Source organism: Gorilla gorilla, chromosome 6 (assembly GCF_029281585.2).
Source record: "Gorilla gorilla gorilla isolate KB3781 chromosome 6, NHGRI_mGorGor1-v2.1_pri, whole genome shotgun sequence".
In the NCBI taxonomy this organism is placed as follows: Eukaryota; Metazoa; Chordata; class Mammalia; order Primates; family Hominidae; genus Gorilla; species Gorilla gorilla.
In genome coordinates this window covers 123,813,034-124,389,749 of record NC_073230.2, presented here as the reverse complement: position 1 = coordinate 124,389,749, position 576,716 = coordinate 123,813,034, and the positions used below count along the sequence as shown (strand labels likewise).

Sequence of the window (576,716 nt, the reverse complement as noted above, 5' to 3'; positions counted from 1 at the left end):
GTCAGTCTTTCTGTAGAATCTGAGGGCAATCAACAAGTATTAACAAAGCTGGTCTCAGGAGAGACATCCTGGAACATAAAGAAATTTATTATTTCCTTTCTGAAATCCGTAAATAATGGTTATACCTTTCATATGTGAATGCTGATATGTCAGTATCAATACCCTGCTTTCCTCTATGCATTTTTATATCCTCTGTAAGAGAAAGCACATGTTTAAATACACATACATGCAATCAATACTTTTAAAGTTCATTTAAGTGACCATATTCCATAAACATTTGTATAAAGTGAAAAAAGTTTAGAAAAAAGAACAATACTAGCAATTGTTTCTAGAATATCTAGAATTCATGAGAACACATCAGGCATTTTACTTACATTATCTAATTTAATGTCCCTGCCATAAAGATAATCAAATAAATACCCTGTTGCTTACAGAGAGTAAATATATCATCCAAGTTCACCCATGAAGTGACAGAGCCAAAATCCAACCATTAGTCTGTCTAACAGTGCAAGAAGCCACACATAAGAGACTTTGGATCTCTCTGTTACAGCCTTTGCTTCTCTCTTCTATACATGCTTGTTTATCGGTCAAAGAAATCAAAGCAGTAACAATTCCAATGGTAATTTCCATACAGCATTTGAACTTTTTAAATGGGCATATCGCCTATATTAATAATTGAATTATCTTTTTAAATTTTTTTATAATTTCAACTTTTATTTTAGATACAGGGAGTATATATGCAGGTTTGTTACATGGGTATAGTGCATGATGCAGAGCTTTGGGGTACTATTGATCACATTACCCAAGTAGAAGGCAAAGTACCAAATAGTTTTTTTCAACTCTTGACCTCCTCCCTCCCTCCCCTCTCTAGTAGTCCCCAGCATCTATTGTTGCTATCTTTATGTCCATGAATACCCAATGTTTAGCTCCCACTTATAAGTGAGAATATGTGGTATTTTTCTATTCCTGCATTAATTCACTTAGGATAATTGCCTCCAGCTCCATCCATGTTGCCGTGAAGGACATGATTTTGTTGATTTTTATGGCTGTGTAGTACTCCATGGTGTTTATGTACTACATTTGCTTAATGCAGTTCACCACTGATGGGCACCTAGGTTGATTCCATGTCTTTGCTATTGTAAATAGTGCTGCCATAAACATAGAAGTGCATGTATCTTTTTGGGAGAATAAATTATTTTCCTTTGGATATATACCCAATAATAGGATTGCTGGTCTGGATGGTAGTTTTGTTTTAAGCTCTTTGAGAAATCTGCAAACTGCTTTTCGCAGTGACTGAACTAATTTGAATTTTCACCAACAATGTATAAGCAGTTCCCTTTTCTCTGCAACCTCACCAGCATCTGTTGTTTTTTGATTTTTTAATAATAGCTGACTGGTGTGAGGTGTATCTCATTGTGGTCTTGATTTGCATTTCTCTTATGATCAGTGATGCTGAGCAGTTCTTCATATGTTAGTTGGCTGCTTGTATGTCTTCTTTTGAGAAGTGTCTGATCATGTTTTTTTCACTTTTTAATGAGGTTATTTTTTGCTTATTGATTTAAGTTCCTTATAGATTCTGGATACTAGATCTCTGTTGGATGCATAGTTTGTGAATATTTTCTCCCATTCTGTAGGTTTTCTGTTTACTTTGTTGATAGGTTCTTTGGCTGTAGAGAAGCTCCTTAGTTTAATTATGTCCCACTTATCAATTTTTGCTTTTGTTGCAATTGCCTTTGAAGACTTAGTCATAAATTATTTCCCAAGGCCAATGTCTAGAATGGAATTTCCTAGATTTTCTTCTGAAATTCTTATATTCTGAAGTCTTACATTTAAATCTTTAATCCATCTTGAGTTAGTTTTTGGTTATGGTGAAAGGTGGGGGTCCAGTTTTATTCTTCTGCATATGGGTAGCCAGTTATCCCAACACCATTTATTGAATAGGGAGTCCTTTCCTCATTGCTTATTTTTGTTGGTCTTGTTGAAGATCAGACGGCTGTAGGTGTGGGGCTTTATTTCTAGGTTTTCCATTCTGTTTCATTGGTCTGTGTGTCTGTTTTCATACCAGTACAGTTTGAAGTCATGTAATGTGATGCCGCTGGCTTTGTTCTTTTTGCTGAGGATTGCTTTGGCTATTCGAGCTCTTTTTTGGTTCTATATGGATTTAAGAATAGTTTTTTCTACTTCTGTGAAAAATTACATTGTTAGTTTGATAGGAATAGCTTAATATATACACAATGGAATATTATTCGCTCTTTAACAAGAAGAAAACCCTGTCATTTGTGACAGCCCGGACAATCCCAGAGAACATTATGTTAAGTGAAATAAGCCAGGCACAAAAGGACAAACACCACATGATCTCACATATATGGAATATTATAAAGGCAAAATCATAAAAGTAGAGAATAGAAATGGGGGCTACCAGAAGCTGGGAAGAGAAGTGGGATTAGAATATTTTGGTCACAGAGTAGAAAATTGCAGTTAGAAGGGAGACATTAGTTAAAGCATTTTATTATACAACATGTTGTCTATGGTTAATAACAATGTACTATATGTTTGAAGACTGCTAAAAGTATATTTTAAGTGTTCTCATCACAAAAATATTAGTGTGTAAAATAAGGCATATGATAATTAGCTTGATTTGTCCATTCCACAATGTATGTATTTATTTCAAAACATTGCATTGCACACAGTAAATACATACAATTTTTATTTCTCAACTAAAAAATTATAATCCTAGATAGCACATATATTATCAGAGTTTACATTTTTTTTAAACAAAGATTAAGAAAGAGGTTGTGAGTTGATCATCCCCTTATTTGGCCAACTTTTGTTGAGTACCTACTACATGGTAGATACTGTGACCATTTAAGCCCTAACTATTTTTTTGAGAAGTGTCCTAGGTGCTCTTCGGCAGGAAACAAAAGATAAAGCCTCTAATCTTTCAGAGGAAGTGTGAAGAAAGACAATAAACAGGCAAAAAAATAAAAATTCAAGTACTTGTTGGTGCTAAGAAAGCAATAAGACTAGCTAATGAGTTAGACAATAGCTAGGAGACCCTATGGGTCAAGGGCAGCCTCTCCAAGTGTCTTCCCTGTGTTACATCTCAGGGTGTGATAAGGCTTAAAGTTCAGTTGTCCTGAGGCTTAATTCAGCAATAAACAACTTGCCTCACAGAATTTATTTTATCTCATTACAATTTAAGTTCACTCAAGTTCTACTTTTTTTTCACTTCTTTGTACAAATAATATTGAGAGAATAAAGTAAGTTGTAATTCAAGTAATTGGATATCTACTACTAAAAAAAAAAGATATTTCTTGTACCAACACATTATTTCCTGAATGTTACATATTTTGACTTGCCCAGATCCAGGAAAGACAGAAACTTTCAGAGGTTTTCCTAATATAACAGTTCATACCCTCCCTGAGCAGGAGGATGTCTAGATAGATCCCAGTGGACTACTCTAGGCTTATATGAATTTCTGTATTCTGACCTAGTCCTTGCCTAGCCTCTCTCAGTAGACTTGCCTATTATAGCACCCAGCATTTGTTTTCTAAACCTTATTGAATTAAAAAGAGAGAGACTCTAAGCGACAAGCTGAACTAGAGTGAATGGCAAGGTCATGATACCAGACTGAGTTATGACATTTAGGTTATTTGTGTGAGGCTGAACTCTTAGCCAGCCTCTGAGGGACTGAGGTAGTTATCTGAGACGCTTGTCTATAATCTAATATTGCCTTTGAAGGAAGTAATAGAAAAATTTCAGAATAAATGTGTCTTTAATCACAGATGAGGAAGTCAGGAGATCATTGAATGGGAAAAAGACTAGCATCGGAGATATATATAGCTGACCCTGAACAACACTAAGTTTGAACTGTACAGATCTGCTTATATATGGATTTTCTTCTGACTCTGCCACCTCTGAGACAAAAAGATCGACTCCTTCTCTTCCTCCTCCTCCTCCTCAATCAATGTATAGAGAGAATGAAGACCTCTATGATGCTCCACTTCCACTTAACTAATAGTAAATATATTTTCTCTTCTTTATGATTTTCTTTATAACATTTTCTTGTCTTTGGTTTACTTTATTGTAAGAATATAGTATATAATACATGAAATATGTGTTAATTGACTGTTTATGCTATTGATAAGGCTTCTGGTCAATGGTAGGCTATTAGTAGTTAAGTTTTGGGGGAGCCAAAGTTATACTCATGTGTTCATCTGTGCAAGGATTGGCATTCTTAACCTTCACGTTGTTCAATGGTCAACCAAGTTTCAATAATATCTATATCTGTAAAAGAATTTATAATTAGTGGCCCTCTATTAATAACAAGATGGAATGTAAGAAACAAGAACAAAGTAAATAATGATACATGAACTTTTTGGCTGCTTTATATCATATAAGTATACTGGATATTCTTCATATCAATTTCAGATTATGCTGCACTTATTTGGCACCAACTATATGATAGGCTCTATGGTAAGTGCTGGAGATACAAAAATAAATAATAAATGATAACTGAACAATACAATTCTGGTGGTAGAAATGTGTATAAACATGTAATGTCACTACAATGTGGTGAACAGTATAATAAAAAATATACACAGACTGCTCTAGAAGCAAATAATATAGGAGGTTAAGGAGAATTATCTGGGTAAAATGATGTCTGAGCTAACTATTTCAGAGCCTGTCTCATTTCCCCTCGTCTGTCTTTTCCAGTTCCTCATAACTGGATACACAGATGCCCTTCTTCATTTCAGTGATCCCTGAGTTATTAGTATCATATTAACTATGTTCAGGAGCATATCAACTGTTCCAGATTATTTCATGAGATGCTCTAACACTGATGCTGTGGAGTGTAAATTCTGTCCTTCTCCATGTCGAGTACACAAGTGAGGAGTCTGTAGCTCCTCTTGTTTCCCAAGTATTGGGATAAAAGTGTCCACATTTCAAATCCTGAATTCTTGTACTAAAATGCCTCTATGTGGATAACGAAGTCAGAACCCGCTTGTTTTTTTAATTATAAGAGACCTTTGGTGTAGCCTGTTTACAGAAGGCATATGGTAAATAGAGGAAGAGAATCAGATTTAGATTTAGGCAAATATGGGGGTCCATTCTAGCCTTGCAATCTGTCATTCTTTTATCCAGAGATAATTTGTTGAGAACTCAGTAAATGCCAGCCACATTGTCAGGCACTGGGAAAATTATTGGAAATAAGACGAAGTCTTTTTGCATCTAGGATTCAATTTTCTAGAAGTGAGGCAATGGAAAATAAATCGAAGAAAACAACGGTGTATTAGTTTGCTAGGGCTGACACAACAAAGTAGTATAGCCTGGGTGGCTTAAACAAGGAACTTTATTTCATCACAGTTCTGGAGGCTAGAATTTCAAGATCAAGATGTCAGCAGAGTTGGTTTCTTCAGAGGGCATCTCTCCTTGGCTTATAGATGGCCATCTTCTCTTCTTGTCTTCACATGGTCTTTCCTCTGCGTGTGTCTGTGTCCTAATCTCTTCATTATTAACATCGGATTAAGACCCTCTCATACAACCTCATTTTACCTTAATTCCCTCTTTAAAAACTCTATCTCCAAATACATCCACATTTGGAAGTTGACATGGTTTGGCTGTGCCCCACCCAAATCTCACCTTGAACTCCCATGTGTTGTTGGGGGGACCCTATAGGAGGTTACTGAATCATGGGGGCAGGTCTTTCCCATGCTGTTCTTATGATAGCCAATAAGTCTCACAAGATCTGGTGGTTTTAAAAAGGGGAGTTTCTCTGCACAAGCTCTCTTTGCTTGTCTATTGCCACGTGAGACGTGCCTCTCACCTTCTGCCATGATTGTGAGGCCTCCCCAGCCATGTGGAACTGTAAGTCCATTAAACCTCTTTCTTTTGTAAATTGCCCAGTCTCAGGTATGTCTTTATCAGCAGTATGAAAGCAGACTAACACAGAAGTATTGTGGGTTAGGACTTCAACAAATGAATTTGGGGTGGGGTGGACACAATTCAGCCCATGAAAATTAAGATATAGCTCTGAAGGCAGTATTCAGAGTGTTATTGTGAAGGAATGAAGTTGGCTGGTGAGCTCATTCAAATAGCATAGTCTGCTGGGTGCAGTGGCTCACACCTGTAATCCCCGCACTTTTGGAGGCTGAGGTGGGAGGATTTCTTGAGGCTAGGAGTTCAAGACCAGACCGGGCAACACAGTGAGACACCATGTCTCTACAAAAAATACAAAAAATAGCCAGGCACAGTTGGGTATGCCTATAGTCCCAGCTACTCAGGAGGCTGAGGTAGGAGGATGGCATGAGCTTGGGAGGTCGAGATTGCAGTGAGCCATGATTGCACCACTGCATTCCTATCTGGGTAACTAAGTGAGACACTGTCTCAAACCTCCCCTGCCAAAACAAAGAACAAATATCATAGTCAAGGGAGGCCTCTTTAAGGAGATGAGTGTTGAGGTGACACCTGAAAGACAGGAATGAGCCAGTTTTAGTACTATCCAAGAGAAGGGTATGCCACATAGAGGAAACTATAAAGCCCATGAGAGAGCACTTCATGTATTTGGGAAGCTGAAAGTGGCAGTCAGACGGTTCAGAACATGGTGAACCAGGAGAATGTTATGAACGTATGGTCTGTAATTTAGGTACGTTTCTAAATTTTTCTGTTTCAATTTCCATAGCTATCAAATACGGATAGTGGAACTAACCACAGAAAATTATTGAAAGAGTTAAATTACACAGTAATGAATAGTTCTAGCATCTACTAGATGCTCCATTAAAAAATTATTTAAAAGAAGAAGCAGCAGCATTTTCTTTTCTTTCACACACCATCCATTACATTTGAAATTACACTCCAGGACATTCATTACTATAACTAATTCTGACCTAACTACAGCAAAATGGAGGAAGCGTATTCACACGTTTTCTATCACCTGACCAGCCTCAATCACTTTACAGCTGCCATCAAAATCTGACAGGCCTATGATCACTGCTCTAAAATACTTTCATTAAAAATATCCTTATCAAATGTACTGTCAAAAAATCAGTATTTGATTTGCTGTGTAGTTAACCTCCAATTAGTTTTGGAAAAGAAAGTACATTATAATCACTTTTCAACTATTAAAACAATTTCAAATTTAGTAAATTTCTACTTGCAATTATATAAAACAATGGCAAGTGTCTTTTTAGATAATTATATCTAATCAATTGTAATATAATCTATTTTAAATCCACTAAGAGATATTTCAAAATACCAAATACGCTATTCACCACTCACTTATACCACATGTATTAGGGAGTAAGATACAAGGTACAAAATTCTCTGCAAATTGAAACTTTATTAACAAGGGTGATAAATTAATAATGTTTTAGAAGACGTAATTTTTGTTTCAAAAAAGAGGGTAGACAGGTTAAACCGAATTCAGATTTTTTTTCTTACTAACTATGATACCTTAAATTACCCTTCATTTCATTCAATTATGACTCTTTTTTATTCTAGTAGTGCTTTAGCTTTCTGAAGCAGCCTTCAACTGAACATTCTACACTATTCTCAATTGTCAGTATTGCTGCAAGGCTGTTCAAATAAGAGTGAGAAGATGAAATGTGTTTTGGACTTGCCATGTAGCCATAAAATATCTGCAATGTTGTCCATGTTTATTTTGTAGTTCTCCAGGAAATATTTCTACATAGAGTCAGAATTTCTGAAGTTACTGATCCCTTTTCTTCTTTTATACAAAATGATGTTCCAAATTCCAAAACAGTTACTTTCAAGAACTGTGTTGAAGGTACCATTACATTTATAAAATCACAGCAACTCATACAAAATAAGGGTTTTCAATAAATTAGTTTGATTAATGAATATGTCCAGGAATGCCCTATAGTGTGATTTGCAATGTTATTTTAAGCACAATTTTGCAACTAATTTTGAGTTATTTGCTAATGAAAAAATTCTAGAGATTCAAAAATAAGGCAAGGCAGGCAATTATAGTAACTGTGACTTAATTTACATTTTATTTTGCAAAATTTTATCCCCAGTACATGCACATTCCTCATTCAGAGTTTCTTGCCTTTTTGATTTTTTATTTTTAGAATCAAGGTGAAGCCTAGATCTAGGCCAGATATGGTAAATTAAGTTTTATCTTGAGTGCTTCCAATAGGCACTAAGATTAGGAGGGTTCTAGGGCCATGTCCAAGCTCATTAGGATGATTACTTTTAATGATATCTGCCATGGAGGACGGTGGGGGGAGTGCTAACATGGCATTTTCCATCCTAACTTAGAGAATGTTTTATAGTAGATAAGATTTTTCATATTCTACAGTTGTAGTATCCATTGATAGCACTTATTCCCTATCACCCACACTCTCATATTCATACTCTCTATTTTCTTTTCAAATTATATTTTTAAGAATAAATACAATTTTCATTAGTAATACCAATAACAATAAATAATTCTCATCTTAAATATATGTTTTTATGCCAGGCACTGTGCTAGATGCTTTATGCACATTTTCGTAATACCCACTAAAATGACTGTGGAGTAGGAATTATTCCTAATTTACAGAAAAAGCTCAGATTGTTGAATAACCTCAATGCTAATAACTGTACAGTTCAGAATTCAAGCCCATGCCTTTGTGATACTAAAGCCTGTGGTAACTACATTTACTGAGAGATTTTAAACGACATTGTCAACTACATTTACCAAGAGATTTTAAATAGCATTGAAACTCAGGGCATATGATTACCAATATAGATAAAAGCTATCAGTGGAGATATCAATACCAATGATGGGATCTCATTTATCTTCTAGTAAATAGACAAGTTATGTGTTCTCCAATTCTTGATATTCCTCCAGATTGAAGCCAATCCATATAGAATATCAGCACTTGGGTTAATAGCATTGAAGGGCTTTAGTACAGGAAAAGACCTTAGGGATAATCCATTCTTTCCAGCATCCTCATTTTTTGGATGAGGCCATAGAGCTTGGAGAGGAATAAAGTGACCTTCCCTGGTTCATGAGGACAGTGAATGTAATAATTGGTTATCTGACTCTAAATCCTGTATTCATTCTATGACCTCAGTCTTCATTTCTAAGCACATATCAAGTAAATGACAGAAATAAATCTCATGATCAGGGCAGAAGTACAAGCCTTGTGTTAAAAGTATGCCATGAGTTAAAGAAAGAAAATAATAGAAAAGAAAGAACAGAAATGAACTAAAGAGTTCAAATAGGAAAAAAGAAACTTAACTGGACCATTAACAAACAAAAAATATTTTATAGGCCGGGCGCGGTGGCCCACACCTGTAACCCCAGCATTGTGGGAGGCCGAGGAGGGCGGATCATGAGGTCAGGAGATCGAGACCACCCTGGCTAACACGGGGAAACCCCGTCTCTACTAAAAATACAAAAAATTAGCCAGGCGTGGTGGTGGGTGCCTGTAGTCCCAGCTACTCGGGGGGCTGAGGCAGGAGAATGGCATTAACCTGGAAGGCAGAGCTTGCAGCGAGCCGAGATCCGAGATTGCGCCACTGCACTCCAGCCTGGGCGACAGAGCGAGACTCTGTCTCAAAAAATAAAAAAAAAAAATTATAGTACCCACCACCTAAAATCATCGTTATCTTTTTATCTAAGCTTCTATTACTTATTCCCTGACAAACATATATTAATGCTTTTAAGAAAAAATATAAATCATAATCTCTCTCCCCTAAGAATAAACCCTTGACTTGCTTCAGGTGTCTCTGTACTCTATATTATAGATATCCCAATATCCCCTAAAAGTTTGTTGCAACACAATTTGAAATCACTGGATGTATTTTACGGAAATAGTCTCAAACAAAGTCAGAGAGGGGTTACCTCAGCCACTACAAAATCCAGGAGTGTGGCAACAGCAACCATCTTGGAGAGGTCCACTTATGGTCTTGAGATGCTATGCTGGTTCCTGAGTCATGAGCTGGTTTTAGCTGCTCAAACAACATCTACAGCCTCCTGGTGCATAGTGACATTTGAGAGAATATAATTCTCAGGATTCAAATGTAATGACCCAATGGACATTTCTGCTAATTGTCAAAAAGGAAGGCAAATTACAGAACTGTTCTCTTGGTATTCTAGAGAAAAGAAGGCTGCAACATATCACTCAGAACTCTGCCTAAACACAAGAAGAAGAATGCAGACTAACAACGGGTTGGAAAACAATAACGAATAGCCTATATTCATGTCAGGCTTAATTCCGGGTTTAAAAAGTCACAAAATAATGTGCTGTATTGCACCATCATCTTCTCTGTTTTAAACCTACTATTCACAGATGCACAACTTAATTCTCAGAAATTACTGATCACAGGACGTACACTTTTTATTTAAAAGAGAACGACAGTGTGTGTGGTATATATGTTGTGTTTGAGGGGTGGTTGTTCTGACTGGCTAATGGTAACGTGCACTCATACAACGTAATTGCCACCAGTTAGGGGAGGCTGAACCAAACATAGATCCTTAGTCTTCAGATTTCTTTTTTAGTCAAAAACTATAAACAATGAGGACATTTTCACTTCTCAGTCATAGAATCAGGATTTTTCTCTTACAGTTAACAAAACAATTACTTCCAGTTTTAGTTAAGAACTATAAATCTTAAGAGGTGAAGTGTCAAGTTAGTGAGAAAAAGGCATCTCCTCAGGTGGAAAATTCTCTATATTAAGCTAATGTTCAGTGATATTTAGGTACCCATTTCTGTAAGTCTGTAGAAGCTGCTTCTCACTGAGGAATCAAGAATTAAGTGAATAGAAGAATACATTTAGATTTTTTTTTTCAGAAAATGGAACAAAGTTAACATGTTTAACACCGTTTATATAATGTAGTAATATATGACAAACACGTTATATTGTGATTTCTCAATTAGTCATTATTTTACAGGTTATTGTAGCATGCAAATAATCTTACACATAGCAAACATCAAAAGAAGGCAGGAGATCAGTTTGGAAATCAGAAAATTCCTATTTTTCTATGGGGTCTCATTAATTTCAGCTTCTGAAAGGCAAAATATCTAGCTTACCCATCTTTCAGATACTTTTGAAGCTGTATCTTTTCTTAAGGAATCTTAATAATAATATTCTGGTAAATTTTTAAAAATTAATGTGTTAATTATAAATCTACAGGTGAAACATTTCTTTGCCATAAGATTCTAATTTGATGACTGAAATAACATGTGAATTCATGTAGTTTCTTAAGTTCAACTACAACAGAAATATTTTCACTCCAGGCATCCAAACATGAAAAATATTTTCATTAACAGTGTATAAGCAGCAAAGTGCTAAGTAAGAGACAGAAAAGATTCAATAGCTTATAAAAGGCATCTCTGGACCTGATCAGTTAGTTATTTTTCAAGAGCTGTTTCTTTTGTATACAGACAAATTAAATCAGTTGTAGGTAGTTTGGACTTGATTCTATTTTGTTTTCTTGACCATTAGTAATGAAGAAAGTCTTATCTCATTAACAGCTATTCAATGACATATTTAAAAGATGCAACTAGATCTTTTAGGCTTTTCCTTTTTAAAAGTAAGAATGAAGACCTTCTTTCTTTGCTAGAATTCTGGATTTATCAAATGGCTTGAATGCACAATGGTATAATGTCATTGAATCATTCTCAGAACAATATATTCTGCCTTCTTTGCCATAATTAATATGGATTTCCTCTCTCAACCTTCTTCGCAATTGCTGTTCATTTATCATAATGGAACTTGGACACATATATAATAACTAAGCGTCTATATGGTCTGACTAGAGTAAAAGTCTAACAGCAAACAACAGAAACTTTCTTAAGGAGTTTTGAGACATGGCTTAAAAGTGAGGAAATGGTATTGGGATTTTGTTAGCTGATAGGAAGAAATCTTTCAGCTATCACAAGTGATGTCAGAAAGATATTTCTGTGAACAGGGAACACAGCAGGATTTACTTACAGGTTGTCAGGGGGAGTGGTGGTTGAAGCTCTTCCCTGTGGTATTCATTCATTTCTTGAGTGCTGTTACAATTATTTGCTTCAGCCTACATGATCTGAAATGCATACAAAAAAGCATATAAGTATTCAAATTTTCAATGAAAATCTCAATCCTAATTAACTATAAATCAGTAAAGCTGGGTAGCCTGAGGTAGGTTAAAATGAGAACTTTGTACATGAAAGGCTACATATGCGCCCAAATCTAAGAATTTCCTAGTTGCAAACCTCTGGCTCGCTACATGCAACTTCCTTCACTTCAATTATCCTCCTAAGGGAAGTGACAGCAGGTTAACCTAGCCAAATAGGAGTCCATGTTGTCAGAGAATAAGTCATTTTTGTGTGTGTGTGTGTAGAAAAAGCCATAGATCTCAATGGGAGTAGGCTTCTAGCCCTGTCATCTGAGAATGTAGAGTGGAACAAAGTTAGAATTTATGCCCTCTTGTTAGCTGAATTACACCCCTGGGGCCCTAGACCTAGAAGGAGTGAAGTTCCTTTAGCACTTTCTTTGTTCTACTCTTAAGAGACTTGCTCTATCGGTATTAGTATGCTTATATTATCTTTCCTTGCAAGACTTAATGTTCTTTAAAGACAATAACTGCACCTTCTACATCTTTGTAGGCATATTTACTATATTGCCAATATCTGGACATTGCAAATAGGATATGCTCAAAAATACATAATTACTTTAAAGAGAGAGAGAGAGAGAGAGAAAATTATATTACCAATTAAGAAACAGGAGGGAAGAGCTCTCAAACATATTACCAGGATAGACTATTTCAAACATTTATAAAGGTTCCAATTCTTGCTCTTCATGTCCTAAATGAACTTTCTATTACATTCACTGGTTTTGTTTTTGTATCTGCTCATTTCAAGTCAGAGGTGAGTTGGCAGTGGCCAATAAATAATTATACACACATTTCCACTGCCAAACATTCCACCTAGCTATCCAAGGTTATATTTACCTCTCTTTAAGTTGGAAGATAGTCAACAAGCCAACTAATATAAACAGCTTCCTAAGCAGGGTGATATATACATTGAGAAAGACCACGGAAGTCAGATGGGTGCTGGTCAGACCTCAACCTTCCCAGTTCATCTGCTATAATTACTAAATTTTTTAACTGAGCCGTAGGCTGTGTCTGAGTATTTACTTGTTTTAGATTATTTTATTTAACCCCAAATAGAAGTTTAAATATGGTCTCATGATCCATGTAACAATATTTACATAAAAACTGGGGAGTTAAATAAAACCACTGAGTATATTTTGACTGCACAATTTTAATAAAATCTCATGTTTCAAAATAGAGAGTTTTTTTTGTTGTTTGATGAACACCAGACATTAGCGCACTGTTCATATGCCCTTCTTTGAAAACTAGCTCATTGGAGAGGAGATTGACCATTTACGATCTCTCCTTCACTTTCTCCAGGTCTGTCTCCTGTCAATTGACTGTCTTAAATATGAACCAAAACTATAGAGTACAGACAATAATGGATAGGTCTGCAATTCTTCACTTTCTGACATCTTATTGAGAGAAAAAATAGAATCAGGATCATATTATTTTTTATTTTTACATAATAGTGTTCCAGATTCATTCAACTTCTGGACTCTAACATGACATTAGTAAAGGCATTTTCTGTAAATATTCACAACATTCCCTCCATTGCCTACTTATTCTGAGAATGAATTGGGGTATGTGGTTTGGTCTCTTTAGTTCAATAAGTGGTCATCATGTCAATATCAATCATATTTAAAAATAACCGAAATATTAGGGTATATTTAGCCTAGGGTTAGTGCATTCATGTAGGATAATCTCAATCATATTTTAGTCACATTTCTTAATAGTTACTCTTACTTATATATTATATAAATAAAATAACATTATTTCTGAGCTTGTTTGGTGTCTTTTGGTGAAAGGATAGCACTAAGAAATTTATGTTATACTTGGTAAAGTATTAATTTCTTTAGAAAGCATTTGTCTTAATTATCCTATACTACCTCCTTTGTCTCTTGACTATAAAATCATCTCATTTTCTTGGAGTTCAAGTTTAATTTGCTTTTTAGTTTTAACAAAAATATTTTAAAATTTAAAATTTAAAATTTAAAAATTGCCTTATAACTGTTTTATTCATGGAATAATTTCTAAAGGTTTTATATCAGAATGTTGTAAATTTTTTTCAATGTCTATTGAGTAAATAAGGCTTGCTCAAGATATCAATGGTATAACCTGTAATAGTCTGCTTAGGCTGCTGTAAGAAAATGTCATAGCCTGAGTGGCTTAAACAACAGAAATGTATTTCTTGCCATTCTAGATGGTGGAAGTCCAAGATCAGGTACTAGTATGACTAGGTCTGGTGAGGGCTCTTTTTCTGACTTGCAGATGTTTGCCTTCTGGCTATGCACTCACATGGGCCTTTCCTAGGTGCATGATCAAGCCAAGAGAAATCACTATCTTTCTTTTTTTTTTTTATTATACTTTAAGTTTTAGGGTACATGTGCACATTGTGCAGGTTAGTTACATATATGTACATGTGCCATGCTGGTGCGCTGCACCCACTAACTCGTCATCTAGCATTAGGTATATCTCCCAATGCTATCCCTCCCCCCTCCCCCCACCCCACAACAGTCCCCAGAGTGTGATGTTCCCCTTCCTGTGTCCATGTGATCTCATTGTTCAATTCCCACCTATGAGTGAGAATATGCGGTGTTTGGTTTTTTGTTCTTGCGATAGTTTACTGAGAATGATGGTTTCCAATTTCATCCATGTCCCTACAAAGGACATGAACTCATCATTTTTTATGGCTGCATAGTATTCCATGGTGTATATGTGCCACATTTTCTTAATCCAGTCTATCATTGTTGGACATTTGGGTTGGTTCCAAGTCTTTGCTATTGTGAATAATGCCGCAATAGTCAGTGTGGCGATTCCTCAGGGATCTAGAACTAGAAATACCATTTGACCCAGCCATCCTATTACTGGGTATATACCCAAAGGACTATAAATCATGCTGCTATAAAGACACATGCACACGTATGTTTATTGCGAAATCACTATCTTTCTTTGTCTCTTCTTGTAAGGCCACCAATTCCATCAGATGAGAACTCTGCCCTGTGATCTCATTTAACCTTAATTACCTCCTAAAGCCTCCAAATGCAGTCACAATATGGGTTAGGGCTTCACTGTGGTTTGAATGCATGTGCCCCTCCAAAATTCCTATGTTGGAACCTAAGTTCCAGGGTGATGGTATTAAGAAGTGAGGCCTTGGGGGTAATTAAGTCATGAGAGCAAAGCCCTCATGAATGGGATTAGCGAACTTATAAAAAAAAATTAAAGGTAACATCATAGGTCCTTTTGCTCTTCTGCTGTACATAAAAAAATAGTCTAACATCTAGACAAAGAAAATGTGGTACAAATACACCATGGAATACTTTACAGCCATAGAAAGGAACAAGATCATGTCCTTTGCAGGGACATGGATGGAGCTGGAGTCATTATCCTCAGCAAACTAACACAGGAACAGAAAAGCAAACACTACATGTTCTCACTTATAAGTGGAAGCTGAACAATGAGAACATATGGACACAGAGAGGGGAACAGCACACACTGCGGCCTGTTTGAGGGGTGGGGTGGGGGAGAGAGAGCATTAGAAAAATAGCTAATGCATGCATGGCTTAATACCTAGGTGATGGGTTGACAGGTGCAGCAAATCACCATGGCACACATCTACCTATATAACAAATCTGCACATCTGGCACATATACCCTGGAACTTAAAAAATAAGAATTAAAATTTAAAAAAAGTCTAACATAACGTTAACAGAAATCCCAAACAAAGAGGAAGAGTAGGGAGCCATAAAAATTTAGAGACATGTGGGCTGAACTTTTTTTTTTTAATTTGAGGAAATTTAAAAATCCAGAGATCTAACAAGCTCAACAAATGTGTGATAAAGACCCCCACACCAAAAAAATAAAAAATAAAAAAATGAAGGCACATCATAAAAACCAGTGTTCGAGAAAAAGTCCTTAGAGCAGCCAGAGAAAAACAGACACATTATTTACAGAGGAGCAAAAATAAGAATGGCTGCAGACTTCTTCTCAGAAACTGTGTATGCCAGAAGAGAAATTAATGATATCTTTAAGGGCTGAAAGGTGAGGAGAGGAAGACTATCAACTTAGAATTTTACAATCAGTGAAAACTCTTTAAAAATAAATTTGTTGGGCCGGGCGCGGTGGCTCATGCCTATAATCCTAGCACTTTGGGAGGCTGAGGCAGACAGATTGCCTGAGGTCAGGAGTTCGAGACCAGCCTGGCCAACATGGTGAAACCCCGTCTCTACTAAAAATGCAAAAATTAGCCAGGTGTGGTGGCACACGCCTGTAGTCTCAGCTACTCGGGAGGCTGAGACAGGAGAGTTGCCTGAACCCAGGAGACAGAGGTTACAGTGAGCCAAGATTGCGCCACTGCACTCCAGCTTGGATGACAAAGCAAGACTCCATCTCAAATAAATAAATAAATAAATATAAATATAAATAAATAAATAAAAATAAATTTGTAGACTTTTGGTTTCCAGTCTGGCATGTAAAGGGCTTGGAAGTTGTCACTCCATCCTAATAACAACTAAAAAGAACAAACTAAAAAATCAGCTTGTCTTAGATCCATCAGAGAAGTGGAGTCACAGAGCAAACCAATGGCCCCAAAACTGGAGAGGATCACAACTTAGCTGAGCTGATTCTCATGAGTGAACACCTCCACAGAAACCAGTACCAGGGTAGGAAAAACCTAACCTGTAACTGATAAAGTGCTGGCATCTCGGCATGGACAAGTCCGAGAGTTAACAAGGCCAGAGAAGCCCAGTCGTAGGAGGCCCCCACACTTTTGTAAGCTTTACCTCTGGGAGCTTGATCAGGTTCTTACAGTGAATATTGGAGAAAATTTTCTCATGCTTTCCAGCATGAGGAGACAAAAAGTAACCATTTTAATATGCTCCAGAGTATTCTCTTTTTAACATGGCTTGCCCTCAAAAGAATGTATTTTACCAGAGTCTGAACAGTTGAAATCGTTTTTTAGAGTATAGCCAAACTGGAGAAAGGGAAATTGCCAACTGTAGCTCACTCTAGCCTTTCATCTGGGAGAAGAGAAGTATCCAACTTCAGGCCTTTCTTCCTTCCAAGTGGGGAAAGGAAAATACCCTCTTGAGCCATCCATTCTCAACGGTATTGGGGGCAAGGGTGACAAGCACTTGTGAAGTTCATAGTCCAGAGTCAACGTGTTTACTAAAAGACAGATCTAATCAAAAGACTACAGAATGCCTTCCCTCCCCACACCTTACCACCACATTACTAAAGACCTATTTACTTCAGTTATTTTTATCCAGTACGTCATGTTTAGCTATCAAGAAAAAATTACAAGTCATACTAAGTGGCAAAAGCTGCAGTTTGAAGAGACAGAGCAAGCATCCGATCCTGACTCATATATAGCAGGGATGTTGAAATTATCAGTCCAAGAATTTAAAACAATTATAGTTAACATATTAAGGTCTCTAATGGATAAAGTAGACAGCGTGCAAGAACAGATGGACACTGTAAGCAGCAAGATGGAAAATCTAAGAATCAAATAGAAACCACTACTCAGACAACTCAAGGAAACATTTTAAAGTCAATTGAGTTAGTAACCTGTTGCCTCTGTAAAATCTGTTTTGCCATATTAAATATAACATATTTATGTACATGATAGCACATCATATTCACAGGTTCTGAGGATTATGGTGGAATATCTTGCGGGGGTGCTATAATTCTGCCTATGACAGGATTCTGGAAATGACTACAGATAATATCACACTTAAGAGTGAAAGAATAAATGCCTTCCTCTGAATCTTGAGGTCAAGGTAAGGATATACGCCACCCACTTTAATTTAACATCATACTAGAAATCTTAGCCAATGCAATAATTTGGAAAATAAATAAAAGGCATACAGATTGGAAAAAGACCAAATAAAAATTAGTTTTACTTGCAAATTACATTATTATCTATATAGGAGATCCCAAGAAATGTATCCCGAAAAGGTAGAACTAATAAATAAATTTAGCAAAATCACTGCATAGAAGGTCAACACATAAAAATAAATCATATTTCCAATTTTCACAGTGAACAATTGGAAACTGAAATTTAAAAAATACTACCATTTAAAATAGCTCCAAAATATGAAACCCTCATATATACAGGATCTGTACTGAAAAGTATACAATGCTGACAAATTAATTAATGCACAGCAAAATAAAAAGAGAGACATAACGTGTTCATGATTTGGACATATCCATGTAGTAAATATGCTAATTCTCTCCAAATTAATCTATGGTTTTAACACAATCCCTGTCAAATTTCCAGCAGGGCTTTTCACAATAGATATAGGCAAGCTGATCCTCAGATTTATTTAAAAGGAAAAAGAACAGAGCCAAAAATATAGTGAATAACCGGAAAAATAAAGTTGAAAGACTCATAACATTTCATTTAAAGACTTACTGTACAGCAACAGTAATCAAGACTCTGTGATATTGCCAAAGGGATGTATGTAATAGATTAGAGAATTCAGAATTGGCCCCACCATAATGTATTCAGTTGAATTTTTCCCTTACATTTCTTGTATTTCTCATATTTCTTTTTAGTAGATTATTTTGAAATTGTATTCTTAAAAAAAGACTATACGCAAAATATATTAGTACAATATTATAAACATATAAATATAAATGCTCAGAATGACATTTTGTATGCTACTGTAAGACATAAGCTTTTTAAAATTAAACATTTTATTTAGAGGTAATTGTAGATACATATTTAGTTGTAAGGATAGAGAGATCCTGTATACCCTTTACCAAATTTTCCATTGACAACATCCTCAAAACTATAGTACAATATCACAACCAGAATATTGACATTGATAAAGATATGCTCATTTTATCTTACACAGTTCAAGGAACCCTCATGTTGCCATTTTGTAGCTATACCCTTTTTCCTCCCATTCTTCCCACTTGAAACTGATATTCTGTTCTCCATTTCTATATTTTTGTGAATTTAATAATGTTACATGGAATAATATATAGCCTTTTGTGAATGGATTTTGTTTTTACTCAGCATTCCATGGTATAGGTACACCACAGTTTCTTTAACCATGAATCATTTAGATGATAAACATTGTGAAGCAGGTTCACTGTGAACTGGTTACCAACTTGTCTGAGTCTGGTGAGACAAGACACCCACACAATCAACAAATTACATGAAGTGAGTGTATTACAGACAGCAGCAAGGGAAAACAGAAGCCTAGGATTCATGTGAGCTGGTCCCCCAAGGCTCACAAGGCTGCCCAGAGGGAATGGAGTCTGTGCCCTACCTGCACTTCAGCTGATGGACCCTGGACAGCACCCCACCATAGGTTATTTACCTAGGGTACCCTGACCCACTGTACTAAAGTGTCGACAGACAGCCTGTTTTCAGGAGAGGACTAAAACAGAGCCTGGGCTTTTCTGGCCAGCTCCCCTTTCTCTCGCGATGTTGCGTTCTCAGCACATTCTGCAGTTATCCTTGTGAACTACAAGCAAAAAAGGGAGAAGAACTGGGTCAGTCCAAGGCCACCAGGAGTGCCTTACTGCAGACATCTGTGTGGTTTCCAGTTTTTGTGTACCACAAATACAACTGATATGAAACATTTGGGTGCAGGTTTTTGTGTGAACATAATTTTTTTTATTTCTTGCTGGATTGCATGGTAGTTGCATGCTTCGTTTTATAAGATCCTAACAAAGTCTTTTCCAAAATGACTGTACCATTTTACATTCCCGCCAGCAATGTATGAGTGATTCAGTTTCTCCACAATCTTGCTAGCGTTTGTTGTGTCACTATTTTTTATTTTAGCCATTCTGACAATTGAGTAAAATATCTCATTCTGGTTTTAATTTGCATTTCCCTAATGGCTAATGGTATTTCACATTTTTTCATGTGCTTATTTGTATACGTATATCTTCTTCAGTGAAATGTTCCTTTATGTCTTTTTCCCATGTTCTAATCGGATGGTTTGCTTTTTTACTGTTGAGTTTTGAGAGTTCTTTATATATTCTAGACACCAGTCTTTTGTCAGATATGTAGTTTGCAAATATTTCCTTCTGTTTCCGTACCTGTATATACAGTCGACCTTTGAACAATGGCAGGTTTAAACTGCACAGGTCCAATTATACGCAAATTTTTTTTCAATAAAAGTTACACTGAGCGTGTCTGCCTCCCATGCCTCCCCTTCCATCTTCTCTACTTCTTCTGCCTCTGCCACTCCTGAGACGTCAAAACCAAGCCCTCCTCTTCTTCCACCTTCTCAGCCTACTCAAGGTGAAGACAACAAGGATGAAGACCTTTATGATGATCTACTTCCATTTAATGAGTAGGAAATATTTTCTCTTCCTTATGATTTTCTTAATTTTTTCTCTATCTTACTTTACTGTAAGAATACAGTATATAATGCATATACAAAATATGTGTTAATCAACTTTGTTATTGGTAAGGCTTCTGGTCAACAGTAGGCTATTACTAAAGTTTTGAGGGAGTCAAAATTTATACACAAATTTTCTACTGCACAGGTGGTTGGTACCCCAACCCCTGTGTTGTTCAAGGGTCAATCATACATATAAACATGTATATAAATATGTATACACATTTAACAATTTATGCATATTTACATGTATTTATATATGTATACATCCACGCTTTGTTTTATGAGATACTAACAAAGTCTTTTCCAAAATGACTGTACTATTTTACATTCCCACCGGCAACATATGAGTGATCCAGTGATCCATATGTATGTATACATACACACATTGTATGAAGCATAGGCATACATTGTTAAATTATAAGAATAATATAAAATAGTCTGTGTATATTTATAGATGCTGTTTATTTTGTCCCCAGAATCTTAAGGACAAATTTTGTCATGAAACTTTTATACTATTTTGTAAAATCTGGTAACATTCTCAACTGTCATTCTTAGCCTCATTCTCTATCTTCAGGGATTATCTCAGTTAAAAATCCATGGATGGCAGCAGGTTTGGGAGAAGCTGAAAGGCCATTCTGTTTTGTTTTGTTTTGTTTTTTAACTTTTTAAGTCCAGGGCAGATATATGTGCAGGATGTGCAGGTTTGTTACATAGGTAAATGTGTTTCATGGGGGTTTATTGTACAGATGATTTCATCACCCAGGTATTAAGCCTAGTATCCATTAGTTGTTTTTCCTAATCCTCTCCTTTCTCCCATCTCCACCCTCTCATAGGCCCCAGTGTGTGTTGTTCCCCTCTCTGTGTCCATGTGTCCTCATCATTTAGCTCCCACTAATAAGTGAGAACATGCCATATTTGATTTTCTGTTCCTGCATTAGTTTGCTAAGAATAATGGCCTCCAGCTTCATCTATGTCCCTGCAAAGGACATGATCTCATTCTTGTTTATGGCTACGTAGTATTCCATGGTGTACTTGTACCACATTTTCTTTATCGAGTCTATCACTGATGGGCATTTAGACTTGGAATCCAGTCTATCATTAATTCCCTGTCTTTGCTACTGTGAATAGTGCTGTGATGAACATATGCATGCATATGTCTTTATAACAGAACGATTTATATTCCTTTGGGTATACACACAGTAACGGGATTGCTGGGTTGAACGGTGTTTCTGTCTTTAGGTCTTTGAGGATTCCCCACACTGTCTTCTGCAATGGTTGAACAATTTACACTCCCATTAACAGTGTATAAGTGTTCTGTTCCACCCCCAGCCTCACCAGCATCCATTATTTTTTGACTTTTTAGTAATAACCATTCTGACTGGTGTGAGATGGAATCTCATTGTGGTTTTGATTTGCATTTCTCTAGTGATTAATAATGTTGAGTTTTCTTTCGTATGATTGTTGGTAGCATGTATGTCGTCTCTCAAGAAGTGTCTGTTCATGTCCTTTGCCCACTTTTTAATGGGGTGGTTTGCTTTTTTCTTGTAACTTTGTGTAAATTTTTTGTAGATACTGGATATTAAACCTTTGCCAGATGCACAGTTTGCAAAAATTTTCTCCCATTCTGTAGGTTGTCTCTTTACCCTGTTGATAGTTTATTTTGCTGTACAGAAGCTCTTTATCAATAAGAATTATTGTCATACAATAAAATGCACATATTTTAAACATACAGTTCAATTATATCCCACTTGTCAATTTTCGCTTTTGTTACAATTGCCCTTAGTGTCTTTGTCATAAAGTCTTTGCCCATGCCTATGTCCTGAATGGTATTGCCTAGGTTGTCTTCTGGGGTTTCTATAGTTTTGGGTTTTACATTTAAGTCTTTAATCCAAAAACAGCATGGCACTGGTACAAGAATAGTCACATAGACCAATGAAATAGAATAGAGAATCCAGAAATAAGACCGCATACCTACAACTATCTGATCTCCAACAAACCTGACAAAAACAAACAATGGGGAGAGGATTCCCTATTCAATAAATGGTGTTGGGATAACTGGTTACCCACATGCAGAAAATTGAAATTGGGCCCCTTCCTTATACCATATAAAAAGTTAACTCAATATGCATTCTGTTTTTCAAAGGGTCATTTTCATTGGAAGAATTTTGGTCAATATATTAGAAGCAATTTGCGGGGATGGCACATGAAATGTAAGGTGGGTGGGCACTTTTGTTTTAACATTTTTACTGGGAAATCATTGTCATACAATAAAATGCATCCATTTTAAATGTACAGTTTAATGAGTTTTGGCAAATGTTGAAATTATTGAAACCACCACCACATCAAGATATGAAACATTTCCATCATCCCCAAAATGTCCAATGTCACTTGAAGTTGATCTCCTCTCCTACCCTAGGCCCACGCTCCTACTGATCCGCATTTTGATTCTGTAGTTTTTCCTTTTCTAGAATTTCAACAAATGGAATCATCAGCATGCAGTCTTTGTGCTTGACTTTTTTCCTTTAGCATAATGTTGTGGAACTTCATCGATGTTCTATATATTCATATTTTACCTTTCATTTCTGAATGACACTGCTTTTAAAAGATATACATAATCTGTTTTGCTTATTGTTGGACATTTAAGTTGCTTTCCAGTTGGAGCTGTTATGATTATGTTCCAGTGAAAATTTATTTACATGTCTTTGCAGATGTATAAGTTCCCACGCCTTTTGGGTGATTTTCTGGGCCATATACTAAGTGCAAGTTTCCCACTGTTGTTTCAAGCCCTGAGTTTTATCCTTTGACACCTCAAGTCAGTAAAGCATTTGCTTTTTGCCCTTAGAGTTGTAAATGGGTTGGAAAATACACTCAATCAAAGACGAGCATACTTCAAGTCATACCAGAAGCTAGTTTTCCTTTCAAAGGTAGATCCTTTAGTTTCTACCTGCTTTTTAACAGACTTTCTGTGTTCTCCCATACTCGTATGTAGTTTACAGACAACTGAAATTTTGAGCAGACTTTATATTTAGATTTTTAAATTTCTGCTCTTTTGTGGCTATTTTGCTTACAAGATATTCCTCTGAAATATCCAGCTAATCTGTTGCCTTATTCTCTATCATCTGCCACCTTCAGCTGCTAAGACTGTGGTTCTCCACCACCTCGTTTGAGGAGGAGGGATACTTTGTGAAGCATCCAAGAAAAAAAAAAATCTCAAATTCACAGTATGTACCCGATACAACAATCATCTTTAAGAGAAAATTATTCTTAGATTTTTACTTGATTTGGGTAATTTCCAATACCTTCAAATAATTACTTTTAATAATTTTGTCCAGAATTAAAAAATTGTTATTGTAGAAAGGATAGCTTGTCATTACCAGAAAGGACTTATTTTCTTTTAAATTCCAGAAATACCTAGAAAAATAATCCTCAAATGTTAACTAGATGCCATTTTATAATGGTAGAATTTCAGATAACTTTTATTTTCTTTATGTTTTTCTCTATTTCTTGATTTTTCTGCATGGGTGTATGTCATCTTTATAATCAGAATAAAAAGAACATTTCATTTTATTACTTTCATTTTGTAATAGTTTGCAAGAACAAGAACACCGAAAGTTGGAGCTGAGATGTAATTTTAAAGACTGTTAAAGTGCTTTAACAAACAGAAAAGAGTTATTTTGTAATTAGTATAGTTTTATGTCTAATGCAAAATTTTCCATTAAGGTGGTACTTGAAAAGATTTGCTGGGCTTTCATTCTTAAGTAGTGTACCATTTTGTCATATGTATGTTATTAATTTGTATTATTATAATGTACATTTTAATAATATAAAATAATGTAGGTTTATGTTCTCTGATCAATTTCAGTCATAATTAATATAATTTATCTGCTTTTTTAAAAGGTTTCAGTATTATTTATTTTGGGAACATCTTCTGACCTGAGAAAGATACAAGAAGATAATAATAGCTGTTACTTATTGAGAATTGATAAAATACCAGCCACTGCTCCAAATGCTTTATACATTTTTAAACTCTTTAATCCTCTTAACATCCCCACAAGTGGGTTCAAATATGAGCTCCATTTTATAAATTAAGAAGTGGAAATTTAAAAAGATTAAGTATTTCTCTAGCGTCATTATGTTAGTAAACGGCAGAGCTGGAATTCCTTGAATTTGAGCCCAAGCAGAAGACTCTATGCTTACATTTTTATCACCACTACACTATACTGTGGTGACATATACAGTAGAAGTGGTGAATGGGATCTTACAGCCCTTCTCTAAAATTAAATAGCAGAAAATATTGCAAAAAGAAGTTAGAGATGTCCTTCAGAGATCTAAGAAGGCTAAATTGGGCTAACATTTTTCCCAGGGTGTTTTGGATGTGATCCAAACAAAAGGCAAGATGAAGTCTGAAAATTTCTTCCAGATCTATAATTCAGTATCTTGGTTCTCAGCTATTTTGACCTGAGGGAAAATTTGGAAATAAATATCTTCTCACACCCTGCCCCCCAGAAACTACTTTTTTAAATTCAACCTTTGTACTCACTTCTCTCATCATTTGTATTTCTAAAAAGCCAGGCTATTTCTCAAGGTCAATTTAGTGAAAAGAACAGTGGAGAGGAATATAGCACCTTCTGATTTTTCTCCAGTAGCCATTTCCTTCTTCCTCACTGCTAAAACCTCCTACCTGGAGACTACCTAGCCAAACTACATTTTTCTGTCTCTTTTTGTTTGTTTTTGTTTTGTTTTGTTTTGTTTTGTTTTTTCAGCTTTTTTTTTATTATACTTTAAGTTTTAGGGTACATGTGCACATTGTGCAGGTTAGTTACATATGTATACATGTGCCATGCTGGTGCGCTGCACCCACTAACTCGTCATCTAGCATTAGGTATATCTCCCAGTGCTATCCCTCCCCCCTCCCCCCACCCCACCACAGTGCCCAGAGTGTGATATTCCCCTTCCTGTGTCCATGTGATCTCATTGTTCAATTCCCACCTATGAGTGAGAATATGCGGTGTTTGGTTTTTTGTTCTTGCGATAGTTTACTGAGAATGATGATTTCCAATTTCATCCATGTCCCTACAAAGGACATGAACTCATCAGTTTTTATGGCTGCATAGTATTCCATGGTGTATATGTGCCACATTTTCTTTATCCAGTCTATCATTGTTGCACATTTGGGTTGGTTCCAAGTCTTTGCTATTGTGAATAATGCCGCAGTAAACATACGTGTGCATGTGTCTTTATAGCAGCATGATTTATAGTCCTTTGGGTATATACCCAGTAATGGGATGGCTGGGTCAAAAATCCTCAATAAAATACTGGCAAACCGAATCCAGCAGCACATCAAAAAGCTTATCCACCATGATCAAGTGGGCTTCATCCCTGGGATGCAAGGCTGGTTCAATATATGCAGATCAATAAATGTAATCCAGCATATAAACAGAGCCAAAGACAAAAACCACATGATTATCTCAATAGATGCAGAAAAAGCCTTTGACAAAATTCAACAACCCTTCATGCTAAAAACTCTCAATAAATTAGGTATTGATGGGACGTATTTCAAAATAATAAGAGCTATCTATGACAAACCCACAGCCAATATCATACTGAATGGGCAAAAACTGGAAGCATTCCCTTTGAAAACTGGCACAAGACAGGGATGCCCTCTCTCACCACTCCTGTTCAACATAGTGTTGGAAGTTCTGGCCAGGGCAATTAGGCAGGAGAAGGAAATAAAGGGTATTCAATTAGGAAAAGAGGAAGTCAAATTGTCCCTGTTTGCAGACGACATGATTGTATATCTAGAAAACCCCATTGTCTCAGCCCAAAATCTCCTTAAGCTGATAAGCAACTTCAGCAAAGTCTCAGGATACAAAATCAATGTACAAAAATCACAAGCATTCTTATACACCAACAACAGACAAACAGAGAGCCAAATCATGAGTGAACTCCCATTCACAATTGCTTCAAAGAGAATAAAATACCTAGGAATCCAACTTACAAGGGATGTGAAGGACCTCTTCAAGGAGAACTACAAACCACTGCTCAAGGAAATAAAAGAGGATACAAACAAATGGAAGAACATTCCATGCTCATGGGTAGGAAGAATCAATATCGTGAAAATGGCCATACTGCCCAAGGTAATTTACAGATTCAATGCCATTCCCATCAAGCTACCAATGACTTTCTTCACAGAATTGGAAAAAAACTACTTTAAAGTTCATATGGAACCAAAAAAGAGCCCGCATCGCCAAGTCAATCCTAAGCCAAAAGAACAAAGCTGGAGGCATCACGCTACCTGACTTTAAACTATACTACAAGGCTACAGTAACCAAAACAGCATGGTACTGGTACCAAAACAGAGATATAGATCAATGGAACAGAACAGAGCCCTCAGAAATAACGCCACATACCTACAACTATCTGATCTTTGACAAACCTGAGAAAAACAAGCAATGGGGAAAGGATTCCCTATTTAATAAATGGTGCTGGGAAAACTGGCTAGCCATATGTAGAAAGCTGAAACTGGATCCCTTCCTTACACCTTATACAAAAATCAATTCAAGATGTATTAAAGATTTCTGTCTCTTTTGTAGTTAAATGTGGCAATGTGACTAACTTCTTGCCAAAATAACGTAAGCTGAAGTGAACTTTGCAATTGAAGTCACATCTTTCCATAGGAAGGTACTTACTTTCCATGTCCCTTGTTTTTTGTTTTGTTTTGTACTGTTTTCTGCTACTGGGAAAAAGAAATGGATCTAAGTGGAACAGCTGATTTGCATCCGTGTACAGGAATCTTTCATTGAGAATGGCATGGTCAATCTATCTGCCCTGGATCAAGTTCCCCTGAACAGCGAAATGAGAAAAAAAAAAAATGTCCTTCTATATTATTTGAATTGGGTATTTTGTTGTATCATTTTTACAAAGTAGCTCATATCCTAATTTGAAAATTGGCATCTAAAAGTGGAGTATTGCCATAAGAAACCAAAAAATGTGTTACTGGCTTGGCTAGAAAGCTGGTGGCTCTTGTTATATTGGGGCCAAATCTAATAAAACAGTTAACTATGATAATTTTAGAGGTAGAACACATCTTTATGAGAATTGAAGCTCTAGGGTACATGGCTAGAAAAAAAAGTTAAAATGTCTGTGTATTTTTAGCAGATTCTTTCTCCTTTTAGTAAGTTACTAGGAAAGAGATAGACTTAGTCAATCAGTAGCCAGATTGAAACAGAGATGGAAGGGAAGAAATCCTTTCTAATGGAGCTAATGGGACTCTCTGTCCCATTGATTACAACAGGCGCTGATCTTTGGTGATATTTTCTTGCAGGGATATTTTTTCTGTTTTTTGCTTTTGTTTTTGTTTTAATCATAAAATCAGAGTCAGGGGTCAATAAGAAGCCTGCAGCAATGGTCTTTCGAAGTCACGGTTTTATCTGAATTAGAAATAGGCCATTTTGGTTTGAGAGAGGAGACTGGTTGAAAGTTTCATTTTTGCTTCCTCTTCTAACTTGCCAGCTTTGTGGGTAATTTGGTTGTCAAAGAATACATTGCTAGAGAAAAGGGGAAGTGTCAAATTAGCCTAACAAAAGAAATTTAATATCTCTTACACAACAAATCAATGTGTTAAAATTGTAACCAAAGCAAACATCTTACATAACAAAAAAAAAAAACCAAACTATATTTGTCTGTGAGTTCAGAAATTTGAAACCTTAAAAGATTAAAAAAAAAAAAAAAGCCAAATTCCAAATATATCTGAAGCCCAAACAGCAGAAGAGAGCATGGTGGCTGAGAGCCTTTCTAGAGATTGCCATATAAAATTTCCTTCATCAGAAAATTGGAGCAACCCAGCATCTGAGGTCAGTTTAATATTGTCCTCTCATTCAGCTAATGTTACGGATTGTCTAAAGGAAGCTGCCATTAAATTGAGATGGGTGTGGAATATTATGAGCCTAGGAACTAGTATATAAATGAAAGTTTGAAGTTACAAAATCTATAACCAGAGAAGATTCTTTCACTTTGGTTTCTTCACATGGAGCTGACAGGAAGCAAAGTGGTGAAAAGGAAACATTGCTCACCATGGTCTGGCCTGCAAAAGCCTGTGGTACGGAACCTCTAAATTAACCTTTGTTTCCCAAAGTCTATGCCAGCAGTATAAGACTGCAAGGACGTGTTCTTCAACTCCATTTTCATTTGTGGCCACAGAGTAAATTTTACAACAGGACAAAGACAGAATTACAGAGAACGCTGGACAAAGGAATCATTTCCAAAACCCACAGCAAATAGCTGGGCTAACAGAAAAAGTTTCACAGCATGATGTCTTCAGAATTTTCAATCAGCAGGATTTAATGACTTGTGTGTTTTACCTTCTTCCCTCTTTTGAATGTCTAGTTATATTATTCCTACTGCACCATTATATGTAGATTGAGCATGTGGAGGGCATGTGCCTTTTAGTTTATAAGTCACAGGACAATAGGTAGCCACTTACTGCACTGGACAGTACCGTGTTTCACCGTGATACATAGACTTTTTGTTGGTTTTAACTCTAGATTCTCTTCTGTCGGGAAGGAAAGAGAATGTTGTATGTGTACAATACAGGTGTATATTGATATGTGGATGGTCAGAGGGAGGCACCCTAGCATTGCCTGCTAATCGTCTTCAACATCCATTCTACTCTCCTCCTTAATTAATAGAATCTTTACTGGTAGAACATGAATGATCAGGTAGAAACTACATTTCCCAGCCATCCTTGAATGTGGGTGAAAGCCTGTGACTAAAATCTGGCCAACAGAACGTGGTAAGTAGATGAGTAAATGTGATATATGCAACATCTGGTCATAGCTGTTAAATGGAAGTTACTCCACCTGTCTGCTGTACAGAGGATGAAGTCAAGTAGATTTTGAACAAGTGGAGCTTTGTTTTAAGTAAAGCTCTCTTGCAGTAGCTTAGCATGTAACCTAAACATTAGTAACTTCTGGCCATATGACTTGAAGGCAAACCATGAACCTTAATGAGCCTGAGTTTCTTTATCTCCTAAAACAAATATTTTTTATTTCAACTATCCTGATGTTATATGTGATTCCTATATGACAAATATATTCTAAGAATTCTGAAAACATTTTACTATACACAAATTTAATATAATTTTTAATGAATTACAGTTCAAATACTCTAAAAATGATATAGAAACACAAATTATTTATCCACATCTTCTCCAGCATCTGTTGTTTCCTGACTTTTTAATGATTGCTATTCTAACTGGCATGAGATGGTACGTCATTGTGGTTTTGATTTGCATTTCTCTAATGACCAGTGATGATGAGCTTTTTTTCATGTTTGATGGCCACATAAATGTCTTCTTTTGAGAAGTGTCTGTTCATATCCTTCACCCACTTTTTGAAGGGGTTGTTTTTTTTTTATTGTAAATTTGTTTAAGTTCTTTGCAGATTCTGGATATTAGCCCTTTGTCAGATGGACAGATTGCAAAAATTTTCTCCCATTATGTAGGTTGCCTGTTCACTCTGATACTAGTTTCTTTTGTTGTGCAGAAGCTCTTTAGTTTAACTAGATCCCATTTGTCAATTTTGGCTTTTGTTGCCATTGTTTTTGGTGTTTCAGTCATGAAATCTTTGTCCACGCCTATGTCCTGAATGGTATTGCCTAGGTTTTCTTCTAGGGTTTCTATGGTTTTAGGTCTTACGTTTAAGTCTTTAATCCATCTTGAGTTAATTTTTGTATAAGGTGTGAGGAAGGGGTCCAGTTTTAATTTTCTGCATATGGCTAGCCAGTTTTCCTAAATTAAAACAATAGATATTTCTCACATGAAACTATTCTTTTCCTGAGAAACAATCATATAATTTTCAGTGTCATTTCTTATGAATTATTCAGGTGAAAAAAGTGTTGTATACCAAGATATTCATAAAAATGTTGCTCATTTCTTTTTAAGAGGAAAAATAAAAAAGCTTTATCATGGAAGGGTAACTAATTTCACAATGATATGCCATCTTAATAAAATATTATACAAATAGGTGTTGCTGGATACATATATTCCTTTTGCCTTCCAGATCCAGCCTGCTCTGTGTCACTGGTGGTTGACCTGCTTGGACCTTTATCAGCAGGTTATTTTTCCCTCTGGTCATGGCAATGAGAAACACTGGCAGGATATCAGAAAGAAGGAGAGTAGGGCATTGGTATTTATTCTCCCAAGTGCCTCTTTGCATGATCACTGAAAGCAGTATGGGATCCTTGGTCAAAAGTGATGATTTCTGTCACCCAGACCTCTACAGAGAACAGTCTCCATATCTCGGTTGAGTGACCATTCTCATCCCTGGCCTCTTTGTCCTTGAGTTGAGAGCAGCACCCTGTTACCAGCCCTGGGGTCCCTGGGATCCTGTACCAGGATCCCTATACCTTTGGTTTCCTTATACCAGCCCACATCTTTATAAATTGTCCCTTTATTAAACTGTTCTTGAATTATCTAATTTGAGTGTGCCATCGATTTTCTCCTGGACCCTGCATGGTACATGGGCAGAACATAAAATATTATATGATCATTATAATATAAAATATAATATATAAGGTTAAAGATCAAATGAAAGACAGAAACCAGTGGAATACCATGTTATGGTGATTAGCTTAAAGGTGAACATATTTTTCTCCTAAATTACATTTACTGTAAGGTTATTTTATTAGTTAAAAAAATGTAAAGTTGTTGCTAGGATATTTCGTCAGGTGGATTCTTTAGCACTGCTTTACTAACTAGATAAGAATGAGTCATTAACATATTGAGTTTATTGAATTTATGTAAATCACCTTAATCAACTGCTTTCTCTTTTTCTGCTCCTAGGCCACAGAGAATTGCTAAAGAAAGTTTTGGAACCATGCTGACTTGATTTTACTCAGACTTCTTCATTTCAAGCAAAGGAAGCAGATTCTGGCTCTTTCACCAGAGAACAGGCTTAGTAAGCAGATATCAGGAGCTCACAGGTTTGTTGTGAAAAGAACGAGATTCCAGAACAAAGCTCAAGACCTAGCTTCCAGGAGCATGCTTTGAATGGCCGAACTGGCCTCCCAGGAAAACTTTTCATCATAAATGTCACTGAGCAGTAGATTCTGCAGCTTGCCTTACAGAAGCCAAATATTTGACTTTGCTACAAACTCAACTACTGCCTGAGTCTTGCTGCTTATGATTGTCTCACAATCACCACTGGCTGGTAAAGCCAAATGGCTCTGGCACCATTCTTGCTGCAAGGTGAACTTTGAGTGCTTGTCCATCCTCATGTGGCTCCCTTCTGAACCAAAATCTCACTCCAGCTCATACGACTGGTGGGGCCTTTGAAATATTAGCAATATTTTCTATGTGGATAACAGGATGGATACTTACAGCTGGTAAATAATAAGACAGGTTTCAAAATACCTGAGAGAGGTGAAGAAGTGACCAGGAAGTTAGTAGAATATAGTGGTTTTTAAAAATGTAGAAAGGTGAGCTGGTTATATGTCATTTACTTCAAAGGAAAGATTTAAAAATGGTGGACAAATGCCAAAAGCATCCTATCTTTGTAATATGTTGGATAGGAGCCAAGAAGTAGTCAACATTTTGAGATGCAGTACAAGAGAGGAAATGGCCTCAAAGAAAGATCGGAGTTCAGTGGAGCCCAAAAAGTGAAGGGAGGTGCAGAAAGAAACAAGTTATTTAAATAATTTGTGGGCCATAGGAGAGTTTGTTTTTGATGGGGCAGAGATTGTTAAAAAATAATTGAATGATATTAAATAGAAATATATATGCAAAAATGTCCTCTTATCATTTTTTTCTATGGTTGTCCACTGAAATATTCAAATATTTTTAAATGTATGAAGCTGACATTTGCGACAGTGTCATGCATGGGCTGATGCCTAAAGTTGCTCTCCAAAGCAAAGAGACAAATAATGGAATTTTCTTTTCACTGTTGTTAAAGAGTATGTCTCAAAATTGTAGCATTCAGTAGTTTGTTTCTTTATAAAAATTACAACATTTCCATTTTAATGAATTTACTAAAACTTGATTAAAAAAAGAACAAAATTCAACACAATATAAATTTTTAAAATAGATGTCTTTTATTGGTAAAAGACTATTTTAACATCGGCAAAAAAGAAATTGTAGAAGATTTTAGGGAAAAGCCAATATGACCTTAGAGGAATTTGCACTCTTTGGGCTCCACACGTGTGCTGCAGTTATCAGAGTTCCCTGACTCCAAGTGTTTATTCAAATCTGTCAGCTAAATCATAGATCCAAATGCAAAATGTAACACTCAGGAACATTACGTGGATTTGTGACACTCCCTGGAGGACTTTGGGTCCATAAAGCAACGAATGGATTATAAGAAGACATAAATATGGTATTTTCATCTATGACAAGTGCAATCTTACTCCAATGTTATTTATATTATATAAAAGAAAACTGAACCTATTTTCCTCAGTCCCTTAGGGATGAATAAGTGAATAGCTCACCATTAATTTCCAGTTTCTATGAATTCATCTTTGAAAATGTCATGTTTTTGAGTTTTTTCAACTGGCCAATGTTTATTTATTTTTACATGTGTTTACTTATTTTATATTTATTTAACAATGAAACCAAAAGGAAAATGGGAGATGAAATTGTGATAACACAATAATATTTTTTTCTTTTTTTTGCCATGATCCTAAATCATGCAAAATTTACCCAACTTTGAATTTTAATGACAAATTGGGCACCCAGACTAGCTTCCCATGAATCCTGCTCTCAGTCTTTTAACATCTTTTGCATCCTCATCCTTACTTCCTGTTAGTTAGATGGGTTATATGGCGTTCTGGAAAAAGCATGGGTCTTGAATTTGGAGGAGGAGTACGCTAGTATTTACTCCACCTAGCTTGTATCTTTATAAATGTGCAGAACTAAAATTTAACCATGAGATTCCTTAAGCTTCTCCAGCTTCAGAATGTTATACTTTGGTCCAGTCAAAATCTACGATTTTTTAAAATGGTTTTAGCCTCAAAATTTTGAAAAAGAATCATGAAGTCATCAGTAAAAAAGCAGGAGTTTAGCCATAATATAAAATGCCATTTTCACACTGTATTAAACTTGGGCCAGTGAAGAAACTGCTGAGTTAGTTTTCTGTCTTGAAGGCTTAGCTGTTGTTTTCTTGTTCAAAATAGAAAGAAGATGGATACTTTAATTACTTAGGTTAACTACCGCTTAGATAGAACTTTTGCTTTATAGGTAACCAAGAGATTTATAAGAATACGTCTTTCAATATTATGGTAATGAATGGCAAAATACTAATTAGGTAGGATTAGAAAACAATTTAATATTCTTATTGCAAAAATCGGAACCAATCAGAATCATGATGTTTTACTATATGAAATTGTTTGACTTCCAATAATTATCCAGTGACAGGTGGCAGCCATATTGTGAATCTCTTAAACATTGGTTAAAAAAAAAAAATTAAAAGGTACTTAAATAATAATTAAAATACTAAAATATAACTATTTATTTAATTTTATCTGCCCTGCTCCCACCCCAGCTCATTTAACTTAAAAACTCTGTTCTGAAGAAAACTACAAGGATTTGTCCACAAGGGATAAAATAATCCTTAATTAAATTCAATTCAGCAAATAGTTATTGAAACTCTTTTCATGTTATTGAACTTATGTTCTTTAATTTCTCCTATCTTATTGAAAAAGAAAATGATAATACATACAAATAGAAAATATTTTAATTTTAGGTTGTTGCAAAAGTGTTTGCGGTTTTTGCAATTACTTTTGCACCAACCTAATAAATTTGGTAAAACAAATTTTACTTTATTTTTTAAAATTGTGTCAATTTTCAAAAATAAATTTCCTGTGATGTTTTCTGATTGATGATTTTAACCAATGAAATGGTCAGTGTGAAATATTTTTGTTGTCGTCATCACTTCAAAGTAATGAAAACACTTTAAATTGTTCAACTGTATAGAAGGTCTGCCTTCACACAATTTTATAAATTGTTGATTGTGTGTCTCTCTAAGTTTTCTCTAATACATGCAAAATAATGTTGTAAGTAAAATGAATGGCTGACTTTAACCTTATACTTAGGTATCCATGTTTTTTAAAACAATTTCAACTCTTATTTTAGATACAAGGGCTGTATGTATAGTTTTGTTACACGGGTATATTGTACCCAGCTAGTGAGTACAGTAACCAGCAGGTAATTTTTCATCCCAGCCTCCCCTCCCTGCCCCCTTCTAGTAATCCCCAGTGTCTATTGTTGCCATATTTACATCCATATGTGCTCAGTGTTTAGCTCCTACTTATAAGTGTGACCATATGGTATTTGATTTTCCGTTATTTTGTTAATTCACTTATGATTATGGCCTTAATGGCCTCCAGTTCCAACCATATTGCTGTGAAGGACATGATTTCATTCTTTTTATGGATTCATAGTATTACCTGATATATATGTACCACATTATCTTTATCCAGTCCACCATTGATGGGCACCTAGGCTGTGTCCACGTCTTTGCTATTATGAATAGTGTTGGCTATGAACACGTGTCTTTTTGGTATAATGATCTATTTTCCTTTGGTTATATACCTGGTAATGGGATTGCTGGTTCAAATGGTAGCTCTGTTTTAAGTTCTTTGAGAGAACTCCAAACTGCTTTCCACAGTGGCTGAACTAATTTACATTCTCACCAATAGTGTATAAGCATTCCCACTTCTCCACCGCCTTCCACTTCTCCACAGCCTTGCCAGCATCTCTTGTGTTTTTGACTTTTTAATAACAGCTATTCTGACTGGTGTGAGACGGCATTTTATTTTGCTTTTTATTCACATTTCTCTGATGATTAGTGATGATAAGCATTTCTTAATATTTGCGGGTCACCTGTATGTCTTCTTTTGAGAAGTGTCTGTTCATGTCCATTGTCCATTTTTTGATAGGGTTGTCTTTTGCTTTTTTTTTTTAAGTTTCTTATAGATTCTGGGCATTAGACCTTTGTCAGATGCTTAGTTTGTGAATATTTTCTCCCATTCTCTAGATTGTCTGTTTATTGATAGCTTCTTTTGCTGTGCAGAAGCTCCTTAGTTTAATTGGGTCCCACTTGTCAATTTTTGTTTTTGTTGAAATTACTCTTGTCTTGTAGACTTAGCCAAAATTTACTTGCCAAGGCTGATATATCAAGAAAGGTATTTGCTAGGTTATCTTCCAGGATTCTTATCACTTGAGGTTTTATAAATCTTTAATCCATCTTTAGCTAATTTTTGTACATGGTGAAAGGTAGGAGTCCAGTTTTATTCTTATGTACACGGGTAACCAATTAATCCAGCACCATTTATTGAATAGGGAGTCCTTTCCTCATTGCTTATTTTTGTTGACTTTGCTGAAGATCAGATGGCTGTAGGTGTGGAGCTTTATTTCTGGGTTCTCCATTCTGTTCCATAGGTCTGTGTGTCTGTTTTTGTACCAGTACCATGATATTTTGGTTACTGTAGCCTTATAGCATAGTTTGAAGTCAGGTAATGTGATGCCTCTGGCTTTGTTTTTTTTGCTTAGGATTGCCTTGGGTATTCAGTCTCTTTTTTGGTTTTTGGTTCCACATGGATTTTAGAATAGTTTTTCCTAATTCTTTAAAGAATTATGTTGGTAATTTGATAGGAATAGTGTTGAATCTGCAAATTGCTTTGAGTAGTATAGCCATGTTAATGATATTGATTATTCCAATCCATGAGTATGGAATGATTTTCCATTTAGTTGTGCCATCTCTCATTTCTTTCAGCAGTGTTTTGTAGTTCTCCTTGTAGAGATCTTTCACCTCCTTGATTAGTTATATTCCTAGGTGTTTTATTTTCTTTGTGGCTGTTGTAAATTGGACTGTGTTCTTGATTTGTCTTTCAGCCTAGACATTACTGGTGTATAAAAATGCTACTGATTTCTGTACGCTGATTTTGTACTCTGAAATCTTACTAAAATAATTTATCAGTTATAGTAGCCTTTTGGTGGAGTCTTTAGTGCTTTCAAGGTATAGAATCAGATCACCAGCAAAGAGAGATAGTTTGGCTTCTTAATTTCCTATTTGGATACCTTCTATTTCTTTCCTTTGCCTGATTGCTCTGGCAAGTGCTTCCTCCCTTTTTTATAAAAACAAATCATTAGTTACTCTGTGAATCTATAAAATATTTTCAAGCTTTTATACTAGTATTTGTACAAATTTCAACTTTAGTACATAAAGAAACCTTTAAGTTACATATTTTTGAATGGTCTGCTTGTTTATCTTCATGTAAACTCTTCAATCTCATTCCAATGATATAACAACTTCTAAAACTCTTCCTGAATCTGATAAAATTTGTTAAGAAAAAAACTGTAGTCCAAGACTGATAAATATTTTAATTTATTGGCTATAACGGATTAAAATATTATTATTTTGATGGACTGTGTAACATAGTACACAGCTTATCAATATATCTGAAATTCATTTTTATCTTCTGAAAAATATAACTAAGAATGCTAAATCTTCTTAAGAGAAAGAAATGATCTATATGGTATAAAAAGTTACCACCCATTGAAAATATTGAATTTTTTCTTTTTAATGTTATTTCTGATTTTCTTTGTATTATTTCATAATTTTTACATTATCCTAAATTTTTGCATTTTACACACACAAAAACCCCTCACAACTCTTACATTAAGTACGTATTTATTTATTTATTTATTTTTATTTCACCTAAGTTCTGGGATACATGTGCAGAATGTGCAGGTTTGTTACATAGGTATTCATGTGTCATGGTGGTTTGCTGCACCCATCAACCCCTCACCTACATTAGGTATTTCTCCTAATGCTATCCCTTCCCCCCAACCCCTGACAGGCCCTGGTGTATGACGTCCCCTCCCTGTGTCCATGTGTTCTCATTGTTCAACTCCCACTTATGAGTGAGAACATGCAGTGGTTGGTTTTCTGTTCCTGTGTTACTTTGCTGAGAATGATGGTTTCCAGCTCTATCCATGTCCCTGAAAAGGACATGAACTCATCCTTTTTTATGGCTGCATAGTATTCCATGCTGTATATGTGCCACATTTTCTTTATCCAGTCTATCATTGATGGACATTTGGGTTGGTTCCAAGTCTTTGCTATTGTAAATAGTGCTGGAATAAACATACGTGTGCATGTGTCTTTATAGTAGAATGATTTATAATCCTTTGGGTATATACCCAGTAATGGGATGACTGGGTCAAATGGTATTTCTAGATCTAGATCTTTCATGAATCGCCACACTGTCTTCCAAAATGGGTGAACTAATTTACACTCCCACGAACGGTACATCGTTACATACTAAGTTTTGTTTTCTGCTATCCTTACCAGAATCACCTTTCAATAAGAATGGCTAGCACCATGAATTGCTTTCCATTGAAATGTACGTGTGAATGTGAATATGTACACATTTGTATATAACTGTAGTTTACAGAGCATGAAGTCTTATTATTTCTCATAGGAGTAAAATGTAGTTTACAACCTCACAATTTCCCAAAGACACAGATTTCTCAAAGACAGATTCCTTTAGGATAAAGTTCAGTAACTGTAGAGAGTTGATATGACTACTGTTACTATTTGGAGTGTTCTGTAAGATCCGGGAAAACTGAAAATAAACATGAAATGTAGTGGGGACAGGCAAAAGAAAAACTCACTGAAAGGAAATGGAAATATTACAGCAATATGAATCTGCTAGAAACAGACAGGACTATCCAGATGGGTGTAGAACTTTCAAAGACATGAATATTATCACAGGACAAGAGACAACTGAGAGGATGGAGAACAGTTTTTGCAAAACGCACATTCATCTCTCTAATAAATCCATGGATTTCTCCCTTTTTTTTCATTGATCACATCTGTATATTCCTACTCCATCCCTTCTGTTTGGATGCCTCGCTTCCTACCTAACATGAAAAGTGCATCTTTCTGTCACTACACCTTCTTTACTGCTACTTCTTTCTGCATGTGCTGTGGGTTCAAGGACTAACCCTGGTGATGATGTCCTCAGTGAATAAGGAAGCCTGTCCCTGGAGCGCTGATGCTTCTCACACAGTCTTTAAGACCTCACTAATATGCTTGAAGATCCTTTAAATAGAGTCATGTTTTCCAAACTGTATTGCAGCTGCCTTGAAATAGAAACAGAATGGTGTCAACAAGCCTTCACTTGTGGTGATAATGTGCAATCGTGGATATGAGATTCAGTTCTTAGCATTTGATCTTTTTTGAGAGGCACTTCTGCAACATCACAGGTTTAAATGTTTCTATTGATTTTCAGGTCTAGATTTATTGTGAACATATAACCTCCAGTTAGCCTAAAGCAGCCTTTCTGATTCCTTAAACAAAACAACCAGTTAGAAAAACTTAACAACAGCACTCTAAATGCCACGGGTAAGCTGAGAAAAAAAAACGTATTTATGGTAGGCATTTTATACTGAAAATTGTCAACAGTTCAGCTTTCTGAATGTATTATTATAATAAGTGACTTTTTCTGGATCATTTAAGCTTATGTTAATTTGAAATATCTGTTATATATATACATATACATAAATATCAGATCATTTTAAGATATAACAGATTATATTTATATATATATTTCATGTAAGAGGTTAACATAACTACCTGTGCTAGATCAATATATTTCAATTGCCAAATTACATCAAAAATGAGGCACTATTTTCTTTGGTTATTTTCAGTTCTTGAATTTGCTGGGTTTATTGAAGACAAGTATTATGGCATTTCTCTGAGATATATATATATATATATATACACATATATATATATACACGTATACACACACATATATACATTTCTATTATATATAACAGATATATACTATATATAATGAAGAAAATCATTTTGATAGCTCTATTGCCTCCTGCATTGTAATTCCACAACATAATTTTTCCATCTGTTTATGATTAATATTTAATTATATGTTATTTATTTAATTCTACTTCAAGCAGAAAAATTGTGAAATTTAGAGAAACATTAATTTGATAATATTTCCTCCATGAAATTTACACCTATTAGTTTGGTGCAAAAGTAATTGCAATTTTTGCCCTTACTTTCAATGGCAAAAGCAATTATTTTTGAACTAACCTAAGTTTTTTTTGAAAAAGTGTTAGTCATCTTGTCTGAACTTTGTGCTATTACTGTTGCTCTCTTCCCTGTTATCTAAATATATTGACTTCATTCTTTGAAAAATCCCTCTTCTTTGTACTGCCTGTCCCTGAATTCTGCTTAGGTCTGAACAGTTTCTTATTGGTATGAATAGATATTTTAGATCACCTGGCTCTGGGTCTGGCACACAGAGTGCACATAATAATTGGTGGCTATTATTTTATTTTACTTCAAGGTAATCATGATTGGAACATTTTAAAAATTTTAAATGATACTGTATTTATTTGTTGTCACCTCAATACTCAAGATATTTAGCAAAAAAAACCTTAAATTTATTCTGTTCACATTAGCTTTCTATCAAATAACAACCACATAAACTATTTTTAGTAGTTTCCAAATGAATAATTGAGACTTGGAGTAGGTAAATAAGTGTACCTTCAGGAGTAGAAAGAGGTTTTATCACACATGTTGTGCTTTATATTATTTTAAGAAGTTGAAGCATGAATCTATAGAATTTTCTGAATAAGAACATTTATTCAAAATGTAGATGATTTAATGCCTACCTCAAAATGCTGTTTTATGTAGAATGAGAAAAGAAAAACACAAAAATTTCCACTGTCTTTTGGGAATTTATTAATTACATAGTATCAATTATATACAGAGAAAAAGAATTAAAATTCTATAAAATACATGAAGATCATAGAAGAGATAAAATTAAAGTGATAGAAGAGTTTAAAGGGGATTCAAACACATTCATCTATCAAGGAGTGAGGAAGCATTTTAGACGACATGGCTATTAAATTTGACCCTCTTGAAGTTCAACAAATGTAGCATCTAATAATTTACATTCTATGTTTTGAAAAGCTATATATATACACATACATTTATATGGCTATATATATATATACACACACATATATATATATATATGACACCTCTTCCTATATTTAAATTTAAATGGTCAGTTAATAAATTGAGAGAGATGCATTAGGTCATATTTTCGGTAACTATAAAACAGTTGAACTGTAATTATCTTTGTATATAAGCAGATTATACAAATTAGTAAGAGAATAATTCTCTTTCAATTATAAATGGACAAGTAACATGAAGAGAAAATTCTCAATAACAAAAACAATAAATATAAATGAGATAATCCATGTAAGAGGTTAACATAACTACCAGTGCTAGATTAATATATTTCTGTTGCTAAATTACATAAAAAATTAGGCACCATTTTCTTTGGTTATTTTCAGTTATTGCATTTGCTGGATTTATTGAAGATGAGTATTATGGCATTGCTCTGTTATTGATAAGGAACAAAGTTCAGGAGTTTGTAAATTCACAGAGGTTGTAAGAACAGAGCAAACAGGCAAATGGATTATTAAATGAAAAAAAGTAAGTAATAATACTGACAAAAATAATAAATGGGCATGGTTATTTATTATAGGTGGCAGGAAATATTGGTTAAACTCTTAGTAAACGATTTAATGATATGGAGTAAAAGCCAGCATATTGGTTATCTTACACTCATTCACTAGCCTCAAGAGCAACATTTAATTTCAAGTAATAATCCAAGCACAGGAAATGTGCTTTTTGTTATTGTACTATTTATCATTGCAAAATACTCCAAATCTAAAGATGAAAAAGTAAGGATAGGAAATGTGGAAAATGAAATCTGGATTCTGCATGTTCTGTTGTTTGCCTCCCTGGGTCTTCCTTCCCACCTCTCTAACTCTGTCTTGCTAGTTATAGAGTATGCTGAGTATGTACTGTTGAGTAAGCTCTCTTATCCTCCAGCTTTTACTTCTGTTCAGCCAATGCAAAGCATGGACTGGAGATTGGAGAAAAAGGAGATTGAGGTTGGGATACTTACCCCCAACTGTCTCCCCAGTGATGGCTGTGGCTGGCTGTGTCCCTTCACCAAGTGTCCTCACTCCTCTTAGATAGCTCTTGATGAAGCAGTCACTCGAGGCTCAGCTTTTCATTTATCTTTTCCTTAAAATCCTGTAATTGATAAGGGATCCTGAGGTTACCAGCCCAAGGTAGGTACTGCAATAGCCCTTGTTTTTCCTAAACCCTGATCACACTGTTGTAAAGAATCTCTTTATCAAGCTCTTCTCCTATTGCCCATTTTAGTCTATCATATATGATGATTTTATTTTATGCCAAGATTCTGATACAGAGGAAGTTTCCCTGAATTAAAAAATATAAATTTCTGTTATTGATGACATTTTTATCAATGTTGACAATACGTGTTAAAAATGAAATATTTTTAAATCGAATTCATTGTCCCATTACCATTACAGTTCTAACTGGTTTATATAAGAAACATTTGTAGATTGACTACCCATTTCCAGGTACTGTCTTTGAGACTTGAAAGACAAGATACGGGTACACAAAGGCATATAGAGTGATGTAACGGAATTTGGAGACCCAGAAGTGGGAGGGTGGAAGGGAGTGACTGATAAAAAAGAAAAAGTGCATATTGGATACACTCTACACTATTTGGGTGAGGAGTGAACTAAAATCTCAGACTTCACCACTGTACAATTCATCCATGTAATCAAAAACTACTTTTACCCTCAGAAGCTATTTAAATTAAAACAAAAAAAATGGCCGGGCACAGTGGCTCATGCCTGTAATCCCAGCACTTTGGAAGGCCGAGGCAGGTGGATCACCTGAGGTTAGGAGTTCGAGACCAGCCTGGCCAACATGGTGAAACCCCATATCTACTAAAAATACAAAAAAAAAAAAAAAAAAAAAAAAAAAAAGCTGGGCATGGTGGTTGTCACTTGTAATCCCAGCTACTCAGGAGGCTGAGGCAGGAGAATCGCTTGAACCCAGGAGGCAGGGGTTGCAGTGAGCCGAGATCGCGCCACTGCACTCCAGCCTGGGTGACAGAGCGAGACTCCATCTCAAAAAATTAAGAAATATGAGATATCCCATTAAACTGTACTCTATAACACATTATCACTGATGATGAATGCCAAATATAAATCTACCCTGTTTATGATATAGCTATAATTAGTAAAAATACTGCCAACATATTTTCTAAACATCATTTGCCAAGGATGAAACATTTATGTTCTTTATGTTTTAATAGTCTTATATTTGATATGGCTAGAAGTTATTGTGTAGCTTTATAATATATTAGCAAATTTGTTTTCATGCTTTAGAAAAGTTATAAAAGTCTATATGAGCCTTCAAAAAAGAGTATGAAAAACAACCACATTTGAATCACCAAGTTTTCAGTAAAGCTGAGAATTTGTCTTATGGCAAATGGAGCTTCAAACCCCTAAAATTTGAATTCAGATTGCAAAAACGTGTTGCATAGCTTAAAGAGATTTATGTTTTGGCTTTTTTTTTTCTGTTGACACACAGAGGAGCTTTATTAAAAAACAAAAACAAACAAAAAAACAGAGCTTCGGACAGAATTTGCCTCTACCAGTTATAGGACATAATATAAGAGATCAGTTTACTATTGTGGCTCAGTTTGGCTCTTGGGCCGAATCGTCACTATCAAACTCTCAAACACAATAACTTTGTCACCTTTTGCAAAGCAATAAAAGTACTTAGCATGTGAGGTGGTTTTGAAGATTAAATGAAATAATAACACCTGCAAAATGATCAAAATAGTACCTGGAATATCACATACATTACTAAATGTTAGCTGTCTTTTTCCTAGCATCACTACATTTGTAGAAGTGGAGATGTTAAATATTTCTAAATCCACTGACACAATATCAAAACCAACATCTTGGACAAAATATTGTGTTAAGGGTGTTGCGTATATGAGGGGCACAGTCTTATAATTGTAATTTTTCTAGTACTTTGGTTTTCCTTGAAGACAAGCAGACCAGGGTTGATTTTACAGCGTTTAGATTTAATAAAATCTTCCTTCCTTTCTTCCTTCCTTCCCTCCTTCCTTCCTTTCTTCCTGACTTCTCTTTCTTTATCTTTTATCTTTCTTTCTTTTTCTTTTGTCTTTCTCCAACCAGCTCTTATTCTTCCTAGTTGCTACTAGTCTAGCAAGCTTAGTATATGTGCATTTTACATGTGTGTGTAAATGTGGAGATGTATGGAAAAACAAATAGATGTATTGAAAAGATTAATGTGGCATATCAATACAAACTAGTAATAGGGGTGTGCTTTGTTTATGAAGAAAGCTATAGCTATATGCTAAATACATTATAAGTTTATATTATCATAATAATGCATTTCTCTCTAGCTATTAATCTAAGCTACAGAATATCACATGTATATTTAATCTTCCTTCAAAGGGATCTAAGCTTATTTACATGTTCTGTACATAGTATAGTTTTAAGGACATTTTAATATTGGCCACTTATTTTATACTGTCAGAATGTTTTAATGTAATTACAAAGGAATGTAGCTACAGTCTAAGCTTATTTAATCTACATTCTCTCTGTTTGACCTTTCCTGTAGGAACACATGAAAAGAAATCCATACCATTCTACAAAATTCCCAGTGCGAGGGAAAGAGAAAAAATAACAAAAATTTCAGCAAGAATTATTTTGTGTAGGAACAACTTGCAGTCTGAATCATATGGCAGTGAAAGAAAGACTATAACAAAGATAAATAAATGGCTTTCTTGTTGCTCACTTTCTTAATCCCTTTAAAATAAAATAAATAAGGCATTTCAATGAAATAAATTATTTCCAAAGAGCACAGTACCTTCTGTATGATGACTGTATTTACTTTCAAGTAATAATGCTTAGAGATAGTATGTACAAAAGTCGACATAATTATTTTCTTTATTTGACTATAGTGTCTGTATCTTAGTCAAAGGACAAAGTGCAATTGGTTTGTTTTTCAAGTTATTTCTTATCCCAGTTGCATGTCGGAAAGATCATAGTGTTACTGTTTTAATTTTGATTGTTAACATAAAATTGGAATCCAAAGTAAAGGAAAATTGTGAAAATTAACTTGTTACAAGTATAAGAGAACAAAGCATGGGCATTATGATAATGTAATCACTGAGAATCTGTGAAATAAAATGTATTTTTAAAGACACAAAGTTAATGCTTTCCTTTGAAATCCTCATGTAAAAATTGAAAACACAACTTTAATAGAAGACAGACACAGGTAGCATATGAAGAATTACAGCTTGGGAAATTAATAAAAATAGTATCTAAAACAGTATTAGTAAGATATGAAGCTCATTCATTAACAGTCTCTATGATAATATATCACTGAAAATGTTGCATGAAGGACAGTCTTTGATAGGATTATGTACAGTATAATAGCAAGATACTGGAATTAAAATTCACTGAGAAGATACATCTTGTGAACTGAAGGGTAAGAAGATAATAATGGTAACATTAATAATAGTAAATAACAATAAAATGATTCACATAAATAGAATTTCCATCAGCAACCATTATTGTAATTATGGGAATGATAAGCTAGTAATCTGGAGAAAATAACTAATCTTTATTGATTCATTGTTTAATTTCTTTTTCTTTTAAAGGCTTTAGAACTGCTGTCAATAACAATAATGTGTATATGGGAAAAAGTTAGACCAAGAAAGAATAGAAAAATAATATATTGCACTGTGCAACCTACATCATTTCTAAAGAATCTTTAAAAATACGTTTATATTCTATTGTTAAGGAAAAAGGAAAAATGCATTCAAAACATTTCCCTCTTTTTAAAATGATCATTGTGAGACTTTTTTTTCTTTCTAACACAGTGTATGGGGGTTCCAGAAATGAAGTGGGAAAATGCAGCAATCTCAGCTCTGGCTCTTTAATCACACTGAATTGAGGATTATTCTTCATCAATAACACCTGGGAGAAAAAGACAGGCCATCAGCGGGCTGACCCTACAGCAGCCCTAGGGGCAGTTCCACCACCACCAGCAAAGTTACAGAGCAGTTATCCAAGGTCCAGATAATAACAGGAACAGCAAACTCACTTCCTGATGGTAGAAAATAAATTCCATGTTTAGCTCATGATTCTGGCCACCAAGAATCTTCTAGAAAATGAAGGTTAATTTTCTTTTAACATAAATGAAAAGTGAGAATGTGAAATGATGAGTCACTGAAGCACTCCATCGATGGCATTGGTAAGAGGAGGAATTGCTATGAGGTGGTTTTCAATTTTCCTACAACTGACACAAAATTCTGGTACAAAATTCAGATCATATGTTTTATGATCTAAAAACATAATGTATAGTAATTACAGAGGGGAAATAAAATTGTATTTCTATTTGCAATATGTTTTTAGTTAAAATCTAGGTAAATTTTTGTCAACTAAACTCCTACGTGAGTGTTCTTTAGTTATCTGTTAATTATTATAAATTGAAAAGTATTTTTCAGATTCAATTAAACCATTTCCTTTCATTTTGTTCTCCGCACATCCTGTCCTGTCCAATCTCCATTTCAGAAACATCTTAGCTCTGTAATCAAAGCATAGCATCTATCAGTGCTGTAAATTTTAGCAGTCTTAATATCAATTTGAACCTGGGAGTTGGTTAGTTCTATGTACTCTTTCAATTATAGAATTTCTGATTTCTTCCATTAAATACAAGACCCATTGGACTACCTCCCAATCTCCATGTTCTTCTATCCCAAGAGTATATTTGCCACTCCTTAAGTCACCTGTAGAGTTTCATGTTTCCACTCCTTCTTCTTCTTCTTTTTTTTTTTGAGACGAAGCCTCACTCTGTTGCCCGGGCTGGAGTGCAGTGGCACAATCTCAGCTCACTGCAACCTCTGCCCCCCGCGTTGAGGCAATTCTCCTGCCTCAGGTCCTGAGTAGCTGGGATTACAGACATGCATCACCACACCAGGTTGGTTTTTGTATTTTTAGTAGAGATGAGGTTTCACCATGTTGGCCAGGCTTCTGACCTCAGGTGATCCACATCAGCCTCCCAAAGTGCTGATGTGAGGCACCACTGCCCGGCCCATATTTCCACACTTGTCCATTTTCAACTTATCTCTCACTAGAGTCTCTTACCCTCACTCTCTCATAAGCTTTTCTTTGTCTCCAGTAAACCATACTTTCGTGCTCAAAATCTTTTCACATTATCAATTTGTTTAAGTTTTCACTTTCTCCATAATCAGAAACACGGTTTCCCCCAGAAATCATCATAATCTTTACAACTTGTCTTCATTGGTAGTATTTTTTCCTGGTCTTCTAGTGTCTTGAGTAAAGAAAGGAACTGTCATTGTCATTGACCACCACAGTGGTTTGAAAATAATTGTTCAGTCACTGTGGACTCCTACTCCTCACTCCTTTGAGATTCACAACTTACTCTATCAACCTTTTTCCTTCCTTGTCACCATGACAAACCAACCATGCAGGTTCTCCCTGAAGACCTTCCTTAGTGACTTCCAAGTTACTCAACTATTTCTTGAGACTAATTTTGCATGACCTATCTTTAAACAGTATAGAGTTGATGCTGAAGAAGAGAAGTAGGAGTCTAGGACCTAATAAAAGGCCATAATGAAGAATAAACATGATAATCAATTTATCTATGGCTCTAAATCTGTGACTACTCTGCTTCAATCATTCAATTAATCATCTACTATGTATCTGTTAGCCATATATCGGGCAATTGCAATGCTACAATTGCAATACTGCTACTATTAATTTAATTATTTATCTACTATGTGTCTGTTAGCCATATATGGGGCAATTGCAATGCTTCATGTTTATACACTCCAATAGAGGCATGCATTAAGTAAAGAACGTTTAAAAATTGGGAGAAGGAGGGGGGGTCCAGTTATGCCTGCGGAGATATCAGGGGCCTCAAGGAAGCCTTCATAGAGAAGATGATGCTTGAAGCAAGGCTCTGAGGATAAGAAGAATGCCAAGCAGTAAAGAAAGGGAAGACCTTTCAAAAGTAGGAAGACAGGTAGTTCAAACTGTACAGCCATGAGAGAGTAGGCCAATATGGCTGAAATGTAGGGTACCTAGGAGAAAGTACCAGGAGACAAGTGACAAGATCCCTTCATTTCCTGCCACATTCTCTCATTTGACTTTACTAAGATGCAGATCTGATCACCCCATGCTGATCTTAAAATACTTCAACTGTGTCCCATCAATGTCAGATCTATAGTTTGAAAAAATTAGGAATAGAAGGAATACAGCAGAGAAGAAAGGCAGTGTCATGAGTTTGGAATCACATTGTATATTTTCATTCTCCTTAGACATCTTTCTAATCTCTATTCTCTGGGGACTGGTTCAGGCCTTTACTATTTCTTTCCTGGACCTGCAACTGTCTCCTCTCTGGTTTCCTTGCTTCTAGTTTTTTCCATCTCCATTTTATTTTTCCCTTTCATTCTTAATAACACAAATTTAAACATGTCACTCCAGTTTTTCAATGGTTATGAATTACACGATAAGGTGTAAGCTCTTTAGCTTGACAAAAGTTACTCTTCATGACATGGTTCTGGTATTTATTCTTAGCCTCATTTCTTCACTCTCTCTACCCTTAGCAATTTTATTCCATAGATTCTAAATTATCTGCAGTTCCCCAAATAGAGCATGCTATTCCATGCTCCTGCATCTTTGTGGGTGCTGCTCTCTCTGTCTGAAATGCCCTCTTCATCTTATGTGGTGATATGGCAAACTCTTATGTAGTCTTCAAAACCCACATCAGATGATTACTTTTCTATAGCATTGTTCCTGCACGCTTCATGTAGAGAATTTTTAATATATAGATTAATAAGATTTATCGATACATTCTCAGTGCTATTTCTGTATCTTATATTTGCAATTATGTTACTAGTTTTCATACCATATCATAATTATTTATCGGAAAGTCTATTTCCCCTTCAGACTGTGAGCTTCTTGAAAGCAGAAGCTAGTATGTGTGTTTATATATAACCTCATGGTTTAACACTATGCTGACATACAGAAAGCAACTAATAAAATATTCACATGAGTTAAATTGCATTGAATGAAAGAGGGACTGAGAGCTTCTAAGAAAAGTTGAAGGAGTCTTATTTTGTAAAAAGCTACTGTTGGGAGTTCATCATATCTTAACAGTCATATATCTATCTAATCCATTCAAAAGACTGCAAAGCTTTTAAGGACTTTATAAGTACGAGGGGGCAGAAACACAGCAAAAATGTCCCCAAATAATTCAGAAACTACAATTAATTTAAACATCCTGGAAGAATATATTCTGCTTCATTTTGTAGCTTTTCTGCATATCCTCCTTTTCCAAATTTCTATGCATTTTATAATAATACTATTTTTAAAATAATCTACCAAGACACAGCACAGCTCTATCATTTGATTCTCATCCCAACAAGTTGCCAGCAAATCCTTGTGATGACATTTATATGATACAAAGTTACTTTTTAACATCCTACATCCTGCTCTTACTGGAGTATTATGTTTGAGTAAAGTGATCAATAGTGTTTAATATAACACAAACTGTATATTTTGCTGTCAGAAAACTCTAACGTGTAGATAAAATTATTATGAATTATCACATTGAAAATTTCTAGGGCCCCTAATAAGCAGATATGGGTCCATGAATTGCACTCATATTTCTTACAGAACTACAGAGTTATGTTCCTGTTTCCTCATCTGGGTGAAATAAAGACTGTATGTATGCATCTGATTCCTTTGAGGGGAAGATACAGGCTTGATTTAAAGAGCCAACTTTCATATTCTTTTGACAATTGCTAATAATTTGGAGCTGTGAAATTAAACATCACTCCTGCTCTGAACATGCAAATATGTATTTTTCCATTTCTGTGTTACTCAATGGTATTCACCGGAGGGGCCATTAACATTTGTTTTAACTTTTTAATGAGGTGTGTGTGTGTGTGTAAACATAAGTGTTTTAGTACCTCTGTCTTTCTCATAAAACACACAAAAATGCATGTCCAGAATAAGGTGAGAATATTTAACAGTAGGAAGGAAGGCATCCATAGAAACAGAATTGATGCATTATAAAAATACACACAAATAGAAGAATCTGTGAATACATAAGAAACAATGATACACTCTAAATGGAGCATGCAATTTTTGAAAGAATAAAGTTCTAAAATCTGGCTGTTCAGACTATTGTTAATTAGATAATTTAAGTACAAAAATTAACTACTGAATTTAAACTATTCCTTTATTTATATTTTATATCTGTTGTTGATTTCCTGTAAGAGCAAAATGATCTTAGAGCTATTTGATTGCTCTACAGTCTAGACTGGGTGCTTTGTATAAAATATAATACAGTACAGATGTCAACTCAAGAACTAAATAGCACATATTTCTAAAGAACCATAAAAAAATATTAACACTATAGAAACAATGACTCTGTAATTACTTTTTGCTGTGGAGTGAGGTTAGGCATTTATCCTAATAGAGTCCTAATACACTTAAAGTCAGATCTGCCCCTGTGGTCCTTTTCCCTTTGTTGATAAATGCATTGTGCAGGTACCTCGCGTGGCCACTACAGTATTTGAGGTCATCCTATACTGTTAGCACAAATGGTGTGAACAATAGTTTATATGCCACTTAACTCCTCGGGAGAAACAGTTAACCTTGCTAGAGAGGACAGATCAGTCATGTACAGTTATTAAGGTCCAGAAGGTTTTGTTATGCTCTAAAATAGTTTTGTAAAATCACAGTATACTACTATATAAGGCCTATTCAAGAAGGAAAGCAAAGGAAGAAGAAATCAGCGTCAGAATTTTTATAAAATATGTACACAAAATAGGTGATGGAAACTTCCCAAAGATCCATTCCATTAGTGATACCTACACTGCAGGGGTGGCAAACATTTTACCCTCTAGAAATAGACTTTCTAAAAATATGTTAATGAATCAAGAATAAAGGCTTTGTGGATGTGAAATAAAAAAAGCTTTTGAAAATTCTCAGCTTGCTAAAAGGAATTCAATCTGATCATTTTGTTTAAAGATTTCAGAATCATCTTATGTTTTAAGTGACTGCTTTTGCTATAAAATGGAGGACCCTTATTAAATTTACTCCAGGTCATTATCAGACTTCATTTAAAATTAACGTTCAGCCACTGCCCTTAGTAACTATGTATTTTTAATCTCAAGGGTCATCTGATGATTCTCTCAAAATGAGTCAACTGAGAACACCTAGACAGACCTTCAGTTTTCCTACTTATAATAAAACCATAAGGTGCTTGCAGATCCTTACTTTTGGCAAGTAAAGGATATTCAGGAAAACATTCATGAATTTATTTTTTATATTGAATAGTGCCATATTTCATCTTTTTTCTGAAATAAATTAAAATGTTCTTATAATATTTGGCAAATGTTATATTTGCAAAATATAATATTTTATATACTTTTAAATATAAGCAGAAAAGCATGAGATGAGCAATAGTTTTTTTAAAAGGTCATGGTACAGAAGAGTAGATGATGGAAAAAGCTTTGTTTCTTATAGCCTCAATAAAACAGTTGTGCAATGGTTTTCTTGTGTATCATTAAACTAGTAACAAGAAAAAGTGCATTTACATGGCTTTTTCAAACAGTAGAAAAAGAAATCAGTTTACCACCGCTGCTATTTAAATATCTTCTAACTGGCAAAATTAAACCATGTCTCTTTATTTATTTATTGCACTTGTAAAAAGATTAATGGGGATGTGATTCCTCGAGGCTTTTACATATAACCCCTTCACAAAGAACAAAATTATACAGTTTGGCAAATGAACTAAATTAGCTACATTTATTTAAATAATCACTATAGAGGAAACAATAAATCAACAACATTCTGCACAAAAAAGTGTTTACAGAGTGTCTTGTAATTTGTTTTATCAAGGACACAGACTTTTTGCTCTTAGCTAATCTTGCTTCTAACAGTCTATTATCACATCAACCATTAACGAGTATTTGCAATAGAAATTTAGCTGAAGCTTAGGAACAGAGAAGTAAGAATAACTTCCACCTTTGTCATTGGCCCAGTTGCTCTGAAATACATTCTTCTAATAAACATTTTGTCAAAGGTTCCTAATAACTTTGGAGACAATCAAAATTAAATGGCAGAGCTTTGTTAAATTAGGAAAAGAGATGATTTGAATGGTCATAATCATGCAATTATCTCAGCCTCTCTATATTTCAAAGGGCTCTGTCCATATCTGGGTCTATATCAGAAGTAAGTGAGTAGGGGGAGCTCTAATGCTGAACCTGTGATATATTCATAAATCAGGACTTTCAGAGCCTGTCACAGGCACCATAATGAGGGTCATTATTCAGGCAGAGTGTCAAAACTACTATCAAAGGACCTTCTCAGAATTACAATCATTCTGTTTCTTGTTAAATAAGCAATGTAGTACACAAAAATGGCAAACAAGAAGCAGGTCAATTTGATACAGTGTGAGGGCACAGAGATCTCTAGAGTAATTTACCCTCTGGGAATTCTGATGGCTGGTTAGATGAATTATACACACCCTCAAAAAAGATTAATGGTAATAAAAGCCCTGGAAGATTTTCACCAAAAAAGCCCTACAAATTGCTCATAAGCAACTTTAGAAACAAAGCTGGAAAAAAATATTAGTTTTGTTTTTGTTAAACCTGCAACTCCTTAAGTTAAAAAATATCATCGTAGAAAATTGTCAGTTGTACACCAAAAAAAGTTTATAAATCCAATTAATATAGTGTTTGGTCATTCAAACAGTAAAATTTTACACCAGGAAAATGTTCACTCATTTTATCTTAAACACATTACCACATTATAAGATTCTGGTAGACTTACACATATAGAAGCACGCATCCTTATATATCCCCTAAATATACGTATAAAACCCTAAACATCACATAATAATATAGGGAAGTAACAATTTCCTGCAGTTTGTATTTCTCTGGTAAACACAGTGATGTAGTTGGAGAAAGATATAGCAAGTAGGCTTTTACATGCTTTCATTCTTTATGTATCAAAAAGACAGAAACTAGTCTTTAGAATTATACAGATATTAAGTGTTTAAGTAAATGTATATACACCTCGAATTTCAGATGAAATTAGTATCTTGTATCCCTTTATACACCCTACTGAGTAAATGCTTTAACACACCAGGAAAGCATGTCATCAATAAGACGTTTCATAAAAATATGAGTCTATGCGGGCAAGAGTTTGGGAAAATTTTATCTACCTGTTGAGAGTAGAAACTCATATAATCTGTTTGGAGGGATAATTTGACAGTGTGAATAAATGTCTTTAAAATATTCAAATCTATATTCAAACTTTATCTTGTAGAAAATAGTTTGAAGGATATAATGATGTACCAATAAAAAATCAGAACTCTAAATATCTCAAAATAAAAGATTTGTTAAACCTGTTACATTTGAGCCAAATGAGGAAATACTATATATCCACTGAAAAGATGCTATGGAAAAATATTTAAGATTGTGATGAAATTTTGGTTAAACATTGCTAAGCAAAGAGATTTAAAAATAAAATCAAGGACTGGATGATAACTCTGATATAAATGGCAATAATTTTCTTTTTCTCCTTTTATGTATGTTTCAAACTTCATGCAATCAACAACTATTAATTTTGTCATATATAAATATTACAAGTATATTGCATGATTATTTATTTATATATTTATAAAATAAGAAAGATATTTTTATTTTAAAAGAAAATTTTGAAATCTAAGCAGTAAGTCTTTTAAAAAAATCTAAGTAGACAACATTTTCTACTACAAATGAAGAATTTTTTTTTTTACAACTTTTTCAATCAAATGCACATTTAAAGAGGTGATAGTTGTATTTAACACATAATTTCCATAGTCAGGACTGCTTGCAATCCATAGATTCAATGATTCCGGCTTTTGAAAAGCCAATAGTCTTTGCTTGATGCAAACTTTTCTATGAAGACTTGTACTTATATTATGTAATCTTGGAAAAAACTATGTTGAAAGGAAGAGAAAGTGAGATCTCTGAAATCCTTAAAAATTATTTTAATTCTTACGTTTCATTTATCTCCATATACTTTTACTATTGAATTCAAATACAACTCCTATTAAAAACAAAGAAATTGATCTAAAAAATAATTTGTCAGTTTTTAAAGGCTTCATTTTTTAAGCCTGTTCTTAATGGCTACACAATAGGATTATCACAATCAGATAAAGTGGATTTGACAAAAGAGGACAGAGCACAGTCTTAGCAATTGATATGTTATTTTAAAAATGGTTAGATTTAATCATCAAGCTAATTTACTAATCAAAAATGAAAATAAAAATAATTAAAATCTTGTCTATTAGATACAGAGGTATTCCAAGAGACTTTAAGAACGTTTGGGGACAAGAACTGGTAGCATTGCTTTTAAAGGAACATGAACTTCACAATAAGTTAAAATAAAAATAAACTCCAATCCAGGTTTCACTATTTGTTTCCTCTGCAGCTTTGAGGTACTCAATTTCCTTGAGTCTAATTTTCTTACGTGTAAAATGGAGATAATGCCATTCTCTTCCCTACAAGTGTGGGTGTATGTGTGTGTATTCACACATATTTCACCGACTTCTATATTTCCTGAAATTTCAGATTTTATTTAGAACACTTAAAGAAAACATTCAGGATTACATAAAATACTGTAGTTTATATAAGACTTGGAATTATAGCTGCTGCTTTAAAAACTGTTCATCAATGATTACTTCTCATTTCTTTTTAAATGATGTTCTCCAGCTATTCAAAAGAATTATAGTAGGTTGATATCTATTGTGAAACCAAGAAATCCTGAAGAAGATATTAAATAAAATAAGATCGATTTATGTTTTATCAAGTGTTTGTAGTGGTCAGATCTAAGCAAAGACAAAGCCAAACATTTGGTCAAAAGTTCACTTTTACCCAAGCTTTCATGAGTGGAAATTGAAAGTACATTGCTGAATCTTTTAATATCTCCCTGTCAAACTGAGTATTCTGTGACAATAAATCCTACCTTGTCCAGACTTACTCTTTAAGTAAATTGGTATCAGTGAAATAATCAAAAGCAAACCAATTATGTTCTGGCATCTTTTATCCATCTGTTTGGATTTAACTGTCTATTAAATGGTGTTTGCATATGAGGAAATGCTCTGTTGTATGCAGAGGTACTCAATTATTTAGATTATACATTTGAATAAACTGTGCAGTGGAAGGACTACCCTTGTAATGTAGGACAATTACATTCTCTTGCATAGTTTACAGATTATTAAACGAATATCAATTCGACCCACACTACCAGTTACTGGATTCTAACCTTTGCCCTCGAGACTTAGCTACTTTGAGGGTTTGGTTTCTACCCCAACAATTAGCAACCTGTGTCAATCATTTCAAATTATACCAAATTATGCAAATTGGTTTTGGGAAAGGGATTGTATAAGAAGAGACCACAAAAATTTAATTTCAATAAAGATCGTAGGTGAGATTTGTAGCCGCTTGCTGCTGCTTGAAGACTTCCAGCTATCTGTGGTTAATAAGCAGCGTGTCTCTTGTTTCAGAGTGGCTTTCCCTCACGCATGTGAGTAGAAGCCTCAGCCCAAGCCTCCCATAAATAGGGATGTCAATTCAACCTCAGCTGGGCACCTAGGAAAGGCAACTAAGATTTCCTTTAATAGAATATATTTATTTAACTTTCCTAAAAATGGCACTAGGTCATTAACATATACATTCATCATGGCATGTAATATATAATAAATACAACAAACTATCATGTTTAAACTCTATATTCACAGAATTCAATTTTATTAAGCATATTCAATGAGATAATTTTTTCTTACTTCATTGTGCTTTTCACTTACAAAAAGAGTGTGTATTTACCATAACAAGAGAAACAGAAATACTTCTCTCTCCAATCCTACCTGCCACGCTCTTATAAGTTTGGTGTGGATGTGGATTTTTTATGTTCATAAATGTGAACATAATTTTAAATATCTATATTTTATAAAATAGGATTAAAGAATTTGGGAGAACCTAAGATGTAGATAATGGCAAATTGGTGACTTGATCCCCCAATACGACTGGTTTGGAAAATTGGTTGTAATGCTGTTTATTATTTTCGTATACCCAGCCTTTACCACTTGTTTATGTTTTCCCCCTGGCCACAGAATGAATTTGAGATTGCTGTTGGAAACTCTTGATTGTTAAACTGTTTTTGTTTTAATAGATAAATTGAAGGTCAGAGAGGTTAAGTGGATACTCAAGATCATACAGAGAGTTAATGACACATAGGGAAGTAGGACTGTGTATTCTTAAGTCTTTGTTCAGTGCGTTTTTCTCTAATCTCCACTGGTTCTTAGATCATGAATAGGCAAGCTGGATTTTTCACATAATTTTTCTCTTATGCTTCATTTAAATGATGCAAACTCTAGAAATTCTTATATTAATCTAAAGTGTGTTCCAACCCTTAAATGTACAAAGGAAAAATGTTTTCCTTCTAATAAAAATTGAGTCTCCTCAGACCACAGACTATATTTATTCATTTTTATATATCCAATACTGATGAGCAGTTTTATTTGTCAACTTGGCTAGGCTGTAATACAGTTATTCAACACATGCTAATCTAGACGTTACTATGAAGGTATTCTTGTAGATGTGCTTAACATGTATTCTCAGTTGATTTTTCATAAAAGAGATTATCTGGATAATCTGGATGGCACTGATCCAATCAGCTGAATGGCCTTAACAGCAGAACTGCAGAAGTTTCCCATAGACTGCCATGTCGGCTCCTATCCAAGAGGTTTCAGTCTGCTCTTCCTGACAGCCTGCCCTACAGATTTTGGACTTGCCTAGCCTGCCCACCACAATCATATACGTAATATTTCAAGAAGTTAGCTTATATACATAAATATATATTAGCTTATATATGTTATAGATATATATAAATACTTGCTACAATAATCAGTAAATATTGTTTTCTAAATTTATGAATGTACGAATAACTATTGTTTCATTAAAAATATATTTTTTGATTTGAAGTATTATCTTATTATAAAACATTTTGTTAGTTTTTCTAATACATTTAAATTCATTAATATTCAAAAACAAGACTCCTTCATGTTTGAGGAACTGGATGGGTCATATATTATTAGGAAATATATCTCATTGTCTATCATGAGTTAAGTGGACTCACTTCCTTGGTTACCTAAATTGTAGGAGGAGACGACTTTTAGAAAATAATATTTGCTGGAAAGACTGTACATTTCTGTAGTCTACTCTCAGCTGCTGAAGAAGAATCTGGTTAAATCTTCCCAGATCTTGTTAAATCTTCTTGGACCATTATGAATCCCTTATTTTAAATCTCTAGTGTTGTAAAAAATAAAATAGCAGTATCTTCCAAGGATTGTATTGATTGTAGTAGCTTTTTGAAGTAAAGATCTGGCATATAGATTACTCAGATTCTTTCTCTCGTTAATTCAAATTCTTATATATTTTTCAATGGGGTGGGGATATTCAAAAGTTTTCCTAGTGACAACTCAATTACTTCATTTTGTTACTCATCAGCTCTCCCATAAGATCAATGACAATGTCAGGATTACTGCCACAAGCAAACAACCAACCCTCCTTCATGACTGAGAGACGGACAAATGCAGGTCAAGTCTTTTCATATAGTTCATCAAATACACGGCTTTGCTAAGGGATCCCATTGTCATACTTGTTCCAACTGACAGAATATATAACTCTTCATAAAATCTGTCCCGTATTCATGAGTAAATGAATGTGTACAAAATAAATGACTAGCTGCACAATCAAGATTTTTTACACTACAATTATTTGCATTTCCAATAAACGTTGACTGCATACCATAGTCAGGTAATGTGAGGGTGGCAGGTGTGCTGAAGATGATTCTGATTCATAATTCATGTAACTCAAGGTGCACTTGTGCACATCAGACCACATAATGCTGTTTATCAGAAATGTTCTGGGACAGCAAAACATTTAGGTAAACAAGGTTTTGTGTAATCAGGGGAGTTTCAGGGTAATTGATTCATGTCAAGAGACATAACCTAGATTTGGATAGGAGGTAGTTGCGAATTGAAGATTTAGGATCTGAGAAACTTTAAATACACAAACACAGGATTCCCAAATTTCATTAGCAACATTAATGTGTATGTTGGTTTGCATTTTAAACACATCAAAATAAGTTATTTGGAATCCTCAGGTAATCCCTGAGACAGTGAAAAATTTAAAACATAAACATTCAAATGTTTGACTAAACAGGGATTTTTAAATATAATTTCTATTGAGGCTAAATTCAGGCCACGGTGAAATAAAGAATCTGCTGGTATATGGGAATTTGGCCTGTATTGCTGGGTTCCCCAAATTCATGCTTTAGTCTTCAAATATTAAAATAATTCTGCCCACAACAAAGCTTTCTACATAATTACTCATTCTGTACTTCAGTTTTTCCTGTTTATTCCTGCCATATGAATTCTAACTTGTGGTTGATGATTGCTTTGTTGATTGATTTCCTGACAAACTTGGGGCTTTCTGATGTTCACTGTGTTTCACTTCATGGGTATATAATTCTTTCTTCTACAAGGAATAGTAGTCTATTCTATATTGCTATTATACCAAGAATCATAGACATTGAGTTGGAGATTGACTATTTAGAGATGTAAATTTTACTTAAAATGATCCCTACATCCCTTTTTATGTTTAATGACATCTCCACACTCTGGCATAGGAATGAGTCCATTGGCCAGATTCACGGCCCTTATTTCTGTCTCTGAAAGGTGGCCCACTGAATTCCTTGGCCTCACCTAACATAGATAGTTGTGGGGAGATCCTTCTTGGGGATAGCACAGCAGTAGCAGGTGGCTTCCTGTTGGAGTAGCTTTGGTGGCCTGAGAATTGTTTTAGACATTGAACAGTCTTTCTATTCAGTCTTGAGGTTTCTTAAATAATACCATTCTCTCTAATATTGAGAAGATTTTTAGTCCATCTACTTTCTATCAAGTGCATTGGCTAATAACTACAGCCAAAGGTTTTGTCTAATAAAGTCTTTTGATTTCTGTGTTTAAGCCACTAGCATCAGTGATGTACCCATTCCTACTTTAATGCACAATCCTTAGTTTAATATATTTTGATTTAATTTAATATCTGGCTTTGTTATTTTTAAGGTAAAATATATCATGACTTCATATTGATTTTCCAATTCAATGTTAACACTTCATGAATTTTCTTAATTTTTTTAATCTCATATGCCTATTTCCTGGTATTTAAGAAGCCTCACTCTCAAAGAAATGAGGAATAGAGAATTAAAACAATTTATGCACACAACAATCTCAGAATGGCAATAGAAACACTATGACCAATTATATGCCTATGGAAAACAACCTAAGAATTTGTTGCATTTCTGTATCTCACACTAGGAATGTACCGTCAAATTATTGTTTTAAAGTCACTTACAGTTTTTGTTTGTGTGGTTTTGCCAGCAACTCAATATAAATTTAGGTTCATTTATTTTCATTTACTTTTGAGTTTTTAGAAATTACTTTTTAAAATCAAACTTTTTGCTAATGTAAAATATTTACAGAGTTCCAAAATTAAATCAACAAAAGTAGGTGCATTTAAAGAAGACTACCATTTAACACTGTCTCTCTCACCTTATTATTTCCCTCTTACTTTAGGTGACCACATTTCATAGCATCCATTTTTTGATACTTATACATTCATATTTGTCTCCCTGTTTTTTGGATAATAGTTGCATACTATTAGTTGCGTATCTGTAAAATATATTAAATATTTTCATATCTGTAAAATATATTAAATAGTTTCATATCTGTAAAATACAATAAATGACAAAAGCTACTTGGAGAAAAATCATTTAATACATTTTACAGATAACTCCTTAGTAGAATATAAAGACATTCCTTATTCTTTCTATGGCTGCATAATATTCTACTATATAAAGCTATGATGGATAATTAAATTTACTATTAAAAATATTTAAGTAATTCCTATCTTTCTATTATAAAGAATCACTCATACATATGTATTTTTATATTTTTTTCAGTGCGTCTTTGGGATAGATTTCTAGAAGAAGAATTAATGATTCCAAAGATACACTGGTAATATATGCAAATGCCTACTTCTCACTCTAACCTTGCCAACATAAATTATCAAACTTTTGGATTCATGCCAATAAATAGATGAAAAACATTGGCATCTTGGTGTAGTTTTAATTTGCACTTCTCTTAATTTGTGTAAAGTTAAATGCCTTTTGTATATTTAAGTAGTATTTATATTTCTTGTAAACCGTTCATTCACTAGACCACTTTATATATAGTTGTCATTGTTTTCTTCTGTTTCTGTAAAAACAAAATTTGTATTTGGAAATCGTAACCTTTTGGCCATGACATATATTGCAAATGTTTTCCCTGGTTTATCCATTTGCTTTTTACAGTGTTTATAATACCTTGTGCCACCTAGAGGTATATGCACTTCTGCATGGCAAAATAATATGTATTACATTATGTCTAATATGTACAGATTACATGTGTGTATATACATGTGAATTATATGTACATATGTAAATTTCTAAGATATTTATGAAGCCACAGTTACATAAATAAATAATCAGATGAATAATACAAGGAAAAAAAACAAAATTTTTTACAGAAAAATTTCCAATATTAAATGTAAATTCTCTCCCCTGCTCCAGGAGGTGGAGCTTAATTTCCTTCATCTTAAATATGGACTGGATTTACTAATTTGCTTTTAACAATAAAAAATAGGAAGGGAAAAGGACTTTACTCAGGAGAAATTCATCAGACATCCCCTCAAGCAAGTAATCAAGATTACTGTCACCACCGGTGATAAGTCATGTTGATATTGTGTACCCTCTGATATAATATGATGAACAGGGCAATTCACTTCTGTAGTGTTCTTCCCCAAAATCCGTAGCTCCAGTCTAATCATGAGAAAATATCAGACAAATTACAACTGAGAAACATTCTAAAGATGCCCAACAAGAACTCTTCAAAATGTCAAAGTCATGAAAAACAAGTGAAGACTGAAAAATTGTCACATATTTGCAGAAACAAAGAAAACATGGTGAATAAATGCAATGTGGTGTCCCAGATGAGATTTTGGAACATAAAAAGGACGTTAATGGGAAAACTGGTGAAATCTGATTAAAGTCTGTAATTTAGTTAATGGTGTTGCACTAATGTTAATTTCTTAGTTTTAACAAACTCACGATAATTATGTAAGATGCCAACATCAGGGGAAGCTAAGTAAAAGAATATATAGGAACTCTCTGTACCATGTGCAACTTTTCTGTAAATCTAAAAGTATTTCAAGATTAATTTTTTTTAAAAAAAAGCTTGAGAATAATAAAAATTACTTGGATAAGAATTTTACTAAAAAAAATAAAAGCATAATTAATGACAATACTACATACAGGGACAGAATGAAAGAAAAATATTTATAGTCTCTCTCTCTCTCTCTGTCTCTCCCTCCCTCCCTCAACAGATGATACATAGATAGATAGATGATCCATAGACAGATAGGTGATAGACAGATGATAGATAGATTTAGATAGATGATAGATAGATAGATAAAAAGCCCCTACAAATCAATAAGAGAAAGGCAAACAATCTAGTACAAAACTAGACAAAGTATATGGATTGGAAAGCAAATACAGAGAGATAAATACCTATAACCAATATTTCTACAAGAGGATTCTGAATAATTAGAGAAATGCAAATTGGCAGGGCTTGGTGGCTCTTGCCTGTAATACCAGTACTTTGGGAGGACCAGGCAGGCAGATCACTGGGGAATTCAAGACCACCCTGGGCAACATGGTGAAACCTTGTCTCTACTAAAAATACAAAAATTATCCAGTTATGGTGGTGGGCACCTGTAATCCCAGCTACGCGGGAGGCTGAGGCAGCAGAATCACTTAGACCTGGGAGGAGGAGGTTGCACTGAGCCGAGATCAAGATCACACCACTGCACCCCAGGCTTGGTGACAGAGTGACACTCTGTTTCAAAAAAACAAACAAACAAACAAACAAACAAAAAAACAAATTAAAAGGAATGCCAATAATGAGGATTCGGGGACATAAGAATTCACCCATACGGCTGGAGGAAAGGAAATTGATTCTCAACATTTTAGAAGGCAATGTCAAGATCTATCAATATTTTAATTTGGAATATTCTTTATTCAACAGATCAACAATTGGGAATATATTCTAGAGAAATGTTCTTACTCATGCACATGGGTATATGGATGGCAATTATAATTTTGGTTCAGAAAATTGCAAACAATCTAAATATCCATAAAAGGGGAAATAGTCATAAAATTGCAAGTAATCTAAAGGTTTGTAGTAGGGGAATTTAAAAGAAATAAGTACATGAGTATATAAAATAACATGCAACTCTTAAAAGTAGGAAAGAGAGATAATATTTTGTTGTCTTTTTCCTTCCGTTAATATTATTGTCCCTGTAATTTCCAAAACATATAAGCGACAAGCAAGGGGGATGAGTGATGATACAAGTAATCCACTTATTTTCTGATTACTTATTTGGTCAAGATTTATATGTTCACAAAGTAAGTTAGATAATAAACATTTGCTTTTTGAGCTGATAAATATTGAGATAATTTGTTACACCACAGTAATTAACTAATACATTCCATCTATGTCTGAGTCAATGTCATGCTGTTTTAATTACAGAGATGTTACACTACGTTTTTGTTGCTCTTCATTTACCAAGACTTGAAAACTGCAGCAAGGTAGTTTTCAAGACTACCCTTGCAGATTCATGAAATTGCATCATATACTTACATTCTCTAGCTCCTGAGAGAAACATAATGGTATTTTTATTGGGGTTACATTAAATGTATAAATTAACTTAAGCAGAGTCACCACCTTTACATTAAATATTCCCATCAACATACATGACAAATTTCTCCATTTATTCCCAGTCTAGTTTTGTGTCTTTAGGAGTGTTTTCTAGTTTTCTTGTAAATATTTTGTACATTTCTTGTTAAATTTATGTCCATGTCGCTGTATTTTTTCCTCTTGACTATGATAGATGAGGACTTTTCTTGAATTATTTCTTCTTCTTCCTCTCCTTCTCCTTCTTCCTCTTCCTCTTCCTGTTCTTCTTCTTCTTTCTTTCTTTTGACTTTTAGGTATGAAAATTATTGATTTTTGGTATGTTAATTTTATAACCTGCAGGGGTTACGCAGAATAAGGGCCCTCCTTACAGATGTCTGCATCCTAATCCTCAGAACCTGCAAATATATTAGATTAAATAGCAAAGGGAAATTAAAGTTGCAGATAAAATTAAGGTTGCTAATCAGCTGGCCTTAACATAAGGATATTATCCTGGTTATACAGGTGGGACCAAGGTAATTACGAGAGTTCTTAAAATGGAAGTGAGAGGCAGAAGAGTCAGTGTTAGAGTGGTGTGATGTCAAAAAAAAAAACTAATTAGCTATTTTAGACTTTGAAGATAGAAGGGGCCACAAGAAAATGAATGAGGGTGACTCCTAGAAGCTGAAAATGGCATGAAAGTGGATTTTCCCTGAGAGCCTCCAAAAGGTACACAGTATCTTGATTTCAACCCAGTGAGATCCAGATCTGTAAGACAGTACATTTCTATTGTTGTCAGCTGCTTTGGTAATCTGTTACAACAGCAAAAGACACTAATACACCTGCAAATTTATTAAAATTTTCTAATTTGTCAATTCTCAGTGGTTTTCCTTTTGCCTGCTTTAGGTTTTGCAGATATATAATCATGTCATCTGAAAATATATCATTTTCAATTGGTATAATTCTGAGAGTGTTTTGGCTAATATCCTCCAAAACAATAATATATTAAAATGGGTGTAATGAGTATCCTTGTTTTGTTCCTGGATTTACTTGAAAACCCTCTAGTGGCCTCACACTAAGGAGCTAGATTTTAGTTTAAAGCATATGTATGTTACAAAGAAAGTATCCATCAGTTCCTATTTCATTTAGTATTTTCAATAAATGATGTTAGATTTTTTTTCAAGTGTTTCTCTGTATCTAGGGAGATAATGAAATGAATTTGCTCCTTAGTTCAATAAATAAGATTATATTCTGTTTGCAAATGTTTCACTAAAGATTTTTACTTTTAAAATACATAGTATCTTTACATATTCATGGAGTACATGTGATATTTTGCTACATGCATAGAATGTGTTATGATAAAGTCAGGGTATTTAGAATATCCATCACCTGGGCTGGGTGCAGTGGCTCACGCCTGTAATCCTAGCACTTTGGGAAGCCTAGGCAGGTGGGTCACTTGAGATCAGAAGTTCAAGACCAGCCTGTCCAACACGGTGAAACCCTGTCTCCAATAAAAATAGAAAAATTAGATGGGCATGGTGGTACGTTCCTGTAATCCCAGCTACTCGGGAGGCTGAAGCACGAAAATCACTTGAACCCAGGAGGCAGAGGTTGCAGTGAGCTGAGATCGTGCCACTGCAGGCCAGCCTAGGTGACAGAGCAAGACGTTGTCTAAATAAATAAATAAATAATAAACATTACATGGATCATTTATCATTTCCATGTATTGGAAATATTTCTAGACATCTCTTCTAGCTATTTGAAATACAATACATTGTTGTTAACTGTAGTCACCCTATTCTTCTATGGAATATTAAAATTTATTTCTTCTAGCTAACTGTGTGTTTGTACCTGCTATCCAACCTCTTTTCATCCTCCCCACCCTTAAAAACACACCCTTCCCAGCTTCTGGTAACTATCATTAATAATTTTTACTTTAATATTTATGAATGAGGTTTATCTGTAGTTTAATTTTTTGATTAATTTTCATCATTCTAGATTTTGAAATCATTATTACACTTCCTTTTCAAAGGTATTTTGAAATAAATATTGATATATGCTACAACATGGATGAACTTGAAAAACAGTATGCAAAATAAAAGAAGACACAAAAGACCACAAATTGTACGAATTAATTTATATGAAATGTATTAAAAAGGCAAACCTCTAGAGCTGGAAAGTAAATTAGTAGTTGCCTAGGGCTAGCAGTGAGTATGAGGATTAGCTACAAATGGGCAGGAGAGATCAAATTAGAGTGATGGTAATGTTCTCAAACTTGACTGTACTGACAAGAACACAACTTAGCAACTTACAAAAAATTGTTATATTTTACATTTAAAATGAAGATGAATTTTATGGTATGAAAATTATACTTCAATAAAGTTGCTAAAGACACAAATTTTTGAAAATTTAAATGTATTCTACAAAAACATTAAGTTTTGTTTAATGGAGAAAATAAAGTTGGAATTTTTCTTCCTTTCTATGCTGTAGAATCGTTTAAGTAGAATGGAAAGTATCTGATAAATAATTGGTGGGATAACCAACAGAAATACTGGGTCTGGTGATTTATTGTTTATTGGGGTGGGGAAGTAGGGGGAGCTCTTTAACAGTTTTTTTGGTTTCCTGTATTATGATTCACCTGTTTAGATTTTCTCTCTACTTAGGTCAATTTAGTTAGTTGTGTATTTCTTTTAAAAACTATTTTTTTCTAGGTTTTAAACTATATGTAAATATATTCTTTATCTTATAATGTAAGTAATTATTCATCATATAATTGTTTTCCTCATTATTGTTAATGTTTGTGGGTTTTTTTCCTTTTTCCCTTGATTAGGTTAGATAATATTTGGTCGGTTTTGTTGATCTTATTTCAAATAATGATATCTGGATTCACAAAATATGTCTTGGTAGTGGTTATTCTTAGTAAATTATCCTAGGTATGCATTGTGAGATTTAAATATGTGAGATTACACAAATACATTTGTGTGTGTGTATGTGTGGTGTGTGTGTATTATATATGTGTGTGTGTATATATATATGTACGTATGTATGTATTTAAGAAAGATTCTTGAGTTTTGAACTTCAGTAAATATTCTGCTCCTTTGCTTTGGTTTTCATCTTTGAGGAAACCTGTTGTACATATATCACATCTTCTACATTCTCTCTCTGTGAATATCTCTTGAAACTTACTAACCCTTATATTACCTTTTTAGATAACTTTATTGGGGCATAATTTATATACCAAAAGTACACTCACTTTAAGTGTAGTGTTTCATAAATTTTAGTAAATTTATAGAGTTGCAGAAAATCACCACGGTCCAATTTAAGAGTACTTTCATCATACTAAAACCTTTCCTCACGTCTGTTTGCCATCTCTTCCCTCAGGCAGAATCAGATACCATAAAACTGCTTTTACTCTATATGGTTTTGCATTTCATAGGATTTTTACCTAAATTAAATCATGCAATATGTACCTTTTTGTGTCTATCTGCTTTCACATCGTATAATATATGTGAGGTTCATTTGTGTTACTGCATGTAGGTTGTTTCTTTTTGTTACTGAGTAATATTCCATTGTATGAATATGCCAGATTTTACTTATCTATTCATCAGTTAATAGACACCTTGATTGCTAGCAATTATTGGTTATTACATATGGTGTCGCTATGAAAATCTGGCACAAACTAACACCTGGCAATGTAAGTCTCCTAGTCATAGCCATTTTTAGTGAGTATGTAGTAATATCACATTGTGCTTTCAATTTGCATTTTTTCTAATAAATAATGATTTTTAAAGTCTTTATTGTGCTCATTAGCCATTATATCTATTATTTGGTGAACAATAGTAAATATATTTAGCCACTATTATTGGGTTGTCTTTTATTTTTGAAGAGTGAGAGGTCTCTACACATTTTCAATACAATCCTTTACCAGATATATCATTTGCAAACATTTTCCCAGTATGGATTGACATTTTATTTTATTTTATTTTATATCATTTATTTAAAAATAGAGACAGGGTCTTGCTCTGTCACTTAGGCTGGAGTGCAGTAACACAGTTACAGCGCACTGCAACCTCAAACTCCTGGGCTCAAGCAATCCTCTCACTTCAGCCTCCTGAGTAGCTGGGACTACAGGCACATGCCACTGCACCCAGAATTTTATTTTGTATTTCTATATATGTTAAGGTCAAATCTCACTATGTTACCCAGCCCAGTCTCAAACTCCTAGCTTCAAACAATCCTTCCACCTTGACCTCCCACAGTGCTGGGATTACAGAAATGAGCCACAACACTCAGCCCTGAATTGTCATTTTATTTTCTTGATGTATCATTTTCTTTTTAAAGCATGCATTCAGTATGAGATCTAAGAAATCAATACCTAAACTAAGGTATATATATAAAATATATATTATACATTATATAAAATATATATATGATATTTTATATAGATTTTATATATTATATATTATATCAATATATATTATATATCAATATATACTATATATTATATCTATATATTATATATCAATATATACTATATATTATATCTATATATTATATCAATATATATTATATATACCTTAGTGTGTAGATAGATAGATAGATAGATAGATAGATAGATAGATCCCATGTAATTTTTCTAGAAATGTTATACTGTTAGCTCTTATATTTAGGTCTATGGCACATTTTAGCTAATTTTAGTGTATAGTGTAAGACAAGGGGCTCAGTCTGTAAAAAAAAATTTCTTTTTTGTTTTGTTTGGTTTTGGTGCCTTCCTGCCGTTTTTCCTTCCTGTCTTTCCTTTTTTTTTTTTTTGTTCTTTCATTCATTCTTCTTTCTTTCTTTTTGGATATGAATATTCAATGGTACCAACACCAATTATTGAAAAGATAGTTTTGCCCATTTAATTGGTAATTCAGTTTATTCTTTTAAAAACTAAATTGGCTTCACATGTGAGGGTTAACTTCGGAGCATTCAATTATCTTCCACTGATCTATCTTCCATTGATCTGTATATGCATTCTCATGTCAATCACAAACTTCCAATTACTCTAATTTTTTAGAATATCCTGGAATATGTTATAATGTCTTCCAACTTTGTTATACTTTTTCAAAATACCTATGAATATTTTAGGACCTTTGCATTTCACATAGATTTTAGGATCGGAATATTCATTTCCACAAATAAAAAAAGAAAAAGAACACCCTCTACATTTGTATAGAGAACATAGAGATATCACACGGATTTATAGATTACTTTGAGAATATTATCATAATAATATTAGGTCTTTGAATCTATAAATATAGTATAATTGACTATTTAGATCTTTGTTTTCAGCAATATTTGTAGTTTTCAGTAAAGTAGTAGAAAACTCCAGACCTCATTTCCCCATGGAGACAATGATTTCACAATGATATGTTTTCAAAAAGTCTTTATGAGAACTCTAGAAGCCAGTTAAGAAGTCAGAGTACACCAGGCAAGCACAAAGCCAAGAACAGTGGCATTGAAATGAAATGCTGGTGGGGAGCTGGCCTACTTTAAATGTCGACAAGCTGTTAAAAATGAAGGAGAGTTCATGAGTTTGTTACTGAACCTGAGAACATGCATTACCACAAATAGACATGAGAGAGAGAAAGAGCTCCTGAAAAAGAAACTGATAAACCTCTTTTAATTGGAAAATTACAAACCCCAGTCCAGAAAAAGTGAATCCCCATAAAATATTTGAGAAGCCCCCAAAATCTCTAGCACAGTTGACTGGCAAAGGCCATTATCTGTGCAAATCCAGTCCTTAAAAACTGGTAGAAGTGATTGTTTCTTCAAATGCGAAAATCTCAGAAAAAATAAGAAAACATACAATGAAAGAGGGAGACATGGTCCCATGAAAAAAGCCAATTAAATCTCCAGAAACCTACTGTAAAGGAACAGGTATTTATGAATTACCTGACAAATAATTCCAAATAATTTTATTTACTAAACTGATGCCAAAAATTTCTTACATATGATATCAAAAGCACAGGCAACAAAAGCAAAAATAGACAAATTGGACTATATCAAACTTAAATATCTCTACACAGTGAAGAAAACAATCAACAGAGTGAAAAGTCAACCTATAGAATTGAGAAAATATTTGCAAACCATATATCAGATAAGTGGTAATATAAACAATATATTAAAAAATACTCCAGCTACCATATGATCCAGCAATACCTCTAGTGGGTATATATCCAAAAGAACTGAAAAACAAGATCTTGAACACACTTATATTTGTTGCCCCATTATTCACAATAGCCAAGACATGGAAGCAACATAAATGCCCATGGACATGATGGTGGATAAAGAAATTTGGTATATACTTGCAATAGAATAGTCTCTAGCCCTTTTTTTAAAAAAAAAAAAAGAAGAGAGATCCTGAAATATGTTACAACATAGATGAACCTTGAAACCAGTAGCAAAAGCACAAATAATACATGATTCCACTTACATGAGGAATCTAACAGAGGCAAACTCTTACAAAAAGAAAGTAGCATGATGGTTGACAGAGGCAAGAGATAATGGAAAGGGGGAGTTGTTCAATGGGTATAGAGTTTTAGTTTTGTAAGGTGAAAAAGATTTAGATATTTGTTATACAACAGTGTACATATAATTAACACTATGGCAATGTACATAATAGTTAAGATAATAAATTTTATGTTTTTTACCATAATAAAAATATTTTATAGTTTTCAGGATAAAAATATTATACCTTTTGTTAAATTTATAAATACATATCTTTTGGGATGATTTTATAATGGAATTTTTATTTAGTTTTGTTTTTGAAATATTTATTGGTTATATTTCAGGACAACAATTAATTTTGTACCTTCGCTAAACTTGCTTATTGGTTCTGATAGTAGTTTCCATAAATTCCTTAGGTTTTTCTGTAAACACAGTTATATAGCCTGCAAATAAAGACAATTTCATCTCCCCTTTGCAGTCTATGTTTGCCTTTCATTTTTAATTATTGTATTTTTGCATTGGCTAGAACCTTCTAGATGATGTTTATAAGAAATGAGCAGACATTTTTGCCTTATTCCCCATATTAAGTGGAAAACATTCAATATTTCACCATCAAGTATGTTACCTGTGTGTATTTGTAGATACTCTAATCAGTTGAGAAAGTTATCTTCTATTTCAACTTTATTGAGAGTTTTTATCAAAAAAGGGTTGTATTTTGTCAAATGCTTTTGTCTCATCCTTTGTGATGATCATGTGAGATGTATCCTTTAAGAATATGATGCATTACCTTCTCTAGTGTTAAATCAACTTTGCATTGCTGGATAAATCTCTCTTGGTCATGGTGCAAAATTTTTTTGTTTCTAGACTCTGCTAAAATTTTGTTAAAGGTATCTAAACCTACGTTCATACATGATATTGATGTAGTTTTCTTTCCTTGTGGTATCTGAGTTTATTAGTATGTTAATACTGGCCTCATAAAATAAGTTGGAAATTCCACCTTTTCTTAGTCAATTTTGCATTGTTATAAAAGAATAGCTGAGGCTGGGCAATTTATGAAGAAAAGAGGCATATTTAGCTCATGGTTCTGCAGGCTGTTCAAGAAGCCTGACACCAGCATCTGCTTTTGGTGAGGGCCTCAGGGTGTTTCCACTTATGAAAGAAAGTGAAAGGGAGCTAGTGTGTACAGAGATCACATGGACAGAGAGGAAGCAAGAGACAGAGGGAGGAGGTGTCAGGCTCTTTTGAATAACCAGGTCTAATAGCAAACTCACTCACCCCTAAGGGAGGGCATTAATCTATTCATGAGGGAACTGCCTCTGTGACCCAAACACCTCTCAGCAGGCCTCACCTCCAACATTGGGGATCAAATTTCAACATGAGGTTTGGATGAGACAAACATCCAAATTATAGCAGACCTCCTCTATTTTCTGACATAATTTGTATAGAACTGATATTATTTCTTCATTAAATGTTTGACAGAGTTCATCAGTTAAGCCATCTGAACCTTGGCTTTTTCTTGTGGGAAGGTTTTTATTACTAATTAAATTTTCTCACTTGAAATAGATAAATTCAGATTTTTTAAATCTTCTTTGTTACTTTTAGTAACCTGTGTCTTTCTACTAATTTGCTCATTTACATTTAAACTATTTATTGACATAAAATTGTTCACAACAGTTTTTTATAATCATTTTACATTCTGCAGGGACTGTAGTGATATCCATTCTTTCCTTCCTTAACCTTGGAATTTTATTTTTCATGATTGTTTTTTCTTTTCATTTGATCAGTCTATCTAAGTGTTTATTATTTTCATTATTTTGTCAAAGACCCAAATTTAGGTTTAATTTCTATTGTTTTCGGTTCATAATTTTATTGTTTTCTGCCTAATATTTATTATTTTCTCCATTCTACTTACAGTGAGTTTGATTTGTTCACATGAGCTTCGTGAAATGGAAGCTTAGATTATTGAATACAAATTTTTTTCCTATTTAAAGAAAGTGTTTGAAGTCATAAATGTCTTCTTAAATGCTGCTTTAGCAGAATTTCATACATTTTAACATATTATGTATTTTTCATCCAGTCCATTTTAAAATTACCTAGTAATTGCTTTTAAAAAATGCTTGTATTATTTAAAAGTAGATTGTATAATTTCAAATATTTACAATTTCCCAAATGTCTTTCTATTCTTGAATTTCTAATTTTATTCTGGGGTACTCACAATTTTTTTTCCTTTTATTATTTTATCTCTTTAATATTTATCATGATTTGTTTGATGCTCTAGTATATGGTCTATCCTGTGGAATGTTCCACATATACTTGAAAAGAATGTGTATTCTACTGTTTGTGGTGGAATATTTTCTATGAAAATTAGGTCAGTTTATTCTGGTATTAATGAAGTCTTTAATGTCTTTACTGACTTTCTGTCTGTACTAAAAATCACTGAAAAGGAAGCATGAAAATATTCAACTACAGTTGTCAATTCTTTATTACTGTTTTCAAATCTATCATATTTTATATGCATTTCAGGGGGTCTGTTGTTAGTTGCATACATATATATAAATGTTATATCTTCTTAATATGTTGAGACTCTCATCATTTTGATATGTTGTTGTTTGCCACTAATAACAGTTTCTTTTTTAAGTCTATTTTGTCTGATAACAATATTGTCACTTGTCTTAGTTTGTGTTTTGTTGCTATTTCAGGATACCTGAGACTGGGTAATTTATTACAAAAAGAAGTTTATTTAGCTTATGATTCTGGAGGCTGGAAAGTCTAATACCATGGCACTGGCATCTGGTGAGAGCATGCTGGCTGCATCATAACATAACAAAGGGCATCACATGGCAAGAGAGCAAGAGTGTGCCAGCTCAGGTCTCTCTTCTTATAAATCTGCCAGTCCCATGATGGAACCCTTACCCTGATGACCTTATATAATCCTAATTAAATCCCCAAAGCTCCATCTCCAAATACCATTAATAGCGCCACTTAAGCTTGATTTTCATTACTGCTTCCATGCATAACATCTCTTTCTTTTACTTTAAACATATTTGTATCTTTGAATTAAAATGTATACAGCATATAGTTGGATCTTGCTTTTTTATTTAGTCTGACAATCTCTTCCTTTGATTATGTTATTTAGTCCATTTTCATGTAATCATAGAAAATGTTCCAGTCATAGAAGTGTCCACCCCCATCTATTGTGGTACAGTATTCCCCCTTTATTTGCATTTTCACTTTTCACAGTTTCAATTACCAGCAGTCAACTATGGTCCAAAAATGTTAAATGGAAAATCCTAGAAATAAGCAATTCATTAATTTTAAATTTGCAGACTGTCCTGAGTAACATGATTAAATCTTGTACTTTCCTACTTTGTCCCACTCATTTTGCCCAAGACATAAATCAGCCCTTTGCCCAGTGTCTCTATACTGTATACACTACCCATCTGTTAGTCACTGAGTAGTTATAAGATTGACCATTGCAGTATCACAGTGCTTGTGTTCAAATAATCTTTATTTTACTTAATAATGGTTCCAAAGAGCATGAGTAGTGATGCTGGTATATTTTTATAATTGTTCTATTTCATTATTAATTACTATTGTTAATCTTTTACTATGTCTAATTTATAAATTAAACTATACCGTAGTTTGTATAGAAAGAAAAACATGTACAGGAAAGAACATAGTATAGACTTGTGTCACTTAACAATGGGTATACATTCTAAAAAATGCATTATTGAGTGATTTTGCCATTGTACAAAAATCATAGGCTGGGCACCGTGGCTCACGCCTGTAATCCCAGCACTTTGGGAGGCCAAGGGGGGCGGATCACGAGGTCAGGAGATTGAGACCATCCTGGCTAACGTGGTGAAACCCCATCTCTACTAAAAATACAAAAAATTGCCCAGGCATGGCGACATTCGCCTGTAGTCCCAGCTACTCGGGAGGCTGAGGCAGGAGAATGGCGTGGACCAGGGAAGTGGAGCTTGTAGTGAGCCGAGATCGCACCACTGCACTCCAGCCTGGGTGACAGAGTGAGACTCCATCTCAAAAAAAAAAAAAAAAAAAAAAAGAAAAGAAAAGAAAAAAATAAATAATAGAGTATACTTACACAAACCTAGATGGTATAGCCTACTACACATGCAGGCTAGACTATCTGGTATAGCCATTGCTCCTAGGCTACAAATCTGCACATGTTATTGTATTAAATACTGTAGGCAGTCTTAACACAAACGGTGTTTGTGTACCTAAGATAGAAAAGATACAGTGCAAATATGACATAAAAGATAAAAAATGGTATACCTGTATAGGGCACTTACAATAAATGGAGCCTACAGGACTGAAATTTGCTTTGAGTGAGTCGATGAGTGAGTGGTGAGTGAATGTGAAGGGATAGGACATTACTATACACTACTGCAGACTTTATAAACATTGAACACTTCCTGATGATTTGGCCCTTTTATTATATATCATGACCTTTTTGTTTTATTTTATTTTCAATTTAAAGATGATTTTATGTTATTTAAGTTTAGCTGCTACTGCTTGCTTTTGGTTTTTATTTACATGGAATATCTTTCTTCATTCTTTCACATTCAATCTATGAGTGTCCTCAAAGGTGAAGTGATTCTCTAGTTGGGTCTTATTTTTTTATCCATTCAGCCACACTATGTCTCTTGATTAGAGAATTTAATCCATTTACATTTAAGGTAATTATTGATAGGTAAGAACCTACAACTGCCATTTTGTTTATTGTTTTCTGATTGTTTTGTCGATCCTTTGTTTCTTTCTTCCTCTCTTGCTATCTTCCTTTGTGAATATGTGATTTTTTTCTAGTACTCTACATGGATTCCTTACTTTTTGTCTTTTGTGTATCCACCATAGGCTTTTGCCTTGTGTTACCATGAGGCTTACATAAAACTTCTTATAGTTATAGCAGGCTATTTTGTGCTGATAACGACTTAATTTTGACTGCACTAGAAAACGCAGCACTTTTACTCCTGCCCTTCACATCTTATATTTTTAATGTAACATTCACATATTTTAAAGTTGCTTTCCTTAAATTATTATGGATATTACTATTTGTCTTTTAACTTTCATACTAAAAATATAAGTGATTTACACACCACTTCAAGAAGATATAATAATTATATATATATGCACCAAACATCAGAGCACCTAGATATGCAAAGCAAATATTAATAGTTTTGAAGAGACAGATAGATGGCAATATAATAGTAGGGGACTTCAATACCCCACTTTCAACAATGGACAGATTAGACAGACAGAAAATTAATAAGGAAACATTGGACTTGTACTACAGTTTAGACCATATGGACCTAAGAGAAATATACAATATTTAATCAAACAGAAGCAGAATGTACATATTCTCAAAAATACATGGCACACTTTCCAGTTTACATCACCTGTTAGGCAAAAATAAAATTTAAAACTATGTAAATGGGCACAGAACATATCAGAACTTGAGGAATGCACAAAAAAGCAGTTCTAAGAAGGAAGTCTTTAGCAATAAATGCCTATAGAAAAAAAATGAAAAGAAGATTTCAAATAAATAACCTAATGTTGCACATCAAGGATCTGTAAAAAGAACAAACTAAGCCCAAAGTTACTAGAGGAAGGAAACAATAAAGATTAGAGCAGAAATAATAAAATAGGCACTAGAAAAGAGATAGAAAAATCAATGAAACTGAAAGTTTTCTGTAAAGACAAAGAAAATCAACAAAACCTTAGCTAGACTAAAAGAAAAAAGAAAAAACTTGAATTAATCAGAAATGAAAAAGGAGACATAACTGATATCACAGAAATACAAAAAATCATAAGAGATGAATATAAACAACTATATACCAACATATTCGGTAACATAGAAGAAATTACACAACCTACCAAAACTGAATCGTGAAGAAATAGAAACTCTAAACAGGGCAACAAGTAAGAAGATAGAATCAGTAATAAAATTCTTCCCATCAAACAAAAGCCTAGGACTTGATGGCTTTACTGATTGTTATCAAATTTTTTTAAAAAAAACTTATACCAATTCTATTGAAACTCTTCTAAAAAACTTAAGACGGGGGAATACTTCTGGAATCATTTTATGAGGCTACTATTATCCTGATAACAAACCCAGACAAGAACATTACAAGAAAAGAAAATTATAAGAGTATTTTCTTATTAAACATAGATGAAAAAATCCTGAGCAAAATAAATGAAATTTAACAACACATTAAAGGATTGCTCATCATAAATCTAGTGGAATTTATCCCTGGGAGGCAAAGATGTTTCAACATGGGCAACCAGTAAATGTGATACATCACATTAACAGAATGAAGGCCCAAACCATGTGATCATCTCAATAGATGCACAAAAAGCATTTGAAAAAACTCAGCATACTTTCATGACAAAACTCTCAAAAAATTAGGTATAATAAGAATGTACTTTAACACAATAAAGGCCATATGTGACAGGCCCATAGCTAAGATCAAATTCAACTGGGAAAAGTTGAAAGTTTTTTCTCTAAGATCAGGAACTATTAGGTATATTTCCTACAAACCTGCATGTTGTGCACATGTACCCTAGAACTTAAAGTATAATTAAATATATATATATATATATATATATATATATATATATATATATATATTTAAAAAAAGATCAGGAACAAAACAAGGATACCCACACTCACCACTTCTATTCATTGTAGTATTAGAAGTCCTAGTCAGAGAAATTAAGTAACAGAAAGAAATAAAAGGCATCTGAACTGTAAAGAAAGAAGCAAAATTGTCTCTGTGTGCAGACTGCATAATCTTATATATTTAAAAAACTCTAAAGACTTCACCAAGAAAAACTGTTAAAACTAGTTAACAAATTCAGTAAAAATTGCAGGATACAAAATTAACATACAAAAATCAGTAGTGTTTCTATACACTAACAATAAACTATCTGAAAAAGAAATCAAGAAAACAATCCCATTTACAATAGCTAAAAAATAATAACAACAACACAGAGTCATCCCTTGGTATCTCCAAAGGATTGATTCCAGGACCGCCCCACAGATATCAAAATGCACAGATGCTCAAATATCTTCTATAAAATGACATAGTATTTGCACATAACCTATGCACGTCTTCTCATATACTTTAAATTATCTCTAGATTACTTATGCTACCTAATGCAATATAAATGCTATTTAAATAGTTGTCATGCTGTGTTGTTTAGGGAATAATGACATTTCTTAAAGTCTGTACATATTCAGTACAGATTAACTATTTTTAAAAATAGTTTTGATCTACAGTTGATTAAATCCATGGATGTGGATTCTACAGATACAGAATGCCAACTGTACATTGTTTACTTGAAAATTGCTTTCCAGATAACATGATTGTATATTTAGAAAACCCCATTGTCTCATCCCAAAATCTCCTTAAGCTAACAAGCCATTTCAACAAAGTCTCAGGATACAAAATCGATGTGCAAAAATCAGAAGCATTTCTATACACCAATAATAGACAAACAGAGAGCAAAATCGTGAGTGAACTCCCATTCACAATTGCTACAAAGAGAATAAAATACCTAGGAATACAGCTTACAAGGGATGTGAAGGACCTCATCAAGGAGAACTACAAACCACTGCTCAAAGAAATAAGAAAGGACACAAATAAATGGAAAAACATTCCATGCTCATGGATAGGAAGAATCAATATCGTGAAAATGGCCATACTGCCCAAGCAATTTATAGATTCAATGCTATCCCCAGCAAGCTACCATTGACTTTCTTCACATAATAAGAAAAAATCTACTTTAAATTTAATATGGAACCAAAAAAGAGCTAGTATAGCCAAGACAATCCTAAGCAAAAAGAACAAAGCTGGAGGCATCATGCTACGTGACTTCAAACTATACTACAAGGCCACAGTAACCAAAACAGCATGGTACTGGTAGCAAAACAGATATATAGACCAATGGAACAGAACAGAGGCCTCAGAAAAAAACACCACACATATACAACCATCTGATCTTTGACAAACCTGACAAAAATGACCAGTGGGGAAAGGATTCCCAATTTAATAAATGGTGTTGGGAAAACTGGCTAGCCATATGCAGAAAACTGAAACTAGACCCCTTCCTTACACCTTATACAAAAGTTAACTCAAGAAGAATTAAAGACTTCAACGTAAAACCTAAAAGCACAAAAATCCTAGAAGAAAACCTAGGCAATACCATTCAGGACATAGGCATGGGCAAAGATTTCATTACTAAAACACCAAAAGCAACGGCAGCAAAAGCCAAAATTGACAAATGGGATCTAATTAAACTAAAGAGCTTCTGCACAGCAAAAGAAGCTATCATCAGAGTGAACAGGCAACCTACAGAATGGTAGAAAGTTTTTGCAATCTATCCATCTGACAGAGGGTTAATATGCAGAATTTACAAGGAACTTGAACAAATTTACAAGAAAAAAACAGACAACCCCATCAAAAACTGGCCAAAGGATATGAACAGACAGTTCTCAAAAGAAGATACTTATGCAGCCGACAAACATATGAAAAAAAAGCTTATTATCCCTGGTCATTAGAGAAATACAAATCAAAACCACCATGAGATACCATCTCATGCCAGTTAGAATGGAAATCATTAAAAAGTCAGGAAACAACAGATGCTGGAAAGGATGTGGAGAAACAGGAAGACTTTTACACTGTTGGTGGGAATGTAAATTAGTTCAACCATCATGAAAGACAGTGTGGTGATTCCTCAAGGATCTAAAACCAGAAATACCATTTGACCCAGCAATCCCATTACTGGGTATATACCCAAAGGATTATAAATCATTCTACTATAAAGACACATGCACACATATGTTTATGGCAGCACTATTTGCAATAGCAAAGACTTGGAACCAACCCAAATGTCCATCAATGATAGACTGGATAAAGAAAATGTGGCACATATACATCATGGAATACTACTATGAAGCCATAAAAAAGGATGAGTTCATGTCCTTTGCAGGAACATGGATGAAGCTGGAAACCATCATTCTCAGCAAACTAACACAGGAACAGAAAACCAAACACCACATGTTCCTACTCATAAGTGGGAGTTGAGCAATGAGAACACATGGACACAGGGAGGGGAACATCACACACCAGGGCCTGTCAGTGGGTAGGGGGCTGGGGAGGGATAGCATTAGGAGAAATACCTAATGTAGATGACAGGTTGATGGGTGCAGCAAACCACGATGGCACGTGTATACCTATGTAAAAAGCCTGTACATTCTGCACACGTATCCCAGAACTTAAAGTACAATTTAAAAAAAACAAAATTGCGAAGACCATAAATTTTAAATGTTCTTATTCCAAAAAACTATGTGAGGTAATGCATGTATTAAATAGCTTGGTTTAGCCATTCCATGATTTATACCTATATCAAAACATCATGTTTATACTATTACTATGTATACTATGTTATACAATTACTATTACACTCCTACATACATGCTATACTATTACTATTACCTTGATATGTTTATACTATTACATGATGTTTTGATATAGGTATAAATATATATATACAATTTTTACTTGTTAATTAAAAAATAAAAAATAAACAAAAATTAATAAGCAGACTAAATTATTTTATCTTATCATGCTAAAGAAAAGAAGTTGCTTTTTTTCCTCATTGCTGCTTGCAGTGTTAAGTTCTAATACTATATTTAAAAGTTTATCCTTTATCTTCACTACAATGTAAGCTCCATATTGATAGGAGATCTCTCTCTCTCATTCTCTCTCTCGTTCTTTCGCTCTCTCTCAATGTTGTGTCCCTAGTATTTTAAAAAGTGCCTGTCACAAATATGGATTTAATAAATATTTAATATCTATTGAATTATTGAGAAGATCATTGTTCATTAGTTGTATGTGGTTCTATTCTTCTACTAAAAAAAACTTATCTAGAGAAAGCAGTACACAAAACAAAATCAACAAAAAATGAGAACATTGTAGAAAGAAATGTAATTATTTTAGGGTCTTTCTATTCATAAAAAATCAGGAGAGTTCTAAATATTGTTATTCAACTAATAGACAGAGATTAGAATTCATTTTTGTCTACAAAAGCATGTGGGTGTAGAGGTATAAATTTCCAAATTCACAGATTTGCTGAATCCAAAAATGTCTTTCAGCAGTTCTTCCCTTTAGTGAACATTATAAAATATTTCAAACACATATTCTGTGAATCACAGCATATGTCATAAGCTTATTTAGGTATATCCAAATCTAATTCAACCCTGATGACAGTCTGGTTTTTAGAATGATTCCACAATTAGCACTAAATGGCCTTCCTAACAGTCATACAATGGTATATGAATCATAAGAGTCATACAATGGTTTAGTTATTAAGATATCACTTACACCAACTTATACTGAGAAGTCAAAGAAGTCTACTTCAAAATCTCATTTCTGAAAGTTGACTGTTCTGTATATGTGTTATTGTTTTATTCGAAAAGCCATTTGACAGAGGGCCTCTAAAGAGTAGAAGAATCAAGTATTTCCTATCTAAAGTTTTCAGAGAACAGTTTAAAGAAATGACCAGTTTTAGTTTGGAGCTCTCTAAGGGGTTTGCTTCACCTTTATCATTGATCTTTCTGTTTGAAGCATTCATTTACCATCCTGACACAGTCTAGGTCTTCACTGCATGATGTTGATGATACTTTTGTCAACGTGAAGAATGCAGTGCCATTGTTACAGAAACTGTAAGAAACAGAGACCTTAATATGTACCATCTGTTTTACAGAAAAACTCAATGTGATAATGCATTTGCAATACCAGAAGCAATATCTCTAAGACATGAAATGAACATATGTTGTCTAAGAGCCTTCAGGCTGACATTGAAAAAGAGAAAAGATAGTACTTCAAGGCAAATACTGTCCCAGTAGAAAGACTGCCAGATCCAATATGGCTCAGCCTATTGACAAGTCTCTGGTGAACAACTTCATATAAAGATTTTCACATTGTTATGGGCTGTACAGCTCTGTGGCCCATCTTTTCAGCATGGGTAAAACAGTAGAAAACACCCCCTTTGTCACTCTGGGTACTTCTCTGTTTCAGAGCAACAGATGTTGTCAGAAAAAGTCACACTACACAATAAAGTGCTTGAATGATTATTTTTTAAGGCTGGAGTGAAATTGAAACTGTGACTTCCAATCAGTGAGCAGGTAGTTTTAAAAACAGGGCTTAAAATGCAGCTACTGGATGCTGTAAAGAAACATCTAGCTATTTAACATCAATGCAAATTATGAATTTTATTAATAGCAGCTTACATTATTATCCTATATATGCCAAACTGTGTTGAATATCAACTGAAGAATTCTGACCTCAATTTTCTAGATAAACTCTAATATAAAAATATAGTATTTTACAATGTAGATTTTAAATATATATATAGTAGATACACACATATATACTACAGTATGCACATAGCCATAGTCCGTTTATGTGTATTATATATGTATAAGTGAGCATTACAATTCATTACAAAGGTCAAATGATGGATTATTAAGCCCATTAGAAAGAAGAATAGTTAATTAGCTTAACAAGTGCTAGTTTGCTTATATTTTAGTTCCAAAGATTCAATATGAGTATAAGTAATATTATGCCATAATCGGGCTTAGCTTTTCATAAACATGTCAATATGAAATATAAGCCTTACATTTTAAAAACAGTTGAAAAAATACAGCAGTTGACTTGGAGCCAGGAGCTCTGTCTTTGAATGTCCAGTCTTCATTTACAAGGTACATGACCTAAGTCTGACGTTGGGTCACCCTTCAAAGCCTCAATTACTTCATCTATAAAGAAGGGAATTGAACTAAATGATTTCTAAGTTTCTTTCCAAATCTAAGTATTAAATTCTTTTTACAAATAAACAATCTTTAAGAAAGTTTAAAATGGGGTGGCGGGAGTTTTTGAAGTATAACATCAAGATAATTAACCCATTTATTTTCTGTATTTTATGTTTTAAACTATACACTTATCTATAGGAAAACTGGGTTAAACAAACTACACATAGAACATCTAATTTTTATATCTATGAATTTCACAATGTTACATAAATTATTGTTCACATTCCTTCTAAATCTTACTTAGGATAGAAGAGAAAAGCCTTCTTTGTGCATAGCCTGTTAGATACTTGGCAGGTAAAAGACAATGGGAAGCCCCCTGACCCAATCACAACCGTACTCGTGTATTTCCAAAGCTGATTTAATTGAATAACTTTTAGGATTTAGATGTAGTTCTATGATGATCTTTAATGTAAAGAATTTCTTTTGAATGATCTTTATCTTCTATTTAAATGAACTTGACGTGATAGCTCTTGTAGCCTGCCAAGGATCCAGGACTTACACCAGACATCCTGATCTTGTTCACACTTATGATCCAAGGATGACATTAATTAGGAGATTTTGGCTCTCTTCAGAGTGGTATTCTAGGCACCAGGTCAACTGTCTTCCCCCAACCCACTCACCTCTAGCATAATAACAATTTGAATTATGTTTCTCATAAGAGGAGGCTGGCTGGTTCACTAATTGTTCTTTGGTAATTATGCTGCAAATGGAAACCCCCAACATAGAAACATATATTCAGCGTTTGAACTGAGAGTTTGTATAGACTTTTCCACACCCTATTCTAAAGTTTCACTCTCACTTTAATTACTAACTTCTACTTGCCTTATAACATCCTAAATTCAGTCTCTGATCACTATCACCTCCTTATTGTTTTATAACCCAGTTTCTGCCGTTAATGGCATATATTATATCTGAGAGCTGCACAGAGCAGTGAATGTTCTGGTTACCCTTGGATTTATAGAGATTTACTCAAACTGCCGCCTGGTCTCTTGACCTGTCAACAGTCAGGGGCGGATCAACAGAACTCTTCTCTTCACTGTGGGTTAGACAAAAGCCACTGACAAAATTCACTTCCAACCACATAGAGTTCAAAGGCACTGGCCTGAGTGGTCCAAGTGTTTATTCAGGAACATGTGGATCTGATGAGTGTGAGGAGATTGGTGCAGTATGGCTCAGATGCAAGTCATTGAGTATAATTGATTTTTAATGGGCTGGCTACCTGCCACCAGATGTTCATCAATTAGGTACGCTTTAAAAATCAACACAGCTGCTTATTTCATGCTGACTATCCAGTCGCTGAGGTATTGTTACATAGAATAAGTCATATCTGTGCTGGGTGATCTTACTTTTTTTGCTCTTGACCAGTCATGATCTAGGCCTACAATTATTAATAGCATCTCCTTTCTCTCTCTCAAAATGTCCCGGTTTGAATAATAAATCACATGGGCATTTACCTATTTGTCACACTCTTTCATGCACTGTACAAAGTAAATTAGACATAGGTCTTGCCCTCTAGCATCAAATAATTCATGTTAACATTGTACAAAAAACAGGTCTTACCTCTGAAAATCATTAAATTTCAGCACTAACAGGAACTTTGAGATTGCATTTAGTCTTATGCTTCTTAAGAACTGGTTTGTGAATTGGTGAATTAATCTTTACCAACTTGCTTCTGCTTCTCCTGAACATATTTGCAAACATCATCTCGATGTCCTCCTTTGATTCTTCCTTGCTGTTTCTCTCAACTCTTCTAGACTCTCTCTGGGGCTACCTTATTTCCTCATGTGACTAGTAAAGCTCGTGTCCAGGGAAGATCTTTCTCTCCTTTGAATCAATGTCTCCTCTACAACAATCTGATTAAATGACCTTGTTGTTCATTATATTGGAATATACAATCACTTTTAGGTAAAAGCTAATATCCATCCTAAAATATTTTGTAAGATAATTTAATTTTGTATCTATAAGGAAGAAGACAGTGTTTTTATAAATGGATTTTCTACCATCTTAGTTATGTTATTTTGTTTATGTTATTTTGTATGAGATTAAAACTTTTTTAAAAAACTTTTAACCCTCTTCATGCTACACTGTGCTATTTTAGATAAGTGTCTACTGGAAAATTTTGACTAGGTCTAGCCCAGTCCCTACTTAGGAGACCACGTTTCCCTTCTGAATCTCCATTGATCTCCAGGAAGTATTTGCCCTCTAGTGGCTGCAGACTCTAATATTTAGCACATATATATATTTTTTACTCTTTTTAAATTTAATTTTGATATTTATCAAAATAATAGTTATAGAGGATTTAAAAAATCATATTCTCCTAATATCTGTAATGAAATACAGAAGTGCCATTTCCCATGGCAATCACTTTCAATCTTTTAGTTACTCCTTTTGCAGTTACCTTCATATTCCTAAATAATGTATTTAACTTGCTATTTTTAAAATTTTTTCTATTTTAGAATTTTTCTTCTTTTAGAAGGGGAATTTTTTTTTTTTGCAACAATCCTCTCACAGACATATTGTCTTTGTTCTCACAATTTTTGGTTAATTTGGTTCTCAAAATTTTTGGTTAATTAAATAAAATTTTTGGTTAATTAAACAATCAGGGTCAATACTAGGTTATGACTTGGTAAATTTTGTTAAAGTTTGGCTGGGTAGTAAATTATGATCATATTTGCTTTTCTAGGCAATCTTTTCTTATCTCAAAAACTAGCGATTATCTTGTTGTCTCTTCAGTTTTAATTTTGTTTGTTTAGTTTTCTGTGTATCTATCACAAATTCGGCAGCCCCAACTTTCTCCCCAACCTATAAATCTCTCAATTCATTCTTGGGTAATCTGTAAGTTCCTTTTTATGTTGCTTGAAATAGCCTCATGAAGAGTTGGTCCTCCTATTCCAATCTGTACCCTCAGGGAGAAGGCTTTGCTGTTGTTGCTATGGTTGTGTTTTCTCCTCTCATCCAGTGTCACTGTTGATAAATCTAACGCCATTTTGATACCTGACCTTTTGCATGTGAACTGCTTATTTCACTCATTTAGCTTTGTTTTCTTCCACACTGGATACTCTTAGCTGTCTCTCTTTAAACCTAGCATTCTGAGATTTCATAATGATGCCCCCTGCTACAGGTCTTATTGCATTCATTGTGTTCAAAGTTATTGGGTACTTTTGATTTGAAATTTACATTCTTTGTGTCCAGAATTTGTCTTTAAAATGATTTAACAGATACTATCTTTCCCCCTTTTTTTTCCTCATTCCCTCTTTCTGAAACTTTAATTAGGCAGATGTTAAGAAAATTTGGGGACTGAATCTCTAATTTTTAAAATATTTTTTCTTGTTACATTATCTTTTTAATATTTCATTTTAATATTATCTGTTACTGTTTTACTTATAGGGACATTCCAATTTTTATCTTAAGAAATGCATATTTTTATTTTTAATGTCAAATATTTATTACATCATGATGTTGGAGTTATAGGTAATATTTATTGCTTTATTTGTCCTTTGCTATATTTTTCTCAAATATTACACAATGTAATTTAAAAGTAGGTATGCAATCCATGTTTGTATATGTGTGCATGGGCCTGTGTGTATGCATGCATGCATGCATAAATTCAGGGTCATATTAAACTATTGATTTCTAATTTTGTACTAGTATCCTATAAGGTAACTGTATAACTCTTTCAGTGTTTTCATATTAGTTGATAAATAACTGTCCATTATTTTTGCTTTATAAATACCTGTGCAATAAATATGTACAATATGTTATTAATCATTTCCTTAGATGCATTTCTAGACTGAAATTAATGGATAAACTGTTATGCATGTTTTAACGATTTTGATACAATTCCAAATTGATATACAGAGCAGTTACACAGTACTTTTTAGCTTTTTATGATCAACAATTAGTATATAATATTTCCAGCCTTTTACGTTTCTTCTTTCATAAGTTATCTAGCAACATTACTTTTCCATTTTTCTTTTTGTGGCGGGGACTCTTTTTTAAAAGATATTTCATAGTCACATCTATACCCATTCTCTGAAATGCATGTTGCAAATGCACTTTATTCTAACATGAAATATTTTGGTTCTTAGTTTTGATGTTTTGATTCAAGTGTTTCTGATTTTTTTCACATGAAATAAAATATGTTGATGGATTTTGTGTTTTTTATTATATTTATATTTACACCTTTTTTAAACTTGACCTCTAGGACACCATTCTTTAATTCTTCTACACCACACATTACACATCCTCACTCTCTACTGATTTCATTTTAAATTTCATGTAAATTTATGACAGTAAATATTCTATAGGCTGAAGACACCCGTATTTTTATCTTTAGCTCCAACTCTTTTCTGAATTTCAGTCTCATATATCCAGGAGTGCCCTGGTTTAACAACCAACTTTTAGAAAAAAAAGAACACATGTATAAATATACATAAGTTTATTACAAATTTTACTGATATAAAATGTGTGTAGCACATAAGTTACAAACAATAATGAAATAGACAATATTATAATTTCTAATTTTATATAACCAGTTTATTCTCATAAAATATTTCTCTTTATTTTTGCTAAACTTTTGTATCCATGGTAAAATTATGACTGCAACTGATAAATGAGTGTAGCTGCAACAGGAATATTTGTTGGTATTATTTACATTAGGAGTCTCACTCTGTTGCCAGGCTGGAGTGTAGTGGCGTGATCTCAGCTCACTGCAACCTCTGACTCCCTGGTTCAAACAATTGTCCTGCCTCAACCTCCCGAGTAGCTGGGATTACAGGCATGTGCCACCACACCCAGCTAATTTTTTGTATTTTTAGTAGACACGGGGTTTCACCATGTTGGCCAGGATGGTCTCGATCTCCTGACCTCATGATCCACCTGCCTTGGCCTCCCAAAGTGCTGAGATTACAGGCATGAGCCACCACGCCCAGCCCAGAATTTTACTCCTTCGTCAATGCTGTGTGGAATTTCTTTGCTGAATCAAAAATACTTTTCAAATACCGCAAGAATATCTTCTTGTTTGTTTGTTTGTTTGTTTTGGTGGTAGTCACAATGCAGCAGCCACAAACAGGATGCATGTTTAAGGTTAATCTGCCCTATTAACATTGCCTCTGCCACTTTCTAAACTAAAAAAATCATAAAAAGTTCTGATTTGTAGCATTCGTTACTTTCCATGGTCTAAATATTCGCAGCATGGCTAATTTCAAGTTACCAACATGACACCACTGAATGTGGAGCTGGGAAAACATATACATTAGCATACCATTGTATAATGCTTCTACCATATAGATTTATACCATAGATACAATAGAAGTAAATAACTTCTAGGACATGAATATTTTTAAAATCTAGTTAAAATTTAGGAAGTAATGAGTTTTGATTATCTATTACCTTATCTTTGAATATAATTTAATCAAGTGTAAGTTTACATAATTTAATTTTTAATAAAGAGCCTGTTGGCAACTAGCTTATAAAATTCCTAAAAAATAAACGGCTGGTTTACACAGTATTTGTTTACTATGGCATCTGTGATTAGTTAATACAAATATAATGTCTTCAAAATGCAAATTATCTTACAGATCTGGAGGACAGAAGTCTGAATGGGATCTCACTGGGCTAAAATCAAGGTGACTAGAGGGTTGCTTTCCCTCCCTGAGGCTATAGGGTAGAATTTTCCTTTTCCAGCTTTTAGAGGCCTCCCACTGTCTTCCCATGAGCCCCTTTCATCTTTAAAAACAGCAACGGCCCCTGGAGTCTTTATTACATTGCATCACTCTGACAATGACTCTTCTGCCTCCCGTTTCCACATACAGGAATTTTGTGATTACATTGGGCTGACTCAGATAATCCAGAAAAACTTTTTATTTTATGATCAGATGATGACCAATCTTACTTCCATCTTCAACCTCAATTTATCTTTGCCATGTAAACGGGCATATTCACAGGTTCCAGGGACTAGAATACAGACATCTTTCGGCAGGAATTCTTCTGCCTACCACAGGCTCTTGCTTGTCCCTACAGGCTGCTAAACATTGAACTTTCTGTCCAACATTGCCATTCAGATGTCTAATTGGCATCTCAAAGCAAATTCAAAACCTAGCTCATATTCTCCATCCCCCAGAATTCTGTTCTCCATTTAGTCTTCCATATGTCAACTATACAAGTGAATTTTTAGTTGCCAAAACAAATTATTGACCCCTTACTTACTCTGATATCCCCATCAAATCCATCACCAAGTTCTATTTGCTCTATTTTCAAAATATAGCTAGAATTCAAAACTTCTCACCACCTCACTTCTACTACCAGTGCTTCAGAACATTTCTTAAACTATTGTTAAGTATTAGTATTTCATGAATGAGCTAATGAATGAACATAGTCTTTCATAATTACATGATCACATATATACATATTTTAGTACCTTCTATGCTAGTTTATGATTGTTTGCTTGATTACATTTAAACCTTTAATTAAGCTGTAATTTTATGCTAATGATATATAACTCTGATAAAAAATATTTGTTTTCAACGCAAACTAAAAAACATAGGGTTTATTCAGAATTCTTAATTGAAAACAGAACTTTAAAAAAAGGCCCACTTTTTAAATTAGGCTACATGTTGGAAGCCTAATTGTACTTTTTATTGTTAGACAAGTCAATACTGCTTTAATATACATTTTATAAGTTTCTTGCTGAAACTATATATGAAATGGATTGTTTTCATAGATGAAAGTATTTCATCTATGTATTTCATCTAAGTATTTTATGACTGACTCATAAAATGCTGCACATAATGTATACAACTCAATGAATTTGGGGATAAGTATATACTCGTGAAAACAAAAGAAACCATTAACTTAAGGATCTAATAAATTTATTATAAATACATATGGTTCAAAAAATCAGAAGGGGTGTGGATACATCAGGTTGTGAAAATAAGTAGGATTCTCAGAATAGCTACAATATTGAGCCTAACACTGCTATAACCCTATTATTCAAATTTGAAACTGGGACATTTTTTCTTCTCTCTTTAATGATTTTATGATTTCTAGAAATTTCTTAGCAAATATTATATACAAACCATCCTTAATCTATTCCATTATTAAATTAGGTGAAAAATATAATCAGTTGTAAATAAAAATGACACAAATGATAAGTGTTTATGATTCGGATTTATTAGAATTCCTGTTTCATATTCTTTTAATCTCTTAAATTTTCATGTTATAACCAATGACTAATTACTTTTGCATTTCCTTTTACATAGAAGTTATGTTGATATACAAAGAAAAGTTGAACATAATATTTGATATTTTTGAACTCTGTATAAATAGCAAAAGTTTTTGAAAATTAAAATCCCCAATATTCAAGTAACTCCCTTTGAATGAGGAGGAGACCAAAGGACAAGATATGGTTCTTAATTCTTTGCAATTGAAACGCTCTTCATATTTGATTACGTTTACTCTAAATGGCCAAATACAGTGCTGTTCCTTCCTAGTTTGCAATGCATGTGACTCACACAGTTAATAGTAGTGGGTCAAACAGTAGTAACTAATAAGGCTAATAAGACTTATTCTATGTTGGAGCTAACAAATCCTTTATCAGTACTTCAACCACTCTGCTTATGTGGCCTCATTGTTAAGATTATGCCTTTCATCTATGGAAACCAATCCCTTTCATATACAATTTCAGCAAGAAGCTTATAAAATGTGTATTAAAGCAGTATTGACTTGTCTAACAATAAAAAGTACAATTAGGCTTCCAACACAGAGCATTTCTAATTTGCATAAAAACCTTTCTAACCTATTCCTTTTACTGCAGAATATAACCAAAAGGTTATATTCTGTTCCATGCACCAGTAATTACTTTAAAATCACTAGATAGATGTACCTATGTAATATTGTACAGTTCTTTATGCAGATCATTAAAACTGAATTTATATGCAAGATGTATCAATAGGAAAATACTACTAAAATCATTAGAAAAAAATGACCAAACACAATGGATTCCTTCCACATAATATCACATAATGTAATAATTTTAGATAGTTTCTTCTTGAGAGCCACTGTCTTGATAAAAATCATCTCAAGGGTAAGACTAAAGACATACTTTTATCACATCTTTTAGTTGGGGCCTCTAATTTACACATTATAATTTAAAACGATAACTTTGATTTATTAGAAAGAGTAATTACGAACCGACTTTATATAAAAAGTAAGTAAACCCATTTGAAAGCTTAAGTGATTATTTTAAGAACACTGGAAGTGTTTTTGATGGAACATTTTCATTTCAGAGTACAGTCTGTTCCCTGTCTATGCATCATCCTTGTCTCATAAAATGCATGTCTCTGTTGTGTACCTGAGAATTTGAATTCTAATTCTAAAACAATGGAAACTCTTGTGATTCTTGTGGTTCTTGTGCTCTTTGATTTCCTTAAGTGACTCCTAGGAGGAATAATTCAGAATGTGGCTGATTCTCCACTTCTATGCAAAGGTGGCATGAAAATGTTTTGTGACCTCTGCCGATAAGCCATCCCCAGATTGTTTAATAAAGAGCAGCACAGCTCCACCAGGGTAACACAGAATGACATTGCCTCAGGTCACTGCAGGGCATGTCACATCATGTAACCCAACATAACCTGATCCAACAGGTCAGATGCCTGTTGCCTATTTGTAGGTAATACCTTTTATTTCTCCTACACAAGAGAGGCCATGTCACCAGGTATAATGAAATGTCAATTCTACCTCTGGGTCCAAGGAATACCAATGGAAATCCTTTCCTTCCCAATTAAAGTAGACTCTGTTCAGCATTGAGTTACTTAGAGTGCATGTTATTAACAAGAATGTAGTTATGATTATTGAAAGTGAGTTGAAGGAAATCTGCTATAATTCCCACACATTTAAGACTGGACAAAAGTTGTAGTACAGGCAGAATGCCATATTTTTTTTTTCCTAATGGTAATAAAAACAAAAAAAGGGAGAAAAAGAGTTATGAAACAAGCAATAATGAAACAGCATTCTTTTACAAAAGAGAATTACATTTTTCTAGCAAAACACATTTCTAAATGGCCAAGTGAGTTTTTTTCTTTTAAAATTCCTATTAATCAAGATTATTTATTAGTGACTTATATTGCTTCATTCCTGAATTAATCAATTCAGGATGAATTGAGTGCATTCAGTGCTGAGTGCATTCAGATATACAGTAGAGCTGTAACACCACGTGCCTGCCTTCAGTATGCCTAGCTGAATGAAGAAACAAAATGGACCTACATTGCACACCTCAGACGGAACACATGTTAAACTCCAGGCTCTTACCAATAAACCCTAGGGAAAGTAGAGAAAGAATAGATCACATGGTCTGGAGGAGAAAAAACGGTCTCAGAGATTTCAGTTTGTTATTACTGGCTGTGAGCTTAGTTTTCTAAATGCACAAGGAGATCCAAGTCTGCTGCAAAAGTTTAAAAACACAAGTGGCATGAAGAACTTTTAAAAAACGTCTAACTTGACTTTACCTACAAAAGTAAAGAGAATTTTCTTTTAAAATATGTCCTAGGTAGGGAAAATAACTACCCAGGAATAAAACTATAGGATTTATCACTAGAACATTTTTGAAAGCAAATCATATAGCATGACTGTAAAAATTCATGTTTATTGGAGACTCAAAAAGTGGGGACAGTGGGAGGGGAGTGAGAGTTGAAAAATTACCTATTGGGTTCAATGTTCACTATTCGGGTGATGGACACACTAAAATCCCAGACTTCACTATTATGAATATATCCATGTAACAAAATTTCACTTGTATACTCAAAATCCTAAATAAATAATTTAAAAATTTATGTTTAAAAAGTTAACATGTGCTTAAAGATCACCCATATAGCCAATTCTCTTTAATTAATTATTTAATACTTAGTTGGCATGAACCTTATCTTATTTGGCTCAAATCTGTTAGGCGTTAAAGGAGAAGAATTGAGTAAAGAGAACTTTCTTAACTTTAAGAAAGATGCGAAACAGCTTTCTTGCAAGAGAGAAGAGTTTCATATTTGTGTTAACTCAAGGGGTAACACTCTTTCTTCCTGGATCTGAGTGGTGAAATGAGAGGTAAAATGGTGAAGGCAGATCTTTATATTTTTACAAAGTAGTTTTGCTATTTCATCAGTAATACTACAGATTTTTCGGATCAAAAATAGAGATAATATTACTTTTACTAATATGTTGTCATCCAAGTTGAATATGAGCCATTTCAGAATTTTCCATCACTTCAAATAATTTGTCATATTACTCACAAATTTTCTCCATTAGTTCATATAATCAAGATTTGACTGTGCATATTTTATAGGTAAAAGACAGAAATTAATGTATGCATCAAGAAAGAACCATTAATAAACACAGTTGTCAGAATTCACTTCATAATTTTATTTTAAAGCACAACTGGTTTTCAGTTTAAATAGAGCCTCTGCCTCCAATACGAGTGTATGATTTGCTTAGTAGCACATTATATAAATATAAAATATTTGAAGTTTAAGATATACCCAATATACATATAGGCTTTCCTGCCTTATAATGAAAACTAAAAGCTTTAATCCAAATAAGCAAATTTTCAAAATTGAAGAAAAAAACTACTCAAAGTAGTGGAATGTTCTGGTTATTCATTATCTGCTAATTTGTCTCTATTGTGCCAATGTTCACAACTATTTCTACAATTTTAAATAGTTACATAAATAACTCAATTTAAACGAACATTGATGAACATAAAAATAACGTTCTCCTTTTCTACAAGCAACCTTGCCTTCACTTAAAGATGACTAAACTATTCTGGGTTGATTCCTTTGAGCACAAAACTGAGCAGAAGTGCCCAGAAGCTGTAAACTATGGCTAAAAATGACTAGAGGAGCTTTGAAGGCTCGTGTTCCACTAAGATGTTTCAGTGCTTCCGTCATCTTTGTGGACCTCTCTCATTTTTGGCCTCTTTTTTGTTTCCTTCTTGTTTCAAAATATCCAAAGAGGGAGGTGAATGAAAAGCACAGTTGGGATGAGATTAGGACACTGGGTCATCTCATTATCTTACTCTCCACTGTCATCCAAGGTTTGGCATCTCATGTGTTAGGTTGTCCGACAAGTTACAGAGCACGCTGGAGCTATAAGATGGCAGCTCCTGAAACTTAACTAGTTAATAGTAGCCAAAAAGAGAACCAAAACCATTCCTATATGATGACAAAACTAATGAAGCAAGAATTCTACTTCTCCCCAATTTCACTGCCTTCACATGGACGAGGGAAATAAACAGCATAGTTCCTTGTAAATTTCACAAAAACTTTTCTTTGGCATAGTAGAACAGTGGGAGAATGTGAGTGGGCTGTTCTATTTTTCTTTGGCTTTTAACTTAACTTGCAAAGAAAGTTCACACTATGTAAAGATTTTCACAGTTATGTACTAACAAGTCTGCAGGATTTGTTGCACTTATACAAGGAAGTCAGATTTGAAAATAAAACCGTTTTTCTGTTTGTGGATGCAATGATGAACATATGGTCAACACCTGGAATTTATAGAGGCCTTTACCTAATAAAACCTTCTGAGACATTCCAAGAATGACAACAAAGTGATGGCATGGAGCAGAGCTGCCAAAGGTAATCTTCTTCACCTCCTGGTTCTTTTAAAGCAGAAAACATAAAACTAACAACTTAGTGCCCCCAAAATGCTTATGAAATGTGCATTAAAGAGGTGGAAACTCAAGTTCTCTGACAAAGGTGCCATTATTTCATAACTATGAGTGTCTTTCTGGATTGTCTCCGATAGAGCTGGTTTATGAGGAAGAAGACTGGTAAGCATACTATTAAAAAGTAGAGTAAGACGGAGTGCAAGATGGAGTTCAAAGTTTATAAAGTTTTACTTAGAATGCTTTTATAAGAAAATGCATTCTTAAGTGATAAAACCACATACAACACTGGCATAATTTTTAAAATCTATTAAATTCAGCTGCAGTTTAGTTTATTAAATGTCATTTGCAAGGTAACTCTAAGCTCAGCATAAACTTTAAAACTAAGGTTCCCAATCAGTAAAAGAAAAGTTGATGAGACCCAGATTGAGGGGGAAAAAAGATTGTTAAGGCATCAGGATAGAACTGCTTAAAAGCATATAAATGTGTTTACAGATGTAAATGACAATAACATAGCCAAAATATTTTCTATGTTTTGCAAATAATATTTTTCAAGTAATAATGTTATTTTTAAACAAAAATTACAATTAACCACAATCCTGAGCCTCTTCTTACCCCAGTTCAGACTTCAGAAGTTTATAATATTTAAACCAAGGTTCAGTATTTTTAACGACATATCTCCAAGCCCCTCAGTCCTAACACCCTACTCCTTCTCTCCAAGAGCCAAAGTCAGATGGGCAGAAGGTTATTTCTTCCATAAACATGTGAAGATAAACTCAGTGCCAGAAATACCTCTCAGAGACCAAAAGGAAAAAAAATAACTCTCCCTATTTTGCCTCCCAGAAAATCAGCCAGTTGACACCTTCTACAACTGTCAGATAACATACCACCACCAAAACAAAAAAACAAAAACAAAATATCTTGTTTCACCATGGAGAAGAAAAGAACCCAAAGCCTATTCAGAACTGGACTTGCAGTAAAGAGGATACAGAAGAGTCTGTGGGGTGGCTGGGGTGTGCATGCTAAGGACAGAAATAGAGATGTACTCTATGGTGGTAGAGAAGACTATTTGGGGCAGAAATGATGGCAGTTAGGAATTAAGAATGATGGATATAATCTTAAATTACCTTTTCCTAGAGTTCCTTGTATTCTGGTAGAAGCATATCAAAACACATTGTACACCATAAATATATACAATAAAATAAATTAAAAGAAAATCTAATCAGTCCCAGAAAAGATTTTTTATCTTTCACTCCCACCCCAATTCAATAGCCTACCCCTGGCAAATGAACCCCAAAAATTTTTAAAAAAAGAAAAACATATAACATTCTTTCCCACAACCTATTGATCATAGACTATTGTCCTGTAGCCAACGCCTAATAAATAAACACTTTTAAATTAATCTAGGGCTGGAATTCCGCTCACCAAAAATGCTATAGGACTGAAACCTTGTGGTTTATTAGATATCTTCCATTACACATGTGTCCAGTGTTTAGAAATCCTTTGTTTTATATGTTCTAATTGATTTAACTTAAATTTAAATACATTTATAAGTTAAAGAAAGTGAAGGCTTCATAGAAAATGTTGAATACTGTTCAGCATTTTTTTTGGCAAAAAATTAGTTCTAGCCAACCATTAAAATTCAGAATACAATAATGGCAAATAGAGAGCCGAAAGCAAAATCATAGCAAAGAATGACCAAAGTATTAGGAGGAGAGTTTGCAGCAAATACTGATCATAGAAAGCACGCAAATTTTTAGCCACTGCCAATCATTAAAATTAATGGAAAACTCATAGCAACTGCTAATAATTGACATCAATGGAGAATTGATAGCACATGCTGATCAGCAATGTTAATGGAAAAATTCTCACTCCAAACTGCTCGTTTTCAGATGTCATCTCAGAATAGCAAAAAGCTGTAAGTGTAAGTTTTGACTTGTATGTTGACATTTTTCATTTCTTTGAATTAATCACATGTATGTGATATGAGATAGGCACAGGCTATTGTGGCAACAGGGGTTTAATTACGACTCCAAATGTATTTGCAAAAGTGTATTTCTTCTGACTTTGGTGCCTCGAAAACGGAAGTGATCACCTGCTAATTATGCACAGGATCCCTGAGAGCTGTCTAACATGATAATCTAGTGTGCAGATTTGGAATTGTAAAAGGCCCCTTTTCTTCTTAGCGAATACCAAATGCCACTGGTTTTCTCAGTGCATAAAGAAATCAACACTCTTACAGATAATAGGTACTATGAAAATGTAACCGTTTCTGTACTCTAAGTAAACAAGGAGCTTTTTTACACCTGATCATAGCCTCACATTTATTTCTGTTATTTCAAATTTGTGGGTTCAATTATTAGATAGATTGTTCAGGATAAGATATCCATGTACACAATTACCATTCAGGTAATATCAGTTAGTTCTCCAGGAACTGTGTGCAAACATGGAACCAGAACTGATGGCATACAATTAGGTATTATTTGCCATCAAACTTTCTACTGTAATCACAGAGGTTCATTTTTACCTAAGTATTCCTGTACCTCCAGGTTCTGCACATTAGTCTCTCCCAACTTCCTTGCTATTATTCAACCCCCTGTCCTTCTTGAGCACCCCAAACTTATTTGTCTGCAATGCTCAGCCCCATTCCCACCTCTGTTATGAGACATTTTCTGATTATCCCTTGATTTCACTTATTTGCATAAGCAAGCACTCACCGTGTATTGCAGATTTGATACTCATCGTGTCCTGTATTACTTGACACATAGTTATTTAAATCTTAATCAGTCCAATCTATATCTCACAATTAGATAGTGAACTCCTTTTAACAAAAGGAGTCTCTTATTTATCTTGCTCACAGTGCATAAGCCTCAGTGGCTTATACAAAAGAAAACAGCATTGAGAAAAATAAACGAGAGGAACATTGGAACTAGAGTCAGAATGTCTAGGTCTAATTATCAGATGTGCCTTTAAAAACCCTGAGAACTTTCCCAAGTTACCTGATCCCCATGAGCATCAGTTTTCTCATCCAGTGAAATGGGAGAATTCCTGGTCTGTTAACTTCACATACGGTTGCCAGAAGCAAACATAATCACATGTGTGAATGGGAATTGAAAATATATCTCTTTATTGTAATAAGTGCTTAATATAGATTTGAGCATTGAAAACAACAGTTTTTAGCTTCTTTTGTGGGAAGACTGAACAGAAAATCTCCAAAATATGTAAGCTTGAAAAATAATATCATACAATGTTATAAGTAAAGGGAAAATCGAGCGTGAGGGTAGTGGGAGACAGTCCCAAATCAAGCCTAAAACCTAACATGAGAAAGATGGTCTATAGCTCTGGATCCTGACATAGCTTGAGCTCAATAAGACCAGCATTTAATACCAAACAAGCTAGTTTAAGTGTAAAATTATCTTCGAGTGCCAGTATGATGTCAGAATCTCATTAGTTGCTCTAATGAAAGATAAATTCTTGTCCTCAAGAAATTTCATTGTAAACAGATTAGTCTTCCTGTTCTTTTTTAAATCTAAGGTAAAGATTTATGAACTAGAACATGTGAAACAGTTTAGATTATAAACTTATGAAATCTCAACCTTAAGTTTATTTTATTTTGACTTCAAGACAAACATAAGAATAGCCATGAAGACTCCAGCTTTACTTGTGTATACGTGTAGAATTTCCCATAATGAAACATTAAAAAATAAAAAAGACTTCAGTTCATATACCGTTTGAAATGATAAAATTTGGATTAATTATTGATTCAATGAAAGTCACAAATAACAGCAAGTAAAAGTGAAAACATTAGCCTTTTCTGAATAAGGTACAAATCATCTTGTATTTATCTTTTACTTCTGATTTTGTAAATAATATGATAAAAAAGAAAAAAGGAAAAGCAAGAGAATAATTTTTTGATATGTAGAATAGCACAGACGGAGAAATATGTAGGGCTTGACAAAAATTTGACTAACTTCTAATATCAGATGGGGTATAAAATGAGTGAAATGCTAATTTAAAATGAGTGGAGTAGATATGGTAAGTGGGAGAAAGAACATCTGTAAACAATCGAATTCAAACTTTTGAAATACGACATGCCATACAATCACTTCCATTACCAAATACCTGTAAACGTTGGAAAGACCTTTGCAAGCAAAGAATCAAATGAACAAAAATCCATGGCTGAAAAGATTAAAATTTAAAAAAAGAAAATCACCAAGAACCAAAAATGAGAAGAAACAGCAAATTAGAACTGATAATGTGGCTGTCTTTGGAGGATATTTTGCACAAGGTAATCCAGAGGCTTGACTTTCAATGTTCAGAAAAGGACAGCAACAAAACCTTAGGCTTGCAAAAGTTAAAATATGATGATCAAGACCCCTTGCACTAAATCCCAAAAGTCTACATGCCTAATAAAATGGTGAATTGGGGAAAAAAAAATCAACATAAGGAGACCACAAGAATTCTCTATTTCAAACTGGGCTTGAATGAAACAAAAATATTTCCCTGAGAATGTTATCATAGAACTGTATCTCTCGTGACTGTGGAGATAGATTTTATATTACCTGCATGGTATCCAAATCCCTAAGCTTAAACATTTACATAAAAATTGCACGAGGGCCCTGCTGAAACCCTAGTATAGCTAGCAGAAGCAACCAAATTACCTTTTGGAAAAACATGGCTTCACTTCATGAATACTCCATTGAATATACACTCACAACCTGAAATTACAAAACTTCTGAGAGTACAACAGTAGACGTCACCCACAGTAGAATTAGACTCCAAACAACTTAACATAACTACTAGGAAAATGCTATAAAAATTAGTATAACATAAATGAGGTCCTAAAAGTAATCAAACCACAAGAAAGGATTAAGACTACCTACATAGAACACACAGATGTTTTAAATAATCAACTCAAATTTTTAGAAAAAACAAACATAGCGATTTGAAAATTCAATGCATACATTAACAATAGACTGGACACAAGTAAGGAGATAAATTATATACAAAAATATTACTGAGCACATTTCTCAGAATGCAGCACAGAGAAATAAAAAGACAGAAAAATTCAAGGAGAAGTTAAAACACAGGGGTGCAAATTGAAGTGCAGTGTAAACATAAATGTACTTCTTGAAGGAGAAAATAACAGATATTGACATTATCCTTATTCTGAGGCAATGACAGAAGTTTTTACCCAATTAAAAAGGACTCCTCATACTTGAGAAATGTAAGTCATAAGGAATATAGATGAAAATAAATATACATCATAATGAAATTCGAGAATGAAAAATTTAAAGAGTAGATCTGCAGAATAAGACTATTTACCACCTATAGATCCTTGATTTAAGAATTTCTAAAGATGAATTATGGAAGAAAGGAAGCTGTAACAAAGACTTGGGATTTTATTCTCATTGTCACTGGACAGCATTGTAATGTTTTAAAGAAGAGAATGAATGATGTAATTTTAACTTATATTTTTTAAATATTGCTCTGAATTCTATACGCCTAATGAATTATAAGAGCAGGAAGAGCAGCTACAAAGCAATTGCAGAAATCCTAGATGGGAAACAATAGTCGGTGGTAGTAATGGGAGAAGTACTCAGAGATGGAACAAGTCTTGCTGAAGGATTGGAAGTCATATCTGAGCAAAGTGTTGAGTCAAGCATGACTCATAGGTTTCTGGCCTGAGCAACTGAGTTTATTGTGCTGCCTTTCATAAAGACCGAGGATAACAGAGGAGAAGCAGAGTTGGAAGAAGGGGAAAATCGAGACTTTTTAGCACTTTATTGAGTGCCTCTGATGCACAGGTTTCTTAGCACTGAAATACGTACTAACTCGTTCAACCTTCACTACAACCCTGGAGGAAGGAAGTGGTATTACATTCCCTTTAAAGATAAGTAAACTGAGGTCTAGAGAAGTTAACTCCCTTGCTGAACATCGCACAGCTGTTTGACTTCAAAGTTCATACTCCCAAGTATTGCTCTCACTTGCCTCTTAGGATGTCTCTTTCAAGCTGAGATGTATATTTATGCTATCAACCACAAAGAATAGGTTTTTGAAAATGTAATGATGAAGTATGATATGGTTTGGCTGTGTCTCAACCCAAATCTCATCTTGAATTATAATTCCTACAATTCCCACTTGTCATGGGAAGAACCCAGTGGAAGGTGATTGAATTATGAGGGTGGGTCTTTCCTGTGCTGTTGTCATGATAATGAATGAGTCTCACAAGGTCTGATGATTTTAAAAATGGGAGTTCCCTGCACAAGGTCTCTCTTTTAGCTGCTGCCATCCATGCAAGATGTGACTTGCTCCTCCTTGCCTTTCACCTTCCGCCATGATTGTGAGGCCTCATGGAACTGTAAGTCCAATAAACATTTCTTTTGTAAATTGCCCCGTCTCCTCAAGTATGTCTTTATCAGCAATGTGAAAACAAACTAATACAAAGTACAAAAAAAAAGAGCTGGAGCAGTGGCTCTCAACTTTTTGTATGTTCTTGGACCATTCTCGAAATGTAAAACTTTTGGCATCAAACTTGAAGAGAATGAAATTAAAGCAATATAACCATCCTATGGCACAGGGGTGTCTCATACTACTAATGAAAGCATCCAAAAGCAGAGAATGTTCCCTTGATCGTCCTTCAGAACTGTGCACAAAAGCACAACCTTTTATTGCCCTGGACATTCCTAAGTCTCTGTGAATGAGGCAGGAAGGAAGGTGACACCGATGTCAGGCTGACTTCCCAGCAAGTTGATCAGAATATAAGCTCCATGAGGGCAGAGATTTTTCTGTTTTGTTTCCAATATATTCCCAATACCTACAGCATCATCTCAAGTATAACAAGTACTTAACAAATATTAATGGTATGAATGTTTGAAAGTTGTACCCTGCTCCAATCCCAAATGCCTGATTGCTCTCAAAAGTCTCACAAAATATTCTATTTAAAACAAGCACGCAAAAAAACTCAACAATAGCAAATGCAAAGTATGTACATTAATCAAAATTCACAGAACCTGTGAAGGTTGGAGCATTCTTGAGTAGTAACAGGATAGATAAACATCATCAAGCTAAGACATTGCCTTTACCATACACAAAACCCATAAGCTGTAGGTTTTGAGGCAATGATCAGTCTATGCTTAAGAAGGCTTCAGAGAACGTAGTGTCCTTGATTTAGAGCCAGTGTTTGATTTAAAATAAAAGACATAGATGGATGGCAGGGAGAGGAATGAGAGATAGGAGAGTTTGGTTTTAATGAACTGATAATTTCAGAAAGGTCCATAGAAATAGTCACTGGAAGGAGGTCAGTAGTAAAAGGAAAAAAAATAATAAGGAATTAAACAGTTGTAGGAGGGGTTTTATCAGTACATTATATGATAGCTAGCCAGGAGGTTTGCACTTGAAAAGGTAGCCAAAGATGACAGATTTAAGGAACATGGTTGTGATAATTTTTCCCTGAAGCTGGTAGTTTGAAGAAACTGAATTGTTTACAGTTCCTGATGATGTGAGCCCCAGTCTTATCGCTCTGCACTTGGTAGGGCATGTCCCTGAGAAGTTCTCCTGGCATCTGTTGAAGACAATTCTACCAATCCATGATATTTGTCATGTGTATTGGAGGATATAGTACCAGTCCCTCACATTCTGAACTTTCACCTTGGGAGAAGATTACTTGGATTCCAGAATTCTCTACTCTAACCACATGACCAGAATTTTCTAGGAGGCATAAGGCTCTCAGGGCTGTAACTCGAGTTGTTTTTTTAGATCCAGGAGAAAACGCACATTGGAGAGAGTTCTACACAGATGGTTAGAGATGAGATTTGCAGGAGCCCATATGCCGCCTACCTGGCGGAGTTATAGCAGCATGTGGTGATGACAAGTTTTAAGTCTTATAAATGGGAGGCCCTGAAGGGGTTTTGAAAGAATTTTCCTCCAGTGGCTGAGGACAGGATTGAGTGAGACCCAGGTTGCTTCCATTTAGGAGGAGTCGTATTGGTTCAAGATGGCTAGAAAAATGAAGCTATGTTCTTCAACTCCCCTTATGAAGTATAAGTCTTAAAGAGTAAAAATTGCAGAGTACTATATTATTACATATCATCACCCCAACCATTGTAAGAAAACTGCATTTCTTATTTTCTAATGCTGAACAAATTTGGCCTTCTCCATAGTCATTTCTTAATCTTCAGTGATATGAACACTGTTCTGTGTAAGAAAAAAATCAACAACTGGTATCTCCCCATAGATGGTGTTTAGATTCCGACTTTCTTAGGAATAAGAATGTAGGTAATTGTGTGATGGGGTAGGTGGGTGTATGTGGGGACAGTGTGTAAGCACGGGTATATTTATATGATGTTCTCAGTTCATGGTTTTATTTCTTTAAGTTTTAAGAAAATAGAAAACAACAGTAAACAGTAATTGTTTAAATGGCAATGGCATTTTAACTAACATTTTTTTCTGTTCACAGATGTTGAGACACTATAAGGAAAGAATAACATTCAACCTTTCTAAAGAAACGAACCAAGTTTTTCTATCACTACTTTTTACGTTGGTTCCACACGGGTGGTCTTTTATTTCACAGGGCATATTAATCTCCTGTTATATGTAACTACCACTACTGTGTGTCATCTCAGTGCAGTACAATAAAGTAACTCCAGAGTTTCCCTCCAAACTTAGTGACCAGGCTTCTCTTACTGTGACAAATGTTTATAGATTCTTCTAATTACACGTCTGGTTTAAAGCTAAGATACCAAGAGAATACAGTTCTCTTTTGTAAAGTTCCCAAGGTTTTTCTATAATAATCAATTACCATAATGAGTTTTTTTAAAGCTTCCATTCATCATTTTCTTAAAATACATAAACTACCCCGGATAAAGATAAATAGCCATAGCCAGCATACCCTGAGGCACTCTACGAAAGACCTCCTTTAAATCAAAATCAACTGGAAAACATGTTGGGTTTTATTTCAAAGTCAATCCTGCTTAAGTCAAAAAAAATGTGTACAACAACAACAACAACAACAAAAAAAGGAGTAAAAGAAAACCCTCGACAAGTCAGCTTCATAAGAGGACATGAGACAATACATCATTATCACAATTATCTCTGTAGCTCACATGTATTTGTTAAATGGGTCTCGCCAGCTAGCTCTTGTGCCATTAAAGCTAGGAACTAAATCTCTATGTGGGCCTTTCCTTACCTATTAACTTATTAGCTCCTTCTGTTCCTAGGAAAGCAGCACCCAAACTGGGAGTTATTTGGCACGTCTCTATCTAAACCAGGACTTTTCAACCTTGACACTATTGCAATTTGGGGATGTACAATTCTTTGTTGTATGAAGCTACTTTGTTCATTGTAGGATGTTTAGCAGCATCTCTTGCCTCTATCCACCAAATGCCAATTGCAGATACCTCCCTCCCCCAAATTATGACAACTAAAGATGTCTAGACATTGATAGGTGTCCCAGGGTGGGTGGGGCAAATGTCCCCTCCTGTTTGAGAACAACTACTCCGAACTTCCCACAAATATTAAATGTGAGAGGATTCAGTAAGACACTCTGATAGCATAAAAATGGCATAAAATTGAGAAAACTAAGGTAAGGAATAGCAAAGTTATTTAGCTGGTTGGATCATAGAAAGGATGAAATAGGAGAAATTTGGGTTATGATGGAAGAGAGAACAATAATGGCATGGAAAGATTTCCTATGTTATTTAAGCAAGATTGTTAGGTGTTTTTTTGTTTTGTTTTTCCTCATTGCTATTCCTTAAATGCGGACTTTCTACAAAATATATTCTTCAAACTCTTGCTCTTTTTTTCTCTACTCTTTCCCTCTTGTGTCTTATATACTCATGTCTTTTGTCATCTACACCAGGAAGCTGTGTCAACCTTCACTGCTCTTCCTAATTTAAGACCGTAATCTAAAACAACTGTCATATGCTTACACCCAATATCCTCTATAACACCATACTTTGTGCTCAGGCTACTACTCTTCCAGGCTTTGAGGCTCCCAAATTTATGCCAATAAACATAGAAACAGAAGGATTTTAAGGAAAAATTTTAAAGAAGGATTTTAAGGGAAAATTTTAAAGAAAAATTTTAAAGAAAATTTGCATTACTTACACTTGCCCTCATGTTTTTTTTGTTTTTGTTTTTGTTTTTTTCATTCTCTTATATCCCATAACCTACCTGATTAGGCAGAATAGGGAGTACAAAAAGATTTGAAATTTCTAAAAATATTTGAGTTGTCTTAGCTTTGCTTTATTTTAGCTGCATTACATCAGATAAATCATATTCCTGAGTTTGAATTTTTAACATTCAAAATGAGGCTTTCTCCAAAGGTCTTTATCCAGATCAAATAAGAAACCACATTCAGGGATGGAAAAACCACCCAATAATATGTCTGACATTTCATATTACATATTTTATGATTTAATAGTGTTTATTTGCCTGCAAAACTTTTCATTTTTGAATGAAATGTGGGACATAATGTCAAATCATAATATGTAAGAGGACACTCCCTTAAAATATTTTATATGATTATTAACATAAACAACTGTTTTCCCTGTATTATTGTCCTCTGACTTCCTGATTCTGAAAGCTTCTCATTCATTGTTCTTCCACACAATTCTAAAGGAATATTTTAGATAACCTTAGCCAGAATCCTGAGTTCCAAACCATAACCTCTGAGTTGTTCCTAAAGATATACTGTCCCAATTAGCCTTTAAACCAGAGCCATTAGCTGCATATCTGAAGGAAAATAAGAGTGTCATCTCAAAAGGCATGCATAAGTTACTAGAACTACAGTTAGCCCCCTCTAACTAGTATCTTTTGCATATCATAGACCTTAGAAGACATAATTTTTAGATAAATGATAGTTGATTTGGTAGTTATTTATGGAGAAAAATGACTGGGTTGCCTCAAAATAAAATATATCCTATGACAGTGACTTATACAGAACATTGAGTTTATGGAAAATGCAGTGGTCCAGAGAAATAACTTCTTTATTTATGTCAAAGATTTAAAAAATGCTACATTTAATTTTAATATCATGATGAGCAGTATTGCCCCTGCTTGACAGGCCTCATTACACTGTAGCACGTACAGTATTTGCCTTATTTAACAATTTTTATCAATCATTTAAGAGTAGGAAATGCACTCAAAAAAAAAGATAGACAAAAAAAGTGATAGACGTGCGGTATAGAGCCTGTTAGCTCTACAAAAATTTGCCTGGAGTTGTAGAGAGTCATGAAAAATAAAAACAAAAAGTTTCTTTGGTAAACTCTAGGCTCATGATTTGATTCATTTAGAAGCCAAAGACAATCCTTATTAATTGTATAAGTAACTGTGATTCCTATTTACCATAAAATATCCCTCTGGTTTTCTTCATACGAATGGCTTATCTTTATATACCTAATTGGATTCATAAAATTTGTGTGTACATCATCTTCTGGTCACTCTTAGACTCTTCCTTGTAACTGTTAACAATAGTTATTCTTCGCATCTTTTCTGATGTGAAGTTCCCTCAATCAGGGCCTCCTTTCTAAAGTTCTCTTAAAATGTGAAAATGCAAAGCCTGTAACAAACACAGCACTGATGTAGAATGTTCCACCACCCCAAATAACTTCTGGACTAATTAACAAAAGAAAGAAAAATTGTAAATCAAAACTTTTCACTTAAAATTATTTATTCTTCAAAGTCTTATTTTTATTTCATTCATATTTTAATTCTTCCTCTTCTCTCGCAGGTATTCATGTTTCCATTTTATGAATATTTACCTCACTCCTGTCCTTATCATACCATTCATGGCATCTTATGCTTTAAATTCTTGTTCTATACGGTTTTAATTGTACTTTTATGTTACATGCTATTTCAAAATTGTTTTTAAAACACTGGCCTCGTATTAGGTGACATTATGTACATATAAACTCTGGCCTGCGTCTGATTCTGGTTGAATATTTTAAGTACTCTAGGTGTTAGCACCTCTGCTGTAAAATAAAAATAGTTTTGGCTAAATATTAAAATAAGAATTGATTATTAAAATAATATATTTTGCAAAATAGCTGGTCATTAAATCTCATTTAAATAGAAAATTTTTGACTTTATGACTAATGGAATAGTCAAACAATATCTATTTCTCTTTTCAATCCATTTATTATGTCTTCTTCACTCTCACTAAATACAAACTACTTAGAAGATCAGGGACTTTGTTTTACTTACAGTTAAACTCATAGCATTAGAACAGCGCTGTGGCATAAGCTCAAAAAGAATAGGCAGAATTGTATTAAATTGACAAATATAATTCACATTCTTAAAATATCTTAGCAATTCTCATCAATTGAATGCACTTTTTTGTTCTCATTAAAATACATTAAAAATTACTTCACTCATATTAGAAATCCAGTAAAAAAGAATCTCACCATAAGTCAACTGTCTCAGAGATTTTTATAGGAATAGCTTTTATTTTTAAAAGAATAATGCTTCAATTCATCTACCTTATTCTGCCACAAAGAAGATCTATTGGAAAATAAAAGGATTTGTGTGGGTAACTCATAAAAAGCCATATTAGAGCCCTCTGGGATAATTTTTCAAAATGGTGTACAGTGTTTTAACGGCGTGATTCTCATTGACTTTAATGGGAGTCATGCAGCTAACACCGCATTTGCTCTTTCAAAACGTATCTTTAAGTGTTCTGTCACTAACCCTTATAAGTAATAAAATGGTACACTCTATTTCTAGACATATAAACATAATCATGTTTATATCAGTATAATTATGAACTTTTTGTGCCATCATAGCTGGGTTTTCATTATGCTATCACTCGCTTTTTGTTTGCATAAAGACCCAATTTTTAATGGATGTTATTATGACATGTGTGTGTGTGCTTTACCATATCTGATTGTGACAAGACAGTGTTGTCCTGATAGGAGAAAAATCCTGAATGTATATTTGTATTGAAAATCACTCATTAAGATACTTATTTATGTCCTTTTAGCTACAGCTCTCCAATATAGATTTATAGTTTGGGAAAAATATGGCAGTGTGATGTCTTTTTGTTGCAAAACAAATATAGTTTCAGCACCTTGCTGGTCTACTGTAAATATATGATTTTTAATAAAATAAGATTAAATATTTAAACATTTCTTCACCAAAATATATTAGTTATTACCTGCAACCCAGTCATAGTCCTAAATTTCTCCAAATATAAGGTGTCTACTGTGCCAGATTGTATGATGACTTCACAATATGGGCAAATGTTCACCAGAAACCATAAGGTGGTTTCTAATAAAGTCAGCTATTACATACTACAAAAAGTTATTACATAGTAATTCATTTCAACAGTTCAAAAATGTAAAATAATTGAAAAAGTGAATGGGCTACATACATTGAGCTTTCTGAATACTTTGCAACACTCACAAGGTGTTTTATTATCATAGGGTCTTAGCACTAGAAAGGATATCAATGACCTCATAGTCCAGCTTTTCCTTATTCCATCCCATTTTCAGATGAGCAAACCCATAGAGAATGATTAAAACATGTTGCTCATAATTTTTAAAATTCTATTAATATGTGGCTGTAAAATCATTTTACTTTTAAAATCTTTTTTGAATGTTTTCTTGAAGCAATTTGTAGAGAGAGTTTACCAGTTTCTGGACAAGTGAAGACTTCAAACCCTCTCCTCATTTACATACAACTGAATATAAAATGATTAAATAGTAATCCCCCTAAGGTTTTACATGTGTACAAGATATTCATTTGGTTTTGAGCAAGCGTTACAGAAGCCAATGTTTCTGCTTAGTGAATAAACAGTTTATAGCAGAGACTCAAGACAATATTTAAGATACCTATGTCATAGTCACAGCTCAGGCAGAGACACAAGAAACTGCCTTTGAAATCAGCTCTGAACATAATAATAAGGCAGATGCTTTTTCACTACTAGCAACCTGTGAGTCATGTTATTTTCGTAGGTCTTAAGTAATCCACTCAGAGACTGGCCCATTAAGATCCAGAACTTCTATGTCCAAATGGCAATAGAACAAAATAAAGCACACCAACCACCGTCAGTGGTGACTTAAGGGAAAAAAAAAAGACATGGTGTATGTAGGATGGCAGGGCAGTGACTGATTGGGGTAGAGGCTAACAATGTAGATTTAAACAGACTGAGAGGCCACAGAGGATAGAGATAAAAAGAAAAATATATCAAGCAGGGATTTATGTGACTGTAAGAGACAATCACTCAAGGTAACCCAGGAGTCCAAATACAAGTTGAGAGAAAGAGTGAAGTGGAATCCTGAACATACCCTTGAACCATTATTCTCACCATCCAACTGGTGCGCACGCGCCCACACACACACACACACACACACACACACACTGAAAGAGAGTGAAAGAGAAAGAGAGAGGCGCTATGTGGGGTTGAATAGGTCACTTGAAGCTGAAGTAAGGTTGACTATGTATGTTCCTTCACATATTGTGTGAGTGCTTGACTGGCTAATGACTGCACCAGTTTATTTTGGACTATACTACCACATCCCTCCATGGTGAACAACATTATAGATTACAAAGAAGAGGACCGGTAAAATATAGTTGATGCAGGAGGAGGGAGAAATCTAGGCTGGACTCATTTTAAACAAATTATCTTAATTATAACTCTTAAGAGTGTTATTCATTCTAATATTGGAAACTCATAATAGAATCCCAATATGAACAATTTAATTTGTTTCATATGCTTAGAGTAATTGTAAAATGGATGTTGTATAGTAATTTCTTGGTACAGTAGGTAAATCATTTGTAACTAATATTTTATTATCTTCATGAAATTTATGGAATCCTACAATATTATGTACTATAAATATATATTATTTATAATAGATTGCATAGATTGTATACTACTGTCTTATATTATTCTATAAATGCCCTCAACTGACAAATAATGTGATCAAGCAAGCAGCAATTATGTGTAATGAAAACTTATCAACGATTATCCTTTGCTAAAAGTGCACTTATACAGACAGACTAAATTACCATTAAGGTTGATCAATTTAGATAAATTACCTGCATAGACAATTAGATGCAGCATTAAGGGTTAACCTATAAAGTTTTATTGAGTGACAAAAACACTATCAGGTAGAGTCAAATATTAGAAGTCTTCTCTCTCCTTCTGATCTATTTATCAGGTTGTACCATGGAGAGGTATTAGTACATAATGGTTTATAGCATGGGTTAAACCCATGCTACATGTAGTATAGCATGTGTTCATTAATTAAAATTTTGCCTCCACTACTCATTAGTTGTGTGATTGGGCAAGTTACTTAACCTCTCTAAACCTAGTGAAATAAGGTTAATAACAGCTGTTATCTCATCTATGCAGACAGCTTACCCAAGTGGACAGCACATAGTAGATGCTCAGTAAATTTCATTTTTATTACTGTATTACTAACTTTGACTACAGACTAATCATATGTTCATAGACTGTGACCTATGTTTCCTCTATTCCTCTTCATTTGAATTCCTAGAGTCTCCACCTTGAAATTTGCTTTGGTGACCTAATTTAGTTATTACATTCTTGACCTTTTTTAAATTTTATATTCTAAGAACACGATCTATACTTTGTCAAACCGAGCCTGACAAGCCAACACTGACTTCTGATATTTGATTATTTACCTCCGTATTCTTGACTGATATAGTTTGTATGTTTGTCCCCTCCAAATCTCATGATGAAATGTAATCCCAAAAGTTGGAGGCAAGGCCTGGTGGGAGATGATTGAATTACTGGGGCAGATTCCTCATGAGTGGCTTGGTGCTGTCCTCATGATAGCGAGTGAGTTCTCGTGATACCTGGTTGTTTGGAAGTGTGTGGCATCTCCCCACCTCTTTCTCTTGCTCCTGCTTTCACCATGTAACTTGCCTACTCCTGCTCTGTAAGCTTCCTGAGGCCTTCACCAGAAGCCAGATATTGGTGCCATGCTTGTACAGCCTGCAGAACTGTGAGCCAACTAAACCTCTTTTCTTTATAAATTATCCAGCCTCGAGTATTTCACTATAGCAATGCAAATGGCCCAATACACTTGATCTTATAGTACACTTTTACTTCAATTAATTCTGCTATACCCAAGAAGTAGAAGTCCAAAGCCTTTTGGTTTACCCAATTGGCTGCAGACGTAACTGTTTCATTAATTTTTTTCATAATTTATATGACAATAATAATGTTTACTATATTCTGCCACAGGCCTGGCAGGGAAGTTCTAGATAAAGGGTGATGCCATCAGCTATGATTAGCTCACCCTGAAGAATAATCATCCAATGACTGATGGAGGTCATCAATAGTCACTAAATTCCTTAGTCAGAGATTATAGTTCCAAACAAGCCTGCCATCTAGCAAACATCTATACTTGGAAACAGTAGATTTTGAAAAGAACACAATGACAAAAGACAAAAAAATGAATGTAATGAATCAATGCAAATCAGTCACTGCTATTGGGAAAGATTTCTCAAAGTGATTGCCACAACAATAGCTTCCATTTATGTCTCAGATCATCCTTTTAGTTATGGCCCTAGCCACTGCTTGTATAACCTGGGTATAGAGATATCAGTTTGAAAGAATTCTGCACCAGGTATATTTGGACAAGCAAGCATACACACAGGTATTATAATACCACTTCATTTTATAAACCTCACAGGTTTCTTTTTATTTATTTTTGCAATCACTGTGCTATCACCGTTTATTTTTAAATTGACTAAAATTGTTTATATGTATCATATGCAACACATTGTTTTGAAATATGTATACAAGTTGGAATGACTAAATTGAGCTAATTAGAAGACGAATTACTTCACATACTTATTTTTTTCTGCTGAGAACAAATCTACTTTTTTAGCAATTTTTAAGAATACAATACACTGTTATTAACTATGTCGCCATGTTGTACAATAGACTTCTTGAATTTATTCCTATCTAATTGAATATTTGTATCTACTGTTTGACCATCTCCTCAACCTCCCTTTCTCCATCGGCCCCTGGTAAAAATTCTGCTCTACTTTTAAAAGTTTAACTTTGTTAGATTTCACACATAAATGAGATCATGTAATTTGTCTTACTTTGACTGGCTTATTTCACTTGCCATAATGTTCTCTAGGTTCATCCATGTTGTCACAGATGACATAATTCCCTTCTTTTTAAAGGCTGACTAGTATTCTATGTGTCTATATACCACAATTGATTTAGCCATTCATCCACTGATGAATACTTAGGTTGATTCCATACCTTGGCTATTGTGAATAATGCTGCAATAAATATGGGAGGGCAGATATCTTTTTGACATACTGATTTCATTTCCTTTGTCTATATCCCCAGTAGTGAGATTGCTAGATCATATGGTAGTTCTATTTTTATTTATTTAATTTTTATTTTGACTCCCCCAAAACTTAATACATTGTTAATTTTTTGAGGAAATTCCATACTGTCTTCCTTAATGACTGTATTAATTGGCATTACTGTCAACAATGTGCAAGGGTTCCCTTTTCTCCACATCCTCTCTAACAATTATTTTTCATCTTTTTGATAATAGCCATTCTAACAGATGTGAGGTAATATCTCATTGTGTTTTAACTTGCATTTCTCTGATGATTCACGATGTTAGACATTTTTTTACATACCTGTTGGCCATTTGTATGTCTTTTTTGAGAATATCTATTCATATTCTTTGCCTATTTTTTAATCAGAACCTCACCAACTTTTTACTCAAAAGCTCCACTGGATATGGAGGTATGCTCTTGAAAGACAATGTCTAGTGTGCTTGCTTCCCAGGACTTTAAAGCCACTATTGCCAGAATTTGTACTCAGGTTGGGTTCTCCAACCTGAGTTCTCAAACTTGTTTGAGACAAATTTGGAGTGCAAGATATTTATTAGAGATTGCATTCATGTGGAAGAGATGAGAAGGAAGTAGAACTGGGCAAAGGGAGAAATTGAACTATGATGGTGGCTTGAAAAAACCTTGGTCAACCCCTGGAATATATGGCCCACCAAACTGGGAAGGCCAAACCTTTATATTTCTGCCTCCATCAGTCACTGGATATGAACTTCCTGGAAAGGGTAAACTTTGACCCTGACCAATAGATTCTGCCTGAAGGCAGAATCCCTACCAGCTGGGTAACAAACCCTTCCTTGAAGATTCAAGCAGCAAATCACCTTGTGCAATGATTGAGTGTCAACTTGATTGGATCGAAGGATGCAAAGTATTGTTCCTGGGTGTGTCTGTGAGGGTGTTGCCAAAGGAAATTAATATTTGAGTCAGTGGACTGGGAGGGGAATACCCACCATCAGTCTTGGTGAGCACCATCTAATCAGCTGCCAGCAGAAAAGCAGGAATGGAAAGAGCAGACTTGCTGAGTCTTCTGGCCTCCATCTTTTTCCTGTGCTGGATGCTTCCTGCCCTCAAACATCAGACTCCAATTTCTTCAGTTTTTGGACTCTTGAATGGACACCAGTGGTTTGCCAGGGGCTCTCAGGCCTTTGGCCACAGACTGAAGGCTGCACTGTCAGCTTCCTTACTTTTGAGGTTTTGGGACTCAAACTGGCTTCCTTGCTCCTCAGATTACAGACGGCCTAACGTGGTGTGATCCTGTGAGTCAATACTCCTTAATAAGCTCCTTTCATGTGTACATCTGTCCTATTAGTCCTGTCCTTCTAGAGAACTCTGACTAATACACCTTGTCCACCACAACGTATTTTCTATCTATACTTTCAGATAACTGATCAATTGTATTTTGATATTTCATCCCTAGAACAAGGTATTGTGTGCTATATTCAGTCACTTCCCTCTTCTCATCCCCACTTTACAGTACTATCACTTTATCCCCTCCCACAACACACACATATTTCCAGGAGAATGAGAGGTGCAGGCTCTGTGCTATGTGATATTACCTACATTACCTTTCACAATTTCTTTATGCAAATGAGAAACAATTATACTCAAGGTCATGTAGCTAGTACAAGGATAGAGCCTGATGCCAATTGATTCAAGGTCTGTTTGTAAATTCTGTACCTTAGCCCCTGAACAATATTGCCTCCATATGAAGTCACTCAAATACCACATTCATAAAAATTCATATTTTAATCAGGAATGTTTACATATTACATATTGACACCATAGTTTTCAAACCCATATCTCAAAAGATATGCTATATTTCCTAATTTGACTTTTCACCTCCTTAATCAGGAGACATTTTTACAGTACCTAGCTACATTTATCAAAAATGGATGACAGTTATTAGACATATATTGCTGGTCTTAGAAAAAGAAATATTGCAATGCAAGCAGTATTTTACTAGTAAAAGTTGATGTAAATTTCCTAACACTTTAGGTAAGTTTGCTAGTTTGAAGCACTGTGCTGACTTTACTAAAAGTTTGTGATCTTTGTATGATTTTCTTGACTGCATATTCCTGAAGGGTACTCACCAAACTACATTATTTCTATCAATGGAAATTCTCCCACTTAGGAACTATATAAACCCTTTCTTTCAGTCAGATATTCCTTTTACAGATATTTATCTTCAGTTTCTCTTTTAGCTGGCATTATTTCACACTGAAAATGTAAACACATGTTCTAAAACACCTGTTGTTCTGAATTTTCCAGTATAAATTTCTACGAAAGGGTCACAGATATGTTCATAAGAAGTATATCTATGCCCCAGTGGAAATTCTAGCTGAATGTATAGAGGAGCTGTTTTAATTTTTTACAATCTGATGGCAAACCACTAAGCCTGATCCATTTAAAGATCACAGTAGAAAAAGCAAGCAAGTTTTGGTCCTTTTATCCCATATATTAAAATGATTTAGAGAAGAGTAGGCAAAGAGAAATTTTTACAGCAAGTAATGTCTATTTTGCAAAGTAATGATCATAACTTGCTCAATTTTGACACATTTTTTGGAAAAGGGATCCTCCCACCCCATCCCCACACTCATACAAAAAAATATAATTTTCAAGTCCTAAGCTTAAATACTGTTCCTTTGCATAATGCCTCATAGTATGGAATTGACTCTGTTTAGCTACTGCAAATCAGAAGATCCTGAGACACTAGTTACTCACTCATTTTCTAATTCAAAAATGGAGTGACATGCAAATAAGTAAAGAAGGCTTTGCCATTTTCTTGGTGTTAAGAACTTCCACATCAATACAGTTAGGAATTCATTAGCTGCCTGCCATCTACAGTTTTTTCATTGTTTCATATCATTGTCATTAAGCCACTTATTAGCCATGTTATTTTCAGTATAAATTTAATACCTTAATCCATTTTTTCATGAATTCCCACAGGTGATTATTTCACAGAATATTGTTGAGTGGCATATTCCCTTTTGGCCTTTCTTAGTGCTCATGGGAATTTCTGGACTAAAGGACAAATGCTCTTGCTACAAAGTTATATTAAAATCTTTAATTAATAGGAAACATTATATTAAACCTATTTTTTTCCTTTGTGATAGATCTCTGATTTGAAATTTCCTTCCTGCCACCCTACGTAGAACTCAACTGAATGACTGGCTGTGTTCCTTTCTGTGGATCACAATGAACTCTCATTCATTAGGGTCTGTTGTTTCCCTTTATTCACAAGATGGTCTGAATCTTGGAGGGTCACACAAATAGCTTCCCAAAACACAAAAATAGAGCTGTCTGCCAGCATAACCAATCCTCTTCATGTTTGAATTGTAATGAACTCTAGCTATTTGTTTCTGAGACTCTATCAGCTAACCCCTGTCGGAACAGGCCGCATCAGTTAAATGAATTATTAAAACTGTAGATGCCTAAGGCACCACCCTACCGCCAACCACACTGAATGAGAATCTCTAAAGGTGGAATTTGGGAACCTGCTTTGTAACCAAGTCCTGTAGTGACCCTTGGACATATTAAAATTAGAGAACAATTGAGTCATAATAGGATGTTTAACCTATTTTCAGTCTATTATTCAATATTAAAGAGCCCTAAGACACCCAGTCACGATGGCTTTTTCAGTAGCTATTTTGAAGCAAGCCTGTGTTCTAAACATTTAATGGGGAAAGATAAAATATAAAAAGAAAAAAACAAACAATAACAACAACAAAAACAGCAACACAAAGCCTGACTCAAAAGCGAACCGATATCTTCTTAGACCAGAAAACAAACAACAACAACAACAACAACATCAAAACCCATAAATTCGAATTGAAAAGTACGGCTGAAAGTAAATTACTTTTTGGTTCCTGAGTCAGAAGCTGGCAGTAAGAGTAGGGTCTCAGTTTCTGTGTCCAAGTCTTGCTTTTTGAAGTAGGGGATACCAAGGGCTCTGAGCTCATGAAGGAAGCTAGAATTCAGGCTATCCAAAGTACGGCTTTATGCAAACTACAGGCTTAGGGAGACAGGAGGACAAAGAACCATCTTGTGACCAAGAACTAAGCCAAGATAAGAAAAAAAGAAAACCAAATCAAAATCTAAATCAAACCAAACCAAATTAACAAAAATACTGCTACTCAAAATGACCCCGCAAAGCCAAATTCTAAACCTCATGAAGAAAACTCATGCAAAGGAAGACAGTCAATACAGTCTGCAATTAACAAAATCAACAATTAAAACATGAATTTACATCGATAAAAGTAAGGTAAAGGGCCCATATGACTGAAAAATGGAAATAAGTGAAATATGATTAGGATGCTAATTTCGTAGGCTTAAAAGGCTGAAAGCTCGTGCTCTCTCTCTCTCTCTCCTCTCCACCTTTAGAGCTGTTTTCTCCAAAGTCTGCCTGAGGACTCTTATCTATCTCTGTATCATTGCCCTTTATAATAATTCTATTAAATTTTCTCCTCAGAATTTAGAAATGTTAACAAAGATTTTTACCATGATATTTAAAAGGGAGGCATTACTTCATTTTCTTAAATAGGACAACTGAGATGAAATTAATACTTAAAACTAAAACTTTATGCTGAAAGAAAAAACAAAAAGAAAGGTCTGTCTACCTACTTGTTGACTTAGTCATTAGACTCCATTTTTTTTTTCTCTTCACTAAGGCTAAGCTTATATTTTCACCTGTATTGTGGTATATATAGCCCTACAATGTTTGGTTCCTCACTTGTCTACAGATGTGGAATACCAATTTAAAACAAGGACACTTTAAGATTTCCTACTGCAGAGTTGGAATTACGCATATTGTGCCACCTTCTTAGGAACTACAGATTTTAAAGGAGTTTGTTGATTTTCCACGTGTCATCGTCAACTATACAGGATCCAAAAGCAAAACATGTCTTCAACTCATTGCAGAGGAGGTGACTAAGATTAAACCAGCGGAGAAGACATCGCCATTCAGAAGGCAGCAACTTGAAAAATCTACCCATAAGTGATGTATTTTCATATGAGAAATAATAATCTCATTCCAGAAAATGGTTTTCATGACCTCTCACTTCTAGCATATCCAGGGATTATCTGCACGAAGGCATTGACAAGAAGATCGATATGGTGGCCTAGACTTGATTCTCACATTGACTATGATAAAGACATTTAGCACATGATGGGATACCTAATAAAATATTTAGGTGTTACCTAATCTTTCATAAAAATTAATCACAAATTTGTTTTAAAAACTTTCAGAAGGCACAGTCAGCTTTCATCTCAATCTCAAAGTCTGCCACAAAATCTTCAGTTCTGGTTTCATGTTGCATACAAAAATAAATATTGCCTATATTGCTTAGCTCTCAAGTTTAAGAAGATTATAGACACATATTTTATCATGTCATCATCTTGAGCTAAACAGGGTGGGTGAAAAATATTGTGGGCAATCAGGAATATTGAAGAGCAAACTGTGGAAAGAAATTAATAATCCTTTGCTTTCTTCTTTCCAATTCTTTTCTTCCTTCTTCTTTCTTTGATTCCTTCCCTCTTCTTTCCATCATTTGTTATTCAAATATTCATTCAAAACCTAATTAGCATTCAAATTTTTCCTCTATACCAACTGTGAGTGCTAAAAAGATACAAACAGAAAGGAAAAAAGTTAATCTTTCATTGTGTTACTTTCAAGAGGATGTACACAAAGCACTGTTTCAATATGGAAGATACACAAAATGCTGCCTTGAGTGGCAAGAAAATTCTAGTAGAAAGGGTAATAAATTACCTGAGACTACGAAGATTAGTATGAGTTTGCCATGCAGAGAAGTAGGGTGAGATTGTTCAAGGATACACAGGTGGTTAGTCCATGAAGAAGACAGAGAGACATGAGAAAGCACATGTTTTCAAGCAATTACAAAGAAGTCTGGTCTTTTCCTTAGTAATAAACCTGTCATGGTGAATTTTATATGTCAAATTTGCCAGATTTTGGTGCCCAGTTGTTTGGTCAGATTCTAGTCTAAGTGTTGCCATGAAGGTATTTTGTGGTGTTATTACCCTCTATAATATGGTGGGCCTCACTCAGTTGAGACTTTAGGAGCAAAAACAAGTTTCTCAGAGAAGATAGAACGCTGTCTTGAGGCTGTAACATAGAAATCCTGCCTGTTTCCAGCTACTGGACTGCCCTACCGATTTCAGACTTGCTAGCCTTCACAATAATGTGAGCCATTTTTTTGTTGTTTTTCAAATCTCTTTCCCTTTTTCTCTCTTCCCCTTCTTCTAACTTCCTATTGGTTCTGTTTTTCTGGAGAACTTTTGCTAATACTAATGCATACTGAATATTAGCTGTACTATGCACATTTTCATGGCTCATTCCATTTACTCCTTATTAAAACCTTGGTATAATCATGCTCATGATGAGTGACAGACAGAAACTGAAACTTATTAAATAAAAAAAAAATGACTTGGCTAAGGCCAGTCTTAGCCAGAGGTTGAGCTGCAATTTGAACCTCATTTTGTGTGACTCCAAGGCCTTCACTTTTAATCACTACACTGTTTCCTTAGAATATAAATTGTGGGGAGCTAATAAATATATTCAAAAAGGGGGTAATGGAATTTGATCTCAGTATTAAGAAGATACATTATCTGACAAAATGGAAGATAAATTGGAAACCAATAAGATTTTTAAAATCATGAATATTTGCTTTTTTATAAAACAAAGAATTGGTAAAAATTATACAATATCCAAGGCACAAATCGTCTCATCCGATATCCTATGTCATTTGTCTGCCAAATGGCATCTCCTCCATGTGGCCACTATGCTTGTCTTTCCTGCAGCCAATTGACTTGATTAAGTATAAACCCTCTCTTCTTTTCCCTCCACTCCTTCATAACACCTGTGTGTTCAAAAGTTATGTTTAAAAAAAGGAAGGCCATTTTTTAGACGTCAAAATGTCTATAATGGCGTCTGTGTATGTGTGCGTGTGTGTATGTGTGCGTTTGTGTATTTTCGGTAGCTATTAACATGGTCTAAGGTAATGAGTTCAATTCTGCTAAAACATATTAGTCACAGACCCTGCCTGCAAAGAAGTTATAATCTAGCAAAGTATGTTCAAAAGCAATTATAATACAAGTAAATATAAGAAATATTGAATGAGAGTTGGAGATAATTCTCTGTCACTAAGAAGGGACCATCACATCTTTTATAGTTAAAAAATCAGCAAATCAAAAAGCAGACATTTTAGGCAGAAGTAGAAATTAAACTTTACTTTTTTGCTCCTTTTTGGTGCTTTTTGTTGAATAGTGCAGTGATGTGTTAAAAAAAAAAAAGATACTTTATCGAATGTTTATATTTCTTTTCTCCTATGGTATTGCTTCCCAAACAAAGGGAAAGGCATAGATAGATCACCAAATTCTTGAAGTTCTTGTTCCAGAGCTATCTATTCTTCTGCCTCCTGGTTCTTCCTTTTTTTTCTATTCAAACTCACCTTATTTTAGCTATTATTGTTAGATTCTTCTTCCCAGTCTTCTGTTGCATGGATAGGGAAAAGGCTGAGTATTAGAGTCAGAAGGATGTGTTTTAGAGTCCCAGATTCCACCATTAGTTACTTTATGACCTTTGAGAAGCTTCTTCTCTGAGCCTCAGGTCTTTCAATTAGAGTAATGATATCTGCCTTTTATGACTATTATTAAGCCTACCTGAGATATATGATTATCACTCTCTGGTATATACAATGAGAGATCAATAAATATTCACTAATTCCCTTAACATGTTTTGGTGATTTTCTATTATACATAGAATAAATTTTCAAATTATTTCGTACGTTAGTGTGAAAAGAAATGACGTCTGCAATTTGGTCTTGACTTACCCTTGCATTCATTCCCCTGGGACACTTTAACATGAACTCTGTGCCCAATCAAAACTAGCCTATTTATTGTCTTAAAAACAAATCATATTTCCCCATAAATTTTGTTTCATTAGCCAATAAAACTTGAAATTTTGGGTGGATCTGAAACTTACACAACTTGGGTGGTGTTCCGGAAGGAAGGAAGGGAGGGAGGGAGGGAGGGAGGGAGGGAGGGAAAGGAAGGAAGGAAGGAAGAAAATTTACAAATACAACATAAAGTACAGGCTTTGGAAGGGGCCCATGCCCCCTGCACTTCCTTTGCTTCCCAGAGAATGTGCCTCTGCCCACTGCAGTTTATTAATCAGCTACCCCCTTTCTCTTTTCTCTGATTATTAAATATAATCTACTCTCAACTCTTAAATAGGGCCTCCTCTTTGAAGACTGGCAATCGTTTCAAGCCCACTGCAATCTTTTTCTCGTCTAAATTCTTCTAGTGCTTATTACCTGCACTCCTCATTTAGTCCGCATTACATATTGATAGATAGTTACTTAAGTTGACATGCATATATAGTTTTACAAAATGTCTGATTTGATTACCAATTCCCTGGGTATGGGTCTTCTTCTGGCTCTACCTCCCCCGCCCAGTCCAACTTAGTGTTTTCTGTATGTAGGTGCTCAGTATTTGTTGATTCATATCACAGATGATATTTTCAAGATCACTTTTTTTAGTGAACAGACAGCACAGATTTTATGTGTTTTACTTAAATATAAATTGCTCCTGTTATAATTTCAAAGGCACTAAACCCACCCAATTAAAATTACATAAAGCACTTCTTATTTACATGCTATGTGAAATGTGTTAAATAAACTAAATTGATATGTAAAATAGATTTTCTCTAAAAGTTAATGCTCATAAGAATTATGGGGCATCTACCTTTTATTTTTGTTACATTTCAGTACCTTTATGTGGGGATAATTTTATTAAATTTTTTACTAAACAATCACCTCAGTGCACTTTATAGTTTCTTTTCCTGAAGAAGTCTAACTCTAAAATAGAGTGTTATCCATATGAAAGAAGGTGTATTTCTAAATGAAGTGTCATTAAAAGCGGCAGCAAGGAGAGCATTTATGCACCATGTCTTAAACCATCCTTCCTTCATTTGTGCTGCTGTTGAAGTATATTTCTTAAGCCCTTGATGTGACTATATCAGCAAAATATAATAAATTAACATGAGTAATCCTCAACTTTTATTATACTGTATCTTTTTACATGAAATGCATATAAGTAAGCATGAAATACCATGAATTTTCTACCCCTAACTGCATTATATAAAGAGCTGTCATAGGCATATGAAGTGCTTTTAATCTGAATGAACTTCATTAGCTTTGGATTTAGTTGTGCATTCAGGGTACAAGTTGAAAGTCCTACCTGTTTGCTCAGGCTTTTCTTGAAGTTTGCCTGAGCAATACAGAAAGGATGTAGTGAGATGGGATAGAGGTATTAAAAATTATAAGAAAAAACACTTTTGAACACTCTCAGAGATCTATTCAACAGACTGATACACTTCATCTAAAACTAATCAGGAATTGTTTTATGGGGGCTTCTAGTCAGACCTTTAGGAGTCTCCACGACTTACGGACCATGAGGAACCCAGGAAGAGGTGCGTTGTGACAGGAGGAAAAAGAAAAGTCATAGCAACAAAGACAACTGCCATTTATCAAGGGCTTGCTCTGTGCCAGGCACTGTTCTAACTGCTGTGCACGTCTTATCATGCAAGCCTCACAATAACTCTGTGAAGTATATATGGTTCTTTTCTTCATTTTACAGATGTCATATAAAGCCTACAGAGGTTAAATAACTTGCCGAAGGCAACAGTTAGGTACCAGCAGAGTTGAGATTTGAAGCCAGACAGTCTGGCTCCAAAGGTACTCTTTAGCCACTCTGGTATGCAGAGAACACAAAATAAATAAATGATATAAAAGACAAGGACCCAATGTTTAAGAAAGTTACATTGTATTGAGGAATGGCTGTTATCTAAAAGCAGAATAACACATTACTATTAATGTACTACTTAATAAATGCTTATAAGTAAAATTAAGTGAAATTAGAAGATAAAAGATAAAAGACATAAAATCATTTTTAAAGTATAGGTAAAGTATATTTTCCATATGGAAGACAATGACTCTGCTAATCCATAATGGCCCTGGAGTCTCTTTAAGGGCAATGCTAGGCTAAGTAGAAGCATGTATTTGTATGTGTAATATGTGAGTGTGGAGAGAGGCAATTCGTCTGTGTGTGGCGGTGGTCGGGGGGCGGTGTGGTGGAATTTGTCCTCAAAGAATTCCTAATCTCACAATCAGTCATTCATGTAAATAAATAAATGTTTCAAAGATAAGTATAAGTACTTGAATAAGCTAAATAAAATGTAATGATATAATATAACGCATATGATATAGTATAAGGCATTACTTAGCTTGATTTAGCCATTCCACAATGTATACTTATATCAAAACATAATTTTATACACCACAAATACATACAATTTTTATTTGTCAGGTAAACAAATAAATAAATTAAAACATTAAGTGTTAGGATGTTGTGATCATGAATATAGAACCTACATGATAAATAAAAAAGCAATCTCTCCTAACATTAAGTAAATTGGAACTTCTAGGATAAAATATTTCAGCAACAGCATCATATAAAGGATCAAAAAGTGCTGAATCACAAACAATTTAGACAGGAGTGAAAGTTATGTAATCTAGAAAGTGAGCTGGATGGTATAAAAAGCATCATCAGTGATAATGAATATACTGAGATCAAAGATGCACAGGAAGAGATGGAATAAAATTGTTCTGAGAAATAGAAGATATATTAGTCAATTTTCACACTGTTATAAAGAAATGCCCAAGACTGGGTAATTTATAAAGGAAAGAAATTTAATTGACTCATAGTTCTGCATGGCTGGGGAGTCCTCAGGAAACTTACATTCATGGCCCAAGATGAAAGGGAGGAAGGCACCTTCTTCACAAGGCACAGGAGAGAGAATGAGGAATGCAGGAGGAACTACCAAACACTTATAAAATAATCAGATCTCAGATCTCGTGGGAACTCACTCACTATCACAAGGACAGCATGGGGAAAACCGCCCCCGTGATTCAGTTACCTCCACCTGGTCTCTTCCTTGACATGTAGGGATTATGGGGATTACAATTCAAGGTGAGATTTTCGGTGGGGACACAGCCAAATCATATGAGGAGAGAAGAAAAAAAAACTAATATTTCTAAATAATCTTGAAAGTGTGTGCATGTATAAAACAATACATCAAATATTGTACTTTAAAAAACCACTGCAAGAGGAGCAGAGCATGAAGACTTTTACTAATGCTTATATTCAGGAAGGACTTCATTCAGGAGGTGATGATGTTTTAGATGTAAAGGTAGTAGCATTTCACTATATAATGATAAAAAGAGGAGGAGGAATGTTAGGTAGATATAAGAGCAAAAGCAAAATCCAAGTCAAAGAGATGGGTAGATAGTCCACGATATAGTCGGTGAACACCATGTAGTCTGATATAGACTTGAAGGACACTATGGTAGAGTGAGGGGTTGGGAAAAGGTTAAAAGTTGTAGCTACAAATCACACAGGTGGGTCAACATCAAACTGTGAAGGTACTGGAATGCCTTGGCAATGCATTGGGTGTTAATTTAGAAATTAAGAGAATCACCTGTGCTTTTCCTATAAGGGGCTGATTGCTCAGAGAAATGCTGCCAAAAGATTCCACTATTATTAGGATATTTACAAATTGCAGAATGTTTTTGTGATGATTAACAGAGTTAGTTATGTAACAGTGTCTGGGAAATGGTAACTGCTAAAAAAGTATAAGCTACTATAATTCTTATGAGTAGTAGCAGGGTTAGTTTCTCTGGGCTGGGTTGTTTGGTCTGATCTAATTCTACTCTTTAACACAGCAACTCCTGTGGTCAATTACAGATATTTGCCAGGATTGTGGATGTAGTGATAACTACATATCAGTGGACCCAAATGGAATCCACTGAGATACTCTAGCATCTGCCATCATTGAGCTTTATAATACAGAAATCAACAAGCATGTTTAACAAGCTTATTTTAACAGGTGAACATTTGCAAATATGAATACTACATTAATTAGGAAAAACAACCTGATGAGGATAGTCAGCACTGTGATCCACAATAAAAGCAAATCATGCTGTCTTTAAGCCAGTGGGTGTTATCCTTGCATAAGAACCCTAGGATCATGCCCTTAATTAGCTAATTATTTAGATATCAGAAAGGAATCACTTAACAAGGAACACACACCCCATGATACAAATGACATGAGTGGTGTGTAAATTTACTTCCAAGAATTAATAAAGAGTGTCAATGAACTACATATGGCATTCATGTGTAATTAAAAACAAATTACAATGTAGAGAAACATGAACATGCTAGTAAATTAATTTCCTCAATTAAAACAAAAAAGTCCCAAAATTTTAAATAGAAAACATACTATTTTCCACATGAAATATGGAAATGATTTCCCTCTGCTTGACTCAATGTTTATTTAAAAGAATCAACAAGACTGCAGAATTATATAGGGAATATTTCACTGACACTGTGGTGAGCACAAGACCTTTAATGACAACAACAAAAAACAATCCCCTTCCTCATTTGTTTTGGCAATTTTTCCTTCTGCTAATTAAAGATGGTATACTTAAACAAGTAAAAATAATCTACCATAAATAAATAGTGCTCCCCCCTTTTTGTAGTTCTCCATACAATAATAAATATGACATTCCTGATATATAACAGGAAGCAGTATCACTTAGATTTATGAAGACTCTCCCATTTTCCTTGCAAAGGAAAAACTCCTGGACTTGGTGGGCTGTGACCTAATATTTAAACAATCATAGCTTATGTTCTGTGAACTTCATGGTAAACTTCAGTTAACAATGATATACAACAAAAATGACTGTTAAAAAATACATGCGAATATAACCGAATAATAAGTGTAACACTCTAGGAAGCATACAACAGATTCCCCAAATCTACTTTGTTATACCACATGAATTTATTTAAAACTCATTTTACTAATTTTGGAATTATCTGTTCATTACTTAACTAGCCATTTACTTCACAATCATTACCCTATTTTCCAAATTAAAGAAAAACTATAAAGATATGAAAAAAGAAAAAATATATAAAAATAACAGGAAATTGATGAGATAGGTAAGAAAAATTAGGGTAAATGATATAAGATGAAGCCAAGTATGAAATTAGTACACAAATGCCCAATATAATTTCTCATATACTCTATTAGACATTGGGTGCAAATTTGTCTCTGAGTTTCCTAGAAATCAATCCTGAAAACATGGTTAGTTTCTTAAAACACAATCCAAAAAACTAAAAATAGGCATAATGCATCACTGAAGCATTGAAATTGAATTTCATAATGCAATGATGCATTATGTTTCAAAAATATTTTGCAATATTTTTCAATTTCAATTTTATTGAAATTCCATATGATGGAATTTCTCTCCTATGTTTTCATGTACAAAAAGAACCAGTCTATATAGTGAACAATGAGCTAAGATAGAAAAGTAGCCAATCAATGTATACCATGTGATACCAACATCCTTACAATAAATGCAAAAGCAGGTTCTGAATGACTTTCTTAAAATGTTGTAATGTGGCCTGCTGATTTAAGCCTTCATGCCAATCTTAATAAATTGGCTTAGTTTTCCATGACCTAGATTATTCCAAGGACATTATTTGGATTATAAAGGACTAAAAAGACTTTAGTGGTTCTTGAATTGTGGTTTCCAGACCAGTAACATCAACATGACCTGGGAACTTATTAGACATGCACATTTGGGGTGGGTTTCCACCTCAACTATTCTGAATCAGAAACTCTAAGGGAGTGAGGCCCAGCAATCTGTAATACTTCCAGGTGATTCAGACACATGCTCAGGTTTGAGAAACATCACTTTCCACAATATTCTCTATGTACTTTTTATAGGTATTGTTTTTGTTTTGTTTTGTTTTGTTTGTTTTTGAGATGGAGTCTCACTCTGTTGCCTACACTGGAGTGCAGTGGCACGATCTCAGCTCACTGCAACCTCCATCTCCCGGGTTCATGCCATTCTCCTGCCTCAGCCTCCCCAGTAGCTGGGACTACAGGTGCCCACCACAACGCCGGGCTAATTTTTTTGTGTTTTTAGTAGAGACGGGGTTTCAGCGTGTTAGCCAGGATGGTCTCGATCTCCTGACCTCGTGATCCACCTGCCTTGGCCTCCCAAAGTGCTGGGATTACAGGCATGAGCCACTGTGCCTGGCCATGTATTGTTTTTGATTTTTGTTTTTTTGTTTGTTTGTTTGTTTTGTTTTGGTATGGATGTATTGGGAAACAAGACCAAATTCTTTGACAAAATCTTGTTATCCAACTGGGGGCTTACCCAAGGATTTAGTTCCTTTCTCTTATTCCTTCAACTGGTATCTTTCTAGCAACTTCCCTTTTGAACAGCAACTCCACTGGAAAGAAATAAATGTAAAATTAGACAAGATACAATTGTTAACTTGAACACACCTATTACCAATATTTAATGAGTTCAGATACTTTAGTTAGCAAGGCATGTGTCCACCTGAAGTTTACAATCTAGCACAAAGTTAGAATTTTCAGCATATTTTTTTCAGTGACTTGAGGAAGAATGTTATTCTCTTATCATTCCTGTTCTCTTATCAAGAATAGTCAATAGTAATGTAGTATTAATCCATAGTGTGCATAAGCCAATTTACTATTCCCAGAGTAAAACTGAAGTAATTTTAAGCGAGACTTTATTTGGTTCAAGAGAATAATTGGGAGAACCTTTTCATCAAGTATCTCATTAAGTTTTATCAAACAACCTTTGATTATCACTTTCTTTCTGGCATATATATATATATATATATCTGAATCACCTGGAAATATTACATACACACAAACACACACACACACACACATATATATATACACACACATATATATGCCAGAAGTTATATATGTATATAACTTGACAAAGAAAAAAAATCACTTTTGGCTTTCTCTTGTGCAAGTCTCTACATTAAGACTTATATTCAGTATTTGGGGTTTGGATCACGTTATCCAAGATCCTAATTTTACATATGAGCAAACTGAAGTCTATGTGAGGACCCCATGAGAAGGCAGCCATGTACTAGCCAAGAAGAGAGCCCTCACCAGAAACCAACCATTCCAGCACAGTGGTCTTGAACTCCCCAGCCTTCAGTACTGTGAAAAAATTAATTTATTCTGTTTAAGCTAACGCTGTCTATGGTGTTTTGTTCTCATAGCTGAATCTGAAAATAACTTTTAAAATACCTATGTATAGCCTTTTAGAATTTAAAAGGACTTTTTTAGCGCTTTACAGTTTTATGACACAGGTTTTAAATTACTAGTTTCTAATAAATGAAGCAATTTTTGGCGGCTATGTTTCAAATAATAAGACACACTAGATATCCTGACAGGTCTTCTTCCCATTATGGAATAATCAGACCATGCATAAAATATAACATATGTGGTATGCCTGAGCTTATGGGTAATAAAGAAAAGCCTGATGTTCCCAGCGCCATGACCACCATCATCACGTAAACTGAAACTCAAATGGTGAACAATACACATGCACTGAAGGTGAGTTTACACAGAGGGTGAATGTTAATATCAGCATCAAGAGCTATCATGGAAGAGAGGGGGACTAAAACTGAGGCACTGAATTAAGCCATGAAAGGATTATATTGCTTCTAGGAATGCAGCTCCTTTTGGTTCCGAGGAGTAACAAAATTACAAGCTCTCTGGAGAAAAACATCCTACTTATAGACCCCATAATATTCTGTAGATTAAAATCAATTACATATGAACTCTCAATTATGGGCCAATGTGTAATGTATTCACACAGCAGAATATTTTATAGCAGGGTTTGGCAAACTTTTTTCTATAAAGGGTCAGATATTAAATAGCTTAAGCTTTGTGGGTCACATACAGTCTCACATGTTTTTTACAACACTAACAATATAGAAATAATTCTTATCTCATGGGGCTTACAAAAACATATGGTTGTTTGGATTTAGTACATAGGTCAGATTTGGCCATAGGTCAGTGGGACATAGATTGCTAATCCCTGCTATATACATCATTGAAACCCAATGAACGTAAGTGATCAGCCTAAACGTAAGTAACACGGTAACACAGTAAGACCCCATATCTACAAAAATAAAAATAAAAATTAGGCGAGTGAAGTGGTGTGCATACACCTGTAGTCCTAGCTACTAAGGAAGCTGAGGTGAGAGAATGACTTGAGCCTAGGAGTTGGAGGCTGTGGTGAGCTAGGATCTCACAACTTCACTCCAGCCTGGGTGACAGAACAAGACCCTATCTCTAAAAAGTATATATAAATAAATTAATCAATAATTAATGTTTAAAAAGAATTAGAAATACAAACCCAAAATTCAGTATAGTTATTTCTTCTTGAGGGGGGGAAATAAATGAGAACACATAAGTAGATGAAATACTCTCAGTAATATTCTAGATCTTAAATTGGTTGGTAGAATCATGGGGATCTTTTTCTATTATGTTTCATAACTCATATAGATGCTTCACACATTTTTATATTTCAAATTTTATATCATTGGAAATATCACTGTATCTCTAAATGATTTAATTTTATAAAAGTAATTTTATTCTTAGTAGTCAGGTCACTGGCTCTCCATGACATCATACTTCTCACTGCTAAAAGAACAGTCATGGAAACTTTCAGGAGAAATACATGAATAAATTAATTGAGGCAGACTTACATAAGTAATTATGAATCCCTTTCACATATATAAATATTGTATATGTACATGTGGCCATAAAAAATTTAAAATTTGAAATACTGGATAAAGTAATCTATTTCCTGAAGTTTAAAACAGTTCATAAGATTATGTTTATATGACTCAAAGACAAAGGTTCAATGGCTATATTGTACAGCAGGAATAGTTATAACGTCTGTCAACCGTATGTATATATTTTCTAAATACACACATTACGCAAAGAAATTACAAAACCTCAAAACTATAGTTCACCTAAAATAAATATGGCATTGTATACAGGGTGTTGGCTTGGTGCTAAGTAATTATGGGAAATAACGTGAATGTGATCCTTAAGTTATACAGGCTTATATCAGATTTCTGCAAAAATCATATAAAATTCCTTTTTCTAAGGGTCTGCAGGGGAAACACAGAATATTAATTTTCATGGTGTTCCATTCCAGTATTTCTTTAAGAATTATATGTCTGGATAAGGCAGTTACTACATACTAGCATTAATATAGTTGAAAACATTTCATGAATTGAATGAGAGTATTTCCATCCAAAAAGTGCCAAATAACAGGTCACCTCAAGTGAATGGAGAAAGGTATAATTATGGGTACATTTAATACCTGTAATGAATTGAAACTTTGAAAGCTTGCCATTGTTTATATGTCATATACTGGTTATAAATAAATTTTTTAAAGGTATAGCACAAAGAGAACATTAAAACTTCAAAGATGTTATACATATATATATATATATATACTGTATTTGTTATACTATGATGACATACTATATTATTCAGTTATATTCAATCTTGACTGCCAAGCAAAATATATTTGCCTAACCTGAAATTATGAATTTTTATTTTCTTTTCTCTTCAAATTATTCGGATTTAAGCTAGCATTTATAACTAACAAAGTCTGATAGATGATCAGATAAAGACTAAGAAAAAATTCACATGCTATAAGTTAAGATATGAATTGATGGAGAAAAAAAACACCACTCCGTAATAAGTTGAGGTGATAAAAATGTTCACTAAGATTTCATGGAAAAAGTGAAGTAATACTACTTTATTTTACTCAGATAAACTAAAAATAGTTCACAAGCAATGTTTTAACTTTTAAAAAATGTAAAAATAAACTTTTGGCCAATGTCATAGATCCCCAAAGACAAATTTTTAGAAGTTTAAGCACCAACGATATTTAAGTTGGAATGAATAGCACTGTTACTGTCTTTCAAGTCACAATAAAAACCTATGTAATAAACCCTGAATTTTCAACCATTTTAATGAATTTGCTTGTTATTGATTATGTTGACCATTGCCAAGGATACTAAAGCAAATAAGCTTTTTAAATGTACTTATTCATTCATTCACTAGAAAACAAGATGTAGCAATTACGTACTAAATATTGGTCAAAATAAGTGAAAAGTTAATAGAATCTTTTTCTATTTTTCTTTTTTTTTTTCTTTTTTTTAGACAGAGTCTCCCTCGGTCACCCAGGCTGGAGTGCAATAGCCAAGCATAGCTCACTGCAGCCTCAAAAGTCCTAAACTCAAGTCATTCTCCCACCTCAGCCTCCCAAGTAGGTGGATTACAGGCGTGCACAACCACAGAAGGCTTAAACCATATAATCTTCAGAATCACATTGTCTGCTGAAATAATATGCTCTTAAAACCTAATTTGCTTTCATTGCAGTAATAAGCAAAAAACTGTTAGTTGTACTATAAATACTTTTAAATTAAAATATTGTTTCACTTTTTTAATAGCCAGGTTTATTTTCTCAACATTTTCCAATCTAGATCATCAAAATAGCACCTTTTCGTCATACCTTAACCATCTTATTTTGTTTCTTCTCATGGACATATTTGTAGTAAATATTTCTAAGTATTTATAATATGCAATATTTTGTTTAGAAAATTGATGCATGCTCAGTGTAGAGAAATTAGTAAACAGTGAAGTATAAATAAGCATTAAATATTCATATTTCCACTACAAATAAATGATCTCTGTTAATATTTTGGCATGACTTCTAATCTGGTTTGGCTGCATCCACACCCAAATCTCATCTTGAATTCCTACATGTTGTGGGAGGGACCTGGTAGGAGATGATTGAATCGTTGGGGCGGGTCTTTCCCATGCTGTTCTTGTGATAGTGAATAAGTCTCACAAGATACGATGGTTTTGTAAGAGGGAGTTTCCCTGCACAAACTCTCTCATTGCCAGATGCCATCCATGTAAGATGTGACTTGCTCCTCCTTGCCTTCCACCATGATTGTGAGGCCTCCCCAGCCACATGGAACTGTAAGTCCACTAAACCTCTTTCTTTTGTAAATTGCCCAGTCTCAGGTATGTCTTTATCAGCAGCATGAAAATGAACTAATACACCTTCTTTGAGACACAGATTTAGATATAAGCATGGGTCCAGGTATGAATATAGGTTAATAGGTAAATAGATATGTCTGAAGCAGGCAGTAAGGATACTCTTGCATGCCTGAGAAACTATAACCAATGGCTACAAAGAAGCATTTAGAAAAATGCTTAGATGCTTAAAAGTAATATGTGAGTATATGTAGGGTATATGAATCATGGTGATTATAATTATTTCCCAGCACCTTCTACTCCAAGTGTGGTCCACAGGCGGGTGTCATCAGCATTACTGAGGAGCTTGTCAGAGATGCAGAATGTCTCATTTCTTGCATATGAATCAGAATCTGCATTTTAACAATATTCTACTGATTTTCATACACATTAAAATTTGAGAAGCACTGGCTGGGCACAGTGGCTCACACCTGTAATCCCAACACTTTGGGAGGCTGAGGCAGGCAGATCACGAGGTCAGGAGTTCGAGACTAGCCTGACCAACATGGTGAAACCCTGTCTCTACTAAAAATACAAAAATTAGCTGGGTGTGGTGGCGCACACCTGTAATCCCAGCTACTTGGGAGGTTGCAGTAAGCCGAGGTCGCACCATTGAACTCCAGCCTGGATGACAGAGTGAGACTCCATCTCAAAAAAAAAAAAAAAAAATTGAGAAGCACCACCCTAGATGCTTTGTGAGCCATATACAGCAAGTAGAGGTGGTGTATTAACATCAAACTTTTGGTTAGGCACAATAGGCACAAGTGTTTAAGAGCCCACAATACCTTAAGGGACTCATGAAATAGTTTTAATTTCTTTTAAAATCAAAATTTAAAAATAAACTTTTATATGGAAGAAAGTATTTTAATATGTAATCTTAGTATATTTCATCTTTATTTCAGTGCAACTCTAAAATATAATTTTAATATGTCTCTTTGTGGAGGAAGGGGCCCAGGAAAGCAAAAATTCCTAGTGCCCACAAAAGTCATAATATTACCTCGTGACAAATAACAAAACACCCCCCAAAATGAAGGAAATACTGGGCAGCTGTCTCAGTGACATCTCCTTTTTTATCTCTGTCATTAACTGTTAGATCTACTTTTCAGAAAGAATTGCAGATCCCCCCCAAAAAAGACCTTACTATAAATCAATCATTCGTATGCAATTTATATGCCTACTAATGTCCATAAATGTTCATTTTAAAAGAAAACCTATTGTACTTACTTTTAAAATGTCTTCTGCTTTTAAATTTGCATGATTTCACAGGTATTTTCAAATGCCAATAAACATTTCTCTAGCTGGGTTTTAATGACCACATTAAATTTCATGGTATAAAATATAAACTTCTAGTGAATTAGTTTCCACTTGTTGCTACTATGAGTAACACTATGATAAATAAATATCCTTGTTGCAAATCCATGATTATTTTCTTCAGCGAAATTCCTAAAGTGAAATTACTATATATACTTTTTAAACATGTATAGCTTTGGCTAACTTTCAATTCTGACAGTTTCAAACTTATAGAAAAGTTGCAGGAACCATGCAAGGAGCTCCTCCATTCCCTTTCCCTAGATATGTCAGTTTTGCCCCGTGCCCCATTTGCTTTGTGTTCTGCATTCTCTGTCTTGCTCTCTTTCTTTCTCTCTCTCTCTTTCTCCATCTGTCCACCTGTATCTCTCTCTTCATCTCCCTCTTTCCCACAACCATTTGAGAGTAAGTTGATACAAATCTGTCCCTTAGCCACTGAATAAATATTTGGTGTGTTTTTCCCCAAAGCAAAGATGCTGTGTTATACGACCACGTGAACACAATTATGAAAATCAGCGAATTAACACGGGCATACTGCTATTATCTGTTGCACACTCCATACTTCAGTGTAGCCAACTGTGCTGTCAATGTTCTTTAGAGGTCCCCACTGCCATCTCCCACCTCCTCACCCCAGAATCCATTTCAGGATTCACATCACATTTGTTGTTATTCAGTCACCTTTAGTCTGGAACAGCTCCACATTGTTATTCTTGTTCTGGACAATTTTTGGTTAGTTTTTGTTTCAAATTTTTGTGGGCACATAGTAGGTGTATATATTTATGGGGTACATGAGATGTTTTGATACAGACATGCAATCTGAAATAAGCACATCATGGGGAATGGACATTTTATGGTATTGGTATATTTATTACAAAATAACTCTTTAAATAATATTGCTTCTTATGAGAGGAAGCATATAAGCATGTCCATTTCTTCATATTTTTAAAACATTAATATTCTTTTTCAGCTTTCTCATCTGATAACCACAATATACATTTTGTTTTTCTTTAAATATTCATTTCCTAGATTACTAGTGAAGCTGAATATTTTTTCTTTTCACATTATTCTTTCATGTCTTTTGCATATTCTTCTATTTGCGACTTTGTCTTTGTAATTGATTTATAGATATGTTTCATTCTTTATATAATAAAGATGCTACCCTTTTGCTGACAAATATTTTTCCCTGGGTCATTCATGGTGCATGATAAAGAGAAGCTTTTCATTTGTATGTAGTGTTATATAATCAGTATTTCTTACTGATGCTTTTGCCTTTGGAATTGGGCTTGACAAAACCTTTCCTACTCATTATATCAATATCCTTCTAAATTTTCAACTAATTATTTTATTACCTGTTTTACATTTACTTTTGAGCATTATAAAGTATATTTTTGTACCTAACTTACATTTTCAAAAAATGTAATTAATTATTGCCACTGATTTGGAATGTCAACTTTAAATTATATTAATCATACTAAATACTGAACAAAATAAATTTGCATCCAAATTCAATATTTTAGAAGAAACAGGAATAATAGAACTTTACACCAGAAGAAATCATAGGATATAATTTATTAATGAAGATAAAGGAAAACATGTGTTTGATGATTCAAAACAGAAAATAATTTTCCTTTTTAAAAAGGGATTAAAAATTGTATTTTGTTGTTTTGTTCTGGGTCTGTTAAGCTGGGGCCTCACACATAAAACTGTAGTAATATATATAAGCATCTGGAGAATATTTTTTAATAAAGGGAAAGAGACAATTTTATTATTTACATTTTAAGTAGACCATATAGAAATTAGCTTATTTGTCAGTTTATTTTTACCTCCAAATCCCCTGACTTAAAATTTTGATCTTTAAGAGGAGAAATATCTCCAGCATCAATTAAAAAGATATCTAATACATTTGGACTGCAGCCTACTAACCATGTACCCCTTATATTACATAAGATGGCACATTCATTGCCAAACATACGTTTTATAAATTAAACAAATTTTATTGTAAAGCTGTTTAATGAAAGCAGCAAATTTAGACTTGTTTAAATGTCAGTAAAATATTAAGTACCATATGTTCTCTGCCAAGTAGTTTTTGGAAGCACATGAAATTAATTGTTAAAAAGAGAATTTATCAACTTAAAGTACTTCACAATCAATGTTATCATTTAATGCATCTTTTGGCAATTATTAAACCCTAGGGAACAGCATGAATATCCTTATCAAGTCTGGAAAGACACTAATGGGGAGGAGAATGGACTGTCGCTTGCATTTACATGTGGGCATGAGCTCAGAGAAAAGTGAAGGAAAAAAAACACCATAAAAATGCCCTCAGGCTCAATGCCCAGGACAGATATACTGCACAGCCACCAGAGTTTCCAACAGCACCATTTCCTTCATTAATCTGGTGTTTTATTCCTTTTCTTTTTTTTAATTTTTGGATGCTTTTCAATTTTTAAGATAGCTAGAATTCTTTTATACATCTATATGCATTATTTACTGCTGAGATGATTAGTTCATAACCATGATTAATAAGAATGTCCTATTAAGAACTTAATATGGTCAAAAGTGTGTGAAAAGATTCAGGTTGGTTAAATTTATAAGTTATTAATGATAATAACATAATAGTTATTAAGCACTATTATTGCCAGGCACTGTTCTAAGCATTTTATGATTATTATTTTATTTCTCCAAGCTATCATACGAGGTATTTACTTAGTTTTGTCTCTATTTTACAGATGAGGAGACTGAGGAAAGATGAAGTTCCATAAATATTTTATTTTTAAAACTTCATGGAAAACTGAAATACGTACTTCTCTGACTTGGGAAATGTAGTTATTAAATATAATTGTAATTTTTTAAGTCTCAAGATCATAAATACCTCTGTTTTTAACATAAATGATACTCATACTATTATAGGTATCAGCAGGCAAATAATTAAATTTGGAGTTTTGTTTGTTTTATCTTTGTTTTGTTTTTAGTTTTGAAGTTTGAGTGAATATCTGGTTGAACTCTCAGTCTAAAAATCTGATTGAAAGAGAAAAAGCTATTTAGATACTTGATGAATCTGCATAATCTGTTTCCAGTAAATCTATTAGGTTGACGCAAACATAATTGTGGGTTTTGCCATTAAAAGTAATGGCAGGCCAGGTGCAGTACACACCTGTAATCCCAGCACTTTGGGAGACAGAGGCAGGTGGACCACCTGAGGTCAGGAGTTCAAAACCAGCCTGGCCAACATGGTGAAACCCCATCTCTCCTAAAAATACAAAAAATTAGCGACGCATGGTGGCAGGCACCTGTAATCCCAGCTACTCGGGAGGCTGAGGAAAGAGAATCGCTTGAACCCGGGAGGCAGAGGTTGTGGTGAGCTGAGTTTGTGCCGTTGCACTCCAGCCTGGGCAACAAAAGCAAAACTCCATCTCAAAAAAAAAAAAAAATTAATGGCAAAAACAGCAATTATGTTTGCACCTATCTAACAGGTGAGGCAACTTTTTTTGAATAAGGACTAGAAGACTGCACATAGTGTAGAGGATGGAGTGAGGAGCTGGAGTCCCGGTGCACTGTGAAGGATGTAAATGGAAGGGGTAAGAATGTTTCCCAATAACAACCTGAAACATAGGGATTGTGCCAAAAAATACTTTCTCCTATATTCTATTTCTACCATTAATCACATTCACACCATCTCCTCCTCATACCATCTCATCCTAACAAGCAATATGAGATGCTTTTCTTCCAGAAGTCTCGGATGTCTTCATAAAACCATAAGGAAGGGCCATGGCTGATTGTTTAACCAAAAGTGTATGATTGTAAGAGTTTGAAACAGTCATTAACACAAAGTTAAATAGCCTAAGTATGCGGGTTTTGCAGCTGACCTTAATATTTGATCCAATGTTTTACATTATTACCACATGACATAGGTGATATTGTAAAGTGTTTCTGTGAAAGCCATAGCAGGGTTATATTATTTCACTGGTAGAATCACAAAGTTTGGGCTTTTTAGCACTGCATTTACTGTAATTAAGCTAAGTAAGAAATATATAGTTTAAAACAAGGAAGGTTTTTGTATTAGTCCATTTTCACACTGCTGATAAAGACCTACGTGAGACTGTGTTATTTACAAAAAAAAGAAGTTTAATAATTTACAGTTCCACATGGCTAGGGAGGCCTCACAATCATGGTGGAAGGCAAGGAGGAGCAAGTCACATCTTAAATGGATAGCGGCAGGCAAAGAAAAATATTGGGCAGGGAAACTGCTCTTTATAATATTGTCAAATTTTGTTTATTCACAAGAGCATAGGAAACACCTGCCCCCATGATTCAATTACCTCCCACTGGGTAACTCCCACAACACATGAGAATTCAAGATGAGATTTGGGAGGGGACACAGCCAAATCATATTATTCTGCCCCTGGCCCCTCCCAAATCTTATGTCCTTAGATTTCAAAACCAATCATGCCTTCCCAACAGTCCCCCCAAAATCTTAAACCATTTCAGCATTAATTCAAAAGTCCATAGTCCAACATCTCATTTTGAGACAAGGCAAGTTCCTTCTGCCTATGAGCCTGTAAAACCAAAAGCAAGCTAGATATTTCCTAGATACAATGAGGGTACAGGCATTTGATAAATGCATCCATTCTAGATGAGAGAAATTGGCCAAAACAAAAGGGCTACAGGCCATCCATGCAAGTCCAAAATCCAGCGGGGCAGTCAAATCTTAAAGCTCCAAAATGATCTCCTTTGACTCCCCTATCTCACATCCAGGTCACATTGAAGCAAGAGGTGGGATCCCATGGTCTTTGGCAGCTGCAACCCTGTGGCTTTGCAGGGTACAGCCTCCCTCCCCGCTGCTTTAACAGGCTGGCATTGAGTGTCTGTAGCTTTTCCAGGTGCATAGTGCAAGCTGTCAGTGGATCTACTGTTCTGGGGTCTGGAGAATAGAGGCCCACTTCTCACAGCTCCACTAGGTGGTGTCCCAGTAGAGACTCTGTGTGGGGCTCTGACCCCCACATTTCCCTTCTGTACTGCCCTAGTACAGGTTTCCCATGAGAGCCCTGCCCCTGCAGCAAATTACTGCCTGGACATCCAGGCATTTCCATACATCCTCTGAAATCTAGGCAGAGGTTTCTAAACCCCAGTTCTTTACTTCTGTGTACTTGCAGGCTCAACACCACGTGGAAGTTGCCAAGACTTGGGGCTTGCATCCTCTGAAGCCATGACCTAAGGTCTACATTGGCCCCTTTCAGCCACGACTGGAGCTGCTGAGATGCAGGGCACCAAGTCCCTAGGCTGCACACAGCGTGAGGACCCTGGACCTGGCCCACGAAACCACTTTTTCTCCTAGAGCTCAGCTCCTATGATGGGAGAAGCTGCCTTGAAGACTTCTGACATGCCCTGGAGATACTTTCTCCATTGTCTTGGTGATTAACATTTGGCTCCTCATTACTTATGCAAATTTCTGCAGCCGGCTTGAAATTCTCTTCAGAAAACGGGTTTTTCTTTTCTATCACATTGTCAGGCTGCAAATTTTCTGAACTTTTATACTTGGCTTCCTTTATAAAACTGAATGTCATTAACAGCACCCAAGTCACTTTGCTGCTTATATATTTCTTCCACTAGATACCCTAAATCATCTCTCCGAAGTTCAGTTCCACAAATCTCTATGGCAGGGGCAAAATGCTCTCTTTGCTAAAACATAACAAGTGTCACCTTTTGTCTGGTTTCCAAGTAGTTTCTCATCTCCATTTGAGACCATGTCAGCCTGGACTTTATTGTCCATATCGCTACCAGGCTTTTGGTCAAAGCCATTTAACAAGTCTCTGGGAAGTTCCAAACTTTCCCACATTGTCCTGTCTTCTGAGCCTTCCAAGTTGCTCCTACCTCTTACCCAGTTCCAAAGTCACTTCTACATTTTCAGGTAACTTTTCAGCAATGCCCCACTCTACGGGTACCAATTTACTATATTAGTCTGTTTTCACATTGCTGATGAAGACATACTAAAGACTGGGCAATTTACAAAAGAAAGAGGTTTAATGACTTACACTTCCACATGGCTGAGGAGGCCTCACAATCATGGCAGAAGGCAGGGAGGAGCAAGTTACATCTTACATGGATGGCGGCAGGTAAAGAGAGAGATTGGGCAGGGAAACTCCCCCTTATAATACTGTCAGATCTCATGAGACTTATTCGCTATCACAAGAACAGCACAGGAAAGACCTGCTTTCATAATTCAATTACCTTCCACTGTGTCCCTCCCCTAATACATGGAAATTCAAGATGAGATTTGGGTGGGGACACAGCCAAACCATATCAGTTTTGTACAGACCAAAGGAAACTATGGAGTTTAGTGAGATAGTGAGGTAACAGAAAAGTCTCCTTTAGCTCATTCTACCTCCCACTGAAAGACCCATATATCCCCTTTTTGTTAATGCTCTGCATGCAAATGCTAAAAGGTGAATAATATGTTAGGGAAGAAAAAAGAAAAATGGAAAGAACTAACATTGGCTGAGCACCTGGTACAGGTCACACCAAGGAACTGTGAAGATCTGTAGAAGACCTCATAATAACCTGTAAGGGAGATGGTGTTATCTCTATGATAGAGGAAATGAAAATAAATATCATGAAGTAAAATAACTTGTAAGTTACTATAAATTGTAAGTTTACACTACTGTTAGGTAGTAGATACAGGATTCAAACTCGGGTCTTTTTGTATTCTAAGTTTATATATAGATATTATCTTTAGTGCTGTAGATTAAATAATTTATCAATTATTTGCTAAATTAGCAAATACATGGAATTACTGGAATTAGCTACCTAGCAAAACCCAGCAAAAAAGGGTCATGGACAAAACTGATAGATTTTGGTCACTACAGTATTTTAAAAATACAAAGAGAGAGGAGGTGAGAAAGCAGTATAGTTACTATTGAGTATTGGAAGGAAAAAGAAATAGTCAAAGGAGCAAAAGATGTGAGAGATAAATGTTGTCTCAACAACTTTGTCTATGGGTTGTCATAAGAAAATGTTTGCCGTGAGCTAAGTGAAACTGGAATAAAATAACATATATGAAAGCACCTAGCATCAAGACTGTCAAATAGATGGTACTTACATATTGCTTTTCTCCTCTGAGAAACTGTTTTCATCTGACTCTACTGTCATTTTGTGCCTCTGATCCTGCACCTATATTGCTCATTCTTTTTCCATTTGTATTTCCAGAAGGCAGTATTATGCAGAGGAAAACCATGAGCTATGGAGTCACAGAAAACCAACTCTGACTCTGTGACTTACTGTGTGGTACTTACTGTGGCTATGTGGCTTTGGACAAGTTATGTGACTGCTCTGAGTCTCAGACATGTTTTCTGATTTGATCTACATAGCCCAAGTCTCCAATTATAAAGTGATGAATCTTCTGTTTACTCTCTTCCTTAAGTTCTAGGGCAGTGGTATCCAATCTGACATGCATCAGATTCACGTACAGAACTTTAAAAATACGTATGTCTGTGCCCCACTCTAGACCAGCATTGTCTAATACAAATATGATGCCAGCTACATATGTAACTTTAAATTTGCTAGTCCCCCCCACATTGCTAAAGTGAAAATAAATAGGTTAAATTTATTTCAATGATATATTTTATTTAACCCAATACATTAAAAACAGTATCTTTCAATATACAAAAGTTATTACACATAATATTTTATATTCTTTTTGTTCTCAGTCTTTTAAAACCATCTCAGTTCAGGCTAGCCACATCTCAAGTACTCAATACTAGAAAATGGCCAGTGGTGCTCATATTGGACAGTGCAATCCTAGATCTCTGTCTTGTTCTGGCATTATTTTGGGGAAGTGACTACTGTTTTGAGCCTAGTACAGTTGGAGAGACATATGATATTCCAAATCTCTGTCCTTTCAACCTTTCTAAAGAAGCTGTTATGAATCTCTCTCTTTAAAAAATGTTATTCTAATTTTATCTGGAATGCCAAGGCATCTCAAATCAACTTTGATTCATACATACTATACAAATGAACAAAACTCTATAATCCCATAAAATAAAATACATTGTTAACTTAATTCTATACATTTTCTACGGTTTTTTATTTTTGGTGTTTTTGTTGTTGCCTTACATGTCCATTTTCTTTCAAAATTATCTTTGTTGCAGGAATGAATAATTGAATTAAATGATTGTTGAATTCAACTATTGAAATGATTCTAAAATTCTCGTCCTGCAATGCTAGAAAAGATGTCCCCCAACATATTCTGTTCTATGGGAGTGGGAAGACTATATAACCTTTTATCAGCTTAATTACAAAGTCCATTTAAACAGAACTCCCTGGGGACTGTAAGGTTTTAATCTTTATGGTGTACAATTATCTTTACCCAGTAAGTGCATGAAATAAACTACACTGTTCCTGATTTTCAGTTCAAATTTTAAAAAACATGTTGTGAGAGATAAATATAGCATGTGAGCAAACATGGCTTGCTGCTCGATTGTTCAAAAATGTATCCACACAAACAATTGTTGGGGTAATTATTAATGCTAAAAATATGTGAAGTTGCAGTGACTGTGCATTTGAAGTCTAGTATGTGTCGTTTGTTTTATTCATGATAAACAGATCATTTAGATGGAAAATCCCATCTGCTTAGATATATCTCTTATTATTTATGAGAACCATGTTTAGGAATGCAGGCAGCACATGTGCATAATTAATCCTGAAGAGAATTAGACATTGTTTGATTCACAGCTGAATGCAATTAGCATTAGGAAGTTTACATATGTTGGCAATAACACAGATTAGCAACTAAAGTGCTTGTTAAAAAATTTAACCTGAGGCTGCTGGAGCAGACCTCTCTTAATGATGCTTTAAATGTTGTTGATGAAGTAATAATCAATTTTGTTTTATAAATAGTAAATCAAGAATTTAGGTCTAATTAACAGTGCTACAGATCACTTCACTTACATATCAGATGTACTTGTGATATGTACTATGAACTTTCTTTGAATCTCATGTGCAAACAGTTGTTATGGAGCAGACATGATCCTTTCTAGAAAAAAAAAATTTATTTTCTAGCTAGGGAAGGGTGACTATCTGCCTTTCAGAAGGACTCATCTAGAGGTGTTTAGCATGAGAATTCTGTCTTTGTCTCTTTGCTGCTTTTAATTGTGGGAGAAACAATGTCCTCTCCTTCACAAGCAGAGCCATTAGCCAGCTTACAGACTGTGAAACAGAGTCATCTAATGGGGAGGGAAGAGAGAAGGGAAATGATGAAAATGAGGCCAAAAGTAAAATTGAGCTGTAATTGTTTGCACTTCAACTTTGAGAAGTTCACCATTAATTAAAATGTTTCTGCATCACTCACCACCAGACTGGCAAGAAGGAGGTAAGGCTGTGAGAGAGGCAGCCCTGGTGCCTTTCAGAAAGCAAGCAAGGCCTTTTAGCAAATATCTCCAGTACACAACTGCAGCAGAATCACAGGGAGGCAGTCAGGCACATTCTCCTGTGACATTACTCACACAGCCCTTATTTGTGTTTTTGACTTTTCCTGTGCCTCATTATAAATTAGCATTATACATTTTCAGAATCAATGGGAATAGAGATGCTATTTATTCAGGAAACATTTACCACATTTCATAGAGTCTAAGTCTCACATTTATTTTTTCATACTTTAGCATCTCTGAAATGTAAGATGCAGTGATAACCATCTCAGAGTTAATTGGCAATATTTTTCTTTAGTACATAAATAATGATAACAGCATCTTAGATCCAATTATTAGTCCATTATTATTAAATATATAATTCTTAAATATTAAGTTAAATAATATTACATATTATTAGATATTACTCAGTTATCATAAATGCCTTTTCTGTGCCAGCCAGTGTGCTAGGGATGAGGAATAAATGAGAAGATATAATATGATGTGAGAAAGGTTATAATAAAGGTATGTACAAACAGAATGCTTGCAACTGAAACTGCAGAAACTTCATTTACTTGGGGCTCAACAGGTATGTGCACATGAGATTTTGTAACAGGCCTATCCATTTATAAAGAGTCATCATGATAGTGACTCTTGAGTGATAAGCAATGACAGCAGACAATTCTAGAATGGAAGCTCTATGTGGGCAGGAACTTTTTAACTATTTGTTCACTGCTGAGCTCTCAACACTAAGAACCGTGCTTGGCACACAGAAGTCACTCAGTAACTCCCTGGCGAATGAAAGAAGCTGCCCGTCCAGGAGTCAGCAATCTGGCCTGCCCATCTGTTTACTTATACCCTGTAAGCAAAGATAGTTTTTACATTTCTAAATGGTTGGGGAAAAAATCAAGGGAGGAATAATATTTCATGACATAGTAAAATTACATAAAATTCAAATTCCCTTATCTATAAATTTTATTGGCACACATCCACATCTTTTCATTTGCATTTTGCCTGCGGCTTTTTTCTTGTTACAACATCAGAGCTGAGTAGTTGTAAAAGGAACCTTGTGGCCCACAAATCTGAAAATAGCCAGATAGTAATGGCTGGCCATTTACAGAAAGTTTGCTGATCACTGGACTATGCTGTTGTCAGACAGAGTGGCTATCATGAGATTATGTTCAATTCAGTTGTTCTCTGCCCTCACCAATTCCGTCACCGTGGAATCCCCTACTGCTCCTCATCCCACTGGACCCAGAAACTTCTATACCATCACTGGTAACATACATGATGATACAGAAGAAAACCCAATCCTAGGCCCCCCCAAAACCCCTTAAAATTGTCCCTTAACCCTCATAAAATTAAATTAATTTTGGCTCTCTTGGTAGAAATGCATAAGCTGAATTGTATATATTAAAGCTTAATGATAATACCTCCTGGTAATGATCAAATTTGGTACAACTTTAATCCATTTGGCTTCTATCCAAGAAGACCCATTAGAGAAAGAAAGTACCAGCTGAATTTCATTATAAAAATACTTCATATGTTATGTGTTCCTGAGACGTGAACCCAGAGAGTGTTATGCTTTTAATTAAAGATTATCAGTTTGAAAAATCCCCTTCTCTTTCCCATCTGCTCTGTGCTAGTTGATTTCACTTGTCCACTAGGAGTTGAGTGACTACAAAAGAATCACAAAATATTGGCAGATGGGCAGGGAGCCAGCACAGTCTGAGGGTGTCTGAGATCACAGCTATGTTGCCAATGAATCAGCAGTTCACACACAGTTCCACTGGATCCTGGTACAGTCACTGACAGTAGGTAAAATGCAGCCTTCAATGGGGAGGAATGTAGGCACTGATAGAGAAAGCCTATGCATTTATTCTAAGGCTCTGAGTTATCTTCCTGCCTTCTCATCAGCAGAATCTGCTAGAAACAGGAGTTAATTTTTCTGCTTGCAAATGGAGGCACAAACTATTCCATTATTATTAACTCACTAATCTCTAGGCACCATGAGGATAGGGGCCAATTCCATCTTTTTCATGGCTCTTTGTATCCCCATCATAGGGGGATATAGCATAGTGTAGTGCTAAGCCAATACATCTTTCTTGACTAAAGAGATATCCCACACAGGCATTAGTATAGCTGGGTTTCCTTATAACTCTTTGCATCATGCAATTCTTTGCTATCTCTAGACAATATGTTGATATTATGAAGTCTTTCTTAATGCAGAGATAGATATAAATGTGTGGGAAAAAACTCCTTCAAAAAGTAAATGGGAGGGGGAAAGGGACAGTTGGGTAAAAAAATAATAAGAATCCAAGGTAATGTTACTCACTGGCCACTAGCTTATCGTCCATTATTATTCCAGTATAAATTAGTAAGATCAGCATTCGCTAAGAACATAGAGAAAAAACAGGATTGCAAAAACCTTTAAAGATTTGAATCAAGTATCAAAATATAGGGAATAGGGTACTGTCAACAGGCCAAATCTACAGTCCTTTATTGGGAAACTATTGAGTAAACAAAAGGCACTTGAAAGGAGATGCTAAAACTGAGAAGAGAGCTTGTTTCAGAGAGTACTAAGACCCCAGTATTCATTTCCCCCTTTAGTCTTTTCATTACTCGCGTGCACGCACGCACACACGCGCACACACACACACACACACACACAGTTTTAGCAAAAACAATCCAACTTGCTAGATATTTTCTAGCTTTATATTTTCTTTCTTTGTTGTTAAGTGTGACCATATGTCTAAATTCTGGCCAAGGTGAGGTAGGCAGAGATGATATTTGCAAATTCTAAATCATCCCCTTAAAGGAAGCTGCTTATCCTCCAGCGCGTCTTTCTCCTTCTTGTGTGCAAGAAAAAGGGCACAGTGCTGGCAATCTGATGTATTAGTCTGCAAGGACTGCCATAACAAAATACCACAGACTGGGTGGCTTAAACAACAAAACAACAGGAATTTATTTTCTCACATTTCTAGAGGCTAGAAATCCAAAATCAAGGTGCCATCACATTTTGTTTCTTCTGTGGCCTCTCCTGCTGGTTTGCTGGTTTTGCTCTCTTCACATGGCCTCTTCTCTACACATACAGAGAAGAGAGAGCTCTGTGTCTCTTCCTCTTCTTATAAGGCCACCACTCCTATAGGATTAAGGCCTCACCCTCATGACCTCATTGAAAGTTTGCGACTTCCCTGTAGGCCTTATCTTCAAATACATTCGCATTTGGGGTTAGGGCTTCAGTATATGAATGGGGGAAGGGACGCAGTGACTGCCAGCTTCAAGGATGTCCCCTAAGGTGGTGGCAGAGCACTGTAATGGAAGACATTTGTCCTGGGTGATTTTCTGAAGTAGAGCCATTTGACCTCTTTGGACTGCCTACCCCTCTCTTGACTGTATGTGTCAGCCACCAGATTTCTGGATGCATTTGTTGCTGTAGCCATATCCTAACTAATAAAGCTTAAAAGAGGAAATCCAAAATAAACTTTCTCTTGCTTCACAACTCTGTTTGGGGCAACTTTTTAAGAGAAAACAAAAAACTGAACAGGCCATCCATCCTCTTATCTGAATTTCTTCTTGAATGTGGTTTCACTTTATGCTTAATACTAATCTAAATATATCCAAATAGGCAAATGCTTAAATATCACAGTCTCATCTTTCACATAATAGCTCTCTAATCTGTGGCAGCCAGATTAATTTTAGTCTTTGTATTAGTCCATTTTTACAATATAAAGAACTACCTGAGACTGGGTAATTTATAAAGAAAGAGGTTTAATTGGCTCACAGTTCTGCATGGTTAGGGAGGCCTCAGGAAACCTACAATCACGGCAGAAGGTGAAGGGGAAGCCAGGTACATATTACGTAGCATGGGAGAGACAGACGGAGAAGTAGGAAGCACCACACATTTATCAAACAACCAGATATCATGAGAACTCTATCAGAATAACAGCAATGAGGAAGTCTGCCCCCATGACTCAATCACCTTCAATCAGGCCACTCCCCCAGCACATGGAAATTAAAATTAAAGATGAGATTTGGGTGGGGACACACAGCCAAACCATATCAGTCATACTTTGTAATAGATGTGAGGATACCAAAGGTAAAAATTCAGATATTGGTTTAATCATATTTCTACCAAATTCATGTTGCCAACTAGAAAGACAATGCTCATTTTATAAAGTATATATATTTATAAAAGTAGAATTTATGCATAAAATTTAAGCCTTACATGTTACTTACTTCTTCAGAATACTTAGCAAATAGGGAAGTACTGGGTTCCTTTTTGGGGTAATAAAATGGTCTCAAATTAGATGATGGCAATGGTTGGGAAACTCAGAACATATTAAAAACCAATGAACTGAATACTTCTTTTTCTTTCCAACTTTTATTCTAAGTTCAGGAGTACACATGGGTTGTTACATGGGTAAATTATGAATCACAGGGGTTTGGTGTACAGATTTTTTTATCACCCAGGTAGGAAGCATACTACCTGATAGGTATTTTTTGACCATCCCCCTCTTCCCAACTTCCACTCTCAAGTTGGACACTGTGTCTATTGTTTCTGTCTTTGTGTCCATGTATAATCAAAGTTTAGCTTAGTATAATGGCCTCCAGCTTCATCCATGTTGCTGCAAAGGACATAATTTTGTTTTTTTTTTAAATGACTGCATAGTATTCTGTGGTACGTGTGCCACATTTCCTTTATCCAGTCCACCGCTGATGGCATTTAGATTGGCTCCCTGTGTTTGCTATTGTGAATAGTGCTGCAATGAATGTACACATGTGTGTGTTTCTATAGTAGAATGATTTATATTTTGGGGGTTGTATGCCCAGTAATGGGATTTCTGGGTCAAATAATAGTTCTGTTTTCAGTTCTTTAAGAAATCTCCAAACTGCTTTCCATAGTGGCTGAACTAATTTACATTCCCACCAGCAGTGTCTAAGTGTTCCCTTTTCTCTGCAAGCCAGCATCTGTAATTTTTTAACTTTTTAATAGTAGCCATTCTGAATGGTGTGGGATGGTATCTCATTGCAGTTTTGATTTGCATTTCTCTAATGGTTAGTGATGCTGAGCATTTTTTATATGCTTGTTGGCCATATGTCTTCTTTTGAGAAGTGTCTTGAACTGTACACTTTAAATAGGTGAATTATATAGAATGTACATTGTATCTCAATAAGGTTTCTAAGAAAAATGTGGGGAAATTGGGAGGTGCATGGTCAAATACATTGAGTTATCTTAAATACTATATCCACCCTTGGAAAATTTTTGAAGGCTATAAGATATCTGCCTTAAAAATATAACTTTTAATATTAATGTAACTTGCTATAGTTGGAATATTTGTCCCTTCCAAAACACATGATGAAATTTAACCCCGAGTGTAGAAATATTGAAAGGAAGGGCATTTAAGAGGTGGTAGTCATGAGGGCTCTGCCCCCATGAGTTAATGGATTAACGAGTTATCATGCAAGTGGCACTCTAAGAGGGGAAAGAGACATGTGAGTATTCCTGGCCCCTTTGTCATGTGAGGCACTGCATCACCTTGGGACTCTGCAGAGCGTCTCCACCAGCAAGAATGCTCTCACTAGATTCAGCCCCTTGACCTTGGACTTCTCAACCTCCATAATTGTAAGAAGTAAGTTCCTTTTTTAAATAAATTACTCAGTTGCAGGTATTCTGTTATAAGCAACAGAAAACAGACTATGACGTAACTATATAGCATTGACTATTCAAGGTCTTCTTGAAGTTATTTAACCTTGAATTATGTTATTGCATAATCTTTTGCAGCAGAGTTGTATTCCTAGCTATAAATAATTGAATACTCTGAATTCCTGCTATCCTGGTTTAAAGAGAAAGGGGTATAAATGTTTCACACAACAAAGGCCAATGGTAGAAGGTTCTGGGCTGGCACAGCTGCTCAGTAAGACAATCAGTGAGACTTTCCATCTTCTACTCCACTGTTCTCAGCATGTAGTATTTTGTCATTTGGTTTGGTGGCCCAGGTACCTATTTCGCTACTTTGCCCTCTAAGCATGAAGAAGAGATAAGTATTTTGCAGGAGATTCCACTTACCCTCCTTATACAGAGCTCTGTCATGTGGTATCTCCTAACTGAAACAGACTGAGGAATCTAGAATTCAAGCTTTCCAGGCTGTATTCTATTAGAAGAAAACAGAGAAGATGACTGTTAATGGCTTTTGATTCTGTAATTCAGAATCTGTAAGCCTCCCTTTTAACTATTTAATATATATGTATTGTATGTGTGTGTGTGTATATATATGTTTGTATTTATATATGTATGTATAACTGTCTATATGTGTATCTTTCTCACTTCTGCCTCAATTCACTTAATACTTTTTAACATATATGTGTTGTATATATATGTGTGTATGTGTATGTGTGTGTATCCTTATCTTTTCCCCCTCAATTCACTCTAAATGAAATGCATTTACTCTTTCCCACAGGACACAGTTCCCAGGTCACACCCATTAACCATGTCCATCCTGAAGTCCAGAATTCCATGTGATGTGCAGCCTTCAGCATTAATATAACTAATAATTAACAAGTTATTTGCCTTCAATCAATCCCCAACAAGACTCCTTCAGGTGCAAATTCCCATCTTATTATCAGATTAAGTAATGATTAGTGCTGATTACCAAGTATGATGATACATATGCAAATTTTCATGGGGCAGCTTCTAATATACAAAGTGGACAGAATGCACAGTATCTATGTATATACATATGTGTTTATATACACAAACACACACATTTTTCTTACTAATTTTAAAATCTAGTTTATGTCAATTTGCTCCTCAGTTCTACGAGGTACCCCAAATCCAAACAAACAACAACAACAACAAAAAAACAGAATTAAAGTGGAAATTAGAGCTTGAAGGAAGAAAAGTTGAGTGAAAAACTTTCCAGCCTTAGAACTACATTTCGTGGATAAACATGTGTAAAGAACACTAAGAAAGCCAAGTCAGCCTTTGCTCTGGTATACAGTCATTCTGGCAAAGCCCAGTAGCTTTGAGTATTTGGAAGAGGCATCTTCTGGCATGATAGGAGGACTAGAGCATGATGAAAACTAGAGCAACAGCATGCCCAATGTTGTACCTCCCAGAAGTTACCAGGTTAGAGAGGCAGTCTCAGGAAGAAAATAGATATGTGGTGATGGGGGTCTCAAACCTACGTAATCTATTTTCTGCCTCCATTCGGATGACTCACACAGTGGACACACACACACACACACACTCGTTTTTGTTTGCTGTTTTCCTAGGGGGGTTTGTATTAAAAATGGAGATGAATGTTATGACTTTCACTAAACCAATTGGTTTAATTGATCTCTTATATAGTTATTCTGAATTTGATATCTCTGAATGAGTGAAATTTTTAAGTCTTTAGGGGAGATTCTTAGGATGATTTGTAGGAACTGTTATAATTCATGTCTTTTTACCTATTCAGTTTGCCTTAACCTGTATGTTGATCCTTTTTTAAAGTTCCCTGAAGTGTTGGTGAAAGTCTAGGTGGAGACATCTTATACATTTCATAATTTCTATGGTTCACTTTATACTGAATTCCTCTTCAGTCTTCTACAGCCATACAGAACAATAGATTATTATTTTTCTTGATCTGTGGATACAGTTAAACTTGTCTCTTGGCTAACTAATCCAAGTTTCTTTGTTTAAACTTCCCTATTTCTCAACCCTTTAACAGCTCTCATTGAGGTCCTCAGTTGATATAAATAGTCATTTTCACTCTTTTTCTCTGCATGACTATTTGAAATAGTATTTCTAAGAAAAAATTAACATCACTTTAAATGGTTTTACACTATGTGCATTATAGGGTCTGAAGAAATATACTCCCAAGATTCAAAAAGACTAGTGATTACTTTTGAAAACTTAGGCTAAACTAAGTAGCTCCAGAAAATGGAATAAAATAAAACATGTAGGTTTTATTTGTCAGAACAAAATCATTTGCCGTGATAATTACAATTTGACAAGTCTATTGTGAGGCACCTGGAGAGGGAAAAGAAACCCTACAGCTTGTATTGGATAATAGAAACAAGAGCAATAAGCAGCATGGGATTTTATAGGGGGTCAAAGTCACTCAAACCCAAAGCCTTCCTTTCTTTAACAAAATTACAAAACTAGCAGACGAAGAAAAAGTATTTAGTTTAATGCACCTTTTTAGTCAGCTATAAAGCTTTCAATAAAGTTTTACCTCAAAATGAAATTCAAATTATCTTATGAAAAATAAGTATAACTGAAAACTTTTACCTAATAAAGTGCCCACCAAAGCTTCTGAAGCCTAATATCAAGCAAAGAAATATGAAAGTGGGCTTCCTTTAGCATTAACAGGCTACCTGCCCCACACCTTCAGGCTACTTCTCCCCCAGTGCTTTCCCTTCAAAAACCAGAGCTTTATTCTTTGGAGGAGAAAACACTAGAAGTGTTACAAAGTCCAGGATACCAGGCATACTGGAGAGTAGAGATGATTGTGGGTAGGGTTTAGAGTTCACGTGAAGCATGATAAACCACTGCAGCTCTCTCCCCCAGCCTCCCAGAGTGCCTGCAGCCAATCTCACACCCATCTACCCCTCCCACCTGCTCTCAAAAGATATCAAGAATTCTTCTCTGGAGAAAATAAAGAAGTTCAACAAAAAGATACATGGGCTCTGACATTCAGAGATATCCTCACATAAGTAGTCATGTTGAAAGTCTTTTCCAAATACCAAGAGATTTCAACTAGTTGTTTGCATGGTGTTTTTAAATTTGTAATTGCACCTTACTGTCAGTATGATGAACAGCTAAGAAACCCCCAATATTTAAATAAAGTCTCCAATATAAAATACAGAGCCCCACAAAACAGAGAATAAACTAGGAAAAAAAGACAGTATAAGGCACAAAAGAAAACTCTATTTTTAAAATTATAAACATTATTATTATTATCATCTTGATTGATGAGGGAAGATATGCACCTATAAGGAACGGGGTATTATAAGAAGAAATAATCGATAAGCAAGAAAGATTTATTAGAATTCAACATATAATTACTAGAAAAAATATCAGAAGGTTTGGATGATAGTATCAAGGAAATGTACCAGAAAATAGAAAAAAGTAAATGATAAAAAACAGTAGGAGAAGAAAAAAATAGAGAATAAATCAAAGAGATACAAAACCCAAAACTAAAGAATAAAATAGATGTGACAAAATTATCAAAAATCAATTTAAGAACATTTCCTAGAGCTGAAGGACATATGTCTCTAAATGGAAAGAGTCCACTGAGGGCTAAGCACAATGAAGAAAGACCCTCCAAGGCAGATTGTCATGAACTTTCAGGAATAGGGGGGTTAAAATAAGATTCGAAGAATGTTTTTAGAAATAGATGTGAGTCATGGAGAAATGCTTAGAAGTAAGAATTGTATTGGAATAATTAAAAACAACCGTGAGTTCCAGAAGAATATGACTCAATGCCTAGAAATTTTATTATAAAGTGACTTCCAAATTATCAATCATATACGAGGATAGCATAGAGACATATCTGGATATTCATTGTCTAAAATAGATCAGTATGTCTCCTGTGCACTCTTTCTTAGGAAGATAGTAGACGATATGCTTTGGGAATACCTGAGAAAAAAGCAAGGAGGAAGATTCAAGAATCAAGGGCTCAGATTCAAGAATCAAGGGTTCGAATACAAGATGCCAACAAAGGTAGGGACCAGTATAGTCAAGTGTGCACCACCAAAACAGAGCATAGATCACAGGCAGAGCTGAAGGGCTGCTGGAGGGAGAAGGTGGAAGTTGCTTAGGATTATGTTTCAAAACTTAGAAAAAAATTCAGATCAACATGATATATTTTTGGAATATTTATTTTAATAAATTTATTTTGAAAAATATAGAAAACATAAAAAATACTTCTAGAAAAACAAGCAAACAACTGAGGCAACATTAAATCTAGAAAAAAAGGCATTATTGGAAAGGAACTATAATTATAATTTATCCTTTGGCCCCAAAGTGAAAAATGTTTATGTAATAGTATTTATATAAACACTCACTATTACCTTAGCCAAAAATGTATAATTTAATTATAATGACAGAGTGGGAGAGAGGATGAAGGTTGGAAGTATTAGAGGGAGGTTAATCCTATACTTCAAAAACAAAATGTCAATATATTATTTATATAAGGTGAAATAGAAATCAAGAAATCAAGAAAAATCAAAGAAATACACATATCTGATATGATTTGGATCTGTGTCCCCAGCCAAATCTCAGGTTGAATTGTAATCCCCAATGTTGGAGGTAAGGCCTTGTGGGAGGTGATTGGATCATGGGGATGGATTTCTCATGATTGGTTTAGCACCATCCTCTTGGTACTATTCTCATGATAGTGAGTGAATTCTCAGGAGACCTGATTGTTTAAAATTGTGTGTAGCACCTCCTCCCTCACTCTCTCTCTTGCTCCTGCTCCCTCTTCACCTTCTGCCATGATTGTAAGTTTTCTGAGGTTTCCCCAGAAGCTGAGCAGATGCCAGTATCATGCTTCCTATATAGCCTGCAGAACTGTGAGCCAATTAAATCCCTTTTCTTTACAAATTACCCAGTCTAGTGTATTTCCTTATATCAATGTAAGAACAGACTAATATAATACATTTTTATATGTAAGAAAAAAGATATATTTGTCTAAATAAATAAATGTTAATATCAGAGGAAACACCTTAGAAACATTGAAAGTACTTGGCTTTGCTGAGTAGAATAGTTAGGGATTATGGTAAGACAAGCTGTATTGTGGCATAAGCCTTTTAGCAATACATACATGCATTATTTTCTGAAAAGTTTAACACAATAAAATAAGTAAATGCTAATAGAAAGAAGTCACTGGAGAAGATTACACTGAGTTCTTTTGAATCAGGCAATCTAACTGGCTAGATTATGTTGTGGCCTTTATCTTTTGACTGCTCAGTATTTTCTTATTTCTGGGAACTGGCCATTAATTAGAACCCTCTGGACAAGTTTAGACTTACCTGAAGTTACAATATGTACATAGATTAAGTCACAATTTGTAAAGTGCTCTTTATAAATATGATGTAATTGTATTAGCTGTATGCACAAAGTTTTATTACGTTTAAGTTGGTTTTCTCGAGTGGTTTTGTTTGGCATGTATAGAAGTACAAACCCCACTTAAAAGTTAAAGCCACATAAAATATCTGCAAATATTAAAGAAGTATCTTTTTCACCTAAAAGTTTATGTCTTTATGTTTTAATGGCCTCACATCTCTACCCAAGACTTTGTTATTCAAATTTTCCTCCTTGTTTTTGGTTCCCTCTTTTTTTTTTTGGGCCCACATGGTAACTCTAAATTTTTTCCAGTCCCTCTGGCTCTTTAGGACTTCATATGGCTACTGAGAGCAACCACTGCTAAAAGAGGCTAACTTGGAAGGAGTCATGAGAAATTCAACAATGCTCTAGTCACTGCAAGCTCTGAAAGGCACTATTGGCTCTGAGACCTCATGAAGGTAAGGTTCGCAGAAATAATTTGAGTTGAATATGGACCACGACTGTTAGACATTCAGGTTATACTGACATCTGCAGGAGTTAAAAAAGAAAAGAAAATTTAGTAAATTTGTGGAAAATCAGTCACTCGTTATTGATCTCTTTGGTTAAACATGAGAATTTTCACAAATAATTGCATTATACAGTGCAAAATTTAACACACAAGCAGCTGGTCTATTCATACAAGTCAATATGGGGAGGGCAAAGTGTTTACTTGGCAAGCACAGTAAAATGGTAACCAAAAAAAGAGAAAAAAAGTTTGGCACAATTCTTTCACTTTTCAGTTTTGCTGCATTCTCGGTTCAGACATTGTAAAAATAAACTGCTTTACCTCCTTTTTTGGAAATACCTGTTTTGTGTTATTTTTGATGACTTAAAAGAGATCATACCATTCTGAATTTCACAGTGACCGACCCATGTATTTGTAACACGGTGATGCTCTTTTATTTCAGGAAGCAGCCAAAAGCAATTAAGGAAGACTGTATTCATCACAGCAGAACACACCCTGTTAAACTAATTGGAAATTACATACTACAATCTTGGCAAAATGTACCAACTATGAAGAGATGTCACCATCTTAATAATTCTATGATAGCCATAGGAGGACAAACAGTTGTTGTTGACAAGTGTTTGATCTTCATAAGTCTGCTGCTGTGACAAACTACAAACTATATTTTATCCTCTACTTCTGTGATCCTTCACCCAGATAAGAACCAACACCTGGCATCTTTTCAAATTTTCTTTTTTTTTTTCCTTTTACATCAGTGGCAAAAGTTAAAAAGGTAACATGAAAAGAAAGATGAAACAGGAATACTGTTCAAATTGAAGGACTGTAGTTTCAAGTTTCAATCCTGTATCAAAACATCTCCGCCTTATCTTCTTTTCCAGTCATCACAAATGATGAGTACAAAGAGGTACACAAACATCAGTACAATGCTGCGTGTGTACTGCAATCCAAAAATCACAGCTACAAAATTATACCTGACATATCAAAAACTGACAGTCACATCCTCAAGATTTCCTCCTCTCATTCCCATGGACCTTCTTTATTAATAAATCTGACACATAAAAAGCATCTATATGACTAAAGTGTCAGTTACTGGAAAGACCGTTTTGATCTATTTCTCAACTTTTAGAAGAAATATTCTCTTTTTCATGAATACAGGATCCGTTCACTGACTGCCGGCTTTCAAATGACCACCTCTTGAAGTTTAATTTTAAGTTTTAAATAAATATTGTATGCATGCAGAATAATTACGATGCTCTAGAGAGATACTGTATAATGACACTGATTCTTTTTTATCTGAAAATGCCAAGCCCTTAAGGCAGCAAAGTCTGCATTTGCCACAGACGTGGGAAGGTTCCTTGCATGTGTTAAATTTCAGAAGGGGCATGCGTGGCACTTTCATTAAGATGCTACCGGTATTTCCTGAGTAAACTCCAATTTTCATGAGTTTAGAACTTCTTTTCTTTAGGTTCATGTGATCTAACCTACCAAGTGGAACTCACTGGCCTTCAAATGTATGTTTTACACATATAACTTTTTAGTGAATCAAAAATTTCTTCATTCTAGAAATGAAAAAGCCTAATAAAATCTTGTTTGTAGATGTATGAAAATCCTTTTTCATGTTGCATAGTATTTTACATGACAAGTAACTATTGCTTTTTACAGACTAAAATATTTGTTAGGTTTCTGTCTATATATGGTATCACAGTTTCATACCAAATGCTATTAGTGGATACTATCATGTATCTTTTTCACGTATTCAGAAATATGATGAGAATAAGTCAAGGTACAGAGACAGAAATCAGCATTATGTCTTGTCTTTTGTGTCCTCTGTCGGGGTTCCTTAAAAAATTGTGTTCTTCTTCTAAATATATCCCACTTATGACTTAGCAACCATACGCATACACTAGGAAATAATAATTCTGCAATAAAGATGTGTTCAGATTCAAGAACTTTTCTAAATGTGTTGGCTCATTAAAATTTGTTGGTGTATTCAGATCAAAAATAGCCTAGTAGAAATATTTTTTGTCAATTGTTTAACAGCCAAACTTTATTTGACACATGGCCTTCTCTGATGTGATTTTGACCAATAGCTTGTTATGGCTGAAACTTTCCAATCCATCAGCAAGTCTCATTGCTTTACCCTCAACATATTTCTCAAGTCTGTTTGTTGCTCATTAGCTCCACCACTACCATCCTGGTCCAGCCTTGACTATCTATCACCTGGACTACAGTTGTAGCCTCCTCATTGTTCTTCCTGTTTCCAATCTTGCTCCATTACAGTCACAGTTCTGCATGGAAGCCTGAATTAATTTCTCATAAAGTAGAAACCAGATATTTTCACTCTCTACTCACAGCCATCCAATGGATTCAGGTTAGACTTAGACTGGAATAAAACCCACACTGCTCTCTCCAGCCACCAAACCACTGTAATATTCACCTCAGGCATATTCTTCAACATCAGCTCCCACCATCTTCCCTTCCTTCACTCTGCTCCAGCCTATGCTGCATTTATTTCCTTCAATAAGGGAAGGGATTCTTGCCTTAGGGAATATGAACTTGCTGATCCTCCTGACTTGACTCTTTTTCTCCTGTATTTTTCCATGACTCTTTCCTTTCTCCCCTTCAAAAAAGAATTATTCTCTGACTATCTTTTCCAAAATAGATACTCTTTACATTCTGTCTCCTTTTCTGCTTTCTTTTTCTTTGTTATGTATATTGCTATCTGAAATAAGGATATATTTATTTGCGTATGTGTTTATGCTGAATTTTGACTACTGTAAAATCCATGATACCTTGATGTTTTCTGTCTTGTTTGTTGCTACTTCCCAGCATGTAAAATAAAATAGAAACTGAACAATGAAAATAAAGGCATGGATATGTGAATAAATGTAGGGAGGGTAAATGGCTGATCTTTGGATTGATATATTTTTTTCAGCCATTTTTAGTTTACCCTGATCCATGTTTAAAAAAATCATTTGTCCATGTCCATGAGCATTAGTATATCATCTCAAACTTTTAATTGTCACATTTGTAGCTCTCTGCTGTACCTATGACACTTACTGCCGGTGCTTTTTTCAACTTTGTACATAGGGGCAATATTCTACACACTGAAAATGCTACAGTCTATTGAAGATATATGTGTAGGGATTGAACATTTCAGAGCATGAACATACTGTAATTAATGCAAAAATTCTGATTTTCGATTTTTCTTCTGAGCTCTATAATTATATATGCAACTGACGTCTGAAATCTTTTCATGTATATCTTGGAGGCACATCAATTTCATCATGTCCAAAACTGAACTCATTATTTCCTCCCAGACCTTTATTCCCTTGTATTGTTTTTCATTTTAGTAAAAGATACCACAGTCCAATAAGCCCTCAAGTGTAAGACACGGTGATCATCCTACTATTTATTCCCTCTATTTATCTCCCCAGCCTCAACCTCAAGTCACTGTTTGTTCTGGAGTTTCCACCCTTCTCTTGAGCTCCCCTGCCACTGTCTCAGCTGAGGACCTCATCTTCTGGGGTAATGTAGCTTTCTGTTTTCTCCCTATCCTTTCTGATATGTACTAATACTTTCTAATATTTACTAATATTCATTCTATCTGTAAACACAGTGTCTTTTTAAAATGTAAAACTGACTGCATTACCACCTGCTTTGAATACTTCAGTCTTTCCCAGGGTCCAGAAGTCTGAATTACTCAGCTAGGTCTTAACGGACTCTGCTCTCTACCTCCAACTAACTTCATCTCCCGCTGTATCCCCTAAAACTTCTCTTCATCCAAGTGGACAATGTGGTTTTCTGAAGACACTGCTCTTCCAAACCCCATGCCACTGCTCATGCTTCCTTCCTTCCTGAAGTAATCTTGCCCTTTTTATATCTCTACTACCACTAATTCTTCGGAATACCCTTAAAGGATTTTGTCTCTTTGAATTATATTTCTGCATTTCTCAGTATGTTCCCAATCCATTCCCTGCCCCACGGAACTGAGTATTCTCTTCTTTGGGTACATTACTCTTATTATAATTGTTCATATTATACTGATTATAATTATGAAATTAGGTACCTCTCTAACAAGTGTTGAATAAATATTTGCTGCGTTAATAAATGAGTGAAAAAATGTATATTCTATTTTCATGTACTTTAGTGAGTTCGGAATTTTTGGCAACTGATAAAAATATACATTTTAAAGATACTTATTAAATCACATCAGTATAAAATCTGAGTATTATATTTTTCTTGATTTCTTTAATAAAAATAAATCCAGTATAATTATTCATACTTAAGCTCTCTACATTTCATTTTTTTCTTTTGAACATCCCTTTCTCATTCATTTTGTATTCACTGAGTTAATGCTGATTATAATTAATTGTTTTGATCATCATGTAGATGTCATATGGACTTTTATAGTCATTCTATTATAATTAAGCATACATTAATGGACATTTAAAACATGCCACCCTTTTTTAACAAAGCTCATATCTGTGGTCCACTGCTGGTGAAATGATCCAATAATATATCAGAACAGTAGTTTGTAATTTTGATAGAGAACACATTTGGCTTTCAAGTTTTTAAATCAAGGCCATTTTCCAGTTGGTTGAGTACCAAGTGCATTGCACAGATTCTCTTTACATATAAAAGTATTATCTATTGTCATGGGCAGGTTTAAGTGTAGTGCTAAGGGCAGCCTAACCAAATTAACTAATGAGTTATTATCCAGGCACATATTTTAAAATTGTGTTAAATTGCTATCGGAAAATATAAATTAGTAATTTAAAATATTTGTTATTCCACTGTCAATAAATTTTATTTCCAACTTGACCCTTGGAATTCTGTGTATGTGTATGGTTTGGTTTTTTTAATGTTATCTTATTGCTACCAGGGAGACTAATTTGACATTTGTTCGAAAATTATTCGTATGTTCTATTTCAAGGTTTTCTATTGGTATCTCAGACTGGTCTAAGATCCCATAGAGGTGTTTCATATTTCAGATTTCAACCACAGAGCCTTCATTTGTGTCTGTTTTATATTTAGAGAATCTATTTAAAGTGTTTTTGGAAATAAAAAGGCAGAAGGATTCTGCAACTAGATGAAGTTTCCAAACTGTTGCCCTATTGTTTGATAGTCATCACTTCACAAAATTTTGGAAGGAGTATATTGACTTGTTACAATGATACATTTCATATCGCAAACTCCTCTTTTCTTTAGTAAAGATGTCTTATCTTTTATTTTAGATTGTTTAGTAAATACAAACATCACTTTTGTAGAACTGATATAAACACAGAGGTTGCTAGCGTCCAAACCCAGCCCTTTCCTTCCTTTGGGAGAACGAAGTTACCTAACCAGTCTTCTTCAATTGTTAGATTGAGAAGTTTTGGTGTAAAGGTAATTCTTAGAGAATAGGAAGAAATCACAATTATTGAGTACATTCAATATTTAATTTCAGAAAAAAATCTACATTAAGCCATCAGCAAAATCTGTATCTAAAGAAGTAAACCCCCATTGCATCACAGGGCCAGACAGTGTGCTTTTTATTTCTTTCATATATGCCCCACTGATTTGGGTCACGATGGCTGAGGTTGGCATTACTGTGAAACAAGTATGTGTACCATTTGACAGAATCACTCTTCTCCATTCTATAATCCTTACATACTTTGTTGACTAGTAAGTTTGAGTAGTTTCAATTGCTGATGCTTTAAAAGAAGCACTATGAGTTTAAACATTAGAAAAACTGATTTTATAGATAAATCAATAAATGATAGAGATCATTTATCTACTTACTATTATCTATATATAGATTATACAGAATGAAAGATGTCCTCATTATACATTTCAGGGGATCTATTAATAGCTATACCTCATGAAGTGGTAAATAGCACAGCAGAAAGAATAAAGTTGCTGAAGTTAGACAGACTTACTTCTGATGACATAATTTCTATGAGACTTTGGACAGCTTCTCTAACTCTCTGAGCAATGGTTTCCTCATCAATGAAAAAAATAGACAATAAAGCATTCTTGTGAGCATTCAATAAGTTTATCTATTTAAAGAATCTGTTATGGTCTGGGTATGAATTTAGTGCTAAATAAGTTTGGTGAAGCCAATGTGGAGTTGGTTAGTAATTGTGGTACCACATCATAATGATGAGAAGTTGTCTAACTGAAACCTGGCTTGACAAGAGCATACAAATTTGCAATTTGTTGATCAATGTACTAAGCATCCTATTAAGCCAAAAGTAGAAAACCACATAGTTTCAAGAGAAACTTAGTATTAAAATACCCCAAAATACTTATTTCTGATTATAGAATATTCAGATTATGTATTTATTTCTTTAAAATGTGACAAATATATCTATCAATACATTTTTTACTATACTAGCTATTGCCAAAGAAAAGTCCAATTAAAAATATTTTATATGCTTTTCTGTATATTATAACAACTTTCATGAAGTCATTTAATTTCTTGAAATCCTGTTGAAATTGAAACACTGACATGATCTTTCCAGTGTGAACCCAGAGGGACCACTCTAAAACTAAGATAGCTGAAAATGACCATACTGCCCAAGGTAATTTATAGATTCAATGTCATCCCCATCAAGCTACCAATGACTTTCTTCACAGAATTGGAAAAAACTACTTTAAAATTCATATGGAACCAAAAAAGAGCCCACATTGCCAAGACAATCCTAAGCAAAAAGAACAAAGCTAGAGGTATCTCGCTACCTGACTTCAAACTATACTACAAGGCTACGGCAACCAAAACAGCATGGTACCGGTACCAAAACAGAGATATAGACCAATGGAACAGAACAGAGCCCTCAGAAATAATACCACACATCTACAACCATCTGATCTTTGACAAACCTGACAAAAACAAGAAATGGGGAAAGGATTCCCTATTTAATAAATGGTGCTGGGAAAACTGGCTAGCCATATGGAGAAAGCTGAAACTGGATTCCTTCCTTATGCCTTATACAAAAATTAATTCAAGATGGATTAAAGACTTAAATGTTAGACCTAAAACCATAAAAACCCTAGAAGAAACCTAGGCAATACCATTCAGGACATAGGCATGGGCAAGGACTTCATGACTAAAACACCAAAAGCAATGGCAACAAAAGCCAAAATTGACAAATGGGATGTAATTAAACTAAAGGCTTCTGCACAGCAAAAGAAACTACCATCAGAGTGAACAGGCAACCTACAACATGGGAGAAAATTTTTACAATCTACCCATCTGACAAGGGGCTAATATCCAGAATCTACAAAGAACTCAAACAAATTTACAAGAAAAAAATCAAACAACCCCATCAAAAAGTAGGCAAAGGATACGAACAGACACTTCTTAAAAGAAGACATCTATGCAGCCAACAGACACATGAAAAAACGCTCATCATCACTGGCCATCAGAGAAATGCAAATCAAAACCACAATGAGATACCATCTCACACTAGTTAGAATGGCGATCATTAAAAAGTCAGGAAACAACAGGTGCTGGAGAGGATGTGGAGAAATAGGAACACTTTTACACTGTTGGTGGGACTGTCAACTAGTTCAACCATTGTGGAAGACAGTGTGGCGATTCCTCAAGGATCTAGAACTAGAAATACCATTTGACCCAGCCATCCCATTACTGGGTATATACCCAAAGGATTATAAATGATGCTGCTATAAAGATACATGCACATGTATGTTTATTGTGGCACTATTCACAATAGCAAAGATCTGGAACCAACCCAAATGTCCATCAATGATAGACTGGATTAAGAAAATATGGCACATATACATCATGGAATACTATGCAGCCATAAAAACTGATGAGTTCATGTCCTTTGTAGGGACATGGATGAAGCTGGAAACCATCATTCTGAGCAAACTATCCCAAGGACAGTAAACCAAACACCACATGTTCTCACTCACAGGTGGGAACTGAACAATGAGAACACTTGGACACAGGGTGGAGAACATCACACACCAGGGCCTTTCATGGGGTGGGGGGAGTGGGGAGGGATAGCATTAGGAGATATACCTAATGTAAATGATGAGTTAATGGGTGCAGCACACCAACATGGCACATGTATACATATGTAACAAACCTGCATGTTGTACACATGTACCCTAGAACTTAAAGTATAATAAAAAAAACCAAGATAGCATATTTATGTTTATGATGGTGTGTTTGAAGTCTCCAGTACTTTTCCTAAATTTTGAACCCAATCCCTAGTTGATCTATGATGCTTAATTTTTAAAACAAAAATGCCCACAAAAATGCTTACTGATAAGCAAGACCATTTTGGAATGAAAACAGAAATCACAACAATCAGCTAGAGAATGTGCTAGTTCTTGAGAGAGAGCTAAGCAATGTTTCCAAATCCAATGATTCTCTCTGTTCAGTTATCCAGGGCCCACACCAAAGTGATCCTCAATAATATTTTCTCAACAAGCTCTATTAAATGTGCTATTCCACAATCAGCTATACTTTCTCCTCCTCTCAATCACAACCTAATTCTCCTGAGACTTGTTTTTTTTTTTTTCATGGATTCTGTAAGTTACCAGTAAAAATTAACTAAAATCTGAATTTGTTTATGTGATTCTTTTCGCACACAACACAGCATGCTGAATCTGGAAATGGCCAGTGTTTTCAGCATTAGTCTTCATTAAAGTCTCATTGTTAAAATAGTTTATAGCAAGCCCAAAATGTGAGAAGTCTTCAATAATAATAACAAAGCCACCTTTTGCTGGTTTGAATCAGATCTTTAATAAGACACAGGTGAAACTTCTCCAATGCTCCCAGTATCCTCTCTCGTATAAGAATCATAGGACACTCTTTCTCCAGCCTCCCACACTCCTTAAATATACCCAGTCATCTGCGAAGGTGTCCGCTAGAAAGAGGAAGATGACCGGTCAAATATTAAAATCATAATAAGGGTAATAAGATTAAATTTGAGGTATATCTTCAAGGATCATTTAGATTTTAGTATAGTTAACGGCTTTATGAAGGACTAAATGGTTTGTCAGTTTACATTTCCCCCATATGAAAATATAACCATAAAAACACTCACCCTAAAAATTGCCATCTTTTCTCCAGGTAGTCCTTAGTTATCTTTGTCAACTCATGAAAAAAATCAAAATAATTGGTTACCTGAATAAAGATCACTTATTTTATCTCATGTATTTTTACTATTAATTAAGATTATTGTTCTTTCAGATTTTACTCTATTAAGAATTAATTCTGCCAAGTGCAGTGGCTCATAACAGCGATCCCAGCACTTTGGAAAGCTAAGGCTGCAAAATCGCTGGGGGCAGGAATTTGAGACCAGCATGGGCTACATAGTGAGATTCCATCTCTACAAATTAAAAAAAAAAAAAAAAAAATTAGCCAGGCCTGGTGGCCCACACCTGTAGTCCCAGCTACTAAGGAGGCTGAGGCGGGAGGATTGCTTGATCCCAGGAGTTCCAGGCTGCAGTAAGCTGTGATTGTACCATTGCACTCCAGCCTGGGCAACAGAGCGAGACCTTGTCAAACACACAAAAAAGAAGTGTCTACCAACTTTCTTCTACATAAAAAGGCTTGAAAAATTGTTTCCTAAGAACCATCTCTTTTTATTGTACTTCCAAAGAATTCATGTTCATTGTGGAAATACTTAGCAAAGAACACTGAAGAAGGAGGGAAATGTAAGTTGCTTCCAAAAAAGGAATTATAGCTTCTCTGTACATTAAGTATCTCAGTTTTAAAAGTAAAGTTATGCTGAATACAGAATAAACATTAGAATCATCTAGCCCAGGACTCTAATAAATTTTCTGCCTACTAGTAGTATGACTTGCAAAGGGTATGTTTAACTTCTATGCTTTCTTAATTTCCACGTCTATAAAATAGGAATAAAAATAACTATTTCTCAGGGGTTCCAATAGGCACTGAAGATGATAATATGCCTGGCATGTCATAAGCAATTCATAAATGTCAGTTGATTCTCACTCTTACCCTCTCAAGTCTAATGCTAATTAATTGACAATTAAGTACATCTAATGTTTAAATTTGCAAAGGAGTTTAATATTTTTCAGTTACAAGTTGAAATTACAATGCATAAATGTTTTATGACTGATTTAATATCAATCAAAATATTCTAACAATTAGATTCCCATGGTGACAAGATCTTATTTTAGATGTCTTTTTAACTATTACAGAGCATATGTATGGAAAAATATTCCTAAACTTTAATTATATTTGCTTAATTTAGATGAATTTATGCTGTAACTGCTTCAATTTTGGCCTTTTGTCTGGATTACTTAATAACCTCCTGAAAGGTTTCCTTATTTCATCCTCTGTACTGCAGCCAGTGATTATCCTAAGACATATGATCACCTCTCCACTATGCACAAAAATCTTCTATGGCTACACACTACCTAAAGATTAGGGTCCAAACCTGGCATTTCAAAAAGTGACTTTTCACCCTTCCCCTCCTGTCTAACTTACCTACCCCTCCTAGGTACCCACATTCTTCTACACAGTTACAGCAATGTAAACAACTGAATACCTACATTGACCTATTCACAATGCTGCAAACTCAATATGCTGTGATCCTTATTTCTAATACTATTGTACAAGCAGTTCCTATGATATAAAAGTTCTCTTTTGCATATACACCCACCACCATCATCAGCCAGCTACATTTCTGTCCATGGAAAATTTATTAAGGTTATTTAAATCTTACAGGTTTAAATAAGGTTCTGTGCCCACTGAAGACCAAGAAACCTCTCAAATTAACCCTCTCACAGACAACAACTATTAACTTTGGACACACAAAAATAAACAGCCAACTACCCAAAGGCATGGAAGAACAACCAAAAGCAGGCAGAGTCTGAAGGGCATTGGCTCTTGGGGGAAGAGAACAGCAGCTGCTGAGTTTCTTATTTTTATAGCTGCCAGCCAGAGGATAAGCTCCAGTCTGTAGCATGCAGATGCTAAAATTCTGATAGAAAAATGCACAGGAATTATGGTTTAGAACCACAATATAGAGTTCAGTGTAGCCACATGCAATCAAAAATTAGAGGGAATTCAGGAAAGAAGCCAAGCAAGAGAAAACGGGACTCTAATTCTCTGTGTATACTCTGAGCAAATCTCTGTCTGGCTGAATCGTAAACAAATTATTCAATGGGCAAACTCAAGCAGTCTAGCTAAGGCTGAAGAAACAGAACTGAGATGTAAGCTGATGTCCAAGAGACTGAGTTTGTAGTTTGAGTCCAAAAAAGTTCATAGTGTGCAAAACCAGAGAAAAATTATTGATATTCTTTGGAGGAATATAATCAAATCCAGAATCTCCAAAACATAACCTTCATAATATCGACAATATAACTAAAAATTACTTGCATATAAATAGGAAAATATGACCCATTTTCCAAAGAAAAGCCATTTTCTAAAGACTGATCCTGAGATAACCCATATATTGGAATTACCAGATAGGATTTTAAATCAGCCATCAATGCACTGTTCAGTAACATAAAGAAAAATCTGTCCACATGAATTAAAATATAAACAAATCTTTCCAGTAGAGAGACGTTATTAGTAAAACACCAAATGGAAGGTTTTAAACTATAATATATAGGAAATCAATCACGTACTTCCAGAAAACATTCCTAGATCCCCCTCCGTTAATTGAAATTAACCCTCTCCTCAGAATGTGGAGAAATAGGAACACTTTTACACTGTTGGTGGGAATGTAAATTAGTTCAACCATTGTGGAAGACAGTGTGGGAATTCTCAAGGATCTAGAACCAGAAATACCATTTGACCCAGCAATCCCATTACTGGGTATATACCCAAAGGATTATAAATCATTCTACTATAAAGACACATGCACACATATGTTTATTGCAGCGCTATTCACAATAGCAGACTTGGAACCAACCCAAATGCCCATCAGTGATAGACTGGATAAAGAAAATGTGGCACATATACAACATTGAATACTATGCAGCCATAAGAAAGGATGAGTTCATGTCCTTTGCAGGGACATGGATGAAACTCAAAACCATCATTCTCAGCAAACTAACACAAGAACAAAAAACCAAACACTGCATGTTCTCACTCATAAGTGGGAGGTGAACAATGAGACATGGACACATGGTGGGCAGCATTACACACTGGGGCCTGTCGGGGGTGGAGGGATAGGGGAGGGATAGCATTAGGAGAAATACCTAATGTAGATGATGGGTTGGGTGCAGCAAACCACCATGGCAAGTGTATACCTATGTAACAAACCTGCAGGTTCTGCACATGTATCCCAGAACTTAAAGTATAATTAATTAATTAACACTCTCCTCATTCATAGATTGATTTTTGTATTTCTATTATAGTAATTTTGCATTTCTATTATAGCAATTTGCAGTCTGTATTCTATGATTTATTTATGTATATCTTTATCTCCCTGATTATAAATTCCTGGCATCATTTATTGAGGACTATGTTTCAGCAACAAAAACTTACTATGAAGCCTCCTGATTGACTTGGCGAAAAAGTTACCATCTTGGGTACTGGAGTCAGACATACCTGTGTTTGAATTATACCTCCAACAATCATGCAACACTGCCTAAGGCTCAGTTTCCACATCTACAAAGTCATAATAACAATATGAACCCATTGTGATGCTTAAATGAGATAATGAATATAGAGCATTTAACACATTTATTAATGTATTCTACAAAAATGTTACTGCCCATACAGAATTCCTGTATCAGGAATTCTGCTAGACACTGGAGACAGGGCAAAAAGGAAGACTTATAAGATTCCCACCTTCTTAGAGTTTATAAGTAAGAAAAGGTAGAAAGACATTAAACATGTAAAGAAATACAAATCACCCGATATCATAAGTGCTATGAAGGAAATAGACAGCAACTGGATAGGAGAAGCTAATTCAGTATCAGTTTACCGAATGGTGGTTATTTTAGTATTATTGTATCATTTTTAAAAATTCTTCACAGTACTATACCTGTGCTTTGTAGAACATATATTCTTAATAAGTATTTGTTAAATTTACTTTTCCGTGGCTTAATTTGTATTAGGTAACACGAAAGAAAGGATCATGTGTTACATGATATGTTCATAATCAGGCTGACCCAGCCCACATTTGCCATGTGCTACTCTTTCCCTTCTAAAGATCTAAACTACTTTAGAAGGAGAAAGTATTTGTTTAAATGCAATATAATACATTTGTTAATTAAATCTAAAAGAACTGAGATGTGGCACTTAAGGGAGTGACAGATTTGAATTTGACTAGCCAGGCTGTTTTTCCTGGAAGGAGGCTTTAGCAGCTAATCTAGGGAGGGAAACTTGTTGTTAAAAGCAAACATTAGCATATAATAACCAAACAAATGGTTTGCCATGTGGTGCATTAATTGTACTAATTTTAGGTTAAGAAGAGGTAGATCTCACACTGCTAAATGTTGATTACAATCTGGAAAATGCTGCATAGGAATTGAGCTTCTGTGCTTTAGCCAAGCAGTTTTACTTTTGTTTAAATCTATTTGGGTATGGGTAGAGACACATTGCTAGAAAAACAATTAGTTTGTGACACTAGACCCCCAGAGAGTGTTTTGGGGAACTGCTGTGATTAAACCCTTACGACACAATTTCTTTTTTTTTTTTTCTTTTTTCTCTTTTGAGACAGAGTCTTGCTGTGTCGCCCAGGCTGGAGTGCAGTGGCATGATCTCGGCTCACTGTAACCTCTGCCTCTGAGGTTCAAGCGATTCTCCTACCTCAGCCTCCCGAGTAGCTGGGAAGATAGGTCTGTGCCACCACACATGGCTAATTTTTTGTATTTTTAGTAGAGATGGGTTTTCACCGTGTTAGCCAGGATGGTCTTGATCTCCTGACCTCGTGATCCACTCGCCTTGGCCTCCCAAAGTGCTGGGGTTACAGGCTTGAGCCACCGCCCCCGGCCATTTACTACACGATTTCAAACAAAACTTTATCCAATCGAGGTTTCTAACAGTTACACCCACCTTGCTCTGCAGCATGCCGCACACTACACTCATACTCACAAATGCAAACACACACTTATTATTTTCATAATGTTCACAAAGCCCGTGCAGTGTTGGGAATAAAAGTGAGTACAAACATACACACAAAAATAATAGCACTAATGTTAGTTTTATTTTGAAAAGCACTAATTTGGAAACAACTGAATTTTCTCTGCCTTATTTATGTGCAGGTCACTAAGATCCACTAGATCTAAAACTGGACTTTGTTGCTTCTTGTTTGTTTTCTCCTTAGCAGCTAGATTATATTCAGAAAATTTACAGTAAGCATCTGTAACTAAAAACTGAATCTTAAAATGGACCTCAAGTTTCTTCTGAGTTTTCAAGCATCCCTTTAAGCTCTCTGGTTCACATACATTTCTATTGTTCTAAGGGTTAAAAACTGCACTATCACAATGACAAGTCTTATTACTCAGTCAAAGTAAATGGATCACCACATAACCTTTCAGAAATGTTCTTCCTTAAGCTATTAAAACATTCCATGCCCTTAGATGACAACAATTTCTCTGCCTTTTGAAATTTCTTTTCTATCCTGCAGAGTTCATAGAGATATGCTTGGTTAAAATCAACTTATATAAAACTATGCACTGTAAATTCTGACACTTCTGTTTGAATCTCTTTTCAAACACTTGTCTTTGCTCACCATAATAGATGTCAGTTCTTCTGATGTAGTTCAAGCATAAGCTTCATATGAAGACTCAGCTATGTCTATTGCATTTCTGAAGCTACTACTCACTGAAGTTTTGTGCTGTTTGACATCAAAGATAGGCAAGAATCACCTGCTGAGTTCACATGCATGGAGCAAAACATCTTCAAATCACTTTTGCTAGACAAAAGTTTTTTTTTTTTTAATATTAAGCTTTCGCTATCATGTGGACTTAAAGACAAATGCAGTCCTCGTTAAGGTCGCAACATTGTATTATTAAAATATGCATCGGAAGCTCTGAATTTAGCTAACTTTTAAACTGAAGGTAATTTGTGTAGTTGCTTCAGATTTGAACTGAGCTGCAAAGAATTCAACATCATTCAGACATTCAAAATGTGATTTTTATTCAATACGCAGTTATTTTGCTCAAAGGTAAAAGCACTTTGAACATTTTCAAACCAAAAGAGAATCTTCTAATATTTCCAACTTTAATAGATGTCCTTGACATCAATTTAAGAGATGATTTCATTCAAAATACATGCATAGAGTATTTTAAAATTATATATTTTAATTTAAAAAAAAACTCTACTTACATTTTAGAGTTACCGTAAATGAAAGTATGTATATCTTTTGGAAAACAATAACAGAAATATTTTCCATTTTTACTAAGCAAAGTAATTTGACATTACTCTTATTAAGCATCAATATTACACAGCATACAAACAATGTTATTAAGGAGATGTGAACATGAAAATTATAATGTTTTTATGTCTGTGGTGTTCTAAATAAAAGCTTTAATATTTGGACTCCCACTGCCCCAGTAATTAAACACAACAGAAAGGTAAGTGAATGATAGTAAAAACAAGGCAAAGACCTGGGCTTGCCCAAGGACAAACCTTTTTTAATAAGTTGGTTTTAATATGCCACTAGTTTTTAAATGTTGGCTTTCATAGGACAGAAATATTTCAAAACTTTGGGAGGATATTTGTAAATTTCTGTTTGCCATATTTAAATCTCTGGGTATGGGTGGAGAAGCATTGCTAGAAAAATTAGTTTGTGACAAACTATATGTATATTTTTAAATATATACATGTATATTTTAAATATAAAATATATATATACATATTTAAATACATGTAGTTTCCTGTAAATATTATATATAAAAGGAAGGGCATTTCTATACACCCCCCAAAAAAAACCTGAAAACAAAGAAGTCACTAGATTGTTTTACTTTGTGTGCATCAGTATTTAGGAATTCCTGCTCATGGTTTTCTCATCCAACCCAGATATGCCCTGTGCTGATTTGTGGTCACACATATCAATCAGTTCAAATTGTCTCTGTGGTAAGGAGTTTAAATAAAGCACAAGGACAGAAGAAAAAATACGCACAGAATTTTTTTCAATCCACGAAAAGAATGCAGTGGAGAAAGAGAGAAAATGTCATGTCAGCGTAATCCCTTAGCTAACTAGTCAACCAGAGAACAGCCACTCAAGTCCAGCACCTATGCCTTTCTTTATTGCAGTCACATTTTGAATTATCTTTCTATGCTATAAAAACTCTGATTAGAGAAATGTTCTCAGTTTTACATCTTGAAAAGGGTAAGGGTAGGAGCAGAATCAGTTCAGACATTAGTCAAGGATATAACAGAGCAAATAAGGAAGGAAAACACAAGAAGAGTTATGAAATGACACTTCAATTTTATTTTAATTTTCTAAAGTTACTATCAGTAAATATACTAAATTTAAATGTATCATTTGTGTTTGTTACAGAGACTGTTACAGCTTGCCAAAGTCCTTTGTGTACTCAGGAAGAAGTCCAGGTTCTTCATTTATTCCAGGGTACACGGCTATAATACAGTCTCTCTTAAAAATCAGTGTAGTGATATTATTTAGTTCCAGCCAATGAAGTATAGTCAGAAGTAATGTTTGCTACTTTCAGACCCATACCTGGGCCCATAAAATCCTCCCTTGGCTTGCTTCCTTAAATTTTCTCCTATTCCAGCTTGAAAGGCATGTGTTGAAAATTATAGTCTCTGGCAGTCCAGGTCCCTGAATGACTGCATGGAAGAGACCACTCCTTGACTTACCTTCCTATCAAAAATTGTTACATGAGCTTGAAATAGACTTATATTGTGTTTGCACCATCATACATTTTGGGTTCTACTTGTTATAATATGTAATCTACCATTGATCTACTTGTCAGTATCTTCTAGTGACAGGAGTTAAGCTGCCTATAACCTACAGATTTGAATGTTATTTTAAAATCTTCCAATAAGCTTTTACTTTTTAATTAACAAAGGTGTGTGTTTTATACTGGACTATCCGTGAACATTTAACTGTCACATAATTATTCTCCCAGTCCTCTTCTGAGAAAAGTAGCCTCTGATGTAAGACGACACTCCACTGGCCAGAGCTGGTCAGATGGATATTAACACTGTAGCCATATATCTCCTCTGAGAAACTTGCCACTTAGGTGAATGAGAGGAAAGACTAGGTAGAAATACAGAAAAAAGCATAAATAACTATCTAAAGATTATCCAACTTTGATAACAATGCTACACAGATTCTTCTTCAAGATTTTAAAGTACAAAACATGAAAGTTCCTTTTTTTTTTCTGTTACTATTGCTGTGTAACAAACTACCCCAGAACTTAGTATCATAAAACATCCACTTTACTATGCTCATGGATTGTGTAGGTCTGGAACTTGAACAGTCGGAGAAAGAATGAATGTTCTCTGCCCCATAATGACCAGAGTCTCAGATGGAAAGGTTTAAAGGCTGTGAGTGCATTAACAGCTAAGAGTTAGAATCTTATCACAAGAATTCAGCAAGATGAAATATTCAAAGTTCTTTCCACATTGTCTAGAAAACAGAATGCAATCTCTGAATAGTAACCATTATTATTACCCATAGAAATGAGTAAGGAGGCCAGGCACTGTGCTATAATCCCAGTGCTTTGAGAGGGTAAGGTGGGAGGATAGCTTGGGGCTAGGAGTTCCAGACAAATCTTGGCAACATAGGGAGACCCCGATCTCTACAAAAATGTAAAGTCAGTCAGGTGTGGTATCACACATCTGCAGTCCTAGCTACTCAGGAGGCTGAGGTGAGAGGATCACTTGATCCCAGGAGTCTAAAGTTGCAGTGAGCTATGATCTTGCTGCCACTGCTCTCCAGCCTGAGAGACAGAGGGAGAATCTGTCTCTATAAAGGTACATACATACATACATATATAAGGGTAAGGTATACTCTCCCTCAGGAAGATCCGTTTAGGAAGAGATAATGAATATGCTTAATTAATTCATAATGAATATATCTAATAAAAACAATGTAAAATCATTATTAGTTTTTACATTGTGATCAGTCACAACTATATAACAGCAATATTTTTAAAGTGCTAAAGTTCTCAAGGTCTTTTCCTTACTCATAATACGTTTTCCACTTACCTGCCAGAGACATCCAACTGACACACTATCTCACTGCCCAAAATCTATTAGGGTAAGTGCAATTGCTTGACACACTAGGTACTTTGTGACCTGATTTTATGTCTCCTGCTTCATCCTCTACTCTTCCACTCTCCCATTTAGTTTACATTGCAACCTTGCAGAAATATTGTCCAGTTGCATTCTGCCAAGTTCTTACTCATCTCCTTCTGTCTGGATGTGCTTCTCTACTCATCATACTCTATTATTTTATCTTATCATTTAGCCTCAGCATGATCTTTTCTGGAAAGTCTTTTGCTATGCACCACTCAGGCAAGCATAGATTCTCACCATCTCTATTGGGACAGCTTGTATTGACTCTACCACAGAACTCCACATAGTACAGAAATTTTATCTTCCATTGTACACAGTAAGCTCCCAATGGACAAGGATTATTCTTTTATTCATTTATGTTCAGAAAAAAAAGTGTTTACAATCTTTCAAAGAACATGGAGGGGACAGTGAATACTATTTTTACACATACAGTTTTCTAGGTGCAAAATGCTATATAATTTAACTTGAGTTATCAGAAGTAAACATATGTTAAAGCATATCTAAGAAGGCCAAACTTAATATACTTTAGTCATTTCTTACAAGATTTGGTTTGAAAATGTTGGCATAAAGATAAATACCCTATGTTGAGAAATATGACTATGCAGAACATTTGTGAAACTTTTAAGTTTTGTGAAGTTGAATAAAATGATCTGTATTCACATTCATTATATTTTTTATTTAGTAAACTATATTTTTCAGATTCCTAAATATTTAATAACAATAATAATGTAAATATTTTAATGCACACTCTCTTGTCTTGTATGGATTTTCATTGACAAATTGGCACTGTGTACTAAAAATCTCTTAGATATATAAAACATAAACTTTAGTGATCAGTAAACTATCAAAATAATACATATTTTAAATAAGGATAGTGATGAAAGAAGCTTAAGCTGTTATTATTTTGTTCAAGGTAGACTATTAAGTAATTCTTTTCTCAAGTAATATGTCTCTGTAACAGGAATTAGCTCACAGGTGGCTCAGTAAACAGAAAAATGATGTTAGTATAAAGAATAGTTTTCTTGTCACATTACTATTTCACGCCACATATAGCATCAGCAAAAGGCAAAGTATTCTAAGTGTAACTACCAGTAAAACAGAATATAGTGCTGTACTCAATGCCTGGCCATTTGGCATTCTTTCTCTCTACTCAGTTTGGTCACATGATTTGTCTTGGAGAAATTTGTATTTGGATTTTTCCTGATTTTACGCACTCTGCATTTGTCTCTAAAACATCCTCAAGGCTTTCTTAAATTTCCTTCCAACAAGCTACCTTCATCTGTTTTAAATATAAAGTCCTACAGTGCCATGTTATTTATTTAATTTACTGGGGTGTGACATATCTTTTAGGGTATATTAGTGTGTTCTCAGAGTTGTTATTATTTTTGCTAGTGATATGGAAACAGAGTTGCCTACAGTTTCAGTAGTTCACCCCATTCCTCTTTTTCCTCTAAGTACAATTTTACTAAATGCGAGGTTTTTCCAGAATGCCTAAATCACTTTTAATCACAATGCCTTTACTGCATGCATTGTTTTGTCTACATGTTACAGATGAAAGACATAAAGGACAATGATCTACACAAGTTAATATTCACAACAAATATATTAAGAACTTTGTAAGACTTTCTGTTTTTAAAACCACGTTTTATTTGTTGTGAGTAAAATATTCAATATTCTTTAAAATGATTATCACTGAAGGGTCAACTAAACCATTTCTGGATGTCTTATTTTGGATTTTAAAAGAGAAATTAAGCTGAAATAATTATTTTTATAAGACATTTGTTAAAAATTTATAGTAAACTAAATCACCATAACAGAAACTATCCTTCAAAATAAAAATATAAGCAAAAACACACACAAAAATGTTAACTTATCTTCTCACCTTGATCAATCTTTACACTTAATATACTTGTTTGGTTTCCACATAGTTCAAATTTACTAAGAAATATAGTAAGTAATAATAATTTGTTTAATGTATTAAAAAATTGGCAATGCAAAAAGGGGAAGTAATGACTTTGTTCCCATGAGGTAAGGAATGTGAATAAAATGTGACTCAGTCCTGTAGTCTGCAAGAGAAATCACAATCCTGCTCTAGAACTGACTTTACTTGCTCAAAACATGCCAATTGTCTCTCTCTGAACCAATCATTGTGGTGAAGGGAATAAGATATGCAGATTAACTTAACCTAATGAGGCACTCCCCAGCCATATAGACAGAATGGGAGAGGAGGTTCCCAAAAGATATAAACTGTCAAATATATAAAAAGATAATCATCCTCATTTGTAATAAGAGAAACACCAATTAAAACTACAATGAGATATAATTTCTCACCTATCGGATTGGCAAAACTCCAAAAGTTTGAAAACACACTCTAACGGTGGGGCTGCAGAGAATCAGAAACTATCCTATACTGCTGAGTAGTGTGCAAATAGTTACAATTCCCATAGAATTGGCATTATCTTAAAGAAATCTATGTCATTAGATCAGGAAATTCTGCCTCTAAGAAATCTACCATGAAGACGTATCTCTACATGTATGAAAAAAAATTCAAAATAATCCCAATGTCCATTACTAGCCATCTGGTTAAATAAACTATGATACATGGACATAATGTAGTATTATGTGACCATAAAAAAAGAATGAAAAAGATTTCAGTGTGCTGATATGGAGTGATTTTGGGTATTATTGTTAGGATAGAAAAAATCAAAATACAGAGCAAAGAATATTTTATGACACTTTTGTGTAAGAAAGAAAATAGAAAAATATGTATTTGCTTACTTTTGTAAGAAACAACTGAATGATAGAACAAAAAATAATAAAAATGGTCACCTATCAGGAAAGGAGTTGACAGAGTTGAGATGACTGAAATGAGAGCGGACTTCACTAATATTTTATATCATTTTGACTTTTGAAACATACTATCACTTTGCTTTAGATTTAGTCTAAAAATCTAAAGCAAGCTGAAACAAATAAACCAATTATTTACCAAACTGATAACATGACAACAAAGAGACAGAGAAGGAAAAATGATTTTTTAAGTGTGATCTAAACAGAACGCTGTGACTGTATAACCTTAGTGGCATATATTCTAAGGACACAAGAGAATTCAAAGAAATTGTCAGCTTTACTCTGAAGTGAAAATATATAGTTAAAGCAAATATAGAAAAATGTTTATAATTTTTGAATATGGCCTGTGGCTATATGGACATTCATGGCAATACTTTCAGTTCTTCTGTATATTTGAAATGTTTTATAACAAAATATTGGAAACAAATCATGACCATTAACTAAGCCAAGAAGTTTCGAGACATTTTGTGGGTTATCACTTTGTTCCAAAGTAGATATTTTTACAAAGTAGGGTAAAATGTTCTTATATCACATGCTTCAAAAGCTAGAAGAAAAAAAGTCTGGGAGACTTCTCCATATCCTGAATATACTAAATGGCTTAAGTAAAGCTACAAATATATGTATCATAGAGTTTTTAAAAGAACTCATTGTCTGAATGATAAAAATTAAAATTGTCTTTCAATGAAGGAGATCATGAAGATGATAGAGAAGATATTTGCAATATTAAAAACAACAAAGTATTAATATCCCAATCATCAAGTTTCTGACAATCAACAAAGTAGACAGGAATTTCATAGGAAAATCAGTAAACCAGCCTAAGCAACATGGCAAAACCCCGCCTCTGTGAAAACACAGAATTAAAGAGGAAATTAGAGGGTGAAGGAAGAAAAGTTGAGTGAAAAACTTTCCGGCCTTAGAACAGTATTTCATGGATAAACATGTATGAGGGGCACTAAGAAAGCCAAGTCAGCCTTTGCTCTGGTATACAAGCATTCTGGCAAAGCCCGCTAGCTCGATGCATTTGGAAGAGGCACCCTCTGGCATGATGGGAGCTAAATTGAAAACTAGAGCAATAGCACGTGTGTGCCTGTAGTCCCAGCTACTTGGGAGGCTGAGGCAGGAGGATCACTTGAGCCTGGGAGGCGGAGGTTGTAAGGAGCCAAGATTGTGCCACTGCACTCCAGCCTGGGTGACAGAGAAAGACTCTGTCTCAAAATTTTTTTTATTTTAAAAATTAAAAAAAGGAAAACAAAATGAGCAATGTAATGGAACAATTTACAGAAGATGAGATCCAAAAGATTCTCAAGATTGTTAGGAATCAAAGACATGTTAATTGAAACCATAAGGTAATACTTGACCACTTCTATATTCACAAGTGCTGAAAGGGTTGTAGGGATATAACCCGCTCCACCATCAGCAGGAGTGTCAACTGGTGCAAGCATACCTTAAACACTGAAAGTCATTTCACTCCAGGTTTTACATCTCAAAAAATTCTAACATGGGGAGTACATAAAAGTATGTTCCTCATAGTCAAAGGCATAAGTCAGCTATTATGTACCATTATTACATACGTGCACCTATTTTTTAAAAATTAAAAGATTTCATTGCTGGTGAGATGATATTACATTTTTTTAAATTATAAAATATACGAATATATAATTTTATATATGTTTTATAATTTTATAAAATTATAAAATATATGAATCATTGAATATTGCATTTATCTGAGTAAGTGAAGTTCCCAACATTTGGTTGTTTCTATATCTTTGATCAGTTAATTTCTTTTTTTTTTCAATAGCAGGAATTTTATTAATTTAACTTGCCATAATAGCAATCAAAGGAAAAGAATATATATATATATTTTTTTATTATTATTATACTTTAAGTTTTAGGGTACATGTGCACATTGTGCAGGTTAGTTACATATGTATACATGTGCCATGCTGGTGCGCTGATCAGTTAATTTCTTCATTAGAAGACAGCCTATCAAATTCCTTTTCCAGCTCTCTATGAATAAATAGCTCACAAGTATCCTTCAATTTACAAATAATTTGGGTCACATGAATTGGCATGCATTCCACTTCCCAAGGTGGCTTACATAGACCACATGAGAGCACTCGAAGTGCAGGAACACTTTCAGAGGTCCTGCTCCTTTGCTTCAGGCATTGTCAGTAGGTTTTTTTGTTTGTTTGTTTGTTTTCTGTTTTTTTGTTTTTTTAAACTACAATCTCCTGCAAAGCCCACTAAAGCTTCTTGCTGCCTGCTTTAACAGAGAGACCTCGCTCACAGGTTTCTGGGACAACAAATTGTCTGTGGTTCCTTCTTGGTCCTACAAAATGATACAGATTGTCTGCTGGCTGTCTGTACTTTTCCCTCTGCTATGCAAACTTTAGTCCCTTGGCAATAAGAAAAAATGTCTTTCGGAGATGCATTTTCAAAAATGTATTCTTCTTGTTCTTCTCTTCCAGAGACCCTCAAGTACACTCAGGTTGATGGCAGATTTCTGCATGAAGAACACAGCTTATTTTCAATATTATAGCTGCTCAAAGTGATTGGTGCTCACCATTTCTGTATTAAGATCTCTACCACTGGGACCACTTTTCATCTATCTCTCTCATGGTGCCTCAGCCTCTAACAAAGGGTCTAGCCTCTGCCTAAGTGTTTTTGCTTATAATCATTTTTTTATAGAAAAGTTTTCAATTAAGGGAATCAGTGTGACATTGATTTATTTGCATTTAGGGTCAATGATGCATTCAATACCAAAATACTAGGATGGCTTCTCTGTTTTTCTCCATCTTCATTCTCTCCAAGAGAGCTCATCTATTCTCAAAACTTCAATTATCACCTCTACAAAAGTATGCATCCTGTCTTCTGAACTCCAATTAGCCCCCCTGGACTTCTTTTTGCTCCTGAGAAATCACTTGTTCAATCTACTGAATCATACTACATTCCTTTTAGATGATGTGTCTTCACCATAAATGGAACATCTGTAAAACCTAACTCATGGTCTCTCTCTAACCCACCCAAATCAGTTGGTACTCTACTATCATCATCAATTATACCATCGTTTTTCTCATTGCCATGACTATCCTAAATTATATCATTAAGTCTTGTCAGTTCTTCCATTGATTTGTCTCCCTTATCTAGTTCTTCTGTCTTCCCACTAACAAAACTGTAGTTCAAGCTTTCTCCATCTCATTTGGATTATTCTCATAGTTTTCCTGTTGGATTCCAAGCCTCCATTCTTTCTGAGTTCTTAGCCAGTGTAGTCCAAAGTGGAAGAAGCTGATGGTGCTGTCAGTTTAGGCCGGCAGGCAGGCAGGCAGGTTCAGAGGCCTAGCATTCACAGTCAGAGACCAAGAAAAGAGCGCTAGTGAGCAAAATTGAATTATCATATTATAAGGCCATTTGCATTCTTCCACATTTTATACCATCCAGCAGCATTAGCCATCCCTAGCTACTTATATTCAAAATAAGAAATAAAGCTAGATTTGTCAAGGCAGTCCTATTCCTGGTTGAGAAAAGGACAGAGATGTAATAAATCAAATTACTGGTAGTTCTTTATTGCTTACCACATTAAATCTAAATATTGTTGCCATCAAGTCACAGCTCTGGATAATCTAGCTCATCTAGACACGTCCAAACCTATTTATTGAAACTTTCCAAAATGTACCTTCCACCAAATCACCTTAGTCCCCTTAATGCCCTGCATGATAAACCAATTTCCATCTTTGCATCTCTTTATACTTCTTTCTGCAGAATGCTCTGGCATTTTTCTCCATCTAAATATATTCTATTTATTTCTCAAAGCTCAATTCTAGAATATCTTTTCTAATGAACCTTTCTTTGGGTGTTTTGTCCAACATTAATATTTACCTTTATATGTCCCACTCTATTAATTTATGTCACATATTAAATATTGTCATTATTTATTCAGTAAATCCATGGACATTTACTGAGAATATGGTATAAGATTCTGAGTCTGTATAATCAAAGATATAATCCTTATTGTTAAGGAGACAATCATATTCTTGATGATAAATCATAGGTAAAATATCTATGGATATTTCATATATGAAATATATATAATAATAATAAAGCCAATTCTACTTCTTGGGGATCATAGATTAATGGAAATATCTACCCCAAAAACTGGGCATTAAAGAGTATCATATTTTCAGGTTCACGAGAGGAGTAAAGAGCACTCCAGGAAGAATGTAATTATTATTTCAACGTGTACTCCATATCCTCCTATCTTTCATTCTTAATTTTCTATATGACTGACAGAATACAAGAAAGAACTGAACAGACAAATGGTAATCTGAGTGCTTTTCATACACAGTGGAATAAACTACTAGGCCTCTCACAGAAAATGAATGCACCAAGGGACACTTATTTTGACTGAACTGGCCAATATATAAGCTGATTAGCTAAATCAGTTGAAATACAAATAGATACAGCCAAGCAAAGCCCACTGGCCATCTATGATTATCAGGAGGAGGTTGAAGGATGATAGTAGTGAGGAGTGCCTGTGGAACTGCTATGAGAGTCTCTTCTGTAGTGAGCAAAAACACTAGTATTATTTTTTAAATCTCCTACTCATGTCTCCAGGAAAATTATGAAGTACACAAGTAATAAAAGTCTCCAGTTATACATAACAATGAAGAGACACTATTGAATTCTAGAGTGCTTGAGCAGTCAGTGCAGCCAAGACAGAATGCTTTCTATGAAAGAAGTATTAAGCATAAGGGCTGGACTACTGCCCCAAAGACTGGCATGTGAGACGGTTCATTTGGAAGTAGAGTGGGGTTTGGAAGGCAATGGTTTTAATGCAGTGACTCCCTGTAACTTCATAACACTTCAGTAAAGTTACTAGAAACATGAGACATTGTCTGTCATTGAACTTCTCATAGAAAATGGGGAAGAGGCTGAGCTGCATATTTCTATGTTTGCTCCAGGGTAAAAACTAGACAGCATCCTTGGATACAGAAACATATAGGCAGAGAAAGGCAGTGGAAATAAGATATAAGTAAATCAGAAAAGCATTGGGAGGGATATGAACTATCATAACTCTAGGAATAGAAGTTAGGACAAGATTTTCAGATCTCCAGAGGCAGGAGGATGTAGCCAATATCCAGGTTATTTATAATCAGAGTTAGAATTGTTGAAGCAATGGTGAAATTGAGAAACATTTCTACTTAATGTTTTCATCTATATTTTTGTTTAAAGTTCAACAAACTTTAGTATTCTATCATATTCAAGCTAGTACTTGTTGTTACTTCCATAATTGCTAAAAGGCTACACATTTTAGTGATTAGTTTGAGAAGACCTCAGAATCTCAGGAGAATCTTTCAGGAAGTCTGTCTAATGCATATTTCAGAAAATGTGTCTTCAGAAATACACTACAAAAACATGTTATGTGCTTTGGAGAAATATTTAAAGCTCTTAAATGAAGGTAGAGTGAATATTTAGAGAACATTACCCTTTATTATGTGGGCTGAGGAGGTAAATAGCATAGGCCACTGTGCCCCCACTGAAATAACCTCTGAATAGTGATCTACATTATGAATGTAAACATTGATTTTTTTCAAGCTCATCATCTCCAAACAACTCAAAGTTTTCACAAGGCTATTGTTAAGGAAAAAGAGAGAAATGAGTGAAAAAAGGAAGGAAGAACTAAAAGAAAAATGAGAAAGAAAACACATGCCTGCGTTCAATAGGCTCATACTAAACAATATACTGTGCTTTTAAAAAGAAATGTTTGCTGTGAAATAAAAAATTTTTAAGTACTACAGTTTCGGTTTATTTTTTACAATGTTTTAGATTCTTAGATATACTAAGATACAATGAAGGTGCTAATGGTGTACAAGGTGGGCTCCAACCTAATAATTCTTCCAAAGCAGACTTATAAACTCATTGTAAATCTGGAAACTCATAGACAGGAGCTTCTACAAACTTTTATGCCTGGGGGGATCCATCCTCCATGGAGCCTGAAGGCAAATTGATGTGTTGCTGTATTTAATTTTCATCTACCACCATTTTGTTTTAAAAATATTTAGGAATAATGTGCCCTTCAACCCATGATGTAACTATTAATTATTCATTCAAACAATTGCATGGATTGTGTAATGTATGCCACACTATCAAAACCCCTTTTCTATTAAAACTAATAGATTACTAGTAAAACAAGCAAGCAAGCAAACAAACAAACAGCTAAATATATACAGGACTTCCACTTCTGAACAAAATAAAGGAACAGAGACCAAATTTATTCTGCATCATGCGACTAGAGGGTTGGACAAAATAAATAAAAGAACATTTTTTAAGCTTTCAGCAACAGATGATTGGTGAATGTGATCGCTGAATAAATAAATAAAGCAAGCCCTCAATTTTACTGGAGGCAGTTTCCAAGCAGCAACACAGGCAGGAGACCCTCAGTGTCCAGATGTCTCACTACATTAAGGAATCAGAGATTGAAGCTCTGGGAGAACAAGATAGCTTTTCAGGAGAGACTACTGGAGAGGAGGAAGATACACAGAAAGACAGCTCTAAATTCTACACAGGGACACTTTCTAGTTTTTGGCTTTATGCTGAGATGCAAATATGTGAGAGAAACTACCTTAGGCTGGGCAAAGAACCAATGGAAAAGAGCTTGCAGAACAATTCCAGAGGCTGATATCATGATGGGAATAGTTCATATTCTCACTGGCCTGATTTGAAAGAAATAGGAAAATATGGAGTATTAGATAAACTTCTCAAAATAATATCTCATTCATAGTGGAAATGAATTAGCCCAAGACTACAGACAACTCTGGACCTGACCTAACAAATCTTAAAAACAAACTTTGATAGCATCCATCTGATTCCAAGGAATTTAGTCTTATGCCAGAACAAAATCCAACTCTATTTTAGGGAATATGACAAAGTAAAATTCACAATGTCTAACCAAAAAAAAAAAACCACACACACAAATTAATAGACATACAAAGAAGCATGAAAATATGATCTCTAATTAGCAAAAATAAAATAAATAACAAACCAGTGCAAAAATGAGAGAGGTGATGGAAATAGCAAAAAACGAGGACATTGAAGGAGCTACTGTGAACATGCTACATATGTTCACCTAGGTAGCAGAAAATATGTACATAATGAAGAAAAATGAAATATATCAAAAAGCAAAAATAGAATATCTTGAGATTTAAAAATGTATAATATATGAAATGAAAATACAGTGGATGCAATTAACAGTATATGAGACATTATGAAGATCAGTGCATTTCTAAACATGGCAATATAAACAATCCAAAATGAAATACAGAGAAAAAATGACTACAAAATGAACCAAGCATTAATATTCAGTGGGAAAATATTAATTATCTGTTTCTCATAACTAGAGTCCTAGAGGAAGAGGTGTTGAAGGCAGAAAAAAATATTTAAAGAAATAATGGCTAAATATTTTCCAAATCTGATGAAACTATAAATTCATACATCTAAAAACTCAACAAGCCCCAGACAGAATAAACATAAGTAAACCACTCCTAAACACATTATAGTTAAATTGCTGAAACCAGTTCTAAGTTGAAAATTGTTTAAAGCAACCAAATGAGAAAAGACATCAATGTTTCGAGGAAAGAGATAAAGATTTACAGCCAATTTTTTGCTGGAAACTATGCAGTACAAAAGACAATAAAGCAATATCTTTAAAGATCTGGTGCAAAAAAAATATTAATCAAGAATTCTTAAGGAGTAAAAATATCATTCAAAAATGAAAGCAAAATAAAAAACATTTTCTGGCCAATACATTGAGAGAATTAATCACAAACAGACCTGTATTATAAGAAAATCATAGTAATTCTTCAGGGAGGAGGAACATTGTAGCAGAAAAATTTCAATCCACACAAAGCATGAAGAGCACCAAAAATAGTAAATATATAACTAAATAAAAATGTTTCCATTTAATAATTTTGTTAAGACAATTAACTATTTAAAGCAGGAATAATAGCAATATAATGTGAGTTTTAGAACATTCATCAACATGGATGAGTCGCAAAAGAATCTTGCCACATGAAAGCAAACAGACACAACAGATTATATATTGCATCATTCAGTTTTTATTAAAGACTAGAAAATGGAACACAAGAGTAAAGAAAACAGATAAGTAGTGGCCAGAGATGGGCCCTGGGTAGGGGATTGACTGCAGAGGGATATAAGGCGAATTTAAGGATGTTGGAAATATTATATTGTCATAATTGTAGCAGTTTCTAACTATCTACCAATACTCACAAATCAAATTGTACACTTACAATTGGTAAATTTCTATATGTAAAATATACCTTTGTGAAACTGATTTTTAAAGAGTAAAAAATAAAAAGGCCACCAGTCTAAAAAGAAAGTTGCAAGTCAAATAACAGTTTTACATTTAAGAAAATACTTAACTTTTTTTTAACTGACAACTTTTTTAGAGTGATATCTGATTTTTGGACTGATTTGACTGTTCATCAGTCAAACTATTCAAACAAATTTGTGGATATGAATATAATCTTAATACAGAATGATTTTTTTCCTCAATGTATGCTGAGGTTCCTAAGGTATAAATGGGCTATATGTAAATGAAGAATATATATATAAATCTAACAGAGGAAATTAAAGCTAAAATATAAAACTAATCTGTCTTTGTTTTTCCCCAGTCCTACCTACTTTCTAAGGGTAGTAACAATCTTGACAGAGTCAACTAATGAAGTTTGGTTGAAAATTTGACTATCATGTATAGACACAGGGTTGAACATATTTTCATATTTAAATATAGAAATAAAAGTTATCATCTGAAAATTCCTATCCAAACTTTTTCACCTCAGCAACATTCATTTTTAAAATGTATAAATCCTCTGATCACTTTAACATTGGGAGCAGAGTTCAGTTAGATAGTTTTAAAAGAGTCCAGTATTAGCCAGTGTTGACTTGTCTTAGAGTAACAGGAGAGGACAGATTCCAGACGGATTTTGATGCTGAGCTCACAAAACTTGCTAATGGCTTAGATATGGGTGTGCTGAAGAACTGGGTAAATGGTGGTTCCTTTTCTGAATTGGAAGAAAATGGTAGAAAATTTGGGAAAGGTAAGTCAAGAGTTCTTATTTAGACATCTTGAATTTGAGATGCTTATTAGATTTGCAAGTGGAGAGTCACAAAAGCTATTGTAAAACAAAGCCTGCTGTTTAGGAGAAAGATGGCACCTGGATATGTAAGTTTAAAAGTTTTTGGTTTATAGGTAGACTGTCAGCTCAATTGTGTCTCCCACCCCAGCTCCCAATTCATAAGGTGAAGTCGTATCCCTCAGTACCTCAGCATAGACATAAAGCTTTTGAAGAAGTGATTAATTTCAAATGAGTTATTTAGGGTGGGCCATAATCCAATCTGACTGGTATTCTTATAAAAAGAGGAGATTAGGACACAGACACAGCCATACTTATGTGAGTACAGAAAGAGAGAAGGCGGTCATCTACAAGCAAGACATGTTGTAGGAGAAACCAAACCTGTGATTCCTTGATCTTGGACTTCTAAGCTTCAGAACTCTGAGAAATAAATTTTCATTATTTAAGCCACCTAGTCTGTGGTACAGATGCTCCTCACTTTACGATGGGGCTATGTTCCATTAACACCATCATAATCTGAATATATCATAAGTTGAAAATGCACTTAATTCAACTAACCTACTGAACACCATAGCTTAGCCTAGCCTACCTTAAACGTGCTCAGAATACTTACATTAGCCTGCAGTCAGACAAAATCACCTAACACCAAGTCTGTTTTATAATAAAGTGTTGAATATCTCTTGTAATTTATTAAATACTCTACTGAAAGTGAAAAATAGAATGGTTTTATTGGTAATTGAAGTGCAGTTTCTACTGAATGTGTATTGCACACCACCATAAAGTTGAAAAATCTAAGTTCAACCATTGTAGGTAGGAGACTGTGTTTTGTTACAGTAGCTCCAGCAAACTAATACATGGATATGGCCTAAAGACACTGCATTGAATAAGATCACCTAGAAAACAAGTGTTGACAGAAAAAAGTAGAGTTCCAAAGGCTGAAACTTAGTACATTCCAATCATTACAGACCGGAAAGAAAAAGAAGAAGATACAATAGAGACAGAATGGGTAACTTATCAATTATACAAAAAGAAAAAGTGTGGAGTCCTGGAAACCCAGTGAAAAAAACAAGTTTCAAAGAGGGAGTGATCAACTCTACTGAGTACTAAGTGGTCAGGTAAAATATAATTTAAAAAATGACCTATTGATTTTGCCAGGTCAAGGTCATCATTGACTTTGACAAGAGAAGTTTCATGGAGTAGCTGGAAAGGAAATCTGACTGTAATTGGTTCTAAAGAGACTGTAGTCAATTCAATCCCTCTCAAAACTCTAGCACAACTTCGTGAAAAGGATTTTTTAAAACTATAAAACCATAACAATTGGGTGAACATGAAAGAAGACAATAGTAACATGATTTTAGAAACTAAAAAGCAGATGGAGAATTGGTAACTGACTTAACAGAACAAAGAAAGCCAAATCCTATGCCAGCATTGAATTAAACTGATTGGAGTTGTACTTTATAATGAGCAGTGAGCTTAGGAATTTTAAATGATTTTGAAGGGAGTAGTTAAAATAAGAAGACTGTATGAAAGTGGTTGGAGACTATATTATTCCCTCCCCTTCTAACCTGGAAGAAGACCTAGTGTCTATTCTCAGAAGATATTAAAGCATAGGTAATTGCAACCATTGAAGGCATAGGATGACCATTTACCTACTGAATGCTAAATGTAAAACCTTCCAGTGCCCTTCCCCCATTCAAGTTCCAGAATGCTGCTAGCCCAACCTTTATCCTCCAAAGAGGAGTGTGAGGACTCCTCTCTGAGAAATAAACCATCCCAAAAGGAAACACCTAAGGGTAACGACGATGGGGGTGTTTGCCCGCAAACCTTCCATCTTAGATCACCTTTTAGGGAATACTTCCAACTTCCACTACCCATATACATACAAATACTATGACCTTTCTACCATCTCCTTAGACTCTCATTCGTAATCAGAAGCAGACAATCTAAGATTACCAGACAGCTGAGAAAACTCTGTAACAAGATGGAGACACAAACAACATGATAAAGCATCCTCAAGGAAACAGACCATGCAGGAAGAAAATTAAATGGGGAATGCAGGATAATGGCTGTCACTAGATATAGAGAAGTTCATATAACAGCTGAGTAACCCATAAATAAATATAAAGAAAATTTTAAAAGTTTGACATCTGTCATCTCTAAGATCCTCGTTCCTTCTTTTTAACTGAGGGCAAAAAGCCCAAATGAACAAAGTTTATACATTTTTTAAAAACTATTCTTTTCTTGTTCCTTGCTGATGTAATCCTGCACTTCCCACCAGAATTAGCTAAGGATGCTCATTTTCTGCTTTGGCTTTTTTCAACACTTCCTGATCGGCCTCATCATACCTCCTTAGAAGCACCTTCAGAAACTCATGGTCAAGCTCAAGGTTTGCAAAGCCTTCCTGACTCCAAAGTTTGGATAAACCCCACCTCTTCCCTCTGTATACTCACATGAATATAGCTATGTCTGTGTCCTAATCTCCTCTTTCTATAAGGGTACCAGTCAGATTAGATTATACCCCACCCTAAAGAATTTACTTGAAATTAATCACCTCTTCAAAAGCTTTCTCTCTGCTGGGCATGGTAGTTCACACCTGTAATCCCAGCACTTTGGGAAGCCAAGGCAGGTGGATCACCAGAGGTCAGGAGTTTGAGACCAGCCTGTCCAACATGGTGAAACCCTGTCTCTACTAAAAATACAAAAATTAGCCTGGTGTGGTGGTGTGTGCCTGTAATCCCACCTGCTCGGGAGGCTGAGGCAGGAGAATCGTTTGAACCCCAGAGGCGGAGGTTGCAGTGAGCCAAGATTGCGCCATTGCATTCCAGCCTGGACAAAAAGAGCAAAACTCCATCTCAAAAAATAAAATAAAAATAAAAATACAAGCTTTATCTCTATTCATGCCCATTCTGAGGTACTGAGGGACAGGACTTCAGCTTATGAATTGGGAGCTAGAAGTGGCAGCTATGTCCTACAGTTATTAACTCAATGTTATCTCAGCTTTCCCATTTAGCTTTTCACTCCTCTAACATCTGTGTAATTAATTGTGTATATTAAGCTCCCTCATTTTAAAATACCTACTTTGGGCCGGGCACAGTGACTCACACCTGTAATCCCAGGACTTTGGAAAGCCAACATGGGTGGATTACTTGAGGCCAGGAGTTTGAGACCAGCCTGGCTAACACAGTGAAACCCTGTCTCTATTGGAGAAAATATATATATATATATATTTAGCCGGGTATGGTGGTGCACGCCTGTATTCCCAGCTACTCAGGAGGCCGAGGCATGAGAATCACTTGAACCTGGGAAGCAGAGGTCACAGTGAGTGATCACACCACTGCACTCCAGCCTGGTTGACAGAGTGAGACTCTGTCTCAAAAAAAAAAAAAAATACTTAGTTTGCCTTTTGTTTATTGACTGAACCCTAACTGATACAGGGAAGGCATGGTAAAACTGATATACCCACACAATGCTGGTGTCAGTATACATTTGTGCAAAATCTTTTGGAAGGCAAATCAGCAATACCTGTCAGGAGCCAACATAATGATCAAAAACTTTGATTTACTAATCCTGTATCTATCAATCAGCTGTAGTAACAAGCAAACCCCAAATCACAGTGACCTACAATATGACATTTCTTTCTCAACACACAATTGCTGTGTAGACTGCAGCTTTGTTTCCACCTGCAGAACTGCTCCACAAGCATTCTTAATCTACGACACGAGCTCAAAGAGGGGCATTGTTTTCATGACAGAAGTGCCAAACCAAAGCACATAATCTCTTTTAAAACTTCTGCTCAGACCTATCTCACTGTTACTTCAGCTTATGTTTTATTGCCCCAAACAAGTCATATAAACAATTCTGACAGTGATGCAAAGACTTTTTATCCTACCTATTAGGAAGGTCTCTCAAGTCTTGTGGAAAAGAGCATGGACATATAATCCTTCCACGAAGAAGGAGCAGATAGTTGGAGATAATAATTCTTTCAACCACACTACTCTTGGTAATTTTTCTAGCTTAGGCAAGTTCTAAATAATTCAAAAACTTAAAAAACTGTATTCACAAAAATGTTGAATGCAACATTAATAAAATTTGTAAACAAAATATGGTAAAGGCAACACAAATTTAGTTCAATAGCAAAATACATCATAAAATTATTTAAAATGATAATGTAACTAGAAGTAAAATGATTAGAAAGTCATTGAAAAAATAAAAACATTTGAGTATTAAGATAACTTAGAGTATATTTTATATATACGGAATGACTAGACATAAACTAAAAATGGAAACAAAGAATTAACAAAGGATGTGTTGTTTAGAGTGTTTGTAGATTTTTTAAAATTTCCCTTATTATTGATAAAATTATGATTTTATAATAAATATAAGTAGAATAATAACTTTTATGTTTTAAGAAACCAAATTCCTCCAAACATGTTTTGGGATTGTTGGTTTACAGCATGCAATATTCATTAGAACAAGAAATAGGAAGTTTTTCTCCTTTATAAATAAATAAAAATAGATCTAATTAAATGCATGCAACTTTTCCAGTTGAAATCTCTAGATAAATCAAATCTTTTTTCATATGGCTAGTGTGGTCAGATCTGTGCTAAGTGCAGGAAATACGAAGACAGCTCCTGTCATTCAGATGATCTGCTATAATTAATTTTTGTTGTTGCTGAATTAAATATCTGTATAACCATTGCTTTGATTCCTTGTGATTCAGATTTGATTAATACTATTAAAATAGAATATTCTTATGTTATATTGTATTTAAGAAGAAATATTTATATCGTCTTTATTAAGGTGAAAGTAACATAAAGTAATTAATGATGAAGTCCTAATGAAAAACAGAACACTTCTTTTTTACAAAGTACCAAATCTTTTAAATGAAAAGTATGATTATATTCCTCTGATGCAGTGTATTGAGATTGTTTGTTGTATATATTCAGAACTTACTGTAACAATGTATTTATTTTAACAAGGAGAATTAATAGTTCTTTTCTAATTCATTTATCATGGTGTTATTTTTCATAAGATAAAAATATTTCCATATATTGGAAATATAAAAAACCTACCAACAATTTGCCAATATAGAACGAAAACAGAGGTAGTTAAGTTTTACAATTTAAGTCAATTATTTTTAATATTGTAATGAATGCTTGTCAGGATTTTGGCAAGGCTAAATATTCCAAATATGATATCACGCATTTGTTCTCATCTTACAAAGAAAATGAGATTATACATTGTTCATTTTATAAAGTCTTTTTATTCTCTCATATTGACAGAGGATCTGTTAGTAAATTACCTCATCTGGTATTCTAGGTAATCCATTGGTGGCCTGAGCTAATGCAACTACAAATAAAGATATTCCTTTTCTGACAAAAGGATCAGGTCTATAATTTGTTTGTTTTTTGTTTAATGAGCAAGAAAACACTAATGTTATTCTTTCATTTTTAAAACTATTGACTGGCTATGTTTATCCATTAAAGTCATTGAATAAAATCTCTGTATGACATATCCTGAATTCCTTGTGATCCAGGTATTTTATTTCATTAGAGCCACAAAGTTTTAACTCTCTGATTCATTAAGGTTTACCTAGAGTTGTCATAGGGAACCACACAGAGTGTGAGAATTTAATCCTCATTCAAATAAGAATATTCACCATGTCCAAAAAGAACTGATTACTGTTGTTTGATTCAATGAAAAGAAATCTAAGTGTCTACTTCTACTGTGCACATAAAAATACCGGTATTATCAGAATTATGCTCACTTCTGCCTGTCATGATATGAAAAGGAACTTGGAAATTCAGGGAGAGAACTTGAAATGGAATGAAAAGTTGCATAGATGATTATCTTTTTAATTTCATATAGTCACATTTCTAAACAAACTTACAAAATGATTTCTTCTATTTCTAAATAACACAAATACACTCAATATTTTATTTTTTTCAAAATATTTCATCATTTCACAAGTTGATTCAAATAGAAAGTCTACATCAAGTTAACTATGTAAAAACTTACTATAAGAATCTAAGTCTTAATGAAACTCTTCAAAACTGCAAAATCTAAACTATGCAGTGCTTTATTTTTCAATTTCACCATTACTCTGAGAAAACACAAGGGGAAAAATCTAAATCTAAACAATTTCACTTATTTCCTTCCAAACCATTATTTATATAAAAGTAGAAGTTTTCGCTAATATTCTTAAACAAAAATTTTCTTGCTAAAATATTCTCATAATAGCAGAAATTAAGGACATAAAAGCTAAATTTTCACAGGTCAGAATAAAAGTAAGTTTACTTTTTAATAAATACTTTAATAAATGTCATTAGTTAAAAATGTTATTCTATTAATTTTAAACATTATGCGTATTTATTTTTATTTAATTTTCCATGTTCGTAATAATAGAATGCTTCATTAACAGCAGAATGTTGTACTGGGACACAGTGAAATAACTCAGAATCATTTTATAACTGACATGTAATAGGTTTTTTTTATCTAATACCCAAGGATTCTCAAAGAAAAATAAGACTCTAATCTGAATTGACCCTGAATAGACATTGGCAACTCTTAGCCTGTTGTAGGACAGTTTAGTAATAGGTTTAGCCAAAAGCAAATTCTTGACCTGATCCCACATTTAGAAAATACATTTTTACAGAAAACATTGGATCTTACAAATAGTAGTAAAAAACAAACAAAATGTAGGTGTTGACCAAGTTGTACCTGTTACCACCTCCAGGGAGACAGAGTACCACAGCACAGAGGATAGCAAACAGCATAACAACACCTACCACCAGGAACAGCAGTCCCGACATGTCTACCCATTTCATGGTTTCAAGTGTCAGGGCCACCAAGAAAGACGTGACTCACACAGGTACTCGATGGAGCAACACTTTATTCACACAGAGAAGAAACAGAGCAAGATCAGCTTCAATACTGAACATCATCCTCCCATGGCCAACAGATCTTGCTCAGCAGCCACCACAACAAGATGGTTTGCACTGACCCCTCTTTTGCTACAGGCCAAAGACAATTCCATCTCCACTGGAGCAGATGTACCACATATAGCCATGGGGTTAGCCAGGTGCCATATGATACACACACTTAGGCAGAACAAAGAAGTAGACATCAAGTCTGGAACAGGAAAAAATATTCGAAAACAAACAATTATATCCAGCACAGGCAGCCATCTTCATCTCTTTGTAAGGAAATGTTCTAGGTCCATGTTAGGCCATTTGTGTGGCTATAAAGAAATGCCTAAGGCTAGGTAATTTTTAACTAAAGGATTTTTGATTGGATGATGGTTATCAAGCTGTACCAGCATGGCTGCAGCACCATCTGCTCCTGCTGAGGGCCTCAGGAAGTATATAATCATGGCAAAAGGCAAAGCAGGCTCAAGCATGCCACATGGCAAGAGCGAGAAGGGGGAGGCCCCAGACTCTTAAGCAACCAGATTCTTTTAGACAACCAGATATTTTATTTTATTTGTTTATTTATTCATTTATTTTGAAATGGAGTCTCGCTCTGTCTCCCAGATTGGAGTGCAGTGGCGCAATCTCAGCTCATTTCAACCTCTACCTCCCAGGTTCAAGTGATTCTCCTGCCTCAGTCTCTTGAGTAGCTGGGATTACAGGCACCTCCAACCATGCTGGGCTAATTTTTGTATTTTTAGTAAAGAGGGGGTTTCACCATGTTGGCGAGGGTGATCTCAAACTCATGACTTCAAGTGATTCTACTATCTCAGCCTCCCAAAGTGCTTGGAGAGCCACCGCCAGGCTCAGATATTTTAAACAACCAGATTTCATGTGAACTAACTTAGAAAGAACCAACTCATCACCAGGGGATGGTGCCAAGCCATTCAGGAGAGATCCACCCCATGATCCAATCACCTTCCACAAGGCCCCATCTCCAACGCCGAGAATTACATTTCAACATGAAATTTGGAGAGGAAAAACATCCAAACCATATCAAGGCCCAAGGCTCTTTCTTGTGCCACAGTGCAGAGGTTAGAAGATTACACTTCTTTCCCAACAGTAGATTTGACCAAACAGTAGAATAGGAATCAGCAAACTATTGCCCTCAGGCCCTGGCCCATAGCCTGCTTTTGTAAATAAACTTTTATGAGAACCCACTCATGCCGACTATTTTCCCATATTTTCTATGGCTGCTTTCATGCTACCATAGTAAAGTAACGAAGTTACAACAGAGACCTCATGGCCAGCAGTACAACAGAGACTGTCTGGCCCTTTACAGAAAATGTTTGATGACTCCTGGAGTAAAACATTACCAACTACCACAAACAATAGGATTTGTGCATATAATTTTGCTGGTTAGAGATCAAAGCAGTTGAATGTGTTTTTGCCAACAAATATTCTTTTGGTGTAATGTATATCACAAGAAAGCAAACCAAAATCATGAGAAACAAAATTGGAATTATTGAATCCCCAAGAAATAAAGTACTTGCAGAATGTATGTCATGGAGAACTTTAAAAATCCAGCCCCCCCGCACCACAAAAAAAAAAAAAAACTCTTATCTTTTACCTGAAGGCAGGAGATGAGGCTGGTTAGCCTCTTAAAAGTCCTTCTAGTCTTGCATCTGTGATTCTCAGCATGGAAGAGGAGTTTTGCTTTTAGTCCAGTCAAATATGTTTCTGCTAACCCCAGAAAATGCTTCTAAATGTACAATGGCTGACATTCTTAAAAGTAAACATGGTGTCTTTTCTTCTGGAAGATGCTATTGTTCAAATAATGACACTTCCTCTGACATTGACAGTGGCGAGTGGAGTAGAATGTCAGACTATGTTCTAGTGAAAAATTGGATCAAGATTCCCCTGACACCACATCAGCATTTAACAGGCCAGACTTACCTGCCATTCCAGTGTGCACTTAAAGGACAGGCACATAATCAATTAAACCATCACCAAACAGAATTCAAGTATTTTCTTCTTGTTTTTAATGCCAATAGTTAAAATTTTGGTTCTTATCTAATGGTGGCGAACAAACAAAAGGAAAAAATAAAAAATGCCACGGCCTAAGCAAAGGAAGCAATGTACTTAATATCGTGAAACTAAAAAAATTTTCTTCCCCAATTGCTTTCAGAATTATAGTCTACCTTTTTTACCCTCATTTTTTATTCCTCTGGTGACATTCGAGTCCTAGAAAATGTTTTTGAAAGCAATTATATTGCTAAAGCAAGTTTCCCAAACTCCCACAGCTTAACTTTTCGGCTTAAAATATCATGTTTTAAAAGGTGTTGGCATTCAGTTTTACCTAACAAATAGCTGGATCTTTAAAAAGAAAAAATCTGACAGTTTAACAAGAAAAAAGTCTGTGTGTGTGTGTGTGTGTGTGTGTGTGTGTGTGTGTGTATGCACACGCACTCACATCTGTGTATTGAGTGGGCTGATTATTTTGCTTTAAACCACTAACTTATTTAAACAAATTTAAAAAAAACCTTACATGAATTATAGACTGCTGCTTCTATAGAGGCTTTTACTGCAAATAATTAAAGAATGCCAGGTAAAATTTGTCCTTTTGAAACTATGTATTTGAAAGGGAAACCTAACACAGTTAAATATATGTTAGTGTTTGCTTTTCTAATTTTTAAATACAGACTTATTCTCACATTCATTGCATTCATCTACTTGTCTAAATATAGATAAATGGCACATGTAAGGATGAGAAATCCCTAAAATCAAAATAAGAATATTTAAAAAAAACTGAAAATACCTTTCCCTTCTGGCCTTGATGGTATATCTGGAATCAGGTTTTCTCCTGCTATAAATAACTAAAAAGTAGATATTAAAATAGGTATTATCAGAAATTAGGCAATAGGCTGTGCAGGACTATTAATTATGAAAGAAAGAACATAAATGAGGTGAACCTATGGATATCCTAACTTTCTACCTGGAAGCATTTTGCAAATAAGAATGTAGAGAAGGAAGCCCCAGACAGAGCACAGTAATCTTGCCAAATTGAAGAAACAGATTTGAACTTGGAGAGTCTCGAGAGGTTAGAATTCGTGGAGGTTAGAATATGTGGAGCAGAATTACCAGAGAAGATAAATCTATATAGAAAAACATATTCCAGAAATCTGTAGAGGAATGTGTTTGAGTCTTCATCTGAATACAAAAATATTCATATGACCAGAGAGTACACAAAGCCAGGCAGGGGCAAGTGAGTATAAAGCAACCAATTTTCAGAACACACAGGACTGGCAACTATTCAAGTTCTGACAAGAAAATGTGAAGATGTTTTGAACACTCATCGCATTTCTTAGAGTTGCCATAAAAGAATGGCTTAGTTGTAAATAAACCCTGAAGTAAACATTATACCAGACTGATGTTACAAAGCTTAAACACAGGAAGTGATTAAGCTGATCTGCACCTAACTTAACTGCCTGGCAAAACAACATTTATCTTTTTAAAGGAAGTCAACAAAATTCAGATATGCAATATGGCATTCATAATATACAGCATCTAATGACAAACTAGTGATAAGAGTGTAAGGGTGAAAATACATGCAGAAACAGAAGGCGCAAAGTCAGTAGAAACAGACCTAGGAATGACAGATATAATGGAACTAGCAAAAAGTGGTTTAAAACAACTACCATAAAATGTTCAAGGATTTAAAGGAAAGTATGAACATATTAAGAAGAAAATGCTGAATCTATTAATGATGAAACTATAATATATGAAAGAAAAATCTCATTTATGTCCCTGATGTCTTTGACTGAATAGTTAACACTGAGAAAAAAAAAAAGTATCAATCACATTGGAAACATAGCACTGGAAACTATGTACACTGAAGTATATAGGGAGAAAAAAGTGACAAAAATGAATATTCTAGAACCTAAATGTTGGTTTCTAAGTAAGAATCTTTATTAAAAGAAACCAGTGTTCCTTGGAGAAATGGCTATTCCTAGGGATAGAGGAAGGAAAATACAAAATGAGCTTGGAGTATCTTGCAGTGCCAAAAACTAAAAGAATTCTCAAAATATAAAGGGATGGGACATGTTAAAGGGACACAGGAACCAACCTGAAAGGATTCCTCATGGCTAAAATTGGAATAATTTTGGCCATAAAATAAATATTATTTTGTTCATAGCCAAAAATGTAAAAATATGTACATGAGACCATATTAATATGAATAAATAATAAATAGGGATAGAAGAAATACCTTTCTTATATAAAAATTCCAAATAATATATGTAGAAGTCCTTTCCACCCCTATTAAATGAATTTGAGTTGGACTTAGAGACTCTAAAGAAACAAGGAAGGAAGGAAAATGGCCATACTGCCCAAAGTAATTTATAGATTAAACGCTATTCACATCAAGCTGCCAGTGATTTTCTTCACAGAATTAGAAAAAACTACTTTAAATTTCATATGGAACCAAAAAGAACCTGTGTAGCCTAAACAATCCTAAGCAAAAAGAACAAAGCTGGAGGCATCATGCCACCTGACTTCAAATTATACTTCAAGGCTACAGTAACCAAAACAGTATGGTAGTGGTACCAAAACAGATATATAGACCAATGGAACAGAACAGAGGCCTCAGAAATAACACCACACATGTACAACAATCTGATCTTCAACAAACCTGACAAAAACAAGCAATGGAGAAAGGATTCCCTGTTTAATAAATCGTGTTGGGAAAACTGGCTAGCCATATGCAGAAAACAAAAACTGATCCCCTTCCTTAAAACTTACACAAAAATTAACTCAAGATTGATTAAATACTTAAATATAAAACCTAAAACCATAAAAACCCTAGAAGAAAACCTAGACAATACCATTCAGGTATTCATCAGCTCATTATCACTGGTCATTAGAGAAATGCAAATCAAAACCACAATGGGATACCATCTCACACCCGTTAGAATGCCGATCCTTAAAAAGTCAGGAAACAACAGATGCTGGAGAGGATGCGGAGAAATAAGAATTCTTTTACACTATTTGTGGGAGTGTAAATTAGTTCAACCATTGTGGAAGACAGTGTGGTGATTCCTCAAGGATCTAGAACCAGAAATACTATTTGACCCAGCAATCACATTACCAGGTTTATACCCAAAGATTATAAATCATTCAACTATAAAGCCACATGCACATGTATGTTTATTGAAGTACTATTTACAATAGCAAAGACATGGAACCAACCCAAATGCCTATCTATGATAGACTGGATAAAGAAAATGTGGCACATATACACCATGGGATACTATGCAGCCATAAAAAAATAATGAGTTCATCTCCTTTGCAGGGACATGAATGAAGCTGGAAACACCCTCTTCAGCAAAGTAACACAGGAACAGAAAACCAAACACTGTGTGTTCTCATTCATAAGTGGCAGTTGAACAATGAGAACACATGGACACAGGGAGGGAAACATCACATACTGGGGACTGTCAGAGGGTGGAGGGAAAGAGGAGAGAGAGCATTAGGACAAATACCTAATGCGTATGAGACTTAAAACCTAGATGACGTGTTGATAGGTGCAGCAAAGCACCATGGCACATGTATACCTATGTAACAAACCTGCACGTTTAGCACGTGAATCCCAGAACTTAAAGTAAAATAAATAAATTTTAAAAAACAAAGACACCAATGCCCTTCACTGGGGGAAATGAAAGACTTTTAAATAAAAAGTTCTTGAGTGTAAAAAAAAAAAAAAAAAAAAAAAAAAAAGAAACAAGGAAGGAAAAGAGAAAAACTAATTTTTCAATGGGGGAAACCCAGCAAACACTAGCTTAATACATCATCAAGAATGTCATGTAGATAGCATGTACACCTGATAGGATATGATGAGCAGGATATTCCACTTTTAAGGTTTTCTTTTCTCAAATTTATAACCCCAGTATAATGCAAAGCGGAAAACAAACAAACAAAAATTGAGGGATATTGTATAAAAACCTTACCTATACCCTTCAAAACTGTCAGTCATGAAAAATTTAAAAGGCTTGAGGAACTGTCACAGACCAGAAGAGACTATAGAGAGAGGATAATAACAATCAAATGCAATATGATATCCCGGTGTTGTGGTTGGAATATCTCTCTAAAATTATGTGTTGAAAACATAATTGTCATCGTAACAGTAGTAAGAGGTGTGACCTTTAAAAGGCAATGCCTAGTTGAGCCATGGGAGCCTGGCCATGCCGAGACCCCAGAACCATAGGGCCACCAGCATGCAATGCCAGTGTGGCAGAGCTGCTTTGGCTGAGCCCAGAAAAGCCGTAGGAGCAGGGATGCCTGAGGTCATAGTGGCCCAACACTTACCCCAGTATATCTAGAAAGTGGGACAAAAGTGAAAGGAGATTATTCTCCAGCTTTAAGACTTAATGTTGTTTTCTTTGTCAGCTTTTGAACTTACCTGGGACTAATTACTCCACTTTTCTTGCGTATTTCTCCCTTTGGAAATGGGAATGACTATCTTCCACTTGTCCCATCACTGTATTATAAATTAGGTAACTTGGTTTGATTTCACAAGCTCACAGATAGAGAAATTTATCTAGGGGCGAACTGTGTTTTGAGTCATATTCTTATTTGATCTAAATGAGACTTTGGGCTTTTTAGTTGGTGTTGGAATGAGTCAAGATTTTGGGACTATTGGGGTGAAATAAAAGTATTTTGCATGTGAGAAATATGTAAATTTTAGAGTCCAAAAGTGGAATGCTATGGTTTGAGTGTGTCCCCGGAAAGTTTATATGTTGTAAACTTGGCTGCCATTGTGGCAGTGTTAATAGATGGGTGCTTTGGGAGACAATGACTCATGAGGTCTCTGCCATCATGAATAGTTTAATACCACTATTGATGGAGTGGTTAGTTTTTGTGTTAATTCAGCCCGTGTTTCTTCTGTCTTGTGTGCTTACTCTCACCTTTCACCCTTCTGCCATGGCATGATTCTCACCAAACCCTAGTGCCATGCTCTTGGACTTCCCAGCCTCTAGAACTGTGAGCTAAATAAACTTGTTTGTTTATATATATATATATAAATTACCTAGTCTGTAACAGTCTACTATAGCAACAGAAAAACATATGAATACACCTGAATTGGATCATTGGAAAGAAAAAAAAATACATTAATGGAAAAACTGATGAAATCAAAATAAGGTCTGGAGCTCCGTTAATAGGGAAAAAACAGAACCTTAGTGATCTATGGGAGAACTGCAACACGTAGCCTTAGACTGACATAGTTCTCTCCCATTTGTTACTTGCAGTTCTCAATAATACCTGTAGAGTGTGCTGAGAATGCAACATCTTGAGTTAAGAAAGGAAGGGCTGAAACAGCCTGGGCTCTATTCCAGTTCCATGCTTAGGTCCTTCAGCACTTTTTCCAGCAATTCATATTACATTGAAGTTTAAAACCCAAGGTAGGCTGCTTTCTGAAATTCCTGCAAGTGGACCACATGCAGTTGAGACTCTCACCCTGGGGAGCTATTTTGAGATGGGAGGGATTGGCTCACAATGAATCATAGGTTTTTGTTGTCCCTTGGTGCCTATCTGTAAGTAGTAAACCCATTTCAAGTAACTTGTTGCATGCATGAGTACTATGTCTTACTACACTCAGACAAGCTGGCAACCAGTGCACAGTGAATCTGCTTCATAATAACATTAAGTTTTTAAACATGTCTGTAGCCCCCAATAGGAGAGGAGAGAAATAAGGGAAAACATATTTGCCTGAGGAAATAATGGTCAAACATTTTTCAAATTTGATGAAACTAAAACCTAGAGATCCCAAAAGCCCACTTATTTTCAAGATGGAAAGACATAAAGAAAATCATAAAAGTCACACCATAACCAAATTGCTTAAAACTAATGACATAGATAAACAACTAGAGAAGACACATTACTTGCAGAATTTTAAAAAGTAACAATTGAGAACATAAGAAGCAATGCAAAACATAGCACAATGTAATGACCCCTTTACAGCACTGAAAAAAGGAAATATCCATCAAAAATTAAAGAAAAATAAAGATGTTTTCACAAAAACAAAATGAAGCATATATAGTACGACCAAAGCTGTGCTACAAGACTTACTAAAAGGAAGTTCTTCAGGCTGAATGAAAATACTACCTAAAAGGAAACTCAGATGTACATTATGGGAAGAGCACAAGAAAATTTAAATATGCGTTAAATATACAATATATTTCTTTTAAATTTTTTATAACTCACAATTTCTAAAAATTAGTCAACAAAGTATTTTAAAGTCATAAGATATATGTAGATTTTAAAAGTGTGATAACAAAAGCATAAACAGCAGGAGTAGTGGAAATAGACATATACTTCATTAAGATTCCTATATGACATATGACTTGGTATAATATCATTTGAAAGCAGGTTATGATAACTGATATTCTAGAACAACCAGAACAATAAAAATAAAGGGGAAAAGCCTGTAAGCTATTTGAAGAGACAGAATATTAAAATATACTCAGGCGGGGTGCAGTGGCTCACGCCTGTAATCACAGCATTTTGGGAGGACGAGGCAGTCGGATCATTTGAGGTCAGGAGTTCAAGACCAGCCTGGCCTACATGGCAAAACCCCGTCTCTACTAAAACTATAAAAATTAGCTGGGCATGGTGGCAGGTGCCTGTAATCCCAGCTACTGGGGAGGCTGAGGCAGGAGAATCACTTGAACCCAGGAAGCTGAGGTTACAGTGAGCCAAGATCACACCATTGCACTCCAGCCTGGGCAACAAGACTGAAACCCCATCTCAAAAAATAATAATAAATAAAAATAAAATATACTAAACCCAAAAGAAAACAAAAAAGAGGCAAATGAAACAGAGAAGAGGTTGGGTGCTATGGCTCATGCCTGTAATCCCAGCACTTTGGGAGGCTGAGGCAGACAGATCACTTGAGGTCAGGAGTTCAAGACCAGTCTGGCCAACATGGTGAAAGCCCATCTCTACTAAAAATCCAAACAAATTAGCTGGGTGTGGTGGTGATGCCTGTAGTTCCAGCTACATGGGAGGCTGAGGCAGGAGAATCACTTGAACCTGGGAGGCGGAGGTTGCAGTGAGCTGAGATCATGTCACTGCATTCCAGACTGAGTGACAGAGCAAGAAGGAAGGAAGTAAGGAAGAGATGAGAAAATATAAAACACCATGAAGGGAGAATTAAATACCACCAAAAAGAAAATTAGACTAAATGTACATATATGCTCTAAATATTTCCATCAAAGCGCAGAAGTTGCCATACCAGATAAAGATTTAACAACATGTTGTCTGCAAAATTTCCTTAATTATAAAGACATATGTAAGTCAAAAGTAAAATGATGAAAAAAGGTATGCCATGCAAATACTGTATAAGAATGCTAGAGTAGCTTTTTTAATATTAGCAATATAGACTTCAGGGGCAAGAAATATATCAGGGGCAAGGAATATTATCAAATATTATAAGAAACCTTACAGATGATTAAAGTGTCCATTCATCAAAGGGACATAGTAATGAAAATAAGCATGCACCTAATAACCAAGCTTCAAAATCCATAAGGCAAAAAACTGACAGAACTTAAAGAGATGTGAACAAATCCATCATTAGGTTGAAAACTTCAACACTACTTGCCCATTAAATAGTAGGGCAAATATAAATAAAATAAGTAAAAATATAAAAAATTTGAACAACATTATGAAACAAATTTAGTTAATTTACTTATATAGAACATTTCAGTGAACAATGGCAAAGGCACATTGTTTTCAAGTGCATATGGATTGTTCACCAAGATAAATCAAATGTTTGGTTATTTCATAAGATTCTTGAATTGTATAGAGGTTATTCTCTGATCAGAGTTGAACTAAATCAGAAATCAATAAGCAAATAAAATATCTAGAAAATTATTAATAACTTTGAAATACAAACAATGTGCCCATGGATTAAAGGAGAAATCACAAAGAAAACTATAAAGTATTTTTAATTAAATGAAAATGAAACACACCACAAATCAATGTTTGTGGGATTCAGAGAAGGCTGAATGGAGCAGAACTTATAGCTTTAAATGCTTATATTAAAAATGAAGAGAGATCTCAAAGTAAACTCGATGTTTCCTCTGTAAAAATACTAAGTAAAAAAGCAAATTAAAACAAAATTGAACAGAAAAAAGAATTTTGGAAATCAATGAATATAGTAAATTTAAAAAACCAGATAAACGTAATAAAATTCAAAGCTTGTTCCTTAAAAAACTTAATAAAATTGATAAACATGTAGCTATACTAATTAGCATAAAATACACAAATTACTAATATCAAGAATAGAGGGTCTTCAAACCTTTACTGGACATGAAGGAAACATTTTTAGTAATTTATAAGAAATGAATAAATGTCTTAATAGATACAAATTACAAAAATTGAAAGAAAAAATATATTGCTTCAGAAAATCTAAATTCCTTTATCTCTCTTAAAGAAGTTGAACTTATTTTTAAAAGCCTTCAAAAATGTAAGTTCTAGATGCATATGTGGTCATTGATGAATTTTACAAAATATTTAAGGGATAATTAATACCAATCTTACATAACCTCTTTCAGAAAATAGAGACAGAGGAAATACTTCCCAATTCATTTTTGAGGCCATTAATATTATATCAAATTGATAGAAAGAAATTACAGGAAAAGATAATTACAGAGCAATAATAATTATGAATGAAATCATGTAAGTCCTAAAACTAATGTTTAAAAATTAAATCTGTAATATATAAAAATGGTAATGCATATTGACTGAATGAGATACCAGGAATTCAAGATAGGCTTAGCATTTGAAAGTTAATTAATATTATTCTCCATACTGAAAAACTAAGGGGATGTATATAATCATCTCATAAGATTCAAGAAAAAAATGACAAAAATGCAAAACCTATTTATGATAAAAAAAAAACTCCTAGCTAACTAGGAAGAAAATAAAAATTCACAAATTTTGAAGAGCAGCTATGGAAACTGTAGCTGACATCCAAATTAACTGTGATAAACCAAACACTTTTTCTCTAAGTCTTTGAATAAGGTAAAGATGACTACTCCCACCACTTCTGTTTAATGAAATATGCAGATCTTAGCTATTGAAATGAGGAAGGAAAATTAATCAAAGAAATACACATTGGAAAGAACAAATTAAACAGTCTTTATTCAGAAAAACATGATTGTATATGTAAAAATTTACAGAAAAGCTACTGAAACTCATAAGGGAATTTCATAAGGTCACATGATACAGACCAATTTACATAAATCAATTGTATTTCTACAAACTAGCCATGAAACATTAGAAAGAAAAATTAAAACAAAAGCTGGCCAATCTGAAAAGCCTACATAGTACATGTGATTCCATTTACAAGACATTGTGGGAAAAGACAAAACTATGGAGACAGTGAAAAGATCAGTGGTTGCCAGGGATTAAGAGGAAGGGAGGAATGAAGAGGGGGAGCACCGAGGATTTTTACAACAATGAAATTACTTGTGTAATAAAATGATGATGGATACATGTCATTATACATTCGTCCAAACCCACAGAATGTGCAACACTAAGAGTGAACCCTGATGTTAAGTATGGACTTTGGGTGATAATGATGTGTCAGTGTAGGTTCACCAGTTGCAACAGGTGTACCACACTGGTGGGAGATGTTGATAATGGAGGAGACCATGCATATGTGGGGGTAAGGGAAATATGAGAAATCTCTGTACCTTCTGTTCCTTTTTGCTGTGAACTAGCCTAAAAAATAAAGTCTTGCTTAAAAGATAAAATTTTAAAAAATAAAAATAAAATTTGTTCTTAGGAATAAATTGCTTTAAATATATGCAAGTATATTTTCCCTAAAATTGTCTATAGATTCCATGCAATCTCACTAGAAATCCCAGGATGCTTTTTTGTGGACATTGACAATCCAATTCTAAAGTTCATATGGAAATGCAAAATATCGAAAGTTAAAAACAATTTTGAAAAGGATAAATAAAAATCCACACCCACTAGAATAAAGAAAATTAAAATGTGTAGCAATTTTAATTAATTAAAGGGTATTAATTAATTAATGGATATGAAGCAGTAGAACTCACCTGTATCACTGGTGAGAATGTGAAACGCTATTTTAGAGTGCTGTTTAGCATTTTCCTACAAATGCAAATTCATCATATGACTCAGCAATTCCACTCCAATTTATTTACACCAGAGAAATGAAACCATATTTCTAAGCTTGTAAATTCATGTTTATAGAATAATATTTATTTATAATAGCCAAAAAAAATGAAGACCTCAAGTTCTAAGAAGTGAATAGATAGACATATGGTGATATAATTCTACTTAGTCCAACTCAGCTAAAAGCATGAATGAATCTAAAAAATATTATGCTGAACTAACGAATTTAGACACAAAAGAATATATTTCACATAAACTAATTTATGTGAAATTCTATAACATCAGATCTAATCTATAGTGACAAAAAACATTATCAGCAGTTGCCTGCACTCAGAAATAGGGGATGAGAATTGACTTCAAAGGGGCACAGGTAAATTTTTTTAGAGCTGGAACTGCTCCAAATGTAAGGATATAGATATATCAAAACATTTATTGTCCAATTCATTGTGAATAAATTTTACCTGAAAAAATTAATTGAAAAAGATTTTTTTTAAAAGAGAGAGAATGAGTGATTTCAGATTGGAGGTGTTAACATTGTCCCTCATTCACCCCAACCCTGGATTTTACTGACTCATGCCCAGAGGATCTATGTTTCAATCTAGATTCCACAATTAATTAGCTTTGTGACCTCAGATAAGTCACTCACTTCTCTTGGCTTTCTCCTTATTAAATGAGAGAACTAGACTAAACAATCCCCAAGGTCCATCCACCTCTGAAAAATCTAGAGTGAAAGAACATACAATTGAAACTGTAATAGGGTCATTAAAATGTTCTCTTTATTTTGTATTTGCTTTAATAAATAAATAACATATAATTCTTAAAATGCATTTATGTGACTGAGAATTCAATGCTGGAAGATTTTTTCCAACACTGAATAATGTTACCTGAAAGGACAGGGGGAAACCACAAAAAAAAAAAAAAAAAAAAAAAAGCAAACATGACTTAGGGTTCCAGTGCCTTAAGCGAGGGAAGCAGATACTACATTCTCTCTTTTCGGTTATTCACCAGGGATCTTAAAGATGAATAAAAAGCCTACTTTTTCTTTCTGGTTTTTAGTCACCAAAACTAATCATTAGCAGATTTAAAAATGTGATAATTAAATTATTCAGTTCTTCTAAGGACATAGAAACTTCTACTGAAAAGCAAAATAGAGTCCTTGCCCTGAATATTGTGTTTGAAATGTAATCTATAATGTGATTGTATAATCAATTCACCCCTGACTTCCCAACAACCACAACAAAAGCTACTGAAACTGTGCAGTACACTCTCTAGATGGTTCTCTTTTCTATTGTATATCACTAGGACCTGGATTAACTCCAGGTAATGCTCCACTTTTTTTTTTTTTTTTTTTTTTTTTTGCTAATTTAAGAACTTACACGATTCCAGTATGTGTTTTAAGGAATTGAAACACTTCTAATTAAAATATACTTCAGATGCACCCAAATACTGAATAGTTTTTAAACATTTCCCTCTCTTTGTTGTACAACTTTATAGTAGGAGACAGTATAGTGGGAGCCTAACCCACTATCTGGTGGAGTCTGTGTTCAAGAATTGTTTGAATTAGGCCTGGGGCCAAGGGAAGGCAAGTGAGGCACTTACCTTAGGTGCCTTAGTACACGTGAGGTGCCAAATCTCATAATCAAGATAAATAATATTTTATGCAATACTCTCTGTATCTGCAGGTTCTGTATCTGTGTACTCAACCATAATACAAATTTTAAAAATACATATCACAACTATTTACGTAGCATTTACATTGTAATAGGAATTATAAGTAATCTAGAGATAATTAAAAGTATAACGGAAGATGTGCTTAGGTTATGTGCAAATACTATGCACATTTTACATAAGGGAATTGAGCATCCACAGGTTTTGGTATCACTGGGTTCCTGGAATCTATCCCCCACGGACACTGAGGGATGACTATATTTTAAAAATCAAATTTAATGGAAAAATACCTGAGGTAAATAAAATATCAAAATGTATTCATTCCCACTAAACGAAACTCTGTGGTGAATGAACTGCTTTATATTACCTTATTCTTACAAGTATATTTCAGATAGATCTTTTAAAAACTGGACTAGAAAGGAGAAAATAATTCTGTTTCATCTCCGCTAAGAAGAAACAAAGTTTGAATTCCAAACTCAGAAAAACAGATTCCTATCTTTTTTTTGTTAGTATCATATTAAATCATATGGGGGCAGTTCTTACCTGTTGATATGAACGGTATTTGTGAAAGATGAATAAATCCTCTAGAATTATTTATTTCAAAAGATATTTGAATTGCATTGGCATTTATTTACTGATAGTGTTAAAAATGATATATTCATCCTTTAATTTTTTAGTAATACACAATCTAATCAGTCCAGACAGACCTCTAATAATGCTTTAGCCCCACCCTTAAGTCTCATTAAGGAAGAAAAAACTGTCAGGGAACTTGTGCATGTGCAAAAACTGTGAGTAAAGTCAAGGGAGGGAAAATATTATAATACATTCTACCTTCTGAAACCTACAAGTATATTTCTTGTATTCTAAATTAACTAAAACTTAGATGTTTAAATGCTGCTCATTACAATCATACTTCTTCTATATTTCAACATAGATGCTTTCATTATGCACATTACCAGGGAAATATAATACAGTGTAAGAAGCTTCTTTGAAACCCAATTAGATAAGAACTCAGGAACAATTAATGTTATTTTACACCAATAACCAAAGTAAATCAGCCAATGATAATAAATTTGGATATTTCAACTCTTGAACATTAACTATCTCAATTTGCCTCTGCCTCTGTGTTAAAAATAATTAATATATATGATGCACTCAGGATATTTTAAATAGTACCTTGGTTCTGAGGCCAATAACTATAAAATAATGCCTAATGCATAAAGTTACTGAGATACTGACATTGTGTGTAAGGCTGAGGGTGTAATATCAAAATAGAGGTAACTTACATGAGCAATATTGTTTTTGTATTTTGTTTGAAAATTTTATTTTTATGTGCAAGCTTGGTAATATTTTAATGTGAGCTTTAAATTGAATGTATCATCTTTATTTTTTATATTACAGCCATATACAAAAAGTGACCTGCTGCTAATATAATATGTTTTATGTATGTAACCACCAATAAGCAGTAAAAGTACTGTTTCGGTAAATACACATACATAAGCACATACATAAGTACAGCCTAGGTGGAGTGTTTATTCACACACTATCACTACATAGTTGTTGAATCTACCCACAGCTATATTCTATCTGGATATAGATACATTTTAAAAAATCACAAGAATAACTGGTGCAGCTTTATAAATTATAAGCTTTTAATAGCTTAGGGGTAAAGTTTTCCTGTTAGGTAGGTTAGTTGGTGAATTTTCCATTTGTCTACAGACACTTGTGTGTAAGCATAGTAGTGGATATCAATTCAAAATCTCCCCTGTCTGGTAGGCATAGATGGACATAGAGGAGGTAAGAGTGAGAGAAAATATCTATATCTGCTCAGCCCAAAAGCTCAGTAAGACCAGGTCACTGCTTGACTCAGGGAGGCACCTTGTCTCACGTTATTTCATGATTATTCCTCCTACAAAAAAAAAAAAAAAAAAAAAAGAAAAAGAAAAAGAAAAACAGTGAGTAGTACCAGGCTTTCTCCACTATAACTGTCACTGGAATCTGTATTATCTATATTATATTTGATGTCTTCTCTCTAGGTTTTACTATGTTCTTACAGGTAAAACTCCCAAAATCTGGGAGATTTTGTTTTTCTTGAACATTATCTCCTTTACCCTGAGAATAATTTTTGGAATACATTGTCATATGTAACTAAGACGTAAAGGATTGTAAATTTCTCTGAAACTTGTATCATTTCATATTGTATAATTTGACAGTGATTTGAAGTTCAAATTTCTAAAGAAAGCAGCAGAGACCTTACATCATCTGGTGGAACCATGTCAGCTCCATAAGAGCTATGGCTGTCACCAATGCTTCATAAATGTCACCCCTCCAAGATTAGCAGAGACTCACTAAAATAGGCCTCCTTCCTGTGCTTAACAATAAATTTCTACCTTTTTGAATTACCTCAAGAATGACTCTTCAAAAAGAGTATTGTTGACCACTGAACAACATGGGTTTGAACTGCATGGATTCACTTACATGAGGATTTTTGCAGTAAATACAGTTGTCCCTACGTATTCATGGGTTCCACAACCACAATCAAAGGTGGATGGAAAATAGAGTCTTTGAGGCATTCAAAACTCACAAATACGAAGGGCCAACTTTTTATATCAGCAGTTCCACAGGTCTGACTGTAGACTTGGATATGCACGGCTTTTGGTAGCCAAGAGTAGTCCTGGAATCAATCCCCTTGGGATAACAAGGTACCAATCAAAATACTTATACACCAAGTGGGGTTTATTCCAGGTATTCAAGGCTAGTTCAGCATTAGAAAAATCAATCATGTAATGCATCATATCAATAGATGAAAGAGAAAAATTCATATGATCACATCAGTTGACACAGAAAAAGGATTTGACAAAATAAAACACTATTCAGGATAAAAACCCTCAGCTAACAAAGAATGTTGGGAACTTCCTCAATATAACACCCACCGATAACCTACAATTAACACTATATTTAATGGTAAGAAACTAGACATGTTCTCCCTCAGATCAGGAACAAGGCAACTATGTCCTTGCTCATTAGTCCTATTCAACACTGTAGTTGAAATTCTAGCTAGTGCAATAAAGCAAGAAAAATAAACATAAGTTTATAGATTGGAAAGGAAGAAATAGGACTGCGTCTATTCACAGATGACAGGATTATCTATGGTAAAAATTCCAAAATCAACAATAACCAAAAACTCCTGGAACCAATAACTGAGTATGACTAGGTCTCAGAATATAAATTTCATATATGAAACGCTGGCAAAGAACAATTGGAACTTGAAAATTTAAAATTTTCAATACTTAGATATAAATCTGATTTTTAAATGTAGATAAGATATACAAAAAAATACAAAACTGGTAGAAAAAAGAACATTAAAATATGGAGAGAGATTCAGTGTTCAAGTATTATTATTTTCATTCTCTTCTATTAAAAAATTTAAAACGTAAGTCTTATTTTACATATAGTTTAAAACTGAAATCTGAGTTCAAATGCTGACTCTGCCATTTTGGTATCTGTGTGATTTTACTTTAGTTATTCAACTCCTGTTTCCTAATTTTCACATCTGTAAATCAGATAATAGTACCTTGTAGATTTATTTTCTGTATCGAATCAGTTAATATATCAGAAGCACTTAAATGGAACCTGACAAATAGCAAATGCTGTATAAATATTGCTGTTAGCGTCATAACCATTACAATGGGAAACTATTCAGGAGTTTTAATCAGGGAAGACCCTGGCTGCTAGGCAGCATATTGTATCTGTTTGGAAAGAGAGTAAGACAAAGTATAAACAAAAGTATGGTTAGGGCTCACCACTTTTAAATAAATCTGCATCACATAAGGTTTGTGAATCAGAAGTAAAGTCTAAGTTTGGTTGTTACAAGCGCAGTAAAATAAAATGAAGTAAAAAAAATTCGTACTTTTACAAATGAAAATCCTGAATCATCTGATGAAGAGACTAATGTTTCAGAAACACAGGGGCACAAAAAATAAGACAAATAGGAATGCTTTATTATTTGATATTTCCAGCAAAAGAACTACAACATGGCAGAAAAACAAAATGTCATTCAACCTTCTTACACATATTTTGCAATTTAATTTTTTTTATTGCATATGGGAAGGTGGAGACAGAAATCTCCATAATGGTTTTTATTGCTTTCGCCACTGAAGGTTTTAATCCAGTCCTAGTTCTGAAGTTATCACGTGGCCCCTGATGAGGAAAAATAAAAGTCCACTACACATTTTCTCATTTAAAGCATATCGCACCCATTGCTGTACATGGACCTTCATGAATCAGAGGGAAGAAAAATATTAGCTGAGAGTTCCAACCATTGAGTATCCACACATCATTCATTTTTCTCCTTTAATAATTAAAACTCACTATGTAGGCAATTTTGCTCATGACATTCATTTATAAAAATGAGTAAGTAAATGTTACACCCAGCTAACTTAGGAATAGAGCTTGAATTTAGCTATTCCTAAAAACTAAATAAATAAATACATTTTCTGTTTCAACAATGTTTCAAAATGTGACCAACAGCAATTTGCCTATTCTGTCTTTTCTTCAGGCACAAAATGTATATGTGTGGCTGCTTGTATGACTGACACCAAGCCAGTTTTAACCATCCAGTTTATTTTTACACCATCCCATTTAAATTATTTTTATGATCCACAGCCCATTAATGAAGGGGTGCATCACAGCCTGTGACATCTGGCAGTGTAGTAGGTGTCAACAGAATAATCAATTACTCCTGTGGCTAATTCCCTCCATGCCCTCTCCACAGAAAGTAGAGACAAAAGGAAGGTGATATTTAATTCACAGCAGAAAGAAAACCCATTTAATAAGATTAACTGGCATCTCCCTTTCATCCTCTTCCCCTTATCCTCTCAACAATCCCCTGAGCGCCCCCAACACACACAACACACATACACACACCGGAAGTGACAGGGTTTGACAATTATGCTGAATACAAGAGCTAATTTTTTGTTGCTGTTGAGACAGAGTTTTGCTCGTGTTGCCCAGGCTAGAGTGCAATGGCACCATCTTGGCTCACCACAACCTCCGCCTCCTGGGTTCAAGCGATTGATTCTCCTGCCTCAGCCTCCTGAGTAGCTGGGATTACAGGCAGGCGCCACCACGCACAGCTAATTTTGTATTTTTAGCAGAGACAAGGTTTCTCCATGTTGGTCAGGCAGGTCTTGAACTCCTGACCTCAGGTGATACACCTGCCTCGGCCTCCCAAAGTGCTGGGATTATAGGCATGAGCCACCATGCCCGTCCTACAGGAGATAATTTTTAAACAAACTGATCAGTTTGACTGAAAAGGACTGTGATCCACAATGCTTCAGTCCTCAGGGAGGAAGGACAATTTTGACAGATGTAAATGCCACCAATAAGATTAAAGCAAAAACAATGTGGTCCCTTCACCAACTGCTCCATCCTGTTTCTACCTGGACAGTGGAGATGCTGTAGGGTCAGCTAATGAGGCACTTTTTGCAAGTAGAATTGTTCAAGTTGCCCTTCTGAAAGGTCAGTGCTAGGTAGCAGTAAGTAGTCCCTGGCTTTCTCCTTTAGTCCCATTTAAATTTTACTTGGCTCATAGCATGCAAGTAATAACTCTAGTCTTTATATTTACATAACATCCTTGTAAATAATGAAAATCAGCATGCAATACTCTCAGGTGAACCATATTTTTAAATAAATGAAAATTGAAAATAGATTTCATTTCTCACTCAAATGATTGCTGTAGTCTAGTACCTTATTATATCACCAGCATTACTGGAGCCAGAGGGGTATTATCTAGTGTAAAAATTTCAAGCTCACAATCAAGAAATGTGTGTTCTATTCCTACACCAGGCAGCAAAGACAACACTATGGGACATTTACTGAAAGACACTATTCTAAGTACTTCACATGTATTATATAATGTACACAAAATCCCTGTGAGCTAATTCATTTTATTATTTCCATTTTACATAGGAAGTAACTGGGACACAGAGCAGGTAAACAACCCACCCAAAATCAAGCATTGCTGAGTAGCAGAACTCAGGATTAAATTAGGACACTCTGACTCCATCACTTCCCATATACAGAAGCTGAGGTGACTTTTAAAATATATGTGTAGCGTAAACAACAACCAACCAGAATAGATGCTAGTCTTGGCTCAGGAATAGAGCCCAAGAAAAAACTCATGCAAATATATCAACAGTTTCTGAAGTAAGGAGAAGAAGCGACAATCCCTGTCTGGGACCAGAGCAACAGGAAAAGACAGACAGACATTTGGCAGGGTCTGCAGCAACAGCTACCTACTAATCTATACAGAAATTTCTCAGTATTTTAATAAGAAATACAGCCATATTGGTGACACAAAGTGAATATCAACCCTATGATATGTGCACCCCAAATTAATTTACCAACACAGATTCTAATAAGAACCTAGCAACAAATAGAAGTAACAGTCATATTCAGGCAATTCCTTTTAGTTTCACTGACTGCCTCTTTTAGGCCTCAAGCACATGGGAATGTGTTCATTTGCAACGTCAAAGTTGTTATCATCTTAAGAAGGTGACTGATCATATGTGAAACACAAGATGGTATGTCAGGATCTGGATTTGTTCTAATACCTTTTAAAAAAAAAGTATATAGCTGGAGAATATATTACGTGAACCCTATTTAGAAAATTCCGAGATCTTTTAAAAATATCTGAACTTTGATAAAATCACAAAGGAATAAAAGACATGCTCAGGAATGACTCATAGTAGCACAAAAGATATTTAGCTATACAAGAAAGTTTCATGTTTGAAGAATATTCACTTCTTTCCACTGATCAATGGAGAAAAATGTGCATTCATTTGCTGAGAGCAGAATATGCCCCCAAACAGCAAACCAGGTTTTATATAAGTCACTTCTCAAGTTAGCTAAGATTGTGTCAATCATTTAATGGGTTTTAGCTTAGGGATAAATTTGAAGCTGTTATTTTTCTGGTGAAGCCAGCAATAGGAAAATGTATGCTGAGGGAAGGAAAGAAACTGGAAAATTCAGCTAACTTAATAGAAATCTAACATTTGCTATTGCGTTGAATAATTATGTTTTTCAGATCCCTTTGAAGATGAAAGGTTTTGTATTAAACTTTTTCATTACCAGGCTATCATGAAAAAACAAATCCCTACAATGTCTGTGCATTTCTTGTTTTAAAATACGCAAGTGATCTGTTGCCTATCTTTATAACAGTGGTTTCTGTTCCAAAGAGCCTTAATCTGGAAAATATATGACATAAACTTAAACAACTGAGAATATTTAAAAATGAGCTATTCAAAAAAACATGCTATTGATACTGTTAGACGTTATGGTAGTTTGTCCACTTAACAAAGAGAAAGGCAGTGTTATGTTGTGTATAGCTATGGTAACTTAGGCAGATGACTCACTCAAAGCCTTTGTTACACTATTTATGACTCACACTTAGTAATGCTCACCCAATTACCTTTCCTAGTATATCTTCATCTTGTTAAAGTGTATGAGAACTGCTTTGGAGATTCTAATAAGTCCAAATGAGCATTAAAAAAGGAGAGAGAGTAGGAGGAGTATCTCTTGAGAAAGGTGAGTCCTTCCTATAAACTCTGGGTTTTATTATGGGCTTGCAAGCAGTACTAGAATCTGGTGTAACACATGATGACCAGATCTACTTTGTATTCAGGGAAGTCAATGAGTTCTCTAAGTGGCATGAAGCTAAGTACACCCACATAGTTTCTGAGTACATCAGTTCTTCGGTGTACATTAAGCCTTTCCAGATTTATCCACAGAGGTTGGCTGTTTGCCAGAATTCAGATTCTGTTCTGTTGTGCAGTGGGCTGAGTATTCCCAGGTGCCAGCAGAGTTTTATGCCTAGTCCTTATTTACAGTTTTTCTTAGGATTGCTTTGAAGTGTGAACAATCAAGTTGCAGCATGCTGTAAAGTTCTTTCCACATGAGCCCTTTATTTCATTTTCTGTTACAGCTCTGAAGCCTTCTCAAAACAGAAGTATTTATCTACAACTATTAAAATGCATTTGGGATGATAAATTCCTTATAAATACTTTTACATAATTTTATTCTCTTTATGAATAAGACAAAAATATAAACAGCCAATTGTATTCTTTCTCTACTACTTCTCCTCAAAAGGAGTAGTATTTAGCAAGGTGTTTGACTATTAATTATTAAAATGTATAAAATATTCTGTGGCTTAATAATACCTACAAGATGGGGCTTGCAAACACCTTGTGTATAATCACAATTGCGTATTATTTGGAATTCCTAACAAAGCTTCTAATACTGATATGATAACTAATTTGTAGCACTAAATATCACCTTTTTGGAAAGGAAGTACCTATCATAGCCTGCACACAAACCATGCCTAACATCCTTTTTCCTAACCACTGCCATTTTCAGATATTCCAAACTAAATGCAGATTTTTTGTTTCCAAGCTCTATATTACCTTAAGATCAAAAGCTCTGACTTGAAATGTGTGCAAGGAGGCCAAAAAGCAGCCCAGTTCCCCAGTACTCTTTCCAAACACCACTCGGAGGTGACCAAAGGCTCAGCATCTGTGGACAGCCATTTGGAAAGCCTAGTGGGGTGAAACAGCCCCAGCAAAAAAAAAAAAAAATGGAAATAAGGGGCTCCCCCAGAAGCCGGGTAATGAATAAATTTTTCAAATTTATAAAGAACTTGGCATTTCCATTTAAAAGATGCTTTATGCTAGATACATTTTACCTTTTTTAACCCTGGATTTTGTGCTTGTTTGCCAAAAAATCACAGTCTACGTTGTGAGAATAGTACTCAAAAATAGAAGTGGTCTAGTAAGTGGTGGAGACCAGTGAGTTGCATAACCACATTAAAGGGTTGCACCTCTGTGTTATGCTCTTCCAATTTGCAGCTCTAACAAACTTTGATTTATGGTGCCAAGAGGGCCCTGTGTGGATGACTTCTGCTCCTTTCAGAACTTTTAATCTTTATTTTTAAATGTCACAATTCTAAATGATTTTTTCGGAGTTAGCCCCAGATAAATGATTCCTGGGAAGACCGCGGCGATGATCCTGAGCCCACTTGCACTTGTGGTTGATGGCACATTAAGCAATAATGCTGATAACGTGCTGCAATCAGTACCTATAGCATTTTCACCTGACCTCAAAATGAGGTTAATGCAGAAGACAAATAGAAGGGAAGCACATGCCCCATTTTTTCATCAGGCTGTTACATAAATAACAGATAAACATGCTTCTGTTCAAACCACATCAGAGCGGAAGAAAATGCTGCCAACTTCAAGCCGTCAAAGACTTAAAAATGCTGTTGTCAAATCAATTTTTTACAGCAGACTGACCTGTTTGCAGACCATTTTTAATAGCAGGAGAAGAGTTTAGGACTTGGGCTTGGAGTACGCAAGTGATTTCCAAATGACATTTGAGATGTAAAATTTCAGTCTGCCAGCCTTTCCCTCTCTCGCGCCCCATCCACCCCCACATCCATACACATGCACACACGCCCCATCAACTTCCACTGACATTTCTTCATTACCATGAAAAAGCTCGGGCAGTCTTGGGGGATTTTGCAAAGCATCATTCCTCTTTTATACCCAGGCTCTCACTGATACGTCTACAAATGGTTTTCAAAATTTTATGCCCCAACAGGAGGTAGGGTTTGAGTTTTTAAAGTTGTAGAGATAGTGGCTTCTAAGTTTATCCCTTTGACTTCTCTGGCCATTATTACCCACCCAGTGTGTCCCCATCTCAGGAGCTAAAATGCCAAGTGACCTTTTTGGGTGAATGGTTACAAAAACTCATGGGTACATTTAATAGGAAGAAATGTGGGCTCAATAACATGGTGTGAGAAGATTGTCAGGAGTGTGTTCTCTTTTTTTTTTTTCTTAACCCAAACACAGCCTCTGTAGATTTTTTTGAATGTTCAAGTTACACCTTCCTCTTCAAATGATAAAAGAATTCAGTGTGAAATTTGCTTTCATAAACTTTTGTGAAAGGTTCTGTCGTTCTCATATAATACTTCAGGAGTATATATAGAGAACACATTCAGCTGTCTCCCTTGATGCCTTAATGATCGAATCAGAGGAAAGGGCTGTATGGGTTTCGTTCTTATTTCTTACTCAATTCTCTCCTCTGTACCATATGAACTTGGATTATATGGACATCACCTTCTTCAGTAAAAATAAAAGCATGGAGTTATTTTTATTATAAAATTTAGTACCATGGCAGCCAGCGAAAGTGTAGCCCACAGAAATTTGCCATTAGAAAATCAGGAATCTTATAAAATGAGAACACTATACTGAGGAGTTCAAGTGGCAAATAGGGATGGTGTTTTTTCAGTTCAATATCCAAATCTATTAGGATGTGGGATAAGCACTTTGCTGAAAATATTTTTAAATACTTTCAAGATATGAGAGGCCAGGTCAGAATCATATGACATATAAAGAAACCCCTAGGTTAGCCTAAAGCTGCCTCCTTTCATATTTTAAGTTCAGCCTAAAAGTTTCTCCATATGTAGTGAACTGATACCTAACTGGATATGTGAACCAACTAACCAATTCTTGTGTCAATCTCTGAATTTTGGCCAATTAAAGGTGACCAACTGTTCAAACCATGTTCAAATAAGGCAAATACTGAGCTGTAACCAATCCACTGTTTCTGTACCTCAGTTCCATTTTCTGTGCATCGATTTCCTATTTCTGTCCATAAATCTTTAACCCTGTGGCTGCACTGGAGTCTCTCTGAGCCTACTCTGGCTCGGGAGGCTGTCCGATTTGTGAATCATTCTTTGCTCATTTAAACTCTGTTCAATTTAAGGTTTTCCTTTTAACATCATATCTTGACAATATCAGCATTTCCATTAAAAGATCTTTTTCCCCTTGTAGGATGTATTAATGTCTAGTAAAAAATGGAGATACACAAAAGTTAGCACATAGTCTTGCAACTATATTTATTGCTGAGAAGTTATCTTGGCTGTTTTTAAATGATAGTATTTCAACCATACAAAAAGTTTTTTTTTTCTATTTTATTTTTTATTTCTGGCCTCATATGACTCAAGAACAGCTTCATTTTCAACCATTAGCCCATGATGTTGGCTGGTGCGTTTAGGCAATTTGGGGATAAAAATAAAATGACCAAGTTATTTTGTTTGGAAAAGCAGCTTCTGCACATTTGCTGTATTTTTTTTCAATAAATATTTCATAACTCTTTTTAAAACATGGCCTTATCCTTTAGCACATATGGGAGGCAGCTAAATCTAAATCAAGTAGATGTTCTAGAGCCCAGATTCCATCACTCAGGACCCAAATCTACTTTTCTGAACTAGCTCAATACAGAGATAGGCATGATAATCCCCTTAATATCAGAAATTACTAATAGACATTTTACATTTTAAAACATTAAATTATTGTGTATTCTATATATCATGCTTCAGGGAAGGGCTGAAATGCCTCTGCTTTGCTGGCTGGGATATGTCTCTCAGTTTCCATTCCACTAAGCCATACTTCCAAATTATTGGGCCAGTCCATCCACCTGGCAGTAAAACACGTCATTCTTGTCTTTCTAGATTGAGCCAACCTAGGAAGATAGGGGCCATGTACGAAACAATTTTTTAAAAAAGAAAAAAAAGAGAGTGTGTGTGTGTGTGTGTGTGTGTGTGTGTGTGTGCGCGTGCGCATATATAAAAAGAGAGAGATAAAGCAAATATAGTAAAATGTTAAATTTTAGTGTTTCTGACTAAAGAGTACACAGTGATTATTTGCACTATTCTTGCAATATTTCTGTAAACTTGAAATTATTCCAAAATAAACATTAAAAATATAAAAAAATAAAAATAAAGAATGAGAATCAAAGCTCCAATGATAATAAAATATGCTTTCTGAAAGTATCAAATAAAAATTGCAACAGCCAGAATTAAACAAAGAAAGAAGGCTTTACTCAAGATTGTTGCAATAGGGGTCAAGAATATTGCAACTGAAGAGACTAAACTCAACTCCATTGAAACAAGATGGGAAGGTTTTTAAGCGTTGAAGCCAGGTCTTAGGAAAGTACCTTGGGGGAATTGAGGGGAGGTTTGTCAATGTGATTAGGCCATTTGAGTTTGCTAACTGGCAATTATCACTTAGGAAAGTTAGCTTCCTGCCCTCTTACAGAGAATGGGGATAGGGACCTTATCTTTCCTGACGATTCCATTTCAAAGGGATGGCTCCCAGGTCTTTGAGAAAGACGTTCCTAGGTAGTAAAACTGGCAAGAGGCTGAGAGAAGATTTACATCTCAAAGGGACAGAGAAGGAATTTGCAACTACAAGCTTTCTAAAGTAAATACTCTAAGAAAAGGGTGATCAGGGGCTTATAGGCAGGAAGAAATTTGTCTGAAGTGTAGTCAAGCTGGGGGGAATGTTAAGGCCTTCTTGGGCTTAACAGAAGTCAAATGTATTTGCCTGTTTTGCACAGATGATAATAAGTTTGTCAAAAGCCATACTAATCTTAAGGGAAGAAAATCAAAGATTCAGTAGCCAATCTTAATAAAAGATTTTCAAGTTTCTATCCATTTGTATTACTATGTCCCTCAAACCCACAAGTTCCCTTCCTTTCTCTAGCGGGCTTAGATGTAGAGGAGAAAGGGGAACACAAGGAGTACTTTGAGTTTCTGCTGTAACACTTGTTTATTTCAAATGGCAATTTCTGCTTCTGTCTCTGGCAATCCCACCCTGTATGATGCTGACCTCACCTGTGCTAACACACAGGCGATTATAGCTTTCTTTATCATTCTTCAGCAAAGACAATCAAGTGCTTTTGGTTTATATCCTCTCCCCAGGGACCTGACACAAAGACACTCCGCAGAGCCTGAGCCAAGAAAATATTTGGGAGTCAGCACACTTAAAACTGCACATCTCTCAAGAGACACTTCAAACTAATATCCCTGAAAATCCATCAGCAGCCTTCCACTCTATCACCTCTAAATCTGAGGTCTCTGTTCCCTTTTTTAACGCACTATCCAACTGCTAACAATTTTACTCGATCTACTAGCTCTACCAACACCTCTATTAAAAAGCATCAAGTACCTCAGCGACCTCACAACTACAGAGTTTTTGTTTTGATATTGTCACCCTTAGCCTTTGGACAGAACTCACCACCTGTTCAGCAACCAGCTCTTCTTTGAGGCTTTTTCTCCCCCTTGGAGCCTATGATAATGTGCTTTTCTGGTTCTCTTCCTGCTTCCCTATTTTTTTTCTTTTTGGTGTCTGTCATGGACCCTATTTTCTAGATTTATGCCCTAAAGGTAGGAATACTCCAAGGATCTGTCTTCACCTTCTTCTGGTCTTGATCTACACCTTGTTGTTGGGTTAGTTCGTCCACTTCCGTAGTTTCAACTACAACCTTTCTGCTGACGACTGTAACTACCATTTTCATGCTGATGATTGAAACTACCACTTTTATGGTGTTGCAAGTCAAACTGTCTTCAGTTTCTGTCTTTCTCCCTCAGCTCTAAACACTCTAGCTGTCTCTTAGACAAAGAGAACCTAAAATTCTGCTAACACTTCAAACTGAACATATACAAAACCCAATTAGACCATTTTCACCCCTCCACACCTGCCTCTCACCTCATATTCTCCAGTCTACATGTAACATTCTATTCAAGTTTCTCTGATAGGGCTGCACCTGTCTTTCTACTTTTGCTCCGGGTGAACTGCTCCAGCCCTGCCAGATGATCGCCCACGCTCCAATCGTACTGTGCTCTTTCCTTTCACACTCTTGATGTTTGTTCCATGCTGAGCACTTACACCCAGGGGTCGAAATGCTACATTATATTCCTGGTCCAGGGATGTAAGCTGCTTCCCAATTTCTCTGATTATAATTAATATCTATTCAGCACAACATTGCTTCTATCCTTTATAACACAACATTTTTCTTTGTGTTTTTTTTATGTACATGGCTATCTCTTTCACCAAATGAAAAATTTCTTGATAGCAGAGTCTACATCCTACTCTTGTTTTTATCCTTACAATTGTCTTTCATAGAGTGGGTCTTCAGGGCATGTGTGTTAAATGAAATAGACCATTTTCCATAGGCAATTTGAATCTGTTCTGAATCCCTCATGAAGGTCTAAATAAATAGGCTATAGATACTAGAGAGGTGAAAATTAAACAGATCCACCAGATCTGTTGATTGGGTGGGGTTTGGGGACTGATAACTGTGTATCAGTACATTTTCTGATATTTTGAACTGCTCTTACTCTGCTGACAATAGTAACTTAGTATTTTGTTTCACGTTATAAACCTCTAAGAGAGAGGAGGTGAGAAAAGCACTCTGCAATCTCTCCTGGTCAAAGGAAAATGCCCAGCTATCCTAAGATTAGTTGTCAAAGCCCATTTAAAAGATGTAGCCAATGTAACCAAAATGTATTCATAAATGCTTTACCCAGTTGACTCTAAGTAGATACAACTCATGGGAAGGGCTGCCCTCTCTTTTCACGTGGAAATATGTGGCAGAGAAGAAAATTAGCAAAGTAATGTCACAGAAGTATCTCCTCTCAAATATGAGCAAACATGACCAATGTTCAAGGTAGTTTTGGAAGGCTTATTCCAGCCTGGCTGGATCACACAGGAGTGACATCATCACCCACTGGAAAACAGGGGACGAATTACCATGGAATATTATAATCTGAAGTGGCTCACAAAAGCTCTGCCATTGCCAGTGCAGGAAACTTGTCTCAAATATAGCACACTTTAGGAGCCACAGATTTTCCTTCCTTTTGGGAAAAATGTAGATATAAATACTGGTTAATCTTAGAAGCTGATAATTATAATTCTTGCCCAAGTAAAAGTGCAGTACTAAACCAAATAATACTCTTCCTAAAGAAACAGGATGTAGTTAATAATAGCTTCTTTTTATTGAACACCCACCATGGGCCAGATGCTTTATCTACATTTGTGTTTATTTTTACAATAGCCCAGCAAAGTAAGTATAATTATCTCCATTTTAGTTTTGTGGGAACTGAGGCTTACAGAGCAAAATAATGGGTAGACAATAAATTTGAACTTAAACTCAGGTTTTCCTGACTCCAGATTTTATGCCTGTTCAAATCTATTTTGCTGTCATAATAGAAATGCATCAAGGTACTGAGGGATTATTTTCAAGATAAGATGTGAACCTGCTGCTGTCACTTAAAGCTCTCCAATTCTTATAGATGTAAAATGGAGATACATCCAAAAAAGGTTTAGAAAAAATAACGCACTGGAAAGTATCAAAGATAGGACAACCGCTTTGTTCTTCTTGGACTTTGTAAGATACCAATGCTGGTTAGGATGAACTCAGGACAAGTCCAGCCTATGAGAGCCAGAAACAATGATCAAGTTATCTACTTAACATTGTTTCTCCTCTCTGAAAACCTGGAGATGTCAATGCTATAGTAAGCCTGCCTAGGCCTATCCTATTTCTAATTGACACTGACAGAGGTAATAAATTTTAACCTTTTCTGTGTATCTCAGGCAGCCCCTGGCCCCTTGAAAGCAACATATGATTGACTTTTGGAATGTTATGCAAAGAAAGGTCTGAAAAGAATACGCTGCTTCCTTAACCAGTCCCCTTATCCTTCAAGAGTTTGTAAAACTACTAGATTACAGTTTGTCTAATGTGTGGCCACCAGGTGTGACAAGTATTTTTTCGTAGCCCCTCCTTCCTGGGTGACCATTTTTTCCTTATGACTCCCTCTCTGCATGAGAGAACATCCCTGTGGCTCTTGCCATCCTTTCCCTTGACTTGTCCTTCTTTCAAGATCTCCTGTGATCATCTATAATGCTCTGACTCATGATCCACATTCTCACCTGGAAATTAAAACTTGACAACTTTTAGAATTATTTTTTGCAGATAAACTAACTTGACTTACCACAGACCAGACACCCCAAATATTGAAATTAGCTTATTCTGGATTTGAGTTTGCCCAAATTCACATACACTTATGACACTGGAAGGTCAAAAATTGATCTCCCCTATTCAAGTCCTATAAAAAATAATTGTCTACCACCTACGTTAATTTCAAGTTTTTTTGGCCCAGGCTCTTTCTCTGTCTTCATCCCTCATATACTATAGCACAGTTTCCTTGGGATATAAATTAATATATTTTATATATATTTAATGATTTTCATTTCTCAAAAATTATTTTCTGGTATGTTTTAATCACTACCAGCATTCATTTTATTTTTCAGTTTTTATAAATCCATGCAAAAATTTTTTAAAAAGAACTTAAGATTTTACAACCTCTGAAATAATTCATTATCAATTGGACAAGAATTTGAAAACAAGTGAATTAGGATCTGTATTCTAAATTCCTCAAACTTTTTTTTTTTGTTTAGCTAATTAAAAATTTCAAAAAAGCTATATGATAACTTGTGACTTGGATTAAAATGATTAATCAGTCCCCTAGTATTGCAGGAATTACAAATTTTGGTTCGGAAAAGCATAAAACATTCTTAGAAAAGAAAAAGTATAGAATACAAGGAAAACAATGATCAAAATGTTTGCATGGATTAATAATGCTTTTAAATTAGGAAGACAGGACAGGGTGGGGAGAGTTTCCAACACCGTTTCGCCGAATTAAAACTAAAATATTTATAGTTATAGAAGCAGTGACATCAGTTTATCTGGATTTCTAACTAAATTTCAGAAAGTGCCAAAAAGGCAAATAGGTGTCCAGTAGTGAAGAGTTACTTAAATCAGTTCTTAGATCAGACGCACTGGATCACCATCCAAATTTGTTAAAACTTGCGAGAGCTCACAGTTTATAAAGTGTTTTTCACAGTGCCTACAGAACATGAGGCAACAATAAATCATGTTCCCATCTCTTATCCTTCATACTTCCTGCTGTGCATGAGTGTGTGTGTGTGTGTGTGTGTGTGTGTGTGTGTGTCTGTGTGTGTCAGGGGAGTGGGCATTTCTCGCTACTCCAGTATGTGGAGAGCCTTTCTTTAGTTTCTTGCTTTTGTTTTGTTTAGTTTGCCCTAGAAATTAAGTTTACACATTAATATTGTACAGTTTCCACTGGTAATAAAACTCTCCTTCAAGGAATAAGCATCCTTTGGGAGTGTGGAAGCTACAGAACATAGATCAACAATCATGCACACACAAAACACCCTCAGAAATGATGTAACTTTAAGGAAATATTGTAAATAGAAAGATATGACTTCATTAAAGAACCCTGGAAGTACTCATTTTTCAGGAATTTAGCTCTCCATAATTCTTTTATTTCTTTCACAAATTGGATAATTAATGTGAGTTAGTCAAAATCCTCTATGGTTACAATCTCTGTGATTCTTTAATATTATAACTCTATGGGCTCATTTCTCATTTTCCTCCATACCTCATTTAAGGCTTGAAGTCAGTGGGAATTACCTCAGGCAAGATGAATTAGAGACTATCTGCCTAATCACTTAAGGCAGACTGTCAATTTTTAGAAATTATTAAATACATCTATACCGTCATATGAAAATGTGAGTTTTCATGAAAACCCACATTCTTATATTTCTAATACAGATAAGAAAATTCTTTTTAAAAACGTAAAGCCTCATAGGATCATAGAATTTTGAAACTAAGAGTTTTACAAATTATTTATTTATTACTCATTTATACAAAAAAAATGTTATGGGAACTTTATGGGCCAAAAACATAACCTCTTTGTCAAGTTTTTTAAACTTTCCAGGCCTCAGTTTCTTGGTTGGTTGGATGAGAAAGGTGAAAAGGAGACATCTCATGCAACTCCAAGCTGTAATAATCCACAGTTCTGGGCTGGTAACTTGTCAAAAGTAACCTAGCTAATTAGTGGCACAGCCAAGGCTACACTCCAGAAGCTAGAATTTCCTGGTTACTCCTCTCCTGTCCTTTGCACTATAATACACTAAGCTTCTAAGTTAAAAATAATAATAATTTTTTAATTCTAAAAATGCTGTCCTATGTCTATAAAAGGTCATGTCCAGCTCTGTAACTTAGCTTGAATAGTTACATATGAGCTCTAATAATTAAATGGCAAACATTGCATATTATGTCTAAAAATTCAAAAGCTAAACTAATACTAGGTTAAGCTATGTACAATTCATATTTTCTTTCCTTATTTGTTTTACAAATGGCATTTGGATATCACTTATAAATCCCAACCCTTCAAGTACAAATCTAGTAGAGTTTGAGGCTTATAAACATCTCAGGGTGCTTCTGGGCTCAGGTCAGGGAGCACTTTGCAGTCCAGCATATTGAAGCCTTCCTTTATATTGTTACCAAATTGAAAGCTTGCTGGTCAACATGAGACACAACCCTTGAAAGAGGAAACTCTCTTCAATGCAGCTTGAACCATATGCCATCCAGTTGTCTTATGGGCAGTAGTGGGTCCCCTTTTTTCCAAGTGGGTAGAGAAGAGCATTGTGTCTTTTGTGGCACCAGCTTGCCAGGCCCAGAGCATTCTCCTTCAAGTGCCTCATTCAGTCTCCAAGTTGGCTGAATAAGGCATTTTACTGATGTTAACAGAGGGACAGACACATATGGAGACAGTCAGCAGTGCAATCACTGCATTCTAAGAATAATTCTTTCTATCAGTGTCATCCTATTCAATACAAATACCTCTCAAACTCATGATAGACTTACATATATGGTAATGTAGCATAGTGGTTAGGGTTTAGCCTCTCGGGGTGGACCACCTCCACTTAAATCCTGAATCTGCCACTAGTTGAGTGTCCTTGGAAGCAAATTGCATGACCTTCTGGGAAATCCATTTCTGCATATGCAAAATTGTGATACTAGAATCCACCTCACAGGGCTGTTGTAAAGATTAAAGGATTTAGTTTTTGTAGGCTGTTTAGAACAGGTTTTGTTAGTTTTTATCATTAATGTTTTCTATATTGAATATTTTTCTATTGTTCCAGTTACCAGTGCTGTCATCCTCACACACTCTCACATCTAAAACTTAACATGTCTTCGCAGTTCCACCTCAACAGTATCTTGTTAATGCAGCCCTTTCTTTATACTCCAGCTGTCTTGCATAGTTCTTACTGTCTGTATTACTCTGGTGGAATTTATTGTATACTATACTCCTTTGTATTGCTCACTGCTCATTCTTTTCTTTCATGTTTTCATTTTTTGGGTTTCCCCTTGAGATCTTTTCTTACTCTTCTTTGTATTCTTTTCTGCACTTAGTATTGATAACATGTGGTACATAATAATATGTAATCAATATTTATTAACCTGAGTTCTGTTTCTTTTATTTATTTATTCAAAATTCAAAATAGGTACATTATTAGTACCTACTACATAATAGACATCAGATAAAATAACTGCAATACACCATGAAAAAAACTACAATAAAATCATGAGGAATTATATTGGCAGAAAGGAAGCAGCAATAACTCTGCTTGCAAGAGCCAGAAAAAGCATTGCAAGGTATATTCTTCAATGGGATATTGAAGTATAACTAGGAGGTTTCCAGATTTATGGAGAGTAGTAGGATAAACAAAGAGAAAGAAATATGCTTATTGGCTTAGAGCTGTGAACTAGCATGGGGGAACTTAGAGGAATCACCAGGCAATGGAAGAAATGATGCTGGATAAGTAATGATAATAAGTTAATCTTAATTGAGCGCTTCCTAAGTTTTCAAGCACTCTGTATGCATTATTTCTGATGCTCACAGTGGCCCTAAATAATATACTAACCCAGTTTTACAGATGAATGAAGTGAAGCTCAGAAGAGTAATAGGTTTGATAATAAGCATGGGTAGAACTGGAATTCCAGCCCATTGGTCTCCATTACTGCACTGATTCTGTTGTCCAGCCCACTAATGTGTCATGAGCATGCAGATGTATGTATTTCACCTTGTAACAGAGAGAGAGAAAGAGAGAGAAAGAGATCTCAATGGAGAGCAAGGTCCCAGAATAATCTCAGTATGCTAGTAACAATTATAAAAAAGAACAAAATTGTCCTATGCTTCAGATAGGCAAATTAACTTTAGATTCTAGATTTGATACAAATGATTGTTTAGTGCTTATAATATTCTAGTTACTTTCCTAGGATCCTTCCTTTCTATCAGTGACAAAAAGTCACACATAGTCCTTACTTCAAATAACTTCAAGTCTTCTACAATAGATTCCTAGATAAATAATGAGGGAGAACTGTATTCTAATTTTATTCTGCTACCCACTTTGAATCAGCCAAAGGTTGACTTAAATATTATCGTGCCTTTTTTCATAAATGCATAAGGAATTGTAACCTGTATTGTAAAGATGAATGATTATTTCATTTTTTTACAAAGAAAAAAATGACAGAAACTGATGGATATGCTTCAAAAGTACTATAACAAGCTTATCAAGCTAGAAGTCTTTTTTTTTTCAAGAATCCTAATCATTCTAACTACAGAAAAAATTCTAGATTATAGCATTTAAAATCTTCAATAAATTGATAATAATCAGCACAGAGTAGTTTCTCTGTGTTATGCTAAGGATAATCTGACTCAACCAGACAACAACAAATTCTGCTTAAATTAGAAGCTGCAAAGACATAGAACAGGTTTTGCTTGTTTCCAGAACTTTAGCTTGAGTATAAGTTTTGGAGATATATGTCTGTGTTTATGAGTCTTTGAGTTATTCACTCATTCAACAAGATTTAAGGTGCCATACACTTCCAGATATCATCGACTGCTAGTAAATGCTAATTAACAAGCAAGTAAACTGGAAAAATATCAAATGGAATACCTTAGTGAGTGATATTACAGAGAAAAAATGGAATATTTGCTTAATAATTTAAGTAAATGAATGTTATTTTCTAATATAAATTGGTAGTGTATTCACTTAATATTTTTAAGGAAAAAAAACAGAAAAATACTTAGCATTTTACTACCACATTCAGAAAAATTGCAAGATTAGCTTGAAACTTTTAAAATCTCTAACCATTGAGTAATTTGAGTTTGACATATTTAATCACTGGACTATATATTAGAATGTATACTTCATGTATTGTTTTAAGTAACCTGGGCTAAGATGAGCTTCTCTAGACTTTTTAGGTCTTCAAACACATTCTAGTCACCAATATTAAATCTTCATACTAAAATATCAAAAATAAATGCGATATTTTTTAAATCTCCAAAAAGGCTGTCTTGGATCTAGGTCAGGCAGTGAATACCCTGATACATGTGAATATACAGTAGTAATCCCTTTCTCTGATTATAGCTAGACTCACTCTTTTTTACTTTTGGGTCACAGTTATATCTTACATAATCCAGCAGAGGGTGCTTCCTTTTTAGGGTTGGATTAGAATTAAATATGATAGGCAAAAAGTTAAAATCTTTTCATATTTCATTTCCAGTGATTGATTAAATCAAATCCCCTTGTAGTTTAATATATTTTCAGAAGTTTCCTAAGGATAGTTATCTTCATGCAGCATCACATGTTTTAACCAGCAATTACATAACAACAGTGTATGTGCACCTTTGACATGTTTACTGTCCTATTTTCCTTCTCGATTAGAAGTTATGATCCCTACTCAAAAGTTCCAGGTATATTCAACATAGGGACACTTTTGTTTAATAGTACTCCTTCCACTCTGGGAATATATAAGAAGTGTTGCTGCCATTTACAAAAACTATGTGTGTAAGTTGTGTGTCTGCACGTGTGTTTGGGAAGAAAAAAAAGGAGCTTCCTTTGAGAGAATTCTCCAAAACAAAAGCATAGTTTCAGAGCATTCACAACATCATTGGCCATGCTAAGAGTAGATGAAAATGTGTAACCTCTTCTCAACAGCTAAATGGCCAGGTTTCAAGGAATAGTTCATTTTCTTAAGTGTGTGGCCCTGAATTTCCCTGCTGCATAAGAGTAGTTCCTGAAATTGTCATCTCAGGAGGATCCTAGTATTTTTTTTTTTAATTCTTTTTCAGCAAGTCACCTAGTTCTGAAGTAGCTGGCCTTGCACAGAAGGTTCTGCTAAGGAATGCGAGGTACTCAAAATGGCTTTGAATCACACTTCTCAGAAGAGACAACCACAGGCATTACAAAGGAGAAAGCTGGAGTAGTCTCAGCTATCAAGTTAGCTTCAAGAGATTTTTCCCTCCCACCACTTTATGTATGATAGTGCAGTCAAATTTCATAAATGGAGATTATATTTCCCTGAGTATCTTGCAAGCAGACTCAAAAGCAGATTTTGCTTTTGAATCCCCTTCCATCTCAAATTATTACTGTTAAAAGTTGTACACCCGTATGGAAGACAGCCATTTCTGGAAATACAAAATAGTAGGAAATCTGTATCTTTGAGTGCCGAGCTAGCCCACACTAGAAGCAAAATACAAAGCTAAGAAAATGAGCTGGTTTTGGTGAGCAAATGTTTTATATCTGCACACAAGAAAACTGAGGACAGCTCTAACTTTAAATCCCATTAGAAAATGCTGTGATTAACTGCAGGACCTCACTGATTTTTCAGGTAATAGATGAACATGCCACAGTAAAATATTTCCCCTTTTTTATTTACAAACAAAAGAGGATTTTTATGTGGACAGAAATCAAAACATTACTGAAGCACTGGTTGCCTAAGCTTAAATTCTTTCACATTAACACAGATTCTTTATTATGTAATGTCAACATCTTCCATATTTTTGAATGGTTTTGAATGGCATAATCTGTAATATTTTGTGATTTCCCTTAAAATGGGTTGGTTTCTTCAGAAAGAATTCTGGACCTACAACATAATGAAGTAATTAACTAGAGAACAAAAGGTTTTTCTTTTGTTTCAGACAAAACTTGCTTCTAAGACACAAGTTACACATGCATTATTTTTAGGACCATCAGCCTTGCCCTGGATGATGATTTTGTTGTCAGAAATGTTTTTATTATTTTCTGCAATACCAAAAAGACCTGACAAAACATTAATAGGACGATTGAGATAAAACGTGCTATATGTTGTTATGTTGCTTTTATAAATATTTTGGATTTGCCAATGTGATAGTCTTTGATAAATCATAATATTTCTACAACTTAAAATCATTAACATCTATTTTGACTGATATCTATGTTAGGTAAGAACTACAAATTATATTGTAGACAAATGACTTAGAAAATCATATGCAAACAATTCAAAATATACTTAATTAAAATGCATTTTAAAAGTCCCTAACTGAAATAAAAATAAAAGTGCATTTTTTAAGAGTGTTGCCCCCACAATCCTTGGCTCACAGAATTATATATATATATATATATATATATATATATATATATATATATATATACACACACACACACACACACACAAATATGCATTTATATATATATACAAATATGCATATATATACACATATATACACAAATATGCATATATATACACATATACATATATATACAAATATGCATATATATACATATATATACAAATATGCATATATATACATATATATACAAATATGCATATATATACATATATACAAATATGCATATATATACATATATATACAAATATGCATATATATATACATATATATATATATATACACACATATATATTTTAGATGGAGTCTAGCTCTGTCGCCCAGGCTGGAGAGCAGTGGCACGATCTCGGCTCACTGCAGCCTCTGCCTCCCGGGTTCAAGCGTTTCTCCTGACTCAGCCTCCCGAGTAGCTGGAATTACAGGTGCTGGCCACCACAGCCAGCTAATTATTGAATTTTTAGTAGAGACGGGATTTCACTTGGCCAGGCTGGTCTTGAACTCCTGACCTCGTGATCCACCCACCTCGGCCTCCCAAAGTGCTGGCATTACAAGCATGAGCCACTGCACCCGGCCATATAATTATATTAAACTTCACTATCACATTTTTCACTTCACAGCACATGCTATTCCCAAGTGTGAAACCCTTTATTATATAAGATGTGCTGCAAGAAGTGAGAGGAGTAAAAAAGGTAAAGAACCCAAGGAAAAGTTCCAAAAATTACAAACTGTCAGCCTGCAAGAAGAGTTTGCCTCATTGACATATTTAATTAGCTTTTTCATGTTGACTAACATACTGCAATTTGGGAATTGGTTGTTGTGATGATATATGGCCCCCAAATATGTCTATGTCCTAATTGCCAACACCTGCAAATGTTGCCTTATATGGCAATAGGGATTTTGCAGATATGATTAAGGATTTTGAGATGGGAAGATCATCCTAGATTATCACGGTGGTTCTGATGTAATCAGAACAGTCTTTATGAGAGATGAGATGCTGGAGGAGTCAGAGTCAGACAGAAAGAGATGTGAAAACAGAGGCAGAGGGATGGAGAAAACTTTGAAGAAGTTACCCTGCTGGCTTTGAAGATACAAGAAGGGAGCCATGATCCAAAGGATGTAGGTAGCCTTTGGAATATGGCAAGGACAAGCAAATGGGTTCTTCCCTGGATCCTCTGGAAGGAGTAATCCTGCATACCCATTTTAGACTTCTGACCTCTAGAACTGTTAAGAGAGTACATTTGTGTTGTTTTCAGTTGTTAAATGTGTGGATTTTTTTTATAGCAGCAATAGCAAACTAATACAGTTGCCTATAATTTATCAAACTTAGAAGATTTCACATACAGATTCAGAATTATTTGTTTTTCCTTCTGTTGAGAACTGGAAAATCTAGTGAGGGCTGAGTGTCACCAACTCCTCCTGTCAATGACTGGTTAAAGCCATTCTCTTTAGAGGTTATGTCTTCTGTAGTCTACCAAGGCTATTAGACTCTGTTTTTAATCTGAAACCTCTGGTGGACATTTGAATTTGTGATTCCTGCTATGTATGGTCTTATATTTTGCATTTTACTTAATAGTCATCTCATATTTAGCTTTTTAAAGAATTATATCTAATTATCCACTTTCTACAAATGGCATTCTATTAAACTATTTTTATTAGGCTATTCTCACATTGCTATAAAGAAATACCTGAGACTGGGTAATTTATAAAGAAAACAGGTTTAATTGGCTCACACTTCTGCAGGCTGTACAGCAAGCATGGTGTTGGCCTCTTCTTGGCTCCTGGGGAGGCCTCAGGAAACTTACAATCATGGTAGAAGGCAAAAGGGGGAGCAGACACATCACATGGCCAGAGCAAGAGTGAGAGAGGGAGCCAGGAGGTGCCACACACTTTTCAACAACTATATCTCATGAGAACAGCACCAAGGGGATGATGCTAAACCATTCAAGAGAGATATAACCTCATGATCCAACTACCTGCCTCCAACATTGGGGATTACAATTCAACATGAGATTTGGGCCACCACACATATCCAAACTATTTCACTATTGATCCTGAGATTAAGTAAATGAGAATATCATTTACTTAATCATTTTCCACCATCCACCTCTGTTTGTCTTTAAACGTTTTGAAGATTTTCTACTCTTGGTGAGCCATAATTACATTATTTGTAGCATAAGTACCATATTGAATAAGCGGGATTCAGGAGTATCTGGATGCAATCAGTGTGTTCTTTTTCACTGCTAGCTATCTCATCTGCTATTCTTTCATGAAATCTCAGGCACACTGGGCACTCCTACATACTAATGTAGTTTCATATCCTAGATATTAAAAAGTCCAATGCAGATTAATATTAAGATTTCCTATTGCCCCTCAACTTTGGTTGGCTTTAAGCTGCAGTGAGGAAAAGCAGTATATGTGAGAAACAGGGTCAACTGCCCCTCCAGAGGCACTGAGTGAAGTCATTTCTTTCTTTTTCCAGCTTCTAGAGCTGCATGCATTACATTCATCAGCTCATGGTCCCTTCCTGAACCCCCTTCTAAACCAGCAGCTTAGCACAGCTTCAGTCCTAACACTGACTTCTTCTTTAGCCGTATCTCTCTCTGCTTCCCTCTTGTAGGGACACTGTGATAACATTATTTGGCCCACCTGGATAATCGGCTACTTTCATCTCAAGATCCTTAACTTGATCATATCTGCAAAATCCTTGCCATATACAGTGGCATTCATAGGTACCAGGAATTAGGACATGGACATCCTTCAGGGCCACAATTCAGCAAACTGCATTCAGCCTACAGAATTGAAGCCACAACAACAAAAAAGATTTTAGGCTAATTGGAATTCTAACTACCAAATTTTATGGTCCTCATCCTACTACTATTCTCTGTTGCATTTAAGATGGTTAACCACTTATTCCTTCTTTAAACATTTTCTTTCATTGGATTTTGGATGCTTCTTTCCCATGGCTGTCTTTCTTTTCTCCCTCTTCTGATAGATTCCATTCTCTTTCACCCGACTTTTGACTCTGCATTTATCCCCACCCCATTCTCCCATTGTGCATTTATCTATACCCATGTCTCCCATTGTCATAATTCCTAATGAGTCCCAAATCTATATTTCAAGCTCCAGTCTCTTTTTCACCTGTATTTGCAACCACATTGTGGGCATTGTCCTCTGAAACTGATTGTTTCCAAAAACACACCCATTATCTTGTCTGGTAAACTTGTCAGTCTTCTCATATTTTTTTGTTTTCCTTCATTTTATTCCCTTTGGCACTATCATTGTTTAGGGAGTTAATTTTCTTTTACACCGGAGCTGCTGTAGCAGCCCTTAATTGGTAGCCCCATCCCAGTCTTTTCTCACTCAAATCCATTTTTCACATCATGGCTAGATTAACATTTCTTTTTTTGGAGTGCAGTGGCACTATCTTGGCTCACTGAAACCTCCACCTCCCGAGTTCAACCAGTTATCCTGCCTCAGCCTCCCGTGTAGCTGGGATCACAGGTGTGTGCCACCACCCCCACTAATTTATGTATTTTTAGTAGCCATGTTGGCCAGACTGGTTTTGAACTCCTAACTTCAAGCGATCCATCTGCCTCAGCCTTCCAAAGTGCTAGGATGACAGGCGTGAGCTAGATTAACATAACATCTGACCTAGATTAACATTTCTACAACTTGAAAGTAGTCATATAATTCCATATGCAAAAGAACAAAAAACAAAAAAAACAAAAAAAACTTAGAGGCTGGGCACGGTGGTGGCTCATGCCTGTAATCCCAGTACTTTGGGAGGCCGAGGCAAGCGGATCCCCTGAAGTCAGGAGTTCAAGACCAGCCTGACCAACATAGAGAAACCCCATCTCTACTAAAAATACAAAACTAGCCAGGCACGGTGGCCTGCACCTGTAATCCCAGCTACTCCCGAGGCTGAGGCAGGAGAATTGCTTGAACCCAGGAGGTGGAGGTTGCAGTGAGCCCAGATGGCTCCTATAATCAACATTAGTTGATTATAGTGCATGGCTCCTATAATCAACATTGAGAATATGCATCTATGTAACAAATACCTGAGTTTGACTGTTGTTTAAGTTTTCTGTGTCTAAATAGCTTTATTTATAAAATGGGGTGGTATATAACAGTCCATACCTGCATTAATTCTTATGAAACATTTAGAGTACTGCCTGCCATGCAATAAGGAGTACAAAGTGTTAAATAAAAATAGAAAGTGAAACTCTTCTCAAAAAAAAAAAAAAAAAACTTAGATAACCCCCTCCACCACCAAGATAAATTTAGAACTTTGACCCTCACATTGAATGTCATTTTTAATCTGGCCCTGCTCTAACTCTTCATGTACTTTTATTATCACTTCTTTTCAACTCCCAGCCACACTAGATGAATCTATTTCCAGGAAACATCTTGCACTTTTAGACTGGCTGGTATTTGCTCTTTTTTTTCTACGTTTTCCTAAATAACATTCTACTTAGATGAAACTCTCCTTATTTTTAAGGCACAACTTCAGTGTTCCTCCTTCCTCTGAACTCCTTTTTCTACTTCCCATAGCACTTTTTACATATATTCATAATAATGAACACTGCTATTTTTATATATCTGTATCTACCAAACAGTACATTGTAATAAGCTAAGTTTCTTTAGAGCATAGTGTTTCATTCCTCTTAGTATCCCTAGTAGCAAGCATGGCTCCTATAATCAACATTGAGAATATGCATCTATGTAACAAATACCTGAGTTTGACTGTTGTTTAAGTTTTCTGTGTCTAAATAGCTTTATTTATAAAATGGGGTGGTATATAATAGTCCATACCTGCATTAATTCTTATGAAACATTTAGAGTACTGCCTGCCATGTAATAAGGAGTACAAAGTGTTAAATAAAAATAAATAAAAGCCGGGTGCAGTCGTGGGTATCTATAGTACCAGCTCTTTGGGGAAGCTGAGACAGGAGGATCACTTCAGGCCAGGAATTTGAGGCTGCAGTGAGCTATAATCAACCCTGTAAATAGTCACTGCACTCCAGCCTAGGCAATGAAATGAGAACTTGTGTCTAAAAAAATAAAATTAAAAACAAAAATAAAATGGTTAATCTTTATAAAGTAAACAAGTGTTTGCTGAATTACATTAGATAAGTATTATATATAAAACAAAAATTTTAAAAAATTCATAAGAAACTTACTTAGCATTAAAAAAGGAAATAATTTAAGTATGCATGAAAAGGGTGAAATTATTCGGAAAGAGTAAACTTGTACAAGATATTTTTGTCATGAGATAAGAAGAATAGAAATATGAGGGCATTTCTCATCTTGTTCCCCTGATGCTGACTCTTAGCACAGTTACCTCCAAAAAAAAAAAAAAAAATACACCTATTCAGTTGAATTAAGTCCATGGGACCACAAAGCAAAATGAGAAATTATCCTTTTAATTAGCTTCAGTGAGGTTCAATTAAATTATTTTCTGAGAATTAATAATAGTGGAAGAATTTTCTAGGTCTCCTTTTTCAAAGAAACATTTAAGTCTCTTTAAAAATCAAAACCATTACCATGAAAATTTCTTGACCAGAATGAAGAATTCTCTAGATATCTGCAATTAAAAAATAGAATTAAGAAGTCTAATATTGGCATGATGTTTCTAAATTATTAAGATCATCATATAATTTGCCCAGCAGTCATTCTTTGAGCAAGCTCCTTTTGGAGCCAGAATGTAAGCAGGAAATTGAATCTGCAAAAGGAAGATCAATGAAGAATTCTGTCTTCAAATACTTACAGATGAATGAATAAATGTTCAAGGATAAGAAATTGTCAAATTTGTGGAGATGAAGGGTAGGAAAGGAGGCACTAGAATAAGAATCAAGAATGGGTTCTTGCCTGGACTTACTCTATACTCAATATGTGACCCAAGGCAAGCTATCTAAACCTTTTCGGATCTCAGATTTCTCATTTCTGAGGTTGGAATAGATAATTTATATGATCTCTTTTAGCTCTAATTAACTTTGCTTCTATGTACAATAAAGAATATATGCATCTATAGTATTTAGGTGATATTCTGACTAGTTTTTAAAATAACTATAACTGAGATGTTATTTTCAAACTTGTTAATGAATCTCTTTTCTCCTTCCAAGTAAATACTTGGCCTTTTTGGTCTAAAGCGTCCATTTGCTTAGTGGGATATTAGGATTTGTATGAAAATAGTTAATCTTTCACTTTTGATGTTTTAAATGAGATTTTTCAGCAAGGCAACATATCAGCAAGCCCTGCTATTATCTTAAGAGAGGATTTACTAAATCCTATCAGCTACCATTTATCATGATAAGGGCTCAGCCTATAGCTTTTATCACATAGAGCTCTCACATAATGTAGAAAGCATACCCCTCCAGACCGTGACATATGGCTCTAGGGCTTATCGCTTTATGATATAAGGGAGACATAATGTGGAGGTTTGAGGGAAATCCCAGACCTTTAGGCACCAGGAAATCGGAAGTCCACGATCTGGTCATCTGTTCTTTCTTGGATTCATCAGGAATTGGTTGCCCTTATTGCTGACTCTGTTTACCTCTGCTATCACGTGACTATAAATTCCTAAATGGGACTGATCCTTTGCCCAGGCTGCCCAGGCAGCCTGTCCCATGGTGCTTGGCTAGAGGATCACGTTTACACCTATTTCCTGCCACCTCTGCTGACAATCTCTACTGACCTGCTATATTCAGCTTTCCCTCAGGGTACACAGATGATTCTAGAACATTTCCATACCACAGGGAAGTCAAACAGGGGGAGGGAATAGTTATTCAATGTGCCACTTCTTCCTATCTGATGCTTCCACCTGCAGGGCAGACCCTTGCTGACTCACAATAGGAAGTGAAGCAAAACACACTTTGCTCTCAACTCTCACCTCAACCTTTGCAGCCTTCATCTCTCTTAAGATTTCACGCTGGAAAAGGGAGGTCAGAACACAAGTATCTCACCACTTGCTTCTTTTTTTCTTCTTCCCTCAATCTTTAAAGTATGGTTGTCCCTTGCCTCTACTTTAAAAGACATTTTTTTTTCCTCTTCTCTCCAGTGAGGGATTTACCTTAGTAATATCTTCTTTCTCCCGGACTCTATTCTAATGGATTAACTTTAATAGTGGGCAGGGTGTAGAAAGAAAAACTGTCTTGCTAATAAGGAAGCATGGAGTTATTTTTAAAATATTACACACATTATACAAACTAGTGACTATGACTTCAATTCTCCATAAAATTCTGGTATATGTTATAAAATGGATGCTTTTTACATACTTAAAATAATTTGGGAAATAAAACAAGCACAGTGTATTTTTATTTGTGACATAATATAATTATAATATTTCCTAACATACTGTAACTTTTACTTTTTTAAAAAGGCAGAGAATGTGGACTGTGTGTTGTCACAGTTAAACTCAGTTTTTTAAATTGTCATATCCAAAAAATACTAATTAACTATTTTGTAAATTTGGAAATAACTTGGTATGTCACAGGTCACTTTTCCTGCACATTCATCATCTCTATGTATAATACAGAAACACTATTATTAATAGTAAGATCCAACATTTATTCAGTCCTTACTAAGGACCAGACACAAAGTAACAGAATCCACACATCTTTTATTTCATTAAATAACTAGCTAGCTCTTGATGTTAGAAAAATTCAAAAACTAATTTGAAAGATTAGAAAAGCAAGCAGAAACTATTAAGATGAGAATGGTCCAAGTGCAGTAGTGTTTACAACTAAATTGATCACAAGCAGTTACAGATTTCCTTGTTCCTTCTCCACTTCCACTGTTGCATTTGACTAGACTTAATTTTTTTTTAAATTATGCATTAGTCTGTGATGAATTCAGTCAGTCATTAAGATAACAGCTCAGTATGGTAATAAATAATAATTATTATAATTTCAAAAAGAATCAAGTATACCTTTCCCCCTGATATGGTTTGACTGTGTTCCAACCTAAATCTCATTTTGAATTGTTGTTCTCATAATCTCCACATGTCGTGGGAGGGACCAGGTGGAGATAACTGAATCATGTAGGCAGTCCCCATCCTGTTCTCATGATAGTGAGTTCTCATGAGATCTGATGGTTTTATAAGGGGCTTTTCCCTGTTTTGATTAGCATTTCTCCTTGCTGCCATCATGTGAAGAAAGACATGTTTGGTCCCCATACTGCCATGATTGAAAGTTTCCTGAGGCCTCTCCAGCCCTGCAGAAGTGTGAGTCAATTAAACCTCTTTCCTTTATAAATTACTCAGTCTTGGATATGTCCTTATAGCAGTGTGAGAACAGATTAATACAGTAAATTGGTACAGGGTACGGCAGCACTGCTGTAAAGATACCCAAAAATGTGAAAGTGACTTTGGAACTAGGTAACAGGGAGAGGCTGGAACAGCTTAGAGGGCTCAGAAGAAGATAAGGAAAATGTTGGAAAGTTTAGAACTTCCTAGAGACTTGTTGAATGGCTATGACCAAAATGCTGATAGGGATATGGACAACAAAGTCCAGGCTCAGGTGGTATCAGATGGGGATGAGGAACTTATTGGAAACTGGATTAAAAGTCACTCTTGCTATACAAAGAGACTGGCAGCATTTTTCCCCTGCCCTAGAGATTCGTGGAACTTTGAACTTGAGAGAGATAATTTAGGGTATCTGGCAGAAGAAATTTTTAAGTGATGAAATGTTCAAGAAGCAGCAGAACAGGAAAGTTTGAAAAATTTGCAGCCTGACAATGCAATAGAAAAGAAAACCCCATTTTCTAGGAAGAAATTCAAGCCTACTGCAGAAATTTGCATAAGTAATTAGTAGCCAAATGTTAATCACCAAGACAATGGGGAAAATGCCTCCAGGGCTGGGTCAAGGGTCCCCCTGCTTTAGGCAACTCAGGACATGGTGCCCTGAGTCTCAGGTGCTTCAGCTTTAGCCATGGTTAAAAAGGGTTAACTTACAGCTCAGGCCATTTCTTCAGAGGGTGCAAACCCCAAGCCTTGGTGCCTCCCACTTGGTGTTGAGCCTGCAGGTGCACAGAAGTCAAGGATTGAGGTTTGGGAGCCTCTGCCTAGATTTCAGAGGATGTACGGAAATGCCTGGATGTCCAGGCAGAAGTCTGCTGCAGCAGTGGAGCCCTCATGGAGAACCTCTGCTAGGACAGTGGGGTAGGGGAATGTGGGGTCAGAGCCTGCACACAGAGTCCTCACTGGGGCACTGCCTAGTGGAGCTGTGAGAAGAGGGCCACTATGCTCCAGACCCCAGATGGTAGATCCACAGACAGCTTGCACTGTGTGCCTGGAAAAGCTTCTGACACTCAACACCAGCTGTGAAAGCCCTAGGGCTGGGGCTTGCACCCTGCAAAGCCACAGGGGTAGAGCTTTCCAAGGCTTTTGGGGCCCACCTCTTGCATCAATGTGACCTAGATGTGCGACATGCCATCAAAGGAGATCATTTTCAAACTTTAAGGTTTAATGACTGCCCTATTGGATTTCAGACTTCTATGGGGCCTGTAGCCCCTTTGTTTTGGACAATTTCTCCCATTTAGAATAGGTGTATTTACCCAATTCCTGTACCCACTTTGTATCTAGGAAGTAACTAATTTGCTTTTGATTAACAGGCACATAGATGGAAACTACTTGCCCTATCTCAAATGAAACTTTGGATTTGGACTTTTGAGTTAATGCTGGTGTGAGTTAAGACTTTGGGGAACTGTTGGGAAGCCATGAATGTGTTTTGAATTGTGATGACATGAGATTTGGGAGGGGCCGGAGCAGAATGATATGATTTGGCTGTGTCCACACCCAAATCTCCTCTTGATTTTTAGTTCCAATAATACCAATATATAATGGGAAGGGCCAGGTGGAGATAATTAAATCACAAAAGCAGTTCCCCCATCCTGTTTTCATGATAGTGAGTTCTCACATGATCTGATTGTTTTATAAGGGGCTTCTCCCTTCTCTGGACACTCATTCTCTCCTTGCTGTCACCATGTGAAGAAGAATGTGTTTGCTTCCCCTTCCACCATGATTGTAAGTTTTCTGAGGCCTCCACATCCATGCTGAACTGTGAGTTAATTAAACCTCCTTCCTTTATAAATTACCTAGTCTCTGGTATGTCTTTATTACCAGCATGAGACAGATTAATACACACACCCCCCCAAAAAAACGTTTATAATTTTGTAGGGAAACTAAAATTCATAAAAACAACTGCAATTAATTACAAAAAGTGTATAATGCTTTTAAAAAGAAGGATACTCTTCCAACTCCTCACTGCACATTTTCTATATGCCTATTCTTATTGGATCTACTGAAAGAGAGGAGGGAACTGCTAATCTCACAGGTCTAAGCACCTGTTGATGTCCTGGAGAGCAAGCGCTCTCTTTCTGGTCCATAAGCACTCTCTCATTGGCTTATTCTTATTTTCAGTATCTCTCTTTCCAGGCACAATTGATTATTCTGGTCTCAATATATAGATTTAAGTTAGTGGTGGGGGGAAATAGGAGCAATAACTCTGGAATTTCTACAAGATATTGAGGAGCATCTGTCTAAATTCCCTTCTTCCTTTGAAGAATCTGAGGATATAGACCTAGAAGAGCACCCAGGAAGTGCCAGCTATAAAAGGCTTGGAAGAGCACACTAATCCCTTGATAACAGATTTCTATTCATTGTACTGAAATTGTACACATAAAATTTATATAACTGGCATGAAATGACAGGGATTCATGCTATGTAAAATTTGGAAGATTTTCTTTCTTTCTTGTCTTATTTTTTTCTCTGTCTACAATTCCTTCTCAGAGAAATCACTAAGTAACAATAACTTTTGGCTCTAAATGTGGGTGTTGAGCTGGCATTGTGATATTCTAAGGTGCCCTATTAAGCCTTTGGATCACTGGGTCACAATGGAGCATTTAGATTGGATTACCTGGAATTTAATGGTAAGAGGAAGCTACATTTATTTCAGTAATCCGTTGTCTACATAAAAATGAATAGAAAAAAGGCATTGTAAAGGGATAATGTTGGCTCTTGGTTTTTCAGTGGGTGGAGGAACAAAGAATGTGATAGGAGAAAGTAATATATTAAAAGACTACGAAACAATAAGGTAAACAGGAGTAACCAGTAGGATGGAAAAGTAGAGTAGAACTTAATTTGAAAAAACAGTATTTAAAAATGAATATAAATTAAGATTAAAAGAGTAAAATAAAATATTGGTTGTTATGTTAAATGTAAACAAGATAAAACCTGATTTTTGACAGCAGATGCTATCAAATTAGATGGTATAAAAAAGTTGTGCCAGGCGCAGTGGCTCACGCCTGTAATCCCAGCATTTTGGGAGGCTAAGGTGGGCAGATCACCTGAGGTCAGGAGTTTGAGATCAGCCTAACCAACATGGAGAAACCCCATCTCTCCTAAAAGTACAAAATTAGCCGGGTGTGGTGGTGCATGCCTGTAATTCCAGCTACTCAGGAGGCTGAGGCAGCAGAATCACTTGAACCCGGGAGGTGAAGTTTGCGGTGATCAGAGATAGCGCCATTGCACTCCAGCCTAGGCAACACAAGCGAAACTCCATCCAAAAAAAAAAGTTTTATATCTTACCAGGCAAATTTACAGATAGTAGGACTAACTATGAAATATCAGAAGACACAAAGAAAATATGAGTAGTGATATTACTAATAAAAAAGATAGAATTTAAGATTAAGGTACAGATAGAAACAAAGAGAATTATGTGAAAGTGAAAGCACCAAAATAAATAAATAAGGTAAATAGTTAAAGCAAGCGTTATTAAAAATTTATGAACAACATTTTTTAAAATAAAGTTACAGATGAATTACTTTCAATAAAAGAATGAAATACATATAAATAGAAATATACATTTTTAAATATCCATGGAATCACTTCAAAAATCTATTATGCAATTGACTACAAAAAAACCCTTAAATCTTATAATGTAGAACATTTATATTCTCTGATCAGAATTAATAATACTTATAGCATTTTCCTTAATCAAAATAAACTACATTTAAAAACAAATATTGTAAAATTACAAGCGTATCTTATTAGAAAATAAAAAACTTTATCCTAAAAATATGCTTAGTCCAAAGAGAGTATTAAAATTAAATTTTTTAATTTAGAAAAAAAAATAAAACATTTTCTACCAAAAGTTAATTTTAGCACATTGCTAAAATTATCCAAAGAGAAAAACAGATTTTAAAATATCTTCTTATTAAAAAGAAAGATGAAAGATAAATGGGATTACACCTTATCTCAAGAAATTATAAAAAGAACAAAAACTAAAAGACACTAAAATAACAATAATATCTGAAAAATAAATAAACAATAAAAATAATAGGATAAATGTTCTAAAAGTTGGTATTTTTAAGGATCAGAAAATCAGATAAAACTTTAGTAATCCTCTTAAAGACAAAAAGGAAAATTTTGAAAATAATTTTCAGATATGTTTATTTCTTTTAATCCACATGAATCTTTGTAATTGCTTTGACCAGTAGTACATGGTGGGGGTGACTCTAAGCGGCTTCTGAAGTTGGTCACAGAAGGTAAAACAGCTTCTGTCTGGCATTCTTTCTCTTTCTTCCTCTCTCTCTCTCTTCCTCTCTCTCTCTGTTTCTCCTCTTTTCTCCACATAACTAGGGATCTAGTTTGCCTTGTAAAAATTTTGGCTATCCTGAAGACAACGTATTTTTTTCAGCAAATATTTAGTTAAGCCTTCCTTAATATTCTGGGTAAACAGTATGCCCTTTTTTGAGTATGAGAGATAATAAACAAAATAAATAAATAAAAGAATCTAATATGTCAGATGGTGACAAGTGCTATGGAGAAAAACAAATAGGAAAGACGTTAGAGAGAACGAGAGAGGAGCTGGAGTTTCAAATAGGGTGGTTATGGAAGGCTTCTCTGTGAAATCAATTTTAGCCACGACTTGAAGGAGATCAGGGACAAACCATGAGGTTACCTGAGTTAAAGTTGTCCAGCTAAAGAGGGAATCACATGGCGTATTTGAGGAACCACAACCAGGCTGGTGTGGCCGTGGCAGGAAGAATGAAAGGAATAATAGTAGGAGACAGGGTCAGAAAGTTAATGGAGATCCATTGGATGGCTTTGAGATAAGGAGTAACATTAGCTGACTTCAGTGTTAATAGGAACTGAGAAGGTAGAGTATTGAGAGGATCATCTACAGGGATAACAAAATCATCATGAATTAAGCAACTGATAATATTAGAGAAAATGTAAAGAGCCATGAGCTAGAATTCAAAAAATAAGAAAGGGTGTGTAGTTAACTGCAAAAAGAGTATAATTAATGTAACCCTCTGAACCTGAGATTCAGAAAATCAATGGCATAGATAAATAAATGAGCAGTATAACTCTACAAGTAAAGTGGAAACTTTGGAGGAAATTGATGAAATAAGTATCACAGAAGAGATCAAAATAATGGTTTTAAAATTGATTATTTAAAAAGACATCAAGACTACATGGTTCACAGTTCCATCTAACTTGTAAAATACAGATAATGCCAATGTTTTGAGGCAATTCAAGTAGAACAGAAATAGAAAAAAGTTAATTAAATTTGATAAAGATTATTTAGCAAAAGCAATAGCAAGTTATCAATCTATCTGATAATAGAAAACCATTTATTTTAAAAGAAGGAACAAGAACAAGATGCTTGCTATCTATTATTATCCAACATCTCTTCAGAGATTTTTCTGTCTAGAATAGAGAAGAAAAACTAATCAGTATCATTTTGGAAAATTAGCTCTTTTGCTAATAATATTACTGAATATCTAAGAAAACCCAAAAGATTCTATTAAAAACTACTTGAATATATGAGGAAATGTGGTAAGTGGCTAGATTAAGACAAATATTCAAATATCAATAACTTTCTTTTATACTAGCAGAAAGAAGATAGAAATAAAAAGGAAAATATTCCACTTGCAATAGAAACAACAATTATAAAGTATTCAAGAACAAATTTAACATGAAGTGTGTAGAATCCATAAAAATGAAACTATAAAATTCTGTGAAAGCCTATAAAATAAGGACAGAATAAACGAGAAGGTATACCATGTTGTGGGAGATGGTAATTTTAAATAATAGTTGCAACAATATATATCCCATCTCTCAGTGTGACATTGGCACTCCTTTCCAGCCCAGGCATGTGAGCGAGAAGCCTTTGAGTGGCTCTAGGCCCAGCCATCATCTGAGTGCAACTCCCTGAGAGACACTCAAGCCAAGGCCTTCTAACCAAGACACTCCCAAATTTCTGAACCACAGAAATTGAGAGGATAATAACTACTTATTGTATTTTAAGCCACAACATTTTAGGATGGCTTATTATGCAACAAAAAGTAACTAATACATGTGTTTTTGGATTGAAAGATTTACTGTTATGCCAAATACATATTGTCCCTCTAATGACTTAAATGTAATTTGCACAAACACCTAATAGCGTTGTACTTTGTGTTGTACTGAGATAAAATAATATCAAAATTTCTGGGAATATCAAGTTTAGAATAACCCAAAATATTTAAAAATAAAATTAATCAAAATAGAAATAGATTAATCAAAATGTTAGGACTGAAAAACAGATTCAAATGTATAAGGAATTTAATATATGACAAAGGTGATAATTCTATTGAGTGGAGAATGATTAACTTTAAAATGTTCCTGGTGTAGTAGACATCCATTTTGCAGAAAATAATGTTAAGCTCATTCTCATTCTAGATAAGGTAAAACCTTAAATGTAAACATAAATAAAACCTCAAAAATATGTAATAAATATGTAAATATAATATGTAAAAAATAATAAATATATTTGCTATATAAAAATTAAAACAATAAAAGACAAGTTGATCATAAAGTAAAAAATGAGAGACTTATTTGCAGTATATTAGATAATATCTGTAGTATACCAAAAACACCTCAAAATTGATAAAGTAATTATAAATACAGTTAAATGATATGAATAAGCAATTAAAAGAAAAGCAAATATAAATGACCAATGGACAGTAAAAAAATTCAACCAATATATAGGAAAACACAAATTAATTGTTTATTAAATTTTAGGTGCTAGGAATTCAACATCAAGCAAAAAAGAACAGTTATTGCTCTTATGAAGCTTATATTTTAGTTGACGGTAGAAGAGATTATATACAAGGAAAATATATAACCTAGGCCGGGCACAGTGGCTCATGTCTATAATCCTAGCACTTTGGGAGGCTGAGGCTGGTGGATCACGAGGTCAGGAGTTTGAGACCAGCCTGACCAACATGGTGAAACCCCATCTCCAATAAAAATACTAAAATTATCTGGGTGTGGTGGCGTGCACCTGTAATCCCTGCTACTCAGGAGGCTGAGGCAGGGCAATCACTTGAACCCAGGAGGCAGAGGTTGCAGTGAGCCAAGATCATGCTACTGCACTCCAGCCTGGGTGACAGAGTGAGACTCCGTCTCAGAAAAAAAAAAAAAAAAGAAAAGAAAAAGAAAGAAAGAAAGAAAGAAAGAAAGAAAGAAAGAAAGAAAGAAAGAAAGAAAGAAAAGAAAAGAAATAACCTGATGATAAGTGGTACAAAACTTAAAAAATGTAAAATCTGGATAAGGAATGATGATGAGGGAGGTTGGCTATTATAGATATATTAGTCTGGAATTAACTTAGTAAAGTGAATTTTTACCAGAATCCTCAATGAAGTAATAAAGCAGGCCAGTATATAACTGGAAGCTATTACATTACACTTATTAGATTGGCCAATGTGAAAAAGTAAGTGGGAATATTTAATGCTGTGAGTATTCAAGTAAATATGTCCTGTTACACATTACCAGTGAAAATGTGAACTGTTACAACTCATATGAAAGCCTAGCAATATCTATTATAATTTCACATCCTTCAACTCAATAGTCTTTACTCTAGGAAATCTATCCCAGAGAAATAGCAGGATCAGCACATTAAAGACCTATGTACAAAAATGTTTAACAAAATATTAGAGTAGCATATTGCTTATTGTTTACAGTTCACTCCATTCTAAATAAAGTAAAGACATATGCAAAAATAAATAAAGCCTCAAAAATTCTGGAAGAATGTACATATGTGTTTGCATGGACCATTTTTGTTAAAACAGAATGCTCAGAATATATTTAGAAAGACATATAACTACATAAAAAATTAAAATTATATAAGGTAAAGTTTTCATAAAGAAAGGAAAAAATGTGAATAGTTGAATAAACTGTGGTGTATCTCTACCATAGAAGAGCCTGCACCGATTGCAAAAAATCAGTTAGGTCTATACTTGTTCATATTGACAGATTTCTTCGGTGTATTCATGAATGAGGAAAAGTAAGAATCAAAGAGGTGTATACAAATATGATTCTGTTTAAATGATACAAAAAAGAAATCTACAACCATGCCCTGGGAAGAACCCTTGTTTAGTATTAACATTTTTTTTCTCATGTTGAAGTATCTTAAATTTTAATTCCTGGGGAGGTAGAGTGATATTCATAATACATTTGGGAAGAATATGTTTGATTCATCTGAATCATTTTGTTTATTTGGGGTTTGAGGACCTTTGGGGAAAAGTTCTGCTCTGCAACTCCTGGAGCAGCTGTAGCCCCTGGGGGAGGTCTGTGCTAATCCACCACAGCCTTTTTCTCTTGGAGTGGGCCCCTGCTAACAGGCACTCTTGCTCTTCTCTGCTCCTCTGTTCTACATCTTTCAGGGCAGGCCTTTGCCTCCCCTACAGATACACAGGATGATGAACCTGCTCCAGCTGAGCAGTTCCTGCTACTGGGAGGTTAAGTCAACCTGAATCTGAAGTTAAATTTGCAGACCCACTGGCTTTCACATGTTCCAACTTAGCCTTGTGTAAATTGTACTATATTGTTGGCCTCTGTTTGCTACTTTTATTTCTCAATTTGTTCAGAACCTAGACAGTGAAAGAAGATTGCTCAACTCTCATCAAAGGGCCATATACAAATACTTATAGATGATAATATGACCACAGATAATGGATGAAGAGTGCATAAAGTTCAAAGAAAAGATAAGAGAGTAAAGAAATTAAGAGGGGAGTAAGATAAAAACTTTAAAATGCTATACTTTTAAAAATATAAATGGGAATCAAGAATAGAAGAGAATGTATGATGTGTCCCCATTTTTTGTAAAATGGTAATGACTGTGTATATATGAAAGATATTCTCGAAAATTATAATCACTAAAACATTAATAGTGGCATCTAAGTGTGATAGGATTTCAAGCAATCTTTACTTTCTCCCATATACTTCTGAATACTGTTTGATTTTTTTTTTACAATATACATATTTTTTTGCATGTCTGTGGAATGAGTCAAAAGCCTTCCCTGTAAGACTCAGATTACAAACAAGTAGAGGAAGAGAACTAGTACCTATTGTGGATATAGATGTGTGTGTGTGTGTGTCCTCTTCCCAGCCTTAAATTCACACAGAAGTGTTTGTATGTATTTCTCAAATTTTTATTATATACAATTTAACATTTCAGTGTGAATTTAATTTAAAGCTGAGAAGGGAATTATATTATTCAAACATGATTTATTCTTCGTTATATCATTTAAATTCATTGAATAACAACTTCCGTTAAGCTAGATCAGACAAAGTGGTTAGATATACCCTAGGTAGAAATGCGGAGAGAGGGTGAATGGTGTTTGTGATATACATTATAGCTTTAGCGTGAACACCTTGTATTTTGTGCACACACATTTCAAACATATTGGAGCAACAATAATGAGGCAGCTTCCATTGGCAAGGGGATAAGTGTTGCAATGCCAATAATAGTGGGTTTCGGGGAGAGTGGGAGATTGGGTAGCCTCAAAAAAGTCAAAACAGAACAGCAGGACTCCCTTGCTGATGTGGTTTGGCTGTGTCCCCACACAAATCTCATCTTGAATTGTAGCTCCCATAATTCCCATGTGTTGTGAGAGGGACCCAGTGGGAGATAATTGAATCATGAGGGCAGTTTTTCCCAAACTGTTCTTGTAGTGAATAATTCTCATGAGATCTGATGGTTTTATAAGGAATTTCCCCTTTTGCTTGGCTCTCATTCTCTCTTGTCTGCTGCCTTGATTGTAAGGCCTCCCCAGCCAGGTGGAACTTTGAATCCATTAAACCTCTTTTTCTTTGTAAATTAGCCAGTCTTGTGTATGTCTTTATCAGCAGCATGAGAACAGACTAATACACTTGTGAAGTTTTGGAATCCTGCCTCAAGGGGCACAACACAGTCTAATGGGTTAAATGAGAACACTAGCCCAAGATAGGGAGAAGGGACTCTTCTGCTCACTTTCTACAAACTATTTCCTCTTACTTGATGCCTATTGACACTTCAAGGGAAGGAAATTTGCCAGTCTGATCTAAGAGAGTCCAGGATATTTATCAAGCCTGAGTTTACAACGGCTACTATTCTCCAAAAGTCAACTCAACCCAGAACTCTTCCCTTTTCCTGCTGAGTTGACCCAGGCGGGGCCATTATCTGTGAGGTGGGCTCAGCCAGGTAGCTCCTTCCTTACTTCCTCCAAGCAATCAACAGGATAGGTAAGTCAGACCAGATTCCACATCGCAGATGCCATCATGACTCTCCTTTCTCAACTAGTTAGGCAAATCTGAGAGTGGAGATCCTATTTTTAATTTGCAGCAATGAAAAAGAGAACATATAGCCTTGATTAGGTCTATAGCCTAGGCTGCACAGGACTGTGCAACTACTAATAATGTATAACAATGATTCCCATTTTTCTATTGCATGTAGTTTCCTCAGGAAGTCTGTGAAGAAGAAGTGATTGGAAGGACAAAATTTGACCATTCCTGGGTCCCAAGTTATAGTACTATCAAAATACTTTCAAAATATTACTCTTAAAACCTAAAAGTACAGAAGAACTATTGAAGTGAGAGAATAAATGTAATCTCTCTCACCGAATTTTAAACATCAGTTTCAAAATATCTGAATAATAAAACAGTAAAATCAGAATAGAAGCCTCCTTACTTAACAACAGTTTGTGTATTAAAAAACCTAGAGACTTTGAATGAACAAGATATAAGTGGGCCAAATGCTTTCCAATTTAATCCATGTTCTATGGGATGGATAGAAACATAGTGCCCTGGAAAAAGACGTAAAGTTCTCATTATTCTCTTTAAAAATTTCAAGCATTTATATTTCATTTTTTACATTAAAATTTAAGCATATTGTTGAAAATGAAAATGCATGCAAAAGGGCTTAGTTAGAATGGGACATCTTAGAAATCAATTCATCAGTATGTGATTGAAGAATAAGGGGTATTTCTCCCAGAGGAAAAATGGTTTGGGAACTTCAGGGTAAAGATTTGCACGGCTACAATTTAAAAATAACTTACTTAGGTTGCAATGAGCTGAGATCGCGCCACTGCACTCCAGCCTGAGCAACAGAGCGAGACTCTGTCTCAAAAAAACAAAAAAAAATTACTTAATGTAACTCCCAAAGATCAATGGGTAGCTATATAATCAAACAATATTTTCTTAGTATAAAAGAACTTTCTAATAATTGGAGATTCTAAAAAGTAGAATAAGCTACTGCTAAGTTAGTATTTCCCTGCATCCCTCTTGCATAGTGACTCTTAGGGAAATAAAGGTGTGTATATATGTGTATAAATATATACACATGCACACTTATAAACTACATAAGTTTACTATATTTTTTCTGATAAAAGATGTGTAGAACCTAATTTATAATACTAAAATAAAATAGATAAAATTCTTTTCTTGATACATTCCATATAGCCAATTGATTTTCACAGGATGCCGTTTTAAATTTTTGCCAGATGTATCCAGAGCCAACCCATGATTGAATGGGTACAGTTCCAACTTGAATGTTGATAATTTCATTTATATTAATAAAAGTGAAACAATGAACACATTCATTAAGATGTGTTCATTGATTCAGAACTTTACTCATGTATCAATGATGTTAATGACTATGTCACTGAATCGTATAATAGCTTTTGAATACTAAAATAATATTTTCTCAATTTTTGGTGCTAGTTACAATGTAACAGCTAAATACGCACCTCATATATTTAGACTGCGTTATTAACATTATCTCCATCACTTTCTTAAGTCCAGGCAATCCACAAAACAATTAACCAATCCCTGATTTGTTGTGTTTACCAATTTCCAAGATTTGAATACTCCTACCAAGGCCAATTTCAAGTTACAACATAATACCGTTGAAAATAGAGCAAAAAGAATCATGCAATAGTACAATATTATAAAGTATTTTCACCATACAGATATAAGAAATTTAAGTAACATCAAGAGCATAGATAATAGTAAAATGTAATAACATAATTAGGATATGATGACTTATAAGTATCTATTACCTTTAGTTTTAATTTAATTATGAGTTTATAAAATTTATTTTTTAATAACAATGTTTTTTTCACTTCTAATATAATGATATAGGAAAAAGAGTTTTTAACAACTGGCTTAAAAAATTCCTGAAAATTTAACAATCAGCTCTGTGGACCAGAGCAAGCTGACTCCAGCACACCAATGGGATTGTGGTACTTTTTGTATATGAAACTTAACCACATACAGACCAAAACACAGACTTCAGTGGAAAACACAGTGGAAGAAAAATTTAAGAGAAGCAACGTACCTATTTCTCAGTGTAGGAAAATCAGTTATAATTTATTCCTCTTTATATCTGAAAATATCTATTTTGTCCACTAGCCTTATTAATTTTTATTCTTTGGCTTTATATTTCCCAAATTACACACACACACACACACACACACACACACACACACACAATGGCATTAAAGAATTACAGGAGTAAGGTGTAGAAAAAGGATTCCAAGTAGACACTTGCAGATCTTAAATATTGTTTAAAAAAGAACAAAGGAAGAAGAATCATCAATATTTCATAATGAATTTCCTAAATAGAGCAACAGTACCAAAAAGGAGACTATCTTAACTACTAATTTGAAATGTATAATAGGCAACTTAAGAAACAGCACATTCCTTAGTTCAGTATACCCACATATACTGTTTCATTTTTTCCAAACAACATAATAAAAGATGGAAAAAACACCCAGTTCACAACTGGAAGTCTACTACATTTTCAAATTTGATAGTTTTCTTTGCCCCCAAATTTACAAAACAATAAAAAACAATTTAATTTAAAAAATTAAAAAAATAAAACTCCTATCTTTTGCCATTTTTCATTACCAATGATTAAGAAATATAGATTTCAAATGTTACTGGTATTCCTATAATCCAAATAAGATTTATGTATATATCCTAGGCACAAATGTAAATTTTCTCATGGATCTTTTGGTTATCTGTAGAATAAATGTGCTCAATTTTAATCTGTATTTTTGGTATAACACGAACTTAGACCAATATATATTAATTCTGATTGAATCATATAGATTCATATAATAGACATAGCGGGAATTATGTGAGAATTAATGTCTACCATATTTTATATGTATGATAAATTCAAATTATTATGAATAGTATACTGAAAATATTTACTTGTTATTTCCATAAGATAATCATGTTCATTTTTAAGACTTCAATAAGGCCATAAAATATGAAAATGCTAAATCTCTCTTCTAATGGTACTAAAATTTAAATTTTACTGTCTGGCTTTGGTGTCACTCTACCACTAGTTTCAGCATAATATCTTATCTTAATTTAGGGAAATAAGACTGGAAGTTCAAAGGCAGCCAAAAGTAAATCTACTTTTTAACCTCGTACTTATATGGAATCTATTTTTCTTATATTCTTATATCCACACATTTTAATATATCTAAAAAGGATGGAAACTTGAAGCATTAACCTACATTTTTATGTTTTCAACCTAATTTGTCATACATTCCAATTAGTGTTTTCTCCAGCTACTTTTAGTTTTTCTATTGTATTTACTCACCTACAGTGGATTTTGAAAAGTTTGACAGCTATTAAAGTAGAGAATATCAAAGAGGTTAGTTAGTGCCCTTATTAAAATCCAAGAAGTCATTGAAATACAAAGAAGAAATTGGAATTGTTTCATTCCTACTCAATTTATAGAGAAGCATCAGAATTTGGTTGGGATTTATATTTTAAATAGCATTTTACATATCTATTCCTTTTTTGTGTATGTATAATGGCATGTTGGATCCTTTGAACCTGTCAATTTTAAAGCCGGTTTCTTTGAAAATACCCGAGGAACTAATTGCTTGGATGTGTTAAATATGGAACCATACCGCATATTTCTTATACATGTTAAATGCCACTATCAATTCTTCTCTAGAAAATTTATTTCTACCTGCAGTGCCCATTCGTGTTGTTAATAAGAAAATTTGCCACAAATATTAATTTTTAGATAAACCAAATGACAAAAGCCTCCTTTTATGAACTTTTAAATAATATATGAACAAAACACACACATATATGTATGTGAGTATATGTACACATACACACAAACATGTATATGTCATATATACACATCTAGCATTTTAAATCTTTTAAGATACTTCCCAGTTCTTAAAAGGTTTTCATATCTTGAAAAGTATGTTAATATCCTATTTTGTTCTAGCTATTATCAGAATTTGACACATAAGCCTCTTAAATATTGCTTTCAACTTTTTAAGAACCTTTGGTTTTTCCAGACTTGGATTACCTTATTATAAAATTTATTGAAGGCTAATAATTATTAGGACATGTGGCAGGCAGTTATCACAAGGAACATCACACTATTGGCTCTATGTACAAGCAACAATAGGGCAAATGGTACAATTAGAGGCACATTCTTTGGTGCATAACAATAGAAGCCTTAGTGACACTGCAAGATTAAGAAAAGGCTAAAACATCTTTAAAATTACTATCAGTCAAAATGTGCATATTTGACCTTTATGGTAATCAGAAGAATCTCTGCCAATGCAGTAGGCCGCTAAATAATCATCACTTTCCACACACAGTTTTCCTTGAAGTGACCTAAGGTTAACATAGTTGATCCTGAAGCTGACACAGACATTGAGTCAACTCACCAGCGGTCACAGTGAAAGGCCACCGTCTTCATCGCCTAGGTTACAATGACAGGATAAAAGGAGTGTTGCAGATTTTTCTATGTAAGAGACGGTAGGACTTAAATGTTGACTGTTCTGTATATTTTGAAGGTTACAAAATTACTTAGAAATCTCTCCCTCAGGTGCAGATTGACTCTGTGTTATGATAATCGTGCAAGTTGCATCAAAAATAATTGCTTAGTTTATTACCTTGTTGTCTTATTATATTAAAGCTTTATGCTGGATTCAGAAATCTCTTATTCTTGATCTTTGTTCTTTTCTATAAGTCTACTATTAATGTTACTTACTTTAATTTGAATATATTAACAGTTGCAATGAAGAATCTCAAAGCTAAATTGTTATCTCCAAATAACATAAAACCTACACTATAACTAGAGCTAATACAGCAACTCTAACATCTGAGGGAAAAAAGATTCTTAATCATGCGGAATAAATTAAAAGGCTTCCTTAATGCCCCTCCCTCAAATATTACACCTGAAGATCTAGAAATCTGTAGCTACAGTAGTTATAATTCTTGAATAATTGGCACTTAAAATCAAATGAAACTAATTTTTGTGTTGGCGAGCTCATCATTCTCCAATTTTCATAGTGAAACATCCTATCAAGTAACTACAAGATAATTATGTCATAGATGTTATTTGTCTGATGGTTTTTTGAGGAGAATAATGTACCCTGTAGAAACAGAATAATTTAACAGTCATCAAAATTAGAGCAGGCAGATAAAAACTTTTTTAAAAGGTAGCCAAAGTAAGAGTTTTTTTTTTAAGGCACAAAGCCAAAATTCCCCAATAACCCTGGCTTGGTCGTCACTTAAAAGTAGTCATTCATAATTCTTCATAATGTATACAATACTAATCTGTGTGTACATAGAAAATCTGGCCACTTCCTGTACTTCAAAGTCATTGCCTTTGCTATGAGACCTAGAAAGTGCTTCAGGATTCATTATGACATGTGGAATATATAAGCAATAAGGCATGACAGGGAGTGTGGTTATCATAAGATAATCACACCCCTGGGTCATTACAAAGTAAGAGGTGCAGTGGTGCACCTCTCATTCCCCCTGGGGTGTGATTACAGCAGGATAAGCACACTTCATGCCATCACCTTATTGCTTTTATAAAAAGTCTTTGTTGGGGAAAAAAATTGTAATTTTTTTTCACTTAAATAAGATAAAGTTGGCAGTTTCAAACGTTAACAGTAGTTTCAGCTAGGCCAGATAGTTTATGTGTATTAATCTTCTTTAAAATGTACAGCTGCCAACACCACTCAGAATTCACTCTAAGACAGAGCCTATTATGTTTTTGTGTGTTCAAATGATTCACCTTAGGACAGAAGTGTGCCATTATCACAAAAAGTCTAATATCTAGAAAGAACAGTTCAAAGAAACAATTTGTTCCAAATTGTTATCTTTTTTCTAAAGTACACTCTCAGAAAAGGTGTACAGATTGAATTAAGTAAAATGCAACATAAAGTAGTTGATATCCAAGCATTGGGCTGTGAGGTATTTATAATTTCTAATTTTCTCCATTTAGTTCATTTCTCCCAAAATTCAGATGACAACTCAATTTTAGGTACTAGATAAGTTACCACATCTCATTGCTGTCATTCAAATTATATCCTAAGGGCCCTATTGCGATCTTACAAATTGATAAATTCTTGTCTTATATAGTATGTCTTATATTACTTAACACTAGTCCTCTTTGCTTTATCCAGTATTCTACCATCTTAAGGCAAACCTCAATTAATGATCATCATATATAATCCAAACAATAATTACATTATGACATTGGATTTTTCTGTATATATTTGGAACATTTATTTTCATAAAATTCTTGTGCAGAAGATAACAGATAGATAATGTTATTCACATTTTATGGAAGAGTAATACAAAGCATTTAAAAAAAACTAAGTTATAAGGTTAATTCAGTTAGTCCCAAAGTTCATATCCTACTTCCAATAATAAATACTTTTTTAAAAATAAGAGCATTTACAGAAAATTACATTTAACAAATATCTCAACCTTCTGTAGCTTCAGTTTCCTCATCTGTAAAGTAAGAATGTGAAAGTAGATGGTCTTTACAATGCATCTCAATCCTGCTATTTTGAGAATGCCTTTCTTGTACAATAGTAGTAACTATTATGGGACAATTAGCTTTAGGCAGTTACCTCTATCCTCAAAGACTGAATCATCATGTAGCCAGTAGTATGGAAAAAAAGACATTTTGCTAATAAAAGAAGGAAATAGGTGAAACATAAAACATTGAAACTGAGAGCAATCTGACTTCAGCTTTTTCTGTTTCCACAGATAAAATTTGGATGTTTGTTGTTGCTGGATTTGAAGGAAAGGATGCTCTTTATGCTAAGATCACTCCTCATTATTCTCAAGAAGAAAAAATATTGTGTGCACATTTTGGAGAATGGAAATTGGGGGTCCCTTCTATGTTGGTCATTTTTTGCTTCTGCATAAAATGATAGAGATAATTAGTCATCACCTTGGTGTAGACAATGTGAGTTCATAGGCAGTGGCCTTTTTACCTGACTTCAAGGCATTGGTAAACTTCACAAGGACCTGCTACTTTTCTCCTGAGCCACCACTAGCATAGAATATCTTTCCATTAATAGAGAATATTAAAAATCTTCTAAAACATCATCTATACCTGTAGGTACCTGGTCCTTGATTGGTGCTCTCCCACCTATCCTCTCCACTGCTAGGTTTTTCATATCACGCTATTGTTGTTCTTTTCATGGTTGTTTTGCTTTTGGATCTTAGTCTGTCACAGTATACTTCTGTGCATTCCTCACCTCCCACACCAAATCAGAGGTGGCTTTTGCTACCCTTCCCAGAAACACCTTCCAATTTCACAAACATATCTATCTTCATACCTCTGAGTTGAAGATTTTCTATCACTTAATAAGGAAAGAAAAAAAAAGAATAACAGATACACCCCTCCCAAATCTGACACAAATACCTTTCCCTCTTTGAAGACACAACCCTTTTATTATCTCTCTAACCTGCTTCATAATAGAAATGGGAAAGAATCACTCTACCTAATTCATTGGGAACATTGTTACTCTACTAACACTTTTATGGGATATTTTGCATGGAAGTGGCTATTTCTCTAAAACTAGAAATACATTATCTCACATTTCTCTAAAATTAGAAATTGAAGCACGTGAAATATTTTCTTTTCAGCTGTGAATAATGTCTACCTACCTCCACTTTATCTATTGAGTCAGTGGGTAACTTTTGGATAAGAAAAACAGTTCTTCACAGGCTTTATGTTCCATGTTTCTAAATAATAGGAAATAAAGCCTGCATAGTAATCATATAAGAATTAGTTCATGAATTTTTGGGTTCCTCAGACTGAAATGGATGGGCAGCCCACCAAGAGGCTATTTCTGCATGTAAAATTGAAAAAACTCTTGAACTAGAAACACAGAAACCTGATGTGAGATAAAGAGTACCATAGCCCTTCACCCATATTACAGGCTTACGTCAGTTTACATACTCAGAGCTCCTTGAACAAAGTAGGCTTAAAGGGACCTGCATCAATTGCACTGGCAAAAGGAAACACCCAGACCTTTCAGGATTGTGGCCCTTGCTCTGAGCACTCTCTAATTCCTAGGGATTCAGAATACCAATATACAGCACTTAAAATGGAAACTTACCAGACTCAGGTGAGAAAGGCAATTTCAACCTGAATTTTTTTTTTTTAAATGGAAACAGTGGAAGCTAATTTGACTGCAGGGAACCAACCAATCTCATGGATTCTCTGTGGAAATATATATTATTATACCACTTTAAGAAAGAAATTTGGCATTGTGTATCAAATGCCTTTTTTAAAGTTTATGCACTCTTAGCATTTAATTACACTTTCTGTAGAAATAATTTAAAATCACAAACAATAATTAATAAGGGTTTGACTCAAAGATAAGTATTTTAAAATTACTTGAAAATAGCATAAACAATCAATGATTCAATATTACATTTATATAAAATATATTGTGATTATGAATGATGTCTTAAAACTGTTTAAACTACATTATTAAATGAAAGTACATCTGCAACCATCCAATCTTCGACAAACCTGACAAAAACAAGCAATGGGGAAAGGACCTCCTATTCAATAAATGGTGCTGGGAAACTGGCTAGCCATATGCAGAAAACTGAAACTGGACCCCTTCCTTAAACCTCATACAAAAATTAACTCAAGATGGATTAGAGACTTAAATGTAAAACCCAAAACCATAAAATCCCTAGAAGAAAACCTAGGCAATACCATTTAGGACATAAGCATGGGCAAAGACTTCATGATGAAAACATCAAAAGCAATTGCAACAAAAGCCAAAATTGACAAATGGAATCTAATTAAACTAAAGCGCTTCTGCACAGCAAAAGAAACTATCATCAGAGTGAACAGGCACCCTACAGGATGGGAGAAAATTTTTGCAAGCTACCCATCTGACAAAGTCCTAATATCCAGAATCTACAAGGAATTTAAACAAATTTATAAGAAAAAAAAATCAACCCCATTAAAAAGTGGGCGAAGGATATGAACAGACACTTTTCAAAAGAAGACATTTATGGAGTCAACAAACATAAAAAAAAGCTCAGCATCACCGATCATTAGAGAAATGCAAATCAAAACCACAATGAGATACCATTTCAAGCCAGTCACAATGGTGAATATTAAAACGTCAAGAAACAATAGATGCTGGCAAGGCTATGGAGAAATAGGAACACTTTTACACTGTTGGTGGGAGTGCAAATTAGATTGACCATTGTGGAAGACAGTGTGGCGATTCCTCAAGGATCTAGAACCAGAAATACCATTTGACCCACTGATCTCATTACTGGGTATATACCCAAAGGAATATAAATCATTCTTCTATAAAGACACATGCACACATATGTTTATTTCAGCACTATTTCCAATAGCAAAAACATGGAATCAACCCAAACATCCATCAATAGACTGCATAAAGAAAACGTGATACATATACACCATGGAACACTACACAGCCATAAAAAGGGAATGAGATCACATCCTTTGCAGGGACATGGATGTAGCTGGAAGCCATCATTCTCAGCAAACTAACACAGGAACAGAAAACCAAACACTGCATGTTCTCACTCATAAGTGAGAGCTGAACAATGAAAACAGATGGACAGAGGGAGGGGAACAACACACACCAGAGCCTGTTGGGGGGTGAGGGGAGGGAACTTACAGGATGGGTCAATAGATGCAGCAAACCACCATGGCGCATGTATACCTATGTAACAAATCTGCACCTTCTGCACATCTATCACGGAACTTAAAGTAAAAAATAATAAAACATAAATAAATAAATTTTTAAAAAAGAAAAAGTTGAATATGAAATTATAAAGTTTGATTGAAACTATATAAAAATATAAATATCAATGATCCAAATTTTGGCAGTATTTATCTTTTGTATAACTACTAATAGAATTACAGATATTAACATGCTATGGTTTGAATGTTTATCCTCACCAAAACTCATGTTGAAATTTAATTGCCATTGTAACAATATTGAGAGGTGAGACCTTTAAAACATGATTAGACTATAAGGGCTCCACTCTCATAGATGGGATTGGTACCATTATAAAATGACCAGTTTGGCCCCATCTTGCCCTCTCTCACCTTCTCACTTTCCACGATGTAATTATGCAGAAAGAAGGCTCTCATCAGAAGTTGGCACCTTGATATTGGATTTTCCAGCCTTTAGAACTGTGAGCCAATAAATTTCTGTTTATTATAAATTACTCAGTCTTGGTTATTCTGTTATAGCGGCACAAAATGAACTAAGACATGAGGATATAATACATTTCCTTATTTTCTTCTTTTTCTACTTTCCAAATGGTTTTATTAATTTTAAAATGCTAATTTAAAATTTATTTGTGATGAGTAAGAGACATAATTTAGCAAGATAGAGACATCATTTTATTATATTTTATTTATATAATTATATAAATAATTATATATTTTATTACTACAAAAACATAGAACATGAAATAAACCATATATTTTAACTACAACTATATTACTAGTCCATAAATCTGTAATAATGCAATGTTAACAGGAAAGTTTATAGCACTAATGCCTTTATCAAGAAGTTAGAAAGATCTCAAATTAACAATCTAACTTTGCACTTAAAGGAACTAGGAAGAAAATAACAAACCAAATCCAAAGCTACCAGAAGAAAAGAAATAAACTAGCGAAGAACTAAATGAAATTTAGATGCAAAAATCCATACAAAGATCAATGAAACCAATAATTTGTTCCTTGTAAAAATAAACGAAATGGATGACCACTAGCTAGATTAACAAAGAAAAAATTAAGACCCAAATAAGTACAATCAAAAATGACAGATGACATTATAGCTAAACCCACAGAAAAAAGATTCTCAGAGAATACTGTGAACAGCTCTATTCACACCAATTAGAAAATCTAGAGGAAATGGATAAAACCTGAAAATACATAATCTCCCAAGATTAAATGTGGAAGAGTCTGAAACCCTGAATAGACCAATATTGAACTCTGAAAATGAATTGGTAATTTAAAAACCTACCAACCAAAAAACTCCCAGATGGATTCATAGCTAAATTTTACCAGATGCACAAAGAACATCAAATACACAAATGTAATGCTTTTTTCAGGAATTAGAGTATAAGGTGAAGACAGAAAATATGTAATTAGGTGTTAATTGGTATGTTTGTTACGCTTGTTTTCATCCATTTATACTAAGGAACACATGCCAGGCTTGCAATTTGATCATTAGTATCTGTCTTTGACTTAGAAGGCATAGGAGTGGTGACCTCAATGATTCTATACTACACATACTATGGTGCTATTGTAGAAGCTTGCTTTTCTATTCTCTTCCAGCATTATTTTGCACAGTACCCCAAAACCAAATTCTAGATGGCCAACTGTTGACAAGAATTACAATTTTAATCTACAAGCATGTAGATGAATTATTACTTTACTAAACTGATCAGATGTTGCTGAATTCTGCATTAGGCCTATAAATTATTTAATATAACTTTGTTAATTGTCCATGTAGTTCTTCTAGTTTCTTAATAAAAGTAATTGTTTTTCAATACTCAACCACCATTTTATCATTTCTTAGACAATTCCCTTAAACTTAGGTATGGGTCTTACACAAATACTGAAAGTTGCGGAGGTAAAAAGCTCAACATGCATCATATACAATGTCCTTTTAGATAAATAGTAGGCATAGATATGTTTATAAGAGTATCCAATTTCACGCAATGTAATAGTCATTTTTCTTACATTAAATATATCAAAATAAACACTGATGAACAAAAAAATGAGACATGTTATCACCATTAAGCCTATACTAAATAAAATGCTAGTGGGTGTTTTTTAGGTAGAAAAGCCTCAGATGGAAGCTCCAAAAAACTAGGAAAGAATGGCAAAAACAAAACTATGAGGCTGGGCATGGTGGCTCACGCCCTTTAATCCCAGCACTTTGGGAGGCCGAGGCAGGCAGATCACAAGGTAAGGAGATCCAGACCATCCTGGCTAACACAGTGAAACCCCGTCTCTACTAAAAATACCAAAAATTAGCCGGACATGGTGGTGGGTACCTGTAGTCCCAGCTACTTGGGAGGCTGAGGTAGGAGAAGGGCTTGAATATAGGAGGCGGAGCTTACAGTGAGTGGAGATCACGCCACTGCACTCCAGCCTGGGCGACAGAGTGAGACTCTGTCTCAAAAAAAAAAAAGTATTGTAAATATAAATGAATTTTAATAATATAAAACAAAAATGGTGCCTTATGGGATTTAAAATATATGAGGAACTAAAACTCATGTCAAGAATATAGAAATCAGGAGTGGGTAAAAAGAAATATTCTCAGGCCCTTATTTTGTCGGGAAGATGTGAAAGAACTGACCTATTTTAGCCTTTGATTAATAAAGAATGTGCATTACAAATTCTAGGGTAAGAACTAAAAGAATAATAAAAGAACATACAGCTACCAAATTAATAGAAGGTAAAAATTAAGCAATAAAAATGCTGTATCAAATTGATACAGACTGACAAATTGGATAAAGAGTCAAGATCCAACAGTGTGTTGTATTCAGGAAACCCATCTCACGTGCAGAGACAAACATAGGCTCAAAATAAAGGGATGGAGGAAGATCTACCAAGCAAATGGAAAAAAAAAAAGGCAGGGGTTGCAATCCTAGTCACTGATAAAACAGACTTTAAACCAACAAAGATCAAAAGAGACAAAGAAGGCCATTACATAATGGTAAAGGGATCAATTCAACAAGAGCTAACTATCCTAAATATATATGCATCCAATACAGGAGCACCCAGATTCATAAAGCAAGTCCTTAGAGACCTACAAAGAGACTTAGACTCCCACAAAATAATAATGGGAGACTTTAACACTCCACTGTCAACATTAGACAGATCAACAAGACAGAAAGTTAACAAGGATACCCAGGAATTGAACTCAGCTCTGCACCAAGCGAACCTAATAGACATCTACAGAACTCTCCACTCCAAATCAACAGAATATACATTCTTCTCAGAATCACACTGCACTTATTCCAAAACTGACCACACAGTTGGAAGTAAAGCACTCTTCAGCAAATGTAAAAGAACAGAAATTACAACAAACTGTCTCTCAGACCACAGTGCAATCAAACTACAACTCAGGATTAAGAAACTCACTCAAAACCGCTCAACTACATGGAAACTGAACAATCTGCTCCTGAATGACTACTGGGTACATAATGAAATGAAGGCAGAAATAAAGATGTTCTTTGAAACCAACGAGAACAAAGATACAACATAACAGAATCTCTGGGACACATTCAAAGCAGTGTGTAGAGGGAAATTTACAGCACTAAATGCCCACAAGAGAAAGCAGGAAAGACCTAAAATTGACACCCTAACATCACAATTAAAAGAACTAGAGAAGCAAGAGCAAACACATTCAAAAGCTAGCAGAAGGCAAGAAATAACTAAGATCAGAGCAGAACTGAGGGAGATGGAGACACAAAAAACCCTTCAAAAAATCAGTGAATCCAGGAGCTGGGTTTTTGAAAAGATTGACAAAATTGATAGACCGCTAGCAAGACTAATAAAGAAGAAAAGAGAGAAGAATCAAATAGATGCAATAAAAAATGATAAAGGGGATATCACCACTGATCCCACAGAAATACAAACTACCATCAGAGAATACTATAAACACCTCTATGCAAATAAACTAGAAAATCTAGAAGAAATGGATAAATTCCTCAACACATACACCCTCCCAAGACTAAACCAGGAAGAAGTTGAATCTCTGAATAGACCAATAACAGGATCTGAAATTGAGGCAATAATTAATAGCTTACCAACCAAAAAAAGTCCAGGACCAGATGGATTCACAGCCGAATTCTACCAAAGGTACAAGGAGGAGTTGGTACCATTCCTTCTGAAACTATTCCAATCAATACAAAAAGAGGGAATCCTCTCTAACTCATTTTATGAGGCCAGCATTATCCTGATACCAAGTTGTCGCAGAGACACAACAAAAAAAGAGAATTTTAGACCAATATCCCTGATGAACATCGATGCAAAAATCCTCAATAAAATACTGGCTAACCGAATCCAGAAGCACATCAAAAAGCTTATCCACCATGATCAAGTGGGCTTCATCCCTGGGATGCAAGGCTGGTTCAACATACGCAAATCAATAAATGTAATCCAGCATATAAACAGAACCAAAGACAAAAACCACATGATTATCTCAATAGATGCAGAAAAGGCCTTTGACAAAATTCAACAACCCTGCATGCTAAAAACTCTCAATAAATTAGGTATTGATGGGACTTAGCTCAAAATAATAAGAGCTATCTATGACAAACCCACAGCCAGTATCATCCTCAATGGGCAAAAGCTGCAAGCATTCCCTTTGAAAACTGGCACAAGACAGGGATGCCCTCTCTCACCACTCCTATTCAACATAGTGTTGGAAGTTCTGGCCAGGGCAATCAGGCAGGAGAAGGAAATAAAGGGTATTCAATTAGGAAAAGAGGAAGTCAAATTGTCCCTGTTTGCAGATGACATGATTATGTATCTAGAAAACCACATTGTCTCAGCCTAAAATCTCCTTAAGCTGGCAGGCAACTTCAGCAAAGTCTCAGGATACAAAATCAATGTGCAAAAATCACAAGCATTCTTATACACCAACAACAAACAGAGAGCCAAATCATGAGTGAATTCCCATTCACAATTGCTTCAAAGAGAATAAAATACCTAGGAATCCAACTTACAAGGGACATGAAGGACCTCTTCAAGGAGAACTACAAACCACTGCTCAATCAAATAAAAGAGGATATAAACAAATGGAAGAACATTCCATGCTCATGGGTAGGAAGAATCAATATCGTGAAAATGGCCATACTGCCCAAGGTAATTTATAGATTCAATGCCATCCCCATCAAGCTACCAATGACTTTCTTCACAGAATTGGAAAAAACTACTTTAAAGTTCATATGGAACCAAAAAAGAGCCCACATCGCCAAGTGGATCCTAAGCCAAAAGAACAAAGCTCGAGGCATCACGTTACCTGACTTCAAACTATACTACAAGGCTACAGTAACCAAAACAGCATGGTACTGGTACCAAAAGAGAGATATAGACCAATGGAACAGAACAGAGCCCTCAGAAATAATGCGGCATATCTACAACCATCTGATCTTTGACAAACCTGACAAAAACAAGAAATGGGGAAAGGATTCTCTATTTAATAAATGGTGCTGGGAAAACTGGCTAGCCATATGCAGAAAGCTGAAACTGCATCCCTTCCTTAAACCTTATACAAAAATGAATTCAAGATAGATTAAAGACTTAAATGTTAGATCTAAAACCATAAAAACCCTAGAAAAAAACCTAGGCAATACCATTCAGGACATAGACATGGGCAAGGACTTCATGTCTAAAACACCAAAAGCAATGGAAACAAAAGCCAAAATTGACAAATAGGATCTAATTAAACTAAAGAGCTTCTGCACAGCAAAAGAAACTACCATCAGAGTGAACAGGCAACCTACAGAATGGGAGAAAATTTTTGGAATCTACTCATCTGACAAAGGGCTAATATCCAGAATCTACAATGAACTCCAACAAATGTACAAGAAAAAAACAAACAACCCCATCAAAAAGTGGGCGAAGGACATGAACAGACACTTCTCAAAAGAAGACATTTATGCAGCCAACAGACACATGAAAAAATGCTCACCGTCACTGGCCATCAGAGAAATGCAAATCAAAACCACAGTGAGATACCATCTCACACCAGTTAGAATGGCAATCATTAAAAAGTCAGGAAACAACAGGTGCTGGAGAGGATGTGGAGAAACAGGAACACTTTTACACTGTTGGTGGGACTGTAAACTAGTTCAACCATTGTGAAAGTTAGTGTGGCGATTCCTCAAGGATCTAGAACTAGAAATACCATTTGACCCAGCCATCCCATTACTGGGTATATACCCAAAGGATTATAAATCATGCTGCTATAAAGACATATGCACATGTATGTTTATTGCAGCACTATTCACAATAGCAAAGACTTGGAACCAACCCAAATGTCCAACAATGCTAGACTGGATTAAGAAAATGTGGCACACACACCATAGAATACTATGCAGCCATAAAAAATGATGAGTTCATGTCCTTTGTAGGGACATGGATGAAGCTGAAAACCATCATTCTCAGCAAACTATTCCAAGGAGAAAAAAACAAACACCGGATGTTCTCACTCACAGGTGGGAATTGAACAATGAGAACACATGGGCACAGAAAGGGGAACATCACACACCGGGGCCTGTTGTGGGGTCGGGGGAAGGGGGAGGGATAGCATTAGGAGATATACCTAATGTTAAATGATGAGTTACTGGGTGCAGCACACCAACATGGCACATGTATACATATGTAACTAACCTGCACGTTGTGCACATGTACCCTAAAACTGAAATTATAATTAAAAAACAAAAAAAAAGAAAAAAGAAATTCAGACTGTCCTTTGAAGTTTTGAAGCCAGGCATTGACTTCTCTGAAGCTATGAGAGTCCTAGATGCCATCTTCTTCCAGATGAAGACTGTTTTGTCTACCTTGAAAATCTGTTTTTTAATGTTGCCGTCTTCATGAAAGATTTCAGCTAGATAATCTAGATAACTTGCTACAGCTTCTACATTTGCACTTCCTGCTTCGCCTTCTACGTTTATGTCATGGAGATAGCTTCTTTCCTTAAACCTCATGCATGAATCTCTGCTAGCTTCCAACTGTTCATCTGCAGCTTCCTAACCTCTCTCAGCCCAATACAATTGAAGAGAGTTAAGGCCTTTCTCTGGATTAGGCTTTGGCTTAAGGGAATGCTGGGGCTGGTTTGATCTTCTATCCAGACCACTAACACTTCTCCATACCAGCAGAAAGCCTTTTGTGGTTTCTTATCACTCATGTGATCACTGGAGTAGCACTTCTCATTTCCTGTAAGAACTTAATTTTTATTTTGCATTCACTACTTGGTTAACTGTTTGGAACAGGAGGACTAGCTCAGCTTTCAACTTGTCTTCCTCACTAAGCTTAATAGTTTCTAGCTTTCAATTTAAAGTGAGAGACATGTGACTCTTTCATTTACTTGAACACATAGAAGCCACTGTAGAATTATTAATTGGCCTAATTTCAGTATTTTTTGTCTCAGGTAATAGAGAGGCATGAGGGGAAGGAAAGAGATAGGGGAATGGCCAGTGAATAGATCAATAAGAATACACATAATATTTATTGATTATGTTCACCATCTTGTATGAGCATGGTTTGTAGTACCCCCAAACAATTACAATAGTAACACCAAATATCAGTGATCACAGACCACCATAACAGATATAATTCAAAAGTTTGAAATATTGCAAGAATTACCAATGTGCGACACAAACGTGCTTAAAGCAGGGTTGTCACAAACCTTTAATTTGTAAAAAACCTAGTATCTGCAAAGCATAGTAAAGCAAAGCACAATTAGAAATGCCTGTATATGTGTTAGCTGTTATTACTGTGGCTACTTATTTATCCATCCTCATAAATCATTGAACCAATATTTAGTTTTTGTTTTGTTTTGTTTTTTTGAGATGGGTGTCTCTCTGTCGCCCAGGCTGGAGTGCAGTGGTGCGATCTTAGCTCACTGCAACCTCTGCCTCCTAGGTTCAAGCGATTATCTTATTCAGCCTCCTGAGTACCTGGGTCTACAGGCGTGTGCCACCACATCCTCCTAATTTTTTTTTTTATTTTTAGTAGAGATGGGGTTTCACCATGTTAGCCAGGTTGGTCTCGATCTCCTGACCTTGTGATCTGCCTGCCTCAGCCTCCCAAAGTGCTGGGATTACAGGTGTTAGCCACCCCGCCCAACCCAATATTTAGTTCTTATTAAACTTTTTATTTTGAAAGAATTGTAGATCCACATGCAGTTGTAAGAAATAACAGACAGATTCCATAGACCCTTTACCTAGTTTCCCCAATGATGAAATCTCACAAAATTTTAGTACAATTTCACGATCAGGATCTTGACATTGATACAGTCAAAATTCAGAACATTTTCACCACCATAAGGATCCCTTTTGTAAATACAAACTCTTTCTACCCTTAACTTCTTCTTACCCTATGGACACTGCTTATTTGTCCCCTCTTAAAAAAAACAAAAACTGTCATGTCAAGAAGGTTATATAAATGGACTAATACAATTATATAACCTTTTGGAATTGGCTTTTATCACTTATGTAATTCTCTTGAGATTTATCCAAGTTGTTGCATGTATAGTTGTTCCCCTTTTCTTTATGCCGAATAGTAGTCCATGATATGGATATATCACAATTTTTCTTTAACCATTCACCCATTGAAGGACATCTGGGTTGATTCTTGTTTTTGGCTATTACAAATAGAGCTGCTTTTTTTAAAAAAAAATATTTGCACGGTTTTTTTGCAAATATAAATTTTCTTTTCTCTGGGATTAGTGTCTATAACAGAATTTTATGGTACTGGGTCATATGGTAGTTGCATGCTTCATTTTTTTAAAATGCTGTCAAACTGTTTTTAAAATGGCAAACCATTTTACATTGCAACAATATATGAGTGATTAAGTTTTCTTACATCCTTGTCAGCATCCTGTGTTATCACTGTTTGTTATTTTAGCCATTCTGACAGATATTTAGTGATATCTCATTGTGGTTTTAATTAAAATTTCCTTAATGATTAACAATGCTGAATGTCCTTTCATGTGTTTATTTGTAATCTGTAGGTCTGTTTCAGTGAAATGTCTGTCCATGTCTTTTGTCCATTCCAATTGGGTAATATTTTTTCACTGTTTAGAGAATTCTTTACATATTCTAGATATTAATTCTTAATAAGTAGTTTTCAAATATTTTTCTCTCAGTCTGTAGTCTCTTATGGAGCAAAGTTTTCAGATTTTGATGAAGTAAAATATATCACTTTTTTTTATTTAGTAGATTATGCTTTTGGTGTCAACTCTGAGAATTGTTTGCCTAGCCCTAGATCCTAAAGATTGTCTATTAAATAGTTTTATGTTTTACATTTAAGTCTGTTGATTCATTTTGAGTTAATTTTTGCATATGAAGTGATAGTCAAGGTTTTTTCTTTTTAATTGCCTGGGATATCTAAGTTGTTCCAGCATAATTTGTTGAAAAGACTATCCTTGCTATATTGAATTGCTTTTGAAACTTTATCAAAAATCAGTCGGCCTAACTCGTGTGGGGCTATTTCTGTGTTCTCTATTCTGTCCCATTAATCTTATGCCGATTCCCATGCCAATATCATATGGGATTGATTACTGTAGACATGTAAATCTTGAAATTGGGTAGACTGATTCCACCTAACTTCTTGTTTTAGCTCTTTTATTTCTTTTGTTTTCTCTACAAATTTTAGAATAATCTTTACTATATCTACAAAACCTATTGCTTGGATTTTGACAGGAATTATGTTAAACCTGTATATCAATTTGGGGAGACTTGATATCGTTACTATGTTTAAAAACCTATTTTACACATAACACACTGGAAGACCCTGTGATATAACTTCATTTTTATGATACAATAAACTCAAAATCTAATCAGGCAATGACATATCCAAATAAAAACAAGATAGTAGTTAATTAGTCATATGCCAGAATATTTCAGGAGCACAAGGCAATTTCCAGATGCTTGATACAGAAAATTAAGAGTTTCTCAAAGTTCACTTCTTTCCCTCTTTGGTTTCACCACCTTTTCTTCCTTTCGTGAACATACCAGATTGTTTTCTGCCTTAGTGCATTTGTATCTGTCAATCCCTAGAAAACTTCACTCCCAGCCTCGATGTGGTTGGCTCTTCTTATATTCAGTTGTCAGTTTAAATGACACTTCTTCAATGTAGTCCTCCCTGATTATATCCAATCTAAATAACTTACCACGCACCATAACATCAACCTATTTTATTTATAGCACTTACCTTTATAATACTTACCACTGTCTCCTTTTTATTATGAACAGTATATCTGCTGTCCCCCAAAATTGTTCACTAGAACCTGATGTCTTTAAGAGCAGGGACCATTTTGTTTCTTTTGCTACTAAATCCCTTCTTCCTAGCACAGAGCCTGATACACAGTGGGTGCTATCTTTCTGTCAAATGGGTGAATGGATGAATTAGTACAGTTTGTTTAAGGCAAAGAAGACAGAAGGCAATTTGAAGAGACCATGACTTAATCAAAAGCTTGAAGGCAAGAATAATGCTTTGAGCTCCAGTGAGCAAAGCAGTATAAGAAGGAAAATAGTTTTTAATGAGAACATTGTGCTTAATTGTGGAGGGCTTTGAACCTCTAAAGTAGGTGCTTTTACTTTATCTTGAAGGTAATAGGCATGCTTTTAACAAGGTTGACATACTGATTTAAGAAAATTAAGAGGGAACAATACAACAAATTAGGGTGAGGGCCAGAGACCCAAAGCAGAAGCAAGATTGCTGTTGGGAATAATAAATGTGATAATATTGCTGTGATATGAGAAGACTTAGATGGCGGTGGTGTTAGTCATCATAGAAAGGAAACTCAGCTTAGAGAAAACTTGAAAGTTGAGCCTTCTTCAGCTACACCTGCTTACCTGTCTGATCAGTTAAAGCAATAGTGCTGATGAATCTGTGAAATAATTTTATAACACATCAGTGTCACATTTCTTTTATTTTTATTTGCAAATATATCCTTCCCGTGTTGAGAAATTTTTACAGGTAGACTTATTCTACCTGACTGTGAATGAGGCCGATTTCTTCCAGCTTAGGTGTACACAAAGTAATTTTGTGTTAATAAACTTGTTTCCTCACTTTAGAACAGGAGATATTTGTTGAATTGACCTAGAAAAGGCTATTTATTTGAAATAGAAGACAATCATAGGAACTTTATTTACTTCTAGGCACTCCACTGTGTCATACTGAGAATGTTTTATACGTTTAGGCCTTATTCTATTTTAGTATATCATTTGATTTAAAATGGGAAATAATGCTCACTGGGGTCCCTGATCTTCTATCCCAGGAGGTTTTGTGGTTCATTGTTCATTTTGCTCAATATGTGCTCCTGCAGTTGTATATGGCAGTCTTATAAAGTGGGGTCAGCCTGGGATAGCAACAAAGGGCTTTTCTTGTGAAGGGCTGCTCTTAGCTCATCTGTTTTACTCACACCCCAAACAAAAATTCCAAAACCATCCACTGGCATCAGGATTTCTAGGCCAGAGTCTTTTTGCTGTGAATAATTCCCATGATTTTCAAGGACTGTTCTATATTCTTTTCAGTCAATTCTTAAACCTAGCAAAATAATTTTCTTTGATACCAACTACCAAGAAGCAGTTGCTATAGGAAAACCAAATAGTCATGACATTTCTACTTACCAGGTTTCACTTACAGTTCATTTCAGAGTGTGACAATTAGAAGCAACAAGGAAGGGCTTTGTTTTGTTTTTCCAGGTTCATTTCAAGGAACACTACACACAGCCTGCCTACACAGTTGTTTGGTTAAAGAAAATGTTTCCACTTATACTACAGCTGCATTGTAATGGAAAATTGCTCTGGGTGCCAAACCCACAAAGAACATTAACATCACCAAAGACGACCTCTGTACTTGACTACTGTACATTTTTCCTTGCAATTTTTCAGCCACTAGTTATAAAGTGTAGCAGTTCTCTGGAAGTAGGACTAAAGCAGTCTACGTCAATTTATCCCCACTCTCTGCTGATAAGCAGCAAGATGCTTTCTAAAATGTAAGGTAAATCGTTTCATGGGGAAGCAAAGCAAGGAAATCCTTTCAGAATTGGCTGACTGGCCTCAGATTCACACCTTTGCACTGAGGTTTGCTCTACAGAGTATTCATAATGGTTATTAAAGATGACTTGGAAGGTTAAAAAGACCAACAGAGACACTGTAGCTTCTAGGGCTGTTTTGACACTCCTTACTAGAGTTTCCTATTAGGTAGTATTAAAGATATTATTACTTATACATGTTATTGTTAGTTAAATTACAGTATACCTCTCATTCAATTTCACACTGGAGAAATTTGAAAACTTCTAACAGACAAGGAAATTATTGTGTAAGGACTTGCATGTTAAAAACTAATCCAAGAAATGAATGATTCATCTTCAGTACACATGAAAGGCACCATGTTATTAGTCTAATACATAAATAACAGAAATGGATTATCTCATATCTATATGTAGCTTTGTCTGGATATATCAGCTCCTGGGATCATATTTATGAGTTCATGAACATAATGTAATTATATAATATTCATTATGGTTTCATTGAACAAAAGTGGAGAAATTATCTTCATATTTAAACTTTAAGGTAAAACCCTCAGTTTAATAAAAAGATTTTGGCTTTTTGTTTTAGAGGGATTTACAGTACTAATCAGTGGATAGAGTTCATATTAGCATCCAGTGACATTGCTTTGTCTGTATATATTCCTAGCTGTCAACAGAATGTCGTGAGGCAATTGCATCCTGATTCTACAGCTATCTTCTATTCTTTTATAATACACAAGGGTCTAATTTTCCATCAGCAAAGCATGAAATCATGTAAGAATGCCATATAACCAGCATGCGCAAACAAGTGGCACTTTTTCTACACATAAAAATGCTTCATAAAATAACAGATACATTAAATCGTCTTGTTCAAGTAAAGAGCTTGGAAATCATGACCTTTTATTAAAAAAATAGTTTTTTTTTTTTGCACAGAGCTGACACTGTCATGTAATTCAACTAAATTTGTTCACCACCTTACATGTTAATATGTGTGACCATTTCATTTTTCTTTGATTTACAGTGGAACTGTTTTATATCAGGAATGTTTTATGGTTATGAATAACGGGCACATTAACTTCATTAAGATCAGTATTTAGCAATTATCAAATTAACAAAGTGATGACTGGAGGATATGACTTGTATCCAACTATACTAGCTTTAACACTCATTCAACACTTTGTAGTCAAAGGACATAGAAACCAAGTATTCCATCTTTATTTATTCATATTTTGGGTACAGTGGAACAGGCAGTCAAAGTAAACATGAATCCTCAAAAATGACATTATAAAACATACTAAATGATGCATTCAAGATTTCCCTTCCCTCTCTGGAACATATCTAAGTTTGACAAACTGTTTGAAATTATCAATTCAATGATGCCCTTAAAAGGGTTAGCTTTGGCATATATTTAAAATACATTCAAGACATATGTCTCTTCTGCTGGAAGAACTACAGAAAGCTCAGTTTAACATCAGTAAGATGATTGAAACTGCTTAAATTATCATTCTCTATATGCATCTCATATTTCTACAACTTCAGGGTATTTTTAAACATTCTTTCTACATAATGTACAATTTACTTAGCACGTGGCATTCATATGTCTAGCTGTAAAATAACTTGTTGTAATTTAAGCAAACATGTTTTAAATAAAAGGTAGCTAAGGCTTCTAATCTCTGATGTATTGAGTGCAATGAAAGCTTCCATAAAAATGGATTTCCTGGGCAGCCAAAGACCACAGAGGCTCCCCTTAAGAAATACATTAATATATGATTTACCCTTATGCATTTCAATAAATCTGACCAATTTAACCAATGATGTGATGCCATTAACAAACTAGACTAAAAACAGAGGAGCAGGAAAAAATAGGGCACTTATTTTTGCCCATGAAATCATTTTTGTTTGCTTCTGTTTTTCAAACATTAGCAATGGATGTAACAGCAATGTTCCAACTGCTTTTTTAAAAAATAGACTTAGTGAGTTATAATTGACATCAAATACAATGTATATGTTTAAAGGGCACAATTTGATAAGTTTTGACATACGTGTACATTGGTAAAATAATCACAATACAGATAATGAACATATTCTACTTCTCCAAAAGTTTCATTGTATCACTTTATAATTCCTTTCTTCCTATCCACCCTACAGCCCCCACTTGGTCTCCAGGAGCCTAAGTAGCAAATCTTCCACAAACATATCTCTTAGATGGCATATAGACAATGCATTGCACAGATATCAGTTTTCCAACAGTAAACATTAGTTTGCATTTTCCAGAATTTTATATAAATGAAATATAGTATGTACTTTTTTTGTCTGATTTCTTTCACTTTCCATAATTGAGATTCATACCTACTGAATAGAAATAGGAGCATATATCAATAGTTATTTTTTTTATTGTTGTACAGGGTTCCATTTTATAGATGTACCATGGCCTATTTATCCATTCACCTGTTAAAGGATGGTGGGTTGCTTCCACTCTGGAGCTCCTAAATGAAGGTGCTATGAGCATTCATGTATAAGTCTTTGTATAGACTTGTGCTTTCATTTTCTTTGAGTAATTGCCTAAACATGAAATAGCTGGATTATATGTTAAATGTACCTCTAACTTTAAGAAAATGCCAAGCTATTTTCCAAAGTAATTGCAGCATTTTACATCCCTCCAAGAAATGTATGAGAGATTCAGTTTCTTTATATCATCACTAATACTTGGTATGGTCAGTCTTTTTCACTTTTATTATTCCAGTAAGTGTATACTGGTATCTCATTGTGGTTTCAATTAGTATTTCCCTATTGATGCTGGGCATTTTTTCCATCTGTTTATTTGCCATCCATATATCCTCTTTGATAAAATGTCTATTCCAACATTTTGCCCATTTTTATGGGGTTGTTTTCTTACTACCTTTAAAAATCCTTACTATATTCTGGATATGAGTGTTTTTATCAGAGGTATGACTTGTTAATATTTTCTCCTGCTATGTGATAATGAAGACGACTTTAACCCAAAACCATGACAAGGTAATCTGGGAGTGTTTTTAAATTTTAGTCTTTGGCAGGTGAGTAAAGTCAACTTTCAATTAAAGGAAATCTATAGTTGAGCAAAAAAATCACTTCCTGCCACCTACAAATCCTGGAAAGAGACCTGAAATGGCCGATAATTGTTTCATCTTTAATTTTTAAGTTAGTCAATATTATGGTCAGATGAAATAAGTTGTAAGGCTTCTTTTATATTCTCACCAAATTTTGTATATACCTCTATTAAAAGCTTTTGTGGGATTGTGATAGCTTGTTTCCACATCTATAGTCCCACTGCTCTTGGGTTTCTTGGGGCAGATGCCTTGCTTCTTTGAACTTCATATCTCCACAATCTAACACAATGCTTGACACTAGCAGGTACTCAACAAGGGGTTAGTGAATGAATTAAAAGACCCTTATTCTATATTGTCAGTACATTTGGCAAAAATCAACTGACGCTTTCAAATTCCTCCTTCTCCCTCCAAGCTGTACTAAGTGGTATCAGTCCCAAACACTGAGTGATAACCTAAGAAAAAGTAGTTATCTAGAGTTCAGAAATGGCTGTTGCCATGATCGCTAAATAAAGAAAACACATGTTTAGTTCCTAAATAAGTACTGAACTAGAAAATACAGTGCTACAAACTCTTTTGTATTCTAAATACCAGAATTGGGCTGGTCTATGTCAAAGAATGAATAAGATTATTTTCCGCAGAGAAAAACAATCCTCTGGAGATTGTGAAAGTAATTTTTCACAATGTCTAGGAATTCTGGCCACCATCTTCCCTTACAGCCATATTTTCTCTAGGCCAGTGATTTTAATTTTTTTTTTGCTTTTATAGTGTAGTATTTGTTTTCCTGAATGGGCATTAAAACAAATGCCCAGTGGCCTATTATTTAGACCAATGAGGTGAATTGGCTTCTATAGTCCTTTATGAACCTACAATGCCCATCCTATATACCAAATTCTCTCTGAGTAGGGGAAGCTGTGAAATGACTACAAGAGATTTATTAAGCCAAAGGTCTCCTAAGTTGACACACAGATAGCATAACAAAATAGTTGCATATATATGTTTTCAAATATATAGGTACCAGGCTGAAGCCATTTCAGCAGTGAGCCACAGGGTAGGAGTTCTTTTGGCTTTTGGTTACATTGTAGCCTGGAGATAAACAGTGTCTGATCGATCTGAGTATTCCAAGTGCCAGACAGGGGACATGAGAAGGAAACAGATCATTTCTTTCCTGCCCAGGCCATGGAGCTGGGCAGTCCCCTCCACCACCTGTGGAGTTCCACCATCACCCCTCAGGGTCATTGATTGTATTCCCCACTGGGGGATCTGAGGGTGACTTGGTGGTCCAACCCTGCCCAGCTTTGTCCCCCACCTTCAGGGCTGAGCAGGAAGCTCAGGCCACTGTGCATTCTATGGACCATCCCACTGCTTGAAGCAAAAGATACATTCTCCCAGCAAACAAAAATCAAGCATATACCCATCTGTTATTCTTGCAGCTGCCTTTTACCTGCAAGTACCACCTACTGACTTGGAGGTCAACAGCACAATCCAATACAAACTTTGCTAACACAAGTGCACTGTGCTGGAGAATGAGATAACCTCTTGAGACCTCTGCCATCCTGGCACTGCGGAAGGAAGTGAGCCTGCTCACTCATCTAGTATATCACTACTATAATCAGCATTTGAGACAAACACAACAGTAAACCTGTCTATAACACAGAAACTTACATGGTGTCTTCACCACTGAACACACCCAGAGCCAAAGCCAAATGACTCTACATAACTTACACCATAATTACATCCTGAAGGGAAAAAATCCTATCCAAATGAAAGTCAATTTAAAAATAACAAGAAGAGATAGTTTTTCCAAATGAGAAGGAGTTGGCAAAACAATTCTGGAATAATAGAAAACAAAAAAAAAAAAGGGGGGGGAGGAGACAAGATGGTCGAATAGGAACAGCTCCGGTCTACAGCTCCCAGTGTGAGCGATGCAGAAGACGGGTGATTTCTGCATTTCCATCTGAGGTACCGGGTTCATCTCACTAGGGAGTGCCAGACAGTGGGCACAGGTCAGTGGGTGCGCGCACCATGCGCGAGCCAAAGCAGGGCGAGGCATTGCCTCACTTGGGAAGGGCAAGGGGTCAGGGAGTTCCCTTTCCCAGTCAAAGAAAGGGGTGACAGACGGCACCTGGAAAATCGGGTCACTCCCACCTAAATACTGCGCTTTTCCGACGGGTTTAAAAAATGGCGCACCTGGAGATTATATCCCGCACCTGGCTCGGAGGGTCCTACACCCATGGAGTCTCGCTGATTGCTAGCACAGCAGTCTGAGATCAAACTGCAAGGTGGCAGCGAGGCTGGGGGAGGGGCGCCCGCCACTGCCCAGGCTTGCTTAGGTAAACAAAGCAGCCGGGAAGCTCGAACTGGGTGGAGCCCACCACAGCTCAAGGAGGCCTGCCTGCCTCTGTAGGCTCCACCTCTGGGGGCAGGGCACAGACAAACAAAAAGACAGCAGTAACCTCTGCAGACTTAAATGTCCCTGTCTGACAGCTTTGAAGAGAGCAGTGGTTCTCCCAGCATGCAGCTGGAGATCTGAGAACGGGCAGACTGCCTCCTCAAGTGGGTCCCTGACCCCTGACCCCCAAGCAGCCTAACTGGGAGGCACCCCCCAGCAGGGGCACACTGACACCTCACACGGCCGGGTACTCCAAAAGACCTGCAGCTCAGGGTCCTGTCTGTTAGAAGGAAAACTAACAAACAGAAAGGACACCTACACCAAAAACTCATCTGTACATCACCATCATCAAAGACCAAAAGTAGATAAAACCACAAAGATGGGGAAAAAAACAGAACAGAAAAACTGGAAACTCTAAAAAGCAGAGCGCCTCTCCTCCTCCAAAGGAACGCAGTTCCTCACCAGCAACGGAACAAAGCTGGATGGAGAATGACTTTGACGAGTTGAGAGAAGAAGGCTTCAGACGATCAAATTACTCTGAGCTATGGGAGGACATTCAAACCAAAGGCAAAGAAGTTGAAAACTTTGAAAAAATTTAGAAGAATGTATAACTAGAATAACCAATACAGAGAAGTGCTTAAAGGAGTTCATGGAGCTGAAAACCAAGGCTCGAGAACTACGTGAAGAATGCAGAAGCCTCAGAAGCCAATGCGATCAACTGGAAGAAAGGGTATCAGCGATGAAAGACGAAATGAATGAAATGAAGTGAGAAGGGAAGTTTAGAGAAAAAAGAATAAAAAGAAATGAGCAAAGCCTCCAAGAAATATGGGACTATGTGAAAAGACCAAATCTACGTCTGATTCGTATACCTGAAAGTGATGGGGAGAATGGAACCAAGTTGGAAAACACTCTGTAGGATATTATCCAGGAGAACTTCCCCAATCTAGCAAGGCAGGCCAACCTTCAGATTCAGGAAATACAGAGAACACCACAAAGATACTCCTCGAGAAGAGCAACTCCAAGACACATAATTGTCAGATTCACCAAAGTTGAAATGAAGGAAAAAATGTTAAGGGCAGCCAGAGAGAAAGGTCGGGTTACCCACAAAGGGAAGCCCATCAGACTAACAGCAGATCTCTCAGCAGAAACTCTACAAGCCAGAAGAGAGTGGGGGCCAATATTCAACTTTCTTAAAGACAAGAATTTTCAACCCGGAATTTCATATCCAGCCAAACTAAGCTTCATAAGTGAAGGAGAAATAAAATACTTTACAGACAAGCAAATGCTGAGAGATTTTGTCACCACCAGGCCTGCCCTAAAAGAGCTCCTGAAGGAAGTGCTAAACATGGAAAGGAACAGCCAGTACCAGCCGCTGCAAAATCATGCCAAAATTTAAAGACCATTGAGACTAGGAAGAAACTGCATCAAGTAACGAGCAAAATCACCAGCTAACATCATAATGACAGGATCAAATTCACACATAACAATATTAACTTTAAATGTAAATGGACTAAATGCTCCGATTAAAAGACACAGACTGGCAAATTGGATAAAGAGTCAAGACCCATCAGTGTGCTGTATTCAGGAAACCCATCTCACGTGCAGAGACACACATAGGCTCAAAATAAAAGGATGGAGGAAGATCTACCAAGTAAACGGAAAACAAAAAAAAGGCAGAGGTTGCAATCCTAGTCTTTGATAAAACAGACTTTAAACCAACAAAGATCAAAAGAGACAAAGAAGGCCATTACATAATGGTAAAGGGATCAATTCAACAAGAAGAGCTAACTATGCTACATATATATGCACCCAATACAGGAGCACCCAGATTCATAAAGCAAGTCCTGAGTGACCTACAAAGAGACTTAGACTCCCACACATTAATAATGGGAGACTTTAACACCCCACCGTCAACATTAGACAGATCAACGAGACAGAAAGTCAACAAGGATACCCAGGAATTGAACTCAGCTCTGCACCAAGCAGACCTAATAGACATCTACAGAACTCTCCACCCCAAATCAACAGAATATACATTTTTTTCAGCACCACACCACACCTATTCCAAAATTGACCACATACTTGGAAGTAAAGCTCTCCTCAGTAAATGTAAAAGAACAGAAATTATAACAAACTATCTCTCAGACCACAGTGCAATCAAAATAGAACTCAGGATTAAGGAACTCACTCAAAACCGCTCAACTACATGGAAACTGAACAACCTGCTCCTGAATGACTACTGGGTACATAACGAAATGAAGGCAGAAATAAAGATGTTCTTTGAAACCAACGAGAACAAAGACACAGCATACCAGAATCTCTGGGACGCATTCAAAGCAGTGTGGATAGGGAAATTTATAGCACTAAATGCCCACAAGAGAAAGCAGGAAAGATCCAAAATTGACACCCTAACATCACAATTAAAAGAACTAGAAAAGCAAGAGCAAACACATTCAAAAGCTAGCAGAAGGCAAGAAATAACTAAAATCAGAGCAGAACTGAAGGAAATAGAGGCACAAAAAACCCTTCAAAAAATTAATGAATCTAGGAGCTGGTTTTTTGAAAGGATCAACAAAATTGATAAACCGCTAGCAAGACTAATAAAGAAAAAGAGAGAAGAATCAAATAGACACAATAAAAAATGATAAAGGGGATATCACCACTGATCCCACAGAAATACAAACTACCATCAGAGAATACTACAAACACCTCTACGCAAATAAACTAGAAAATCTAGAAGAAATGGATAAATTCCTCGACACATACGCTCTCCCAAGACTAAACCAGGAAGAAGTTGAATCTCTGAATAGACCAATAACAGGATCTGAAATTATGGCAATAATCAATAGCTTACCAACCAAAAAGAGTCCAGGACCAGATGGATTCACAGCCAAATTCTACCAGAGGCACAACGAGGAACTGGTACCATTCCTTCTGAAACTATTCCAATCAATACAAAAAGAGGGAATCCTCCCTAACTCATTTTATGAGGCCAGCATCATCCTGATCCCAAAGCCAGGCAGAGACACAACAAAAAAAAGAGAATTTTAGACCAATATCCTTGATGAACATTGAGGCAAAAATCCTCAAGAAAATACTGGCAAAACGAATCCAGCAGCACATCAAAAAGCTTATCCACCATGATCAAGTGGGCTTCATCCCTGGGATGCAAGGCTGGTTCAATATACGCAAATCAATAAATGTAATCCAGCATATAAACAGAACCAAAGACAAAAACCACATGATTATCTCAATAGATGCAGAAAAGGCCTTTGACAAAATTCAACAACCCTGCATGCTAAAAACTCTCAATAAATTAGGTATTGATGGGACGTATTTCAAAATAATAAGAGCTATCTATGACAAACCCATAGCCAGTATCATACTGAATGGGCAAAAACTGGAAGCATTCCCTTTGAAAACTGGCACAAGACAGGGATGCCCCCTCTCACCATTCCTATTCAACATAGTGTTGGAAGTTCTGGCCAGGGCAATCAGGCAGGAGAAGGAAATAAAGGGTATTCAATTAGGAAAAGAGGAAGTCAAATTGTCCCTGTTTGCAGATGACATGATTGTATATCTAGAAAACCCCATTGTCTCAGCCCAATATCTCCTTAAGCTGATAAGCAACTTCAGCAACGTCTCAGGATACAAAATCAATGTACAAAAATCACAAGCATTCTTATACACCAACAACAGACAGAGAGCCAAATCATGAGTGAACTCCCATTCACAATTGCTTCAAAGAGAATAAAATACCTAGGAATCCAACTTACAAGGGATGTGAAGGACCTCTTCAAGGAGAACTACAAACCACTGCTCAAGGAAATAAAAGAGCATACAAACAAATGGAAGAACATTCCATGCTCATGGGTAGGAAGAATCAATATCGTGAAAATGGCCATACTGCCCAAGGTAATTTACAGATTCAATGCCATTCGCATCAAGCTACCAATGACTTTCTTCACAGAATTGGAAAAAACTACTTTAAAGTTCATATCGAACCAAAAAAGAGCCCACATCGCCAAGTCAATCCTAAGCCAAAAGAACAAAACTCAAGGCATCACACTACCTGACTTTAAACTATACTACAAGGCTACAGTAACCAAAACAGCTTGGTACTGGTACCAAAACAGATATAGATCAATGGAACAGAACAGAGCCCTCAGAAATAATGCCACATATCTACAACTATCTGATCTTTGACAAACCTGACAAAAACAAGCAATGGGGAAAGGATTCCCTATTTAATAAATGGTGCTGGGAAAACTGGCTAGCCATATATAGAAAGCTGAAACTGGATCCCTTCCTTACACCTTATACAAAAATCAATTCAAGATGGATTAAAGACTTAAACGTTAGACCTAAAACCATAAAAACCCTAGAAGAAAACCTAGGCATTACCATTCAGGACATAGGCATGGGCAAGGACTTCATGTCTAAAACACCAAAAGCAATGGCAACAAAAGACAAAATTGACAAATGGGATCTAATTAAACTAAAGAGCTTCTGCACAGCAAAAGAAACTACCATCAGAGTGAACAGGCAACCTACAGAATGGGAGAAAATTTTTGCAACCTACTCATCTGACAAAGGGCTAATATCCAGAATCTGCAATGAACTCAAACAAATTTACAAGAAAAAACCCCATCAAAAGTGGGCAAAGGACATGAACAGACACTTCTCAAAAGAAGACATTTATGCAGTCAAAAAACACATGAAAAAATGCTTACCATCACTGGCCATCAGGGAAATGCAAATCAAAACCACAATGAGATACCATCTCACACCAGTTAGAATGGCAATCATTAAAAAGTCAGGAAACAACAGGTGCTGGAGAGGATGTGGAGAAATAGGAACACTTTTACACTGTTGGTGGGACTGTAAACTAGTTCAACCATTGTAGAAGTCAGTGTGGCGATTCCTCAGGGATCTAGAACTGGAAATACCATTTGACCCAGCCATCCCATTACTGGGTATATACCCAAAGGACTATAAATCATGCTGCTATAAAGACACATGCACATGTATGTTTATTGCGGCATTATTTACAATAGCAAAGACTTGGAACCAACCCAAATGTCGAACAATGATAGACTGGATTAAGAAAATGTGGCACATATACACCATGGAATACTATGCAGCCATAAAAAATGATGAGTTCATGTCCTTTGTGGGGACATGGATGAAATTGGAAATCATCATTCTCAGTAAACTATCACAAGAACAAAAAACCAAACACCGCATATTCTAACTCATAGGTGGGAATTGAACAATGAGAACACATGGACACAGGAAGGGGAACATCACACTCTGGGGCCTGTTGTGGGGTGGGGGGCGCGGGGAGGGATAGCATTGGAAGATATACCTAATGCTAGATGACGAGTTACTGGGTGCAGCGCACCAGCATGGCACATGTATACACATGTAACTAACCTGCACATTGTGCACATGTACCCTAAAACTTAAAGTATAATAATAAAAAAACAAAAAAAATGGTATTATGACACCCCCAAAAAATCACACTAGTCTCTAGCTACTGATCCTCACCCAAATGAAATCTTAGACACACCAGACAAAGAGTGCAAAATATTGATTTCAAAGAAGTTCAGTGAGATCCAAGACAAAGTCAGAAAAGCAATGCGGGATATGAATGAAAAAATTACCAAAGAGACATGTATTATACCAAGCAGAAACAGCTATGCTTATATCAGATACATAACTTCTAGAAATAAAAACTTAATTAAAAGAATGATAATAAACAATTGAAATCTTTAACAATAGATAATGCCAAGCAGAATAAAGAATTTCAGAGCTTGAAGAGAGGTCTTTTAAATTAATCCAGTCAGAAAAACAGAAATGAAGAAAAAAGAATTTTTAAAAACTGCCTTAAAGAGACGTGGGTTTATGTAAAACATCCAAACCTATGAGTCAGGAATACCTGAAGGAAAATAAAAAGTTTGAAAAACCTATTTGAAAAAATAATTAAGGAAAACTTTCCTATTCTTGCTAGAGATGTAGACATCCAGATACAAGGGGCTTGGAGAATTCCAGAAAAATACATTTCAAGACAGACTTCACCAAAACATATAGTCATCAGGTTATCTAAAGTCAGCATTAACGAAAAACGCTAAAATCAGCAAGAGAAAAGTATCCAATTACTTATATAGGAAATCCTATTAGGCTGATACCGGACTTCTAAGCAGAAATCTTACAAGCCAGAAGAGATTGGGATCCTATTTTCAGATTTCTTAAAGAAGAAAAAAACTATTAACTATAAGCATTGTATTGTGCTAAAATAAGCCTCATAACTAAAGGAGTAATAAAATGTTTCCCAGATAAGCCCATGCTAAGGGAATTCATCACCACTAGACTAGTCCGATAAGAAATATTCGAGAGGCTTCTAAACATGAAAACAAAAAGTTGATACCTACCATCTTAAAAACACACAAATGTATAAGACTCACAGAGCTTATAAAACAATTACACAAATAAGACTGCAAAGCAACTAGGTAACAATTAACATTAGGACAGGAAAAAACCCTCACATATCAATATTAACTTTAAACATAAATGAATTAAGTGCTCTACTTCAAAGATATAGACTAGTGAAGTTGATTTTTTTAAAAAATGTTCTATTATATGGCTGCTAACAAGAAACTTATCTAATTGGTATGTACTTGCACACTGAAGGTAAATTATGGAAAAAGATATTCCACACAAATGGAAACTAATACCAAGCAGAAATAGCTTTGTTTATATAAAACAAACTTTAAATCAACAATAACAAAAAAGACAAAGAAAGTCATTATATAATGGCAAAGATCATTATCAGCACTAAACAGATCATCAAGGCAGAAAATCAACAAAGAAACATTAAACTTGAATTAGACTCTAGACCAAATTTATCCAGCAGAAATTTACAGAACAGTGTACCCAACAACTGCAGAATATCATCAGAATATCATTTTTCTTATGAATGCATGAAATATTTCCAAGATTAGGCCACAACACATGTCTCAATAAATTTATTAAGAAGCAAAATCATATCAGGTATCTTCCTAGACCACAGTGGAATAAAACTAGAAATAAATTATAAGAGAAACTCTCAAAACTATACAAATACATGGAAAGTAAAAAACCTGCTCCTGAATGATTGTTGGGTCATGGTGAAATTGAAATGGAAATTGAAAATTGTTAAAACAAAAAATAGAGATGCAACATACCAATATCTCTGGGATATAGCAAAAGCAGTGCTAAGAAGGAAGTTCAGAGTATTAAATGTCTACATCAAAAAGACAGAAAGATTACAAATTAAAAACCTAAAGTTGTACCTCAAGGAACTAAAAAAAAAGCAAGCAAAAACAAAGCCAAAACTAACAGGAGAAAATAAATAGCAAATATCAAAGTAGAACTAAATAAAATTGAAAAAATACAAAGGATTAATAAAACAAAATGTTTCTGTTTATCTCTTGTATTTCTGTGAACTTCTCTACAGTCACAAACTAGAAAAATTAGAGGAAATAGATAAATTTCTGGAAACCTAAAACCTCCCAAAATTGAACTAGAAAGAAATAGAAATTCTGAAAAGACCAATAATGAGGGATGAGATCAAATCAGTAATAAAATAATACTTCCTGCCTCTTCAAAAATAGCACAGGACAAGAAGGATTCATAGCTGAATTTTATCAGATGTACAAAGAAGAACTAGTACCAATCTTACAGAAATTATTCCAAAAGCTTGGAAAGGAGGGAATCCTCCCTAACTTATTCTACAAATCCATTATCACCTCGATGCCAAAGCCAGGCAAAGAAAGAATTATAACCCAATATGCCTGATGAACATAGATACAAAAGTCCTCAAAGTACAAACAAACTGAATCCAACAGCACATCAAAAGTATAACATACTAAATCAAGTGGGTTCTATTCCAGGGACACAAAGATGGTTTAATATACATAAATCAATAGATTTAATTCATCAGATAAACAGAATTTAAGCCAAAAAAAAAAGAAAAACGATATGATGAGGTCAATAGACACAGAGCATTTGATAAATGTCATCATTTCTTCATGATAAAAACCCTCACAAAACTAGACAACAAATAAAAAATAATAAAAGCCATATATGACAAACTCACAGCCAAAATCATACTGAGCAGGAAAAAGTTAAAATTCCCCCTGTTAGCTGGAACAAGAAAAGGTTGCCACTTTCAGTCCTATTCAACATAGTACTCAAACTCTTGACCTTAGAGAAATCAGGCAAGAGAAAAAACTAAGAGGCATAAAAGCTGGAAAACATGAAGTCAAATTATCTCTGGTTGTTCATGATATAATCTTATATCTAGAAAACCCTAAAGACTCCTTCAAATGACTCCAAATTTAGTAAGTGAATTCAGCAAAATTTCAGGATAAAAAAAAATCAACATAAAAATTAGCTGGGTGTGGTGGTGGGCGCTTGTAGTCCCAGCTACTCAGGAGGCTGAGACAGGAGAATGGCGTGAACCTGGGAGGCAGGGCTTGCAGTGAGCCAAGATCGCACGACTGCACTCCAGCCTGGGTGACAGAGCAAGACACCATCTCAAAAAAAAAAAAAATTATTAGCATTTTTATAAACCAATAACAGGCTGAGAACAAAGTCAAGACCTTAATCCCATTTAAAATAGCTACAAATACCCCAAAATCCTAGGAATACATTAATCAAGGACGTGAAAATTCTCTTAAAGGAAAACTACAAAACACTAAGAAATCATAGATGACACAAACAAATAGAAAAACAACCTACACATATTGATTAGAAGAATCAATATCATTAAAATGATGATATTGTCCAAAGCAATACTGAACCACACTATCCATAAGCTTGGATAGCCATAAACAGAAGAATAAAGCTGGGCCCATATTTCTCACCATATACAAAAATTAACTCAAGATAGATGATATGGTTTAGCTGTGTCCCCATCCAAATCTCATTTTGAATTGTAACTCCCACAGTTTCCACATGTCATGGAAGGAACCCAGTGGGAGGTGATTGAATTATGGCAGTAGGTTTTACCTGAGTTGTTCTTGGCAGAGTGAATGAGTCTCATGAGATCTAATGGTTTTAAAAATGGGAGTTTCCCTGCACAAGCTCTCTCTCTCTTGCCTGCCACCATCCATGTAAAATCTGACTTGCTCCTCCTTGCTTTCCACCATGTTTGTGAGGCCTCCCCAGCCATGTGGAACTGTAAGTCCATTAAACCTCTTTCTTCTGTAAATTGCCCAGTCTCAGGAATGTCTTTATCAGCAGTGTGGCAATAGACCAATACAATATTGGTACCAGTAGAGTAGAGCATTGCTGAAAACATACCCAAAAATGTGGAACTGACTTTGGGACTGAGTAACAGGCAGAGGCCAGAACAGTTTGGAGGGCTCAGAAGAAGAGACAAAAATGTGAGAAAGTTTGGAACTTCCTAGAGACATGTTGAATGGCTTTGACAAAAATGCCGATAATGATATGAACAATAAAGTCCAGGCTGAGGTGGTCTCAGATGGAGATGAGGAACTTGTTGGGAACTGGAGCAAAGGTGACTCTTGTTATATTTTAGCAAAGAGACTGGCGGCATTTTGCCCCTGCCCTAGAGATTCGTGGAACTTTGAACTTGAGAGAGATGATTTAGGGTATCTGGCAGAAGAAATTTCTAAGAAGCAAAGCATTCTGGAGGTGACTTGGGTGCTGTTAAAGGCATTAAGTTTTCTAAGGGAAGCAGAGAGTAAAAGTTCAGAAAATTTGCAGCCTGACAATATGATGGAAAAGAAAAACCCATTTTCTGAGGAGAAATTCAAGCCAGCTGTAGAAATTTGCATAAGTAACGAGGAGCTGAAAGTTAATCCCCAAGACAATGGGGAAAATGTCTCTAGGGCATGTCAGAAATCTTCATGGAAGCCCCTCCTATCACAGGCCCAGAGGCCTAGGAGGTAAATACGGTTTCATGAGCTGGGCCAGATTCCCCTTGCTGTATGCAGCCTAGGGACTTGGTACCCTGTGTCCCAGCTGCTCTAGCCATGAGTAAAAGGAGCCAAGGTATAGCTAAGTCCATGGCTTCAGAGGGTGCAAGTCCCAAGCCTTGGCAACTTCCATGTGGTGTTGAGCATGTGGGTACACAGAAGTCAAGAACTGAGGCTTGGAAATCTGTCTAGATTTCAGAAGATGTATATAAATGCCTGGATGTCCAGGCAGTTTGCTACAGGGGTGGGGCTCTCATGGAGAACCTCTGCTAGGGCAGTGTGGAAGGGAAATGTGAGGCCGGGGGCCCCACATAGAGTCCCTACTCTGTGGGGACCACCTTGTGGAGCTGTGAGAAGAGGGCCACCATCCTCTAGACCCCAGTATGGTAGATCCACCAACAGTTTGCACCATATGCCTGGAAAAGCTGCAGACACTCAACACCAGCCCATAAAAGCAGCCAGTAGGGAGGCTATACCCTGCAGAGCCACAGGGCTGGAGCTGCCCAAGACCATGGAAGCCCACCTCTTGCATCAGTGTGACCTGGATGCAAGACATGGAGTCAAAGGAGATCATTCTGGACCTTTAAGATTAGACTGCCCTGCTGGAATTTGGACTTGCATGGGGCCTGTAGTCCCTTTGTTTAGGCCAATTTCTCCCATTTGGAGTGACTGTATTTACCCAATCAATGCCTGTACCCCCACTGTATCTAGGAAATAGCTAACTTGCTTTTGATTTTACAGGCTCAAAAGCAGAAGGGACTTGCCTTGTCTCAGATGAGACTTTGGACTGTAGACTTTTGAGTTAATGCTGAACTGAGTTAAGACTTTGGGGAACTGTTGGGAAGGCATGATTGGTTTTGAAATGTGAGGACATGAGATTTGGTAGGAGCCAGGGGCAGAACGATATGGTTTGGCTGTGTCCCTACTCAAGCCTCATGTTGAATTGTAACTCCCACAATTCTCATGCATCATGGGAGGAACAAGGTAGAGGTGATCGAATTATGGGGACTGGTCTTTCCAGCGCTGTTCTCATGATAGTGAATGGGTCTCCCAAGATCTGATGGTTTTAAAAATGGGAGTTTCCTTGCACCAGCTCTCTCTTGCTTGCTGCCATCTATGTAAGATGTGACTTGCTCCTCCTTGTCTTCCATCATGATTGTGAGGCCTCCCCAGACATGTGGAACTATAAGTCCATTAAACTTCTTTCTTTTGTATATTGCCCAGTCCCAGCTATGTCTTTATCAGCAGTGTGAAAATGGAATAATGGTATGGATTAAAGACTTAAGGTTAAGATCTGAAACTATAAAAATTCTAGAAGAAAACCTAGGAAAAACTCTTCTGGACATTGGCCTTGACAAAAAAAAAAAAAATTATGACTAAGACCCGAAAGGCAAATGCAACAAAAATAAAAATAGACAAATGGGACTTAATTAAACTAAAAAGCTCCTGCACAGCAAAAGATATTACTAACAGAGTAAAGAGACAACCTACAAAATGGGAGAAAATATTTACAAAGTAGGCATCGAACAATGGACTAATACCCAGAATCTGCAAGGAACTCAAACAATCCAACAAGGAAAAACAAATAATTTCATTAAAAAGTGGGCAAAGGACATTACAGACTCATTTAAACTTCATTTTTTAGATTTTATTACATGTGAAGCTGTCTTGAGACTTTAGATAATGCTAACTAAATGCCATGTGCAAATGGTACCTTTGGTTGGAAAAAAATATATGCTAATCATTATTAATTGAGTCCTGGTTAATTTGGCATAATGCTATAAGACACATAAGTTTTTAAACTCTGGGAAAAAATATGACATTTAAAGAAGGAGATTAGGTTAAAAGTGTTTAAGCATTTTACAGAACTAATAATTTGCTCATCAATTAATGAAACAATCAAAATATGTATTCGCCAAAAATACTAATTTAGAAGCCTATTATAGGCCTTGAACACCAAAAATAAAATCTTGCATGTTTGAAGTTATGCTTTCCCCATTTATTTTTATAAACGTTTAGATGTACTGCCCTACTTTTGCTACATATGAGGAAATGTGACAAGGAAAAAATATGCTCAAGAATGATTGTAAGGCCATAAGTTTTCAAGCTGTCAAGAATTTAAATTATTCTAAAAAGTGTAGGACTGTTCATGAATAGGACGAAATGGAAACTAATAATATCCAAGAAAAATTTTCTTCATAAATTTTGAGGCAATTCCATCAAAAACTTAGATGAATGATATAAATAAGAAAACCGTTGAGTGAAAATAAAAGCCTAAACTATGGCAGAAACTACGCAAGCACCCATAGTGTACTCTACAGATGTTTACAATGTACAAAGGCAGCATGTCATCAAAGTAAGTTGTGTACATCTCACCAGGTTTCTCCTGGATTTCTATTAGTCAGCCAAGGAAAATCCAAAATATTTTTTCAAAGCAGATTACTTATATGAAAGAATTACTTCAACAAGATAACAGTAGAAATGGAATGAGAAAGAGGTGACAGAAAGAATTGAAAGTGATAATGAAGCAGGAAGAAAGGCATAAACTTGAATTCAAATGTTTTTTTAATTTGTAATAATGTGGTCATTACAAATGGCTTAAAATTATTCATTTTGTTTCTTAACTTGTAAACAAAGGAAGCTGTCTAATTTTTAGTCTATAAGTCAGCAGTCCCCCGCCTTTTTGGCACCAGGGACCAGTTTCTTGGAAGACAATTTTTCTGTGGAGGAGATGGGGGAGGTTTTCCGGATGAAACTGTTCCACCTCAGATCATCATGTTATTAGATTCTTGTAAGAAACGCACAACCTAGATCTCTCGCATGCGCAGTTCACGGTAGGGTTTGTGCTCCTATGAGAATCTAATGCCTCACTGACCTGATGGGAGGCAGAGCTCAGGCGGTAATGCTCGCTGGCCTGCCACTCACTTCCTGCTTTGCAGCCTGGTTCCTAAAACGCCATGAACTGGTACATGGCCTGTGGAAATCTTTGCTCTAAATGATTGCACCTTCATGAATTCCAAACTTTTCTTCAATTTATGGAATCATAGAACAAGAGAATGCCTACTTGCAGCCTAAAGTGGGAGGGAGATCATTGATGGCACCGGATAAATTCATTCTTGGAAAGCAAGTCAGGTGTCAACAGCTACACTCCATCATTTCATTTGGAGAAGGGAAGGAAAAAAGTATCCATCTTTTCAGAATGCCCCTTCAGCTCTGCAAAGGTTAAAAAGAGATGGCAACCACACAAACACTATCAGGCCACTGATTACCTGAAGGAGAAATGTCCACCCAGGAAACTAGATGGCTATAGGATTAATACAAGAAATACTCAAATCCTTGTGTACACTAAGTTCTTTCTGTTGCTGAATAAATAAAAATATAATTTAAATTCACGTAAAAGGAGTATTCAGCCTAGAAAAAGGAGGACGTCTGACCAATTGATGTTTACTTCATTCATTGGTGGAGGGTGTACTATACTACTGGCCCTGTAACAAAAAGATGAATTGAATACAATCTCTGCCCCCTGGGGACTCCAGTCTGCTCTGGTAGACTGGCAGGTCCCTGCGCATGTTTTTGCCAATAAAGAATTAAAATCTCTCAGTATACTCCACTTCTTTTACCTCTATTTCCTCTCTAAAGGGAAAGACAGAGTCTTCATTCCCCAGGTATATAAATTGTATTTATTTTGTCTAAGGAAGAGTGATCTCATGATTGCATTAAATAAAAATAATAGTCTTTATTAGCTTGCTGCTGGGTAACAGAGACAAATCTTTCTTCTCGTTGTGATTGTTATTTTTGCTTTTGCACAAGATCTTATTCTACATACTTTTCAGAAAACATGATTTGAACTGCAGAACGCTAACATTCCTGTAATGATGAGATTTGTTACATGGAAGCCCACTGACACACTGCTAAATATTAGCCTGTTCTTCTCCCTACAGATAGAATGTCATTGGCAAATGAGAATCAATTGTACTTACAAAAACTCTAATTCAAAAAATTCAAAATGTCCCTAAGTAACTTCTTCAATTCTACCCCAGGCAGGAAATTTCTATCTTTAACTTCTCATGTTTAAGTTATGCCTTTTTCCTTCTGACCATATGGATTTCAAATGGCAAATCACTCTCTGTAATTTATCATGTCTTTAAAAGCATAAAATGTAATCATATTTACTATGTCCTATGCAAATGCAATGACAATTAGTATCTCAATAGTATCTCTGAATTCAGAGATATCTCCGAATTCAGGTATATTTCTTTACTAGTTGAGTATTTCAATTTTAGAGAAAGGGGATTTTGCCTTAATTTCAAATGCCTAGGTAGTTTTCTGTAATTTCTAGGTGAGATTTTTCAAAATTACATGTATAATGTTAGGATTAGGGAACTGAAATTTAGAAAACCTTGTATTTGTGATTTTGATGGTAACTGCATTTTTAAAAAAGGGTTTCACTCCATAGATTAAAAAAGAATATTGCAAAATAAGTTTATTTTTTAACAACCTGATAAACGCAGAAATTATCAAGACAACCAGGGACCTGGTTCAAAAAATTCATTTAAAACATACTTCAGGTGACTTAAAAATACACTCTTTAAAATAATTTGTGGTGGGGATAATTTTGGTAAGAAAATCTTACATTGAGTGTGAATTGTTATTTTTGAAAAACAAAAGGACTATTATAAGTACAAATAGTTTCCAGGAAAAATCATTTTCCTCAAACAGCTATCTTTATAAAGGTACCTTAATGATTGCTTTGTGAAGTTGATTATTATCGTCATGTCCAAGAGGAGGTCTGACATTTTATCAATATCACAGCATTTTAAAGGAACATAGGAAACAGCCGCGTGTCACTTCCAAAGATTTTTATTAAACAGAGAATTAAACTGACAATTTATACATCAACATAAGCTGATGCTCATAACACATTGGGTCTAGTCAAACTATTCTGAGCATTTATAAGCTATTGATTCATAGATGTATACATATTTTCATAATTTACCATTTTGGAGACTATGCACTTTTCCTCCTAATGTTCTAAAATCTCGTGGCAGAATTTTTATTATATGCAAATTAGCAGCATTTGATTAGGTCCTGAGGCGGCTTCACCTGGGTGTTCAGAGGAATAGCAATGGGAAGTGAGGAAGAATATCTCATCACTGAAGTGTGTTTTCCCTTGGGGGACACCACCATTTGATTTTGACATTTATTTGTCCTGTGCTATAAAGGACAAAACTACAGTTATACTTTTTTTATACTGTGCAGTGGGCATCATGTCAGAAAAAATTAAACCAAAATAGTATGTTTGCACACAAAACAAGATCCAAAACCAAACTCATTAAACAAATCCCTGGTTAAAATCATAGTGCATTAAAAAATACTATTTGACTAATGCTCAATGTTGAGTGTATATAAATAGAATCCATAAGAAACCAAACTGAAGAAACCAGATTACATCTATATAGCTTCATAGTGTTCTCTTGGCTCTCTATAACAAAATACATTTGAAAATATAGGTTCATTCGGTACTTAATTACCAAGTTCTTGTTTGCCTTACACCATTTTTAGAATCCTGAAACAAAGTTACTACCTGATAGTTAATGATTGCTATAACAATAAATATTTGCCAAATATATTTTCTTGTATTTTAAATTTTGCAATCTTTTTAAAATTTGAAATCTATAACACTTTATATTTTTCTGTCAAGAAATAATTGAGTCACTTTTAAAAATTGAACTTGATCATATTAAAAGCAATTTGAAAATATATTTTATTTGTCCATTTATCAAAATATAACAACCTTTGCGAGTGATTACCTTGAACGAGAAATACAAGGAAAAAGACTAAGAATAGTCAATGACAGCTACAAGTTTTCTTAAGCATGGAGTTAGCTTTTATTCCCTAATTATCCTCACATACAGCAATTACAAACCAGTAAAGAACTAACAAATTAAAGCTTTCTCAGAAATATTCTAAAATTTGTGTTTTTTCAAATCCACTATTCTCTGTAAAGCATCTCTTAACCGAAGAAAATAGTCACAAAGCACCTTCCTGTTTTGATAACTAAATAAAACTAAAATTACCGGTACATCAAACATCCTAGAATTGATGCATTTCTGTGGATTTCAGGAAAAAGTACCTTTTTCTGTTATGTTTTATATATCTGCATTATGTGTTATTTTCTAAATATCATAAATTTAAATATAAATAATTATGTATCTGGCACATAAAAAGTTGGCTATGATGTCAATAATGCTAAAGAGAAAACTGAAACAGTAATATGTGCTAATAACAAAAAGTGAAGTGAAATAGAATCTTCTCTAATTAAGGCAATCTTAAGTCATGAATGATGTAGCTATCATGAATTATTAAGGGTGGTCCCAGTAATTTAACTAAAAATAATCCTTTTACTATATTCCCAAAAGCCAAGTGTTCTAATAATTTAAAGGATTGAAATCTTTCCTTTACTTTGAAGGGAAGTAAAATTAAGTTATCTTTTAAAAGGCCAAATGTTGAACCATAAACTCCTTTTTATCCCTAAAAGTATCGCTTGTTTAGTTTTAATTGGAAATATTTATAACAAAACTGGAAATTATTCATGTGATTAAAAGGAACACTTTATATAATGAATTAAATAGTAAGCCAGATGAGTCTTTATTTTCTTCATTTTTTTTTTCCTCTTCTGATAGAGTGAGCCAATTCACCATGTATTTTCTAGAATGGCTCTGAAGAGGGGACTCCAAAGAAGGGAGAATTAAAGAATAATTGGTCCAGCTTTTTATACATCAAGTAATGGATAATTAAAGCTTTCTTAGATTAATTCATGTAGCCAAAATACAACTACTACACAACTAGTGCTCTGAGATCAAGCCAGTTCTTTTTTCTTGTTCTTTTTGTTGTTCTTGCTTTTAGGACAACTTGGTTCAACTTACTTCTATCTAGATGATTTGTTCAATGGGTTAGGAAATTGATTTCTGTTAACAGGGCCAATGAATAAGTAGCCAGTGATAGAGCAATGCTACAAGGACCAGGTGAGATATTGAATGTGACTAAGCTTTATGAATATGCAAGTGCAATACCAACATAATATGTTTTTATTATAAATTTAAGAGATCTAAAAGATGTTGAGGAGACGTTGGAAGTCAAGAGGGAACCAAATGCATGCCATACAAGCTAGTGAATTTGCATAATTTGAACTTCATCTCCCTGTGAGGCTGTAAAGTTCTTGTGAGCTGAGAAATATCTCATACCCCCTACGGTGATTTAGCATCTGCTTGGCCATAATAACCACCCCAGGGTCCTGGGCCACTCAGAGCTCTTCAGAGCATCATACTTATAAGACTCCTGAGACACACGTAAAGAAAAAAAGGAATTGTCATTAAAAGTTGTATTGATATTATGACTAGAATTTTGGCAATAGCTTATCCTTTGGAATACTGAGAAATGCTATAATGTAGGAAGCACATGCTGGCAATATTTAACAAACTAGCATGATAGGAAAAACGGAAGTGAATTTGGCTTTAATATGGTAAAGAAAACACTATTGTTGCCCCTGCCTTTTCTCATTTGGGCATTTTCCCTTTGATCAGATTTGCCACTGTTGACATGGGAGGCACTCACTAAATTCTGACAGAAGAAAATTGATCAAGCACACAAATGCCCTTTATTCCTGTCCAGGTGCTGTTTAATATGTTTACTTAAGAGTCAGACAATTTCCTTAAGGAAATCATGCACACTGCATACTAATCCTGGTCCTAGCCCAAGTTAGGCCTAGTTGATGTGGCCCAGACTTGCAAAAGGAAAAACCACCACAGCAGTTGCCCCGTGAAAACACAAAGTGGACGCCAGCCCCTGGTAGACAGATACCACAACACCAACCACAGGAACTTCTAACCAAGTCTAAAGCAGGGGATATGTTTGTACCTATGTTCAATGTTATTTCTAACTGCAGCTCTAGAATACCAAATATTCTACCTGTATACCCACCTAAAGACTTGAGGAATGAATCACAAGTATAGTTTGTTAGAAGTACATAACCCACTGAGAGGCCAGTGAATTGTCTTTAGAAGCTTCAAATGATTTATCTTTTCTAAAAATTAAAAATCTATCTTCAAGAAAACTATTTGTGGGGAGAACTTACAAATAGTTTCTCACCTTCAGCCATTCCATTCACTAGTTCCAGTATGTCTCCAGGAAATATAATCCATCAATTATAACAAAAATATTTTATCCAGGTAATTAAAACTTATGTTTTCTTTTCAGATTAAAAAGCGAGCACAGGCTGAGTGCAGTGGGTCACGCCTGTAGTCTCAGCACTTTGGGAGGTCGAGGTAGGCAGATTGCTGGAGCTCAGGAGTTCGAGACCAGCCTGGACAACATGGCAAAATCCTGTTTCTACAAAAGGTAAAAAAATTAGCTGGGTGTGCACACCTGTAGTCTCAGCTACTCAGAGGCTGAGGTGGGAGAACTACTTGAGTCCAGGATGTCAAGACTGCAGGGAGCCATGATAGCATCACTGCACTCCAGCCTGGGCAACAGAGCAAGACCCTGTCTCAAAACAAACAAATGAAGAAACAAGCAAACAAAAAAACTGAGCACAGAAATGTAAAGGGTCTTTTTGTCCATATTTTTTCTTGAGTTACATTTTATAATACAAGTCTGTACAGAAAAATGAAGAGAGTTGGTTAATCAAGTTTAAAACATTAGACACAAATAGCTCTTCCCTCTTAAATTATTTATTAATAAAAACAGACCAAAGATATCAATTATTGGTTAGCTCTGAAAGGTGGTGTGATTAATAGTTTGAAAGAATGTTAGGTATAGCTAATGGCATTTGTAAAATAAAAAAGAAAAATTTGGTACAAGTTTATCAAATATTTGTTGAGTTTCAATAATATGGTAGGCATTGTGAAGCATTCAAATGTGGTTCCTCTCCTCATTTTTTAAAAACTACTCTAGTTTTTTGTTAACAGATCTGGCTAGCTCCTGCAGCTTTGAAAAAGAATTTAAAGCCCATAAATTTCGCAAATCCTAAGCAAGAAGCATATATTAGTTCTTCAAAGCATATTGATTTTTTTAAAAAAACACGGATTTTAGCCTTCATGTGATAAAACTTTTAGTGATTTTCTTACCATGTCTTGTTAAGGCTTAAGTTCCTCATTTACATATTTGATGTCTCTCAGGAGACGGACAAGCTTCAAGTTAATTATCTATGTAGCTGTAAGAACTCTTGTTTCCTGGTTAAGAACTCTTCAAAAGAAAACTCACAGTTATTAAATGTTACACTGAGTCACCAAAAGTAATCAGGATACACAATGAGAGGCACTAAACAGACACTTAAATTTAATAAAAACCTCAACTTTTTAGAAGATAAATAAAAAAAAATCAATTAAGTTTCTTACAGTAATTTTCAGGGAAAACAGCCAGCAGAAACCAAACAGCTAAAATCTCTGCTCTAGAAAGTGATTAGGCACTGCTGGAGGCTTAAAGAAATTATTGCAAAATTCTGGAAATAGACCCAGCGAACTCAGATCTGTAATAGAGTTGTAACTAAAGAAATGCCACGTTAAAAAAAAGAAGACAGTCTGGCATCTTTCACTGAATGTGCGCCACCATGCAGGGGTGTGTGTATGTGTGTGCATGTGTGTGTGTGTGTGTGTGTGCACATATATAATACATCATATGTAATATAAAATACATATACAAACTATGTGCTGTTTGTAGACAAACTTACGCTTTTTTAATATGATGACAAGAAAATATACGTGGAGAGAAATCATAATCATTGAATCTGAAAGTCTATTAAAGATCAGTTTCATGGAATAAGAAAAAGAAAGAAGGGCAACCATAAGACAGACTTGAGTTGAGTTGGGAAATTGAAACCACAGCTATCAGGTGAGTTAATTAATCTGGGTATCGTTCAGTAAATGAAAGTGTGCCATCTATTTCACAAGGGCCCATTGTGTCTTGCATGTGAAATAAATTTACCCTGTTTGATTAAGGATTACTGATTGCCTCCAATTTATTATATGTATCCTATAATTAAGTCACAATGAGTTCGAATGAAATGGGGATGGTCTCCTCCACAAAGAAGACAACAAGCTCATTCTAGGAAGACCTTGGGGGTCATTCAAGAAGCAATTAAATGTTCTCTAGGGTACATTAAAAGGAAAAGAGCTTGATGGGCTGAACGGCCTCTCCTTATATTCATCCTTCTCAATATTCTGCCCCTATGGAGACAAATGAAACCATGTCATAAAATAATGTAAGGCAGTATCAGCAAGGAAAACAATGCTGTCTGCTCTTATATACTAAGGAGAATGTTGTTGAGAAAATAATCTATACTACACAGAGGATAAAGAGGAGCATGAGCTAAAGTGATAAGCTATGTCAGAATCTGTTCAGAGATGGGAGGGTCTAAACAAATCAGTGGGCTCTGGAGGGGTGCACATGATCCTTGAGAATTATACATTTTTTCTGTTTACCAGTAGCAAATACCTAGAATAAATGCTTTTTAGCAAGTGAAATAGAAAAAGCAAGATCAGTAACTGTTGTGCCTACAAATACATTTCTCTATAGTTTTAGAAACACTCTTATAAGTAGGCACCATAAAAGTAAAATTACTCTGATAGCTGTTGAAGATGCCAAGGAAGACTAATATGATGGCAATATGGGAGAGAGAGACTGAACCCAAGTCCACTGAAACCAAAGGTAGGGGAATCTTTAAGCACTAGGGTGAGTCACAGGAAAGTACTGGAAGACTTTAAAGGCGAGATTTGTGAATCTGATTAGGCATCTGTATTTGCTAATCAGCACTTACGGAAGTTAGGCTTCTACCTTCCCACAGAGACTGAGAGATAAAGACCTTATCTTTCTTGATAATTATACTTTTTTAGAAGATTTACATTTCAAAAGGGCGGAGAAAGAGTTTACAATTGCAAGTTTTTTCAAAGTAAATACTTTAAGCGGAGGGAAGTCAGGTGCCACAGTCAGGAAGAAACCTATCTAAAGATTAGTCAGGTTTTAGAGGGTGGGTCTACTACTCTGAAATCAGTTTGGCCTCACATAGAAATGGAAGCATCACCGCTTTAACTATTCCCTTAATAAATGCATCTCTTTGAAAAATACAGGTCCTAAAATATGCCAGTCTGCAAATAGTTATGAAAATATTCATTACTGAAGTAACTAAAATATAATTAGATTAGTTTTATACATTAAAAACAGTTAATTTTGTTTACATACAAATCAAATAATAAAAATCTTATCACCTAGTATATGACCCAAAAATTACTCTCAAAGACTTCTGTTTTTTTTTAAATAATCCCAGAATGAGCACATTTGTATGTAGAAGCCACATTTTATAATGGAAAAATAAATTTTCAAAAGGATCGGAAGACACAGCCCAAATCTCAGCCACATAAGTCATTTTTTCCATAAGCTTAGGAACATGATTTACCTTCACTGAGATTTATTTTCCTCATCTTTAAAGGAGAAAACCTGCTCTGCTTACATCACTGGAGATGAGAGAATGATGGAAAAACTTTTAAAACGTGTAGTCAAAGGCAACGCAAGAGAGAAAAGCAGAGGTCAGGTCAGGATGGATCTAAAAGCTCTATTTAGGAATTTTTTCCAGAAATCTAAAAGCAATAAGAAGTCATTGAAGAATTTTTAAGCAAGAAAGTGGCATTATATGATGGTCATATGAGGAAAAAATACTGTAATGGCAGTGTGGAGAACGTGTTAGCATAGCACAATACCAGAGACTACAGAACATGTAGTCCTGGGGGCAGATCCAGGAGTGGTGGCTACTGAGGCTTAGACAATTTGGAGGCTCTCCATAAAATAAAAAATATATAAAATTCTAAGACCAGAGCATTTTCAAAGGCCTTTGGAAATACAGAACCCTAAAGCTAAAGCTTTATTAGTGTAGCAATAAATTAGCCTCTGAAGAAACAGTTAAATACCAGTGTGGACCTGATCATGGTAAACTGATCCAGAATAGTAAAAGTGGGGATGGAGAGGCTGGGCAGATCCAAGAGATGGTAAGTGGGTAGAATCACTAGGACATGATGCTGCATTATGTCAAGGTAGAGAAAGAGGATTTCTGGCTGGGTGGATTCAAGCATCAGCCTCAGGAAAGAGGGAACACCTCTTCTTCTACAACAACAGGGAAGATGGAAAGCTTGAGTGGAGATAGATGGGCATGAATTCTGTTGGCAAGTTGAAGGTTCCCACATCCGATGGCGAATCTGTTTTGAAGAGAATTGCAGTATAAGAGGACAACACTATTTCAGGAAAGAGGGAGAAGGCAGAAATGTCAGTACTGCACAGAAGGCAAGGAGGATGAGCATGTAGAAACATCTCATTTCTGAAGGAACCACTACAGGTTTGTAAAAGAGCAGATTCACGCAATGAAAGGGAGAGAGTGTGGATGGGAAAGTGAATAAAGTATGCAGCAAGTTCAGCCAACTCTTTGGAGACTTCTGCTGGTGAGGGAAAGAAGAGTGATGGAACCATAGTTGGACAGGAGCTGGGGTTGAGTAGGGCATTTAAAGAAGAGCTGATGATGACTAGGTGAAGAGGTTGAAGAAACATGCAAGATTAATTATCTTAACAGCAGCACCACAAAAAAGGATGGGACTCAAAGCACAATGGGTAGGGTAATCCTCAAGTAGAAGGTTACTTTTCTGATATAACAGGAGAAAAATAAGAAATTATAGTTATTCATGCAGTTAAGTCAGTAAGGAAGGGAAAATTAGAGAGTTCATTTGTTTTTGATTTTTGTCTGAGTCTAGAGTCAAAGTCATCTGCTGAAAATGAGACTATGGAGTAGAAGGGATGGAGGCAGAAGTCAGAGGCTCATGGAGAAGATTTGAAATAGGCACCAGGGGAAATAGAGAGAAAGCTAAAGAAAGGCACCAGAAGAAATGGCAGGCAACACTGATGACCAGATGAAGTTAGAAACCAAGAATTTGTGGTGGCAACAATTCATGCAGTTGTATATCTGTATTTGTGTCTTTCCAACCATTCATCAAGTGATGTGTTGTTATGAAGAAAGCATATAACTGGATTGATCCAGTGTTGAAATTTTACCTGGTGGATAAGACAGACAATGGCTCAAGAGTTCTGAGGATATAGACACAGGATGGTTACAAAAATGGACCATCCCATTCAGTCAAGAACAAGGAAGAAATGAAAGGTAGATGTAGACTGATATATGGGGAAGAAGTAGAAGAGTAAAAAGACAAGATATTCCTAAGAAAGGGAAGGTCAAGAAGAGAGGGCTGGGCACCATGGCTCACACTTCTATCCCAGCACTTTGGGATGTTGGGTGGGGTAGATGGATTACTTGAGGCCAGATGTTCAATGAGGCCAGATGTTCAAAGCCTGGGCAACATAGCAAGACCTCGTCTCTCAAAAACAAACAACAACAGCAACAACAACAAAAACAGCCAGGGAAAAACATACAGTGCATGCCTGTAGTCCTAGCAGCTATGGAAGCTGAGGTAAGAGGGTCACTTGAGCCCAGGATTTAGAGGCTGCAGTGAGCTATGATTGTGCTACTGCACTCCAGCCTGGACAACAGAGTGAGACTCAGTCTCTGAAAGAGAGAGAGAGAAAGAGAAACAAAAGAGTGGGTAATTTGATGAAAAGTTAGAAAGACAGAAAGTTGTTATCTAGTAGGGAGGGTTTCAACACATTACTCAACAGGAGGAACCATTACAAGTATTCCGATGTCCGGAATGTGGTTACAGAGGTACCTGAAATAAACTGGGTGTAAAAGTCAGTAGAAGGAAGACAAAGAGGAAACGTGCTAAAATATTGTATTTAAACATTGATGCGAAAATTTACGTCATTCCAGATGATGGAAGGAGTTGCATTGGTAAGGAAAGTAGTAACTCAGGTCTAAACACCTGACTGATTGGTAGTCTGTAAATTGGTTGAAGCAGGCCAGGCACGATGGTTTCTCACGCCTTTAATCCCAGCACTTTGGGAGGCTGGGGCAAGCAGATCACCCAAGGTCAGGAGGTTGAGACCAGCCTGGCCAACATGGTGAAAATCTGTCTCTACTACAAATATAAAAATTAGCTGGACATGGTAGCAGGTGCCTGTAATCCCAGCTACACTGGAGGCAGTGGCACGAGAATCCCTTGAACCAATAAAGCAGAGGTTTCAGTGAGGCGAGATCGCGCCATTGCACTCCAGCCTGGATGGCAAGAGTGAAACTCAACCTATTTATTTATTTATTTATTGAGACGGAAACAACTAAAGAGCTTTAAAGGACTGAGGATTTTGATTTTTGTGGTGGGGGTGGGGGATGATCTGGATGGGACACTGGGAAGTGCGGAGGATGCTTACCCCACCTTAAGGCATTTGTGGTGTGAGAGAATATGTAATCTCACTCAAATGGGCAATCCTGAAACCTCTAACTGTAGGGACTGCTAGGTGTCTAGGATGATTAAGAAGGAAAGGAAACATTCCACGAAGGGTTTAGGGATGCAGGAGTAACAGGATTCAGTTGGCCAAGTGAAATGTGTCAGGAGAGAAGTACAGTGGAAACAGGAGCTGGACGAGGTAAAGCACGGGGCAGTATGGGAAAGAAGGTACTAGGGACAGCGTAAAGGTATTTGAATATCCAGTGATGTCAGGAATAGCGGGTTTATTTGTTTCCTAAAATATTCTGATGAGGTAACCATGGATAGCCAGACAATGGGCCAATCCCAAAGGCATTCAGATCATTTCCAGTAGAAAGGAAAGCAGATAGCAAGGAGAAAAATAAATCAGGTTTCTGAAAAAAAAGATGACAGGGAATCAAACAGATTTTATTAGCTCACCGTTTGGTTTAGGAGGATACCTGGTTGTCATCCAGCCTTTGTTAATTCTTTTTGAGACTAAAATAATAAACAAAGTAACTGTGATTTGCGTGTACTTTTTTTTGTTTGTTTTTTTTGAAACGGAGTTTTCACTCTTGTTGCCCAGGCTGGAGTGCAGTGGCGTGATCTCAGCTCACTGCAACCTCCACCTCCCGGGTTCAAGTGATTCTCCTGCCTCAGCCTCCTGAGTAGCTGGGATTACAGGCATCCACCACCATGCCTGGCTAGTTTTTGTCTTTTTAGTAGAGATGGGGTTTCACCATGTTGGCCAGGTTGGTCTTGAATTCCTGACCTCAGGTGATCCACCTGCCTCAACCTCCCAAAGTGCTGGGATTACAGGCGTGAGTCACTGTGCCTGGTTTGTACATACTTTTTAAGTCAGGCTTTTCATATGTTACATCTAAAATCAATGTCAAAAAATATCCACTCACTGGATCTTGTCACACAAGCTCTTGTCATCAACCGCAGCATCTCATTGTCCTCAACCTCTTACATGAACTCATTCATTCCAATCACCATACTCTGTTTCCTAGCTCCAGAACACATCCTCTCTTTCTTTATTCCTGGTCTAGAATATTTGTTATTGTCTCTCTGCTTTTCCAAACTCCACCTTCTTTCAGGATCAGGCTCTAGCACCCAGTCATCCATAAGCCCTTCCCTGAAGAGCAGCCCTCAGAGCATTTTTTAAGTCCTATACATGTAAATGATTTACATAGGTAAATGTAGTGATCTACATAGATGCTCCCTTGCCTTGTTATTTTACCTTCAATATATGTCCCCTGCCTTTCCAAACAGACTGTAAACCCCTCAAGGGCAGGAGCTGTATCCTATGCCCTTTCCCATCCTCGGTTCACATCATGGTCCTCTCCCATAGCAGGGTTGCAATATAATTGCTATGTTGCAAGATAATCGGGGCCTGTGCATTGGGCTAGAAAAAATGCCTTAACCAAAAGAGTGCCTCTCAGGAGGAACTTCAGGTTTCATAGCAAGCTAGTGAACTATTTAGGAGCAGAATGGCCTTTTTATATCCTTTAAATTATACAAGTTAGTTAGAGGGCCAGCCCTGGCAGGAGGAGGATTATCATAAAATGTATATTTAAAAATAAGAATAGTTATATTTTGAAAATTTAATTTTGAGTCTTGCTAACAGTAACCTTATGAGAAAATATCCAAGTAAGTATTGGGCACTTCTTTTGAGTGATGCCATTAATATTTACTAAATTAATGAAATCTGAAGATTCAGTCCTAATAATGGCATGAAAGTTGCTTTTCATCCCAGGATGTTCTTTGAACAACTGCCTCACATCTGAGCACACATCCGTGCTTACAAAAGGAAAAAATAAAAGGGAAGATGAGTAAAGCGGCCACCTGCCTAAGCCAGTCTGGACGTGAGCACTTTGTGCTGAGCAGCTGCTGTAGAGCTTCTTCCTCACAGCTGGAAAATGACTGTAGATTAAGGGGGTGATCACACAGCTGGCTAGGGAGGTTGCTATGTCAGTACCCTCTAGTCCTCTCCCTTGGCTCTGCTTACTTAGCTCTGGCTATATCAGGAATGGCAGGTGCATGAAAGAATCAAACTCCCCAGAAGACAATGGTCAAATCAACTGTGAAAGTTTTCGATGCACGTATAAATTCTTGATACTTTCTTCAGGGCATAGGCTAATACCCCCAGTAATCACTCTTCCCAGACCACATTTTTAAGGTGAGATGTAGGATCAAACAACAAAATATAATATAAAATTAAAATTAAGATCCAAGAAACTTAGTAATGAATTAACATCTAAAATTGGGAAATAGGTTGTTTCCTCTGGGGCTGTATCCTCTGAGTTTTTTGACACAAATTTCAGGCAATAGAAAATAAATGGAGACTAATAGGACTCGATTTATAAATTAGGTTAATTTAAGAACTTAAAGAGACAACAAATGCACAAAAAATAAAAATGTGGAGCAAAAAAATATGCTCAGAGTTTCCATGAAGCCACCACTTTAACACTGCAACAACTCAAAAACGTATAGTTGTTATGTGAAAGGCACACAAGGAAAGGGGGCTAGAACGGAATGGAAATGTTTAAAAATAAAATTGTTATTCACACAACAGGGAATGCACGTAAACTCCTGCTACATAAAGGTATTTCCATTATCCAAGAAAATACAAACATTTCTCTCTCTGCTCTAAGGCTACCTGTTTGAATGCACTAAATACCTACTTCTGCCTCCAGGCTACTGGCACAGAATCAGGTCAAGAGCTACGAGCACTTATAATTTTTTCCTTCCTGTTTAAAGAATTATGCAGATATATTCAAAAAATCTCCCTCAGACTCCAGTTTTTTTTAATCTAAACTTAGGTTAAACCTGAAAAACTGGTTTCCTGTCACGTATTACTTTCCGCCCAAATGCTGGTTTACTACATCATGGAGGTGTTCAGATTTGAATTCTGAGGAGAGAATGTAATAGTCTCTAAAGTTTAGTAAAATAAAGTTTTCATGGGAAAAATTAGTGGAGGAAATATGAAGCTAATAAAAGCAATTATGGGTAAAAATCTTTGTGACTTTGGAATGAAGAAGGACTTGTTAAGATCCAAAAAGGCCAGTAGGGCAAAGATTAAACCAAAATTTAGAATTTCTGTTTGTCAAAATTACCATAGACTAATGGTTGACAGACCAGGAGGGTGGAAGAACTTTTCAAAACCAAGAGTTAATTAGGAATTAATATTGGCACCCCAAAAGAGTTTCTTACAAGAAGTCAAGGAAAAGACTGGAAGCCTGATAGAAAAAAAAAATGAGCAAAAGACAGGAAGAGGAATTCAGATTGGAATGCAAATAGCTGAACAAATATTGAAGAATTGCTCAACCTAATTACTAGAAAAAAGTTCAAATTAAAATACACCTTTATATCCATCAGAGTCACAAAAATTAGAAGTTGAGTAATACCAACAGTTAGCCAAAATGTAGAAATGAAACTAGCACAGTCATTCCGGACAACAATCTGGCAGTATTTAGTAAAAATCAGAGTGGTGTAACCAATGACCTAGTAATTCGTCTCCGGAGTATATCCAGAAAGAATCACTCACACGGTTGCCTAAAAACACATAAGTAAAGTACGGTAAATGCATACCATAAAATATTATGCCTTGCTTAGAAGCAATGAACTAGAAATACAAATAAACATGGAAAGATCTTAAAAACATAGTTTAAGCAGAAAAGAAAAGATCTAAACGATCATGCCATTTATACAAGTTAAAAATGCATAAACACATAAAATATGGTGTATAAAAGAAAAAAGTGAAATCTATGGAAAAAAATGAGTGGCTTTAAGAAAACTCCAGTACTTAAATATTGTAAATATTAATTAAGGTTAAGCTCACATTTAATCTTAAAGCACTATAGTTATTATTATATTTTCTCATATTCCCTACTGTATAGTAAATGTAGAGTGGTAAGCTGTATTCATTTATAGAGCGCATTCTTTCTTTAGGGAGAGGTCACAGCTCTTCTAAGACCAGGATTTCTGGGGTCCCACCTTTCTCAATTCTGCTACAGGAAAGCAAAAGCTAGAGGCGATCTGAGTCAGGGACAGAGTTGAACAGAGGCTTTTACCCCTACTTTCTGTGAAAATTTATCACTCTGAAAATTTTTCGAAAAGTTAGTAAAACTTATTAAATATCCATCATAAATAAAGTCTGTAAAATAGGGATTATGTCACTTTGTCAAAACTATCTCTGTTTTGGCAAAAACAGAAATAGTGTTTGTCACTAGAAAAGTTTTTCACATCCAATGTCCAAATATATAACAAAATTTTATTAAAATTTATTAAATTTATATTATTAAAATAAGTCAACAGTCTATATTGTAAATCGACATGCCATGGAGTAGAAAGCTGAAATGCAATAAATAAAATTAAATACATAAAGACATAAAAGAACCCACACAGAGAAAGCATTTAAGTGCAATATAGTCCAGTAATGCTTATAATGCTGACTGCAGTGCAATAAACTTCTTCTACAAATCAATCAACTACATAGAAATAAAGCTGCTTTTATGACTCTATCCCATACTTTATGCACATAAACTCCAAAGAGGTATTTGAGCTTAAGAAACAAGTTTGAAGCAATATCCAAATTCATTCATATGAAGTGAGGTAAAAGTTGCTATACATTTGGAAAATAAGAAGTACAATAAAATTTAATAAGAAATTTCCCTTGAACATTGGTGCTTAAGGTAAATTAAATTAAATTTTTAATTATAAGAGGAAGAGACAGTAGAAGATGTCATTATAGATTCTGAAGAGGACTCAAGATATTTTAAGGGTTGATGTCATTGCTTCCCGATATTGTCTAATTTCACTACAAAAGGTAAAACTTTAATTTTATTTAATGAAGACATATCATTAGCTCTATTCTTGTACTCTCTTGACTTGACCGGGATCATATGGGATTCCCAACTAGCAAAAGGGAGAGAGAATAAAAAGAGAGTTGCAATTTTTCTGTGGCAATAACTGAGAAAAATCCAAAGGAAACAATGGAGAGATTGAAAATGCTTAAGAAGAAGTACAGTGTTTTAGAAAGCAGGTCCCTAAGTTAAAGGGCCAACCCCATCCTGTCTCCCTTGCTCATTGATGATTAGAACTTCGGCAAATTATTTAGCCCCTAGTGACTAGTCCTGCAGTAGCTGTTTCTAGAAGATGAAAATTCAGGTTGGGAGATACCTTTCTTTTTTCTTTTAGATTGTAACTAGATTGTAATTAGTGTGGCTGAATCTAAATATCTCATCCCCTCACAGAGTGTTAGAAATATATGGGTATTACATTTTCTGACTTACTGTACTTCTTAAACATAGTGATCATAGGTCATTTTTACATCAATATGCTATAAAATAAATTTATTTAAAATAAATATGAATAACTAAGAAAGAATAGGCAATCAGCAATTCAAAAGCAATTAGAACTTAATATTATTATAAAATATTTGGCCAGCATATACAATTGACTTGGAGGAGAGTACTTTTAGAAACTAGATTGTAATTAGTGTGGTAATTTTGTTGGTCACAATGTGGGCATAGGAAAGGAAAAACATGGTTGAGCAGTACTCAAAAACATGTACAGGACAGTGCTCTGTACAAAGACACTCGGCCAAGAAACCAGGGGAGCTGAGTGCAGCCCAGATTTCACTGGCCAAATTGCACATATCCCTCAAAGGTGCTTCATTTTCTAATTCATTCAAAGGTATCACAGAGTGCAATATATGCAGTACAATATATAGTACAGAAGTCCTGTTTCCCATTTAAATACCAGAAGACAGTTTCTAAAATTCTCTTTTTCTTAAAGTGCTAGTAAACACTTAGCCAGAATATATCCTCCCTTGCAAAAGAAGGATATTCCCAGAACCTGATGGAAAAGTATACCAGCTGTGATCTCTTTTCCCCAGATTAAATGCCTAAAAGTATACCACCTGGAGGTCCTTTTCTACCAGATTAAATGCGTAAAACTACAACACCTGAAGCCCTTTCCCCAAAGTAGCATACGCTCCACAACACAGGTGAGCTGGGTCACAGCATGATTATTCTCTATATTTAGGCCACCTTGTTACTCAATCCTAACTCAATATTACCATCAAATCAATCATGTTACTTTCCATAGCAACAGGCATTAAATCTGAGTATGTAAATATACTTTTTGTTCTACTGTAGTTACTGTTGAAAAATGACACAGTTTTCTTAGGCTCAAGGATGCCTCAGCCCATCAGACCTGTATCATATCAGCCTCAGTTTCACTGTTGTCTGAGGTCATTGAACTGTACCTTAGGCTCTTACTCTGCGAGAAAAGACAATAACCACTCCCAACCACTGGAAGATGCCATTCTGACAATGGGCTAATTCAAAGGAATGGTACCCTCCCTACCCCAGCTTCTGGGAGTTATTCCCAAAAGTTTTGTTAGTAATGATTTTGTTTGATAGCTGATAAAATTTCTCAAATGAATTTATAACTTTCTTCTCTATTTTAACTACATTTTGGACCTTGGCTCAAAGTAAACTCTGAATCTGACCTCCTCTTGATCCAAATAATGACTCCAAGCTCAGCAGTCTTCCAAATCAACCTAAAATAAATACTAAAGTTTCATTCTTTCCCATAAAGATGTAGAACTGTGTATTTTTATGTTATCATATTTCGATATCTCTACCAATGTATAATATATGTAATTATTTTAAACAGAATATTTAACCAATCCAAATATCCCATTTCCTCACAGAGTGTTAGATAATACACTGGTTTTATGTTTTCTGATTTATCTCATTTCTTTTCATTAAAGCTTTTGGTTTTTAAGGACTTATTTTTCCTTAGCTAATTCTCCAATATGGTCACAGTATGCAACACACTACAGATGATCAAGCAATGCATGACACAATGGCTGACAGCAGCAGATGCTTTGGAGCCAGAAAAACTTCTGTACTTAATAGTCTAGATTCATAATTTACTTAAATAAGCAAGTTAATTAAATTTTCTAAGCCTCAGTTTCCTTTTCTCTAAAATTGAAAATGTAATACCTTGGAACAGGTCTTGGCACAGTTTGTAGCTGTTTTACCCCTAGAGACAAACACCCCTTCTGGGCAACTGTGGCTATAAAGGGTACTGGCAGAAGTGGGAACAGTGGCGAAACCAAAAATTATTTTTAATCCTCAATAATTTGGAGAATAAGTCATTCAGTAAATTGATTTTTAGCAAATTAGTTTTAGGCAAATTGGTCATTTGGCAAATTGGCTTTCCGCAAAACAGTTGTAAGCTAATTGGCTTTCTGTGAATTATTTTACGTAAATTGGTCTGTTTCCTCTCTAAAGTAATGTTTGAAATTAGTGGGCATTACTTCTCACAAAAGAAATATCAGTGGCCTCAATAGGTTGAGGTTTAATAAAAATAGTATATGTCAATAGCGACAGCTCTCTAGGGATATCACAAAAGAATCCAGAAGTATATCTGTTTCCTTTGATTATCAGTAACAAATTTTGAGGGGAAGGTTCTCTCCTGCATTCCCGAATGCTTGAACCTGATGGAAAAGTATACCAGCTGTGATCCCTTTTCCCCAGATTAAATGCATAAAAGTATACCACCTGGAGGTCCTTTTCTACCAGATTAAATGCGTAAAACTACAACACCTGAAGATCCCTTTCCCCAAAGTAGCATACGCTCCACAACATAGGTGAACTGGGTCACAGCATGATTATTCTCTATATTTAGGCCACCTTGTTACTCAATCCTAACTCAATATTACCATTAAATCAATCATGTTACTTTCTATAGCAATTATTAGGATGGTCAAAATAAATGATTTCCTCCATTTCTCCCTGATAGAAATAGCCAGTCTATGTCCATTTTTATTCATTTGTTTTGCTCCTATTCTGTTGCCAAACTAGCTATTTTAAGCAATTAATTTCTGAATTTAAAGTACTTGGGGGAAAGACAAAAGGGAATCAATCTTCAGGGGAACAAATATTTAGTCTCTATTGTAGTGAATTTTGGTTTTGCTTTCTGAAAAGTTATTAAAGATTTTCTCTTTTTTTGCCAACCAGCAAAATTCCTCAACCTTCCTCTTCTTTTTCTGGCCCCAGACCTTCTCCCACGTGTTTGGAACTGACCCTCAGCAGTGATTGTTCCAAGATGTAGGCCATGACAAGCAAAACTGACAGTACTGTCCTAGAATAAGTAAATGAAAACTTAGGCAAATAACCTTTTTACCAGGAGAGCTAAGAGAGACTATATAGAGAGTGCAACCAAGCAGAGAGCTGCAGAGATGGGAGATGAACGGAACAGGTAGTACTAAATCAGGTAGTACTGGATTCCTGGTTCCAGTCCTTATTGAATATTCATCTTTGTATTAGTCCGTTTTCCTGTTGTTATGAGGAAATACCCGAGAATGGGCAATTTATAAAGGAAAGAGATTTAATTGACTCACAGTTCAGCATGGCTGGAGAGGCCTCAGGAAACTTAGAATTATCGTGGAAGGGGAAGGAGAACGGGAAGGGGAAGCAAGACACCTTCTTCACAAAGCAGCGGGAAAAAGGAGTGGCAAACGAACGGGGAAGAGCCCCTTATAAAACCACCAGATCTCGTGAGAACTCACTCATTATCGCGGGAACAGCATGGGGGAACCGCCCCCATGATTCAATTACCTCCACCTGCACTGTCCCTTGACATGTGGGGATTATGGGGATTACAATTCAAGATGAGATTTGGGTGAGACAAAAAGCCTAACTAACCGTATCAATCTTTGAAAGAACAACTATCTTAATATATTTCCTGGCTACATAAACCAATTCCTTCTTCCTTACTCTGGTTAAGTTGGGTGTCTATAAATGGCATTTAAAAGATTAATTAACACTATGTTTATCTAAGAAGACAGAACATACCCTGCACCCCCTCCAAAGCTGGTAAAAAACCTGATCACAGAAAAATCCCCATCTCCCATGAAGCAGAGTACACGAAGCACCTTCATCAGAGTGGAGCCTCAGAAAAGGGAGAAAGTTGGTGCAATGTGTCAAGTCCCATGGTTTGGAAGGGACCAAAGATGACTATGTTGCATAGCTATACAAACATTAGTCAAGATTTTAGTTGATCTGTCTTTAGTTGATCTTTTTCTGGCTGGAATAAAAACAATTTTCCCTCCTCACTATGACAGAATCCCTCCTTTTTCTGCACAGATAGCAAGAAATATGGGTATCTCACTGTGATACAGAAATGAAAGGATTTCCCACATGGGTCAAAAATACAAAACTCTTCTACATATGTGCACAATGTGTATGTTTATGGAGGTTTGGGATGAGATTATTAAATGGTTCTCCTGTGGAGGCTGCAAGTCATGAGCCTGCTTCTATGGAAGGTGAGTTCTCTCCTGAGGGGTCCTCTGTCAATTAATCACCAAGAAAAAAGTCTTTAAACAAGAAATGTGAAAACAAAAAGAGGCAGCTTTATTTCTGCCTCTAGATAGTTCTATTGACTTTGAGAGTTCTAGATGTTTGTAAAGGTGTTTCCACGAAGCATTGGTCAAATATGTCTTTCGTCATTTAAGGACAGGCATATAGGGAGCTACAAAAGAGCTGTGGTATCCTTGTCAGAAAATACAAGCTGAAATTATGTTCTTTCCCAGAAGCCAAATAGTCTAGTTCATGCTATTTAAAAAAAAATTATTTCCATTTTGTTATCCTTTAATAAAGTTCTGTCTGACTGCCTGATTTCAACTGCACTGCAGGTTATAAAGGTAAAGATTACACGTTCACAGTTGAATCAGAGTGGAATACCCAGAACAACACTACACCCTCTTCTCAGGACAAAATTAGGATAAGAGTTAGAGTTAGGAGTAGAGTAGGGGTAAATATGGAAAAAATCCCCCAAAAGAAGACCATAAAATCCACCTTCTGCTATTCAATAACTGGTCTACTTCTTTATACCAACCTTGAGAAAACTTGGTTTTCTTTTACGTAAAAGAGAAAAATGGGCCATTATTCTAAGTGAAGTAACTCAGGAATGGAAAACCAAATATTATATGTTCTCACTTGTAAGTGGGAGCTAAGCTATGAGGACACAAAGGCATAAGAACGATATAATGAATTTTGGGGACTTGTCGGGGGGAGGGGAGCAGGGTAGTGAGGGATAAAAGACTACATATTGGGTACAGTGTACACTGCTCAGGTGACAGGTGCACCAAAATCTCAGACATCACCACTAAAAAACTTCTCCATGTAACCAAAATCCACTGTAGCCCAAAAACTTTGAAATAAAAAATTTAAAATCTATTAATTATTGAGACACAATACCATGCAAGTTACTATATACTCCACGACTATTTGTTAGACTATAAAGGACTAAGTAAAATACTGGCTAAAATTTTGTTTAAAACATTGTAATTATTTTAAACCATTGTAAAATAACAAATAAAAAGCCTTTTAGTGAGTTCATTATGTTTGGGGGTATATTAAATGTTATTTTCCAATTACATGATTAGAATGAAAAAGTCAAGTTTCAATGCAGTTACTCCATTATTATAAATGAGAGCTAGAGTTGCCATTGGCTTTGGCTAAGGTCTCTTCAAAAAATAATCTTCTAATGCATCATAAATTACAGTAAATTCCTCTATAATTAATACTTGAGGATGAAAAATTGTATGCATTCATTAAATTTGAGTAAATTATGGTATATTATACATAAATTTCCCTTTCTGTTATTGTTTTCGAAAGGGAAGAAAAAACAGCTGAAATCCTGCTACAGTGGGTTTTTAACTCTACCTGCTATGCAAACATGCACAGACATCTTTAAAAAAATGAAATGAAAACAAAATAGGCATTTTCTGGTCTAATGAGCCATTTCCTTCAAAATAAATTCCCCAAATGGAAGTATTACATGTCTCATGCTAAGCATAAAAATAATGCTTTATGTATTTTCACGGTCATTGCAGTATCTCACTAATATACAAACTTTTGAGATTCAAGCATAAAGCCACAGCAAATGTTCTAACAACTGGATTCTTCACTTATAATAATAATGGCCCTTTAACCAAGCAACATGAATAAAAGATTGGGGAAAACAGAAGTTTAGCAACAGTTGAGTCTCCCACTGCTGGAAATAATAGGTATTTTCCATGGGTTGGGTTTTATTTGTTACATAATGTCTCAAATTTTGTTACTTCAGTAAGTTAGGAGACTTTCAGGTGGATTTTCTTTAGGTTACTCACAAAATACCTTGCCCAAATGCCATCATGAAAGCAGCAAAAGATGGTATTGAATAAAAGTAACAGTGTTTACCTGATTGACTACCTGGCCCTACCAATCTCCCAGTGTTGTTGTAAGGATCAAATGAAGCAGCATATACTTAAAGAGTTAGTAAACATTTCAGAAATGCAGTCAAAACCAGGGCCAGTGAGACATCAGGATGCTGTTGTTAGGGGTAGTCACTGGAAGGACACAGAAGAACATCTGAGATGCTCACAACGTTTTATTTCTTAATCGTGATGCTGATTACATGGGTGTGTTTGGTTTGTAAAAATTCAGTGAAGTGTACCTTAATGTGTGCACACTTTATGTCTATTATTCTTCATGAATTTTTTTAAAAACTTGATTCTAACATGAGATGATCTTGTCTTTCAATTGTGTCAAAGTTGAATGCCTACAGGGGCTAGTCAGGACAAGTGAATGAACATGCCTGACTGGCCTCCTTTGAATGGATGAACAAATGTCCTATCTAAAGGAGCACTATGGCTCAGCTCCATCCTTTGTGGTCGTGTGGGACTCACATGCCCTGTGGTGCTAGACTTTCAAGAAAGGACCCAAATTCAGATTTTGCACTGTGAGCACCCAGGGACAAGGAGGCTGGCTGCTCTTGACCTCAGTGTTGTCAGCACTAAGAATCAACCTCCATGGTATAAGTCATCAAGTGTGAAGTGGCAAAAAGGGAGAGTCATAGGCAATATCCCAACAGTGATCAGTTACCAGCCAGTGAATTTCCTGGAAGCTATCTCCACAATCACTCGGACAATTGTTCTGGCAATATGATAAGTGGAAAACCATTGTCTCTGGGCTTATGTACTACCACTGGACAAGAAGACATGACAGGTAACACTAGATGATTTCTCATCCTGCCCACACACAAAAAAAATGTTTAAGTTGCTTTTCTAATGAATCTCCTATGATTCAGAAATATGCAAAGCAATATTGTACAAAGACATATTGTGAAGTAAGGCATCATTGTTCCAACAGTTCCTTTATTCTAATGGCACATGAATTTGATGTTTGAGATGATAAGGATGTGATATTGACAAATAAGAAGGAGAGGAAGAGAAGGAAGGAAGGAAGGAAGGAAGGAAGGAAGGAAGGAAGGAAGGAAGGAAAAGAAAGGAGGGAGGGAGAGAAGGAGGGAGGGAGAGAAGGAGGGAGGGAGGGTGAGAAAAGCTGACCCTAATCAAGTGTATTCAGAGTGTGGTTACGGAAAAGGGAATTAATGTAATGCCAGGCTCTCAAACAGGAAAACCTCAGGAGTATGCCTGAAGAAAGTAAATATATCAGATTTTGGCCCACCACTTGTAAAGATAAGGAAAAAATACAGTATTCTCTCCTTGCCCATGGGAGATACTTTCCAACTGCCCCCAATGGATGCCAGAAGCCCTAGATAATACCAAACCCTATATATAGTCTGTTTTTTTCCTATACACATATACCTATGATAAAGTTTATTTTACAAATTAGTCACAGTAATAGATTAACAACAATAACTAATAATAAAATAGAGCAGTTATAACAATATATTGTAGTAAAAGTTATGTGAATATGGTCTCTCTCTCAAAATATCTTACTGTACTGTGCTAACCTATTTTCAGACCACTTTTGATCACAGGTTACTGAAACTGCAGAAAGCAAAACCACAGATAATGGAGACTACTGTATTTTCTGTAGCTGTTGTCAGAGTTCCACCATTTCCTGCTCTACACCACCCAGGCTCTCTGCATGCTTTGCTCAAGATGATGGAACTTTCTGCACTCAGTGCCAATTTTTAGTTAGATTAGTTTTCCCTAAAATCATTTTTGTAGCAAACAGTCACTTCCATGTTTTATTTATTTAAGGTGTGAGAGTTTGAACTTTTCAGCTATTAAAACAATCCTTTGAAGATAAGCCAAAATTTTTGAAAATGATCCTGTGAAGGCCAAATAAAATAAACCTGCTTTGTTGATCTTAATTACTGTACTCTTTGAGAAGATGCAAACATTCCAGGCTCCCTTCTCAAGTTACGCAATGCTCCTTTGCCCTATTCTCAATATAATGGGGAATGGTTGAAGGGGACTGTAGAGAAGCCATCAAGTGACCTCCCTTCCCTACTTTTAAGACTAAAGTGGTCCTCACTGTATTTCACAAATATATACCTACTGTTGAACAAAAACATGTTGAATATTTATGTCAATAACAAATATTAATGTTTATGGCATCTTCCAACTCAGAGCTACCACATCACCCTAACAAGACGTTTTTATTTATGACGAATCTTTCATTTTGTTCTGTCTCACGTTTAACAAAAATTCTTAAAAATGAATGTATTTGGGTTTGTATGTTTATTTTAAACCACAAGTAATGTATGGTGAAGAGTTGAAAATAGAAGAAATTAGGCATATCGCCACAAATTTTGATGTATAGCCTTCTTTATTTTAAGGAAGTATACAACGGGCACAGTTTTGCTATTTCCTGAAAAGAACTGACTCTGGTGGTTCTGCTCAGCAGCGTTTTTTTTCCAGCTCAAAATAGAGGATTTCCTGAGGGGAGGGTGGATGAAAGTCTCTCCCATGCTGTAGAAACAGTAAAAGAAGGCTGTGTTGGCCACTGGAGCCTATGCAAATACCAAGTGGGTATGTGGCCATGAGAGAGCCAAAGTAGTTGAACATGCGAAGGAGAAGTATCTACCGTGGGATCCTGTTTGAGAAGAAAGCAGAAAAACATATTTTAATATGAAAACAAATTCCACTAGAAAATAGTGATTCATCAGATTATAGGCATTTGCAGAAAGGACAGTAAAACCTAGTAATAATAAGCAAATATTCAGTTATGGCTAAAGGAAGTCTATAAGTCTCTGAAACATGCAAAGCAACACAGACTGAATCTTTCCCAAGAGAAGCAGCAGCGAAGTTAGAAGGAGAAACAATGACAGCACAAAGCACTGGAGAAGGTGACCAACCACAAACAAAGGGAGATTCAAGGTAGACTGAGACACACACCAAGCAAAGTTAGTAAAACATTACAACCCCCCCACTAAGAAGATGCTTATTTTTTAAAAATCATTTTTACATTCACAATGTACAATCTTCCCATTTCCAAAAAGGACTTGGTGCCATTAAAATTCAACACATATTTATGAATTTTACCACAGTTATTTGTAATTTGTTGTATATTTTAAGCTGAGCTAAAAATCTCATTGAAATTTTTATACATATTGAGATAGTTGTTGATAATTCATTTCATCTTAATGTCATAAATTGTTTGTAGGTGATGTGCCTACCTTGAGCAGATTCTGAGCTTTATTCTGTTTGAAACATGATCAGATAAAGATTCAATGCTCATGTGCAATAGATATCAGACAATGACAAATATTCTAGCAAAATGTCTTGACCCAGTCCATAGCAAGTTGTGTGACAATGAATAGGTCACTATTTCTGAGACCTTGTTGCCTCATTGTTAAGATATCGATACCTTCATTGCTTGTCTCACAGTTGTGTTTTAGAATCAAAAGAGAAAAAAATATACAACAACACAGAAAGTACAAAATATACAAATACAAATATACAAGCATAATTAGTGTCCATTAATACAAATGTTATGTAATTAGTAACCATTTTTCGAGGAGTCCCATTCTAAATGAACCCCTTGCTTTGTAGTTTATTGGGCAGGTATTGTTACCAGGCATTATTCTATGCTCTTTACAAGCATTATCATATTTAATTTCTTCCAGTGATATTCTGAAATAGCTGCTTTTGTGATACAGAGGGAAAATATTAGACATAAAAAAGTTAGATAGCTTAACTATGGCTAGTAGTTAATAGAAACTGGAAACAAACTCAGGCTGGCCTGATATCTGTTTCGGCTAACCACTAATATTTGCTGCTTACAATATTGTAAATTCTCTGTGAGTGCTTATATAATATTATAGCTATTAATTTGCCCATCAGAACTTCTTGTAGCCAAATGAAGTTTGCAATAGGTATGATTTTAAGCCAAATAACTTGAATCCTGTTAACTTTCCATATCATATCAACAATCTAATCTATAAGCCATAACTGTTTTCCTAGCACTATTATTTTATTATATTCAACTTTGATAAGGAAATATATTTAACTTTAATAACAGGACAGAAGTAAGACTTATTAAATGTCAAAAAGTAATGGAAAGTAAATAAGATGCTACTCCAATAGGAGCTAGCTTAATTCTCCATGCTCAGCCCATCACTCAGAAGAGTGAGTGCTCAGTAAACAAGCATGGCACCAGACACCAAGATAGAAAGATGAGCAAGACAGGGCCCATGCCCTGAGAACATCACAGGCTAGCTGCATAAAGAGACATGTAAACAAACAATGGTAACACAGTGGGATGCTTACCATAACAGAAATAGGCAATGGGAACCCTCAAGGAAAAGCACATACGTGCAGCCCAATGGGTGTGGTTAGCAAATGCTTTACAGAGAATACAACACTTGAGCTGGGCTCTAAAAGAGACAAATATTGACAGAGAGAGATGAGAAGGATATATCAGGCAGAGGGAATTTCATGAACAATAGTACAGAGGCATAAATGTAGACAATGAGTTTGAAAAATACTAGGCAGTGGGAGAAAGTTTCTCATGGGCATCCCTTTTCCGCATGTCTCATGAGCTAACAGAGTTTAAATAGGGTTCATGGAGGTGAAAGAAAGCTAATATGACACTATGGGTGGGGCCATTTGGGCCAATTCAATGTTTTTTTAACATCTGAATGCACAGTCGAAATTGATATGTTATATGCTTGTGCCTCATCCCAAAAGTGCCAGTGGAGATTCTTCTGATTAGGAAGAGCTGCATGTAGAGAAGTGCTGGTATCGTTGGAGCCCCACAAATCTCCTCATTCTTTTGAGCTTTAAGTTTCTGTGGCTAATGATTTAGCCAATGGGAGCCTCTTTCAAAGGGTAGCAACTTCCACCTACATCACCTTCCTGACATGACTAGCAAGTACATCCTGTTGAAAACCATATAATACTTAATGCTAAGTTCTTACCTACATGGAGCACTTGATCCAAGTAGGCCTTGCAACTCTTTGACCTGATATTGGGGTGGGTCAACTTGGGCTCAATAACTTGGCTTCAATAATAAAAGACAGAAAGGACCTAACAGGCCTTCCTTTTCAAATGGAAATGAAATAGCCAAGAACAGAACCAAGGTATCTCAGCTTTATATGAAACAGAGGCAGCCTTCCCTTTGGGGGAAACTTTTTCCCCACTCCAACACATTTGAGACAGAGTTGCTGACTCAATGGGGTTCTTGATCCACAGAGATCACCCTAAATGTCTAGGTCTGGTTCACAGATAGTTTGGCTAAACAGAATCATGATGTTGTCCACTGGGCTGCTGTGGCTGCCCAACCCAGAACCATCTACAGTAGAACCAAAATAGATTTGGTCTTTCTGCTGAATGGGCAGAGCTCAAAGCTCTGGACAGTACTTTGCTTGATGAATCTTGGTATATTTTTTACAACTCCTGGTTTGTTGCCAATGGGCTAGATATTTGGTCTGCTGCTTGGAAAACTGCAGACTAGCAGATTAAAGACACTGCTCTTCAGAATTGCAAACTGTGGAAAGCAACCATGGCTTTTGATTAAACTGTCTTGGTGACTCATGTACACACCTTAGTAAGTGTCAGCTTTTGATGAGACCAACTGGAGTCAAACAGCTGATACAGCCTGAACCACTGAGATTGCCATGATTGCTGCCTGAACCCCTTATGTTGATGGAAACACATCTACAATTGCAAGACAACCACAAAGTAAAGGACTTTATGTTGCCTACCACATGCCAGACTTGTGGCTCCTGCCAAAAGTTGACCTCTTTATCTCACAGTGAGAAAGGACATATTGAAAGCGGCATTGCTCCCTCTCACTCCTAGCAGATTAACTGCATCAGACTTTTGACCACCTTCTTGGGGCTGTTGGCCATGTCTCACCACTGGAACACAGGTTAGAGTGTTGATATACTTGTCACGTCCACTGACTCTGGCTATAACATTATGGTCCTTGACATTTTCTGTGTCATATATTTGGCTTTTCAAAAAATTTCCATTATGACAACGTTTCAGCTCTTACTGGAAAAGCCACTCCATACTGGGCTTATAGTCCAGATATTTGATAGACCTTCCAGATGTCCACAGGTATCTGATATTATTGAGCATTGGAAATACTTCCTCAAAAATTAAGCCAAAAATATTTCTGACTCTAACTTCCATAGCTCCTCCTGTCTGCAATGTTAGTAAGGTAGTTTGGTCATTGAAGACAATTATCTCCAAAAAGAGATCTGTTCCTCTCACCTGCTCTATGGGTAATAGGCAGGTCAAAGACATTGAGGAGCTATATAGATTTATTTTGAAAAACTGACATTTTGCTCTGCCCATTCATGAACATGGTGTATCTTTCTTTCCCCTAACCATTACCTCAGGCAGGACTGGTTGCTATACCCTATGAACATCAGCATGGTTAAAAGGGGGCCTAGGGGACTCAAACTTAATTATGGGCAGTCACCTGGATTCTCTTTTTGGATATATGTATATAGTCCTAGATTATGAGAATATTGAATATTTGCATAAGCATACTCTAAGCCAAGTATGCTATGGTAGCCCACCTTGGCAAAAGTGGGCAATGTTATGTGTCTCTGTGAGTTTTATAAAAATGCACTGTTGTATAATATTTGATACTTCCAAATGAAAGATCTGGATGCAAATAGAAGATGACTGAAAAACAAATGGCATAATTGCTGTGTGAATGGGAAATGCTGATTTTGTGCCAGTGAAGGGAGAGCAACAACCTTAGCACTTGGATGGAGAATGAATAAAAATCTTAGGGGAGAGTTAGGGACATTGAGACACGCTGTTTGTCAGAGCCACTCTGGAGGCATCCTCCTAAATGAAAACACCGTGATACACATCTCCCAAACTGTTGCAAAAGCCTTATATTAAACTGACTTTCTGCGTCCGCCGTTCCTACCAGACTGCTCCTACCATGATTTGAACACTATCCCCTCAAACATAGAGAGAAGTTCATCAGAAAGAGTACACAGAGTCCTAGCTTCTGCACCTCACATACAAATCATCTTTCAACACCCCCATTTATCAATTTTCCATTTACCATTTGTCAAGGCTTAATCATTGCATGGAGCAGACAAATGTCACCAGGTGGATGACAAGACAAACAGAACAGATTAGACTGGCTCCCCCTCCAAACACAAAGACTAGTTTCAACCATTTGAACTAAGTTGGGAAAACTAATACTGACCAGCTGGCCTGGAGGCTCCATCAGCCTGTAGCCTCCAACTTGTGTAGGTCCCACTTGGGAGGCACAATAATTGTAAATAGCATTATCTCCATGGCACTGTGACACCTTCAGGAATGGACTTCTTATATAAAAGCCAGTCATGAACTTATTTCCCTCCTGAAAACACAGTGACATACACCTTAGAGGTATTCATAAGAGACCTCCAAGTGTTTAAGGAAACACCACCAGTGGATCAAGAAAACCTCAGACAACTGTAGGAATCTCTTTAAAGCTAGGCTACTCAGGGATGCTTCCAGGAGGAATGACTGTTTTACATCCTGTGGGCTGTTATCCCTAGATGGAAGTTATCCACATAGAATAGGTAATATAGAATTTGTCCTTGAGTTTAGCTGAAGTGATCAATGACACCACTGGAGTTGATGATGGAGTGTATTCCCTTGGGAAAAACTTGTCAGATGCCAAGACAGTATAGAAACAAGGTGTGGATATTAACGAAACACAAGTCTTTATCAGTCCCACGGAAATCTGCTTATCCTGGAAGTAAAGGCACTGGTTGCCTTTGTTCTTTGAAGGATGTTTGTTTATCAAACAGCCTTGGAAGATAGAGATGGTATCTCCCTCCAGGAATAATTATTGTCCAGCAAAATAAATATAATGTCTCCCTCCAGAGCAAAGGCTGGCATGCCTAACATTACACAATACTAAGTACCCTAAGCTCAGGGGTTTTCTCCTGTATTGCAAACAAATGCATGTGCTGGTGTCATCTACTAACTTAGATCTAATTGCTCTTCCATGCCCTTCGTCCACCGCCTTCCTCCAGTCTTGGTATTTTTATTGTTTTCCATTCACATTGAAAGTTGGCTCTGTCTTCATGGCCCTTCATGGCTCTTCACTCATCTTCTTTGAATGTCTCCCTCATGTTGTGGTTCCTTGAGCTGTCCTACCTGGTTAGCTCTAGAACTCCTCTGTCTCATCACACTTTGAGAAAATTCTTCTGAATCTGACTTCTCTCACAAGAACAAAATACAATGTCCAGGAGGAAAAAAACAGTAACATCAAGACAGAGAAACTAGAAAGTGTTTTGATCAACATTTTCTTTTTAGGACTGTGTTCTATTTGATTGGGAAGTGTTAGAATGGCAACAGTGACAAATCCTGTGGCAAATCTTCATGCAAAGGTAAGTGATGGCTATATATATATATATAAAAAAAACTTAGAGTTAGGCTCCCAATGTGGCTCCACGAAGTCCACAATTTACATTTCAGGTAAGCAGGATCATTGAAAGCAAAGCATTCTTCTATGGAAGCTGTGTCTCCAGTCTCCATGGTTTAAAGAGGTGCAGTCTAGTTGCAATTAAAGTTAGGCTTTGGGTTCTGGCAGGCAAGGGTTCTATTACCAGCTCTGTCATTTACAAGCTGTGTAACCTCGGGCAAATTACTTAATCTCCTTTAACCTCAGTGTTGTAATGTATAAAAAGAAATTATAAAGGTGCCAATGCCAGGGGTCATTAAATAAAGTATGTAAACCATAATAGTTGACAATTGTATGTGCTTATTAAATGTTAGCAACTCTCATAAGTCTCATGTATAGGCAGAAAGCAAAGACTGGATTTGAACCCAGACTTTTGATTCAATGTTTATATAAAAATGGTCTATATGAAGTGATCCTAACTAAAAGATGATTTATTTGTATGACTATTGTAAGCTCAGAATGTCATAACAGATGTAAAAGCACATTAAAATTGCTATAAAATATGACATTATTGTTAAACACATAAGTAAACAAACAGATGTGGTTATTAATCTCAGACCAAGAGATTCTATTATTCAAAGCACTTTAAGAACACATAGTTATATAACGTAAAAGATGAAATTACTTGGAAAGTGTTTGAGAAATTAGACATCTTTAAAAGCTCTCATTCTAATTGTACTATTTGGATGATAGATCATAAAAAGATTTCATAGCTATTTCTCCGTTAGAAAATGTTCTCATTCACAACATAATCTTTCACAATATATGTTATTTACCAGATACTTAGATTTTAATCTAATCTTGGAGTACTAATGTTTAAAATGAATATTACAAAAACCCTAAGAAATAACTATCAAGCAGATAGAAACAACGAAAGTACCTGTAATAAAAGTCACATAAACTTCTGCAGTACAAATTGGGTTAGTATTTTATATCCTTTATAGGCAGTAAATGCTCTATTTTATCATGTAAATTCATTTCTAGCTACTCCATATAAATCAGAAACCTGATACAATGTATCATAACACTCTGCCCCATAAATACATTTTGAGTCATACTTTGTTGACCTTACCATCATATGTGTTTATCAAACACATTCACAAAACCTACTTGTAAAATACATATTTATGGACACTTGTCAAAATTTCATTAGCTCTGTTCTAAGCATTCCAGAGGTGTCAGAATTTCTCCACATAATCTATGTTCATGTGAAGCCATGAAGTCATGAAATCAAACCTTTCACAAACAAATGTATTTTCCCCCGGCCTCCTTTACATCTGATTTTTTTCCCAGAGACTTGAAATCTTTCACAGTCATTCCAGCATGATGGTAACTATACCAGAAAAGAATGTCACAATGTTTAGGTGTTGTAGGGACACAAGTACTATGAAAACAGTGGGATCCTAAAGCAAGGCATGATCAACAGGGTACCCTTTAAAAGTGATAGTCTCTAAATATTTCTTTTCCATGCATTTAGGATAGAGGCTAAGAATTTCATTGTGAAAACGGGAAAGGGGCCACTGCTCTGCATGGTTACACTAATACAGAGCTTAGTACCTCCTCTTAGTCCAGTTTAATCAGCTCGGTCTTAAAAATCCACACAGTATTCAGCAAAACCAAAGCCCCTCAGAGAACTACATCCACCACCTGAGAAGCCGCCATATTTTATTACACCCTCCAAGCTAAAACAAAATATTTCTTTCTGTTTCATAGAATATTTTTCCTGAGAGAAAATAAGGAAACACCATTTTCACCGTCTTGTTATGTTTCCAGAGATATCTGATGCCGCGATAATGTTTTGACATACTTGAAAGACTAGTTCTCTAGCCAACTTCCTGACTGACTCCTTTTTCATTCTGTTCTAGGTGCTAAGAATTCAGTGATGAAAACATGATGTATCCTAGGCATGGAAATAACATTCTAGTGATTTCTTCGTGACAATTAGATTATGTTGAATTTAGCAGCGATTTTTTTTAACTTTTACTCTAGTAGTTTGTTGGACTCTTTTTCCCCATTTCCAATTTTTTGAATTATGAGTTAATTTTTTCCTTCTAATTCTCATCAGTTTTATTCTCCATATAATTTGCATTGTATTTCCATTTTAAAAACCAATAAAATAAAAATCATATAAATGCTGAAGCATCAAAATTTCTCTCATTCCCAAACTCCCTTCATTTCTAGGTAAAATTGTAGCATACACTAGCAAACACTGTCCAGCCGAGAAACAGCAGTATTGGAATCCTCAGCCCAATTTTTCATTAGAAAAAGTATAGAACATCTTACCCATGCTCACTGTAGTACTCATTTACCAAAACTGACAAAAGGACTTATTTATTGCAGAAAATATGGAAAAATTCAGGGTATTTTCCCCACACACACAAAAAAGATCTTTTCTGGTGCCTATAAACCTTAATTTTTTGTGCCTATTATTATGACCAATTTCTTTATAATTAAATAGCTAATCACCATCAGTATACTTGATAATCAGGTAGTGAATTAGAGTGTAGGAAACACTGCTAGCACACCAATCAACTACATTGAGTTTGAGTCTTTTTATATCAGACAAACTGAGTGAAAGGAGTTTGGCTTAAAACAAGGAAGTCCACAATTTAGTGGAAAAACTATATATATATATATATATATATATATATATATATATATATATACACACACATATACATATACATCAAACTATTTGGTGGGTGTGTGTATGTTTGTGTGTATGTGTGTATGTATATAGATAGAGAAAGAGAGGAGTTGATCATATTGTCATCCCATAAAAACAATTTTCAGCAATTTTCTCCATTTTCAAATTTCCTGATGGCTTCCTTTCATTTTTGCTTTATCGTTTCTATTTATTTTCAGGTCTTTGGTGTTTCTTTAATTTCATATATATTACCTACTATGTGACAAGCACACTGTGCCAGGTTCCAAATATAAAAGGTAAGGTAAGTCACATGAGCACCTGTCTTCACTGAAATTATAGTGTAGTATGAAAACAAACATTAAAGAAATTCATGGTTTAATAAATATATAATTTCTAATTAAGTGCTATAAAGGAAAAGAGCAAGAAAATATATGAAAAAATAACTGGAACCACAGAATGTTAATATTTTTATTAGTAAATAGTTGGCACAGCTTAAATGTCCATCAAAGGATTTTATCTAGAAGTAAATAAATAGACTATAATTGATATATGAAGGAAATAAAACACCTTAATTTGCACATTAAAGAGCCGACCTTCAACAATAGGCAACCAGATGGTTAATAAAACAGAATGTCATTTATTGAGTGCTTATTATGCTCCACATTTTATGCTAGACCCTTCACATATCTTATATTAGTTGAGTTTCATAACAACACTATAAGGTAAGCATTATTTTTCCCATTTTATAGATTTGGTATTAACTAATTTCTTTCTTTTTCTGCACATACATTCATACACACATAAATATAACCAAACAAGCAGAGTCAGCATATTTGGCTAAAATGTATTTATTCATTCAGAAAAAAAAAATTTATCAAACATCTACTATGTGCCAGGCATTGTTCCAAACATTTGGCATAAATCAGTGAATAAAACAATCAAAGATCTCTGTGTTCATGGGGTTTACATCCTTGTGAACAGAAACATACAATAAGTATACAAACAAAAGTAATAAAATATAAATTATACAGTACAATTATGATATAATAAGAAAAAATATGTGGCTTTATTATGAGAATAAAAGCTTAAGTTAAGGAGAATGGGAGCACAGTGGTGAGAGGTGCTTGCAATTCTAGGTAGGGCAAAAAGTAGGCACACATTTAAGTTGACATTTAATGAAGGTAACTTGGACAAGGCGAAGGAGTTGGCAGGAGTCTATCTGGAGCCATAGAGCTCCAGGCAGAGAGAACAGCAAGTGCAGAGTCCTCAATCTGTGGGCTTGTATGCTGCGTACCAGGAAAGACCAAAGAGGAGAGTGTGGCTAGAACCAAGTAAGCAGGGAAGAAAGAAGAAATAGAATCAGTAGGGAAAATAATTCCGTATGGTCCTATATAATTCCTTTCATTTAAATAATATTTAGCTCTTATTTATTACAGGAAATGAAAGTATTCATTGCAGATAACTCCTAGATATATATCCTCCATCCTCCACAAATGTATATATAATATGTACTTATATTATATTTTATATATTATATTTTTATATATTACACATTTATATATTATATGATATATATTATATAATATAAATAATATGTCATATATAATATATTTGTATACATTATATATTTTTGTATTCTATAAATGATATTTATGTATTATATATTATATATTTATATATACAAATATATTTATATATTTTATATACAAATATATTTATATATTTTATATACATATTATATATATAATATAGAAAGAGTATTTTGGAACCAAAAAAAGGAATCATATTCTACCTTATATTTTATAAATCAACATAATTTTTATATGCAAGCAACCAAATTGTACACATTTATATTATTCCAACTGTTACCCAATGTCTTAGCCATCTTAGGCTGCCTTAACAAAGTACCATAAACTGGATGGCTTAAATAACACAAACTTATTCCTCACAGTTCTGGAGTCTGAAAGTTTGAGATCAGGGTGCCTGCATGGTTGGGCTTTGGCAAGGGTTCACTTCCTGGCTTGCAGATAAGTGCTTTCTCTCTGTATCCTCACATGGTGGGGAGGGAGAGTGTGTGAGCATGTTTCTGGTATCTCTTCTAATAAGGGCACTAATTGCATCATGATGTCCTCACCCTCATGATCTCATCTAAACCTAATTACCTCCCCAAGTCCTCATCCCCAATACTATCACACTGGGGATTAGGGCTTCAACATATGAATTTTGGGGAGATAAAATTCAGTCCATAGCATTCTATTATTTCTGAACATTGAGACTTAATTGATTTTTTAATGGTATAAATAACCCAGAGAAAAAATAAATAGTGGAAAATTAATTAGAAACTAAAAGAAACATTTAAAAAATAAGCCATAAAGGATTACAGAATTGCTATTTATTGGGAAAACAAAATCACCAACTTTTGAAAAATCAGATATTGTGGATATTAGTTTTTATAATAATAGTTCTTCTACTAAGTCTTAAAGCCAAACAAATTGCTTCAATTATACTTTTCTTGAACGTACTGCTTTTTACAAAATTATTTTCAATTGAACCACGTTATTTTTTTTGTTAATATGACCTAAGTCAATTGATGCCAAGTGAAATGGGGAATTGAGATGTATTTCCATGAAATTGCAGCTTTGATGACCTAAATTATTTCTGTGGATCAAATTAGGTAAATAAAGCTTATTATCACTTAAAATTCAGAAGGGACTCCACTAGGCCCATAATATATACTTAATAAACACTTGTTGATTGGTTGGTTAGCATAGACAAGAAGGCATGGAATTAAATGGAAATGACACTGTTTCCAGTCATCGATGAAAGCCTTGCTATATCTTGCAAGAAATATCGGCATTATATTCAGTGAAGGACAGCATGCAACAGCCCCAACCACCCAAAATAAGTCAACAAATTCAAGAAGTTCTAGGTATTCTCATTCTCATCAGACTTATCAATAGGAAATTGACAATAACATTACTTCTATTTACATATTGGTGCCACACTGGCATGGATTTGCATAATGTATTGAGGCTCTATGCTCTAGAGAGTTGCATTGTAACATATTGGTGCTTAATGAACTCTGAAAAAATTGATTTTCCACAGAGTAAATTAAGGAATGCATTATAGCTGTTAAAGCAATCTTAAGGGAAATCCGAAGCTTCCACTGCAGCACCATGCTTAGTAAGTAATAAATTACATGTTATAGTTATTTGCCTTAATTCATGCTAATTTTGTCCAATTAATGTATCACAGTAATTCAGAAGCCTGTCACAGGAGAGCTAATTATTTATTGGATTTTTTGTGTTCAGCTCCCTAGGAGTCTACTAGCAAACAAACTTGCGACTGTCTTTCTCTCAGGTCCACAGTGACATTCTTATGTCTCACTGTAGGGAAGTAAAATTTTTCCCACTGTTTCCAGTTTTAAAAATAAATTGTGGGGTATCTAAGGCCTGTTCTTGGTTTTTTGATTGATGAAATAGTTTGACAGCCTGCTGCTCTGTTAGGACAAGACCTACTTTCTTCTGTATCAAACTATTTCATCTTATAAGTCTGTATATTTCAGAACTCTCATTAAGGAAAAAGACAGTTTTTAAAAAACTATGCACCCAAGGTGAATTGAAAAAGTGCAGCAATTATCTGGATAATTCACACCAGAATTCCCCACTTATATTCCTTTTATTATTTTTAGAGCACTCCAACAGATTGTCTAGATACTTGTATTCACCTCATCTGCACAGTCTTGGTTCTAAACCTTAAAAAGGCCACATGCAGTATGCTAAAATGTTGTTTGAAAAAAGATTGAATCTAACTCACAATGACAATTGATATCAGCTTTGTAAAAGTAGATTTTTATTTTACTGTGGTGCCCTGCTAATTCACAGCCCCCCAAATGAATTATTTATGAGATTAATTTGTTCAATTCATACCTATAAATAATGTGGCAGTTGCTAAATAATTTGCACACTATGATAAGATGCAGACATCAGAGTCAAAAAGGCCGTGCTTTGCCAGCTGAGAAATGTTCACTATCTTCTGGAATCCTGACAGACCTAGGCATTTGCAAACAATTATTTGCAGAGTAAGAAGCCTTTGATTTCCTGTTTTGCTCCCTCCTATGAGTATCAGGAGACACTTGTCTGCTAATTATCATCTTCCAGCCAAATGAAAAAGAGGTGACACCTCTTTAAATCCATGATGCAGAGATGTTTACCAGCAAGTCCTATCACAGTGATCCAAGCTGGCAGTAGGTAAAGCACACCACTGTGTAACACACAGAAAAACTTCACAACCCTCTTTAATTTGATGGGAAGAGGAAATGACATCTTTGTACTCAACCACTTTATACTAGCTTGTTTGCCTTTAACCAATTGAGTATCTGAGAAGCAGCACACTTCTCCAAGCTATGTACAACTTTATACTTTAATGCATGATTACTTCAGAGGAAACTGCCACCACCTACTGTATAATGTTGTTTTTCCTTCCTCTCAGTTGTTTTTATTACCCATTCAAAACTGGAAATAAAAATTATTTTATTACCCATTAGCTGTCTTCTCCATATGGCATTTAGGTTTCAGCCACTTCTTTCTTTCTGTTATTCTTTTTAAAACTATAATTTAAAAGGTTAAAGTGAACATGTCACTTCCTTGTTCCTTTCCTTATAGGACAGTGGTATTATGAATGATATTACTTGTAGGGAAAATAAATTTGCAACCATAGCTTTAGACTTTGTTAATTTTGACAAGTTGAAATAAATAAAATAAAGTAAAATAAAATACCTGCCTTATTACTGAATAGAAGTGCTCCATGGTAAATGCAGATGTGGAAGACTCATGTTGATTATTTCATATGTATTCCTATTCCTTCTAAGGTCTAAACTCTCCTAACGTACACCACCCCACTGCACAGTATTGAAGCCTTGCACTGCATTGAGTGTCTTTTCTTTAATGAAAGACTTAAACATTTTTGCCCTCTTGATTCATCCTTTGCATACATTTTCTTTCCATCAAATTTTATAGGACCATGACAATAAAATCTTGAGTCCTCACTGCATGCTAACTGAGATAATAAAAGTTCAACTTCAACTTTATCCACCCTGTGTATTTTAGATTAGTTAATTTTTTTTCTGGATTCCTAAAAATCTTAGTACATCAGTAAGTTAGTGATGCAGGACAGGTAAGTATCAAATTGGGGCTTAGCCTGGGAGGGTTCTTGACTTTGCTCAAGAAAGAATTTAACACTGAGCTGGTGGTAGAAGAAAACAGCTTTATTGAGGCAGCAGTGTTACAGCTCCATGACCACTCCTACAGAGCAGGGCTCCATAGTGTGCTGAGAGTAGCAGCTTAGAGGCAGTTCTGCAGTCATACTTATAACCACTTTAAATTACATGTAAATTAAGGGGGATTATGCAGAAATTTCTAGAAAAAGAGTAATAACTTCCAGGTCATCAAGTTACTGCCATGGAAAGGGATGGTAACTTCTGAGTGTTGCCATGACAATGGTAAGCTGACATGGCACATTGGTGGGCATGTCTTAAGGAAAGCTGCTTCCACCTTGTCCCTGTTTTAGCTAGTCCTCAATCTGATCTAGTGTCTGGCCCCACCTCTAGAGTTGAGTCCTGCCTCCTACACCAGTAGGACTAGCCAGGCCATAGCATCTATGTTTTGCTGATCCTTGAGAACACAAAACCTGGCATGCAGGGTCTTCTCACTATAGGTCTCTTCAGCTCAGATAACTTAAGTGTTTGTCCTGTGTTTTACAGGTTCTTTTCCTTCTCAGCGTTCTGACTTTACCTCCCTGGACTTGTTTGGGAGACAATCACTCTGAGCCTTGTCAGGCAGGCAGGACAAGGCTGCAGGTGGACTGAGCAGAAACTGCCTTGGTCTATGGCTGGCTGCAGGACCCCTGGGCCTAAGCTGCTTCACCTTTAAAGCATGGCCAGCCAGAGCAGATAATCACTAAACTTGCGGGTGTAATGTTTTGTTTTTCTCTAAAAGCACAGTGACAACAGGGCTTAACAAGTAATATGAAGATTCTTCCTGTCCTGCAGAGACAGACCTAGGCACAGGAAGGGATAAAGAAAGTTATTCTCTCCCTCAACCTTTTTAAATAAGGAAAAAAGGATACTATTGGTTTTTTTTTTGCTTTTGAGAAATTTAACTAAGTCTTGTTCTTTTTCTGAGGTGCCCACAGTCTAGGTTATCATTTGCTCCATTTTTAGTAGCATTTTAGGCTCTGAAACTGAAAGATTTTTGTGTCCCAAAGTCTAAGATAATGGTGACAAAGATCTGTTTGTCCACCTCCACTCAGCGGGTCTGAGGATTCTGAGCCTCAAGGAGGTGGGGCAAGGTCAAATTCAGCATCTCCCCGTAGGAATCGGAGGCAGCAGCACAGTGCTGAACACTTCTCTCTCTCTCTCTATTTTTTTTTTTTTCAGACAAGATCTCCTTCTGCCACCCAGGCTGGAGTGCAGTGGCAAGTCACAGGCAAGATCATTACATACTATGGCCCTGAACTCCTGGGTTCAAACGACCCTCCTGCCTTAACATCCTGAGTAACTGGGGCTACAGGTGTGTGCCACTGCACCTGGCTTCTTCTTCTTTTTTTTTTTTTTTTGTTTTTAATAGTATGGCTCACACTCCACAAAGTAAAACCAATTATTGAATGTTCCCAACACAAAGAAAGATAAATGTTTGAGATGATGGATACATGAATTACTCTGATCTGATCACTATACTTATCTGTATCACATCACTGTGTACTCCATATGTACAATTATTATGTCAATAAAGATATTTTAAAACTTTTAAAAAGGAACACCAATTAGGAGACACAGAAAAGCCTAATTTAACTAACTTTCTTTTTCACTGAAAAAGAAAGAACGTATCATTGAAACTTTAAAAAGTAACATCTATTTTAAGCAGGACCATTTGCTTTCTCTTCTTTGATGTAAACCTAAGCTTTTCATGCTATAATATGTTGTCAATATTTTCCCATCTTATTAAATCTGCTGTGACAACAACACTTTAAGGATATTTAAATCATTTTCAATCTTTCTCCATTATAAACAATACTCTAATTACCATTCCTAAAATGTATCTGTGTTAGGAACTTAAGGCTATCTATAAATGCCCTGGTCCCACACAGACTAGTGGAATCACAATCTTTGAGTATGGAACCTAGTACCTGTATTATTTAAAAGTGTCCCCGGGTGATTCTAATGAAAAACAGGTAAAGCAAAGGCTGTGAAAGACGTTAATAATTTTTGACCTTAGGTTTTGACTCTTGAAATGGTCAGGGACACATAATACTTCTACTTAGGATTTTTATTATTTTTACTTAGAAACAAAATTAATATTTTGTGGATGAGAATCCTAACTAACCTTTCTTTCTTCAGCAATCCTCCTATCAACCACTTAAATATAAGATCCTGATGATCGAGGTGCTTTCATAATACTATTTGTTGCCCACTTTCCCTTTTCTGGGAAATATCTTAGAAGCATGTAATGCTAGTGGTTTAGAAGAGTCCTCAACCTTTTTGGCACCAGGGACTAGCTCTGTGGAAGACAATTTTTCCATAGCCGGGGTGGGTAGGGGCAATGGTTTTGGGATGTTCCACCTCAGATCATCAGGCATTAGATTATCATAAAGAGCATGCAACCTAGTTTTCTCACATGCACAGTTCACAATAGGGTTCACATTCCTATAAAAATTTAATGTTGCCGCTGACCTGACAGGAGGTGGAGCTCAGGCGATAATGCTCGCTTGTCCACCATTCACCTCCTGCTGTGCAGCTCGGTTCCTAAGAGGCCACAGACTGGTATTGGTAGACAGCTGGGGGTTTTGGGACCTCTGGTTTCGAATAAACAGGAAGAATTACAAGTGGTTTTTATGCAGTCTACTACTATTAAGAAATGAATGACTAATACATCCTATTTCCTGTGCCATAAAAATAGATACCTTTAAGTGGTGCTGGATGGTTAGTAGTCAGGATATCAGTGTTGTCCGCTTGCTCCTTCTGGGATAGGACAACAGTATTCTTCAATGGCTCCTCTTTGATACAGTGCAAAACACAAACAAACAAAAAAAAAAGTTAAAAGCTCGGCAACAAAACAAGCACATTTAAGAAGTAATTGTTAATGCAGCAAATATCCATCTATTTATAATTTAATTAAAATATTTACTGAGGAATATTAAGAATCACTTACTCTCCTCTGTGCTGAAGCTACCATAGGACATCAGACAGTCAAGGTTCTAACTCTCATGGAACTTGAAATCTAGTAGGAAAGGTGGGCAGAAAGGAGGAAGTGAAGAAAGAATGGAAAGAGGGAAGAAATGTCAGATGGATCCCATGCTGAAAATTAGAGATGTAATGGAGGAAGTCCTAAACAGATTCTTTAGATTGTGTTGTCAGGAAAGCTTCTTGGTAGAAGTGACAATTTAAGGTAAGATCTGAATGGCGGGAAAGAACACCAGTCATTCATGGGACAATCAGAGACTAAGAACATTTCTGGATAAGGAAAGAGTTACAGCAAAGAAAATTCTAAGATGAAAACATGCTAACAAAAAAAAAAATAAAACCTGAAAGAAGAATTAGTACATAGTCTATACAAAAGATCATAAGTATCTCAATGTCTCTTAGAAATTAATAGGTCACATTTCCTAACAAATCTTTCATGGCTAGTATAAGCATTACACTCCCTAGTAACAAACCGCAAGTGACAGCTGACATCTACATCATTGTTGGGGTTCAATTCCTACAACTCTTCATTGGTCCTAATCTGCTGATGTTCAGACTCCCCTCCTAGTATCCACATTCTTGGCTCCGTGCCTCAGTTTTGCACTCTCCTTGTCCCACCACTAGGCTTTTTGCTTTCCCTCTAGGCAGCTCCAGTCTCAATTTCCCTGCTTAAATTTTGGCTTTGTCCATTAACCAAGGCAGGTTCACCAAGTGCTTTGCATTAGCCCCAGCCCCGATTATGTTTTCCCACCCTTTTGACTGACATTCCAAAGCAGTCTACCCCCTACTCCACCCCATTCCTGTGTTCCACCTGCAGCAAAGAGAGGCAAATTATATATTAAAATGTAAGGAAATTCTGTAATCATGACTGGACTGCTATAAACACAATTCTTCTTGAAACATGCACGTGTACAGAACCCAGCAAGAATTTCTTTGTAGCAATGGTTCCATTCAATGAATGGCAGAAAAGAAGAGTAAGACTACATAAACACCACGATCTGTTATGAGTCACTTGGTTTGTTAGGTAGAGTCTGATAATTATTGACTATCAAGAATGAGCTTAGTAAATTGAGAAGGCTTTTCTTGTTTCTGCACTTAAGAAGTTTTGATTTTATTATAAGTCAAAATTGTAGGGAAAAAAATATCTTTCGCTTCCAGTTACAGAGAGGATATTAGGCTGCGTAGATCCAATTGTCCGCCTTCTGGAGTTCCACTGAACTGCTTAACCAGATGTCCAGCATTAGGCATGCTTACTCTACCACACTTGACGTTAAAGTGCCATGCTCACATCAACTGCATTGTAAAGACAAAAGATAAATGATATTTTAGTAATGAGCATAACCCACTTGAGTCCATGATTTTAGCATGTTAAGGGTTAGACCTATGTAAATTTATTTCATATTTCTGTGAGCATGTATTTTCATTTTTTGAAGTTTATTGAGTGTGACAATAGGAGGACTAACTCTAAAAGTCATTTTTTAAAAAAATGCAATTGTCAACATGGCACAATTTGGCACTTCCTGCACAAAAGTGCTGTTTATTTAAATTGCTTCCTCCTGGTATGGGGCAATGAGCACTGGATTTGGAGCACTGTATTTGATAATGACTTCCAAGTTTTTTTCTCCTGCATAGATCTTGCTACTGATCTTGAGGCATATATGTTACTCTACTCACATCCGAGTATTCTTTTAGGTACTTCATACCTCACCTGTCTAAAAGAGAAGCCAGTATTTCTCACTACTGTACACACACACACATAGTCACACAGACGTATGCTACTTTTCATTATTGTAGTTACTGAACATGCCTCAAAGGGTTTACACCTGCTGTTCTTTCTGCCTGGAATGCCCTTCTCCCAGATTTCTACATAGCCCACTCTCTCCTCTCCTTCCATCTATGATCTCTTCTAAGTGAAACCTTCCCTGACCACCTATTTAAAAACGTAATTTGTTCACAGTATTCTCTATCCTCCCTTTTTCTTCTGTTTTTTGATAACCCTTAAAACTATCTGATATACTATATATTTCAGGTATTTATGTAATAAATATATAATTGTATAAATAAATAATTATTATTTGTTTTTGTCTAGCAATCTGCCTTCAGAAAGGAAGTAAATTTTTTGTCTGGGTGATATTAAGTAAATTAAATTCAAGAAGCCCAGATTCCTTATCTGTAAAATGCCAATAATAATAATTATACCTATGTCATAGGATGTTATGAACATTAGGTAGTACGGTGTATGTAAAATACTTCATACAATGTTCATACCTTACATGTAGTCCAATACAAGTTAGATAATTCTCTTTATTTTCTTAATCTGTAAAATGAAGACAGTGCTGCAGTGGGTTGAATGACCCCTAAAAGATCTGTCTACATCCTAATCCTGGGAACCTGTGAATGTTACCTTAATTGAGAACAGGGTCTTTGCAGATGTAATTAAGCTACAGGTCTTGAGATGAAAAGATCATCCTCAAATATGTGTGTGGGCCCCAAATTCAATGACAAGTGTCCTTATAAAAGATACACAGAGGAGACAAAGACAAGAGGGGAGGTGGCAATGTGACCATGCAGACAGAGATTAGAATGATGCAGCCACAAGTCAAGGAATGTAACAGTCACCAGAAGTGGGAATGGATTTTCCCCAAGAGACCCCAGGGGTAGTGCACCTTTGCTAGATTTTGGAGTTCTAGTCTCTAGAACTGGGGGGAATACATTTCTGTTGTTTTAAGCCTCCAAATGTGTGGTGGTTATTACGGCGTGCCTAGGAAACTAACACACCATCTCATAGAATCCTTGCAAGATTAAAGAAGTTAATGTGTGATGAGTGCTTAGTACCTGTAAATAACACATTAAATGAACATCAATTGTTTTTAGTTACCAGCCAAATTGTAACTCAGTTATATATCGGGAGTCCTCTGACTTTGAATGCATTGTGAAATGAAATAAAGAAAGCCCCCATGGTTGATTTCTTCGATCTAAACTTTAAGCCGATTTGTTTCATTTCCATCTGTCTACAACAATTCCTTTAGGAAATCTGTTGCTCTGTTGTTAATTTTAACTGTATTTGCCGTTAAGTTCTCTAGGATTGCAGAACAAAGGGCACTGTGGCAATGTGAGAATGTATTGTTCTCTGTTATACTCTAAAGGGATGTATTAATGATGGAGTTTTAAGCTAAACTTATAATTTCTAGGGTTTTATTGTGTTCAATCTCCAGTGTATCTGCCCTTTTTAAAGAATTGTTTTTTTCCCCCAAAATTTGAATCCAGTTCAACACTAATATTTTGGAAGTATTCCATTTAAACTTTCACTCATACATTATATCTGGGTAATAAAATAAATACAGGAATGCCATTATTTCACAATTTATCTCTGAAATAGCAGAGTCAGTTGACATTAGGTTTTTGTACTTTCCAGGATGTATACTGAGCATGACACTGCTCTGCATTTTTCTTCAAATAATTTAGGTTATCCTTATACAAATCACCATTTTACCCTTTTAATTCAGGACTGTGATTTGCCATTTCAGTTAAACGCCCAATTAATTCATTAAAAAGAATAAATTGTTTGACTGGCTGATCCAACAATCCAGCCACAGTGAACTGCAGGTGTATGCACCTGGAGATAAGTGCTAGGTCAAGCACTGCCCAGTCCCCCAGTCACAAAGCACCACTGTTCTCTCTTCATCCAATAAGCTCCTATCTGGGAAGAACGGAAGGAGTGGGAGACAAAGCAAATCACTGACCTCCAAATTCCCAAGAGGCCAGGATTACAGTAAAGGGGAAAATAAATGGGTGTGTTTTTCTATTTCTATTTTATTATTAGAAAAGGACCACACAGAGTGAGCATCAGTAACAAAATAAAACTGTAAAAACAAGATTTTGGCAGGAAAGGGAGGTGTAAGGAGGAAGGTGAGAAGGACATATTTGGAAGTATTCCACCTCATTTTCCCTCGGAATAGTCAGTGAGCCAATAACATAAATCAAGAAAATACTTTAAAACATAAATTGTCTTTGAAGATCATTTGTTACATATGTACAAGGTCAGCTTGGCGATCTATGGAAGCACAAGCAAATGCGTAATAAGTGTACTTGAATTGTTAAGAAATGAAATAACATATTTAAAACCCCATTTGAATACATGAAATCCCAGAAAGCTTTTGTGCTTCCTGGAGCACTTTAAAACCAAGGATAGGAGAATATTATTTCTGGATACACCATTAAACTTTATTTAGAAAACAAAACTCGTTTTCTATTTAAATTATGGTAGCATTCCCCCAACAGTGTAGAATTATCCACATAGCTACACAAATCAAATGCAGGGTACTATAGGTGTATGCTAATTTATTTCTTATCAGTATATTACAGTGATTTGTTTCATAATCATATTTGATACAGAATTCAGTGAAAGTAATGGTGGTGAATACCTATGTAACATGGACAAAATATTGCTTCTAAAGTGGTAAATGAAAACTTCTAAAATATCAGATTTTAGATGAAAGTCCTATCTATGTGGAAAGGTAAACATTAGCTTTGGGAGAACAAATGAAATGTTTCTTAACAGGGTTGGCAAGATGCATGGAAAGTATTCCTCATGCACATTTTTTTTTCCGCCTGAACAAGGGATAGTTTGTGAAGAGAGAAATTAGAGTAGGCAAAACAAGTTGGGATAGATTGTAAGCAACAGTTTAATGAGTAAACCATCCACAAATTCCCAGAAACTATTAGGCACTGAGAAGAATTGTCACTAAATATACGGTAGTGATTACCTTTAAAACCTCATTCAACTCAGAAACATGTATTTAATTATTCCTGTTATTTTTCTGAGTATTTTTGCATGTGCACAAAATTTGCCCAGAGCCTGGAGACTGTAATTTTTCTCCATAAAATACATGGATTATCAGTATGTTTGACTTTTACAAACATGGTTAGCATCCATGATTCAGACAGACACATGTTTAAAATGGCAGAAAATTCCAATTGTTCAGCAGAACGAATTGATAACAGGAACTTAAGGATTTATCACATGCCTGACATTAGACTAGATGGAAATATTGAGAAATATGACATGACTACTGTTCTCAAGAACTTTACCCATTTCACTAAAGAAAAAAAAGCAACACACAAGAACTAAGTAATAAATGGGTACGTGTCATATACAAGTGTCATAGGAGTTCAAAGAAGAGAGAATAAAGATGACATCAGGGAAGGCTAAGATTATGCTGACTGCAGAGAAACGCATGAATTAACTATGTCCATCATTTTCAAGGGAGGAAGAATATCCACTAAGTGGAAAGAAAGGGTGTTACTTGAAAAGAAATGCATATTCAATATTACAACAATTTTATATATATATTTAAAAACAAACCAATAACTTCTGCTTTTATAATACAAATCAAGGGAAGCAAAGCTTTACAAACCCCTGTCTGCTAGGATAAGCAAAAAGCTATGATTCTTTAATGGAGTAAAGGAATGAGGAACATACCAGAATCCCCGGGGGCAGCAGAAATAATGGTTTCCCACAGTTGAGAAACACTGGAGGAGGGAGCCAAGGTAATGTGAACACACTCTAGATGGGAGATGAGGCAGCTTGGGGAGAAAGTGAGAGAAACCTTGAGATGTGAGGAATAAAGTGAAGATATGAGAGTGAAGGAGGGTGTTTGTGGATAGGGATAAAGTGCCAAGCTAAGGAACTGGACTTGCTTTGATAGACAAAAAAAGAGCCATCTTTGATTCTTAAGCAGAGAATTGTTAAAATGAGTTTAGGAAAGCTAGTCTATCTGATATCGGCATATAGGGTGGAAAGGGAAGATTGAGAGAGAAGAAAATGGAAAAACATAGATGAGTTAGAAATATATTAGAAAAACAGCCTGATGAGCCAGAGTTGGAGAGAAAGTGAGATTAGTAGACTTTCTTCTGTCCCAAAGGAGAAGGAAAGCTATGACTTCAAGTCTGGGAACATAAAATCATTTGTTTGTTTGTTTGTTTGTTTGTTTTTTGAGACGGAGTTTCACTCTTGTTGCCCAGGCTAGAGTGCAAGACATGATCTTGGCTCACTGCAACCTCTGCCTCCTGGGTTCAAGTGATTCTCCTGATTCAACCTCCCCAGTAGCTGGGATTATAGGTGCCCTCCACCACACTCAGCTAATTTTTGTATTTTAGTAGAGATGGGGTTTCACCATGTTGGCCAGGCTGGTCTCAAACTCCTGACCTCAGGTGATCCACCTGCCTTGGCCTCCCAACATAAAACAGATTTGTTGTAACCATGCCCACTCTCCCAACTTTCCCTCCCCAGTGTATGCAGGCAGGTATGCTCTTCTCATGCAGTTAAAGGTAGTTAGTTGGAAAACACACCATCAGTAGGTGTAGGACCCAGTATTAAAGGCTCAACATATCCCATGACTTGGTGTAACTTCTGCTTCTGCGTTGGTAGTCTAATTATAAAAACAAGACTTAATTTCTTCTTCCAGTTATGTACATGACAATCAGGTAAACTCAAGAATAGTTAAATTATGTGTTTTTTCCACAAGTGTAAAGAATGCAGTTAAATGTGTGTTTTTTGTTTTTCACTTGTGTGTCTCTTCCAGCATATGTTCTAACTTGGCTATTAGTGAAATGGGAATTATACTTCAAAATCTCAAGTCAAGTGGTATTGAATGATTCCTTCCCAATTGTGGGTCCCCATGTTTCTTTTGTGGCTCTGAAAGTCATGCAAAAGTCTGTGTTGCCTGGCCTCTGGAGATGTCAGCAACTGCAGATCCAAAATTGTCTACTTGCAGAGGACGTAAAGTGAAGTGAGAATTTTTATGCCTGACCAGCTCATAGATTGAGTGGCTGTATTCTGTGGTGTTGGAATGAGAGAACTAGGTAGAAGAACTTAAAAATGTGTGTTTTCTACCTCACTCTGTTTTCCACAGTACTCTTAATCAAACTCAGATCTGTTGTCCCAAGCTATTTTTACCTTGACATGGTGAGGTATGATTTAAAGTGCCAGTAATATGATTGTTTCCACAATACTGTGACATTTGCTTTCTTAAAAATAATACATGTGGGCCACCCCAAGGACTCTACTGGCAGTGTCATTTTTAGTGATGTCAAAAAAGCCACTGCCAGATTTGACAAAGAAGACAAGCCTACAGATATAATCACCACTGCTGCCCAAGTCACTGGAGAATATGGTAGTGTTTGGAAGAGCTAGAATTAAATTATTTAGTGCTTATTGTGCCTTTGTGTTCAACATACCACCACCTGGATAATGTGGTTTAACTCTATAGAAATCAGCAAGACAATTAATGAGGAAATACACAAATAATTTCCAGCTGTTAATGATTTTGCTGAATTTGAATAGAGTTTCAATTGAATCTGATATTTTGATGGAAGCAATGATAAATAGGAGAAAATAGCAGATAAACAAACAAAAAAAAGAGAAAAGAAGAGGGTGGAAGGTGTGGTGACAATATCTGATGATGTCTTTAACAATTTAGTTTCCACACCCCTCAAATCAAGACAGTACCAGAAAAAGGAAAAGTCAACCGCATATGTACAGTACTTTGATGTAATAACCTCCTCAGCAAGTTGCTAGAACTAACAATTTGTAACAAGTAATAGCTCATATGTAACTCATAGGTAGACAGCAAAGTGGAAATTGCTTACATTGAACATTCTTTCCAAGGACTTGAGTAAAATAGCATAAGGAATAATGATCAAGTCTAAATAGCAGCAGGAGAGGGAAACTGACCTTTTAAAAAAAGAAGCCAATACAAGTATTTGGAAAACTACCAGAAAAAGAGTAAATAAAGGCCAGTTCACATGGGAAGGGAATGGCCACAACCTTTCACAAGGTCAAGTCCTCATCAGAGTGTTAAGGGCAAGGGTGCAGGTCTCTGTGTGTGTGCACCTGGAATCTGCTCTGAAGCATGAGAACATTGTTCCTTCATTTCCTTCATCACTGCCCCAGAGATAGCACCACTTAAAGGTGGTAGAAAGAGACAGGAGAGAAGTGAGAAGGCCTGAAAAATGCCTGAGAGGCAGACGACATTCCCTCCTGCACAGCTTCTGCCTCTTCTAGGAAGAAGAGAGGAGAATCACTTTGCATTGGATATAAAAGTTAAATTTTAAATATAAAGGGCAAATTCTTGAACACAAGAATTAGCCTTTTTTAATTGCCAAAAATAGCAGAAAAGTTAGGAAATATGGCTAAAATCCTGTTAAGGGAAGAAAAGACAGAGGGGGCTCAATATAGAACAGTTGAAATTTATTTTAAAAAAATAAAATCTTTTCATATTTATCAATACTTCTCACTAAAGCAGTTATATCTTCTTGCTAGTGAGTTAAGAGGCATTTTCATTTATCTTTCTTATCAATTAGCAACATGACACTCTGCTTTTGTTGTCTATTTGATCCTGATGTTTCACACACATAAAACTGGACCCACTGCTAAAACTTACTCTCCATGTCTACACTCACCACACCTCCATTTTTGATTTGATTTTCAAAACAGCTTTATTGAGATAGAATTCACATACTACACAATTCATCCATTGAAAATATATAAGGTGTAATATAGGTTCTTAGCATAATACAGAGTTGTGCAACCCTTATCACAATCTTATAACATTTTTATCATCCAGAAATTCCACAGTTTTTCATTATAATTTCCCCTTCCAGCCCTAAGCAACCACTAATTAACTTTCTTTCTATTTAGATTTCCCTATTCTGAATATTTTATACATGGTCTTCTGCTGCTTAACAGTTTTGGTGAACAACAGACCATATATACAACAGTGGTCCCATAGGATTATAACGGAGCTGGAAAATCATTACTGCCTAGGGACATCATAGCAGTCTTAATGTCATAGTGGAACACACTATTCACATGTTTGTGGGGATGCTGCTGTAAACAGACCTACTGCACTGATAGTCATATAAAAGTCTAGCACATACAATTATGTATGGTACATAACACGATCATAAATGACTACATTATACATGATTGCCTTATGTGTTTACTATACCATAGCTTTTTATTTTAGAGTATATTCCCTCTCTCTCTCTCTTTCTATATATATATATATATGTTTTAAAGTCCACTGTAAAACAGCCACAGGCAGGTCCTTCAGGAGGTATTTCAGAAGAAGGCATTGTTATCACAGAAGATGACAGCTCTGTGCATGCTATCACCCCTGAAAATCTTTCAGTGGGACAAGATATATAGGTGGGAGACAGTGATATTGATGATCCTGACCCCGTGTAGGCCTAGGCTAATGTGTGTGTTTTTGCCTCTGTTTTTTAACAAAGAAGCTTAAAAGTAAAAAAAAAAGAACAAAAAATTTTTTAAAGACTAAAAGGCATTCAGAATAGGGATATTAAAAAGAAAATATTTTTGTACAGCTGTACAATGTATTTGCATTTTAACCTAAGTATTATTACGAAAGAGTCAAAAAGTTAAAAAAATCAAGAGGTTATTAAGTAAAAAAGTTATAGTAAGCTAAGGTTGTTATTGAAGAAAGAAATGTTTTAAATAAATTTAGTGTGGCTTAAATGTACAGTGTTTATAAAGCCTACAGAATGCACAGTAATATCCTAGGCCTTCACATTCATTCACCACTCACTGCCTCACCCAAAGAAACTTCCAGTCCTGAAAACCCCATTCAAAATAGGTGCTCTGTACAGATGTACTTTTCTTTTAATCTTTTATTCCAAATTTTTACTGTACCTTTTCTATGTTTAGATATATTTGGACACACAAATACCATTGTTTTAAAATTGCCCACACTATTCAGTACAGTAACATGCTGTATAGGTATGTAGCCCAGGAGCAATAAGCTGTATCATACTGTAGTAGGCTATATACCATCTAGGTTTGTGAAGTACAATCTATAATGTTTGCACAAGGAGAAAATGGTTTAATGATGCACTTCTCAGAACATGTCTCTGTTGTTAAGCAATGCATAACTGTATAAGGAATCATACAATATGTGACTGATTTTTAGCATAATGTTAGAAGGTTCATTCATATTGTAGAGTAAATCAGAACTTCATTCCTTTTTGTAGTCGAATAATATTGCATTACAAAGATATACCAAATTTTGTTCATTCATCCTTTAGTTGATAAACATTTGAATTGTTTCCACCTTTTGGCTGTTAAGTATGATGCTACTATGAATACTGCTCCAGAAGTTTTATGTGGACGCATGTTTTATTTCTTACAGGTATATATCTAGAGGTGAAACTACTGGGTTGTAAGGAAGCTCTGTTTAACCTTTTTAAAAAATGCCAGACTGTTTCCAGAGCAACTGTACTTTCTACAATTTCTTTACATTCTCACCAACACTTACTATTACCTTTCTTTTTATCATAGTCATTCCATTTCATATCAGTGGTATGTAATCGTGGTTTTGATTTGCATTTCTGTGATGGTTAATTATAGGGACATATTTTCATCTGTCTAATGCCATTTGTAACTCTTCTTTGGAGAAATGTCTAGTTGAATCCTTTGCCTCTATTTTAATTCAATGAGTTTTTTTATCCACTTTTTTGATGGTGTCCTTCAAACTACAAAACATTTTTAATTTTTGTCTCATTTATCTGTTTGGCTGTTGTCATTGCTTGTACTTTTACCGTCATATCTAAGAGATTATTACCTAACGAAGATTTATGAGACTCTGCCTATGTTTTCTTCTAAGAGTTTAATAAGTCAACTGTTATATTTAGATCTTTGATCCATTTTGAATTAATTTTTATATGTGGTGTGATATAAGAGACCAACTTTATTTATTTGACCACAGATATGCAGTGGTCCCAATACCATTTGTTGACAAGACTCTTCTTCTCCCCAGTGAATTAATGTATTGACACCAACTTGATTTTAATGTAACTTCTTTGCTGAATTTTTTTCTCCATAATATGCTTTTGGCCTTGGCTCCAAGTTCTTGAGCCCAGATTATTTCTTATGACAAAATTTGGCACCCTAACTTTTTTGAGTAAATTTCTCTCTTCTCTGGCTGACCTGAAAACTTAAGCTACTAATCAGCAATAGCTAGTTGTTTTTCCCTCAGTTCCTACAGCACTACCCACAGAAACCATCATAGCAAACTTTAAGGTACGGTTGAGCTTACTCCTGGTCCGGCCGACGGCCAATGATTAATGATCCAATTTCTTCAAAAGTTACTTCTGTAAAATCACTCATACATACAGTTGACTCTTGAACAACACACGTTTGAACTGCATGGATACACTTATATGTGGATTTTTTTAAATAAATGTATTAGAAAATTGGAAATCTGTGACAATTTGAAAAAACTTGCAGATGAACCATGCAATTTAAAATATTTTTAAAAAATAAAAAGAAGTTGGCCAGACGTGGTGGCTCACACCTGTAATCCCAGCACTTTGGGAGGCCAAAGCGGGTGGATCACAAGGTCAGGAGATCAAGACCATCCTGGCTAACACAGTGAAACACCATGTCTACTAAAAATACAAAAAAAATTAGCCAGGCGTAGTGGCAGGCACCTGTAGTACCAGCTACTCAGGAGGCTGAGGCAGGAGAATGGCCTGAACCCGCAAGGGGGAGCTTGCAGTGAGCCAAGATCGCGCCACTGCACTCCAGCCTGGGTGACAGAGCGAGACTCTGTCTCAAAAAAAAAAAAATAAATAAATAAAATAAGTTTAGGTATGTTATGAATACATAAAATATATTACATATGAGTCTATTTTATCATATATTACCATAAAATACAGAAGAATTTATTGTAAAATGTTAAAATTTATCAAAGCTTACGCCCACAAACACAGACCATACATGGCACCATTCACAGTCAGATAAATGCAGACATAAGTAAAGATGCAGCATTAAATCATAATTGCATAAAATTCACTTTAGTACATACTGCACTACTGTAACAATATGGTAGCTACTTCCTGTTGCTATTGCAGTGAGCTCAAGTGTTGCAACTATCCACTTAAATCGCCTGTGATGCTAATGGTCTCCATGTAAGTGGGTGTTTCCAGTAAATTTTGTATTGCATTAAAAAGTGATTTCAAACTTCCAGAGTATTTTTCATCTGTTTAGTGCAATATCATAAATCTTGAGTAACACCATGAGGCCCACACAAGGGGCCACCAGTGATGCTGGGAAGTTCTCCCAAATAGCAAAGTCATGACATTACAAGAAAAGGTTAAATTGCTTGGTATGTATCATAGATTGAGTTTTGCCACTGTGGGCACCCTCAATTTCAGAGAATTCATCTTTTAAACAGGTGATGTAAACTTACAGTATTGATAAATACAGTACAGTACTATAAATGTATTTTTTCTTTCTTATTTTCATCATAACATTTTCTTTTCTCCCCATTGGTTTATTATAAGAATAGAGTATATAATATATATAACATGAAAAATATGTGTTAATCAACTGTTTATGTTATTGTTGAGGTTTCTGGTCAACAGTAGGCTATTAGTAAAGTTTTTGAGGAGTCAAAAGTTATACTCAGATTTTTGACTGCACAAGGAGTCAGCTCCCTCATAACCCCTCTGTTGTTTAAGGGTCAACTGTAAATCTTTAATCTCAGCCCCTCTCTCAAGGCTCTAACGAGAAATTTCTAATCTCCGGCTGGTATCTCCAGATAGATGTACCATTACTACCACAAAGTCAAATAAATAAAACAATGTGTTACCCATAAAACTTGTTTCAACTCCAGAGTTCTGTTTTCCAGTGAGGAGAATTATCATTTTTTCTAATCAGTAGGCCTGAAACTTCAAATTCATTTCTAATATTCTTTGCTGCCTTGTCTCAGTGTAGCAATTTTGTTTGTTTATTTGTTTGTTTGATCAGTGGACAAATCAGAACTACCTTCCTGGGAATTTGGATCTTAAGCAAAGACTATAATTTTGCTAAGACTGCAATAACAAACTACTACAAAGTGGGGGCTTAAACAACAGGACTCATTGTCTTACCATTCTGAAGGCTACAATCAAGGCGATGGTAGAGTGAGTCTAACCTTCTGAGTGTTCTGAGGGAGAAATCTGATCCACTTCTGTCTCCTAGCTTCTAGTGGTTTGCTGTCAGTCCTGGGTGTTTCTTGGCTTCTGCTACAATACCCTTATTTCTACCTTCATTTTCACATGGCAGTCTGTGTGCGTGTGTGTGTCTGTGTGTGTGTGTGTATTCACATTTTTCTCTCTATGTAAGAACACTGGTCATATTGGATTAGGGGCTCACCCTACTCCAGGATAACTTAATCTTAACTAATTATGCCTGCAATGACCCTATTTCCAAATAAAGTCACATTCTGAAGTTCTGGGGGTTAAAACTTCAACATGCAAATTTTGGAGGACACAATTCAACCAATAGCAAAGACACAGAAGACAAAAGGAGTTTAGGAAACCCTAGTAGACAATTTCTACTTTCCTGCTGTTGAAAACACCAGAGCTTATTTGATTAGCATGCTTTCTAAAAGTGCATTGTTTCCACAGGTCAGAATTATCCAGGAAACAGGCTCTGAGACTGAGATCTGCATGTGGGAAGCTTATTGGGGGATTGAAAAGATTTCCCACATATAGATATTTAAAGGACACATAGACCCGATAGAGCATACTTATGTAACACCTATTTAAAGACAAAAGATACGGTGCCATTAAAAAAAATTAAGAAAAAAAGCAGGTACAAGCAAACATTATGGTCAGAAAGATATCCATACACTAGCTCCCATGGGCCTCATATGTGCAAGGGTTGTACTTCATAGCCGGATTCAACCAAGAACTATGTGAGAAAGTTTGGCTTTGGGAGAGCTCAAAGCAGAAGCTCCAATAAAATTTTTATGCCTCTCTGGTCTTGCTGTCAAACCAGGCTGTTTAACCAGTTAAAACATTTGGAAACCATCAGTAAAAACATAAAATAAAATTGGGGCTTGGCAGGGAAGTTTCACACTTTTAACAGAATGTGATAAATCCTACTACCCTAGTCTTGTCCAAGAGTCAAAGTCATACTTTCAAGTATCTCTAGAGCTAATGGTAGAGTTATCTCATTAAAGCAATAAATCAGCTCCATCCTCTGTAAGATTGATCTTGGGATCAAAACCTTCCTCTAAGGCAGTGAAATGAAACATATTGGGAAGTAGGAGAGGTTGGGATGTGGTACAGTTGCAATGGAGTCTTCAGCCAATCCTATGGAGAACTCTGGAGCTAGGATGGCTCTTCAGAGGTGTCCCAAATTGAGGCAAGGAGTCAAAGAGAAAAAGGTATATTCCCCCATCAAACTGTCGTGGGACAGAAATTGAATTAGGCTAAACAGAGTGGCTTTAATCAAGGTAACACCCCTGGGAAGTCAGCTCTCTTTAGCCAAGTTAAATTCCCATAGAGGGAGTGGGTTGGTAGTGGTGAGCTTCCAAAACATTCTGAAGCTGGGGAATGAGGACCTCAGGGCTCAAAGGTCAAGGGCCAAAGTATTACAGCTCTTTTTTTCATTCTACATATGGCTCCAATGTTCCTCCAACAAGTTCCTCCTTCACTTAAATTTTTAAAGTTGATTTATGTTGCTTACCATCAGTGAAATTTAACTGATACAACACCAATATAAAATTAGTTCCCAACATTTTCTAGTCTCTTCATTTTGGTCCTGTTTAATGACATAATTGGCATGAATCCTGCTTCCAATCTCTCGTAATCTACCCTTCCGCAAGCAAGTCTATATTTAAATTTATACTCCAAATAATGTCAGCCACATAGTTGAACATAGGAAGTTCCTTAGTAAAATTTGGGCCTCTGGTGAGCAGAATAGTGGTCCTTCCAAGGGTACATAGGCCACAAGTAGAGCATGGGAGTAATATTAGATATATACTGATCTGAAATGGAAGGGCAAGAATTAATGAAATAACTACCTGAAGAGTCTTGCTCCAGAAATATAGGTAGTTATAAAATTTTCAAAGATCTGGAGGCACAGAAGCATGTGCCAACATTAAGAAAGCAGCCAGTATCTTAGGTCTCTGATGAGACATCAGATTGCCATCAAGTTTATAGATTTCGACAGCAAAGGAAACCAGGATGCGTAGTGCTTCAACAGGTGACCAGTCAGGCAGCAAGCAACATTTATGTTCAGTGGGGACAGGCCTCAGCCTCTGTGTTACTCTTTAAATATATAACTTTAGTGTAAGAGCAGAAGACTACTGAGTTTATGGAAGGATGTGAAGCTCTTAGTTGGGGTTATAGGGCAGAATTCTAGCACTGAACATAAAAGGTAACTGGACCAAATTTGGGAGTAAAGTCAAAACAAAAACTCAGTATCAATGGATTAAGCCAGCATGGTGGAGGAGGAAATAACTATGGCTTTGAAGCAACATGAGTTTCTACTCCCTGAGATTGAAGGAGCTGAGTCCTGGATATTGGCAGTGAGGGGAAAGCAGGAGCAATCAATACTATAGGTAAAACTCTATGGTTTGCCCAGGACAGTCCTGGTTTTGCCCCTTATACCAGAGCCCTTCTTCATTCAGCATTTGCACTAGAGAAAATGCCCAAGTTTAGTTGACATATATGTGGTCACTCTACTAGCCACATGATCTGGAGAAGGGGAAGGCCAAATGATAAGGAGACCTAATATTTACCGCCCCTGCCAGGTAAGCTTAAATGCTGCAGTTGAGACAATGAGAGCAGAGGGTAGACAGAACCAGCAGAGGTTCATAGATTGGCAGAATGAGGCAACAAAGGAAAAAGTGATCGAAGACCACCTACCCAGGCAGAGAAGCAAATGCACTCTGATATCCAAATATAGCTTTCTTTTGGTATGTGAGTTAAAAAAAATAATATTAATGCCTTAGTTAATTATATAATGCTTCCCCCACAGAGCTACAATTTCTTTCTACACCTTAACATTTTTGTTTTCTCATTGTCAAGTGACCCTGTTGTTTCCCAAATGAATCAATTGGATTTGGCTTGGATTAATTTAATTGAAACAACTGCTATCATGATGCAAAAAAAAAATGCATATCCAGTTAATATAATAGGACTGATTACATGACTGTGGTCCGAAAAAGAAAAAAGAAAAAAATATGCAATCATATATATCTAAATCTCTACCAAAGCAAACTTCACAAATCCAGTAAAATTACGCATTTTACTAATTTGCTTTAATTCAAGTCAATTCTATAGCTTAAATTTAACATTCCCACTCCTGGGAAGCCAAATTCTTTAGAGATTGAATATCTTAAATCCTTAGGCCAAGATAGAGCCTTTAATTGAAAAATAATCTTACTCTTTCTTTCTGTGTTAAGGGGTAAAAAATTAAAATCACTGTATTTTTTTCCCCTTCTGGTCCTAAGAGAGGTTTCCCCATTCATGACATAATTGAAAGTTTTCAAACCTAAAACACTTTTACAGCAGGAACAAATCAGGCTAAATAGAATCCCTCTCTCAGCTTTTTGGAGAACAGGCTCCATGAAGCTCTCAGAGGGCTCAAAGTAGGACAGTGTAGTAAGAAATGAGGCTAGAAATAAGGGCAGGGTACCAATGGGGAAAAGGGGCTTAGCAAATAATTGCCTAAGAAAACATTCACCAAAAGTTGGAAATCTTATAACCAGAGTGGCCAACAACATTAAGTAAGAATTTATTTATATTGATATATAAACAAATGACTAAGAAGACATAAATTCTCTAAAGTACTGTTTCCTGTATTTAATCAGTTTCAAAGCAGTACGGTGTAGTGGTCAAGAGTATAACCTTGAGTATCAGTCTACCTGGTCCCTGCTCTTAGCTCAATCTCCTACAATGTAGGAGATGTAACTAACCCCAGGTACATTATATAACCATTAATTCTCAGTTAGATCATCAGTAAAACAGGGTTGGTCATAGTAGTATGTCACAGAGTTATGAGAATATATCCAATTAATATATGCTCTAAAAATTTTTAATATCATCTTTTCTAATCCTTTTTTCATTCTGCCAGTGAAAGTCAGCAGAAATTTTAATGACTTCTCATCTGGGAACTGGATGGTTTCCACTGAGTGAGATGGTTTTGTTCATTCAGGTTTCTCTTTACAATAATCTCTGAAGCTCCATTTCAACTCTCCCTGGATCAAACAATTGTCGGCATTTGCACATATGGGGATATTTAACCACATAGTTTGGACAACAAATTCGCTTCTGAAGACTAGTGATTCTGTTTATAGTGTAGTTTAGAATCCAAAACATGTTCTTCATCCTGAGATATACTCATACCACATAGCTTGTACAAAAGAAAATAATCAAAGCCACTTGCAAAGTACATTGAGGATAAAGAGATAAAATAATGAATGTCATTACTGCTTTAAAACCTAAGTTTTAGAGCAGTCCCTCAAACAATTTTAGCCCATATGCACTTTTGATAAGTATAAATATAATGAAACATTCATAAGTATTATTAAGTAATATGTGGAATTCATAGGTATTAATAAGTAATATTTGGAATATGCAGATAAACACTGCATACTAGGACTACATGAAGAGCACATTGAAGGTCTTATTGTACAGGTGCACACAGAGACATTAATTCTCATGTTGGCCCAGAAGGACATACTTACTTTACCAAAGGAAAGAACTTTCATTAGCTTCCTTCACTGCTCTAAGGTTGTTTCCTTGTGGGAATAAAATAGGTATAAATTTGCCTATATTTGGCAGTTGTAATGAGGATTAAATAAAACCATGTATATATAGTATATATAGCACAGGGCCTGATATAGGGCAAGTACTCAATACATGATATATATATCGTCTTAGAAATCATTAGCCCTATTAGTGTGTTAGAGTATATTTTCACACTATGTACAAAATTCTTAAAATTTATAATGTAGAAGTCAGGGAGTTAGAAAAATAAATTGAATATAAAAGCTACTGATTATGTATCAGTGTATTTTTTCCAGGATTTATATTCCTTGTGCATTTCCAATTTTTTTTTACTTTTTAATCGTCTTTCAAGTTCTTTCCTCATTTTGAAAAATTCGAAGATAAATAATAAAAACACATCCTAAGAAGGCTATGATATTAGAAAGAAAGCTTACAGCCAGGTGTGTTCTTTAATCTCTGTGAAACTTAATAGGAATTCTATTTTCTTCTTCTGACTTGAATAACATTTTCTTTTGAAGTAATTTAAAACATGTAGCTATCAATATTATACATATTCAATAAGAAAATTCCAATAAGCAAGGAAAAGAAAATACAAATTACTTTTGGTAATTATCTGCTTCAACCATAACAGAGGAACTGGTACTAAACAAATTCTGCCACCAAAAACAATTATAAAACTGGAAAAATATGTAATGCAACTCTTTTAAGCATTGGGCAGTAGGCAGCACAAGAGCATAATCTCTGAAAGAAGGGAAACTCACAAAGTGACTCACATGTTTGTTCTAGCTCTCTGCCTAGAGATAATTTCCTACTTCCCAGCCTAGGGACCTTGAGTTCAAGTGGAGCATGGTGGTCCTCCTCAGATGTGAAAGAGATACACGTTTGAGGCCACCAAAGTGACTGGAATCTGTGGGGCAGGAAACTGAAAAGATGGGAGCTACACAGGGATTGGGAGTGGGAAAGGCAGAAGCTCATTTAGGGATTCTCTATGAATCTTTGGCTGAGGACTGGTTTGCACATGCATGGAACCAGACTATACAAGGCTTAACAATGAGTAGCGACTATAGGTCTGAGAGAGAAATAGAAATACTAGAGATCAAACAGTGCTGGGAAGTAGAGTTTCAGCCCAATTCCAACACAGACATCTAGTTGAAAATCAGAAAGGCCACAACCTGAGGACTAAAGATCACACCCTAGAGTAGACCTATTCTAGACATGCTCTAACAAAGCCTGAATAACAAAAGCCAAAAATTCTTTAAATAAGTTCAGGGGATGTAGTACTTTGGAGCTCAGATCCTTCCAATTTAGAGGGGCTTAAGAAGCAAGTTGGGCTTTTCACAGAACTACCATAAAAAAGCATAAAAACAGACACATGTTCACTGCAATCAGCCAGTTATTGGCCTGCCTGCAAGAACAAAAATCAATGTTCTTTAGAGGTGGTTAGCAGAATCTAGAATCACAGCAATGCATTACCCTAATATCCGGTATATAATAAATATCAGTGTACATGCAAACAGGAAAATGTGGCCCATATTCAAGAAACAAAAACAGTCAATAACTGACTCTGAAAAGGTTCAGATGTTGGATTTAGCAGGAAATAATTTAAAGAAGTTGTTACACGTAATTTTAAATATATAAAGGAAAATATGGTCATTTTGAGTGAACAGATAGGGAATCTGAGCACATAAATGGAAAAAAAGAACCAAATGAAAGCGGAAACAATAAATGAAATTTTAAAAAATTCTGACAGGCTTAATGACAGATTAGAGATGACAGAAGGCAGAATCAGTAAACTTGAAGCTAGAGCAAAAAAAATTATACAATCTGAAAGCCAGGCAAAAGTATTACATTCATAACTTGGGAAGATACAGTGAAAGATATACATAGAGAGAAACAATGGCATTAAATGTATCTCTGAAACAACAAACACACACTAAAAATGAATAAGAAGCCACCTGATGACCCACATACATAAGGTAAAACTAAACCTAAATGAAAGAGATAATATATATAAGAAAATAATTTTTTAAAAAAATAGAAAATAAATGACCCAAAGGGGATCAACAAAACCAAAGTCTGGTTCTTTGAAAAAAATTGAAAGATGTATTACTTCCAGTACTTAATTTTCTGCATATGTCTAAATGTTTTATATATGAATATATATGTAGCTATTCATGTAATGAATATGTCATATCTAATATATAAAATAATTTAGCTATATTAATATTAAATATATTATTTTCTTGGTATTTATGATTAATGATAGTCATGTCTTAATTTTGAATTACTTTATTCAAAAGATAAAGTGACTTTTTTGTTCCATTTAACATATTGTACTTTTAACATAATATCAACTCATGTTCTGTTGTTGATTATGCTTGCCTTGTTGATTTTGAGTATTAAGTTACTTTGAATTTGTGTGTAGGTTTTAACATGTGTCAAGAACAACATGTAATTGAATTGAATTTTTAAAATTTCATCTTATAATCTCTGTGGTACATCCAATCCAATTTCTTTTATAATTTAAGAGACTATACCTTTGCTTATGTTAATCATTTATATTCTCAATTTTTAAAGTTATTTGTTGCTCATAATTTTTCTTGTTTTATATGAGGCTTGTATTCCCTTTTATTTTTCTAAATTTTCTTCAAACTTTAGAGAATGCATCCTAATTTTAATCATTCCAAAAGACATAAGAATTCTCAAAAGCATCTTAAAATGTATTTATTTGATTGTCATCATCAAAAATATGTTTGGGTCTTTCTTCTTTAATTAGGAAAATTTTACTCTCTTCCCAATAACTCCCCACACATACACACCACTCAAACTTTGATGATATTACTAATATTTCTGGTACTGATTACAGGTATTACATATTTTCAAATAACATTAATTTTCATTAAAGAGTAATTACTGTATTACATTTAGTGTTAAACCCAGATTTATAATCTAATCATTTGATCTTTAATTGCTTCTAGTGCTTATTACTAATTTCAACTTCTAGTCAATGCCATTGCCGTGTCCCTTCTTAGACAGTGTTTTGCCATTTGAAGCTAACATCTCTAAATTAGCAGAGCTCAAAACTGGGAAACTGGAAGCAAAACTCCACAAGTGTGTTTGAAGGTTTAATAAGGGGAAGCTCCACTTCCATGTTCACTTCCCTTGATTCCTGGATCCTCATGTTATTCCTTGAGAACAGCAGCCCAAATGGTGTTTGTTTCTAAGCATATGCTGTATACTCTAAGATCAATCTCTCACAAAATCAGGTTGCTACCATCCCATTTGTGCCATAATTTAATCTTTGGGAGACCATTTTATTAAACTAGTCAGTTGCTTTTGCGTGAAGAAGCTTATGGTAATTACTGGTGAATTCCATATACATGAGTCATTGCCACATGTATTTTGCTATGAAATGAGTTCCCCGACCAGGATCAATGTTGCTTGTATCATGGTAAATAATAAGGCATTCATAAGTCTGTAGATAATAGTGTTTGTAGAAACTTTGTGGGCAAGGAAAAAAAATGCATATCCAAAATAAGTGTGTATTCTAATGAGGAACAAATCTCTGCCTCAGCCAAGATAGAAGGAGGACAATGTAAGCAATCTGAGACCAAATGGCCCCCTCATCTCTCTCAGGAGGATCAGGACGGCTCTCTCAGAAGTCCGGCTCTAAGCCAAAATCCTGTGTGTGTGCATCTTTCAAGCCCAACCATTGATATTTACAAAGGCTCTGTACTACAGCCCTTTTGGGGGATACTGCCCCTCACACACTGGGCTCAGTAGAAAGCCTGTGCATTAATTTTTTGGAGGAAGTTTTAGTCAAGGCTTCTGGCTCCCTATGCTCATGTGTGTGTCTGCATTCCTCTCCCAGGGACCTCCAGAGGCCTCCTCATTGGCAAGGTGGGGTGAGGTTTGATGGTCTTGACTGAGGCACTTTCAGCACCAAATTCAAGATCAAAGATACGATAAACTAATCCCTTTCTAACATTATCCCATGTATTATATTAGTCAGAGTTCAATCAGAAACTTGGAAACAATACTAGTTATTTTAACTAAGAGAATTTAACATAGGAAAAGCAGTTAGGCACTGGAGGACTAAATAAGCAAAGGAAAACACTGAGCCACCACAAATTAGTAACTGCAGGAAACAGCAACCAACCTTAAGCCAGGAAAACAAAAGATAAATGTTGCTAATATCTGCACCTGCAGAGCTCTGAGAAGATGGCATCTCTGACTGCTACTAATGCTCCATTTGCTCAGGGGAGGAATCCCCCGCAAGTCTTGGATTCAGACATTTAAGAAGGGCTTTCTAGGTAGCACAATGAGGCTGATCTGAGAATGTGGAAAGAAGCTGGCAACTGGAAACAACTCCGCTTTCTGAGGTGAAGAAATGTTTCCTAGAGGTGCTGACAGGAACAATATGGAAACAGAAAGAAGCAAGTTATTTCTCTGTGTTCTGCCTCCCAGCCTCCTCTGGCACCTCCTATTGGTATTCTTGGCCAGGGAGAGCCACTTGGCAAAGAAGACATGTAATTTGCATTGTACCAGCCCCAGAATCACAAAGCAGATTACACAAAGTTGGGTTTAGGGATAAGAAATAAGCTTAACAATTGATACACCATGTCTTCATTATTTTAAAGCTTTTAATTTTTATTCATCTCTTGGTCAATTGGAGTGAATCGACATAATTTCAGTGCCATTTTTTTTTTATTTTTTTGTGCCTTTGGAATCTGAGAATATTATTATTTTGCCTTTGTTAATAAATGACAACTTATTTTTTTACAAAAGTCCTGTGTTATAATTGTTTTTATGCTCAAAATTTCTTAGATATTATTTCATAATACTCAGGAATTTAATGTTGTAGAGGAGAGTTTGGATGCTATATTGTTTTGTTATGTTGCAGGTAATCTGTTCTCCTCGAGTTATAATTGAATTATTTTTATTCTTAATACATAGAACATTAAGCTCAGTCTGGGTATATCTTCATTTGCTTGGTTTGGAATAGTGACCCTATTTCGATCTGTATCATGGTCTGCCTTCGGCTGGGATATTTGCTCTCATTTTTTATGATTGAATAGTGCATCTTTCTCATTTGTTCCAATTTCTTCTTTAGATATAGAATTATCAATATATTGGCTTTCCAGTTTTGTTCTTAGATATATATTATTTCTTATTATCATATATATTTTTCCTTCCCTTTGATGACTAGGAGAGCTATTCAAATATATTCTTTACATCATGGATTCATTTTTCTGCAACATCACTTCTGCTCAGAACTGCTATTACCTTTTAATTTCTTTCAGTTCTTCCTTATTGCATCTTATCTTTCACTCTAATCCTGTTGCCTTTTAATATTATTCAGGTTTTCCTTCATGAATCCTATAACTGCTGTTCATAAATGCCATGGTTCCTTGTAATCTATTGCAGATGCTGAATTTTTTTGAAATTTTCTTCTCAACCATTCATTAGATAATTTTTAGAAGTATTTTCTGCCTGTAAGTCTTCAAATGCCATTCTCATTATCTCTTTCTTCAGTTCACGTTACTGGGATTTCTTTCTTTTAAGAGATCTCTTAAAATGGTGTCCTATATTCAAATACAATGTCTCCTATCAGATATGGTGTGAATTGTTTTGTGTCTTATTTTCTTCTTCTGTGGCAAATATCTTTCTTCAAGCTACACCTCAGGATCAAATTTGTGTGCTCAGTTCCCAGTATAAGTTTGTTTCCAAGAACTTTCAAATAAATTGTCTTGTGAGATGAAATCTTTTAGTGTTCATACTCTCTGGTTTCTGTCATTCTGAAAATAAGGCGTACATGAAAACTTAGAACTTCCAACATGCTCTTCCTTCAGAGTTATTCATGTTTTCTCTTACATCTTTACAGGTTTACTTATGCTGATTATTCATCTTCAATATCATGTGCTGCTGACAGCACTTCTCACCCTCTTACCCACTGCCACTTCTGCCCAGGCATCTTCGTGGCTTTGCTCTCTCTCTTCCTCTCTCTTTCAGGAAGATGTATAGTCAAAGTGGATACTAATTCTGCCTACTTGCCATGTAAGCAGAGTGTTTGCCTATTTTTCCAGTGAATACATTTTCTGAAAATTTGAATCTGGATGTAGGTGTACCTGTTTTATTTTTTAATGCTTATTATATGAAGACAGGAGTATCTAATTAGGAGTGAATGATTGTGTTTTTCTCAATCCAGATTCATGTGTGTTTGATACCAGGTTCCCGAAAAATGAGAGCTTGAGGCAAGGACTATTTAGACTGTATCAACCCAGGACAGCTAAAGTGAGGTATAAAAAAGTTAGGTGAAGAAGAATACAAAACTGCAAAGTGATGCATTGCAGCCTCAACTACCACTTCACACAGGAGTCCCTCCACAGGTCCCTCCGCAGGTATCTCTGCTAGACATTCTGAAACTATCAGGAGAACTGTATGAAGAAACATTCTTGGAGCAGTGCATGTGATACAGGAAGAAGGTGGAATTTATTAGCATGCCTTTTCTTGACTCTTGCTTCCCAGGGGACACAGTTTACTCATGAGTGAGTTACCCCTATCACACTTCCAGGTTGCGTCATCTGGATCCTTTGGTAGCTGTTCAGGATGCCAAATCCTATGACCTATAGTATGTATTTTATTTGGGTCCAGGAGTGTCAGGGGAGACCAAAAGTCTAGGTATATAAGACTGGTCAGCCTGGTTGCAAAGAAGTGGCCTAGAGAGAGGGCCTGCCACTCTCAAGGCCGATGAGTTGTTGGCTGCTTCAGGTGGAGTCAAAAAGGTAGAGAAAAGGGAGCGCCATGGCAATCTGGAGTGATTAATACAATTTACATGATACAGTGTGCCTTGTCATTATGAATTTCTGTGGATTATTGCATTAGAGCACCGAGCGGATGTTATTGCAAGTGTTTTTGTCACTTTTTGGCAACTGAGCTCGTGTTTTTATAGTGGGAGTTTTTTAGTAGGAGTCTAGTGGGAAGTTGATATTGAGTGCTGATGGCCAGATGTGAGAGCAACTTTCGAGATTTGCATGAATGCTTTAGAGATAGTAAGTTTTATCTCTCTACCTACGTTAACATATAACTTATAATTATCAGTATGCAATTTGTCAAATTATTCTAGCTGATTTATTTTTAATGAAAGGTGAACTCTAATTTATTAGTTGACATTGTTTAATTCCTTGTTCAAATTAGAAAGGATTCATTCTCTGCTGGAATGTCTAATATTTGACATGTCACATTTTCTGTTTATATTTTATTTTGAAGGAGTGGGCTGATTTTGATGAAATAAAGATAGCTAATAAGAGGTATCAAGACAAACTATAAAATTATTTTGTGGTCCTGGCTGCCTTCTTGCAAAAATGAATCAAAAATTTGCATTAACATATCACCTGTGATTATACAAGTCATGCTTTAGAATTCAAGGAACTAGATAAACTACAATATGTGCTCTATTAAAATATTTGAATATATAATGGTAATAAGTGACTACCATTTGGAGAAATATAAGTCAAAAAATTACATAATTTTTTCTCTTTACTGATTGTATGTCATCTTGCACAAAAATAGCAGTGGAACTAATCTACCAAGAATGGGAAAACTGTTCTGAGTTAGTTTTCTAGTGGCTAGAAAGTGAATTTTACAAATTAAGTTTTATACCATCACACATGTAATCATTTGAAGCATGTACTTATCATCTAAAGAAATTATAGTTTGTTATTTTTTCAATATTCCAACGGAGCAAAACAAACCTATATATGTGCACTTCATCCTCAAACATAAATGGGTCAGTTCTTCTCTGGATTTAAGACAGTGGCCAGGCGCCGTGGCTTATGCCTGTAATCCCAGCACTTTGGAAGGCTGAGGCAGTGGATCACGAGGTCAGGAGATTGAGACCATCCTGGCTAACCCGATGAAACCCCGTCTGTACTAAAAATAAAAAAAAATTAGCCGGGCGTGGTGGCATATGCCTGTAGTCCCAGCTAATCTGACGGCTGAGGCAGGAGAAACGCTTGAACCCGGGAGGCAGAGGTTGCAGTGAGCCAAGATCATGCCACTGCACTCCAGCCTAGGAAACAGAGCCAGACTCCGTCTCAAAAAAAAAAAAAAAAGAAAAAAGAAAAAGAAAAAAAGACAGTAAAGATAATTTATTACTTGGAAAGTAAATGTCTCTTACAGAAAAATATGAAATAGAAATCTAGTTTTTCCTAGCCAGTTTTAACTTTGTCTTTATTTAGGTAGTTAGCGGGGAAAAAGGATGGAAGAAAAGTAGAGAGGAAAACATGGCCAAGGGGAACAGGAAAATGAATAGTGAACGGAGAGATAATTGAGAAAGGTACATTAAATTTATCTGTCAGGTGTTGGAGATCAGTATTAAAAATTTAAAGCACCCAAACCAGAACATCACTACCAACTTCAAACAAAGAGAATGACTTTACTGCACTGTTTTTAAGGGTTTTTTTAAATCAAGATATTCAAAATTCATTTTTTCCAGATAGTTATTCATATTTTAATGATCATCAAATTAAGTAACATGCCCTAAGTTCCTGGACAACACCATTTTTTACTAAAAACAAAAACAATTTTTATCAAAGATGTTTATACCTAAGCAATATAAAATCTAGCTAGCAAAGTTCCACTGTGTGAACCAGAGAATACATGAAGTTATTCTGTGCATTTCCTCTCAGGATTTGACTGTACAATGTGACCTTTAGTGAAAGCTGGCATTATATACAGATATTTTGATGTCTCAATTGCATGAAAACATTTCTTAACAAATCGAAATCAGTGAACTGTCTCTACTCATATATATATGTATATATATATAAAATATATGTGTGTGTTTATATATATATGTGTGTATATATATACACATTGAACCCAGGAGGCGGAGTTCATATATATATATGTGTACATATGTATATATATGTGTGTGTGTGTATATATATATACACACACACACACACACACACACACACACGTATGCTCTGGTCTAATATTTATACTTATGTATATACACACATATATATCTGTAAAATACAGAGTAGAATCTTTTGAGCTAGGGGGAGAACATGGAAGAGGGGTTACTAAATAATGTTAGAATAGCTTCATTGAAAAGCAGTGTAAACAGCTTCATTGAAAAGTAATGCTAGAGGGAAGCCATAAACCCTCTCATTCTGTAATTAAGAATTTTGATAGATAAGATAAAAACGATAACTTCATTTCTCAAATAAGATAAAAACGATAACTTCATTTCTCAAATTTGAATTTTTCTTCAAAAAGTGCTTTAGTTGCACTTCATTTCACATACCATATTTGCCTTCCAGCCTCAGGACAACTGACATGAAAAATGTATATTCCTACAAAGAAACTTTAAAAAAAAAAAAAACCAAACGACTTGTTTCACTTTTATTTAAAAAAAAAACTAACAGGTTTTTCCATTTTTTTAATATTTCTGCTAGTAGAAAAAGGTTTTCAGTTACTCGACAGATACACCTTATCTCATACTGCAATTCTCTCAGGCAGTGCGTACACATTTTGTGTCCTTTCACAGTGCAGTTCACTTGGAGACAAAAGCAAAAAGAATTTGTTTCACTTGAGCTATTCCTTTTTAACATATGCTTTCCAGCTGACTAACGTTATCTTTAAAATTGTAACAGTCAAAAGGGCATCAGCCATAACCATCAAAATTGTTATAGTTTTTTTTAGCATGATAATGCTCAATGAAGGGACTAGAAATTTGTTATAATTTTTCATTAATGTTCTAGCATTCATAGTATGTCATGTATATAGATAGCCCTATAATTAACTAGAAATTAACTATATTAAAAGATACCTCGATTTAAAATATCATGTTCAAAAACTACCTCCTATGAAATATTACCACTGGAGAAAAAATTCTTATGTTACCATTCTAAATAAGAATATCTCATTGGCCTTGCTGTTAAAAGAACAATAGAAGACTAATTAGCTCAACTATGTATTAGTCCCAGCGAGGGAACCCCAAAGCCCACAGTAATTTTGACATAGATGTATGCCACATGATACCTTTATTATATGCTAATGATATTTGACCAGGAAACATAATAAAACTTCTTTAAAAATTCAGTCAGAGTCCAGATGCAGTGGCTCATGCCTGTAATCCCAGCATTTTGGGAGGCTGAGGTGGGTGGATCATGAAGTCAGGAGTTCAAGACCAGCCTGGCCAACATGGTGAAACCCCGTCTCTACTAAAGAAACAAAAAATTAGCCGGGCGTATTGGCGTGCACTTGTAATCCCAGCTACTCGGGAGGCTGAGGCAGGAGAATTGCTTGAACCTGGGAGGCGGAGGTTGCAGTGAGCCGAGATCGCGCCACTGCACTCCAGCCTGGGTGACAGGGTGAGACTGTGTCTCAAAAAAAAAAAAAAAAAAAAAGAACGATTTTATTATAATTCTAAATAAAAAAACTTTATGTTTACCGTAAGTTCTTTCGACATACTTGCTAATTCAGCTATGTTCTGTGCATCTCTGTTTTACAATCAATCTAGTATATTTTTTAGCTGAAATAACTATTTTATCATCTCTAAATGTCCACTGATAATATGTTGAAGGATATAGAACTGTATACAGTCAGCTAACAAAGGATTTGGGGTTTCATTCATTTTTTGTCCATGATTGTTGCTGCATTGAATATGGTACATTATGCCTTCCCTTCTTTTCTGAAGAATTTCATCAGGAGGTACGAATATATTTAATGTATTAGACAGAAGGAGACGTTTTGGTTGTTGGTGATGGTGGGTGGTTTTTAAACAATATCAGAAATATAGCTTGGAAATTTTAAAATATGCATCTTGGATCACAAATGTTGAAAATTAGCTGATGACACCCTCTGTTTTTTTTCTATTCTGCTACACTGAAATTCTGTGAGGTCAGAGTTATTTCTAGTTTGTTTACCTCTGTATCTTTAGCATTCTGCACAGCATCTAGCCTTTGATCAATATTTACCGAATATGTTTATTATGGAATAAAGGAAGAAGTGAATGCTAAAATTCTAGATTGCAAGGAGCAACGAAGCAGATATTCATTTTAAGAAATTTTCCTGGTGTGTCATCTACCTTCCAAAATTAAACATCAAATAAAATTATGTGTTGCTGTTGTTGGAAAATGATGATGATTGTGTAAAGCATTTCACTTACCCTTGGCTTTATTTGGGAATCACCTGGGGAGTTTTAAAAAATACTGTTGTCTGAGTCCCATCCCCAGTAATTTCATTATAATTGGCTTGGGGTGTGGCCTGGGATTGGGATTTTTCCACTAGAATCTCTAAGAGTTTCTAGTGTGTAACTAAGATTGAGAACCACTGTTATAATATGATGACATAAAGATGACTATGAAGAAGGGACATTTCAGAACACCTAGCTTACAATCTTAATTTATGAAAATACAAAGGAGCTTTATTTTTAAAGCCAATTTTAGATAACACAATAAATCGATTCCATTTCTGGGTGACATACCAGCACACACATACAGAAATAAATCCTTAAACACCTTCTTTTGTTCTTTTCCTTTTTTATAGTTCAAAGAGAAACAAAGTATAAAAACACACTCATCAAAAGAGCTAAATTTGGCCCACTCCTTGAATAATAACAACATATTTATATGTAAAGGTAAAAAGCTTGGGAAGGGGAGAAACGAGTGGAGAGGGGATACTGTTTCCTAAACCTACAGTTGGAAATGACCTATTTCCCACAGTATCAAAGAATCAGAAAATGTAAACACACTCGTGCTTTTCTGCTCAGCTATCTGCTTGCTGGCCTGACTCTTCTAACTCTTGGCTTTGATTACTTAACTCCTCCTACCTGTTCATCCAACAACTCTGGAACCAATCTCGTCACAAATCTAGAATTTAAGAAGCCTAATCCTATAACTCAGAAGCTCAACCCTTTGCTATTCCAATCTGATTTGGGGCTCTGGTTCCTGTAAGTGGATTCCTATCTTGTATCCTCATGTGTAAGTGTAAGTCCCTGCTGTCAAAGACTTTTACCTGATTATGCACCAGTCCTTTCAGCAGGGTTCTTTTCTTACTTGGTTTCTCCCACTTCTGGGGAACCGGAACCAGAATACTGCTCTTTGTACTCTCCAGAAGGTCCAAGGTTTTTTGTTTGTTTGTTTGTTTGTTTTTCTTAGAAACAGTATAACTTTGGGGCCAAGATTACCAAGCAGCAGAATTGATAGCCACCTACACAGCGTAACGTATGGAACTACCAATAGCCCCCACAAAACTTACCCCAAAATATCTGCTGAAGTACCTCTGCTAAAAATGGATGCACTTCCGTTCAACAAATTCATTGAGTATGCTAGGGCTATTATTATGGAAGCTATGTTTTCCAAATGGAAAATTGGGATGCATCTTGAGAGTAACTAGCACTAGGAGAGGGTATCTCATGCCAAGCTCAGTAAATCCAGAAGTAACTAACCATTTTTCCTAAAGTATTCTTTTTGGTCATTCATACACTAGTCCTTGAGGTTTTTCTTGCTCCAAATCCTGGAAGTCTTACTGCATTTCAGTACAGGGAAGAGTGATCTAAGTTCTGATGCCAGAAATGTTTAGAGGAAAAAATAGCTATGGAAAGTGTTCAGGCAAAGGGTAGTAATTCAAACACAGTATTTAATCTTTTAGTCTGTAATCTTTACATTTATTGGCTGTATGAAAAGGAGAATTTTTTTTCCACAGAATTATTTTATCATCTGTAAATAATAATTCCTATTTGACAGAGTTGTTATGAGAATCAGATTAGATAATGCACCCAAGACAGTGCCCAGAAAATTAGGTACTAAAATGTAATTCCTATCATAATAATTAATACTGTTGCTAAGAATAGAAATTACGTTCCATGCGTCTTCAAAAGCACACAAAAGTTTGTTTCATCGTTTCACAAAGACTCTTAATCTGTGAAGTCTAAAATTCTCTACCAATAGTTAAATATTGGTGAAAATGTAGATTACTACTTTTGCAGCTAACCCCCTCCCAAGATGATGCCTCAGCTAAAAATGTAACAGATAATATTAATTTCTGAAAGAGAAAGGAGAGCTAACAAGATGATGTTTCCAACCCTTATATCCACAGCAGGATTGCTTCAATTCCAACAGCTCTTCATATGCAGCTACCAGGCAGGTTAAGAGTTTAGTGCATTGCTATTATGACATGGTTTTTTTGACAACAGCAATCAGCTATTGTTGGTAAGTGAAAGTTGAAAAGATTGAATTGGTCAAATAAAAGCATTTTCTGCTGGGAATGCAATCGAGAAAGGCAACAGTCAAAACACTGCCAAGGTGATTCACGATGTTGGAATGTTATCTGGAGTGGGTCAGAGGAAATGTTCCAATGGTATCATGGTTTACAGCTCAACTTCAAATTTAGGTTCTGATAATCTTTCAGCTGAAAGTCTGCAATCATGCTCAAAACACAGTAAAGACCATAAAGTCTTGTTGAATGTTTATCGTTTATAAAAGGGAACAGCAAAGCTGCATAATGGTTCTGCTTTAAATTCTCTATTGTCAAGGATAAATAAGTGCTATTCCTATGTTATCATAAAATAGATTTGTCTGCTTTATTTTTGAGGTACTGAGGCTTTTAAAAATTTGTTTCTATTTGGCAATCCCAAGTTCTTACTGAAAGTAATTGTTTTGTGATAAATGTGGGTGATTTATTTGGAACTATAGGAAAGTTATTAATATATATGTAACTGTAGCATTTAAAGAAATCGGCAAACCCAGCATCTGGTAAGCTCTAGTAAAGCAAGCTAGCTGGAGACAGTTTATCAAGTAGCTAAGGTCCTTTGATTATGGAAGAAACTGCTTGCTGGGTCTATGCTAAGAGGAAAGGAAACGGGGAGCATGAGAAAATGATTTCTTTATTCAATTCTATCAGATTAGTATTATTAATGGATTGCTTATGATTTTTAGAAAATTCAGCTGGGAAATCAGAAAAGCTCCCTCTAAGTGTTTTCTCTCAAGCTACCCTGAAATATTGGAAGCGATCAACACCTGTCATTTATTTATTCATCCAGTAAATTCATCCAATACCAGTCATTCATTTATAGTATTATTATTAAATGGTAAGTAACACACTCCATGAGTGGAGGAAGTCAGAAAGAGATCAAATTAATAACCAATTTGCTAAATAAATTTTGTATCATGGCTTAGAACTGTGGCCAGAATTAGCCTTCCTGCTCCACTTCCCCAATATTTGACCTTGGCTTCCACCCAATAGGTAAAATAGGATTTGCAAAGTGGTACCAACCTGGTCTGTGACACATACTTTTCCATGCTTGCCATCATGGAACTCAGAGAACTGGGATATAGAAAGACAGCCTTCTAGATTTGCTTTGCAAAGGCAGGCCCTTGATCCTGACCCAGACGTGATTTTTGTGTGTGCGAAGCCATAAAGAGTAGCAGAAACCATGCATACACCAGACAAATAGATCCTAAACTAAACTAAACATTTCCATAAAGGCTAGGACAGGCTTGTTCATGGCTGTGTGTCGATCTATTTTCCTTATGGAACAGGAGGGAGTGAAAATGTTCTTAATCAATATTGCCTCCTCCTGGTTGGTGCAGAGGATGCTCCCTTTCTTTACTATGGAAATGTGAGGAGTGAGTGTATAATAATCTCTCAACAATATTTTTGCTAAGTTTGAATGATGAGCAGGAGTTCATCAAGAACATGACAAAGAGAAAAGCTGATAGATATTATAAGCAGAGAACTAAGGCTTCCAAGACTGGAACCTAGGATGTGAAGAGGGATAGGGTTAGAAGAGGGGAAGAAGATGAGATGGAAGAGTAAGAAGTGACCCTTAGATTCCTGATCCATCACTCCAGAAATTCTGATTCAGTGTGCTTAGACAGTGGGGTTTGAGGATTAATTTCAAGTGCCCACTTGACTGGGTTAAGGAATACCCAAATAGCTGGAAAAGCATTATTTCTTGAGATGTCTTTGACGATGTTTCTTGAAGAGATTAGCACTTATGTCAGTGGACCAAAGTAAGAAAGATCAGCTTTCACCAGTGTGAGTGACCATCATTCCATCTGTTGAGGGCCCTCATGAAACAAAAAGGCAGAGGAAAGACGAATTCTCTCTCTGTTCAAAGGTGGGATGTGCATCTTCTCCTGCCCTCAGACATCAGAACTCCAGGTTCTCAGGCCTTCAGACTCTGGGGCTTGCACCAGTGGCCCCAGGCTCTCAGGCCCTTGGCCTTAGACTGAGAGCTGTAATTTTGGCTGCCCTGATTCTCCCAGGCTGTTAGATTCAGACTGAATTAACCTCTGGTTTTTCCGGTTCTTCAGCTTGCAGACAGCATACGGTGGGGCTTCTCAGCCTCCATAATGATGTGAGTCAATTCCCATAATAAATCCCTTCATGCCTGTATATATCCAGTTGGGTCTGTTTCTCTGAAGAACCCTGATGAATACATAGGACCATGGAAATTTAATTGTTTGTTTGTTTTTTAAACAGTGATCAACTAATTCTAAAATAGGTAAACCCCAGGTTGAGAATCCTCTAGGTTGTGAAGCGATTTTAAAGAATTTAAACCAAGGATTAAAGTGGGAGAGAAAGGAAGGGTAAATATCAAAGAGAAAGGTTCTGTCTAGAGTGACTGAGCAGATGGTGGGGCTATTAACCTAGACTAGACACATATCTTGAGAAAACTTTACATTCTAAAATAAAATATTCAGTTTAAGTTTAAAGTTATCTACTCACTCCTGGATGAAGTCAGAGTTTAGTTATGTTGTAATTTATAAACACTAAGAATGAGTAGATAGTTAATTTACCCAGGCTCATTATTTTATTGAAGAAAGTGTATCGAACCAGGTAGTGTGAGGAGTCTCTATTCTTACCTTTGACAAAAGACAATGAAGATAAAATTTGGCCTTTCTGTCAAATGGGGTCATCTGTGCTACTCTTGGTCTTTGGGCTAGCCAGTCTACAGATAACCAACAGTTTACTCAGCCAAGTTCTCATGGGAGTGAGAATATGTCATGCTCATCCTGTTTCTAACAGGACATTGTCATACCCATCACTGCTTCACCAAGTTTCCAGAACCAAACACTGGTCTAGTTGAAGAATACGAAGTTCTTTATTTTTTATTTATTTATTTTTTTAATTTTTATTATTATACTTTAAGTTCTAGGGTACATGTGCACAATGTGCAGTTTTGTTACATATGTATACATGTGCCATGTTGGTGTGCTGCACCCATTAACTCGTCATTTACATTAGGTATATCTCCTAATGCCATCCCTCCCCCACCCCCCACCCCACAACAAGCCCCGTTGTGTGATGTCCCCCTTCCTGTGTCCAGGTGTTCTCATTGTTCAATTCCCACCTATGAGTGAGAACATGAGATGTTTGGTTTTTTGTCCTTGTGATAGTTTGCTGAGAATGATGGTTTCCAGCTTCATCCATGTCCCTACAAAGGACATGAACTCATCATTTTTTATGGCTGCATAGTATTCCATGGTGTACATGTGCCACATTTTCTTAATCCAGTCTATCACTGTTGGACATTTGGGTTGGTTCCAGGTCTTTGCTATTGTGAATAGTGCCGCAATAAACATACGTGTGCATGTGTCTTTGTAACAGCATGATTTATAATCCTTTGGGTATATACCCAGTAATGGGATGGCTGGGTCAAATGAGAATACGAAGTTCTTTTATAGCAGGGTAGAGCAAAATTCACCAGAGTGTCCAAGTGTGGGAGTTATTTTTGGCCTCTCTGGCTAACGACAAGGGCCTTCTAGAAAAGACTGATATACCCTCTCCTGGCTCCCTCCCTCCTCACTACTGGCCTCAATCCTTTACATAGTCTCCTCTTCACCTTTGCCCCACATTTAGTGTCAGATTCCCTTTTCTTCCCTGTAATTGAAGCCTGTAGCAAGTCCCTATCCCAACCCTTGAGAAACTCAAGCTCTGACTAGAAGCTCTAAGAGGGTCTTCTGAAATAGAGAGTTGGCTACTGAGTAGTGGAAGAGTAGGTATTCATTGAAATTCACTTTCTCTATGAGTAAAATTTCTCACTAGGTACATAGGAAACAAGCCAGACCAACACATGTAGTTGTGCAAGTTGGAAAGGCTGTGCTCTGCACAAATGCCCAAATGAAGGAACACACAGAGGCTGAACTCCAGCCCACACTTTGTTCCTCTAGCCATGTGTCCTGACATAAGGTTGCATCTACCTAGAGACATCTCTTTTGCTTTTTGGCTCAAAAATCCATCTGGCCCAGAAATGGCCCTAGAGCAAGTCTCATCAAGATTAGCCTTTATTTACTGTGAAAGGCTTGACTCATTCCAGACCCTACCCTGCACTAAAACACTTACATCAACTGCAAATTGCTTTCCTCTAGTCTTCAGCATCAATTTATGTTAGATACAATAATTGACAAGAGCAATTTGTTATTTTCTGCTCTGAATAAGTAAAACATGATTCTATTGCTATAGGAGTGTACCATCTAGCAAGTTAGATAACATGTATACAAATAACTAATCAAAACAGTAACATATAAAAAGCACAAAGTCTTTCATGAGTTTGGAAAGTTTCTTCTAACAGAGGAAGTTTTGCAGGAAACAGTATCATTTAAGCAGCCATTGGGAGGTGGACAAAATTTTAATAGCAGATGGGACAGCATTGTGTGCAGAACAAGCTCAGCCCAAACGCAAGATTGTCAACAAGCACGGAGACTAGGGAAACTGTAGTACTTTCAGGGAGGCTGCAAATCATTCAAGAGTGAGTGAAAGTAAGGGAAAATATTACTACAGTGATCAAAAGAGAAGGTCCGGAAGACTGCACACAATTTCGCCCTGTGATTTGAAGCCATGCAGCCCAGAACTGCCTGCATGACCACTTTGGCTTCTTCTACCAGAAAAGCTTCACTTTATCTGTTATACATACTGGTGTCAGAAGCCAAAAAGAAAAAAAAAAAGTGAAATCCACTTGTCTAATCTGACTTCGTCTTTCAGATGGAGATACAGGAAAAGATACAAGAGTCCTAGCCAGCATCACATAACTAGTTAATAGCAGGGCAGGAGTAGAACTCAAGGCTTTAGGTATTTTCACTTCCCAGCTACTCATACTAGAATACTAATATTTTCTGGTACATAGGACAGTGTACTAGAAAATAGGTTGACCTATAAAGAGTTTACATAGCACATTTCCTGGAGCGTGGATTTACTTTGATGGGAAATAAGTAAAAGTATTTTTTCTATTAAAATAAAATGCACAAATTTTTAAGATAAAAGTATTATTGGTTATATCAGGTATTCCAGATTCCTGGGATATATTATGATTATTGGTGGCAATAGAGGTATTTGGATGGAACATTTTATGAGGCAATTTGTTATGAGGCTGGAAAAATAGTTTGTTGCCAACTTATTGAGGGCCTTAAATATCACGCTCAAGGGTTGAATGCAGTTTACATAACATGACATTTCTAAAACTCTGAAATGAAATTATTGGACCTAATTTATGTTTTAATTGCCTTACTTAAATGTCCGTGTTGCTTATTTCTTTTATACAAGGTGTGAGCATTGTCTTTGCCTTTGTTTCTACTGTTGTTGACCTGGAGGCAAATAATTTCATTAGCTGGGGTTTGTTTTTCTTTTTCCCATTCTCTTTTTGTTTCTCCTAATTTACAGGTTCTTTGAACTTCTTTTGGATTTGAGGTGAGACCCAAGCTTAAGAGTAGCACAATTCCTCCAAAGATTTCTTTCTACTGAGTATAAGAAACTAAAAAAAAAAAAAATCTGATGGCTGAGGGAGACACTCCTGTTAAAAAGGCCTTTTTAAGATTCCACCTCCTGTATTAGGGGAGGTTTATAGAGTCAAAAGTTCCTGAGAATAGATGACCCTGATTTGCCTTGGAAGGTTTGATCATGGAAGATTCTGTGGCTGCAATTGCTCTGTCCAGCACCGTGTGCACGCTTTGGAATTTAAATTTAGAGATCATTTAGTCTCTGCAACTATGTCTGGGGAAACTTCCAAATCAATAGCCTGCTTTCTTTCAAAGGCTAGACAAGAATTTGCAAAATATCATCCAGTTTTCTCTTTATAGGTTGAATAAGGTAAAAATGCACACTAGCTCAATGAAGCAAAATTCAAAGCTGCCCTAATTACAGTGAAACAGTCCCTTAGCCTCCTGGATGATGTATCTTATATATTTCTCAGGAAACAAGGATCAAGAAACTCCATCTGGATTGAAACTGGTTTTTCTGGATATTTCTATAATGTTTATATCATTTTAATATATCACCGTCAAATATTAGCTCAGACTCTCAAAAGGATGAAGTAGCTTTTATGGTTAAGTTGATGTTTACTTCAAAAGTAGTATTATTATATGATTAAAAGAAAATATAAAAATTTATTTCATAGAATCAGTTTCTGACATTTTTACTGTCTAAAAAGTTTAAAATTTGTGAGAGCTCATACAAATGCAATTCAAGGGTAGTAATTAGAATGCCTAAATCCAAGAGTTCTTTCACTCCCATAAATTGTTTCTTAAAAGGTAGAATTTAACAACAGCTTCATGTAGGATGTTCTGTTGCATTACTAAGGATAACTTTAATCAATAAATATATTTTCTAACTTTACTGAAAGATTCTAAATTCTTGTTTCTCTTACTTTTCAAATGTCATGTATTTTGTGGTGTTTTCTTATTAATGCTATGTTTAAAAACGAGGCCCAGAGAGTCCTGATCTCAGCAAATATCTTCGTGAATATACTTTTGCTTTGGGGCAAGTACAACTTAATATTCATAACTCTTAGAATTGCAGAAGCGGAAAGTGAAAAGAATCATTGTGATTCCCAAGCTTTAAGTATTGGGGCTAAATAACTGATGTGAACAACTTATCAGGGGATTGGCAACATTATTAAAGTATCATGTAAAAGCCACGATTACTCTGAGTTTCAAAAATCCAGGGAAAGGAAAACTCTAGTACTAGTTGACATTTCAATAAAATATGGCTAAGAAGAAAATGCCTTGTATCAAGAGATCCTCAATGGACTAGTTTTGAGCAAAACAATAAAGCAGAGACAAAGCAGTAAAATGAAAGTATATTCCAGTGATGACACTTGCAATCTGAAAATCAATTAAGGCAATTTTGGAACAATATGGAATTAAGTAATTTTATGAGAAGTTTAAATGAGAACAAAGTAAATGAGGTACCTGTGCGCGGTAGCACTTCTGCTCACAAAGTGTTATTGGTCTCTCCCCACAGTGTTCACCAAAGTCATTCCAGACACTAGCGAATTTTTGAAGTTGGTTTTTCTACTCCATGAAATTAATGTTATGCAGTATATATCACAGTGGACAGCATAACTAAGAACCGTAAGGAATTCTTAGGGTTTTAGGGATGTGGGTAAATTTTTTTCTGGAGAAGACCAAAATTAGCTCTTTACTTTTAAGAAAGACTATTTCATTGAAAATCAAGAAATATGAAAGGATATCACATATATGTATTTCTGTCTCTGTTCATCTATTTTAATATTTCTTTAATATTTCAAACAATGGCCATGCGCCATTTATATTCCTATAAGTTCATGTATCATTTGTAAATTTATAAATTGGGGATGAGACAAACAAAAAGATTTATTATGCTGAAAAATAGAAAACTGAGATGAGTTTAACAGTATGGAGAGGAAGAAGTAACTTTACAATTTCTAAGAATATTTTTAATACTGCATGTTCCACTCCAATTTGGAGAAATCTGGACTAAGAGTAAATAGGCAGACTCAACCACAGTCTCTAAAGTGAAATTCAGAGGAAAATATTAAAATGTTCTAGATAGACGAGAAGTAGATAAAAGAGAATTTGATCATATTCTATATGAGCATTGAAAACATCTAACAGTGTTACTGATGTAAAGCATGCAAAAAAAAAACTAGAAATAAATGGCATGGCAACTATAAAAACATTCTATATGGAAAAAATAATAGAAAGAAATAAGCAAATAAGAAATCTATTCTGGAAGGAAACAATCTAAAATGAGAGGATAGCTCTCCATGAAGACTTTATTCTCCCTTCTATAGGAGATTATAAGAACATAATTTTATAAAAGAAGGACATTAAGAAAATGATAAATGGGAGCTAAATTCCAGAATGAAGGAAGCAACTTAAGGAGCAAAAGCTACTATCACAGAATTAATAAATAAGTTAGACAAAGTTATGTCCAACAAGAAAAAAATAGACACAATAAAATATCAAACCACTAAGAAAAAGAGTATAATTATGGTGACTCTACACAGGAAAAAATATTTAGATAACTGTGATTCAAAGACAATAATAGGTAGAAACAGCAGATAAAAAAAATGTAAATCCGGCAAAATAAAAATTCGTTGTCCCTAAAATACGTAAGTCAACTAAGGTGACAGAAAAAGGCTTCCAAGAATAATCAAGCAAAATAAGGAAGAATTGAATTACAGATTATCAAAAAGATTCCTTACAGTCTAGGAACATTTTCTACAGCAATCTAAACCAAGAAAGTCCAGACGAAGTTTTAAACTTTGTAGGTAAAGGAGATATTCTTTAGCCAGAAAAAATTGTGTGTGTGTGCGTGTGCATGCACATGTACGTGTGTATATAAATAATGAGAGGTGAAATGTCATACTGGTCTTAGACTTCTACTAAATCTAATGTCAAAAGAAATCAGAAGATAGGGGAACAAATGTTAGCAACCTTCAATAGTATCTCAGTATGTTTTGTGTTGCTATAACAGAATACCACAAGCTGGGTAATTTATAAAGAAAAGAAATATTTCTTACAGTTCTGGAAGCTAAGAAGTCCAAGGTCGAGAGGCCCACATCTGGCAAGGGGCTTCTTGCTGTGTCATCCCATGGCAGAAGGCAGAAGGACAAGAAAGCATGAGAGCAAGCCAGCAAGAGAGGGTCAAACTCCCTTTAATAACAGGACACTTCCTTGATACCAACATTGATCCATTCAAGAGGGCAGAGCCCTGGTGACCTAATCACCTCTTAATGGTCCTACCTCTTATTACCATCACAATGGCAATTAAATTTCAACATAAGTTTTGAAGGGGACATGCAAACCATAGCAAGTAGGAAAGACTGTAACTAAAGATTATTATGCCCAACTGAGGTGGTCAAACAAACATAAGGGCAACAGAAAGACATTTTATAAACAAAAACAGCAACAACCAAAAAAATAGTCAGGGAATATACAAGTCATGAGCCCTTTCTGTAAAAAAGGAAAGAAATCACTTGATGTCAAAAATCCAACCAAAAATGCTTGATTGGAGATGCTGGAGTAAAAGATGAAAGGCATCTGTCAACACACAAAGACAGTGAAGCAGTAAAGAAAGCATGAATGAAAATGTATACACAGCCAAATTATCATTCAAGAATAAAGGAAACCAGAAGACATTCTCATTCATGGAGGAAATGAAACAGGCATGAACCTTCTGGAGAAAAAAAAAAATAGAGCAGGCAAAACAAACAAACAAAAAACCTACTTAATGTAACAAAAAAAAAACCTACTTTGTCCCAAGGGATGACTTTTACTAAAGTGCAGAACTGAAAAACAATGGTAAAAGGACAGCATGTTTTGAATCCATGAAAATAAAAACAAAGAGTTGAAAATGTAGAAATCAGAGAAAATTCATATCATTAACTTGGATAATGTACATATAACAACATGGCTTAAAAATTTGGAAGGAACTGATGCTCTGTAAATAGCTGTTTAGCCAATCTGACAAATGACTTTAATTTATGAAACAGGAATTTCCACCTACCACCATGCCTCCAAAATATTTTCCTATGTATAAGCACCAAAACTACATAGTTCAAGATAGGTAGCTTTTAGTTCGTTGGGAAATTGGATCAGAAGAGGAAATATGGGAACATCTTTGTGTGCTTATTTCTCATCTTTCAGCAGACCCCACTCCATAAGAGAAAAAAATTGCAACATGTTTTAAAATTTTACTTTATGCTCTTGATATTTTTCATCATATTATTCTTAATCTCAGACAGATGATTTGGAAGTTATATCACAGGTGGTAATAAATTTGTATCTAGAGCTCAGAAATTCTGTAAGTTCCACTTCAGTTTTTAAATTCTGTTAAAGGCAATCAAAATTATAAATAATATTTTTAATTTAAAAAGCACACTATTGCTATGAAATCATTTATCTGTCTATTCTTCTGCATACAAATATGCATTATTTTGAGTGATGAGTCAGTGTTTTTTTTTGGTTGGTTGGTTGTTATTTGAGATGGAGTCTTGCTCTGTTGCCCAGGCTGGAGTGTAATGGCTTCATCTTGGCTCACTGCAACCTCCGCCTCCTGAGTTCAAGCAATTCTCCTGCCTCAGCCTCCCGGGTAGCTGGGACTACAGGCACATGCCACTACGCCTGGCTAATTTTTTGTATTTTTAGTAGAGATGGGGTTTCACCATATTGGCCAGGATGGTTTCAATCTCCTGACCTCACGATCCACCCACCTTGGCCTCCCAAAGTGTTGGTATTACAGGCGTGAGCCACCACGCCCAGCCCTGATGATCCAGTTTCATTAACAATGATTACTTCAGATATTTTGGTGGTTTGTTAATTTTGGTTGCTTTTTAAATTTGTACTTTTTTTCTGTTTTGAGTGCATAATTAATCATTGAAATATGTCATTTAAAAAGTAGTTTTGAAGCAGGAAAATGAAAGAATTGAAATTTTAAAATGCAATGTTATGGGTAGATAACATTATAATTGATACTATTGTGTAAGGGACGTTTCTTAAACTATAAAATAATTTTACTTAAGTTTTATTTAAATTGTATTTCTTCATACAAAACCTTCAATGAGACTCTTTTTGTTTCATATATGTTTCAACCCATATCTAGGATTTTAATATCTTAATCAAGAATAATATTTTATTGGAATCAGAGGTATGACATTTAAAAGTCTACCAGACATTAATTTCATTGGCCTGATACCAAATTCTGGATCCCTTCCTTATACCTTATACAAAAATTAACTCAGGGTGGATTAAAGACTTGAACATAAGACCTAAAACCATAAAAACCCTAGAAGAAAACCTAGGCAGTACCATTCAGGACATAGGCATGGACAAAGACTTCATGACTAAAACACCAAAACAATGGCAACAAAAGCCAAAATCGACAAATGGGATCTAATTAAACTAAAGAGCTTCTGCACAGCAAAATAAACTATCATCAGTGAACAGGCAACCTACAGAACGGGAGAAAATTTCTGCAATCTATCCATCTGACTAAGGGCTAATATTCAAAATCTACAAGGAACTTAAACAAATGTACAAGAAAAAAACAACCCCATCAAAAAGTGGGCAAAGGATATGAATAGACACTTCTCAAAAGAAGACATTTATGCAGCCAACAGACATATGAAAAAAAGCTCATCATCACTGGTCATTAGAGAAATGCAAATCAAAACCACAGTGAGATACCATCTCACACCTGTTAGAATGCCGATGATTAAAAAGTCAGGAAACAATGGATGCTGGAGAAGATGTGGAGAAATAGGAACACTTTTACACTGTTGGTGGGAGTGTAAATTAGTTCAACCATTGTGGAAGACAGTGTGGTGATTTCTCAAGGACCTAGAACCAGAAATACCATTTGACACAGCAATCCCATTACTAGGTAGATACCCAAACGGTTATAAATCATTTTATTATAAAGACACATGCACATGTATGTTTATTGCGGCACTATTCACAATAGCAAAGACTTGAAACCAACCCAAATGCCCATCAAAGTTAGACTGGATAAAGAAAATGTGGCACATATACACCATGGAATACTATGCAGCCATAAAAAAGGATGAGTTTGTGTCCTTTGCAGGGACTTAGATGAAGCTGGAAACCATCATTCTCAGCAAAGTAACACAGGAATAGAAAACCAAACACCGTGTGTTCTCACTCGTAAGTGGGAGTTGAACAATGAGAACACACGGACACAGGGAGGGGAACATCACACACAGGAGCCTGTCGGGGGGTGGGGGGCTAGTGGAGGTATAGCATTAGGAGAAATACCTAATGTAGATGACGGGTTGATGGGTGCAGCAAACCACCATGGCATGTGTATACCTATGTAATAAACCTACACATTTTGCACATGTGTACCAGAACTTAAAGTATAACAATATAAAAAAAGTACAATTCTGTTAAAAAAAAAAGTTAACATTTATCAGAATTTACACACACACAGAGACCATACCTAGTGCAACTCGAAGTTGAGGTAAGTGTAAACAAATGTAAAGATACAGTATTAAATCATAAGTGCATAACATTTTTAAAAAATTTATTATTCTAATTTCAGATTACATCTTACTGATCTGAAATTTATTGTTTTCAGCCTAGTATTTGAAAAATTAACAAATTTTATGTTTCTAACGTAAAAACAGTATCTTCTTTTTTAAAAGGTAAGACCCATCCAGGATGAAGACATTCTTGACAGATAAGCTATGCTTTGGAGCATTCCTGAAGTTCCTCATAATTGCTCTACATATGTTAGGCTCCTAAGCATTCCTCAAACCACTGCACTGTCTACCCCATACCAATTATCATGTGGAAAAGTACAGGTAGATGCCTGGCATAAGTTGCAATCTGTCCATAACACATTAAGTTTAGTAGAGAGGGCATGGATTGTGGAGGCAAACTGCTCGTGTTTGAATCCCAGCTCCTTTAGTCACCAGCTATGTCACCCTGGGCAAGTTATTATACTTAACTTCTCTGTGCCTCAGTGTTCTCATCTCTATAATGAGGATGATAACAATGCCTGCTTTATAACTTTGTTGTGAAGATTAAATGGGTTGAAATAAATCAAACCCTTAGGTATGACCTGGCACATAGTAAGCATGATGTGTTAGTTTTTATCTTTATCATGGTGACAAGTATTAAACTATAACTTATTTGTTCTTTTAAAATCTAAGAGTATACCTGCCAAATATAAGTATTAGAAATACCATGTCTTAACTTGAAAATCAAGTTAGAGACTCAAAACATAGCCTCTGTAACTGTAGGATACAATTTAATAGGCTAAACATACAGTTTGGATTGCTCAGGGCAAACTGAGATTGCCCAGGAAAATCTAAGTTTCTGCTTATCGTTCTGGCATATTTTTAATAATATTTCTTTCACTCTCAAAAGGAAGCCAGTTTAGATGATGTGTTATGATTGTGCTGTAATTTAAAGGACAGAACTGTGTCACTTGGATGGACTTGGTTAAGGTTAGAAGCTAACCATACTTTTTAATTAATGTTATCTATGAGAAATTAAAATAAAAGGTTTCTTTTAGTCTTGAAGAAAACTTTTGTTAGCAATTAGTAATTCATTCATTTGTTCATTCAATAAATATTATGGAGTCCCTATTTTGAGGACAAACCTGTGAATAAAATAGACAAGCTCTCTGCTGATGAAGCTTGCCTTTTTGTGAAGAACATAGATAATTAAAAAGTAAGCAAGCATCTAGAATAGCATCTGACATATAGTAGACATACAATAAGTACTTTTAATTCTTTTTTTAATAAACAAGATGTGATTAATTTTGGTAAATATTCTGAAGAAAATAAAGTGATGAAACAAAGGCAATATTTGAATGTTATGCAAAGAATAGGACTGTCAAAAAATGGCCCTGGGTATTTAATCTGGAGTGCCTGGATTTGGATAAGGAGCTGGGATCAGCCCCACTCCCTTGCTCCCAGCCCTTCTTCTAATGGCAGGTCTGCTTCTGAACTCAGCTACACAGGAGTCCAGTGTCTTTCTCCACCTGGGTCCCAGGGTCTTTTTATGCTGTCACTTGAAGTTCACTGACAATTCCTCTTCCCACTTGGCCTCTCAAATCCAGATTCTCTGATCTCCTTCATTAATGAGGTCACTCTAATGTCTAACCCATTAAAAGGCAGAGAAATGAGAGGACAGGGTTTTTCCATTTGAGTATGGAACCATACTGCATTTACAGCAGAGCTCCTTGGCCCAGTAGCTCTCTCTCTTACTCTAGGTGATAGAAGATGCCTTCTCTCTTGAAGATGCTGACCTCAAAGTTTTTGCATTTTAATCTAAAAATAATAAGTAACCATTGGAAAGCTTAAAAGTAGAAAGTAACATGATTTGATTTGATTTTTAAAAATTATTTTGATGGTCATTTAAATAATGGATTGGAGAGGAACAAGAATGAATTTAGGAAGTGACTGTCACTGTCTTAAAATAAACTGTGTGGCTTTGACCAGCACGATGGCAGTGAAAACTGGAAGAAGTGAAACAATTTGAGATCTATTTTTCAAGGCTTGGAGATGATTTAAATGTCAGAGGTGGGAAGATGAACCAAAATTACTTCTTTCTTTTTTTGAGCTACTGGATGGGTGGGGTAATATTATGTGAAGGGAACAGGTTAAATCAATAGCTCTCTTTTAGATATATTATGTTTGAGATGCCTATTACCCCTTCAAGTGAAGATACTATACAATGTGGATGGAAACATAAAACGGAGGTTTTTGAGGAAAGTTGGATTAAAATGTAAATTTGACACTCATCAGCATATACATTATATTTTAAAAGCCATGCGACTGGATATAATCACCTGGGGAGAAAGCAAAGAAAGAAATAAAAGGGGCCAGGATGGGACCCTAAGACACATCAACATTTAGGGTTTAGCTAGAGAAGTAACAAGCAGAAAGAAGAAAAACTAGGAAAACCTGAAGAGTGATCATCAAGAAAGTCAAGAGTGGAGGCTATTTCAAAGAGAAGGGATGAGAAAACTGTACGGAAATCTTCTTCTAGGTCCAGTAATATGAGCACTGAGAAGTGTACATTGGATTTGGCAATATAGACACATTGATAAATTGACAAGAACAGTTTAAAGGAAAGGCTGGAAATTGACTAGGAAGTTGATTGTCCACAGTGGCGTGTAGGAGTGTTGAAGTATAGACAATTCATTCATTAGGTTTTGCCTTCAAAGACAGCAGGGGAATTAGGTAGTTCTTAGAAGAAAAAGTGGGGTCATTGAAAGCTTGCTTGTAAATAGAAGATACCAGAGCCTGAGTGTAAGCTGAAATAAGTGAACCAGCAGAGAGCATGTGATTGATGATGTAGGGGAAGACTGAAGGATCAAACTTTACAGGAAGGTGCAAGATGATAAGACACAGAGAACATCTGAAGAAATTTTCCTTTGAGAGTCAGAGTTATTTTTTTAATTTGTTTTTTATTCTTTGCTATTCTTAAATTTTTGAGTACATGGTAGATATATATATTTATGGAGTGCATGAGATATCTTTGTTCAGGCATACAATGCACAATAATCACATCAGGCTGGGCACAGTGGCTCACGCCTGTAATCCCAGCACTTTGGGAAGCCAAGACAGGAGGACCACTTGAGCCCAGGAGTTCAAGATCAGCCTGGGTAACATAGTGAGGTCCTGCCTCTACAAAAAAATTACAAAATTAGCCAGGCATGGTGTTGCACACCTGTGGTCCTAGTCCACTTTGGCTGCCGAGGTGGGAGGATCACCAGGGCCCAGGAGGTCATGGCTGCAGTGAGCTATGATTATGCCAGTGCACTCCAGCCAGAGAAACAGAACTAGATCCTGTCACAAAAAAAAAGAAAGAAGGAAAAGAAAAGAAAAAAAGAATAATTAGGGTAAATAGAGTGTCTATAATCTCAAGCATTTATCATTTCTTTATGTCACAAACATTCCAGTTATACTTTTTAGTTATTTTTAAATGTACAATATGTTAACATTGACTATAACCACCCTGTTGTATTATCAAATACTAAATCTTATTCATTCTAGGTAACTATATCTTTGTAACCATTTACCATCCCTACTGCCCCCGTCACCACTCACTACCCTTCCCAGCCTCTAATAACCATCATTCTACCCTCTATCTCCATGAATTCAATTGTTTTAATTTTTAGTTCTCACAAATGAGTGAGAACATGTGAGTTTCGTCTTTGTGTGCTAGGCTTATTTCACTTAACATAATGTTCTCCAGTTCCAATCATGTCCCAAATGAAAGGGTTTCATTCTTTTTATGGCTGAATAGTACTCCATTGTGTATATGTACCACATTTTCTTTATCCATTGGTCTGTTGATGGACATTTAGGTTGCTTCCAAATCTCAGCTATTGTTAATAGTGCTACAACAAATAAATAAAAATACATATATCTATTTCGTACATTGATTTCCATTTCTTGCGAGGGTGTATATAGCCAGCAGTGGGATTGCTGGATCCTGTGGTAGTTCCATTTTTAGTTTTTTGAGGAACCTCCAAATTGTTCTCCATGGTGATTGTAATAATTTACATTCCCACCAACAGTGTATGAGAGGGCTCCCTCTTCTCCACATTTTCACCAGCATTTGTTATTGCCTGTCTTTTGGATAAAAGCCATTTTAACTGGAGTGAGATGATATTTCACTGTAGTTTTGATTTGCATTGCTCTGATGATTAGTGATATTGAGCACCTTTTCATATACCTGCTTGCCATTTGTATGTCTTTTTTTGAAAAATGTCTATTCAAATATTTTGCCCATTTTCAAATCAGACTATTAAATTTTTTCCTGTAGAGTTGTTTAATCTCCTATATATTCTGTTCATTAGCACACTGTCAGAAGGGTAGTTTGCAAATATTTTCTCCCATTCTGTGGGCTGTGTTTTCATTTTGTTGATTTTTTATTGCTTTTGTTTTGCTGTCAAGAAGCTCTTTAACTTGATGTGATCCCATTTGCCCATTTTTGCTTTGGTTGCCTGTGCTTTCAGGGTATTACTAAAAAAATCATTGCCCAGACCACAGAGATAGCCTTTTTGAAAAAAAAAATTGCTGAAGGACAGTCAGAGATGATGGATACCAGTGCAGGAAAGTTTGTATTACTGGAAGCATTCCCTCCTGAGAGTTTCTCATTTCTTGGTGAAGTTATGGAGTGTTGGAGTTGGGTGAGGTTTGAAAGAGAGGAGAACGTATGGCATGGGGTGGTAGACAGAATTCTAAGAATGACACCCCCCAAGCTCCCCATGCCCACCCCCCACCGACCCTCTCCCATGTACAATCACTTCACCTTAGAGTAAGGCTGAAACATACATACGTTGAAGCATCATTCATGTGATTATGGTATAATATATGGCAAACTGGAGATTATTTGAGTGGGCCTAATCTAATCACAGAGGCCCTTTCAAAGCAGTTTTCTCAGGGTGGTGAACAGAAGAGGAAGTCAGAGATTTGAAGCATGAGGGAGATTCTATGCCTTGTTTCTGGCTTTGAAGATACAGGTAACCCGGGGCCAAGGAACAAGGGAAACCTGTAGGAGCTGATAGTGGCTCCCAGTTGATAGCCAGCCAGGAAATAGGCATCTCAGTTCTACAACCACAAGGAATTTTATTTAACCACAACCTGAATGATCTTGCAATGTGTCCTTCCCTCAAGCTTCCAGATAAGAGCCTGCCCTGTCCATCATCTAGATTTCAGCCTTGAGAGACCCTAAGGAAAGAACCCAACCCATCTCATTCAGACTTCTGACTTACAGAATTGTGAGACGGTAAATTGGTATTGTTTTAAGCCAGGACATTTGTGGTAATCTGTTATGCAGCAATAGAATACTAATGGAAATAGTTATCCTGGGATTAGGGAAGTTAATATGCTAGGAAAGGTAGTAGAATTTTAATATTGTTGAGTGTCCAGTAGGGATATGTGGTCAATAATATAAAGCAAAACCAGATATTCTATATGTTATATGATTATAGTATCATCTGGTATTCATCACCTCTGACTCTCCTTCAGCTTCAGGCATAGAGATGTACGATATTTGGGTTAAATCATAATTATAATTTTGACAGTTACGTATGAAAAAAGACAAGAACAAGCATTTTGCAAGGGAGAGTTCATAATAATGTACAATGGTACCTAGGTGAGGAGAAATTTAAGACGAGCATACTGGATGGTAAGAAAGTGAGTTATAGTGATCTCAGTGAAGCATAAAAAACATGACAGAAGAAGGACTGGTGGGAGATGCTGAGTGCCAGTGGAGTGTCTGGAGTCCATGTTGGTGATTTCAAGATCCAGGGGGGTGATCATGGGAGTACAAGGAAAATGTTAGGAGTGAAAAAGTGGAGGAACTGACAAGACAGAAAGTGATGGTTCAGCCTTATGGATGACAAATTACCAAGAATGAAAATGTGGCTAAGAGGAGGACAGAGAGCAAATTCTCTAATAAATAGGAGAATCAACCAGCTAGGTCATAAGTTGATAGTACCAAGGAGGGGCAGCAAGTATAATATCTTGATGGAAAAAGTTTTAGTTTTTCAAAAAGGAAACAAGATAAATGTCTTGGAGGCAACAGGAGAGAGTAAGAAAACTAACCTCCTGGTCCTAAAATACACAAAGGTTGTGAGAAAAAGTAATCTTTACTCCAGAGTACAAGAGGGAGACCAGTACTCTGAACAGGTGGCCAGATTTCGCTCACAGTATGATGGCGAAGGGATCTTTCAATGAAGACATTGAGTATATAATAGAGTTGACTGATCCCAGATCTTGAATCTCAGAGGACATAGAGAAACAATTTGGGATGAGAGGTTCAGGTGGAGACTTAGCGGTCATGGTAATAGATATATGGGGCTGTCTTAGAGACAGCAAGTGGCCTGAAGGCTTAGACTTCTGTAGGCAATGGTAATAATCTGGAATATGAGGCAAGCTGGAGTCAGTGCTGATTATCTCCTACAAGGAGAAGAATAACAAGTTCAAGCTGTCTTCTCAAATACATAAAGTGGCTGTTTAGGAAGCTATTTCTCTTCCTGGGGGCTCTCAATGGTATGCAATCATGATGGGGAATACTGACCCAGAATGACCCCTGTACCTTCCTCTAGTTCACCATTCAGTAGTGGTAATGATCCCATAGAAACATAAATGGAAAGCTCTTTTAGTAATATTGGCATCAAAGAATTTGTGTTATTATATGAATGGGAATTTAAATATGAATGGTGGGAATATTCATACCTGGCCCCTAGATTCAGGATCACACAGTGCCAACGTGGCCACTAGGATTCACGTTTTTAACAGAGATTGTGATACAGGAATTCCAAAGGAGGGACTGGGATCTGGGTCATGGTTTCTATTTATTTCAATATTTCTTTAGTCCTCACTTATTTCATTCTAGCTTTTCTAGTTCCATTCACACATACTTAACCTAAATTGTAAATTAAAAATGTATATATTTAAGATATACAAAATGATGTTTTATACACATATACGTAATAAAACAATTACTACAGTCAAGCTAATTTACATATCCATTTCCTCACAGTTACAATTTTTTAAATTTTTTGTATGATGGCAACACCTAAAATCTACTCTTTTAGAAAATTTCCAGTATATAATACGGTATTATTAACTCTAGTTCTCATGCTGTACATTAATCTCTAGACTTATTCATCCTATGTAACTGTAACTTTATACCTTTGACTTACTTTTCCTCAACTTGCACTTCACCCTCCCTCCTGCCCTTGGCAACCACTGTTCTCTCTGTTTCTGTGTATTTAATTTTTTAGATTCCACATGTAAGTCACATCTTAGGGTATTTTTCTTTCTGTCTGATTTATTTCATTTAACCTAATTTTAAAAATAATCCTTTGGTCTTTAAGTTCTTAGCCATTTGACCAGCAACTTTCTCTTCCTCACAGGCAATGGTAGGTAACTCAGCTGTAGAAAAAGATTGACTCTGAATGGGAGAGACATGTGGGCCTCAACTTTTTGAATGTTTGCTTCGTTTAAGGCAAGCTCTATAGATAGATGACAGATAGATAGATGATAGATGATAGATAGATAGATAGATAGAGTATACACTTATTATTATACATATATAAATATACATATTTAAATTTTTCACCTTTCTTAATTATAATTCAACATGACAATTATTTGAATTTAAGACCATATTGTTAAAAATGTAGAGTTACTAGTAAGTATAATAATTTTACAACTTTCGGATATAATGCACTATTGGCAAAACATGTTGAAGTACCTAAAAAGAAAAAAGGTCAGAAATGATTAATAGAACTTCACAGATATTTACTTTTTTCTCAGCTGTCTTTCTACATTGCACTGAATTTGGTATTATTAAGTGTGACATTTCACCTATCATGTTTTAAGTTTCTTCAGGGAAAATATAAAAATACAGCAATTTTTCTCTTCAAGAGGAAAGTACCAATGTTATGTTGTTATGGTAACTAAAGTTGTAAAACATTTAGAGAAAGGTAGTTTTTCAGAAGTTGCCATAACTTTGTAATTGTGAAAAAACAATACCATTTTGTTTGAATGCACTCATTGTTATATGATTGTAATTGTTCCCAGAATGTTCCAAAGGATTTCTAGAAGAATAATTTCCTAAAAGCCTTTAAAAAATTGACAAGCCAAATAATTATTACATTATTAAGAAAAATATTCCCAGCATTTCACTGAGTTTAGTATACTTAAACTTATTTTCCAGTAATTTATGCATATCTAGAAACTTTTCTATTGAGAAAAAGTATGCATCACCTATAGCTAGGCAGGCGATATAAAATATTTATCAGCCATGCTTATTTCTATTAATTGGGTTTTGAGTGGAGGAGAAAATCAATATTTTTGGTAACCCATTCTGTTTTAACTGCCCACTTGATATCACAAATATATGATATAACTTTAATGTATAAAATGTAATGATTATGTTACATCATATATGTGTGTTAACATTTAATTGTCTGTTGGTTGTTACATTCTTTTTCTAAAAGTAATACTCTAGTCATATAATCTTCATTTTTATATTGCTATTTCTTTAATATATGAAATTTTTATTAACTGCAAAATAGTCATTATTACTATATTACTTAGAAGCTCAATATATTTATACTTATCCGTGATTTTAGTAGCAAAGCACAACAGAACCTCCCAAAGATTAATGTAGTAATTCTCAGTTGTGCACATAGATCTTTTCCAAGCACCTATTTCAGTTTCACAACCCTGCAGATTCTGATTCAATCGGGTTGAAGTGGTTCTGTGCTATCTATATTTTGAAAGTTTCACAGGTGACTCTATGAGTAACATCTTTACTCTTTGAGACCCTTTACATTAAAGTATAAAAAAGGAAGTATCTTTTTAAATATGAGAACATTGCTGAGCATTCCGAAATGAGAACATATGAGAACATTATGAATCTTGTGCCAAATCTTTATTATTTCACAACACTAAAAATGCTTCAAAAAACACTGGAAAATGATTCTCGAATGATATGGTCCATTCAACGGAGTTCGTCATAATTTTTGGCTGGAAGATTCCCGTAGGATCAATAAGGTGAACCACTGGCCCTCACATCAGGTTAGACCTGCAGCCTTGCATTTTGGCCTGTCAAACATGTTTTAATTTGTTTTTAATTGAGTTAAACAATTTTAAATTGTGAGAGTTCAACTTCAACCATTCAATTTCTAGCTTCTGTTGGCAAATCAGAAGTTCTGGCAGCATGGAGCCTGTGCTCCCACTGGGGCTGGACCATGCTGCCCCTTCACACACAGCTGGGCTCTCCTGGTTGCCATGGACCCCGCTTCTCAAACCCTGTGGTGAGGCACACATCCCTCTTTGTCAGTGCTGGCTTCCTGAGCATGTGACCTATGCCCTTGAATGGGGATCTGAAAATTAGTGGTTACATGTAACCGTAACCTTCTCCTGGAAGACTGGGGTTTGTACTCCTGCATCAACCACTGTCTTTTTAAACTAACTCCCCAACCACTTTCAAAATTCATCTCAACTATTCCCCACACCCCACACCAGGGAACTTTATCAGAATCACCAACCTAACTTAAGTGCCTATTTTCTGGGCTCCCATAGCCTAGATTTATTTCTGAAACAAAATGCTCAGAACATTGTATAGAAAATGTTTTGTGGGAGCATATGTCTCCCACTAATTCAAAGGCAGGAGAGTGTTGCATGTGTGAACTGTGAGTAGGCAGAGAAAAGGCTGGGAGAAATGGTATGTAAGTCTCATAAGAATAAGAGCAAGAAGAGTGTCTTCTGTTTTCCATTCATCCAAGCATGCATGCACAAAGACGTATTGAGTTTTGTATGTCATATATATGGTATTTTGATGAATATCACAATGGTGATAGAGGCAAAGTCTCTGACCTCAAGGAGCTTTAGAAATGATTGAATTAGGCCAGGCGCAGTGGCTTCATGCTTATAAGCCCAGCACTTTGGGAGGTGAAGGCTGGGGGATCTCTTGAGACTAAGAGTTTGGGACCAGTCTAGGCAGCATAATGAGACCCTATCTCTAAAAAAAAATTAGCCAGGTGTGATGGCGCATGCCTGTAGTCCCAACTACTTGGGAAGCTAAGCGAAGAGGATTGATTGAGCCAAGAATTCAAAGTTGAGTGAGCTGTGATCATACTCCAGCCTGGGTAACAGAATGAAACCCTGTCTGAAAAAAAAAATGAATTAAACCCTTGAAATCAAAAGAAAAGTACCATTTTTGAGATATTCTAATATTGAACTGTTTTGCTTTGTTTTCATCCCTGTTATGAAGATAAAGCTATCAATGTGCTGCAGGCTTAGGGTAGGGAAACACCACCAGCTAATAGTTTATCAAATAAAGATTAAAGATCAAAGCCAAATGTTTGGCAGCAGGTGGGATAGGAAATTGCCATAACCAAGGTGCCTCACTTAGGAGTGGAGATAGGGACAAAATAGGGAAGGAAAATAATTGAATGAGTATACAGCTGCAATTGATGGGGGAAAATAGGCCAGGGAAGATTTGTGTAGAGAAATGAAGTACTTGATTGCACTTTATTCAAATAAATTCCCATAATATGCCTCAACAACAGCGGCAGCAACAAAAAATAAACAAGAAAGAAGAGCTTAACTGTTAAAGACAGGATAAATGGTGAGTTAAAGAATGACAAAAAGTCTTCCAAGGCTCTCCAAGAAATAGATGTTGAGTTCTTCTTAGTTCAGATCATTGTGAAAGTTTATAGCTTTATTCCCTCAGAAAGAGAAGCCCTGTAACATGAAGCTTTTATATGATCTTGCAAAGAAATAGGAGAAAAAAGAGAAATGAGGCAAAAAAAATCCACAAAAAATGGCATAAGTAGAAATTCACCTGCATCAGAGATTCTCCGAACCAATTTTCATTTCCAGAACTACCCATCCATGTGATAGCCACTCAAATAGTTTTGAGGATAAAGTAATGCTTTGGGGTTTTAACACTCCACAGTTATGTTGGTTTTAGAGGTCTCCCTCCTTGGATTCTGAGAGTTTGGGTGCAAAAACTTGGAGTACTTCACTGTTAGATGAAATATTTTTATATATCTATCAGTTCATTTTACAAAGAGATGCTCCAGTTATAATGGCTATTTTTAAACTATGGAAAATAAGAGTAAGCTAGAAGCCTGAAATTTAAATTTTAACATACATTTTCTTTCTTTAAAAACAACCTATACTCAATAGAAAGAGTATAGCAAACAGAAGTAACATGGAAAATTAAATGTTTATTAATTCTATTCTCCCTTCATAAAACCTGTTTGCATTTTGGTGTATGTTTTTCCAGACTTTAATGACATAAGTTTTAAAAATATCTTATCTTGCCAATAGATATTCTTCTATATCAACAACATAAGATATGCAAAGTTGCATTTTTTTAATGTGAAATGATTTACTTAACCAATCTTTTACCCTTGAGCATCGGCTACTATACATTCATCATTAATGTACCTAACTTTGTGACATGCATCCTTCTCTCTGTAATGTTTATGTGAACCTTTGAATATTTTCTGGGGTAATATCACAGAACTTGACATGTTTTCTGAGCTTGATCCAATTTTCTCAACTTCCCTTTTAGAAAAATTATATGGATTTGAATAAGAGGGCTTATATTCACATTCCCAGACCAGCACTAAAGAGTGTTGTTCTTTTTATTCCACACCAAATAAATAATTCTGTGTAAAAGAATAAGTTTTATAGTTTAAACTTACACAATTTTAGTTGTTACTGATTTTGCTTTATTAATAATTATATTCTTTTTAACATTTTTCTAATTTATGCTTGTATTTTCTGTTGTGTTTGGGTTTCGTATGTTTGGCAATAACATTTTAATGTTAATATTAGCCCTTTGTTATGTGCACTTTGCTACAAGCTTATCACATTTCTACATGGTATTTTTTCGAATTTCAGTAGTTGGTGTGTGTGTGTGTGTGTATGTGTGTGTGTTTGTGTGTGTTTAACATGGCTTTATATAATAATAGCATTTATTGAATGATTTCTATATGCTGTACTCTGGACTAAGGATGTTAAGTACAGATAATGGTTAAAATTTGCACTATAATCTCAGTTGGTTACTTTTATTTTCCCCATTTACAAGCCAGGAATCAAAAAGAAGAGGCAGCAGCAGGAAATGTTTTCAGAATTTAGAAGCCAGAGCCATCAGGTGGGAGTTAGAACCAAAAAGTGAGGGTTGCTCAGTGATAGATGGGACCACAGCCAGAAGAACCACCTGGGAGGAGCTGGGTCATGAAGGAGACCAAGCTGCTGACCTGCCAGAAAAGTCGTCGAAGTAGGAAAAGAGGGGGCTCCTGGCTCTTCGTTTCCTTTCCAATCTTTTTCTACTAGTAGCTCCCCGCTCTGAACTCCAGCAGACGCTAACTGACGCAGGAGATTGGGAAGCAACAGTGGACAGTAGAAAGGCAAAGAAAGGATATGTGAGCAGCCAGGCAAATGACCAGCACACATTCATATTGTCATATAGTAAGTATTGCTGTATTACTGGATCTTTCTTTTTTTTTTACAGTGCTTTTATTGCACTGATACAATAATCTTTAGTAGTTTGAATTTTATATTTTAATATCTACATGTTATATATTAAAATTCTCTCGTTTTGTTCTTTTGTATGTATTCTAGGCTATTTTTGCCTGTTTATTTTTTGAAATGAAATACAGAATCACTTTTTCCAAGGCCCTAGAAATACTACAGGGAAGTTTAGAGATTAATTTCTGAAGGATAGGGAGCAATTTAAGGGGGGACATACGGATATCTTGCTGAGCCTTATTAATAACACCTTTTATGAAAAGATTATAAAGGTATTAGTTCTAGCTAAATTTATGAATTTAATGTAATTCTCACAAAAATATCAAAAATAATTTTCTATGCTACTTAAAAGCTTATTCTGAAATTTATGGGAAAAAGGAAAGTAGAAAAATATTTTGAAAGAAAAACTAAAAACTAAACTAAAATGAAGATGTCCTTAAATTTCCACATATTAAAACATATTATAAAGCTACAATAAGAAAAATGGTGTCAAAGGACTCTAATTCATTATTTTTTCTAGCATTTTTATTGCTATAGTGATTATAATCTCTTTTTTCTATTTAAAAATTTTTTTTGCTCCTTCTTGAGTTTATTTAGGCAAGCTATTTTTCTAAGAAAACAACAATTTTTTCAAGATTTTCAAACTTATCTTCATTTTGTTCTTTTTTTAAAATTAAAAAAAAAAATCCTTCTAAGCCTATGGTGTTGTCACCCCATCTGATTCCTAATTTAGTTTATATACCAAGTAAGATGCTTTTGTTTCAATTGACAGAAAATCCCACTCACATTGGCTTGAGCAAAAGTGGCAATTCATTTATTTGCATTGCTGAAAATGTGACTAGATCTCACTTGAGGCATTATTGAATATAGGGGCTCAAAATATGTTATAGAAAAATCGATTTTTTCTGCTTTCATATCTACTGCCTCTCTTTGGCCTACAGTCTCAAATATGTCTTAAGACGGCAGCCAGGATCTCCCAAGATTGGATATTTCTAGCTTCAAATAAAGTATAAAAAAGCAAGAGCTTTTGTACCAACAAATGTCCTGTGTCATTCTCTTGGGGCCAGAATGGGCTATGTAGCTATACATTATCCAGTTACTATGGGCGGTGCTGACTGGCTATGTCTAAGTTGCATGTTTCTTCTCCAGGGTTGGGTAGTAGCCCTTGGTAGGGTGGGGGTAGCTTATCAAATGAAAATCATGGCTGCTGCCAGGAAGAGATATTGAGGAGGTAAGTAAGAAATAGCCATTATAATGTTGTCTCTCTGTGTTTGTTTTCATTATTTCTTGATAAAACCAGCTCGATGATTTGTCTATATTATTGTTTTCTTCCAAAGAATCAGTGCTTGGATTTACTTGAAAAACGTAGCTTTCTAAAACATGAATCTCTACCTTTACCTTAATAATCATTTTTACTCACTTTCTTTAGTTTTAATTTATTGGTGTCTTATTAACTTTTTGACTTGAATGTTGTAAGTTTCTTATCTACTTATGTATCAATTTTTTAATTAAGGTAAAACTAACTGGATAATATGTTGATGATAGCTCTACAGATGGATCCAGCCCTAGATAAATCTCTGCATCTTATTTTTTCCAACTCTGCTTTCCCTTGATGAACAATTTCCAACTATCATGTGACCCAAGAATACAATGAGGAGAAATTTCATCAAAATCAAGGACGAGGATGTCAGTTTCTGATGAAAGATGCATGGCAAAGTAGCATCCTAAGGGAGTCATTTTTATATCTCTGTAAAGGAGGTATCATTCACAATCATGAATTGAGTACCCTTTTGGCATAACATGAGGTATGTTACAAAGTGAGACTAATGGGTATAATAAACACACATAACATTTCTTCTTTGAAATAAGGAACATAATAAGGTTAATTCAAATTGTTTATGTAGATATACATTCAGTTATTTAATGTTCAATTTATAAACTAGAATTATATACCAATATACCTGTCCTTGTATTTGTGATGACACTTCTTTAACTTAATACATGCTAAACACTGCCTAGCTACCCCTTAGAAAATAACAAATTGCTTAATATTAAGAGTAACCACCCTTGGCTAGGATGAGACACAATGGAATGAAGCAGTTCATAATTATTTTACTCAGGCATTTAATTTAACTAAAAACAATGATGCCATTTGTGTCGAGAACATGTTTTTTTTCATGGAAATAACAGCATGAAAGGCCTTATAGGCATATGCTTCTGAATAACCCTGACATATTTCTCACTGAATATTTTTGAGCATTTTCTTGAAATTATGCTGCCAAACATCACCAGATCCTGTTTTATTTTTGTACTCCAAGAGCCTGTATTGCCACATTTCAATTTTCTAAATAAAATGATGTAATCATATAGCAGCGTTTGTTAAATTATAGTTAAGAAATAAGCCACTTGGACACAGCTGGCGCTGTCTGTGAGTAAATGAGGAAGACCCAAAATGAAAAGCCTTTCACTTCCCAACGCAGTTTGACTAGAGCACAACCAAGTTAATTTACAAAACAGCATGGTAGTTGACCCTGGTGAAACTTCAACATATTAATAACATATTAATATTCTGTCTAAGTGGCAGACTACAGAATATCTAACCTAATCCACCTTATGAAAACACTCTACAAAAACAAGAGTGAGGTGAAATTTATACATTATATTTAAATATAACTTTCTGTGTAGTGGTTAAGATCACAGCTGGTAGAACCAGATTTCCTGGGTTTGAGTCCTACCCCTGCCACATGTGGTTCTGTGACCTTGTTTCATTTCTCTATGCTTCAGTTTCTACATATGTAAAATGGGAATAATGATAGAACCTACCTCATAATGTTATGAAGAAAACTGAATGAGTTAATGTATTTAAAGCCCTTGTAACCACATCTGCCCTTGAGTATGAGCTACTGTTTTACTTTTTTGTGTGTGTGTGTGAAGCTGCTCACATACATTCTCTACCTTTGTCTAATGTTTCGGGCCCCTATATGGTTATAATATGTAATAACCAAATATTTACAGCAATGAAATCTGGGACTTAAAAGGACATTCACATGCTGAACCAAAAATCAAAAGGGTATTACGGCTTCTGTGAATGGGGCAGCTCCTTAGTCTTTGGATGAAAGTGTCAGAGATAACAGCAGCAAGGATCTGGTGTCTGATTCCTTGGGGGTTCAGTTACTTTCAGTCTTCTCTAACTAAAGAAGATGACTCCAAATACGAATAGGTAGAAGCACTAAGAATCCAATAACTCCAGAGGGAGAGTAGGTGAACATGACTTCCTGGTCCAAGCCAGAATACTACAAAAGCGTGGTGGGTCTCTCAGAACAATCACCATGAAATACTTTCCTTTCCTGATTTCTAGGACCCCAGATCCTAGAATTCTACTTCCTTATCCCCTCAGCAACAATTCCTGACCCTGCTATCTGGCTTCAGAGTAGCAGAACCAATCAACCTGGCTGGCCTTGCTGTTTTCTTACGCATAATATTCAAGAACTGAGCTGAGCTTGAGTAACCCTGATGAGGTATGCAACACAATCATGAACATGAAATTCTTCAGGCAAAACCTTGTGAGCAGGGAGGCTATTACTCTTCCAAAAACAAACAGAGAGAATGCATGGGAGTTTCTGTAACGCACTCTCTCTAGATATTAGTTTTCTCTGCCAAAAGCAACTGGCTATCAAGAACATTCTTAAAATCATAGTTCAGGCTTAACCTTCAAATTAAAGAGAGGCAGAATAGAGGCCAAAAAATTAAGATATTAGCACACTGCCAGACAGGTGACAAATCTTCTATAAATGCTAGTTGCTATTTTATCATCATTATTATTATGACTGAAGGGACAAAGAAGCCTTTTACAAGGACAAAAGAAATTAATTGCAGAGAATTTTTCAAGAGCATTGGAGAAATCAAACCTCCCTAAGAATAGCATCGAAAACAGTTGGTACTTAAAGTGAATGGAAGAACTGAAGCAAAATTGGACCACTGTGGATAAAAAGTAAAAATTTTTACTGCCTAGACATTTCCTTAGACTCTCAGATTCATCTCCACTTTCACCCTCAATAATCTGCTTTTTCCTTGATTTGTGGGATTCTTCCAGTTGGCAGCCATTCACGGTTCCAGACCCACTTGGCTTGGAATTTTGGCTCACACTTCTTGTCTTATTCCATTTGGACCTGTTAACAAGGATCCAGATTGTCTACTTCACGAATAGCTTATAAAGCACAAAGCACCCGAACCCTAGGAATTGTCCCCAGTATTCCCCCTCACGGGCTTAAGGGGGTCCTTAGAATTCCCGCCATAATAAACCACACAAAGATGATCCCAGGAAAAGAGCATTGCATTTTTGCACTGCCAGTTTGGACGAAAAACTAAGGATTACCAATATCTGGATAATTTATAAGGTTGAGAGATTTATATTGCCTCAAAAAGTGATTGTGCTCCAGAAGCGATGGACTCAGTTTTATCAATCCCCAGTAAGGAAAAATTCGATATTTCTATTTTCTATTTTAACTTCGGATGTTTTTGTTGATATTGTTTTAGAGACAGGGTCTCACTCTGTTGCCCAGGCTGGAGTGCAGTAGTGCAATCATAGCTCACTGCAACCACGAACTCCTGGGCTCAAGCAATCCTCCCACCTCAGCCTCCTCATTAGCTGAGACTACAGGCATATCCCACCACACCCAGCTAACTTTTTAAATTTTTTGTAGTGATGGGGTCTTGCTATGTTACCCAGGCTGGTCTCAAACCCCTAGCCTCATGTGATTCTCCCACCTTCACCTCCCAAAGGGCTGGGATTACAGATGTGAGCCACCAGACCTGGCCCCAAATTGGATATTTCTATTACAGCCCCATTATACAGGACAATTGATTATTTTAAGTTCAGTCACCCTAAACCAACTTTTTTTGGCCGCAATTAAAGTATCCAAAAGAATGGATTAAATGTATTTCCTAAAAACTTGACTGTATAAAGTGAAAGGGAAAATGAAGCAGAATCCCAAACAAGAATTATTAATCTATGAGATTCTATTAGTCAAATAATAAGCCCTTCAGGAAACTATTGTTACTTTCTATTGGTGTGGTCTACCTGGTTGATTTTTATAAGATTGAGATCAGGGTCATCTGAAAAGCAAAAATCTTGGTTGCTAACTATTGTCTTTACTGGCTATCTCCACCCCATATTTTTTATTATAATAATCATCAATTATTTTCTTCATAGCTTTTACGATAATTTGTAATTATTTTCTTTATCATTTTCTCTGTGCTTTGTAAAGTCGATTAGAGCAAAGACTAGATTTTCAGCTTCAAATACAGAGCCAAGTAATAATAAGTGCTGCGTTAATGTTAGCTAAATAAATTAACCTAGCCCAATTTCTTAATGTTACATTTACAGGTGAGGAAATGAGCTTCAGTAGTAGTATTTGATGTACTGGAGATCATGCTTTTGTCCAATGGCAAATTCCAGAAATGAACAATCTCCTGACTCTTAGAAGTTATTTTCCCTTCTACAACAATTTGCCTCTTTTAATAAGTTTAAAAGATGGTTCTCAGCCCTGAGGGCACATTAGAATCATCTGGGGAGCTTTGTAAAATTCCACTGACAAGGCCGCACTCTTCATCAATTACTCACAGTAAGTTTGCTTAAAGTTCTCTGGCAGATTCAAAAGTGCACTAAAGTTGGCACTCATTGTATATGTGTGTGCATGTGTGTTCACATGAAGGTGTACAAAAGAAGTTTTATTTAGGAACAAATGAAGAAGAAAAGCTGTGTTTTGAAAATGCTCATCAGGCAGCTGTGTAGGACGGTTTTGGACAGAGGCTGAATAACAGCAAAATGACCAGCTACTTGTACAGTTCACTAAACAAGAGATAAGAAAGAAATTAACTCAGATGACAGCAGTAGCAGTATCATGGAGGGAGGAGGAAGGATAAATGAGATGCCTATAGAAATAGCTCTACGAGATTTGGAAACTGATTGGATGTGAATGCTACAGGGGAGAAAAACTCCAGGGCCTCAACAATTGTGCCTAGCCTGATTCCAGGAGTAATTTGTTACCCACATGTGGTAAATTAACACTTTGAGTGACAGTGTACCAATTTGCAAATTACTTCTTTCAGGGCATTAATGACTGAAGAGTATAATTACCATGGCATTATTTTTATTGGCATTAGCATTAATAAATATTTCATGAGCAACCAAAAAATTACAGTGCCTATACTTAGAAGAATAGATATTGTTCCAAAATATGAAATCCAGATCTTAGGTTATCACCAATGACAACAATTCTCTAAATATTTATAAATAAAATAACAATTCATTGAGTAGAAGATTAATTGAGATGAGTTGCAATTATGGTTAATGTTAAGTAGTTTTGTTTATGTAATTATAAATTGGAGGGCTTGGAGAATTGAGCAGCATGAATTCTAGCAATAATTTAACTATAACATTGGAGGAGTTAATAAACTCTCTAGATCTCAGTTGCCTTATCTGTAAATTGGAGAAAATAATGTTTTATCCACCTGACAGCAACAGTCTGAACTAGATTTTTTCTCCTAGCTGTAGATCTTCAAGTTTGAAAAATATGGAAGCTGATAATTAGTCTGGAAAGGACACTGGACAGGGATTCTAATGCCTTGTGATCCAGACTGTGTTCCAAATGATGTGGACTAAGTTCTGAAGGTTTATGTTCTCCCAAAATCCATATGCTAAAATATTAACTCCCATGTTGATAGTATTAGGAGGTAGAACCTTTGATTAAGTGTTGAAGGCAGAGCGCTTATGAATGAGATTAGTACTCTTATAAAACAGGAGCAAGTGAGCTCATTTGCCCCTCCCACCATGTGAGGACAAGAAAGGGCTGTCTGCTGTCTGTGAACCAGGAAATAGCCCTCACTAGACACCCAATCTACCAGCACCTTGACTTTGGACTTCTGTCTCCAGAACTGTGAGAAAGAAATTTCTGTTGTTTATAAGCTAATTTGTGGTATTTTATTATAGCAGCCCAAACAAAGACAATCTGAGAATTATACTAATAATTTCTAATTTTCTTTCTAGCTCTAAATTTTAAAATTCAATATCATGGAATATGATCCTTTTGTGAAGATACCAAAGGAAACTAGCATACTGAATTTCTAGAAAATTGAGAAGACAGTGGCCTAGATCTAAAAAGAAAAGAGGAGGAGTCACAGAATTGTTCTTGAGCCTTTCTTCATCCACTGGTTGTATAAATGCTCTTGAAGTCTTGTGGTGGCATTGCGAGACTTTTCCACAATATTTAAAAATTTATTTTGATATGAGTGATTTTATTGCATTTTCAAATGTAGGAGGCCAGGCCTTTGTTTTATAGAAAAATTTAAGAGAATTTACAAGATAATTTTTCTGTTGTATACAAATGTCAGGTTTGCAATAAAGAAGGCACTTTATTTTGTGGCATTTTTGCAGATCCCTCTTCATCATGCCTATAGAAGCATGTGAGTAAAACAAATTAATGATTTAGTAGGATTGAGTTGATGAAATGCAGCAATAAAGACTGCCAGGTAAAGGAATAATTCAGTCTTTTATTTTTAGCCTCTCAAAAGCTATAACACCAGGGGGAACTAGTCACATCACCAGCAAGTTCATAGAAAATGCCTCCAGACCATTGGAAATGCTCTGCCAAATTTATCAAGGAATTATGAACGAACTAGACAAACAAATCAAGCATCAAACATCAATAAGGCAGGTGTGAGATGCTGGTGAGCACCATTTCCCAGACACTTGTCATTTACACAAGCAAAACAGAGGTTTATATAAAATGCAAATACAAAATGATAAAAATCTTAACATGAGGACCACTGCTCCAATAAGTTTACTTTAAGAGAAAAATAAAAAATAGAATTCTTAATGGCCTGAAACTGAACTCCAGTAAATATGGCAAAGCTATTTAACATAAACAGTAGAAAGAACTGAAGTTAATCAGTTTGTAGGAAATAAATAATTCAACAAATATTTATTTGAGCACATACTATCTGCCTTGGTGGGGATGGAAACAGAAAACTCAATGTAGCGAATCAGTCTGTTAAAAGGGAATATGCAATGCTCTTCCCTGTTAATTTCTTCTAAAAAGAAGGAAGCGAGTGAGGGTCTTAGGTTTTGTTTCACTCAGAGGAGGAAATAGAATAGTCAGGGTGAGCTTCATTGAAAAAGTGAAACGTGAGCACAGATTCAAGAAATCTGAGGTCATTAGCCAAGTCATAAGGGGGAAGGCACATAACAGGCAGAAGGCCAAGGTACTGCAATCAAAGTGTGAATGGCTTGTTGAGGAAGAGCAGAGTCTACTATAGTTAGGAAAGCAGGAATAAGTGAGGAAGTGCAGTCAACCAACAAGGTCAGAGAGCAGAGTGGGTGTAAGTAGAACAGATAATTCAGTCGGGACTGGAAGCCTTCTTGGAAAGAACTTGGGCTTCTACCTGAGGTTTTAGGCATAGGAACCATATTATTGTCACAGAGGAATTAGAACTATGTTGAGAAGGGACTGAAGGTGCAGCAAGCAACCTATTAGCAGGCTGTGGAAATATAGGAGAGCAGCATAACTCTCATGAAGATGTGCTCTGAGCTCACTGCTTGTAATAGGAAGGGGTTTTGTGGTGTGATATCCACACTTGCTTCCCCACGCTAACTGATATCCAAGTGCATACAACACATGGTGGATTCTGGAAGGGGTGAAGAGAATTGCCCACATCTGAAGATTCTGTTCCTTTCTTTATAAATATCTCTTTCCAATAATTTATCCTCTTTCTTAGTTCAGCTACCTCCTTTCTTCTCCAAATCCAAAGCCATATTGCTGGCCCCTTCCTCTAGACTGAGCTCTAATTCCCCACCTCCAAATACCTCCTAGTTTCCACTTGGTCATGTGTCCATTTCCCCAAGTCAATGTTTCCAAAATCTATGATCCTACTTGATCCTACCTAAGACTCTTCTAAAAACTATTTTCATTGATAAACAAAATACTTCAAAGGTCCACAGTGTATATAACCTAGCACCTAAAGAGGAAGGATCATTTAGTGTGCAAATATTAGAAAAATAAAAGACAAAAGTCAATAATTTTGATTGTATGAAAATTAAATTATGTTTATCAAAAATGTAATGACTTCTAAGATAGACAAACCAGAAACAGTAAATAAAAGTCTTTAAAAATGAGATTCCGTGTTTCCATAATCATTTTTGAAAAGTTCTTTTCAGCAATGCCATCCACTGTCAGTGGGCTATTTAGGTTGGATGTCAAATGGGTACAACCTTTTTGAGGAGCAATCTGGTAACACCTGCTAAGTGCCTTTTTAAGTCCAATTGGCAGTATAACTAAAGTTTTATTCATTTTCTTAAGAAAGGACAAATTCAGAATGTGTTTATGAAAGTGTTTTCAAATAATTCCTTACAAAAACAGAGAATGAGAAATTACCTAAGTGTTCGACAATAGATCCAGTAGTTGATTTTTACACAACCATTAAACATATGATTCTGTAAAAAAAAAAAAAATTGTGTCCCAGCTACTCAGGAGGCTGAGGTGGGAGAATCACTTGAACCCAGAAAGCGAAGTTTGCAGTGAGCCAAGATTGCGCCACTGCACTCCAGCTTCGGCGACAGAGAGAGACTCCATTTCAAAAAAAAAAAGAATTTTGTGGGTACATAGTTGGTGTATATATTTATGGGTTATATAAGATATTTTGATATAGGCATAAACATATAATTCTTGAACAATACTGGCCATAGGAAAATACATATAATTGAATGTAAAATTTTATAAAATGTAAAATTACAAATATAGCATATACTAGTTTACTATTGTTGCTGTGACACAAAATACCACAAACTTAGCTGCTTAAAACAGCACTACATATTATATTACAGTTCTGGGAGTCAGAAGTCTAGAATGGGTTTCCTTGGGCTGAAAAGGTGTTAGCAAATCAGCCTTCCTTTCTAGAAGTTCAGAAGCTCTCATGTTTTATTGCCTTTTCCAGCTTCTAGGGCTTTGATATGGATAGGCTTTGTGTCCCCACTTAAATCTCATCTTGAATCGTAATCCCCGGGTGTTGAGGGAGATACCTGGTGGGAGGTGTTTGGATCATAGGAGTGGTTTCTCCCATGCTGTTCCTGTGATAGTAAGAGAGTTCTCACAAGATCTGATGATTTTGTAAGCGTCTGCTATCTTCCCCGCTTGCATTTCTCTTTCCTGCCGCTATGTGAAGAAGGTCCTTGCTTCCTCTTCACCTTCCACCATGATTGTAAGTTTCCTGAGGCTTCCCCAGCCATGTGGAACGGTGAGTCAATTAAATCTTTTTCCTTTATAAATTACCCAGTCTTGGGAATTTCTTTATAGCAGTGTGAGAACAGACTAATACAGGCTGCCTACATTCTTTGGCTAATGGCCCCCTTCCATCTTCAAAGGCACTAATGGATAGTCTTTACTGCATTTTATTACTCTGATATGTATGGACTCTTCTCTCACTTCCAACATAAAGGGCTTTAGGATTACACTGGGCAGACCCAGATAATCCATGATAATCACTTTATTTCAAGATCAGTGTTTAGCAAATTTAGTGCCACTTGCATCCTTAATTCCCCCTTGTCATGTAATATGTAAATTGGCAATATATAGTCTAATATATTCACAGGTTTGGGGGATTAGGACATGGACATCTTTGGGGCCCTTTATTCTGTATAGCACAGTATGTTTTAAAATTTTATAAGCTATAATACTTTTATACATATGAAATGATTTGAAGGAAATGTAATAAAATATCAATAACCAATCCCAGTGGTTGGACAACAAGTAGTTTTTGGTTTTTTTCCTCTATACTCTTTTTTTTATTCTTTCTTTTATTTCTGTTTTTTTTTTTTTTTGATACAGAGTCTTGCTCTGTCACCCAAGCTGGAGTGCAGTAGCACAATTATGGCTCACTGCAGCCTCAATCTCCCAGGCTTAAGCCATCCTCCCACCTCAACCTCCCAAGTAGGTGAGATTACATATGGACGCCACTATGCCCAGCTAATTTTTTAATTTTTATTTTTAATAGAGATGAGAAGGTCTCACCATGTTGCCAGGGCTGGTCACTAACTCCTTGGCTCAAGCAATCCTCCCGCCTCGGCTTCTCAAAATGTTGGGATTACAGGCATTAGGCACCATGCCCAGCCTACACTTCATATCCTCCAAATTCAATGCAATGAGTATTCTGATTTATAAAAAGTGGAAAATAAACTTTCTTAATGACTTTATCTTTGCTATTACATTAATCCAAATTCCTTTTTATAATTGTCAAGGCAAATTTTTTCACTTCATAAATCAGAATTTCACTGATTCTTTCCCACCTTTTTCATCTTCCTCTCATCTTGTTCTTCTACTATTTTACTTTTACAAATGCCAGCCGTCCTTCAAAGTCTAGAGTCTTAACCAAAAAGCTTCCTTAGATTATCACAGTTCTTACTCATCTAAAGTTCTCCAACACAGTCTGTACCATGAAATTCAACCAATTGCTCACCACTTCACTTCGGAAACTCATATCTGGTATCACTAATGAAAGGTTGCTTCTCAGAAGCCAGCAGCACCATGCTCCGTATTGCTGTCGTATTTATTCATTGTATCTTGAGGCATGTTAGCAATACTACATGTACTCCTAAACATTTCTTGAAGTATGCTTCTAAGATTTTGAAGTAATATTTCTTTGATTTCAAATCATTTTATTCATTTCTGAGGTGTTTTACTCTTTTTTTTTCTTATCTTCTCAATGAAAACTGTTTTAGATACGAAAAGAAAACCCATTGTCATCACCTCCTTGGCCACTAAATACTTAAAGTCACCCAATATGTGTGCTGTTAATCCTGTAATTTCATTTTCCTTCTGTACTCATCCCCTTCTCTAGTCTGTAAATTAATTAAGTCACCTACAATTAAAATAAAATTCCCACATCTCTGCATTTCCTTCCCTCTATGCACTGTCTTGTCCCATTGACAGCCAAGCCTCTTAAAAGTATATTTTCTCTATTGCAGCCTCCTTCACTTTCTCCCATTTCTGCCTTTGGTCTCCACCAGCAACACTGACGCTGATCTGACAGGTTACCAACCCTGCTGATAGCCAAATCAAGTGGACTAACTTTAATCTTCACTATCCTTAACTGCTGAGCAGTACTCAACAATAGTAATTGTTATCTTCTGGACACTCTTTCTTGACTTCAAAAACTGTTTTGTCAACTAGACTATAGGCTTATTCCCACCTAGTGTACCCTCCCTGCTTGCCACTAGAATGATCTTTCTAAAACATAGTTCACCATGGTACTTTCTACAATATTGAGAAGGTCCTGTACCTTTAAGGTCCAATATCGTAGCAACTAGAAACGTGTGACCACTGAGAATATACTACGTGGCTAGTGCAACAAAGAAACTGAAATGTTAACTGTATGTTAACTGTATTTAATTTCAATTAATGCTAATTTAGATGGCCACATGTAGCTAGTGGCTACAATATTAGACAAGCTAGTTCTAAAATATATGATACTTTTTTATGGCTGCCCATTGCCAAAAAGTTCTCAAACTTTAACATGCCTAAGGATTATGTGAATAACTGGTTTAAAATGTCTATTTCAGGGTTTTAGCCTATCTATCTATCTATGTATCTATGTATCTATCTATATAATCTATCATCTTTCTATCATCTATGATCCATCTATTTACTTTAAAAGCCAACAGCCTATTGAACTAATAGTCATTTTTTCCCCCAGATACTGAAGGTAAAAGGGATAGATGAGGTGATCATTTTTCTTCTTTAGAGATGGACAGAGTCAATATAAAATTGTAATAGCCTTGACCTAGGCTCAGATGACTGGTTGATACATGATATACCCAGCTCCAATCATCCTCAAATTTAAAAGTTTATTGACATTATGTTTTAAATACCGTTCTAAGCACTATCCTCTTCCCAAGTTTCAAGGCATTAAAACCCAGATCTAGAAATGAAACAACTTCCCTACTATTAATTTCAAGGGCAGAAGTCTACATGACACAAATTAGAAACATAATCAACTTTATTGCATTAGAAAAATTAATTTAAACCAGGTGGGTAGGTCAGATCTCTGTGGTTAGGGTCCAGGAGTATAAATTCTCAATCTCAGGTGAATCTAATGGAAACTGTGGCCGCAAATTTAAAATACAAATTCCCTACCATGTTCTAGGAAGACCTTTCATGACTTTCCAGCTTCATCTTATTTATTACCACCACATTTTTCCTACCATCCTTTATCTTATTTTGCCAAGTCATAGTAAACTTCTTCATATATATATATATATACACACACACACATATATATAGATATGCATAGAGCAGCATAGGTAGATCTAACTCTGTTTTTTTTTTGTTTTGTTTTGTTTTGAGACAGAGCCTTGCTCTGTCACCCAGACTGGAGTGCAGAGGTGCGATCTCAGCTCACTGCAATCTCTGCCTCCCGGGTTCAAGCAATTCTTTTGCCTCAGTCTCCACAGTAACTGGGATTACAAGCATGCATCATCACCCCTGGCTAATTTTTGTATTTTCAGTAGAGACAGGGTTTCACCATGTTGGCCAGGCTGGTCTAGAACTCCTGACCTCCAGTGATCTGCCTGCCTAGGCCTCCCAAAGTGCTGGATTACAGGTGTGAGCCACTGCACTCAGCCAGTTAGATCTAAATTATTGTTCTGAGTAGAAAATATAGGTGATTCAATAAGCAATATCATTTACAAAATTTAAAACTATATGCAAAATTCAATAAGATATTTGATAGAATGTATCCAAAGATGATTGAGTGAGAAAGAATGGGAGTATGGTGTGTGGATAAAAGAAAATAAATGAATAGATAAAACAAGAGAGGGACTTTGTTTAAACCAATTATAATATACTATACCTGGAGAGAGAAAGAAAGAGAACGCTCACTAGTATTAGAATATGTTAATAAGAGTAACTGTGAATCGCCCTCTGAGGTTTTTAAATATAAACCTACAACACTTTGTGTGCATTACTGAATGAAGGCACCAGGTGTTGAAAGTTGAGACATTAGCAACATACCCTTTTTACTCACAAATATACTTGTGTTTCACTAACGGAGCTGAGAGAGCAGTTAATTTTGTCAGTTTATGGCTTGTTCAATGCTTATTTTCCAGTTGTCTTAGTCGTCCACTACATGCTTGTTTTTAAGCGTTGTTTCTCTTAGAATCAAAATATCTTTTTGAAAAGAAAAGAAAAACTTGTTAAGTACTTCATTTGCTTGGTATATCGCTAATTTATTCATTCAACAAAAGCATATATTTATCTATCTTCTAGATATACTTGACAGGAACTATGCTAAGTTCTTTAATGAATGTAAAATATTTCTGATGATTATGAAGTATGAAGTAGATGGCCTCCGAAAGTCTGATTATTTACTCTCAAAGCTTATCATGGTTACTATTAAATTTAATCCTTATGTCTAGACCAATCAAATTGATGTTAGCACATGCAGGTTGTTTTAATTATATAATTCCAGCCCTTCATTCCAGAAAAAAAAAAACACACAATCAAAGACAGATTAAACTGTAGCCTTGAATTGCAGAAAGTGATAGTGGAAAGATCTTATATGTAAGGTATTTGATCTATATTAAATTACTCTTCAATATATTTGTCAACAGTTTACTTTCCTTGGTGTTCATCTGTATATATATTTCTCACCAGAATGCCCGGCATAGGGAGAATATTTAAAAAGTGTTATCTAGTCCAAAAAACAAAAAAATTAACATTCCGTGTTGTTGTTGACCAACTAAATCTGGTTCTAATACTGAGTGGAATTTCCAAACATGACCCTGGGGCAAGCAGAAAGCAAATGTCAACATATTTCCCAAGGTATTAAAACTATCAGAAGGAAGTACTAGTATTTCCTTAAACATACACAACACACAATGAATCAAGATATGATGTCATGCTTTATCGAAATATTTATTTTCATTACAATTCACACAGTTCTTCAAGGTCAAAGTGACACTAGTCTTACTAGAAAATATGGGATTTGAGTTACATAAATCATTCTCTACTGTTTAGAAAACAAACCATGAATTTTCATGAATTTGGGACACAACTCTAGGAACTGGATGGTATCAAAATTCAAAGATAAGTGGCAATATTTCTTATTTCTTTTTTAAAGCTTTCATTGGAAAAAAAAAAAGTTAACTTTTGTGGTTATGTTGAAAAAAAAAATGCAAAGACCAGTACAGCCTATCCTTTTTTCTTTTAGAAGTTGTGGAGGCCTTTTTTTCAGCAGTGTGATTCCCTGACATGCCCCTACCCTGCCATTCTACTAAATTTCCTCTCACATCTTCTATACAGCCCCCTCCCACATACACAGGACAGAAGTGGAACAAGTGGAGAAGAAAATGATGAGAGTAATGCCGAGGGAAGACAGCAGTGTGTTTAACATCACAAGATCAGAGGGAGCCCAGAAGCAGAACCTAGAAAAATCCTTTCACAGCGTGCAATATAGAACAAAAATCCCCAGAAAACTCAAATACTACTATTATCATGTTTCAAAACAAGAAAGCTAAGAAAGGTGACAAAAGGACCCAAGAAAAGATAGCACATACTTTCAGCCACCTGTGTGTCGGGTGGAAAGTTTTCATCAGAACCCTTTAATTCTTTCTTTTGATGTATAAGCCCAATCAAGACAATAATATGTCCTTGAACCAAAATGAATCCTCTATGATAGACTATCACTCTGGGTGATAAACAAAGCTTTTAAAGACATAAACTAGCTCTGTAGGTGGCCTTCACTCACTCCAAGAAAGCCTTTGATTAAAATAAAAATATATGTAGGAACAAACTTGAATGAAGGCATACAAAAGGTTTCATTCCATTTGGGAGAAATAAACATGAAAATGAGACCTTTTCAATACCCGTACAAGGAAAGACAAATTGATCAAACCAGACAGTAAGAAAAAAGGAGAAAAAACAACTGCCCTTCAACTACCTCAAGATTTTTAGGAAAGTAAACATCAAGGGTTGAACTACCCTAAATAATTTTTTTCTATAGCATTCCTTAACATGCTCAACAACAAATATGAACATCTGTTCAATTGGCTTAGCTCAGAGTGCTGAAAAGCAAACAAAAGTTAAAGGAAGCTTGTGACTTCTGACCTAATGGCAATCTGAGGCAGCCCTCTCAGAGGAAGAGATGAATACTGGTGCAAACCAAGTGAAAGAAATCAAAAAGCAAGTGAGAAATGGAAGAACAATGGGAAACAAAGGGACGAAATTGGAGCTGAGCTGGATTTTCGTATTAACAACAGAACTCCTAATGGATAAAAATTTCTTCTGGTTCATAGCTATAGATGACTATAATTAATAATGGAATCCCTTTCTGCCTAGTAAAAACATGTGGACACATAAGTTATTAGGTAATTCACAAAGAAAAGCAATTATAATTATTGTACATTTAATCACCTAGAAGAGTATCCTGTTGGATTTTGAATATAATGTAAACAAAACTGTCTAAAGACAATTCTCGTAAAGTGAGTTCATAGCACAATCACTAGAAGCACAACCGTTTTCAGAATTTGGAGCAGGTAAGAGAAATTCAGAATTGAGGGTCCTGTTAGTAAACTCACCATCTGATGTCTCGAAGAGCAACAGAGTACTCAAAAATGGCAGAGATCAGTGGCAAACCATGCACTTTAAGTTCTCTAAAAGTACATTTTTAAAAATACCTATAAGCTTTTTGGGGAAGAGAGGTTGAATTTGGCTACATTTGGTTGATATGGCTAGGTATTGTTTTTCTAGGAAAACCAAAAGAAATAAAAAATGTACATGAACAGACATTTTTAAACTATCACAAGTTCTGCTGACAGATTTGATGGTTCATAGAGCAAAGATATTGCAATCTGACTTTACTGTAGAGAAAATACAAAGTAGAATTTTAATTTTTTATTGTTTCATTTTAGCATATTTTAAAATTTTTAAATATATGGAAATGCTGAAATGCTATCATGTAAATAAGATAGAATTTTAAATTAATTTAAGTGTTCCCTTCTCATTTATTATCTCACACTGAAATAAAAGTGAGGAAATAAAAACACAATAAGTTAAATACTAATTCTTCCACAATTCAAATTTTTTTGGCCAATCCCTAAAATCATGCGTGATCAGATATTAACAATTCTTGATTTGTCTTAATAATAGGGTACTGGTAAGGTAAGAATAATTTAAATCAATATTTATTACCCAAACCTATTTAAACTAATATTTTTTTCTTTTATCTCATCAAATATTTCTTATTTTAAAAATCAGAATTGCAAATAATCAAAGACACTTATTAATACACTAACAACTGGGGCTCTGCGTTAAGTTATATATAATGTACTTTATTTTTGAAACAGTACAAAATGCTTGGAGGAAGCCTCAAAAATATCTATTAATTATTAATATCCATAACGAAACCATATATAAATGCATTTAAGCACTCTTAACTGTTTTATTCAAACAATTACGAAGTTTCAGAATGACTGATTTTTGGTTTTGCGTAGTAAAGAATACTAATATAGATAAATTATCAATTTAATAATAATTTTTTAAATGTCTGAAATACTTGGTCTTAGCAATTTATTTTTTTCCTGGCATGCTGTTTAGAAATTTGGGAAACACAAATCACAAAAAGAAGAATAAAAATCACTAAAAGTATTCAAATCTCAGCAATTAGAGGCAACCACTATTAAGTATTAGCGTATTTTTCTAAAAGAGTGAAAGTGCTACAGAGAAAATTTTATGAAATTAGGAATTTACTTTTTTTTAAAAAAAGCGCTGTATTCTTACATAAAGGATATCAATACCTTGTCTCTTAATGTTTGTAGTAACAATGTTCCCAGTTAGCCATTTTGCCTAATAATTTTGTTTCTGTGTTTTGAAGTTGGTTATTTAATTTTTTGTAAATTCATGAAGTGAATCCTCTTCCTGAAGTGTAATCTTTTGGAATCAGGGACTTTGTTTCAACATTATGTCTTTTCCCCATTGCTTTCAAACCTAAAAAGTCACTAAATATTTATATAAAAGATACTGGTGGTTTAATCAGAGCAGTTTTTTGGGGCAGCAATTTTCAAACATTTAATTTCAGATTCCCATTATGCTGGGTTGTATCTGTCCATAGTTTCCATATTAGAAATTAAAACAAAGATATTTTGTGAAACTATATTTTTAAATACATTCTATACAAATATCATGTTTTTGTGAAAAATAACAATATTTTCCAAAATGAAAATATTTAGGAAGAAAAGTTTCATTGTTTTTACACACTTGCAAAAACTCTTTCATGTCTGCCTTAATAGACAAGAGCTGGAGTCTAATATCTGTTTTTGTACTCAGTCTATTGCAATATGGTGCTTTGCTTAAATTAGGGGAAGAAAACTCCAGCTTTACACAGATATGTTGATAGAAAAAGAAAGAATATTATGATAGTCTTTTAAAATAGTTGTCGATATTCTTCTTTGATGGTCCTTACACACAAAATATTGCATATATAATTGCACACACACTAGTCTTTTACAGGTTAATTGCAACTAGAAACCTGGAGCCATGTCAATAAACTTTTTGTACTATTGCATTAAAATCTATTGACCTATTTTGCACTTTGAATGGTCTTTTACCCTTACACAATCCTATAACATCATTCATTTATCTTTGGGAAATTTGGTTCCCTTAGTTATGCAGAGCTGCCAAATACTAACATCTTTCATTATGTTTCATTATAAAATGTTTTCAAATTGCACTTATTTTTATTATCATTGATTTTATTTTAAAAAAGATTCTGAGTAATGGATACACATTTTCAAAAATTCAAATTTTCACTTGAAAGTTCAAATTTTATTATTCACAATAAATGCTGACCATTGTTTCCCTTGAGGTGACAGATTTACTTCATCCATTTTAGAGATAAGTCTGCCAAATACTATACCAGCCTGAAAAACCGTAGGTTGTCTATTAGTAATTGTTTCAAGTAAAAATGATTCACCATGAAAGTGGCTTGTTTAGCTCATGATTGAAACACACAAGTGTTTTTCCTCAATACAGTCATTTTATTACAGCATGCAGAAGTGTTCTTCCAATTTTATCAAGCTGAATATTTAGAAAATCTTGTGCCTAAGGGTCAAGACTGCATGCAACTAGTAGGTATTATTGCTTCATCAAAGATATTCTTAAGGGAAAAATGGCAGTTTCTTTTAATATCAGCTTGTGCTGACACAGGAGACAATGATTAATTTTGCAGCTTGGTACCAATGTCATGCTTTGTGTTAAAGATCAGTTTTACTCACCAATGCTTTTGCACCATAAGTATACAAATATTGACATGATGAAAAACGTAAAATAGTGTCTTCCTGTTACTATGAAAATAGTTTTAATCTTGAAGACCCACTGCAAGGTTCTCATGGGCTCCCAGGAGTATGTGGACTACATTTTGAGAACCTCTACTTTAGATAATTTTTCTGACAAGATTCTTGGGGAAGGCCTGTGATTTATCCAGTCCTATTGCTCATTGTTAGAATAATAGTTTGTTTTATTTAACATATAACATTAATCCAAAGAATCTTTAAAAATCAAATTGGCAAATATCCTCCTCCCATCCCCAGCCAGCCACCACTACTGAATAACCTGTCCACTACTACCCAAGATTGCCAAGGTCATAAAAAATAAGGAAAGCCTGAGAAACTGTGACAGACCAGAGGAGACAGGCGAGCCAAGCCAACTTAAAGCAATGCAACACCCTGGACTGAACTGTACAACACATCAAGGATATTAATGGAGAAACTGATTAAATCTAAATGAAGTCTGAAATGTGGTTAATAGTAATGTAGCAATGTCGGTTATTAATTTTGAAAAACATGATGTAAGGTATTACTAATGGGGGAAACTGGATGACAACAATACAGAAACTCTCATTGCTGTCTTTGCAACTGTTCAATGAATCCAAAGATTCTTCTAAAATTTAAAAACAATAAGTTTTTGAGGGATAAAAATCTTAAGGCAGATCAAGGACTCACATACAGAGCTCAAAATTACTCCTCTGCTCAAAATTCATTTGCTAACTATTTTGTAAAAAGTTAGAGCCAAAGTGCTTAAAATTCCTGTATAATCTGGCCACCCACCCACTTTCTAGTATTTTTCTTAGGTGGTCTTTCCCTAGCTCACTTTGCTCCAGCCATGCAGGACGCTGGGCAATTCCTCTAACATCTCAAGCACGTGTCTGCCTCAGGGACTTTGCTCTTGGTTTTCCCACTGTCAGGAACATTCTTCTCCCAGATAATGGAGGCCTCTGTACAAATTTCACCTTATTGGAGAGCTCTCCTTCATCTATTCTATATAATATAATAACCACCTTTGTCATTCCTTATTCCATTTACTCTGCTTTATTTTTCTCAATCTGATATAACATCACCAGCTAACATATATTGTTTATTGTCTCTTCTTCCTGAAGTGCAATCTTTTGAAGGCAGGGAGTTTACTTCAACATGATGTCTTATTCCAACATTATATCTCTGACTAATTTTATGTGTGTTTAAAAAGTCTTTTGATGATATGAACTAAAATTAGCAGTTTTTTTAAAACATTGTATTTTCGTAGCAAAACAAAATAATTGAAAATCCTGTTTATTCTTAAAACTGTTTCTGGAATTGTTACTGGTCTAAGACATCAGAAAGTTTGATTTTAAATTTCTGCATACTATAAGGCTCTAGGGAGATTCAGGGGGAAATATAGACAATATCCGAATGAGGCAACATTTTAACGGCCACCATTATTAATTTAAATATTACTAGTACAGAATAGCAACATAAATATTATATCTCCTAAAATCTTATAAATCTGGTAACTTCTCTAAAAAATTTCAGGTAGAAAAACCTCTAATAAATCTTATCTTTTGAAGGGTATTATTTTTAACTCTGTGTGTAACACAAAAATGAACTGGGAAATGATTTAGGTCTTTTTTCTAAGATAAAGATTTAGTTGAAGGATGTGTTTTTGATATTTACCTAATTTTTCCCCACTGAATATGTAGGTATGCTGTTATGTATATATATATATATATATATATATATATACACACACACCTTATTTTAATTCATATTACTAGATAAGTGACAATCTAAGTAAAAAGTACACAATATTAGAAAAGAAAGTCCTTCAAGGTCTGATTGCATTGTCCTTCACTAATTGTGCCTAGCAATTTATTCAAACTTTGAAACCTTTTTAAAAATTATGTTTCACACCATTTATAAATAACAGCAGAAAATTAAACGCTACACTGTTGTATTTTGAGTTACCGTATTTCTTAAAAGACAAATGGTTTTCTTTCTACATTTATAGAATTCTAAATGATAAAAAAGTTTCATTGAATTCTGAGCTATATCCAAATGTTATTTCTTACTTTTGGATTTCTTAGATTTGAGATACAAAGTTGGTTATCATTGGCCCAAAAAGTAGTGTCCAATTTTTAATATTGACAAACCTTATATATTTTAAAACTGAGCATATTAATTCCTCATTGCTCCTGTGCTGATATCCTTTTCTGTCCCTGCCTCCCAGGAGATCTGTGTCTGGATTCTGGGTAATTCTAACTTGGTAGACCTGACAGTAATATTTAATATATGGCAAATACATAAGTGTTTTAAAGTCATCAAATTATTAGCGCAGAAAGAAAGTTCTGAGATTGGAAATAAAATCAATAGTTTCAACAAAACTGTGAAATTACTCTCCAAATATCTGTATAGATATATAATAGCTATATCTATATATATAGATGGATAGATTCTATATATAGGAAGAGAGAGAGAGAGATTTTATCTCAAAACAAGCTAGATGGTGGATCTGTAGAATAGACTGAAACAAGTACATGAAGTGATAAACGAAGCTGAGGCTGTGGCCCCACTGAGGTCTGGACCCACACACAGGTCAAGATAGCAGAAAGTTCTTTTACTGTGATGTAATGAAGACCCCACACAATCTGGGGAACCTACATCAAGCTTAGTTCTTGACACAAGTATCTGGGAAGTTGTTTCCTGTTCCCTGCCTTCGGCTCCCACTGTTCTTTGAAAAGAGTATGAAAATAGGTGCTTTAAATTACTTGGGATTATAGTTCATAGGATAACGTATGTTTTGAGAGGCAGGAAGAAGGGCATTCAGACTTGAAGCAAACCCAAAATCCAACTCAGATACTGGGTGTCTCACATTTCTCCATGAATAACAAGAATGTTTGTAAAATGAACATCCTTGGGAGATAGAGATAGCATCTCTTTCTGAAGCCCTCGTCATGTTTGCTTATTCTTCAGTGTAATAAATATAACATATTCCTCCAGGACAAAAGTAGAACACATTTGCTTGCTGCAGATTAGAAAATATGTGAGTTCTCCAAGCTTGGGTAACCCAGTCTCTTGCATGTAGAGGCATTGCCTATCCCTCTTTGTTTTATCCTGTGGGAATTGGAGCTCATAGACCTGGTGCAAATGATGTTATTCTGGATATTGCTACTTTTGTTAGTAATTATGTTCTTTGTCTTTAGCCCAGGAGTCTTGTGTCTTCTGACCGCATCTATGAAACTGTGGCAGGCTGACTTTTAACTTGCAGATATAGTAAGCTCTCAGACTCTTCACAGTTGTAGGCATTGTTAAAAGATTGAGATAAGTCTCCATGAAACAATGTGGAAAGATCTCCAAGACATATTGCTAAGGGAAAAAAATCTCAAAACTACATATGCATATATGACTACATACACGTTTTTTATATATATATATAATCATATATACATATATATGCATGTGCACATATGAATATACACACACTATAAACCCATTCTTGAACTCAATGCACACAAATAAGTACGTAAATATTAAAAGAAATTTCCGGAAGAATGTGCACCGAATAATTACAGATGATTACTTATCTACCAGAAGAGAAACGTGAATGGGCATTTGGGTTGGAGATGAGTGGGGCAATGAATCGGATATTGAGGAGAACAGAGTTCAAGCAGTTGGCTCAGGATACGTTCAGTCTCTTTGCCAATGGAGAGGACCTCTGGTTTCAAGAAAATAAGGAAAATTAATTTGATCTAATCTCCTTGTCAGCTGGACTTCCATGCAAATAGACTAATAATATTAGCTAGGAATAAGAGACCTTATTCACAGAACTCTCTTAGCAGGATATCCCTGAGGAAGGGATTATTTATAATAAATATATCCATATATAATAAATACATCCAAATAAATCTATGGATTTATGAGGCATGACTTCTAGGAGAATGTCCCATAAATTGTAGAACTTTCTTGGGTTAAAAAAAAAATGGAAATGTCATATCATTTAAATGCTTCTGACTGTATCAAGTGACCCTGCACGACCTTACTTGGAAGCCTCATATGACTCTGGGCCAAAGACAATATGCGCAATCTAAAAAGAAGGACCCAAGGAGCCACACAGAAGTCCCAGAACTTTCTGCTTTATCTGTGCTTCTACATTGAGGATAACTTTAAAATTATTTGTAAAGCTTAATACTGGGTGTGATGTCGGATTTGTGTGAGACTGCTTTGATAATTCAATACTACATTCACCAACACACTACTTCCCTGACCACCTCTACACAACCCATACATTTTGATTATTCTTGACAAAGTCATCAAAAATACAATAAGCCCTTTTCAGTACATTCTATATATTTGCCTAATTAAAACTATATTTGCAATTTTTTCTTGGATTCTATGATACTGTTTCTTTATGGGTATTATTCCACCTTCTAACAACTCTACATTTAATGAGCACGAGCATTTACTTTTTTTTTTTTTTTTTTTTTTTTTGAGACGGAGTCTCGCTCTGTCGCCCAGGCTGGAGTGCAGTGGCGCGATCTTGGCTCACTGCAAGCTCCGCCTCCCAGGTTCATGCCATTCTCCTGTCTCAGCCTCCCGAGTAGCTGGGACTACAGGCGCCCGCCACCAAGCCCTGCTAATGTTTTGTATTTTTAGTAGAGACAGGGTTTCACCGTGTTAGCCAGGATGGTCTCAATCTTCTGACCTCATGATCCACCCGCCTCGGCCTCCCAAAGAGCTGGGATTACAGCTGTGAGCCACCGCACCGGGCCTAATGAGCATTTACTTTATCCTTGGTATTTAGCACATATTTCCTATTTTATGCTCACAACACCCCCATAATATGTGTTATTATTTCCGTTTTATCCCTCTTTCAGAGGAGCATAATGAGGCTCAGAGAATGCAGTCATGTGCTCAAATTCACACAGACAGTGCATTATAGAGCCCAGATCAAACCCAATCCTTTATGATTCCAAAGCCTGGGCACTTACTTCTTTCCTCATTTTCTCTCTGACTCTTAAATGTTTTCCCAAAATTTCTTTTCTTACACTTCTATGCCTGCTCCAAATTTGTATTCTTAAGCCATTCTGGATCAACAGCCACTGTGAAAGCTTGAAGAAAATGATGGACTTATTTCCCAGAAAAGTGCATATAGAAGTAAATACAAACCCATTTCATACTTTCTATGACTTTACAGTGAAATCTGGCCATGAAAAGAGGTGCCGGTCTATGTGTTTACTCTAGTGATCTCATCAAGTCTAGCAGCTTCAACAAGCACCTGTTTGTGGTTGCCTTTTATAGCAAATGCATCTAATGCCCTGACACACCTCTTAGCGCTCTAAGAGTGCTACCTCTGTTTCAGCTGTGGATAGCATTGATAGTCCCCTGAGGGCTTGCCGATAAAATCTAGCATCAAGTAACTCCTTACTAATGTTCTGCATCAAGAGTTCTAGCTCAGACCACCGTGGAATCCAGTTTGGCCAGAGTAAGTGCAGCTTAGCAATGTGGGATCTTACCACTGGGAGCAATGTCAGGCAATGGAGTAGGAGTTTCCGGATTAATGTCCCTACTTCCTATCCTTTAGGTGCACATTTCTGGGAAATATTGTGTGTCTTCTCAGTGGTGGAGCCCCACTACCCACAGTGACAACCTCAATGACACTCAACCTGGCTTTTCCTCCTTATCTCTCTCCCTCTTCCTGCTCCCTCATTCCTGCTCTCGAGATCACTTCCCAAATAAACTAAATGTGAATTCTTGCTTCAGACTCCTCTTTCAGGCCAACCCCATCCAAGCTAAAACAACTCTCAAATTCACTTTTCTACTACTGACCTCTGTTTTAAGGTACCATCCAGCATGTCAAACTGCATGAATAATTTAACTTTCATGTTGTATGGGGCCTTCATTCTTAGCACATTCCATTCATCTAATGTCCCTTATCTTGGTTAGTGACATCATTATAAGGAAGTTCTTCAAGATAAAAAAAAAAAAAAACTTTGGTGTTGTCCTTGACTCTTTCTCATTCTCTTTGACCATCAGTTATCTCCCAAATGTCTCATTTCACCCACCCTCCTCCTTTCCCCACTGCCCTAGCCTTAGCCTTGAGTTCGAGACAATCACTTACCTCTCTAAACTAACAGCCTCATAATCTGGTCTCACTTTCTCCCCTGCCTCTCCCTCATTTCCAGTATCTTCCACTCTATTTGCCTAATGATCTCTCTAAAACACAAATCTGAAACTGCACTTCTGGCTTTAAATTATTCCAGAGAGAACAAAATATGAGTTACTTGGCATGGTATAACAATTTTAAAAACCTTCACAATGTAGCCACAGTTTATTTTCAGTTTCATCTTCTACTTTGTCCTTATTGTAGAAGTTGTTTTTCAGCCACATTGAACATCCCCTGGTCTTAAAACAAGTTTGTGCTCTTCACCACTTCATGTATTTGTAGTAGATGCTATTCCTTCTGCCTGAACAATCCTCTCTCGTGTCTGCCTGAAATCATTTTTCAAGAACTAACTCAAATAACATTTCCATCATAATTCTTGCTCCTCCCAAGCTTTGGTCTTCTGCAATCCCGTATGATTTTCACATTTCTCTGTCTTCTCACAATGTATTTTAACATTTGTTCACTTTGTTATTTCCCTGAGTCTACTGTGTGCTCCATAAATGCTGCAATGTTGATTTATCTTGTCTTCCCAGTGCCTAGAAAAAAGTGGCTGCTTAAAAACTATGTGCCAAACTCAATTGAAAGGTACAGAGAATGTCAAGAGGGAAGTAGATATTGAAGAAAGGCACAGGGAAAGAATGATCAACCGAGGAGAACTTATTTATAAACAGACAATTTGGGAGAAGTAAAGAGTGGTGAATGAAAATGGAGCTCAAATATAAAAGGAAAGTCAGAAGTCGTAAGAAAAATGTCCACACCCAGAATGCAAATAGAAGAGTAATACACATGGCACAGACAAATGCTCAGGTCCAGAGATGTAGCCGTAATTTAAAAACAAAACTTGTCCTGCTGGTGATTAATGCTAAATTTCTAAAGTATTGCTGCTATTTATACAAACTGCTATATTCTTAGGGTTAATTTAGCTTAATATTTCAAATTATTCTTTAAAAATTATCGTGCACACAAAGGCATTATGTGTGCAATAACATTAAGTTATTGGAATGTTATTTCCTATTTTGAAAGGTTTTATAAATTGCAATTTCTCTCTTAGGAAACTTGGTGCTCCAGGCTTGTGTGTCAGAAAGAATGTTGAGCATCCGTTTCTGAGTTTCTCATATTTTGCCTTATTTAAAAGCCAGAGGTGGAACCCCAGGAATAGTGGTATTAGGCTGCAAAAAGTCTCTGAAACTTTCACAAATAAAAAACTCAACATGCTTTATCATATAAGTGACTTTAGAAGAAATCGTTTTGATTTATAGTGTTAATTCCCCTCCCCAGACTGTACTATGCAAATAGATAAGATTTGAAATCTTTTCTTGATTTCAATATAGAAGATATGTTGGAGAGATGCCAAATTTATTATGATGTCCCTACATTCTGAATTCATATGAAAAAGGATTTTCCAGAGTTCTAATAAAAATAATATTTTCCCAACAGTGCAGTGATCCTTTTCTGTTGTTCTGCAGTGATGTGATAGTCTATTGTGTCACAATTCGATGTTCTACAAATCCTTTGGCTTAAACACTGTCAATGGTTTCTGTTAATGTTTTCTTAGTATATTATAATTGTATTTATCTGTTCTCTACCTGTCCATGTTTTCTGTTAATCTGAGCTATTTTTCCATGGGTTCCCCCTCTTGGGAGGAGACAACTATATTCCTCATGACTATATTATATTCAGATTTTGCTACAGTAGTGTCAGTGAACTTCCTCTGTATCAGATATTCAGAATGTTCTTCCAGGATATAGGTGGTTACATCAAACAAGGAGATGAGATAGATAGATAGATGATAGATAGATAGATAGATAGATAGATAGATAGATAGATAGATAGATAGATAGATGATAGATAGATAGGTAGATAGATAGATAGATAGATCTCCTATATCCTAATTACATGTGTGTGTGTGTCTTTGTATCAGTACACCATTAACAGTTTATTATTTTGTGGAATCTCTTTATACTTAGCTCACCAGAATATAATAAAAATCTGTACTTCTAGCTGAGTTGGAAGCAACCAGAAGATACAAAATGCAAACTGGAAAATGACATCAACATAATTTTTAAACTAAGGGAATGTTGTTGACATGTTGCATATATAAACATAAAAAGTGATTGTAGGATTTTTATTATTCTCCTTTGATGAGGTTCAATGTAGGATATTAGTTTTCCTTTTGCTAGAGTTTTTTACGTACATATATACACCAGTTTCTCCCATTACCTTGTAAGAGTTCCTGGACCATAAACTATCCCTGAGAATTGATTCCACACTCCCTCAGATATGACTTTTCATAAGCCAAGTCCTTTAAAAATACATTTCATATATTTCTCAGACTACATGTCAAATCAGTATCATGCAAACATAATACTTTTACTACTTTCTTAGAGCATGGTGTTGAGAGGAAAAAATTTAATATATCTGTGAGACATCTACATTAATGCAATGGTGCAATATTGAAACTGCTTTTATCTGCCACATTTCTCAAATGAAAGCGGCAGCTAAATTTTATGGTAGTTAAACTGTGAAACTTGCTCACAATCTTGCCTATGTGGATGTGGCCCTTTGGTATTATTAAGGCAGTAGTCTTTATTCTGCATCTTAGACTTTAAAAGTTGCTATGGATATAAGAAGCCTATCATGTGGTCATGTCTACACCGTAAAATCTTTCCAAAGTGTGCAGCAAATTCTTGATAGAATTCACAGGTGTTTCAAGAAATTAGAGTAAAATTTCATCTGTCATTGCCACAGTGCACTGTAGAGGAGACAGTGATCTAGCAAGGCTCCCAGAGACACTGGAATTCAATGTGTCACTAGTTCCTGCGTGAGTTTGGAAAAATCTGCCTGTTGTTTGCCTCTCCTGCTGTCTCCCTTGTAATAACCTTGTACTTCACACACAAAGAAAGTGTACCTTCCACTATTTGAACAACAACAAAAAAGGCTATAATTCAGTATTTTGAGGTAAATATAGCCTTTATTAGTTATTAGGCTAATTATTTCAGAGGAGTATACCATTAGCAGAAAAATGGGCTACAGATAAGCAACTTCCCATGCAAATATGTTTAAGTGGCTTGGAAAGGGATTATGTTTTAAATATCCTTATACTTTTATGTAAATTGAGTATGCTAGAATCCTTGCTGTGATGCTGATAAACTCCTTGCATCACCCACAGTCAACAATATCTTTTCTTTAGCTGTCCTGATTAAATGAGTGACATTCACTATTGGTAAATCCCCCACAGAGTAACTCGAGCTCACATGTGCCTAGCCACAATACCAGTAATGACATGATTCTGAGGGGATTTGAAACCCTACCTCAACAAATTTATTTCTGTTTTTCAACATATATTCAAAGCAATACTTTGGCATTGTAATGTGATTCTTGACAGGGCTAAGGTAAATTCATCATGCTAAACTGAAATGTTTCTGGCATATGTCTACTCCATAACAATCAAATTTTGTGTACTGTAATATATGACAACCACAGTGTTACTTCTACTTGTAAAACTTACAAGTATAATACTTTATTAATGCAAACCTGGAATGTAATTATGCAATATGTTATCGTGCCATATTTTTTTCATTTAGAAAAAACTTCTTGAAGACAGTCTGACAACTTATAAATAGTGGGAATTTTTAAATGAATATAGAAAGGATATAACTTTTTTATCACAAAGATATTCTGGCATTTTGATACTTTTCAAAATTATATATTTGTTGAAATTTAAGAGAGCATAAAAGTGAAATGTTTTCTCTTATTAAATATTAACTTTGGTCCCCATGGAAATGGTTATTTGTCAGAGATGGATGCTCTTCTTTGAAGAAGAAATAATTAAAATGCTAGCACTGAGTATTGAAATATTTTAAAAATAGATAGATTTTGTGATAACCTCTGCCTAAATATCTGCATTATCTATGTATTTAGTACAATTCATCATATTTTAGGACTAAGAGCCTGAAAATATTTGCTTGAGAGAAAATGTAACCCAAATGAATGGCAACCTTTTGACTTCACTACAAATGGAAAGCCTCAGCCATTATTCCTTTTAGTCTATGGCATTCACGCAACACAAAAACACTCATGGAATCAGAATATAAAACCTTTCGAGATTCTGGTAAATTTAAGATTTTATATTATGGTTTGGATTCCCATTGCCTTGTCTCCCATGCTTTCAACAATTATTTCAAAATAAATATTTGCAAGAACAGATGAAATCTCTTTATTCCTATTTGATGATCTAGTTGCCAGATGCAAATTGAACATCTGCCTGGGAAGCTGCCTTGTGATTTCCTTTAAGTATCATCCTCTACCACTAGAGACAGAAATAATCCATGTGGCTTGCTTTTGCCCTGGTGGCTCCTCTTCTCTCTTATTTTTCTTAGTAAGCACCGTATTTTAAAGACCTTGAAATTTCACTTGTATTCCCAATGCAAATTTAAATATTTACATTTTAGCATAATTATTTTTTAAAAAAACAAATTTTCATTCCATGACCCTTTTGTAATTTATTGTGAAAATAAAACTGTTAAAGCATGTTTGGATCATTTTATTTGGCCTAAGAAAACAAAATGTGTGATGCACATAATTTATGACAAATTAGGCAATCTCTTGGGGCCAGTAAACACCCTCCCAGACTAATACAAAATTTGGAACATGCCCAACTGAGAATTTGAATCAGGTTGTGTAAAAAGACAAAGGCTGGCAAAAATATAATTTTGGAAAATTTACTCACTAATTGCAGAGCTGCTGGAGGCCAACCAAAGAGATTTGGATCATACAGTACCTAAGACTTACAATGGAACTGAACTTCTTCATTAAGCTAGTTAAAAATCAATTAGCAATCAGTTGATTTAGTTAAAAATGGTCAAGTCAGTGTGTGCATATAGGTTGGTGGAAATTTTTTCTCTCTTTCAATTATTATGCTTGCAATTGTCATGCAGTATGCATCTTAGGACGACATATCCAATTTTTCACATTATTTAGGTTATTCATACTATAATATGCATATATGTATTTACCCATTCATTCACTTAAAAACCAACAAATATATAATTGAACATCTCTTATATACCAGGCACTCTGGATATGCCTTGTCCATCTCTCCTTGGCTCCTTGTGTTTCTCTCACTTCTGCTCGCTGCACCCTCTGGCTAACATGCAACATTGGCATACTAGGATACTGGAAGATTTTACTGTGGTATTTATCTTACTAGTTCATCCACCTAAGCACCACATATACTACCACTGTCACCATGTATACCCTAATAGGAATTATGATGAAAGTTCCTAATGTTAGTGAAACTGCCTGTGAATCACTTTCAAATCCATTGCATTGCTTAAGGAAAATACAACATTTGTGACCTGAAACATGAATGTACTTCATAACTTCTACGAACTTGACTTTTATTTAACATTCAGACAGTCAGTTTGTATGCAAACACTGGGCACATTTAATATGTTCATTCACCTAGGATAGTCTTTCAGTATCCTTCCAGAAAGGTATTACTTCAGTTCCCTCTCACCCATCCGTCCCTACAGCCAATGTGTTAAATCAGGTCCTCACCATCTTTTGTGTTTGTAAATGAATGGAAAACCTTTCAACTGCCTATCCAAGTTCATTCTTCATCTCCTCGAGTTCATCATCCATACTGCTGCCCCCATAAAAATGTGATCAAAATATAAATTTGATCTCACCATTTCCTTGATTCAAATCTTCAGAAGGCTTCATATCACCTACAAGACAAAATTGGGAACCTTCAGCAAGATGTTTAAGGTGCTGCCTCACTGGACTCAGTTCTGCTTTTTCCCATCGCTCCCTACTCTCCATCCTGCCGCAACGTAACTGTAAATACACAATGCATGTATAAATAATACATGGATGAAAACTTCTCCAAATCCAAGTTTGAATGCTTCCTCTTCTGAGAAAATTTCCTGATTCTCCTAGGGAGACTTAGTCACTCTCACTTCTCAACTCTCATTGCAATTATACTTGTTTCTATTCCAACCATTTAATGTTATTGAATTAATGTGCATTCTGTCCCTTTAGGCCAGGCGTAGTGACTCACACCTGTAATCCCAGCACTTCGGGAGGTCGAGGTAGGTGGATCACTTGAGGTCAGGAGTTCGAGACCAGTCTGGCCAACATACTGAAACCCTGTCTCTACTAAAAATACAAAAAATAGCTGATGTGGTGGCACACACCTGTAATTCCAGCTACCCAGGAGGCTGAGGCAGGAGAATTGCTTGAACCCTGGAGGTGGAGGCTGCGGTGAGCTGAGATTGCACCGCTGCACTCCAGCCTGGGTGACAGAGCAAGACTCCGTCTCAAAAAAAAAAAAAAAAAAAAAAAGTAGTGAGTTTTCTAACTTAGGATTGAACTATGTGTTTAAGATCTGATAACAGGGAGGGAGGAGCCAAGATGGCCGAATAGGAACAGCTCCCGTCTACAGCTCCCAGCGTGAGCCACGCAGAAGACAGGTGATTTCTGCATTTCATCTGAGGTACCGGGTTCATCTCACTAGGGAGTGCCAGACAGTGGGTGCAGGTCAGTGGGTGCGCGCACCGTGCACGAGCCGAAGCAGGGCAAGGCATTGCCTCACTTGGGAAGCGCAAGGGGTCAGGGAGTTCCCTTTCCCAGTCAAAGAAAGGGGTGGCAGACGGCACCTGGAAAATCGGGTCACTCCCACCTAAATACTGCGCTTTTCCGACGGGTTTAAAAAACGGCGCACCACGAGATTGTATCCCGCACCTGGCTCGGAGGGTCCTACGCCCACGGAGTCTCCCTGATTGCTAGCACGGCAGTCTGAGATCAAACTGCAAGGCGGCAGCGAGGCTGGGGGAGGGGCGCCCGCCACTGCCCAGGCTTGATTAGGTAAATAAAGCAGCTGGGAAGCTCGAACTGGGTGGAGCCCACCACAGCTCAAGGAGGCCTGCCTGCCTCTGTAGGCTCCACCTCTGGGGGCAGGGCACAGACAAACAAAAAGACGGCAGTAACCTCTGCAGACTTAAATGTCCCTGTCTGACAGCTTTGAAGAGAGCAGTGGTTCTCCCAGAACGCAGCTGGAGATCTGAGAACGGGCAGACTGCCTCCTCAAGTGGGTCCCTGACCCCTGACCCCCAAGCAGCCTAACTGGGAGGCAACCCCCAGCAGGGGCACACTGACACCTCAAACGGCAGGGTATTCCAACAGACCTGCAGCTGAGGGTCCTGTCTGTTAGAAGGAAAACTAACAAACAGAAAGGACATCCACACCAAAAACCCATCTGTACATCACCATCATCAAAGACCAAAAGTAGATAAAACCACAAAGATGGGGAAAAAACAGAACAGAAAAACTGGAAACTCTAAAAAGCAGAGCGCCTCTCCTCCTCCAAAGGAATGCAGTTCCTCACCAGCAATGGAACAAAGCTGGATGGAGAATGACTTTGACAAGCTGAGAGAAGAAGGCTTCAGACGATCCAATTACTCTGAGCTACAGGAGGACATTCAAACCAAAGGCAAAGAAGTTGAAAACTTTGAAAAAAATTTAGAAGAATGTATAACTAGAATAACCAATACAGAGAAGTGCTTAAAGGAGCTGATGGAGCTGAAAACCAAGGCTCGAGAACTACGTGAAGAATGCAGAAGCCTCAGGAGCCAATGCGATCAACTGGAAGAAAGGGTATCAGCAATGGAAGATGAAATGAATGAAATGAAGCGAGAAGGGAAGTTTAGAGAAAAAAGAATAAAAAGAAATGAGCAAATCCTCCAAGAAATATGGGACTATGTGAAAAGACCAAATCTACGTCTGATTGGTGTACCTGAAAGTGATAGGGAGAATGGAACCAAGCTAGAAAACACTCTGCAGGATATTATCCAGGAGAACTTCCCCAATCTAGCAAGGCAGGCCAACATTCAGATTCAGGAAATACAGAGAACGCCACAAAGATACTCCTCGAGAAGAGCAACTCCAAGACACATAATTGTCAGATTCACCAAAGTTGGAATGAAGGAAAAAATGTTAAGGGCAGCCAGAGAGAAAGGTCTGGTTACCCACAAAGGGAAGCCCATCAGACTAACAGCGGATCTCTCGGCAGAAACCTTAAAAGCCAGAAGAGAGTGGGGGCCAATATTCAACATTCTTAAAGAAAAGAATTTTCAACCCAGAATTTCATATCCAGCCAAACTAAGCTTCATAAATGAAGGAGAAATAAAATCCTTTACAGACAAGCAAATGGTGAGAGATTTTGTCACCACCAGGCCTGCCCTAAAAGATTTCCTGAAGGAAGCACTAAACATGGAAAGGAACAACTGGTACCAGCCGCTGCAAAATCATGCCAAAATGTAAAGACCATTGAGACTAGGAAGAAACTGCATCAACTAACGAGCAAAATAATCAGCTAACATCATAATGACAGGATCAAATTCACACATAACAATATTAACTTTAAATGTAAATGGACTAAATGCTCCAATTAAAAGACACAGACTGGCAAATTGGATAAAGAGTCAAGACCCATCAGTGTGCTGTATTCAGGAAACCCATCTCACGTGCAGAGACACACATAGGCTCAAAATAAAAGGATGGAGGAAGATCTACCAAGCAAATGGAAAACAAAAAAAGGCAGAGGTTGCAATCCTAGTCTCTGATCAAACAGACTTTAAACCAACAAAGATCAAAAGAGACAAAGAAGGCCATTACATAATGGTAAAGGGATCAATTCAACAAGAAGAGCTAACTATCCTAAATATATATGCACCCAATACAGGAGCACCCAGATTCATAAAGCAAGTCCTGAGAGACCTATAAAGAGACTTAGACTCCCACACATTAATAACGGGAGACTTTAACACCCCACTGTCAACATTAGACAGATCAACGAGACAGAAAGTCAACAAGGATACCCAGGAATTGAACTCAGCTCTGCACCAAGCAGACCTAATAGACATCTACAGAACTCTCCACCCCAAATCAACAGAATATACATTTTTTTCAGCACCACACCACACCTATTCCAAAATTGACCACATAGTTGGAAGTAAAGCACTCCTCAGCAAATGCAAAGAACAGAAATTATAACAAACAATCTCTCAGACCACAGTGCAATCAAACTAGAACTCAGGATTAAGAAACTCACTCAGAACTGCTCAACTACATGGAAACTGAACAACCTGCTCCTGAATGACTACTGGGTACATAACGAAATGAAGGCAGAAATAAAGATGTTCTTTGAAACCAACGAGAACAAAGACACAACATACCAGAATCTCTGGGATGCATTCAAAGCAGTGTGTAGAGGGAAACTTATAGCACTAAATGCCCACAAGAGAAAGCAGGAAAGATCCAAAATTGACACCCTAACATCACAATTAAAAGAACTAGAAAAGCAAGAGCAAACACATTCAAAAGCTAGCAGAAGGCAAGAAATAACTAAAATCAGAGCAGAACTGAAGGAAATAGGGACACAAAAAACCCTTCAAAAAATCAATGAATCCAGGAGCTGGTTTTTTGAAAGGATCAACAAAATTGATAGACCGCTAGCAAGACTAATAAAGAAAAAAAGAGAGAAGAATCAAATAGATGCAATAAAAAATGATAAAGGGCATATCACCACCGATCTCACAGAAATACAAACTACCATCAGAGAATACTACAAACACCTCTACGCAAATAAACTAGAAAATCTAGAAGAAATGGATAAATTCGACACATACACTCTCCCAAGACTAAACCAGGAAGAAGTTGAATCTCTGAATAGACCAATAACAGGATTTGAAATTGTGGCAATAATCAATAGCTTACCAACCAAAAAGAGTCCACGACCAGATGGATTCACAGCCGAATTCTACCAGAGGTACAAGGAGGAACTGGTACCATTCCTTCTGAAACTATTCCAATCAATAGAAAAAGAGGGAATCCTCCCTAACTCATTTTATGAGGCCAGCATCATCCTGATACCAAAGCCAGGCAGAGACACAACAAAAAAAGAGAATTTTTGACCAATATCCTTGATGAACATTGATGCAAAAATCCTCAATAAAATACTGGCAAAACGAATCCAGCAGCATATCAAAAAGCTTATCCACCATGATCAAGTGGGCTTCATCCCTGGGATGCAAGGCTGGTTCAATATACGCAAATCAATAAATGTACTCCAGCATATAAACAGAGCCAAAGACAAAAACCACATGATTATCTCAATAGATGCAGAAAAAGCCTTCATGCTTCAACAACCCTTCATGCTAAAAACTCTCCATAGATTAGGTATTGATGGGACGTATTTCAAAATAATAAGAGCTATCTATGACAAACCCACAGTCAATATCATACTGAATGGGCAAAAACTGGAAGCATTCCCTTTGAAAACTGGCACAAGACAGGGATGCCCTCTCTCACCACTCCTATTCAACATAGTGTTGGAAGTTCTGGCCAGGGCAAGTAGGCAGGAGAAGGAAATAAAGGGTATTCAATTAGGAAAAGAGGAAGTCAAATTGTTCCTGTTTGCAGATGACATGATTGTATATCTAGAAAACCACATTGTCTCAGCCCAAAATCTCCTTGAGCTGATAAGCAACTTCAGCAAAGTCTCAGGATACAAAATCAATGTACAAAAATCACAAGCATTCTTATACACCAACAACAGACAAACAGAGAGCCAAATCATGAGTGAACTCTCATTCACAATTGCTTCAAAGAGAATAAAATACCTAGGAATCCAACTTACAAGGGATGTGAAGGACCTCTTCAAGGAGAACTACAAACCACTGCTCAAGGAAATAAAAGAGGATACAAACAAATGGAAGAACATTCCATGCTCATGGGTAGGAAGAATCAATATCGTGAAAATGGCCATACTGCCCAAGGCAATTTACAGATTCAATGCCATCCCTATCAAGCTACCAATGCCTTTCTTCACAGAATTGGAAAAAACTACTTTAAAGTTCATATGGAGCCAAAAAAGAGCCCACATCACCAAGTCAATCCTAAGCCAAAAGAACAAAGCTGGAGGCATCACACTACCTGACTTCAAACTATACTACAAGGCTACAGTAACCAAAACAGCATGGTACTGGTACCAAAACAGAGATATAGATCAATGGAACAGAACAGAGCCCTCAGAAATAACGCCGCATATCTACAACTATCTGATCTTTGACAAACCTGAGAAAAACAAGCGATGGGGAAAGGATTCCCTATTTAATAAATGGTGCTGGGAAAACTGGCTAGCCATATGTAGAAAGCTGAAACTGCATCCCTTCCTTACACCTTATACAAAAATCAATTCAAGATGGATTAAAGACTTAAATGTTAGACCTAAAACCATAAAAACCCTAGAAGAAAACCTAGGCATTACCATTCAGGACATAGACATGGGCAAGGACTTCATGTCTAAAACACCAAAAGCAATAGCAACAAAAGCCAAAATTGACAAATGGGATCTAATTAAACTAAAAAGCTTCTGCACAGCAAAAGAAACTACTATCAGAGTGAACAGGCAACCTACAAAATGGGAGGAAATTTTCGCAACCTACTCATCTGACAAAGGGCTAATATACAGAATCCACAATGAACTCAAACAAATTTACAAGAAAAAAACAAACAACCCCATCAAAAAGTGGGCGAAGGACATGAACAGACACTTCTCAAAAGAAGACATTTATGCAGCCAAAAAGCACATGAAAAAATGCTCATCATCACTGGCCATCAGAGAAATGCAAATCAAAACCACAATGAGATACCATCTCACACCAGTTAGAATGGCAATCATTAAAAAGTCAGGAAACAACAGGTGCTGGAGAGGATGTGGAGAAATAGGAACACTTTTACACTGTTGGTGGGACTGTAAACTAGTTCAACCATTGTGGAAGACAGTGTGGCGATTCCTCAGGGATCTAGAACTGGAAATACCATTTGACCCAGCCATCCCATTACTGGGTATATACCCAAAGGACTATAAATCATGCTGCTATAAAGACACATGCACACATATGTTTATTGCGGCATTATTCACAATAGCACAGACTTGGAACCAACCCAAATGTCCAACAATGGTAGACTGGATTAAGGAAATGTGGCACATATACACCATGGAATACTATGCAGCCATAAAAAATGATGAGTTCATGTCCTTTGTAGGGACATGGATGAAATTGGAAATCATCATTCTCAGTAAACTATCGCAAGAACAAAAAACCAAACCGCATATTGTCACTCATAGGTGGGGAGTGAACAATGAGATCACATGGACACAGGAAGGGGAATATCAAACTCTGGGGACTGTTGTGGCCGTGGGGGGATGGGGGAGGGATAGCATTGGGAGATATACCTAATGCTAGATGACGAGTTAGTGGGTGCAGCGCACCAGCATGGCACATGTATACATACGTAACTAACCTGCACAATGTGCACATGTACCCTAAAACTTAAAGTATAATAATAATAATAATAATAATAAAAAGATCTGATAACAGACCCACCTTAGTTTAGAAATGTTTGGTGCCAAAGGCATATAGATGCCATGTTAACTTTTAACAATTGGGTACATTTATATAGAATCCCCAAATATGGCATTTCTGGGTGGATCTGTAAGCTGTAAGCTAAGATTTCTCTATGGGTATATTTATGTTGATAGTGATACTGAGTCATTTTAGGTTGTGGAAAATAAAGGAAAATTTCATCACCTTTGGGGATCCTAAAGCCTTGTAACTCGACCATAAACTTTGTATCACCCATGGTATTGATACCCTCTTTCTTTCCCTGTCCCCGACCCCCAGGTTGTTACAGTGTCAAATGTTAACAAGGAGGATATGTAGGCATTGAACTAAAACTATTAAGTTTCTGGAGTGTCTAGTGTAGTTCTTGTGTTATTGTATTATTATATTTGAGTAACTGTCAATGTTAAACAGACACAAATATACAAGATACCCCAGGATTTATATTTTCATAAATCTTAGAAATACATGATAACAAGATTGAACTCAGACATGTGCGTCTGCACACAAACAAGATCGCTTTTTCTCACTACCTCATTATTCAAAGTACTGACAGGAAACAGATGGCTCCCTCATAGGGTTTACTTGAAGGGAGATTAATAAAAGGGACTGTTAGCAGAGAAACAATCAGTTGTAAGAAGACCAACAAAGGAGTTTAAAGTTCCAGGAACTAACAACATTGGAAAACCTCTACTTCTCCAAGCCTGAAGAGGGAGAGCTGTAGCTATGGGAGAGGGGCCATTGCACAGGAACCCCTAATGTGGAGGAACAGAGCTGCTATCAAACACTGTCTGGAAGGAACAGGGGCAAGGGTGGGGTGGGAATTAATACCTTGACTTCTCTCCCATCTTTTGATTTCCCACCAGTGCCTACCATCAGCCAAAGCCAACTGGAAATCAGAAAGAAAGACACCCTGGCACAAAATCAGGCAGAAAGAGAAAACTGATCTGAGGGTGGTAAATGGAAAATGAATGACACCTAATCTTATGAAGAACATCTAACTCTCGATTCTTCATCCACCCAAAAACAATGGACATCATTGATAAGTAGGCACAGAACAGTAACACATTGTGAGTTCATTGACTTTTGGGTCAATGCATGCCATGAAAGATAAGTAGTACAGTAGCTATGAATTTTATTCGCCCTTAGAGCCCAAGTCATGATACCCACTCAAGGTAGGAAAGACGGGAGAGAAGAAACAAGACAGGCAAGACTTCAGATCCGCGTGTTTCCATCCCAGCTTCAAGCCAAGCTGTTTTGATTGAATCTATTTATTATATTTGGTAATATGTAAAATTACATAAGAAATATACCCGTCTAATGGAAAGATCCAGAAATAGAAATTAGGTTTCCTAGGTCTATTGGTAACTAACAATGTTACTTTAAAAAGTAAACTTAAGCAATCTGTCCCAGTTTTTTCATCTGTAAAATGGAAGTTAAAACGTCTATCCTAGAAGAATCACAGTTTTGTGAAGATCAAATGAGAAAACGGATACGGTTTTCTTCTGAAAAGTTAAACAAGCTCTACAAATGTCAGCCCTATCACTTTTGCTATCTCCTAAAGCTGTCCCTGAGTGTAAGCTGCCAATCACCACATCCTCTTTTTTGGGCTATCTTTCCTCTACACATGAAGCACTTCCCTCAACTCCAACTTAAACATCACACACAAAGGAAAGATAAGCAGCAAGAAAATCCAAATGCATTGGCAATACCACTGCATGTTAAAAAGAAAGAACTAGATTCACGTTGAACTTCATTTTCGTGGTGCATAACTCCCCTTTCCATAGGTCCTATTAACTTCAAAGGGAGCTCCAAGCATGTAAATGATTATATTTATTGGATGCGCCAACTCTTTCTTATCCTCCGGGCACAATTAGAAATATCATAGAAAAATGAATGTCAGAGACTTGGATCCATATTTGATATTCTATGGGAAATTCCCCATAGTTACAGATGTTAAAAATCCTGCCCAATGGTCCAGTTATAAATTTATAGTATTTCCTTTTCTATATCCTTGGAATTATTTTTCTCTGATTTCCTTTTTACATTAAAGGAAACATATTCCCTTTAGGTCCAGATAAACTAGTGATAAAACCTTGGCTTGTTGTACAGCTTGATGTAGTAATAAAAATTTAGACTGTGTAACCCCTCTCTTTCAAGAAACTGTTAGTGCTTCCCTGAGATTATCCCATTAATACTTACAGCAACTCTGTTCCTACTTCAAGTTCACTCTGGGAACTGCTCTTACAGTCAGTGTCTAGGAACTCAATTCTTGGATGTTCATTTTAATATCATATCCATTAAACCACACTGTAATTTCAGTGTTCCTTGTCAATTCAGGCCATTATCAAGATTTTTGATAGGTGGCTAATAAACTTAGCGTTCTCTAGTTGCAGTCGCCACAATAAATTAAAATTGTATGGAGCCCTTTGCTTTTCACACCAATTTGGTGTTTTTTTTTTGCTTTAAATTTAGTAGTCTCATGACTAACAGTGGAAGCGTCTCTAGGACTGACTCTGACAACATAACGCCCCCATCCAGTGCTATCAGTGAATATAAAGACCTTGGAAATGTTATAGACATGGCTCCTCAGCAATATTACATATTATATGTTTTATATATAATCTAAGGGTAGGTTAACTCTTTAGCTGCATATTTTTTAAAGTGACAAAAAAGGAGAAAAATAGAAGAAACCTTTCAAATTAAATATTTAGAACTATTATAAAAGAGAAAATGTTACTATTAAATGATGAAAAACATTGCTGGAAATGTACCCACATCTGATGTATGGTTGGGAAGATACAAAGGCTTTTTAAAATAATGTTTTGATAAGCAATATGACTTACAAAAGATTCATTTTAACTAGTCTTACAGACAAATAAACCATATCAGATTAATTTGGACCCATTTTTAATTATTTGTAAAAAATAAGTAAGGGCAGTCTAATTGTTGTAAATATTTATAGAGCAAAACAATGCAAACTACATATAACAATCAAATTTCTAGCGAAAATGTGTGTAAGTAGGTTTATTTTGAAAGGAAAAGTCCCACTCCCAGTGTCATAACCAATTAAATTCTCCAGGTAATGACCCCATTTGCATAGCGAGCGGAACCCACAAGTGGGAATTTTAATGGGTACACCACCTGAGTACAGTAATTGAGAGTGACACAACTTGAACTAGTTTTGTGCTTACCCCACTGAAAATTCTACTCATATTATTTTTAATGTCAAGCTACAAGTCAAATTTCAAGATGATGGATTTGTTCTTTTTTAAGCACTGAGTTTGAATAAAAGAAATGCTTTAATTCTGTTATGCATTGCATATCTTTGCTTTAACTAATCTGTACTTCTGATTCTCGCCATTGCTTCATTTTCTTCAGTGATTGGAATTTAATTTTATTCATTAATTTGTGAATAATTAGATAAAAAATAATGTCCTCAGCTGCTAAATTGCTTTTGGATTGTGATTTAATGTACTTTTACCAGAATATGTATTATAGTTAGGCTGGCATAACAGTTTACTAAAATGTAATTGTGTAAATATGCCCAATTATTCTTTTTGATGATCTAACAAAATCTAATATAATATGTATTCATGAGTATTTTACTCCTCCTTCACCTCAGCACCAATAAAACACAGTTTCTGCAGAGCTGATCAGAGACACCTTGTCATCTAAAGATGTTACTTTTAAAAGATATTCTCCTTATCTCTCAGGCACTATTCATGTCCTTGAAAGAATTGTGCATTCTGATTGAGGGAGCATATGACGTCCACATGAAATTATATAATAAAGATGATTTCAGGACTCTAAAAGTCAAACACACACGATGAACTAGGTTTTGAGGTGACATTTTAAAACTTCTTTTGTTTCACTCTAAGATTGCTTGCGATCTAACTGTTTGTAGGTGTTTGACACCACTCTGCCACATCTGTAATTGGCATAGCATCCAGCAGACAGGCTCTGTACATCTTTACACTGCAACCTACCAAGTTAAGAAATGTATTGGTTCAATATAAAACAGCAGGCTGTTTTTAGACATAGTTACTAGTGCACAAGCTTTAATATGGCTTGGCTTCATCCTATAATGAGATCTTTTGGTTCCCTGCTCAACAGGCTTTTATTCCTTTGCAAAAGGCTATGAACTATGTCAAGTGGATCAGCTGCTTTTGTACACCCTCTTTCTTGGCTTTGGAGCATAATTCCTTTGCTTCTACCCCTTTATGCATCAGACAGAACTTAAGAACCTTTTCCATTTTTCAAGCTAAACTTAGAATTTGTTTGAATTTGCTTTTCACCATTTTCCTAATAATTACATTCTCAACTAAACCTCACACAAAGACCTGCCTGGAAGTGAACACCTAATTGCAGAGCTATACTTTGTCTTTAACACATATATCTATACCCCATGTTGGTAATGTGTCAAAGGATGGTTATCTGAAATGATTTCTTCATGGTCACCTCACAACTAAATTAATGCTTCCTTTTCAGTGAGCACTAAATGGAATGTGGTAAGGAATTGAGGGCATAAGCAGACAAACAAACAAACAATGGAAGCAGAACTACTAGCCACAGTTCAGTCAGAAGGCAGGAAGCTACTTAACTTGACATCTGGCTGCTTAAGAGTTATAGCTGAGGCTCTAGTGGAAAGTGTCATGCTATTATGACAGCTTGGTGAAGAATGGGTGGTGCAGATTCTGTTTGCATAGAGACATTGCTTTCCAGGTGGGGCTCTGCTGCGGCTTTATTTCATTTCCAGATTGTCTACTGTCTTCGTAAAAATTTGGTCATAAATATGATATTTTGAGTTACAGTGTTTTAAAAGGGGCAGTCATTGTCCACTGAGAATTTTGCAATATATGTAGAAGATTTAGTCACCAATGACAGTTTTTGCAACACCCACCCTCCATGTTAGGGCTGCATTACAATAGTATCCCCTCTCCACAACTTCTTCTATTTTAAACAAACTCTAAAAGCAATCTTAAATAAGGAAGTAAATACTGGCAGGTTCACCGTTGAAACGGTTTTCTCATGGGAGGTGCCAAACTTATTCCCTGGGTTGAAACTTCTTGAGGGTTATGTGACTTTCTTGAGGTGTCTAGTATCAATCCAAGCACAAAGAAAATACTCACTGCAATTTATTGTATAAGCATACGAAGATGAAGGATTGAAAGGATTCTCTTTTAATACCCAATGCTTGATTATAAAAACTATAAATAGTAAGTGTGGAACAAACCCTATTAATATATTAACCATTGTTTAAAACAAAAATGATATGTTCTGTTGTATTAGTGCAAAAGAAAACAAAATAGATATTATAGTATTTGATGACATTTTCTGTTGCCAGTCAGATTAGATGCCACAATCCTACAGGCCTACAAATCACAAGTAATTGGAAGGGGCATAAAGGTCTTAAATAATTTGAAAAATAATCTTATTAATAAATAACCTGATTCATTAGGCAGTTAGGTAAATCTAAGCATTTAACTAGCATTCAAGAAGGCAAGATACTTATTTATGTTAACAAGTCTCGAGTCTTATTTATGTTGGGCAGTGATGTTTGACGTTTATAACATTAGAATCTAGGGCACTGAAAGAGTTTGTATGGATAAAGAATGGAAAGTTATTACATAAGGTTGCCTTGGTTACTCCTTGAACTGCTCAGATAACATTGACTATCCAGGTGAGGAAAATGGATACAGTTGATACAATGTAAAAATGAAAAAATAATTTTCTAAATAAAAAGCCTTCTCCTAAATAAAGTCATACTGTATTGTTTTAGTTACATGCTAACTGCGAGCATTTACAAAAATTTTGCCACTCTATGCCTTAGATGAAAATTCTTCTGATCATTTATTTTCGAGTGAAATTCATTAAATCTAAGACTCAATTTCATATATGTTTGAGCATTTTTACCTTGGTTTTTAATCTCGGCATATATTGTAAAATTACCTTAGTTTTTCTAAGTGGAAATATAGCTCCAAAGTAAATAAATGAAGTTAACTTACTAAAACGATGTAAAAAAAAAAAACTTGTATTTTGACATATTATAGATTTTTAAAAGAACACTGTGTTTTGAAATCACATGTCAATGATCATCAACTGATCGATATCTTTCATAGTTCATTTACGGACATGAGTCATGTGATTTACATAAGAAGACTAGGAAATCTTCACACAGGGATGAAACAGGATAAAGACAACCTTTAGATTTTAACTTATGGTTGAATTCTTTCAAACATTAGTCAATATGTCAATTAGATATAAACATACGGTAAAGCAAAATAAAGAAGTCATTTTAAAAAATTTTCAAAATAGTGTATTCAGGATAATACAGGTCCAGTTTTAAAATATTTTAAAAGCCTTTCCACATTTAAAAGGACACTGCCTATAACTATAAATTCTAGCACTTAGTCATGATAGCCATATACTTCAACAAAACATTTTACATTAAGAAATCATAAGATATATTGAAACTATTTTCACATTTGCCTGCTTTTCCTTTTTCTGTTTTCCTTTTAATTATACAAATGCTTTATGGAATAACTGTCTGGAGTAGACAAGAGGAAAAGTACTATGAACATAAATACAAAAATAAAATTCTGGTATCCATTAACATTCTCTGTTATGGAGAAACATTATTTCAAATGTGCTAATATTTTCATCACAAATTGTGCCAATACATGTTTAAATATTAGACAAACCACTTGGTTGAAAAACTTTGCATATAAAAAGTCAAATATTCTAACAATTCCAGGTCATTAGGAGGTTTCATGTGTCCATAAACAGATGATATTCTCACATCCTAACATATGAGCATAAGTTAATTTTGGGTATATGTAAATATTTAGATTGTGGTTACTGTAAAATAGTACAAAGATTTCCTTATATTTTATGTAACAAATGAATTGAGTTCTTTAGAGGAGAAAAATGAAGACAGCTGTTTACCAGAATTATATTCAGATCCCAAAATTTAAAGGTTTTGTATGTGTGTATGTATGTGTAAATAGCAATAAAATAAAGATTCAAAAGTTTGCTAAGTTTTTTCTTTTTAAGCCCTTTAAGTAATGATATAACTAGAAACTAGGTTTCATCTCAAAGGAAAAACCACAGGTGATATATTCTCATGCTTCAGGTTAAAAACCTCTCTTAAAAGGCTAGGTTTGCGAAAGCCTTCCTAAAATTATGCTTCTGTTGTTACTATCAATTTGATATTCAGCCAGAAAAATTAAAAATAATTATTAATCCCAAAGCATACTTTCAAAATTTCTACTAAGAATTATATTAAATCAAACCAAACTACAATTTTAGAGAGATCAAACTGAGTAGGAGAGCGCATGGTATGAAAATTTACTCTCCCTTTCATCTAAGCCACACACTATTGGTCTCAATAACTATATAATTACTCTTGTAATTGACTGATTTCTTTACACTTAAGGATCATTATAACCTGCCATATTAGTTTAATTTAACATAAAATCGTAATACAGAAATTTGGTCACAATAGTGGATATCTAGATTTCTTCTGCATTGAAAAGAATGGTTTCCATTTATCTGTGTTTACAAAAAATAGCACTGCTTAAGAAACAAACTAAACAACTAAAATGTTCTCATCCCAAAAAGACCTAAAGCTCTCAAAATAAAAGAAAGCCTTTCAATAACTCAGAACACTGGGATTTTAATATTAAAAATTTCCTAATTTAAATGAAATGTGTCAGAGTACTCAATCTTCTTTATTAAATAGAGCTATTTTACTAAGGCATTATGTTTTCATCAAAAAAGTATGATAACATTTAAATTATGTGTAAGAAAATGCATATTTTTAGTTAATTTAAACTTTATAGCTTTTTCAAAAAGCTGTATTCCTACAACTAATAAAAAAAAGTATGCTGAAGGACTGTTCTTTTAACTGGTAAAAGGCACACACAGTTTAGGGTGTCCACCTAAATCTTTGTCAAAAATCTAAATAATTCATTTAAATAGCAGATGAATCACTCATTCTAAGAGAGTCCTCAAATGCCACATTCTCCCTGAAGCCTTACTGAGTATTCTGGTAGCAATTCTCTGCATATTCCAACAGCATTTTGAGTTTATTTCTCTTATAATCCTCACTTCAGTATGCCTTGTGGTATGGTTCATTCTTTACAGATCTCCTTAGTCTGCTAAATCTCATGTTCCTGTGGACAGGAGTGGAATTGTATCTGTCCCCACAGTCTGAGGAAGAGAGTCCACACAATAGGCATTCAGAGTCTGTTGAACAAGTGGAGAAGGTAAGGGAGAGAGATCAACACTGGTTCCCAACTATTATGTGGGTTTGTTTCCTAAAGTTTCTTTTAAAATAAAGACTGGTTTATTTATTTATGTATTTATTTATTTATTTATTTATTTAGAGATGGAGTCTCGCTCTGTTGCCCAGGCTGCAGTGCAGGTTGGAGTTCAGTGGCGCAATCTCGGCTCACTGCAACTTCCGCCTCTCGGGTTCAAGCAATTCTCCTGCCTCAGCCTCCCGAGTAGCTGGGACTACAGGCACACACCGCCAAGCCCAGCTAACTTTTTGTATTTTAGTAGAGATGGGGTTTCACCATGTTGCCCTGGCTGGTCTCGAACTCCTGAGCTCAGGCAATCTGCCCACCTTGGCCTCCCAAAATGCCAGGATTACAGGCGTAAGCCACCGTGCCTGGCCAAGACTGCTTCCTTTCAATCATGAATAGATACATATCAAAATAAACTGCCTCGTTTAAATACACACTGAAAAATAATATATTTGGAGCAAAGTGCTCCTGAGAACGGTTAGAAGAAACAGAAATATCGGTAAAAAGGAGAAGATATTTAACATTTGGGAAGGGGGGTGTCAAAATGTCCCTAAGTTATTGTAACATATTAGGAAGTTTATAAAACTAGTTAAAGTAGTTAAAATTTCACATATTAAACCATGTAGATTTGGTTAAAGTAAAAAGGCTTTCAGAGATTACTTACAATAATGAGTTAACAGTGCAAATTCCATGTTGTTTCATGAGAATCTTACAATGTGCTTTTCTTCCCCCCAAAAGGAAATTTTTAAACACTCTCCAGTTTTAACACAAACAAAAGATAAATATTTATGAAGGAAAACAAATTCCACAGCATTCCATACAGATTTCCAAGCAGTCTGATGATTCACAACAGGCATCCATGATGCCACAGTCCATATCACAAGGGCAGTTACAGTCATCCCCCATCTCGTCACCACAGCAACAGCAGCAGGCTTCTGAGGTGCAGATGCCACATGACGCTTGTCCCAGGACAATATTGCAAAGGGTCAGGAATTCGCAGAACAAGCAAGCCAGGATACAGTGGACACAACAATCTTCATTTTCAGTGATGAGGAGACCATATAGTGAGAAAAAGGAGGAACACAAAATACGTGTTATCAATTGACTCAATAAGAATTGAGCAAAATAGTTAAGTAATCCACAACCCAAATGAAGTTTGCTTTGTGAGCTGGAAGCTCAAAAAGGAGCTTAAGTTAAACTCTAGATGAGTGATCTTTAGAAGTAGATACTTAGTTCAAAAAAAAAAAAAGTATTGTGTGTACGCACATGTGTTCACATGTATTAGATTATTACTCTCACAAACTGTGCAATGACCTTTGGTCCTAGATACCACTTCTCTATCCTTCTTACTCATCTTTCTATATCCTATTGCTCTTTATAACACTGGGCTAAAACAACTGCATTATAGTTATTAAAGTCCTTCAGAAATAGAAATTTCCTTCAATTGCTCCACCCACCTGCTCTAAAATTGGAAAAGAACAAACTTAAATAAGAAATATTTTATGTATTATTGAAAAATTAATTCAATAGTTAAACCAGAATCCATTAAGACTTCACTTTCCAATACAAATGATTCAATGTCATGGTTTTAGGCTTTTTATTTCACAAATATTAAATAAAAACAGTGAGACTCTCTGGTTGGGTCCAACTATCGTTTCTAGAAAGGTTCTTCTGCCTACTTCTAACAAAGGAATTTGTACCTTAGCAAATGTGAATAATGACACAGTAACATTGCTTTCCCACTTCCTTTGGTGGCAAAGAACTTTAACATCTCTGTTATCTCCTGACACATCTCTAATAATGTAATGCCTCTCTAAACAACAATGTTCATTAAACTTCAAAAACTGATTTAAAAAGTTGAGAAATCAAACAAATTATAATTTAATAAATTCAGATTCTAATGTTCTAATGTCCATTCCTTTATAATTCTGGGGCAAGTGAGAGGAGTAATGGAAGGAAATTTCTATTTCTAGATAACTTTAACACATGTAATAACATCATTTAAAACCAATGTTATAAGACATTTGCCTCATATCAGAAATAGTTGTGAATTTTTACCAGAATTAATTCTGGGTTGTTTTATGTGGGTTCCTTGTTTTTTTGTTTTTGTATTTTGTATAATGTAAGTTTTAATAAGAAGATTCCACAACCTACAATAGCGATAAGACACAACAACCCCACCCTCTTCCCATTGTCACATGTCCTTTGTGTTTCTGTATTTGGCATTAAAATTAAGTGCCTTCGATGGAGTGTCAGCAAACTGTGAAAACCAAAGATGAAGGAAAGAAAACCAGCTTGTTGCTTGGCAGCCATGCTATAATAAAAAATCATGCGCTTCTCTATAGAATGCCATATAACTGCAAGTAGATGTGAACTGACAGAATCCCTCTACTATAAATTCCTTGGCTACAAATGCTTCAGGTAAAGAAAAACAAACACCAGGGTACCTACGGCAGTCTCTTAACTCTACAGGCCTATCCCTAAGCATCCCATCCTAAACTCCCTAACTCCTTGAACACCCCTCTGTTTCTCTGCAGTCTCTAACTTTGTAGAGAATTCAGAGGATGAAAGGAGAAAATGTGGAAACACAAAGTCATACACTCCACCTGGCAGATGGTGAAAAGAAGGAAGGGTCAGAGAGTACTCAAAAGGGAAATTCCAGAGTTGTGTTTGTAGAAGGACACACTGTTCTTTCCTTTCTTTTTAGTGCCAAGCCCACTTTTACATATGATGGTCCATGCAGCGATGGGAAAAACAAAAACAAAAACAGAGTTGTGAGAGTTTTCAGCTCTCTCCGTCTTCCCCTAATATTGATTTCTGGTAGTAACCAATCATTTCAGGGGATCTCTAAAATCCACCTACATGAATAAAGGCCCATGACCTTACAACGTTCTGGATTTCTAGACAGTGTCCGTGGTTTCCCTCTATCAACACTGTTTCCATACTTTCATCTCAGCATCTGTCTTATATGACTCTATTCAGTTGAGTTTTTCCAGAATTACATTATCGTCATGATTTGTAAAATATTTGTAATGTTATAAACATCTAGCTTCATTATTACTTAGAAGATAGTGTTTAACTGGCAGCAAGCCAGTTTTATTCAATGTACCTTCAAGTGAATATCCATATTATCTAATTCCAACAATACCTCACTGAAACCTTAACTTTCTATTCCACTATGCAATGCTTAAATATCAAGATTGAGAGAGGGACTCTACAAAAACCCACCTGACATTGAAGAACCTTTAACTGAATATTTTTAAAAGCCTATGAGTAGTTATTGATTATGTAAATTATTTATATACTAGTTGTAAAATTTACCAGACATAGAACTATATATAATGGATCTATCCATTTTAAAGGAGAAAGAATGTCTCGTCCAGCCTTAGAAATAGACGGTTACAATATTTTTGAAGCCTCCTTTGGTCCTTTCCTGAATCCATCTTCCTCTCCATAGAAGTAACCACTGTCTTAAGTATTAAATATTAAATGATCTTTCCCTTGTTTCTTATTGTATTTTTCACAGCAGTACATGCGTACACACCCCTAAAAAATATATCAGAATGGAAACTATACTCCGCAATTTGCTGTGAGTAGCATCTTCAGCTCAACATCCTGTATTTGAGATTTATCTATGTTGATTCGTGTAGCTGTAGTTCACTCATTTTCCAGGTGCTTAGTATTCCATTGAATTAACATACAATGATTGATTTATCCATTCTACTATTTTTTATTTTTCTTTTTTGAGACAGAGTCTTACTCTGTCACCCAGGCTGGAGTGCAGTGGCGCGATCTTGGCTCATTGCAACCTCCGCCTCCTGGGTTCAAGCGATTTTCCTGCCTCAGCCTCCCCAGTAGCTGGGACTATAGGTGCCGGCCACCTTGCCTGGTTAATTTTTTGTATTTTTAGTAGAGATGAGGTTTTACCATATTGGACAAGCTGGTCTCGGACTCCTGACCTCAGGTGACCCACCTGCCTTGGCCTCCCGAAGTGCTGGGATTACAGGTCTGAGCCATTGTGCCCAGCCTCATTCTACTATTTATGGATATTTTGGTCATCACCAGTGTTTTTGGTGCTCCTAACATCGCTGTTCTTAACATTGCAGTTTGAAACAATCTTATCAAAGTCTCCTAACATACATGCTAAGTAACCAGCAGTAGGATGGTTGGGTCATAGGCTTGCTCATCTTTAATCTTATTAGATAATGCCAAATTTGTTCCCAAGATTGTTGCTCCAAAATTTACTCCCACAAACCAAGTATGAGAGTGCTCATTACTCCACATTCTCACCAATCTTTGAAACTGTCACAATTTAACATGTGCAAGTTGTGTGTGAAATGGCGTCTCATGGTGGTTTTATTTTGCCTTTCCTGGTTTCCTTATAGGTTTGGACATTTTTTCATGTTCATTGGCCATTCATGTTTTCTCTTCTTTGAAGTGAGTGTTCAGCATGTTCATGTTTTTCCCTAACTTTTATATTGGGTTGCCTCCTTTTTCTTATTAATTTGTAAAGGTTTTTCAGATATTCGAGATACTGGTCCTTTGTTAAATGATTGTCTTCTCTCAGAATGTGACTTGTCTTAATTAAAATAAACTAACAAAAGGGAGATAAGTTAACTTTTGAACTCAGAGAGTTTAAGGTGAGGAAGGGAAAGCCAAATTAAATCTTGTTTGATAACACTGGATATGGGATTACATGGCTGAGGAAGTTAAGTGACAGATAGAAAAATCTGATAATTAGTCAGCAAAAAGAAGAAGAGGTGTTAATAAGATTTGATAGCAGAATGAAATAAAAAAGTTTTAGTGTCTGATTCAAACCAAGGAACTCAGCTATGCCGATGACAGAAAGGCGGAAGAAACCAATAAGCAATTAGGAGAGAGAGATTGGATGTGATTGGTGTGAGATCAATAGCCCTGAGGATGAAGAGAGATGGGAGTGACATTCCAAACTAAACCACTAGTTGCCTCCCATAGGATATATTCATTTGAGAATTAATATTTCTTCCAGATCTTAGACTACAATGACACGTCATTAAGATTTTAAAAGTCTTAAGCCAAGAAATGAATCTCTCATAACTCCTACTTTAGTAAACAAGATTTACAAATTAATTTGCCTGTTAAAATATCATTTTATTTTTAGTAGACAGAATTTTTTTTAAGTTCTTAGGTCTAAATAGATCAAACATTCCTTTGTTAACTTATCTTCTTCAACAAAACCTGTTTTCTATAACTAATTGGTGTAAGTGGTTGCTTTACTAGAATGGGAGCTCTAGCTTCAATGCAGGAAAAGTATTTATTTGCTGTTTTCAAAATTGAGAAACATATTATCTTAAAAGTAGAGACGTTTTCATCAATTTTTCATTTTTGAAAAAAATTAGAAACTTACTTTGTACTAAACTCCCTTGTAAGGTCTTTATAAATATTGATTAATTTTATTCTAATAATACTCCTAAGAAGTCATACTGGTATTATGCCTATTTTACCAATGCAGAGACTCATTCACAGAAAATTTAGGAAATTTTCCCAAGGTCATAGAGGGAGTGAGTAGCAGAAACAAGATCAGGACCCAGGCAGTTAACCTCCTGAGACCATGCTCTCAGTCAGCAAGCTATGCTGCTGCTACAGGAGTGGGTCACTTCTAACACTGGGTTGATGTTCCTTGGAGGAAGGTCAGTTACAAATCCAAAACTTTCTGCTGATTTGTTTTGTTCATCTATCTGTTTTTAGCCTCGGTTTGTGTTCCTTTTCTTTTTAAAAAATTATTCTGAATTTTCATTTTAATAAAAAGTTGAAAATAAATGTTACCCTTCAATATGTAAGAACAAGTCATCACTAAGTTGAAGAATTAATAAACTGCCAGTTGCACTGTTAAAATAGACATAAGATAGAAGGCAGTGTGGAGGGAGATGATGTCTCAATCAAAAGAAACAAATCTATAAATTTAAAACATAAATGTTAAGGACTGCAGTTACATGATCAAGAGCTCCATATGCAGTAGCTATTTATGTAAATATTAAAACTTACAAAATGGAGACATTGTTTTAAAACAAAGTCCTTTATAATTTACTAGAAAAGCACTTTGGGTTACTCTGAAAAACCAAATCTATTAACAGGCATCTAGAGAAGCCACAAACCAAAATGCATTTACAAGATCATAGAGATATTAAATAACATGTATCTACAGAAGTATCTACCAGAAACACATTCATATTCTGTATTTTTTTAAATAGAGAAATATCTAGAAATTACAACAAAAAATTAGCCAAAAAAAGATTCCTTAAATTCTACGAGATCTTTAAATGATCTGATTGTTATTCCTTGTCAAAAATGAACTTTTTTTTTTGGTGGGTCTTTTTATAAAACCCTTCTATTTGTAACCTTCTATTTCTAAGTCATAGTTTGACTGTGACTCAGGGTAATGAAAAGGTTAAAATAAACTAACAAGAAACAGTAGTTACAGTTCCTATTCCTACCACTGCCAACAGGAATCAAGAGTCATAAAAGGTACGATAATGGTGGTTTTATTTGAGGCAAAGAGAAGATCATAAGAATGATCAAACTTAAGAAGGCTTGAATAGAGAAACAAATTTTTTTTAAAAAAATGGGTCCTCTGCATCCATATGGCTTGCAGTCAGGAATCATCTTTTTCCCCTGTTCTTAAGATTTCAGTTTTTATGGTTTTATTCAGTCATTATTTACAGTTCTTGCCAAAACTGTTTAACCTCTGAGAAGACCACTGGGTTCTGGGAAAGATGCCTGTCCAAAACTGGCCCAAGCAAGAATTGCACAATTCAGTGTACTTGGAGGAGAACTCAGCACAAGACTGGCAGCTACTGTAAATTTAGGAAAACAGAGTAACACTCCAGAAGCCAAGTAGCTAAAAGGAGAGCATAAAAGGAAATCTTTACTATGTTTGATTTAAAAAGCAACAAAACCTGTTATGAATTACTGAAGACACAATCCCAAACAAAATCTTTGAGTCCTACGAAAGGTCATCAGTGTTACGCTCAGGCAGCTGGCCTATTACCTGGAGAGCTTCTAGCATCTCAACAGCATTAAAGTAACAATTGGAACTGAATTAAACAGCATCTTAGAAGTCTGGTGAAAACGTCTGTGACTGATCCCAGGAACTCTGTGCTGCTTAAAATGAGAGTGAAGATTAGCTTTGTAAAAACAAGTAAGTTTATAATGAAATTATCCCAATTGATACGGATACCTGATCAGTATGTGGCCAAATTACACTAGGGAATATGAGGAATGCAGTTTATTAAAGTGAAAGGAACCCTGATTGAGTCATCAGAAAACTATTTACACAATAAACTCAGCTCTCCTCTAAACGAGCCTCTTTTATCTCTTTCATTTCCTCCTTTTAAGATGTGGTATGGCAGGTGCTCTGAATTTCTTGGAACAGAGATACCAAACAGCTAAAGTGGAGTACAGGAAAGGACAGACAGCAGAGAATTCTGAGAATAACTCACAACCCATTTTTAAGAGAATGCATATTTGAATGGGTCTTATCTTATCTCTAATAAAGTTTCCTATGAAATAAGATGCTTGAAAGTACTTTCTTAATCAAGTCCCCATCATGTAAACTACATGCTGAGAAACAAAGGTTTATTAGCATTTAACAGGCCAATAATATGCCAAAGACCACGGATTAAAGCATGAACAATAAGAGTTATGTGTATTTAGTAATTTAGGAAATTGCTTTGAGGTCAAACCTGACTCTGTAGCTTTAACATCAACGCCACAGAGCACCCCCAGTTGTTCCCCATTCTTTAGCTGCTATGACTATCACCTGCCCAGTGGCGGTATAACAGGACTCTGTGCAGAAGTCTGACTGGGTGAAGGCTTTCCTCTTCCTAGATACTGCTTTACTGCGACTGTTCTTTTCCAATAGGAAAATCAAAAAGCAAGCTAGAAGCAGGCTGTGGTTATCCTGAATCACAGCCGAGATGGCTAAGTGAGCATCTAGCCTCTGTGAAAACCCAGCTGTGAGGGACCAGACACAGACATCTCTGGGGAGTTCTGCTCCTCAAGTGTGTGTGGGGGCGGGAAATGTTTACTAATACCACACGGTAGCTCAGCTCCAAGTAGCTCCATGGCTCCAAGTAGCTCCATGTCTCCAAGACAGAGGACGCACAGCACTTCTGGCCAACAGCCCTAGCCTGACCTGCTGCCTGAATAAATTGGCCTAAAGTGAGCCTCCTACACAGAACGCTCTGGCACAAGACTCTCCCAAGAGGCCACACATCTTAGCCAGAATCCAGTCAACATTTTCCTAGTGGGGAACAAAGTGAGATGGGTCAGGAGGTAAAAAGAAAGTTAGAGAAAAGCTACATTTTCCACTGCAGGACAAAGAACACCATACTTTGGGAAAATGAACAATAATCTTTACTATTATCTTTCCTCTCAACAAAGTCAAAAGAACCTAGGGAAAAAAAAAAAAACCCAGCACTGCCCTCCCACACCCGACAAAGTGACTCCTCAATAAGTTTCCTACTACAGGTGCAAATCCTAGAATCCATCTCCATCCTATGGGAGTTGCTTTTATATTTTAAATGACAGCGAGTGGATAGCATAGATTTTTTCCTTCTATTTGTTTACCCCGTTGCCTGATCTGTGGTTGATTCATTAAATATTCCAAACTCTCAGAGACATCGAATCCAGTAATTGTTGGTCATGACTTAACTCTAGCACTGGTCAAGTAGTCCCTTCTAAAGAGATGCATTTTACAAAGTCTAGGAAGTTAGGCTGGGGTGCCGTAGTTCACTCCTGGAATCCCGAGGTGGGCAGAATCCCAAGGTGGGCGGATCCCTTGAGCCCAGGAGTTTGACTACCCTGGGCAACATGACAAAACTCTGTTTCTACCAAAAAAAAAAAAAAAAATTAGCTGAGTATGGTGGCGAGTATCTGTAGTCCCAGCTATTTTGGGGAGGGGGTCGGGGGGTGGGGGTGCTAAGGTGGGAAGATCACCTGAGCCCCAGAAGGTCGAGGCTATAGTGAGCCATAATCATGCCACTGCACTCCAGCCTGGGTGTCAGAGTGAGACTCTATACCAAAAGCAAAACAAAACAAATTCCAGGAAATATATATATATATACACGCACACTAGATAGATAGATAGATCTCAGAAAATATTTTGATTCTTAGAAGCTTAACACAGAAATCTGAAGAGGGGTAAAAGTTTAGTTATTTGAAGTGCTTATTTAAAATTTTTTACCCAGAAAGTCAGTTTTTGGGCAGAAAGGAGGGAAAGAAAGGCTAGAAAATATCAATGGTGCAAATAATATTTACATTCACTTACTGAATCTCTACATTTTAAGATCACAAGCTTTAATAGCTGGTAATAACATTACTGTCCTCATAGGGTTATGATGAAGATTAAAAGAGATAATGCACATTAAGTACTTAATAAAGGATTTAACATGATGCAAGTGCTTACTAAATATTACTGTGACAGCAGTGAAGATGATAGCAAAATATTTATTCTAGGAAAACCACACCTCTCCACCTACCTATGTTCCATTTACTCTGATTACCACAGGGACATCGGGCCATTCTATTTTAACCTAAGGAGGTTTGTAAAAGGCTCTGACCACAGCTAAAACACTTGAAAGAATGAACCAAGAAGGCAACTCTAAGAAACAGAATTTGCAGAGGAGTGAAGCATAAGTCTGCCCAGAGAGAATTAGTAACCTTGTGTTTGGCTACAGCAGAAGATTTAAAAATAATAACCTATTTTTTCCATATTTCAATTATTATCTATTTATTTTTTCCAGAAACTAGAAAGCAAAAACAGTAAAACTATACTTTACTTGAACCTATGCGGTGCTGGCTATTTTCAGTTGGCCAGTTGAAATATTTCTAATATAAGAAGTTTAAATAATAACAAAGTTGAATATAATTTCTGGATAATAAAATCTACTTTAGATCTTAAACACATTTTCCCAGAAAGGATCAATGTGCAACAGTTCACTCAAGTTGGTAACAATACCATTTATGGCTAGGACAAAAATACATGCAAGTAAGTCCTCTAGTTTTAATGAAAATTCATATTGGGGTAAAAATAATCCAAAAAATCTCTCCCAAATGCTTAATATATTTTCTAATTTTATTTTCCCAACTGTGTTTATTTCACAATTCACATTTCAGCTTCATCTCTTTTCATTTGTCCTTGGCTTATACATTGTGCAAGTAACAAATGAAAATAAATCAGTTTTGTCTTGCTAACAAAACTTAAACCATAATGTACCCACTGGGTGATTCTGTAAAAGATGATGATGACGATGATGATGATGATGATGATGATGAGTAAAATAACACCTTGGTCACATCCAGTGTTTTCAGTCACTGATATTAGCCTACTGCAGAGATGCACAGGGTTGGCCAGGTCACCTAGGACATAAGGTCTTTATGGCAGCATGGGAGGAAACAAACACACTAAAAGAAGGCTGACTGATACTGACAATATTCACAGGACTGGGATCATACACAACAATTCTCCAGGCACTTGACCAGCCAGGGCTCAGCAAGAGTCCAAAGGGCACTTTTGCAATCCAAAGGGCTGAGAGGTCCCCAACAGTGACTGTTCCTGTAGGACCCCTGGAGGCAAGGGCAGCATCCCTAGCAGGAGGTGCAGACCTCACACAGGCAGGAGGAGCCTCCCCTGAGAAGACCCAGGATGCACTCCCCAGCCCTGACAGAAGAGACAGGCCCCAACCAAAGAAGCACAGCGGTCTAACAGACAGGCCAGGCAAGATGAAGCGAAGCAAGCGGAATGAAATGTTACAGCGAAATGAGACACCAAAGCACGTTTCAAAGCAGTGCACAGGAGGTAAATCCTATTATTTATGGAATTAATTTGTGAATCAATGATGGCATTGTTACTCTTTCCACATTCCTCCCTCTCCACCCAGGTTATCTATTAATACCATTTGATTATTTTAAGGCACTATTGCAAGCCGCAGATGAACAGGACAGCATGACATTGAAATTATAAGGTATAAATACCTCCGCCTTAATTTAGCGTACAAACAATTCCAGAGCCAAAAACGATCTATGAACATGTTGTTTGCAAGTATACTCTAAAATTGCTGAAGACAGATAAACCTAGTTTTCTTATGCAATAAAAATTTTGTAGCCTAGTGTATTATTACTTTAAATTGGGGAAAATAAGGTAAAATTAAAACCGTCTTCCTGAGGTGCTTCCCAATTCCCTGTGTTTCGTCTGAGTCACTCCCCAACTGAGTTATTACTGTCACAGCTCATTACCTCCTATTACCATTTGGGCAAGCTAATGCCAGAACTACAAAAAGAAAGGGTTGTAAGTGTCTGTGGTTGTTACAGCTGTTTGTTTGGTTTAAATAAGGCTATTAGCAACAGGGACACAACATAGTGGTGGCACAAAAACAAAGGTATTTCAATTAATGATCACCCTTCCATCTTCATAAGTGGCAAAGACAGACAAGTATTAGCGTATGTATAAGGATTGTGATGCTGGAAACTTAAAACCAGCTTTCTGGTCTTGGCTCTGTCACTACTTGGCTGAGTGAGTATCTTGAACAGGTCATTTCATTTGGTGTCGATACACATACAAGGAAAGGGAAAATGCTAAGTTTGTTTCAAGCTCTAAAGTTCTAGGAAGATATAATCTATTTTCTATAACTAATAGATAGTTAAATCCAGCACAGGGTATTTTCTTGGCCTTGAACAGGACCATTACTGGGTTTAATGCAATATTCAAAACAGAATGGAAAGTTAACTAATGCGGAATACAAGTTGACTGTAAGTTGGCTAAGCCCCAGGAGCAAATAGCCATACTGTACAGAAACCCCACAAAGACAGGGCCTTGCCTGCCTTGTCGCAGATGCTGAATGTGGGCCTGGAAAGTAGGCTTCATATAAATAATGGCCAATGGTCAAAGTGTAAACTGTGTACTCTGGTCCATTAAAGACATTAGAGGCACATGGAATTAGCCACAAAAGACTCTCTGAGAGCAGTGAGTGCATAGGAAGTGGAAAAAAAATGGAATAAATACAGTCTTCATTCCTAACCAGCATAGGAGCCTGGAGACAATGCCTTCATGGTTAAATGTTCATTCAACAAGTCTTCATTGAGCATTTGACTACATGTCAGATCCTGCCCAAACTTCAGAGACAAAGATCAAGGAACGTAAAATGTAGGTAAATAAAAATATAGTTACAATACAGTGCCATAACTGTTGTGATTTGGACAAACACATCGTGCTGGTAGAGTAAGTAATGAGTTCAATTGTTTCGTTTTTTGTCCTTTTTTTCTTTTCTCTTTGTGGAGAACAGCTTCTCACTATATTGCCCAGGCAGCTCTTCAACTCCTTGGGTTCAGGCTATCCTTTCGTCTCTGCCACCCTAAGTGCTGGGATTACAGGCATGAGCTACTAGGAGTATAGGCATGAGCCACCATGCCCAACCGGAGTAAATAATGATCAAGGAGTATAACATAGTAAGTGCCTCGCAGGCATTAACTCTGCATGACAGACAATCTCATAAGGTGAACATTTGGCTCATTTTATAGATGAGGAACCTGAGGTTCAAAATCTTTATATAGTGGCTTGAGGTGCAAAGCTACTAAGGGGAGGTCTGGGATTCAAATTTAGATCTATGTGATTCCAAAGGCTGTTCTCATCACCAGTATATAGCGTTTCCATATTTTATTGTATTTTTTAAATTTTTATTTAGCAACCTTTTATATAGTGCTTACTAAAGGCCAGGCACTGCTGTAAGTAGTTTATAAATACTTACTCACTAAACTCTTAGAATAATTGTATGAGATAAATGCTATTATTAACCTCATTTTACAGATGAAAAACAGAGGCACAAATGGATGGAATATCCAATATCCAATTCAGATTTGTAAGATGGAGCTCTGAAAGGGAAGAGGAGAGAGCATAGAGTAGAAGGAGAAAGTAAGGGTGATTCCTGAGTTATGTCTTAAAGAAGAAGCATATGTTAGATGAAATAAAAGCAAAGATTGTTCCAGCCAGTGGGGAAGTTATGCAAAGACACAGAGGCAAGCAGACAGTTTTAGAGATGCCAGTGGCTCCATATTTTTGTTGGATCTAAAGAAACCAGGTAAAACATCTTCAATTTTCCGTGTCAGAAATGAGGAAGCAGGAACGACATGCAGTGATAATATAGTGCCAATGGGGTCAGACAGGATGACTTTGAGGAAATATCAAGAAAGTAGGATTAGCATGAGTTGATAAGACCTGGGATGAAGCAGTGATGAGAAGAATCAAGCGTGACTCCCTGGTTTCTGAAGCCATTTACTAAGGAAGAAATCCAGGAGGAAAAACAGCTTGGTTTAAAATATGTTGAGTGTGAGCCTTGCTAAGTCTGGGGATACTCAAATGAAAATGTTCAAAAGGCAGCTGCAGACCATGATCTGGAGTTTGGGGGGTAGTTAGTCTGGGGCTGGGGGGTGAAAGGTGGCTGAAACTGTCATTGTGAATGGGCTTATTCAACCACCCAGGAAGAATGTACTCAGTGGCAAGGGATTCAAGGTAACAAAAGCATTTAAGGAAGGGAGGAGCTGGCAGAGGAGACAGAGGAGTAAACATGGAAGTAGAAACTCTAGGAAAGGGAGATCCCATCGAAGTGAGAGATAACAATATTTCAAGGAGGTTGTGTCAGATACTCTGTTTGGCCAGAGAAATTTTAGCGATGTGTTAGGGCTAGAAATGAATAGCAGTGACGTGAGGAGTGACTGAAACGTGAGGGAACAGGGACCACACATGCAGCTATCTTTCCAAGACATCTATTTGTAAACAGAAGGAGAAAACTGAGGATGCAAAGTCCATGAAGAGATACACTCCCACCTACACACACTCACTACACATATATTTTTAGACAGGAAAGACTGACATATGTTCACTGTTCTCCAGAAGAAACTTCAAACCGAATGCAGAAAGGGCTACTCAATGGAGTGAGTGTATGAAAAGATGGGCAGTGATGGGGTGTGTGCTGCAACAGGAAGAGCTGTATCTCCTCCTTTGAATGGAAGGTAAAAACAGGCTCAGAATCAGGTAAGTTTGTAGGTAGGGCCCAGGGTGGAGAGACCCTGAGGAAAAGCTGGATGGCCTCTTCTTCCCCTGAGGGGGAGGGAAAGTTGCCAAGTGCTTCTTTAAGAACAGCACCAAAATCAGATGGCCACTGTGGAAAATGGGAGCGGGCAGGTCTGCTTGTCTTTGTAGTTCACTGCTGTGTCCCCAAACTGTACCTAGAAGAGTGTGGCACTTATCTGCCACAGAATAAGTGCTCAAGAATGATTTGTTGCAGGAATTTGGGACATACTGAAGTTCTGTGGAGGGATTCTGAGGCTCTGGTTGAGACCTGAGACCACACATGCATAGTGACAGTGATTTTTATGGTCATCAAGGTTTCTTCAGGAGTGTTTAGCTCCCTAGTGTAGACAAGGGAGTTGAAAAGACAGAGAATCCAGATTTTTGGTTCTGAAAGGATAGTATGCCAGAATGACAGAGTCACAAGTAAGGTCAATGTTTCATCAGGAAATCCAATTCTGGATAACGGGAAGCCAGTTTCTTTTTGTTTTTTTGTTTGTTTGTTTTTTGTTTTTTGAGACAGAGGCTTGCTCTGTCATCCAGGCTGGAGTGCAGTGGCACAATCTCGGCACACTGCAACCTCTGCCTCCTGGGCTCAAGCAATTCTCCTGCCTCAGTCTCCCAAGTAGCTAGGATTACAGGCATGTACCACCACACCTGGCTAATTTTTGTATTTTTAGTACAGACAGGGTTTAGCCATGTTGGCCAGGCTGGGCTCAAACTCCCGACCTCAGGTGATCTGTCCCCATTGGCCTCCCAAAGTGCTGGGATTGCAGTTATAAGTCAGTGTGCCGGGCCAGGAGGCCAGTTTTAAACATATTTATACACATACATATATATTTTTTTCATGGTTAATTAGAGTTCAAGAGCCAGTAGGTGCATACTTATTTCTAACTAAGGGTGTAATTTTTAAAAGCAACAGGAACAAAAAATCAAAGGCACTTGATTAAGAAATAAAACAGGACTTCTCTACAAACTCCAGCACACTGGCCTGGGCATACAGCAGACCCTTAATAAACACCTGTTGACTCCATGCAATTCAGTTTTATGGCCTAAGGTAATGATGGCTTTTGGTTTTAGCTTCTCCTGTCACTCCACAGAACACATTTTCTAGGAGATATCTACCATAGATGTTAAAATGTTCCTTCTAAAATAACTACTCTTCTGTCATTCCAAAATGCAATTTCTGCATCCTTCCCTGAGCATAATTATTAGGAAAAAAATAAACTTCAACTTCTAGTGTCAACTTCAAATTATGTTATGTTATGGTGATAGTATTCCCAAGAGGTCCAGTTCCTCCAGTTTGATTTCCCAAGAGAAGTTATAGTGGAAATTTAGGCAGGTTTAATATTTCTTTGGAAAACTAGTATATTAATCCATTTTGCTCTTTTCTTTCAATTATAGTCACATTTCCCCCAAACTCCTGGATTTCTCAGTCTTCTAAGAGACAACTACTATTTATTTCTAGGAATATTTTTTCTCCTTCAAAATGGGCAGAATGATTAATATCCTTGAGCAAACTACTTAATAATTATTCAATTTTATTCTTCTAATTACCTCCTACATCCACTTGAGAGGATGTCTACCATCTTCCATTTTTCCCTTCAGTCAAGTATAGAGGAGGAAGGAAAGCTTGTACAAATTACCAGAGTCCTGTGCTTGGAAGGGGGCCTGAGGCCACACTATGTTGCATATCAATTAAAATCCCATGGGAAGATTTGCCTGAAAACCCTGAAAAATACGTGTCACCAGGTTGTTGACTTCGAAGCACTTCCTCTGTTTTCTCCTGCACTTATTTATGGAAATTTAAATTAAGACTATCTAAATTGTGGCATATAAAACCCAAGAAGTTCATTTTCTCCATTCTTCTGCATCCTGGCATTGCTGACTATGCACTGGTAAAAGCATGACATTAAAATGCAAACATGAAAACAAGTTACTTAGGAATTTAATATTTAACATAGTTTTTTAAGGTGAGAAATTGAATATGTCCTTTTTTATCATTTCAATTTAATGTAAGCAAAAAGAAGCTGTTCAAAAAAAATCTGTGTTCTCTGCATTGTGAAAATTACATACAGAAATGCAAATTTATAAAACATGTATGTTACAAAATAAATTACTTTTACTATAAAGAATCCTTTGGATTCCGAGGGACAAGAGCAGGCATTTTTAGTTTTCTGTGGTGTGCCATGGAGACAAAGTATTTTTAAATCCATAACATAGAATACCCAGGATTTTGAAGGAAACCAATTATGTTTAAATACAGGGACACATTCTGAGGAAGGGGTCATTAGGTGATTTCCTCGTTGTATGAACATCAGAGAGTGCACTTACACAAATCTGGATGGTATAGTCAATGACATACTTAGGCTATATGGTATGGCCTATCACTCTTAGGCTACAAAGTGGTTCAGCATGTTACTGTACTGAGTACTGTAGGTACCTGCAACACAATGGTAAGTATTTGTATATGTAAACATAGAAAAGGTACAGTAAAAATACAGTGTTCTTATTTTATGGGACCACCATTCTATATGTCGTTCATAGTTGAATGAAATGTTATGTGGCCCTATGACTATAGTTGATAATATTAAAGTTGAGGTAGAATAAATATGTGCTTCTTTTTAAAGACATTAATAACAAGTTCTAGTGGCGATCTGATAAATACTATTTTAAAAGTAGTGATTAGTATAAATAATACTTTATGATTTCTGCAACAACTTTAATATATGAAAATGTCATCAACAAAGACACAGGTACTACTAATGCCACTGAAGTTTATTGCCTATATGTATAATTGAGAGAAATAACAAATTTAATTTAAAATTTAGAAATTAGTGAAATTAATTTGGTTATCTTTTCTCAGACTTACATTGGACCCTCCCCCAATGCTAAGGACCCCTGAGCTGGAGGTTCATAAGTGAATCTTCCTAATACCTTCCTGGTATATTCAACTTAAACCATCTATATTTAAAAAAATTCCCCTTACAAGAGTTTTTAAGAAATATGTCAACTTTAAACTATGAGGTTCCTTCCATACTATTTTACAAAATACTAGTTGAGAATTATATATACTAATTATAAAATATTCTCAAAACCATAATAGTTTAACACTATATGTAAGTAATTTTAAAAATAAAAGCATTTCTAAGAGAAATTAGTATTTCTATGTTGCTTCAGTTAGTTTTGGGAGTCAGGGTGGGTCATCTTGGAATGTAATTTTAAAAAAAAACAGCAAATAGCTAAACAAGTATGTATTTTGAAAGAATAATAATCAATTCAAATACCATGAGAATATAATTCAATCTAGAAAAAAAAAACATTGTTGAAAAGTTCCGGGTGTTTGATGGAGATTTTTGGAGCTATTTCTTTTAAGCTATGTACCCATAACTCACAAACATATGAGCTAAGAATAAAAGTATCTGAAAAAGTATTAAAATATTATTGTGGAAAGTGTCATTAATCACTGCCATTGGGTTTCTATAAATGGTAGTCAATAATTAAATGAAATCATGTAAAATTTGCAAATGAAACAGGTAAGGGGAGGGGAGGGAGAGAAAGTATGAAATAGAGAAATCAGAGAAGAGAGGAAGGAGAGATGAGGAAGAAACATGGGGAACAGAGACAGTCAGAAAAAGATATGGAAGGTGTACTTTGGAGTAACAACCAAAATGAGATAACCAAAACTCTGGAGGTGGCAGGCTCGATCTGCAAAGATAGATGCTCCTCCTACTAGAGCATAAAACAGTCACACCCCTCGACATAAGTGGTACCCTTTTGTTCCTATTCCTTCGAAATCTTCTTTTTTAAAAACTTCATGTCCGAAATTAATTTTCCCCCAATATTAACATACTCTGTTCTTAAACATTTTGGTGTCAATTCAGATAGGCAAACAACAGATCTTTTAAGTATATACAGAGATGGAAGCACACAAAAAGAAATGGAAAGAATATAGTAACAAAACATTGGGGGGAAAAGAGGTAATTTATAAAGGCACCAAAGGCAATAATAAAAAATATAAAATATAGTATCATAAGAAGTACTTTCAGTTAATGACAAAGAATATAAATATAATCCATCTAAGCTTAAAACTTAGAATGCTCTCCATTCTCCAGATTTCCAAAAGGTAAATCATGTGGCATTTGGACATGAATTAAGGCATGTATTACACAACAGTATGTTTCTTTAGTCCAGCTGATTTAAATATACTCACTCTTCCACCCTCAACAATGCAACTCATTTTTCAAAAAGGTAAAATATTTTAGCTAAAGTAAAGTTTAGGCTAATGCAAAATATAAAGAAAATATTTTTATTTAACATGAGCATCTGAGATAAGGTTTTACTATAGGTGGTTATCTCAAATAACTGAAGTTGAAAGCTATATTCAATGAATAACACTTTGATACTATTTTTCTCTATGTATACCCTTTATAAACTACAAGACACTCATGAGTCATTACACAGTTTTTGTCAGAAAATTCAAACATCCTGCACAATCTGTATTTTTCCCCAAAACTTCCTCCTCTGAATTGTAGTATTATGCAGTGTCTAGTGCTATTATTGTAACTAAGAAATAATTTTTTGAAATGGTTCTAAAATCAATGGAAACTTTTAGTGTATTTTTCATCGTCCCAAATGATAAAATATTTTCTTAGGTAGAAAGTCTCCAAAACTTGTAAATCTACCATGCCATATCCTACCGGTCATTTGAAAGAGCTCCATTTGAACAAACTGAAAGTGCCTCATATGTGTAAGACACAGAACTAAAGAAGTCACTGTAAAAAATAGTGCTCTGCAGGCATGGGCCCTTTCTTTTCTCTTTCTCTTTTCTTTTCTTTTCTTTCTTTCTTTCTCTTTCTTTCTTTTTCTTTCTTTTCTTTTCTTTTTTTTTTTTCTGTTTAGATGCAGGGTCATGCTTTCACACTCTGTTGCCCAGCCAGGAGTGCAGTGGCACAACCATAGCTCACCACAGCCTCAGGCTCCTGGATTCAAGTGATGCTCCTGTCTCAGCCTCCTAAGTAAAGTAGCTAGGACCACAGGCATGCAGCACCACGCCTGGTTAATTTTTTTTTTTTTTTTTCCTGTAGAGATGAGGTCCAGACTGGTCTCAAATTCCTAACCTCAAGCCATTCTCCCGCCTTGGCCTCCCAAAGTGCCAGGATTACAGACGTGAGCCACTGCCCCAGGTGACCCTTTCTTTAAAATCTGAGAGAGATAAAACACACACGCGCACACACACACACACACATGCATGCATGCACATACACTCCCCTACAACACCACAGGGTACTTTGTAATGAAACTCCTCCCCTCTCACCTTCTCAAAAACATCATGCTCCTGCATCATCAGTGTCTCCTCTACTAGTTCATTACCAATAGCACTCAACCATGTACCCCATTTCTAAAAACATTCACCTTTATATCCCAAGCTGTTTACGTATTCTCCTTTCGGAAAACTCCTTGGTAGAGTAATCCAGATTTGCAATTTGCAATTTTTCTTTTCTCATTTTCTCTGGAATCCATCTCAATCACACTCTAGCCCCATCACAACACCAAAAGTGTGAAGGTCACCAGTGACTTCTACGTGAAAATTTCAATGGTCACTTCTCATTCATCTTACCGGATTTCTCAGTTGCTTTTGACACATGATCACTCCCTCTGTTTTAAAATACTTCCTTCATTTGGTTTCCAAGCTGCCCCTCTTTATCCCTTTTCCATTACTAGCTACTCATCCTCACTTTTTTGATAGTTTCTCTTCATTTTCTACAGTGGCATAATGGCCCAGGGCTTAGTTTTTGGAGTACTTTTGCACTTTATCTATGTTCTGGGCAAGAGTTCTTAATCCTGCATTCAAATTAGAATCATATAGGGAGCTTCTAAAGGATGCTGATACCTTGGACCCACTCCATTCCAAATGAATCATAATCGCTGATTTGTATTTTATTTCCTATTCCCTTTGCCCTAAAGATCTTTCTCCAAATATCCAGAGGCCAGGGTTGAGAACCCCAGTTGCCAGTGACCTCATCCACTGTACATTCTGCACCTTGAAAACTCACAAAACATATCTCAAGCTGCAGACATTTCCTTTGAACTCCCAACTCCCTTATCCAAACACTTCCTCCACATCACCACTTGTACAGATAATGGGTATCTCAAATTAAATATATTCCAAACCAAACATGACCTTCCTCCATGAACCAAACCCCATTCTTCCTATAGTCTTCTCATCTCAGTTAATGGCCATTCCTTACTTTCAACTGCTCAGGCCCAGAAACTTGGAGTCATCCTTAATCCCTGTCTTTCAAACCAAAATCTCATTCTTAGCAAATCTTGTTCTGCCTTCAAAATACACCCAAATGCAACAACATCTCATCACCTCCATCACTGTCACCCCGATCCAATCCTATTACCTCCCACGTGAATCACAGCAATGGTGTCATGGCAGGTCTCCCTTTTTGGGACCTTGTGTACCTGTAGTCCACTATCAGCACAAAAGGCAAAGTGATGTTTAAAAATAGTAAGTCAGATCATGTCAGTCATCTGCCATAGCCTGATGCAGTTTTCCTACCTCAAAATCAAAAACATTACAATGGCTCAGTAGGCACCTAATTATCTGGTCAGTTCTTAGAGATGTTTGATTTTAGATCTGAAGTTATCCAATCTCTTCAGTTACCTTCAAGAATAACACAATGCTGGGTGGTTCCAAGATGGCTGAATAGGAACAGCTGTAGTCTACAGCTCCCAGCATGAGCGACGCAGAAGACAGGTGATTTCTGCATTTCCAACTGAGCTTTGAAGAAAGTAGTGGTTCTCCTAGCACGGAGTTTGAGATCTGAGAATGGACAGACTGCCTCCTCAAGTGGGTCCCTGATCCCCAAGTAGCCTAACTGGGAGGCACCCCCCAGTAGGGGCAGACTGACACCTCACACGGCTGAGTACCCCTCTGAGATGAAGCTTCCAGAGGAACGATCAGGCAGCAACATTTGCTGTTCAGCAATATTTGCTGTTCTGCAGCCTCCGCTGCTGACACCCAGGCAAACAGGGTCTGGAGTGGACCTCCAGCAAACTCCAACCGACCTGCAGCTGAGGGTCCTGACTGTTAGAAGGAAAACTAACAAAAAGAAAGGATATCCACACCAAAACCCCATCTGCACATTACCATCATCAAAGACCAAAGATAGATAAAACCACAAAGATGGGGGAAAAACAGAGCAGAAAAACAAAATTCTAAAAATCAGAGTGCCTCTCCCCCTCCAAAGGTACACAGCTCCTCGCCAGCAATGGAACAAAGCTGGATGGAGAATGACTTTGACGAGTTGAGAGAAGAAGGCTTCAGACGATCAAACTTCTCCAAGTTAAAGGGGGAAGTTCGAACCCATCACAAAGAAGATAAAAACCTTGAAAAAAGATTAGACAAATGGCTAACTAGAATAACCAGCATCGAGAAGTCCTTAAATGACCTGATGGAGCTGAATACTGTGGCACAAGAACTACATGATGAATGCACAAGCTTCAGTAGCCGATTTGATCAACTGGAAGAAAGGGTATCAGTGATTGAAGATCAAATGAATGAAATGAAGTGAGAAGAGAAGTTTAGAGAAAAAAGAGTAAAAGAAATGAACAAAGCCTCCAAGAAATACGGGACTATGTGAAAAAACCAAATCTACGTCTGATTGGTGTACCTGAAAGTGACAGGGAGAATGGAACCAAGCTGGAAAACACTCTGTAGGATATTATCCAGGAGAACATCCCCAACCTAGCAAGGCAGGCCAACATTCAGATTCAGGAAATACAGAGAATGCCACAAAGATACTCCTCAAAAAGAGCAACTCCAAGACATAATTGTCAGATTCACCAAAGAGGAAATGAAGGAAAAAATGTTAAGGGCAGCCAGAGAGAAAGGTCTGGTTACCCACAAAGGGAAGCCCTTCAGACTAACAGCTGATCTCTCCGCAGAAACTTTACAAGCCAGAAGAGAGTGGGGGGCAATGTTCAACATTCTTAAAGAAAAGAATTTTCAAACCAGAATTTCATATACAGCCAAATTAAGCTTCATAAGTGAAGGAGAAATGAAATCCTTTACAGATAAGCAAATGCTGAGAGATTTTGTCACCACCAGGCCTGCCCTAAAAGAGCTCCTGAAGGAAGCACTAAACATGGAAAGGAACAACTGGTACCAGCCACTGCAAAAAGATGCCAAATTGTAAAGACCATTGATGGTAGGAAGAAACTGCATCAACTAACGAGCAAAATAACCAGCTAACATCATAATGACAGGATCAAATTCACACATAACAATATTAACTTTAAATGTAAATGGGCTAAATGCTCCAACTAAAAGACACAGACTGGCAAATTGGATAAAGAGTCAAGACCCAACAGTGTGTTGTATTCAGGAGACCCAACGCACATGCAGAGACACACATAGGCTCAAAATAAAGGGATGGAGGAAGATCTACCAAACAAATAGAAAACAAAAAAAGGCAGGGGTTGCACACCTAATCTCTGATAAAACAGACTTTAAACCAACAAAGACCAAAAGAGACAAAGAAGGCCATTACATAATGGTAAAGGGATCAATTCAACAAGAAGAGCTAACTATCCTAAATATATATGCACCCAATATAGGAGCACCCAGATTCATAAAGCAAGTCCTTAGAGACCTACAAAGAGACTTAGACTCCCACACAATAATAATGGGAGACCTTAACACCCCAGTGTCAACATTAGACAGATCAACGAGACAGAAAGTTAACAAGGATATCCAGGAATTGAACTCAGCTCTGCACCAAGTGGACCTAATAGACATCTACAGAACTCTCCACCCCAAATCAACAGAATATACATTCTTCTCAGCACCAAATCGCACTTATTCCAAAACTGACAACATAGTTGGAAGTAAAGCACTCCTCAGCAAATATAAAAGAACAGAAATTATAACAAACTGTCTCTCAGACCACAATGCAATCAAACTAGAACTCAGGATTAAGAAACTCACTAAAAACCACTCAACTACATGGAAACTGAACAACCTGCTCCTGAATGACTACTGGGTACATTTTGTTAAATGAAGGCAGAAAGATGTTCTTTGAAACCAATGAGAACAAAGACACAACATACCAGAATCTCTGGGACACATTTAAAGCGTGTGTAAAAGGAAATTTAAAGCACTAAATGCCCACAAGAGAAAGCAGGCAAGATTTAAATTGACACCCTAACATCACAATTAAAAGAACTAGAGAAGCAAGAGCAAACACATTCAAAAGCCAGCAGAAGGCAAGAAATAACTAAGATCAGATCAGAACTGAAGGAGATAGAGACACAAAAAACTCTTCAAAAAATCAATGAATCCAGGAGCTGGTTTTTTGAAAAGATCAACAAAATTGATAGACCGCTACCAAGACTAATGACGAAGAAAAGAGAGAAGAATCAAATAGACACAATAAAAAATGATAAAGGGGATATCACCACCGATCCCACAGAAATACAAACTACCATCAGAGAATACTATAAACACCTCTACACAAATAAACTAGAAAATCTAGAAGAAATGGATAAATTCCTGGACACATACACACTCCCAAGACTAAACCAGGAAGAAGTTGAATCCCTGAATAGACCAATAACAGGCTCTGAAATTGAGACAATAATTAATAGCCTACCAGCCAAAAAAAGTCCAGGACCAGACAGATTCACAGCTCTACCCTCTACTAGAGGCACAAGGAGGAGCTGCTGCCATTCCTTCTGAAACTACTCCAATCAATAGAAAAAGAGGGAATCCTCCCTAACTCATTTCGTGAGGCCAGCATTATCCTGATACCAAAGCCTGGCAGAGATACAATGAAAAAAGAGAATTTTAGACCAATATCCTTGATGAACATTGATGCAAAAATCCTCAGTAAAATACTGGCAAACCAAATCCAGCAGCACATGAAAAAGCTTATCCACCATGATCAAGTGGGCTTCATCCCTGGGATGCAAGGCTGGTTCAACATACACAAACCAATAAACATAATCCAGCATATAAACAGAACCAAAGACAAAAATCACATGATTATCTCAAAAGATGCAGAAAAGGCCTTTGAAAAATTCAACAGCCCTTCATACTAAAAACTCTCAATAAATTCGGTATTGCTGGGACATATCTCAAAATAATAAGAGCTATTTATGACAAACCCACAGCCAATATCATACTGAATGGGCAAAAACTGGAAGCATTCCCTTTGAAAACTGGCACAAGACAGGGATGCCCTCTCTCACCACTCCTATTCAACAGTGTTGGAAGTTCTGGCCAGGGCAAGTAGGCAGGAGAAAGAAATAAAGGGTATTCAACTAGGAAAAGAGGAAGTCAAATTGTCCCTGTTTGCAGATGACGTAATTGTATATTTAGAAAACCCCATCGTCTCAGCCCAAAATCTCCTTAAGCTGATAAGCAACTTCAGCAAAGTCTCAGGATAAAAATCAATGTGCAAAAATCACAAGCATTCTTATACACCAATAATAGACAAACAGAGAGCCAAATCATGAGTGAACTCCCATTCACAATTGCTTCAAAGAGAATAAAATACCTAGGAATCCAACTTACAAGGGATGTGAAGGACTTCTTCAAGGAGAACTACAAACCACTGCTCAATGAAATAAAAGAGGACACAAACAAATGGATATTTTATGCTCATGCACAGGAAGAATCAATATTGTGAAAATGGCCATACTGCCTAAGGTAACTTATAGATTCAATGCCATCCCCATCAAGCTACCAATGACTTTCTTCACAGAATTGGAAAAAACTACTTTAAAGTTCATATGGAACCAAAAAAGAGCCCACATTGCCAAGACAATCCTAAGCCAAAAGAACAAAGCTGGAGGCATCACGCTACCTGACTTCAAACTATACTACAAGGCTACAGTAACCAAAACAGCATGGTACTGGTACCAAAACAGACATATAGACCAATGGAACTGAACAGAGCCCTCAGAAATAATACCACACATCTACAACAATGTGATCTTTGACAAACCTGACAAAAACAAGAAATGGGGAAAGGATTCCCTATTTAATCAATGGTGCTGGGAAAACTGGCTAGCCACATGTAGAAAGCTGAAACTAGATTCCTTCCTTACACCTTATACAAAAATTAACTCAAGATGGATCAAAGACTCAAATGTCAGACCTAAAACCATAAAAACCCTAGAAGAAAACCTAGGCAATACCGTTCAGGACATAGGCATGGGCAAGGACTTCATGTCTAAAACACCAAAAGCAATGGCAACAAAAGCCAAAATTGACAAATGGGATCTAATTAAACTAAAGAGCTTCTGCACAGCAAAAGAAACTACTATCAGAGTGAACAGGCAACCTACAGAATTGGAGAAAATTTTTGCAATCTACTCATCTGACAAAGGACTAATATCCAGAATCTACAAAGAACCCAAACAAATTCACAAGAAAAAAACAAACAACCACATCACAAAGTGGGCAAAGGAGATGAACAGCCACTTCTCAAAACAAGACATTTATGCAGCCAACAGACACATGAAAAAATGCTCATCATCACTGGCCATCAGAGAAATGCAAATCAAAACCACAATGAGATACCATCTCACACCAGTTAGAATGGTGATCATTAAAAAGTCAGGAAACAACAGGTGCTGGAGAGGATGTGAAGAAATAGGAACACTTTTACACTGTTGGTGGGACTGTAAACTAGTTCAACCATTGTGGAAGACAGTGTGGCGATTCCTCAAGGATCTAGTACTAGAAATACCATTTGACCCAGCCATCCCATTACTGGGTATATACCCAAAGGATTATAAATCATGCTGCTATAAAGACACATGCACATGTATGTTTATTGGGGCAGTATTCACAATAGCAAAGACTTGGAACCAACCCAAATGCCCATCAATGATAGACTGGATTAAGAAAATGTGGCACATATACACCATGGAATACTATGCAGCCATAAAAAAGGATGAGTTCATGTCCTTTGTAGGGACATGGATGAATCTGGAAACCATCATTTTCAGCAAACTATTGCAAGGACAAAAAACCAAACACTGCATGTTCTCACTCATAGGTGGGAATTGAACAATGAGAACACTTGGACACAGGAAGGGAAACATCACACACTGGGGCCTGTTGTGGGGCAGGCGGAGGGGAGGGATAGCATTGGGAGATATACCTAATGTAAATGATGAGTTAATGGGTGCAGCACACCAACATGGCACATGTAGACATATGTAACAAACCTGCACGTTGTGCACATGTATCCTAGAACTTAAAGTATAAAGAAAAAAAAAAAGAATAACACAGTGCTAACAGGATCTTGCTGTCTGTCTTTAAAACTTTGCGGGGGGAAATAATAACTCTTGTCAGATTCTCAAAGAAGCCCATGTGATCAAAAATGATCAGAATCACTGTGTAAAAGATTATCACAATTAATCAAAACTCCTTTTTATTATAGATTAAGCTTTAACCTTTTCAAGCCTTTGTTTGTGATAGTAATTCAATGATGAGTAGAGCATACTAAAGCATAAATTTACTTTAAATATATTTTAAAATTAACCTACTGTTTCCCATTTGTCTGCATTATGCAGTGGTTTCTTTACTTATATTTTCTTCTCTTTAGCTGTTTGCTTAGCTATGTTTGTTTTTACTTCTTATACTATACTATGTGTAAAAGCTATGATTAAATTCAATTAAGGGCCTTATGAACATAAAATATAAGATGCTATCGATTGTAATCAATTTGTGATCCAAAACACAAGTCAGAGACTTGGAACTCAGAATCCTAAGGCCCTATCAATCCCCTCCATTCAAACTCAATGAATGCTCATGGAATGAGGTAGGAGTAGGGATTTGAGAAAGGCTTTTTAATCACCAAAGGTTATGTGTCCTTGTACCAAATCATTCCATAGAGGTTACTGAGAAGTCTTCTAAAATTAGTCAACCACATAACCCTTACAGAGCAGAGCCATCGAGGTTAACAATTCGGTAAATACTTCTCTGGTTGCTCAATTCTCTTGCTTTGACAATATCAGTGCATTCATTTAGTTCAGTGTATTAAACTATAGATCTAAAGTCTAAATACACTATATGCTGGTTTGTCAAGAAGGTATCATTATTGCCTTCTCATATCTTCAAATGTTCCTTCTCTCCTGGATCTTTTCCAGCTGAATGTAAACATACTGAAATTGTTCCTATCTTAAAACAAAATAATACACACCAAGAAAACAACCCTTCTGGACTTGCACTTCTGCCCTGAATTTTGGCCTTTCTAGAACTGTTTACACATTCTACAACCCACATCACTGTGGCTTCTCCATGAAAACAACTCTTAATAAGGTCACTAAATGATGTCCATGTTGTCACAACCAACAGAAATATTTCAGTGCTCATTTTACTGAACCTGTCATCAATATCTGGTGCACCTTGATATAGTTCTCTTCCTCTTTTTAAAACATTCTTTCCCTGCCTCATGATATCATTATCTCCAGTCTGTCTCCCCCTCACGTTTCTTGTTTCCTCTCAGCCAGATAATCGTCCTCTTTTCTTTGCACTGTGACCTCTCCTCTAGGCTATTTTATCAGTATGGCCTTACTCTGACTTACTGTCTATCTGATATTACCTCTGGAGAAAAATCTGTACTTTCCTTGGGATTGTCTCCCAAGCACACAAGCTGAACCCATACTCCCACCCCACCAAACTGGCTGGCCTCCAGTGATCGCTGAGTCACTCAGTTCTCAGCCATCTGACCTTTTCTCTGAAATCTCTACTTTAAAATCTCATCCAGATTTATAGTGAAGTGTCTCCTCTATGAGAACAAATATGAATAAGTATATTTGCCTCTAACTCCTTCTCTCCAGCTCCAGTTGTATATTTCCAAATACATTTTGGAATTCTCCTCTTGAATTACGTATAATCGTACAAAACTGAACAGATCTAAAACTCAACTCATGATCATCTCCAAACTACATTCAGCTATTCCTCCTAATTTCCTAATTTCTATTCAATTTCCAAACTAATTGAACTAAAATGTTAATGACAGTCCTGCTCAGAATAATACATATCTGACTGCTCTTCCAAATCTACCCAGATTTAGCTCTGGACCTCATTTAATCCTGAAACTCTAAAGTAAATCTTCAATTCCTCTATTACCTGCACTTGACAGAGCTCTTGAGGTTGAATCCCTCACGAACAAACTTTCATCTCCAGCCTGGCTGCTGTGCCTACATATTATGTTTGACCTAAAAAAATCACCTAACATTTCATCACTGTACTAAAAAACAAAACAAAACAAAACTTTGGTGCATTAGTAGAGTCATAGGATTTATTCAATTCTTTCCATTATTCTGAAGCCTGGTTTCTAAATAGCCTCTGCATCCAACTACCCCACACCCTAAAGCTTCCCGGCCAATCTATCTGTATCTCCATTGTTTTATTTCCTCCCCACCCATCTCCTGAGTGAATGCTGAGCTAATTTAATTTGCTAAAGCAGTGACCTAAGATAGCTTGTCTACAAACACAAAAAAACAACGGTGAAGTCCATACATAGCTGATAGCTTCTATCTCTTCTTTAACATGGCCTATAAATTATTGGTTATTACAAAAGAAGAGCTCTGAGGCTTGAGGCATATTTTGAGTTATCTCTATGTTTCAATATTAAGTTAAATATTTTTCAGAACCTTGTAAAATAGTTTCTTTGCTCCTCACCAAATACATAGGTATGAGAACAAACTACATAGTTAACTTATTTTCCTAAACTTTAAGATAAGGTACTTAAATGTTTACTTTTGGCCCTACAGAAACACTTACTATTTATAAATACTTCTGATGGATAATCGCTTTATTTTTTAAAAAAAGACAGCTAATTTAAATATTTCAAGTAAACAAAAATTAATGATTTATATGTGCAGAATGATTTATACTTTGATATAGTCAACTCTGATCATGCCTACTCTCCATACACACACTCCTCATTGTATTACTATTTTTCAATTTAATGTGTTGGCTGAGCAGTGACATTTCTTGAAGTCCTATTTTCCAAAGAACTAGCAAATATTGCATTGGAAAGCAGAATTCTGAACCTTTCGCCCACACCATTATTGTAACATGGGATGGAAGGCACTGCGCCTGAGAAAACAGAACATAACAAAACAAAACATCATCCAAGCAAATTAAGTATTTTGAGGAATGCAGTGACATATCTTGCCAAAGTCACAGAAAATTTGTTTCTGGAAGCTCTGATTATAACTTTATGGTCATATCATGAGCTCCTATTATTATCTTTCCACTAAAATACTACTGTAGTACTTCTACAATTACAGGCAAAATGGAAAAGCTTTTTATGGGAAAAAATGAATATAAGATTTTACGATACTGTTGAAACTAACAGCAAACAACTCAATTTCAATTTTACCTTTCTAATTTCTTTTCCCACCTTCAGGATTCAAGAATATGTAGTTGTTTGAAACCCATATGGAATAGTGAGAAAACTTGATGGGGCTGGGAAGTAGGATCTCTGAGTAACTGTCCTGCCTCTGCTGGGTCTCTTTTTGCATTTCTTTTAGCTCATATATTTGCCCTTCCTTTTATTCCTTCACATTCTCTCCCTTAAGAATTTCAGCCATTCCTGCCCTTTCAACCACAATGTCTATGGAGTAATAAAGAACAAGTCCAGTTCTCTAGTTGACGCTCCTAACTCACTTTTTTCTGAACTTGTATAAGCCAGGCACTAGGCTGTAGGCTAAACATTAAAAGATGAGTAAGACAGAATCTGCTTTCAGTGAGATTACATTTTAATACAGAAAGGCAGATTAACAGATCAATAGATTAATAGATTAATAGATCAACCAAGCCTGCTGTGGGAGACCCAAAAAAGGGGCAATTCGCCCAAAATGGGGCATCAGGAGATGATGACTAAGATGAGTTCTGAAAAAATGTGTAGAGATTAAGAATGCAAAGAGAGTTATGAGAACATACCAGGCTGAGGGGAGAGAAGAAACAAAGGCATTCAGCAGTGTTTCACCTGACCATGTGTACAGACATGTCTATGCATTACAGTGGAGGCAAAATTCCAAGTGCAAGGAGTTAGACCTGGAGTTTGCAGATGGTGAAAGGAAGGGGAAATAGTAAGGTCAAGGAAAGATATTTTTACCATTTTACCAGTGATTCACAAGGAAGGAGGGGAAATCACTTTATGGGCTTTTCTAATTGTCCTGCCCAATTCTGCTTAATCCCTTTTTAAAGCTGTGTGCCCTACCCAGACTGTCTCCTGGAGAATCTTGGCTGTACTCCTACTGGTGGGGAGTATGCATTATCCCTCTGGTATATTCTGAAAAACTCCTCTGTTATAAACGCAAGAGAAAATGCACCAAAAAGACAAAGAGGCGAAGCCTAAAAAGAAAACAAAGAAAGGTCATAGACCTCAGAAATCAAAAAATAGTTTTAAAAAAAGGAAGCAGAAAAAGCCTGTACAATATAAACTGGGTTTCAGTCCTCCCATAGGTCCAAATGTCTCCTGTAGAGCTCATTAGCATCCCAAGCTCAACATGGCTAAAACCAATTCATCATTTCCTTTTCGATAACAGTTCATTATTAATGTACAAAAAAAAAAAAACTGCAAAGGTAATCACGGTGCAGATGGTAGGGCAGGTTAATACATAGCAGTATTGGCTACAGGTGAGAAAGCACCCTGATTCTATATAATTCCAACCATGGAATTTTTGTATTACAGAGAGAAAAGAAAACACAATTTTTCAAAAAAAGTATATATGGGATATGATGTCCTTTAGATAAATCATATAGACCTGGGTGATGTTAATAGCTTCAGAAGAACGGGCCATCCCAGGCTCCATAGACTGGTTCATTCCTACTCATCTAGTATCTTCTCTACTAATTTAGCTTTTCAACAACAGTAAACTGTAGTTCTCTGAATAAAACATATGAATTCATGAATTTACATAGAGGGGAGCAACACACACTGGGAACTTTCAGAGAGGGAGGTGGTGAGAGATGGGAGAGGATCAGAAAAAAATAACCAGTAGGCACTAGGCTTAATACCTGGGGGATGAAATAATCTGTACAACAAACCCCCATGACACATGTTTACTTATCTAACAAACCTTACTTATCAAACAAACAAAAAGAAGAGCACACACACACACACACACACACACACACAGAAAAGAAAAAAGAAAAACAAAATCCTTTGGCCTTGAATGCCTCCCTCTATTCTCAACTCCCTAAACTATCTTTGTCTTGTCTTTCAGGTCCCCATCCAGGCACTGACTTTTCCAAGAAGCTAACATTCCTGACCCCTCTATGAACCTTAATACTAATGATCATAACAGCAGCTAACACATATCGAACACTTCATCTGAGCCAGTCTGTAATCTAAGCACTAAGCAGTACCAATTCAAGTCTTCTTCATAACAATCCTATGAAGTAGGTACTAATAATATCACCATTTTAGAGATGAGACTCTGATGCAAAAAGAGGCTAAGTAACCTGCCCAAAGACACATCACTGGTGAGTAGCAAAGCCAATATTTGATCCCAACCAGGCTAGTTTCAGAGTCTGTGCTCTAATTACTATACCACACTGCTTCTATGGGATTAAAAATGAGATGATTGTAGTTACTTCCATCTACACAACGCTCTTCACTGTCTTGTTCAGCATTTATGTTCAATGATATACTAGGACTGGATATGTATTTCTCTATGCATACTAAATGTAGAATATCAAGTATGGGGTGTAAATTAATGCAAAAATTCCTAAAAAGTATAAAATTTCTTTAAAAGCATTTTGTTAGAACTTAATTTTTACAAAAATATATAGATGTAACTGGCACATGTAAAACATACTAAGATTTGCCATTCCTATAAGAAAAGTGTCTTTGAGTCTAATGAAAACCCTTGGCAATTTGAATATTATATGATACTAAATTATACTATAATTATTTCAAAGGTCAAGAATCTTAAACATTTAGTCTTAAAACTCTCCACCTGGGTGATGTAATCAGAAAATTAAAGTATGTATGAAAATATTTAATTATACAAAACAAGTAGAAATCTACAAATTTAATAACCTTTAAATAAAATGTGCAATTTTTTTCCCACATGGGTTTTTTTTCCTCCATTGCAAAAATGGAACTTTTTAAAAGAACATTTTTTTTGGTGAATATGAGCACACATTTTATTTTCCAGGGCTGGTTTCAAGGAAGGGTAGGATAAAATGATTTGGAATAGAGCATTGTATCACGTGTTAACTCATGAGAAACTTTTTTATGCTGGGCACCACTGTACAATAAAAAAAGAATTGACTTAGATTCAGTCCAGCCTTTTCAGGAATTCACAGTCTAGTAGGAAAAGGAAAACAGAGAGCACAGGTGTGAGAGGTGTTTTTAAAACTGTGGTAAGAAGGGCTTTAAGAGGCAAATGTAGACTAAGAAGAAGATCCCTGCTTGGCCCACAGCTGTAACACCATTAACATCCTATATCATGTTGAAATGTCTGATAAATTACCTTTTTTTCAGAAAGCTTTAGTCACACAAAATAGCACAGAGGTTAGGAACACGGATTGTGGAACCAGAATGTCTGAGTTTGAGTCTCAATTTTACCATGCACCTGTTGCCTTTGGTTGCTTCCTTTAACTTCTCTGTGCCTCAGTTTCCTCATTTATAATTAGATAATTTCATATAATTCATAGAATTGCAGCGTTGTTGGGAGGACTAAATGAGTTCATGTGAGAGAAGCAAGTAGCACATAGAAGGCACTCTAATTATATGAATCAACATCACTTAAAAAGTACCTGATGGGGATGCCGAGGTGGGCGGATCACCTGAGGTCAGGAGTTCAAGACCAGCCTGGCCAACGTGGTGAAACCCCATCTCTACTAAAAATACAAAAAAATTAGCCGGGCGTGGTGGTGGGCGCCTGTAATTCCAGCTACTCAGGAGGCTGAGGCAGGCGAATCGCTTGAATTCGGGCGGCAGAGGTTGCATTGAGCTGAGATCGCACCATTGCACTCCAGCCTGGGCAACAGAGTGAGACACGACCTCAAAAAAAAAAAAAAAAAAAAAGTACCTGATGAAGTGCAGGCTTCTTTGTTCTCAGTTCTTCAGACACTCACAGTTAAAGACATGTTAAAACATCTTGCCAACCCACAGACTCAATTATGGCTGGTTCAAACCTTACCTCTGTATAAGCAATGGATCACGTCTTAGCAGTGTTTTTGCTATCCTGGTTAGAAAAGACGCCCTTAGAGTTCTTAATCAAACACTAGAAAATTTGTAAATATTTTATTCCATTATCTGAACCAAAAAAATGTTATTCCAGTTGTTGGTAAAATTTATATATGGTACAAAAATCACAACCACAAGCACCATGTACCCAGACATACAAAACATTGTCAAAGTGGGCATGATTAAGCTGCTTTGAGAATTTTAGTTAAGATTATTTTGCTACTTGTTTGCTCATTTGCCTTTGGAAGAACAGGCATAGAAGATGATGATTTAACAAAAATGTGAAGCAGAACAGTCATAAAACTGAGAAAAGCCTTGTACTATGTCACCTCTCCAAAACTCAGATGTTGAAACGTCATGGACAATGTGATGATATTAAGAGGTAAGTCCTTCAAGAGATGATTTGGCCATGAGGGCTTCTCCCTCATTAATGAGATTAAGGCCATTATAAAAGAGGCTTCATGCAGTTTTTGATCTCTTGCCCTTCTGCCTTCCGCCATGTGAGAACACAGGCTCCTCCCTTTCCAAGGATGCAGCAACAAGGCATCATCTTAGAAGCAGAAAATGGTCATCTCCAGACAACCTAACCTGCCAGCACCTTGATCTTGCTCTTCCCAGCCTCCAGAACTGAGAGAAAATGAACTTCTGATCTTTATCAAATACCCAGTCTCAGGTGTTTTATTTATTTATTTATTTATTTTAGAGACAGGGTCTCACTCTGTCACCCAGGCTGGAATATAGTGGCACAATCATAGCTCACTGTAACCTCAAACTCCTGGGCTCAGATGGTCCTCCCACCTCAGCCTCCTGAGTAGTTAAGACTACAGGTGCATGCCACTGTGCCCAGGTAGATTTTTTTTTTTCTTTTCTGTAGAGATGAGATCTTGCTATGTAGCCGAGGCTGGTCTTGAACTCCTGGTCTCAAGCGATCCTCCCCAGTGGCCCTCTCAAACTGCTGGGATTATAGATATGAGCCAACCTGACCAAACTTTAGTCTCAGGTATTTTGTTATAGCAGCACAAATAGACTAAGACACATAACCTCTAAATCTCCCCATTCTTATTACTTTATAAAAAATCATTTCCATCCATTTTTATTTGCACAATAAATCATGCTGCCTATTCAAGGCCTACTGTTCTGACATATGGGCCTCCTGAAATTCAGGTGCTATTTCTATTCTCATAGATTGTAGGTCGAGTAAGAGCAGAAGGTACATGTGAGATGACACGAGACATCTCCACGGAGCTGTGACTACAGATAGGTCTGCATACATAGACAGTGTTCATTCAAAGTACATTGTGGTAGCCGGGCATGGTGACACACGCCTGTAATTCCCACAACTGTTTCTGCCCCTGCCGCATTCTGCACATCAGGTTTTAGGTGTTTCCTCAACAAGAGATCACATATTCTATAGAGCAAGAGATCTATCCTGAGAGTCAAGCAGGTGCTGTAAAAAGAGACTCACAGAATCTTGGAACTGAACTTAATTTTTAAAATTATCTAATCCAAACCCTTCATTCCACAGAAAAAGCAGGCCCATAGAAACTCAAGTACCCCAGCAAGCTGGTGGCAGAATTGAGAATGTTTTTCCTTTTAATTTGCCATCTACCAGTTCAATGGATTTTTTGTTTTGGTTTGGTTTTGGTTTTTATTACAGCACATTGCCAGAGAATAAACATAACTTCAAAACTGAAAGTCAGAAGAAACACAAAATTTTAGGGCACAACCTTAAATACTAACAAATCATGAAGATATCGAACTTTGAGAAAAATATGGACAATCAAATTTTAATCTAGATTCAAGCAATCACAATAAAACAAACCTACAATTGTCTAAATTCTATAGTCTTACAATGAAGATACGGATAAGACTTTGCAAAATGTGTTTATACATTTAAATTTGTATTTTATGCTCCTCATGTCTCCAACCCAATCTGGAACATATTTTGTGATAAAAGCAGATTACACGGATTACAAGGGACTTCCCTTATCCAGAGCTCTGTGGTAGGCCATAAGTGTGAATGTGAGCCTGAGAGAAGAAAAAGAAAAAGTAAAAGAGGGAGGGAAGGGGGAGAATAAAGGAGAAGGGAGAGAAAGAGGAAGAGTAAAACTGTATCTCATTCATATACCGGTGATTTTCTTCCTCCTTCATATGTTACTTATGAAGCTGCATTCCTACATTACAAATAAATTCAGACATGGTATTAAAGGCAAGCAATAATAAAAAAAATTTATAAACATTCCATAAGCTATTTCAAGTTAGGACTGATATGCAAATGTTACCATTCTTTAATACAAAAATAAGTAAATATCAAATGGAAAATAAGAGGTTAGGGATGTAATAAATGAATTCAAATGTATAAAACAAGTACATTTCAATTGCATTCAATTATTTCACCCAATCACCTAGAAGCGAAGATCCTCTAAAGAAAATTGCATTGCTTTCCCAACTCCTTGGAGAGCCAGTTTAGTTAACAGCCTACCTATGCTTCAGAGATGACCATGCAGCTTACATGTCAAACTCATTTTAAAGTGTCAATCAAGTCCCTTTCAATCTAATTAGTTTGGAAAGTAGTGTCACTGACCTGGAACTATGCAGACCATTTATTATCATATCATTTGATCAACCTAACACTTTATCTCAGTTGAGTTTGAGACACCTGTAGCCAAAATGCAATATCCTTTCTCCCACTCATTACTGGTAATTCTCAATACAATTTCCTATTTACAACTCAATTTGTCTCTATGAATAAGCATGACCAACTTCACAGAGGCATTCCACAAAATTTCTCTTACTTAAGATTTCATAGCAAAATAGAAAGGAAAGGGGAATAAGGAGAAATATATGTATATCAGATACATAAAACAGATTCAAGACTTTAGACATCCAATAACTGCTAAAAGGGGAAAGGAGGAAAACCAGAGAACCATGGATACATGGAAAGAAATTTGGATCCTTAAATATGGGAGGAGATTTTTATTTTTGAAATATAATACAATGAATCATGTAAAGGGAGTCTGTTTTAATTGTCACCATGTGCAATTTGTTTGATTAATAAAGAACTTTCTCAGGTTCATAATATTTAACCTGCTTTTAACCCAGCCAAGGGCAGGATGAGATAGAACTGAAGAGGTAATAACTAGTTCTCCAGGGGACAGAGAACACAGCCAAGTGTCTCTAAAGGAGGAGGTGAAGACCAGACCACAGTGAGGCTGAAATGGGATGGGAGTGGAGATGGTTGCGGTGCTGGCCAACGTGGCGGCTGGAAGATGCTGGTCAGTCAAGCAACAGAAATCACCTGGCCTATTCCCTGGCAAGAGCATGAAAATTACCTAATCTTTCTCTCATTTTAGCTTTGTCTATTTAAGAACTGATTTGCAAGACAAAAATACAAGCAGGTAATCTTATCTCTGAACTATAGAATAACATATTGCATCAGGGAGGGATAAAAATACACACACACACTCATGTATGCCATCAAAATGTTGTATTTATATTTTTAAATGTGGCATTAAAAAAAGAAGTATAGCAGTTATATTTAAAGTAATGACTATTCACTCTAGAAGACGATTATCTAAAAGCAGGATGTCAGCTGCCACTGCTTCCTTTTCTATCTTGTGCTTTCCTTTGGGAAAGTTAATCTGCATTTTACCAAAATTCCTGTTTGTCTGAAGGATAAGCAAGATTCTTCAATTATATCTGCTCGATCAAATAATTACCAGGAAATATTATTTTACATCTGGTCAAATAAAATCTACATATATCTCAAACTTACCTTCAGGTGAAGAGCCTGTCTTTTGGGAAAAGACAGCATTTACTTTGCTCTTCTTACTGATATCGCTGTTTACAGACAAGCTGGACTGAATTTTTCTATGCATTTTTTGAGAAACAGGTGCTGAAAGTTTGCGATTATCTGCGGATCCATGTCTGGCCCCATGGTGAATTCCATTTCCATTGCTCAGACCTGTGTGGCCGTTCTTTATCTTGCCTATTTCCTCATCACTCGGCACCTGTGCTGAAGTCTGAAGCTGAGGCAAGCGCTGAGGTTGGGCTAAATCAAAAACAGGAAAAAGTCAGCCAGTTAAAGAAAAAGAAATTAATATTTTAAAATAATGAAAATACATTCAGTAACAGAGATTTGGGGTTTTACCCATAATACTAACACTGAAGAGGCAACAAAGAAAAGAAAGAAAAATAGTAACAGACATAGAGAAAGTATAATTTACTAAAATGGGAACAGGGTCATCAAAAGTGGGTTTGTATAAGGATATAAAAAGTAGACCATAGAAATACTGTTTTGGGCGGTTTTAAAGAAAATTTAAGTTAGAAATCTGAAAAGGTAATTTAAGACTCATTCAGAGAATGTTGATTATTTTCTATATGCTGAGCCCTCTTTGTGCATAGACACAACAGTGTTATCTCAATACTACTACTAAATAACAAACTACTCAATTGTCTTTTCAAATAAAAGGAAAGAAATGATAAGTTCTGGTATTCAAAGCCAGACAATACAAAGAAAAATACAGTGTTTTAAAAAAAAATCCCATTGTGAATCCTGCAGAAGAAAATCTTTTCTATATTTATTCTTTAATTTGATTTTTAAATAAACAAGTTATGAAAAATTAGGAATACAAGATAATTTCTTTAATAAAACATATCTACCAAAATTAAATGTCAGGACTTTAGAAGTGTGTCAAATGCCCACCCTTACGTGACTTATGCAATATTGTGCAGGAGATCATAGTACAAGCAATAAACAAGACAAAGAAATTTAATAGGTCTGACTTCTAGACAGGAATGAACAAAATTTTTGAGATGTGCACAGATTTGGATGTTCTGGGGAACATTCAAATATATAGTATATGTATAATCTAAGTTTAAGACTATAAAAACTGAAAGTCTAAAAATGTAGCAAGATTGATACACAACCATATAAAATCAACAGTGTTCCTGTAAGCAAAGAGTATAACCAATTAACAAATAAACAAGAAAAATAACTCTTCACAATAGCAAAAAAAGAAAGAACAAGCCAACAAACAAACAAAAGGTGCTATACGTATTTTGGAATTAAACTAGAAAAAAATGGGCAGAGGTTTTATGGCAAAAATTACAAAACACTACTGAAAGGCATAGAAAAAACCCAAATAAGTGGAGAGAGTATAAATATGTTAATTATGTTAATTCTCTCCGATTTATTATTTAATGCCATTTCCATAACATTTCCAACAGGCTTGTTTATGGAACTTGACAAGCTGATCCAAAAATGTATGTGGAAGAGTAATCAAGAAAGACCAAGGAAATTTTTAGAAGAAAAAGAGGGTTGTAGGATTTGATGTATGAGATATTTCTATCACAGCACCTAAAGCAGTACAGCATTGGACCAGGCATAGACATACAAGCCAATGAGGCTTATGAAATTATTGAGCCCCATATATGGGACTCATATATTAACATAAGGTAGACATGCACACACCTACATATTTGGGTACAATATAAATAATATGCATAATTATTTTATTATACCAATTAATATAATAATATTAATATAAATATTAATGGTTGTATCAATATAATCTAATATAATTATGTTGATTATGTAAATATTATATAATACATATATAATATTTATATGATACATAAAAATATATAAATAAAATATAATTAATTATATAAATGTTAATATTTATACAATAATATTTGAGTATAGTATACTTAATATAATTAGTACATGTAAATTCCAAATGTATTAAATGCCTATATATAAAAAACAAAACTTTAAAGTGTAAATAGAGGAGACTGTTTTAATAGCATAAGCACAAACAAATATGATATTTTAGACAATGAATCATAAAACAAATGTGAATATTCACCTGTTGTGTTGTGTTGTCCAGCATTCTGGTCACACTCATGGAGTTAGGTAAATTCCTCTACGACATCCCTAGGCTACTCTGGAGCTAGAGGACAAGGATGTGACCTAAGTTCTGCCAGAACAGAAGTATGGCTTGCATTTGGAAGTGATCAATGCAAGCTGTTAGCCACACCAGGGTGGTGGAGACTCTCAACACAGGGAGTGAAGAGGTATTTGTTGATTTTAGCAGTGAGGGACAACTTATGGTGTCCCTCACCTCCTAGCAAAACAGTGACCCAGTGCTACAGCAGTGGGGTTTTCAACAGAAAAGCCCTACTGAATGGATGGACATGATCCTTGTCTGTATAACTCTGGGAGCATCTATGTGCTGCTAATAAATTTATTTTCTATTTAAATTAGCCAAGATATTTGCAGCTAAAAGCCTTGATGCCCCCCAAAAGTTATCTGTTTACATTGATTAAGTATTAAAATCATTATCTTCATTATATACATTTTAAGCAAAGCTATATATCACAGCTTTTCAGCAAAATCACCAGCAACAACAAAAAACATTCATTGTGAAAATTTTACTGTGCTATACTTTCCTGGAATTTCAAAATCTAAAACTTACTGTTTTAATTAGTCTTTTTTTCTGTTCATGATTATAAGCAATTATGAAATGTAAATTACATAAGACTATGAAGAACTGTTCCACTTGGAAAAGTATTACATTTAAGGTTGTAACAGTTATACGTGGGGTTGATAAATGTGCTAAAGAGGACTTATTATCTTTGGTGACTACATAAGACTTGAAGCATTTTTCAGAAAAAAAAAAAGAGAGTTTGCATCTGAGTAAGTCTTTAGTAAGCCATTGTTTACTTCAGTTCTTGTTCATACATCCTATGTATTGTGAAGAAAAACATCTTAACATATCAAAATATTCTACTCATTTATTAGCATATTTTAAGAAAAATGATGGATTTTTTTACTTAAATGTACACTTTCATACCAAGTCTATTAGCATTAATATCTGATTTATAAAAACTAATATAGAACATCCTGTTACAGTTTTTCAGTTCTTTAGTGATAAAGAGGAATAATAGTCTAAAAGTAAACATCTGTTTAGCAGTTATATATGCCATTTTCATAACTAAAATCTACAAAGCATCTGTAAAAGGAGATCTATTTCTTATGGGTGTGCAATGGTTTGATTTAGAGATGAATTTGCTGCTTCTGTAACTTCTTGTATCAACTAGAATGACATTCTAATGACCACTATTGAACATAAAGCTAGTTATGCATACATATTTAAAAAGATGCCAAAAAAGACAGTTAAACCTAATTTGGTTTTTCCTCTGGAAAGCCACTTTTTCCTCTGGAAAGAATAATTCAAGCAATCTGAGAGCTTGATTGAGTTGAAACGTCATTGACCAAAGCTGGGGAGACTCCTTGTCAATCAAAAACATCTTGTCATATTTCATAATTCAAAATAAATTTAGAATTACTATGTAATAAATATTTTTAGTAAATAAAAATAAGAGTGGTAAAAGACACTTGTATCCTGGCTACCAAATTCTAAAACTGACATATTTGACCTTTTTCTGCTATCAAAATTGACTATTTGCAAATTACTAGGTATGGCTGGAGTGATATTCTCATGCATCCTTAATGGTTTATCTACATTTCAATCTTTAAAATGATATCCATTTCTGTTGGCAGATAAATAATAGTACATTATTTTTGTTTCACTGTTACCTAATTATTTTCACTATAGTTTGGATTATGATCAGATAACCAAGTATTATCCCTTTACTCTAGTTTTTTTAACATTAAAATATTTCTTAGTTGAATGATTTTGCCAGATGTGTGTATTATGTAAGTCAAATCAAAACTGGATAAGCCTTAAATACATTAGCTATCTCAACAGAAATTAAATTTAACTTTATTGATAATTTTTTATGGGTATGACTTGAATCTTATGGTAAAATTAGAGTTAAAACCAAGTAGGAAACATGATTTTATTTTCAAATGAAGAACAAAAACACCTGACGGATTAAACCACAACAACTTGGCTTTAAACAGATTTCCTTCTTTATTGTGTCAAAGTTGTGTATGACTTTAAAAAAAAAAGCATGCTAATATGGAAACGACACAATGCTTCTTAAAACACAAGTGATGCCTAGGGACCCTCACTCTCCCTTTAATGATCCACTGCTCTCATTCAGCTGTCTTTCTTTTTTCTAATCTTTACATATGTGACAGCTCTCAAAAGTAGACCATAGACCATCTGGCATTTTTCAGAGGTGTAACTTGTGCAAATTCAGCTCTATTGGGAGCGCACTGCTATCTTTTGCCTGCGTTATAAAGGGACAATAGAATGTAGAACTTATGAGTTGTTTTGAATTATTCATTTTTTTGCCTGTATATTCAAGAAATTTTACAGACTCTGCATTTTGTACTACATAATCACATGTGTTAAAGGTACAAAGAAACTTTTTGACACCTCTTTTCTACAGAAAGCTGGCATTTTGTTTGATATGTGAACATTCAGCATCTGTTATATCATTCTAAACAGGATGGGTGCTTCTATAAAAGACCCCATTTTAAATTTACTCCATAATGCTAGCAAAAAAAAAAGTATTCTTGATATTCAGTAATGAATGCAATACACATCAAAGTTTCAAATACCACTTATAAGAACATTCAGCATCTTCAAACCTGGATAGCATTGGTCACCGGCTTAGCATATGTGTAAAGATTTAAAAAAAAAATCATTGCTGACACAATACAGCATGATTGTAATTTTAATATCCATGATGAATAGTTACAAATGACTTAAGAAATACTGCGCTTTCTAGGTTCAAATGTTTTCAATCAGGAAGGAAACCAATAGAATTAGGTCTAGTGATTTTCAATAAGAATAATAAATATGGGAGTAAATGAGTCAATAGCATGAACTTCTTTTGACAATTTTTTTAAAAAACTGGTGATATTGTAGCTAGTAATAACTATACTTGAAACCACAGCTGCTGGAGTAGCAATATAAAGCAACATTTTGCTATAGCGTATAATCTATTAGCATGTGCAAATTATCTTCAGCCACTGGTCTCTTTACACAAGTCAGATTTAATAAAATTACAAAAGAATTCTCATGCTATTCAGTTTAAATGGTTGTTGTACACATAAAAAATCAAAATTAAATGCTCAGGATGTAAAATTGTCAGTAACAAAACGATCAATGTAGAATATGGAGGGGGAAAATGACTTGGTGTAAATCTAAATGACTTTTCCCAGGGATGGCAACAAAGCTTTTACTGGTGCCCAGGACTTTGCTACTCCATGGTCACAATGGGACAAATACACACACAGATAGTAGAAGATATATATGTGTGTGTATATATATATATATATATATATATATAATATGCATATATATGCAATTATTTGCATATATACAACAGCTTTAAAAGGAAGATGAAAAGTTATTTCAATATGAACTAACATGATAAAAACTATCTTACATTTTTATTGCTATGTAATGTGAATTTAGGCTACAATCAACTAAAATAAACATGCTAATACTCAACTCTTTTCATCAACTTGATCCAAATCTTCCTCAATATGGAGACCCTACAAGGACCCTATATCCCAATACTAACATAGTCTAGAAGCTTCTGGCACTTTCTGTATCTGTTTCTTTAGTTCCCTGGCAAGGGCTTTCTAATCTTTTTTTATTTGCCTCTTGAGGTTCTGGACTCTTTTATGACATCATATTTTCCATCTTTATTTTATTTGATGTATATATTTAACATACTGAAATACATTTTGGAATTCTGACATTTTTTGGAACATTGATCAATTTAAGGATCCCAGTCAAATTCTGTAACTACCTGGCTGGGAACTCACAAAGGAGGCAATTGTTTTATGATTATATCACATCTTACAGAATTTTTAACATTAGTTCGGTTTTAACGATTGCAAAATAAATCTCCAGATGACAACAGGAAGTACAACTACCCCCATCCCCAAAGAACGGATAAAACTTTAGAAGTTGTTTAGAGAGGCAATAATTTTTCTGCATTTCATTAAGAACATTTAGAGAGTACTTAGATTTAAATAATGCCTGGAGTAAGAGATTCTTCTCCAAACTAATTTTCCCAATTGTCCTGAGTACGTGGCTAGTCCCATTTCTCAGCTTTCCCTTGCAGTTAGGTTCAGGTATGTATCTACATTCTCTCTAAAGGAATGAGAGCAGGAATTATTTCTGCCACTTTTAGGATTGGGCCTTAAAACCCGGGTGTGCCCTCTCTATACTTTCTTTTTTGCAGTTGGCAGCAAACCAGTTTTGACCACAGCTGAGTGAAATATCTTAAGAGATGTTCCAGAGACCAAACAAAAGGAATCTGTATGGCAGCAGGGAGGGGAGCCTCTCACTGACCTGGAATGCTCATTTCCTACTGTTCCATAGGGAATTAACTTTTATCCTATTTAAACTACAGAATTAATGCTGAGACTCTATAAAACATTAATAGCTTCTATCAAGGCCTATTAACAACTATGTACTGTGAATATATACATATATACACATATATTCATATATATATATATACACACATGATACATAAACTGCCTTTAGCCCAAATGACTTAAAATATGCCAAATTTCACAAGAAGGAAATGTTTAAATGATGACCGGCTAAAAATATAAACAATCTATTAATAACATATAAACAATCTCTTAATAGTAGTAGAAAGAATGCTACTAAATCCACAGCTACAGTGGACCTTAGAAAGTAGACAATCTCAGCCAGGTGCAGAGCCTAGCGCTTTGAGAGGCTGAGGTCGGAGGATCACTTGAGCCCAGGAGTTCGAGACCAGTCAGAGCAACATAGTGAAACTCTGTTTCTACAAAAAATAAAAAATTAACTAGGTGTGATGGCACATGCCTGTATCCCAGCTACACGGGAGGCTACAGTGGGAGGATGGCTTGAGCCCAGGAGGGCAAGGTTATAGTGAACCATGATCAGGCCACCGCACTCCAGCCTGAGTGACAGACGGAGATCCTGTCTCAAGAAAGAAAGAAAAAAAAAAGGAGAGAAAAAGAAAAAGAAAGTTGACAATCTTTACAATGCAAGGTCTAATTATTAATGAGGTATAATAATGATATCATGTAGTTTTGCAGAAAAAGTATCCATCTCACCTTACTTTGCCATTTGAAGACCATTATGTAAAATTTCCTCAAATTTCCATCCTAATCATGACTAGGAGGATATCAGATAGGGTGACCCAACAATCCCAGTTTACTCAGGTCTAAGGGGGTGGTGGAGTGGGGTGGGGCTTCCTGGGATGAAGAATTTTTAGTTTTAAACCAGGTCTGTCCCCGGCAATCTGGGATGAGTTGATCACCTTTGTATCAGGAGTAATGTATGTGTAACTGCTAACAGCTTTCCTCAAACAAGATATTGGCAAAAATAAATAGTGGTAAGCCTGTAGATTTTGAACAAGACAAACCGGGGTTTGAATGCTAGAGTCAGTATTTCCCATTTCTGTGGTCTTACAAAAGTTACTTCACCCCTTACCCTAAACATTCCCTCCCTCCCCCACATTAGGACTTCACATGCAAATGAGAGAAATGACAGATCCTCCTATGTACGGGGAGGCCTAGCTTCCCAGCCTCTAACCCTTGTTTTTCCATTTCTTTATCCTCCTCTACATAATTTTTCCCCATTTATTCCTGAATTACTATTTGTCTTTTGTTTTTTTATTCTGTGTTATTAGCTTTTTTTTTCTGTAGATCAGCCCAAAACCTTTTTGCAAATAAACATTTTTCAAGTTAATATACAAACATTTTCTTTCACTTTTCAGAAAAACTATGATGTGATAGAAAAGTAAATCCAAATATAAGAGTTTTAAAGAGAATAATCAGCATTTTCTTTTAAGATCTGCATGTATTACTAAAACATCCCCAGATAGTAAACCAATGAAGAAAAAAAAATCCACTATATTTTATCCAAGTATAGCTTTTCTCTAATGCTTATTATCCAGAGAAATTAACAAGAAATTATGATGTACAAAAGCTAGCCTGATGTAAAGCCAAATTTGTCATTCATTTGAGGATAAAAGCACAAAAGCAAGCAATACAAGCTACAAAGCATGCAAGAAGCCCTCCCATTAAGAAGCATGCAGCACTCTCAGGTTTCAACTCAATGAATATATTGACAAACTTAGATAGATGCAGAACGCTTTTCCGATAGAGGTCCCAGACCCAGCCCTGCTTTTGGATCCCTTTACTCCCCTCTGTGTGATTCAGGCTCTCTGATAAAACAAGGATATATATCAAAAAGTTTGAAACCAAGAATTCTGACCTAATATAAACACCTGTATCAGAAGTAGATTGTTGAAATGTGAAGTTAGCTAAGTAAAGGCAAGAATGGGAACAATGAGATCACTCCATCCTAACCTGAAAAATCAGCAGTTAATATTAGAGAGCAGCTCATCAGTTCTTGAAATGTGTATACTAAGACTGGATCTTCATGGTACTCTGCAGAAAACTGTCCATGTATTTGTATGTTAGACTTTTTATGGCCTTCAGAAGTTCCTACAACAAAACAATACACTTCATTCTAACTAGCTGAAGTAAAAGCCAACTAGAAAAAGTAGACAGCTTTATTAAAAGCTGTTTTTTACCTACAGGTGATACAGCCATAGCCAGCAATGTGCAAATAAATTTGTTATTGTGTAAACTCAAAAAGGTCCTCTCCTCTGTAGAGACACATTTCAAAAAGTCATGCTTGCTGTGGTTCAAGCGCTGGTGAGTAGAGGAAGAACTGAAGTTCAGCCCCCACTTGCCTTTATGCAATTCACACATGTACAAACTAAGGAACAGCCTTCGTGGCCAGGGATCTGGGACCACTAAAGTCATGATAATCATATACATGCTAGCTGAATTTCAGCAGCCAAGTTACTTGTTTGAATTTAGTACGCTGACTAAAGTGCTGGAAATATTAGGGAGGAGATTGAACTATTGAAGACTGAAACTCCAGGCTCATCCAAGTGCCTTCCCCAATCACTGCCTTTAAGTCATTCAGATCATTCATTCACAAGGAGTAAATCCTGGGGAAGGCGCAGCAACCCAGGTCAAGCCTCACCACTTGCAGAAGTACAGCTAGTGACAGGAAGCTATTAAATTGATACAAAAGGCGATATGGATAGCCCAGAGCCCAAAAACGAAAGTGGTAAAGCAAGGGACCAGAGTCAAAGATCATTATTTGACACAAATTTGGAGCCAGTGACCAGAAAATGAAATCCTCTACTGCCACCTACAAAAAAATAAGATAGATAAGCAATCAACAAAAATAATAAAGAAACTGTATTGCTAGAAACATCCCCAGCCTAGCAAATAAATGCTTATGACTGTTCCACCCTAAGGGAATCTGAATCCAAGTCCTTGTTGCCAACAAAGAAAGAACTGCTAAGGCCCCTGCAAGGGAATCCTCCCTGAACCCCTTCTCAGAGATGGCTATGAAGGTCCCCAAACAAGGGGAATCTTCTTAACAGATAATCCTTCAGTAACAAATCCACTGGGACAGAACCCAGACCAAGGTCAGGGAAGAAACTCAACAACAAGATGCTTATGATAGTCCCTGGCCATATTATCTTCTGTACCAGCCCTAACCAGGGAGAAATGGTGCATTCCCTAGACCAGCACTGTACTTCAGAGTTTACACTGTGGCTATCCTACGTTCTGCCTATCCAGAGGTGTTTTAAGCCATATGTTGCAGGATCATGAAGGGCTACTTCCAAATTTGTTTTAGGACAGATTTCTGAATTACTTCAGAAGAGGAACAAACATCACCTAGAGGTCTGTGGAATAACATGACACTAGCTCTAGATGCTTCATCTGGATGTTACTTTGATTTGTTTCTCATTAGGGAGAGAAGTACATATACGTTTGTGTGAGGGATCATTGGATCTCATTAAGTAGAAACATTGCGACATTATCTGCATGTTTATACACACATAAGTGTGTGCTGATCAGCCAAAAACAAGACCATAGTAGATAACTGCTCTTGGTCTATCCAATTCACCCCTTTCTTCTGGTAGCAGTATAGATACTGCGTCTGGGACCTCAATTTACTGACATGAACCCTTCACAAAAATAAAGTATTTTTAATAGAATACATTTTGTACACAGAGTTTGACAATACTGGGCATTTGCTGACTTGCCTTGATTATATAGAGTTCCTTCAGTACAAGATCGTATATTCTTAGAATTCCGTCAACCGTATCAGACACATATATGCTGACAAAGAGCCTTGTACAATGTTCAGCACCCAGTGGACACCAAGTGAAAATTAACTGATGATGATGAATTATACTAGCTTTTAAGCTGTCACTTGATCCCAGCATATAACAACCTTCCTGAATAAATCAAGCAACAGTTTGGTATTCAATACCATTATAAACTTCATTCTTCACCTTCACGAGTCTAGGGAATTACTGTAAAAGCATAATATGAGGATGGCGGAAGTGTAGCAAGGATTCAAGAAATTCACTCTGTTGTAACTAGGGAATTAAAGATTCAGTTACAGATATCATACTATGTGTAGAGAAATGCATCTAAAATACTAGTTAAGTAACCTTTTTGAAAACAGCGTCAGAAAAGTCAAAGTCAAATTTCGTAACTGAAAGTTTTTTCCTCCTTGTAATAAAAGCAAACCCAACTTAATATACAAGTGAAACTGGTATCTCCTTGAGATTAGGGCAGTGGGAATGCAAATGAAGTTCCAGTTATGAGATACGGAATTACGTAGACGAACATACAGATTGCTAACTGAACATTTACAAAATTAAATTTATTTCTGGTAGTTTACACAAGGTAAATCAGAAGAAAATCAATTCTATTATTATACGTTTCCAAAACTTTAATAGTAGTGCTCATAGCCCTCAAAGTTCTTTGGTGAGTAGTTGTTACTAGGAGGGCTTCCATAAATTCCCTTAAAATACATTGAGAAAAGGAAATCTTTGTGCTTTAATTCTAATAACAGTTCCCATTATAGATGACCCTCTGTCTGACATAATTTGATAATTTAGGACTGCAAGCAAAATTCTAAGAATTGACTTAGGAAAAAACTGGAATGGTGCTAATTATCTTGTCCAACCCATATAGAAAATCCTGGTGAGTTTCTTCCATAAAGAAGTAATGAACAAGCTGCTTATCCCACATAATCGAACAACAATATTCAGATAAATCGTGCAACAAAAGTTTCCAAACTTGCAGAAGTAGATTCACATATATTAATTTTTAATTCTTTTTTATATGTGAAAGACAGCTTAAACACAATGGAAATTTCTAGCACATAAATGAATAAGTAAAAATGACACTATTTTCTCATTCTCATTTGCTTTCTCCTGAGATTAAAATCTTGCCCATGTTTTAATTTTTTGGAGCATGATTTGGGGGGTATTAATTTTAGATTTTGTCTTCATCAAAGTAGCAAGATAATTTTAAACTCCTTGGGAATAAAATGTTACTTAACATATAAGCATCTGCAAATGGCACAGAGAGACAAACTCATTAACCACATTTCAAGATTAACACGATTGAGGCTGGGCACAGTGGCTCATGCCTGTAATCCCAGCACATTGCGAGGCTGAGGCAGGAGGACCCCTTGAGCCCACAAGTTTTTCACCAGCCTGGGCAACATAGCGAGACCCTGTCTTTTAAAAAAACTGGGTGTGGTGGCATGTGCCTGTGGTATCAGCTACTTGAGAGGCTAAGCTGTTAGAATCACTTGAGACTGGGAAGTCTAGGCTACAGTAAGCTGAGATTGTACCACTCCAGCCTGGGCAACAAAGAGAGACTCCATCAAAATAAAAAAAAAAGAAAAGAAAGAAAAAAAGAAATAAAAGATTAACATGATTGAGACCATTTAAACAGATGTTTTTCCTCTAATTGTGCCATTAAAACCCACTAAATCTCTCAAGGTAACATTGGCTGCAAACCGACTTAAATACATTATCATAAAATATTTTTTATATACTATGGTGCCAGGCACCATTCTTGGAATAAGGGATATTACAAAGAATAAATGTATAAAGACCTGGCCCTCATATAACTTGCAAATATTTATCATCTCATATAACAGAAAATCCGAAAATAGCGCAGCTCTACTATTATTGATTTCACAGCTTTATATCATGAAAGACAAAGGTTCCATATGTTTACAGTCATCTCCAGCATGTCAACTTTCTCATCTGACTGTTGCCCTCATAATTATGAGTCTATGATGCAGCTTCAGGCATTTCATCAAAGAATGACATCAAGCCTTGAAAAAAGGGGGCATTCTCCCTTAATGTCTTTTTCTAAAAATATTTAAAAACCCTTTTCCAGAAACCCTCCAGGAGATGTCCTCTCACATCTCATTGGCCAGCACTGAGTCACAGGCTGACCCCCAAACCAATCACTTGCAAGGGGAACAGGATGACCATGACTGGCTGAAACTAATCAGAATCTTTTCACCTGACTTTTGTGCATCTGAACAAAATCTGTAATCCCTTAAGAAAGATGCAAATGTTCAGAGAGCAACAAGCAATTTCAACTGCATCGACACTTTTTTAAAAATTTAAACAAAGAAAAGTATTGGGAATAATATATAACACCCAGAAATTTACCAGAATTTTTAAAATTTGAACTTTTTACATATTTGCTCTAAGTAGATATATTTTTTAAAAAAAAAGATCCAATACACCTTCATCCCTTAACATCACTAAGAAGCTAAACTCTGTCCATTAACAATCTCCTAGAATAGTCTGTCCTCCATATTGTCCTATCGCTACTAACCATGCTTCTCAGATACAACTTCTACATACGCTCTACGGGCCTAACCCTACCCTGCGGCATCAAAATCTTCCAGAGAGTGGAACCCAGAAACAATATTTGAAAAAAGCTTTCAGGTAATCCTGATATACAGCCAGATTTTAAACTATTGCTCCAGTATAAACTGTTATTCTGTAAATATTATTTTGTTCTTTTATTATAGTGTTTAGTGACACAAACAACCTGTTCTTTTTGATATATTGTTGGTGGGAGCTGTAGTCATGTGACTGTGGGTTGTAAAATTCCAAGATGACGCCTTCCACTAGTACTCATCAGCCCGAAGTGCAGGTTGGTGCTTCAAAAATGTTATCTTGGTGATTTTGTCTTGAAGATAGAAAAAATAACCATATTAAAATGATATCTCCCAGTTTGGTGGTGTTTTTTCCTTTTTTTTTTTTTTGTTTCCTGACTAGGACATCAGAGTGAGCACAATGAACACAGACTTTCCCAGTCATAAATCAGAAGTAACAACAGGCTCACAATTTCAGCACAGCCAAGCCCAGTGGCACTCACAAATCATTCTTTACCTTTGGGAATTTACTTTGATAATGTAAAACACTAACTATTATCTTTGACATTATGAAGAAATAATTTTGCTACAAAAAATAAATAATATACCCTACCAAAACTAAATTTATTTTCTAAATTTGCTCAAAAGATTGCTTTCATTAATAAAATTCTGAAATTTAATCAATGCTTATCTTCAATGACAATGATATCTGGCAAACATGTGAAACACTAAAGTAACTTTAAAGAAATCTAGAGAAGTGAGTTTTAAACATTCTCTCTAGAAACAGCATCCTTTTGGCATACTGTACATATATGGAAAATTATAACCTGAAGCAACACTATATGGCGGTGTGTTATTCTATTTTGCAAGTGATACATTTTAACCAAAGTACTCTTCTGGGGAAAACAGAAGCAAAACTAAGAAATAGTGTCAGAATACAAGGATAAAACGTAAGAAAAAATGAAATAACAAAGTAGGGAAAGATACAACCAAATGAGAGATAAAGAAAATATTGCTTATTCTCATACAATAAACTTTTATTGAGCACCTAATAATATCCAGAAGACTCTGTGCTAGTTAATAGAGGTCAGAGAGGGAATACATCTCGAAAACTCTCCCAGATTACAAAACTGGCCCATCCCTGCTCATCCCCCACCACCTGTCACTAACTGAATCAGTAACCTTTGCTGTGTGCCTTGCACACAAGTATCTCTCAAATGTCAACTGTGTTCCATAATCCATCCTTTCCCCTCCGTCTTCCTGGTCAACATCAGTTTAAGTCCTCAACATCTCTTATCTAGGTTATCTTGGTCTCCTAACCTGAACTCTGGGAGTCCAGATTTTCTCTTCCGGCCCATCTTCCATTTCACTACCAAAAATACATTTCTAAAAAATAAAACCAAAAACAAAATTTGTTTACATTAATGTCCTAGATGAAAGCTCCAGTATTTACCCATCTCCAGGATAAAATCACAACTCAGTAGCCTCTTCCAAACCCTTCACAGTATTGCTCCAAACCCCTATGCCATTGTTTTCTCTTATTTTCCCACACTCTAGCTACACTGAATTTCTCCTGATTCCCAAACTTACCACAATCTTTTCATGCCTCTAGGCCTTGTACCTACTACTCCTCTCCTTGGAATGCCCTTCACTACCTCTTACTCTTACATCAACACCTAGGTGAAATGTCATCTACTATTGGCCTTTGCTAAATTGTTCCCCTGGGAACCTTGTGGCTCTCTCCTCTGCCTCTAGAGCAAAATTTGTTTAAAGATCTGTCCTCTCCACCAAACTGTATGCTTTTCCATAACAAGAAACATTCCACTCCTTCATTCATATAGTCACTCAACATTTATTAAATGACACATGGAAGCCCACATACATACAGTGCTATTCTTCTGATCCAGCACTGAGAACAGTGACCACATAGAAAAATGACATCAAGGGGCCGGGCATGGTGGCTAACGCCTGTAATCCCAGCACTTTGGGAGGCCAAGGCAGGCTGATCATGAGGTCACAAGTTCGAGACCAGCCTGGCCAATACGGGGAAACCCTGTTTCTACTAAAAATACAAAAACTAGCTGGGTGTGGTGGCGGGTGCCTGTAATCCCAACTACTCAGGAGGCTGAGGCACGAGAATCGCTTGAACCCAGGAGGCGGAGGTTGCAGTGAGCCAAGATCGTGCCGTGGCACTCCAGCCTGGGCGACAGAGTGATGTTCTGTAGGAAGGGAAGGGAAGGGAAGGGAAGGGAAGCGAAGGGAAGGGAAGGGAAGGGGAGGGGAGGGGAGGGCATCAAGGAAGAATAGAAAGAAACAATAATGTTCTTCTGCAGCTCCCCATTTCAATTGTTTAAATAAAATCTTAATAAGTACATATTGCTTACCTAGAAAAGCAAATTAAGAAAAATAATGCAATTGCCTTTCCCTGTACTTCCCAGATATAACGCTTCTTCTACTTAACCCTGATGATTTTTAAAACCTGTAGCAAGTGTCTGCCTCTTTCAAACCCCTATAAACCATCCCATGCACATAATTCATAAGGCCAATTATTATTTCTAATTCAAATTAGTTGGAAAAATGACAATGTCAAATGTATTCATCACCATAGACCTCACATTAATTTCATCAATAGTTAGAAAAATATAATTCTGTATTCCAACAGTAGACAAAAACCATGAATAATACATGGAGCTAATAAAAAAATAGAACAATAAAAAGATTTCAGCACTTGAAGAAAAACAGGAAGTTGAAATACACATTATATATAAAATTATGTTTTATTTATATTATGCATTCTTTTACTGGACATTTACCTAGAAAGTACCAGACACAGTGCTAAGACGAGTTAAATGAAGGTAAACAAAAATACACTAAACATCTAAGTAAACAAAGCCCAGCAGAGTGGCTCACACCTGTAATCCCAGCACTTTGGAAGGCCAAGGCGGGAGGATCAGTTGAGGCCATGAATTCGAGACCAGCTTGGGCAACATAACAAGATCCCATCTCTACAAAAACAATAAAATTATCCAGGCATGTGGCACGTGCCTGTACTCTTAGCTACTTAGGAGTACCAGCCGAGGCTGGTAGATGGCTGGAACCCAGGCGGTTGAGGCTGCAGTGAGCTATGATTGTGCCACTGCACTCCAGCCTGGGTGACAGGCTGACACATCTTGCCTCAAAAACAAACAAACAAATAATAGATGCACAATTTTAAATTATGGCAACTAGTATAAAAGTACTACTGGCAGAGAGAATATCAAGGGAAATTTTTTAGTTTGGATAGCAAGGAATGGCTTTTCAACAAAGATCTGAAGGGGAAGGGCCCTCACAAAGACAAGGAGCAACAGAATCTCAGACCAGACTAACAACACCTGCAAAGCCCTGAAGCCGAACAAGGCTCAGCGCATTTGCTGACCTGATGGAAAGCCAGTGTGGCTAGATAATACACACACTGTCCTCTGGATGTATATTTATTACCTAATTCAAATTATAAACATTAACAAATATATTAGAAAAATCACAGAATGTACTTCCATAAACCATTCCCAGCAATAGTCTTCCAAATATTGTGCTTATTTACCATATACGCCATTACCATTATAAATTATTCATTTATAAGACCACTCTCTGTATAACTGACCAGAAATTGGCTTAAATATTTACTGCAAACTGAGACACTCCCAATAAAAGGTTCTTTGAAGTTACATAAAGGGGCCATCGACTGTATATAAATGTAAAATACAACCACTATTTGGAATATTAGAAAACACTTACAGAAATTTTATACTTTAATTACTTTCCAAGAAAGAAACACATATATTCATTTCTCTGAAATATACAAACTTATTTATATTGAAATTGAGTGAAAATTGTTCTTAGGCTAGAAAGAATAGTATGAATGATTTGAAGCTCTTTAATAATGAAATGAATAGTTGTGAGGGAATCATGTTGCCATTCTTATGAATCTGCTCAGATATTAGAAATGACACTATCACTCTGATTTGTATCTAACTTCATATTTTTGTCTAATTTTGCAAATCTGGTTCCTTTACTCGGTTAAAACACATAATTCTCTAGCAGTAGTTCTCAACCTTTTTCCAACTCCACAGAGTTTATCTGAGCACTGCACATCCTCTAGTAATATCCTGTGTGGTTCAAAAAAAACAGACTCCTCCTCCAGAGATTCTTATGTCTCCTGCCTTATGCACTTCACTGGAGAATCGTAATTCTAATACTGGAAACATGGATGGTTAGAATGATGACCAAGGGCAGTTTTTATCATAAAGGCAAACCCTTATGGGAGAACAAAATGGGCAACTTGACAGTGAATTAAATGTCTATATATCTGGGAACTTAAAAACTCCCATTAATTCCAAGTAATTATTTTCTATTAATATAGACTTTCAAATCCCATATCATGGTTTACAAATTGCAAGTGGTTACTACATATTCTCATTGATTATCAAAGATCATTTTCAAAAGTTGCAGCTCCGGTTCTGCCATTATCTGAGTATTCTTGGGCAAACTACTTACTTCTCTGCTTCAATTTGTCCACTGAGAAACACAGAGGTTGAACACACTGATCTCTGATCACCTTCGCTATCTTTAAGTTACAAGAGTATAGATCCCTGATTTATTGTCAACATGTAGAAAAACAATGTGTATATGACATGATATCTAGAAAAAAATCTGGAAAGAATCTATGTAAGAACCCACTTCATTATGCCTTGCAATTCAGAATCTAAGTCATCTAAATAATATTTATCAACATCATTATTAAAATTTTCTTCTTTTTCTAGAGAAACAAGTAAGAGAGGGTGGAAGGTATGATACCTTCAACAGAAACATTCAGTTAGAGTGAAATTAACCTGCAGGAGTGACATGGTTTGGATTTGTGTCCCTGCCCAAATCTCATGTCAAATTGTAGTCTCCAGTGTTGTAGGAGGGGGTCTAATGGGAGGTGATAGGATCATGGGGGCAAATTTCTCCCTTGCTATTCTCATGATAGTGAGTTCTCATGAGATCTTCTTGTTTAAAAGTGTGTAGCACCTCCTCCTTTGCTCTCTTCCTCATGCTCTGGCCATGTAATATGTGCCTGTTTCCCCTTCACCTTCCACCATGATTGTGAGTTTTCTGAGGCCTCCCCAGCCGTGCTTTCTGTACAGCATGCATACGCATGAGAAAACTATACCTCTTTTCTTTATAAATTACCCAGGTTCAGGTATTTTCTTATAGCAGTGTAAGAATGGACTCATATAAGGAGTATATGAGTAAAGTATATGAGAAAAGTGATTGAGCACTTTTCTGTCTACCTACAGCCAACAATTATTAACTATACTAGTGTCATAATCCCCTCTGCTTTCAGCCTGGTGTCAGGAGCTCAGGGCTGCTACTAGTGACAATGGCAACCAGGAGGAGGTAAGATTAAATCTCTTCCTTTCTTTGCTTTGAGTTAAAGAACTAGGGAATAAAAGAGAATATGAAAACTAACATGTTCTCTAATTCATAATCTCTGGTTCATGGCCATCATTGATCAAGAAAGAGGTTAGGACTGTTCATGTGTTGTGGGGGGAAAGGATTGTGTCTCATCCTTTTGGTAGTCGATTTCACTGAGCACCCGGTGTTTAGTATGACACTCCCATGCTTGCTCTGCTATGCCTAGTGCCCAGAGCGGGCAGGGGTCGTGTGGAGGAAACCTGATATTCTAAATCTTGCACACTCTTCTTCTCAGGTCTAAATTTCATCCCATCTTCCAAGAGCCTTGGGTCCTCCAAATCTTGAGCCTTTTGGGGTAGTACTGTGTTTTGTGTCATACTGACATTTAGGTTCCAGATTTTCAGAACCATAAAATTAGTTATTATTTCTCCATCTACTTGCCGTCTTGAAGAAATGTCTTCACATACTTGATCCACTATTGTTTCCTTGTCTGTGCCTCTCTTTAAATGTGTACCTTTTTAAAATGTATTATTAATTTGCTATCATTTAAGTGGGATTTCAAAAATCATAGAATATACATATTGAATCTGCATGTTGAACAAAATATGTTTTATTTCCTAAGAGGCAAACAAAAAACTCCAGAAAATTTGGCAAAATGTTAACACTTATTAAATCTGAGTGTTTGGGACATTGGTACTTATAATATTCTTGTGCATATTTTTCTGATTGAGATCTTTCATTTAAAAGTGAAAATTAATTTTGAAATAAAAGGGGTCTATTCAGTGCAGTGGCTCATTTCCTCACATGTAGAAATCCCTTTTGATATGTGTTTGCAGGGTTTTTTAAGACTATATTTAAAAAAGGCCATGGTACACCTACTGGACTCTTTCCCACTTACTCTTGGATAATCAGTGAGAGGATCCAGGGGTCAAGCTCTACTTTTCTCCCTGGTTCTCTGCTTAGCATCTCTGGATCAGCCTGAAAATGCAGTAAGGAAGAGGTTCTACGCTTTCCATGGCATAACTCACAATGGCCCTGTACTTCTTCCTTTAACCAAGTGCTGGTTATTCTCATCACTCTGTGTGACTCATATCCATCTAGAGACTTTGAGACTTAACAAAATATTTCCATTTCGATTTTCATATTTGACCCTTCACCAACCCCGTGAGGTAGTGAGGAAAGGGATTTTCTCCAAGTACATTTCAAAGATGCAAAAGTTAAAGCTAAAAGACAAAGTGACTCCCCCAGTGTCCCACAGTGAATGAGTTTTAGTGAGGATTAGTATCCGAATCACAGAGCTCCACACCTCACCTTCTCTAGGTGCATATAGTTTTTCACTATACACTGGTGTTATGTGCTGCCTGCACCTTTACAATGTCTAACTAAGCACCTCACTCCTATTAAATAGGAAGTGGCTGATGAGAAAGGTACACTTTTAGCCATTCTTTTATTTTCACTTTTCCTCCAGTCGCATTATTATTATTATTATTATTATTAGTCTATTTAGAATGTGGGAGTCAAGATAATTGGCTTACCACAGGTGTATCTTCCATTATTTTTTTTAAAGCACCATTCTATGTTTGTATCTATAGTCACTGACGCCTCCACTTATTCCAAAGTCTTCCTACATAATCATTAAGTGTGTGAAATTTCAGCAGTTATTTCCCAAGGCACACTAGAGTGGACTGCAATAGGCCTGACTAACTGGAAACGCTCTAAGTTGAAATTAAGTTACCTGAATAATGAAACTTCTTTATGGCATTTTCCAAAAGACTAAGTTTTAATGTTGTATGCCAAAACAATATCATGCAGATATGTCTAAAGTGGAGATGCACATGATAATGAGCCTGTCTTCCAAGAGAACTTTCACAAATATTTTCATATTTGTATTAATGAACAAAGATGTGAAAATGACACTACATCTTCAATTAAGAAGAAGAATAAAACCATCCCCAAATGATTTAATGTCTTATTTGCTCTCTGAGAAATACTATTCTAGGACTATAAACCACCCATTTTTCAACTTACTGTAATTTAGTGTTTCATACACTAAAATGGACACTAAAATCTGTCATTATTACTGACCAGGCTATGATCACACCTACTCAGTCATACCAGAGCTGTAGATTCTGACTCTGAGAGCTTAGTTATCTAATTTTGTTTTTTAGGCTCAAGAAGTAATAGTTGGTCTTGTGTTTGTTCATTTTTAGTAAAAAGAAAAATTAAATTCAGAAAATGAACACTCCCACACATTTGTGCTTTTGGCACATTAAGTATGTACTCTGTGAACTGTATCATTTAAATATTTTTACTTTAACACTGTAGATGTCATAACACAAACAAACAAAATTGAAGACTTCTTCCCAGTGAGTGTTACAACAAACCCCTCATTTCCTCTAGGCTTAATGAGGACAAGGAACTGATTGTGAACCCAATGTTTATCAAAATAAGCAAACCGGAGGAAGATAATAAATGAGGAGTGGCGAATCCTTAGCTAAGTAATGGGCTGCATATTTTAGGGAAAATCATTTGTTTGTTTGTTTGTTTGTTATTTTGTTGTTGTTGTTTTTTTCTTGAGATGGAGTTTCACACTTGTCACCCAGGCTGGAGAGCAATGGTGCAATCTCAGCTCACTGCAACCTCTGCCTCCTGGGTTCAAGCAATTTTCCTGCTTCAGCCTCCCAAGTAGCTGGGATTACAGGCATGCACCACCATGCCCAGCTAATTTTTGTATTATTAGTAGAGATGGGGTTTCACAACATTGGCCAGGCTGGTCTTGAACTCCTGACCTCAGGTGATCCACCTGCCTCTGCCTCCCAAAGTGCTGGGATTACAGGCGTGAGCCACCTCTCCCAGCCGGGAAAATAGTTTCAAACATATTTAAGGTAACAGTGATAACCTTCATCAATTTCAGAGTAAAGACTTCACAAAATTATGCAAAAAATAAGAAGAGAGCGTATTTTGTTTGTGTGTCTCCAAAAAATCCAGAGTATATGGTAAACTGTGCTTACATATGGTCTTATACTACATGGACTGTGTATATGGTATCCTAATTAGTTTCCACAGAAACACTAAAGCCATTGAAGGAACTCCCTCAATGTGAGAGTGATTAGAATTCTACTCTGCAAGAACAGTTTAGTTTATAATATTTATTCCTGGTAGCTAAATAGTTCCTTCCACAGAGGCAGTTTCTTCACTTTTACTTAATAAAATCAACTTATTACAAGCTGTGCTCCTTCTACTCTTTCTCAGCACATATTTATTTCACAATGATAAGTTTTCCTACTTTGTGAGTGCTAGTGTTTCTGGAGTAAGTCCATGACTCATTTTTTAATAAAAGAGTAACTTTTAATAATTAAATGACCAAACCCTATTAAATGCTTAAATATTGTGATACAGATTATTCTTACACAAGCAAATAATTATTATTGGCTTATTGACCATAATGGTGCCAAAAGTTGTATAGATGCAATGTTTTCCTAGCAGGCCTATAAATATTTGCTATTATCTTTGTTTCGGTAACTACTCCTAAATGAGCAAACTATGAACTTTTATACAGTAAGAATGGCTTAAAGCTGCCCCTAATAAATCTTCTTAGTCTTACGCTATATTTCCATACCATTGAAAGAAAAAGCTGATTTTGCACAGTTTTGAAATACACTGTTCTCCAAAGTATATGCTTCATCAGCAGTTTATTTTAACATCCACATCTCCCTCTCAAAGGGAATTGAAACTAATTATGTATTGTCCCAAATGCCTAGATACCACTGATACCATATGAATTTATATATTATTCAAAACGCTGATCTTTTTTTTACTTATTAATATGACTCTTAGGTAAACTGTATCTCTATTATAAGAGACTTTGCTTTATGCCAAGAACAAACTCTAGCTATAATAGTTAAGGAGACATTATTTCCAATATATCTACAAACACTTGATTGGAAGACTGCTTATTCCAGAAATTTTTAACTAAAAAACACAGCTTACTCCAATTCCGGAACAGAGGGCCAAAGGAAGATGAAAGAAGCAGGTGTTTGTAATTCTTCAGAAAAAAATAGGCAAAATAGTTTTCATCCTTGAAAACTTTACTCAAATATAACATAAACCTTGATTTCGATGTAATATATCAAGAATCCTAAGATAATCAAATAATTTCTTACGATTACATCTGAAAGATTTTGAAGTCCTTTCACTGTACCATTTAGCCAGACTACCTGTGCAAATTATAATCATTCTTTTGTAATATTATAAAACTTAGGTAAAAGTGTTACAGAGTAAAACAAAAAGTAAGAAACACATTCTGAACAATGATGACATCTCTTGAAAAAACAACTTCCAAAAAGAGCTAAGGGTTAAGCCAAGGAGCCAAAACACACACTATCCCAAACAGAGAGCCATACCTATCATTTCCTGTGGGCCATCAGTCATAACTGTAAGAAACCACTTTCTGAAACAAGGTCTTTAAGTATTCAAATAAGTGACTAATATTCAACTTATTTTACTAGCTTTGTTTTAGGGCAATATTTTCAATCAAAAACCGTAATACTCAATCTGTGCTGCACTTCAGAATTACCTGGGGGCTTACAAATGCCCAAGCCCTACCCCTAATGATTCTAAATTCATTGGTCTGGGGTGGGTTCTGCACATCAGTACATATTTTAAGCCAAGATAAAGAGTTGAGAACCATTATTTCACACAAAAGGATATGACTATAGAATCATAACGCCTTCCCCACCTCATATCATCAGTTTCAGTTATCAAGATTTTGTCTTGCTGCAGAAGGAAAATGCATATTTACCGCACATTAAAAATGGCATATGCTAAGATTCTCTACCTATCCGTTGGAATGAGACCAAGTTCTCCAGGAGGCAACAAGTAAATGATATTAAAGAATAAAAATGCCTTTTTTCTAAGATGTCAAATATATATATATATATGTGTATATATGTGTGTGTGTGTGTGTATATATATATATAATATTTATGTATTAAGCCCAAGAACTATTTTGAATTTAGCACAACAAAGATGAAGTTCTGAAGGAGTATAGTATACTGCAATTTTTCCAACTTTTCTCTTGCCAACACAAGGGCAGAATGCAGTCTTATTAATACTAGTGGTAAGAGAGCAGTAATTTTCAACTAGGAAAGTGGACTAGAATTGGGAGCTTGGAATAAGGTTATAACTTGGAAAAACTGTCTCCTCTTCTATGATTCTAACACTCTCTAGAGGACCATATACATTACAAAGTCCCTTCCCTGCCCTTATCTCTACCCTACTCTCCATTTGAGAATCACTCTAGGGTTAAGGGTGTATGCTGAAAAATCAAGATATTAGCTGCATGGCCCTAGGCCAGTTGCTTGACTTTTCTGAGCTCAGTCTTATAGATAAATAATAATGATACTCATCCCATATGCTTGAGCTGCTGATAGGCCAGGTTAGATCAATATATGAAAAACTTCATTAACTGTAAAAAGCTATGGTAATAACATTGTTAATATTACTAATAAAAACATCCTTTAATATGCATGAACTGTGGACTGAGAAAATTAGCTCCTTAAGAGAAGCAAAGATAGTCAATCCACATTTTCAACAAATTACCACAGCTTAACTAATTGAAAGCTGTCAGTCTCCTACAGAGACGCTAAATGTAGTCAAAAGGTAAAGACTTTCATTTATTCAACAATTAACATAAGTGTATTTGGGGGAAACTATGTGCATGGCCCTGGGCTGAGGGATGTGGGGTCTACAGAGCTGAATGAGACACCAATCTTACCCTTAAGGAACTTTCAGTCCAGTAATGGAGAAGAGGGTCATAAACACCTGTATTACAATTTTGAAATTAATGAGTCCTTTAGGAGAGATACAGATAAACACTCCCAGTCCCAGATGAGGCAGAAATCACATGAGCCTTGCTTGTTGGGTGGGAGACGTGGAGAGATGGGTAACATGAGTGAAGCCTGGGAAAAGGAAAATACTAGACAAGTGGACAGAGGTGCAAATAACATAGTTTGGCTATGGCGAAAGTTCGTGAAAGGAAGTAGTAGAGAAAAAAATCAATTTATTTTAATTTTTAAAATCAATCATCCAAATTTGCTTAATGAAAGTTTATTGTGGTCCTGGAATTATGCTGATTGCTTGGGGTACAACTTAGAGCCAGCAGACATTAGACATGTGAATTGCACAAATAAATTACGAATTGTGGCAACAGCTAAAAAGGAAAGGGTGTTGTGAGAAATAGGAAAAGCCATTGTAGATGGGGGTCTGGGAAGGCCTTTCTGAAGGGACAAGCCTGAAGGAAGATCTGGTATGCAAAAGACCGACCAGAGGCAGAAAGGAACCCAGTGGCATCTGAGAGACTGAAAGGGAGTCAACATGAACTATAGAGGCAGAAAGTGGTGAGGGGAGTGGCAGGATAGGGAGGGAGTTTCAAGCAGAAAACATGTCCTGTCAAATGCTACAGATAGAATAAGGACTGAGAAGAGCCCACTGCACTAAATGAGAAACACGACCTATCAGTCTCAAAACACTACTGCAGTAGTATTTACTAATTCTTCCAGGACATAGACCAAGACGGCTTAAGGTATCAGGCATGTAGACCAGAACTGGATTTGACTACCAGGAGCTGTGCTTAAATATAAACTACAATGACCCAGTAATGAGAGGACTAGAATATAATCTGAATCCTTACAGAACAGTAAGTGTTATAAAATCAAAAGGCAATAATGAACCCAAAATGGAAACCAACTAAAAACTGAGAAGCAGAGACATTTCAACTGAGATTAGAGAACACATATTTATTCTATAATTAATCCTTCCATTACATAACACTCTTCCTCTATGCCCCACAGGCTGGGAACCTGAAGTGAGAAGACCGACCGATGTGTGGTCTGTTACCATAGTTTCAGCATAAGCATGGCAGAAATGCCATAAGATTATGGAATTTAGGGAGATCATGAAAGATCATTTGCAGATTCCAGTTGACCATGAAAACAGTCAGGTGAAGTCAAGAAGGGGATAAGATACTACAAAGGAAAAGAACGTAATTAGCAGATTAGGCACAATTATCATTAAGGAAAAGGACAGGGAGAAATGAGAATGTGAATTTCTGGTTTCAAAACCTTAGAATGGAGCAGATCTCCATAATAAAAAAGTCCAAGATATATCAATATGTTGTGCAGGGTGGAATGAGTGAAACAGGTACGGCTGTTAGACTTAAAGAATCAATGTGATTTCAAAGAAATGAAAAGAAGCTCTACATCAGTCTGAGACTGGGAAATCCTGACCTAGAAGGGCAAATAAGACACTAAAATCAGCTCCCTCTGTCTATGCGTTCCAAATCAGTGGATTCAGTCAATCACAAATCAAAAATATCCAGCAGGGGGAGAAAGGTTGTTGTAACTTCTGGACCATGTGCAAACTTTTTTTCTTTAATTATTCCCTAGACAATATAGTATAACAACTATTTACTGAGCATTTACATTGTATTAGGTATTATAAGTAATGTAGAGACAATTTAAAGTATATTAGAAGATACGCATAGGTTATATGCAAATACCATGCCATTTTATATAAGGCATCTGAGCATCTGAATATTAGGGTATGCTCAGGGGCCCTGGAACCAAACCTTCATGGATACTGAAGGGACAACTGTAGTAGAGATCACATAGCTAGAAAGTGGAGCAGAAGGCATAAAGAGTCACAGCCATATCACACTCAACACTGTTTCACACAATGACTGATTGACTAATTTCAGGTACTGCTATTTGATTTTCTGTGACACCTGGGAATTAATACAATATCAACATCCCTTCACACCAACTATCCAGGACCAGATTGGTAACCAGCTTCAAATTTAATGTTGAAATAATCAGAAGTTCTTGTAGCCTGAAATTGTTCCATCTACTTTGAATTAGTCCAAACACATGTAGCCTTTATGGCAAAAATCAATATTATTCCAATCCTCTTTTTAAAAAAGATTTTTATGATATATACCTTTTTTTGTTTCATTGGGGTAAAATATTTGAAATTTAATAAATTTAAAAGACAACCTTTTATTTAGAAATCAAAAAACAAGTTACATGTATTTGAATTAAAAATGCTGAATGACTTGTTCTTGTTATTTAAAAGATGTAAAGCTAGACTAAAAATCAACTATCACAAATTGGCTAAAATACTGAAAACTTAAATATGTAGGAATATGGGTTTAATCTTCCACGTTCTGTAGTAAATATTTTTACACAAAACCATTTGGTAAGATTAAAAATCTACTGAATATGGGAGAAACGTAATAATAAGAACCCAACTCACAAAGAATAAGAAGAAAATGGTAATTATTAATAATCACACCATTCGTTGGGTGTGGTGTTGTTGCCACTGCTGCCTACATTATCAGTCTCCTTTGTAATTATGACAGCGCCTTTGCAATGCTGAAGGAATATCGTGAAGATAACCTTCAAAGACAGGCCTACACATAAATGATACATTAATATCTTTTTCATAAAGACAGGGAATGATGGGCAGCATCCGAAGTATGATCTTATTATGATCACACTGGCATGAATCAATTATTCATGACAATTTGAGATGGTGGGAATCTTTTTTTCCTTAAATTTTCTAATCGGAATTCTCACAAGTTCTCATGAACCATGGAAAATATACTTAATTAAAGAATGTTCCAAAGCAGAACAAATTTCTCCACCCACTCTCTTCTATGGTTCACTTTAATGTAATTTTCACCCTCTAAGACAGCATCTGTGTGTTTTAGAAGAGATTTCCCTTGACTTTTGTGTATCTTGCTGCAGAACTCAGGGACCTGGAAAAAATCCAGCTTTTGGTGGAAAACTGTGGAGCATGGATTTGTCACCAACTCCTTAAAGGCTAGTTGAAAAAAAAAAAAAAAAGGAGCAAATCAGGTACTGATTCTCAGCTTGCTAGAGAGGGATTTCCACCAGCCCCTCTCATTCTGACAGACCCCTACACGCTGTACTGAGCCTTGGATAAAACTGGAAGCTCAGGTCTTCCTGCTTTCTGCTGGCTGTGGCCAGCTAAGAGCTGAGAACCACTGCCTTCCGGAGCTTGCTCATGGCGATTGTTTCACATAGCTATACAAGATTCTCATGTTTGTGAGTAGAATAGCAACTGATTTGCCCAAGCCCAGAAAAACTCCTTCTTTCCTGAATTCTTGGAATTTACTGATAAAACAATTATAAAAATAGGTATAGAATATTACTTTATGTTTACCAGAAATGGAGTACCACTCCTTCAATGCTTGCAGCCAGGCCCAGCATCATGGGTGCGAAACTACGCAGTTGCGGCAAGCCCAGTACTTAGAAGGACCCCCGTGCCTGGCTTAATGTTTTGCTGTTGTTCTCTTGAAATTCATAATAATGTTTTAACAAGAGACCCTGCATTCTCATTCTGCACTGCTCTCCATTTTCTGAATCATGTAGCTGGTTCTATCTCCTACAGAACCTGAAGGAAGCTGAATGTCCTGGTCTATCTATAACCTGAAGTATCTTCTACAGGTGACTAAGCTCTAATGCTACTTTAAAGAGGTGGTACCCCACCCTGATATTTTGCCATATCACGTGATAATTTTCTTTTTAAAATATTTTTGTTTTAATTTAATAAAATAATTCACTTCATGGGGAAAAAAAACACAGAAAAGAGAATACAGAATATTAAGTGGGAGTCCTCTTCACCCATATGCTTTCACTCAACTTCATATAACTCCCTAAAGGTAACTATTGTGAGGAAATGGATCTATATCTTGCATTAAGAAAAAAATAAACACACATGTATAATTTGATATTAATCTTTCCTTCATATACATATGTATCTATATATATACAGACACGGACATATGTCTTTTTTTAAATCATCATTTTGTATATCTACTAGACTAAATGGAGAAGACTCTTTGGAATCTTACAATAATGAAGACTGGTTCCAAAAATCTGTATTTTTTTTTTCCATTCATTTCAGGGACCTCACCTTAGAGAATATCAAACTACTATTCCATTCATCCCCAACAGGTGACTGACCTTAGGCCAAAGCAGCAAAGAACCAGAGATGACCAGACCAACTGGCTATTCTTCCTAAACCATTTGTCTTTCTTTTCTTTTTCTTTTTTAGACAGGGTCTCCCTCTGTCACCCATGCTGGAATGCAGTGATGCAATCACAGTTCGCTGCAGTCCCAACCTCCTAGGCTCAAGCTATCTTCCCACCTCAGCCTCCCAAGTAACCAGGACTACAGGCAGGCACCACCATGCCTGGCTAATGATTTTTTTGTGTTTGTTTTGTTTTATGGAGTCAGGGTTTCACTATATTGCCCTGGCTTGTCTCAAACTCCTGAAATCAAGCAATCCTCATGCCTTGGCTTCCTGAAGTGCTGGGATTACAGGTGTGAGCCACTGCGCCTGGCCCCTCCTGACCCTTTAAGTTTCAATGAGGCATCTGAAATTCCAGAAACATTGATAAAAACCCAGCTTTACCTATTATTGGATATATTTGATTAAAACAAACCTCTAGATCTCCTCTTCCCCAGCTGTTATATATGGCAATTTTTATGCAGCCTTTTCTGATTATAGCACTTTTAGTTTAGGAGAAACTATTTCAGTCACCCATCTTCCTTATATGTGATATGATATATATATGACTTCCAAGGTATAGTCATACCTTGAGCCTTTACCTCCCCTGAGACTATTCCAACTCAGAAATCTTAAATTCATATTTCTCATTCTCATATTGCATCTTCTCTTCCCATATTTTCCATTCATTTACTATATCTATACCTGTTTTATTTCTGAAACAACAGGAAACTTATGGACTATTAACCCCTCTGATGTTTTTACTTATTTATGATGCCCTTCTTGTCTTTATTTCCTTCCCTACCCATTTTATAGCCATAGCTCATTCACTTCACACCCTCTTTGGACAATATCCACAAATCATTTGCTCCACCGTCATTTCATCACAACTATCACTTGTCCAAACTAAAACCTTGGGCTTCATTCTCAGCACCCGTCATTCCTTTAATCCTATATGTCTTACTGGCTACATCCCATAGAAAGCTGAATCCATCTCCTCCTTGTAATCCTACCTGTCATTACCCCAGTCCAAGACACCTTCCTTTCTCAGAGGCATTACATAACAGTCTTCCAGTTGATCTCTTAATGCCTTCAGTCCTTCCCATTCCTATTTATTTTCTCACTATTTCCAGAGTCATCATCCTAAAATATAGCCGAACTAAAACACAATGTTGATTAGGTCACTACTCCCTTCAATACTTTCTATCTTCCCTTAGTCTTTAACAGATTCTTTCTCATCTCTCACCACGCCTCATCTAACATTTACATCCCAGATTACACAAAACTTCCCCAGCTCCCCTCAAAATGGCCATGTCCTCTCTTACCTCTAGAACTGTAGGTGTGCTGTGCTTTGGGCTTGGAACACCCCAGCTTCAGTCCCTCCCACGAACGGCTTCAGTTGGTGGACTCCCTTTAGGTATCACAGACAACACTTCCACTGGAAAGCTCTCTCTGGCCCCCTCCCCACATTAGGGTTTGTGTTATCCCATGAGAACATACTACAGCCTGCACTTCCCCACTGGAGCACTCATAATACACATTATCATATCACAATAAATTGTCTCTCCCACAAGACTGTAAACTTTGAATGCAGAACCCACACCCGTCACTGTTATCTCCAACATAACTCAGTTGGTAAACTGTAAGCATTCAGTCTTCATGTAATCAATTTTTAATTTTGTTTTTAAAATTACTCTTTAATTCCTAATTCACAAATTTCAATATAACAACATGATCTGCAAAAACATAATTTATGTGTAAGTTCACAGAGTGTTCAGATCCAGGAAGTTTGAGGTTTGAGAACTAAAATTATCTAGACCACAGCATTTGTGGTCTTGATCATTAAATGTTATTTATTTCTTCAGTGGTTAGCATTTTTGGGATGATCTCTAAGCCAGTTCCCAAGCCTCAGCTCCTTCTTGAGGCTCAGAAACACTCTCCAATAGGAGAGGAATAAATCTACCTCCTCACTGAGCCCTTGTCCACCACTTACACTTTAATGCCATCTCATTTCCCCCAATAATGACCCAAATAATTTAGGAATAACAGGAAGAGATTAAAAACCTTTAACAAAAGAAGTAGGATATAGATTACAAATCAAATGTCATAGAATATAATAAAAGTGAAAGGTAAAGTAATAAATTAGAATAACGATATTAATGATAATAATAAGACAATAATAACAACATACATTGTGCTTTATGGTATAAAAAGCACTTTAAAAATATTCTTATCCAATCTTCACGAAAACAAATCTGATCACTTAAGCACAATGGAAAGTATCTAGAAAAACACAAAAAGAAGCTTTGTTTGGGGGAAACACAGAGAAGTATACATAGAAACATCTACTTCCATAAATTGTAAAGCAGTCTCTTTTTTTCTTACACTCTGCAAATTCATTTGTATATAACTTGTCATTTCACAACTCATTAAAATCCATGAGCAAATTCCAATTTACAAATCCAGAGAACTAGAGGTAAATATGAGAAGGAATTTATTACCAATCACAATCTTTAAATAGTAATGGATTTCATTATATATACCTTTATACTGATGAACAATATCTATATATGCAGTAGGATTACACACATCTGTTAGAAAGGCAGAGAATAATATGAGAAAGAAGGAGAAAAGAGGAAAAAAAGAAAAGAGGAAGAAAAGGAGGACAAAAGAATGGGAGGGAGAGAAGGAAGGATGGAAGGAAAGTCCATCCAAGCTGGAGGGAGGGATGCAAAAGGCAGGGAGGGAAGTAAGGTCGTCTCGAATTTTTTTTCTTACGGGTAGGCAAGAAAAATAAGGAACATCGGATGCAAAAAAGGCCATAAATAAAGTGTCATTCCTATTCACCTCCTCAGAAAATGAATGTTATACAGAGCACTACCATAAGAACTTCACTGAAAACTCTTCAAAGTAGCCTTATCAGTAAACAATAGTCAAATTTAGAACTTGATTGCTTTAATATCATAAAAGTCATCTATACATACTTCAAACTTGACATGAATAAACCATGTGCAGACTGGGAGTAAGAAGGGAGTTAGAAAGAATAAATGGAATACTGTAGTGATTTAGAACCTTCATCTCAGGACCTTAACGTCTGAAATAATAGAGGCAAGGTAGGTAAAGCATCTCTTCCCTCCCCCTTATTAATTCAATACACTTAAGTCATCATGCATTTATTAAGCATAAACCATGCAGCAATCAATGTGCTGGTTATTGTTGTAGACAATATCAAAGGTCTCAGAAAGACATGACCTTTTGGATCCAGCCTGTCTGGACATGTAACTCAATGCAGCCATGATGAACTTAAAAAACAAAACAAAACAAACCTTAGAACTAATAGCTGGGCTCAAGGATAATAACAATGAAAACCAATAAATTGAGTGTGTGCTTACTCATTTGGCTTTGTGCTAAGGAAGCATACAATATGCATTTTCTTGTATAATCATCAAAGTGACAATGAGGCTGTGCTAAGGAAGCATACAATATGCATTTTCTTGTATAATCATCAAAATGACAATGAGGCATAAAATGTTAGCACCTCCCTTTTAAAAATGAGAAGTTAGAGCTCAGAGAGGTAGGTAACTGGCCCAGCATTAGCAGTAATGATGCAGCACGGTCTGACTTCTGGAAGTCAGTTTCCATTGACCTCTTAGCCCCAGAACATTAAATGCTCCAAACAAAAATCGGCTCAAAATGAAATGGTTCTCCCCAGCTTCTGGGCAGAAGCCAGATGAGGATGAAATAATGGAGCCTGAGAAGAAGTGTGTCAGGTAACTTGACCTCCATTCTAGAATACAGCCTAATGGCTGCCATTGACCAATGAGATAAATACAGGAGCCCATCAAAAATGATTTAGGATTATCCACCCAGTCTTGAACCCAAACGATTGGTTTGATTTTGGAATAACTGACCATAAAGATCCTCCTCTAAAACAATAATCAAAGCATGTGTACTACAGCCACATAACGTCCAACATATTGAATAAAAAGAGAATTTTTCTGAGAGCCAAATGGAGGAGGAAAAGACATTGAGCAAGGCAAAAGTCAGAATTATTTGCTTCCAATATGTGCTCCCCAAAATGAATGAGCACGAAATATTAGGGAAAAAACTCCTAGATGACCCAAGAAACATAATATGATAGCTATATCTTCCAGTCTTAACTAGGTCATAGTTATCTAGGGGCTGGTTGATGGCCTTTTCCATATAAAGTGAATTCTAAAGAAATCCAAATTAACACTTACTGAAATGTGCCGTCAAATGAGAGCTGTGAAATAAACTTAATACAAACCTCTTAATGCTCTTTCCTTACCAACAAAGTAAAAATGTTCTAAGTATATAAATAGCACACCTGAGTATCTGCTTTTCTTTCAGTATTTTACATAAAGGAGGCATTCCCTAAAGTGATGAAATGGTATGCATTAAGGGGTGACCCGCATTAAGTTGGCAAAGGCTAGGAAAAGAAATAATAGAGCTCCGAATAACAGAGCCTGTTGATGTTGAGAGGAATCGCAGATGATGCCAAGAGAAAGGTTTCAAGTAGCAAGATGAGTGAAAAGGCATGATACGGCAGCTCCATAAGGGTGAGCAAGTGTGAGCCAGAGAAGAGCTTGCATTCTACTGCCAATTAAGTGCTTACTATTATGAGAGCTAAAAACTCTTCAAAATGAATAAATGGGTTAAATAGAATGGGGATTACCATTTAAGTAGAGCATTTTAACTTTGCTTCAGATCATGGGAATTCTATAAAATCACAAAGGAGAGAATTAGCTGAACAAAATAGTTTAATTTAATTGGAAATTTATTTCAGAAGAGAAGCTAAGGAAAATTTCTGGAGTTAAGTAATGACATTTAGAATTAGCAAACGTTTATGTAAAAGCAATGTCCAACGATAAAGTTAAGTAATAAGAATTTTCAGAAAGACCTAGAAAAACCTGAGATAGAGACCTCAGGCACTTTATAAAGAGGAACAAAGAAAAATGTAAGCTCTCTATAGGAAATAATTAGAATAGTAGAATTTGACCTAAATTAAAGGAAAATATTACACATGCCTGAGTGTAAGCACAGTAACACACACACACACACACACACACTCTTCTTCCTACCTTAGAAATCCCCCCAAAGACTGAGATCAAAATGTTGCTTCTGTTGCTTCTGTTCCTTTTCTTGTCTAATTAAAACATGAAATGTTGCCTATTGCCTGTTATCAGTTTATGCATATTACGGGTTAAATAGAAAAATTAATATTAATTGATGGTGTCGCTTCACTGTAACATTTATTTTACTAAGTCAGAGGAATAGTAACAATTAAAACAAGGCATAGCTTCAATTATATACGATACCATATATGCTAATCTGACGGGAAAAGCCAAAGGCTTAGTTGGTGCTCTTATAAATTCCAAAATTTAAGCCACCTTCCAGAAATTAAATTATACACCAAAATATGTTCTAAGAGTATAAAAGCCTTTTGAAATGTAAAAAGGATAAAAAGTCATAAAATAAAAAAAGAGAATTTCCAATTATAAACTTTTTTCATAAAACCTCCATTGTTTTTAATTCTTTACTAATTTGATTTAGAAATTTTTAAACAAATGTAAGTGGTTGGAACTGTCTTTTTAAATTTAAATTTCATAGGAAAGAGAACCAAAATGTGCGTTCTCTGACCAGATTGTGTGTGGCCTATTTATTCCAAATGTTTGATTCCATATGAGTTTCTTCTTTTTATTTATTACTTCCAGAATGTATTCTCTGTAATATGTTAGCAATTCAAGGGCAACCAATTTGAAATCCGCACCCTGAAAAACCATAATACCCCAGGTCTTCCACCTGCAATGTTTTCTACGTGGACCAGGGAAAGCAGACTAAGTACAAACTTCTGTGTAGAGCATGAACCAAGTATGAGTTCAAGCAGGTAGTCTGCTAAGGTCAGGGTTAAAGTTCATAGAATAATTTGGAAATTATTCTCAGCGTGAATATCCCTTATGAGGCCTGAGAATACACCCTTTAATTAGAATACAATTTCCAAAGCAGCCACTCCCTGACTTTCCAGAGCTCAGTTATTCTCAGTAAAGAAAAGTAAAAACAGCCTCATTACACTGACAGCTAACAGTCCCCTATAAATTATGCCTTGAGTGTCCGGCAAAGAAGGCAGCAGCCATCCGGCACAACGGAGACACGAGCTGCCAAGCCCTCACTAACCACTTTCAAGAATAAAGAAAAAGAAGTCACATTCGACCGCGTCTGTCTCCTTCACTTCTTGCGTATGCAGCTGAGCTGCCCCATGGAAGCTTGGAAAAAGAGTGGGTTGTGCATTTGAAAATGTTCCCACACCCCAGCCAGCCTCATTTTTCTGATGATCCCTCTATTCAGCCAAACTCGCGCTACAGTGGGAACACTAACATCAATTCCGTGAGAGCCAGCTGTCCGCTTCTTCCACGGTGCTCAGAGAGCCACACAGGACTCCTGGAATGGGAGCCAGCCTGGGCCTGACTCAACACAGATGTTCCCCTCCTCCCACGAAGCTCTGAGCCAGAGTCTCCTTTTCCAGGGCCTATTGTTATTACAAAAGAGTTTCTGGGCCCCCCAAATGTGCGAGATGCTTAAGCAAGAGGAAAATACACATCTTCCTAACTTCAGAGTTAAGACAGACAGACATTAAATTACACAGAGATGGCCAATGACTCTGTGGGGAAGGCCAAAGAAGGAAAGTCAGGCAGCTCTGAGAGTTTAATATCAAAGGAGTTGGAATAGCAGAAGCTACCACAATACAAAACTTTCAAATGCTATCCAGAATTGAGTCAGTTTTAAAGATGATATAAAATGTTCCACTTCTGCAAATCCAGATATCAAATTTTTTCTGTTGATCCAACAAAGTAGACTTTGTCTAGAAAAGTGTGACTGGGAAAATAACAAAAATGGAGTTTTTGAAATTTATAATCAAAATTCAGAGTCAGATTTCACTCACAAATATTTGGAAATGCTTGCCAGCTTATGTTTCAGGCAGGAGTGGCATTGCTATCTTTGGCCAGTATCTTTTGTATATCCATTCAACTGTCAGTTTCCCCAGCAGCCCTTTCAGAGGGGGGTGTAAATTTCTGTATCTCTTCATTCCTTCAGTGAATATTAGTAAGAAACTAGACAGTGGTTTCCTAATGTTCCAAAGTCCCATGGCACAGGGTACATCATTATCTCAATAAAGAAACTCGTGCAATTTACAATATATTAGATTGGTATCCACTTAACCAATGAAACCTTAGAGTAAATCATTTTAATTCATTCTTTTTAATGGTATGGATTCTATGACTAATATGAGCGTCACCAAATAATATAAACAAATTTAACACATTAGCATGACTCTGCATATTCTTATTTAATAGTGTTTGTCTTTTTTGTTGCTGTTGTTCTAAGAAATCTTATTCACATTTTCCTATTGTGGGCCCTAGGAAAAGAGATTAAGGAAATAAACCAATTAAATGAAGCACACACTTAAAATTGTTACTACCGAAAAAAAAGTGAGAAAACCATTTTGCTTCCCAACAGATAGAGGTAAAATTGTCTCTAGAACTTCTAGTGCTCACTAACTCTGGTTGCTAGGAAGTCAGAGATAACATAGGCCAGTTATTCCACAAAATCATGTGTTTCACAATAGCAGAGTCAATATTAGATAAATGCTAATCAATATATGTTTTTGAGATAAATATTTACTTGAAATAATGTTTATATGATTCTTTGGATAAAGCTATATAAATCTTCCTCCTCACTAATTTCTGAGTCTCATTTCCTTCCTTCCTACTCCCTTCTTCAAGACCAAAGTGTATAAAAACCAAAATGGTCCTAAAATTAACCTAAAACACTCATTTTTAGAGCTTTTGTTTGAAACCTGGAAATTTCCTTCAATAGTGTTTTTATTGTTGTTGTTTATTTTCTCGTAAGTTGGACCCTCTTCCTTTTTTTTCTAATTTATTTTGTTTAGTTTTCAGTTAGAGACAGGTAGTGGCATTCTAGAGAGGAAAGAAATGTTCTAAGTTTCAAAGTAAGTGTAATGTGGAAGACTGTAAAGGATCTATAGTATGAAGTTACTTAAACTAAAGAAATAAGTTTTTAAACATAAAATAAACATTTGATCCCAGAAGTAAATTCTCCTCTATCCACTCTGAAAAACTGAGAAGGAAACATGGTATTTTGGTTACTCTAAAGGGGAATATCAAAAGATTTACTCCCTATGCTCTTCCAGGTGTGGCTTAGCAGCAATCTTTACACCTATGTGTTTGCTATGTCGAATAATTCATTGTATGGCAAATTCATCTTGAACACACCTAGGGGAACTTAGTGACCAGAACGTAAACTCCAGGAGCTCGAGAGCAGAACCCTACATGGACTCAGCATTCTGATAAGCACCCAAAAGACAAGGTATTGCAGGGCATTCAAAGAATAACATGAAAATAGACCGAAGCTTTTGTATGCAATTTTAGGAAGAAGCATATCACAAAAAATTTTTTCAACAAACAGTGATAACATATTAATCATAAAAAAAATTTGGAGTCAGTTAGCTAGAAGAACAGAGACCATAGTAGCATTAATCTTTTAGCTCCATCTTTCTCTTTTTAGTTTCTCCATCCACATATACATAGAGTTGTTTGACTTCCACTTAGTTGTTACTCAAAAAGGAACTGAATTTTGACTAAATCTCTCTGAGAAGAGTTCAATATTTACGCGTCAATTCTTCATTTCTGAAGAAAGGCAACACTGACAGCATTATGTATATCCTAGCTTTAGCTCTGTAATTTAAAATACAAACGAAATCACTTTTGGATAAACGCTGTTGATTTACAGATTTGTAGCAGAATTATCTGGGGCAATTAACGAAGAATATATTACCATAGTCATATCCCAAAGTCACTCAAAGTTTTTTCTAAAAATACTTACTTCTAATGAGTTCACCATCTGAAGGATTTCCCCAAATGGACTGGTCTTGCATCTCTCCATGTGTGAAGTGGCTATTGGTAGCTTGAGTTATATCTTTCTCAGTATTGTCTTTATCACATTTTCCTGAATTAAAAAAGATACATTTAATATAATTGATTTTATACATTTTTCTCTCCTTTTTTAGTATATACATTTTTCTAAATGCTTCCAAGTCTGCCATAATTTAAGGAAATAGAACAGGTATACCTCTGTTGCCTGCTGCCTATTTTATTGGCTCAGTAACAGGTATTTACTGAGCACCCACTATCAGCCTGGCATTAAAGAACCAGAGATGTTCATGGTAAAAATAATCTGTTAAGTTTACAGTAAACAAGTAATTTTAACACAGCAAGTGATGTGCCATGATAGAGAAATGTGAAAAGGTTACAGGAAGCATGAAAGTGAGTGAGTCCATGCATGTAGGGGGTTGAGCAGCAGGGAAAGGGGTGAAAGAGAAGAAGCTCTGATGAGTGGTAGAGACGAAAGTCAGCCTGCAGCTGAATGAGGAGTGACTGAGTAGTGAGGAGGTATAGAAAGCAAGTACAGCATTCTCTCTCTAGAACGTGAAGAAAAAGTCAAGGACTGTGTAATGCATCCTCTGAGAAGGGGGTATTTAGGACGAGAGATTCGCAAGTGGGTTTATGGGTTCTCAGGGAGAAAGCCAACATGTAAGGAAACGTAAAGTCTTTGGGGCACATAAGTCAAGCCAAAAGCAAACTGGCAACAGGGTATAATGCATGCTATGAGAGGTCCAGAGCACTAAAAAGGTTCAAAGGAAGAAAAAATACTCATCAGGATTCAGAGATCAAGAAAAGCACTGAAGAAAATGGTACATGTTGGATGGTCTTCAAAAGATTAGTTGGATTTCCAAAAGTCCAGATGGGAGAAAGGTGGAAGAACAGCACGGGCAAACTCCAAAAGCAGACGTTTGGGCAAAGGTTCCAACTCTCTGGACTGAAGTACTATGAGTGGCAAATTAGGACAGAAGACTGCGAAAGTTTGATTAGAGACATTGTATGGATATTAGAATGCTAAGGTGAGAAATCTGGGTGAAATTCAAAAGCAAGAAAAATAAGTCAAACTAGCCACTGAAGCTTTATGAAATGCCTTATCAGAACCACGCCTTAGGAAGATTAATAAACTTGTGCACACTTGTGATTCTCAGTTCTGGCTTCACTTTAATTCATTTGGTGAGCTTTTTTTTTTTGTAAGTATTTTTAGAACTAAAAAACAAACAAACAAACAAAAAACATATTTCTGGATACCAGAATCAAAGATTCTATTTCAACTGAGGGAGAAGGGGTTGAACTCAGATGATTCCAATGGAGTATGGATACATCTAAGAGGGAGAATACAGTAAGGGAAACTAAAAGAGAGACCTAGCAAAGCCCATATTGAAGTTGATAAGAGTTTAATTAACTGGATAACAAGATGGAATAGGGAGTAAATGTGAGAAACTAACTAGAGGTTTGTAAAGATTATCAAGGAAGATGGGGTTGGATATGACCAAGTTCTCAGTTTGGATTTGACTGGGAAAGCCTAAAAATCAGGAGACCAATTTATTCTTTCAATAATATATATTTTTGCATAGTAGATGTTTAGGCATTGTGCTAGGTGATGAGGATACAATGAATTATGAAATGCTGCCCAGGCCTTCTTGGAGTTTACAGTCTAGTGGATGAATTAAGTATTGGACATTTGAATTTGCAAGTCAGAAAAAAGGTTATAGCTAGAAATAGTCATCTTTCTAAACTTGATATCCAAAGCCATTCAAATTAATGAGCTCACTAAAAGAGTGAATATATTAAGAAATATCAAGAAGAGTACCAAGTACCAAGAAGAGTCTGTACAATTAGGAAGGAGTTAGAGAAGTAAGAAAAACTGCATGATGTCAAGCCATGGAAGCAAAGAAAGGAAAGAGATTCAAACAGAAGTTGTTAGTCAACCGTGTTAACATTTCCAGTGGAAGGAAAAAATTTCTGCACATGCAAAAATTTTTCATGTACCATGGGGATTTCACAACAATTAAAAAGTTCTGCCATGAAACAAATTTCAACACATAAAAATAGAGAGACACCCACTTGGGACCGAGTCCAGAGGCTAAGGTCTCTGAACCAAATGGGGTCTTAACTTCCAAGGATTTTTAAAAACAAAACCATATTCAAATAGCAGTAAAATATAAATTGAAAATATGCTAAACCAATATGTACTAGATTTATGTAACATTTACTCAGCATTATCATAGAGAAATGTAATCTTCATGAGATATGTTAGTTTCAATTAAAATCTTTACTTTTTTAAACAACTCCAGAAATCTTTCTACTGCTACAGTCAACTCAAGGTCATTCTGAGATTATCAATAAAAGAGATTTTTCATGGAAACTCACTAGTAGACAAGAACTAGCTCATCAGCAGAGTCCTACATACTTGCTGCGATTGTTATGTAGCTGACTGCCGCCAGGTGTCATGCTAGTAGGCTTGATTCAATTAGTAACTTTAATTGAAGCTGAATGAAATTAATTATATAATTTTGAGCTGTTCAAATTTAATTCCATTAAAATTAATTCGTGAAACCAAGGCATTATGAAGCATTGCTGACTAAAAGAAAATAGGTATGAATAAAGCCTCTAGACACACTTGACTCATATTTGAATCATGTCCAATATTCGAGTGCTAAACACAGACCCTCTCAACTCTCCATTGAATAAATGAAAATGCCATGTGGACCATATACACATAGATGCACAACTATATAACCCACTCTAGGCAAAAAATAAAGTTCTTCCTGCTCTAAATTGTTATTAATGGACAATTTATCACATTTTTAAGAAAGTTTCCTTATCTGCAAAATTCTAGAATTAGGTGATTCCCAGTGTCCATCTCAGGTCAACAAAGAAAAAAACTATCATTCTCTGTATGATTATAGTCAATGAATAGTAAATAATATGCGATTACTATTAATTCACTATCCTCAGTCTATTCAACTTTGCTTCTCTTGAAAACTAAATGTCTTGGCTCAAAAGCTGGTCTCAGGGTTTTGCTGTGATCCGCAGCACCCAGCCGAAAGCAAGATTCAGAAAAGGTTCCCAATAAAAAAATTTAAATTGACTTTTGCCAATTCTCCACTTGTATAAACAAAACTTCTGTGATCACTTGACTGTTCTGTGACTTTCTAATATATGCATGTTATTTTATTAATATAGTCTTACTATTTACTCATTTCAATGAGCTACCCATATGGCAGTCTCATAAATGGTGGGCAGTTACATATAACACTGAAGAAATGCTCTGAAGAGGGAGCAGGATTTATTGATAGATAATTGTAAGATGGGGATCATGATATCCAAACATGAAACCAACCTTACTAAAGCTTTCAATTGGTTGAGTCAGCCACTACTCATTACAATAACAAAATGGAAGTTTCTAGTAATCAATTTCTATAATCAGAGTAGGTTTTTGTGTTATTTCTGAAATGAGAAACAAAGAACTCAGCCCTGGTTTAATAAATTTCACTCTGGATAATGGAGGTTTGTAGTTGCAACTCAATTAGTAGGTAGACCTGAAAGACAACCCATAGGCAATCAGTTGATTTCAGTCACATATGAAATCAGTCTGTACCTTTCTATAAGAATTCTATTTACATGTCCAACAGGCATACATCCCCCGCAACCCAAAGTAGCAATTTTCTCTTAAAAGGGGGCCTTCATTATCTCAACAATGCTGTCTTTCTAAGCCAATGGTCCTCTACTTTGGCTCAGGGTTAGAACCGCTGTGCAGCTCTTGAAACATAAAGATGCACAGGCCCAACCTAAGAGATTTCAACTCAAGTGTGTATGGGGCTGGGGCAGTGATGTCATCATGATATATGGCCAGACTTGAGGGGCACTATTCTAAGTGAACTCTTATCTTGTACTACACAACTATTTATATTTTTAAAAAACTTAGGTATATCAAATATTGAGATACAGACTTTGCTACTCATCCCCTTGTCACAGTATTCCAAGTACTAGAAAATAGATTTGTATCTAATCATCTAATTAATATAGAGGTATTTATTTCTGTCTCCATGTAAGGATAACTATTAAGAATACAAAATATGGCTGGGCATGGTGGCTCACGCCTGTAATCCCAGCACTTTGGAAGGCCGAGGTGGGTGGATCACCTGAGGTCAGGAGTTCAAGACCAGCCTGACCAACATGGTAAAACCCCATCTCTACTAAATACAAAAAATTAGCTGGGCATGGTGGCACATTCCTGCAATCTCAGCCACTTGGGAGGCTGAGGCAGGAGAATTGCTTGAATCCGGGAAGACAGAGGTTGCAGTGAGCCAAGATCACGCCACTGCACTCCAGCCTGGGCAACAAGAGCGAAACCCCATTTAAATATATATATATATATATATATATGAAATCTGAATTATATATAATGCTAATCAATTCTACTAATAATGGGATAAAAGAAATATGTTTTAGATATCAAAATAAAAATTTAAGATGCATTAAAAATAGTACTAGATCAAAGGATAGTTGAACACCACTGGCATCTACTTCCAAAGGCTAGCTCCTGAGCATCCTAGTATGTTTACTCTGGACAAAGAAGTGAGGAAGAACTACTTTCCTTTGGATGAGGAAAAAGGCGAGGTCCCTGGCAACAAATCCTCTCACTGGGAAGACCAAACACACACACATATAAACAATCAAGCAACTGCAAAACAGAAGGTAGTGACAACTGCTCCGTCATAATTCTGGCTCAAAGGCTGACCATCTGTGTGACTGGGACTCATTGTCTTCATCCTCTTCATCAGGAAATGAGAGCGTTGAACTGGATGAATGAAGAGGCCTTTCTGGCTCAAAAATTCTGCAAATCTGATTCTTCACAAGAGCTAAACAATAGAGCCAAACTCTCATATACACAAGGAAGAGTGTTTAGAATGGAGTAGAGGAAATCATAGAAAAGCCATTGTAGGGCATTGGATTTGAATTAATTCTCAAAGAAAGTGACAAACATGAATTGAGCAAGAGAAAATGGAAAAACCAAGGGTTCCAAATGATCAATTTAAATACAATATGTCCTACTCAGAAATGACTATCTATCTTACAGAATCAATACCCTTTATTTTCCTGTTTCTAAAGAAGGGCATGAATGGTAAGAAACAATCTTCTCCAATCTCAATTCTTCCTGGTAAAGGAGAATGAAAAATATTCAGGTAAATAGAATTTCCATTTAATTTAAAATTACATAATATTTTACCTAGTTGGCATTATCTAAATTTAAAACTTGGTAGTTTTACTTGTCTCCAACAGTTGGGGAATAAAATATTAAGATGGTGATTAGCAAGAGAGAAAAATCTAAGAGCATTAATAATAAATTAGATAATAACATATAAAATATGATATATGCCATATAATAGCCACTCAACTAATATGTTTGTTACATAAGTTTTTAAAAAATAAAAATTTTCTTTGTTGAAAGAATAAATTAATCAATGTTCACAATTACAATATTAATGGTTTTCAAAGGACTTAAATATATATTTATTTGATCTTCAGAACCATCAACAATGCAATAAAGAAAAAAACTTAGCTCAGTTTTACTGATGGAAAAACAGTCTCAGAGATACATATTCAGTTGGAAACAGGATGATAAAATCCTCTGCAGCTCAGCTAGTTTCACATCCCACCCAGTGTAGAAACGTCTATCGCAATACTCAGCCGTTCTCCAAAATTTCAAGGATTGCTACTTCACAAGGGAACAACTTTTATTTTTGATCAGGTTGGTACATTAACAAGTTATTCTTTTTTTCTTAACATAAATCTGCTATCAAGTCATTTATAACTACTCTTAGTTCTGCCCTTTGTAGGTAGAAAGGTACGCTTTATATTTTCTGTAAGACAACTGTTCAAACTATTGAAGAGGGATATTTTTCCAATAATTTAACAATCAAGCAATAATATTATCTCCATAACTGAATGCTTTTAACAAATAATATTATAGTAACAGAAGAACCTGAGAATGTTGCTTCAAATTTCTGTACATGCCACAGTTTTCCAAAAAAATTGGGGGCAATATTGCCACTTAAAAGTCCAAATACTTGAAGCCTTCCTGACGAATAAAATGATTCTCATTAGTGTCTCTGGGACAGAAGTACTCTCACCAAATTTTACTCTGCACTAGAGAAGCGTTTAAAAGCAAAGGATCTAAAATCAGGGTGCCTGGGTCCACCACTAATGATGTGGATCCTGGGCAAGTTAATCTTTGTCAGATTCTTCAACTTTAAGTGGGAATAACAACAGTCTCTACCTCGTAAGGTGGATGTGGAAATAAATGAAATCAAGCCAGGAAAGCACAGTGTCTGATGTAGAATAAGAGCTCATTCACACTGGCAATTATTATTACATTAAGTGTTATTGCAATAAGCACCTTTTTAAAACATGCTATAAATAAATCATAAGGAGGCTGGTGAGGGCAGTATCCTTTCAGTGATCTCTATATGAAAAACCAGACAATAAGTATGTTTCTAGACTGAATACAAGGAAAAGTATTGTTTCCTCTGAGTAGCTGTATGTTATTTTTTTTTCCTTATAGACAACGAAAATATATCCCCCAAAAGTTTTCTTTTGAATGCACGTCTACATTCAAAATTGAATAACTGTGTTTGACCCCACAGCCTATACCTATATATTCTGATTTCCCCAGACTTGGGTTTCCTAGTCTACTTATACTTACCATTATTCTGTTTTAATCCTTTTTAAAAAGTATTCTTATAAGCCACCTCAAATATTCTACTGAACCAGGCAGAGGTGTGTGTAAACTCACAAACCAAAAAAAACAAAAAGAAAAATACATTTTCTACTTGTTACCCATACTTTATTTGCTTACTTCAAGAAAGACTAATACAAACTATGTTGCTTGGCAGGAATCTTTATAAAACCTCATAAAACTTAATCAGTGTAAAATATACTTATAGTCTTATAAAAAGGAGTATAACTAGTTCTCTTTGTGTTTAAATTTTGAGACTTTTACATGTTAGCTCTCATACACTTCAATTAAATATTTGATAATAATCTATGACAGAGCATTTATAATCTGCATATTACATATATTGTTATTGGTGATACGCAATTTGTATTCATACCTCCCTTAACTATAACAAACTTGCTTTAAACAATTTCATATTTACTCTTCCATTAAAAAACCAGCATTATTACAGATGATCGATATGTATTCTAGTTTATGAAATTTCAAGTAATCTGAGACTAAAATCTCTGGGAAAAGTAACAAAAAAAATCTAGGTCTGTATTTTCCCAGCAGTTCAGAATAATGTGGAAATTCTGCTAATGTTTCCCAACTGTAACCTTTAAAAAACCAAAGATAAGGCAGCTTTCAGGAAGACCTGAGGCTCTGGAGTTTTACTTCTTCACTGATCCAAAAACCAAAAAGCAAAAAAACCCTCAAGCCTAATGACCTTTAAGGAACATTGCAAAACCAACCTGCTTTGCCTAACATTCTAAAATGGATTAAAAACGCATTGTCCAAAAATACACATTAAGATAACCAAAGCATTTAAACAGATGAGTGAACATATGCATAAAACTTCAAGATTGTACAAACACAAGGAAGTTATATAATCATACACTATAAATGTTTGTTGAGTAAATCAAATGCTAAAATCAACGTAATTTAATTAATTCATTGTTATCAGTATTTTGAAAAACAATAAGACTTCTGAGCAAGATCTAAAATATATTCCTTTGAAGGGCTTCTTATGTATTTAGAAGCTTATGGTATATTTAGACCCAAAAGAATGGTGGGAAAATGATACTGACTCAACCACTTTATAGGTTTGGGATAGGTAAAAGGAATGAAGTATGTACACAGCAAATTAGAAAACAAATTACAAAATTATATGAAAATCCAATTGAGTATAAATATGCAAAGGAATAGGTACAAAGTGCAGCAATCATTTAAAATATATCTCAATAAATCAGGGCTCTAAATTCATGAAGGGAGAAGGAAGAATCCTGTACTTTCCACTTAAGAAAATAAGCGCTTGGATAACAGCAATCTGATATGAGGAACCAGGACACATCTTAGTCATCTTAGTCTCTTGCACCTTTTTCATCTAAACTTACTGTACCTTACCCCAACAATAAATATTTAGGATGACTGACCTTGAGGCACAGCAAACTCCTTCCTTCTCACATACAGTTTCAGTTATGTTTATTCAGCCAAACAATATGTTCACACTAAAGCCAAACATTCATAGGCTTATGAAATCTGGAGTTAGATGTGCTCTCACAGGTCTCTCTGAGAAGCTGATAAAATAAATTCAGATGAAAACATTCGACATCCAACATTCCCAAGAACACGGCAAGGACTGTAGGTATGAATACTTACACGGATAGAGAAACAGCCTCAGAAAATAGCTTATTCCACTTTCAGAGTTTTAATTATTTGGACCATCCTCACATTTGGCTAAAATCTACTTCCCTAAAATTTTCACTGATTCATCACATTTTGCTTTTTGCAAAATCAAAGTAAAAAAATCAAAGTCTAATCTTCTCTCCATGTGACAGTGCCATATTAGAAAGTATCTCATGTTCTTCTGTCTTCTCTGTGCTAAATATGCTCAGTTGATTCAGTGGCTTTTCAGAGGCATCACATTCTAATCACTCTTATAGACACAATAGCTTTCTTAATCTTGTCGAGAAAACTATCATGAAAGAGGTTGTCTGATTGCCAAAATCCAGAGACACCGTATCTATAGCAGGTCCCTTAACCGGCAGTCTATTAACTCCATTATAAAAAGGAATGGAGGCTGGGCACAGTGGCTCACACCTGTAATCCCAGCACTTTGAGAGGCCGAGGCAGGCGGATCACAAGGTCCAGAATTCAAGACCAGCCTGACCAACATGGTGAAACTCCTTCTCTACTAAAAATACAAAAATTAGCTGGGCATGGTGGCACATGCCTGTAATCCCAGCTACTCAGGAGGCTGAGGCAGGAGAATCACTTGAACCTAGGAGGCGGAGGTTGCAGTGAGCCGAGATCACGCCATTGCACTCCAGGCTGCATGACAGAGTGAGACTCCATCTCAAAAGGGGGGAAAAAAAAAAAAAGAATGGAAGACTCTACCATCTTCCCCTTTTTAAATGATGATTCACACCCATCTTTAGTCTTTCAGCATGATAACTTGCATATGCACCACAGTTTTAAAAACCTTTTTGTTACCTCTCAGTTATACAGAGTTATTTTATGAAGAACATTTTTAGTCTCAAGCTCTTTAGTTAAGCAAAGAACCCTTACTTGGCACTATTACAAGAATGAAGGCTAGTGGAAATCAAAAGTGAATCAAAGGGGATTGTTTAATCTGTAAGAGCATTTCAGAGTTATGCTTTGAGTCTGATATTGAATTAAATAAAGAGAGGACAGAGAAGAGCTTTTCAAATAGTGGCGAAGGCACAAATAAGATAATTGTAAGTGAATTTGAAGTATACTGAAATTGATTTCTGGGACTTCAGAATGGTAGATATGGAGTTGAAATCAGAAGGTGTGTCATCTGTCAATTTTCGTAAAGGCCCAAATCAGGAACTTATAAACTTCACTAACTCAGCCTCTCAATTTCTGGGTCCTCCCCACCCTTGCTGTAGAGCAATGAGTTCTTCGGATTCTCCTCTAAGACCACAACCTATATTCTTTTGGCTCTACCATCTTTGCAGTCTCATCAACTTCCACAGTTTCAGTAAATTGCAGGGAGATAACTTGTAGATCCATTTTACTAGCCCTGACACCTATCCTGAGCTACAGATTTGAAGTTTTAACTCTACATAAATATATCTTTAGCATCTCAGACTCAACATTTCCCAAAATTCATCACCACTTTTCTCCTCTTCCTGCCTGTTCCTATAACTGTTGTCTGTGTCTTAGTTAATAGTAGTTACAGAATCACCTTCAACTCTTTATTTTCTTTTTATGTTGCCTATTCCAAAATAATCAATTACCAGATCCTGCTAGTAACAACTCCCCAATTTCTCGCAAATCTATAGTTTCTTTTCCACACCCACTACCAGTGCCTCAGTCTCTTTACCCTCCAATCAAAAATACTTTCCTAACACCAAGATCAAATATGTTACTCCTTAGCTGAAGTATGAATTATATCCATTTTGCATATTGGTGAAAAACTGATAGAGTTATTTGAACATAGATATTTTAGAATATTTTATATTGTAAACTCCTATACTTTTCCATGCTTAATAATTTTATCTTGTATCCCCTTGAGAAATAAATAGTACAACCCCTCAGATCTTATGTATTGCCTGAGTAATGAAAGAAATAAGAACTATGTTTATAGAGACCCAAAAGCAGCATCTGCGTTTACAAACACCCGAAAGATCAGGGCGGATTCACCTTGAAAAAGAGTAGGAGGACTATGCCTCAAAGTGGCAAAAGTAAAGAGAGGAAGCTGGTTCCTTCACACTCTGCCACCTAGTTTCAGAGAGCCTGTCACCTGCTCGACCACAAGATACCTTAGTTTCAAGGCTCAACACGACATAATTCTCACCAAAAAACCCTACAAACGGTATATTCTTCAGCTATGGACACTAGCAGTCCAACTTAGACAAAACCGATTCCTTCTCGCCATCCTGAAATCCTCTCTCAACCTCTAAATTTACCTGCTCCAGGATGTTACCAGTTAGTTGGCATCTGGCCATAAATTAATCTGTCACATGGCTGTTATTTTAATCTTGAATTGATATTTCAGTAAGAGACTGAAATTTAATTTGGTAAACATTTGTGTCTTATCCTTTCTCATCCTGTTGAGAAATTCATTGTGGGCAAAACTATACATTCTTAATTTTCACAGGACCTTGTAGGCACACCGAAAAATATTTGTGGGCAGGGTTTTCCCCTTCAAATCTCTCCATAGTAAAATATATGTGCTAGCATAAAAATTAATTTCAGACTTTATTCCTGAAACTACCAAAAATTGGGCATAAAAGCACATGTATATGAATCATCTCACTTGAGATCATGTGGGTGTGAATCTGAAAACAGAAGTAGACTGTAAGTAAAAACCACAAATGAAATTAAATTCATGTTAAAATAACTCTTCTCATAGTTTCTACTTAGCAAACCCTAAGTGATTAGAAGAAGAATCTATAAAATATAACTAGACTTCAAAAACTTAAGGTTAAAAAGCTTTCCTCCTTCAGGACATGTAGGCTAATGTAAAAAGAAGATATTAAAAGTTTAAGTAACTTCAATAAAGTGTTACTGGAAAGACAGAGAGAGAGAGAGGGAGGAGGAAAAGGGGAGGGAGGGAGAGAGAGAGATCAAGTATCCAAAATACTGGTGCATATACATAGCACTGATTAAGACAGAAGGGCTGCAGCAACTTTCTTTGATCTACTCCAATGAATCACTGAAGTTAAACTGTCCAAAATCTAGAATCTAGTCAGTACAGAATGTATTCTCTTAATAAAAACTGAATGCTTTTAGAAGTAGAAACATAGAAATCACGATTTATCCTCTGCCTTTGTACAGAAAAATACTTACATTGTCTCAGAAAGATAATCTGGTTGAATTTTTTTGATCTGTTACATGTGCTGTTGTTCTAAATAACTTTGTATTTGCATATGGCCTAACTTTAGATTGTGTCAATTGATGTTTCCTTATTACTCCCAAACCTTTTATTATTATAGAAACATAATCCAATAAAATAATTGCACACTGTTATTAGGCCTTCTTTCCATGAAATCATCTCAGCAAGATCCAGGAAACGAGGTTCAAAGAAACAGGAAAAGCCTTTACACACCCAAAAATTCCACAGCTTCCCTCATAGCCATGTAAAGGTCACTCAATCATATATATTAAATCCTCATATGTGAACTGACCAAACAAAGCAAAAGCCATAATTTTTTTTCTCGCCAGAGGTCTTAGCCTGTCAATTGCATTTCTGGTCTCTGGATTCTCTTCCCAGCCTGGAATACAAGACCGGTTAACATAAACACTTCCCACACATGCGTGATACGCATACCTTCTCACTTGTCATCCTCTCATCACTTCCACCCTGCCAACCTCCAACCCTATGCTAATTGCAAAATCCATTCTATCTGCTTCCCTTCCCAAGCTCCTGCATGCTCCCTGGCTGAGAAAGACAATCAACCATGCTGATCACTTCCACTAAGAATTCACGCCATTCAGTCCTAGTTAATTTCTTTGTGTTACCCAGCAGGCATTTTATTTGCCCCAGATTGACTATCTCTTTAATTCTTCCCTCTTCCAAATCGTTTCCAGACATCTCAAACTTCTTGATTCATCCTAACCTCCTTTGCTCTCAGAAAATGTTACCATTTACTTTGCTGAGATCTAGGCCCGCAATATTCATTTTCACATCAAATGTTATCTAGATTATCACCTATCCTTTTCTCCCACCTCCATCTCAAAGAGGAATATTCCCAACTTTCCAAAGACTGGTCCCTTCATCCCATTCCATCCCAGAATTTTTATCTTTCCCTTACAAACACCTACTGCACCACTTCCTCCTTCCTCCATCTCCTTTCATCTTCATTTTCTCTCTGTCTTCCGGCTTTCTTCTCATTAGTGCACAGTGAGTGTATTCAATCCACCCATCCAAGCAAGAGAAGTCTTCCATGCACCCTGTTTCTCTTAAACAAACCAAAACTCTTTTCATCTTTTGTATCCACCAAATATCCAATGCTCCTGTGACTAAGAAGACTCAACAGCTCCTCCTAGGTTGCCACTCAGGCTCCAAAGCAAACTTATGGATTACCTTAAATTTCTACTTTTTCACCATCTCCCATATAAAATATTTTACCCAACCACCGGCTAGGCGAGAAAATTATCATTAAAGATGTTGTCTGATTGCCAAAATCCAGAGACACCATATCTACAGCAGGTCCATTAACTGGCAGTCTATTAACTCCATTATAAAAAGGAATGGAAGCTGGGCACAGTGGCTCAAGCCTGTAATCCCAGAACTTTGGGAGGCTAAGGCAGGGGGATCACAAGGTCAAGAGTTTGAGACCAACCTGGCCAATATGGTGAAACCCGTCTCTACTAAAAAATACAAAAAATTAGCCAGGTTTGGTGGCACACGCCCGTAGTCCCAGCTACCCAGGAGGCTGAGGCAGAAGAATCGCTTGAACCCGGGAGGTGGAAGTTGCAGTGAGCTGAGATTGTGCCACTACACTCCAGCCTGGGCAACAGGGTAAGAATCCATCTCAAAATATATAGATAGATAGATGATAAATAGATAGATAGATAGATAGATAGATAGATAGATAGATAGATAGATCTATATTTATCTATATATCTATATCTATATTTTTTACCCAACCATATCAATTCATCAAAATGTGGACACTGTGCTTGGTCTCAGGAGTTTCAAAGATGAATAAGTAAAAATCTATTCCCTCAGGGGTTCTCACAGCTGAGTAAAGCTCTATCCTATTTTTGCCATTGTTTTTAAATCAATTTCCTCAATTTTACTCCTACTGGTGCTGCCCTAAGTCCTCTAATATTTTGTCAGCCTATTATAATCACTGCCTCCACTCTTGCTTCTTCCTCCAAAACCATTCTATGAACTGTCACCAGAACTGTTTTCCTAAAAACACAAGTGATTCCTGTCCTTTTCTTCTTAAGAGACTTCAGTGGTCACCAACTCCTACAGAAGAGATATGCAAGCTCCTCAGCAAGAGAATCAGGGCCCTCCTGAAACTGACTTTAGGCTATCTTGTTCTCCGACCCTTCATACAGCCCCAACAATAGTCTTGGTGAAGTACCCAATATTCTGTAATCATCTCCCCCAAGCCTTGCTTTCTACCACTTATCTCCACAGAACTGAGTCCTACAACCATGCTATGCTTCCTGGTCCAACTTAAATCAAAACTTTTCTTGAGGCTTTTCCAAATCCCCTACTAGAGATATTTTCTCTCGCCCATGTTCTGCCATCACACTTTCTTTGTGCCTCTACTATGGCACTGATTTCCTTAACATGCCAGCCACAGGCTTAGCATGTACCATGCTCTTCCTTAGAACTTTTTTTTTCACAGTTCTTAAACAGTTCAACCTCTCCAAATGCTTTCTTAAATTTACAGATATATCTTCTTTAACCACTTCTTTCCTCTGTTTTTAGTTTTTTCCCAGTTACATCCTTCTCTTACTCATTTGGTTCTTTTTCTTAACAAAGGGAAAATGAATATGCCCAGCTGATGAGCCCTCCACTTGTATAACTAAAATCATAAAATGTACATTAGTTCCTTTAGACATAAAAAGTTAGAAGTGTAAGTTCTAAGATTCATTTTCTAAATTCAAAATGTTCCCAAATCCTCTTTCAAATCTACATGCCCTTCTATATTTTTCTAATTAAGCCTGTCCTTCCTCAAGCATCTGTATTCAAAAAGTGTTTTAAACCAATTTCTATTCAGTTTAATTTTATTCTTGGTTATTTGTATTTGCTGCCAGTTGTATAATAGTATGTTTTCTGTGAGTTATCATTAAAAGCACACAAAATTTAATAAAACTTAATTCTAACAATCTTTTGACATTTATTAGGGAACTAAATATAATTTATCCCTCTGTTTCTATGAGAAAGTAGAATCCAGGCTCTAAAAGTCCAATTTACAATGGAACACGACTCATGTGAAAACTGGAGATTTCTTTCCTTGTTTTGCCATATGTTGGAGTCTCCAAAGTGTAGGGTAGCAAGAATATCTACTAAGATAGTGAAATAAAGTATTAAAATTCTATTTATTTAGTCTCTCATCCTTATTAATTTTTACTTTTGCATTTCTTTTATAATGTTAAAAATATATTTGTATTATAGTGCATATAATTATGAAAATAAATAAGCTTTTTTGAGGATGACTATGCAGCAGTATTTTGAGGATGAATTGAAGCGTATGACAAAAAATCTTAGAGAGGATTATTAGAGAGTTTACATGGAGTGATAATTTAAATTTTGGAACTTGAAAAGGTGAACTTTTAAAAAGCTTTCTGAAGTCTTTCCCTCCAAAAAAAAAAAAAAAAGGACTGTTTTTAAAAGTCTATCACTATAACATATCCTTTTAGAGATTAAAGCCCGTAAAACAATGATTCTCAACTAGAGTTAAGGAGCACCTGGAGCTTGATTAAAATGCAGATTCTTGGCTCTTACATCCAGAGATCCTAATTCTATAAGTCTGTTGCCTCAAGGATACGTCAGTTGCCTCAAGGATTGCAGAGTTTCTCAATCTCAACATTACTGGTGATTCTTTCTTGTAAAGGTTGTCCTATCCTATGCATTACAGAATGTTCAGGAGTGTCCCTGATCTCCACTCACTAGATGCTAGTAGCACCCCCATTACGACCACCAAACATGCCTCTAGATATTGCCAAATGTGTCCTGAAGAGCAAAATTGTCCCCAGTAGAGAACCAGGATTAGAAGCTGTTCAAAGATGACACATTTTGTGAAATGCCATCCTTAATCAAAAGGATAAAATAATATGATAAAAATAGAAGAATACAGATATGTACAAGTATACATTATATACATTGAAATAAATTGGCTTCCCAAAAAGAAAATCTGATTAGCCTCTATAAACTACTGACAACTCAGCTAAGCTTCTAAATCAAAGCTCTTCTTATGTAATTTCAACTTGATTTTCTCCCCAGCTTCTATTTTAGATTATTTTTAATTAACTTCACTGGCATTTTGCATCCTGCTAAGAAAAGTCCGCCTAATAGTCTCAGAGGACTCTCCCAAGAGAGAAGAGTGCGTTAAATCACACATTATCACATTAAAGTATATTCTAGCACTCAGAGTCCAACGATCTACGTCTTGACAAATGCAATGTCTTGGGGGGTTGGGGGAAAGATACAGGGATGGGAACAAGCTCAAGTGATTCACAATATCCCAAGCCTATTGTCAATGCATTCAGCCCTATAAAAAAGTTGAACTGATTCTCTACTTCAACTGCATTTATCACAATGACATACAATTTATGTTATAATTTGTGCTTCTACCCTGATTTCTTGCTACTGACTGTGTATGAGACCTTGGGCAAGTCACTTAAATTCTTTGGACATCCTTTCCCTTATCTAAAAAATGAGCGGGTTGGATTAAATTATTTCTAAAGACCCCTCTAGTTACAAATCCCAAACTCATGAAAGAAGCACTTAATTCAAAGGCTCTTTGGATTATAGGAGTTCTAGTAACTATTGCACCAAAGGGCAAATACCTACATTTTCAATGTTGTTCCATAACACGAATTTTAAAATGTTTAATCAAACCAGGACAAATGGCAATTACAGGGACCACACAAACAAGATCCATTATCTCTTAAAATAAAGCATAACTGAAATGGCTTTTTACCTATCAAGACATGTATACAAGTACTTTGCATGAGAAAGTAAATCAGTATTTCACAAGGTAGTAACAAATAAGAATATAGCTTTAAATTACATGTTTACTTTCTATTTTCTGTATGAGAGATCACAAATTAGCTGCTCAGAGGCCACATCCAGCCTACAGTTGTGGTTGTTTTGCTTGGCCTGCACAAAATTTGTGTTTAATTAGTTGCAAACTCTTAAAAATGGAGAGATGATACATAAAAATCTGGATTTCCAGTATCACTTGAAATATCTGAAGATACTAACCCACATGGCAACAATTAGCTAAAACTGAGGAATGTTGTTTCCTGGCCCATGAGCTCTGCAGTTCCCCAAAATCCCCATTGCTCCATACTGTCTGATATCTATCCTGGTTCCCTCTTACAGCCTGGAGCATGTAAGCTTATGTCCCTGCTCTGTAACTATTTTCAAAACGCATGGGAAAGATTTGTAATGCTTTTTAATGCTTTCAAAACAATAGAAAGCCTTGCAGAACCACAACAAAAAGGTAGAAACTTTAAGGAGGAAGAGTATGCTCTTAATATGGACAATCTTTCTAATTCTTAATGCTAATACTAGAATGGGCTGCACTACAGGTTTTTAACAAAACACCTAAAAGGATGTAGAATTGAATTTTAGATTGATGTGGAGTTCAGATTAGAGAATCCCCAAAATTACTTTCAACTGTAATGTTCCGTGCCTTTGGTTAACAGTATGGATAGCTCATCACAATATAGTATAGTAATAAACGTAGAGCTTGTAATGTCATTATTTACCTATATATGTATATCTAACTTTGCAGGGATAGACTTGATCATATCCTTCATGTTCCTGAAATAATATTTTATTCTGTTAATTTGTATTTAAAATTCCACTTTTCTTACTGACTTTAATATAAAGAATTTAAAAATTAGGTTTCTGTTAACTAAGCAGCCATATCCTACTGTAGAATTATTAAGCTATTCTTCAGAAAGGATGATAAAGAATCCAAGGACAGAAGCAAGAGGATAAAAGAACTTGAGAAAAGGCTTAAGAGTAGAGTGGCCTTCGAGCAAAGCTTCTTCACAAATGTCTTTATCAATAAAACCAACCTAACCAAGCTTCCCTTGAAGCTTTCCTCTACCCATTTGTTCCAAGAATTTCTTTCTTTAAATACACCTTATGACATCTGCCTGTTTAAGACATCATATTTTAACAAGATTCTGCAGACTCTCTTTTTAAAAATCAACTTTATATTTAAATTAAACTGATCCTTATTTAAAGAAAGTTTTGGATCAAAGTTAAACTAATAATAATAAAAATGTATAACTATGTTGCTAAAGCTAAGGCAATTTTCAGGTAAAATATAACCCAAGAGTTTCTACACTGATAACGTGTGTTGTCCCCAAAAAATGTGCTACTTCAGGCCACTCTAGATTTCCGGGTTCTTAAGTTCAGATCACATGACACCATCCAGCATCCTAATGCACAGGTACATTAAGTACCACTGCACATTCTCCCAGATGATTTTAGAAATGCAAACTATTAAAGTTGGATATTGTAAATATTAGCTATTTCCAGGTCAAATTATTTTCCTTGGGTGTTTGATGTTGATTTTTGACATAAGCCTGGTTTAACAATAGTGATTAGCAGCTCAAGTGTGAGCATAAACAGCCCATCAATGAGTCGATATGACTACTAAGGGCATGCCTAATGACAGGAAAATGATTGTGCTGACAATACAAGGTGGAGAACACGGGCTGCTTCTCAGAAAAACATATGTTTATCATTCTAGTTCTCTGATTTTCTGCAGTTAATCATTTTTATTTTCTGTTTAGAAAGCTGAGTCACTCATTTAGAGGCAAAAAATAATGACAAATGTAATTCAGTTTAACAGCCCTGGGTGCCAGAACATTTTAATTTAACCACAGATGTTTTCTGCTTTTACCTATTGTAGCTTGAAAGTCAACTCCTTCCCCAATTTTTGCTGCCTTAAAAAAAATCCCTAAGATTCACTACATTAGTACAAGTGGGAAATAAAGCTATCAGTTTATGCCTAAAATCAGGGGTATATGGTAGGTTTTTGAGCACTGGAAAAATTACTTAGTTCTGATATATCAGTGACAGAATTCTTTAGCTCAAAACCATCCTTAGAGTAAAATGCATTATAAGTTTAAGAACCTTCCTCTCTGTCACCAATGGAAACCTGAAGTATATTGCCTTCAAGAGAAGAAAGGTTCAACTCGTTTAGAAGCTTGTTATGGAAGTTTCACAGACACAAGAGTATTTTATAGGCTGTGTGTGTTTACACTTTGGAAGAACACAAAGAAGCTAATTCATTCTTGGAAAGTGTTTCTTATAAACCTTGTTTATTTATTTCAAAACAAACCAGTTATTGAAAACATGCATAAGCCATTCCAAAGCTACTGGTCACAGAAACCTGAATTATCAACCGGGTGGTAGAGGAGCCAACAAGAAACAGAAAGATGAAATGGAGTAAGTGCATGCTTGTTCAGAGAGCTGCTGCAGTCCTGGATCTGCTGAAGAGACCTAGAGGAGAAGCGCTTCAGAACCTACACATTGAGTCTTAGGCCCAAACATGCATATGCTTAAGAAAGAAGCAATCCTGTCATCCTGTTTCTTCGCAACCAAAGGAAGGGGGAGTGGAGGGACCAACGGTTCCCGCCCTCTTACCCGGTTGTTGATCTAGGGCAAGGATCCTGAAGAACTTGCCTGAGTAACGCGAACTGTGCAAAAGTTCTCAACTACGAGTGGGAGCCCCTCCTCACAGCACTCCCCCCACCCCTATCTGTACACTTGTGAGCAAACTGAAAAATGCAACAATGACAAAGAAGCTTGCCACTTGCAAGCGCGCACTCACCCTGGGCTGTGGAGCCCAGCCGGCCGCCGCCCGCCTCGGCCGCGCGCTGCGGCCCCACGGGCCCGGGAGCGAGGGCTTCGCCCGCGCCGGACATGGGCCGCTCCGCCGAGCCCGCGCCGCGCCGCTGCCGCCTAGCTCGCCGCCCGGCAGGGCGCACGGAGGAAGGGCTGTGAGGTGCTGGGTGCAGGGAACTGACTGCTTCTGGCGGAAAAATATACAAATTTAAAAAAAAAAATGTTTTTAGAGACGAGCACACCACCCCTGCGGGACGTTCCCTCCCCCTCCACTTCCCTCCCTCAAACTCCACCCCGGGGAAGTTTTGATTTGAAACTTGCGAGGAAAACTGTTACAGCGCAAGTTGACAGCGGCGGGGTCCCGGGGGTCCGAGGTGGACCCACCGGGGAGGGGCTGGAAAGAGAGATCGGGTTTGGGAGAACCCCGGGGTTGGAGATCAAACCCCTCCTCTTCCCCGCCCGGAGACCACCACCTACCTCCGCATCCCCCCCTAGTCGCTCCAAGCCCCTTCCTCCTCCTACTCCTCCTCCTCCTCTTCTGCCCCGGAAAGTTAGCGAGCCTCCGGCAGCGGCCGCATTTTCGCCCCGATGGCCTGACGACGGCGGCGGCCGCCCCTGCGCGTCCTCCCGCCTCCCTCCGGCTCAGCCCAGACGCCGCAGTGGCGGCAACTGCGGCAGCGGTGGCGGCTCTGACTCCGCGCACTCCGCCCCCTCTTTCCAGCCAGCTCACTCCAGCCGGCTCCCCTGCGAGGGGGCCTTCCCCCTCTCTGCCTCTCTTTCCCCCCTTCCACTCCTACAATCCTGAAACACTTCTCCCTCTGTTGCTCTTTTTCATCACATCCGGATCGGGAAGGCCTCGAACTCTTGGCTAGCGGCCCCGATGCTGGGAGCGGCGCGACCCGGGCTCGGCCGCGCGATCCCTCGCGCCCTGCGCTGTCTGGGTCAGGAGGCCAGAGCCGGCCTGGGCTGGCTCGGGCTCCCCACCCGGGCGCTGCGCCCTCCCGGGGCTGGGAAAGGGGAGTGAATGGGCAGGTCCCTGGCTGCCCAGACGTCCCCCCACCCCGCCCAAAAAGTCACCTCATCCCTTCTCCCTACTCCTGCCCCCAGACCGACAGAGGCTTTGGGAATATCCTGAGGAAAACCTTTAGGGTGGACAAGGAAAAACGAAAACACTGTTACAGTATCGAACTTTCCTGGTGGGATAGAGAAAGTGTGCGTTTGAAACCTTGACCCCTCGGTTGAACGTTTACTCACTTCATCTCTGGCTCCTAAATTACTCTTCCGTCAAGCAGTATTCCTGATCAGGTAAAACCAGTTGCAGTTTGCGCGAATCCGCTGGAGGCATCCAGGCAAACAAGGTTGGCACCCTTGCGGATGCTGTGGTACTGGCCCCAGCCTGGCCTATGGCAAGCTAAATGCCTCACTGGATCAGTGGTATCTGAGGGGAGATAAACTTGTGGTCGGAAGTAAAAAGCTGATCAACTTTCCGTTTATAAATGAGACATTCTGATTGTAGCTTAATCTGATGAGCCGAGGATAGCAAGTGTAATTTACAGATATATAGTACTTTAATGGTATACTCAGATAACTTTTGCTCTTTTATTTCATTGTGAGTGAAATGCAGAATTCATTTGTAGAAGGCTAGAACGAACTCATTCTTCGATTCTCTTGGACAAGCGAGGAATCACAGTAACGTTATCAAAACTGAAGAAAATGTACATTGGATTCACTGTCTTTCTATGTGCATCATTAATAATATCCCAGAAATTTCATTTTTTCAAAAAGCTCATTGGATTATTCCAATTGATTACAAAGATTTACTTGTTACCTATGAAGAGACAGTGCATTCTAACTTGATTTCAATGACGGTAAAAAAGCCAGCCTTCGGCCGGGAGCGGTGGCTCACGCCTGTAATCCCAGCACTTTAGGAGGCCGAGGCGGGTGGATCACCTGAGGTCAAGAGTTCGAGACCAGCCTGGCCAACATGGTGAAACCCAGTCTCTACTAAAAATACAAATATTAGCTGGGCATTGTGGCGGGCGCCAGTAATTCTAGCTACTGGGAGGCTGAAGCAGGAGAATCGCTTGAACCCAGGAGGCAAAGGTTGCAGTGAGAAGAAATTGTGCCATTGCACTCCAGCCTGGGCGACAAGAGCAAGACTCCATTAAAAAAAAAAAAAAAAAAAAAAAAACAGCCTTCAAAGTTGCTGATGACAGTCATTCAGACCATTCTCCCCAAAAAGACAAATGACATTTTGCCCCATTACACATAACTAACATTTTTTTTTCATTTGGAGATTTCAGAAATGGTATGAAATCAAGTGCATTACCTCTCTTGAAAACTTGTCTAGGAGCCTGGACTGTTTGGAATTTGTTTGATGGAAGCAGATCAGTTCTGAAGATGACTTCATCACCACTAGAGAACAAACATTTAGGACGTCTCAGAGTCCACTGCAGCATCATCTACACTCAAAGGAGTTGTTTACCTGCTCTGGAAAATTCTGTTTTATCCCTGTATCATTCCTTGCCCTATTTTTAAAATTCTCTCACAAAGATGTTAAAGTCCAATAATATAAAGAAGTTACAGCTTTCTTCTAGAAAGTCATAATCAATGATAAGTATTTGTTCATTTAATTTCACACAGTCCTTAATATTGCACACATGGTGGGTGATTCCATAGATATTCCTTAAATTAAATTTTAAAATCTTTCTCTTTAATGGAGAAGACATAAAATTAAAATAACATTAGGAGCAAATGAGAAGCTGTAGGGTAGCATCACCAACGTTGTCAAATACTGTACCTCATTCAGCTGTGTGACTTTGGACAGTTAGTCACCCACTCTATACCTTGGTTGCCTCATAATATGAGAATGAAATTCTTCATAGAGTTTCTTTTTGAGCACTAAGTAAGGTAGTTTTCCTATAGAATTTGGAAGACTCTCAAGGGAAAAGGTGTTCAAAAGTATCAACTATTATTACTATTATACACGGAAGCATCTTGATGGGTAAAGCTGAGCATGGCATAATGACTGTATCAAAAGGGTCATATCAAAATACCAGGTTGTCATGCCATGCACCTGACGCAAATGATCTCAATGAATTCTTCCATCGGCCCTATAAGTAAATTGCCAGGATTGTACCTTCAGGATTAGAACTCAGGTCTGTCTCTCTTCTAGGCTATCCTGCATCCCTAGGTAACTCAGGTCTTCCTTCTGGAGGACCTAGAAGTGGTCTTAACGCCATTAGCCTGGTGTCTGATATGCCAGGAGTTAAGTGTGGGCTCCTGAGTGTCCCTCACGCCTCCCATTCCCCACATCCCTGGCTGCACTTGCTTGTTCTTGTTCTGATTGCTTCGTTTGTTTCCTGACAAGCACTCCAGTACGTTCGTCTCTCATTCTTTCACTCAGTGTCACGAACTAAAAGTTTGTGTTTCCCCAAAATTCATATGCTAAAATCTTAGCCCCTAATGTCATGGTGTTAGTAAGTGGGGCCTTTGGGAGGTAGTTAGGTCATAAGAGTGGAGCCCTCATGAATGGAATTAATGTCCTTACAAAAAGACACAAGAGGCCAGGTATGGTGGCTCACACTGAGGCAGGGAGATCTTTTGAGGCCAGCACTCTAGGACCAGCCTGGGCAACATAGAAAGACCCCATCTCTACAAAATTGTTTTAAAAAAATTAGCAGGGTATAGTGGCATACTCCTGCAGCCAGCCACTCTAGAGGCTGAAGTGGGAGGATCACTTAATCCCAAGAGTTGGAGGTTACTGTGAGGTATCTGGGCCACTGCACTCCAGCTTTGGCAACAGAGCAAGACCCTGTCTCTTAAAAAAAAAAAAAAGAAAAGACACACAAGTGTTTCCCAAGGCTCCACCTTTTAATACCATCACCTTGGTGATTAAGATTCAACATATGAATGTTGGGGGACTACAAACATTCAGACTATAGCAGGGGGAGACATATTTTCTAAATTACTGTTTATAAAAGCCACTCTGGTATTATGCGTAAAATTGTTTGGAGGACTGAGAGTGGATCTAGGGAGTCCAATTTGGAGGCCAGGTCTGATGGCTGGCAGAAGGAATGGAGCCGAGTAGATAGGGATAAAGGATGAGGAAGCTAGAGGAATCGAGAGCAACTGCCAGCTTTCAGCATCTAGGTTGATGGTGGTGGTATGACCTACAGAGATGAAAACGTTCAGGAGAGGCCAGTTTTGGGGAAAGCTGCTGAGCTAATCATGCAAATGATGCAGCATGTGTGAGACAGCTCATTGGAACTGTCCTGCATAGGCTGCTGGACATGGGACTGGATTATAAGCATATACATGGTACTTTGCTGACTAGCAGGTTATAAGAATGTCCAAGGCAAGTGTGCAGAGTAAAAGCAGAAGCCCTGAGACACAGCTGTGCCTTGGAACTCAATCCCCGTGTATCCGTACTGGCCTCTCTCCTTTTCTCCACATCCTTCCCAGTGACATGATACCATTATCAGCTTGGCTTGGAGAACCACTGCTGTTTAAGTACTGCTACTGTCAGTGTCCCACTTGCTACCCCAGATCCCCCTGGGTTGTCTTTATTAAGCTAGATTTTGCCATGTCTTAAGCTATCTTAATCTGCGTGGGTGGAAATTCTCCAGGGGTATCAGCCTGCCGGTGGAACTCAATGCCCTAGCCCCAGATCAAAGCCCCTTGCCTTTGAAATTCTTGTGTGCCTTACAACCATTCCTGCCTAGTGATGTGCACACTAATGATGATATAATAATATGTGAACACATTGGGAAAGAGGTCTGACATGAGCTAAGCAAATAAAATAAAGAACTAATTAAAAGAGTTTATAAAGCATCCTTATGGACTACTTAATCTCCATCATTCATTCATTAAACATTCATCAAACATTTATTGTGCATCTACTATATGCTAGGCCACATATTAGGCTCAGGAGATAAAGAAATTTGATTTGATGTCTTGAAAAGCAGCTAAATTAGTTTTCACTTGGGCAGAGGCTTATTTGCCTAGTAAAGTCAAAATTAATCCCCTTACACAGATATCTAAACCAGAGGTCTACAACTGGGGTGTGTAATTGTAAGGGCATTCCAGGGATGCATAAGACAATCTACTGAAATGTGGGCAGAAAATATCAGAGTGAGCATTTATATACGTTTTTATGTTATAATTTTTAATTTCTACTTTTGAGTATGTTTTTATACAGTGTATTGCACATTCTTACAAAAGTACTTGGGTATGATTTATAAGTAAACATACATTAAAGGTTCACATTCAAATACTTTGTTTCTTTGTTTAAAAAAAAACTTTTTAAATGCTTTGAATCCTTTAAGGAGTCATTCCCAGATTATATCAAGGATAGTTTTTCTGGAAAATATATTTACCTAATTTATGTTAGAAGCAGCACTTTGGCAATCCCCAAACCCAATGATCTAGAAACCAGGAAATAACAGCAACATACTAAATACCTAAAACAACCTTCATGATGTTCAGAAACTGCCAACACAAAAGACATAATCCTTCTCAAATCCTACTTGTTCTTTTGCGAATACACGCCTCTAATCAAACTTTATTTTCTATTGTTTCAGCTCACATTGTTTTAGAAGAAGAAAACTTAGGGCGCAGGAACATTGAGGGGAAGGGATTAGCTAAGGGAGCTATTAGGTCAGAAAAACTGACAGCAGGAGAGATGACAGCTGACAGACAAGGAAGATACAGGAAAATAAACATGTTCTAACAACGCCTTTGTGAATTCAGCTTCGTGAAATAGTCAATGTTCCTAATGAGAGCCTGAGTCATTAAGGAAAGAGTCAGTTAGTTATGTGAGTGCTATATTCTGTTTTTAGGGGGTCAGGTCAATCTTTTTACATTCCAGGAAAAACTCTTTCAAACATGTTCAAAAATTCCTTTAAAAAAAGGTTGCTACTTGAAAGAGTAAATTCCACAGAATGACAATTTTACAGCTGCAAGGGAAATTAGCAATCACGATTCCAGGCCAAGCTGTATAGATCACATTCCTCCACCTCCTAGTACTGTGTCAGGTGCAATCAGGTGCAGGGAAAGTCAGGTGCACAGGTTTCTGGAACCCTGCTCTTAGAGTAGAGCGCTTTCTTCCTTTTCTCCATAATGTATTAGTCCTTCTCTTAAATTTTAACTGAAACAACTGGTTCTTCCGCTTTTTAAAAGTTTAAAAATCACCAGTCTTACCCAACTCCTTCATTTAACATATAGAAAAATACAAAGACATAAAGTTTACTCACTAGGTTCAACAAACATATATTGAACGTTTACTACATGTCAAACCACATGCCAGACACTAAAGTTTCAAGTATAGAAGAAATACTGTTTTAGTCTTCTGGGAGTTCATAGTCTATAAGGCCAGAGGCAGAAGAAGGCAGCAATGTAGCAGCAGAACAGTCACAAACACTTACCATACTGCAGGAGCAAAGAGGAAGTAGCACTTACCTAACTCAGCTGAGGCGTAGGTGGGGAGAGTCAGGGTGCATTTCAGAAAGAAGATAATACCAAACTGAGTATTGTCGATGAGTAAGTTTGCCTGTCAAAGAAGTTAGGGAATTCCAGATGGAAATAACACTTACAAAGACAAAGAAATGTGAAAGCCCCAGAGAAGTTAAATGACTTGGCAAAGGTCTGTTCGTGGATTAATTACAGAGCCAGTCTTAGGAGCCTCAATTTCTTGTCATCCAGGCTTCTTGCTCCAGCTATCTGGATAATGCATGTAAATGAATCTATCATTTCTAAGTGATGGCGAAGTAAGGTCATGCCTGTTGTTATATTTTGAAGTTCCAAAGATTTTCTGTTGTGAATGGGTAACCAAAGAACCAGGCATAAAATCTCTTGTTGCTGAATTAGTCCTCTCCAAGGTCTCAGTTAGTGTCCCTTTCAGTTGGCTGACTTCTCTGGCCTGGGGCACTGGCCTTCAGGGTCTCTCCTTGCTGTCACTGTACTTTCCTTCTTGTGTTTTAAAGGAAGGGAGGGAGATGTTAAGGCATACAGTGGCACTTGTCAGATAAAAGCAACATGACTGAAGACAGAAATGAAAACGGCCATAACATATGCAGTAGACAATAAGTAGATGTTTGCTTCATACTTAGAAACTGAACCTAGATATACCAGGAGAATGAAAATTGTGGAAAATTTTAAATACAAGGAGCTCCTGAAAATAATGACCGATCTGCTGAAACTGCAGTTGAAAATAATGTTAGCATGATGATCATGACAAAAATGTTTAAAATGGTGTAGAAGATGAGGATTCTTTTGTTACTATAACCCCTAAACTCATTTAAATTCTCAGGTAAAGAAAGAAAATATCAACTGTGACATTTGAATCAGTGCCCGTATTTCTCCAAATTTTGTATTAAGAAATACATGCTAAATTTAAAAAGCAGGATTGCAACAAAACTACAGTCATGAGCAATATAACAATGTTTCAGTCAACAATGGATGGCATATATGACAGTGGTCCCATAAGATTGTAACAGAGCTGCCTTATGCAGGCATACCATTTTTTATCTTTTATGCCATATTTTTACTCTACCTTTTTTTGTTGTTTAGATATACAGATATTTACCATTGTGTTACAATAGCCCACAGTTCTCAGTAGAGTAGCATGTTGTACAGGTTTCTTTCTTTCTTTCTCTTTCTTTCTTTTCTTTTTTTTTTTTTTTTGATGGAGTCTTGCTCTGTCCCCCAGGTTGGAGTGCAGTGGCATGATCTCAGCTCACTGCAACCTCTGCCTCCCAGATTCAAGCAACTCCCTGCCTCAGCCTCCCAAGTAGCTAAGATTACAGATGTCTGCCACCACGCCCAGCTAATTTTTGTATTTTTAGTAGAGACGGGGTTTCACCACCTTGGCCAGGCTGGTCTTGAACCCTTGACCTCGTGATCCACCTGCCTCAGCCTCCCAAAGTGCTGGGATTACAGGTGTGAGCCACCATGCCTGGCCTGTTGTACAGGTTTATAGCCTAGGAACAGTAGACTATACCATACCACCTAAGGGTGTAGTGGGCTATATCATGTAGGTTTGTTGAAGTACACTCTATGATGCTCACACAACAATGAAATCAACCAGTGACACATGTCTCAGGACATACCCCCATCAATTAAGCTGTGCATGACTGTATATTATTCACCCAAGCATGGGACCTATAATGAACTCCAGGAAAAAGTCAAGGTTTCCTGAATATCCTTCCACCTCCCATCCTTCTTCTCTCTCCTACTTCGAACAGCCCATCTGTCACCCCGGCACTTGCAGCTCTATATTCTTTTCTTGTTACCATAGGTTCTCAACTTTAGACAGTGTGCAAATCTGGGCCAAGCATTATACGGAATAAATTTGATTTTACATGTTAAATACAAGTATATGAATAACTCATGATCTTCTTAATTCTACCCCCAACAGTTACGTCTCTATCTTCACAGACCCTCAAAAATGAACTTAGGACCACAAGGAGAAATAGACAGGTTATTTCTTGCCACACTATTTGTATAGCAGGGAGTTGAAGTCAACCTAGGCAGCCATCCTTTGGAAAGCAGAAAGTTGATTATGTAGACGAAGAGCACGGGGTATTGTGTAGCTATTAGAAGGAACAGATGATAAACACATGTAGAAACAAAATAGATCTAAAACTGATATTTAGTGAAACATGTAAGAAGCAAAATGTAATTTTTGTTCAGAACCAATTCATAACTAAAAATACATGCAGGGAAAACAGCACATTTTATAAGAACACACACAAACAAGGATGTACATAAACATCTGAGAATGCTAACCTATGAGGAGACAAAGAAGAGAATGGAGACTGGGAATTAGGGAGAACAAATAAATACATGCAGACAAACATAGGCATAAAAAGGGAGGCCTTGCACAGACCAGTGAAGATAATGTACCATATACCAAGGTGCTGATTAACTCAACTCTGCTCTAGGGCTTCAAAATAATGACTATGACCATCATTATGACAACTTTTACTACTACTGCTACCACCATCACTGCCAAAAATAATCATCATAATAATAGAAGTGTTACATGAATTTGTATTGATAGATTATCAGGCATTGTAATAAAATTATCAGAAGAAATGAAGATGTTGTAGGGATATATACTGGGGGAGGAGTACCTTACACATATCCCTAAAATACCTAAAATTAGGTAGAAGCGACTACTTAGTTCGGCTGTGTTTAAGATCAGCAGCACTAGAAAATTTTGGTTGAAACAGCAAATCTATACAAAAGTGAGATTTTTGTTTGTTTGTTTGTTTTACCTAAGCTCTCCCAGGTTGAGCATCCCTAATCCAAAAATTTGAAATCCAAAATGCTCCAAAATCCAAAGAACCGACATGACACCACAGTGGAAAATTTCACACCTGAGCTCATGCGACAGGTCACATATATTATTAAAATTATTATATAAAATTCTCTTCAGGCTACATGTATGAGGTCTTTATAAAACATAAATGAATTTCATATTAAGACTCAGGTCCCAGCCCCAAGATATCCATGATGTATATGCAAATATTCCAATATCTGAAAAAATCCAAAATTCAAAATCCTTTTGGTCCCAAACATTTTGAATAAGGGATACTCAATCTGTATAGACTGTTGTAGTGAGCTGAATGGTGGCTCATTAAAAGATATGTACATGTCCTAATACTCAGAACCTGTGAATGTTACCTGTTTGGGTAAAGAGTCTTTGCAGATGTAATTAAGGTAAATATTGTGAGATGAAGAGATACTCCTGGATTATCCAGGTAGGCCCTAATTTCAATGGCAACTATCCTTATAAGCGACACACAGAGGAGAAGACAGACATAGAGGAGAAGGTGATATAAAGATGGACACAGAGGTTAGAGTTAAATGGCCACAAGCAGAAGAAGCTGTCCCACCATCAGAAATCAGAAGAGTCATGGAGTGGATTCTCCCCTAGGGCCTCCAGATGGAGGATGGCCTTTCAACACCTCAATTTCAGACTTCTGGTCTCTATGATTGTGAGAATAATTTTTTGTTCTTTTAAACTACAAATTTTAGGGTAATTTGGTACAGTGGCCACAGGAAACCAGTACAACTTGTCTTTAGGAATAGTGAAATTGAGACGATTTAGGCTCAGTGTGCTAACGTTAAGTATTCAAATTTTGCTGTTCTTTCCCTATCAAGAAGAAAAACAATCTTACTCTTGAATTCCTGAAGGAACTCAGTTCTTTCATCAAAAAAACCTTTTTTTGAGGATGACATATGTCTGTCCCAATACCTCTGCAGCTCCAGTCCATCTCTTAGCATTCATTATAATCACTCCCATATACAGAGTCCCTTAAAATGTACACTTTTTTTTAACCACACATCACTCAATTTTATCATTGGGATAACTCTGTGTAACTGGTATTAAATGTATTGTCATCTCCACTCTATAAGTTAAAAAGCTTGGACTTTAACTGAAATTCACATCTAATTATTCATCAGATATATATTGAGTGCTTGCTGTACACCAGACTTCCTGTTAGGTCCTAGCAATACATTTGTTCAACAACAGAGATTCATTGCTTTGCAAACACTGGAATAAAATGGGAAAGAAAGCTGATGTGTTCTGGCTCTATAAAGTTTAGTCATGAGGCAGATAGACATTAATCAAGTAATCACACATGCAAATATATAAGCACAAATAGCGTTTAGTGATGAAAATGATGGAATGCTATAAGAGTGTGTAGGAGGCACATAGAATTAGAGACAAAGGACCAGGCGCTGTAGCTCATGCCTGTAATCCCAGCACTTTGGGAGGCCGAGGTGGATGGATCATTTGGGGTTGGGAGTTTGAGACGAGCCTGGCCAACATGGTGAAACCCCATCTTTACTAAAAATACAAAAATTAGCCAGGTGTGGTGGCATGTGCCTGTAATCCCAGCTACTCAAGAGGCAGAGTCAGGAGAATCGCTTGAACCTGGGAGGCAGAGGTTGCAGTGAGCCAAGATCGCACCACTGCACTCCAACCTGGGCAAGAATGAGACTCTGTCTCAAAAATAAATAAATAAATAAATAAATAAATAAATAAATAAATAAGAGACAAAGTCCCTGCTCTAACAGAACTTAAAAGTAGAGTAGGGGAAAGGGCCAAGTAAAGAGAAGATTAAGATATAAAGAGAAGATTAAAATAAGATTTTCATCTTAAAAAAGATCTTCATGGAAGATTCACACTATGAGGCAGGAGTTAGGTTCTGCGGAAGGAAGGAAGAGGCAGAACCAAACCCAACCTGAAGAGAAAGGAATTTGAGAAGTAAAATGGGTTTGGAGAAGACACCCTGGTTGAGTAGGAGTTAATCATGGAAAGAAGGAAAGGAAGGGAAAATAATGCAGCATGTGCAAAGATACAGAAGACAGAAGCAAGACATTCAGAGAACAAATCTCATGGCTGCTCTGTTGTATTTCTTAAAACGCGTATCAAAATAGGGCATTTATACATTCCAGAAGTTTTTAGTTCATCTCAGTATTCTATTATAGGGCTTTACTCCCTAACAATGAGATCGTTCATGCAATTTCCCTTTAAGTGATCAGACAAAAACCCATTTGAAGTATGTCCAAGATACCCTTGGCTGCATGTTGCTGGCAAAAATTCACATGATAGAAAAAAAAAAAAACAGTATTCTTAGAAGGCTCACTTGCATTAACATTATAAACTGCACCACCAATATTAGGATAGTGTTGCTTCACTTCATAGGTTCCATAGTGTTGTTAAAGTGTGACCTCGGCTAGAGGCCCTTGGTCCATCTCTTTTCATCCTATATTCTTTTTTATCTTTTAGTTTCTGAAGAGCAGACAAATCTCTTCTGGGTCTCTCAGTAACCAAGAAGCTGGTATTTTGAAAGCCCACTAATGAGTAAGAGATAATTTTTTAACAAAAGAAAGAGAGTGGTGCTTATAAAGATATAATTATTAAACTATGTCAAAAGAAATATATAAGCCATGTAAAACATAAACATAAATGCCAAAGATTATAAAAAGGTAAGGTTGAAACTAACCATTACAAAATGAAACCATTCGATTTACAATTGTTGGAATGACTCTAGAATATCTAATTTGGTATGCACTCAGACCTACAGTACTCTTCTCTTAGATACTGACTGACGGACATTGTCTGTGATTGCTCAGTGTTACAGACACTAATTCTCTTTCATACAAAGGAGCTGATGCTTTCAACACCAGACAGAAGCAACTTCTTAGAGCCACCCAGATTTTTTCCTTCTGATAAATTAGTCCTTGAAGAGGGTCTGAAATTTTCTTAGTATCACTTTTGTAAAGGCATTTAAAAAATTAAGTGTCATTTTCAAAAGTAAGGCTTCAAAACAAGGCTATGGAGATTTTTTTTTTTTTTTTTTTGAGACGGAGTCTCCCTCTGTCACCCAGGCTGGAGTGCAGTGGCGCGATCTCGGCTCACTGCAAGCTCCGCCTCCCGGGTTCACGCCATTCGCCTGCCTCAGCCTCCCGAGCAGCTGGAACTACAGGCGCACACCACCACGCCCGGCTAATTTTTTGTATTTTTAGTAGAGACGGGAAGGATTTTTAACTCAAATTGTGATTCTGATTTTTAGTTTAGCATAAGGAATATAAATCACTTTCTTTCTTCAGCTTTGCTAAAGTCACGCTTTCCAAGACTCAATGGTTTTTATATGAAGGAGCCACATCCCTCTCCCAGTCCCTCTCCCCACTCAGTATAGACAATGGGGCAACAGGGAAAGAGGAGACTTTTGATTAATTAGAGAATCCTAAACCTTAATCCAAGAGTAAACGGAAATATTATAGCAAAACAATCAGCAGTTTCAGATATTTCCTTAGTGGCATTTGACCCAAAGCAACAGATATATGAAAAATAGCACATATTTAAATGAGACAAAATGAACAACATTCATCTTTTTGTCTCTGGTGAACATAACGTCATTCTTTGATTTCTTAAAATTCTTCCAAAAAATGATAACCTCTACTTAAAAGAATCTTGCTTTCAGGATTATGGATAATATGAAAGTTTAACTAATACAATGTATTAATAAAAACGTTTACCTATCTATGAACATGTAGTCTTCTATTTCAATAGAAGACAAATGGAAATTTCCAAATATTGTATAAAAGATATACTTTTTTAATATTAGAAAGATTTTCAAATTATTTTGTTATCCTACATATTTTAAATGCATAATAGTATTGTAATTAATAAATTCTTTAAAAATCAATACTTTTTAAAAATCTACTTTAAGTTAAATAATTCTTTTTGGTGATTTGAGATGAGCTCTTTCATTGACTTATCAAGCTAATAAGTAATTAATTTTTCATACAATCAAGTTATATCTACACAAACTATTAAAATACACAATACACAAATTTATATTTCTGAAAATGATACAGTCAACTCAAAAAATCTGGTTAATTTGCAATAGCCAAGATTTAAAAGCAACCTAAGTGTCCATCAACAGACAAATGGATAAAAAATAATATAGTACATATACAAAATGGACTACTATTGAGCCATAAGGAACATGAGATTCAGTCACTTGCAACAACATGGATGGAACTGGGGGCATTATGTTAAGTGAAATAAGTCAGGCACAGAAACGCAAGCTTCATATGTATTACTTATTTGTGGGAGCTAAAAATTAAAACTATTGAACTCATGAAGATAGAGAGTAGAAGGATGGTTACCAGAGGCTGGGAAGGGTAGTGATGGGGTGAAGGGATAGAGCATGGTTAATGGATATGAAAACAAAGATAAAATGAATAAGATCTAATATTTGATTGCACAGTAAGGTGACTACAGTCAATAATAATTTATTGCACATTTATAAATAAGAGTATAATTGGATTTGTTTATAACTCAAAGAAAGGACAAATGCTTGAGGTAATGAATACCCCATTTATCCTGATGTGCTTATTACACATTGTATGCCTGTTTCAGAATATTTCATGTACTCCATGAATATATACCCCCACTATGTATCCACAAAAATTAAAAGTTAAGTAAATAAAATGCACTGCAGGCCTTCTTAAGTAAAAAAAAAATCAAGTTACATTACTTTATGTAGATCATATTCCCTTTAGTACTTAATTTTACAAATTGTAGTGGAAGTTTAATAATTTATGACTCTGAAAGATTTTGTTCCCCTATCAGTCCATGTTTATATTATACAACTATCTGATATATATATATATATCTTAACAACTATATAATATGAAGATATTTAAATATTGCTATATTTTCTCTATAGCATCATGCAAATTTCTCAACACTAAGGTAAAAGAACTCATGCATACTGAAGTCCAGAGAATATAATTTTCCTTAAAATAGTATATTATGTTTAGTATCTCCTTACCTAGACACATTATTAAGTATCTTGTCAGGTAGCATTCTAAAACAATCTTTAATGATCCTCACCTCCTGTGTAGCTGAACCCAGTGACTTGCTTCTAATGGGTACAATAAGGCAAAATCATGAAATATTTCTTCTAGGATTAGGTTACAAAAGCCTGAAAGTTTCATCTTGTATGCTTCCGCTCTCTTGCACTCTCTTGCTCTCTCTATCTATCTATCTGTCTCCCCCTCATGTTGGCACTTATTCTCTCTGTCTTCTTTACAGCAAGGAACTGAGGGTGGCTTTCAGCCAACAGCCCTTGAAGAAGTGAATCCTGTCGAAAACCATATGAGTAAGTTTAGAAGAAAATCCTTCCCTAGTTGAGCCTTCAAATGAGACCACAGTCTGCTGACAACTTGATTTTGGCATGTGAGCAACCCTGAAGTAGAGAACCTGGCTAAACCTTGCCTAGATTCCAGACCCACTGAAACTATGGAATAACAAATGGGTGTCGTTTTAAGCCACTAAATTTTGGAGTAATTTGTAATGCAACAATAGATAACCAATATAATCATTTAGCCACTTGTCTCTATCTAAATCTGCAGTGTACAATAGAACACCATTTAGAACTATAAGGAGAGAGCTTTAGCCTTGGCAACTGTCTTATTGCACAGCACTTATGCTGACATTGCCAAAGCAGAGGATTATTGTTCCTTTACTTCTCAAACCAAATAAACACAGCAGTTCTCTTTCAGTCTATTTCATGATAAATGTGTACCTACTTTACTAGAGTCTGAATATTTTCCATCATACCTATGAATAAATAAGTGAATTTTTCTACCTCCATAAAACATATTCTGATATTTTAGCTGAGATGTGAGTAATATGTAAGAAAATGAACAGGGCATAAATGTTTAGTTTGATAAGTTTCGAACAATTATATATACCTATTTAGACACCACCCAAAAAGCCATAGAATGTTTCCATTACCCTAGAAAATTTATTCTTGAATTTTTTTCTGTCACTATTTCTTGCCACTCAACTCTCCAATTCTAAATTATCTGATTTTTTCAACATATATTAGCTTTTCCTTAAGTAGATTTTATATGAATGGATTTAAACACACTGTGTAGTGTTTTGTGTCTGGATCACTTAGCTTAACATTATAATTTTTATATTTATTCATGTTGCAGAATGTATTCGTAGTTTCATTTTTTATTGCTGAGATTATTTCATTTAAGTGGATATACTACTATTTGCTTATTCATTCATTTGCTGTTGGGCATTTGGGTTATTTAAAATTTTGCCTATTATGAATAAATCTACTATAAATATTTGAGTACAAGTCTTTGTGTAAATATATGTTTTTATTTGTGCTTGGTAAGTACCTAAGGGCTGGATTTCTTTGTAAGCATATAGATAACTTTTTGAAAAACTGTCAGAGTTATTCCATTTCATAACCCCATTAGAAATTCTGGAGAGTTCCAGTTGCTTGACATCCTTGGTAACATTTCATCTTTTCAGTCATATTTATCTTAGCCATCATAGTACGTAAAAATGATGTCTTGCTGTGGTATTAATTTGAATTTCTTTGATAGATAATGAGATTATGCATTTTTTTCATGTGTTTATTGACCATTCATATAAATCTTGCTGATTTTTATGTTGAATTGCTTGGAGTTTTATTGCCATATGTGTATGTGTGTATTATATATGAAATGTTAGATATAGTATTACAATTATATAGTATATGTCTTTTATTTAGATGTATATGCTGTGAATATCTTTCCCAGATAGTAGCTTGTTTATTAATTTCTCGACAGAGACTTTTGATGAGCCAAAATGTTAAGTTTTGATAATGTCTAGTTATCTCTTTTTAAATGTTATGGTTTATGCTTATCTTAGCCTGTCCAAGAAATCTTTGTCAGCTTTGAGGTTGTCAATTTTCTTTGAGAAGCTTTATGGTTCTGATTTTTAAATTTAGGTCTATGATCTATCTCAATTGTTCTTTCTGGGCATGTTAATTGAGATAGGGGTCTTGATTAACTTTTTTTTTTATGTAGACATTCAGTGGTTCCAGCAAAATGTGTTAAATACATTTCTTTCCCTCTTCCAGTGAGTTTGCCAGTTTTGTCAAACCTCAGCTATAAATCCTTGGGTCTGTTTCTGGACTCTAGCCTCTTCCATCATTTATTTTTCTGACATTACATGAATACCACACCCTATCTCTAGTTTTACTGTAAGCATTAAAGTCATATAGTTCAAGTCTCCCAATGTTTTTTCTCCAAAATCGATTTAACTGTTTTAAATGCTCTAACTTTTCATAAGAATTTTAGAATGATCTTGTGTATTATGTATTTCTTGAAAACAGCCTGCTGGAATTTTGAAAAGGATTGCATTGAATCTATAAATATAGGAAGAATGAACATCTTAATACTGAGTCTCTTGATCAATAATAATCTTATGTCTCTCTATGTATTTATGTTTTCTTTAATGTCAGTAATGTTTACAATTTTGAATGTCGAGGCACTTTTTTTGCATTTATTACTAAGTATGTTTGTCAGGAACTATGTAGCATCTGAGATTTTACCTACTTGCAAGCTAACAAGATAACCTGTCATAGTTGCATGGACGTTAGCAGAAGACAAGAGACTGCCGTCAGAGACAAAGAAGAGTTTATTAATCACAGTGATAGCAGTAGCCAGAGTATCAGCATTTATATATATATTATATAATAAACTCCCATATATATCTATATCTATATATCTATATATGGGAGTTTATTAAGTATTAACTTACACAATCGCAAGGTGGTGACAAAGAAATTTCGAGAAGAGGTGTAAGAATGGACCTCTCTGAGTGGTCAAAAACTGTGAAGATATTTATATCCCATGTGAGTGCTCACCAACGAGTGCCTCAGCAGAGGAGAATTTTAATAATCAAGTGGATAGAATGGCCTGATCTGTGGACACCAGTCGGCCTGTTTCCCTAGCCACCCCTGTCATTGCCCAGTGGGCCCATGAACAAAGTGGCCATGATGGCAGGGATGGAGGTTGCACATGGGCTCAGCAACATGGACTTCCACTCACCAAGGCTGACCTGGCTACAGCCACTGCTGAGTGCCCAATTTGTCAGCAGCAAAGACCAACACTGAGCCCTTGATATGGCACCATTCCTCAGGGTGATCAGCCAGCTACCTGGTGGCAGGTTGATTGTACTGGACCTCTTCCAACATGGAAAGGGCAGAAGTTTGTCCTCACTTGAATAGACACTTACTACTCTGGATGTGGGTTTGCCTATCCTGAACACAATGCTTCTGCCAAGACTACCATCCATGGACTCATGGAATGTCTTATCCACAGTCATGGTATTCCACACAGCATTGGCTCTGACCAAGGCACTCATTTTATGGCTAAAGAAGTGCAGCAGTGGGCTCGTGCTTATGGAATTCACTGGTCTTACCATGTTCCCCATCATCCTGAAACAGCTGGATTGGTAGAACAGAGGAAAGACCTTTTGAAATCACAATTATAATGCCAACTAGGTGACAATACTTTGCAGGGCTGGGGCAAAGTTCTCCAGAAGGCCGTGTATGCTCTGAATCAGCATCCAATATATGGTACTGTTTCTCTCATAGCCAGGATTAATGGATCTAGGAATTAAGGAGTGGAAGTGGAAGTGGAACCACTCACCATCGTCCCTAGTGATCCACTAGCAAAATTTTTGCTTTCTATTCCCACAACATTACGTTCTGCTGGCCTAGAGGTCTAAACTCCAGAGGGAGGAATGCTGCCACCAAGAGACACAACAACGATTTCATTAAACTGGAAGTTAAGATGGCCACCTGGACACTTTGGGCTCCTCTACGTTTAAGTCAACAGACTAAGAAGGGAGTTACAGTGTTGGTTGGGGTGATTGACCCGGACTATCAAGATGAAATCAGTCTACTTCTCCATAACGAAGATAAGGAAGAGTATACATGGAAGGAATACAGGAGATCCATTAGGGCATCTCTTAGTATTACCATGTCCTATGATTAAGGTCAATGGAAAACTACAATAGCACAATCGAGGAAGGACTACAAATGGTCCAGACCCCTGAGGATTGAAGGTTTGGGTCACTCCACCAGGAAAAAAAAAAACGTGATCTGCTGAGGTGCTTGCTAAAGGCAAAGGGAATACAGAATGGGTAGTAAAAGAAGGTAGTCATCAATACCAACGATGACCACGTGACCAGCGGCAGAACCGAGGACTGTAACTGTCATGAGTATTTCCACCCTCTTTTGTTAAAAATATGTTTGTCCATGTATACACTTGTACTAAGAAAATATCTTCATTTTATTTTCTTTTCCTTTATCATGTGACATAAGATTTATTGACTTCATATCAGCATTTAAATATTGTTAACTTTATGTAATAGCATTTGGGTTGGGGATTGGTCCATTTCTGGTTGTACAAAGGACAGTTGTATTATGTTAGGCATAATTATGACCTTATTATTGTCTTTATTTGAAGATTATGTGTGATCTCAGGAGTTGTGTATGGGTTCAAGTTGAAAAGGGGTGGACTTGCCTGGGCACAGTGGCTCATGCTTTTAATCCCAGCATTTTGGGAGGCCGAGGCGGAAGGATCACCTGAGGTCAAGAGTTCGAGACCAGCCTGGCCAACGTGGGGAAACCCCGCCTCTGCTAAAAATACAAAAATTAGCTGGGTGTGGTGGCTGGCACCTGTAATCCTAGCTACTCAGGAGGCTGAGGCAGGAGAATTACTTGAACCAGGGAGGCGGAGGTTGCAGTGAGCCAAGATCGCACCATTTGCACTCCAACCTGGGTGACAAGAGCAAGACACCATCTCAAAAAAAAAAAAAGAAAGAAAGAGAAAGGGGTGGACTTGTGATGGTTAATACTGAATGTCAACTTGATTGGATTAAAGTATGCAAAGTATTGACCTAGGGTGTGTCTCTGAGGTCGTTGCCAAAGGAGATTAACATTTGAGTCAGTGGGCTGGGGAAGGCAGACCCACCCTTCATCCTGTGGGCACAATCTGATCAGCTGCCAGTGAATTTAAAGCTGGCAGAAATATGAAAAGATTAGACTGGCCTAGCCTCCCAGCCTACATCTTTCTCCCATGCTGGATGCTTCATGCCCTGAAACATCAGACTCTAAGTATTTCAGTTTTGAGACTCAGACTGGCTCTCCTTGCTCTTCAAGCTTGCAGATAGCCTATTGTGGAAACTTGCGACTGTGTAAGTTAATACATATATATATATATATATATATATATGTGTGTGTGTGTGTATGGGAGTTTATGTATATATATATATAGGATATATATATAGATAGATATAGGATATATATATAAAAGCATAGGATATATATATATAGATAGATACTAATAGGATATATATATCCTATTAGTTCTGTCCCTCCAGGGAATCCTGACTAATACACTCACCTATGAGATTGTTGACATGATGCTTTCTTATGCATAGTTGGACTAAGGTGCCAGTTTTTCATAAGTTATTGACTACAGGCCTCATGCAATTTCTTGCTATATGTACCTCTCTATAAAATATCACAACGTGACATGTAGCTTCATCAGAGCAAGTGAGAAAGTGGGCAAGAGAGTGCCAGAAAGAGTGTGAGCAAGGGAGAAGACACCTGAAGACACAAGTGATATCTCATCACTTTTGTCATATTTGTTGGTTTGAAGCAGGTGACTAGGTGTAGCCTACCCTAAAGAAGAGTAGATCACATGACGGGGTAAATAGTAAGTGGTGGGGGTCATTGGGAACCATATCAGAAGCTTCCTTCCATAGTGTGTTTAATCATCATAACCTTTCTGTGTTATTCTCTAGTGTTTTCTTAATGCATGTATTTAAAGCTCTATGGTTAGAAAACAAATATAGTACCAAGAATCTACTTCCCAAGTCTGCATTTTATTCAACAACTCTATTGAAGTGTTATTGTATATTTGTGTGTCTTTTCTAAGAAAACTTTGCCTGCACTGAGATCACAGATTTTCTGTTTTATCTGGTGTCAGTTTTGGTAAACTGTATTTCAAGAAGTTAAAATTTTTGGCACAATGTTATCGTTAACATTCTCCTGTTATTCTTTTAATATGCATAGGATATGCCTTGATAATCCATCACTTGTTCTTGATATTACCCACTCTCTATCTTTCTGTATTTTCTTGTTCTGTCTAGTAGAAGCTTATCAATTTTATTGTTCCTTTCAAAGAATCCACTTTTTAACTCTAAAATTTTCTTGGTTGCTGGTCTATTTCATTGATTTCTACTCTATATTTTTCTTTTTTTTTTCTATGCATAATGGGTTTAATTTGCTCTACTGTTTCTAGGTTCTTAAGGTGCATCATTGATTTGGAACTTTCTTCTTCTCACATAGAAATATTTAAAGCCATTATTTTCCCCCTAAACACTGCTTTAGCTCTGTATCACCAAGTTTGACATACTGTATTTTCAATATCACAGTTAAAAATATTATCTAATTTTAATTGCAATGTCTTCTAAGACCCATGAATTATTTATCAGTGAGTTGTTATTTTACAAATGTTCAACGTTTTCCTGGGTATCTGTGATGGCTAATATTGAGTGTCAACTTCATTGGATTAAAGAATGCAAAATATTGTTCCTAGGCGTGTCTGTGAGGGTGTTGCCAAAGGGGATTAACATTTGAGTCACTAGACTGAGAGAGGCAGACCCACCCTCAATCTGGGTGGGCACCATCTAATCAGCTGCCAGCACAGCTAAGATAAAAGCAGACAGAGGAATGTGGAAGAACTAGACTGGCTGAGTCTTCTGGCCTCAATCTTTCTCCCTCACTGGATGATTCATGCCTTGAACATCAGTCTCCAAGTTCTTCAGCTTTTTGAATGTTGGACTTACACCAGTGGTTTTCCAGGGGCTCTGGAGCCTTTGGCCACAGACTGAAGGCTGCACTGTTGGCTTTTCTACTTTTGAGGTTTTGGGACTCAGACTGTCTTCCTTGCTCCTCAGCTTGCAGATGGCCTATTGTGGGACTTCACTTTATGACTGTGTGAGTCAATACTCCTTAATAAACTCCCCTTCATATCTACATCTATTCTATTAGTCCTGTCCCTCTAGAGAACCCTGACTAATAAAATATCTTATTGTTGCAAATCTCTAACTTGATTTTACTCCGCTCAGAGAATATACCTTGCGTAATTTAATTTCTTTTAAATATATTGTGATTTGCTTAATTGCCCTGCAAATGCTCTTAGTAAACATACCATGAGTGCTATACTTAATATTTTGTATTGTAAATGTCAGTTGGTTCAAATTTTATAATATTTTTCAGATCTGTGTGTTTACTGATATTTTGTGTAGTTTTTTCTATAAATTTCTGAGAAGGTGGTGCTAAAAATATCTTTTGTGAGATACAGTTCTCCTTGGACCTCTTGCATTCCTATGTATTTTGCTGGGTGTGCCAATACTGCAAAGCTCTGATCCTTCTTTTACCTGGGCCATTTTTGGGGATTGTTAATGTCACTGATAGCATTGAGAGAAAAAGTGCCATGCCCCAGCCTCCAGAAAAACTGCGTACTCACTTACTGCTTGTAATAAAAGCAGTGGCTTCCCCAGTCTGAATTTCTGAGATACATTATGCACACATCTGAGCCCATCTTGTTTCCCTCATGAGACTTGGGGGCAAAGAGAACTGATAGAAGTATGCTAATGCTTATGCTGCTTGCCATGAAAAATAATTCCTTTTTTTCTGACCCAAGAGCCTTGTATTTTCAGTCAGCATCCATGAAACAGTAGTTGGCTAATTTCTCATAAGTAGGGTAAATTCAAATACCAGATCTAACATTCTACTGTGATTATAGATTTATTTATTTCTCCTTATAATTCTATACATTATTGATGAAGTAAAAAGCTATACTGTAAAAGCCCATGTGGCAAGGAGTGGCAGGTGGCCTCCAAGAACTATTAGAAGCCTCTAGGAATTGAGAGTGGCCTCCTGTTGATAGTTAGTAAAAAGTTGGAGCCCTCTGATACAGTTTGGATATTTGTTCCCCCAAATCTCATGTTAAAATGTAATTGCCAATGTTGGAGGTGGGACCTGGTGGGAGGTGTGTGGGTCATGGGATGGATCCCTCATAGCTTGTTGCTGTTCTTGTGATAGTGAGTTCTTGTAAGATCTGGTTATTAAAAAGTGTGTGGCACCCCCCACCACTCTCACTCTTGCTCCTGCTACCTCCATGTGATATACCTGCTCCCTCTTCACCTTCCACCATAATTGGGAGCTTCCTGAGGCCCTCACCAGAAGCAGATGACAGCACCATGCTTCTTGCACAGCCTGCAGAACTGTAAGCCAGTTAAACCTCTTTTCTTTATAAATTACCCAGTCTTAGGTATAGCAACAAAAGGACAGCTTAACAGGCCCACAGTCATACAAATAAATTCTGCAAACAATTGGAATGAGCTAGAGAAACAGGTTCTTCCCCAGTAAAGCTTCTAGATGAGAACTCGGCACAGCTGAACACCTTGATTATATCCTTGTAACTCTGAACCGAGGATTTAGTTAAGCTGTGCCTAGTTTCCTGGGTGTAGGAACTAAGAAATAATGAATATATATTGTTTCATGTGGTTAGATTTGTATATTTTGTTATGCAGCAATAGGAAACTAATACAGTCTCTGTTGATTGTCTTTCTCTTGAGAATATCACAGTTTCCTGGTTCTTTATATGTCAAATAATTTTAGATTATATTCTGGATATTGTGAATGTTATGTTGTGGAAACTCTAGATTCTATCATATTCCTTTGAATAGTGTTGATATTTCTGTTTTGGTAGGCAATTAACATGATTTGAATTGAAACTGCAAACACTGCCTCACCTGTGGCATCCCAAATCTTAGTTCAGTTTTTTTTTTTTTTTTTTTTTGTCCTGATGCATGGTTCAGAAACGTGGGCAGAATTAATATCCCTCCAAGGTGTATCACTTCTAAGAGGAATTGGTCTTTCACTTCTCTGGCTCTTTTCTTTTCAGGATTATCCTTCGTTTTCTTATGGCAGTGACCACTTGAGCTCTGCATTTTTATTTTTTAGTCCAGAAAGACCATGAGCTTTTTCTTGGAGTTTCAACTTTCCACCTTCAGTCCAAAGTTTGTAAATCCCAGGAATTCATACCATGCCCTTTTCTTTTTTTTTCTTTCTTTTTTTTTTTTTTGAGACGAAGTCTCTCTTGTCCCCAGGCTGGAGTGTGATGGCGCAATCTCGGCTCACTGCAGCCTCCACCTCTCAGGTTCAAGCAATTCTCCTGCCTCAGCCTCCCGAGTAGCTGGGCTTACAGGCACCTGCCACCACACCCAGCTAATTTTTGTATTTTTAGTAGAGACGGGGTTTCACCTTCAGTCCAAAGTTTGTAAAACCCAGGAACTCATACCATGCCCTTTTCTTAATTCAAGTTTTGACTCACTTCCAAAATCTCTCAGCTTTTGTCCATAGCATTTATTCATATTCTTCAGGTAGTTATTCTGTATTTTCTCTAAAATTTTTAGCTATAATCTGTGGAATGATCAGTCTCTTAGAGGTTTATTCCTCCATGACAGAAACAGAGTTACCAAGCCTATGCATCAATCAATAGATTACAGGTGTACATATTTTCCAAGTGTTTCATTTTATTAAAATGTGAATTATATTATTCAATCTATATAACGTCTACATTATGGACTAGCTAATGATCTGCAATAAAATACTACTCATCGCATTACTGTGCAGTATCGATGAAGTCATAAAGGCTTGCTAAGTTTGTGTTGTATATTCAATATGTATTTAAACTTATACCATAACTTATCTCTTTTTGTTGCTTCAGTATTTTTAGTGAATGAGGATTAACAACCATGTATTCTGCCTTTGGACCATTACTATGTATTGAACCCATAACATGTGTCTATTATTCTTCATACATATTCAGAGCATATCTTATAACAGTTCCGTTGGAACCATTATCTGCATATGCTGTGAATGCATACTAACAGCAGAATACATTTACATATTATGAGCTCATGATATTGAATGCATAGTAAAATCTTTAGAAGAATATAGTTATAATATTCCAAAGTTATTTACTTAAACATGTTACTTACTATTCTACCATTCCTTAAATGTTATTTCTAAATTTTTAGTGGATATTTGCAGAAATCCCATGTTTCCAGAGGACTACATTATCAAATAAAAGTTTCTCTCTGTTTTTTCTAACAGGAAGCTTCTTGCTCATATTCTCAACAACAGAATATAGTCTACATAGGTAAAAGAATTAGCAACTTTAGTTGTAATGAACACATTTTCATCATGAGCTCATTGCAGAGCTCTTATTTTTAATGGCCCTGTAATAGAAGCAAAAGTTTTGATAAACTTCTGAAAGTCTCCAAATTCTATAAGATATAAATGAAATAAAATTTGGAGCCATTTGACAAATTATGTTATTATATCTAGCTAGTTGTACATCAACCAAATAACCTAAACTCTTAATATGAACCCAACATGACTTTTTGTTTTCTGAGGAATCTTTGAGATTCAGCTGGTTGCTACAAGAGCTGTGAATTTTTGCGTGATTTTTAAGTGCCTTGGATAGCATTATAGGGTCATAGGCTGAAGTCTGAGTGACTTTAAGCAGCCAAGAAATGCTCTCTAGAAAAGCAGGGTATTTATGTCACAGTACTACAATGAAATCAAATTTTGCAATAGCAGAAAACAAAAGAGACAGACCTCTGCACTTCGGTAGCATTAATAACATGATCATTAAATCTAAGATACCTAATCAGAAGACTCCAACTGAGTACTGTGTTCTAAAGTCACGTCATCATCTAGATCATGTTGCCCCAGCCAGTAGTCATTTATTCCACTCACATGATTAATTCAAAATGCCAAATAGCAAAAGTTTAATTTTGTAAGTAAATATAATATTGTATCAACTGCAAAATAAAATTATCACATCACTTCAAGAATAAACATTTTTTAAATGCAAAACCTTTGCATTTATAGGGAAGTAGCTCTTTTTCAACATGATGATCAAGTTAGTATCAACCTTATTAAAGTTATAAAAAATATCTGTGGGGATAAACACTGAAAATGGGAACAGATAAAGAAATAAGAAATGTGTTTACAATACATTTATATTTTAGAGAAAACAATATTTATTATAGGAGATGCATGGCGATGTATTCCCCTTTTATTCCAAATATACTTTTTCTGTTTTCTGTTAGTCAGTTCCACTGGGCTAGATTTAGAACTCTTTCTTCAAGTGAAATTCTACCTAAGACCATGTGTGAAACAGATAAATGTCGATAAATGAATCACTTTAAAATTTTTTTATGGGTCTGTGGAAACTTCTTCAGTTTTAGGCATGATCCTTGATGAACTTCCATGGAGCTGGAGGGTGTAAAAACAGTGCACAAGCTACTCAGCTCTTAGAGGTCAGGGCCATGTCTGTCTTACATTTCAGGATACTTTCTGTAACTTTCATGGTGCCTGGCCCAGAGTAGGTGTTCTGAATGTCTCTGAATGAATGAAATAAATGAATATCTTAAAATGTTGTTCCTTTTTGTAACCTCAACTAGTGCAGGTAGACAAAGCTGTATTTATCCAATTGTGTTACAATTGCTGTGACAATAAAGATATATGGCATATACAATGAAATAGTAAAATGTATTATGTGGCATGTTTAGAAGCAGAGCACAATACAAAGATCCCCACACTAGACGAGAGTCATGAATTTGGGGTTCTGTTCAAAGTTCTTCTTTTACCTTGCAAATGATCTTTGTTATCACTGGGGCTTGTGCCAGTGTTACCTCATCTGTAATATAGTAGAATCTGACCAGAATCTGTTAGCTTTTAACATCTTTACAACAGTAAAATTTGTATAGTAATACAACCTCAAATATCATGAGATATTTCTTAATTGTTGACAAAGTAGATATTCCAAATTGTTTCTTCAAACTGTTAATAAATTTTAGATACAAAAATAGCGCAGACCCATCCAGCAAACATTCTTGGACGTTCACAGTTTAGGTAGGTTTTAGGGATTGTCATATCGTCCATCACTTCTCCTGAATTTTTATCATTCTACTTTTCATGTTAGTATTTAAAGATATAATTTAATTGCATGATTATTTTAAATAGAGAGAGATTAAATAAAGAATGAAAGTAGAAATGACAGATGGAGGCAAATGTTTCAATTCTGAGAAAAAATTGTTCAGATTTCTACTCTTTATAAAGAATGATACTACTGTGAAAAACTAGATATAGACAAATAGTCTTTCTAAGTAGAAACTCATCAGGCAAATAAAATTGAGATAGGGTTGAAATTATGTGACATGAAAATTGTTTTTTTAAACCGGTACCAGCTACTGTAAAAACACACTGAATTATAAAGACCAATGAAACTATGAAGAAACTGCATCAACTAACAGGCAAAATAACCAGCTAGCATCATGATGACAGGATCAAATTCACACATAACAATATTAACCTTAAATGTAAATGGGCTAAATGCCCCAATTAAAAGACACAGACTGGCAAATTGGATAAAGTGTCAAGACTTGTCGGTGTGCTGTATTCAGGAGACCCCTCTCACATGCAAAGACACACACAGGCTCAAAATAAAGGGAAAATTTATCACACAAATAGAAAGCAGAAAAAAGCAGAGATTGAAATCCTAGTCTCTGACATAACATACTTTAAACCAACAAAGATCAAAAAAGACAAAGGGCATTACATAATGGAAAAGGGATCAATTCAACAAGAAAAGCTAACTATCCTAAATATATACACAACCAATATGGAAGCACTGAGATTCATAAAACAAGTTCTTAGAGACCTACAAAGAGACTTAGACTCCCAAACAATAATAGTGGAAGACCATAACACCCCACTGTCAATATTAGACAGATCAATGAGACAGAAAATTAACAAGGATGTTCAGGACTTGAACTCAGCTCTGGGTCAAATGGACCTAATAGATATCTACAGAACTCTCCACCCCAAATCAACAGAATATACATTCTTCTCAGTCCCACATGGCACTTAAAATATTCTTAAAATCGACCACATAATTGGAAGTAAAACACTCCTCAGCAAATGCAAAAGAACTGAAATAATAATAGTCTCTCTGATCACAGTCAAATCAAATTAGAACCCAAGTTTAAGAAACTCACTCAAAACCACACAACTACATGGAAATTGAACAGCCTGCTCCTGAATGACTCTGGGTTAAATAATGAAATTAAGACAGAAATCAAGAAGTTATTTGAAACCAGTGAGAAAAAGGAGACAACATACCAGAATCTCTGGGACACAAAGCAGTGTTAAAAGGGAAATTTAGCTGGACACGGTGGCTCACGACTGTAATCCTAGCACTTTGGGAGGCTGAGGTGGAAGGATTGCCTGAGCTCACGAGTTTGAGACCAGCATGGGCAACACAGTGAAGCCCCATCTCTACTAAAATGCAAAAACTTAGCTGGGCATGGTGGCGTGAGCCTGTAATCCCAGCTACTCAGGAGGCCAAGGTAGTAGAATTGCTTGAACCTGGGAGGCGGAGGTTGCAGTGATCCAAAGTTGTGCCACTGCACTCCAGCCTGGGTGACAGAGTGAGACTATGTCTCAAAAAAAAAAAAAAAGGAAATTTATAGCACTAAATACCCACATCAAAAAGCTAAAAAGATCTCAAATCGACACTCCAACATCACAATTAAAAGAAGTAGGGAAGCAACAGCAAACAAATACAAAAACTAGCAGAAGACAAGAAATAACTAAGATCAGAGCAGCGCTAAAGGAGGTAGAGACAGGAAAAACCCTTAAAAAATCAATGAATCCAGGAGCTATTGTTTTTGAAAAAATTAATAAAATAGACCACTAGCTAGACTAATAAAGAATAAAAGAGAAAATAATTAAATAGACACAATAAAAATGATAAAGGGGATATTACCACTGACCCCACAGAAATACAAACTGTCATCAGAGAATACTGTAAACACCTCTACACAAATAAATTAGAAAATCTAGAAGAAATAGATAAATTCCTGGACACATATACCCTCCCAGCACTAAACCAAGAAGAAGTTGAATCCCTGAATAGACCAATAACAATTTCTAAAATTGAGACAGTAATAAATAGCCTACCAACCAAAAAAAAGCCCAGGACCAGACAGATTCACAGCCGAATTCTACCAGAGGTACAAAGAGGAGCTGGTACCATTCCTTCTGAAATTATTCCAAATAATTGAAGGAGGGACTCCCCCAACTCATTTTATGAAGCCAGCATCATCCTGATACCAAAACCTGGAAGAGACACAAAAAAGAGAAAACTTCAGGCCAATATCCCTGATGAACATCAATGCAAAAATCCTTAATAAAATACTGGCAAATCGAATCCAGCAGCATATCAAAAAGCTTAGCCACCACAATCAAGTTTGGCTTCATCCCTGGGATCTGAGGCTGATTCAACATACAAAAATTAATAAATATAATCCATCACATAAACAGAACCAATGACAACCACATGATTATCTCAATAGATGCAGAAAAGGCCTTTGATAAAAGTCAATATCCCTTCATGTTAAAAACTCTCAATAAACTAGATATTGATGGAACATATCTCAAAATAATAAGAGGTACTTATGACAAACCCACAGCCAACATCATACTGAAGGGAATCTTGGAAAACCAGCACAAGACAAGGATGCCCTCTCTCACCACTCTTATTCAACATAGTATTGGAAGTTCTAGCCAGGGCAATCAGATAAGAGAAAGAAAGAAAGGGTATTCAAATAGGAAGAGAGGAAGTCAAATTGTCTCTGTTTGTGGCTGATATGATCCTATATTTAGAAAACTCCATCATCTCAGCCCAAAAGCTCCTTAAGCTGATAAGCAACTTCAGCGAAGTCTCAGGATACAAAATCAATGTGCAAAAATCACAAGCATTCCTTTACACCAATAATAGACAAACAGAGAATCAAATCATGAGTGAACTCCCATTCACAATTGCTGCAAAGAGAATAAAATACCTAGAAATACAACTTTGTAAGTTGTAAGAGGGATGTGAAAGACCTCTTCAAGGAGAACTACAAACCACTGCTAAAGGAAATAAGAGAGGACACAAACAAATGGAAAAACATTCCATGCTCACGGAGAGGAATAATCAATATCATGAAAATGGCCATATTGCCCAAAGTTATTTATAGATTCGACACTATCCCCATCAAGCTACATTGACTTTCTTCAGCAGAATTAGAAAAAAAATCTACTTTAAAATTCATATGGAACCCAAAAAGAACCTGTATAGCCAGGACAATCCGAAGCAAAAAAAAAAAAAAAAAAAAAAAAAAAAAAAAAAACACAGCAGGATGCATCAAACTACCTGACTTCAAAGTATACTACAAGGCTGCAGTAACCAAAACAGCATGATACTGGAACCAAAACAGATATATAGACTAACAGAACAGCATAGAGACCTCAGAAATAACACCACACATCTACAACCATCTGATTTTCAACAAACCTGACAAAAACAAGCAATGGGAAAAGGATTCCCTATTTAATAAATGGTGCTGGGAAAACTGGTTAGCCATATGCAGAAAACTAAAACTGGACCCCTCCCTTACACCTTATACAAAAATTAACTCAAGATGGATCAAAGGCTTAAATGTAAAACCCAAAACCATAAAACCCTAGTAGAAAATCTAGGTGATACCTTTCAGGACATAGGTATGGACACAGATTTTAAGATGAAATCACCAACAGCAATTGCAGCAAAAGCAAAAATTGACAAATGGGATCTAACGAAACTAAAGAGCTTCTGCAGAGCAAAAGACACTATCATCAGAGCGAACAGGCTACCTACACAATGTAAGAAAATTTTTGCAATCTACCCATCTGACAAAGGTCTAATAGCCAGAATGTACAAGGAACTTAAACAAATTTACAAGAAAAAAGAAAAAAAACATCAAAAAGTGGGCAAAGAACATGAACAGACACTTCTCAAAAGAAGACATTTATGCAACCAACAAACATATGAAAAAAAGCTCGACATCACTGAAAATGCCAATGAAAACCACAATGAGATACCCATCTCATGCCAGTTAGAATGCCGATCAGTAAAAAGTCAGGAAACAACAGATGCTGGCGAGGCTGTGGAAAAATAGAAATGATTTACACTGTTGGTGGGAGTGTAAATTAGGTCAACCATTGTGGAAGACAGTGTGGTGATTCCTCAAGGATCTAGAACAAGAAATACCATTTGACATGGCAATCGCATTACTGGCTATATACCCAAAGGATTATAAATCATTCTACTGCAAAGAGGCATGCACACATATTTATTGCAGCACTATTTACAATAGCAAAGACTTGGAACCAACCCAAATGCCCATCAATGATAGACTGGATAAAATAAATGCGACACATATACACCATGGATTACTATGCAGCCATAAAAAGGCATGAGATCATGTCCTTTGCAGGGACATGAATGAAGCTGGAAGACATCATCTTCAGCAAACTAACACAGGAAGAGAAAACCAAATAGCTCATGTTCTCACTCTTAAGTGGGAGTTGAACAATGAAAATAGATGGACACAGAGAGGGGAACAACACACACCAGGGTTTGTTGGGGCAGCAGTGAGGGGAGGGAGAGCATCAGGACAAATAGCTAAGGCATGCAGGGCTTAAAACCTAGATGATAGGTCGATAGGTGCAGCAGACCACACACATACCTATGTAAAAAACCTGCACATTCTGCACATGTATCCCAGAATTTAAAGTATAATTTAAAAAAGAAAAGAAAAGAAAGTTATTTCTTTGAGAGTGGGTGCCATGTTTTGGTGAGTTTTTAAATATTTTTTCAGTCAATTTTCAAAATTTCAACACTGATCTCAGTGTTGGAGAAATGTATCCAGTACCTGTTGATCAAAAACAATGAAAAGAAGAAAAGAAACAGAAAACATGCAAACTTTTGATAGGACACATATTGAATGTATATACTTCATATGAAATTTAATTTATACAGCATTGGTTCATTTAACTCAGTTTACTTAATATATAAAAATAGCTGCTACAGTCTAGAGATTGAGCTAAATACTGCTCAGAACTTCAAAACAAATAAAACATGATTCTGCCTTAAATTATTTAACAGTAAGTGAGATAATACAAAATAGAGTCCATAAAAGAGACAAATTGTGCCACATCAAATGGTATCTATATACACAGAAAATATGGAGCTGTATCATGAATATAACTGTCCTTCCATACCTGCATTCTGCATTTGAGGATTCAAACAACTGCAGATCAAAGTATTAAATATACATATATAAGTTTTAGAACTAACATTTACACAGCATTTGCATTGTGTTAGGTATTATAAGTAATCTAGAGGTGAGTTAAAGTATATAAGAGGATGTGTGTAGGTTATTTGCAAATACGACCCCATTTTATTTAAGGGACTTGAGCATTCAAGATTTGGGTATCCACAGGGATCCTAGAATGGATTCCCCTTAGATGCCAAGGACCAACTGTACTCACAAATAAATAGAACTGGGTAGCTGTAGTGCTTTAGGAATATGCTATAGTTCACTCACCCCAACAACTCAGCTCTACCTCATTGTCATTTTCTCTTGGCTGAAGCATCAGTTCTACAGAAAATGATTTATGACTTCACTATCAGCTTCATTTCTGATAAAACAGCACTATGTTGCTCAAGGAGGAAACTTCTTATGTCCAGAACTAGCAAAAGGCAACAAAAAGACTATCATTTCTCTAACATTGTCAATACCATAGATATATGCAAACACTTTAAAAATAAAACATTCATAATAGATAAGTTCTCAGTCTTTTACCAGACAGGTGCCCTGTGTGTGTGCATGTGTGTGTGCGTGCGTGCACACACATTGTGTGTGTGCGTGCACACACATTGTGTGTGTGTGTGTGTGTGCACACACATTGTAGTGTGTTAACTATGTGTAATTCATAATAATTAGTCAAGTTTTCTTTTCTCTTTGACCACATGTATATGTGTGTGTATTTATGTATATGTATATATGTATGTATATATATATACACATACCTGCATCTCCCTACACACAAGTTCTTTTTCTCTTTCTCTTCCTTCCTTTTCTCCATCTCTTTCCAAAAAATTTTGAGAAGCTGCCCTAAAAGTCTGGCTACCAGGTGTAAATAATCTCCCCGAGGACTCAAAACTTAATGGTAGTAACTGCAATTATGCATCAAACTAAGAAAAAAATGTGTAATAAAGAAATAATCAAAGGAAATAATTAAAGAGAATTAATTACGTATGACTGGGGAAGAGCGGGAGGTGGCCTAAGTCTAAGTAAAGTCCTTACTTTCCCCAGTTAGGAATTGTGAACACAGAGCTTATACCTTATATAACTAAACATCTGAAAATATATGAAATCCCTTATTGCATGAAACCCCATAATCTCCTTCTACTATTTTCTTCCCCCTCAGTGAATAGTCAGGGAAGAGTAGTAAGGGCTGGAAAAAAACAGAATCAAGTAATCCATGATTGCCTATAAGTCAACCCTCAAAATTATGCTTGTATACCTGGACAACAAGGATGGTGACATTACAAAAATTAATAAAGTCACCATTCTCATTATAAAAGACAATCTACATTTCAGAGTAAGAAGCAAAGTTAACAGGGCATCATGGTACAAAGCTCCTCACTTGTTGGTAACCCACTAAGAGAAAAACACTTTAAAGAAGCGCATACAGTTGACCAACCTAAGTGGATGTGAGTCACTGTTTCCCAGTCATCTTGACTTTAACCTATGACTCATCAAGCTCCATACTGTCCTGTCTTCCTTCGAGTGCTTTGTGAATCAACACAGTTGTTTTTTCTTTTTTTCATTCTCCCCACTAACACCACATTCCAAGCACTCATTACTCCATACTTGGATTGCTATGATAGATTCTCCACTAGTTTTCCTGGCTCTGTTTTTCTCTTTTAATCAATTATAGATACTACCTAAATATGGTTTAATTCTTCCTGAAACTTTGAATTATTATTTTTGACTTTTCTAATATTTTATTTTTAACAGCTTTATTCAAGATAAAAGTCAAGGCCAGGCACGGTGGCTCATGCCTGTAATCCCGGCACTTTAGGACGTTGCGGTAGGAGGATCACTTGAAGCCAGGAGTTTGAGACCAGCCTAGACAACATAGTAAGGCCTGGTGCCTACAAAAAAAAAAAAAAAAAAAAAAAAAAGCCAGAAAAAAAATAGCCAGGCATGGTGGTGGCCTCTTGCAGTTCTAGCTACTCAGGAGGCTGAAGCAGCGAACCCAGGGGTTTGAGGTCACAGTGAACTCTGTTAGCATCACTGCACTCCAGCCTGAGTGACAGAGCAAAACTGTTGAAGGAAGGAAGGAAGGAAGGAAGGAAGGAAGGAAGGAAGGAAGGAAGGAAGGAAGGAATCAAAATCCACAATCTGTCAAAATCTAAGAAGGAAGGAAGGAATGAAGGAAGGAAGGAAGGAAGGAAGGAAGGAAAGAAAGAAAGAGAAAGAAAGAAAGAGAAAGAAAGGAAGGAAGAAGAAAGAAAGAAGAAAGAAAGAAAAGAAAGAAAGAAAGAAAGAAAGAAAGAAAGAAAGAAAGAAAGAAAGAAAGAAAGAAAGAAAGAAAGAAAGGGACAAAGAAAAGAAAGATCAAAACCCATAACCTGTCAAAATCTCCAATCTCGCTGGGTTTCTCCAGCCTAAGGGGGTGGTCCCCACCATTCCTCTGGCACTCCATCTTCACTCCTGGGTTGTACCCAGACTTGTGACATACGTCTGCACAATAGGTTATATTTCTTCTCGTCGCCTTTCCAAACTCTGACTATCCTACTATTTTCAAAAATCCTTGTAGCTCACGTAGAAGTTTCCATTTTCAGAATCATATATCTCCGGGCAAGGTGTTGTATTTGAACGCTGAGGTTAAGACAAGATTATTAATGACCATAGTGTTCAGAAAGCTCTTTCCTAAACATTTGAGACTGTAAATAGGTTTCAGATGATGGACAGAATTTGAACAAAGAGGGAATAGGCACAACTATTTCTCCTCTTATGAAAAGAGGAAGCTTAGATGGCTGGGCACGGTGTCTCACGCTTATAATCCCAGCACTTTGGGAGGCCGAGGCGGGCAGATCACAAGGTCAGGAGTTCAAGACCAGCCTGGCCAATATGGTGAAACCCCGTCTCTACAGAGGGAAGAATGGTCAATATTTTTGTAAAAATACAAAAATTAGCCAGGCTTGGTGGTGGGCGCCTGTAGTCTCAGCTACTGGGGAGACTGAGGCAGGAGAATCATTTGAACCCGGGAGGCGGAGGTTGCAGTGAGCCGAGATGGCGCCATTGCACTCCAGCCTGGGTGACAGAGCAAGACTCTGTCTCAAAGAAAAGAAAGAAAAAAAAAAAAAGAAGAAGAGGCAGCTTAGGAAGGTGAGAAGGACTGGAGGACCCAATTTCAGACTGTCTTGATTCAAATTCTTTCTCCGTCACTTATTCTGTGTCGCCATGGGCCAGTTACTTCCTATGAATTTGGTTCAATTTCCTCCTTACAGGTTGGTGGCAAGGATTATTTGGTCAGAACTTAGTAAATGTAAGCTATGCACAATATTATTAATAATAAACCAAAGCCATATCAATGATGTCACATACTTCAGAAGTGCTAGCCAATAGGGAGGGATTAAAATACAAAAGCGAAGAAATGGATATCCTGGGGGATGAAGAAAGAGTCAGGACAGGGTGATAAATAGCCAGTGAATGTAATGATCAGGAGATTCTCCTACAGTGGTCCTTTCTATTAAAATCTCTTTCTTGACAACTTCATTTTCTCTCATCAGAGGATCAGCCCTTTGAGCCTGACATAGAGCCAAGAGCACTGTAATGGCAATTAGGATACTGATAACAATGGCTGGCTCATTGATAAGAACTGGGCAAAGAAGTTTTCCTATGTAGATTGATAATCCTCATCAAAACATCTTAATAATTAGATACTATCTTCCCCATTATGAAGTTAGGGAAATCAGGATGTGAGAAATTATTTGTTCAGTCACACAGCTAAACATTTGTAGAATTTCATGTAATCAGATGACTTCCACCTTTCAGTCTCTAGTAGAAAACTCTGCCCTGAATCCTATATTCCAATTTTCAACTTCTAGATGGAAGTTTTTAAACTTACAATTGAAAACATCCAACATTTCACATATCTTTTTCCCCAATTTGTGTTTCTGTCTACTTTGTTCCTTCAAAAAATAATCTCTCCTTTCTCTGTACTCCCATAATCCTTGCTTCCTCTCTTTGGTACTTGCTACATTATGTCCCTGCTGCCCTATAATGGGTGACACAGATACAACAATGTACAGTTGACTACTTTAAGCAACATGAAGGCATTATTCCTTCCCCAGTGGTGGCCCATTGTCCAGCAGACATGGTGTGAGCAGCACCTGTAGTAGAACAAAAATAAGCTAACTTCTCACAGTTATATTTTGCTGTGATGTCTTAAAAGGGATTTTCTAGTTGCTTCTAGAGTATGTTATATATTGTGTAGGAGGGAAAGAACTGAAAATGTGACTAACATATATAGTGGGATGGACTCAAGTCTGTGCATTTAGTAGAGTTCTGGACATGAGGGAACTGTATAAACTATCATAACGTATAATACATTGCAAAGATTTATCTTTCAAAGGATGTGCTTTTCCAGATGTTTCTGCATAAGTATATGCATTTGATATTCCTGATATGTGAAAATCAGTACTTTCTATTAATTACATTTCTTAGTTTACTTTATTGGTAAGAATGTCAATTCCATATTTAAGTCTCAGGGGTGCTGGGAAAGAGCAAAAAGTGGTACTTAACAATTTTCTATTAAGATTTAAGAAAACAGTGCAAAATTACCATATTATGGCTGTTGCATGTTTGTATATCTTCTATATTGTATAATCTTGAGAATGGGTAAATTTGTAACTCATACTTTGCTCTTGTGTGACAAGTAGATATTGATGAAACTGATATCTAAAGATAGAAACAATGCTTTTGCATAGACACACTAGTTGTGACTGTGTGTTAAGAAGAGCTATTTCTGGACGAGATGTAAATTTCTAAAAGAGTATAATGTTAGGGAATGTCTATGAGTGAGAATATGCGGGGTTTGGTTTTTTGTTCTTGCGATAGTTTACTGAGAATGATGGTTTCCAATGTCTAAATGAGAAGTAGGGGATAAGAAGAGGATGAGCAGCCAATGCAGTGGTTGGGAAAAATAAAGCAGAGGTGTCAAAGGACAATCAGGAGAAATAAAATGCTTCCTTAAACCCTTTCCCCTTCTTCCCTCCCCTGCATCATCAGGGGATTAACACCCCCTGCCCCCAACTTGACAAGGTTCTGTTGGTGTTTCCAATCATTGTGCATAGCCTTGTGGTCCCAGGGATGGGTATGGCCTTGGCCTGAGTAATCATGATGGAACAAAGTTGATCCCAACTAGAGTCCTTCCCAGAGATTTACAGTTACTGGAAAAGATAAATTCTCCTTTTCCATGATTCATAAACTGTTAAGAATGACTCAAGCTGCAAATAACCGTTCATTCTGTGCCAAATGAAGTGTATCTATTTGTTGTAGGAGAAAAATATCCTAATACACAGAAAGAAACAGAAGGAGAGATGGAGATTACAAGAGTTCCATTAGTTCATGGCTTCAGTGACCAGGAATATCAGTCTTCTTCCTATTTCTGTGAGCCAATACATTCTCTTTTTACTTAAGCAAGTTGGAGTTGGGCTTTTTATAACTTGTGACCCAAAGTTCTGATTGATATAGGAAACAGATGCCGAAGATGCCATATATGTTACTGTGAAATCAAGGAGATTGAAGACAGAAAAAGGATCATTTCCTTTGACTTTTAATCTTTAATACTAATCTCTGAAAATGTAATCTCATTATACTACTATGGATAAAAGCTAGTTTTCAAGTGATTTATTAAATAACCTTTAGGACTATGGTAACATTTTAGACACATTCTCTTGATCCTCACCACCACCTCCCCCAAACACACACACTTAACAGAATCTCTAGATTTGTTCACAAATAATAAACTAAATTCCCAGTATTATATTCTATCTAATTCAAAGTTTAGAAAGGAAATTGTGAATATGAAGTACATAATAAATTTAACTTTTGTTCAGTGTAAGTATTCAGTTCAGTGACTGGGAAAGCAGTTCTGACTTATACACCCAAGAATATATTCCTTTGGAAGTAAGGTACTTAAAATAAAACTTTCATATGGGAAACATACATTCTCAGAACCCAAAACAACACTAGAAATTATCCTTTCTGATAGACCAAATAATAGTGAATTAAATACAGAGAGGGTTGAATGGCTTAGGTGGATGTTTGTTAAGATTTTTAAAGTACCCTAAATATGAAAGATAATTCATGTAGCATAAATGGCTTAATAATAGGGAGACTAGAAAACTTATATATTGTGTGAAACAAAATATATTAAAGAACATGGAAAGAAACCATTTTTCTCTGTTGGGATTGTCATGTAAAAGGCAGATCTTTGCTCTGAGTTCTTTTGCTTCAGGTGGTGGAATTAATCACTGCATTGCTCTCTGGGGTAAAGCAGGAATCCCTTTCTCACTCTCAGGACATTTTTTGCTAAAGAAACTTATTATGACTCAAAAGTAGGCTAATGTGCAAATTTAATAATTTCTTCACATAAAATACATTGTAGCCTGGATCTAAATCTAGATCAGTGGGCATGATACGCTTGCATTTTGTAAGTGAGAGTTAATCGTGCCCTTCCTTTTTTTTTTTTTCTGTGGCTGGTGACCTCCCTGAGCCAGCCTCTTGTAATGTTGTAGTTTGGTACATTCTTATTCTCTGGCTATGAGCACTCAGGTTATACACTATTGATATAGAAAACTCCATTTCAGAGCCAGAGAGAAATTTTTTTTTATTCTTCACTAAACTTGTTACTTGTTTTAAGAAATTACAAATTTTGATTGAGTTCTCTGATATGAACACGTATCATAGCAATGTACTTGTTAAAGGGAAGGTTACACAGCACCAGGACATATATTTTAAGACATCCACTGTCTGACTTCTAAATGCTTAATTTTCTATTAAAACGATATCCAGTTAGATTGGTCATGGTTCATCAAAATGAAGTGATAGAAAATAATTTGAGACAAACACAACGAAAAAAATCTCATTTGTAGCAGTTATTCCTGGAAATCCTTCTAGATTTTTATAAATATATCAGTTATTATTTAAGAACTATTTGCTTTTATAACCCCTTTCCCAGAAACATTTCATTTGCAAATAGCACAAGATAGACACTGGTGTCATTGCACTAAAGGGAGAAAGAACAATGCTTCTGCATGAGAGGTTGAATATAATTAGAAAAACAGAATCTATAAATCACTTTGTAGCTTAAAAATTGACAAAAATTAAAAAGCATTACCTACTATTTTATTAAAGGCATGTAATACAGATAAAGTACATTTTATATCAACTGGATACTATCTTAAACGCTAAATAGTCCAACAATGAAGTCATCTCAGCACCTTGCCAAAAGTATGGACTATGACAAAATAATAAAAAATAAATTAACCTAGAAAATAAAACATTGTTTATATATGCCTATCGACAAAATATAAAACTAGGTTAAATTTAACAAATGTTTAAGGCCAAATAATTTAGTAGTATCTAAATGGGATAAATCTAATTTTTATTAACTTTGAAAAATGTCTAAGGCACATTGCTGGGTGAAAGATGCAAGATACAGAATAATACATATATGTGGAAAAATAAATTCATTAAAAATGTAATGTTTGAAACACATCTAATCTATTAACAGTGCTTCTAATGTTATCTCAGGAGAAGTAAATTGAAAAAAGAGGAGTTAGGAACAAAAGAAGAATTTTTCGTTTTACCCTGTGTTTCTTGTTTGTTTGTTGCAATATATTAGATCTTTTACATCAAGAATGTATTCTGTTATGATTTGGGTAATTATGACATTTTTTAACCAGTAATAAAATTTGGTCACATAACTATATCCTTACACATTTATCTGCAAATATGTACTTGTATGGAGATTTATTTTTATAAAGATTCTGATAGTTTATAAAGTTTACTTCCTCCAAGGAATATGGAGATGAACAAAGGGTTTCAAATCTCATTATAGGATATATATTCTATATATTTTGTAACTTCCCAAGTTTCCAGTATAATGTTCTACACGTAGTGAAGATTGTTGACTAACAAAAAATAAAAATTAAAAAAAAACTAAATAAAGGAACATGTCTTAGTAAAACTTGTTTTCAAAAAATAAATAGATTGATATGTTCCAAAGCTGTATACATCTGAGGAGGCTTTTTAAATTGCACCAAAAAAAGCTGTGCCATAAATTCTAAAAGCTAATTTTTAAGGTGAAGAGAAGCTCCTGAATTCATTCATTTATTTAATAAATAATTGTTGAGCATTTACTCTGGGCCAAATATGATGGAAAATACTAGAGAGTCAATGATGAGTGAGACTAAATACCTGCTCTCATGGAACATGCACCTGAGATCAAACACAAAAGTAGTGCTGAAGATCCAAGAAGCCAAAGAAAATGGTGACATGATGCCACGCTGCATTACCACCTGTGTTGGGTTTGATTAGGCCCATTTGGGGCCCAGTGTTAGGGTTAAGTATAGTTCAGAAACATGCAGTTGTAACACAGTGACAACTCCAAGAGAGCTTTAAATACCAAGGCCTTCCAACCCCACCTCCCATACCAAAGGCAGAAGCGTCTGGCCCTAGACTACTCTGTTTTAACTGATTCCTCACTCAGCAAAGGCTCCATTGACCACTGAAATGCAGATTCTGTGAGAGAAGGGGCATGAACAAAAAGATAATACATCTATCTCTTCATTCCCTGATCTCATGGAAAACTGTTTGTTTGCTGGGCCACTGGTATAAATCAAGAAGAAAGAAACTTTAAGGTGTGTGAACCACTGTTGTTATTCTTGTCAATCTTTGAACTTAGATCAGCATTTGTGTTATCTCCCAGGCTCACAATTTACCAGGAGAGATAACTTGACATTAGTTATGATTTTCAATTGAAAATTATTTTCATGAGACTATAAATAAAAGGTATTCACTAGCCAGGGTCATTCAAAGTCGAGAAAGGTAGAGGACACATCAGAGTTTTAGTCTCTAATATATTAAAATATCAGAAGAGAAACCAGGATTACAAAATTTTAATATTTTAGACTATTTATATATAACAAATTAACCCTTTTAGGACACACAGAAATCTCATTTGAAATAAAAATGTCAAAAGTCTAAGTTTGATGACCTTCATTCATGTTGACTTTTACCTTTTAAGCTGGGCTTGGAGCAAATGTCTAGAGCATATAAATCCTCACCCCATTCATCAGGACAATAAATATCATTGATGTTATTCTTAGTGATAATTTTGTGAATTATGCAGAAATGTTCTATAGGTTGCCATTTCTTATAGCCATTCTCAATAAAAGTGAAGGACACATTAAGTTTGGTTCCTATAAGGTAATTCTACAAATTAGCGTGTTCTAAAGAAACAAGTAGATATTTTACTCTTCAAACCAGCTGGTTCCAAATACAAAACCATGCCCACAGGGATTCTAATTCAACAGATATAAGATGGAGTCTGAGCAAATTGTCTTTTAACAATGTTTTAGGTAATCCTAATGAAAGAATAGGTTTAGTATCCACTGTCTTTGACTAAAGCTCCCCAGTATACATTGTTTCACTAGGCTCGTATTCTACTATTCATATTTTGGCATATCCTTCTGTGTTTTTTTTCTGTAGCATAGATTATTTTTACCTAATCACCATCACAGTGTGATTAATTTTCTGTTCTATTTTTCTTTTTTGAAGTTAAAATGCACCAATTTTTAATATTCTCAAAACCCTAAGTCAGCTTATACGTCAAAAGGCAATATATATAAATGATTTACTAAATAAAAATTACATTTATAAACAAAAATATAGAAGGGTGATACTAAGTTGTAATAAACTATATTAACTAAGACATAACAGTTTGAGATTTTTTAGATTAATGAAAATTCTGAAAACGATAGTCATTTAAAGATTTTTTTTTTTTTTCGATGGCGTCTCTCTCTGTCGCCCAGGCTGGAGTGCAGTGGCGCAATCTCGGCTCACTGCAAGCTCCGACTCCCCAGTTCACGCCATTCTCCTGCCTCAGCCTCCCGAGTAGATAGGACTACAGGAGCCCGCCACCACGCCTGGCTAATTTTTTTGTATTTTTTTAGTAGAGACGGGAGACACGCGATTTCACAGTGTTAGCCAGGATGGTCTCTATCTCCTGACCTCGTGATCTGCCCGCCTCAGCCTTCCAAAGTGCTGGGATTACAGGCGTGAGCCACCACGTCCGGCCCATTTAAAGATTTTTTTAAGAAGCTTACCAAATTAAAAGAAGAAACAGAATTCCAACTGCTTTTCTGTATTGTAGGTGAAAGAAGTTTTAGACTGACCATAGGACTTACCAAACACAATTCACACATATGAGAAAGTGGTTGATCATCTTTTACAGAAATGCTGAAGTGGGATGGCTAAGGAGTTGTATGTTGAGAATAAATTTAAATACTAAAGAGAATAGGGAAGATGTGATTGTAAAAGTCTTTTTTTCCTGATATTATAAAATAATTATTCCATATTTTATAAGGAAATAATTATTCTTCCATTTTATTACAATCTGTATAAATACAATTTGTTAAATTTAATTTAATTCCTAAACAACTGGAAAAAACACTATGCTTGTTTCATCGCATATTTCAATTGATTAGTTACCAGCCACTAAAATGAGTGCTGTCTAAAATGAATGTGGTTAACATGAGGAGAAAAGACCTCTTAAATTACTGTAAGATATTTCAGATGGTAGTAGGTTCCTTGAAGCAAGTAGGTTTTTTGAAGCAGGAACAGAGACAGAAACACCAGGATGAGACATTCAGCTAGGCTTTTATAGGAGTTTACAACAAATAAGAAACCCAGGGCAGAGCACTGTTCGCTTCCTCCCCCACCATCCACAACCTACCCCCACCCCCACCACTGCAACACCAAATTTTAACTGCTGTCTATACACAGAAAAGCACCATCACCAAAAGCATAAATCATGTACCAGCTAGGCCACAGTGAGGTAGAGCTATAAGCAGGATCTTGAGGTCCCTGAATCCAAGCCTAGGACCTCAGACAGTATTTCAGGGCCTGACCTGGGCCAGGGTGGAGCCCACTGCCCTGAAGAGTGAGGCCCAGGCCTGGCAGCATTCAACCCAAGCTGATGGAAGGGCCCTTGAGCTTTAAGCAAACATTGACAGTGGCTTGGCAGAACCCCTTGTGGAGTAATGGTGGTGGTGGTGGCCACAGGGAGAGACTCTTCTGACCATGGAAAGGGAAGGGAAGAGTGGCAAGGACTTTGCATTATGGTTTGAGTGCCAGCTTAGCTGCAGTAGAATAGAACATCAGGTAAATTGCTAAAGTTTTTGACTCCAATTCCTGGCTCTCAGACAGTATCTCTGGGCAGACTCAGGACTGGGGGAACTCGCCACTATGAAGGAAAGGGCCTTGGGCAGGGCCCAGTACTGTACTGCTTCAGGTCTGACCCAGCTGACCCAGAGCAATCCCAGTGGTGATGGCCACAGGGGTGCCTGCATCACCACACCCTCAGTTCCAGGTGGCTCATCACAGAGAAAGAGACTCCATGTTTGGGAAAAAGTAAGAGAAAAGAATAAGAGTCTTTGCCTAGCAATCCAGACACTTCTTCTAGACCTTATCCAAGACCACCAAAGCAGTACCTCTTCGAGTCTGCAAAAACCACAGCATTATTAGGCCTGGGTTTGTCTATGTGGAAAGCCTTCCTGAAAAGGACAGGCACAAACAAGCCCAAACTGTGAAGACTACAATAAATACCTAATTCTTCAATGCCCAGATACTGAAAAACATCTATAAGCATCAGCAACATCCAGGAAAACGTAACCTCACCAAATGAACTAAATAAGGCACCAAGGACCAATCCTGGACAAACAGATATGTGACATTTCAGACAGAGAATTCAAAACAGCTGTTTTGAGGAAACTCAAAAAAATCCAAGATAATACAGAGAAGGAATTCAGAATTCTGTCAGATAAATTTAACAAAGAGATTGAATTAACTCAAGAGAATCAAGCAGAAATTACAGAGTTGAAAAATGCAACTGCTGTACTAAACAATGAGTTGGAGTCTCTTAATAGCAGAACCACTCAGAGAAGAAAGAATTAGTGAACTTGAAGAGAGGCTATTTGAAAATACACAGTCAGAGGAGACAAAATAAAAAAGAATTAAAAAAAGAAGCACACCTCAAGATCTCAAAAATAGCCTAAAAAGGGCAAATATAAAAGTTATTGGATTTAAAAGAGAAGTAGAGAAAGAGATAAGGGTGGAAAGTATATTCAAATGGCTAATAAGAAATAACTTCCCAAACCTAGAGAAAGACATCAACATTCAAGTACAAGAAGGTTATAGAACAGCAAGTAGATTTAACCCAAAGAAGACTATATCAAGGCATTTATTAATCAAACTCCCAAAGATCAAGGATAAAGAAAGGATGCTAAAAGCAGCAAGAGAAAAGAAACAAGTAACATACAATGGAGCACCAGTATGTCTGGCAGCAGACTTGTCAGTGGAAACTTTACAGGCCAGGAGAGAATGACAAGACATATTTAAAGTGCCAGGATAATGAAAAAAAAAAAAAAAGCCTTTTACCCTAGAATAGTATATCTAGAGAAATCCATTAAGCATGAAGAAGAAATAAAGAACTTCCCAGATAAACAAAAGCTGAGGGATTTTATCAACACCAGACCTGTCCTGCAAGAAATGCTAAAGGGAGTTCTTCAGTCTGAAAGAAAAGGATCTTAGTGAACAAGAAGAAATAATCTAAAGGTATAAAACTCACTGGTAATAGTAAGCACACAGAAAGACACAGAATAGTATAACAATGTAATTGTGGTGTGGAAACTTCTCTTGACTTAAGTACGAAGGCTAAATGATGAACCAATCAAAAATAATAACTACAACAACTTTTCATGACATAGTACAATAAGACATCAAGAGAGATGAAAAAAGTTAAAAAGTGGGGTGGGGGCTGAGTTAAAGTGTAGAGTTTATATTAGTTTTCTTTTTGCATGTTTGTTTGTTTATGCAACCACTGTTACCAGTTTAAAATAATGGATTATAAGATAGTATTTGCAAGCCTCATGGTGACCTCAAATTGAAAAATATACAATGGGTACTCAAAAGCAAGAAATTAAAGCCTACTACTAGAGAAAATCACCTTCACTAAAAGGAGGACAGGAAAGAAGGAAGAGAAGACTGCAAAACCACCAGAAAACAAATAACAAAATGACAGAAGTAAGTCCCTACTTATCAAAAATAACATTGAATGTAAATGGACTAAACTCTCCAATTTAAAGACATGGAGTGGTTCAACGAATACAATAAAAAACTAGACCCAGTGATCTGTTGCCTACAAGAAACACACTTCACCTATAAAGATACATATAGACTGAAAATAATGAGATGGAAGAAAATATTCCCTGTAAATGGAAACCAAAACAGAGCAGTAGTAGCTATACTTACATGAGACAAAATAGATTTTAAGACAAAAACTAAAAAAAACAGACAAAGAATGCCATTATATAATGATAAAGGGGTCAATTCAGCAAGAAGATATAGCAATTTTAAATATATATGCACTCAACATTGGCACACCCAGATATATAAAGCAAATGTTATCTCTCCTAAACAGGGAGATAGACACCAATAAAATAATAGCTGGATACTTCAACACCCCACTTTCAGCATTGGACAGATCTCTCAGACAGAAAATCAACAAAGAAACATTAGACTTAATCTGTACTAAGGAACAGAAGGACTTAATAGATGTTTATAGAACATCTCGTCCAATGGCTGCAGAATATGCATTTTTCTCCTCAGCACATGGTTCATTCTCAAGAATAAAGCATATGTTAGGTCACCAAATGAGTCTTAAAATATTCAAAATAGTTGAAATGATACCAAACATCTTCTCTGACCACAATAGACTAAAACTGCAAGTCCATAACAAGAAGGATTTTGGAAACCATAAAAACACATGGAAATTAAACAATATGTTCCTGAATGACTAATGGGTCAAGGAAAAAATAAAGAAGGACATTGAAAAATTTCTTGAAAAAAAAAAGATAATGAGAACACAATATACGAAAACCTGTTGGATACAGGGAAAACAGTACTAAGAGGGAAATGTATAGCTGTAAGAGCTTACATCAAAAAAGAAGAAAAGCTTCTAATAAATAATCTAATGATGCATCTTAAAGAAATAGGAAAGCAAGAGCAAACCAAACCAAAAATTAGTAGGAGAAAATAAACAATAAAGATCAAAGCAGAAATAAATGAATTTGAAATGAAGAAAACCATACAAAAGATCAACGAAACAAAAAGTTGTTTTTTTTAAAAGATAAACAAAATTGACACACCTTTATCTAGACTAAGAAAAAAGGAGAGAAGACCCAAATAACTAAAATCAGAGATAAAAAAGGAGACATTACAACTGATACTGCAGAAATTCAAAGGATCATTAGTGGCAACTATGAGCAACTATATGCCAATAAAGTGGAAAATTTTTTTTAATGGATAAATTCCTAGACATATAAAACCTACCAAGACTAAACCTTGAAGAAATACAAAACCTCAACAGACCAGTAACAATTAATGAGATTGAAGCTGTAATAAAAAGTTTACTAGTAGAGAAAAGCCTGGGACCCAATGGATTCACTGCTGAATTCTACCAAACATTTAAAGAACTAATACTAATCATACTCAACTGTTCTGAAAAATAGAGGGTGAGGGAATACTTCCAAACTCATTCTACAAGTCCAGTGTTACCCTGATGTCAAAACCAGACAAAGTCACATCAAAAAATAAAACTACAAGCCAATATCTCTGATGAATATTGATGCAAAAATCCTCAACAAAATACTAGCAAATGAAATTCAACAATACATTAAAAAGATCTTTCATCATAACCAACTTAGATTTATTCCAGGGATGCAAGGATGGTTCATCATATGCAAATCAATCAATGTGATACATCATATCAACAGAATTAAGTGCAAAAACTATATGATTATTTCAATTGATGCTGGAAACACATTTGATAAAGGTCACCATCCCTTCATGATAAACATCCTTAAAAAAATGGGTATAGAAGGAACATACATCAATAAAATGAAAGGCATATATGACAGACCCGCCTCTAGTATCATAGTGAATGGGGAAAAACTGAAAGCCTTTCCTCTAAGATTGGGAACATAACAAGGATACCCACTGTCACCACTGTTATTCAACATAGTACTGGAAGTCTTAGCTCGAGCAATCAGACAAGAGAAGAAATAAAGTGCATCCAAATTGAAAAGGAAGAAGTTAAATTATCCTTTTTTGCAGATGATATGATCTTATATTTGGAGAAAGCTAAAGACTCCACTAAAAAGTTATTAAAACTGATAAACAACGTTAGTAAAGTTGCAGAATACAAAATCACCTAATGAAAATCAGTAGCATTTCCATATGCCAACAGTGAACACTGAAAAACAAATCAGAAAAGTAATCCCATTTACCATAGCCACAAATTAAATTAAATACCTAGGAATTAACTGAAGAAGTGAAAGATCTTCACAATGAAAACTATAAAACACTGATGAAAGAATTTGAAGAGAACACAATAAAATGGAAAGATATTTCTTGTTTATAGATTGGAAGAATCAATATTGTTAAAATGTCCATACTACTCAATCTACAGATTTGATGCAATCTCTGTCAAAATACCAATGACATTCTTCACAGAAAGAGAAGAAAGCAATCCTAAAATTTATATGGATCACATAAGACCTAAAAGAGCCAAAGCTATTCTAAGCAAAAAGAACAAAACTGGAGGAATCACGTTACTTGACTGCAAATTATACTACAAAGCTATTGTAACACAAACAGCATGGTACTGGCATAAAAACAGACACATAGACCAATGGAACAGAACACAACCCAGAAACAAATCCATACACCTACAGTGAATTTATTTTTGACAAAGATGACAAGAACATACACCAGGGAAAAGACAGTCTTTTCAACAAATGGGGCTGGGAAAACTTAATAGGCATGTGCAGAAGAAGGAAACTTGATCTTTATCTCTCACCTTATACAAAAATCAAATCAAAATGAGTTAGATATTTAATCTATGATCTCAAACTATGAAACTACTTCAAGAAAACATTGAAGGAACTCTCCAGGACATTGGTCTGGGCAAAAATTTCTTGAGTAATACCCCATTAGCACATGCAACCAAAGGAAAATGGACAAATGAAATGATATCAATTTGAAAAGCTTCTGCACAGTGGAGGAAACAATCAACAAAGTAAAGAGACAACCCATAGAATGGAAGAAAATATTTGCAAACTACCCATGTGACAAGAGATTAATAACCAGAAAATAACCAGCTCAAACAACTCTATAGAAAAAAATCTAACAATCTGATTTAAATATGGGAAAAAGATCTGAATAGACATTCCTCAAAGAAAGACATACAAATGGCAAATAGGCATATGGAAAGGTCCTCACCATGAATGATCATCAGAGGAATGCAAATCAAAACTGCAATGAAATGTCATCTCACCCTAATCAAAATAAATTTTTCCCAAAGACAGGCAATAACAAATGGTGGTGAGGATTTAGAGAAAAAGGATTTTTTGTACACTGTTGGTGTGAATGTAAATTAGTACAACCACTATGGAAAACAGTTTGTAGGTTCCTCAGAAAACTAAAAATAAAACTACCGTATGATCCAGCAATCCCAGTGTTGGGTGTATACCCCTCAAAAAATCAGTATATCGAAAAGATATCTGCTCTCCCATGTTTGTTGCAGCACTGATCACAATAGCCAAGATTTGGAAGCAACCTAAGTGTCCATCAGCAGATGAATGGATAAATAAAATGTGGTACTTATACACAGTGGAGTACTATCCAGAATCTCATTCTAAAAAAGAATGGATTCTGTCATTTGCAACAACATGGATGTAACTGGAGATCATTATGTTAAGTGAAATAATCCAGGCACTGAAAGACAAACTTGGCATGTTCTCACTTATATATGGGATCTGAAAATCAAAACAATTGAACTCATGGAAATAGAGAATAGAAGGATGGTTACCAAAGACTGGGAAAGATAGTGGGGGAAGCAGGGTGAGGGAGTGGGAATGGTTAGTGAGTACAAAAAAATAGGTAGAATGAATAAGACCTAGTATTTGATAGGACTACAGGGAAACTATATTCAATAATAATTTAATTGTGCATTTTAAAACAACTGAAAGAGTATAATTGGATTGTTTGTAAAACAAAGGATAAATGCTTGAGGGAATGGATACCCAATTTTCCATGATGCAATTTTCCATTTTTGCATCGCATACCTGTACCAAAATATCTCATGTACCCCATAAATATATACACCTATGAACCCACAAAAAAAAGTAAAAAATGAAACTCATTTAAGATCGCTAATGAGTCTCTCAAGTACAAGTATTGATGAAGATCCAACTCATAATCTACAAACGCTTTTCTAATAGTGACATAAATAAAATGTTTTTTAAAAGCCAACAATTCCATAGAATTCAGTCATTTTAATAAAATTGGATGTTTGAATACCGACTACACCCAAAATTTGTGTTGAAATATTTTATAGTACTGTCTCCTCATGTCCAGATGCCTCCAATTGCACTAGTGTACAGTGCAGTGTTAGTGAAAGATAACGCTGAGATGTTAACGCATGCATTTTTCATCCAGATGTTTTAATTGCACACAGACACCATTGCTGACTATTAGCACTGATGACTGAAGAAAGGCATTGCTTTTCAGTGTGAAGGTCAATTTTAGATTTTTAAAATCTCTTTTCATTTTTGTCTCATTTCATTTTATTCTGCGTTATTTTATGACAAGAAAATGAAACAAAAGGAAAGGGAAGTTTACACACATTTTATTTTAAGTTACAGTTTATATGAGCATCAAACATGAGTGTTTTATTTAATTCTTTGGGTTGATACTTTTCTGGTTTCCTGAAATATAATACCCATTAATCCCTGTTTGCAGACACCTTGAAATATTTATTGAATAATACAATACAGATTCTAAAACATAATCTTCTTTTATGAATACTGGCACATTTTCACCCAGCTCTGTGGAAGATTTAAGAAAAATGGCAGGGCAAGATCAGACATTGTTTACATCTCACCTCCAGCAAGATATAACTTTACTCTTGGCTGACCTTTAAGCAAAAGCAATGGTTATGTAACCAAGTAAGCTAAAAACTAAACAGGAAAAGACAAGCAAGGGGTCACAGAGCTGGGAATGAACTACAAACTTACTCTATTTGTTAAACTTAGGTTTTTATCATGTTGCTCAAAGAAACACTAAAGTTTTCCAAATGGGAAAATATGACCAATATTTTATTTTTGCTATCTGAATGTATACATAAATATTTCAGTATTTAAGTTACTTATAAGTCCACTATAAAATGTTTTGCAGTATTTTTAATGTCAAGCAGTATTACCCATTGTCAAAATAAAATTTTTGAACGAATTGCATTCTATCTTTATATAAAATTGGTTATAATTGAAGCCCATGCTACATTGTTCCTGAAGCATACATTCTCAGGTTGTTTTGAAATTAAACAGGTTTATCATTCAGAAGTTTTAAGTCCAGCCTTATCAAGGGGCATAAGAATTACTTCTTAAAGCCTTTTTCCAACTTCATTATTTCCAGCATATAAATCAAGATATTAATAGCTATATCATATGTTCAATAGGAAAAAAAACTGCCTATGAGAAAAAGATAAAATAAAAGGAGTGATACAACCTAGAAATATGCTAAGGTTTGAAATATCTTGTTTTCAGTAATATAAAAAATATTTTTAGCAAATTAAGTCTTATTTTGATGTCCCCATAATAAGTATCTTTAAGTGTTTGACAGAATTTAGTAGTCATTTAGTATATTTTTATTTTTATATGTAATTGAATCTTTAATATGAGTACTTTCTAGCATAATTTAAACAATGAGGCTGTAACGTAAGTTGCTACTAAGGGGATATGAAAAGAAAGCTGGAGAACAAGAGAAAAAAATGCACTGAAAATGTATGAATTGAGTAACGTTGGGTGTTGGTGATGTATATTAGAAGATGAACAGGACACAGATTGCTTACAATCTGGTGGGGAGATACAGACATAAGGTAAACAATTAAAATACAGTGGACAAGTAGTAAAACTTGGGAAATCATATCCAAGTATCTAGCAGCAGGGATACCTAAGTGAGTTCTGGTAGAGGAAAGGGTCACTGGGCAAGATTTCTTATCTAAAAAGGAATGACAATGAGTCAATAGAAATACAAAATCCATTGTAAAAATAAAGACAGCTTCCTACAACTAAAGCAATGTATTATTCAGAAGGGGAATGGTGAGGCTAAAGAAGGAAGTAAACCTGGAAGAAATCTGTAGCCGTGTTAAATAGTTTAAATTTCTTCTAAAAGAATAAAAAATAAAGTAGACCAACAACCACCCCAAAGGGTTTTAAATGGGGGTTTAAAAAGGTTTGTATTACATTTTGGGATGGTCTTTCCGGTTACATTTGGAGAATGAGTGGAAATAGCATAAGACCACAAAATCCAGGAGAAGAATTGGGTTCGGAGCCTATGATGTTAATTCAGGGGAGTGGTTACAATAACACTGGGGGAGAAGGGGAGCAGATAGACTTAGGGGCTATTTAGGAGATAGCATATTAAAATGCTCATTGAGGAAAAACAAGATGGTCATGGCATTCACTGAAATATGAACATGGAAAGAGGACTGCGTATAAGGAGGGATAATGATATAGTTTTATACATACTGACCTCTTAAAAAGCCTGGATGTGGACGTCAGATAAGCAATTGGATACATAAGGAAGCATTATGGAGTCTTGATATATACATGAGATTTTTTAAAATTGCTTTTACATATATACATATGCAACTCAATAAACACCACCATCTAAATACATTACATATCATGCTTTTACTAAAGTAATAATATTCTAATTAGGAAGGCAGATAATGATGTGACCAGAATACCCTTTTGGGAGAGGGAATTGGAAGAGTATCAATGAAATTTAAACATTTTAAAAAAGGAATACAATAACATTAGACTGAGAATGACAAATCTAATGGGGCTACATACAGAATGTATCCTTCATTAAAGACACAAAATGTGGCTGCTGTTTTGATGTTGCTCTGTTGTGTGTGTGTGTGTGTGTGTGTGTAGTCAGTGGTCTTAATAAGATCTCTCAGCTTTTACAGTGTTATAAGGCAATTTTTATGAAAAACCAGATATAACTATCTATTTCCCATGGAGGAAAGATCCGTAAATTACAGCTGAGGTTATTTGTCAGTTATGTAGTTTAAAAATTCTTTGACAGATAGGATTAAAGTGTGAGAACTGATCCTGAACTCCAGCTGAGGGGCCTGAGAAATTATAGAGATAATATGTTCAGTACAACATCTCCTGCTGCCCAATTTAAAGGTGCCGGGTAGGAGGTCAGTGGAAAGGGAAGGCAGTTGGATGGCACTATTTGAAATATTTTAAATACATGTTTTGTAAGAGACTAAAGTATTATGTAAAGGAATGAAAATTTTTTTCTAAGCAGAATCTTTATCCAATCATTTGATTTATGAATGAGAGATTTCACTTAGAGTCTTGGGGCTTCCAGTCAATCCAGTCTTCAGCTGAGCATTCTCTTCCATGGTATAGTTTTTAATGCCTTGTCTATTTAAAAAAATGACTAATAAGAAAGGTTGTATTTTTTTCCTACAATTTTCTCAGCAAAATCTTCTGTGATCTAATAATTCTCACATAGAGAAACCTGTTTACAACTTTCTGCAGGGATAGCTAATCTTTTTATGTCATAGTCGCTGTTCAGAAGCAGTCCTAAACCTCTTACAGATCCTAACAATGTTATACCATAAATTGGCTAGCTGAAGCAAAGCAAGATAAAATGTATGGTATCTCTAGATTTTTTTTTTGGAACAGCCATGTATCCAGGAATCAAATGATTAACTACATACAAAAGATGGAATTGCATGATTGATTTGTTCCAGAAAGAATTTAGGTATTTACAAATATGCATATGGTGTAGCAAAATAAAAATAATTTCAAACTTACAGAAAAAATGAGAGAAAAAGAACATAAAGCAGGAAAGGAAGGAGATGCCAGAAATAAGGGCAAGACGCAGATGCATGACGTGGAGTCCACTTGTTACAGGTGAACTCAAAATGTTCTCTAAGCTTGTAACATCAAGGGAAATCATATTTAATTATGTGGTTGACAGTATCCACCAGGAAAAAATGAAGCACTAGTGCAGAAGTCCGTCAAATTTTGATTTGCAATCTGAGAGGAAGAGAGGGGAATCTTTATTTTAAAATGAACAGCAAGTTCCCATCATTACAGGAGACATAGCGAGGAGCTTCCACCATTGTATCTAATGATGTCCCTCTTCAAGGCAGATGGCATAATGTAACAGGAATCTCAAGAGTGAGAGAGAATTGGGTTTCAAATTACCAATATAACTCCTAGCCAGTAAAGATTGATAGCCCCAAGATCACTACAGTTTGTTACTTATTGAAAAACAGAAGGTAATAAAATAAACAGTATGGTATGCAAAGGTTTAATGTTGTGCTTAACAAGCAGGAGTGGCCAAAGTTACAAAAGGTCTTGGATATTAAACTGTGACGGAGTGGAAAGAGCACTGGACTGGGAGTCAAAGCCTGAGTTTGAGTTCCAGCTCAGCTAACTTTTAACAGTACAATTTTGCTGGGCAGGTTACAGATGATCCTACAGAGGCTCAGATTCACATTTGTAAAAACGGGTCCGTAATAGCAATTTGGAAGGTTTATGTAAAGATCAGGCAAATTATTTTGCATAAAAGTTGTTTCTCTGCATTATCTGAAATAAACTTTAGTTTATATTATCTGAAAAATCCTTTAAATATATAGTTGGAAGATGTTTTCAAGTATACTGAAAATTGTTTCAAACCTACCCCAAATGATAACTTATCTTTATGTGACTTTACAAATAGCTATATGAAGAAAGCCCTTTTGAAATATATTTTAATTATTATTAATAATACCTGCAATTATTTGAGATCCCAGAATGTGAAAATTAATCTAGTAATTACTTGACATGTTTCATCTTATGTAACTAATACAATATTTATGAAGCAAGTCTTATTCGTCTACCCATTTTACAAGTTGTGAAATTAAAGAGGTGAAGTTCCTGAGCAGGGGTTAGATGTGAAGTTTGTCCAGAAAGAGGACAAAATTCAGAGACATTCCATGCTGAAGGAAAAGAAGATAAGTACTTAAATATAGAAATTATCTGTGGCACAATAAGATTGGGTGCTTTTAAGGTATAAAGTTATATTAAATGGTTATTGGTACTTGTTGATACCAGGTGTGAAATTCCTTTACAAGAACATATTTAAAGGCCAATTTTAGAAACCATGTTTGGTATTTGGTAAAAGTTTTCAGATAATTCACAGAACATTCCAATCGTTAGTCTTCAAAACCCAGGAGCCCAGGGCATTCATCTGTAATGTCCACCACTGATAGAGCCAGGCACCACTGGGAGCTTGTACCAGGGCCCTCCAAAGGCTACCTCACAATTCAACAGTGATGATACCCATGCTCACCTCTTACATAGTCATTTATTTTTTGCTATGTATGTTTTGAGAATAATCTTTTTTTTCTTTCAAACCAGAAAGACTGTTTTTAAATCATCCCAAATGAAAACTCGTTTTTATGTAAAATCACAACTGGTTGTTAGAATGAGCACCATTTGCTTTCTTCATTTTTGGGGCAAATTTTGGTCCAAGCAAAGAGACCCATGGAAATAAAGATCTACTTTGCTTTCAGTCCAGAGATTCTGAAAATCCAAAGAAACAGCAAAATTGGGTGTTGAATAATAAAAAGCATTAAAGGAATGTAAGAATTATTATTTTACCTTGAATAGCAAGATTTTCTATGAAACTGTAATAGGCCAAATTAAATGCATATTATATGTTTTATATAAATATAAATGAAATAAACATAAATATATAAACAAATGTATAAAATATAAATACTTTATAATAAATATTAAGAATAGCATTGGAAACATATATCAACAATAATTTAATGATTTTTATTGATTCCTTATAAAAGGAGGAATTTGTTTATAAGTTATGACTTGTATAAAAGCCATTTGCACAGGAGGTTGGTTCTGTTCTGTTCCCATCATCACCCAGCTACCTTTATTTGCTAGAAGAAATCCGTCATTTATTGCTAGGAGCTGAGAATCAAAACAGAAAGAATGTTCAGACCCTAGAGACTTAATATCTAATTGCAGCAACAGTATGGATGTTTAAAAGAGAAGGAAGAATAAATAACAATACAATTTTGCATGTCCTAAATTCCAAATGGAAGATTATCTGTCTTTCTAATTCTGAGGTCATATCAGCCAGCTCTGTGTTGATTTCTAAAGGATTCCAAGAGAAAACTA

General features: G+C 35.8%; 1 protein-coding gene and 1 long non-coding RNA gene across 4 annotated transcripts; one reads left to right on the top strand and one right to left on the bottom strand.

Moving 5' to 3' along the window:
• The first annotated feature begins 209,425 nt into the window (after nt 1-209,425).
• LOC129523695 (uncharacterized) lies at nt 209,426-321,079 on the top strand. Its single transcript, XR_008667272.1, has 5 exons — nt 209,426-209,599; nt 289,364-289,504; nt 315,098-315,171; nt 318,111-318,188; nt 320,998-321,079. It is a non-coding gene; the product is annotated as an uncharacterized lncRNA (long non-coding RNA).
• On the bottom strand, nt 319,012-522,465 carry MDFIC (MyoD family inhibitor domain containing). Of its 3 annotated transcripts, none has more exons than XM_063708735.1 (7): nt 522,153-522,279; nt 521,662-521,859; nt 502,370-502,492; nt 464,959-465,234; nt 412,750-412,788; nt 325,852-325,944; nt 319,012-319,213 (listed from the first exon to the last, which is right to left on the bottom strand). In XM_063708735.1, the coding sequence occupies exons 2-7, from the start codon at nt 521,753-521,755 to the stop codon at nt 319,065-319,067; spliced, it is 774 nt and encodes a 257-aa protein (XP_063564805.1). In that variant the 5' UTR covers nt 521,756-521,859; nt 522,153-522,279; the 3' UTR covers nt 319,012-319,064. The 3 variants fall into 3 exon arrangements, with proteins under 3 accessions (XP_063564805.1, XP_063564806.1, XP_055248482.1); XM_063708736.1 differs by having other exon boundaries at nt 319,013-319,213; nt 521,662-521,862; nt 522,153-522,465; XM_055392507.2 differs by lacking the exons at nt 319,012-319,213; nt 325,852-325,944; nt 412,750-412,788 and adding an exon at nt 425,823-428,872.
• Nucleotides 522,466-576,716: the final 54,251 nt, after the last annotated feature.

Bases quoted from the DNA above. Each gene is read 5' to 3' on its own strand.
- MDFIC (XM_063708736.1), bottom strand. From the start codon at position 521,755: ATGTCCGGCGCGGGCGAAGCCCTCGCTCCCGGGCCCGTGGGGCCGCAG. The intron at 465,235-502,369 runs GTAAGTATTTTT...TTTTTGATTTAG, and splicing joins AGATGGTGAACTCATTAGAA to CCCAACCTCAGCGCTTGCCT. The intron at 319,214-325,851 runs GTATCTATTTTT...ACTTGGTTCTAG, and splicing joins CCATCCAGCACCACTTAAAG to CCACACTCTCCTCTTTGGTC.